The sequence below is a fragment of the Homo sapiens genome, chromosome 3, assembly GCF_000001405.40.
Source record: "Homo sapiens chromosome 3, GRCh38.p14 Primary Assembly".
Classification (NCBI taxonomy): domain Eukaryota; kingdom Metazoa; phylum Chordata; class Mammalia; order Primates; family Hominidae; genus Homo; species Homo sapiens.
The window spans coordinates 149515294-150092009 of NC_000003.12; the positions used below are offsets into that span (position 1 = coordinate 149515294).

At 39.3% G+C, this 576716-nt stretch overlaps 5 protein-coding genes, 6 long non-coding RNA genes and 8 pseudogenes across 46 annotated transcripts, besides 32 other annotated features; 8 read left to right on the plus strand and 11 right to left on the minus strand.

Moving 5' to 3' along the window:
* Positions 1-1941: 1941 nt before the first annotated feature.
* WWTR1 (WW domain containing transcription regulator 1) lies at positions 1942-209495 on the minus strand. 9 transcript variants are annotated; one of them, XM_047447932.1, is made up of 13 exons: positions 209409-209495; positions 208787-208922; positions 202149-202273; positions 196648-196763; positions 187831-188035; positions 187506-187665; positions 154495-154598; positions 141583-142016; positions 57571-57707; positions 27042-27244; positions 12543-12676; positions 10720-10832; positions 1942-5696 (listed from the first exon to the last, which is right to left on the minus strand). In XM_047447932.1, exons 8-13 carry the CDS (start codon positions 142011-142013, stop codon positions 5512-5514), a joined length of 1203 nt encoding a protein of 400 aa, XP_047303888.1. In that variant the 5' UTR covers positions 142014-142016; positions 154495-154598; positions 187506-187665; positions 187831-188035; positions 196648-196763; positions 202149-202273; positions 208787-208922; positions 209409-209495; the 3' UTR covers positions 1942-5511. The 9 variants fall into 9 exon arrangements, with proteins under 9 accessions (XP_047303888.1, XP_047303889.1, XP_047303887.1 ...); XM_047447933.1 differs by lacking the exon at positions 196648-196763 and having other exon boundaries at positions 187506-187661; XM_047447931.1 differs by lacking the exon at positions 196648-196763.
* Positions 10338-10433, plus strand: RNU6-1098P (RNA, U6 small nuclear 1098, pseudogene; annotated as a pseudogene).
* Positions 58876-59502: an enhancer, noted in NCBI's record as "OCT4-NANOG-H3K4me1 hESC enhancer chr3:149291956-149292582 (GRCh37/hg19 assembly coordinates)". NCBI's record gives its function as "activates a minimal SCP1, AML or CMV promoter by ChIP-STARR-seq in naive H9 embryonic stem cells {active_cell/tissue: H9 hESC(naive)}" and the evidence as "EXISTENCE:reporter gene assay evidence [ECO:0000049][PMID:30033119]".
* Positions 59503-60129: an enhancer, noted in NCBI's record as "H3K27ac-H3K4me1 hESC enhancer chr3:149292583-149293209 (GRCh37/hg19 assembly coordinates)". NCBI's record gives its function as "activates a minimal SCP1, AML or CMV promoter by ChIP-STARR-seq in naive H9 embryonic stem cells {active_cell/tissue: H9 hESC(naive)}" and the evidence as "EXISTENCE:reporter gene assay evidence [ECO:0000049][PMID:30033119]".
* Positions 60130-60756: an enhancer, noted in NCBI's record as "NANOG-H3K27ac-H3K4me1 hESC enhancer chr3:149293210-149293836 (GRCh37/hg19 assembly coordinates)". NCBI's record gives its function as "activates a minimal SCP1, AML or CMV promoter by ChIP-STARR-seq in naive and primed H9 embryonic stem cells {active_cell/tissue: H9 hESC(naive and primed)}" and the evidence as "EXISTENCE:reporter gene assay evidence [ECO:0000049][PMID:30033119]".
* Positions 89329-90019: an enhancer, noted in NCBI's record as "H3K4me1 hESC enhancer chr3:149322409-149323099 (GRCh37/hg19 assembly coordinates)". NCBI's record gives its function as "activates a minimal SCP1, AML or CMV promoter by ChIP-STARR-seq in naive H9 embryonic stem cells {active_cell/tissue: H9 hESC(naive)}" and the evidence as "EXISTENCE:reporter gene assay evidence [ECO:0000049][PMID:30033119]".
* WWTR1-IT1 (WWTR1 intronic transcript 1) lies at positions 133632-136680 on the minus strand. Its single transcript, NR_174973.1, has 2 exons — positions 134547-136680; positions 133632-133809 (listed from the first exon to the last, which is right to left on the minus strand). It is a non-coding gene; the product is annotated as a WWTR1 intronic transcript 1 (long non-coding RNA).
* Positions 136531-137030: an enhancer, noted in NCBI's record as "H3K4me1 hESC enhancer chr3:149369611-149370110 (GRCh37/hg19 assembly coordinates)". NCBI's record gives its function as "activates a minimal SCP1, AML or CMV promoter by ChIP-STARR-seq in naive H9 embryonic stem cells {active_cell/tissue: H9 hESC(naive)}" and the evidence as "EXISTENCE:reporter gene assay evidence [ECO:0000049][PMID:30033119]".
* Positions 138949-139243: a silencer, noted in NCBI's record as "tiled region #14320; HepG2 Repressive non-DNase unmatched - State 2:TssF". NCBI's record gives its function as "represses a minimal TATA promoter and a strong SV40 promoter by Sharpr-MPRA in HepG2 cells {active_cell/tissue: HepG2}" and the evidence as "EXISTENCE:reporter gene assay evidence [ECO:0000049][PMID:27701403]".
* Positions 142559-143138: an enhancer, noted in NCBI's record as "NANOG-H3K27ac-H3K4me1 hESC enhancer chr3:149375639-149376218 (GRCh37/hg19 assembly coordinates)". NCBI's record gives its function as "activates a minimal SCP1, AML or CMV promoter by ChIP-STARR-seq in naive H9 embryonic stem cells {active_cell/tissue: H9 hESC(naive)}" and the evidence as "EXISTENCE:reporter gene assay evidence [ECO:0000049][PMID:30033119]".
* Positions 142559-143205: a biological region, named in NCBI's record as "NANOG-H3K27ac-H3K4me1 hESC enhancer GRCh37_chr3:149375639-149376218".
* Positions 142746-142815: an enhancer, noted in NCBI's record as "active region_20681". NCBI's record gives its function as "activates an Ori minimal core promoter by ATAC-STARR-seq in GM12878 lymphoblastoid cells {active_cell/tissue: GM12878}" and the evidence as "EXISTENCE:reporter gene assay evidence [ECO:0000049][PMID:35858748]".
* On the plus strand, positions 142917-146071 carry WWTR1-AS1 (WWTR1 antisense RNA 1). The gene is made up of 3 exons (NR_040250.1): positions 142917-143415; positions 144085-145026; positions 145813-146071. It is a non-coding gene; the product is annotated as a WWTR1 antisense RNA 1 (long non-coding RNA).
* Positions 143046-143205: a silencer, noted in NCBI's record as "silent region_14806". NCBI's record gives its function as "represses an Ori minimal core promoter by ATAC-STARR-seq in GM12878 lymphoblastoid cells {active_cell/tissue: GM12878}" and the evidence as "EXISTENCE:reporter gene assay evidence [ECO:0000049][PMID:35858748]".
* Positions 143376-143585: an enhancer, noted in NCBI's record as "active region_20682". NCBI's record gives its function as "activates an Ori minimal core promoter by ATAC-STARR-seq in GM12878 lymphoblastoid cells {active_cell/tissue: GM12878}" and the evidence as "EXISTENCE:reporter gene assay evidence [ECO:0000049][PMID:35858748]".
* Positions 155358-155898: an enhancer, noted in NCBI's record as "OCT4-NANOG-H3K27ac hESC enhancer chr3:149388438-149388978 (GRCh37/hg19 assembly coordinates)". NCBI's record gives its function as "activates a minimal SCP1, AML or CMV promoter by ChIP-STARR-seq in primed H9 embryonic stem cells {active_cell/tissue: H9 hESC(primed)}" and the evidence as "EXISTENCE:reporter gene assay evidence [ECO:0000049][PMID:30033119]".
* Positions 162988-163489: an enhancer, noted in NCBI's record as "NANOG hESC enhancer chr3:149396068-149396569 (GRCh37/hg19 assembly coordinates)". NCBI's record gives its function as "activates a minimal SCP1, AML or CMV promoter by ChIP-STARR-seq in primed H9 embryonic stem cells {active_cell/tissue: H9 hESC(primed)}" and the evidence as "EXISTENCE:reporter gene assay evidence [ECO:0000049][PMID:30033119]".
* Positions 198113-198614: an enhancer, noted in NCBI's record as "H3K4me1 hESC enhancer chr3:149431193-149431694 (GRCh37/hg19 assembly coordinates)". NCBI's record gives its function as "activates a minimal SCP1, AML or CMV promoter by ChIP-STARR-seq in naive H9 embryonic stem cells {active_cell/tissue: H9 hESC(naive)}" and the evidence as "EXISTENCE:reporter gene assay evidence [ECO:0000049][PMID:30033119]".
* Positions 198615-199114: an enhancer, noted in NCBI's record as "H3K4me1 hESC enhancer chr3:149431695-149432194 (GRCh37/hg19 assembly coordinates)". NCBI's record gives its function as "activates a minimal SCP1, AML or CMV promoter by ChIP-STARR-seq in naive H9 embryonic stem cells {active_cell/tissue: H9 hESC(naive)}" and the evidence as "EXISTENCE:reporter gene assay evidence [ECO:0000049][PMID:30033119]".
* Positions 209496-223178: 13683 nt separating the features above from the next.
* COMMD2 (COMM domain containing 2) lies at positions 223179-237196 on the minus strand. 3 transcript variants are annotated; one of them, NR_135149.2, is made up of 5 exons: positions 237085-237196; positions 236917-236994; positions 236030-236192; positions 235385-235558; positions 223179-226425 (listed from the first exon to the last, which is right to left on the minus strand). NR_135149.2 is itself a non-coding variant. In NM_016094.4 (5 exons), the coding sequence occupies exons 1-5, from the start codon at positions 237149-237151 to the stop codon at positions 226228-226230; spliced, it is 600 nt and encodes a 199-aa protein (NP_057178.2). In that variant the 5' UTR covers positions 237152-237196; the 3' UTR covers positions 223179-226227. The 3 variants fall into 3 exon arrangements, 2 of the variants coding, with proteins under 2 accessions (NP_057178.2, XP_047304200.1); NM_016094.4 differs by having other exon boundaries at positions 236110-236192; XM_047448244.1 differs by lacking the exon at positions 223179-226425 and adding an exon at positions 234869-235089 and having other exon boundaries at positions 236110-236192.
* Positions 237352-237421: a silencer, noted in NCBI's record as "silent region_14807". NCBI's record gives its function as "represses an Ori minimal core promoter by ATAC-STARR-seq in GM12878 lymphoblastoid cells {active_cell/tissue: GM12878}" and the evidence as "EXISTENCE:reporter gene assay evidence [ECO:0000049][PMID:35858748]".
* On the minus strand, positions 245807-277261 carry ANKUB1 (ankyrin repeat and ubiquitin domain containing 1). Of its 6 annotated transcripts, XM_011512799.2 has the most exons (7): positions 276984-277261; positions 275488-275631; positions 264946-265162; positions 255267-255381; positions 252139-252802; positions 251864-251918; positions 245807-246320 (listed from the first exon to the last, which is right to left on the minus strand). In XM_011512799.2, the coding sequence occupies exons 1-6, from the start codon at positions 277071-277073 to the stop codon at positions 251874-251876; spliced, it is 1275 nt and encodes a 424-aa protein (XP_011511101.1). In that variant the 5' UTR covers positions 277074-277261; the 3' UTR covers positions 245807-246320; positions 251864-251873. The 6 variants fall into 6 exon arrangements, with proteins under 6 accessions (XP_011511101.1, NP_001302434.1, XP_011511100.1 ...); NM_001315505.2 differs by having other exon boundaries at positions 251864-252802; positions 265028-265162; positions 275488-275603; XM_011512798.2 differs by having other exon boundaries at positions 251864-252802; positions 275488-275603.
* On the minus strand, positions 263716-263815 carry RNU6-507P (RNA, U6 small nuclear 507, pseudogene; annotated as a pseudogene).
* Positions 274948-276147: an enhancer, noted in NCBI's record as "MED14-independent group 3 enhancer chr3:149508028-149509227 (GRCh37/hg19 assembly coordinates)". NCBI's record gives its function as "activates an origin of replication core promoter dependent on BRD2, BRD4, P300/CBP and CDK7 cofactors, and independent of MED14, by STARR-seq in HCT116 cells {active_cell/tissue: HCT116}" and the evidence as "EXISTENCE:reporter gene assay evidence [ECO:0000049][PMID:35650434]".
* Positions 292909-293203: an enhancer, noted in NCBI's record as "tiled region #5490; K562 Activating DNase matched - State 12:CtcfO". NCBI's record gives its function as "activates a minimal TATA promoter and a strong SV40 promoter by Sharpr-MPRA in K562 cells {active_cell/tissue: K562}" and the evidence as "EXISTENCE:reporter gene assay evidence [ECO:0000049][PMID:27701403]".
* Positions 297279-297790: an enhancer, noted in NCBI's record as "H3K27ac-H3K4me1 hESC enhancer chr3:149530359-149530870 (GRCh37/hg19 assembly coordinates)". NCBI's record gives its function as "activates a minimal SCP1, AML or CMV promoter by ChIP-STARR-seq in primed H9 embryonic stem cells {active_cell/tissue: H9 hESC(primed)}" and the evidence as "EXISTENCE:reporter gene assay evidence [ECO:0000049][PMID:30033119]".
* Positions 297296-297445: a silencer, noted in NCBI's record as "silent region_14808". NCBI's record gives its function as "represses an Ori minimal core promoter by ATAC-STARR-seq in GM12878 lymphoblastoid cells {active_cell/tissue: GM12878}" and the evidence as "EXISTENCE:reporter gene assay evidence [ECO:0000049][PMID:35858748]".
* RNF13 (ring finger protein 13) lies at positions 297395-446846 on the plus strand. Of its 17 annotated transcripts, XM_011512373.3 has the most exons (12): positions 297395-298060; positions 298632-298733; positions 307225-307280; positions 330718-330847; positions 337223-337303; positions 356736-356861; positions 380180-380267; positions 386779-386869; positions 396685-396790; positions 405841-405934; positions 444763-444843; positions 445447-446846. In XM_011512373.3, the coding sequence occupies exons 4-12, from the start codon at positions 330734-330736 to the stop codon at positions 445809-445811; spliced, it is 1146 nt and encodes a 381-aa protein (XP_011510675.1). In that variant the 5' UTR covers positions 297395-298060; positions 298632-298733; positions 307225-307280; positions 330718-330733; the 3' UTR covers positions 445812-446846. The 17 variants fall into 17 exon arrangements, 16 of the variants coding, with proteins under 16 accessions (XP_011510675.1, XP_047303336.1, NP_009213.1 ...); XM_047447380.1 differs by lacking the exon at positions 307225-307280 and having other exon boundaries at positions 298632-299038; NM_007282.4 differs by lacking the exon at positions 307225-307280.
* Positions 297656-297765: an enhancer, noted in NCBI's record as "active region_20683". NCBI's record gives its function as "activates an Ori minimal core promoter by ATAC-STARR-seq in GM12878 lymphoblastoid cells {active_cell/tissue: GM12878}" and the evidence as "EXISTENCE:reporter gene assay evidence [ECO:0000049][PMID:35858748]".
* Positions 315716-315916: a silencer, noted in NCBI's record as "peak4858 fragment used in MPRA reporter construct". NCBI's record gives its function as "represses an SCP1 promoter by STARR-seq MPRAs in K562 erythroleukemia cells {active_cell/tissue: K562}" and the evidence as "EXISTENCE:reporter gene assay evidence [ECO:0000049][PMID:32103011]".
* Positions 402049-402156, minus strand: RNU6-720P (RNA, U6 small nuclear 720, pseudogene; annotated as a pseudogene).
* On the minus strand, positions 423400-424520 carry NPM1P29 (nucleophosmin 1 pseudogene 29; annotated as a pseudogene).
* On the minus strand, positions 449611-455602 carry PFN2 (profilin 2). 2 transcript variants are annotated; one of them, NM_002628.5, is made up of 3 exons: positions 455432-455602; positions 453065-453257; positions 449611-450971 (listed from the first exon to the last, which is right to left on the minus strand). In NM_002628.5, the coding sequence occupies exons 1-3, from the start codon at positions 455561-455563 to the stop codon at positions 450874-450876; spliced, it is 423 nt and encodes a 140-aa protein (NP_002619.1). In that variant the 5' UTR covers positions 455564-455602; the 3' UTR covers positions 449611-450873. The 2 variants fall into 2 exon arrangements, with proteins under 2 accessions (NP_002619.1, NP_444252.1); NM_053024.4 differs by having other exon boundaries at positions 449611-451293.
* Positions 454798-455057: a silencer, noted in NCBI's record as "silent region_14809". NCBI's record gives its function as "represses an Ori minimal core promoter by ATAC-STARR-seq in GM12878 lymphoblastoid cells {active_cell/tissue: GM12878}" and the evidence as "EXISTENCE:reporter gene assay evidence [ECO:0000049][PMID:35858748]".
* Positions 455078-455127: a silencer, noted in NCBI's record as "silent region_14810". NCBI's record gives its function as "represses an Ori minimal core promoter by ATAC-STARR-seq in GM12878 lymphoblastoid cells {active_cell/tissue: GM12878}" and the evidence as "EXISTENCE:reporter gene assay evidence [ECO:0000049][PMID:35858748]".
* Positions 455138-455377: a silencer, noted in NCBI's record as "silent region_14811". NCBI's record gives its function as "represses an Ori minimal core promoter by ATAC-STARR-seq in GM12878 lymphoblastoid cells {active_cell/tissue: GM12878}" and the evidence as "EXISTENCE:reporter gene assay evidence [ECO:0000049][PMID:35858748]".
* Positions 455588-455667: a silencer, noted in NCBI's record as "silent region_14812". NCBI's record gives its function as "represses an Ori minimal core promoter by ATAC-STARR-seq in GM12878 lymphoblastoid cells {active_cell/tissue: GM12878}" and the evidence as "EXISTENCE:reporter gene assay evidence [ECO:0000049][PMID:35858748]".
* Positions 455803-456334: an enhancer, noted in NCBI's record as "NANOG-H3K27ac-H3K4me1 hESC enhancer chr3:149688883-149689414 (GRCh37/hg19 assembly coordinates)". NCBI's record gives its function as "activates a minimal SCP1, AML or CMV promoter by ChIP-STARR-seq in naive H9 embryonic stem cells {active_cell/tissue: H9 hESC(naive)}" and the evidence as "EXISTENCE:reporter gene assay evidence [ECO:0000049][PMID:30033119]".
* Positions 455898-455957: a silencer, noted in NCBI's record as "silent region_14813". NCBI's record gives its function as "represses an Ori minimal core promoter by ATAC-STARR-seq in GM12878 lymphoblastoid cells {active_cell/tissue: GM12878}" and the evidence as "EXISTENCE:reporter gene assay evidence [ECO:0000049][PMID:35858748]".
* On the plus strand, positions 455986-457949 carry LOC646903 (uncharacterized). The gene has a single exon (NR_036538.1). It is a non-coding gene; the product is annotated as an uncharacterized LOC646903 (long non-coding RNA).
* Positions 456335-456865: an enhancer, noted in NCBI's record as "H3K27ac hESC enhancer chr3:149689415-149689945 (GRCh37/hg19 assembly coordinates)". NCBI's record gives its function as "activates a minimal SCP1, AML or CMV promoter by ChIP-STARR-seq in naive H9 embryonic stem cells {active_cell/tissue: H9 hESC(naive)}" and the evidence as "EXISTENCE:reporter gene assay evidence [ECO:0000049][PMID:30033119]".
* On the minus strand, positions 466976-468015 carry TMEM183BP (transmembrane protein 183B, pseudogene; annotated as a pseudogene).
* On the plus strand, positions 468965-469711 carry PPIAP73 (peptidylprolyl isomerase A pseudogene 73; annotated as a pseudogene).
* Positions 477291-477792: an enhancer, noted in NCBI's record as "H3K4me1 hESC enhancer chr3:149710371-149710872 (GRCh37/hg19 assembly coordinates)". NCBI's record gives its function as "activates a minimal SCP1, AML or CMV promoter by ChIP-STARR-seq in primed H9 embryonic stem cells {active_cell/tissue: H9 hESC(primed)}" and the evidence as "EXISTENCE:reporter gene assay evidence [ECO:0000049][PMID:30033119]".
* HNRNPA1P24 (heterogeneous nuclear ribonucleoprotein A1 pseudogene 24) lies at positions 484290-485597 on the plus strand (annotated as a pseudogene).
* Positions 485598-501928: 16331 nt separating this feature from the next.
* On the minus strand, positions 501929-535422 carry LOC124909445 (uncharacterized). Its single transcript, XR_007096126.1, has 2 exons — positions 535372-535422; positions 501929-502685 (listed from the first exon to the last, which is right to left on the minus strand). It is a non-coding gene; the product is annotated as an uncharacterized LOC124909445 (long non-coding RNA).
* Positions 507066-508265: an enhancer, noted in NCBI's record as "MED14-independent group 3 enhancer chr3:149740146-149741345 (GRCh37/hg19 assembly coordinates)". NCBI's record gives its function as "activates an origin of replication core promoter dependent on BRD2, BRD4, P300/CBP and CDK7 cofactors, and independent of MED14, by STARR-seq in HCT116 cells {active_cell/tissue: HCT116}" and the evidence as "EXISTENCE:reporter gene assay evidence [ECO:0000049][PMID:35650434]".
* Positions 523629-523923: an enhancer, noted in NCBI's record as "tiled region #9408; HepG2 Activating DNase unmatched - State 1:Tss, and K562 Activating DNase unmatched - State 8:EnhW". NCBI's record gives its function as "activates a minimal TATA promoter and a strong SV40 promoter by Sharpr-MPRA in HepG2 and K562 cells {active_cell/tissue: HepG2 | K562}" and the evidence as "EXISTENCE:reporter gene assay evidence [ECO:0000049][PMID:27701403]".
* On the plus strand, positions 523870-525453 carry LOC105374153 (uncharacterized). The gene is made up of 3 exons (XR_924577.3): positions 523870-523966; positions 524494-524577; positions 525336-525453. It is a non-coding gene; the product is annotated as an uncharacterized LOC105374153 (long non-coding RNA).
* EIF3JP2 (EIF3J pseudogene 2) lies at positions 535384-537308 on the plus strand (annotated as a pseudogene).
* On the minus strand, positions 562201-566521 carry LINC01998 (long intergenic non-protein coding RNA 1998). Of its 4 annotated transcripts, NR_183737.1 has the most exons (3): positions 566393-566521; positions 565640-565712; positions 562201-564088 (listed from the first exon to the last, which is right to left on the minus strand). It is a non-coding gene; the product is annotated as a long intergenic non-protein coding RNA 1998 (long non-coding RNA). The 4 variants fall into 4 exon arrangements; NR_183736.1 differs by lacking the exon at positions 565640-565712; NR_183735.1 differs by lacking the exons at positions 565640-565712; positions 566393-566521 and adding an exon at positions 564746-564835.
* Between the last annotated feature and the right edge of the window lie 10195 nt (positions 566522-576716).

Consider the following 576716-nt stretch of genomic DNA (forward strand, 5'->3'; position numbering starts at 1 on the left):
CCCCGATTAAACCATGGGGTTGAGTTTTCTTCATCCTTGTTTTTCCTATGACTATTTAGTGCCTTCAACATGCCAGAAACTCAGCAAGTACTTACTGACGATTCAATTAATGGACTCTCTCTCTCTCCCTCCTGGTTGGTTGGTATTGCTGACTCAGAATATTGGGGGATGTCAATGAAAGAAGGTCTTAAGAATTCTGTATTCTTTAGTTCCCTCAGGAGAAACCAAATCTGACTTAGGGCCAGGGCCCCCAGACCCACCTGACTCTCTCCAACTATGAGAAACACCACTAGCTGCCTGGAAATTTTGGTGAGAGGCTGTTTTAGGAGAAAATGCTGATAATTTCCCAGATTAATGCTTATAATTATTTCTTTTTTATAAATCCTTTGCCCCCACCCAGGGCCCCACACTCAGAAGAGCCCCACGCTTGGTGTAATGCTCTGCTGCCACCATCTTGAAGTTCTTTTAAATTTGAGCAGGGGGCCCCGTATTTTTATTTTTCACTAGGTCCCGCAAATTATGTAGCCCATCCTGCCAATGACTACATGATACATACTTCCCAACGTTTCCTGATTTGACAGTTTTTTTTTGTTGTTGTTGTTGTTGTTGTTTTGGGTTTTGTTTTTTTTTTTTCTTTTTTCTTTTTGACAGAGTCTCACTCTGTCACCAAGCTGGAGTGCAGTGGCATGATCTCGGCTCACTGCAAGCTCTGCCTCCCGGGTTCAAGGGATTCCCCTGCCTCAGCCTCCAGAGTAGCTGGGACTACAGGCGCCCGCCATTACACCCGGCTAATTTTTTGTATTTTAGTAGAGACGGGGTTTCACCATGTTGGCCAGGTTGGTCTTGATCTCCTGACCTCATGATTCGCCCACCTCTGCCTCCCAAAGTGCTGGGACTACAGGCATGAGCCACCATGCGCCTGGCCGATTGGACAGTTTTAACACTGAAATTCCTGAATCTGGAAAAGCCCTTAGTCCTGGGCAAACCAGGAGAGTTGTCACCTTACTTCTGGTCCTCAAACTGCAAACCAATGTGCCATGCATTACTTTGACCTAATGACTTACAAGCAGAAAAGGTTATTTAGGACACGTAAGCTTCCCCAGCATATTCTATCTGTGACCCCTATAAATAAATATTTCTAAACACAATTCTCTGCTAATTACAGTTCAAGGTTTTATCAACTCAAACTTTTAAGTTACAAGAAACCGATTTCAAAAACAGCCAGTAGGAAAAGGTTGCAGAGTCTAGGTCAATGAAAGAGTTCCAGCAAGCCTATGAGCCACTGGGAATTCAGTCATTATTTATCTAAATTTCTGATTTGGAATGAGGTTGGTAAATTAGTCACCAGCCAGTTTCATCTTCTATAAACTTTCCATTCACATTATTGATCCATATTTCTATTGGGCTGTTTGTTTTTTCTATTGGTTTATAAGAGTTTGTTGTATATTCTACACCACCATACCTGGCTAATGTTTATATATTTTTGTAGAGACAAGGTCTCACAATGTTACCCAGGCTGGTCTCAAACTGCTGGGCTCAAGCAATGCTCCCGCCTCAGCCTCCCAAATTGCCAGGATTACAGGCATAAGCCATCGTGCCCAGCAAGAATCCTGTATTTTTGATGGTCTTGTCAAATCTGTGAGGGTGTTGGGAGGACAATGATGTGATATATATATATTTAAAGGTATATGTTTTTATTTTTAAAGGTGTATATATACACCTTTAAAAACCTCAGTGGACATTGTAAATAAAGTGGAAACTAGAATTCTGTGAACATTTAGAATGTTGAAGGCCAGGCACGTGAGCCAAGAAATTGTTTGCCTGCAGATTTTTCTTTCTTTCATTGTCTGCCAGGAGGGTTACATAAGCCTGTCTTCAGTACCACCCAAATCCCCTAGTAAAAGGAACACAGACAAATAATGAAAAGTCAAAAGCTCCAAGTGGAAGTTCAATTGTCTTTATTTTTCTTATACAGATTCAGAGAAGTAAAAACCAGTACCAAACTCCAGGTAAAATGGTTTGATCTGATCGATTTGGCTGCATACTTTCGGTACGTATAACATTCTAAACTTAAAATAGAAATTTTTATATTACAAAACGTAGAAGTAAAATTTTAAAAAGTTAAAGTACTAGCACATATATGTGTTAGGAAAATGGTCTCTGTCAATTGCCCATTTTCCCAATTAAATTAACCTACGATTTCCTTTTTTTAACAGCTTATTTTTTTCATAAAAGTTGTACTTTGAGAAGTTACTTTCTAATTACGTCATGAGAACACAACTTGTAATTAGCAACACTTCTGTCAGTCTAGATCACTTCTTCTGCAGAGAGCTTTTCAACCAAGTTGGCATCAACCAGCACAATAAAGTTTTCACTGTTTTACCTGTTTCCTGTATATGGTGTAATCAGTGAAAGAAATGGCATTTCACATCCTAAATAATACGGTGAAACACTGTCTAAAAATTACTTAGATTTAACAGAATTGCAATTAGGTTTTGACAATGTATTTACTTCAAGACAATGTATTTTATCAGGAAAAAATATCTTGAAAGAAAGATCTCTGAAATTATTTTTCATTTGATACGCCTTTTCTGTGACAAAATTTTGGGGTGAAATGATGATGTTTACTGATTGATTTAGTACTAAAAAGACTAGTACTAAGAAGACTAAAGACAGTTATCTTATAATAAGAAATATAGTATAAATAGCACCTTATCAAGAATTCTGCAGGGGTTTTAACACTTACAATAATAGGAAATAGCCATTAAAAAGTTGCTCTAACTTTAGATTTCTAACTTTAGTGTTCTTTAACAAAGGCCATATTTTGTGGCCTTAAAAACAAAAAATTATATCTGGCTTTATCTATTAGTAAACACAAAGGGTCCATATTTTATTCTGAAAAAATATTTATTATATTCATTCATAAATGTTCTAACTAATTTAACTAAAAAAATCTTCTAGTATTTTCTGATGCCACAAGCTTACTAGAAAATTACTTCTAAAAATTGGTAATATAAATCATCAATGATTTACCTACTTTAAAAAAGAGGGGTATCTGTTTCTCTTACATTTAATAACCTGAAAATGAGTCTATAAAAATATTTTTTAAAAATACAGTAACACTGCTGAGTTTTGTTAGGTCCCTTGTTTTTTTAATTTTTTATTTATTTATTTATTTTTAGCAAGAATGTACAATTCTTTTTGCAATTTTTTGCTAACAAAAGACAAAAAGAAATAGTGCTCCCTTCAATTTAGTAGCAATAAAATCATCTATCTTCATCTCTCTCAGAGGGCTTAGGGAGAGTGAAAGGAATTAGAGGAACATAAACCATGGGTCCTTCAGGTAAAATAAGTCATTTCATAGTGATGGAGGCAACAGCAGGCTACGCTCTTGTCTGCCTGTACGCTCAGCATCAGCATGCCCTGCCCCTCCTCCTCCCACATAAGGTGCACCAAAGCCTTCTTTTCTTCTACAACAGAGTCTTCCGGTATAAAGGTGGCAACAGAAAATTGTTGCTTTGTCCTTTTGGGGCATCTCTTGCATCTCCTGCTTGTTTTGCTTTTGGGGTACTATAACTTGTCTCTTTCCATTTCACAACTAGTATCCTTTCCACGATATTCCATAACTTTGCTACTTCATCTCTGACCTTTTCACTTGCCTTCTTTCCAACATGATCCAATGTACTCTGTACATGTATATTCCGGTAGATCAAAAGGAATCTTATTTAAGATCCCCAACAAATAAGTCCCCCATGGAAATTGAAAGTATCCTCTCAGAGACTCAAATTATTAAAGTCTTTCAAAAAAGATTAAATTCATAGATTATAAATAATATTAGTTCAAAATATTAAACAGTTGAGGACTTCATTGGCAATGCAGGCAGACTGCATGCCAGTTGAACATGATGCTCTCTCAGTCCTTAAAAGCTAATTAAAAATGGTTTTGGTTACATAAGAGGTATTGAATACATATTTCATGCCTTTTTATACCAACTGTAGCAAACAGGATTAGGATAATATACTTAGGAATCAATTTTACTGAATTCAGAAACATTTATCTCCACCATACACCCTCAAAGGGCATTTTTTTTTACATGTCAGTCAGAGATCTGCTTCATCCTTCAGTTTCATAGATAGAATTATTTTAAACACTTGAAATCTAGGAAGCAAACCTGACAAGGCTTCAGAATTTAAAAAGCAACAGCTCACTGTGTGTGGTGTGCTATCAGGTTGAAATCTATGTTGTCCTGATGTTTTCAGAGTTATTTCAAAAGACAAAAATACAGTTGCCACTGATTTATCAAAAACATTTGGCTGCCTTTTGTCATCAGCTACAAAATTACAGTGCTTTATAAAATAAACATCAAGGCCGGGTGCGGTGGCTCACGCCAGTAATCCCAGCACTTTGGGAGGCCGAGATGGGTGGATCACCTGAGATCAGGAGTTTGAGAACAGCCTGACCATTATGGTGAAACCCCGTCTCTACTCAAAATACAAAAAATTAGCCGGACGTGGTGGCAGGTGCCTGTAATCCCAGCTACTCGGGAGGCTAAGGCAGGAGAATCGCTTGAACCCAGAAGGCAGAGGTTGCAGTGAGCCGAGATTGTGCCATTGCATTCCAGCCTGGACAACAAGAGCAAAACTCGATCTCAAAAACAAACAAACAACATCAAGAAAAAAAAAAACCATCAGATTCTAAGCTGCAATTTTTTAAATCCCCAGTTGTAATATTTCAAAAACTTTTGTTTGAATAAAATGCTCATAATTAGTACCAAACTGGTCTCTTTCACAAGATCTGTAGTGTAAGACCTGTGACTAATGCTGCTGCTGCTACTTTCCCGCTGGAGGGACTAAGTTGTCTAGATGCTCTGCAGTAAAATAACGAAAGATAAGCTACAATAGGACTGTGTGCCTTTATAAATACAGACTAATAAGAGCCATCAGAGCCAGCATGGATTCAAAATTACATTGTATTCCATACAGTAGAATTTTACTATCCATACAATGATTTTTAAAGCTCAAGTTAAATAGTTTTTAAAGCATTTGGTACTACTGTCATCAATACAGTTTTTGAAACTGTAAATCAGGTCGAATTTTGTGCACATTTCCTGGACCAAGATGCCCTCAGAAGTAACTGCCTGTGGTCAGCTTTTTATGGTTTAAAATCAATTGGTGTATAAATTTCAATTAACACCCATAAAGCTTAGCCATGGGGCAGCAGAGAAGAAAGAGAAAAGTATTCTGCATAATCAATCCTGCAGACACAATTCTGTATAATCTGTCACAAGAACGCAGGCTTGCAGAAAATGAAAATAGAATATTTATTTATGTTTAACTTAAGTTACTCTCAATCAAAACCAGGCAATGATTAAACTGGCAACATAAAAAGGAGGGAGCACGAGTCATGGAGGCGGGAAGTGGTGCACCTGCAGACTTGCTCTGCTCCATCACTTTTTCCAAGAGGCCCAGGAAATGTAAGGTCATGGCTACATCCAAGTTACAATGGTAGTGATTACAGCCAGGTTAGAAAGGGCTCACTTTTGTTCAGAGCAGACTCTACATCATTGAAGAGGGGGATCAGGTCTTCAGATTCCAAAGTTCCTAAGTCAACGTTTGTTCCTGGAAGACAGTCAAGGAAATCAGGGAAACGGGTCTGTTGGGGATTGATGTTCATGGGTGTTTGTCCTGCGTTTTCTCCTATAACAAAATGAAAAGAAACCATTTTAATTCCTTCTTTTAGGCTCTTGAAGGAGGAACAGTTCAAGTATTTACATAACCCTCACCTTCATGTCTTCAACTACCACATTATTGACCCTTACTCATAAGAGGTACAGAGATGTGGAAGAAATCGAAAATTATTTCTGGATAGGTGTGGTCCAGAATGGAAAAGGCCAAGGAGATAAGAAAGGAGCATGTGAAAGGCACTGTGGATCTGATCTATGATCTGTGCCTTCCCATGACAAAGGTGTGAAGAACTGTTTTACAAAAGAGTAGAGAGGCCTTGTCTGTAATAAACAGCTTATTACAGAACTATAATCTACAGGTTTCATTGTAAGCTTAGGTTTACCCATACCATCCTTCTTTATGTTCAAAGAGAATGGTGTGAAGCTTCTTTTAACCAGGCTATTAAAAAGTTGTCTTCATTGATGACTTTAGGCATCATTTATAAAGGCAGTTCTGCAGACGTTTTCCCTCTTTCTGTAATACCTACACCCTACAACTATCTGCCTTTCTCACAAGCATATGAGCACAGTGCATATGAGCATGTTAAGGCTTTAAGTCTTAGAGTAAAGAAATCTTTTGTTTTCTTTAAGACACTATTTCCTAAACCCATTTAATCACCTAAACCTATTTTGGCAGTATGTGTATTCAAATAAAACTGAAGTTCTACAGAACACAGGTGAGAAAATGCTGTACTAGAGGAAAAGTAGGTGTCTGGGATATGACATGAAGAATATAGGTTCTTTATGTGTCATAGTATGGGACAGAATGCACTACTGACTTTGGTGTCATTAGATCGAGCTTTGTGGCTGTGTAAGCTTAGACACACTTAACCTGCCTGATTCTCAGTTTACCCATCTAGAAATTGGGATCATATGCTCCTTTTACAAAAGTTAGAGTAAAGTGCCATATAGTGTCTGCCACATATCCATGGCTCTGGGTGTCATTGATATATACAAAGTTATATACATACAAAAATATAATAAATGTTCATTGTCCTGAGAGAAAGAAAAACCCAGGTCTTCAGCCACTATTAATTACACAATATCAAAACAACAGGTTAATTCAAAAAGTCCCAAACAATTTTCTGAAGAGATAATATCTACTTCAAAAATTGAGAAGCATTGATAACTAAGGCCAGCTTCCACCATAACGTCATTTTTTAAAAACTTGTTAAATTATCTTTTGTGTGTTACAAGTGCAGTAGCCTTCCTGAAACGTGTGTAGGGAAGTTTCACTATTTTAAGCAAAATTGCCGAAAGTTCACTTTAGCAATCTGTGTTTTCCAGGGAGAAAAATTATATCCTTCCAAATGATGAAGGAACCATCATCCAATTTGGATTTTGGTGATAGCAAAACACAATGGCTTTTCTAGAAGTCACAAAATATAAATGACTCCTGGGTAACATTTTACAGTATTTTCATTGCAAAGGGTAGTAAACTGAAAAATTAAATCAAATTCAACAATATGACCTCAATATAGTGTTACTGATATTGAAAAATAACGTTAAACGAAAAAACAAAATCCAAAATAACTTTCTTCTACTTACTAGAGTGTAACAGATAAAAATGAGGCTTTAAAAAGTGTCTAAAAAACAATCTGATCTAATGTGCTGGATGCCTTTTTTTCTCTTCATCTCCAGTTAGAATCATTCATTTTTACTAATTTCCCATTTTAACTTTCAGATACTCAAGAATATAATTTTTAGCCAAGCAAAATCTCTGTTTTAAAGAATTCCTAGGCCGGGTGTGGTGGCTCATGCCTGTAATCCCAGCACTTTGGGAGGCCGAGGTGGGTGGATCACCTGAGGTCAGGAGTTCAAGAACAGCCTTGCCAACATGGTGAAACCCTGTCTCTACTAAAAATACAACAAACAAACAAACAAAAAAACCCCAAAAAAACAGTGCCAGGCATGGTGGCGCACCCCTGTAATCCCAGCTACTCAGGAGGCTGAGGCCCGAGACTCGTTTGAATCCAGGAGGTAGAGGTTGCAATGAGCTGAGATCACACCACTGCACTCCAGCCTGGGTGACAGAATGAGACCCCGTATTAAAAAAAAAAAAAAAAATTACTCTTATCCTTTCTTCTCAGGATGGAAGGCATGAGGATACTGGCTAAGCTTCTTCATTAAAGTTAACAATCTTAAAATAGAAGCAGCTCTGCAATCTCATAGTAATCTTTTTGGTCTTTGCAGTTTATCCACTTAAAAAGTGGAAGAGACAAACACAAGGCAATTCTTTTTTTTTTTTTTGAGATGGAGTTTCGCTCTTGCTGCCCAAGCTAGAGTGCAATGGCACAATCTCGGCTCACTGCAACCTCCGCCTCCTGGGTTCAAGTGATTCTCCTGCCTCAGCTTCCCGAGTGGCTGGGATCACAGGCATGTGCCACCACGCCCAGCTAATTTTGTATTCTTAGTAGACACAAGATTTCTCCATGTTGGTCAGGCTGGTCTTGAACTCCCAACCTCAGGTGATCCACCCACCTCGGCCTACCAAAGTGCTGGGATTACAGGTGTGAACCACCGTGCCCAGCCACAAGGCAATTCTTAAAAGGGTGTGATTACTGCAGAATATTCTGGAAGGATGGATGATTTCCCAGCCTTTGCTCATGTTATTCCCTTTACTGGATCTTCGCACCAAGCCCAGCTGTTGCTGCCATGTATGTTTTGCAAATGGAGTGCTCAGCTGGCTCGTTTCCCTTCAGCATGTGGCCAGCGCGTGGTCCACAGGCCTGATAGATCTTTTCTAGCCACACTTGAGCTCTGCCTGCCCCCACAGCTTCCCTCATTTTGCTACTGTATAATTAACATTTCTCCCCTTGAGAAGATGTATGTCCAGTTCCTACAAAGACTTCACAGAGGTGGCCCCACACTCAATGAGCTGACTCTAACTTAACCAGGTTAACTTGGCACTCACATTCCCACACTCAATGAGCTGATTCTCACTTAACCAGGTTAACGTGGCACTCTGACATTATCAAGTCCATTGTATGTATGACATCAGTCTTCTTACTGGAGAAGAGCACTTTGAGCTGGTCTCTGTGATCTCATGACTCCTCACAACTCTGCCGTGAGCATATCACTCCCACTTTATGGGTGAGAAATCTGAGGCTCACGGAGGTTATGCAACTTACCCAAAGGCGCTACTAGGAATGGAGAAGCAAGGATTCAAATCAGGCTGCCTGTTGGCTAAAACTATGTTCTTTTCAGGACGTCATTTAATTCCACATTACGGCTTCAAAATAAAACACTCCCTACTTACCCACTTGAGGTTATTTTAAAGAGACATAGAGTAGAATCCATCCTCTTTTATGGTTTTTTTTTTTTTTTTTTGAATGTCAAACTTAGATTTAGATCTCCTGAGCTTTTTTCCTTAACTTTGCTTTTTATCCTTACTGGCTTCCCAGTGTTTAGAAGATGAAAGTAAAGAATTATTAAACATAGGAAGGAGCCACTTCCTAAGGCTATTCCAAAGATAGCAAAATAAATCTCACACTCAAAAAGCAGAGAGAGAGATAAAGGTGGCAGGGGGTGGTGGTGGGGGAAGAACTGAAGTAATAAACTGAAGAACAGTAAAACAATCAGTGCAAACTATTCCTGTGTCACTCCTCACAAGATAGTCTTTGCAATCTTCTCAATGCAAAGATGACAACCTACACGAAAGACGCCAGGGGAGCAGCTTTAATGTACTGCATTTGTAAGACACCTGGCTATGAGTTTGACTCTTGATCTTTCCAACAATTTAGACTCACAACACAAAGAGAAGCCATCAAAGAGTAGAGTGTAAAAAACTACAGGCACTATGGCAAACACTTTGGGGGAAGGAATTTTTTATTTTCAACACAAAACAATTACTTTCGTCAATGATAATGGAGAAGGAACTTTCATGAATAACTCCAAATAGTGGACACCCTGGCTGTCATTTATTTTTGGTTCTAGAATATCTTCTTAGAGTTTATGACTTTCATAATTAAGTCTAGGTAAGGCTAATAAGACTAACTTCAGTTTCTGCAATTGGAAGTCTCACTCCTTGAGAAAAGGAGAAAAAGAAAGGTAATCGGGAAGCCTGGTGAGGCTGGACCTGAAGGATGCACAGGCTGGGGACAAGGTAAGAGTAACCCTGACTCTCTTCTCTTTAATTCCTGAGGGAGGATGTCGTTACCATGTTGGAACTTGGAAGTGACAATTTTGAATCCTCTGAGTTGCTCAGCATTCCAAATACCCACTGCCAATTGCTTTTCAAATGCAGTGAATGACATGAAAAAAATTGGATACTAGAACTATAAACCAGTGTCACTTTCCAGGAGAAAGGGTGGCCCATATATTACAACTAAAAACTAGAACAGCATAAATACCCCAATGTGGAAACATGGCAAACAAACAGTGGTGTCTTGATGCAATTGTGAGGAAGGGACTATATGGAGCAAAGATGAATTAAAAAAAAAAAACAACAGAATTTAAAATCCTGCGCCCAGATGTAAAACTATACTTGTATAATCTATGAGGAAGGGGCTACAGTTTATTAATAGTGCCTGGGGGTTCAGTGGCTTTTCAGCTGTTATTTTATGTTGTCGTTGAGATTGAGTGTTTCTGGTTGGATTTTAAAATTGAGATGACCGTACTCGCTCTGGCAGCACCTATACTAAAACTGGAATGATTAGCATGGCCCCTGCATGAGAATGACATGTAAATTCATGAAGCATTCCATTTTTTTTTTTTTCAACATTTTTACAGACACTCGGGACTACTGGGAGTGGGGAGGAACAAGGGGTGAAAAACAAACTATTGGGTACTATGCTCACTACCTGGGTGACGAGAGCAATCGTATCCCAAACCCCGGCATCACATAACCATGTAGCAAACCTGCACATGTACCCCCAAATATAAAATAAAAGTTGAAATTATAAAAATAAAATAAAAGAAAAATAAAATTGAGATAACCGAAGAGATCATTTAAAAAACACAAACCCATTGTAAGTGCTTGCAGGCTTTGCTCCTACCTGTATCCATCTCATCCACATTGCTGAGGAAGTCCTCCGGAGTTGTGGGGACACTGTAGCACCCTAACCCCAGGCCACTGTCAGTGCTCTGCTCCCTCGAATGATATGGCCCTCTGCAAAGCAAAAGATGAAGAAACTTCAATATGAGCCCACTAAATAAATCTCAAAATTAAAACACAGTCACAAAAGCTCTAAACTAGTGCAGTTGTGCCATGCTGCCCAACTTTCCAGGTTAGGGAGGAAGGAAAGTTTTAATTTTGAAATACATACCCTCATGAAAATGAAAATAATCATGTGTGGCCATTCACAGTAAATTGACATTGATTTCCTTTTCACCTCAAAATAACCATTTGAACATTCTTCAACATACAGAGTATGACACCATTTATGTAAAACTTTAAAAAAAAAAAACAAAAACTATGTTGAATATTGCTTATGGATACATACACTAACGGGCAGTAAGGGGTATAAAAGTCTGTGTGATGGACACACGCCAGTTTCTGAATAGTGGCTACCACTGGGGACAGAAGGGAAAAGAAACGAGATTTCAGTGGTGGGGGGATGGCTTCAAATATTAATTGTAATATTTTATTTGTTAAAAAGTAAGATTAAATAAAACTATGGCAAATCTGGGTAGTGGGTACATGGGTAATTCATGTTATTCTTTGTACTTCTCTGTGTTTCAAATACTTTAAAATCAACAATTTAAAACCTCCATTAATTATTATTTCAGCTACTATTTGTTTTTATCTCTATCTTTAATAATGTTCATAATTGTATTGTTTGTTTGCCAGACGTCTCTGCAAGGGCAGAATAAAAGGCACAGGAAATACAGAATTGCCCTTTTTATTTGATTTAAAAACTACTTCTGCTCATGAAGATATTTCTGGCTAAATTCTCTTTCCCTTTTGCTCCTTTGTTTTAATTACTTTTTAAATTGTGAAATTATTTTAAACTCACATAGAAGACGCAACAAGAGTACAGAGCGTTCCCATGTACCCTTCACCAGCTTCCCCAGTGATAACATCTTACATAACCATAGTGCAATTACCAAAATCAGAAATCTGACACTGTAGAATATTATTTACTAAACTATAGATCTTATTCACATTTCACCCTGAACATCATCTCTTTTCTTTTCTTTCTTTTTTTTTTTTTTGAGATGGAGTTTCACTCTTGTTGCCAAGGCTGGAGTGCAATGGTGCAATCTCGGCTCACTGCAACCTCCGCCTCCCAGGTTCAAGCAATTCTCAGCCTCCCGAGTAGCTGGGATTACAGGCATGCACCACCATGCCCTGCTAATTTTGTATTTTTAGAAGAGACAGGGTTTCTCCATGTTGGTCAGGCTGGTCTCGAACTCCCAACCTCAGGTGATCTGCCCACCTCGGCCTCCCAAAGTGCTGGGATTATAGGCATGAGCCACCATGCCTGGCCGAACATAATCTCTTAATTGTTCTGTTCTCAATTTGCCATATGGCATGCTTTTATCCCCTGTTGGTTACATAAAACCAGAAGATTCTTCCAAGTATAAGTACTAGACGACACCATCATGTTTAAAAATATAAGTTCATGCCCATTTTCAAATTCTTGACTAGGGGTTTACTCTACGTCCTATCACCAATTTTTTAATTTGGAAATTTTTTAACAGGCAGATGATTTCCCCTGCTTTTCTTTTTTCTGCCAGCTCCTCCCACTTCCTCCCTTTATTCTCACCCTCAACCCTCAAGCTCCCCACCTCTTCCCAATGTAAACAAAGATCCTATTATAGTCTAGATCACATAATAAAGAGAATAAAAATAAGTGGCCCCCAAATATTAACTTACCCATTGAGGAAAGGATCTGAGCTATTATTAGTGATGGATCTCATGTCTGGGGTCATCGTGGGTGGGTTGACAGCAGCCTGAACTGGGGCAAGAGTCTCAGCTTCCATGGGGAGCTGTCGACAGAGGGCAGCTTCCTACAGTCAGAATGGGAAGCAAGAGTCATGCACTCATTGTCACAAGGCATGGAGCAAAGTGTACTTCACATCAAAACTTTTCACCAAATACAAAGCACTGTGTATTTACTCCCAGCAAGTCAAAATCACCAGGCAACCATTAGTATTCTTTCTCCGAAGAAAGTCTTACAGACATAAGTCACTTCACATTCACAAAGTTAATGGGAAGCTCAGCTATTATTTGATCTAAGGGCACTTAATGTTGCAATCATCCCACCCATGCAATTATTTAAACACCCAAATCATAGAAAGCCCTCTCAAAACACTTTGTCAGAGACAAGGCTTTTTCTATCTCAGGTTCTCAAACCAAATCTACATCAATCAAAGCAATCAGACTCCTCTGGACTATAAAGTACATTCTGGTCTTTGCCACTTACAGGCCAGTAAAACTGTGGAATTACAGAGTCCAGGCTCTACATTAAATTGCATCTGGCAGTTTTATGTTTACAGACAGGAAAGCAAAACAATGAGTTGAAAGTTTACTTTAAAAAGTCAATCAGTGGCCAGGGGTGGTGGCTCACGTCCATAATCCCAGCACTTTGGGAGGTCGAGGTGGGCGGATCACTGGAGCCCACAAGTTCGAGACCAGCCTGCAACATGGTGAAACCCTGTCTCTACAAAAAATACAAAAATTAGTTGGGTGTGGTGCTACTTGGGAGGCTGAGGCAGGAGGAGCCCTGTGCCTGGGAGGTTGAGACTAAAGTGAGCAGAGATCACGACACTGTACTCCAGCCTGGGTGACAGAGTGAGACGCTGTCTCAAAAAAAACAAAAAAACAAAAAAGTCAATCTATTTGACTACTTTGTTGACTAAAATGCTGAAGGTTGGGGAACCATGTAGATCCAATCCAAATCCCACAGACAAGTAACTGTTTCACAGCATATGGATTTCATTAGCAGAAACAAATAATACAAGCATTATTTTATAAAAGCTAGCATTACATTGCTAAGAAGAGTCTATCCAAAAGGCTACAAATTTACTGACTGCAACTACTTTCTCTAGGTATAATCTCCAGGAGTCTCTCCATCTTGACAAACATAACCAGACATCAAATTCCTTTCAAATTTGCTGATGTTTCCAGAGAATACTTTTGTATGTTTACATTTGCATCCCAAACCAAGGTTAGGCCTTTCCCCATATTTATGCCTATCAGTTTCCCACTTTCCATGCTGAAGTCATTGGTCTCACTGTCCCTCAAACCCTAAAACCATGGCTACAATGGCAAACAGAACATTTAGGACTTCTAAATTACAGTATCTTCGTTAGATCTCTTCCAGCCCTAACATGATGTGACTTTAGAGGGTAGCTGCTGTCTAGACAAGTCCTAGTGAAGTCATCGGCTATAAAAATTTTCAGTTACTAGAGTTGGTTGCACTGTTACAAACCATGAGAGACCTGATTGATTTAAAAAAAAACTGTATTGTTAACTTATACTGAAATAAATCTAGCTGGAAAGGGTCTTTGGCTCACTTCTGTTCATCTAGATTGCAAATAATCAAATACTTAACTAACAAATTTTATTCAGGAATCTACAAAAAGCAAACCAAAAACTGGAGATTTTTTTGGTAAAAAGTGATTTTCATCATCTAAATCTTGGAAGTGCCTTCTGAATAAACCTAGAAAAATCAAATTATTTTCTGATAGTTGTTTTTAACATGGCAGGCAGGGTGCATTAGAAACCTTATTATCCAACCAAAGTTTTCCTGAAAGCCTCAGAAGGAACAACAGGGATTGAATCTGGCATAAAAAGCCTGAGTCCCACCAGTCCCCATCCCTCAAGCACACTCATACACCCTGAGCCACAGTTTGAAAAAATGTATCTCATCAATGGTAAATTTCTAATACTTTATTAACCATAAATGCAAGAATCTTTTGACTCATAACCCTCATTATCCAAAAACATGAACTTTACTAGAATATTCCATTTTTCAACCATTCTGAATAAATGTGGGAGTTTACCTCTAAACAAATACACTTTTAATTTAAAAGTTGATGAGATGGCTGCATTCCTTTGTATTGAAAAAACTTTATCAACATATGTCTTAAGAATACAAGTTGAGGCCGGGCGGTGGCTCACACCTGTAATCCCAGCACTTTGGGAGGCTGAGGCGGGTGGATCACGAGGTCAGGAGATCAAGACCACCCTGGCTAACAAGGTGAAACCCTGTCTCTACTAAAAATACAAAATATTAGCCGGGTGTGGTGGCATGCACCTGTGGTCCCAGATACTCAGGAGGCTGAGGCAGGAAAATCACTTGAATTTGGGGAGGCGGAGGTTGCATTGAGCCGAGATTGCACCACCATACTCCAGCCTGGGCGACAAAGCGAGACTCTGTCTCAAAAAAAGAAAAAAAAAATACAAGTTGAATCTGCAATTTCCAGGAGTTCTAAATTTATATATGGTAAGAATCATTTCTGGAACTTCATGGGATAAAAAAATACACTATATATAACACACATGAATTGTTATCTGTAATAATATATAAAATTATAAGAACAAATATCAAAAATTAGATATAAAATAAATAGTTCTAAACTTTCCTATTAATTTAAATTACTCCTAGCTATTTCCAGTAAATAAAACATAAAATAATGCTTGTGTGTGTCTAAATATATAAATAAAATATATAAATAAAATTTAAAGGATTATTTATGATAACCAAAGCTGAAAAACCTATACTATATTGGAGGAAATGTTTCACTGTGCCATTTCACATTTGTTCCATCTGTTCTAAATCAAAGAGAACAGAAGCTCTAGTCTCCAGCACTGATGTTTCCCTAACTACCCTGAAGACTTAATCACCAAGTCATCCTAAGGGCAAATGCCGCCTTCTGTCTGTAGGGGGCTCACAGTATCATTTTCTACCTTCAACTGACTAACAAATAAGAGAAAAATCAGAAAGGGTGTTGAATGTACCCGGAATGATTGCTTTTTTTTTTTTTTGAGATGGAGTCTCACTCTCTCAGCCAGGCTGGAGTGCAGTGGCGTGATCTCAGCTCACTGCAACCTTCACCTACCGGGTTCAAGCAAGTCTTGTGCCTCAGCCTCCCGAGTAGCTGGGACTACAGGCATGTGCCACCACGCCCAGCTAATTTTTGTATTTTTAGTGGAGATATGGTTGCGCCATGTTGCCCATGCTGGTCTCGAACTCCTGGCCTCAAATGATCTGCCCACCTTGGCCTCCCAAAGTGCTGGGATTACAGGCGTGAGCCACTGCACCCGGCCTGAATAATAGCTTTGAAATATAAATTAGGCCAGTCTGAGTTAGAAAGTTATTATTTATAATAGGACACTTTGTCTAAGATTATTCCAAAATCATTCTTAGGTCACAAGTTATTCCACATAGCAGCCAAAGTGAAGCTCACGTGACCCCCTGCTCTAAAGCGACCTGCTTCTTGTTCCACCTGGATGGTAAATAGAGGCAGGTCCTCACTGCAGACCACCACACCCTGCATAACAGCCCTGGCCACCCTTTCCTCCCATGTCTCTGATGTGCTCCCCTCCTTCACCCCCTTCCAGTCTCCTGGTTTCTCTGCTGCTCCTCCCACCTCCTGCACCTGCGCCAACTGTTCTATCTGCTTGCAAGGTGTTCCTCGAGTCTTCCTAAAGCTTATTCCCTCACTTAACGCCTGCCTCCTACAGACGCCATCTCTTCAGAGATGCTCCTACCTCACCCCTGTCTAAAATGGCCTCACCCCTGTCATTTTCTGTCTCTTAATCTGCATTAATTTTCTTCAGTGCAACTTAAGTTTTCATTCTCTGTCTTTCCTACTAGAATGTAAGCTCCACGAGGGAAGGGGCCTTGTTTGTCATGTTCACTCCTGTACCCAACTACCTTAACAGTGCTAGGCATACAGTGGGTACTTGGAAATATAAACTAAGAACATGCAATCTCACCTCAGCCACAAATATGAGAGAAATAATAGCCTATTGTATACAACCCAACTAGCCAGGTGCAGGCTCCATCCTCAAGAAATGGTCCTGCTGCACTCTTTCCTGCTCCTCACATAGGATGAACAGGAGGGCCGAGTGGCCAGGAGCTAGATGCTTGAATTGGAAACCTGGTCCTGCTATCTAACAGAAAGTTATTTAACCCTCTGTTCTTCATTTGTAAAGTGGGGATAATAAGAGCACCCACCCAAGAAGGCTGCTGTGATGATAAAACGGGATAACACTACAAGGTGCTTAGAACAGTGCCAGGCACTCAAGATCACATAATAAATACTGAAGGAATTATTATTATTTCATTTTCTGAATTCCAATCTCAAAAAAAACAAAATAAACAATTTTAAAAGTCACACTGTCATGTGGAACTGATCCACTTTAAGTGGTGAGAGGTTTCTTCCTGGTCAACTTTCACCTTGGAGGGATTAAACCAAAGTGTGAAATTCATCATAATGGTCACCAAGGCTAAGAAAACAATTTTTTTTAAACAAGGAGAGGTTTATAAACCATTTTTATATAACATAAAATTTGTTCGAATATAAATGGAAAGTAGTGAGATGTTTTACTTCACTTAAATTTTATAATACGAGTTCTATATTTAGAACTTTAAAAATTCTAGCCTTTTTTTGAATGAAAATACTTCCCTATTCCAACTCATGAACTGAAAGAGAAAAAGAAACTGTACAAAACCCGAGGTCTGAAAATAAAAGGGCTAACCTCACCAACATGTTGCCATCCAAACAGGGGAGGGTTTTGTTTTAAACTAAATTTAGGTATAAAATTAAAGCCCAGACCCAGTAGGATTTGGACTGCCACATGACATCCACTACCCTTGCGTGGGTAAAAATGAAAGGCAAACGTCTGACTTAGACCAAACAGCAGCAGTCAAAATGGATGAAACTAAAGCAGCTGAAGCAAAGACAAAGACAGGCACTGGATGAAGTAAGCTTCCATGGAAACAGAGGGGTGACAGTTGGTCAAGGCTGGCTGAGGGCATAACTCAAGGCCTCTGCCGCTGAGCATCGGTGGTGCAGCTGCCTTCACTCAGCACCCCTTCCTTCCTCTGCTCCCTCTAGTCGAGGCAGGAAAACAAACGCTAAGCTGGCTTGTCACTCATTTCCCACTGTGCTCCAGTTAAACATGTATATTCACAGATCCCTTCCAGGGTCCCCTCTGTGTCCACCCTGCCCTCCAAACAAACCTTCAGTTTCCTAGACCAAGCTCAAAACCTGCTTTCTGTCTCAAGAAGCAGGTCATCATTGCTTCTCTAGCTAGTCCAACTGACCTCTTCCTCCAATCAACCTTCAAGTGCAAGGCTGCATCCAGGTCCCTACCCAACACTTTATCTTACTGAAATCTTTTCAAAGAGTGACCAGAGACCAATCAGGATAGAGAGGGGTCAGGGCATCACATCCTATGAAGAAGAGTGGGGCTATTTAACCACAGGGGAAGACTAGAAGGGCACACAGTGGCTCTCAAATTATTAATGAACTGTCACAGGAAAGAAGGAAGATCTCTTCTAGCCTAGATTTGAGGCAGATACGATGAAGGGCTTTCTAGTTACTTATCAGTTCAGGGCAGGAACTGCCTTCTTCTCAATTCTCCAGGCTATTAGCCACCGGATTTCTGAAACAGTAGTTGGGGTTTAAGTTGGGGTCCAGAGCTTGGCACCGAAAAGGCAGCATGGCACAAGAGCAAAACTGTCTTTGGAACCAGAAAGATTGGAGTTCAAATCCCAGTTCAGTTACTACATGTTGTGGCATCTTGAACTAAATTCTTAACCTTTCTTGACAGTTTGTTCACCTGAAAAAAAAAAGGTGGTTTATAAGACTGATCTTGCTGGGATGCTATAAAGATTAGAAAGCGTACTTATAATGGACCTGGCACATTGACGCAGTTAACAGAACAAGCTGCTGATAGTGTTAAATGGTGTGGGAGGCAGAGATACTAGCTAAAAATTGCATATTGCTTACTGTGTGTGAAACACTGTTCTAAGCCCTTTAACATGTTATTTCCCATCCTGGCTAACATGGTGAAACCTTGTTTCTACTAAAGATACAAAAAAATTAGCCGGGCATGGTGGCATGTGCCTGTAGTCCCAGCTACTTGGGAGGCTGAGGCAGGAGAATTGCTTGAACCCAGGAGGCGGAGGTTGCAGTGAGCCAAGATAGTGCCACTGCACTCCAGTGTGGGTAACAGAATGAGACTCTGTCTAAAAAAAAAGAAAGAAAAAGAAAAGAAAAGAAAAGAAAAACGTGTTATTTCATCTCTTCCTCGTGACAACCCAATTGTCTCCATTTTACAGATGAGGAAACTGAGGCTCAGAGTTAAGAGTGTGGCAAAGTCTCAGTGTGGCAGAGAAAGAAAAGTTGAGGGTTGAGGTTGACAGACCTCAAATTGTCAACCCTTTCACCTGCTGGCTGTGAGAACTGGGCAAGTTACTTCACTTTTCCGAGCCTGTTTTCCCAGCAATAAAATAGAAAGACCAACCCCTCTACCTCAGACAGTTCAGAGGAAATTTAATGAAACAGCCGATTTAACTTTCCTGAACATAGTTTTCCTCCCTGAACAGGGCAACAGAATGAACTGGATGTATTCAATGATAGTTTTCAACGTATATGAGTGGAGCTCATGTCCTAGGAATTCACAACCCATCAAGCAAAGTTACAAGTTCCAATTTCAAGGGCACTTTTCAGAAGGAAAGCTCTCCCTGCTGACCCTGACCCAACCCTCCTCCAACAAATTTATTTTTGTCTATGTCCAAGCTTGGGGTGGAAAGACTTGCAAAATAAGGGCTCAAGAATCTCTTGGTGAGTTTGTGGTCAACTATCTAGCTCTCTGAAGTGAGTAATTATTTATGGGCTAAAAAATACCCTTTCCTAGCAGCTGGAGGACGGGTGATGTGTAAAATAGCTGAAGAAGTAAGGATGTGAAAGACAAATGATTATTTGTGAGCTGAAGGTGTCCCAGGAAGCAAACCTCAAACCTCCTCTCCTTCTAGGTCCTTGGCCTGCAGCTTGCCTGTGGAATAAACCAACAGAGGAGGTGAGAAAGTAAACGGCAGCTGAAAGCATCTGCAGCTCTGTCCCGCCTTGGCTGAGGGAACACTCTGCCAGCCAGCTCCTGCCCTCACCAGAATGCACTTCAAAAGGGAAACAAATGACAATCAGCTCTTCAGAGGCTGCTCTGCTTGATTTAAGTGTGTGTGGCCAGGGACTCTACAAACATGGAAGATTGGATTGTTTTAATTATAAAGGGTGGGGTGAGTAGAAAGAAAATGAAAAAAAAAAAGACAGTATTTTGAAATCCTAACATTAAAATAGTTATTCTGGATGCAGAGAAATTGCTTTCTCTGCCAAAACCCTGAGGGACTTCAGAGAGAGAATGCCGAATTATTTACCTTCTTTACGGGGGACGGCGGGGGGAACAAAAAAAAATTACTGATGTATATTTCTTTTTAATTCGGTGCCAAGGGATTCTAAAATGCACTGTCACACTTCCCGGAGACTGCCTTTTTGAAACAACTCATCACTAATGCTCAGCTGCCAGACTGTCCCTACAAAAGAACAATCGAAACTGCGATACTTTTAGGAAGCCATTTACTAAGTTTGTCATTATTATCTATGGTCTATTTGTTGCTCTTTTTACTCAGAGTGCATAAAGCAAATTTGTATTATTCCACAACTGGTTTCTGTTGTCCTTTCAAATCACATTAAAGAAAACATTATAATTTAGATACTCGTCTGTCTTCACTTAAAAAAAAAAAAAAAGGCTGAGGCCTGGTGCAGTGGCTCACACCTGTAATCCCAGCACTTTGGGAGGCCAGGGTGGGCAGATCACTTGAGGCCAGGAGTTCGAGACCAGCCTGGCCAACATGGCAAAACCCCGTCTCTACTAAAACACAAAAAATTAGCCAGGCGTGATGATGCGCACCTGTAATCCCAGCTACTCAGGAGGCTGAGGCATGAGAATCACTTGAACCTGGGAGGTGAAGGTTGCAGTGAGCCAAGATTGTGCCACAGCACTCCAGCCTAGGTGATGAAGTGAGACTGTGTCTCAAAAAGAGAAGAAAAAGAAAAAAAAAGACTTGAATTGATACTATTGTTCAACAACAAGGGCACACTGGGACATTTTGGAAAATGGATTATTTCTGGGACATGTAAGCAAATAAAACGCTTGACACAAGCTAGAATGGAAGCTCTGTGAGGGAAGGGGCTGGGGTCTGTTGTTCACAGCTGTACTTTTAATGCCTAGAGCATTTGTAAAACAAATATATGAACGAATGAACTTAAATAGCCAAGCTTATATGGAGGGATTTATAGATTCACAAAATATTAGACTACGTGACCTCTGTTAACCCAGTCAACTCTGAAACCTAATGCTATGAAATGCTTTTCTAAAAGTTAAATAGTCCCCTGTTCTGAAGCAAAGGCTATGAAATAGCCTACATTTATGCTTCATGATCTGCTCCAATACGACACTCTCCTAGCTCGCTAAATAGCTATTCTTTGCATGACAAAAAAAAAAAGGGGGGGGCCTCAGAACCTTCCCCAGGCCAGTGCTGCTCACAGCCAGGTGTGTCCCCCTCCAGGAGCCCTCTGTCAGGATGGCTGTGCGAGGTCAGCCAGCTGGCCCGCCGCGCCTGGTGGCTGTCAAGCCTGGCAGAAATCCCACAGACCTGCCAAAAGAATTCCGAGGCCTCCCTCTTTTCTCGTCCCTGTTGCCCCGGCGACCCGAGGCCAGGCTTAGTCAGCATTTTTGTTTGACAAACTGCATTCTCCTGTCCCCCAACCCCCAAATTAAAAAAAAAAAAAAAAAGAAAGAAAAGGTTGAGGGTAAAAGCAGGGCTGAATTTGCTTTGGGAATAATGATTTCTCTACAAGGCAGCCCCCGTGAAGGGACAAGGGGGAGCCAAGGCTTTGCCACTTACTCGTCTTCCAGGTCCTGGTCCTCGAGGTTAAAATCTTCCAGAAAGATGGCCCCAAACCGTTATATTTAAATGAATAACACACATGAAAAGAAATACTCTCTTCAGGTAAAGCCATATGCCTGTTTTCATGTCAAGGAATTGTTCTTTTAGATAAACAGGCATTGAGAAGCCTGTTTCTCAATGTCTGACCTGTGACTACGATTTCCCACTTCATTTGGTAAAGTTGCAATTGTGCCTTTTAGGATACTGAGCAAATATTGCGTTGAATTTTTCAGTTGTAACAACAGAATACTCTGTAGTCATTGTGGGTGTGTGTGGCTCATGACATTTAAAAATTTATGTACGGCCTGTTGTAGAAAGGATTCTAGGCGCTTTGGAATGGGTACATACAAAGTCACAGCACAACTTCATGGCTGACACAGAATAAAAAAATGACTTCCCAATATATTAAGAAGAGGCAACAAAGCAGTATTAAAGTATGCTACCACTTTTGTGTTTTAAAAAACAAAGTAGACACATTGATACACATGATACATACAAAAAGACTAGAAAGAAATCATCAGCATATTTACAGCCACTCTTTCTAGGTAAGAGTATAGGTGATTATAATTTCCTTCTTTGTTGTTTAGTATTTTATACATTCCGTACCATAAACATACGTTTTGTCTTTTTGTGTGTAGCAATTCGTTTTCTTTTATTATTCTTTTTGTTTACATACAGTAAAATTCACTCTTTGTGGTATACATGTCTGAGTTTTGACAAATGTAGAGCTGTGAAATAGCCACCACAACCAAGACACGGAACTGTGCCATCTGCCCCACAATTCCTCAGTGCTGCCCCTTTGGAGTCTACTCTTTCTGTACTGTCAACCCTGGCAAGTGCTCATCTCTTCTCTGTCCCCATAGTTTTGCTTTTCCAGAACGTCACATAAATGGAATCATACAGGATGTAGTTTTGGGGGGAAGTCTGGTTTCTTGCACTTAGCAAAAACACTTTTTTAAATGCTAATCACTAAAGTAACTCAGTAAATTATATTTTTAATTTTTTTTTTTTGAGACAGAGTCTCACTCTGTTGCCCAGGCTGGAGTGCAGTGGCTCGATCTCAGCTCACTGCAACCTCCACCTCCCAGGTCCAAGAGATTCTCCTGCCTCAGCCTCCTGAGTAGCTGAGACTACCGGCACCCGCCATTATGTCTGGCTAATTTTTGTATTTTTACTAGAGACAGGGTTTCACCATGTCGGCCAGGCTGGTCTCGAACTCCTGACCTCAAGTGATCTGCCCGCCTTGGCTTCCCGAAGTGCTGGGATTACACGCGTCAGCCACCACGCTTAGTCAAAAATTAAAATTTTTTTCTACTTAAAAAAACTCAACAAATCAAATTTTAATTTCCTTAAAAAAATGAAGAGAAAGCAAAACTTCAATAAGAATTGCTTTTTTTTTCTAGAGTTGCCATTTCTTTGGTGAACCTGAAGTAGCCTCACAGCCTTTGGGAAATTCAGTAAAAATAAAAGAAAACTCTATCACAGACAAAAGACTTCCTTTCACAGAAATGCACTCTTTATGTCTTCCATGTTAGATTCCTGGTACCCCTCCACTTGAAGTGTCTGCCGCATTCCAAGATAATTCATCAATTATCAGATACAAGTAGCTCAGCTCTGTTGCTACACCAGCCAATGCTAGATTGGAGGGACTGCATTTAAGGAAATTCTCCTGCTTCAGAAGATTCCTTATCAGCAGAGATACCAAACCTTACTGGCTCTTTTGATCCTAATTCTGTAGCCAGTAACCTGAGGGGTCACTGGAAAGAAAAAGGAGTATCTGATGCTCACTTTCACAGAACTCTGCTCAGGTGCATCTGGTCTCAGTTCCAGTAATGAAAGTCAAAGATGGTAGCCACTGGGCCCCTGTGAAGCAGGGAATGGTTTTAATTTACTCTTCTGGTCTTTAACTTGGATTAAAGTTAATTATTTTTCCTTTTCTGCAAAAATACAAGTTATCTGAAGGCAGTCACATCCCATTTACCTGTCTGTTATTTTCTACTAAATAAATATTGATTGAATGAATGAAGAGATAAAGGAATGAAGGAAGGAAAAAAAATATGAGCTTCCATACTGAAATAATGAAGGCTCACTTTAGATTTGTAATCAAAGTTTCCTCAGATCCATTTTGTTAATGTTCTCGCATGATTTCAATGCCAATGAGTTAATAGGTGACCCTTTGGCATTGTGGTATACATCAAATCATGCAACAAGGACCAAGGAGTTGTTTTTTTCATGGCACAACATCATCAAACTATATGCCTAGTGGAACAACGGCATAGCAGAAGGAACAGGAAGAAAAATGAAACAATATTTATATAGCATATTCTCCACAGGGATCTTTCAGATTCGTCGTATCATTCAAGAATGATAAAACTATAGACAGCGTGATAATTTATTAGTAATTAGGGGATAAATTCATCTACTTATTAAATTTTGCCAACCTCCCTTTCTACTACAGAAAGAGAGCATAGCCTGGGGCCTTGCTCCCAGACAGGCTCAGTTGGTAGAAGGGCAGGTAGGTCTAGGCCTACCTGCAGGGCCTGGGCCCCAAGAAGACAGGCTGTACAATTAAGGCCGCCTACAAGCAAGAGGAGAGCCAGTGTAATTACAAACTGTCCACTGAGCAAGGGATATTCAGGCAGTTGTTGACTACCCAGGACATAGGGGTAGGACAGAGAGAACAAACAGAAGTGTACAGATAATCTTTAAATTTCACCAGAACCACCACTTCCCCCATCTCTCCAAATTCCTACCAGATGCTGGAAGGCAACTAAACAAGTGAGCCAAAGATCACTTTTAATTCCAGTCCATTTCCCTGCTGCTGCCATGGCTTAGGTTCAAAAAGTGAAGCAGAAAATCACCAAAAGAGTTCAAAAAATCCACCAAGATGAAACACAGAGCCCACACCTGAATACTGAATAATCAGGTGTCCTGGCAAATGCCCCAGAAAACTATTATAGAACACTCCAATGCCATTTATTATATGGTCTTAAATCATATCTTTGACAATCAGGAGCATGCTGCTTCTGCATGGGGAAAAAATCTGCCATGATTAAAAAGTCTATTTAGACCTTTTCCTGTACTCCCTAACAAAAATAAAAAGGCATCAGAACACCAGAACCAACCACTCCACCATTCCATCTCCTCCTAACTACACACACACACACACACACACACACACACACACACACACACACAGAGTCAAGGCTGAACTACATGAGTCCCTGTGAGCAAATCTGGACAATCTTTTCTCCTGCTTCATATACAATGCAACAATGCAATTGCTCACTATGATGCAGCACAACGCCCCACGTTCCACAGCCTCCAAGGATCAGCATTTAAGGAACTTGGTTGGCATTTCTGTAATATGAACCATCAGTACTACATCCTGGTTCAAAGGCACCTACAGCTGGAATAAAGGAAACAATTTGGGGCACTTTTCCCACCCCTTTTCAGAAATACTTTCTGTGGGAAAGAAGGAGGAGAAGCAAGAGAAAGAGAAACACACCCGCAAAAACAGAGAAGCAAGTCATTCTTTGCAGAATGGTCACAACTTTGTGTAAAGAAAAAACTCACTAAAGCTCATTTAAGTATAAAACTGAGAATGTATAAAATGCTGTTGGGATACTGTTTAATTTACCTTACATTATAAAACAGAAAAATTATTCCAAATAAAATTATTATTCAAAGACAGAAAACAATTAACAATACAATTACTTCCCATCAAGAAACATGACACTATATATCTAAAATCAGTATAAACAACCGTTAGCCTGAAATAACCGTGAAAGTTCAAACATAAATCCTCAGGGTAAAAGACACAACTGTAGTTACCTAATTATTAAGTTGTATTCCTCAAATTTGGAGGAAAGTTCAGCTGAGCAACAAAGCACAATTTATATTCATTTTCCTTATTTTCAAAGACTATATCTGAGAAATGATTTTAATTTACCATGCATTTTAAACCTCACACAATATAGATTTCTTATATCCTGGAATGTATTTGATGAGAAATACATTATTCATTCATGGAAGTCAATGTGTATTTTTGAAAGTATCAAATGTAGCTTTAAAAAAACAGCATTTACCCTAACATGCTCGGTCCTTTCCTCCAAGAAAGTTCTCTGGAATGTTAAAACTACTTATTTCTCTAATTTCTCTAAAGTAGCAAAAGGAAGTTATTCATGTATCTTGCTTCATGTGAGTCACAAAACAAAGTCTGAAAAGTTAAAACAATAAACTGAAGCTTTTCTCCCCAAAAATGTAGCCAGAAAAAAAGCATGAGACCTGAAAACATGGGTTATATTAGTTTAGCAACACAGAAGAAAGAATTCTGCTCTTCCATAGACCAAGCCACTGAAACAGGGAGAGCACTGTGGGTTCTTTTAGGAATTCTCTTGTATTCGTTTTTGAAGTACAGCACTGAGCCTGACCCACAGAGGGCACACGGCAACACACTCCTGACTGACGGAATGAAAACTGAATGAATGGAGTATGGTACAAAAGTGCCTGATTGATGCCCAGGCAGTTTTGCAGAGCACTCTGTTGGAGTCCATATACAAACCACTTTCCCTTCTCATTCTCCCTTCAGCTTCCCTCTTTTTCATGCTCTGTGGTGGACCAAGATCCTTTGTCATTTCTTCTGAGGAACATCCACTCCACTATCTGCTTGAATCTCGGGGGGTTCTCTGTGACTACTTTGACCAAGAGAGTGTGGCAAAAGCGACTCCACGACCGTTTCCAGAGCTAGGCCCCAAGAAATTGGCAACTTCTACTTCCTGTCTCTTAGAATGCTTTTTCTTGAAAACCCAGCTGCTATGGAATGAGTACCACTACTCTGAGATCGCCACACCATAGATCCCAGGCTTTTGTTCCAGCTTAGCCCAGTCTTCCAGCAATCCTCACCATCATGCCACCCACTTAGGTAAAGCCATTGTGAACTATCCAGACCAACCCACCTACCAGTTGAATACCACTAAATGACCTCAGTCAATGCCATGTAGAGCAGAAGAATATCCCAGGTGAGCCCCTTCTAAATTCTGACCCACAAAATTGTGCGATATAATGAAATGGCTATTTAAGCAACTACATTTTGGGATAATTTGTTACACAACAACAGACTCTTGTCTCTCTACTTTCTCCTTTCTCTCCTTCTAAAGACTAGCAGTGGAAGCCAAAGGCAGCCATGCTAATACAGCTCGTCCTTGTACCCTTAAGCTTCGTTCTGAAAAGGCAGGCAGAACACTGAGAGAAGAAACTGGATTTTAATCAAGAGGCTTGGAGTAGGGCTTTGAGCCCTATTGTCTCTTCTTCTCTAGAAGAATTACCCTGAAGGTAAGCAGCTACCTACCCATCAGCTTTGGCACCAAGGCCAGGGAGCCTCCACCAGACACCATGGAAAGCCATACCTGCCTCATGAGCTCCTCTTGGCGCATTCGAATCCTTTCTCTCTCCATCTGGATTCTCTGAAGCCGCAGTTTCTGCTGCTGCTGCTGCTGAGTGGTCAGCGCATTGGGCATACTCATGAGCCCTGCGGGTGGGTTCTGAGTGGGGTGGTTCTGCTGGCTCAGGGTACTGGGGGCCATCTGCTGCTGGTGTTGGTGATTCATCACTGCAAGAGGGAAGAACATACAGATTAATGACCAGGGCCCACAATACCTTATCAAAAATAGACCATCAGAATGTTTTCTGCTTTGGAGTATAGATTCCTGAGATTCCTTCCAAAGTACTTTCCTGTTAACCATTACTGTTTAAGTAATTATTACCTTAATTCAATTCACGGAGGCTCGAATACTGGCCCCAATCCTGACTCATCTAGCCTCGGCTTTTGTTTCTGTTAAAATCTCATTTCACACCTCCCTGTCTAGAGTACATTTTAAGCCTTACATAGAACATAGTGGTCTAAAGCAAATTCCACAAAGGTTATCACAAGTTATGAGATAATTTCACCAGATCATTTGTGTGTGTGTGTGTGTGTGCATGTGTATACTTTCTCAGTTAATTTGTGTGTTTATGGCAGAGGTAAGGAGGGCATGTGATCTTTGGTACACAAACCAGTGAATTGACAAACAACATGTAACACAAAGCACCTAGATCAGGAGCCGACATATAAGGAGGACTCCATTAATCCTTTGTTTGAAAAGCATGCTGCAAGGAAGCCTGAGCTATGAGCTAAACTCAGGAACAAATATCTGACTGAGAAAAAAATGTTTGTTTCTTCAAAGGGAGAAATTAGTGAGAAAGAAATTATGCAGAAATGCTAAACATGTTGTGCCTGGATAAACGCATGAGAAATATTTTCAATTTTTTTAAAATGCTCTATTTATCTGCATTTAACAACCAGTGAAATTTCAGCATATAGAACTTCACTTTACGGCCAGGAGCAGTGGCTCACGCCTGTAATCCCAGCACTTTGGAAGGCCAAGGCGAACGGATCATGAGGTCAGGAGATCGAGACCATCCTGGCCAACATGGTGAAACCCCATCTCTATTAAAATACAAAATAATTAGCCGGGCATGATGGTGCATGCGTGTAGTCCCAGCTACTCAGGAGGCAAAGGTCAGGGACTCGCTTGAACCCGGGAGGCGGAGGTTGCAGTGAGCCGAGATCGCGCCACTACACTCCAGCCTGGTGACAAAGAAAGACTCTGTCTCAAAAAAAAAAAAAAAAAAAAAAAGAACTTCACTTTACAAAAATAATTTTAAAATCCTTAAATAAATTTTATAATTGGTATTTCTGCAAAAATGCATTTATAAAAGTGCTAGTTTTTCTCAAAATTGTTTACCAGTCAAATTTGCTTAACTTCTGCTGGGCAATGTCATGTAATAAAGAAAACCATGCTTTTCAGTCTATTTCCTCCTAGGTCAGGGTCAAAGAAAACAAGGTATAATTTTATATACTCACTTCATTTCTGAGAAAAAAATTCTCAATTTTTGCTATATTTGGTATCATTAACTTTAAAACATTTTATAATATATGTATATTTTTTATAATATTTCATATATATGTATATATTTTAAACATAGAGACGAGGTTTCACTATGTTGCCTAGGCTGGTCTTGAATTCCTGGGCTCAAGCAATCCTCTTACCTTGGCCTCCCAAAGTGCTGGGATTGCAGGTGGAAGCCACCACGCCTGGTGGCTTAAGTTAAATACTTTTCATCTTCAGTTTGCTATGCATATTATGTAGAAATATGATTTACAAGTAAATCTCCTTAAATGAATTTAAGTAGCCCAAATCTCCATATATTAAATATATGTATTAAATGTATAATATATGTGTATATTTGAACGACATATATGTACATTTGAAAGACAATACCAACACTGAAGCTTTTCTAGAGAAGAATAGATTTCTTTGAGGAAGAATTCAATGGCAAAGATTTCTCCAGGATGGAGGTGAGGGTGGGATAAAAATGTTCTTTTTTGTCCATACGCTCACTGAAATTGTTATTGCAATTCCTGCTGCGTGTCATGCACTGGGCTTAAACTTGGAAAAATAGCTCCTGCCTTCATGAGAACTAACGGACTGGTGGAAGAGAGGTGTGAAGAAATGAGATGGATTTTTATGAGTGGCTTATGGAACATGAAACTGTTAGGCTACATAAGGAACCTGGGAGATTATCTAGTCCATCCCCTTATTTTATGGAATAGGGACTGTAACCCAGAAAGGTTAAGGGATGTGCCCTGGTTAGTGGCAAGTAGAGCCAAGACCAAAATCGAGATCCTCTTGTACCCCGTCCAACTGTCCCTAGCCACCTTCTGTCACATCTTAGACTGAAGAAGAGGAACAACTGCTGAAGCCTCAGAGCAACCCTGTAAAGACAATCTGCCTTCAATTGTTTGCAAGAAAGTACCACACACACAGCAGGTCATCAAAATAGGGACCCAAATGTTGCTTGCGTTACTAAGAGGAAGGGCTCGAGGAAAGCCTGGATAGATTTACAACTCTGGGCCCAATAACATGCTAGTAAAAGGGAAGATATCAGTGTATATTGCCTAGACAGTTTAGGTTTCCCCCTTAGAATTAAGCCTGCCACCAAGGACTCTCACCTCCTGGCACAATCCCAGGTACACAGGGAAAGCTCAGGAAACGATCTGATGAATGAATAAAATCAGTTGGGCATTTCTTACACTCTTAGATTAAGAACAAGAGAAAAAGCACAGTCATGATTGATGCCAAAAAACCTGAGATGAGTATTTCACTTCTAGAGCTTGTTATAGTATAATTACAACTTCTACTTGAAGGCCTGGGGTGGGAGGTAAAGGGTTTTGCACAGATGGTGTCGCAGGGGAAAAGTTCCCTTAAGTACAGATTCAAGTAAGACAAAATCCAGACATCCAGAAGGGTTTAATTCATGAAACCTATTTCAAGCCAGGGAAGAGAGGCGCAGATGGAAGAATGATAATTATTTCAAGGAACAGGCATTTCTGAACCTTCTATAAAAGTATGTTCTTACTAGTAGTTATATTTAATATGGTAGTATCTGACACAACTACTAGAGACAAAAAAGATGCCCAATAGTTCTGATATCAGAAATACCCAGGTTAGGAAAACAAGGCTTCAAAGGCACAGGTTGTTAACCCTATGTTGTTGTTGTTATTGTTGTTTTGAGACAGAGTGTCACTCTATCACCCAGGCTGGAGTGCAGTGGTGCCATCTTGGCTCACTGCAACCTCTGCCTCCCGGTTTCAAGAGATTCTCCTGTCTTAGCCTCCCGAGTAGCTAGGATTACAGTCGTGTGCCACCCTGCCCCGCTAATTTTTGTATTTTTAGTAGAGACAGGATTTTGCCATGTTGGCAGGCTGGTCTCCAACTCCTGGCCTCGAGTGATCCACCTGCCTCAGCCTCCCAAAGTGCTGGGATTACAGGCATGAGCCACCGCGCCCAGCCCTATGTTAATTTTTATAACTTAGATACTTTGGAAAATTTTATAACTGACTCAGGTGACTTACTGACATAACAAATTCTAGTAGGACTATCATCAGTCACTTAGGTAGACTGCCCTTGTCGGTGTACAAAATGCTGCATTGGGCGTACTCTCAAGCAGTGTACTGTATTACTGAAAGCCACATAGCAACCAGATATTGCTCAGCAGATTTTATTAATACCTGAATCCTAATCTGGAGGAGTTTCAGACTTGGAGAGGAGCTCTTCCCAAGCCACATCTATGTGAGTCTTTAAAACACTTGCCCCTACTTGAGACATTCACAGGAGGTAATGGTGGAAACACTGGTTTCTTCCATTTAATTTAGATTTGATCTTTCAGACTAAACATCTCTCATTATTAACTGTAGAGTCTGGAAAAGGGTGGAACTTAGATGATAGCTTTGTTTTCAAAGTAAAGCACATATCAACAGAGCAGTTTGTACAAGGATATTCAAAACAGTATTGTTTATAATTGCAAAAGATTAAAAATGATCTTAATGTCCATCAGTGGGAGATATGGTCCACCCATTTAGAGAAATTCTGTATGATGATTCCAATGTTTCTTAGAGATCGTCCAGAAGGGGAAAAACCCAAAGGACAGAACTGTATTATGAGCATGTTACTAGTTGTGGTTAGAAAAGGTGGGGCATGTTATGCATGTGCAGCAAATCTCCACAGAAGGGCACACCTGAGACCGGCAACAGCGAGCACCTCGGCAGAAGAAACTGGGTATCAGGGATGGGAGATCTTCCTTTTCCTTTTCTGTACTATTTTAAGTTTTCCCACATGAATTTATCATTTAATGTAAAACATAAGTGAAAATAAAAATTTTAAAGCATAAAACAAAAACATGGCCATGTAAGCTTCAAACTCAATATTTTGTTGGTAGAGTGAAAGAAAGAAGCCCCAAATTATCTGAAAAACAACAAATACAGCTTAGGATATAATCAAGACTGTCAAAGCTGAGAGTCTGCTTGGTGCAACCTCTCCTTATGGAGATGAGGAAACCAAAACTCAGAGAAAGTGAATTTTATCAAGGTCATAAAACCGGTCGGTATCCTAGAAGCCAGGTGACTTGTCTCAACCCAGGAACCCACCATTCACCTTGCCACTATGCTCCCTCTAGTTGTTTAATTTCAAACCATACTGAACCATCATTGACACTGGAGCTCATGAGCTTCACTTGTGGTTGAGGTTCCTTAAAACCACCGCTTTTGACACTGAGGGCAGAGGAGGCCTAAGGCAGAGAAAAAGAGAAACAAAGTCCTCAGCAGAGCATGGGAAGGCAAAACATCTAAATTTGTGATGAACAAAATACTCCTTGGGATAATATTCCAGAACATTTTAGGGAGAGAACAATAGTTCCATTAAAAAAAAAAAAAAAAGAGCTAGGCGAGGTGGCTTACGTCTGTAATCCCAGCACTTTGGGAGGTCGAGGCAGATGGATTGCCTGAGGTCAGGAGTTCGAGACCAGCCTGGCCAACACAGTAAAACCCCGTCTCTACTAAAAATACAAAAAATTATCTGGGCTTGTTGGCAGGTGCCTATAATCCCAGCTACTCGGGAGGCTGAGGAGGGAGAATGGCTTGAACCCGGGACGTGGAGGTTGCAGTCACCCGAGATCACGCCATTGCACTCCAGCCTGAGCAACAAGAGCGAAACTCCAGCTTAAAAAAAAAGAAAAGAAAAGGCAGAGTATTCCAAATGCAGTATCTGAGGCCAAGCCGGATTAAGGGCAGACTGCCACAAACTGCCTCAAAAAGGCTAAAGACCTCGTCAGCTCTAGACCGTTGCCAGTCCCCCCAGAAAGGAATAACCCAAACAGAAGATTTCTCCATAGAAGCAGGAATGCATCAAAGCTAAAGCAGGGACATCTTTTTTGTTTTTCCTTCCAAGAGAGTCAGAATTTAAATTTAGATTCCCATTTATCTTTTTCTTTTTCATTGTTTTCATCTCCTTTTCCCTTTTTCTTTTTTTTTTTTTTAATAATTGGCTTTCTCTTCTGTGTTTGGAAATTGATAAAACCATGCTCTGCAGATGTGTGACCAGAAACATTTAATTGGCATTATTCAATATAAAGGAAAAAATCACACACACACACACACACACAAAACCGCCAGTGCCAAGGCATCTGAGATACAAACACACTTTTGATTCAATGACTGTGTCCTTGGTGAAGCAAACAGTCAACACGGGAATGGGGCGGGGGGTGGGGTTATTTACGTAGGACATGACCCTCTGGTTAGTGCTGCCTGGGGCAATATACACTTGGTCATTTCTACAAAGCTCTAAGTGTATGCTCAAGGCAAGAAAGTCGCCCGGACTCAATTCTAAGCCAGCACAAGATTTGCTATATAAGAAGCAAACATGGAAAAGGTAAAGGCTTCAATCCTGAACTTTTGCCTTTTGCAACACCAGGAAACAGAGAGCCACAGCTCGTAGAGAAAGTGCTTTTGGCAGCTTCCCTAAGCCAGGAGCTGCAGACGATGAGGGAGGCCAGTGAATCAGAGGCTGCCCAGAGCACCTCCTGGAATGTTTCACAAACGTCTTTTTGGCCTCGGCAGGTTTCAGTGGCTTGCTCTTCTATGTCCTGGGCTTGCTTCCCTCATTTTTAAAATAGGTTTTAGTTACACACATACACATATACAATGCCAAGTGAAGAAAACAAAACCATAAGGGTAGGCTCAACTACGAAAACCATAGCGGACAGGCCTGCAAGGGGCTGGCTCTGAGTAGATCATGGAAAGAACAGCTGGCGCCCAGTGGCTAGAAGTCACACCTAAGTGCTAGGAAGACACAGAAATTACTTGGCTCCCTTCAAATCCTTCTCCTCAGTTCACATGTGAGTCTTGGAAGGTGAAGAAGAATATCTTCGGCTAGTATGCGTTTCTTGTTGTATCTCCCTCCTCTCTCCTTTCGACAACAAACTTCTCAGTGGAGGTATCTCTACTCTTGGCACTTTGAGGTGAATTTTTTAGAATATGTGGTTTTGTTAATGTGTCAGAGGCACAATTCCATTTAAGTGAATGGGTAAGGCCTCCCCAAGCCCTCCATGACTTTTTCCATCCCCAGCACCTATTTCCTAACAGTACTTCGGTTCCAACAATAATAGGGAGTTTTCACAGGCTGTAGACTGTGGTTCATTAGTTTACTAAAAATGTAATTTCCACAAATCCATATTCATATGAACAGATAATTAAACAAATAAATGGATGAAGGAGAGACAAATCTCCCTTACAGAGGAATTCAAAATCATTTATGTAGACACACCATGCTCAAAGGCCGGGGGGATGGGAGGCAACATAACTGCAAATAGTGAGTTCATTCCAAAGAACACAGGATTGAATGAGTGGTGGCTGATGGGAGTTGGGGGGCAACATTACTGTGCAAAAACTTGGAAGATACTACCTTGGCCAGGTGATCAAGGTCAACATTAACAGTGACAAGTCATGATAATGGTGTGCACCCTTGATGTGATGTAATTAGAATAACACTTTATATCTGTAGTCTTCCTCCAAAAACCTATAACTCCAGTCTACCTAAGAGAAAAATATCAGACAAATTTCAATAGAAAGGCATCTTACAAAATACGAAAGCAACACTCCTTAAAACTATTGAGGTCATCAAAAACAAGGAAAGTTTAAGAAACTGTCACAGCCAAAAGGAGCCTAAGGAGATATGATGAGTAAAGGTAATGGGGGCTGAGCGCCATGGCTCACGCCTGTAATGCCAGCACTTTGGGAGGCCGAGGCAGGAGAATCACTGGAAGCCAGGAGTTCAAGACCAACCTAGGCAACATAGTGAGACCCTGTCTCTACAAAAAATTTTAAAAATTAGCTGGGCATGGTGGCATGCATTCGTGGTCCCAGCTACTTGGGAGGCTGGGGCAGGAGGATCACTTGAGCCCAGGAGGAAGAGACTACAATGAGCCATAATCATACTATTGCACTCCAGCCTGGGCAACAGAGTGAAACCTTGTCTCAAAAAAACAAAAAACAAAAAACAAAACAAAACAAAACAAAAAGGTAATTTGGTATTCTGTATGGGACTCTGGAACAGAAAAAGATATTAGATAAAAACTAAAGAAATCTGAATAAAGTATGGATTTAATAATAACTGGCTCACTAATTATAACAAATGTAGCATATTAATGTAATACACTAACAACAGGGGAAACTGGGTGAGTGAGTGTATAGGAACTCTCTTCTCAATTTTAATATAAAACTAAAACTGGTTTGAAAAACAGCAAATTTTAACGTGCCCAGTGAATACCAGGAACTTTGCTGGCTACTCTCTTTTTAATAGTCAATATTAATTTAATAGTCAATGGTTGGGGTATGTACAAATGGACACAATCTTTAAGAGAAAATCTGGTCTATAATGTGTCCCAGGGGAATAAATAGATATTAAGCTAAAACTTTTTAAATTGCTTCTAGAAGTGTTCCCTGGTCTAATAAGACTGGGAAATGTTGGGCTAAAGAAAGTTAAAATAATTTATTTTATTGGAAGATTTGTCAGTCTTTAGAGTAATAGGGGGTACCAAGACTTTCTGAAAGAGATATATGAATTCAACAACTCGTTTCTCAAACTTGCAAGGCTGATATTCTTCTGGATAGGAATACTAGGAAATGCTGGTCCACTGTAACTCAGTGGATGTCTTGGCAGAGTACTGAATTATAAATTAAATATGAATGAATATTATATTAAGTCCCTACTGTGTGCTTAGCTCTTTAAAATTAATTAAAGAAGCTGTTTAGGACACGGAGCCAGAGAAGGGAAAAAAGCGGACAGGGAATGTTGAACAAAGCAGTTTCATGTGCCTAGAATGAGGGACTGCTGTTCAAGATACAGAGTAATAGAAAAACAAAGCAAAACAAAATACAGGAAAAGCAAGGGTTATAAAAGACTGCTTGAATATCTGCTGACATTTTCCATAAGCACGTGATGATTTAAAAAGAAAATTTCAAAGATGGCTTAACTTCCGTATCAGTTTTCACAGGTAGTTAGCAAAGCCTTGCTAAATTAACTTCAGTTACATATATTCCAAATTATCTATCTTTTAGTTTTTTTTTTTCTTTAAAAAGCTTGCTTCTATAATAAAACCACATCAACTATTCCAAATAACACTTCTAACATCATCCTTTAAGAGTAGAACAGGTAAAGCCGGCACGGTGGCTCAGGCAGTAATCCCAGCACTTTGGGAGGCTGAGGCGGGCAAATCACCTGAGGTCGGGAGTTTGAGACCAGCCTGACCAACATGGAGAAACCCCATCTCTATTAAAAATACAAAATTAGCTGGGCATAGTGGTGCATGCCTTTAATCCCAGCTACTCGGGAGTCTGCGGCAGGAGAATCGTTTGAACCCAGGAGGCAGGAGGTTGCGGTGAGCCAAGACCACGCCATTGCTCTCCAGCCTGGGCAGCAAGAGTGAAACTTCGTCTCCAAAAAAAAAAGAGTAGAACAGGTAGAGGCTGACATTGTTTTTAAAACTTGAATGCAGTCTCTTCAAAATAGGTAAATATGCAACATTCAAAGGCATACACTGGGTAATACACTTGATATGGCATCTGGGAAACTTCCTCCTTGGAACAAGTGTTTAATTCAGTTTGATATTTGGGCCAGTAAGTTCATATAAACTTCATCAGAAACACTTTCCAGGAACCTAAACCCAACATGAGAGGGGAGCATAAAAGCTTCCAAAAGTTAGAATGCAAAGCTTTACAATCACCTCATTCTCTTCTTCTCTGTCACAGAGGGTGACCAATTATCCTGGTTTGCCTGGGACTGAGGGGTTTCCCAGAACACAGGTCACAGTGCTAAATCTGGGAAAGTCCCAGGCAAATGGGATGGTTTTTCACTCCAGGCCTATGGCCATCCATAGACCTAGGGCTAACTCAGGGCAGCAGAACTCAAATTTCCTATTTCCACCCTAATGCCTTCCCTTAAAAAGAGAACCAGGAGCCAGTACAAAATGACCTTTCATTATTCAGAACTGTCAGGCTATCCAGATTAGCTGTCAGTGTGTCCTCCTTGGATTAAAAATTGGTGGTTGTCCTTTTGTATCCATATTATGTGATAATTGGAATGGGAATATTACATACTCATTTTGTCTGTAATTTTTGAAGGAAATCAAGCACTATTTATGACATTTATTTTATGACTGCATTATATCACCCATAAACATGCACTTGGTTAAATGCAAAAGTCAGGAAAACCTTTCCTGTTGGACTCCTGGTTGAGCCATACATCTGAAGTAAAGCTCTTTTAAGAAACATTGAACTATTCTCTTCCTGTGATTTGAACTAACTCTCATGTTCCTGGACTTGTGCTCTTTATAAACAAGACCTGGGAAAGAGCAAAGTCTCCCCCTACCCCTCAGGACCAATCACAATGATATGGATCTTCCTTTCTTACAAAAATGGAACAAAAATAATTTTAGTGCATTTCAAATCTGATTAAGGCACAGAGTAGGCACTAAATACATTCTCCCCAAAGTAAGGTTAAGGGAGGTTAGAAATTGGTAACAAAATATCAGTTCCATTTATAGCAAGATGATCATCATAGGCTTTTTAAATTTCAAATAGAAACATAATCAAGATGAGAACTGAGAAAAAAACTGGCAACGCCTCACCCATAACTCATCTTCTCTAGAGGATGCATTTTAACCCTTACCTCTAGAGTTTCATAGGGGAATATCCAAAGGGTACCACATTCTAGTTGCTGCTTCCTCTTACTTCCAGAGCATAGTTGCCTGCTTAGCCCCATTTCATTCTGAGTTTCACACATGATTTACAAACTCATCACTTTCCCCACAGCACTCATTATAGGTGAGGGCCATGTATTTACCCGAGTTTGTGCTATCACCATAGAAATTCAGGATAGAAGGGTCTTAGTCCATTTAGAGCAATGGTTCTCAAACTTTTCTTTAGTAGTAGAATCCTTCTCCAGAGCCAAGTGTACGGCTTGAAGCAGAGGCTATCCTTATGTCCCAGGGTTCTTTCATCAGCTGAGGAAATTAGCACTTAAAGTCAGCACCTTTGACTGTCTTCTCTAAATCATCTTGGTCTTGCTTTCACTCTGCTTTCCCTTCAGGCATTTCTCAAGTGTCATGCTGAAACTTTAAACAAATGTTTAAAACACATTGAACAGGGCCCAGCTTTTGGAAACTGAACACTAAGGTTAGCTTCTGCTCACATCCCCCTGAGATTCTAGCATGGGACTTTGGGACAGACTTTAAAACCAATGATTTAGACTAATTCAGTTATTTTAGAGATGAAGAATATTGGAAGATTAAATGCCTCAGCCCAGATCTCAGGAACAGGCTGCGACAAACCTAGGAAACCCGGAACGCCTGCTAGAATACTACAGCTGGCATCAGCTGCATGGATCACCAATTACTGCCCAATGATCACCAACGGATCACCAATCACTGCCCAATCCTTTTTCGTAGTCATCAAAATATACGTGATAAGTTAAATTTGGTGATGAGGCCAAGTAGTGTTTCCTTTTCCCTATTTCATGAAAAAGTCTAACAGACTATTTTAATTAACTTATTTACTTTAAAATGATGGGATCAACGTGAATCGCATGTTTTGATGACACCATTTGTGTGACCTCACTTTATAGAAATGGTAGAGCATTTTGTTCTTCAATCCTCCAAAAAAAAAAGACAAAAATCAAATAAACTTTGAAAACTCACATTTCATAATTTAGAAAGGCTTATATATGGGAAGGAGAGGTGCTGCCATCAGCCAATGGTAGACCTTCTGGCCATAGAGGCTTTGTGGGAATAATGATATGCAACTGAAAGAAGCAAGCCAAAACATACAGGTGTAAATCGTTTCTGACTTATGTGCAGACCCAGCCACATCAAGCTTTGAAAAATATTTCAGCATCAAGAGTGTCTGGGTGCAGCTGCGGGTCTTTTCCTCTGTTTATGCGCCGTCCATGGCTTAACTCATGTGAACTGGCCAACGTCAGGTGTCACGCAGCCCTGTCTGATGGAAAACATATGTCTACAGAGGTAGGAAGAAAAACCCAGCCACAATCCAGCCTTGACTCAGTCACGATACAATGAAGGGAAAAAAAGGGCTGCAGACGCGTCTCTCGCCCTCCTTGTGTCTCTCTCAGCTCCTGCCAACAATGAGCCGCTTGTTTCTCTTATTTCCCAGAAACAGTATTAGCCATCCAACAAGGTCAGCAAAAAAAAAGCAGCTTTTCACTTCAGGGTGCATTTGGTTCCAAAAATCTGTAAAGTATTAAACCGAGAAGTTGTACTATCCCAACTTCACACTGAGCCCTTTATTCCAATTCTGGGTGAGAATAACTGCAAGGAAATTTCTCAGCCGGCTCAGTTGATAAGGCACAGAGCTCTGGAATATATGTTGATTCAGCCACACTTTCCCAGCTTCACTGTTTCAAGCCTTAAAACCACTTCCAGGTGCCCCAAAGCTTGCCAGATGGGCCTCCGGTCCTCCAGATGCCCCAAGCCTGTCTAGTTTTAGACTTGTAACCCAAGCTTCGTTTACTTCACAGGAAACCCTGAATTTTTAGCACCAGGAAATGATTTTCCTACTTGCTATCCTGCCTGCCCATCCAAACAATAATGTAGTCCACACACCAGTGTGCAAGTATCTAGGCAACTCTCCTTTTTCAGGTGTAAAATAGAAATGCCTGTAACACTGGCTTTTATATTTTCATAATAACTGCATTACCCCAAATGTATATTTTATTGGCATTTAAAGGATTCAGACATTAGTTCTCATCATTATAATATATCCAGGGAAGTCTAGGGAAAAAAAAAAATCACATCTTTCTGGCAGGCTGATTTCTTCTGGATCCTTTTTCCTGTAAAGAAAGAACTCTTTCTTCCACCTAAAGCAGCATCAGAATGTGCTACTCTGACTCCATTTGATTGCAGGGATATCTCAAGATTTATCACAAGTGGCCCGTGGCAGGAAGCACCTCTATGGAGTTAGTGAATTTAGAAAAACAATTATCTAGCCTGTGAAAAAGAGGAAATTTAGTTATTCACTTTGCTGCTTCACAAAGTTGTCCTTGTGATTTTGAATATAATTCCATGGTTGGGCAATAGCAGTACAACTACAACTGTTTTGTTATCTTCAGACAATAGGTATACTTTTATCCAGCAGGAAATGGAAACTCTGATTCATGCATTTATTTTTCTTTAGTCAGTAGAGAGTTTATTGTAGCTTTTTATTGGTTAGCTTTCCTGAATCATTTTAAAACTACTCCAGGTGCGAAGTATGGCAGTTGCCCAAGCTAAGAGAAAACGAATCTACAGCTGTGTTCCACACGGAATGGAAGAAAAGTTGCCAGCGTGAGTTGCTAGTTTTTAATGTGTGCATGTGTTTTTTAATAGCATGCCCTTTTAGTAAACATCTTTATTATGGAGATCATGTAACAGATACTAAGATTCCAAGAGGTAGTCAAAAGACTTGAACGATTCATAAAAGAGAACATGCAATTAGTAATAAAATATGGCAAATTATCAGCTTCGTAAGGAATCACACTAATGCAAATTAAAGAAACAGCCTTTTTCAGCAATCAAATAAGCAAAAACAATAGTGTGGTTTAGGTGCTTTGCATTGGGCCAGGACCACTCAGGAAAAAAAAAAAAAACGAAAGAAGAATGTAACCAGGGGTAACAGGATTAGGAAATCTGGTAGAAGTATATGCCAAATTTTGGAAACCTGTATAAATATGCATTTCATTGAGGACTGTACCCATATATCTTATAGGATTTCTAGTGACCCCCAAAAAGTTAATTACCTTTGAAATGAAAAAGTATTAGAATATTAACAGTGGTGGTGTTTCGCTTATAGAACTATAGATGATTTTTTTTCTTTCCAATGATCTACGGTTCACCTAGCTATTCATTTCCCCTGTTTCTAGGAAGTAGAGATACAATGATGAACAAGACAGCAAGGTCCCTGCCCTGTAGGAGATTATCGTCTAACGAAAAGACAGGCTATAACAAATGTACAGAATAATTTTAGTGATAAGGGATTTGAACAAAGAAATGTGGAGCTATTTTAGGCAGGGAAGTTAAGAAAGGCCTCTGTGAAGCAGTGATGTGTGCTCTAAATCTGAATGAAGTATGGAAATCAGGGTGGGGGACAAGTACAAAGATCCTAAGGTGGAAACTGTGAGCTTGGAGTACTTGTGCAAAATCAGAGCAGCCCATGTGGCTGAGGAGCAGAGGGTGAGGGGCCGGGACCAGGTCCCTTGAGGCCTCTTGCCTGTGGTGAGCACTGTGGTTGGCCTCTATTCCAGACTGATAGAAATCTCCTTCCAGCTGACTGCCTGGACTGCATGGGAAACTGCCAGATTATTTCACACTCTATGGTAAAATTTAAAATTCTGAAGAAATCCAGAGACTCTGGGGGCACACAGTGAAGTGAGTCAAAAAGTGTGAAGCAGGCCGGGTGCAGGGGCTCATGCCTGTAATCCCAGCACTTTGGGAGGCCGAGGTGGGCAGATCACAAGGTCAGGAGTTCCAGACCAGCCTTGCCAACATAGTGAAACCCCGTCTCTACTAAAATTACAAAAATTAGCTGGGTATGGTGGCACGCGCCTGTAGTCCCAGCTACTTGGGAAGCTGAGGCGGGAGAATTGCTTGAACCCGGAAGGTGGAGGTTGCAGTGAGCCGAGATCGCGCCACTGCACTCCAGCCTGGGAGACAGAGTGAGATGCCGTCTCAAAAACAAACAAACAAACAAACCATGAAGGAAAGAGGCCACTCCTTGGGATCAATGCCTCTCGGTTTGTTGTCTCTCAGCCCTGTAAAGTGGTTCAGGATCTTTGGGAAGGAAAGGAATAAGGTTTGGGGCAAGGATGGGGGAACAGACAGAAACCAAAGCAGCTCTGCTTTTAAACACTTACAAAGAGGAGATTCTGATCCCAAGCAAAACAAAATAAAAGCCTGTAGCTCTAAATTTTATTTGAGAAGGTGTGTCAAAAGGAGCTTCCTTCTTAAAAATGAAAACAAAACATACAACAAAAAAACTACAGTTCTGGATTTTCTAAATGTTATCCTTGAATCAAAATGCATATGTAGTATACACTCATTTTGGTCTTCTGTGAACACTGGCTGGTGCTCTGAGATCATGCCACTACCCAGTATTTAAAAAGACTATAGAAAACTTCCCCATAAAACTCCTAGTGTTCCCTACTGGAATCTTCTTTTTTTTTTTTTTTTTTTTTTTTTTTGAGACAGAGTTTCACTCTGTCACCCAGGCTGGAGTGCAATGGCACGGTCTCAGCTCACTGCAACCTCCGCCTCCCTGATTCAAGCGATTCTCTTACCTCAGCCTCCCAAGTAGTTGAGATTACAGGCGCCCACCACCACGCCCAGCTAATTTTTGTATTTTTTAATAGAGATGGGATTTCACCATATTGGCCAGGCTGATCTCGAACGCCTGACCTCAGCTGATCCGCCCGCCTGGGCCTCCCAAAGTGCTGGGATTACAGGCGTGAGCCACTGTGCCAGGCCACTACTGTAATTTCTTTTTTAAGGACATTGTCCCCTAGATCACAGAGTCTAGATGACTTACGGGGAAGTACAGGAGAACTCCCTCTTACATCTCTGTGTCTAGAAAAACTACATTTCTCTTCAACACCATGAAAGCCTTTATCTCTTGAGTGATCTGACTCCTATAACAGAGCATATTATCTTCTTTACAAGATCCCCCAGGAATCTCACAGCCAAATCTGTAGGTACCTCTAGCAACCACACAAGGCCCCATGGTATGCATTTTTTCCCTGGCTTTTTTTCTCAGCCACAGTCCTTTACCCCAACTTAATTCAATTATTTATTTTTATCCTTTTGAATTACATGTTTTGGCCAGGCACAGTGGCTCACCCCTGTAATCCCAACACTTTGGGAGGCTGAGGCGGGAGGATCACCTGAGGTCAGGAGTTCAAGACCAGCCTGGCCAACATGGTGAAACCCCATCTCTACTAAAAATACAAAAATTAGACAAGCGTGGCGGTGTGTGCCTGTAGTCTCTGCTACTGGGGAGGCTGAGGCACGAGAATCACTTGGACCAGGGAGGTGGATGTTGCAGTGAGCGGAGATCACGCCATTGCACTCCAACCTGGGTGACAGAGCAAGGCTCCATCTCAAAAAAAAAAAAAAAAAAGAATTATATGTTTTTTAAGATGCAAGAGTAGGGAACAAATGAATGGAAGCATCATAATTTCATTTTAAAACTACTCGTGTGTCAGTCACAGATTGCCCTCAATGAGAAACTTGTAAACCTGTGAATGGGCCCCAAGCAGTACACCTGCCAGTCTAGGACTCAGAATGAAGTGAAGGAGAAATGGGTTTTTTGTGGTCTTGAGTCACACTGAGACAGTCAACTGCTTGTGACTCTAATAAACATAGCCTACCTTTTGTAAATAAATTAAAAAAAAAACCTACCTGTGTGTATATAGCTGCACAGATATATTATGTGTCAAATAAATAATGTTCTGTGAAGCTTAACTGAGCAGGTTGGAAATTTTACTTGTTAGTCATCCCGAGGGGAAGAGTTTACATGATTTTAGGCCATACCTTATAGAGACCTGGTAGACCAAAAAGCCTTTCCACATATTTCATTAGCTTTACAGAACATATTCATTAGAGGAGCCATTTGGCACAAGCATGCTCTGCTGCCCCCACCCCACCTTCCATAGACACTACCTTCATCAAGTGATCAAAGCTAATGTCACCTATAGTGGAACAAATCGTGTGCCTCCTGATAGGATTCAATGAGAAGAACACAACATCACTTCCATGGTATTCCTGCCAAAAATTTATAACCTAAACCAAAATCACGAAGAAATGCCGGACAAATCCAAATTTAAAAATGATTCACAAAATAACTGGCCTATATATTCCTCAAAAATGTCAAGGTCCAGAACACAAGGACCGAAGACTTGTTCCAAATTAGAAGAGATTATGGAAACAGGACAACTAAATGCAATGTGAGATCCTCAATCACATCCTGGGCCAGAAACAAAAATAGCCACAAAGGACATCACCGGGACAACTGAAGACATTTCGAATCTGGGCTATTAGATAAGAGTATTGTATCAATGTTAAATTTCCTGATTTTGATACCTACACTGTGCTTATATAAGAAAATGTCCAGCTGGGCACGGTGGCTCACGCCTGTATTCCCAGCACTTTGGGAGGCCAAGGCAGGCAGATCACCTGAGGTTAGGAGTTCCAGACCAGCCTGGCCAACATGGGGAAACCCCATCTCTACTAAAAATACAAAAATTTGCCAGGCGTAGTGGCACACACCTGTAGTCCCAGCTACTTGGGAGGCTGCAGCAGGGGAATTGCTTGAACCCAGGAGATGGAGGTTTCAATGAGACGAGATCATGCCACTGCACTCCAGCCTGGGCAACAGAGCAAGACTCCATCTCAAAAAAAAAAAAAAAAAAAAGAAAAGAAAAGAAAAAAGAAAAAAAGAAAAAGTCTTTTGAGAAAATATAAGTATTTCTGGGTAAAGGAGAATGATGTCTCCAACTTTGTCTCAAATGGTTCAGAAAAAAAAATATGTAGATAGATAGATAGATGGATAGATGGATAGATGCAACCGTGGCTATGTTTATAAGCAAACAATTAACAAAGGCAGATCTGGGGAAAAGGTATATGGGAATTCCTTAGACTAAACTTGAAACTCTTCTGTAAGTTTACAATTCTTTCAAAATAAATAGTGACATTTAAAAAAATAAAACCTCTCTACACATACCTCAAACCTCCTGGAGACAGAATTCTCAGTCCGGCAGGGACCAGAGAAACTGTGTTATGTATGGGCCATTGTTCTGTGGCACTGTTGAACTTTGAGGAAACTCCTATTAAACAATGCTTTTGATAACTGATTGGAATTTGGATGGAACAGAATCCCAGCTGCAATCTGTGCTACATAATTCTGATACCTCATACTCATAGTTCCTTCCAGCCTCCCACCTCTATCCCCAACCCCAACTGTTAAATGATTCTAATTTTAAAACATAGACAGCCTAGGAAGACAGGACAAAGAGCTACCCCAACAGACCGGTTGGAGGTCTTTCAGAAGAAACGCCACTGGATAGCTGCCCCTGAGGACCAGACACCCAGAATAGGAAATTGCAGGTTTTCTTGGGAAGGACCTGGGACACCAAGAGAGTTGACTGTCAAGCTTGAGATCTGTTGTGAAAGGTCCTTACATCCCAGGGTCAGAGCTGAGACATTGCTCCATTTAGGTCTTCTTGATAGGAGGAAAAATGAGCAAGCTAAGAGTGGAGGATGGAGAAGGCACCAGTGAATGCAAACATATGAAATAGGGAATGCCTCAGGCGAAAGCCATCTGATTTTAATATATCGTAGTTTCGACACTGAGATTCCCTCAAATTGCAGGAAAAATATAATGTGTACTTAAAACTAGAGGAGACACAGAGGAGAGGAGAAAGCACAAGCAAAGAAGACATGCTGAGGATCCCAGAAGAGAAGTCTCCCAAGGGGCAGCCCTAGGCTGCAGTGACCCAGGCAGAAATGATATAGGGAAGGTGTCCAGAAACCTCCAGCATGGAGCCGCCCTGAGCATTTGTTTTGTTAGGATGGGATGATCCAATTCCATTTGGAGAGAAATTATAGTTCCATTCTAATTAATTCAGGCATTACAGCAGTTGATACGGCAGAAATTAAGAGAATATTTTTCTTGACATTTGAAGTGTGAGCTTTGAAGCAGCTAAATGAAGGCCTTGTGAACCAAGACTAAATCAGCCACATTAATTTTTTTTTAACTTTCTTTCTTTCCAGCGCTGCAAATATTTAAGTCTTGGCAAAATTCAAAACTCACAACTCACTCTTCACTGGTATCTGAGAAATATAATACTGAAAAGGAAAAGGACGAAAATAATATGGAATGAAATGCATGACATGTACTGGGAAGCAAAATAACTTCCAACGAAACTTCCATTTATGGCTTAGTCAAAAACATATGGATATACAAGCTGAAAAACAGAGTTAGTGGGAAAGCTAGGTGGCTGGTTAAAAATACACTTTTTGTGGTAATGTTACATTATTTTTTAAAAGAAAGTAACACCCCCCCCCGCAAAAAATCCCCTGCTCCAGGATCTTTAGACAATTCCTTAGTTTGATAAAAGCAAACCATGTCAAAATTGTATTTTTTAAGAAATGTTTATATTTTATTCAGAAACATTCCAAAGAAACTGGAAAAGTGAGGAAATTAAAGGTGGGCACAAAAATGTATGTGTGTGCAAGAAAATGTATTGAAACATCATTTATAATGATAAAAAATAGAATCAACCTATATGTCTCTCAATAGAAGAATTGGTTAAATAAATTATGGCATTATTGGTTAAATAAATTCACAAAAGGACTACTGTGCAGCCATTAACATGATGTGATGGTTTATGAACAAAAGAAGTATGTCCAAGTCTATTCATAAGTTAAAAAAAAAGAACATACTGAGAATCTAGTTTGTAGCTATCAGAATAGTAAAGGCTATAAGTTTAATCATAGATATTATTGGCCAGGGTACGGGGAAGAAAACACACTTTATTGGTAGGGGTGTCAATTGGTATACCTTTTTGGAAAGAAATGGAACAACAGTTTTAAAAACTTTAAATGTACATACTCTTTGATCCAGGAATTCCACTTCTGCAAAATTATCCTATACATAAACAGCATATGGCACAAGGATTTATGTCCAAGGCTGCACACTGTGGCATTGTTTAGTAATAGTGACCAACCAGAAAATAAACTAAATATCCAGCACACAGGACTGGTTAAACCAAGTACAGTATCTCAACGGAGTGGAACATTACATATTGCTGACAAACAATGAACAAATCAGTAAGTACTAATTTGGAAGGCTCTCTAAGATATGTTAAGTTTTAAAAAGACATACTGTATATGCCCAAGCATGCATGTGTATGTAGAGCATGTCTAGAATAATGCTCAGGAAGCTGGTAGTAGTGTTTCCCTGGAAAGGAGAAAAGGGCTGGGGGTCATGGTGGGAAGGAGACCTAATTTTTCATAAATACCCTTTGGAACTATTTGGATTTTTTGCCATATGCGTGTGTTACTTTTCTAATTAAAACAACTCATCAAAAAATATTATAGAAAAATATTTACTGGCCAGGCGCAGTTGCTTACACCTGTAATCCCAACACTTTGGGGGCCGAGGCGGGCGGATCACCTGAGGTCAGGAGTTCAAGACCGGCCTCGCCAACATGGTGAAACCCTGTCTCTACTAAAAATACAAAAATTAGCCGGGCATGGTGGCGTGTGCCTGTAGTCCCAGCTACTCAGGAGGCTGAAGCAGGAGAATGGCTTGAACCTGGGAGGCAGAGGTTGCAGTGAGCCGAGGTCTTGCCACTGCACTCCAGCCTGGGCGACAGAACGAGATTCTGTCTCAAAAAAAAAAAAAAATTACTGAAATGGGAAGATGCTCATGGTATATTAAAAACAAGCTACAAAAAAGAATATAGAGGAGTTTCCAACTATTTTTATGTTTGCATTGAAGAAAGTCAAGAAAATATATGAAAACACACTAGTGTCATTTTGAATGGTACCATGGCTTTTTATTTTCTCATGTTTTGCCAATCAGCATTTTCTACAGTGACCAAATAGCAATTATGTAATATGGAAAAAAATAACATTCTTGAATCTTGCTGCTTCAAAAATGTTTAGAACCTTTTTTTTTTCTGCCTTAAAATACAGACACACACACACACACACACACACACACACACACACACACACACACAAAGGGGGAGGGGTGATCTTCTTTTTAGCACTTAAGGAGAAAGACAATCAAGGCTTTTGTTTTCCTGAGGCTTCACTTAAATGATATTGTTTTGCTGACTTCATCCTGGAGAACTATTCAGAATAAAGCATGGAAGAACAGCTGTTCTTGACCACCAGCAACTGCAAAACACCCAGGGAATAAATTTAGACTTCCAGAAAGGAAGAAGAAATCAATCAGTTGGTACCTGGGTGGGAGAGGTGATGATCACACACAGGCGGGAGCAATATTACCAGGGACGCCAAAGAGGAGATCAAAGAGAAGTGTCAAAATATCACTCAGCACTTATCAATTTGGAACAAGTGGCTGAATGACAAACCACCTCGAATCCCACTGCCTGCCTTTCACCCTTAACTGGGTGAAATTCTCCATAGCAAGGAAGCTCCTGAGGGCAAACTTTTGGAAGTCAGCCAGCAAACAGGATGAAAATTGTCAAAATTATTTTTAAAACTCTCAACAGAGGTCTACAGCTCGGTGAAGAAATTAGACTCCATTACAAATTAATTAATTAACTAATTAATTAATGTGGTGCAAACAAAGAAAGGACTAAAAAAGAAAACAAGTTTGACCTAGCCTTCACCTTCCTAAAAGGCCTCCCTCTTCCCCAGGTGTGGGGGTGCTTCTCTGGAATTCGTCACGGTTTAGGCTTACGAAGGCCTGATGGATTCTCAGGCCCACTCTCTGCAAGCAAAACTGAAGCAGACTTGTACATTTACCCAGTGGATTAAACAATACATTTCAAGAATCTGGATCCCAAGCTATAATTTTCCTCCTCATTTTTGAAGTTTACTTGGAATATTTGGGGTCAAGATGCTCTGGGAAGCCGCTTCAGCATTCACTTACCCAATGCTCATGTGCGCACTAACACCAAGCACCAAAATGACAAAAGTCAATGCCCTAGTAAATGTCTATTTCAGACAAAGAATCAGTTAAAAAGTTGGTGGGCATACTCCAAGTCCTTTTCAGATAAATTAAAGACTGAACGATTGAGTAGGTTCTTGTATTTTTATTATACTGGCATTTTCCCATCACTGTGCTAACGTACACAATTCTTTTTTTGTTTTGTTTTGTTTTGCTTTGCTTTGAGGCGGAGTCTGGCTCTGTCACCCAGGCTGCAGTGCAGCAGCTCCATCTTGGCTCACTGCAACCTCCACCTCCTGGGTTCAAGCGATTCTCCTTCCTGAGCCTCCCAAGTAGCTGGGACTACAGGTGTGTGCCACCACACCTGGCTAATTTTTTTGTGTTTTTGGTGGAGACGGGGTTTCGCCATGTTGGCCAGGCTGGTCTCAAACTCCTGACCTCAGGTGATCTGCCCGCCTTGGCCTCCCAAAGCGCTGGGATTACAGGTGTGAGACACTGCACTTGGCCTTAACATACACAATTTGATTGTGGCTCCCACACCTGGCTGATGATCAGAGTCATCTGAGCACTCGAAAACAGCATACCTTTCCAGATTCCACCCTACATTTACTGACACAGAAATTTCCAGGGCATATTCCTCCTAGCAGCAGCCCAGGATAATTCTTTTGGGAGCAAACAAACCACTGTATTCTAAAAATGTATGTTTAACAAATGCCCCCAAGTGATCCAGCTAGTGGTAGATCTGGACCACGCTTGGATAAACACTGATCTTAGAGACTAGTGAATAATCTATTTGCCACAGGCAGACTTGCTCAACTGCAGAGGCCTGAGCATTCTTGGTTTTGTCTTTAATACACATGGGGCCTGGAGCCTTTTTTCCAACACACTGTTCTCCTCTTCCACCACAAAAAGCTCAAGGTTCTCCCCTGTTGTTCTCACTCTTTTTTTTTTTTTTTCTCCTTTTGGCTATTACAAAAGTAATATAACCGCATTACAGAGAAAATAGAGGGAATCACCCTTAACTCAAAGGCTTAACTATAATCACTATTAACATTTAAAAATACATAACTGACTTACTCAACACATTTATTCTACAGAAGAGTACACCTATGATGCCTAATGAGCTTTGCTTGGGGCTAGAAATACACAGATGGAGATCAAGTTCCTGTCCTCAAGAAGCTTAGTCTTGTGAAAAAATGGAAAGAATCTAAGCAATGTGTTTTTCAAAAAAATAGAAGTATAATTATAGCATAAACAATTTGTCATGCTGTGTAAAATTAGAATGTTACAACAAAGTTTTCCATGTGTCTACATGGTCTATATCCATTATTTCACTGCTTATAAATATATTTGTGGCTAGGCGCAGTGGCTCAAGCCTGTAATCCCAGCACTTACTTTGGGAAGCTGAGGCAGGTGGGTCACTTGAGGTTAGGTGTTTGAGACTCACCTGGCCAACGTGGTGAAAACCTACCTCTACTAAAAAGTACAAAAATTGGCTGGGTGTGGTGGTGGGCACCTATAATCCCAGATACTCGGGGGCTGAGCTGGGAGGATGGCTTGAACCTGGGAGGCAGAGGTTGCAGTGAGCCGAGATCACACCACTGCGCTCCAGCCAGGGCAACGGACCAAGATTGCATCTCAGAAAATAAATAAATAAATAAATTTATTTATTTTCATATTTCAGGCATTTGTTTATTTACTGGCTATTATAACTAACACATCTTTGTGTATGGTTCCCAAAATATTCACCTAGCATACTACTTTTTTTTTTTAAGGAAAATTGTGGCATCAGACATTTTTCATGGCTTTTATTATTTCTTATCAAAGAAGAAATTTTCTACCTAAATTTCTAAATTTCATATAATAAAACCTATAAGTCTCCATCACCTAATCTTAATAAAGACTCATCCACATTAAGATAAGTGGAACATAGCCATGAAAACATAAGATTTATTTTTTATATGCTATTATGTCCTGCTTTATTACATAAAAGGAACTCAATCCGTTGATTTGGTAATTTTTTTCAGTCTCATTTCACATATTCCTTAAAAACCGTAAAAGAAAGGAACTATAAAGAATGTCCTTTTCAGGCCGGGTGCTCGTGCCTGTAATCCCAGCACTTTGGGAGGCTGAGGTGGGCGGATCACCTGAGGTCAGGAGTTTGAGACCAGCCTGACCAACACAGAGAAACCCCGTCTCTACTAAAAATACAAAATTAGCCAGGCATGGTGGCACATGCCTGTAATCCCAGCTACTTGGGAGGCTGAGGCAGGAGAATTGCTTGAACCCGGGAGGTGGAGGTTGTGGGGAGGTGGAGGTTGCGGTGAGCTGAGATTGTGCCATTGCACTCCAGCCTGAGCAACAAGAGCGAAACTCTGTCTCAAAAAAAAAAAAAAAAAAAAGAATCTCCTCTTCGAAACCCCAAAGAAGGTAGCCTTCAATAATGCTGATTAACTAGAGTGTATTTGACAATAGATAGCTTCCTCAAAATCTAAGAAAATTGAGGGCACAGTGGCTCACACCTGTAATCCCAGCATTTTGGGAGGCCAAGGTGGGAGGATCACTTGAGACTAAGAGTTCGAGACCAGCCTAAGCAACATGGTGAGACGCCCCAATCTCTACAAAATAAAAAGAAAATTGATTTTCTACAGTGTTTAGAAAACTTTTCCTTCTTTTTTTTAATCAAGAAAATCATTTTTAAATAGAAACCTTTCCCCCTGTCCTGTGCCCACCAGTGTTCCTTTTCTTCCATAAACACAAACTTTCCACCACAACAATCCTACAACACCTACAACACCCACAACACCCAACACTTCACTTCCACCATCTCCCAAAAAGTGTATGGGTATTTTTTTGTTTGTTTGTCTCTGGGTTTGTGCGTGTATGTGCCGGTGCACTTTAGGCTAATCTATGCTGCATAAACCACAAAGTTCCAAAAGCAGTGAGAACATCAGAGCTGGAAAAATCACAGTAGCCAGATGTGTCTGCCGTGAACTCACCATGTAAATTTGATTAAGAAAAAAACTAATGGAAAAAAAGGAAAACATAAGATGCCTAAGTAGAAATCTGACTTCTAGTGAACTTTCAGCATGTCTTTCCAAGTGCTTTAAGCAACCCAGGGCTTCGATATCCCTTAGCTATTTTATTTGCTCTTGATACAATGCTAAGCCTCTTTGTATACTTCCTAGAGAGAACAGCAAGCCAACTTAGCAAACTGAGCACAGACAAGATTTTCCATCTTGTCTTGAAAAGTATGCCCTGAAAAGAAAAAAAAAAAAAAACACACATGTGTTTATAATTTGAAGTACAGCTCGAGACACAGACCTGGAGGACTTAGACTCTGGGCTGGTGGATGGCACATCTTCAAAGGGGTAAGTAAGTGCGTGTGTGTGCATGTGTGTATATGTAACTTTAAAAATTTCCTATAGTATTGAAAATACACTCTAGTTGCACTTTACCAAAAGTTTCTGAATTGGCTAGGGTTCGCAGGCTGGTGAAGTTGTTATAGTCTTTATTTTTTCCTGTACTGTCAGGAAGGATACTAGCATCTCAGGTCAGGGTCTCATTCCAACAAAAAGCCTCATTAGTGTGTGACAGCAGCTCAGCACACCATGGTTTATGATCACTAGGATTATCACCAAAAAGGCAAAAAAAAAAAGAAAGGAAAAAAGCATGACACTTTCTTTTGGTAAAAACATTTTAAAATATGGAGCTACTTTAAGTTGTTGCATGTTTTCAGTATTTGTCTGCTGAGGAATGGGAAAATCTAACACTTCACTACTTGCAGAGGGGAAAATGTTCTTCACTTAGAACTCAGAAGTGTGACTGCTCTTCACAAACTCCCTCTGTGAATGACCTGACAGTCACAAGCTTGCTCCTCTTCATCTTCTCACAATTGCTGTCCGAGGTTAAATGTTATTTTTTGGTACCACACCAGCTAGTTTCACAATTTGTAAGCAAAAGTGCCCAAACAAATATAAGTTGCAGTAACCATGGTTGGGTCTTCCTGAAGGAGGAATGGAATGGCTTTCTAACAGAGCATATCAAAGGATCTTCCTCTGATTACACAGGAGCCAGAAAGGGGAGGAAAAATGAGGCAACTGGCTAACAATAATAGCTATAACAATACAAGTGCTGGCAGCTTACTATACATCAGGTACCAAGACATGGACTACCTAAATACTCAAAACAACGTTATCAGATAGGTACTATCATTATCACCATTTTACAGATAAGGAAAATGAGACTCAGAGGTTAAATAACCCAATACATAAACGTCTAAATTAAGAGAAACTCAGTTCTGACTTCAAGTTCTTCCAAAACAGTCCCCACCCTCCATCCCACTTCCATGCCCACTTCGCCACCACTCTAACCAAGGACTAAGATCTGCAGCAGGCTTCATTTTCTCAAGCCCATTGTTTTATACATTATAACAGAGCCTGTGTAGGCAGTCTATTTTTTTCCCTCTTTTGTTTCCCTCTTATTCTCTTTTTTAAAATTTTAGTAAGTATTAATAGTAAGGAAGGCCCACAACCTACTTAAAACATACAAACTTCTGGCTGGGTGCAGTGGCTCACGCCTGTAATCCCAGCACTTTGGGAGGCTGAGATGGGCGGATTGCCTGAGGTCAGGAGTTCGAGACCACCCTGGCCAACATGGTGAAACCCCATCTCTACTAAAAATACAAAAATTAGCTGGGTGTGGTGGCGGGCGCCTGTAATCCCAGCTACTCCAGAGGCTGAGGCAGGATAATTGCTTGAACCTGGGAGGTGGAGGTTGCAGTGAGCCAAGTCTAAAGTCCCCCAAGGTCGTCTTTTCTTCTTCCATTTATTGCATATGTCTGGGAATTCAGGCTTAAAGGCCATTACTCTGCTCAGACAGAATCCAAATTGGTAAAGCCTGATTTGGCAAATACAAAAACTAAAATTTTAGTTTTAAGCTAGACGAAACTGGAGATGGCTATTTGAATTAAAGTGCAAAAAAAAAAAAAAAAAAAAAAAAAAAAAAAAAAAAACCATATTTTTGCAATTTTCCCCTTCAGAGCTTATTTCATTTTACTTAGACTCAGTGTTCAACAAATCTGCCAACCTGCAGAAAGAATCCTCTGTTTTTACAAAGTCACTCACTCCAGGATGACTAAGTAATGGGTCTTTCCTCTTGCAATAAAAATATGGTTTGATTTACAAGTCGCATTACAGGAATACATCTAAAGCTCTTTTTGTTGTTGTTTTTGTTGTTGAGACGGAGTCTCGCTCTGTCGCCCAGGCTGGAGTGCAGTGGCGCAATCTCGGCTCACTGCAAGCTCCGCCTCCCGGGTTCACGCCATTCTCCTGCCTCAGCCTCCCGAGCAGCTGGGACTACAGGCGCCCGCCACCACACCCAGCTAATTTTTTGCATTTTTAGTAGAGACGGGGTTTCACCGTGTTAGCCATCACGGTCTCGATCTCCTGACCTCGTGATCCTCCCACCTCGGTCTCCCAAAGTGCTGGGATTACAGGTGTGAGCCACCGCGCCCGGCATCTAAAGCTCTTATAAAAAATAAGGTGTCTAGTGATAAGAAGTTTCTCCTGGGAGAGGTAACTTAAACATTTCCACCAGAGGGCACTATCCTCACTGAAGGTAATGAATACATTGTTCCTAATTTAAAACACTTTGCAATCTAACCAGCCCAAAATAAATCATTTTTATTCTAGAAAGCACTTATAAAGAACAGTTAAATTGTCTTAAAATATAACATGCTATAGTTAAATAAAATATAAAATATTTTTTGCCATAAAAATAATGATAATAAACATATATTTTAGCTTACTATGTGGCAATCATAGTTCTAAGCACTTTGCATATATAAACTCGTAAGTTCCTCATATATTAATAATCCCCATTGTACATATGATGAAATCAAAGCACAGACAAATAACTTAAGGGTCACCAAACTAGTAACTACAGAGCCAGGATTCAAATTCTGGCAGTCAGACACCCAAGTCCATGTACCTAACCTACAGAAACATACAGGGACCAAATACAAGATTTGTTTCTGAATGTAGTTAACTATGCCACTGATTATATCACGGCTCTAGAAATAAATAAAATTAGTTATAAAAGGTACTATTCTATCATCTGATAGTAATGCTATTAACTGTATTTTGACATCCTTTTCACATGTATATAAATGCCTTGCATTAAAGAAGACCTATCACTTTAGTTCACTTATTTGACAGCTACATTCCATTGAAAAGTACCAAAGTTCTAGATTTAAGAAGAAGGAAGAGTGGGAGGAGAAGAATCTGCTCTTTTCTTTTTCTAGTTTTTAAGAGTTGGGGGTCTCACTATGTTGCCCAGGCTGGCCTCAAACTCCTATGCCCAAGAGATCCTCCCACCTCAGAGCCTTCCAAGTAGCTGGGACTACAGGGATGCACCTCTACACCCAGCTCTGCTCTTTTTATTTTTATATGTTTAAAGATATATAATAAAGACTATGAACCACAGGCAGAGTTATGGCTTGAAATGAAATAGTCTGAGTAAATCATTTATTATTCTGACTGTATTGAGACTCTCTAAATTAAGTCCTGGTCTTTGGAACTTACTTGGCATTCCAAGTTGTATTTCCATCCTTCAGACACATCTGTGATTCTCCATAAGCTAGAAACACACTTTGCAATGGGCAAATACACAAATATTGTTGGAAAAACCCCAGAATGTGCGTCTTGAGAAATTCACTGCCTTATTAGAAATCTGGAAACTGCTGGGTGCCGGGTCTCACGCCTGTAGTCCCAGCGCTTTGGGAGGCTGAGGCAAGCGGATCGCCAGGGGTCAGGAGTTCGGGACCAACTTGGCCAACATGGTGAAATCCCGTCTCTACTAAAAATACAAAAATTAGCTGGGCGTGATGATACATGCACATAGTCCCAGCTACTGGGGAAGCTGAGGCATGAGAATTGCTTGAACCAGGAGGCAGAGGTTGCAGTGAGCTGAGATCGTGCCACTGCACTCCAGCCCGGATGACAGGGTGAGCCTCTTTCTCAAAATAATAATAATAATAATAATAATAATAATAATAACAAAAATTAAATAAAAATAGAAATCTGGAAACTAAGGTATTTTACTGAGCTACAGGTAAATTTGTTTCAGAATGTTCAGATTACAACTTCTTTAGATATACTTTACTAGTGCAATTGGACTTTGTGTGTGTGTGTGCATATGCATGCATGTATGCACATACAGGCAGACTCACATGTGCCTTCAATATCTAGTTCCAAGCATTCAAGCTTCTTTTAATTAGTCCACTTCCTACATATCGCACAAATTTTAAAAATTAAGGAGAATGCATAAAAGAACATGACAAAGGATATCCACTCCAGTATTTGTATGCTAGCAACACACTAGTAACAACCTAAATATCTACCAGATAGGAGTTAGTTAAATAAACTAATTATAGCATATTAATATAGTAGACTAATAGGCAAATTTTTAAAAGAATGAAGCAGCTCTATATGTATGGACAGGCAGGTGAAAAAAGCAAGATACAGAACAGTGGTTATGATATGCTAACCTTAGTATGATTAAACATACACACACACACAACTAGAAACACTGGTTGGCTCCAGGAAACAAACTTGGGGACTGAGGAAAGGGAGATTGGAGGAAGTGTTTGAATTTTTTTTTCTTTTCTTTTTTTTTTTTTTTTTTTTTTGTAAACTGGGTTCATGAAAGATTTTTTTCCGATTATAATTGATTACAAAGTTAAAGTTAAAACTTTAATAATCAGTTTTTAGAATTTTCGATGAAAATTAAATGGTTAAACAAACTGTAAAAACCAGTCTAATGCCACCTAATTTGGGGTCTCTTTACTACAGTGGCATCTGATTTCTACACGAGCTCCTGTATATTTGGGACAAAATAACTCACTGGAGGCTTTGGTTTACCACTGCTGGTACCAGAACTGGTTGCATTTTCTTTGATCTGCCCTTTAGATAAGGAACTCCACAGAGGTTGTTCCATGTCATTTGCTTTTTGGAAACTGTACATCTGCAAGCTTTAAAGCAGTAGGTTCAGACTTCCTGGAAGAACTGACACTTGAAGCTGACTAGGGTCTACTTGAGTTCATACTCACTTTGGCTAAGCCACAGTATGAGGGAAGGGTGTCCAGGAATAACGCTTCCATTTTTATCTTGTTCATTCCTGAAAATCCAACAGGAGATTCTTTTCACTCCCTAAAATTAACTGTTCTGTGTATAAAGCATATCTGGATATCTGATCTTAAATGGAAATGTTATCTGAAAATGGCACCAACTTTTCTAAAACTTTAAAATTGGCCCTTTTTTATTTTTAGCCCTGGGGGAGAAGGAAGGGAATGATTACCAAAAAAGCTGACTGGTTCCGTTGCTGCAGTGTATTAATTCACTGGTGATTATCTCTAGTGGGGATAATTTTAGCAGAAAATATTCTCTTCTCAAGTCTAAAATCGCACTTATTAAGTATTGTAAATGAAGTAAAAAGTGAGCCATATTATCCCACGGCAGGTATGGGGAGAAGCCACCTGCAGGTTATGTAATGGTTAACTCCCTTCTAAAATCAGACTAGCCTGCTCTCCAGCTCTGCTCTCCACAAGCTGCAAGACTTTCGGAAAGTTTCTTCATGTATAAACTGGAGAGCCTGCTACTTTTTGCAGGGGTTTTGGAAGGCTTTCATAAGGTAAGGCATGGAAGCACTTGGCATGCTATCTGACACATGTTATGCAGCAATTATGAAAAAAAAAGGAAAAAAGGGAAATAAGGATAGGGATTTGAGACTAGAATTGTACCTGTAGGCAGTCGCCAGGAGCCAAAGTCACCCAAAGCGTGTATGTGTCCTACTTGCCTCAGGCTAGATGAAGACAGGAGGCCTAACTGATTTTTCTACCCCAATTAAGGCCATTGGAGGGAAGGTCAGAACTGTAGTTTAAAACTGAGGCAGCAGTATCATGAGTTGGTGGTAAAGAGACCAAGTAAAGAAGAAAAAGCCGGCAGAAGGGTAACACGGTATTGCAGCCAAGAAGAAGGAGCAAACACCGTCTGGGTGCATGAAGAGACATAGAAACAGCCAGAACCACTTATGAGCCCCGCCACCCCTTGATTGAACACCATTTCTTCAGCTTGGAGTCAAAGCTTGGGGCTCCACCAGGCACAGTGGTTCATGCCTGTTATCGCAGCACTTTGGGAGACTGAGGTGTTAGGATTGTTTGAGCCCACGAGTTCAACACCAGCCTGGGCAACAAAGGGAGACCCCAACTCTACAAAAAAAAAATATCTTTTTTAATTTTAAAAAAGCTTGAGGCTTACCGAGATTTGGCTGGGATACTGCCATGGACCTCTGAGGCACTGGTGTGGAACTGACGGCAGGGTGGAGGTTCATATGATTCAGAGGCTGATTCATCGCCTTCCTAGGGTCTTGCCATGTGGTGATTTTTTCTATGTGACTAAAAGAAGGAAAACAATTAATTATCTTTTTAATTGTCAGCATCATTATCATCATCACCAACAACAGCATAATAGTTAATGACACTAATTCTTCCCTTAGGATCTGCTTGAGTGGTTGATAGATTGTGCTTGGTTTCATCCAAGGACATACTTGCCTATTTTTCCCTGCATCCTGGTTAGGCCACACTGGGGATTCTGCAAGCAGCTCTCTAAACACAAGCCCAAGACATCGCTGTCCAGACAGCCCTTGCATGCAGTGAGCCCCAGTGAACTTCCCCTCGGCCCGTGGAGCTTGTATTCCCCAGCACCTCAGTTGCTTCTCAGCCATCCAATCACTGGAGTGCCATAGTGTGAGCTCCTTCCTGGAAGGGGAGCCATGCTCACCTTCCCAGCCAGTACCCCATACTCTCCTGACTCATAGAATTGACATAATGAGGATCCCTTTGGCTGTCATCAAGCAAAAGATGGGCCCATGAAACCAGCTTCTGAACACCACATTAGTGAGCTCTCACAGTAGGAGTGTAAGGTATTTCAAGGTCCCCAAAGGTGACACATAAAACCCTCAAGAAGCTCACTGTCACCAAGCAAGGTGACAATAGGGTAGCTGGAAGGCAGAGTATTAGAAAATAATAGTAGGAAAGTCAACTAGTGCCAGCTTATGGAGAAACTTAGATATTGAGGCATGAAGGTTTACAAGGGAGAAGACATGATTACATGTTTGATCACATACAACTTCCAGTTTGTTACTGTGACTTAATCACAGAGAAACTAACCCAACATGAAACATGAGCTTCTGCTCAGAGTTTCCAGTACATTCTAAGAAAGGTGGACATGGCCTCCAGCTTTGCCTACCACCTTCCAAATCACATTGCAGGTCACTCCTGGTACCTTAGAGACTCTGTCCCACTCCATCAAACTCTTCCTTTAGTGAAAGTTTGTGATATATATATATATATGATGAGTAGATTCATCCCGTTCCTCTACTTTGTTTTATAAACAGTATCAGAAATCTTCCTTCTCCTCCTTCTCCTTCTTTTTTGTTTTTTCGAGACATGATCTTGCTCTGTTACCCAGGCTGGAGTACAGTGGCATAATCATGGCCCATTGCAGCCCCGACATCCTGGGCTGAAGCAATCTTCCCACCTTGGCCTACTGAGTACCTGGGACCACAGGCACCTGCGACCACACCTGGCTCATTTTTTTTAAAAAATTTTTTTTGTAGAGGTGGGTGTCTCCTTATGTTGCCCAGGCTGGTCTCGAACTCCTGAGCTCAAGTGATCCTCCCACCTCAGTCTCCCAAAGTGCTGGGATTACAGGCACAAGCCACCGCACCCAGCCCAGTATCAGAGATCTTTCCATATCCATCAAAGACAACAAACATGATAGAAGAAACTGAATGTTAGCCCTTTGTTTTGGGCCTCACAACCAGGTGGGTCTCTTCCAGTCAGGCCCCCACCATTGACCTTCCTTAGACATACAACAAAAGGAGCATGATTGTTGTTTCTGTTAAACACACCTCACTTTTGAATAACAATGGCCTCCTTTGAATCTTTAAGGTAGGAAACCACTTTTACTTTCGTTATGTTTAATCAGTCTAGAAACTTCCTTGCATTGAAGTTGTATTTGTCTTGTTTTCTTTTCAGTCTGTCTCCTCATTTTTAAATGCTTCCTCTGCTAAAATTGTTATTCAGATTTCTTAATGCAAGACTTGAAGGTATTGCCAAGGGGAACTCATCCATTGCCTTGCGTGAAAACTTGGGTCTAAAGGTCTAAGGTTTTAGAATAAATGTGATTAAAAAAAAAAAAAAAAAGGCCGGGGGCGGTGGCTCACGCCTCTAATCCCAGCACTTTGGGAGGCCGAGGCGGGTGGATCACCACAGGTCAAGAGTTCGAGACCAGCCTGGCCAACATGGTGAAACCCCAGCTCTATTAAAAATATAAAAAGTAGCCGGCATGGTGATGCACGCGTGTAACCCCAGCTACTCGGGAGGCTGAGACAGGAGAATCGCTTGAACCCGGGAGGTGGAGGTTGCAGTGAGTTGGGATCATGCCACTGCACTCCAGCCTAGGCAGCAGAGTGAGACTCCATCCCCCCCAAAAAAAAAAGATGGGGAAATACTGAAGTAAAGAGATGAAAATCATTTCCCTAAGTATAAAGTAAATAATAATAAAAACAATAGTTTTAGTTTACACTTTCAGTTTCACAATTGTAGTTCTGTTTAAAGCTTTCATAAAATCCATCAACTTCTGGGCAGGTGGAAACTCATAGCCAGCCTCAGGCTTGTCACAGGCCTTCCAAGTGAGGAACTAATTGATGAGGATGTCAAAATTAAGTAACTCCCTTTAGCAAAATAATTAGACCTAAGAAATGCTTTGATTATTCCTTCAGAACTCATTCTATTAAAGCAGCATGTTTTCCAAGGCAGACATGTGCTACATAAATAGTTTTCACTCTGGTACCAGAAGGAAAAGAATCCTTCTCTCTTTCATAAACCTTTCTTAGACTCTCTGACATCATGGATATTGATGCTGTGCTAGAACCAACATCAGCACAGGCCCCGGTGAGATGTGGAAATATACATCATTTGCTGGAAGATGTTCAAGGACACTTCCGTGGTCAGAATTTCAGCTACCAGCTCTAGGAATAATACAGGAGCTGGAATGATGCATTCCTAAATGCTCGTCCCCCACTCTCCCCTCCCGTTCTGAACAAGTGGGCTGTGGCTCCTGAATGCGGCAAGAGCAGGAACATCTAGCATAGGAAGCCCAGCATCTGAAGTGGCAGATGAGCTCATCTTGCCCCAGGAGTGCCAGCACAGCTTGCCAGCCTAAATCCCCTGGGACAGAGTGTGGGGCCTTCTGGGTGGACCTCATCCTGACAGTTCTGACCGAGCTTACCCATGGCTTGAAGTCCCAGCACTCCTGCAGTGCAGTGGGAGCCTCCACGGCCCACCCTTCAAACTCCACACCCAGCCAACACATTTAAAGGAGTTTTGTTCCCAGTGGATTTGTTAATTAAAAGTGTCACTCACAGCATTCCCCAAAGGCTGGAGTACAAGAGGGAGCCTTTCTTAAGTGAGCAGTTCTCATTGCTCCAAAACAACTCTGAGAAGAAAGCCCAAATTCCTGGCTCTGCAGACCAGTCGACCTGACATCAGCTGTAAGGCTGCGCTAACATGGTGTCAAGAGTGGCTCCCAGGCTGAATGCAACAAGTAAGAGTGAGCTATTGCTCACAAGAGGCACTTAATACAGCCTTGATGATTTCATCTGAAAACTAAATTCTCCTATTGTTCTAATCACTTAGTGCCTCAGGCTCCAGCTCCCCCTACTTCCCACCACTTCCCAAACCCAGGATACGCCATTCACTCTTTCACTCTGCTGTCTCATCTCTGCTCCCTCTCTCAATGTTACTGAGTCATTTCCTTTCTCGTATTTCACAGTGTAATCTCAGTGTTTGCCAGGACCCACAATTTAGCTAGATTAATCCCCACTTCCCCGCTACTCCCACCTCCTTCCTGGCTTCACTCCCTTGCTTAGTCTACTTCAAGAAAAACTCTCTGCTGTTTTAAAAGTATAACTTCCCTTGGAAATGCACACACATATACAAATATATTTAACCTGCCTATATATGTGTATTGTATAAATACATACACTGTACAGGTTTCATATTTGAAAATGGAACAAAAAAGGAAAAAGAAACATATCAAACTATTTATGGTGATATATGCAAATAACAGGCTCACTGGTAATTTTTTTTTTCTTATCTAAACTGCTTTGTACTTTCCAGATTTTTAGCAGTGATTATGTATTGTTTTCACAACCAGTAAAAACAAAAATACTAATGAAGGTACAAAAAGACAAAAAAGAAAATTGATGCATGAATACACAGGTCATAAGGTATAAGCAGCACTTTGGGAGGCCGAGGTGGGCAGATCACCTGAGGTTGGGAGTTCGAGACCAGCCTGACCAACATGGAGAAGCCCTGTCTCTACTAAAAATACAAAATTAGCCGGCTGTGGTGGCACATGCCTGTAATCCCAGCTACTCAGGAGGCTGAGGCAGGAGAATTGCTTGAACCCAGGAGGCGGAGATTGTGGTGAGCCGAGATCGCACCATTGCACTCCAGCCTGGGCAACAAGAGAGAAACTCAGTCTCAAAGAACAAACAAACAAACAAACAAAAAGAGTTCCTGAAGATAAACTACACTTTTGGCTCCTATCTTCGTGTGGCTCAAATCAGGGGACAAATGGAATCAATCACCTGATCCCATGCTGTTTATAAAGAAAAAGAATAGCAGTTCCTACGGGGAAGAAAAGCTTTTCTTGACAGTAAACATTTTTTTCCTCGACTTAAAAAAAAGAAAAATCCTCTACAAGTGCTTCCCATGGAGAGCCCTGGTGGTATGTGGGGTTAACGGTACCTGTAACAAATATAAGCGGGAGTGGGCTTTTTCCCCTTCCTTCAAGAGCCCCTTGGACCACTACTTCCCAGACAGCCTCCTTCTCTCAGTCCCAGAAAGACCAACCAATTCCTGGCCTCCAATTACATTATGAGTCTCTGCTTAGAGAACTGCCCAGGTTGGACAAAAGCATGGAGTTTGCTAAGGGGCAAGAAAGGTCACCACGTCTCTGAGAAGATATTTGGCTGGAAATGGTAGGTTATGAAAAACCATGTCGTGTGAAATCAGTTTTCCCTCATGGATTAATATTTTCCTCCAGAAAGACGCAAATGTAGAAAGCCATTTTATTTAACAGGTAAATTGTGTGTTTGGGGTTAAAATGTTTTGAAATTGGTGGGGTGGCACTCCCACCCTCCAAGTCACCCTCCCCTCAGACTGGCCTCCCCATCAGCCTGCGGAGGGGGTGTTAACTTTGCTCCAGTTTCCTCCTCTCAAGCCACTGCTACCTCCTTCTACCTCCTTCATGACCTTTCACCTTGATGAGGGCAATGGCCTCTGGGCTTCCCTTCTGCCAATCTTTCTGGTTTTCCTCCCTTCCTCCTTCCCTCCCCCCACCCTCTCTGCCTGACAATCCATTCACTATCTCACCTCCAGGCACATATCCCAAGGACACCTGGTATCCAAGTCCCCCTGGGTCACCATGGCCCATGAAATAACAGCACAACTCACATAGGCATCTCCCAGACACAGCAGCCTACTGCCAGACTCTGTGGGCTCTGCAAAGACCACACGCAGTTGTGGAGTCACATATACCTGGGTGCCCGGGTTTAATATTAGCTCTGACCCTGTGTGATCTAATTGGATATCCTAGTCACACTACCCATATGCATGAGACAGGGGTAAAAAAGCTAACAATATACTGGTTCCTCACTGTGAGGATAAAGCAGGTCTGTTCTGGGAATATTATGACCACCAAAGTCACTTACAGATTTCATGGCCAGTTCTCCTGGCTTCCCAAACTCACTCAGCAGTGAGTGCAGAGAAGGCAGCTCTGGCCTTCCAAGGTTGGCAACACTTGGTTCAAGTTTTTTCAACAACCATAGATCGTATACCTATTATGCATGATGGGTGATGTACTGGTTAGGTGTAAAAATCAAAAACATTGTGCAAACATAGTAAAGGCAAAGATAAAAATCTTATCTGTAAAAATAGAATAATCAGGCCGGGCACAGTGGCCTGTAATCCCAGCACTTTGGGAGGCCGAGGCGGGTGGATCACCTGAGGTCGGGAGTTAGAGACTAGCCTGGCGAACATGGAGAAACCCTGTCTCTACTAAAAATACAAAATTAGACAGGCATGGTGGTGCTACTCGGGAGGCAGAGGCAAGAGAAACACTTGAACCGGGGAGGCGGAGGTTGCAGTGAGCTGAGAGAGCGCCATTATTGCACTCCAGCCTGGGCAACAAGAGTGAAACTCCATCTCAAAAAAAATAAAATAAAATAGAATCCTCCAGCTTCTTACCACCCAGGAAAAGGCCTGGTGTTTTTGGATGAATTTACCCACACTAACTTTATGATGAAGGAAGCCGTATAACAAGGACTTTCTGAAATAGAGAATCCCATGTAATGTATTTTGTATTGCTGGAAGCATACAAAGATATAAAAATAGGAATGATTACAAGTGCTTCATTTTGAAAGAATTTAAAACTATTAGCAGCATGTTGCTTATTTCTATGGGCAAAGATTTTGTCTTCAAACATAAGTGTTTTGTCTTTTTTCTGCCCACCATTTATTTAATAAATGAGAGTTTCATACAGTGTCAGACATCAGGGCTCCCCTCCATCAGCAGAGTGGTTAGGACGGGACCTGGAAGCAGCCTCCAAACTGCCTCTTCTTTTGCCACAACCTAGCTGAGCAGTTAAAGAGAACCACACCAATGAGATGAGAATTTAAAGACAGCCTGGGGTCATAAAACCAAGGCAGACTGGTTTAAAACTCAATCATACTCACTGCTCCCTGTCTTCATCCCCTCAGTGAAATTCCTCTGTAGCCTCTGTCCTTACTACCTCCTTTTTTCTCTTCCAGTAGAATACAAGCTCTTCCAGAAGAAATGTTCCACAGATAATGCTAGCCAGGTGTGGTGGCTCACACCTGTAATCTTAGCACTCTGGGAGGCTGAGGCGGGAGGACTGCTTGAGCCCCAGAGTTGGAGACCAGCTTGGGCAACATAAAAAGACCCTAGCTCTTAAAAAACAAAAAAGAAAAAAAGCTGCCAAGCCTATGATATTTACAATCCCCATTTAAGTATAAGCAAACTGTCTTATTTCAGAAAATCAGATTTTTAAAACTTTTTTGATTTACTAGGCCAATTCACCATCCTCTTAATGTTAAAACAAATGTACATACTGAAGACAATTAGCTTAAAATTTGCTAAATGAAACAGCTTTGCAACTTGCTTCTTGTGACTCAGTCCAATTAGACCCACTAGTGTTAAAAATGGAAACTGAAACAGATTTGGATGAGGTTGATAAATTCCCAGATAGGGCCTGCCAAGTAAATCTGACCCACTGTCAGTAGACAACAAATGCTATGCCAATTTTTAATCCTGTACCAGATGGCAAGGAGTCTTGCCGAAGACTTATATTAAACTTTTAAAATTTTCCTCAACTGGAATTAGAATACAAGTATGCAAAAGGTGGTTTACTTTCTCGTTGTATGTTGGGGATAAATACTGTTTGCATTTAAATCAAATTAAACATTCTATTAGTGTGATCTTATTTAGATTTCAAGACCTAGGAAATGACATATATCTTACTCATATCTTACATTTCTTTTAGTAGTACCTTTTGTTTTGCCAACGGTACTTAGCTCTGCTAACCAACACCAGAGATGAGTCTTAACCACAAGAACAAAGACAGGGGTGGTATGCACACTTACTAATTCTCCCAGGCCCAGATGCACACTTTCTCCAGGTAGTCCCTCTGCTGTCACCTAAAACCACAATGCAATGGGAGCTGAGCACAGTGGAAGCCCATTGCAGTGGGAGCCCATTGCAGGAGAAACCCCAGGGAGCTCATCACAGAAGGGAGGCCACATCACAGAGGGAGCCCATGACAGTAGAAGCCCCATCGCAGTGGATGCTCAGCTCACCACCCACATCTAAACTAGCAACCCGACCTGATCATGTTTGTAATACTAAGATTAGGTTTTTTGTTTGTTTGTTTGTTTTTGAGACGGAGTTTCGCTCTTGTCACCCAGGCTGGAGTGCAATGGTGCGATCTCAGCTCCCTGCAGCCTCTGCCTTCCGGTTCAGGCAATTCTCCTCCTTTAGCCTCCCAAGTAGCTGGGATTATAGGCGTGTGCCACCACACCTGGCTAACTTTTGTATTTTTAGTAGAGATGGGGTTTCACCATATTGGCCAGGCTGATCTAAACTCTTGACCTCAGGCCATCCACCCGCCTCAGGCTCCCAAAGTGCTGGGATTATAGGCGTGAGCCACCGCGCCTGGCGACAATATTAAGATTAGTAGCCATCCAGTACATTGATCTCCTCTGCTTAACGTTATCAGTCTATTTGCATAATGTGGAGTCGGCTTTTGAACTTCGATATGTTGACAATCAGAAATAAAGTAATAGCTCTTCACATGGTTGAAGAGATACATAGCTTAGGTTTTACTGTATTTCTAGAAACCCTAATCAATCTTCCTCCCACGTTGTCATTCTTTCTACCACCCTAATTAATAATTCTTTGTCCCAAGGCAGCTTTTAAAACACTATTATTGGTTATAATGATTCTTCCATTCTGCCCAAATCCTAAACGGCACCATCTCCTGCTATTTTTAATGCATCAGAATAGAAGATACAAAGAGGTAAAAGTCAAGCTGCCAATGTGCACAGCTGACACATCTATTAGCAAAGCATTCAGAGTTTAAACCCCAAAGCTATTAAAAAAAAAAAAAGACTCATGCCATATAATAAAGGTGACTCTTCACACAGCAGAAATGTGTTAGATGAGAAAGTTCATCCTTCTTTGAAACCACAAAGAATTTATAGTTGAAAGTTTCCGGTCAGATTTTCACTTAAGCAGCTCATCAAACATAGCTGCAGTCTATGACACAGAAATAATAACTGATATATAAATAGGGGATTTTTTTAGGATCCTCTAATAAAAGATGATACAAGACCAGAGAAGTTATTTCAGTGTATGGTTCCGGTCTCTACCATTCACTTGCCAATTCAAAAAATTTCAGCATTCTCTGGAATTCTGAATGAATGGCAGGGATTGTATTTTTAACTACCAGGCTCTAATCCTCGACTTCCCTCACAGACTTGCCAAGAAGTTTCCACTTGTTTAAGTTAGCAGCAGTAGGCACAGCAGCCATGTGAAAGGTCTCCTAGTGCCTCTGCCCTGGCCAGCTGTGGTGATCCATCTCCCTCACGTCCTTCCCACTGAGCACCACCGACTTTTCTGCAGACTCATTCTGTCTGAACCTACTCAGTCAGGCAGAAGCTGAGTCAAGCAAAGCTGCTGTCAGCCCCAAAGAGCAGATGAGCCAAATCAGGACTGTAATACCCGTGGTTCCTGCAGGGATTCATTTACCAGAGTTTTGTCCCTGGGGTGGGAAAAAAAAGTGGCACTGTGAAGTGCCACTTCCCAGAGAAAACCACTTTGGAAGGCTGGTGACTCATCAAGACAGCCCCAGGTGTGACTCAGGAGCCTCACTTCAGAAGGTGAACAGTTCAGTCACTGTGTTAGAGACACCCCGTCATATGCTGCACGCACCCCAACAGCACCCGGCCCTGGCAAGCCTCACTTTGCCTCTGCAAACTGAGCAAAATTCTTGCTTAACCTCATTTTTCCTATTTTGTGAAAACATAAGAAGGAAAAAAAAAAAAGGACTGGGAGTTTCTGTTGCTTGTTTGATTTGGGCCAAGAGCCATATTAAAGAACTTTGGCTGCGTTGCAAACAATTTTATTATTAGTACCAGCATTTTTTTTTCTCCTCTCATGCCAGGATCAATAATGCTATTAAAAAATGTATAGTCCAGACACAGTGGCTCACGCCTGTAATCCTAGCACTTTGGGAGGCTGAGGCAGGAGGATTGCTTGAGCATAGGAGTTCAAGGCCAGCCTGGGCAACATAGGGAGATCTTATCTCTAAAAAAAAAAAAATCAAAATATGAGTCGGGCGTGGTGGTATATGCCTGTGGTCCCAGCTTCTTGGGAGGCTGAAGCGGAAGATTACTTCAGCCTGGGAGGTCGAGGCTGCAGTGAGCCGTGATCATACCACTGCACCCCAGTGTGGGCGGCAGAGCAAAACTCTGTCTCAAAAATAATAATAAAATAAAATAAATAAAAGATGTATAAATCACCTTAAGTTTATTGTGTTGGAACTCCACAACAATGTGAGAGTCTATTTCACGATATTATTTCCAGATGTCAAGTATAAAATATGTACTTGGTAGAGTCTTTATTTCACTTTTCTCCTTTCTCACAAACAAAAACATGGGATGAGAATCAGAAGTAGAGAAAAGATGAGACGCTTTATGAATGGTGAATTATTATTACTCTTATTTTTTTCTGAGATGGAGTTTCACTCTTTCAACCAGGCTGGAGTGAAGTGGCACAATCTTGGTTCACTGCAACCTCCGCCCCTCAGGTTCAAGCGATTCTCCTGCCTCAACCTCCTGAGTAGCTAGGATTATAGGCGTGTGCCACCACACCTGACGAATTTTTGTATTTTTAGTAGAGGCAGGGTTTCACCATGTTGGCCAGGCTGGTCCTGAACTCTTGACCTCATGTTATCCACCCGCTTCGGCCTCCCAAAGTGCTAGGATGACAGGCATGAGCCACCACGCCCAGCCACATGAATAGTGAATTCTAGAATAATTAATAGGAAGTGGAATGTATTCATCCATTTTTTCATTAGACAAGTATTTACAGTGGGGTACATCTTCCATAGGGATTCAGTTCCAAACTCAGTTTTCTTTTGTTTGAAAGAGATGCTGCCCAGGCTGGACTCCAACAGTTGGGCTTAAGTGATCCTCCTGCCTCAGCCTCCCGAGGCTGGGTCTACACATGCGTGCCACCTTGCTCTGCTCCCCAAAATCAGTTTTGGCAAATGTGGAGTGTGGTAAAAATTACCACTGAAAAACTTTTGAATATACAGTCCACTAGGCTTTGTGTACATTATATTATCTTTCAGTAAGCCCAATGCAGCCAGTTTCTTCCAGGGTTAGAATATGGTGCTATTTCTACACCCAAGATCCAGATGAAGTGATGCTGTACCCAAATATGTATGTCGGGATTTGCTAGGCACTCAGTGATGAATTCACGACACTTCAACATGCATACGGTGATGAGTGCCTGTAATACCTAGGCCCTCAAGGAGCTGGCAGTCAAATGAGCAGGGAGAAGGTGGCAGTGAAACAACGAGCAGTATGGTGGTAAACAGCACAGACTCTATTGTTTTTGTTATTATAAATGGTCCAGAGCCTGACACTCTGTCTCAACAGCTGTATGTTAGAAATGTTTCCCATATCAACTGCATCTAACATCTAGGAATCAGCTTCAATCTCACAATAAGTCTTAAAAAGAAGTTAGTATTTTAGAGTAGCCACTAAGCTACTCTAAATGCTAAAATACTTTGACAATTGTTTTTCCATGCTCTCTGTGCCTAACACGTTTTTAACATGTTGTTTTTTCCAGTTGTTCTTAAATGGGACACTGACCCAGTGCTTGGCTGCTCCGAAGCCACTCCAAATGTGAAATATGTCGAAGCTAAAGCTGCACTGCCCTCCTTTCTCTTCTTTCTAATGGGGCCAAGTGAATTAAATGTCACTCATCCCAAAAAAGAAGGCAAATCCTCTTTAAAACCAAAAATTCTTTTGGGTTAGGCTAGCTTCTCCTCTATTCATGTGAAGAGATTTAATTCCTTTTTGTTGGTTTTGTTTTTTTCAATTCTGGGAAGAGGATGAGCCACCCTGGCTCTGGCCATCAGAGCCACTTTCTTTTTGCACATGTTTGAAAGGCATGACACAACTTGAACTGGAAAAAGGGCTGGCATGAACCCCGGCATCTCAAGAGAGACTAGAGGTGCTTTTCAGAGTGAGGTTCCCATTTTGCAAGAAATTATTTGGAGGATCAAAGACAAAAACTGAGGCATCGAAAGGGACCAACTTAGGCTTCAGAGGAAGGGGAGAGTGCTACTGGGGACCTTGAAAATAATTATCAGGAAACACAGCTTATGGTTCACATTTCAAACCCAGCCTACAATGTTTCTTTACGTGTATTTCTTGGCATCTTCAGTCGAAAATATCACCCAAATGAGGCAGAGTGGTACAGTGGATTTGAGATCTGTTTCTGCCATTAACTGACTAAGAGACTACTGTAAGTAACATCTCCAAGCCTTGGTCTCCTCCAATGTAAAATGGGCATAAGAACATCCATTACATGAGGCTGTTTTGAGAATTTCATCAAATAACAAAAGTAAAGCACCTAGCACAGTGCCGGATATGCATGACACACTATAAATATTAGTTCCCTTCCTTTCCCTTGTGAAAATCTATCCAAACTGTTTAAAGGGATCTGAGTAATTCAAATGCAAAAAAAGAAAAAAAATCAATAAACACCTTATAGTACAATGAACACAAGAAAATGGAGAGAAATAATGGTAGACATCAATTTACTGCAAAAACTACAGATATACTTGATTTCTTTCGTGTGTGTGTGTGTGTGTGTGTGTGTGTGTGTGTTTAAGATGGAGTTTCACTCTTGTCACCCAGACTGGAGAACGATCTCTGCTCACTGCAACCTTCACTTCCCAGGTTCAAGTGATTCTTTTGCCTCAGTCTCCTGAGTAGCTGGCACTACAGGCATGCGCCACTACGCCAGGCTAATTTTTTTGTATTTTTAGTAGAGACGGGGTTTCACCATGTTGGCCAGGCTGGTCTTGAACTCCTGACCTCAGGTGATCTGCCTGCCTCGGCCTCCCAAAGTGCTGGGATTACAGGCATGAGCCACTGCACCTGGCTGATATACTTGATTTCATATAGTCGAGTAGTTAAGTAACAATTGACTCAGAGACAAAAATATTCTTAAAACACAGGTCTAGCTAACCACAAGTCTCACATAGTTCCCCCACCAGCACCCCACAATTTTTTTTTTTTTGCATTCTAATAATAGCAACTCTCAGATTCAGTGTGAGAGGCAGCCAAAGCTGCGATTCCTTTACTGCCCTTGTTGGTAATGAGTGCCTTGGTGGTAATGAGCATCTCATGTCAGCACAAGATTTTCTCTCCCATTTAAAGTAGAAAGGGGACTTCAGCTTGCAGTAAAAAGCACAGTAAGATTGAATGCAAGCAAAAGAATATGTAATGGATTTCCATTTTTCCTAATAAAGAAATGCTCAAGAAGTTTTAATCTAATTTAATTTTTCTAATAATTTACAAGGAGATAATAGTTCCAAAATGTGAGGGGACATACCAGGTACAGAAATGCAGGAAGCCTTGAAGGTTCTATGACTTCAACTAATGGAAAAACAGATTTAGCCTAAAAAATGCTGTTGTTTTTAAACAAGTATGTTTATGCAAACTCCAAACAGTAAGTATCTTTGTACCCACAAGTGGATGTTAATAAAAAATACATGATTGATTTAATTTTTTACTTAACAAAGTACAAAAATATGTACCTGTTTCAATTATGACTTCAAACCCCATCCTTCTTCATGAAAGTAGCAGATAAAAATCATATAAAATCAACATCTATTTGTGCGTATATAACTTTTTGTTTTGATATACCTTTAAACTTATAGGAAAGTTGCAAGAATATATACGGCACGGCCATCTACTGATTCACCAACTTTTTTTTTTTTATTTAAGTTAGTAGCATTAGAATAATCACTTGTTTCTAAATGATCCCTCAGTGATAGTAATCCTTTGGCTGGTCACTTTTCTAACTTTGAAGAGAAGTGAGTTTTATTCTGTAACACTCGCAAGATAAAGAAAGATGAAAAAAAGCTAATATAAACCAATTTGAATAACCAAATCGGGAAACCATGTGTGATATTGTGATATATTAAGAAATAAATCTCTGTCACCATTGCCGATCTAGAGTTCCTATAACCCTTGTAGATAGGGGTGCTAGGAGAATCTTTGGTTTTAATATTTGGTCTTTGACTTCGGCTCCTGACACAGAGCTTCTAATCCCTTGGAATTTTCTGGGTGATAGGAACTTCTCTTGTTTTAATGAGGTGACTGTTGGTGGGCTCCTACATAGCCTTAGGAAGGGGCTGGTTGCCAGGGGGAACCAACCACATGGCTGGAGGATTCGAACTTTCAGTCCCACACCACATCCCAACCTTCAGGGAAGGGAAGAGGGGCTGAAGGATGAGCTGATCACCAGTGATGAAATCAATTATGCCTATGTAATAAAGCCTCCATAAAAATCCATAAGGATAGGGTTCAGAGAGCTTCTGGATAGCTGAACATGTGAAGGCTCCTGGAGGGTGGCACATCCAGAGAGGGTGTGGAAGCTCCAAGTACCTTGTCCTATGTATCTCTTCCACCTGGCTGTTCATCTGAATCCCTTGTAACATTCTTTCTAATAAATGGGTAAAAGTAAGTGAAGTGTCTCCCTGAGTTATGTGAGTCATTCTAGCAAATGGATCAAATCCAAGGAGGGAGTTAGTCAGAAGCACAGGTCACCACCTGTAGCTTGCAATTGGCATCTAAAAAGGTGGGCTGGAGGGGGTGCAGTCTTGTGGGACTAAGCCCTTAGCCTGTGAGATCTGATACTATCTCTGGGTAGGTAGTGTCAGAATTGAATGAAATTACAGGACACCCAGTTGGTGTCTGCTAGGGAATCGGAAGTGCTGTGTTGGATGGTGTGTGAGGGTAAAAAGAAAAAAGTTTGATTTTTTTTTTCCCTTCAGACCTGGTGACACCAAGTTTTTTGATAAAATCTAAAGTAATAACATTTCAGCAGTAATGATGATGACCCCAATGTCCTTCCACTGAAGGAGAAAACAGACCCCACCCAAAAGGTGGGAAGCGCCGGCAGATGATTCCTTTATTTATGGAGCTGCTGATGGTCACACCACGGTGTAATACAAACATTTCTGTCTAAACACTAACTTGGGCAGAGCCACTTTTACACTGTGCCTTGTATTTAATTGACAGGAAGTTTTTCAAAACAGGAGAGAGCTGCCTTACTTTGATTAATGTATTAATTCAACTGGCAACCTCCAAATAAGTTTTCTTAGGAGTAGAGGAAATACGTGCGAATAACATTAAAATGTCCTTCCAGTGCTTGGAATGAATATTCTACTTGTACAGACATAGATTTTGAAGACAAAATTGTAAATAGTAAAATCTCCACCTCACTCTTTATAGAATGTATGATTTAATAAACAAAAGAAAAAATGCAGCTTCAGAAAAATAGCTTTAAAAATGCCCATAAAATGCACACAAAAGAACCTGAAAACTTACGGCGGGTTATTCTCGCATATTACTAGACTTAACTTGGTACCATCTTTCTGAAGAGCAGTATATCAATATGCAACAAAAACCTGGGAAAAGCTTTGATCCAGTAAGTCCATTTGCACAAAGCTTTTATTCCCAGAAAACAATTAGATGGGAATGACAGAGATGGTTGTTGCTTTGGAATATCTGCTCTCCCTTTTTAGGTGCTAAGTATTGCCAAGAGACTAAGTTCTAGACAATGAACAGAAGTGCTGTGTGGGCTTCTGGGAAAGGTTTTTAAACGGAAGCAATAGACATACGTTTCTGCTTCCCACCCTTCCATCTTTTCTCCAGCCTGGCATATGAACGTGATGGCTGGAGCTGCAGCAGACAGCTGGAATTATGAGGAATGGAAGCCACTCAGTAAGAACAACTAAGCAGAAAGGTGCAGCGGAGCCAGCAAACCAGCTCTTGAGTTCCTTAATTCAGATTTCCTTAATGTTAGAGAAATAAATGATCTCATTTCGCATCCCTGTAAATCACAAACATGACTCCAAACCAATACAAGTATGCAGAATGTATGCTTAAGGATGTCCACAGCGGTTTTGTTTCTATCTTTAGTGTATGATGATAGAATGGTTAAACAAATTATGGTACAGTCAGACAGTGGAAGACTGAACAGACATGATAAATTACATGGATCTGTATTTGCTAAAATATATTGTGGGAGTGAACATAATCCCGTTTTGGTAAATAGAACACATATGAACAAGGGGGAAGTAGGCTTTATTCATATCTTTACATTTCTTTGTTCTTTTTGTACAATAAGCATTATTTTTCTAATCAGAAAAAAAATGAGAAAGCTATCCTCCCCCCAAAATGAACCCATTTCCTGCTTAAAAAATGATGCTGCATTCCACATTTGAACCTATACCTGCTCATTACAGCCTCTGAAAATAATTCCACAGCTATAGTGCAGGACTGAAAATCTTGTCTCTGCCTTAACTGTGAGTTGGAAAAGGCGCCACCATAATACTCCCATGAGTGCTTAGCCTAAAGGTGCTCTGAACTAGAGAGAGGCACAAAAGGGGGAAAAATGCAATAGAAGGAAGGGATAAAGAGGATCAAGGGAAGTTCTATAATTAAGCAATATTTTACGGCTGCCTCTGGCAGCTGTTTGAGTGAGCGGGAGAATCTAAACGAGGTGTCAACAGACACAGGAGCTGCCCTCTCCTTGGGCAGATCCAGCAGGGCCTAGCATGTCCTGTACTTCACAGGACAATCTGGGGCATCTTATATCCAGCACCTGTCAGCCTGGGAGACTCCCAGCTGCAATACTGTTATTGCTGTCATCTGCCTAATCCAGAAGGGAGCGGCATTTATTGTATCTAGAAAGAAAGATTAGGCTAAAATATATTTGACTGTTCTTATGAAAGAGAATGCATGCCTCACGTAACTGTGTTTGTTTTCTTCTTGTCCCTCCTGACTTTTTCTGTTTTTATCAAAGGAAGAAACCTACTCTTGCAGCTGTATTTTTCATTTTTAACCCCCACGTTAATCATATATTCACAACAAATAATGGTTTAAATTTAGTCTGACGACCAGCCACAAGGCTCCTTCTCATCCCACTATGAGGCACATCCTGCCTTCAGACTCTTTACGCAATCCTCATTGACTTGGAGAGGAACCCCGTGCAATGAGTTAAACAGGATATAGACCATCATAATTACCAGAGGAAATGGTATTTTCTTTACAGGATACATTTAGATTTTTCCTTTCCATGAGTTTTTTTTTTTTTTAATGGTGTTAAAATGAAAGGAGACTTTAAAGCAGCTTTCAACTTCTCAGTAGCCCCAACTATGGACTAAATGCAGAAGGCCTTACACACAGCAGACATTAAAAAACTACTCATAGAATAAGTGACTGAATTAAAGGAATGAATGAATGAATGAATGAACATATTTAATGGGTTTACTTCGACAAATCATTTTGCTTCTAGGTATCAAATATAACAGTTGAATCTTATTCACATCATATATGTTTTTATCTGTAAGTACTCATAAAACTAATCTAGGAAGATTTGTTCCTTACTTGCCCCAGAAAGGAACAAATTCTAGAGAATGCTGTCACATTCTATTAAACAAATTAAGTCATTCTCAATTCATTCCTGTTGATTCTGCAAACTGCTCGGCTGAGCCTCTACCAGGTACTATACACCATGGGTCCTGAAAGTCCACCATATCTAGCATACAATAGACACTAAATAATAAATGTATGTTGAATGAATTGCTACTTATATTCCTAATAATGACAATCATGGTAATAATGATAGTTACAATAATAATTATTCATATTAATTATTAGTCATAATATTCACAATAACCATGCTGTTAATGTCTGATAATAATAGTTGACATTTATATACCATTTTATGGCTTCAAAAATGATCTTAACTTGATCATTACATAACAGGCTTACTAATCTCTGTTTTTAAGAAATAAAAATGGGCCGGGTGCGGTGGCTTACACCTGTAATCCCAGCACTTTGGGAGGCCGAGGCAGGCGGGTCACCTGAGGTCAGGAGTTTCAGACAAGCCTGGCCAACGTGGTGAAACCCCATCTCTACTAAAAATACAAAAATTCACCAGGCATGGTGGCGGGTGTAATCCCAGCTACTCGAGAGGCTGAGGCAGGAGAATCGCTTGAACCCGGGAGGTGGAGGTTGCAGCGAGCCGAGATCATGCCATTGCACTCCAGCCTGGGTGACAAGAGGGAGACTCCGTCTCAAAAAAAAGATACAGAAACAGAGTTGGGTGAAGTAAACCTACTTAATAAGTTCTTAGTTTCCATGTGGCAGAGCAGAGTCAAATCTTGTTCTCATAATAAGGTCTAGGGCTTTTTCCATGATACAATACTGCCTTGTGAACCCAAAGAGGCTGACGTGCATAACTTGGGCCATTAGGAAGGAAGGAAAAGGGGAGGTGGACCGTCAGCACTGCTGATAGCCTGACTTTGTCCTGGAACAATATCTCCTGCAGGCTTGGTCCTCCTCTTGCTTCAATAACACACCACCATCCCTCCTTGTCCCTCCTGAAACCCTTGAGTCACACAGTATGTCAACTTGCCTGCAAAACTTAGCTTTTTTTTTTTTTTTAACACCCTGGTTTTAATTAGGCATATCCTGTCAAGAAAAGGGACTCTTGTGACAATAAAACAAATTAGGTCCATGTGATCCTGTAGTTGTTAGGGAGAAAGGAAAGAAAGAAATACAAATACTACTTAAAAAAACATAAATACAAAGCGGAACGCCAACTCTCCACTATGACCTAAAAGGAAGAGGTAAAAGGACTCTGAAGATAGATTTGGAGATGCAAGGCAACAGCTGAATATGCCATGAGCAATGCTGGAACCCTAAGCCAGAGCTGGGGATGTGATTCTTAAGGCCCTGCCACTTGGAAAGCCAAAACCTGTTCCTTCAGAAGCCAGTCTCTGATAGTAACTTTAGCCTAACTTGCCTTCCATTTTTATTAATGCTTTTAATATCATATTGCCTTTAGTTTTTATTAATGTTTTCATTATTTTAATAACTAGGGAAAATATTCAAATAGGGCTGTTGTATAAAATGTGTTCAGTCTATAATAAGCTATGTAACCAGCCTTTATAATTGACTATATAACTGTAATTACTTAACTAAAATTCAAGATGTACATTCACTTTTCCTAAATTTTCTCTAAACAAAAAAAAGTAGTAGAGATAAATTCCAATTTTTCTAAGAAATTACCTTTTCATGATAATATCTTATGTTTTAAAACATTTACACAAAAAACATTTTTGCAATGTATTCTGAAATTAAAAATAGTTATATTAGAAGAAACATTTCATTCTGGGTTAGGAATTGTAGTCATTTTAAATGACTTGAGAAAAAAGTTCATGTTTAAATACTCAGACCCGTAATAAATATATTAATACAAAAGTGCGGGAAAATGTACAAATGTTATCATATGTTGCCAAATGTGAGAAACATTGCGGGAGGGGGTAGGAGAAAGAATTAGTGAATACAAAGTCATTGTGAATTCAGCAAAGGGAGAGACACTTCTGATTCTGCCAACTGCATCTGGTATTTCCACCTAAAATCTACTTCTCCGGTAACAAATGCTTTCAGGTTCAACCAGACTGTGAGGAGACACAGCTATGGGGCAAGGTAACCTCAATGATGTTCTATAAAACATCAGTCCTAGAAGATAATCCCCCTCACCCCTGCACCCAAAAGGGTTCTGTTATCAAATAAGTATGGAAAACACTGAATGTTATATTCCTCTCCTAATATTTATACAATACATATGCATATAAAAGATTCTAGTTTTCAATTAGCTTAATCCCACATTTCTGTAATTCATTTTATGTGTAACTTTTTTCACTTAATTATTACTATCCTATAGAATACATTTTAAGAAGTTGCAAAATATACTATTTATGGTATTTATTACAAGCATGACTTCAGATTCAACAGCATTGTCTGAACACACACTGTGCTTCTGACACTATGGCAATATTTTATACCCAACTGACCAGAACTAAAAAAACTACAGGCGTTCCTATCCAAAGGCACTGAATAAATGTAAGTACAATGCTATGAAGCCCTGATGCCAAAGCATCCCAACGACAAAGTTCATTCAAAGCAGAGCTAATATAGATTAGAGAGATTAATCGGCATATATCAGAATATATATATACAGGCATATATGTATGTGTATAAATATATATACATATGTAAAACACACATGTAAATTTCCATATAGCTTGAAATTAACTTGTGTTTTTAAAAAGTGACCTGAACTGTTTATACCCAGAAAGCTTTTAATCGTCCGCTGTATTTTAAAATCAGGAGCCTGTATCTATTCTTAGTGTGCTTTCGAAATAAAGCTTCCCTTGGTTCGGGGTCACAGCTGCTGCAAAGCACTCTGGGTGGCTCCTCTCCATCCCTTTGAAACAGCTGGTGGGAACCTAGTATAAGGCCTTGAACCCAGCTGTTCAATCTTACTTTCTAACTTTAGCAAGTCCCTTCTCCACTAATGTCACTGGGGCATGCCACATTGAAAAACACACCAGAGATGGTAGATTCCTATCCCTGCTAAAAAAAACTCCAGGCACACCGAGCCAAGTTACACTCATGTACCAATCACAGTATCACCCAGATACCGACTGCAGGATCCGCGTGATCTGATTTAGGCTGGGCATACCAATGATTTAAGAAGGCTTCCCTAGACACCACAAATAGGCATGCTGCCATCACTCCTGCCAGTTCAGTGCATTAGAAAGTTACCGACTACCAGTGGCAGAGCCCCACAACGTAGAATCGAGAAGACCATGAAAACCAACCTCAGATTCAAAAGACTTGCACATACAATGTGCTGTCTGGTGGCTTTTGTCTCCACAATGTTAATGCACCGTACACTACTCATGAAGCCCTCATAATGTAATTACTTCTATTTAATTGATTGTACATGCCCTCGTCTTAGTTTTCTTTCTTTTTTTTTTTTTAATTGCATGCTCATTGTAATTACTTGCCCCAAAGCCAGGAGATTTCAGAAATATTTGACTGTTTATTACCCTTTGAGAATTACTAATTAAAATAATTTCCTTCAGTGAAAAGGGTTGCTCTTTTCCTGATTCCACTTCGACACTGCTCACCACTGAAGAGAACTCTAAGAATGCCTTGCTAAGCTCCCCTGTAATTGACTGCCTCCTTTGTTAACACATGCGTGGACTTAAAAAACATTAAACGACTTATACAAATGGAAACAAAATGCTCTTTGAGTTCTATTGATAACTTAACCTTTAGTGTTTTGGATGAAATCCCAATTCTAGGGAAGCAGGGGGAGCCATTGAATGAAACCATTATGTAAAACATTGTTGTGGGAATTATTTTGTGTGAAAATATATACAGTATATCATTTAAAATGTCTTTGAAGGTGGGCTTTCAAAATACCTAATTAAAATATACATATTTTGTATGGCTTCTCTACTTCGTGCTTCCTTTTTCAGGGAAAGAGAAGAAATTTGCATAAGGCAAATGAACCCATGACGCTGGATGTTAGAGTAGGTACCCTTGGGGAATCTGGAAGGGGCGCTTTTTGGAGCTGGGAAAAATCCTGTTTCTTGGGTCAGAGACCTGCTTACGTGGGTGTGTTCAATTTGTGCAAATTCATCAAGCCGTTTATTTATGGTTTGTATACTGTTCTACAAAAATTCTACTTCATTTCTTAAAGTAATCAAGAGAAATTACCTCCATTTTTTTCAAGTAATTTGTATAAAAGACAAAGGGATGTAGTTTCCATATAGCAGAAGCCTAAGAATTACTCTGAGGCATTTACAAGGAATAGAAATTAAGACTGTGGTCAGGGGGCCTCTCTGAACTTATTCTGGTTTAGGAGTTCCCCCTCCCCCTCAAAAAGACTGTAATTGATTTTTCTATGTCGATTTTTTTTAAATGGTGTACAATATTTGGTTTGAGCAAGCCGATGTAAAAAAACACATCTGAGACCATTAGGAATATTTGAATATGTACTGGATATTAAATAATATTTTAAGAAATTATTGCTTCTATCCTGATAAGATACAATAAGAAATTCACAAAATCATTTATGCTGTATTTTTGTGAAAAATTTTAACCTAATTTAATCATAAAGAACCCATCGTGTGTGATAGTGGTCTAAAGTTTTTTTCAAAACAGGTTAAGACGAAAAACAAACAAAATGGTCAAGGGGAGAGACACTTTTTGAATCAGGAGAAACATAATTATTACTAAATGCAATATGTGAATCTGATTGGATCCTGCACTGGGGAAAACAGACACACACACAAACACACACACACCACACACACACACACAGAGCTACAAAAGACATTTTTGGAACAACTGGGGGAATTTGAATAAGGGCTAAATATTAGGTCATATTATTGTACTAAGGTTAATTTTCTTGGGTATAATAATAGAATTTGTTATGGTATAAAAGAATGTCTTATTCTTAGGAAATGCATTCTAAAGTACTTAGGGAAAATCTCATATTGCCTATAACCTCTTTTTTACTTTTTTTTTTTTTTTTTTTTTTTTTTTTTTGAGACGGAGTGTCGCTCTGTTGCCAGGCTGGAGTGCAGTGGCGCGATCTTGGCTCACTGCAACCTCTGCCTCCCAGGTTCAAGCGATTCTCCTGCCTCAGCCTCCCTAGTAGCTGGGACTACAGGCATGCACCACCACGCCCAGCTAATTTTAGTATTTACAGTAGAGACAGGGTTTCACCATGCTGCCCAGGACGGTCTCAATCTCTTAACCTCGTGATCCACTCACCTCGGCCTCCCAAAGTGCTGGGATTACAGGCATGAGCCACCGCGCCCAGCCTTGCCTATAACTTCTTTTGGAAAAAGGTTAACAATTGCTGAACCTAGATAAAGAGCAAACTCTCTTTCAACATTTTTTCAGGTTTGAAAATGTTCAAAAACAAAAGAAAAAAATAGGTTATTGTTGATTTTGTCACACATGTAAATAGTAATTTTGTTATGTAAGAAAATGTTCTTCTTTTTTAGAGGCAACTATTTAAGTATTTAGGAGTAAAATATCATATATTTTATTTGCTTGAAAATACTACTATTAAATAACATATTAAACAAATATACCAAATGTTAACAATTCTTAAATCTAGGCAAGGGGTATATGGTGGGTCATTACCCTATTACTCTCTCCTTGCATGTTTGACATTTTATTACATAAAATGTGATCAGATTTTTTTAACAATAAAATCCTTCCTACTTGGTTCAAGTTTCCAAAATGAACTGCAGTAGAATTCCTCCCAAATTAACATTCATATTATGGTTCAAATTTCTCCATAATTGGGCGAGGCGCGGTGGCCCATGCCTGTAATCCCTGCACTTTGGGAGGCCGAGGCAGGTGAACACCTGAAGTCAGGAGCTCGAGACCAGCCTGTCTAACATGGTGAAACCCCATCTCTACTAAAAATACAAAAATTACCCCAGGCATGGTGGCACGCACCTGTAATCCCAGCTACTCGGGAGGCTGAGGCAGGAGAATCGCTTGAACCCGGGAGGTGGAGGTTGCAGTGAGCAGAGATCACCACATCACTGCACTCCAGCCTGGGCAACATGGTGAGATTCCATCTCTCAAAAAAAAACAAAAACAAAAACAAAAAACCAAGTTCTCCATAAACTGGTATTGTCTTGGGAGACATTATTAGCTCAATGGACTCAAAATTCTTTGTACATAAAATCAAATAGCATATTTCCTTCTATCCTCCAGTTATAACAAAAATTACAGTAAAGGACAGTAAGTGTTCTAAGAGAAGTAGTGAAGTCTGTTCTGAAACTGAAAGTTGTTTGGATGTTTTCCAAAGACAAGCCATCATATTCCTGCCCTGCTCTCTCAGACCTGGCACTGATAACACAACAGCCTTCAGGAATTCATTTTTCTTCTGAATCATTCTCCACTGGGGAATTAGCCCTGGCATTTCTAATTCCCTTGCTGGGCACAAGCAAGCCCTGGCACCACAGCTTTCCCAGAGAAATCCCTCTGTAACCTGTTCCTCTGTCAGTGCACTGATTAAGTTAGAAAAGGTGAGCCCACTTCTCTGTGGCTCGCTGACCTCAGGACATGAGGAACTGTGGATTTGAATACACAAGGCAACAGCCGTAGTGCAGTGGATCTTCTAGTGGACCCGCCACTGGTACACATTTTCTTGACTCTGAGGACAGAGGCTGAAGAGCACTCAGAGCAGTACCTGGTGCCATCACTCAGACTTTGAAGCCATGTTGCATAACAGATAATGATGTGCGCAATGGCGAATCTTGTTTGAAGGTAAGATCTGCCGCTTACTAGCTGTGTGACTTTGGATAAGCTACTGTGCTTCTATTTCTCAGTTTCTACATCTATACAGTGGAGATATTGCACAGTGGTTAAGACGTCTGGAATCAGATTGTGTTCCAATAGTAGCTCCTACACTTTCTACTTAAATTAACTTGGGCAAATTACTTAATCTCTTGGTGCCTCCATTTTCTACCAATATCTATGACACACAAAGACCTTAGAACAAAACCTGGCAGATAGAAAACTATCAATAAATATTAGCTACCATTATGATTAGGACACAATGATCTACTCCATAAAGTTACCCTGAAATTAAAGTTAATAAAGCATGCAAAGCTCTTAACATGGTGCCTAGAACACATAATTGTTTAATAAATGTTAGCTATTGTGATTTGGCTTCACAATAACTGTTAGGTAAACAGTGCCAATATTAGTATTTTATTGATAAGGAAGCCAAGGATCAAAAAGACTCAGTGACTTTCCCTCTGTCGTATGCTGACAACAATGACTTTACTATTCCATGCTCATACTCTTCCTAAAATTCTCTATGCCTTAAGGATCCACTATAAAGAACAGAGAGAAACTAAAATAGGCCAGGAGCCTGTAATCCCAGCACTTTGGAATGCCAAGATGGGTGATAGATTGAGCCTAGAGGTTCGAGACCAGCCTGGGCAACATGGTGAAACCCCAGCTCTACAAAAAAAAAAAAAAAGAAGAAGAAGAAGAAGAAGGAAAAAAAAAAGAAAAAAAGAAAAATTATCTATCTAGGCGTGGCAGCGCACACCTGAAGTCCCAGTGCCTCGAGAGGCTGGGGTGGAAGGATCACCTGAGCTCAAGGGAGGGTGAGGCTGCTGTGAGCTGTGTGAGAGTGAGATCCTGTCTCAAAAAAAAATAAAATAAAGTAAAAAAGATAAACTAAAATAGCATTTGAAGATAGACTCATTAACATCAGCATAAGCATTCTGAAGCTAAGTTTAAAATATAAACTAGTAAATGATGAGACTGGGAAAGATGCTTGGAAGAAAAGCAAGGAGTCCAACCTTGGACACAAGTGCACTTTACTTCGTGCCACTGAAAGTGTAGGCCGAATCCTTTTTTTGTTTGGTTTGCTTGAATCACATTTTAAATGCACAAGAGAGGTCACCCTTTGAAAATTAATTCTGTGCAAATCTTTTTGGAATGATTATTTTTTAAAAGAAATAAGCTCCACCCTTTTATAAATGGGATTGTAGTTAAAGATTTTCTGTATCTGCTTCACTCAAAACAAGCAGCATCTGTACTCAAGTGCATGCCTGCAGGTGAGTGTTGTTGGTTAAGCTCAGGTGAACAGTGAAGGTCCCTGAATATGTGACAGGGCCTAACACAGGTGTTGGTGTTTGACCTACAATGTACCAGAAAAGCCGTAAAGGCAAACCCCCCAATAGATCCTTCACATTACCTGTCTCCTAGCAGCATGTCAAAAATCAGTGCAAACGTAACAGAAGAATGCCAAAGTCAAGAATACAACTGAGAACATCTTGAAGCTACGAATTAGTACTTGCCACCATCCAGCTGTTGGTTGCCTATAGATTATCAAGAATTTTACTTGTATCATTATCTCATTTAATACTCACAATAATCCTGGAAAAATTATTATCCCCATCTTATAAATGAGGAAACTGAGGCTCAAAAGTTTAAAAGACTTGCCTGAAGCTACATAGCTCATAAGTAAAAGAGTAGGAATTTGGACCCAAGTCTGACTGGCACTCAAGCCAAGCACTCTTGAAATTTTCTTTAATCTTCTTTCTAGTGTCTCCTAGTGTCTCCCAAATTGCTTGGATTACAGGCGTGAGCCACTGTGCCTGGCTGGTTTCTGTCTTTTTTCTAATGCATGTTTTTTCCATGGCTGTGACCATATTGTGGAAAATGCTGTATTCCATTTTTTTTTCATTTAACATCATAACAATATTCAAATGCCGTTAAAAACTTTCATCAACATCATAATTTAATTAACAATTCCTTACTGTTAGATATTTATATTTTTCTTTATTCATTACAAATAATGCTTCAACAAACATCCATAAGCATAAGCTTTTCTCAATGTTTTGAGTTATTTCTTTAGGCTAGAGCCCCAGAATCAGTACCACTGGGTCAAAGAGCATGAATGTTTTATCATTTGCTTATTTTTTTTAGAGTGAAAAAAGTACGGCCTTATTACTTGTAAGTCATTATATATGGATTTTTAAATTATTATTTGTACATAAGAACAATTTTAATGATATTTGCACTATCAAATTATCTTTAATTGGCCAACCAATTTTTATGACACACTGACATGTTTGGATTATATCAGTCCATAAGGTAAAGATTCCAAAATGGCAATGACCAAGGTCTACCATAGGCACCTTGGTTAGAAAGTATCACTCTGCATAGTACTGACTTGTAGATGAATAGCTGGATATTGGAAGGAAGATTTGATTCATGAAGGTTAATGGGCTGGGGAAAGCAATGGGTCCAATTAGCAAATGGATTGTTCTTGGACCTTCTGCTAGTCTCAAAAGGATAAGCTTATGGTTCCCATGGCCCATGGCAGAAAACACAGAACAAATAACCAGGTTAAACACTGAAGTTCAAAAGTTGGCCAGTAATGGTTGTCAAGGGCTGTGTCCAGGAAATCCCGCCAGACAGGCACTGTTTGCAAATGGCTGGGAAATATGGTCTGTTGCCATCAAAAACAGATGAAAAGCAGGATTTGGTTAAAAGAGTAAGTCTTTGCGCAAGCAAAACCTTTCCAAAATAAAGAAACAGTGTATAGCTGTTGCCAACTGACCTTGACTGAAAAGAGGGGCCAGTCCTGTACCAATGCTCATTATAACCAGTCTCAAACTACTTAAATGGTGTTGAGTGGAAATAAGACTTAATCAAGTGAAGAACCTGCCAGCTTTGACAGTGGTAATATCCCAAACTAAAATCCTCAAGAGTATCATTAAATCAAAAATTTTTTAAACTTAAAAGTAAAATACACCAAGGCAATAATATCTACTTTAGTATTAAGAGAAACTACAATAATATGAAGGAGGATCCATTAAGTTACATGTTCAAAAACATCAAAATTCCAAGAGTTTGAGACATCTTTAAATAGCGACAAGGTATATAATGGGCCCTTCATCTTCACCTGTTTCACATCCTGGGATTCAACCAACATTGGCCTGAAAATATTCAAAATAAATAATGATAGTACAACAATTTGTAAAAATGAATACAAATAAAAAACAATACAATGATACAGTATAACAACTATTTACATTGCATTTACATTTTATCAGGTATTATAAGTAAATCTAGAGATGATTTAAAGTATAAGAGAGGATGTGTATAGGCTTTATGCAAATATGATGACATTGTCTATAAAGGACTTGAGCGTCGTCAAATTTTTGTATCTTCCAGGGTCCTGGAACCAATCCTTTCCGGACACCAAGGGACAACTGTATATCACACAGTGTAATCAAATGGGGCAAGGGCCTATTAATAATAATCTCTTCAAGTAATGCCATTATTAAGAATCAGTAGCAGTAGCTTTAATTAAGATTCTACCTGTAACACAGTCCCCGATGGGAATATAATTGAGTTAATATATGTAAAGTGCCTGGTACATAGCAAACACTATGAAGTATTAGTTAAGCTAATAAAGTCACAGGGCCAAAAGGGAAAAGAGGAGCCTGACAGCTTCCTCACCCTGATTCTTCTCTGTCCCTCCAAGCACCTCAAGCTGGGACCTCAGTCCTCTGTCCTTGACACTCACTCCACTCACCTGAAGGGGAAGAATAAAATAAAATTGATAATAAGCATTAGTTGTACCTCATGGGCCTGGCACCTTCCTTTATACATTAGTGGAAATAAAGCACCTTCCTCAAGGCAATAGCCACCCTGGGGTACCCATTTGATACATTAAATGAAATCCAAATAAAGTCTTTCCATGAGTCATAAAATTTCCTATTTAAAATTCACATTATCAACTGCTTGACCAATAGAATATGGTAAATATGATGTACCAGTTTCCGGCACCAACTCATGGCTCCTACTTTCTGTTTCATGGAATGCTCACTCTTGGAACCCAGCCACCATGCCATAAGGAAGCTCATGCATTTTGTAGAGAGACCCACTTGGAAAGAAAATGTTGCCTGGCTGACAGTCAACACCAACTTGCTAGTCATGTGGGTGAGCCCCCTTGAAAATTAATCCCTTGTCCCCCAGTCAAGCCACTCCAAATGACACTGCATGAAACAGAGAGAAGCTGTCCCTGTCAAGCAAGCTCTGTTTAAATTTGTGACCAAAATTAATGACTATTTTAACCACCCTCCCAAGTACATTATCTTAGCAAAACATAGACCTATGCTCAGGCTCTAATTATTCAACATTTCCAAATTCAAAAATGTATCAATTTCAAGAGGTAGATGCATATTTTATAATTTTTTATAGTTTTTCTTTCTTTTTGAGACAGAGTCTCACTCTGTTGCCCAGGCTGGAGTGCAATGGAGCCATCTCAGCTCACTGCAACCTCTGCCTCCCAGGTTCAAGCAATACTAGTGCTTCAGCCTCCTGAGTATCTGGGACCACAGGTGACACAGGTGAGCCCCCATACCTGGCTAATTATTGTATTTTTAGTAAAGAGGGGGCTTCACTGTGTTGGCCAGGCTGGTCTGGAACTCCTAACCTCAAGTGATCCACCTGCCTCAGCCTCCCAAAATGCTGGGATTATAGGCATGAGGCACCACACCCAGCCAAGTGGATGCATATTTCAAACAAAGCACCCAAAAATGCCCAGGCATGACCATTTCTCCTTTTCTTGAAACTACAAGGTCAATCCCCTTGGGAACTTCCTAATACTTCTCTAAAAACCAACCTAAAAAACCCAAAACTAATACATCCTCCAATTCTTCAACATGTAAAGTCCTTGTAAACAAAGCTACAATGACCCAGAATATGAAAAAAATTATTTTTTTTTTTTACTTTTTAAAATATTATATAATTCTATTCTTTGGCTACCTTTTAAGGATCCTCCGGTCTACTTGAGAAATAAAACGTGCAGGTTTAAAACACCCAACCGACAATGCTAAAGGCAGTACAGCAAGTAAGCAAGCCATGTAATCATATGGTACAGAGGGAGTGGCTGCCTCAGAACGGAAGAAATTCAACTTGAGCAAAATGTGAGAGATGGGTACATTATGCTTGAAGTTACATTTACCCACAGAGATTTTGCCACACTAGTGGTTGTGGAAAGTCTTATTTCTATCAGATTTTAAACTCCTTTTGAGCCTGGACTACATCTAATTTTCACATTTACCATTAACAACCACAAACCAGGTCCTACTAGAAAAACTACCAATATGCATTTGCAGACACTCAAATAATGCTGGGGGAAAATGAGGAAACAATAAATTTTCCCCCACAGGAGAAAAATGTATCTACGTAGGGCTAAGAGGAAATGTTAAGAAAACCAAAGGCAAAGTTCAGGTAGAATTTTCCGTCTGCAGAGTCATGATATAAGAGGATATTTTAATATCCTTTATATTCTTGAATGAGCATTCACATGTATTTTTGCTAGCAACTATTTTGGAATGAGCTGATGATTTGGATTAAAGAATAAGCAAAGCTATGTGAACAAAGGCAACCCAAGATGGGAAGGCGTTATTGGCAGCAGCGTTCTTTTCACTCTGGACCCTGAGCAACCCTGAAATTCCAGCAGTCACAGGGTCCTAAATACTTGGGGACATTCCGACTCAGTCTCACAGACTGAAAGGTAGAGAGCACAGATCTCAACAGGAACTGAAACTCTAGTGTTGATCATTGCCCTGACACAACTTTAAAGTGGCCACCAAACCCCTCAAATAGCTATTTTCATCCTTGTTTACACTGGCCACACTGACACTCAATTGGTGAGAAAAGGCTTCCCCCCCAACTTTTTTTTGAGACGGAGTCTCACTCTGTTGCCCAGACTGGAGTGCAGTGGCACGATCTCGGCTCACTGCAACCTCTGCTGTCCAGTTTCAAGAGATTCTCCTGCCTCAGCCTCCCGAGTTGCTGGGATTACAGCATCACCACACCCAGCTAATTTTTGTATTTACAGTAGAGACGGGGTTTCACCATGTTGGCCAGGCTGGTCTCGAACTCCTGACCTCAAGTGATCCGCTTGCCTGGGCCTCCCAAAGTGCTGAGATGATAGGCATGAGCCACTGTGCCCGGCCAGAAAAGCCTAATTTTAAAGCCAAAGATAAATAAATAAATAAATAAATAAATAACCAGGCTTCTTTCTACTCTAGGTTTCAACTGTAGAAATCTATTTGCAAACTTCAAAAACTATTAACTTTGGGCAAGAATTTTTAAGATCTGATAAGAGGAGACTCTAAAGTTAATAATGTCTTGCTTTGAGGAACAAGGGTCTCCACCCACCCTGGGCTCATAAACTGCCCCCCTCACTACCACTCTCTGGCTTCCCACCAAGTCCTCAAGAAATGATTTACTAAGTTCAATCAAGGAACCAGATTCTATGAAATAATAAAAGGAAAATGGAGTTCATGACTGAAATCAAGCTGGGCAGAGACATAAAGGGTCTTTGTTAATAACTGTACAAGGGAATGCAAATGAAGACAGGCTTCACAAGGAATTTTGACATCTTAATGAAGATTTATGAAGAATTTGCAGCATATTAACCTCAAATACAAGGGGAATTACATAGTCACATAAAAACACTGCTTTATGATTTCTTTAGCTTAAAAACAATTCAAAAGACAGTTTCTTCATGATAATGCTAATAATTTAGTTACAAAGGTTCCCCACCCCCCCCTTGTACTCCACTCTAATTACATTCTCCATCCCCCATTACATTTCTTTCTTTGGTTAACTCTGAAGTGATACAGCTCATTGGCATGCCCTAAAGCTGTGAACTGCCCCACTGATGAAATCATGACAGTGATTAAATTTCTCTATTCCACACAGAAAGTTTTGTGTTACACAGTTTTCTTTGTTCATGTCCTTAGTAACGCAGAAAATCAACTGACATTTTCTCCTAATAATGAGGGGAATATAAGATAATGTCAATGAAAAAAAAATCCTCTACTGGTGCTACATAAGCGGCATACCAAAAAAAAAAAAAAAAAAAAGCATGTGAAGCTGTACAGATCTCAGTCAAGAACACATTGGCCACATCTAAGGTCAGTGATAGTATTTTGCCACGGTCATAGATTTTATGTTGTATTCATGATACATACAGATAATTAGAAAGACTGAGTTCATTAAATATATTCAAAACACAGAAACTTTTTAAACTCCATAAATAGTAGTAATACTATAAGTAGTAGTACATGAAAAATAGTTTCATATTACATAATATGCAAAGCATTTTTGCTTTTGATTCTCTTAATATTTATTTCATGCTCCAACCCTGTAAGATAAGTATTATCCCAACTTTATAGGCTAAGGACCTGAGACCTAGAAGTTAAATAACTGGCTTAAAATCACACTGCCAACACTGCCAGACAATGGCTGAGGCCTCATTCCCTGTGACAGGGCCACCCCCTCACAGCTCACTGCATGCACACCCCACCACATCCCGGGAAGGAGCTTGCACAGGACTTTAAGGGCACATGACTTGGCTTCCATCTCTACTCATCATCCAGAGATGCTCCTTAGCTAAAAGAGAAGTTAATCTCAGGAAATCAATGCTAGCAGGGCCAGGTTTTACTCTTAGGGTTCTATCTCAAATTTTAGCTACAATTTAGAAAATGCAGGAAGTGAAGGAAGGAGGTCAAAGAAAGAGCCCTGGGACTTCCAGGAGGGCCAGGTGCTCCTTGTGTCACAGTTGCTGCTACAAGGGCTGCCTTAATCCCTAGTCCCCTAGCCCAGCCCCATTCCTCCCAGCCCACATGCTGACCAGCTGCTCAGTGTTTCTCTGTAGGGTATGTGAGGGGCAGATGCAGGCCAGCCCAAGGCTGCTGGCCTTCCGTGTGCTGCCCTTCCTGCTGAAGCGGTACTGGCCCTTCTTCACACCCTCCCAGTCTGCTCAGATCAGACACACTGGCAGGCCAGAAGGCAGGTGGGAGGACAGGTGCCAGGAAAAACCAGGCATAGAGAAAGGCCCACACAGAAGCTGAAGCCATACGTTCTGCATTCTTACCCATGGAGCAAAGGAGGGAAATGTCAATGGAAGGCTTGAGGTGCTGAGGTTCATGGTCACCTTATCCCTTGGATTTCAGGGTAGTGAGATTCATGGATAGGCTTCCAAGCCTGTGCACTGAAGGAGGGAAGGGTCACTAATTGAGAAAACAAGTAATTTAGACAGAAGGAGCAGCACTAAAGGTCCAGAGGCCGGAGACAGCACAATACACAGGAGAAACTGTAAGATCATCAATATGGTTGGAGAGTGGAGACCTGGTCACAGGGCCTCTCATAAGCTAAGGCATTTGAACTTTATCCTAAATGCCAAACGAGGAGCTTCAAAGCACATGCATAATTAAGACATCTGTCTTTTTAGAAAATCACTTTGGCCACAGCATGAGAGTGGATCAGAGGAGAGTAAGACCAGCTACCAGGTAGGAGACCAGTTAGAAGACTATTGCAGGAGCACAAGCAAAGGATGACCTTTCTAGTGTAGTGACCTACACTAGAAAACATAGACAAGGGAGCAGGTTATGGAGGAAATGTATGAGGCGGGACTGAGAGAACTTGGAGGACTGGATGTGATAGGTGAGGAAGAAATAATGGGTGAGGCAGTAATTTGAGCAATGTGGTTACTGAGTTCCATAACAACGGAGAAGGAGCAAGTTCGAGAGTGAGATAATGAATTTGCTTTGGACATGTTGCCTTTGAGGTGACTGTGGCGCATGCAAGTAGACGTGTTTAATGGGCAAAAGAATAGGGTATCCAGCACTCAAAAGAAAGATTTGTGCTAGAGATTTAGACTAGGGACTTATCACCATACAGTTGCTGAAACATTTTCTCTAGTTACTAAAATGTGGTCCCGAGTTACAGACTCCCTCAAGCCCCAGCCACCCCATGAAGCTGCTTTCTTACCACTAGTTAACATTCTGAAGTCCTCTCCTGAATCTAATATCCTGTCCAATACCACTGAGATACTGGAGAAACAAGAGAACACAGCTATAAAGACAAACAGGTACTGTCACAGGTGGCATACTGCTATGGTGTGAATGTCTGTGTCCCCACCAAATTCATATGTTGAAATATAACCTCCCAACATGGGGCCTTTGGAAGGTAGTTAGATCATGGGGGCAGAGCCCACATGGAATGGGATTAAGGCCCTCATGAAAGAGGCCAGAGAGAGCTTGTTTATCCCTTCTACCATATGATGACTCGGGTAGAAGGCATGATCTATGAGGAATAGGCCCTCATAAGACACCACATCTGCTGGTGTCTTGATCTTGTACTTCCTAGCTACCAGAACTGTGAGAAATAAATGTTTGTTGTTTCCTGAGCCACCTAGTTTATGGTATTTTTGTTATAGTAGCCTGGACAGACTGAGAAACATACTAATTATTTCATGCATATGTATTTTCCTGTCCCATTCCGCTTTAAGCGTTTCAGGTCAAAAATGTGTCTGCTATATGCCCTGGGTTTCTCTAAGGCAGTCTTGGTTTCAAACATTCTGGCCCTATGCATTCTTTTATCATTAAAATTTCTAAGAAATCCCAGCATTTCCTCAAATAGTAACTGACCAAATCTAGTCAGTAAACATTATAATATATAGGTCATGAAACACTGAGGTCTACAAAAGATACACAAAACTATGGGGTGAGGAAACATCAGTATTTCTCACTAAATTACACGAATAATAGCTTATATTGATATAGCTTCTTTTGTGAGGGGTGGGTAAAATACCACTTATAGGCTCATTCAAACCAAGTGCTGAGAATAGAGTGATGGGCAATACACACTCCGCCTTCATCCAGCTTCTTGTCAGATAATGACATAAACAATTACAGTTGCTCAGAAGAAGTAAGGATGCTAACAGGGGAAACTTCAGTCCACATAAAACTCAGGGAAAGCTTCCATAAAGAGAAGACCTTTCAAGTTGAGACTTACCAGGAATTAACTAGATGATAAAGGCAGAGAAGGAAGAGATTCCAAAGGGCGGCAAATGTGTGTGTGAAAGACCTGAAGTCAGATTTAACTTTATTCAAAAAGAACTGCGAGGCATCCACTCTGACTAGAAGCAGAGCAAAGCCGGGGTGGCCTGGAGGGGAGTGATACACAGTGAATGCTTTCGCTATTGTTGGACTATTGGTTACGGTTATAATACTACTATTACAATGGTATTTTTTTATTTGTAAAGCCCAAAAATGCCACCCTCATAAAAGCAGACAAAACTCATGATATCAAGGCAAAGCCATGACGCAGTTTTAACAGATATTACTATTTTCAGTTGCTTTTACTTTTTGAAATATTCATCTTTTTTAGTATTCATTGAATAAATGCATGTGAAATCTTTTTTTATGAGGAGAAATGTGTAACATAAATATAAATCCACTAATGCTGCTTAGAAGACTGATAACACGGGTTAACTTCAGTGACCTTTGAGAATTTGACATAGTTCTTTTCTTTTTTTGAGACAGAGTTTCACTCTGTTGCCCAGGTTGGAGTGCAGTAGCGTGATATTGGCTCACTGCAACCTCCACCTCCTGGATTCACGCCATTCTCCTGCCTCAGCCTCCTGAGTAGCTGGGACTACAGGCACACGCCGCAATGCCCGGGTAAATTTTTGTATTTTTAGTAGAGACAGGGTTTCACCATGTTAGCCAGGATGGTCTCGATCTCCTCACCTCGTGATCCGCCCGCCTCGGCCTCCCAAAGTGCTGGGATTACAGGTGTGAGCCACTGCACCCAGCCTTGACGTAGTGATTTTCTAAAGAACTTACTGAATTGATCTTCCCTAAAGTTTTAAATTGATTGAAGTACTTTCCAAATTAACTAATATAACTAAAACGATAGAATTCATTCTTTGTCAGTGAGGAATCAGAGTTCTCTTCAATGATTAACAACTTTAGGCGACTGCAAAAGTCAACAAAGACCTGTGTGACTGTAAAATTTCCTCTGGTAATTCAAAAACATTACTCAGAGATTTCCCAAGAGATAACTGAAACAAAAAAAGAAAAATAAGTAATGAATAAGTACACCTCCTCTGAAAAGTACGAATAAAACCATCTACCTAGCATCTTCAACAGGAGATTCCATTAGAATGCAAGTTTCGTGAGGGCAAATAGTTTAGTCTTCAAGGCCTAAGCCAGTGCCTTGAAGTACATGGTAGGTACTCAAGAACTATTTGTTACATGAATGAATAAATAAATGAATAACTAAAGTAACTGCAAAAATCAATATCTGATATTGTTGAATTCTGAGTATAATTATTCATATACATTTATTATTTTTAATAAAAATAGTGTAAATGCCTAATTGCCCATTATATTGTTTTTATAACTTCAAGAAAGACTGCACAAAATAGAAAAAAAATTTATTTAGAATACTAATATGTACATTTTTGTATTGTAACTACCCTACCATCTGTTTCACACACATGCACACACACAAATGTGCACACACACACAACCACCATCACCAGAGCCTGCACAGTTAGCACATATTAGTTTCTCAACAAATATCTAAATTTTTTTTTTTTTTTGAGATGGAGTCTTGCTCTGTCACCCAGGATGGAGTGCAGTGGCATGATCTTGGCTCACTGCAACCTCCATCTCCTGGGTTCAAGCCATTTTCCTGCCTCAGCCTCCCAAGTAGCTAGGACTACAGGCATGTGCCACCACGCCTGGCTAATTTTTTTGTATTTTTAGTAGAGATGGGGGTTTCACCATACTGGCCAGGCTGGTTTCGAACTCCTGACCTCAAGTGGTCCGCCTGCCTTGGCCTCCCAAAGTGCTAGGATTACAGGTGTGAGTCACCACGCCAGGCCTAAATAATTTTTTAAAAGGTAAATTGCAATAATTATCAGAAGAAGAACCAAAACACAAGTGATAAAGGGTCTAAAACGTTAAGATCAGTCAAGTGGCTCACGCGCTATAATCTCAGCACTTTGGGAGGCCAAAGCAGGAGGACTGCTTGAGCCCAGGAGTTTGAGACCAGCCTGGGCAACATGGCAAAACCCTGTCTTTACAAAAGAAAAAAAATAGAAATAATACAAAAATTAGTGAGCTGTGGTGGCATGTGCCTGTAGTCCCAGCCACTCAGGAGGCTGAGGTGGGAAGATTGCTGGAGCCTTGGAGGTAGAGGTAGCAGTGAGCCCTGATCACACCATTGCCCTCCTGCCTGGGTAGCAAAGTGAGACCTTGTCTCAAAAAAAACCTAATTAATTAATTAAAATAAAATGTTAAGCTCTACACGAAGCCCTAGAAGTCATCTAGTCCAACTTCATCATGTACCAGATGGGCAGCCAAGGTCCAAAGTGCCATTCAGCTTTACACTAACAGGGCAGGGACAAGAACACTGGACTCCTCAAAGCCATCCAACTCCACCAGGAAATTTTCTTCACAAGTTTGGGTTAGCTAATCATAATCGGATTACCTACTAAAAGGTACAGAATGTGTAATGTGTTATCCACTACACCTCCCCACCTAAGAAATTATTGCGCTAGTTCACCAGGATAGGGTCAGCAAACTATGCCCTGCACCCAAATCCTACCCACTACCTGTTTTTGTACAACAGGGAATCTAAGAATGGTTTTTACATTTTTAAATAATTGTAACAAATTAAAATAATACTATTTTGTGACATATGAAAATTCAAATTTTTGTGTCCATAAATACAGTTGTATTGGAACACAGCTACTCTCATTTGTTTCTAAAACTGTCTATGGCTGCTCTCATACCACAACAGCAGAGCTGAAAATTTACAACAGGGACTTTATGGCCCATGAAGTCTAAACTATTTACCTCTAGCCCTTTACAGAAAATGTTTCTCGACCTTTGCACTAGGAGATAGCTAATGTGGCTTTAGTAAGTTTCACCTTCAAAAGAGCCAGGGTTGTCCCCACCAACTTGCAGTCACTCACATGCTATTTCCTCTTCTTTGATTACTGAAACTCCACAGCAAACTATTGTTTTTACCAGTCACCCAGAAAACGAAGATAAACGTTTCCACAGAGGAAATAATAACCTTCCTTTTCCAAGGTCCTCCTCTGCCTCACGTCCAGTGAAATTAAAAGCAATTCTTCATTCACAGGGGTTCTGTGTCATTTTCCCCAACAGAATTCAGAGGACAACATTAATTCACTTTTACAATGAAGGGCTCAGGCAGAAGAAAAGTAGCTAGTAGTGAGTTTATCCTAAGAAAAAAAGGAATGTTTAACATTTTCTGGAACGGAAAGCATTTTTGTTTTCCCTTGAGATGCTATTCTTTCTAACATCAAATGCAAACTGCCATTATATACTATACATCTTCTAAAAATTGAAAATCATAATATCCATACTTAAATTTTCAACTTTCCAGTTTTCCAATTACAAGCAAAGTACCAAATTCATACCTGCTCAGTGTTGCAAAATGATTTTAAAATGTAATGATGTTTTTGTTTGATTTTGTTTCATAGTATTTTCCTCTACCAATGTACAAAACACTCCCTTGTAACAAATAAACTAAGAAAATCGCATTCCCAGGGCCTTGGGAAATAACTTTAAGGGTGTCTCTGTTCACTTACATCATGAACCCAGCTCTTATGCTCCTAAAGTTACAAATGGCCACTCTTCGTTTTAATAGCAGATTTAAAGAAACCTAATGTTAGTTCAACACGGGTAAACAGTCTCTCACACAGTATAAATAAAGAATTCTTTGAGTTGTAAATAGTAGTTGCTCAAAGAAGTGGAAGGGTGGCTGAGGAAGACAGAGAAAAGATGCCTTCTCTCCTCTCTTTCTAGCAGGGCAGGCCAGGGAAAGGAGGCAGGACGCCAGAAGGCTGGAAGAGCTCAGCCATCCAGAAGGACAGCAGGGTTGCCAACTTCTGAAAGCAGCCACCATTCATTCACTGTTCACTCATTTGTCAAACATCAACTGAACACTCTCCTATTTATACAACATCCGGGGGACTCAAAAGAAGAAAACAGCCTGGACACTGCTGTTCATAAGAAGCCTTACTGTCCAGGCACAGTGGCTCACACCTGTAATCCCAACACTTTGGGAGGCCAAGGTGGGAGGATCGCTTGAAGTCAGGAGTTTGAGACCAGCTTGGGCAGTGAACCAAGACCCCATCTGTACAAAAAAAAAAAATTTTTTTTAAATTAGCTGGGCATGGTGGTTCATATGCCTGTGATCCCAGCTACTCAGGAGGCTGAGGTGGGAAGATAGATTGACCCCAGGAATTCAAGGCTGCAGTAAGCTATGATTGCACCACTGCTCCAGCCTGGGTGACAGCAAGACCTCATCTTTAAAAATAAGAATAATAGTAAAAGTTTTTAAAAACTTTTTTTTTAAAAAGAAGGCCACTAACATGCAGGTTAAGGCAAAATGTACGCAGAACCAAGAAAGCTGCGTAGCAAGACAATGACCCATGCCAGGGGTCAGCTAACTACAGCCTGCAGGCCAAGTCTAGCTGGCAGCTTGTTTCTGTGAATAAAGTTTTATTGGAATATGGCCACACTCACTTATCTATGTATTGTCTACAGATGCTTTCACATTACAATGGCACAGTTGAGTGGAAGCAACAGAGACCATGTGTCTGGCAAAGCCAAAAAACAATCTGGACTCTTTCAGAAAGTTTGCCTATCCCTGACATAGGCCAGAGAGGGATCAATCCAACTGGAGTAATCAGAGAAGACTATATGAAAGAACTGACATTTGATCTAAGTTTTGATTACTCAACGTTTCAAAAGGCAGAAATGGGAAAATCATATTGTGAGGGGCAGAATGGCCAAGGCGAGATGAGTCTGAGCAATGAAAGGACTGAATTTGAATGGGGTACAGGATATGAGGTGGGGAGTTGTGGCAAAGTGGCTAATGATACCTACCCAGACTACATGGTTTAACAGTTAATAACATAGCTCCAGAGTGTTTGCTAGCTTACTGGAAATGTCATTCCCCTTTTCTCTAGCTTCCTTCACATTTATGGCTAATTCCATAGCTCACAAATATGTTTGTTCACTGATTGATTACTGTGATCAATCAAAAGTTTGCATGTCAGTTTAATTTCAAAAACACTTCTATTTACATTATTGCCTAGACTTACATTTAATCCTCAATCACATCAGACATTACTATTCCTACTTGACAAATGATAAAAACTGGGCAACTCACCTCATGTCCCATATGGCGTCAGGGGCAAGAGACTGGCTTAGAACCCTGGATTCTCCAACCCATCTCATGACCCACCTTAGGAAGACACTCATATTGGAAAGGTTACCACCTGGACTGTATTCTAGACCAGAAATTCTGATAATCAAACACCAAATAATCAAACAGGAATGCTTTTTTGGGGCATATCCTTGCTATACCTGAACTGTGGCCTGATAGTAGCTCAAAATCCACATCAAAGACCAAGTTCGAGGTACATTCATTTTATACTTAATGAAATCTGGTCAATTCACATAATTTTGTTACAATGGGCATTGGGTAAACGTTCTCACAGATTAACTTAATCCATTATAGGAGGGGAAAAGAAAAAAAAAAAAACTCCACCTACCAGTATATACTTTGGCAGTTGGATCATCATTATTTTGCACTGGAAACCTAGAACCCTTAAGAGAAAGGTATCATTTGTAATTAATTTTCCTGTCCTTTGTACTTGTAAGTAAACAGGTGGTGTTCGGATGAGTCCCTTAAAAGCCCCTGTTGCCTGCCAATTAAGTAATAATATTTTCTTTTCAGGGAAGTGCCATAAAAGAGACTCTAACATCTTGGGTCACTGAGTACTTCCTATGCAGGAGGATATGAGGCTGCAACACTGAATTTTTCCACCAGCAGGATATTCAATGTGATGAGTAAATTAGCAATTAGCATGGAAAATAGGAGTTATTCTCAGCATTTGTCATATGAGAGATCAGAATTCCTGCACTCGTCACGTCTGTATAAATGGTTTCTTTAACCATGAACATCGTCTCCTCTTAACTCCCTCCCCATGTCACTCCACTCACAATCCACCTACACTGATACCTCAAAACATCTCTTCCTACACAATTTTTAATGTTTTATTCCTTTACCTGCTTGCTTTACACAAGCCTGTCTAGAGTCCTCTACAACTAAATTATTTCCATCATCGTTAACTTTAGAACACGGTTCCAATGCCAGTCTGAAAACCATTCTGAAATATCCAACAGCTCTTCTTCCAAAGTGCAGGTGGGTAGGCTGGCAGCAGAGCAGAGATGGCTTTTTATACTTTCAGGATCATAAGGGGAGAGACTACACTCTGCTAGTGTTTTGTCTTCCAGCATCCACCATCTCCTAGCCTTTCCCAACACCCACCTCTTAAAACCTGGGCAGTCTCAGAAGGCAAGACCAGGAAATGTAAAGGCACAGGACCAGACAGAATCATATATGAAAGCCTAACACAGCTTAGGGGACTGGCCTAGGAACTATGGCCAATTATCCTCTCTCTTGGCCTAATGAGATTATGTCATGAAGATGAGTACCACTCCCTACCATCAGTAATGAGAATGCAGAGGCAAGACCCAGGGACCAAGGAAAGGGTTAAAGACAAGCAGCAAGATGAAGGGTAAAAGCTTGCTGGTTCAGAAACATTATCTATCTGCCCCTGACATACTCATCTCAATACAGCCAATCTCCACTCCCGGCATCTCTTCTTTGATTTACTAACTTATATTCTTTTGTTACTTTTTTATTTTTATTTTTGGCAGGGTCTCACTCTGTTGCCCAGGGTGGAGTGCACTGGCACAATCTTGGCTCACTGCAGCCTCGACCCTCCCTGAGTTCAAGTGATCCTCCCACCTCAGCCTCCCAAATAGTTGAAACTACAGGCACATACCACCATACCCAGCTAATTTTTTAATTTTTTGTAGAAATGAGGTCTCACTGTTGCCCAGGCTGGTCTCGAAATCTTGGACTCAAGCGACCTGCCTGCCTCCACCTTTCAAAGTGCTGGTATTAGTGGTGTGAGCCACTACACCCAGCTGGGCTTTTGTTATTTTTCAACAATCAAATAATCCATGTTCATGGTGAAAGAAAATCCACACTCACGGTGAAAAAAAAAATTGTAAAATGCAGATAAACAAAAATGAGAGAGAGAGAAAGATGAATGGAAAAAAGAAAGAAGAGAAAATACATAACTTCCCTATCCATTACTAACACTTCAGTACTGGCTTCCAAATGTGTTCTTGCTTAAATGTCTTTTGAGGGGTCTTGCTTGAACTGCTTTCAAACATCAGATTTTACTTATATTTCATCTGGGAAAATCAGTTCCTCTGAGAGCTATTACTGACACACAGTCATGTGCAGCATGACTTTTGGGTCAACAACAGATGGTACATTCAACAGTGGGCCCATAAGATCATGATGGAGCTAAATAACTCCTACTGCCTGGCAACATCGTAGCTGTGGAAATGTCGTGGCACAACACATTACCTTTCTCTATGTTTAGATACACAAATACTTACCATTGTATTTGTACCACTGTACCATTGAATACCTACAGTATTCAGTACAGTAACATACTGTACAGTTTTTGTAGCTTAGGAGCAATAGGCTATGCATATAGCCTATATGTGTAGTAGACTATACTTTCTATGATGTTCACAAAATGATGAAAACATCTAATGATGCCCTTCTCAGAACATACCCACATCAAGCAGTACTGACTGTACTTTTCAAAGGCAATAGCACTGATGAATAAGAATTTCTTTTCATGTAGTGTAATATAAATGTTTGATTCTACATCTTCCTCCAAAATCATTAAGGCTCTTTTGACCTAAGAAGTCTCTTACAAACAATATGAACATCTTTCAAAAGGAGACATCAGAACGATAGCTTAGGGTGAGCATGGTGGCTCACGCCTGTAATCCCAGTACTTTGGGAAGCCGAGGTGAGTGGATCACTTGAGGTCAGGAGTTCGAGACCAGCCTGGCCAACATGGTGAAACCCTGTCTCTACTAATAATACAAAAATTAGCCGGGTATGGTGGCATGCACCTGTAGTCCCAGCTACTCGGGAGGCTGAGGCAGGAGAATCACTTGAACCAGGGAGGTGGAGTTTACAGTGAGCTGAGATGGCGCCATTGTACTCCAGCCTGGGAGACAAGAGCAAAACTCTGTCTCAAAAAAAAAAAGATAGCTTAGGTGATGGTTACAGGGGGGTACATTATACTAGTCTACTAGTATTGAGGTATGTTTTAAATCTTCCATTAGAAAAAAGTGTTTTGCATATGCACCTAAGTGCTAATCTATGTGCAGACCAGCATGTGGCATGCTCCTTAAATGAAATAAACAATACTGAACTTTCAAAATGCCACTCTTAAAGATTTGCAGACATGTCCTAATTTGGTTGCAGAAATACCTATAATTCAGCTCTGAAAATTGCATTCAAAACACTGGTTTCAACCATTTTTTTATAAGGATTTCTTCTTTGGTCACTGATTTATCAGACTCTTAAAAACTCTCTATACACAAAATTATATGCTCTCCAGAATTTGCTTTAAAATAATTTAGGTAGCAGTTAACCATTACAAATTTAAAACATTTCTAAAAGAGGAAGGGGATCAATGAATAAGAATGGCAGAATGTGGACGATTGCTGAAGTGGAGGGATGGTAGGTACGTGGGAAATTATCATACTGTTCTCTTATGGATATTTGAATATTTCCATAATACAAAGTTTTAAAAAAATCATTGTGAATATATATTGCTCCAATTACGAATCAGTATTTCGTACCCAGTGCACAAATAATTAAGCTCTATTGGAATGGCTACTTACTACGTGCCCAGCACTATTTCTAGCACTTGATACTCATCAATTCCTTGAGACATGCCTGTTCAGTTGGTATTATTGGTCTCATTTGATATCTGAGGAAACAGATCGAAAGAAACAACCCACTTGGCCAAGGACTCAAGGCAAGTGAGATGGAGGAGGGGTAGCGGCCACACCACAGAGGTGTCTGCTACATATATTGTTTGGTCCCTTTATAAATATTATTGTACGTGAGCATGTCTGTTTCATTGTCACTTGCAGTATTTTAGTGCATCCTGTTTTTCTAGAAAAATGAATCAGCCTCTCTCTGTTTATCCAAGATAACAAAACAAAAAAATGGCCTGAGAACAATATTGGTCTGATGGAGGCCATCCTGACTGAAAGAGGAAACGTCCCTGAGTCAATATCCTCAGTGAGAGACATCCCTTCATAAAACAAACCAGGAATATTCCAACAAGGTTCAAATAAGCATAAACATCCACAGAGTTCAGTGGAAGCTACACTGCACTCAGCCACCGGCATTTTTTACTGCCTGTGGGCTTTTCCTGTCTCATCGCAGACTCAATTCTCAAATTCTGTTCCCTCAAATGTCTCAGGCTTTAAAGCTTCCATAAGATCTCATTTTTCCCCTTAATTGAGAATGTCCGCTTCCCACCCTTTCTTTCTGCCTATGAAAATTTGACCCTATCTTTAAAAATTCAGTTCAGGGAACACCCTTCTCTGTAATCCCATGTAATGAAATCCCCTGGCTAGAACTACGTATTTCTTCCTCTGTACTTTCCTAATAAAATGGCTGTCCTCTCTCTCTCTCTCTTTTTTTTTTTTTCCGAGGTGGAGTTTCACTCTTGTTGCCCAGGCTGGAGTGCAATGGCATGATCTCGGCTCACCGCAACCTCTGCCTCCCAGGTTCAAGCAATTCTCCTGCCTCAGCCTCCTGAGTAGCTGGGATTACAGGGACGTGCCACCACACCTGGCTAATTTTGTATTTTTAGTAGAGACAAGGTTTCTCCATGTTGGTCAGGCTGGTCTCCAACTCCCAACCTCAGGTGATCTGCCCGCCTCAGCCTCCCAAAGTGCTGGGATTACAGGCATGAGCCATTGCACCTGGCCTGCTGTCCTCTCTTTTAATAAATTTCTTTCATTCTGCCAGGTATTATGAGAAGTCATTTTCAGATTTCTTTCTAAAACTGAACCTAAGTTATTTAGGACAAAGGCCATGTACTTATTCATTACTACATCCCGCAGTCCCAGCACAAACTAGAAGCTTAAAGTGGAAGAAAAAGTAAGAAGGAGGGAGGGAGGGAGTAAATGTTGCTTTATGTGCATAGGCCAGAGAGTCTAATAAGGGGGTTAGTTTCTAAAGTCACCAAGAAAATGCGAAACTAATGTAGAAAAAAAATGTCCCTGAAAATCTCCTAACTGCATATTAAGTTTATGTGCCATTTTTAGACATGCTATCTCTTAATTAAAACCAGCACACCCAGTTTTACCTCCCGCTTTGGAACAGATAGCTGAGAAGATAGCTGGTTTCCATTTAGGAGCCACCTTGTGCCATGACAAGGTGGTCACAATTTGAGGGTCTCCTGGGGACCATGATGAGCAGAAGGAAAAACGAACTTTCATCTCATCTCACTCTCACTCCAGGGCAATTGGATTGGAGCAGTGTGCAATCCGTCTTCTCTTTCCTTCTGTCCCCATCTCTCTCCAGGCTTATGTAGTAGCATGTGGATAAGTCAATGCACACACAGTGTGTGTGCTTTGCTGTGCTTCTTCAAGTTCAAAACCACTAGAGGCTTATGGCTTTCCACGGATTAGCCACTTTTCATTATTTCTAACTGGCCTCATTCTAACAAAGGATTTGGAACCTTTTAAAATTCCATAAATCAGGCCAGGCGCAGTGGCTCATGCCTATAATCCCAGCACTTTGGGATGCCAAGGCAGGGGGATTACCTGAGGTCACAAGTTCGAGACCAGTCTGGCCAACATGGTGAAATCCTGTCTTCACTAAAAATATGAAAATTAGCTGGGCATGGTGGTACATGCCTGTAGTCCCAGCTACTTGGGAGGCTGAGGCAGGAGAATCACTTGAACCCGGGAGGTGGAGGTTAACAGTGAGCAGGGATTGCATCACTGCACCCCAGCCTGGGAAACAGAGCAAAACTCTGTCTCAAAATAAAGTAAAATAAAATAAAGTTCCATAAATCATACCAATATTCAGAGTCCAATATTATTCATGGACTCTGAAAAATCCCTCCTATGGATACAAAAATAAAATGCAGAATATTCCACCATTGGCTAAAAGAAAACAACGTTATTATAGTACATGCACATAGAAAAATCTGGAAGGATGTATACCAAAGCAAACAGTAGATATACAAATGATAGACTATGGGAGATTTTTCCCCCTTAATTAACAAAGAACTATAATTACTTTTGAAATAACTTTTAAGGGTTACTTTTTAAAGGCTACTGTCAATTTCTTAGGGATGGACTGAAACAAGAGATTCCAAAGATAAAGCCTGTGCTCTTTGCAGGCATGTCCTCTCAGAAGAGCGTCTGAGAATAAGACATTCGAAGGACTGAAGAACAGTACGAAGGACTCCTTGAGCCAACAAGCTGCCTGCCCAGGCTGGCTACAAGCCTGGGTCTACAATGTCTTGCAGCCAACAGATACATCCGGGCATGCTGGTGGGGTCAGCAGACACTGAGGCGCTGGTACCAAGCTTGAGGTAAGGAGAACAACATCTCTCGAGCATCCATCTGTGCTGGTCTTGGTGCCAGCGATACAACATGTATTTATCTCTAATCCTGACAACACCACCCAAGGCAGGCAAGAGGCTAGAGAGCTTACCCAATGTCACACAGCCAGCGTTTGAAGCTCAGTAAGCCAAGCTCCAGAAACTGTTTAACAATCTAATAGCTATGAAAAAGATGTGGTCCCCACATATCTAAAGCTTACAGACAAATGCAGAAAAAGAGAGAGAGAAAGATGTAATGTCAGATGTGAAAAAATATCATCGAAGAATAAGTACAGGGGTTTTGAGGAGTATATAGGAGAAAAACCTTAAAATAGGCAGAGTCGAGACTTGAACACAGCTCTATTTAGACATAAAGTCTCTGTGCCTTGCATTATACTAGGCTGCCTCTCCACGCTGTAGGAGCCTGGAAAGGTAAAGGAAGCTCCAACTGAGAGGGCAGTGACACGACAAGTACAATCCTGTCCCCTCTTCTCCTCCCCCCTCCCCACCACCTCCTGGGCTTCTGAAAGAATCAGTGCAAGAGCCAACATCTCCTTCAACCCATTGACGTCTGTGAGATACCCAGAGACGTTCAACCCAGAGATATCCAGGCTGCTTGCCAAACAAGGAAATCCAAGATAAACGTGCCATTCTGTCATGACCTTATCCTGCTGAGAGACAGACAGAAACAATGGCAGAGAGGAATAGCCTTGCATGTTTTCATGGCACCTTTCAGAAAGAGATGAAATTCACCATCAGTCACACCTCTTGGAGGTTGTACCATTTAGCTGATAAGAAACAGCCAGAGAGGCAGGGAGTATGGACACTCCTGAAGGCAATCCTATGAGGAGCCCCCTGAAACTTCTTGAAGAAGAAAAATAGCACTGTTCCCCTCCCCTTCCAACTCTTCACGCTGACAGGAGTTTCTACGAGGCAGTGTTTGTCAGTAGTATTATTAAAAAAGGAACCAGGCCAGATTAGTGACTCACACCTGTAATCACAACACTTTGAGACGCCAAGGTGAGAGGATTGCTTGAGGCCAGGAGTTCAAGACCAGCCTGGGCAACATAGTGAAATCCTATCTCTACCAAAAGAATTTAAAAATTAGCCAGGCATAGTGGCATGCTCCTGCAGTCCCAGCTACTCAGGAGGCTGAGGCGGGAGTATCACTTGAGCCTAGGAGTTCCAGGTTACAGTAAGCTATGATCACACCACTGTATTCCAGCCTGGGTGACAGAGTAAGATCCTGTCACCAAAAACAAACAAACAAACAGGTATATAGCACTGGTTGATGATTTCTTCAATCTCCACACTCTGTTTATTTTTATTAGAGCACAACAAAGGTAATTTTGTTCAAGCCTACTACTTTAGGTTTAGGCTTGAACTGACTGCCAAGGGACACAGTTTACCTTTCTTGCCCAAAAATGTGGTGGCCCCAGTAATATTGCCTTCTTGGGTTGCTGGTTAATCCTCGCACAGGCTGAAACTGGAGATCATATTATATCAATGGTCTCGTTCTCTCAGGATCTCACAGATCGATTTCTAAATTTTGTTTTCCAAATTGGTGGTCCATTAGAAGCACCCAGGATTCCATCATTACACCTTCCTTTAGTCACCCAATTTGGGACTTAGCTCCATTTAACATCTACACGCTTTGATGTATTTTGGTCCTGGGCTCCATCTTATAGCACTCTTATAGAAAAACGCTTTCTTAAATCCTAGAAACAGCTTTGTTGGGTAGGTGTTTTCGTATCATCTCAGTTTAGAGATGTTGCAAAACCCAAACATTCTGACTACAGAATCCATATTCTTAACCACTACACCAGATTGCCTCCTCCAAAGAGGGTTTCAGACAACTCAGTTTCTTTATTTTTTAGATAAAGAACCCATAAAGGGAAGCGTGGCACACAGAGCATAAACAGAGGTCATGGACACCCCAACCTCCATGATATGAGACCTGAGGATCTAACTGGATCTTTTTGGAACCTCTTTGGTCAGCCATTAAATTGAGGCAACCACAGAATTCATCTTCTAAGATGACAGTAGGTGTGACCACAGAGCTTAGCTGGATTGACAAGTCTTGATGAAGGAGAGAATTTGTGGGCAGTGCCTTCAAACTTAGTTCCAAGTGCCTTAAGGAAGATCCTCTGGGGAGCTGGATCTCATATGTTCTTCTGCACCCCTCCTCCACCGCTCCCCCCCACACACACACACTCATCTTCTTTGTAAAAGACTTCTTTAAAACAACATAGAGTATCTTATCTACTCCACATGACAGAGGATGTTTTTATAGCAGCCAACACAAATGCCTAGATCATTTTTATCTAGGTCCTATTTATCTATCTAGGTCCTCAAGTTCCAGCTCACATCCCATCTGTCTGGAAACTAACAGCATTTCCATTGCAAAAAGTTACAATTGCATCTGCCCCACATGGGGGAATAAACCACACCTCTAGGATGCAGAGCTAGGAGACCACACACATCAGCCTTTACACAAGAATCTCAAGCTTTTCAACTGTAGTGTCCTATGACTATTCTCTTTTCTCAGAATGACACAAGTGGAGAGAATGCAAACAAACTACCAGAAATCTGGAGCATCATAAAAGAATCCATGTCACCCTTGATAGGAACAATTCTGTATTGGAATTAATTTTGCTGAATGAACCACAGGTTCCTGAAAACAAATGTGCTGCCGTTCTTACTTTAGGGTCCTGAAAATGTCACAGAATAACATGCTTTTTCTACCTCAGCTTTTGCTTTGCTTAAACTGTTTTGAAGTATACTAAATATGGCATTTAAAAGGGCAAAAAATATGAACCCAACAGTTTTTAGGCCTCCCTTATAAAGAAACAGTCCTTGTTTTTAAACTTTTCAAGTTTCTTAAATTTGCTTCTTTGCTGTCTGCTTTTAAAAATTCCAGACAGTAATTCTAATCACAGAAGTCTTTGTGAAACTACATTTCTGTAATTTTTTTTTTAACTCAAGTAATGTTATTGGAAGGAAGCAGAAAACCACAGTGCCCAAACAGAAGTGACTAATGCTAGCAGCAAGTGCTGTAATAAATAAGGCCCCGAGAGCAAGAGACCGCTGCACCACAGTAGCTTGTTGTATATTCCCATGGTCAGGACTATTTGGAGACCAGCAACCAGATTTTCCAGAGCTCTTGATGTGTTAATCAAGGTAACCAGGTGCAACTCCTTTCACTAGCAATCTTTTGCTAAAGATGATAGAAAGAAAAAATACAGGAAGAGCAAAAATCTAAAGAGAGGAAGAAGTCCAAATAAAACATTCACTCAGAAGACAGAAATCATACTAATATGGTCTATGCCCAGTTATATTACAGATCAGTTTTTAAATAACTACATATGTTTTAATGTCTGATGTAATGCATTACAGGTGTTCTCAAAGTTGTACATGGACGATGGACCAGTGACCTAACATTAAACTTTGAATTTCTCTACTACTGTTTCAACATGTTGTTGGCACAATTTCCGAATTAGTTACGTGGTTTTTCTTTGCCACCATAAGGATGTCTGCTCTGGGACCCAAAGAGTCAAAATGCCTTAATCAATCATTGAACTTTCCTTATCTTTATTTCAACTCTCACTCACTCACCTTTATCTAAAAAATATTTTGGTAGAGATTATGAATCCATATCCCACACCCTCCTCCTGCACAACCTATCTGCTTCTGCTCACTGCATGCCCCCCAGTCTTATGACATGATTGGTAATAACTATTTTTTTATTATGATAAATTTGATCACCTCAAAATCAGCAAGAGGCTTGTTTTAACCCAGACTTATGAGTTGTTTCTCTGACAATGACATTTCAGGTATAACCTTAAAGCAAATTTGGGATGTTGTTATTATTCTCCCAGGTGCAATGATCTTTTCTATCAAGTTGTTGTTATTTGAAAGATACACTTTGTTTTCAAAAACCATGAAAATATGAATGACCAATTGTCAAAGTAATTTATTAGAGACATTAAATTTATACCAATAATATAATACAAATAACATATAACAATGATAATTATCTTTTTGTACTTACAACCAAACCATATTTTCCCAGAAAGAAAGAAAGGAAGGAAGGAAGGAAGGAAGGAAGGAAGGAAGGAAGGAAGGAAGGAAGGAAGAAAGAAAGAAAGAAAGAAAGAAAGAAAGAAAGAAAGAAAAAGAAAGCAAGCAAGTGAGCGTGCGTCCAGGCGCAGTGGCTCACGCCTGTAATCCCAACATTTTGAGAGGCTGAGCTGGGCAGATCTCTTGAGCTCAGGAGTTCAAGACCAGCCTGGACAACATGGCGAAAACCAAAACCAAACCAAACCAAAACCAAAACCAAACCAAAACTATCTCCACCAAAAATACAGAAAATCAGCCAGGCACAGTGGTGCATGCCTGTAGTCCCAGCTACTCGGGAGGCTGAGGGAGAAGGATCACTTGAGCCCGAGAGGCAGAGGCTGCAGTAAGCTCACATCACACCACTGCGCTCCAGTCTGGGTGACAGAGTGAGACCTTGTCTCAAAATAATAATAATAATGTGCTCGATTCAGTAACCCACTAAAGTGGGTCTGAGTTTATCATTATTCTTTCCTTACTATCCCCATCGAAATTTATGGCAATAATAGCCTTGGATTCAGTAATTCCATTGCTAAGAACAAATTCTAATGAAGCACTCAGGATGCATCTTAAAAATCTTTGAGAATGTTTATCAGCTGGGCACGGTGGCTTATGCCTGTAATCCCAGCACTTTGGGAGGCCGAGGTGGGTGGATCACTTGAGGTCAAGAGTTTGAGACCAGCCTGACCAACATGGTGAAACCCTGTCTCTACCAAAAAAATACAAAATTATTTGAGTGTTGTGGTGCACGCCTGTAATCCCAGCTACTCAGGAGGCTGAGGCAGGAGAATCACTTGAACCTGGGAAGTGGAGGTTGCAGTGAGCCGAGATTGTGCCACTGCACTCCAGCCTGGGCAACAAGAGCAAAACTACATCTCAAAAAAAAGAATGTTTATCATATGGCCATTTAAAGTGTGAAAATGGGAAAGAACCTAAATGCTCAGTAAGAGGGGCTAGATGAACAAAGTAGGGTACAGCTATAAAATGGAATTCTGGGCAGTCCCAAAGGCCATGCTATGATGCCATTAGCTGTGAAAGGCATCCCACATCATTTAAGTTTGCAATATATGTTGTCTTTCTTTCTGATGAATTAATCCATTTTTTGTCCATTGAATGACATCACTTCTACGAACTTGCATTCTGACATCCTTATTTGAATAGGAGAGAAATACTTTCTATGGGTAAATGTAAATCTGTATAAGTGGAAATTATGTAATTGCTTTCAGGGCTAATCATCCACTATGTGACCGTGTAGAGAAGATACAATCCTGATAAGCAAACTAGAGGGCTACTATTTATGGCAAATGGGAATTTATATACAATGCCAGAACCTCACAGTCCTTTCTGAAGGGCCATGCTTCATGGCTGCACTTAATTCTGCATCTCCTCGTTACCTTCATGTAGTTTTGGCAATGTTGTGCTCTCTTGCATATATGCTTAGCTCTCCAGCCAGGCTACAGGGTTAAGGCTAGGGTCCCTATCTCCCATGTGGCTTGCATCACTCTCTGTGGAGAAAGTATGTGGTTATCGTCTGCCCAGAATCACTTCCCTTCGTCCGGCCACATCCCTCCCCACCACTACCATGACCACTTCCATTGAGGAACTAAATCTTTCTCCATTCTAACTCTGTGATTCCTGAATGATGAACAATCCAGTACCCTTCTCTGCTGAGCTCACAGGAGGTCAAATGAACAGATACTGGCATACATTGAAGTGGGCGGGTGAGGGCGGGTAGAGGGAAGCCCTCTTGTCCCTTTAGAGGCTGCTCGTTTGGGATGTGGATGCCCAACCTTCCTGAGGCCATATTCCTGCCAATGGAGAAGGCAATATGGCCAAGAGGCAGAGAGATGAGAAGTCTAAATGATACTAATGAAGTCCCTGGATCTGGAGCCAACCTTGGCCTCACTTGGTTCATGCACCAGCTAGTGTGAGCTAGACCTCTGTCATCTTCAGCTGGAACAGTCCTGACTAGTCCACCCTCCATCACACAAGCCAGAGACAGGAATCTATATTCTGTGCTGCATTCATGGCCAAACAGCCCAGTCTCTGTTCTTCAAGCTGTCCAGGCTGGCTACCACCTTGGAGATGGGAGCCACACTTGGGACTATATAAGATCAAGTTTGCTGCATCCTTCTAAAATAACATTGCTTCTGCTAAGGGGAATGAACTGATACGTACTGTTTCTTAATAAACTTAGAAAAAGAAATCATAATCATTTTTAACCTTTTTTTTTAGATGGAGTTTGACTCTGTCACCCAGGCTGGAGTGCAGTGGCGTGACCTCGGCTCACCACAATCTCCACCTCCCAGGTTCAAGCAATTCTCCTGCCTCAGCCTCCCAAGTAGCTGGCATTACAGGCATGTGCCACCATGCCCAGCTAATTCATTTTATTTATTTTATTTTATTTATTTATTTTTTTATTTTTAGTAGAGGTGGGGTTTCACCATGTTGGCCAGGCTGGTCTCAAACTCCTGACCTCAAGTGATCCACACACCTCAGCCTCCCAAAGCGCTGGGATTATATGTGTGAGCCACCATGCCCGTACCATTCTTAATCTTTACAGAAAGTCCTTTTTCAGGAAAAGTTGGTTGTTAGTGAAATAGACAACTCTACCCTTTTTTTTTTTTTTTTTTTTGGTTTTTTTGGTTTTTTTTGTGACGGAGTCTCGCTCTGTTGCCCAGGCTGGAGTGCAGTGGTGCGATCTCAGCTCACTGCAAGCTCTGCCTCCCGGGTTCATGCCATTCTCCTGCCTCAGCCTCCCAAGTAGCTGGGACTATAGGCGCCCACCACGCCCGGCTAATTTTTTGTATTTTTAGTAGAGCTTGGGTTTCATCATGTTAGCCAGGATGGTCTCGATCTCCTGACCTCGTGATCCACCCGCCTAAGCCTCCCAAAATGCTGGGATTACAGGCTTGAGCCACTGCGCCCGGCCAACTCTACCCTTTTTCATCCCTGCCTTCTGTGACAGAATTATAGTGACTCAAATTTTGTTTTTGTTTTAATAAAGCAAAAATTAGGGGCTGAGCATGGTATGGTGGCTCATGCCTGTAATCCCAGCACTTTGGAAGGCCAAGGTGGGTGAATCATCCAAGGTCAGGAGTTCAAGAACAGCCTGGCTAACATGGTGAAACCCCATCTCTACTAAAAATACAAAAACTAGCTGGGCATGGTGGCACATGCCTGTAATCCCAGCTACTTGGAAGGCTGAGGCAGGAGAATCACTTGAACCCACGAGGCAGAGGTTGCAGTGAACTGAGACTGCACCACTGTACTCCAGCCTGGGCGACACAGCGAGATTCCAAATAAAAAAAAAAAAAGCGGAAATTAGCATCACATGCAAACAATTATATTCTCAAAAGGAAACAAGTTGTTCTATGCATAGCACTAAAAGCCCTGACTCAAACCAAATGCCACCTCCTTAATCACCTCCATGCAGCACCCTGAGTTTACCATTTAAGTACCTACCAAGTCCCTCCCTTCCTAGACGTCTGACACCCAGTTGAGCTCATGGATTAAGGTGACACTCATAAACCATTCTTAGCAATGAGTGTGCTACAACCACATAGCAATGACTGCAAGGTAATTGTAACTCATGACAAATGAGTTTTCCTGCAGGCGCCAGGAAACAAAAACATCACAGATGGCTTTCTGAATCAAATCAAGGTACAAGGGACCAAGTCTTAAATTGGGAAAACCGTGCATTTGATTTCAGTAGGAAACAATTGCAAATAAGTTAATCCCACTCTGTCAGTCCTCTATATTCATTACTGGAGCCTACCAACTAATAACAGAGCCTTGAGAAAGAGTACCAAAAACCCAGCATACAGTAATGCAACATGCAGCAGCAGACCACGTCCTATAACCATCCTCGGTGCCTCAGGATCATATTTCCTATGGGTTTTCCTCCCTTAAAATCCATCCAGTTGAAATCAGTCAATATATAAAACCAAGCTAATAATATCTTGTTTGAGCTAGAATTTAAAGAGAATGTTTGCATTCAAGTATATACATATTCTATAGTATGTAAAAAAAAAAAAAATGGCCAGAACTGATGTGATGTTCAGTATAGAAAAATAATTTTTACTTTACTAAAGTAATTAGCATTGAAAATCCCAAAGCAGGCTGAGCGTTTTTGGTTAGAGGTAAAATTCTACTCCTTTTTTTCCATACTCCAAGGGAAGATACCAGAGGTATCTTCCCACGAGGACTACAAAAGAGCATCAATTGGAAAACCACCCATATTGAATGTGTAGGCACATGGGGTGATGAAATACACACAGCATAAAGGTGCATCTAAGAATAGTATCAAAAACAAGGTGTTGCCCAACCTTGGCACACAGCGCACAGGTTGTTGAACACCTACTCCGTCCTGAGGCCACCAAGCAGCTGCTTGGCCAATACTTTATTTATGCCCTGCCCTCTCTTAATTCACACAAGTGTAATATCCTGCCCACCGTGCCACTCCCCAGCACCTCTCCAAAGCAAAGAAATCTTAGGCCAGGTAAGCTAACAAAAAACATAAAATGAGACATGAGAAGTTTCTTAGGGACCTAGGGTCATCAGATTTAGCAAATAAAAATGCAAGATGCCCAGCTAAATATGAATTCCAGATAAATAATAAATAATTTGTTTAGTACAAATACGTCCCATGCAATATCTGGGATATACTTAAAACTAAAAATTTACCTATTGTTTATTTGAAATTCAAATTTAACTGAATACCTGTATTTTATCCAACAACCCTTCTTAGGGTAAACATATTGTTAAGGTAAACCCATGATCTATTCCCCTTCTCTCCTGACCACAATCCTAATTTCCTTTGGGAAACATCCACCCCATTTTCAGCCATGTAGGGTGTCATGTGGGGTAATCAACCCTGAATTTATGCTGAACAATGAAATGCAATGAGCAGAGGAACACGAAATTTTGATGGGAAGAAACTATGGTATACAGTCCTAGGAGTGAGGAAGCCTGAGAGAAAGGAAGGTATGCCAGCTGCCTTAAACCAGCCCTTTCCTGCACCCCCTGGAAATGCCAGAGAAGCCAGGAAGAAAGGAATAGGTGGTGATAACTGAAGAGTGTGTGCTATGGCTACAGGAGGCCCCCAAATCAAGCTGGTCAAAGTTTGTATTAAACCAAACAGAGATATCCATGTTGTCCATGAAATCACAGCGGGGTTCACCTCCAAAACTCTCCAGGGTGGGTCTCCTTCCCTTCTCCTTATATTTGTAGCCTGAGAGGGTCCTATTATTTTTAAAGAAAGTTGACGCTTTCTAAAAAATTCTGAAGACATTAAAAACTTATTGGCCGGGCGCGGTGGCTCACGCCTGTAATCCCAGCACTTTGGGAGGCCGAGAAGGGGCAGATCACCAGAGGTCGGGAGCTCGCGACTAGCCTGATCAACATGGAGAAACCCCGTCTCTACTAAAAAAGCAAAATTAGCCAGCCATGGTAGCACATGTCTGTAATCCCAGCTACTCGGGAGGCTGAGGCAGAAAAATCGCTTGAACCTGGGAGGTGGGGGTTGCGGTGAGCCGAGATGGCGCCATTGCGCTGTAGCCTGGGCAACAAGAGCGAAACTCCGTCTCGAAAAAAAAAAAAAAAGCCAGGCGAGGTGGCTCACGCCTGTAATCCCAACACTTTGGGAGGTCGAGGTGGGCATACCACTAGGTCAGGCAATCGAGACCATCTTGGCTAACACGGTGAAACCCCGTCCCTATTAAAAATACAAAAAATTAGCTGGGCGTGGTGGCGGGCGCCTGTAGTCCCAGCTACTCGGGAGGCTGAGGCAGGAGAATGGTGTGGACCCGGGAGGCAGAGCTTGCGGTGGCCGAGATCACGCCACTGCACTCCAGCCTGGGCAACAGAGCGAGACTCCGTCTCAAAACAAATAAACAAACAAACAAAACTTATTAAGCCAGTTTGGGGCACTTTGTGAGCTGCATGCTTTGCAACAAGGAAACTCAAACAAATACTGCTCTAGGAAACAGCTGCCACTGAAGTCAAATTTTGGCTCTTGGTATTGTTTATTGCTTTGTATGACAGGCTAATTCTTGCCCCAGCAGTATCTTTTTCGGTATCGTGGAGCACATATATCCTTGTCCGCAGGATAGACTAGGTGAGCTTTTGAAGGTTAGGGAAAATGGATGGTTAACCTAGCTCAAGTCCAGCTCTTTCAGACTTTAGTACCAAGAAAGATTCTAATCCAATGGTACAAGTCTCTCAAGTCTCACAAATGATTCTTTTTATTTTTTTTATTTTATTTTATTTTATTTTATTTTATTTTATTTTATTTTTGAGACAGAGTTGCTCTAGCCTCTGTTGCCCAGGCTAGATAGAGTACAGTGGCATGATAACAGCTCACTACAGCCTCGACCTCCCAGGCTCATGTGATCTTCCCACCTCAGCCTCCTGAGTAGCTGGGACCACAGACACATACCACCCTGCCTGGCTTTAAAAAAAAAAATTGTAGAGATGGGTCTCCCTATGCTGCCCAGGCTAGTCTCGAACTCCTGGGCTCAAGCAATCTTACCATCGTGTCCTCCCAAAGTGATGGGATTACCAGGCATCAGCCACTGTGCCCATCTCATTCTTCTGGCAGTAATCTCTGCCAAGTATTTGAAGGAAAGGTTCAGAGAAAAAACATTTTTCTTTAATTGTGCAGCATGAGTTTAAGAGGAAAAAAAGTTATTTCCCAACTCCTACTGGAAAGACCTCAGACTCCCTATTAAAATAAATACTGTTGTTTATTTAAAAAGTTTCACTCCTTTCTCAGTCAAACTAAAATATTTGTCTTTGATCTTACAGAAGAGTCCCTCAGGCTCACAAAAGTACTTATATTGTATTTTCCACCTATTCATTTAGGATACTTATATACCCTTACAGAGAAACTCCTCAGAGATTATCTAAGAACTAGGTCAGTATTTCCTACGCTGGGGAATCTGCTAAGCGAAGCTAACCCCAACCAGGACTTGAGTGTGGCCTGTAAAAGACTTTCCCGCTAGACCCTGTGGTTTCTCCAACCTCACTCCTATGCTTTGCCATTTCGAAATCTGAGGAAAATAGTCTCTCCTGTTCTCCAAATACCAGTAACTTGTTACCCAAGTGAAGACCAAAACAAAACCATGAAGATATTCTTCTCTGTCACAACAATCTTTGATAAAAATATTGTTTCAAAGACAACTGGCACTAAATGAGTATTAAAAATCCCTGTAAGTTTTAAACTGTTGATGACACATATTAAAGGAATAAAACAAAACAAAAAATCCTTTCATATCAGCCAACCCATCTACTATGGAGTATCTGATCATGAAAGTGTATAACAATATGAAAACCATATATGCAAACATATAGGGAAAAACTTGAAGGGTATTATTACTGAGACAGGGTCATGCTCTGTCACCCAGGCTGGAGTGCAGTGGAGCAATCATGGCTCACTGCAACCTCGACTTCCATGACTCAAGCGATCCTCCCACCTCAGCCTCCCCGGTAGCTGGGACTACAGACACACACCCTGTGCCTAGCTAACTTTTTCATTTTTTGTACAGATGAGTTCTCACTATGTTGCCCAGAGTGGTCTCAAACTCCTGGGCTCAAGCAATCCTCGTGCCCCAGCTTCCCAAAGTGCTGGGATTACAGGTGTGAGCCACCACACCGGGCTAACTTCAAGGATATTAGAATAATAAAATCTTCGGTGCGTTTTTTTCTTCTGTAAAAAAATTCCAATTCCCTATAAATTGCTTTTGCAATAAGTAATATTATAATATTTAAGTGAACCATAATTATAAGAGTGTTAGTCCCAAAATAACTCATATAAAATTACAGTCTGTCATTTTGCTTTGGCCTCCAGCTCTAGCAATGAATAGGTAGGGATGAAGAAAAGGTTTTCTACCAAGGATAAAAGAAGAACAGCAACTTCTCTCGGACCAGTAGCCAAAGACAAAGATCTAAACTGTTTCCACTCTCCTAGCTGGCCACCTCATAGACAGGATATGGCTCTATTTGGGACAGATAATCAGAATTTCTTCTTGCCTTTCCTGCAGACCAGCTCAGTCCCGCTCAGCTCCCGTACCTTCTAGGCAGAAATAGTCTTGTCACTTCATGTGAGGCCCCAGTCACCTGCTTAAGCCCTTTTGCACTTATTGGGCAGGTAAACAAGAGTTTGCATATAAATCGGGGCACCTTAGCTCTAGGATCAATAGGAAGCAGAGTCACAATGCCTAAGGTAATGAGAACGGTTAATAACTCAGATGATTAAATCCTCCTTTTCCAGGATCATGGTGTAGACCAAGAGTACCTGCAGTCACGCCAGGAATGACGTCCATTCTTACCTCACCCATCTGTTTTTGCACAATTTGCATTTAGATGTAGCAAACTAAATTTCCTTTACTCATTCCTTCCTTGTTTTTAAGCTCTACTTAATTCTGACAAGGTTCACAATCTAATGATGGAAAGGACAGGCTTAATGGACAAAAGGGGATGTCAGCCTCCCAGAAACAAATATTCTTTTGTTGAGATCTCCCACACAAAATGTGGTCAGTATGTCAGCCTGGAAATGTTGACCTTTTCACAGTTGCCATTAATGGGTCAAGCCAGTGGGAGAAATGCCAGGCAAGAGCTGTCCCCACTCACCTGGGGTCAGAATAGAGGAAGAGGAATAAAGATTCACATAATTCTCACAGTCAAATTTCTCGACCTCCTACCAATATCATGGGGGCAGAAGCTAAGTTTAGATGAGGAAAATGACTTACTTTCCATTCTCTCAAAAGATCCACTATTATAAGAGTTTATGTTTCTAAAACCTCCTTACTTTAAAATAATTTTTTTAAGTTGTTACTCTGGGTGTAGAGAGAGGCCTTGCCTAAAATCCAAAATTGTCGGGTTCCTTGATTCTTAATGACATTAGCAAAATCAGTTCTGAAACACCACTCTCCAAGCAAAGTTTGGATCAAATTAACATTTCATCTCTCCTTCAGCCAGTTACTAAAAAAGGCATTTTCAGTCTTCACGTACAAACCCCAAATATAAGTGCCAATGGATATTCAATAACCATAAGCAAGCTCAGAATCACCACCTACCCTCTGGCATAACTACTTTCAGGTAAAGCTTACCAAAAAACAGCAATGCATCCTCCTTGCCTATCCCACAAAGAATGAAATTACACTCCCGCTGTATCTTCTCAGAGAGGGAAAAACATTTCACTCCCTATAGCCATTCTTGTCAAATGACCTGATGGGGTAGTGACTGGAGCACAAATCCAGATCCAAGATCAAGAGAGGCCATTAACACACACGAAGGGAGACATGAATTATCCCAACAAAATTAAGTAGGTCCACTCTGGGTACTGCAACTAGGGTGGTGATCCTGGGCTCCATGCTTGGTAGGGAAGAGCTGTGAGGCATGATACCTTAATAAAATTGAGAACTTTAAGCACTTTATTTATTTATTCATTTAGAGACAGGATCTCACTCTGTCACCCAAGCTGGAGTACAGCGGCTCACTGCAGCCTCAACTTCCCAGGCTCAAGTGATCCTCCCACCTTAGCTCCCCTGAGTAGCTGGGACTACAGGCGCCCACCACTATCCACAGCTAATTTTTTGCATGTTTTGTAGAGACAGAGTCTCACTATGTTGCCCAGGTTGGTCTCAAACTCCTGGGTTCAAGCGATCTGCCTGGATTCAGCCTCGCAAAGTACTGGGATTACGGGCGTGAGAGTACTTTTTAAAAAATAATTTTTACTTTTTAAAATTTATTTACTTATTTATTTTTATAGCCTTGAGGTCCCTCTGCATTGGTTGAGTTGCCCCAAGGCCACGTAGTTTCTAGCATAGCTCTGACTCTAAGGAAACAGGCAAGGTAGTTCCCACTTTACCAACGAGGAAACGTGCTTCCTGAAGTTATGTAAGCTCATTATGTGGCAGATCCATGATTCAAACCAGTACGTCTGATTACAAAGCTCATGAGTACTCTCTATGACTGCTCTCTGACATTGATGACCAAGCATCCAACCTGTCCATCCACACAACGCAAACAAAGCCATTAAGCCCAGATCCCTACCTTTAAAGCAGTAGAGGGAAACTGCTGTTGGCAACTGTAGAAGCCACTAAAGGAAGATCATTTTCCACTCAAAAATGGATGTAATTTTCAAAAAGGTGGAGACAACCCAAAAGTCCACCAACAAATGAATGGATAAACAAAATGTGGTATATCCATACAATGCAATACTATTAAGCCATAAAAAGGATGAAGTTCTGATGTATGCTACAACATAGAGGAGCCTTGAAAACATTATGCCAAGTGCAATAAGCCACTCATAAAAGACTACATATCATATGATTCAATTTACATACAATTTCCAGAATAAACAAAGCTACAGAGACATAAAGTGGATTAGTAATTTCTTAAGACTGGTGAAGATGAGAATGTGGAGGAGAGGGGCATGGCTAATAGCTATCTAGTTAGTTGGGGCTTCTCTTTTTGGTGATGAAAATGTTCTAAACCTGACTGTGATGATGGTTGTACATACCTGAATCTATTAAAAACTATTGAATTACACACTTAAAATGAGTGAATTATGTGCTGTGTAAATTATATATCAATGAAGCTGTTAAAAAATAAGTATGGCCAGGCACAGTGGCTCACGTCTGTAATCCCAGCACTTTGGGAGGCTGAGGTGGGACCATGGCTTGAGGCCAAGAGTTCAAGGACAGCCTGGGCAACATAGGAAGACCCCATCGCTACAAAAATAAAATAAGCCAGCCAGGCATGGTGACGCACACCTGTAGTCCTAGCTACTTAGGAGGCTGAGGTGGGAGGATCTCTTGAGCCCACGAGTTTGAGGTTATAGTGAGCTATGATTGTGCCAATGCATTACACTCTGGGTGACAAGTGAGAACTTGTCTCTAAAAAATAAAATATATATGCAAGTGTAATTGGTTAAGCAAATTAAAAGGAAACTTGGCCATTATCTCCTTTAAGTTCTTCATTTAAGGGTGAGGAAACCAAGTAAAAAGTCCAATATTAGGCAAGCGTCCTACCTACTAATCCCAGTACTCAACAATGTCCTTTGGGACCCAGCTCAGTGCTAGGTATAATGGTAGACCCCCAAAGAGTTTAAACCTAATCAGGCTTTTTGAAGCCAGGAACAATGAAATCCAACAGCCTGTAGACTGGGTTCAGGGGTGGAGCGGACACTAAGAGCTGTGTAGTCAGGCAGGAGGTGAGACCTAGAAGGAAATCCATGGCAGAATGAACTGATGGAGGGTCAGGGAAGAGGTGAGTGAGGGTGCTCCAGGGAAGGGGTACAAGCACTGCCAGGAGCTGTGGGTGGCAGCAAATGGGTTGCAAGGGAAGTGAGGCTCGATGAGCAGGGTCACACTGTCAGATTCTAGAGGTTTAGGAACCAGGCAGGAGATCAGCCCTGACAGGACAGGACACCAAGAAGAGTTCTGTAGCAGGAAAAGGGTGATGAGAGCCATCATGAAGGAAGATTAGCCTGGCTGTGGTGTGCAAAGGACTGAAGTCAGAGGCTAGTGTGCTGCAGTCTACAAATAAATGATCACATCACACAGTAGGGTGGAGGCAACAGGAATGGAGAAAGAGGAAGGAAAGATGAGAGGTCCAGAAAGGGAAAAATAATGAAGACCCAACCATGTCAAGACCGGTGAGAGGGAAAAGGAGAGCCAGGGTGGCTCTGGGCCCAGACTGCCCAAGTTTAAGTCCTTACTAGTGTGCGGCTTTGGTCAAGTTCCTTAAATGCCCTGTACATCAGTTTTCTGAGCAAAGTGGGGATAAAAATAGTGTTTCTGTCAGAGTTCTTGGCATAATTAAATGTGAACAGTGTGAGAACAATGCCTGGCACAAAGTAAGTGCTAGGTACACGTTTGTTAAATAAATACACGTAAATGCATATTAAGATGTCTGTGACCCAGCTTCTAAAGATAAGAGCAGTAAGGAAAAGCCTCATTATCTCCCACCAAAGTTTCCTTTTTCACTCATTTTTTCCCGTTTATTTATCCTAAGGTTCTGGGAAGAATAAAACATGTTCCCTGCCCTTGAGAATGGGCTTTCAAGGAGAAATAAATCAGAAAACAGAGCAATGCCTATTCCCTACCAAGGTCCATGCACAATAAATGGTTGAATGACATGCTTGGTGAGGATCCCAAAGAAGCAAGTGAAAGACCCTGGATCTGTCAGGCTGCTGTTGTGCAAGTCCACCTCTCCTGTGGAGCTCCTGTTTGCAAGGCAGCCAGTGACCCAAGGCCATGCTCAGCTGGCATTCGCCCTTTCACACGGATGTGCTTTCCAGACACTACCTCAGCACCAGCAACCACTGAGCCTCTTCCCTGCCCTGATTCTCAGTAGCTCACCCTCCAGACCCGGCCACGGTATATCCTCACCATGTCTGTCCCCTCACAACTTAAATCAAAGACTCTGAGGCCAAACCTTGAATTGACAATGCTAGCCAAAAAGCTCTGAGCAGGGATGGAAGACTAAAGAGGAGAGGAGGAATCCCTGCCTTTCTTGCATGGGAGGGAGAAACACATTCTGTGATCTTGACCAAAGAGCCCTGTATAATCAGAAATCAGCAGAAGGGGGCCCTGCTCTACCCTCTTCTTCATGTGGTTGTGACAATGTTCCTCTTCTCCTGGCTAGCTCACAGGAGTGCTGGGGATACAGTGCTCTGGGTCTCCATATTTAAAAGAAGTTTAAATTATCATACAAATGCATTGTATTTTTAGTAATTGGACTTGTTTGATCTCATATCTTTTGATAATTACTAAAAATCTCCCTTCAAAGTGATGAAAGATTCAAATGAAGCTAGAATTTAATTTATATTAGGTCTTTGAGATGAGGTTTAAGTAACATTACAGTCCCATTACTAGGAAAACGGGTAAATAAACTGTGTATAGCCATGAAATGGAGTAACGTATTAAGATCTCTAGCTGCTGTCATAGAACAAAATACTTTAAAGTGGTGGGTAAAAACGAAGTTAAGGTACAATATATAGAAGGAGAAGAAGAAGAAGAAGGAGGAGAAGGAGAAGGAGAAGGAGAAAGAGAAGGAGAAGAAGAAGAGGAAGGAGGACGAAGAGGAAGAGTAGGAGGAGAAGAGGAAGCGGAAGAGGGAGGAGGAGGAAGGAGAAAGGAGGAAGAAGGAAGAAGGAGAAGAAGAAAAACTTGAATCATTGGTTTCTACATGCATAAGTCTGAAGGACAGTCCCTGAACTGAGAAATGGGCTCTCCTTCTGGGGAGATGAGCAGGATTGGGGATAGAGGGTCAAGAAAGTCTATTGCTTTAGCTGAATTTCTTAAAGCAAGAATGCATTTATTTATGACTTGGGCAGTTTTTTAAAATAAAAAAAAGGCAATGTTGAATATATGACCATCTATGAGTAAAGTAAACCTGGTTTATAATTTTAAATTCTTCTTCCCTTTATTCTGGTCAAAAGGGAATTCATTTTCCCACTTTTCTGAGATCTGAAAAGATGATAACCTTATCAAATCTTGGGTCTGTGTGATCTTAAAGGACAAGTAAAGAATAAAAAAGTTCAAGTCAAAATTTTAAATGAAGATATTAACAATGAATAAGTAATTTAGAATGTGATGTTCCCAGGAGAATGAATTTTCCTGGATTAATCTGGCTAAACTTTCTTTGAAGTTTGTGGATGATGGCAACACCACTGAAAATGAACTTGAGGCTGTGTTTAAATACTTGCTACAACTAGCTTTTCTGACATCTCTGTACTCACTACTGACACAGTCAATCCACTTAATTAGTTTTGTTGATATCTCCAATTCCCCTATTTACTTTGTGTCCTGAAAAGTCCTTTGAAACCCAAACAGCCTACTCTACCTCTTCAGCTCCATTGGGAAAGGTTACGATCTTAGGATCATTTGAAAGGCAAGGAGGGGGTAGTAAATTTCCACCATCAAGTGGAATGTGGAAATAATCTGGGAATAGATGAATATATTGAATTAATACCAGGAAATTTTCCTTTCTTGGATCTTCATTGTTTTTGCTTGAAAAACTGATTTTTTAGAATTTATAGTCGGGCTAAGAATTAAATACAAAGAATAGAATATATTCTAAAGTAAAATATACATTATATGTATCCTTTATGCTAAGCACAGTACCAGTATGTGGCACACAGTATGTGCTCCATAAATATGTATTGGCTTATTGCATAGGAAAGAGTCACCAGAAAATCTAAATAATGTAGAAATTTAAAAGAAAAAAATCATTTATATTTCTTTCAGCAAAAGTTAAATGAATCCCTACTATGCATGCCATGCTTTGGGCCAGGCATTAGAGAAGTATTATGCACAAAAAATTAGCTGGGTGTGGTGGCAGGTGCCTGTAACCCCAGCTACTCGGGAGGCTGAGGCAGAATCACTTGAACCCAGGGGGCAGAGGTTGCAGTGAGCTGGGATCATGCCACTGCACTCCAGCCTGGGCGACAGAGCAAGACTGTCTCAAGTGAAAAAAAAAAAAAAAAAAAAAAAAGAGAGAAGTATTATGCAAGGCAGGTAAGATTTGGTTCTTGTCACTATGAGTTCATAGCATATAGAATAAAAATAAAGGACAAGTACTCTCTATCACAGCAAATAATCAAAGGTTGTCTATTATTTCTAAACTCAATTTCACATCAAACTTGCTATATTATTACATCTAATCTAAAAGCATCAATTTCTGCCTGTGACCACCCAGTCACATTTTGATTATTTTAACAGCATATTGAGTATGTTTTTTTTTTTTTGAGACAGAGTCTCGCTCTGTTGGCCAGGCTGGAGTGCAGTGGCATGATCTCGACTCACTGCAACCTCTACCTCCCAGGCTGAAGCAATTCTCCTGCCTCAGCCTCCCCAGTAGCTGGGATTACAGGGGTGTGCCACCATGCCCAGCTAATTTTTTTTTTGTATTTTTAGTAGAGACGGGGTTTCACCATGTTGGCCAGGCTGGTCTTGAACTCCTAACCTCAGGTAATCCACCCACCTCGGCCTCCCAAAGTGCTGGGATTATCAGCATGAGCCACCGTGCCCGGCCCATATTCAGTATTAACATTAATCTCAATAAATATTCCCTAGTACCAATATGTGCTAGGCATGAAGGACAATACAACACCAGTTCCATATTCTAAGAATTGGCAAGTTGGAGAAATGAAATAAACCCATTCATTTACAAACAAACCTTACACGACACTCTGATGGACAGTAGAAAAGATTAAGTGGCAAATTACCCCAATAGATCAAATTACTATGGGGATCTGGAGTAGGAGGAGATCCCTTCTAGTTGGTTGGTGTAATAAGGCATTAGACAGGAGATGGGGCTGGCTAAGTCTTAATAGACCAAGCATAGGGATGTAGGACATTCTAGGCAAGTGAGAAATGACACACTACTCCTAATCAAAAGTGCAAAGATGAGCTACTCTGTATGACATATGCAGTGGCAACCAGGCACGGTGGCTCACGCCTGTAATCCCAGCACTTTGGGAGGCTGAGGTGGTGGATCACCTGAGGTCAGGAGTTCAAGACCAGCCTGACCAATATGGTGAAACCCCGTCTCTACTAAATACAAAAAAATTAGCCAGGCGTGGTGCTGTATGCCTGTAATCACAGCTACTTGGGAGGCTGAGGCAGGAGAATGACTTGAACCCAGGAGGCAGAGGTTGCAGGAAGCCAAGATTGCACCATTGCACTCCAGCCTGGGCAACAAGAGCGAAACTTTGTCAAAAAAAGAAAGAAAAGAAAAGAAAAGAGGCATGCAGTGGCCGTGAGCATAAAAGGAGAGAAAACTAGGGAAAGAAGCACTTTAATCGTTTACGGAGCTTCCTTCAGGCCTGTTTATTAACATATTCCAAAAAAAATCACTGCTGTATGTACATATATGCCTTAAGATAAAGAGGAGCAACTGGAAAGAGATACAAGCCCCAAGTACAGTATACTTCCCTGACATTTGTGTTTTTAAAGAGTTCATTTAAAGGGCAATGGCATAATACTAGTATAATTCACATAATGCTAGCTCTGGGCTTTGGACTTTTAACCAAATGTTAAAAATGACTCCTTTTCTCTTGTCTCTGCGTGTGCTTCTCTGACTCGCTTGGCCTGTTTCCATTCTCTTTCTTTTTTCTCTCTCCATCCTTCTTAGTGTAAGTTAAAAAAAAAAAATCAATGCCGCAAGTTATGTTTAAATTCAGCCCACATGACATTTCCTTCGCATTTAATTGCTTCCATACAATTTATATCCGCTAGTCACGCTAGACCCCAGAGTATTAAACATGCTCTTTTACAAAGAAGCTCTTGTCCTGTAATAACCCCCATAATCAAAGTTCAGGAATTATGGGTAAGGCTCAGCCGGCCGATGGGGAAACAAACAGGTTTTTAAATTCATCCAAAGCAGGCTTCAGGCAGGAAGCAAATCAAAGCCGTCACTCTACCACCAGGTTTGAGAGCAAAAACACCGCAGAGGCTAGCTCAAACGAGAGATACTGGCATCTCTGCACATCCAGCAAATCTGATGCCAGATACTTTCTCTTTGGGCTGCCGTGAAGAACCACTAAACAATGCCACTTAAAGACACATGGTTACATTCTCTCTGCTTTCAAGGCAGCCCATTCCAAAAAGATCTAGCAATGGTCTACAAAGACTGCTCTTAAAATGCCTCTAAATGAATAAATCATTCTTCTTTGTTATTCAGAGTAGACTAAGACTAAAATTATCTTGGAAAAAAATATATATATACAGGGTCTCTTTCTGTTGCCCAGGCCAGAGTACGGTGGTGCAATCATAGTTCACTGCAACCCTGAATTCATAGGCTGAAGTGATCCCCCTTGCCTCAGCCTCCCAAGTAGCTGGGACTATAGCAGTGTGCACCACCACATTCTGTTAATTTTTAAAACTTTTTTATAGAGATGGGGTCTTGCTCTGTTGCTCAGGCCGGTCTCAAACTCCTGGCCTCAAGCCATTCTCCTGCCTCAGCCTCCCAAAGTTCTGGGATTATAAGTGTGAGCCACGACAACCTAAAGTTACCTCTTCTATTTTCCTATAGACAGCTTGGACAACATGTCTGGTCTTCTTTCATACTAATGGACAGCTACATTAGTATGTAGCTCTCAAGGTCTCTTATAAACTCATATTTCTGGGCACTTTTACAACTTATCCCATTATCTTCCCCACTTCTCAAGAAATCACCTCCCCAAAAGTTCACCTTTGAAAAAGTACAGAAGTTGGCTGGGTGCAGTGGCTCACGCCTGTAATCCCAGCACTTTGGGAGGCCGAGGTGGGTGGATCACGAGGTCAGGAGATCGAGACCATCCTGGCTAACACGGTGAAATCCCATCTCTACTAAAAAATACAAAAAAATACCCAGGCGTGGTGGTGGGCACTTGTAGTCCCAGCTACTTGGGAGGCTGAGGCAAGAGAACGTTGTGAACCTGGGAGGTGGAGCTTGCAGTGAGCCGAGATTGTGCCACTGCACTCCAGCCTGGGCTACACAGCGAGACTCCGTCTCAAAAAAAAAAAAAAAAAAAAGAAAGAAAGAAAGAAAGAAAGAAAGAAAAAGTACAGAAGTCATACAACTACACAGGGGCACTAACATGATTTCTTGGATTGCCCTTATTCACGTAGCCCACTTTTCACAAGAATTGTGCCTACTTTTCTTACAAAATCTCTTTAAGCAACATCTCTGGTCTTCCCCACTGTATTCAGATAAATGCCTCTCTACCAGTGTCAACAATTTTAAGAAACCTTTAATTTCACCCAATCTCCTCTGCTCAAAACCCATCCAGATCAAGAGCAAAACAATTGAAACTATTTATCAGATCCAGACAGTTGCATCTTAAAGAACTTTTTGAAAGTTTCTATGGCTTGCATCTCTGATGGTTTTCATAAACCAATGCTTTTGTCTATAGATAAAGGTTAGAACCAATATAGATTGGTTTTGTTTTTGTTTTTTTGAAACAGAGTTTCGCTCTGCCCCCAAAGCTGAAATGCAGTGCCCCAATCTTGGCTCACTGCAACCTCTGCCTCCCTGGTTCTAGTGAATCTCCTGCCTCAGCCTCCTGAGTAGCTGGGATAACAAGCATGTGCCACCACACCCAGCTAATTTTTGTATTTTTAGTAGAGACAGGGTTTCACCATGTTGGCCAGGCTGGTCTCAAACTCCTGGCCTCAAGTAATCCACCCACCTCGGCCTCCCAAAGTGCTGGTATTACAGGCATGAGCCACCGAGCCCGACCAGAATCAATACAGTTTGGATCAGAGATATCATGCTACTCTTAGAAACTGGCAGATAATAAATATATTATTTATAGCCAATAAACTACTTTTGGTCTATCATAATAAAAAAAACAATTCCTAAGCTATCACTAAAACATGATGTCATTTGTGGTTGCTTTATTTTGTATTTACTATACAGATGTATTCTTTATTGTGATGGCCTAGATCTGGACATATTCAGAGCCAAAATTATTTTACGTATCAAGTCACTGGCAAATCAAAGAAAAACCAAATTATTTAAACATTCATTTAGGAGCTCATATTTATATTTTGGAAATGAAACCTCATATTTTAAGGCATTCGATATTATTTATTATGCAGGGTCCTTTTATCTTGTTCCACAATATAACTTTTTGTTTTACTCTTGGCAGACTTTACTGTCACTGTACAAAACAGACATTGTTTTAAAAACCCATTTGTAATAAGTGTCAGTAAATATGATCTTTCGCTTCAGCTGAAGCAACTCTATGGCATCAGTTTACACCTCCACACTTACTTGGAAGTTTATAATGCTTGTTTTCAGCAGCTTTCACACCTAGACTCCATACGATATGTACCAGCCACCAAGATGTTTACCAGTCCTCAGAAGGGCCTTTCGAGAACTCTTAAAACTTAATTTGTTACTGACGCTTTGCTTAAAGGACAATGCACTTTAATTAGCCACACCACTGGCCCTTTATTCACACACATGAGGTAAGCTGGACATTCCAATGCATGTGCAACTGGGAAATTTGAGTCCTTTAATGGTTTTCAACAATTAACTAGGGCCGGCCAATTGTTAGGTTAAACAAAAAGCACTGTGGCAAAACTTGACTCACTTCACTACGGCTAATAATTACAAAAGGTTGTGCTGGTCCATCCCTCACTCTACTTACCTGCCAAAGTTTCAGGCAAAGTCTCAACAATTGGGATCTAACCTTTAAAATCATTTCTTTAATGTTGACACTCCAAATTGTCCATAATGACCCTACATTCTGCTCCTACTGTTAATAATCACCAACTACTTAATAGTTTATTAAAAAGTTAGCAACAGACAAATACAAAGAACAATGTTTCCACTGTGTACCATACGGATTACAGCTCTTGGACCTTTGCTTGAGAACACAGCTTTCCAAGGCCCAAAGCACAGCCCCTGTCATCTTCATACTTCAAATGCAGACATGCAAGATCAATAACTCAAGGTTAACTTTTCTTAGATGATAGATAAGATAGCTAAACTTTTTTAAAAGCCTAGGTAAAAAAGAGATGTTTTAAACATACCCTTGGCTACAGCTCAACTTTTAGGTAGCTGATCCTTTCTCCATTCCTGCCTTCTTTCCTTCAAGCTTTTCTACAATATAGCCTTATGGTTGGATTTTATGTTAAAATGTACGAATGTGGCCGGGCGTGGTGGCTCACACCTGTAATCCCAGCACTTTGGGAGGCCGAGGCAGGCAGATCACCTGAGGTTGGGAGTTCAAGACCAGCCTGATCAACAGGGAGAAACCCCGTCTCTACTAAAAATACAAAATTAGCCAGGCGTGGTGGCCCATGCCTGTAATCCCAGCTAACTGGGAGGCTGAGGCAGGAGAATTGCTTGAACCCAGGAGGCAGAGGTTGCGGTGAACTGAGATCGCATCAATGCACTCCAGCCTAGGCGACAAGCAAAACTCTGTCACACACACACACACACACACACGAAAGTACGAATACCCAAATATAAGTTGGATGATATAATTTTGTAAGAGAAATCCGGCCGGGCACGGTGGCTCACGCCTGTAATCCCAGCACTTTGGGAGGCCGAGGCGGGTGGATCACGAGGTCAGGAGATCGAGACCATCCTGGCTAACATGGTGAAACCCCGTCTCTACTAAAAATACAAAAAATTAGCCAGGCGTGGTTGCAAGCGCCTGTAGTACCAGCTATTCGGGAGGCTGAGGCAGGAGAATGGCCGGAACCCGGGAGGCGGAGCTTGCAGTGAGCCGAGATCGGGCCACTGCACTCCAGCCTGGGCGACAGAGTGAGACTCCGTCTCAAAAAAAAAAAAAAAAGAAATCCTTATTTGCCAAAAGTTGCATATGCATAGGGTTATATTTCACATAATACCTAAAACAAAGACCCAAAAAGTGGGGACGGTTGCACTAGAGAATGCATCTGCAGAAAACCTAAGTAATTTTATGAGCAGCACTCAAGTTTACTGCTTCTTTTATGATTCTTAATCCCGCCTACTAAATTCACATGTCTTTACAAATCCCAAATCTGTAACAAGGCCACCAAATGCTCCCAAATTAGCAAAATACAGAATAGCCTTTTAACTACAATACAAGCTTTAACTACAAAATGCAGCCAAACTCAAACCAGTTTGATATAATTAAACATGTTTTATTTACCTTATATTGTGAAAGGGCAAACTGGCCTGGCGAACTTACTTGCATTAATCTGAGTCCCCTTTGCCAGGTATCAAAATCAGTTCCAGTGAATGGAGAAACAAAGATAGGAAAGATAAACATTTATCTGAAACTACAGTTACATAATATTTGGAACCATAAATTTTTTACTGATACTCTCCAAACATAATCTGCTATTTTTATGGCTGTAATTTAGTTATGACGTGTGCCAGCAATAACAGTCCTGTGCACTACAAATTGTGACGAAGATTTTACCAAGCTAGGATTGCAGACTGTAATTTTCCTCACAGCAAGTAATGATCATATCAATTAGAGTCATGTTTTTACCCGAGTCTTATAACTTAGCTCAGTTAGTTATAAAACACTGATTTCGGACCCCATTTTAATAGGATGCTTAAACAAGCAAACGTGTGGTATACGGCAATAAAGTGAGAGACACTATAGGTTATATGGAAACTTGTGGGACTATGTGGGAGTGTATTCACACCTTATCTAATTGAGATCTTTATTTTCCTTATTTTTCTGTCTCTCAAAACTAAATTATCTGAATTATCATAAGAATTAGTACCTCAGGCCCTGTTATGACCTATCCTGGGAAAGAAAGTGTCCTCGTGGAAAAGTCATTCACTGGACATTTTTCAGTCCTTATCTTCCTTGACCTCTGAGAAACACACCACAGAGCTAACCATTCTTTCTTCTTGAAAGACTTTCTTCCCTGGCTTCCACGCACCACTCTCTGGATTTCCTCCTACCTCTCTTTCTCTTCTCTCTCCATCTCTTTACAGGGTCCATCAGTACTTCTTGTTTCTTCTCATTCTATCTGTAACCTCTCTAAGAAATCTCAACCACACCAGGATTTGAATAATTATACACATTCCACTACACCCCATTTTCCTCCCTTGGGCATCTTAAAGTCACTTCAAACTCAATATGTTAAATAATTTCTCCACTTCTTCCAAGGCTCCCAGTACGGCTTGCTACAATTAGAGGCGCCACCAGCCCTGACATTATACAGCCAGCAATCTGCAAATCTTCCTTTCCTCCTGCTTTACTCGCTGCCTTTATCCAATCCATCACCAAATCCTGTCAAATTTACCTGCTAATATCCCTTCAGTGATTAAAATGATCTCACTTCTTCTCTTTTCCAGCACCACTAAAGCAACTTTTCAGCAATTAAATCACTCTTATGAATACCTTCATTCCAGAGTGGCAGAATATTCCAGTCACTACCTGTGCTTCTGGAACTGTAATGAAAATTTCTATCCCTGTTTCTCCCCAGTATGGCTCACATCAGACAGTCCTCGAAAACCTGACCAGTTTTGGGCCAGCAGAGACGTCACTTTCTTGAACCAAAAAGTCAAATCCCAGTCTCTAGATCATGGTTACCCCGATAAGGCTTTTCACCCTGAGACATCCCATCAGGCATTGCATCCAGTTCTCCAGAATTTAATCCATGTCTGTACTCTACCCGGTCCTGAGGTTATGTGAGGCTCAACCAGTAACAGAGACTTCCCACAATGCAAAAACAAACTAATGCTGTTTTTATCAGTCAAGTCATATATACATATATGCATAATAAATCCTTGGAAGATAACACAAGTAACTGGGAACAGTAGTTACTTCTGAGGAGTAAACCTAGTGTGTGTCTTGGGGTTGCAGGGTGGTGGTGGCAGGGAGGTGGGCAGTACTTTTACTGTTCACTTCTTTTTTTACTTATTTTTTTGAGACAGAGTCTTGCTCTGTGGCCCAGCCTGGAATGCAGTGGCCTGATCTCAGCTCACTCCAACTTCCACCTCCCAGGTTCAAGCAATTCTCGTGTCTCAGCCTCCCAGGTAACTGGGATTACAGGTACACGCCACCATGCCCAACTAATTTTTGTATTTTTAGTAGATACGGGGTTTCACCATGTTGGCCAGGCTGCTCTTTTATTTTATTTATTTTTTTTTTTTTGAGACGGAGTCTCGATCTGTCGCCCAGGCTGGAGTGCAGTGGCGCGATCTCAGCTCACTACAAGCTCTGCCTCCCAGGTTCGCGCCATTCTCCTGCCTCGGCCTCCCGAGTCACTGGGACTACAGGTGCCCGCCACCACGCCTGGCTAATTTTTTGTATTTTTAGTAGAGATGGGGTTTCACCGTGTTAGCCAGGATGGTCTTGATCTCCTGACCTCGTGATCTGCCCGCCTCGGCCTCCCAAAGTGCTGGGATTACAGGTGTGAGCCACCACGCCTGGCCCCAGGCTGCTCTTAAACTCCTGACCTCAAGTGATCCACCTGCCTTGGCCTCCTAAAATGCTGGGATTACAGGTATGAGCCACTGCTCAGCCCCTACTTTTCACTTTATAACTTTCAGTTCTGTTTGGACTTTTTGGTAAGAGTATGTATTATTTTTATAACAAAAGCCAGCTTTTTAAAAACAAACCCCAAAATAAATGAAGTCAGTAAAAGTTACGTTTGTTCATTATAGTCACATTTACCATTTGCTTGGGTTTTCTCCTTTCTGATGGGTTATCACACACAGTTGCAGCCTCAACTATGATAGGTGCCCAGGTGCCCCTTTGAAAACCTAGGCTAAGAAGTGCTTTGCAAGTGCAAACTAGGAGAAAGATATTCAGTATTTTAATATCTGCAGAAAAGCCATCACAAATGAATATTTTTTTTTTAAATAAACAACCTAGCATGTGTATTTTTCTCCAGTCACCATGTTTTGACTCCTGAGTCTGTCACTGGCAATGCTTACCAGCAGACTAGTCACAAAAAAGAACAGAAATTGGATTTTTGTACAGTGTTCAGAATTGAGATGTGCCACAGCAAAATTTTAAAACAATGAGTTACTGTAGAAGCCACAAAGACATAAAATATATTATGTACTAGAAAACAGATTATATACAACCTTTGTGCCATAGATTTCCATTTTAAGACTGAACCTCTTAGAATGATTATTAAGTTAATGAAAGGTATGATTAATTGGTTGATGCAAAAATTATAGCTAGAAGGATGGATGGAAAAATAAAACGATAGGTAAGTAAATAGATGAATTGATTAAGAGATGGATGACAGACACATTAGATAGGTCGTTAAGAGAGATAAACAGATTACTGCTTCTCAAACTATCTGTGGTGAAGGACCGGGGTTTTATTTCCAATCTGTCAAGACCAGTATGTAGTCCTATGGTGGATGGCTTATACATAGCTCACACCACATGTGACTCACCACACAAGAGTGACACACCCAAACTACCCTGTTCCACAAGATAATTGCATTGGTCACCTACTTGGATGTCATAGCAATGCCATTTTGCCATAAAGTTTCTAAATACTCTCAACTTCTCTATCTAGCTCTTCATAGGCCAGTTATAATTCAACTGTACACTGGCATCAGTCCATGGACCATACTTTGAGTAGCACTAAGCTATATAATCAGTTACTTCCCAGCAGTATGCCATCAGTTCTTATTGGTTGGGCATCCACTCTAACTGGTTATTGAATTTGGTAGACCATGCATCAGCCTTGTATAAGAAGGATAAGCAGACTGATTGACAGATAGAACAGTGGATGACAGATAAATTAGATAACCGACTAGCTAGCTAACAAATTAGATGGGAACCGGAGAGCTGTTCTTTGGGCAAAGAATATTTCTGAATAAAGTGTTAACAATGGTACTTTCTAAATGGGGGATTCAGAGAAGATCAGAAGAATTTCTTTTCCACTTTCCTCCCTCCAACAGTGTTTGAGCATATAAAATTTTAATTAAAAAGAGAAAGAAACAATTAAATGTCCATCAGTAGGGGACATGATGTACATTTAAATTCCTAAGCAATGGAATACTATGTGGTCCTTAAAAAAAACAGAGGTTTATGTACAGAAGAGAAATGAACTCCAAGATATATTATACTAAGTGAAAAAAAAAGAAGGTGCAGAAGAGTGTGTACAGTACACTACCATTGTGTTGTGTTGACATGGTCTAGGTGGATATCTACATTGATACATGCATGCTTGTACTCACAAAGAGTTTCTCTGAAAAAACAAAAAAACTAGTGCTCTGGGGAGGGGGACAAGAGGACTGGAGGAGAGTGAAAGAAAGACTCTTCCCAGTAAATGCCTTTGTACTTATTTTAGGTTCTTGGTATTTAAATGTATTTATTACCTCTTTAAAAACTTTTTTTTTTAATTTAAAGAAGTCACCTGAAAACATGAACTTTCGAGTTTAGAAAATGCGTTCCTGAGAGGGAGGCCACTGGCTGCCCAGGCAGGGCATCCTCAGGGAACTGGGCCTAGGTGGGCCCTGGTGGGATGACTATGGTTCCAGAATCTCAGTTTTGTCTGTGTCTAGTTGATCAGCCTCAGAGGAACTGAGAAAGTACCGAAAACCACAAGAGAGTATTCTGGGAACAAGCAGACTCAAAAGCTATTCATTTACAAGCAGAAATGATAGATCCAGCAGGGGCGGTCCCAAGTCAAGGGTAGCCTGGTATCCCACTTACTTGGGAAGTAAAGACCACCCACAATTTTGGAACTGTACTTGCTAAATTGAATATAGGATGGAGCTATGAATGGAAAGATAAAAAGACCATAATTTCCAGACTCTTTTAAGTCAGCATAAAATGCTTAGTTCTCTAAACAACCAGGAAGATCTCAACATAGGTGACAATGGTGGGGTCTTACGCTACAGTCACAAAAAGCTAGGACTCGTGTATCTCAAAACTAAGGAGTGAGAAAGTTGACATTTACTAGCAAAAGGTCAATGAGCCCACCCTAGCTGAGGCTCCAGAACCTCAATGGGATGCATAATCATCTACCAACCAACACCTATCTTTTAATACAAGTCAGTACAAGCTCCTCTTAGTCTCAAAAACACACCCTCAGCATTTCTGCCTCTATACCTCTCTTCCCATCCTGTTTTTCCTGGAAGGCTTGTCTGCACACCTACCTATATCTTTGCCACTTTTTGAAGGTTCCATTTATGTCTAAGCACCTTTATGAGACTTCTCTGAACACCCAGCCTTCATTCATCTCCCTCTCCACTGCATTTAGTATCTGGAGCTCTGACATTAATCTTGCAGTCAAAGGGGCACAGATACAATGGAATGCCATTTCCAAGCATGGAAGACTCCTACGAATTCCAGGGTGCAAGTTTACAATGAAAATGGCTAAAAATAAATAATACAGGATTCCTTTCGAACACCTACTATGTGCCAGGCACTGTGCTCAAGTTAAGCAATGCCAAGCAAGACAAACATCGTTCTTCCCCTGATGGAGGTTACAGTGCAGTAAAAAAAGGAAAACCAAAACTAAACAAAACAAAAAAAAAACAGTAATATGAGAGTGGAGCAATGACTGAGGAAACAGAAGGGCCTATGGGAGGAGGAGCAGCAGCATCTAATCCAGAGTGGGAGCTGCAAGTTGGGGAAAAGTTCCTGCAGGATGTGGCATCTAAGCTGATATCTGAAGGTAATGGAGGAGTTAAGCAGGCAAAAAGCAGGGAAATAATGTTCCAGGCAAAGGAAACAGCTTGTGCCAAGTTCCTGAGGCCAGAAGGAGTACAGCCAATGGGAGAAACTGACAGACATTCTGTACAGCTGCAAATTTCAGACCTTTAGTCATATTATAAATGACTGACTTAGGACACACCTTACAAAGGCTTCCGGCAAACCAAGGTGGAAGGCAGCTGATCCAGGCTCTAGGACCACAGGTCGAAACCAGCTCTTTGGCCTGGTTTGTCTGTGTTCCCCTTCTCTCTCCAGATTCTGTCAGCTGCCTGCGGTGATAAAGCCAGCCACACATTTCTTCTTTTAGGACATACTCACGATGCTAACACAAACAGGAGTTCAATGCTTTTTTTTAATTTTTTTTATTTTTTATTTTTTTGAGGCAGAGTTTTGCTCTTGTTGCCCAGTCTGGAGTGCAATGGCATGATCTCGGCTCACTGCAACCTCTGCCTCCCGGATTCAAGCGATTCTCCTGCCTCGGCCTCCTGAGTAGCTGGAATTACAGGCAAGCGCCACCATGCCCGGCTAATTTTGTATTTTTAATAGAGACAGGGTTTCTCCATGTTGGTCAGGCTGGTTTCGAACTCCTGACCTCAGGTGATCTGCCTGCCTCAGCCTCCCAAAGTGCTGGGATTACAGGCGTGAGCCACCGCGCCCAGCCAAGTTCAAATGATTTCTAGTTGTAAATTAGCTGAACTGGCTAAAGATCTTTTAGATGGCACAAAGGCAAGGCCCTGGAAGATCATCGCCCCTTTCACCGTCTAAATCCCGAACAATAACAGGAATGAACTTGCAAAGGTGGTGTTTGTGCCAGGCACTGCGCTCAGCACTTTATAAATGTTTCTTCATTTCACTTCTTCTCCTAATAGCACTGAGCAAGTGAACATCATCTTTTCCTTTCTTATTTATTTTCTGCTATGCCTAGACGGAACATTAAATAAAAGCTAGAAGTCCAGGAAAGAGAGCATGCAAGTAAAGAATAAGCTGAAAGAAATCCATATGACCGCCGGGTGCAGTGGCTCACGCCTGTAATCCCAACACTTTGGGATGCCATGGTGGGCAGATCACCTGAGGTCAGGAGTTTGAGACCAGCCTGGCCAACATGGTGAAACTCTGTCTCTATTAAAAATACAAAAATTAGCCAGGCGAGGTGGCAGATGCCTATAATCCCAGCTAGTCGGGAGGCTGAGGCAGGAGAATCAGCTGAACCTGGGAGCAGGAGGCTGCCGTGAGCTGAGATGGCGCCATTGCACTCCAGCCTAGGCGACAAGAGTGAAACGCTATCTCAAAAAAAAAAAAAAAAAAAAATTCTGTAGAGACAGAATCTCGCTATGTTGCCCAGGCTTGTCTCAAACTCTTGGCCTCAAGCAATCCTCCCACCTCGGCCCCCCAAAGTGATAAGATTAGTGGTGTGAGTCACCTTGGTGGAAATCTTGATGAGAATAAAATATAAATAGACAATGGAGGTGTACTACCCATTTCTGGTATATTTGGGTTTTCTTCCATCATCTCTATCTCACCATCAATGACAGTTCCAAATAGCATAACCCAGACTCAGTTCAGAAGCAAACTCTAAAAATCCATCCACCACTCCACCACCACAGTTATGCGATCATCAAGGATACATAATTACAAGACCTAATTATGGGCCACACAATTGGCATGAGACAGCATGGCATAAGGACAGGAACACAGGTTTTGGAATCACAGAGTTCTAATCCCATCTCTGCCACTCACCTGTTATATGACCCCAGGACATTTATTTAACCTCACTGAGCCTCAGTTTACTTAACAGTAAAATGAGGTAATAATATATACCTGTTCATGGGATCACTGTGAGGGTTAAAAGAAATAATATACGTAAAAGCATCTAGGGTTATGAAAAAGTTCCATATGCATATAATTCTGTTGCTATCTCTCTGGGATGTGCTGACTCTCACTCTCTGCCTTGTCTGGCATACAGCAGGTAATCAACAAATGTCAATTACCTTTCCTGCTCATCTCCCCCTTCTCCATTTCCTCTTCCTCCCCTATCCCACACACAAAAACAGCTCAATTTGTAGTGACAATCTAGATTCCAAACAATAAAAACTAGACACTTCTCAGATGGAGTTGGGTATCCTCTGCCCAAAATGCTGAAGCAAAAGGGCACTTACAGTGAGCATTCCTATTTAGGTTTCTCTTAACCAGGAAAGTTGACTCTAACTCCTTATTTTAAACTTAAAACTGACTTTCAACTCCAGATCCAGGTTGTCCCTCAAAGCTACAGCTGTAATCCAGAGTCAAAAATCACCTGACCCCTATTGCCAAGGTTTCTGCTTCTGATTTTGGCTGGGTAAATAGGCTATGTGTGTTGGGAGAGAGAGAAGAGAAAGCAAGAACTAACTTGTACTGAACATCTCCTGTGCGCCAGATGCTTTAAATATGCTCATCTTTCAAACCACAATGCAACAGGTATCACTCTCTTCACATTACAGACAACTGAGTTAGCAGACAGTATTTTTTGAATGACAAAGGGCCCTTATGAAAACAGCTACATTATACTGTCATTCAAAGATAAACAGAAAAAACAAGCCAGAGTCAGAACAATTTTTAAGTAAATACGTTCAGATAAAAAAGGACTTGAAAAACTTACCTCCTACAAACCACTTCTTAAGAAGTTACTCAAGCATGTACTGCAGCAAAATGAGGGATAAACCAAAAAAATAGGAAGACACGGGAAAAGGAAACAGCACTTCCAGCCATGGAAAGAAGTTCCAGGATGACAGCTCTGTAGTGGGCTTAGTGAATAACCAGTTCAGAACGGCACAGAACGAGAAAGGAATCTCGGCATACAGCTTAGACAAAGAAGACTCGATAGGTTAGACAAGATTGAGAGCCTAGAAAACTTTTGAGATCATAATAATGGCAAATAATGCATGAACACATTAAAAGGCAATCAGAAATACTAGGGAAAAAATTTAAGAAAGTCATGGTCCAAATATGAAAAAACTAAAAGGTAACACAAATTTAAACAACTGATGAAGAGTGAGAAAACAAAAAATCCCATTTGACTTTGGGGCTAGATATCTCATCCTTTGATTGGCCCAGGAATCCTAAAACCAGACCCACAGTGCAAGTCTAAAATCCAATCCTGACACACAAGGCAATGAATCATTTCACAGAATTGTAGTCATGTAAATGTTGCCTATGGATTTTCTTTTTTTTTTTTTTTTTTGAGATGGAGTCTGGCTCTGTTGCCCAGGCTGGAGTGCAGTGGCGCGATCTCGGCTCACTGCAAGCTCCGCCTCCGGGGTTCACACCATTCTCCTGCCTCAGCCTCCTGAGTAGGACTACAGGCGCCCGCTGCCACGCCCGGCTAATTTTTTTTTTTTTTTTTTTTTTTGTATTTTTTAGTAGAGACGGGGTTTCACGGTGTTAGCCAGGATGATCTCCATCTCCTGACCTCGTGATCCGCCCGCCTCGGCCTCCCAAAGTGCTGGGATTACAGGCATGAGCCACTGCGCCCGGCCTTATGGATTTTCAACTTTAAGAATCATATACGAATAAGATGGTCAACTTTGGGGCAAAGCACAAATACAGGTTATGGGTTCAGGGCTTTGGCAATGTGGAAAGCAACATTGTCAAAAAGTGAACAGTAGAACTGGTAGCAATCCAAACATTACTGACATACAGCATAAGGAATCAAGAAATACTATCCAAAGTTGAAAAAGCCAGGTGTGGTGGCTCACACCTGTAATCCTAGTGCTTTAGGAAGCCGGTGGGAGGATTGCTTGAGGCCAGGAGTTTGAGACCAGCCTGGGCAGCATAGGAAACCCTGTCTCTACAAAAAAGTTAAATAAATTAGCCAAATATGGTGGTGCAAACCTATAGTCGTAGTTACTCAGGAAGCTGAGGTGGGAGGATCACTTGAGCCCAGGAATTTGAGGCTTCAGTGAGCTATGATTCCCACTGCACTCTAGCCTGGGTGACAGAGACAGACCCCATCTCAAAAAAAAAAAAAAAAAAAAAAAAAAAAAAAAAAAAAAAAAAAAAAAGATGATTATTTAAAAAAGGTGACCTAACAGACAAATTTAAAATATTATAAACATCAAACCTGGGAGAGAAAAAAGAAAACTAGCTTAAAGAGCTACATTCTCACTTTCATATCAGGTGCTAAAAGTTGATAAATCAAAACATGGTGGTAAAAGCACATTACTTAAGCTTAAGAAGGTAACAATCTAAGAATTAAATATGGGTACAGTTGAAAAAAATTAAAAGTTGCCCTCTGTGAGCCTTGAGGAGGTGAAGGAAACCATTGTTTTTCAACAAATGTCCTCCTGTATATTGGATTTGTTACCAAGTGCATGGATCACTTGGACAAAAATAATTTTCTGTCACACATTTGAGAAAAGGCAAAACACTAAAATTGTCACTAAAAATGAGACGTGGCAGCCAAATGTTATAGTCTGAATTGTATTTAAGAGGAGGATAAAATCTTTTTTCTTATAAAATCACGTTACTCAAATGAAAGATTTTTACAAGAATGTTTGCGAAAGAGTAAAGATGGGAAATTCTACTGAAGCTAGATAACTTTCTTCTTTATAATTCCCCATTTTCTGGTTTATGTATAGAAAGCATGTATTCTATTTATAATCAGAGACCTTTTAAAAATTTAATGTGATCAGTATTCAGTCAGTGTGCCAGGTTGCCCAACACCCCAGCCTGATTCATGAGATTGAGAGGACAGCAGGAATAATGAATGAACACAGTGGTTTTCAGAGGCTAGGTGTTTTAACATTCAATCTGCTTCACTGTTACTCTAATTTTTAAAAACTTTTTATTTAGAGATGGGGTGGGGGTGGTAGTGGCTGCAGGTGGGCACCACCATGCCCTAGTCATTGTTACTCTAAAGGAATATCTGAATACCACAGGACACCTGAACACCACAGGAAAGCTGTGAATGCTCAGGAAAGGTGCCTTCAGGAGGTTGCAGAAAGTGATTACATCATATACCTAGGAATAATCTTACCTGAGAAAATGACAAAAGGCTTTTTTAAAGCTTCTTAGATGTCCAGGCTCTGTTTCCCATTAAGTTCATTGTTTAGCTAAGGAAGTGACATGGGGGAAAGGTGTCGGTGGGGAAAAAGGAAAACTGTTGCCTAAGTAGACAGCAACAGATTAGAGGTCCAGTCCAGGGTCCACCATTAAATAACCACATGACTTTCCCAAATTCCTATCATCACCCTTCCGTGGCCTCAATTTTCTAGTCAAAAACTAAACTAAACAAAATTGACCCTTGTCATTCTAAAATCCTTTGATTTCCAACTTATAAAGCTCTCAACTCCCAACAGAGTCAAGAAAAAGATTCTTCTTCTGGCTGGGCATGGTAGCTCATGCCTGTAATCCAAGCACTTTGGGAGGCCAAGGCAGGAGAATCACTTGAGTACAGGAGTTTGAGACTAGCCTAGGCAACATAGTGAAACCCCATCTCTACCCCAGCCAAAAATAAAAAAATTAAAAAAAAAAATGTATCTGCTAGCCTCAGCCCTATTTCATAGATGGCAAGTAAAGTAATAAACAGACATAATGAAAAGTAACTCCAAGTGAGTCACCATCATTTTTCAAGCTTCTACTTAATCCACTGAAATACACTGCCTTTTGAGGCTGTGTAACAAAGTGTATGACATTTACCTAATTCCAACTTTAAACAAAACTCTACAAGAAATTCAGAGAACTCTTGGCAGATTGCTTATCCTTAAAGACAATAGTCACTGACAAATTCTTAACCTCTCTTAGTCACTTGGCCAAAATACTTCCAGGGATAGCATCAGAGCAGGCCAGCCTACTACTTACACATTTTTTTCAGCTGTCATTTTCATTGACTACCCAAAGTGAAATGAAGATGCACTCTGCTTTGGATTGGAGAGTGGTTGTGGTTGGGGGGATGGGCAGAGAGATCACAGCAACTTTCTCTAAATCCAAGGCTAACTTCCACTTTTGCCCTTGTTCACAGGCAGTTCTGAGCTACTCCAATCATTCAAAACACAATGTATAAAGGAATTTTTTTGTTTTGCTTTTGTTTCAGGGTCTTTTTCGTCTAGTTTTCCTCAGATATTAGGCAAGCCTAGCTCCTATTTCATATTTTTAATAATCACAGTTATACTGATCATATACCATACGTATGTGTGTATATATTCATAAACACAGTTTAGAAATCATGTAGGGCTGGGGCCAGGCGTGGTGGCTCACACCTGTAATTCCAGCACTTTGGGAGGCCGAGGCGGGCAGATCACGAGGTCAGGAGATAGAGACCATCCTGGCTAACATGTTGAAACCCCGTCTCTACTAAAAAAAATACAAAAAAGTAGCCGGGCTTGGTGGCGGGTGCCTGTAGTCCCAGCTACTCGGGAGGCTGAGGCAGGAGAATGGCGTGAACCCGGTAGGCGGAGCTTGCAGTGAGCCTAGATCGCGCCACTGCACTCCAGCCTGGGCGACAGAGCGAGACTCCATCTAAAAAAGAAAGAAAGAAAGAAAGAAAGAAATCATGTAGGGCTGGGCATGGTGGCTCAAGCCTGTAATCCCAGCACTTTAGGAGGCCGAGGCAGGCAGATCACTTGAGGTCAGGAGTTCAAGACCAGCCTGGCCAACATGGTGAAACCTCGTCTCTACTAAAAATACAAAAATTAGCCAGGCGTGGTGGTGGGTGCCTGTAATCCCAGCTACTCAGGAGGCTGAGGCAGAAGAATTGCTTGAACCCAGGGGGCGGAGGTTGCAGTGAGCCGAGATTGTGCCACTGCACTCCAGCGTGGGCGACAGAGTGAGACTTTGTCTCAAAAACAAAAACAAACAACAAACAACAACAACAAAAGTCATGTTATTACATCATATTCTTGACTCCACCAGCTACTTAGAAGTCAAAGGACTGAGCACATGTCCAAACTATCACTCAATAACCCAGAGAAGACCAGCTGTGGCATAAATGACCATCAAGTCTGTTTCAGAATCTCAGCATTACACCAATCTCAGAAACAACAAAAGAACTCCTTGGACAAGATATCAACAGCCTTGAGATGGGGAAGTAATAAGAATTGGTCACTGGTATGAATCAATGGGCTCACTATAGTAAACTTCATCCATCACTGTGTATTCATTCTTAGGGCTCTCTCATAGCAATCAGAGCATCAAATATTAGTGCCAAAGAAAGGCTTGATTAAACTTTTAAAATTGTACATAGTGTCTTCACTTTTGCACTAAGGCTACTCTACTAAAGAAATATGGGCTTTAAAATGAAGTCTAAGTCAAGTTCTTAGGAGAGGAGTTTCCCTCACTGGCAGTGCAGGCAATCCTGAAACAAGTGGTTAGGCTGGCACAACCTCCATCTTTGATAGCCTGACCCTATGACCTCAATGGAACATTTCAAGTTCCAGCCTGGTTTCTCCTGAGGAATGTAGTTATCTTAGGGTACCACAATTGAAACAACCTCCTCTAGTGTTTGAGAATATATTTTCCTGTGGGGTGTAATTTGAAAATTTCAACTAATGTAAAATTCATGACATCAAAAAGCTGGAACAATGTGAAAGGAAGAAGAGTGACAAAGCAGGCTTGTGATTTGATGGTATTTTAGGTTAACAAGTTTAATGTAATAAAACTCCTAACAATTTCCACACGATTGATTTGTCCAGCCCACAACTACTCCACCACACAGTTGCTAATAACATCACTGTGCTGTGTGGTCATTATGTCACCCAGCTGGGAGCACTATGGCCTACCAACCACTGTTCACTTTTCCAGCTTGCTTTTCCCAAGAAGATAGAAACTGCAGACCACCTACTTCACCAAAAGTCCCTCTGTTCCCCAAGCTTCACAGCTTTTCTCTGATTTATCTCGGTGTCACATCCCAAAGGGCCTGGCTCTGGACTATCTGACTTAGAGTGGCCAAGGAAGGGACTAAGGGTCTGTGCCCAAGAGTTGGCTTCAGTCCTGCAGATTCAAGGCAAAGTCACCTGTGTGTTTTATGGTGGATGAACTTCACCACTGCTTCTGATCCCTGCTTCTGATCCCTTACAATTCCAACACTCAGAGACTCACTCCCTGCTTCCAGCTCTCCATATCTGTGAAATAACCGTGGAAGGACACGCACCATCTCTCTCTTTCTCTCTCTCTCTCTCTCTCTCTCTCTCACACACACACACACACACACACGAACACACGCGCGCGTTGGGCACTGTGACTTGGTGCCTTCTTCGGCTCCAGGCTGACTTACTTGAGGAAGTACCTCTGGCCAGTGGCCGTGAAGGTCATCTCCCAGCCCGGGGGCAGTGGCAGCTCGTCGGTCACGTCGTAGGACTGCTGGCGGAGGTGCGCGTGCTGCTGCGCGGGGCTACCCGCAGCACCCGCGCCGGTGCCCAGCTGCAGGGACGCGGGCGACGAGTGCGAGCGGACATGCTGGGCACCCCCAGCCAGTCGAGGCCCCGGGTGGCCGCCCGACGAGTCGGTGCTGGACTGGCGCGAGTGCGAGCCCGAATCAGGCTCCTTAAAGAAAGACTCCGGCAGGATCTTCTTCCGCCACGAGCTAGGCTTCGGATTCATGACAGAGTTGAAGAGGGCTTCGAGGTCTGTGTCTAGGTCCTGCGTGACGTGGATCACTTGCTGCCCAGGCGGCGGGAGCGGAGGGGGCGCCGAGGCCGGATTCATCTTCTGCAAAAAGAAGGTCAGATCAGCCTTTTATTTAAAGTCGGAGGAAGTGGGTAAGAGGGTTACAGGGTGAGAGGGCGAGATGGTGGGAGAAAGAATAGAGGGAAAAGGAAACGAGGAGACAGATAATTGCCCGCCTGGAGATCCCAGACACTCAGCGGTAAGACCAGCAGGATGGGGGAGGGGTCCCTCCTGGCCTCGAGAATTATGCAACTTTCTTGAAGCAAAGAAGTTGCCTGGAGGAGGAGAAGATAGGGCGAGGGGTGGAGGGAATAACTGCACTCGGGGCTTGCTGAACCGCAGGATGGCAAAGGAAAGGTCGCACGATTCCAGGACAGGCAGCCCCCCGAAAGAAGTTCAGCCCGAGCCAACTCCACCACGTCTCGACTCCGGAAGCCCGAGGAGCCTGGAGCCCTGGAGTGGTGCCGGATGAGCGCGCGAGCTCCAGCGGGCACTACCTGGGCGGGCAGCGAAGCTGAGCCTGAGCGCGCGGCGGCCGCCGTCCCGCCCGAACTTGCCGTCGGGCCTGGGTCGCTCGGGTGAGTCCCGAGATTGCGGAGCTGGAGCCGAGGCTTGGCTGACAAATCCCGACCCGACTCTGTGCCTGGCAGTCTAAGGGCTTCGGCTCTCACATCCCCCGAGCTGGCCTAAGGCGCTAGTGCTGGGCGAAAAGGAGGCGCAGGAGAAGCAGACAGCGCGGCCGCAGCAGCTCCCGGACTGTCCCATAAACAAAGTTTGGAGCAAACTCCCACCCCCAGGAAAGAGGCGGGCCCGAAAGTTGAGCTGTTGAATTATGTATGACCTCCTAGTCCCTAGCCGGCCAGCCCCCGCTCGCCCCTCCTCTTCCTCCTCCTCCTCCTCCCACCTCGGCTCCAGAAAACCCTGGGCGTGATGGGTACTTTACTGGGTAAGAGGAGACGGGTGCCCCCCACCCACTCCTCCCGGCCGCGCGGACCTCTCCCGCTCAGACCTGCATCTGCATTCCTTTGAGTTTACCACGGACTTGGGGCGGGATCAAAGGGAAAGTGGCCTGAGCCTGTTTCATCAAGGGGTTGTGGACCGAAACCAAGGCCGGGGGTGGCGGAGGGCACGCGGATGAGGGGCTCAGGCCTAGGAAGGGCCGGTCCTGGACACCGCGCCCTCCCCTGCAGCCAGGCGCCGAGGCCTGCAGCACCCGGAGCGCCGCACTGACCCGCGATTCTGCCCGAAGGCCGGCCCGGGTGCGCCCCGGCGCGGGGAGACACCAACAAGGCCAGCTTTTCCACGAGAGGCTGCTTAGCTCTTGTGACCATATTTGGTCTGGCGAGGAGGCATCTTGGCTGCCTGGCTCTCAATTGTCTGCTAGAGCACAGACGGTGCCCAGAAAGTGCCTCTGTCACTGGAGATGCGGCTTCGCCAACGGGTGGGTTGTAAACAAACAACTTTCAAACCATTCATCAATCCTTAATTTCCTCTACGGGGGTGACTCAGGCCACTAGAGATTGAGAAGAAAAAGCTGGGTGTTGGAAGAGAAGAGCAATTGCACCCCCCTCCCCCGCAACATCCGTGAGGGTTGTGGGAGGATTGGAATGTCCCTGCCGCCCTCCGGGGAGCCTGGAGCCGGGATGGAACCCGAGCAGGTGGCTGGAAGTAGAGAGGGTGCGCCAGTGACCCGAAAAAAGCCACCCACCTTCCCACCAACTAGATCTGGGCGAGGGATGGAGACCCCCTGCCTCTAGCTAAGGGAAGAAGGTCAAGTCTGGCGAAACAGCTGCGGGAAGTAGGAGGAGGCCTTGCCCTTCAGAGCAGCTCAATTTCTTTTCTCTCTGGTTGCCTCTCCACTGAGGGGAAAGGGTGGGGGGAGATGGCGAGGTAAGCCAAATTCCAGGAAGCCCCTACTCCACCCCATTTGATTCAAATAGGAGTTTATTAAGTAAATCAAACGAGACAATGTAAAGCACTTCGCACAGCACCGGGCTGGTTACGTAAGTGTTTGTTAAATAAAAGAGAACTGTATGTTCTTCAAGTTCACGTATTGTGCCTTAATTTTTTTTTTTTTTTTTTTGAGTGACGTCTCCCTCTTGTCCCCCAGGCTTGAGTGCAATAGCTCCATCTCAGCTCACTGCAACCTCCGCCTCCCGGGTTCAAACGATTCTCCTGCCTCTGCCTCCCAAGTAGCTAGGATTAAGACGCCTGCCACCACGCCCAGCTAATTTTTGTATTTTTTAAAAGCAAAAATGGGGTTTCACCATGTTGGCCAGGCTGGTCTCAAATCCTGACTTCAGGTGATCCGCCCGCCTCAGGCTCCCAAAGTGCTGGGATTACAGGCATGAGCCACCGCGCCCAGCCTGCCTTAATATTTTTACAGGGTAAAATAAAGTCGAAGTTAAAATCTGGAGCTGCCTTGGAGGAGAAAAGTTTAAGGAAAAGACAAGGCCACTCATAGTTTTGCCTCGGAAAAGGTAGAATTTTGGGGCCACTCCCTGAATGGCTGCATCCATATCCAAAACAGAACCACCAAAGTGAGCCACTTCCCCTGTTATCTGTACTTGGAGGTGGCTCCAATTCCAGACTCCTCATAGACTGGAAGAAATTAGGGCCATCTTAGACTAAGGCAGGCATACACGTATCATCCTTTTTTTTTTTTTTTTGAGATGGAGTCTCACTCTATTGCCCAGGATGGAGTGCAGTGGCATGATCGCGGCTCACTGCAACCTCTGCCTCCCTGGTTCAAGCAATTATCCTGCCTCAGCCTCCCGAGTAGCTGGGATTCTGTGCAGCAAGTCCTCTGCCCATAGGACTGGCAAAAGGAAAGGGGAAACTAGCACAGGTCACTCCTTGGAAAGTAGAATCTTTGCAAGCTACTCTCAGAAGCCATCACAGTTGCAACAACAGGGGAAATAAGCTATCGAACAAGAGGAAGTGACTGGAACCTAATGATACTAATTCAGAAGTCACAAGGCTGACTTGATGATTAAAAGATGAAAACTTGAGGCCAGCCCTACTCTAGGAAAGTCCTCACTCCCGAAGAAAGGTGAGAATCAGGGTTGGAATTAGATGGGCAGTGAGAATCTGGGTTGGAACTGGATGGGCAAGGATGCAGTCTTCGTTTCTTTCCAAGCTTCAAGAAATAGATAGTGCAACAGATAAAGTAGATGTATGAAACGGAAATTGCCCTTAACACAGGATAACTGAAAAACTCCCAGTTCCCAAATAGCATATAAGATGTAATAGTGAATAATTCAAAAGATTTGCTGTTGTCCCAGCCATTCCAACAACAGCTTCAGATTAAATAACATTTACAGATGTCTTGTATGTATCAGGTACTGCCCGTAAGAGGCAGCACAGTGGATAAGTGTATAATTTCTGGAACAAAACAGCTGAGTCACTTCAGACAAGACATTTAAGCTCTCTATTCTTGGGTTTCCTCCTTTGTAAATTAGGGACAATAACAGTACCCACCCCACAGGATTCTAGGTGAAAACACATACACATTTTATTTGTTGATATTTGATTTAGAACACAATATTTGAAGCTGGCTCTATCTGCTACATTATGCAAGTAGCTTAGCATTCCTAAGTCACAGTTTACTCATTTACAAATTGGAAATAATATTGTGGTAGTCTCTCTGCTGCGTTGCTGCCTTTCAATGGCCCAGCCTCATGTTATTTATACCTTTACGTAGCCCCTTCCACTTAATCTGGACTGGGCCAGTGATTTGCCTTAACCAGGAAAATGTGGCAGTGAAGTTGTGCCACTTCCCTGCCTTTCCCATCCCATCCCCTAGGAAGGTATGGAAGCTTCCACTTTGTACTTTTAGGAGACCTGAGCCACTAAGTAAGAAGTCCAGTTACCCTGTTGGATAAACCACATGGAGAAGGAAAGGCCCTGAGATACTTGGAGAGAGGGAAAAGTCCAGCTGCCCAGCACCTGAGCTGAGCCCAGCCTCAGCCAACCCCACCGGCTGACTGCAAACACATCAGTGACCACCAGTAAGACCAGCAGAGCTGCACAGCCAAGCCCAGCCCAGATTGCAGAATTGTGAGCAAATAAAATGGATATTGCTTTAAGCCACAAAATATTGAAATGTTTTTTAAATGTAGAATGTGCATTCTAAGAATAAAAAGTTGCAAATAAAGTCTTTTTTTTTTTCTCAGACAGGGTTTCACTTTGTTGCCCAGGCTAGAGTGCAATGGCTTGATCTCAGCTCACTGCACCCTTCACCTCCCAGGTTCAAGTGATTCTTGTGCCTCAGCCTCCCGAGTAGTTGGGACTACAGACGTGCACCACCACGCCTGGCTAATTTTTGTATTTTTTTAGTAGAGGCAGGATTTCATCATGTTGGCCAGGCTGATCTTGAACTCCTGGTCTCAAGTGATCCGCCCACCTTGGCCTCCCAAAGTGCTAGGATTATAGGCTTGAGCCACCATGCCCGGCCACAAATAAAGTTTTTTTTTTTTTTTTTGAGACGGAGTCTTACTCTGTCACCTAGGCTGGAGTGCAGTGGCACAATATCAGCTCACCACAACCTCCACCTCCCGGGTTCAAGCGATTCTCCTGCCTCAGCCTCCTGAGTAGCTGGGATTACAGGCACCCACCACCACACCTGGCTAATTTTTGTATATTTAGTAGAGACGGGGTTTCACCATTTGGGCCAGGCTGGTCTTGAACTCCTGACCTTGTGATCCACCCGCCTCCACCTCCCAAAGTGCTGGGATTACAGGCGTGAGCCACCTCGCCCGGCCAAATAAAGCTCTTAACACAAAGCCTGCTTAACATAATAAAGCACTCAACAAATATGGCTGTTTTGTTTCATGGAGACCTAAAGATAAGGAAACTGGATCGATGAGTTAGAAAGTATTTTGTCCAAATATATACAATGAAACCATGTTAAAAAAAAACAAAAAACCCTGAGATTCAGCCCAGGGTTGTAACTCTAGAGCAGAGTGCATTCTCCAGACTGCATCCTGTGTGAGCCAGGAGTTGCTCCCTGGTATTGCCATTTTAAATCGTGTGATACTTTTTGTCTGACTATCTCATAAAGAAACTCCACAGCTTTTATAAGATAATCAGTTGAGAGCACACTCCTGCTGATAGATATGTAAATCTTTCCATTTGCAAACACTTTCCAACAAAGTCCATGCCTGCTTCTAAATCCTCCCCACAACACACTTCCTACTGAAGCTTCTCCTGAGTCATCCCTTTCTCTTCCCTCTGTTCACATCCAATCAGCGGCAAATGCTATTGATTCTTTCTTCTAGTGTCCCCCAAAATCCATGCTTCCCTTCCCACTCTCACGACAGGACCTTATCTCAAAATGCTTGAAGTGGTCTCCTAACTGGTTTCTCTGCCTCCAGTCTCTGTTTTCTGGTCTCCTTCTTTTATGATGTCATTACCCAGCTCAGAAGTTTTTTTTAACAACTGTTCACAAGTATATGAGTCAAAGCTATCAATCTGGCACTAAAGGTTTCCCAACACACTGCCATCTTCATAGCTTTCTGACCCTGGTTCTTACATGATCCAGTAATAAAGTATCTTTCTCCCACTTCAGCCAGGCTCTGACCCAAGCATATTTGGCCTAATTCGTTAATACACCTACCTGAACTTTGCTATTTGAATTCTGCTCAAAATTGTCCTCCAAACTCCATTGCCAGGCGTTCAGTAATCTCTCCCTTCTTCCTAAATTCTCCTTGTTCTTGTCTTTTTCACTCTTTCCACATGTAATCAAACATAACACTGCCTTACATTGTTTTGTCTTGTTTTTTCAGACAGAGTCTTACTCTGTCACCCAGGCTGGAGTGCAATGGCGCAATCTCAGCTCACTGCAACATCCGCCTCCCGGGTTCAAGCGATTCTCCTGTCTTAGCCTCTCAAGTAGCTGGGATTACAGGTGCCCGCCATCACGCCAGCTAATTTTTGTATTTTTAGTAGAGATGGGGTTTCACCATGTTGGCCAGGCTGATCTCAGGTGATCCACCCACCTCAGCCTCCCAAAGTGCTGGGATTACAGATGTGAGCCACCAGGCCCGGCATATATTGTATTGTAAAATTCGCCTCAGAAATCTCTTGCCTCCCCAACTGGACTGTAAATAGCTGCAGGGCTAGAAGCAGCTTAAATTTCTTTATGAGGTCAGGCGCAGTGGCTCACGTCTGTAATCCTAGCACTTTGGGAGGCCAAGGCAGGCAGATCACCTGAGGTCAGGAGTTTGAGACAAGCCTGGCCAACATGGTGAAACCCCGTTTCTACTAAAAATACAAAAATTAGCCATGCGTGGTGGCGCGTGCCTGTAATCCCAGCTACTCGGGAGGCTGAGGCAGGAGAATTGCTTGAACCCAGGAGGCGGAGGCTGCAGTGAGCCGAGATCATGCCATTGCACTCCAGCCTGTGCAACAGAGCGAGACTCCATCTTAAAAAAAAATTTTCTTATGAAACCGCTCCTAAGAAGGCCACAATTCCTTGTTGAGAGCATAGTGACCTTTAGATGATTTTGCCCATTCCTCTTTCAGCACCCATTAGTGTACTGTGCAGTTTGTTAGATAATTTCTCACCATTCACTACGATTTCAGCTACTTCTGGACTCAACTCTTTAACAAGATTGCAAGCTCTCTGAGAACAAGTCTAAGAGAACTTCACTTTCTTTTTGTTTCTCCCATGCCTAACAAAGTGTTCTCCATGCAGGAGTGTTCTGTACATGCCTAACCCAGTGGATTTTGCCCCTGCTATTCATCTGCCATTTTTGCCTCAGGAAAGCTTCAGCTGCTTCTCAGCCCTACCTCCGGGTTGCTGACTTGGTCTGAATGACTGATTTCAGCAAAGGTGTATGGTTAGAAACTTGGTGGGGTGGCTAAGTTAGAGGACTGTGGTCCCAGAAGCCCTTGGGGCAGAACCTGCCCTGACTTGCTGAACCAGTATGGAGAAAATTCCCAGAGCCAGGGTTGGGTCACCATTAGCAACTGAAGAGGAGCAAAACAGACAAGGACCTTGAATAGATAAAGGTTTGAATAATGAAGAGTCCAGAAAACTATTGAATAAGGTTCAACATGAGGATAAGAGTTGACCAGTTCCTTGACAAATCAAACGTGATACTTGTGTTTTCAGAATTTACCATATCCCAAGTGTTTAACACAGTGTCCAGCATATAGCAAATATGCAAATACCTAAATAAAAAATAATTGGTGCTGCCACTCATTTTTGCATTTACTCTTTTGTTGCCGTGTTTCACTTTGGTGTTCTTAATAAATGCATCACTGGCATGATGATAAGGAAGATAATTTTGATGATAATGATGATGGAAGGCACTATCTTTTTTTTTTTTTTTTGAGACGGAGTTTCGCTCCTGTTGCCCAGGCTGTAGTGCAATGGCGCCATCTCGGCTCACCGCAACCTCCACCTCCCGGGTTCAAACGATTCTCCTGCCTCAGCCTCCCGAGTAGCTGGGATTACAGGCATGCGCCATCATGCCTGGCTGATTTTGTATTTTAGTAGAGATGGGGTTTCTCTATGTTGGTCAGGCTGGTCTCGAACTCCTGATCTCAGGTGTGATCCACCCACCTTGGCTTCTCAAAGTGCTGGGATTATAGGAGTGAACCACCGCGCCCGGCCAGAAGGCACTATCTTTTGTCTGATGTTATCTGTTGCTTTAGTAATGCATTTGGGCTAGAGAAAAAAGGAATTTTTGATATTTAATCTTAACTTCAGTACCTTATGTAAGTTATTTATCCTTTAGTATTTTTGCTATCATTTTGGGGCAAGGGACTGGAGGAAATATTTTTAAATGGGAAATATTAAGTAATAGATATTTTCCTAGAAAATAAAAATACACTTTTGAAAAGGCTCAACAATATACAGTATGGTTTAGAAGTTAATGATCAGGGCATATTGCAGAGTTGCTCATTGCACCATGATCTATAATAACGGGAAATTAGAAATTTCCTTTCTTTCTTTTTTTTTTTTTTTTTGAGACAGAGTCTTGCTCTGTCACCAGGCTGGAGTGCAGTGGCGTCATCTTGGCTCACTGCAAACTCCGCCTCCCGGGTTCAAGCCATTCTCCTGCCTCAGCCTCCCAAGTAGCTGGGATTACAGGAGCCCACCATCATGCCCAGTTAATTTTTGTATTTTTGGTAGAGATGGGGGTTTCACCATTTTGGCCAGGATGTTCTCGATCTCCTGACCTCATGATCTGCCCGCCTCAGCCTCCCAAAGTGCTGGGATTACAGGCATGAGTTACTGCGCCCGGCTCAGAAATTTCCTAAATATTTAAGAAGAGAATGGTTAAGTATATCTAACAGCTTAACATATGCAATGAAGATTCTGATAGTTATTTGAAAGTGTTTATGAAGACAATGTGACAACCTGAAAAATGTTTTTAAGAATTTTTATAATTTTAATGAGAAAAATTACGAAACAAAGATCTGTGAATACTATCATTATAACTTTGTTCAAAAACATGGAAAAATGAATAAAAAGATGCTAAAATTATATTAAAAACTATGTAGAAATAAAAAGATAAATATTTCTCTTTGTGTGCTTATATCTGTATATATGTGTAACATGATAACACTGAATCATCACTCTCAGAAGTACAAACCATATTATTAGTATTATTTTGGGTGTGATGAGAGAACTAATTAGCAGTGTTTGGGGTGGGGGGAATTTCAAGGTGCTCAATATTATCCATCCATTCAACAAATACGGTACATATTTTTTTAATATCCATTGTGTTCAAGGGCAGAAGTGATCTTTCAAGCTGAGCTTGGAAGAGTTTGCCACCTGATTAAAACATTTATTGTTTGACAATTTCACTCAACTCCTCCCTTTACCCAAATAAGTCACAGATCTGGTTACACTAGCTGTTCAAGCCACTGCTCTTCCTTGTCTTATTTTTCTTGGTGACAAGAGTCAAGTATATATGGGCTCTACTATTATCTCTCTGTCTCAGCATTGTCCAGACACAAGTTAGGACACTTTTCATGCCTGGTCAAAAAAGTTAATTTGTGGTTTGGAGCCAAGGAGAAGAGAGCCCTCCAAACCAAAACAAGGTGGAGAGAGGACCTGAGTATAAGAAAGCCAGTGCCTGTGGGCACCAGTTCAATTCACACATGCTTAAAAATGGCTAAATTTTCTTTAAAAATATATATTTCTAGATAATCTTAGATAAGAGAGTAGATTAATTCTCATACAGCATCTGCCACACAATACATCCTAATTTGACCATATGATTGAAGACATCTCAATCTAGTTATGATCATTAAAAGCTGTTAGTATTTCAACTATGGCAATAATAATAAATCATATTTATATAATATTTTACAGACTACAAAACAACTTCACATGTACAGTCACACACGAATCTCATAGTAACCCTGTGAGAATGGGCAGATACACCTTACTAGAACTATTTTACAGATAAGAAAACCAAGGTTTAGAAAAGTTTATGTCTTGCCAAAGGCCATTGATTTATAACAAGAGCACCAGGACTCAACCCCTCCAGTATCTCTCCGGCTTTCAAATTATATTTCTTCTGTAGTTTCCTAACAGAATCAGACTCTTAATTACTTCCTCCTCTGTGAGCATACACTATTTTGTCTTTTCCTTTAAAGAGAGGGAAAGAGAGGCTGTTTTTAAAGGCATTTTTCCTCCACTGACTTACAGTATCATTTCACAAATGTTTTGTCATCTAATGGCCATACGATGTACAGAGGCTCCTAAAATGTATATCGAAGCTTAGTTGTCTCCTCCCTCTCATTAAATAAATAAAAACTTAAATGTGTTGGAGGTACTGAAAATTCAATCAAACCCTGATTATTGGAGCGCTTGTGTGTATTAAAGAATCCTTCTGTGATGTGAATCATTATTTCTAATTAATATGAAACATTGGGTCTCTACTTTTTAAGAGTTGTATTCCTAAAATTATTTTGTAAATTGTTTAGTTGGAACTTGATGCATTTTGTTATAGGAAAAAACAAATCTTACTAATGGGGCCGGGCGCAGTGGCTCACGCCTGTAATCCCAGCACTTTGGGAGGCTGAGGGGGGGTGGATCATGAGGTCAGGAGATTGAGATCATCCTGGCTAACATGGTGAAATCCCGTCTCTACTAAAAAATACAAAAAATTAGCAGGACGTGGTGGTGGGCACCTGTAGTCCCAGCTACTTGGGAGGCTGAGGCAGGAGAATGGCGTGAACCCAGGAGGTGGAGCTTGCAGTGAGCTCAGATCGTGCCACTGCATTCCAGCCTGGGCGACAGAGCAAGACTCCATCTCAAAAAAAAAAAAAAAAATTATGAAAAAAATCTTACTAATGATGTCTAGGCAACCCAGCATCCCACTATGCTCCAAATTCGTGGAAGCCCCAAGTCTCAATCTGTCCTGATACTCTGGTTGAGTCCTTCTAGACTTGGAGGTATCACATGAAGCTCTTAACAGCCAAACAATGTTAGGACTACATGGGCACTAACCCAGTGGCTGCACGTTGTAGTTCTACTGAGTCATCATCTCCCATTTTTTGTGAATGATTTTAGACAAGAGAAATTTCACAGTTCATTCTGTATATTTCCTCCTACCTGCCATCTGTTTCACCAGAGGGAAAAGAATCTGAAGATATTTGAAAAGAGAATTAAAACATCTTGATAAGATACCAAAGAAAAAGTGAATGAGAAGACCCTTGAGATCTACCTGTCACCTTCCTAAAAAATTCTGTAACTGCTGTCTGTGAAAGTGTCAGTCAAGGCTTATCCCTCGTATAGATTGTACAGCCTGGAGTTCAACACTAGAGATGATAATAATTCAGAGTCTGGTTAGTTGGCATTAAATCTATAAAAATAATACTGGTTAATGGCTTTTAGGGAAAGAAGCCTCTAGATTTTTAGGTATCCACTTCTCTCATAAGTGTAAAAGACTGCCTTTTTCCAATTAAATATGACAACTTGTATCTTTCAGCAAGGAAGGATGAAGTTCTTTGTCTAATCCTGATTTAAATACATTATCATGTGAAAAATCTCTCTCTTCTATCTGCCCTAAGGATAGATTTTTGGGGCTGTCAAGAGCTGACTCTTGGCCAGGCGTGTAATCTGAGCACTTTGGGAGGCTAAGGCGGGCAGATCACCTGAGGTCAGGAGTTTGAGACCAGCCTGGCCGACATGGTGAAACCCCGTCTCTACTAAAAATACAAAAAATTAGCCGGGCATGGTGGCGGGCGCCTGTAATCCCAGCTGCTTAGGAGGTTGAGGCAGGAGAATCACTTGGGCCTGGGAGGCAGTGGTTGCAGTAAGCCGAGATGGCGCCACTGCACTCCAGGCAGGGCAACAGAGCAAGATTGTGTCTCAAAAAAAACAACAAAAAACTGAGTCTTCATTGCTTCACATCACAACTCAAGGTCTAAAATTTGAAGTGTTGGATCCCATTCTTAGAAAAAAATAAGTAGTTACCAATGGGGAACGGGGGATCCCTTTTAATAAATTCTCTGACAACACTGAGGCAATAGTTACATTGATTTCTCCACATAAGCTCCCTCAGACACTCCACTCACCAAAAAGTCACCTTGGTTTCAAATTTTTTTTCATTAGTGTTTGAACACCCCACAAAAAGACTGCCATGAAGTCTCATTCTGTTTGGCTGGAAAGACAAGCATAATCTAGTGGTAAATTTCAACCTTGCTAATGAATCCTCCCTTTGACTTTCTGGTCAGCTTTGCTAAATGAGTAACTTTACAGCCTCCAACACAAGCCATTGGCGTGGGAGAGACTTGGCCTTTTTTACCCAAAATCACCAAAGGCCTTTGTACAGAGTCCAAGTTTTTACCTTTAGTCAGTCTTTTCTATTTCACCACTGCCAGGGGTTTTGTTTTTGTGGAACAAGAAATAAGAACCCCACATATACAAGGTTATACACATATACAAGAACCCCCACATATACAAGAACAATACACATATACAATATACCCCCACATATACAAGAACCCCACATCTTACAAGGGAACCTCCTTTGTGACCACATAATCTTACCAAGGAAAATCCCAAATGAGTTCCTGCACCAGTCCCATTACTCTGCAGCCTGGGCAGCAGTGGGTAGCTAGTCTGGGAACAAGAGTGCTCTTCTCTTTCTGTTATCACATACCCATCTGAACTCAAAAGGGCTTCACTTAAATAAGGAATTTCCATTCTTCTAGAAATGTCATTTCACTTGAACTTGCACTTCTATCGTTTAAAGAAGACAAACAAGGTCCCCAGTACTAGAGTCCAGTGGGAGGGAAAAGGAAAGGAAACATTAAAAGTAATCCAGGGAAACTCTGAAGGTAAACTTGCCCTTCTGAAAACAGACAAAGGTAGACCTCTGCTTCCCTGCTACAATTTCTAGAAAAAGCAAAACCATCCTGAAACCCCTCTGGAGAGTTCAATTACAGCAAACTGGCCAACAATGATATCTATATTTATACAGTAAATGTGTTTAATATCATGTTCAAACTACCAATCAAGAAAAAAAAATGAATAAAAATAGATGATTACCTGGAAAATCACTAGTAAGCGTGGCTTATGGGTCAGTTCAGATCCACCAGGAAGCAGATGCCAAGATAAGAGTCAGATGAGCAGAGATGTATTGGGGAAAATGCCTGCAAAAGTTAAAGAGGAGAAAGAAGGTGAGTAAGCTAGGAGAGTATTCAGATTGCAATGCACGTCTGTCAATAGTGAAGGAGGAGGGTAGGAAGGAGGGCTGGCCAGGAAAAGTCTCAGCCCCGACCAGGCCAGTGCTTCCAAGGCAACAGCTGACCCTTAGGGGCGTCCCGCGATGGGCAGCAATGGCTCAGCTCTAGCACCCAGCTGGGCTCAACCCTTGGTAGACAAGAAACCACGGCCTTCAGTGTGAACAGTGCAAGCAATTTTACAGGTGTGGCTGGTGAAGATGTCAGCTCACTGCTGTCCTCACAGTGACTCTATTGAAGAAAGTCCTAAGCATTTACCCACATGGTTTTTATCACAGTGCGTACAGACTGCATCACACAGGCTGACTTCTCCATTTTTCAGGGCGCAGTTCATCCAAGGTTGCTGTGGGCCTTTCCTCCTCAGGGGAATCTTAGAAGAGGGCGATTAATGAGACAAACCACAGCCCCTACCGCTGTAGTTGGTCTTGAGGCCATAACTGCTATTTATCCTCTTCCTCCTTCACTATCTACTCTAAGTTTTCCATATCCAGTGCTATCCCCTCTACAGGTGCTGATGTCCAACCTGGTGGCGGACCCCTGTAGTCCCAGCTACTCGGGAGGATGAGGCAGGAGAATGGCGTGAACCCGGGAGGCGGAGCTTGCAGTGAGCCGAGATCATGCCACCGCACTCCAGCCTGGGCGACAGAGCGAGACTCCGTCTCAAAAAAAAAAAAAAAGAAAAGAAAAGAAAAGAAAATGAGGCAAGAGGTGAAGTGACTTGTCCAGGGCCTGATGAGTAGACAGAAACAGATAAAAAAAAGAAGTCAATTCTCTTTTTTTACTCACTGCCCAAGAGCTTCCTCTCTCCAGTCACCGGACTCCTGCTGCAACAGGACCAGCTAAGGAATATCGATCCAGTCTGGGAAAAAAGTTATCACACTGCTTAGGCAGATACACATTCTGAAGAAAAGGAGAAAGTGCAAATCCTCTTGCAGGAGTCCTTTCAACTCAGTTTGTGGCTGGTTATGTAAATGAGGAGGCCGTGCAAGAGAATGGGGTCATGAGCTGCCTGGGGATTAAGCATGACAACGCCGTCTGTCCTGGGAAGAAATGATACTTTGCACTTGTATAATACCTTTCATCCATCCAGCAATAATAAATAAGACTTCGTACTTTCAGCCAAATATTGCAAAAACTTAACAAATATTTAACTCATGAATCCTCAGAACCACCAAGAAGGGAACACTTTTGAAAGGAAGAAAGAAAACAGCTTCATCCTCATGATCCACTGGGGAATCTAAGGTCAGAAGAAACGGGTCTACACCTGGCCTCTCAACACCGCTGGCAGGACTCCTGACAAGCAAGGACATTCCTGTGTATGAACACTGTCTAAGGTGACCTAGACACAGGATTTCGAAAAGAGCAGAGGCAAACCAGAAAAACCCCTGCTTGTACATTCAGCCCAGGGAATCTACGAAGCTTTCAAAAGAGGTTTGGTTCTGAGTCTATAAGGGTTCTTTGAAGCCTCTTCAAAAGTTTCTGCTGGCATATCCCCTAACAGAATGTTTTAAAACCATGTACTCCTTCACAAAATTTTCAGTTGACATCTAAAATATTACATCGTATGTTTGAATAATTGCAAAGGTTGTAATTTTCATGATGTTATTAATATAGATATTTTAAAATAAACTATTGCAATTTGCTTTGAAATATCCAATTGAATCTAAATCCAAGCGATTTGATGCCCACCACATCCATTTTAAAAGTCTACAAATGAGCTCTTTTTTAACAGTCAGATGTTTTTTCCCTAAGCTCCTATTTTTATTCTACTTCTACATATTTATCTTAATGTACTATATTATTATGCTTAAAGGTCTTATTATTCATTTTTTATATTATACTTCTCTGCATTAAAAATGTTTGTAATTTTTTTATTTCCTGTGTTATTATGAAGCTGATTTGTAATAACAAATAGGTCCAGCATGTAACTGCTCAACACAATCAAAGCCTATTTCTTTCTCACAGAATAGTCCTGGGTGAGGTCCCCAGGTAAGCAAAGTGCTCCCCACCACATAGTGATGAGGGGAACCTAATTCCTTTCATCTTATGGCTTCCCTGTCTCCTAGAAAAAGGGTTTAGCTTGTGGGCCTATTTTTGTGTGCTCTGGGAGCTAAGAATAGATTTACATCTTTAAAAGGCTACAAAAAAACAAAAAACAAACAAACAAACAAACAAAAAAACAACCAGTAGAATGTGCATCAGAGGCTTTATGTGGCCGCAAAGCCCAAAATAGTTACTGTCTGGCTTTTTACCAAAGTTCGCCAACCGCTTTCCTAGAGCCTCATTCTCAATTCGTGTAGCTGGTAGAAGGAGAAAAAGCAAAGAAAAGCACAGAAGATATTTCATGGGACCAGGCCTGGAAGTGACATACATGATTTCCACTCACAAGTTGTTGCCAGAACAATTACATGACTACATGTTACAGCAAGGATGATGGGGAAAAGTAGGCTACCTACGTACCCGAAGGAGGGTGGAACAAATTGTGGGAGCCAGGTAATAGTTTCTACCATGGCCAAGCCTCTAAAGAGTCAAAAACTTATTATTATTACAATTATTATTGGTGTAAAAATATCAAAGTGACCCACATACATGTTAAATTAATATAAATAACTTAAAAAGAAACATTTTATTAGAGATATAGTTCTTAATAAGATGAATGGGACTATTTTCAATTAGTTCATGTATCTCAACTTAGAGTACTAATTTTATGCCTACTTTTTATTTTTATAAATGTTTATATAAAAAATCTTTCTATAAAAAGATATATAAGAGGATGGATGGTAATGGAAGAAGTTTTTTCCTTTTTTTTTTTTTTTTTAAGAAATAGGGTCTCACTTGGTCACCCAAACTGGAGTACAGTGATACCATCACAGCTCATTCCAGCCTTGGACTCCTGGGCTCAAGCGATCCTCCCGCCTCAGCCTCTGAGGAGCTGGGACTACAGGCGCATGCTACCACATCCAGCTGTTTTTAGAACTTTTATTGTTAACTTTTCCTATCTACTTAATGAAAAAGAAAAAGTATGAATTGCTAAAAATGAAGTCTGGCAGCTGGCATATAATGTTACTTTGTGTTAATAGGAGTAAAAATAAATGTTTTAAAAGAAGAAATAGGCCAGGTACAGTGGCTCACGCCTGTAATCCCAGCACTTTGGGAGGCTGAGGTAGGATGATTACTTGAGCCCAGGAGTTTGAGGCCAGTCTGGGCAATATAGTGAGACCCTGTCTCTGTTTTTTAAAAAAAATAAAAATTAAAAATCAGTTAAAAGAAGAAATAAGTTGAGAATTGACTATCACTGGAAAAATATTCAATGACGTAATTTCATAGAAGTAGGTTTTAATTACTTTATTCAATGATGTGTACGTTATGTAAAAAAATCAGGTGAATTTTTAATCCATGAATTCTATCTTGTGTAGTAGAGAATGTAGTAACCTCAGAAAACATTCCATTTAAATTTAAAACTATTTTTATGTTACCCCCAATTTTAGAGGGATCATTCACACTGCATTCTACAAAAGGTGAATGACACTCGGAAAGGCATGTGAAAATTTGGTATGTGCTTGGTATGGATGCATCACTCAGCCCTGAATCAGCATCAGTATCTGGCACTGCATCTGCTGCTCAGAGACATTTTTTCCAGCTAATGGCCCCTCCTAGGTTTTGAGAATTTTGTTTTGAAAATAAGTGAAAACAAAAAGCAGACTCCATTTTTAGCATTTGAAGTGTTCTTTACTTTGCTGTCATGGGTCTCTCTCTCCAGAGTTATGCATTCTTTGACAATAACCAGAGAGGCCAGGGATGGGAGGAGCCAATACTTCAAATGGTCCCTTTGTTTCCCCCTCCCCTATTCCCCAGAGGTCTCAAGATTTTGGAGGTACCAAGGTAAGAGTCAAGACAGGTAAGGAGAAGATAGGCTGTTTTGCAATGGAAGGTGAAAATAAAGAATTTGGCTGGATATGATGGCTCATGTTTATAATCCCAGCGCACTTTGGAAGGCTGAGGTGAGAATATTGCTTAAGCCTAGGCAACATAGTAGAAGACCGGCCTAGGCAACATAGTAAGACCTCGTCTCTACAAAAAAAAAAAAATTAGCTGGGCATGGTAGGCGCAGGCCTGTAGTCCCAGCTACTGGGGAGGCTGAGGTGGAAGGATTGCTTGAGCTGAGGAAGCCAAGGCAGCAGTGAGCCATGATCATGCCACTGCACTTGAGCCTGGGTGACAGAGCAAGACACTGTCTCTCTCTCTCTGTCTCTGTCTCTCTCTCTCTCTCTGTCTGTCTTTCTCTATCTCTTTCTCTCTCACACACACACACGTAAAAATTGTAGGCCCAGGCATGGTGGCTCATGCCTGTAATCTCAGAACTTTGGGAGGCCGAGGCAGGCGGATCACGAGGTCCGGAGTTCGAGACCAGCCTGGCCAATATGGTGAAACCCCATCTCTACTAAACATACAAAAATTAGCCAGGCATGGTGGTGCGTGCCTGTAGTCCCAGCTACTTGGGAAGCTGGGGAAGAAGAATCACTTGAACCTGGGAGGCGGAGGTTGCAGTGAGCCGTGATCATACCACTGCACTCCATCTTGGGTGACAGAGAGAGATTCCATCTAAAAAAAAAAAAGAATTTGTATGAAACTTAAGGCTAGCCTTCAGAGAGAACAAGCCAAAATTGATTCTCTTAAGAATCTGTACTGATACACCTCCTTAGAAAGTTACTTAACTTAGCTTGAAGATTGTTCTTTTAGGGAGATTTCTGTATACTGTTCCTTTGGTTAAGCAAAAGAGGTGTTTAGCTAAGACCACACGTCCATGTTTTCTAGTCTAGCTCTTGGTGCTAGTTTTGACATTCAAAGCTCGCTGGGCCTTCTAACTCTTATATTCTATGGTTTAAACATTCTATGGTATGTTTGAATGTTTTTCTGAAGGTTAGAGAGAACCAATGGCATTTTTAAACAAAAGGGCTAAGTGGAAAAGCAGTGTTTCTGGAAGATAAATCCAACAAAATTGTGATGGAAAAAATGTGGGGAGACCAGTTGGTAAACTATCACAGCTGTCCTTGAGACGCTAGTCCGGGGTTTGGACTAAGATGGTAGAAGGAAACCAGAATCATATATCTTACTTCTTTTGATTTTCCCCTTTTTTCTTGTTAGAAGAACTCCAGTTTTATTTGGGTATCTACACATCAGGGAAGATGACACTATCCCTGGCTCAGGGCCATATCTTGATTAATCTAAGCCAATCATGACAACCCTATACTCCTTACCAGTGACTGATTGTTTTTAAAATGAGCATGTTTTGGCCAATGAGATGTGAGACGTCTGCTGAAGGACTTTAGGGAAATATTTCTTTATTCATATTACACATACAAGAGAAACTACTGTCTGCTTCATCTGAACATTGGAGTATCTAGGGTGATGCCTAGATCTCTGGCAGCCATTTTGTAACCAAGAGGGCAGCTGGCCTGAAGATGAAGATGAGTGAACAGAGAGACAGGAATGATCAGGGTCTTTGATCATGTTTTTCAGCCACCCAGCCTCCTGATTTTTGAACTTGTATCACCAGGAGAATAATGGTACCGAAGAAATTTGGACAGCCAGAAGAAAGAGCTTAGAGGAAGACAATGAAACTACCAGTGTTAAAAGTGTCTAGTGTGAGGAGCAGTGGTGTTTCTAGGTAAAATGGCCAGAACCTAATTAAAAACATGGAAGTGGAGTGAAGGAGTAATATTAGAACTCAAAATTTCTTTCTTTTTTTTTTTGAGATGGAGTCTTGCTCTGTTGCCCAGGCTGGAGTGCAGTGGCACGATCTCGGCTCACTGCAAGCTCTGCCTCCCAGGGGTCACGCCATTCTCCTGCCTCAGCCTCCCGAGTAGCTGAGACTACAGGCGTCCACCACCATGCCCAGCTAATTTTTTGTGTTTTTAGTAGAGATGAGGTTTCACCATGGTCTCGATCTCCTGACCTCGTGATCGGCCCGTCTCAGCTTCCCAAAGTGCTGGGATTACAGGCGTGAGCCACCGCGCCCAGCCTAGAACTCAAAATTTCAATGCAGAAGTTATTTGCAGAAACTGGTATCTACTGGTAAGGAATTATGGTGGAACATTGACCATGTCCTAATGTCCACACCTAATACCTCCAGGCGGAATCCAGCACCAGGGGGAAAAAATCACAAATTACCATCTGCTTAAAGAAAAAGGAGAGAGATGTCCTTGTCAACCTATTTTTAAGATAAAGATCTACTTACATTTCAGAACAGGAATTCTGATTTCCCCAAAAAGAGAAGGGAAAGAGACAAAAAAAATCTTCAGTATTGATTCTTTATCAGCAAAATTTAGTAAGAATCTTTCCAGATAATTTAAGGATTTTAGCATCTCTGGTTTTAAAGGGGAGTCCTCATCATCTCTTCAACAATATGAAAATCCAGTCTCATTTTTATTGAATCAGGGCAAAATCCTTGTCAGACTAGATTCTTTGTGTTTTTTTTGCGGAAAGAAGGAACAAGAAAAAAAATCCTTTAGGGTAGATGACCTGTCTGATGATGGTAAGCACAGCTTCAGTACATCAGGTTTTTTGCAGGGTGCTTTTACATACTGTTTCCAGTCCTTACAGCAACCCTGCCTGGCAGATATTGTTAGTTCAGATTTATGATGAGAAAAACAGAGGATTAGAGAGACTAAGTAATTTGCCCATGCGCACAGTTAGCTGGGATTCTAAACCGGGTCTGCCTATTTTCAAGGTACATGCCCTGCTTGCCACACACCACTGACTTTTTAAGGGAGACAATAAAGGGAGAGCAGGGAAAGCAATGGGATTGGCAGTGTGCATGCTTTTCAATAGTGAAAGTCAGCAAAAGAGTCAGAGAAGGAGCAACCAGAAAGATTATGTTAAATCCTGAAGTCTGTCACCACCATCCACCCTCCTCAGTCAACTAGATAACCTTGAGACTCTTTTTTTTTTTTTTAGACGGAGTTTCCCTCTTGTTACTCAGGCTGGAGCAATGGGGCGATCTTGGCTCACTGCAACGTCTGCCTCCCAGGTTCAAGCAATTCTCCTGCCTCAGCCTCTGGAGTAGCTGGCATTACAGGCATGCGCCACCACGCCCAGCTAATTTTGTATTTTTAGGAGAGACGGGGTGTCACCATGTTGGTCAGGCTGATCTTGAACTCCTTACCTCAGGTCATCCGCCCATCTCAGCCTCCCAAAGTGCTGGGATTACAGGAGTGAGCCACCGCACCCGGCTGAGACTCTTAAATGGAGAGGGCACAGTCCCTAGGCAACTTGATACTCCCCTACAGGAGCAATTTCATATTTGCTAAAAATGCTTTCCTCCCAAATACATTTATGAAAGAAACCACTGTATATACAAACAGCTCTGGCACGTAATATTAAAGTAGTGATCCCAAAATTCTGTTGTTGGCTCTATTGTCTTCCCATTATCCAGTGTCTTGGTCAAACTCATCCATTCCCATGACTTGGACTACCTTTCATACACTGACAAGCTCCAAATGTATATCTACAGAGCACTTTCCAGTATTAGACACCACTTAATGTCTCCTACGGTGTTCCCACAGGAACCTAAAACTCAATCTATCTAATGTATCACGCCTGTAATCCCAGCACTTTGGGAGGCCGAGACGGGTGGATCAACTGAGGTCAGCAGTTTGAGACCAGCCAGGCCAACATGGTGAAACCCCATCTCTACTAAAAATACAAAATCAACGCGGTGTCGTGACGCGTGCCTATAATCCCAGTTACTCGGGAGGCTGAGGCAGGAGAATCGCTTGAATCTGGGAAGCAGAGGTTGCAGTGAGACAAGATTGCACCACTGCTCTCCAGCCTGGGTGACACAGCGATCTCAGCTCACTGCTACCTCTGCCTCCCAAGTTGAAGCAATTCTCCTGCCTCAGCCTCCTAGTAGTTGGTACTACAGGTGCCTGCCACCACACCCAGCTAATTTTTGTATTTTTTTTTTTTTAGTGGAGACGGGGTTTCACCATGTTGGCCAGGCTGATCTCGAACTCCTGATCTCAGCTGATCCACCTGTTTTGGCCTCTCAAAGTGCGGGGATTACAGGCGGGGGCCACCACACCCAGCCAGTTGATGTTATATTCACAGTTGATGTTATATTCAACCTAACATCATTGGCAAATGTAATGGTGCATTTCTTGAGATAATGAGATGGATTTCTAATCTAGTCTAACTTTTCATCTCAACTATTTCAAAATTATCTTGAAGCTCTAATTCACAGAACACTTATACACAGTGATTATAATTACTGTGCAGCTAGAGTGGATGCTAATAGGAGGGTACCTAAGCAACAAATAGACAGAAGTGGCCAACTTATGTAAAGACAGGTTTGAGGCCATCCCTTAGAACTGTGGAGTCCCAAGTCAGCCTCCCTTCATCTGGAACACAAACTCCCCTGGCAGTTCTGCAGGCCCTTTTTCCATAATGGCCAGTAGTACATTCTGCTTAATTGTCATGTTCTGTTAATCACAGGAAGCAGTGAGTGGCAGACATTACTCACCATGCTCACTACCTACTCTGCAGGGACCACAGTCTATGCCATTAGATCCCACACTCTGGAGCCCTTTGATCCACAGCCTGAGGCAAGTCGCCAAGCCCTACCCTGCCACTGTGAAGGCTTACAGTATCAATTTCTTTATGTACCAGCTGCCAGTGACACACAAGTTTGGAATTTCTCCCTCATCTACCAAATTCTATCTCCGTTATCAGAAATGGATTTACAGATTTTTCATGAAACTAATAAATCTTAAACATCAGGACCCTCAATTCATGGGAACTTTCCAAGGTCCTGGAGGAATTATATTAACGTGTTCACAAGTATTTTTTTTTTTTTTTTTTTGATGGAGTTTCGCTCTTGTTGCCCAAGCTGGAGTGCAATGGTGCAGTGGCGTGATCTCGGCTCACTGCAACCTCCGCCTCCCAGTTCAAATGATTTTCCTGCCTCTGCCTCCCTAGTATCTGGGATTACAGGCATGCATCACCATGCCCGGCTAATTTTTTGTATTTTTAGTAGAAACGGGGTTTCACCATGTTAGCCAGGCTGGTCTTGAACTCCTGACCTCCGGTGATCTGCCCGCCTTGGCCTCCCAAAGTGCTGGGATTACAGGCATGAGCCACTGCGCCTGGCCCAAGGCCATATGTTTTTGTAAAATTTATAAAAGTAGAATATTTCAACTGCAATCAGTAAAGGTTGTTGTTTTCCTCTCTGACTTCTGTTGGGTTGGCGATGAGCATTTTGGAATACCAAGTTAAGGAAGAGTTAAGAATGGATACATATGTTTGAATTTAGTGAGATATATTTATGTGCTTTATAATTTCCACATCAGAAAATTAGGACAATACTGCCTACCTTTTAGGGTTATTTTGAGCATGATATAACAATATGGCAGCCAACATATTCACCAATGAATATGTCCTAACTTCCTGAAATTCTAGCCTCTTTTCTCTGTACTGTTCAGCCTTTCCAGATAAGTTGGCTCCCAGTAAAATAGTAAACACAAGAGGAATTTACCTAGTTTAGCTGGACTGATCCTAGCACAGTATAGATAAGTTAGATAAATATCATTATGCCCATGATTATCCCTGCCCTCAAAGCATCACCTCTGTTGGGAGTTCAGGGAAAGAGAACAGATGGAATGGTGGGAAAAAAAAAAAAAGTAAAATGCCAACACAGAAAGGTAAAACCAGGCCTTAATTCCTGAGAGGGAGCCAAAGGTTGGCAAAGAAAAGTGATGAGCTCCTAGGGATGATGATAAAAACCTCTCAGGTGGAATAATGATATACTTTTATGAGGAAATGGACAGACTTAACTGTCCTACACTGCCTTCCATCTGCAAGCCTGCCACTAGCATTTCCCAATTTTCCAGGGCTGATTTCTCAAGCTTTGATTGGAAGCCGATGGCGTCCTAGAGAGACAGGCAACATTTCTTTGCCCCAAGAAATTCAGAACTGTATTCTGACATCATGGTAAATCTCTGCTGGTCTCTCCTTCTACTTGTGTGAATGTGGGAAAGTTACTTAACACTTCCCTTTCCTCAGCTATTCAATAAGGTGATGACAATAACCTCCTCATAGATAAGGTGACCACACAATTTACTGTCCAAGAGAGGTACTTTTGAGAATGAAGGGGGCACTACTAATCATTATATTGTGACAGGTATAAATGGAGACTGTTCTGGCAAATCAAGATGTATGATTACCTTACATGTAGAGCTGTTGTGAATATCAAATGAGGGTATATATGTAAAATACTTATCTGGGGCCGGGCACAGTGGCTCATGCCTGTAATCCCAGCACTTTGGGAGGCCGAGGCAGGCAGATCACCTGAGGTCAGGAGTTCAAGACCAGCCTGGCCAACATGGCGAAACCCTGTCTCTACTCAAAATACAAAAATTAGCCCAGTGTGGTGGCAGGCACCTGTAATCTCAGCTACTTGGGAGGCTGAGGCAGAAGAATTGCTTGAACCCAGGAGGCGGAGGTTGCAGTGAGCCAACGTTGTGCCACTGCACTCCAGCCTGGGTGACAAAGTGAGACCCTGTCTCAAAAAAAACCAACCAACCAAACAAACAAACAAACAAAAAAACGTATTTGGGAGGCTGAGATGGGAGGATCACTTGAGGCCAGGAGTTTGAGACCAGCCTAGGCAACATAGAGAGACACCATTTCTAAAAAAAAAAAAATGAAAAAAGAATTAACCAGGCTTAATGCCATGCACCTGTAGTCCCAGCTACTCAGGAGGCTGGGGTAGGAGGATTGCTTGAGCCCAGGAGTTTGGGGCTGCAGTGAGCTATGACCATGCCACTTCACTCCAGCCTGAATGACAGAGCAAGGCCCTGTCTCTGAAATAAAAATTGACTCTTATTTTTCTTTTTAACATATGTATTATGTAATATTGGTGGCTGTATTATATAAAACCAGTTACATACTTACAAACATTTTGGTTGCTTTCAGTTTTATTTTTAGTGAAAGATGGATACATTTATCAAACAATGCTGCAAAGAACATACATCTGTAGTACCTTGTACATACATCTTGTACTTACAGCTTTCAATACAAGAAGTAGAATTGCTGGGTCAAAACAATTTGATACATCTAAATAAACTGCCATCCAAAGAGACTGAATGTGTGGTGTAAGAGTTTTCCCACATTTTCTCTAACTTCGGGTTGTCAATCAAGATCAACTTTTTAAATAAATACTCAGAAGTAGATGGCTGATTATATGTTATATTTTTCACTTTTTGAAGAACCTCCATGCTGTTTTCCACAGTGGCTGTACCATTTTACATTTCCACCAACAGTGAACAAGTGTTCCAATTTTACCACATCCTCACTAACACCTCTTATCTTTTGTCTTTTTGGTAACAGTCATTTCAACAGGAGTGAGGTGATACCTCATTGTGGTTTTGATTTATATTTTCCTGATGATTAGTGGAATTGAACATTTTTTAATATACCTATTGGCCATCTGTATGTCTTTATTTGGAGAAATGTATATTCAAATCCTTAGTCCATTTTAAAATCAGGTGTTAGTTTTTTTGCTGTTGAGTTGTGGGAGTTCTTTATTTCAGAAATTTTATCCAATAGAATTGACATCAGGATCTCAAAGAAATATTTGCACTCCTATGTTCATTGCAGCACTATTCATAATAGCCAAGATGTGGAAACAATTTAAATGTTCATCAATAGATGAATGGATAAGAAAATGTGGTGTATATACACAATAGAATATTATTCAGCTTTAAAACAGAAGGAAATCCTGAATATGTGACAACATAGATGAAACTTAAGGACATTATGCTAAGTAAAATAAGCCAGCCACAGAAGGACAAATATTGCATGATTCCACTTACAGGAAAAACCTAAAATAGTCAAATTTATAGAAGCAGAAGGAGGGGAAGAGAAAACAGGGAGTTGCTAAAGTTTCAGTTATGTGAGATGAATAAGTTCTAGAAAGCTGCTGTACAACATTGTGCCTATAGTTGACAATATGGTATTGCATACTTAAAAATCTGTTAAGAGGGTAGCTCTCATGTTAAATGTTCTTACTACAGTAAAATAAAAATTAAATTTAAATGTAAAAAAAGATCAACTTTCTGACTTGCTGTCAGGAAGTAAGTACCGTAGACTGATCCACCATCTTCCACCCTAACATTTAAGACCCCTGGGAGTCAGGTCTCTTAGTGATTAGTGGTTAAACAAAGACCAACCATCATTGGTATCTGCAGACTTCAGTCTGGCTTTGTAACTTTGGCTGCACCATAGAGACACTTATTAGTTTTAAGGTTAATTCCCCAGGATAGTGAAAACTGTCATCCCTAAAGTCAGATGTTTTTGAAGGCAGATAATAATAGTAAGTGAATGTATTAAATTGATAAAAGCAAAAAAAATGTATTGAGGTCTTTTGACTTTAAAATTGGCCATGGGAACCAAGGACTGCAAAGAATTTCTTTGTTAAGAGGCTGGTTTTTCTACTTTGGTGAAGTTGGAGTTGGTTGCTTTGAGTGCTCCAGAATGAACAAACCTCTCTGGTCTAGAAGAGAAGCATACTCCTCTACAAAAGCCTATTTTCCCCAGCTTGGACTGCATCATTCAACATACAATATCGAATAGACTGTAAATAAGCCTAAATTTCAAATGATTGCAATCTTAACCCTGTTATTAGTGTTTCTGTCTCTCTTCTCTTCACTACCAAGGTTTCAAAAAGTATAGTCTACTTTTACATTATCTGCCTCCTTACTTAGTCCTTATCCTTCAAGCTATTGTATTAAACTGCAGGGAGACAGAGATCTCCCCACCCTAGGTAGAAAGAGGATAATTTAGTATAAAAGTGGATTGAAGTAGATTTATTTGTCTGCAGAAACCGCCATGGAAAGCTGTAAGAAGCCACCTTCAGTCTTCCCAACTTGACTTTGGCCTTGAACCTCCTGTGGCTCTGGCAGGATGAAGCATGGACCCTGGGGGATGTGCAATAGGGTAAAATAGAAAAGACAAAAAGACAAAGATGGGGAAAGGAATTCCCAGGTGCCCATCTGGGGATAGCTCTATATTAGCTGAAATGCAATGAGCTGTTACTATGAAATGCTTTTCATTATCTTCTGCAAAGAGTGCGACTGCCAAGTATTATTTCTGAGTGCTTACATACATCTTTTCATTTCATCCTCACAACCACCCTATGAAAGGGATACTATTATTCTTTTGATTTTACAAGTGAGGAAAGTAAGGCTCAGAAAGGTCAATGAGTTTGTCCAAGGTCACATGGCTAGTAAATATTGAGGAATGATATTAATGTATCCCTATTAGTGAGATTGTTAGTTTTCATAATGGGTTTACACTTAAAGGCCTTTCTAGATTCCAGAGGTGTAACCACAGAATAACTTCTTGCAGTTGCCCTGCCTCACTTAGGATATTTAGGCTGGGTACAGGGGCTCATGCCTGTAATCCCAGCACTTTGGGAGGTCAAAGCGGATGGATCACTTGAGGTCAGGAATTCTATACCAGCCTGGCCAACATGGTGAAACCCCGTCTCTACTAAAAATACAAAAATTAGCTGGGCATGGTGGCATGCGCCTGTAATCCCAGCTACTCAGGAGGCTGAGGCAGGAGAATCTCTGGAACCTGGGAGGTGGAGGTTGCAGTGAGCTGAGATTGCACCACTGCACTTCAGCCTGGGCAATAGAACAAGATTCTGCCTTTAAAAAAAAAGAAAAAGAAAAAGAACAGGATAGATTTAGACAAGAGCCAGGGGTCTGGCAAAGAGTAGATAAGCGAGTGGAAAACCAATGGGAAGGGGGTGTGACAGCCAAGGGAGAAGCATGACAGCATGCAATGTCCAAGAGAGACGAGCTGGGGTGGAGATTATGGATGGCTCCTGTTACTGTAGTTTGAGTGGCACTGTGGGAGCAAGAGCCATTGACGACCTCCTCAAGGCTCTTCATTAGTTTATCTTCTTCACCCATTTCTTTAAAAAAAATTGCACTCCAGTTATTCATTGTTGTTTTGTTCATAATAGCAAAAGTTGAAAACACTTTAAACATCCATCACTAAGGAATTGTTTAAATAAGTTAAGTAAATGGTATATTACTATTTGTGTTTGAAAAATATGGGGGGTGTAGAAATAATAAAGGTATTTACTGGTACATGCATAGATTATCATTTTTTAACATTTTTTATTTAGAAAATATATATATATATAATCACATAAGTAGAGACAGGGTCTCGCTATGTTGCCCAGGGTGGTCTTGAGTTCCTGGGTTCAAATGCCCTTCCGCCTCAGCCTCCCAAAGTGTTAGGATTACAGGCGTCAGCCACCACGCCCAGCTGATCTTTGAAAAGATATAAATGATGATATCGCCTACAGGGAAGGGAAATGTATGGCTGGGACACGGGTGGGAAGGAAACTCTTTATAAATACCATTTCAAGATTCTAAAAATTGAACTATTCATTACTTTAAAAGTAGATAAAATAAAAACAAATCAGTGTGTCTGGTAGCACAAACCTTGACTCTCCTCTTCTCAGTCTATGTGATCCTTCTGATAGGTCTGTCTCATATCTCATTATTCTTTTTTTTTTTTTCCTTTTTGAGACAGTGTCTCACTCTGTCACCCAGGCTGGAGTGCCATGGGGCGATCCTGGCTCACTGCAGGCCCAACCTCCTGGGGTCAAGAAATCCTCCCACCTCAGCCACTCGAGTAGCTGGGACTATAGTTGTGTGCTATCACACCCAGCTAATTTTTGTATTTTTTGTAGAGACGGGGTTTCACCATGTTGCTCAGGCTGCTTTCGAACTCCTGGGCTCGAGCAATCCTCCCACCTCTGCCTTTCAAATTGTTGGGATTACAGGTGTGCTCCACTGTACCCAGCCTTCTTTCTTTTTTTATTCCCACCTACATTCTGATGGTGTCACCTTTCCAACTTCAGTTCAGATCTCTGCTTAAAAGACATTTTCCACTGATGGTCCCTTGAGCTCCACAAAATTAATATATTCAAATTTTAATTTATCATTTGCTCCCATCCCTATCTGTTTCATCATTTGTAGCCACTAATATACTTGAAATGTAATCATCTCCTCCATCAATTTACTGTTTCGCTATTCCCATATCCCCTTTTAGAGGACATGCTCTCTTATAATCCTGGGAGGAATTGCCTTACAAACCACTAATTTAGCTGTTCAACCAGAACTCTCAGGACAAAGAATGGGCACCTGATCGAAGATGGACTATTTAGAGTCTCTCTCCCGAGAGTTTGGAACTGAAACATAGAAGACCTGAGTTAGTCTCTGCTGGGTCCAAGAAAGCTGGGGCTGGGATAACTATAAGATCACCACGCCCAACAGAGAAAACCAGTCTGGAGAAAATGAGGCTGATGTGCTGAGAGAAGCAGAAATGACAGACCATATGCCATCACCCAGAACAGGTAGAATCCAGTTCCCTAGGGTTCAGTCTACTCTGGCTGAGGCCCAGTGAAACTTCTTGCTCTGGGCTCTGAGAGATACTCCTGTATCCTTCCTTAGCTAGCTTGATTAGGTTTCTGGTCACTGCAACCAAAACCTTCTTCAGGCTCTTCTCCTGGTAAATAGAGCCCTGGAAATCCAAGCCCAACATTTTGGAATCATTTTGTAATCCTCCCCTTTTACCACCAGTCATCACTAAGTCCAGATGATATTGCTTCTTGATTCATCAATTCCTCCTCATTAAAGTTCTCATTACTTCTCATGGACTTAACTGATCATTTTTCTTCACTCTCACTTCCTCTAGTACATACTCAACATCATTAGCAGAGTAGACGTTATCATTTTAAATTCCAGTTTGTAAATTTACTTCAAACTAAATGGCATATGTAATATAACATATGGTATTTGTTATATCATGGGACAAAATCAACTTGGGGTACATTTAAATGTTAAAATTATAGTGAATTTATTTGACAGACTGCTTAGTCCACAATGCAAAAAAATGCTATTGTCACTTCTTGCTTAAAGATCTTTTTTTGATCTCATGTTCCCTACATGATAAGGCTAAGTTTCTTTGCATGTTGTTTCAATTACCATGCCTTCAGCCACAAATAACAGAAAGCCCTATCTCAGATTGGCTTAAACAATAGGAAACATTTATTATCTCAAATAGCAAGAGGTTACCAAGTAGAGCACCTTTATGTTTGGCTGATGCAGTGCCCCACAATGACATAAATGACTCCAGTTTGTTCTATCTCTGCTCTACCATTCTTGGAGTATTCGAGCTTGGTTTTCAGGCTAGATCCATTCATGGTCACAACATAGTAGCCCTATTTCCAGGCATCACATCTCAGACATCAACATCAGTGGAAGAAAAGAGACTGACTATTCCTTAGGTATCCTTTAAGAGTGAAGAAACCAGCTAGGGATGGTGGCCAGTAGCTGAAGTCCAAGGCTATAAGGAGGCTGAGGCTGGAGGATCCCTTGAGGCCAGGAGTTCAAGGCTATGGTCATACCAATGAATACCTATGAATAGCCACTGCACTCCAGCCTGGGCAATACATACAGCAAGACACCATCTCTCTCTATATATATATAAATAATAGAGTGAAGAAATCTTTCCCAAAGACCTCCTAGGCAACTTTTCTCTATGTCTCATTGACTACACTGGGTTACACACACACACCTAAACCAATGCTAGGAAATGAAATAGATTATTATGATTGGTGTAGACTATCAGGATTTACCCCTGAGCTAGGAATAGGGTCATATTCCCTGAGGGATAGATAAATACTAAGCAGGCACTAAAAAGAGGCTGCCATGCATAGCATACAAGACAGCATAATCTAGCCCCTTCTCCATTCTCCTGGGGTCTCTTCTCTCATTGCTATCCACCCCGCTTCTGAACTATGGGAGTTCTGAGTACATCTGTTGCACATTTTATGGCTTTGCAAATGCTGTGTGTAGCTCTACAATGCCTTTCTTTGCTTTACCTATATACTCTGTCGTCCAACTACCTCACCCTAAGGTCAGTTACCTTTTGCCCTCAGGAATATGTTTGAAGGAGCCACAGACTGCAGGAACTGAAAATAAGCATTACTTTTATTGTTGCCTCTAGGCCCCAGGTTCACTACTGACAGTCTCCCCCAGGCCTTCCCTCTCATTGAGTTCTACCAGCAGCAATTATCTTACCCATATTACCTTTTACCTACTGCAATTTTAGAGCTTACCTACTTCAACTGCAATTTTAGAGCCTGGGTTCCCCTAGCAACTTGCCCCGCGTGCTTATCTGTAAGATAGCTGCATCATAGCCTCTAGAACTAACTGGAACTCACTACTGAGTTGCTCTCCTGGTGAATCCTGCCCTGACTCTGATCATTTCTTCATCCTGTAGCCAGAGCAATCTCTCATTTCTTCTTTAATAATGTTTTTAGTTTAAATCTATTTGAAAAGAGATGGCATGCCTGACATTCAACCTGTAATATTAGAGGCAAAAAGATTTTTTAAAAAGTGTACCATTAGGTATATCCAGACTTTTACAACCAATTACAGTAGCTAATAATATACCAGGTTCACATGTTAACTCATTTAATCCTTATAACAATCATATGAGAAAGGTACTATTTACTATCATTTCCATTTTGCAGATGATGATATTGAGTAATTCGCTCAAGATCACACAGCTAGGTAGTGCTGCTTTTAGGTGTGACCCAGTACGTTCTCACCTATGGTGGCCATGGGAAAGACAGCTTCCGCTAGAAGAAAGGAGAGGGAAAAGTAAAAAGGACTTTGTCTTGCAATTTGGGTACCAGCTCAGCCATGGTAAAATAAAGTACCACACAGACCCCTAAGGTCCCCAATTCCAGGCCTTAGCTCCTGGATGGCATTTGTAGATCTGCCCTAGGTCTGAAGGAAACCCACTGTCCTGAAGGGAGATACAAAGACCTGACAGGATTCACCTGCTTACTAAAGGGTCCTTGTGCCTTGAATAAACATCAGCAGTAGCCAGGCAGTTGTTGCCATGGACCTGGGGCTCATGGTGGTGGTGGACATGGGGAGAGACTTCTGCTTGAGGAAAAGAGAGACTTCTGCTTGAGGAAAGGAGAGGGAAGAATAAAAAGGTCATTTTCTTGCAATGTGGGTACCAGCTTAGCCACAGTAAAATAAAGTACTAAATAGATTCCTAAAGTTCCCAATTCCAGGTCCTAGCTTCCAGACAGCATATCTAGACCCACCCTGGGCCAGAAGGGAACCCACTGCCCTGAAGGGAAAGACGCAAGCCTGGCAGGATTCATCACCTCTTGACTAATGAGCCCTTAGGCCTTGAGTAAACATAAGCAATAGCCAGGCAATAATTGACACAGGCCTTGGGCGAGACCCAGTACTTTACTGGCTTTAGGTGTGATCCAGCACAGTCCCAGCAATGGTGGCCACAAGAGTGCTTGTGTCACCCCTCCCCCAACTCCAGGCAGCTCAGAATGGAGAGAGAGATTCTATTTGAGGGAAAGTAGGGAAGAGAATAGAAGACTGCCTGGTAATCCAGGGAATCCTCCCAGTTCTTATCTAAGACTACCAAGGCAGTACTTCTACAAGTCTGCAAGAGTCATGGCATTACTGGGATTGGGGTGCCTCCTAATGCATATATGGCTTCAGTGACCAAAGACTTAGATCACAACACTCAATTTCCTTTGAGTACTTGGAAAACATTCTCGAGAAATGTGAGTGCAAACAAGCCCACATTGTGAAGATTAGAATAAATACCTAACTCCTCAGTACCCAGACATTGATGAATATTCACAAGCATCAAGACCATCCAGAAAAACAGGACCTCACCAAATGAACTAAATAAGAAACCAGTAACCAATCCCAGAGTGACCGAGACATGCGACCTTTTAGAGACAGAATTCAAAATAGCTGTTTTGAGGAAGCTCAATGAACTTCAAGGTAACACAGAAAAGGAATTCAAAATCCTATTAGATAAGTTTAACAGAAATTGAAATAAATTTTAAAAATCAAGGAGAAATTCTGGAGCTGAAAAATTCAGTTGAGAAACTGAAGAATGCATCAGAGTCTCTCTACAGCAGAATGGCTTAAACAGAAGAAAGTATTAGTGAGCTTCAAGACAGGCTATTTGAAAATACATGGGCATGCTTGGAGTGGTGGCTCATGCCTATAATCCTAGCTCTTTGAGAGGCTGAGGTGGGTGGATCACTTGAGCTCAGGAGTTCAAGACTAGCCTCGGCAACATGGTGAAACCCCATCTCTCCAAAACCACAAAAATTAGTGGGGCATGGTGGTTTGCACCTGTAGTCCCAGCTACTTGGGAGGCTGAGGCAGGAAGATTGCTTGAGCCCAGGAGGTGGAGGTTGCAGTGAGCTGAGATCATGCCACTGCACTCCAACCTGGGTGACAGAGTGAGAACCTATCTCAAAAAAAAAAAAAAAAAAAAAGCAAAGAAGACAGAAAAAAAAAAAGAATAACCCAAATAAGACCATATCAAGACATTTAATAATCAAACTCCCAGAGGTCAAGGATAAAGAAAGGATCCTAAAAGCAGCAAAAGAAAAGAAACAAGTAACACATAAAGGAGTTCCAGTGGGAACCTTGCAGGCCGGGAAACAATGGCATGACATATTTAAAGTACTGAAAGAAAAAAATGTTTATCTTAGAAAACTATATCCTGTGGAAATATCCTTCAAACATGAAGGAGAAATAAAGACTTTCCCAGATAAATGAAAGCTGAGGGATTTTGTCAATAACAGATCTGTCCTATAAGAAATGCTAAAGGGAATTAATGAGCAATAAGAAATCATCTGAACATACAAAACTCACTGGTAATAGTGAGTACACAGACAAATACAGAATACTATAACACTACAATTGTGGTGTATAAACTACTCATATCTTGAGTAGGAATACTAAAGAGATGAACCTATCAAAAATAACAACTACAATAACTTTTAAGATATAGATAGTATAATAAGATAGAAACAGAAACCACAAGGAGTTAAAAGTAAGAGGCAGGGACGAAGTAAAAGTATAGTTTTTATTAGTTTTCCCTTGGCTTGTTAGTTTCTTTGTTTTTGCAATCAGAGTTAAGTTACCAGTTTTAAATAACGGGTTATAAGACATTATTTGCAAGCCTCATGGTAACCTTGAATTAAAAAACCCACAACAGATATGCAAAAAATAAAAAGCAAGAAATTAAAACATACTACCAGAGAAAATCATTTTCACAAAAAGGAAGACAGAAAAGAAGGAAGGAAGGGAGATAAAACCAAAAAACAACAAACTGGCAGGAGTAAGTCCCCACTTACCAACGATAACATTGACTGTAAATGAACTAAACTCTCCAATCAAAAGACATAGAGTGGCTGAATGGATATAAAAACAAGACCCAATTATCTGTTACCTACACAAAACACACTTTACCTATAAAGACACACATAGACTAAAAATAAAGGGATGGAAAAAGACATTCCATGAAAATGGAAATGAAAAAAAGCAGGAGTAGCTATACTTAGACAAAATAGATTTCAAGTCAAAAACTATAAAAATAGGCAAAGAAGGTCATTATATAATGATAAAGGCATCAATTCAGCAAGATAATACAACAATTATAAATATATACATGCACTCAACAATGGAGCATCCAGATATATAAAGCAAATATTATTAGAGCTAAAGATAGAGATAGATCCTAATATAATAATAGCTAGAGACTTTAGCACCCTGCTTTTAGCATTGCACAGATCATCCAGACAGCAAATCAACAAAGAAACATCAGACTTAATCTGCACTATACACCAAATGGACCTAGTAGATGTTTACAAAACATTTCATCCAATGGCTACAGAATTAACATTCTTCTCCTCAAGACATGGATCATTCTCAAGAACAGACCATTTATTAGGCTATGAAAACACTGCAATCATTTTAAGTATTTTCTCTGTTCACAATGGAATAAAACGAGAAATCAATAACATAAGGAACTTTGAAAACTATATAAACACATGGAAATTAAACAATGCTCCTGAATGACCAGTGAATCAATGAAGAAATCAAGAAACAACTTTAAAGATTTCTTGAAATTCTGGCATGGCATTGATTGAGAAAAAATTTAAAATTTAAAAATTTTTTTTTAAAAGAAAAAATTTCTTGAAACAAATAAAAATAAAAACACAACATACCAAAACCTATGGGATACAGCAAAAGCAGTAGTAAGAGGAAAGTTTATAGCAATAAATGCCTACATCAAGAAAGAGGAAAAACTTCAAATAAACAACTTAATGATGCATCTTAAAAAACCAGAAAGGCAAGAGCAAACCAAACCCAAAATTAGTAGAATAAATAATAAAGATCAGAGCAGAAATAAACAAAAATGAAATTTAAAAAACAATACAAAGGAACAATAAAATGAAAATTTCTTTTTTTTTTGAAAAGATAAAATCAACAAACCTTTAGCCAGACTAGGAAAAAAAGAAAGAAGACTCAGATAAATAAAATCAGAGATGAAAAAGGAGACATTATAACTGATACCACAGAAGTTCAAAAGATCATTAGAGACTACTATGAGCAACTATATGCCAATAAATTGGAAAACCTAGAAGAAATGAATAAATTCCTAGAAACACACAACCTACCAAGATGGAACCACAAAGAGATTCAAAACCTGAAGAGACCAAAACAATGAGATCAAAGCTATAATAAAAAGTATGCCAGCAAAAAAAAACCTGGGACTCTATGGCTTCGCTGCTAATTTTTACAAAACATTTAAAAAGAAGGCCGGGCGCGGTGGCTCATGTCTGTAATCCCAGCACTTTGGGAGGCCGAGGTGGGTGGATCACGAGGTCAGGAGATCGAGACCATCCTGGCCAACACGGTGAAACCCCGTCTCTACTAAAAATACAAAAAATTAGCCGGGCGTGGTGGCAGGCGCCTGTAGTCCCAGCTCCTCGGGAGGCTGAGGCAGGAGAATGGCGTGAACCTGGGAGGCAGAGCTTGCAGTGAGCCGAGATCACGCCACTGCACTCCAGCCTGGGTGACAGAGCGAGACTCCGTCTCAAAAAAAAAAATCATTTAAAAAGAAAAGCTAATACTAATGCTACTCACACTATTCCAAAAAATAGAGGAGGAGTGAATTCTTCCAAACTCATTCTATGAAGTCAGTATTACCCTGATACCAACACCAGACAAAGACACATTAAAAAAAAAAAGAGAGAAAGAAAAGGAAAAAGGAACAAAAAGAAAAAAGAACACTATAGGCCAATATCTCTGATGAACATTGATGCAAAAATCCTTAACAAAATACTAGCAAACTGAATTCAACAACACATTAAAAAATAATTCACCATGACCAAGTGGAATTTATCTCAAGGATGCAAGAATGATTCAACATATGCAAATCAAAGAATGTGATACATCATATCAACAGAAGATAAAAACCATCTGATCATTTCAATTAATCTTGAAATACTATTTGATAAAATTCAATATCCCTTCATGATGAAAACCCTCAACAAACTGGGTAATGTGTTGAGGAATATACCTCAACACGATAAAAGCCATATATGACAGACCCACAGTTAGTGTCACACTTAATGGGAAAAAACTGAAAGCCTTTCCTCTAAGATTGGGAATACAACAAGGATGCCCACTTTCACCACTGTTTGTTTGTTTGTTTGTTTGTTTGTTTGTTTGAGACGGAGTTTCATTCTTGTCGCCCAGGCTGGAGTGCAATGGTGCGATCTCAGCTCACTGCAACCTCTGCCTCTCAGGTTCAAGCGATTTTCCTGCCTCAGCCTCCCAAGTAGCTGGGATTACAGGTGCCGGCCACTGCACACAGCTAATTTTTGTATTTTTTAGTAGAGATGGGTTTTTACCATGTTGGCCAGGCTGGTCGTGAACTCCTGACCTCAGGTAATCCACCCACCTAGTCCTCCCAAAGTGCTGGGATTACAGGTGTAAGCCACCGTGCATGGCTCCACTTTCACCACTGTTATTCAACATACTACTGGAAGTTCTAGCTAGAGCAATCATAAAAGAGAAAAACATAAAGGGCATACAAATTGGAAAAGAAGAAGTCAAATTATCCTTGTTTGCAGATGATATGATCTTATATTTGGAAAAACCTAAAGACTCCCCCAAAAAACAATTAGAACTAATAAACAAATTTCATAAAGTTGCAGGATACAAAGCCAACATACAAAAATCAGTAGCATTTCTATATGCCAACAGCAAACAATCTGAAAAAGAAATCAAGATAATATCCCATGTACAATAACTATAAATAAAATTAGATACCTGGAAATAAGCTTAACGAAAGAAGTGGTGATCTATACCATGACAACTATAAAACATTGATGAAAAAAGTTGAAAAGGACACAAATAAATGGAAATATATTCCATGTTCATGGATTGGAAGAATCAGTATTGTTAATATGCCTACACTACGCAAAGCAATCTACAGATTTAATGAAAGCTTTATCAAAATACCAATGACATTCTTCACATAAACAGAAAAAAAAATCCTAAAATGTATATGGAACCACCAAAGACCTAGAATAGTCATAGCCATTTTGAGCAAAAAGAACAAAACTGGAGGAATCACATTACTTGACTTCAAATTATATCACAGAGCTATAGTAACTGAAACAGCAAGGTACTGGCATAAAACAGAAACACAGACCAATGGGACAGAATAGAGAACCCAGAATAGAGAACCCAGAAATCAATCTATACATCTACAGTGAATTCATTTTCAACAAAGGTACCAAGAACATACACTGGGGAAAGGACAGTCTCTTCAACAAATAATGATGGGAAAACTGGATATCCATCTGTGGAATAATAAAACTAGATTACTATCTCTTGATATACAAAATATCTTGTATTTTGTATATCTTGATATATAAAAATCAAATATAAATGGATTAAAGACTTAAATATAAGACCTGAAACTATAAAACAACTAAAAGAAAACATAGGAGAAACTCTCCAGAACATTGGTCTGGGCCAAGCAACCAAAGCAAAAATGGACAAATTGAATCAAATCAAGTTAAAAAGCTTTTGGACAGCAAAGGATATTATCAATGAAGTGAAAAGACAAAGCGAAGTGGGAGAAAATATTTGCACACCATCCATCTAACAAGGGATTAATAGGCTGGGCGCGGTGGCTCACGCCTATAATCCCAGCACTTTGGGAGGCCGAGGCAGGTGGATCACGAGGTCAGGGGTTCGAGACCAGCCTGACCAACATGGGGAAACCCCGTCTCTACTAAAAATACAAAAAAATTAGCTGGGCATGGTGGCAGGCGCCTGTAATCTCAGCTACTCAGGAGGCTGAGGAAGGAGAATTGCTTGAACCCGGGAGGCAGAGGTTGCAGTGAGCCGAGATCGCATCACTGCACTCCAGCCTGGGCGACAGAGCAAGAGCAAGAGCAAGACTCTGTCTCAAAAACAAAACAAACAAACAACAACAAAAAAACAAGGGATTAATAAATAGAAGATACATAACTCAATGGGGAAAAATAAAATAATAATCCAATTGAAATGGGCAAAATATCTAAACAGACATTTCTCAAAAGAAGACATACAAATGGCAAGCAGGTGCCTGAAAAGGTGTTCAACATTATTGATCATCAGAGAAATGCAAACCAAAACAAAATGGGATATCATCTGACCCCAGTTAAAGTGGCTTGTATCCAAAAGACAGGCAATAATGCAAGGATGCAGAGAAACGAGAACCCTCATACACTGTTGGTGAGAATGTAAATTAATACAGCAATTATGCAGAACAGTATGGTGGTGTCTCAAAAAACTAAAAAACTACCATATGATCCAGCAATCCCACTGCTAGGTATACACGCAAAATAAAGAAAATCATTATATCGAAGAGATGTCTGCACTCCATGTTCACTGCAGCACTATTCATAATAGCCAAGATTTGGAATCAACCTAAGTGTTCATCAGTAGATGAATGGATAGAGAAAATATGGTACACATACACAATAGAGTACTGTTCAGCCATAAAAAGAATAAGATCCTGTCATTTGCAACACAGATGGAATTGGAACACATTATGGTAAGTGAAGTAAGCCAGGCACAGAAGGACAAACTTTGCATGTTCTCAATCATTTGTGAAAGGTAAAAATTAAAACACTTGAATGCATGGAGATAGAGTGTAGAATGATGATTACCAGAGGCTGGGAAAGATAGTGAAGGTGGATGCAAGTGGGGATGGTTAATACATACAAAAATATAGGTAGATAGAAAGAATAAGATCTAGTATTTGACAGCACAACAGGGTGACTACAGCCAACAATAATTTATTGTACATTTTAAAATAAGAATATAATCTGAATGTTTATATCACAGAGAAATGATAAAAGCTTGAGGTGATGATACCCCATTTACCCTGATGGGATTATTGTTCATTGTATGCCTGTATGAAAATATTTCACCCACTTCATAAATATATGTACCTACTATGTACTCATAAAAATTAAAAATAAAAAAATTATTAAAGGGATGGGCGCAGTGGCTTACACCTGTAATCACAGCACTTTGGGAGGCCAAGGCAGGCGAATCACTTGAGGTCAGGAGTTTGAGATCAGCCTGGCCAACATGGTGAAACCCCATCTCTACTAAAAATACAAAAATTCTCTGGGCATGATGGCAGGCGCCTGTAATCCCAGGTACCTGGGAGGCTGGGGCAGGAGAATTGCTTGAACTCAGGAGGCAGAGGCTGCAGTGAGCCGAGATCATACCACTGCACTCCAGCCTGGGCGACAGAGCAAGGCTCCATCTCAAAAAAAAAAAAAACAAGAAAAGAAAAGAAAAAAATATATATATATATATTTAAAAAAGATCACACAGGAGGCCGGACGCAGTGGCTCATGCCTGTAATCCCAGCACTTTGGGAGGCCGAGGCGGGTGGATCATGAGGTCAGGAGATTGAGACTATCCTGGCTAACATGGTGAAATCCCGTCTCTACCAAAAAATACAAAAAATTAGCCGGGTGTGGTGGTGGGCGCCTGTAGTCCCAGCTACTCGGGAGGCTGAGGCAGGAGAATGGCGTGAACCCAGGAGGTGGAGCTTGCAGTGAGCCGAGATCACGCCACTGCACTCCAGCCTGGGCGACAGAGCGAGACTCTGTCTCAAAAAAAAAAAAAAAAAAAAAAATCACACAGATAGGAAGTGGCAGTGTCTTTAAGGAAACTGGTGTAGTGAAGAGATTTGGGCTTTGGACTCAAACAAATGCAGGCCGAATTTATCACCTTCCTCCAAATCTGTCCCTTTTCTGTGTTCCTCAACACAGAGACTGGCAACACCAAGCACTTAGATGCCCAAGGTTGTACCTGGAAAGACATGCTTGGCTCCTCCCTTTGCTTTGAGATTTCCTAAATGCTTAATATATGTGGGAACTACACTACAACCAACCTTTACAGGAATTCTCTTTTAGTTCTTATGATGACCTTACAAGGTAAGTACTAATAGTATCCCCATTTTGACCCCATTTTTACTCCCATCTTGCAAATTAGAAAAGTGATATTTAAAAAGGTTATAACAATGCCCTGTACAATATCACAAACAATTCAATGTCCAATGGTTCTGCTATCAGGAAACAACAGAGCAAAGATTCCTGGTGGTTACAGAATCTATTCTCATGATCATTGCTGCATACCAGTCCCTGAAGGTCTTTTGCTTCTGCTTCCCAAATACCTCAGCATTGACCTTGACTCAGGCTGCTATGGGTTCTCCCCTGTGGCAGCCTCTCAACGAGCATGGCGTTTTTGAATTCATTCTCCATCCCATAGTTAGAATGTGATCACATCACTCCCCTACTAAATCCTCACAGGCTTTACAATATCTGAACTACTCAGTCTTCAGTTTACCCCTCCCCAGTCACCTTGGGCACACTCCCACAACAGTTCCAGTCACCCTGAAAGCCTCCCAAAACATCAGGCTTAAGATTACTCTTCTGTCCATCCTCTAACATTTTCCCCTTCACCTGGCTAACTCCTAGCTCATTCCTGATGTCTTAGCACGGAGGTCACTTTTTCTAACAGCTTTCCTCAGTGCTACAAGTTGAGTTGATGGTGCTCCAGTAAGAACCACAGCACATGATAGATGTTTTAGTTTATTTTTATATTGCTATAAAGGAATACCTAAGGCTGGGGAATTTATAAATAAAAGAGGTTTAATTGGCTCACAATTCAACAGGCTGTACAAGCATGGCACCAACATCTGCTCAGCTTCTGGTGAGGGCCTCAGGAAGCTTATAATCATAGCAGAAGGTAAGTGGGAGCAGGCATGTCATGTGGCAAGAGTGGGAGCAAGAGAGAGGGGAAAGGTGCCACAGTCTTTTAAACAAACAGATCTCATGTAAAATACCAGAGTGAGAACTCACTCATCACCCAGGGGATGATGCTAAGCCATTCACGAGGGATCATGACAACTATAAAACATTGATGAAAAAAATTGAAAAGGACACAAATAAATGGAAATATATTCCATGTTCATGGACTGGAAGAATCAATATTGTTAATATGTCCACACTACCCAAAGCCCCATGATCCAACCTCCTCCCACCAGGTCCCACCACCAACACCGGAGATTACATTACAACATAAGATTTGGAAGGGACAAACATCCAAACTATACTATTCTGCCACTGCACCCCCAAATCTCATGTCCTTCTCACATTTCAAAATACAATCATGCCTTTGTAATAGTCCCCTAAAGTCTTAACTTGTTCCAGCCTTAACTCAAAAGTCCAAAAGTCCAAAGTCTCATCTGAAACTCAAGGCCAAGTTCCTTCTATCTATAAACCTGTAAAATAAAAAAACAAGTTATTGAATTCAAAGATACAGTGGTAGTACAGGCATTGGGTAAACATTCCTATTCCAAAAGGGAGGAGTTGGCCAAAGGAAAGGGGTAATAGGCCCATGCAGGTCTGGAACCCAGGAGGGCAGGCATTAAATCTTAAAGTTCCAACATAATCCTTGATTCCAAGTCCTGCATCCTGATGTGAAGGATAGGCTTCCAAGGCCTTGAGCAGCCTTGCCCACATGGCTTTGCAGGATGCAGCCCATGTGATTGCTCTCACAGGTTGGAGTTGAGTACTTGCATGTTTTCCAGGAAGAAGGTGCAAGCTGCCAGTGAATCTATCATTCTGGAATATGGAGGATGGTGGGTGATGTGGTTTGGCTCTGTGTCCCCACCCAAATCTCATCTTGAATTGTAATAATCCCCATGTGTCAAGGGCAGGCCTAGGTGAAGATAATTGAATCATGAGGGCAGTTCCCCCCATACTGTTCTCGTGATAGTGAGTGAGTTCTCACGAGATCTGATAGTTTTCTAAGGGGCTTCCTCCTTCACTTGGTTTTCACTTCTCTCACCTGCCACCATGTAAGACGTGCCTGTTTCACTTCTGCCATGATTGTAAGTTTCCTGAGGACTCCCCAGCCATGTTGAACTGTGAGTCAATTAAACCTCTTTCCTTTATAAATTACCCATTTTCAGGCATGTCTTTATTAGCAGTGTGAGAACAGACTAATACAGTGGGCCCCCACCAACAGCTCCATGAGGCAGTGCCCTGGTGGGGACACTGTGGTGGGGACTGGAATCCACATCTCCCCTAGGCATTGCCTTAGTAGAGTTTCTCTCTAGGGGCTCCACCCCTGTGGCAGGCTTCTGCCTGGACACCCAGGCTTTTCCATATATCCAGAATCTAGGAGGAAACCATCAAGCCTTCTTCACACTTGCATTCTGAGCACCTGCAGAATTAACACCACATGGAAACTGCCAAGACTTATGGATTATACCCTCTAGAACTGCAGCACAAGTTGTACCTGGGCCCCTTTGAGCCAAGGCTGGAGCCAGAACAGCCAGGATGTGGGGAGCAGTGTTCCTGAGGTTCCACAGAGCAGTGATGTCCTGGATCTGGCCCCTGAAACTATTATTTCCTCCTAAGCCTCTGAGCCTGTGATGGGAGGGACTTCCTAGAAGATCCCTGAAACACCTTTGAGGCCTTTTTCCCATTGTCTTGGCTGTTAGCACTTGGCTCCCATTTAGTCATGCTAATCTCTCTAGCAAGTGGTTATTCTGCAGCCTGCTTGTGTTTCTCTCCTGAAAGTGTTTTTCTTTCTCTGCCACATGGCAAGGCTACAAATTTTCCAAACTTTTACAGTCTGCTTCCCTTTTAAATGTAAGTTCCAACTTTAAGTCATTTCTTTGCTCCTGCATCTGATTGTGGGTGATTAGAAGCAGCCAGGGCACATCTTGAATGCTTTGTTGCTTAGAAATTTCTTCTGCCAGATATTCTAGGTCATCATTCTTTTTTTTTTTTTTTTTTGAGATGGAGTTTCGCTCTTGTTGCCCAGGCTGGAGTGCAATGGTGTGATCTTGGTTCACCGCAACCTCTGCCTCCCCAGTTCAAGTGATTCTCCTGCCTCAGCTTCCCAAGTAGCTGGGATTATAGGCATGTGTCACCATGCCCGGCTAATTTTGTATTTTTAGTAGAGATGGGGTTTCTCCATGTTGGTCAGGCTGGTCTTGAACTCCCAACCTCAGGTTATCTGCCTGCCTTGACCTCCCAAAGTGCTGGGATTACAGGCATGAGCCACCGTGCTCAGCCAGTCATCACTCTTAAGTTCAAACTCCCACAGACCCCTAGGGCATGAACACAATAAAGCCAAGCTCTTTGTTAGGGCATAACATGAGTAACCTGTACTGCAGTTCCCAACAGTTTCCCCATTTCCATCTGAGACCTGATCAGCCTGGACTTTACTGTCAATATCTCTATCAGCATTTTGGTCACAACCATTTAACCAGCCTTGAAGCAGTTCCAAACCTTCTCTCATCTTCCTGTCTTCTTCTGAGCCCTCCAAACTCTTCCAACCTCTGCCTGTGACCCAGTTCCAAAGCCATTTCTACATCTTCAAATATCTTTATAGCTACACCCCACTCATCAGTACCAATTTTCTGTATCAGTCCACTTTCGCATTACTATAAAGGTATACCAGAGACTGGGCAATTTATAAAGAACAGAGGTTTAACTGGCTCACGGTTCTGCTGACTATACAAGCGTAGCACCAACATCTATTCAGCTTCTGGTGAGGGCTTCAGGAACTTTTGGTTATGGCAGAAGGCAAAGTGGGAGCAGGCACATCACATGGTGACAGTGGAAGCAGTAGCTTATCTATTTACTTTTTAAAACTTCTTCACTTGGCTGAGCAAGGTGGCTTAGGCCTGTAATCCCAGCACTTTGGGAGGCTGAGGTGGGAAGACTGCTTGAGCCCAGGAGTTCAAGACCAGCCTTGGGCAACACAGTGAGATCCTATCCCTAATTAAAGAAAAAAAATTAATAAAAAAAAGAAAACCCCTCCACTAGACTGACAGGAAGGATCTATGTGCCTCATGATCCCATCCTCAAAGCCTAGCATGGTACCATTATAGTTATTCAGTGAGTACAGAAAGGGTGAATTAATCTTAGCTCCACTACTAATTAGTTATTTGCAAGTAGCTACTAAGCTCAATTTCAGAAACTGTAAAATAGGGTTATAAATTGGAGCAAATATGCAGACTGAGTACATACACTAGCCTGCCTTTCCTGCCCTAAATCCTGAAAAAGACAAAAAAATTAAATTAAATTAAATTAAATTAAATTGGAGCAATAACCAGGAAACTTAACTGACATAATATATTTAAAGTTCCTGGTACTCTAGAAGTATTATGCAAAATTGGTAACAATAGATAACACTGGGAATGGGATCACAGGCTGGGGGCCATGGGTGGAAGAGTCTAACTTTAGCATCCTTCATAACCCTTGGACACGTATGGGCTTCTAAAGAAAACCACATAAATTAAAAAAGAAAGCCGTGCCCAATACACACTGGGCATTTAACAAAGGTGAGTTTTCTTCGTAGGTAACAAGCCCAATACAACTGGTTAGCACCAACACCAGGACTGAAACACAGGACTCCAAGTCTTTGCAGTCTTTCTACGGAGCAGTGATTGTTTTGGATAAAATGACAGCCCAAGGTGCCATTGCAAGCTGCAGCTGCAATCGGTGCGGTAGGCCCAGAGTTTTTGTTCTTAATTTCATTTCATTTGGAGCTAAGAGGACTAATTTGATGATTTTCAATCTCTTCTCCCCTGTCCTGATTTTAAAAGCCTTTCTTTTTTTTTCTTTTCTTTTTTTAGGCATATGTAGTAACATTATAATTTAAATCTAATTTAATTTGGGAAACGATGATTCTTAAAAGAGAAAGTAAAGCATGTGAATAAACTTTGAAGTGTTCACCTTAGTTTGGGACCAAACTGCCTGGATCTTTGTGAAAATCGGTTTTGTATGTCAAGGAGGAGTTTAAGGCCTTTCCGATCACCTGTGTTCCCCTTTTCTGTGCAGCCATGTATCACGTGGAGTTGCTCCTAACCACACCTCACGTGCCCCTGAGCCCTATTTCCTAATTTCTTCTGGGCTGGACTTCCCATTCTCCACCGGCAGCTCCAGTATCCCAAACTTTCTAGTCCTGCTGATCCTCCCAGCAATGGGGTGGAAACTGGAGGGCAGTGTCTGGTCTGTTTTCTAAGAAACGTATGAATTCTATTATCTTTACAAATATAACATGATAAAATATTTTTTTCAATGTTTTTTATTTATCTTTTTATAAAATGAAACTCCTATGATCGATTAAGGAAGGCAGTTATGGCTGGGTGGTTCATGGGGTTTTTTGGAGTTTCTTTGGTTAGTTTTGCTTTCTTTTTTGTCTTTTTAACCGTAAGCTGTTTAAGTTGAAGCGCTCTCAGATGTTTGGGGGGAAACATCCTCTTAAAATGGGCCCTTGTGCTTGCCTTCTGGGGAGGCGGTCCTGAGCAGGGGAATCATAAGGCATTTGTGCATATGTTATACGCAGACTGCACCCACCCCTTCCCCCCAGCCTTTGCCTCTTGGGTTGTTGTGCTGCTTTCCCCTTACTTTGCTACATTTCTATAGTTAAGTTGGTTTTACTTGAATGATTCATGTTTAGGGGGAAAATGAAAATCTCCCTTAAAATTGGTTTCAACTCCTCCTGCAAATAAAATAAATGAAGTGGCAGATGTAACAAAAAAAAAAAAAAGACAGCCCAGGCAAGCAGCACCTTCAGCTGACTCCTTCCGTACTCTGTATTTGTCATCTGTGTACCTGTGATGAAAGGTGATTTGCTGGGCTGATGACAGCAGTCATCAGTCATATTTGTATTATAGAATGGAAAAGTTTGCCATATACTAGCAAGAATAAGCATATGATTCCTCTTGGTATGTATGAAATGTGCCCTACATTAAACAATGAACACTGTACAAACAATATGCAAGTGTTATGAATGTTGTCTGTCTCAGAATGGCAGGCTGGCTCAATGCAGAGATTCTGGGTTTTGGAGAAAAATTCTACAAATCTTGCTTTTAAATCCCAGTTCAGTCTTTACTAATTTGGTAACCTTAGGTAAGTTACTCAACCTCTCTAAGCCTTATTATTATTATTATTATTATTATTATTTTCAGATTCAACATGGTTGTAATAATATTATGGCAAAATTGTTTGGGAAGATTAAATGAGACCACGTATGTGAAGCATGTAGCAAATAGTAAGCACTAAGAAATAACAACTACTGTGATTCTTTGACTTTCAAAAAGCAGCTTTTCTTGACTTTACTCTTGAAACCAAAAAAAAAAGGAGTATCAGACACATCCTGATTGGCAAATGGATTTTTCCATCTATGAAATAACAAGTAGGATCAGTTCTCCTTTGACCATAGAGGCAAAAAATCAGTTTAAGAAATTTTAGTTTTGACTATTGCTTACCAGAATGACCACTGCATTTCTGAGACTGCAAGGCTGTTGATTCTGTTTTGTTGTGAGACTGGCCACAGGCCCACACAGTCTAGGCCTACTCGAATATCTGCCTGAGTTGCCTTTCCTGAAGTCAGTTCTGCCAGGAAGGTATCAGTTGTGGGGATTCTTTCTTTGGCACATAAAATTGGGGTTAAAGATGTAGAAAGTGTTAACATTTACTATGGAGTTAATTCCTTGCTTATCTTGTTACTCTCCACCCCACATACAGCCCACCCTAAGTCCAAATCTCCACGTCTTACTCTACAGAAAGAAGGCTGAATATAAAGTCTCCTACCAAAATAGATACTGAATGTACATGTCTTCTCATTATGGAGATTTTAGTCACTCTGAGGTTTCTCTCTTGAGAGTCGCCAGGATGTGAGCTGAAATGAGTCAATATAAGGCCTTGTGTTTGGGAGTCTCTGGTGTTGTAGAGGAGTGTGTCATAAAGTGGGAGCCTGGATTTCAGAGTCCATCTGGAGCACACATGTTGTTTACATCTATAATGACATAAAAGGTGATGAACAACCCAAAAGGGTTTTGCCAACAAACAGAAATATTTACCACACAACAGTTATGACGGCCAAAATATTAAAACCCAGTTAGAAATTAAATGAACACATTTACAAAGCTATTCTCAGGCACATTACTTTATCTTAGATTTCTTAGATTTGGGATTCTGGCACAGAAAATCTAATTTTTCAGAAAAAAAGTATTACATTAAGAATATCTCCTCCCCACCCTCATTTTGGTTTGGATGTTTATACCCTCCAAGTCTCATGTTGAAATGTGACCTCCAGTGTTGGAGGTGGGCCTCTTGGGAGGTGTTTGCGTCATGGGGGTGGATCCTTCATAAGAGGGTTGGTGCTGTCCTCGACATAATGAGTGAGTTCTCACTCTATGAGTTCACAAGAGATCTGGTTGTTTAAAACAAGCCTAGCAATTCCTCACTGTCTCTTTTGCTCCCTCTTTGCCATGTGACACATCAGCTCCCCTTCACCTTCTGCCATGATTGGAAGCTTCCTGAGTCCCCATCAGAAGCAGATGCTGGCGCATGCTTCTCATCCAGCCTGTGGAACCATGAGCCAAAATAAACCTCTTTACCTTATAAATCACCAAGCTTGAGTATTCCTTTATAGCAACACAAGAATGGACTGATAAACCTCTGAGATGGGCTTTCCTTCTGTCACCAAGGCTGGAGTGCAGTGGCATGATCATGGCTCATTGCAGCCTTGAACTTCTGAGCTCAAGCAATCCTCCCACCTCAGCCTCCCAAAATGCTGAGATCACAGGCATGAGCCACCATGCCTGGCCAAGAATATCTTTTTAAAAATGCTGATTAAAGATGGCTGATTGAACAAATGTGTTTACCCCCAAACCTCTATTAAATTAAAAATAAAAGGATTTTAACAAATTAAAAGGGGGAGAAAATAATGACAGCAACAAAATTTTAAGAGCTAAAAAATAGGATACTTTGCATATCACGTAACAAACTAAGAAGGCTAAATTCTAAATCAGCACAGGGGAAACCAAGAAGCAAGCCATTTCCCAGGGTAGGCTACCCCAAAAGCCTCCCTCCCAAATGCAGTTTAGTGACTGCTGCAGAAGATATAACAGAGGGTCTCTAAGCCAGAGCTAGGACACTAGGCACGATAAAGACTGGGAATATTATGCTGAAAGCAGACAGATTTGAAAAAAGGCTTATATAATGAAGCACTATTCTCAGTCCAAATTCAACCTCCAGAACAGAGGCAGCCAGCATAAGGAACCATTCTAGGAAGGAGAGGAGACATTTACCTTCTAGAAAACTTGCTCAGACCAAGAAAAAAGACCTAAAGACAAGGACATCCCCCTCCCATAGAAATGGCCCAGACTGATCATTCTAAAGACAAAAGGTAACAAGCTTCATCCATGGCACAGAGGTGCCCATTAGCTCTAAAATACAAGTGAAGGGCCAGAATTATCAGACATCTGAAAAAAGCCCCTACCAAAGAAGAGAGAGACAGAACACACAAAAGTTAAAAAAAAAAAAACAACAACAACAAACAACGAAAAACAAAACAAAACAAAAATTAGAGAGGAAACAAAGTCTTGAGAATATGCAGGGAAATAAAAGCTTTTAAAAAAGCTAATAATATCTTCAGAGAAGTAAAAAGATGTTATAAGAACAGGATGAAATAAAAAGAACAAAAAATAACTCTTAGAAATTTGAAATATAATAATGGAATTTTAAAACTTAGACAGTTTATATGATAAAGTTGAGAAACTAGGAAAATAAAGCTAAAAGACAAAGAAAAGGACAATAGGAAAGAAAAAACAATCAGAGGATCAGTCTACAAGGTACAATATTTCAATAAACAGGAGTTCCAGAAAGAAAGAGAACAGAAAAATTGATGGGGAGGAGCTCATAATAAATCAATAATTCAAGATTTCAAAAACCAAAGGATGTGAGCTGCCAGATTGATAGCGCCCCCAAAATACCTAGACAATGGATGAAAATAGACCATTGTGAAATGTCAGACCCTTAGAAATAGGAGAAAATCCAACAAGCTTTCAGAGGGAAAAAGCAGGTATCAAGACCAAGAATTCAAATGTCAGAAAACAATATGAGATAGTAATCATGAACTTGTAGTTGTACAAGAGACAAGATGCCATTTTCAGTTTCTACAAAATAAAGTGAAACAGTAGGTAGAACTTTAAAGTAACACTTAGGGGGAGAAACCCTGATTCCAAAACATATATCTGTTGGGCAGGAAATTGAAAGCAAATGCTCAGTGTTTTGGAGTTGGATTGCAAAATAGATTATAGCAGGGATTTCTTCTTAATCCTTATATATCAACAAAACCACAGTAAGAATAGCTAACCTGGACAACTAATCATTAAGCACTGAAAACATATATTAGCTTGTGCACTCCTCATGACAATTCCAACTGGCAAAAATAGTTATAATTTTCAAAATGAAGTTATGCTAATTAAGTAATTTTCTCAAAGTTTCATATAATTGGGTAAGAGGAGGAGCTAGAATTCAAACTCCAAAATCTGTTTATTTAACTACTATGCCACACAGCCCTGAAAAATAATGTTGCAGTGCGGTGGCTCATTTCTGTAATCCCAGCACTGTGGGAGGCCAAGGCGGGTGGATTGCTTGAGTCCAGGAGTTTGAGACCAGCCTGGGCAATATTTGAAACTCCGTCTCTACAAAAAATACAAAAATTAGCCAGGTGTGGTGGCATGTGCCTGTAGTCCCAGCTACTCAGGATAAGGGGCTGAGGCAGGAGGATTGCTTGTGCCTGGGAGGTGGAGGCTGCAGTGAGCTGAGATCACACAATATACCACTGCAGTCAAGCCTGGGTGACAGAGAGAGACTCTGTCTCAAAAGAAAAAATAAAAAAGAAAAAAAGAAAAAGAATGTTCACATGTAAATTTTTCGTGCACATTCTATAATGTTCACATTTAAATATTTGTAAACCTTAGTATTTCTACTAACACTGACTTCTTTTATTTTTTGAGACAGAATTTCACTCCTGTTGCCCAGGCTGGAGTGCAATGGCGTGATCTCGGCTCACCACAACCTCCGTCTCCTGGGTTCAAGAGATTCTCCTGCCTCAGCCTCCCGAGTAGCTGGGATTATAGGCATGCACCACCACGCCCGGCTAATTTTGTATTTTTAGTAGAGACAGGGTTTCTCCATGTTGATCAGGCTGGTCCCGAACTCCTGACCTCAGGTGATCCACCCGCCTCAGCCTCCCAAAGTGCTGAGATTACAGGAGGTTGGCCACCATGCCTGGCCAACACTGACTTCTTAGAGATAGCAGAAAAAGGTGTATCAGAACTCTATTTTATATCCTTATATTTTGAGCAAGAGGGAACAAGGAGAAAGAAGGGAGATCATCTTAATATTATTATAAAGTAAAACACTATTTTATGAACTTTTTAGAATAGAATATCTTGCTGAGCTGGCAGGACTTCTAGGAAACCTTTTAAGAAAAGGAAGGTCTCAGTGATACATATACAAAACAAAGCAGCAATATTTCAGTTTTAGCTGGACTACCACTCAATTGCTCCGTGGTATTAGTGCCAAAACTACAATAAGGTTTTGCGCAAGACTTTTATAAGTTGGTCTGACAGCCATTTTTATTTACACAAGCCACCCCCCAACCCCAATACTGAATTTTCCATATTAATGTGTTTCCATTGTTCTCAGATGGGCCTTCAGTAACTTTAGCCCTCTTCCAGATGTTTCCTGACATCAGCATCCAAGATGTGCTGGCCAGCTGTCTTTAAAATTGCGGGAACTCTGTGTTGTGTGCATTAGTTATGCAAATGGAAAAGCAAGGACAAGGAGCCAATGTAGAGGATAAAAAAGAACTAGGGGAGGGATTGGCCAGGCTTCACTAGCACATGCAGTGTAGGGAGAAAGCCAAGACAGCAAGCTGTCTTTGATCAAAGCCCCCAGCAAACTTCACCACCGCTCCCCATGCAGAGGGGTTAGTGTCCTCAGTTTCCAGGCCAGGCCTGGGTTTTTGGAAGCTTCCTCAGTCTGTTTTGGTGACTTAATAGGGACACATTGAATATTCACAGATTTATCAACTATCTAACCAGTTTCTCCTCTGCTTCCCTTTGTCAACTAAGAAATATCTTCACGAACAGGAGAACAATTCCCCAAAGTGTAGTCCTCATTAAATTAATAGATGTTTTATGAAAAAAAAGGCAGGGCAGTCACATGAGTTTAGGAAAACCTAGGTTTAACAAAATTAAGCAATTCCCTTTCCCAGAACACTCTGAGGGCCTCTGATATATTCATGTGCACTGTGAATATCAGAGGGAATCATTTCTCAGAGGACTCAGAGCCTACCTAAGGAAATGCTACACTAGAGGCAATGTAGGTTCTCAGCTCCAGTCACCCTTTCAGGAGGCAAACTGACTGCCAATTGAATATGTTTGCATGTCCCCAAACATATGTGTCTCTTACTGAACTTGCAATAGTCTCTACCGCCTGCTCAGGCTCCAGCTTCCCCTTTCTGGGGAAAATTTGGTCATACCAATTGGTATGGCCAACAGTATGGTATGGTCATACCAATTGGTATGGCCAACAGTATGGTATGGCCATACCAATACTGTTCTCCTAAACTAGAATTATGGTAATGGTCCTCTGCCTGATTCCTTTGTCCTAACCAGTGCCCTCTCTCGTCTAATCAATCCTGCAGTAAAGGGCTACTGCTTTGTCTTCCTAGCCTCAGGCCTGTACCCCAGCTCATGACTGGACATTTCTACTTGGTGCACTATAGAACACCGTACCTGGACATGTAAGTGACTGAGTTCATGTCTTCCTCACTCAACAGGCATTTTTCCCCAAACTCTCTATTTCTCTCAATAACGCAGACTCACTATGGTCTAAATATGACTGACAACATTTTTTTTCTTGTTGGTTTTTGTTTGTTTTGTTGGTTGGTTGGTTTTGTTTGCTTGCTGGTTTTTTAATTGTGGTAAAATATACCTAATATAACATTTATTATCTTAACCATTTTGAAGTGTACAGTTCAGTAGTACTAAGTACATTCACGTTGTACAACCAATCTTCAGATCTCTTTTCATCTTGCAAAACTGAAACTCTATGCCCATTAAACAACTCCCCATCTCCCCTCAACCCCCACTGCTGCCCTGCTTCTGGTAGCCACCATTCTACTTTCTCTTTCTATGAATTTGACCACTCTAGGTATCTCATATAAGTGGAACATACAGTATTTGTCTTTTTGTGACTGACTTACTTCACTTAATATGTCCTCAAGGTTCATCCATATTATAGTGTGTGTCAGAACTTTTTTCCTTTTTAAGGCAGAATAATATTCTAGCATATGCTATATTTTGTTTATCCATTTGTCTGTTGATGGACACTTAGGTTGATTTCATATCTTGACTATTGTGAATAGTGCTTCAGTGAACATGAAGGTGCAGATATCTTTATGAGATCCTGATTTCAATTCTTTTGGAAATATACCCAGAAGAAGGATTTCTGTATTATACTGTAGTTCTATTTTTAATTTGTTGAAGAATCTCCATACTGTTTTCCATAGCTGTAGTACCATTTTACATTCTCACCAACATCATACTAGTGTTCCAGTTTCTTCACAACCTCACCAATACTTATCTTTTTATTTGGTTTTATTTATATTTATATTTATATTTTATTTTTCTTGAGACACGGTCTCGCTCTGCCACCCACTGCAACCTCTGCCTCCCGGGCTCAAGCGATCCTCCCACCCCAGCCTCCTGAGTACTGGGACTATGGGCACGTGCCACCATGCCTGGATAATTTTTGTATTTTTTGTAGAGAGGGGGCTTTGCCATGTTGCCCAGGCTGGCCTCAAATTCCTGGGCTCAAGCAGTCTGCCTGCCTCGACTTCCCAAAGTGCTGGGATTACAGGTGTGGGCCATCATGTCTGGCCTTTTTTTTTTTTTTAAACAATAACCATCCTAATTGGTGTGACGTGTTAACTCATTGTGGTTTTGATTTGTATTAATATCTCCCTGTTGATTAGTAATTTTGGGTATCTTTTTATATACTTTGTTGGCTATTTGTATGTCTTCTTTAGAGAAATGTATGTTCAAATTATTTGCCCATTTTTAAATAAGGTTGTTTTGTGGTTGCTGTTATTATTTTACAAGGAACAGAGAACCATCCATGCTAGGTTAAGTAAAGAATTTTTCTTTGCTATGATTATAACAGCTGCATTTTTTGTTTGTTGTTTTTTTGGAAGGATACACAGTGGACTCACTCAAAGAACTAAGGACTCGGCCAGGAGCGGTGGCTCACGACCGTAATCCCAGCATTTTGGGAGGCTGAGGTGGGTGGATCACCTAAAGTTAGGAGTTTGAGACCAGCCTGATCAACTTGGTGAAATCCTGTCTCTACTAAAAATACAAAATTAGCCGGGTGTGGTGGAACATGCCTGTGATCCCAGCTACTCGAGAGGCTGAGGTGGGAGAACTGCTTGAACCTGGCAGGCGGAGGTTGCAGTGAGCTGAGATCATGCCATTGCACTCCAGCCTGGGCAACAAGAGCGAAACTCTATCTCAAAAAAGAAAAGAAAAGAAAAGAACTAAGGACAGTTGGGCCTTCAGGAGACCAGACCTGAGAAAGTTTAGGAACGGAATGAGGCTGGCTGCTCCCTCAGAGGTCACAAACCCTTCTAATTAGTTTTGTCATGGTGCATCTGCCCTATTTTTTTTCTCTTCTTCCCTCTGCTGATTCTCCTCACATAAGACTCCCAGTGGCCATCAAGGCCCCAACTGTACTGGACCTCTCAGTTGTAGTTCACACCATCATGTGGCAGTTTATTCCCATGTTTTCAGAACAAATTCCTCAGAGTGAAAAAATCTGACCAGTTCAGGTCATCTTTCTAGCTGGGCTATATAAGCATTGTATCGTTTTGGGTCAGGTGTTCACCCAGGTCCAACAAGACTTGGAGAAGGGCTTTCAGGCCACACAGTACAGAGCATGACCCTTTAGGACAGGCAGGGAGACATCATTGCAGTTAAGGGCTCTAGGTTGTGAATCACACTGCCTAGGATCAAATTCTGGTTTGCTATTTACCAGTTTTGTGATCTAAGGCAGATAACATCTGTTCTTTGGTTTTCTCATGTGTAAAATAAGTTTAATTATACTACTTATAGGATTATTGTGAAATTAGATAAATTGATACCTACAAAACACTTATAAAACATTATCATTATCCCCGCCTCCCCCCCCCCCCTTTTTTTTTTTTTTTGAGATTGAGTCTCGCTCTGTCGCCCAGGCTAGAATGCAGTGGCGTGATCTTGGCACACTACAACCTCCGCCTCCCAGGTTCAAGTGATTCTCCTGCCTCAGCCTCCTGAGTAGCTAGGATTATAGGTGCACGCCACCAGGCCTGGCTAATTTTTGAAATTTTAGTAGAGACGGGGTTTCACCTGTTGGTCAGGCTGGTCTGGAACTCCTGACCTCAAGTGATCCACCCACCTCAGCCTCCCAACGTGCTGGGATTACAGGCATGAGCCACTGCACCTGGCACGTTATCCCCTTTTAACAAAGGAAGAAATTGAAGCATAAAGAAGTTAAGTAACTTGTCCAAGTTCACATATGTAGTAAAGAGTAGAGCCAGCATATAAAGCCAGGTCACAGCCAAAATCTGCTCTCATAACCACTGTGCCAAACTGATTTACTCCCCAGTTTAGGAAGCTTTCAGTGATAAACTCCACCCAAATTGATTATATATTCATTTACGGGCACAGTTAGGAAAGAAGATGGGAAGGGGTGAAGAGGAGACAGAAGCGTAGGGTTTCACACACTTGCTAAAAAAAAAAAAAAAAAAGGGAGGCTGGATGTGGTTGCTTGTGCCTGTAATCCCAGCAGGTTGGGAGGCCAAGGTGGCTTGAGCCCAGAAGTTCAGGACCAGCCTGCTCACCACAGCGAGATCTTGTCTCTACAAAAGTAAAAGTTTAAAAAATTATTAAGTTGAATTAAAAAAGGAAAATTCAGGATCTTGATATAATAGTCAAAAGTATATGAAATCAGTAGTAAAATAATAAATAATTCTACTATTATTATTAACACAACTTGTCAGAAGTGATACAAACCAAGTAGATGCATTTGTTTTGTGAGGTACTAGGGGTACTAGAGCTTACTTTATTTTATAAAGAACAATCTAGCCAGCTTCTGGGCATATACAACCTGATCACTAGTTTCTCCATTTGGCAGAATTCTTCTCTTAGCCTCAGCAGCTGAACTTGCACCCAGATCACACCACTGTCCCTGCTTTTGCCCAGGTCACCAAAGGCCAACTTTAATAATCACTTCTGGTTTTCATCTCACCTATTTTATCAGCAGATTCAATTGCCCAGTCTCTCTTTCTTAAAACATTTTCTTCTCTTGGCTTCTGTGCATCACATTTTCCTGCCACATTTTCAAATGGCTCAGACCTATCAGCCAGGTCTTAGCTCAAGCTCTCTTTAGAAAGCCTTCTCTGACCACCCAATCTAAAGATGCTCCTTGGTTACTCTCTGTCATATTTACTTTATTTTCCTTAATATTTAGCATTCTCTGAAATCATCTTTTTTATTTATTGTTACTTACCTCTAGTTATCTGCCTTCCCAACCAATGTTAACTTCTTGAAATCAAAGACTGGCTGTTTCACTTATTATTGTATTCTACAAGTTTCTGACATGTAGTAAGGACTCAGTTTGTATTTCTTGATTGTATAAATGTCAAATGAAGTTTAAGTAATGGAAAGAAAGAAAAGTGAAGAAAGGCAAAATTTTAATTTTACATTTTAAAATTTAAAATTGGTAATGTGTATCTGTAGTCCAACCTACTTTTGAGGCTGAGGTGGGAGGATTGAGGCCAGGAGTTCGAGGCTGTAGTACACTATGACCACACCTGTGAATAGCCACTGTACTCCAGCCTGGGCAACAAAGCAAGACCCTATCCTTGCTATAAAATAAAATTTTATTTTAAGTATCTTTGCTATAAAATAAAATTATTGGGAACTAAAGGGAGGGAAGGGGTAAGAGAAAACACAAAAAATTATCATTTCTCTAAATCAGATTTTTTCTATAGCTGTGGCTCTCTCATGATCAGCCTACGATTTACCCAACATTCTCTTGTTCCTGAATTCTTCTTAGACAATTCCTGTGTTGTTATATATTGATCACACTTTTTCACTAAACTGGATGTTTTTAGTTGCTGACAAAAACTTATATCAAGAGGAAAAGTAAGTGCGACCTGCAAAATTAGGGTTGTGTAACCCATCTGCTTATTATTGAACCTTATGAATAGGAATTTTGAGGATTAGACATTAGTCAGTCTCAGGCCAAAACCAGGAGCTAATTCCTATGGAATAGTAACAATCTAAGCTTTCACACTACTCTAAACCACAACTGAAGTGCAAAGTAATTTATTGCTAAATATTACTCATTTTACTACTAGCAAGGGTGGAAAGTATTTTGAAACCAATTACACTTCAGGACAATATAAATGATATCTCATTTAATCCTCAAAATAACTGCAAGATATAGATATTATTATTATGACATTCGCAAAAGTGGAAACTGAGACTCAGTCAGTTACAACATTTGCTCAAGGGCATGCTGTAAATTAAGTAAGGTAAGATGTGTCTGATGCTCAAGGCTACACTTTTTCTCTCCACCCACACTGTCTCCCAAACATTTGGCTTCACATCTGCTGCGTATGAGAGTGACTATCCTGGTTAGCAGGGAATGTAGGTGGAGAGAAAAGGTAATACTCAGAAAAGAAAAGGGTCTAAAACTTATGATTTGCAGGTGAAGGTGGGGTTTGAGGAACTGAAGTCCAGAATATATTTTTCCATGCACTCAGTATTCATTTAAAAATATAATTAAGTTAAAATATTTGACTTTAAAAAAACATTTTCACACATAAACCGTTAGAAATTCAGGATTGTCTATGCCAATTCTGAAAAAAATAAAACCATGAATTCTCTTCCATAATAATGTACATCTTGAATTTTTATTTTATTTTATTAATTTATTTATTTTTTTTGTTTTTATTTTTTTGAGACGGCGTCTCGCTCTGTTGCCCAGGCTGGAGTGCAGTGGCACAATCTCAGCTCACTGCAACCTCTGCCTCCTGGGTTCAAGCGATTCTCCTGCCTCAGCCTCCCAAGTAGCTGGGATTACAGGTACCCGCCACCACGCCCGACTAATTTTTGTATTTTTAGTAGAGACAGAGTTTCGCCATGTTGGCCAGGCTGGTCTCGAACTCCTGACCTCAGGTGCTCCACCCGCCTCCACCTCCCAAAGTGCTGGAATTACAGGCATGAGCCACAGCGCCCGTCCTACGTCTTGAATTTTTAAATCTGTTTATTTAACTTATCTGAGCCAGTTATAAGGATCACAGTGATAGCAGCAGCAGAGGGGCATGGGCAGTAATGGAGGGAGCGGCTGTGGGAGTGACAGTGGCAGCGGTGTGACCCCTGTGGCACGCATCCCTGAGGCAGCGGACTTCGACTTTGTTGCCCAACCCTCGTGCAGTTGGGTGGGACTTGATCCCAGGCCCAGAGCCTCTGCTGCTCTGGACCCTGGCCCCACGTCGCTGCTTTTGCTGGCCACCACTGCGGGGAGGCTGCGGGGAGGAGATGATAGTCTCTGGAGCCTGCCCTGGGAGCCCCCCAGATCCCACCGCTCTGGCAGCCGCCGTGATGGGGCCAGGCCGAGTTGCCTGCTGGCAGAAGAGCAGTGCGGTCGGACGTGAAGGGGTGGGCAGAGAGGGAACCCAAGGCGGAGCTGGGCCTGGGGCGGTGTCACCTTCATGAAGCCAGCGGGAGCCGGGAGCAGGCAGCAGCCTGGACCTTTCGGGTGCGGCTGCAGCCACCCAAGACACCGCTGTGGACATGGACCCCTGCCTCCCTGTGCTTAGGGGCTGGGAGCAGGCAGGAGCCCCGCCCTCCTGGACCCAGCTGCAGACGCCGAGCTGCGACTGCAGAACCAGGCATCTCTGAACTCTCAGGGGCCCAGGAAGGCCACCCTTGCCCCGGTAGGCTCAGAGGGGTCTGCTCCCAGTGTCTAGCCTCTCCCCGCTCCCAGCGCCCCCTCGGATCTCAGAGCAAGGATGGGGCCAAGCCCGGGCGCTGTTGCAGCCTGGCTGGGTGTGCGCAGGCTCAGGGCACCGCTGAGACACCCGGCCCCTGTCATCTCTGCCCTCTCTGGACTTTGGGAACTAATGAACATGGGAGGGAGACCAGGGGGTGCTGAGGACAGCCTGGCGCTGGCCTGCAGGTGCCCCTTGGCAAGAACAGCCTGGGCACCATGAACAGCAGCAGGAAGCAGATAGGCTCCTGGGCAGAATGGGGTGGGTCCCCAGGAAACTCCTACCTTCAAGCCAAGGGGGGCCTGAAGCCTGGGGGCTGGGCTGCCAGTCCCACGGACCAGAGTGGGAACGTGTGGTGCTTTTCCCTGGGCCCATCCACGGCCACCCATGGACCAATCAGCACACACTTCCTACCCTCTGAGGCCCATTAAAAACCCCCAGAGTCAGTCAGACTCGGAAGAGAGGATGGAGAGAGGACAGGGAGACAAGGTGATGACCAGCTGCAGAGAGGAGCCGAGGAGATGGTGGGAGGACTAGCTGCAGAGAGGAGCTACCCTCTCTGCTGACAGCTGAAAACTCGTCGGGACACCCTGGCTATGGAAAGAAGCTGCCCACTGCAGGTCTCCTCTGAGCTATTCTGTTTCTCAATAAAGCTCCTCTTCGCCTTGCTCACCCTCTACTTGTCTGTGTGGAAGAACAAGAACTCGGGACCCACCAAATGGCAAGGCTAAAAGAGCTGTGACACAAACAGGGCTGAAACATGCCCCTTGTCCACCATGTTGTGGGTGAAGAGGAGAGAACACCTGCGGCCCTTCAGGGAGCCCAGACCTGGGAGCTCCCCAAGCCAGGGCTGTGACTCCCTCTTTGGGGGCCTGCAGTTGCAGGCATCTCCAAGCTTCTGGGTGTCAAGCTTCTGGGCGTCACTGCATTTTCCGGTGCCAGCTGGGGAAGTTGCTTGCAGTGTGCCTGGTCCAGCATAGCCTCACAGAGCGCTGGCACCCGTGCCAGCACTCGGAACTGCCTGCCCCCTGGCAGCAGCCGGCGTATTTGTGCGCAGTGGCCGGATCCCACGCTTGCTTACACATCCCTTGCCGCTCCACACCTGACTCAGTCTCCCTTAGAGGTGTGATCAAGGGCCAGTAGCATGAGCTGAGCACAGCCTGCCAGGCCGAGTGGGCGGAACAAGCCCAGAGGGCCTGAGAAAACTTGGGCAAAGGCACCACCAGCCAAAGAGATTTCCGGCCAGAAAAGCGACATCCCAATCCCAAAGATCCCAGAACAACAGTACTTCATACATATACCTCACATAGAGTTGGGATATAAGTACAACTTAGTACATGTGGATAAAGTGCTCTGCAGATATTAATTTCTCTTTCTAATACTTATGCTAATCACAAAAATAGTAAAAATATGAATAGCAAAGAGTGATGGGGATCTCAGAGGGGACTACAACATATTTAACTGGATAAAAAGTCTTGTTTGGTTTGGTTTGGGGTGGGGGTTAACTAGGGAGCCTCATCAACATTTATGGCATTGTCTTCCTAAGAAAATTGGTCTCAGGTTTGCCTACAATGAAAACATTGACAAAACATTGAACATGAATTCTCTATTCAGTGAAGAGAGAATTTACTATTCAGGGCTATTTGTTTTGAATTCAGAAATTGTTCTGCGCCTGGCGTGGTGGCTCATGCCTGTAATCCCAGCACTTTGGGAGGCCGAGATGGGTGGATCACTTGAGGGCAGGAGTTTGTGACCAGCCTGGCCAACATGGTAAAACCCTGTCTCTACTAAAAATTCAAAAATTAGCCAGGCATGGTGGCACACAGCTGTAATCCCAGCTACTCAGAAGGCTGGGCAGGAGAATTGCTGGAACCTGGAAGGCAGAGGGTGCAGTGAGCCGAGATCACACCACTGCACTACAGCCTGGGTGACAAAGGGAGACTCCATCTCAAAAAAAAATAATAAAATAAAATAAAGAAATTGTTCTGATGCTCTGTGGCCTACTTACCTTTTCAACTAAATCTACCCATACTTGATACTTGTCAAAGCCACAGAAAGATAAAAACAATCCTACAAAATTTGAAAACTACTCTGAATATACTGTGATTGAGGGATGGCCCAAAGGAAAATAAAAATATTCTTATCTGGTATTAGGGAAAAAAAAATTATATTTTAACATTTTCTCTTAGAATCATTTACTTATTGATTGTTGAGACCTGTTTTTTAATAGTAAACAAACAAAAAGTCATATTTTATTTTTTAAATTTAATTTCTAGATTTCTTAATACTCATATTATTTCATAAGTGGATGGATGGCTACTTGGGTGGCTCTAAATGTGTAGTTTAGGATATGTCCAGAAGAATTAACAAGTTTAGAAAATAAAAATTTTTATAAGGACAGATCTACAGAGAAATCATAAGAAAAAAAATGTGGGCATACAGTCACAAGAATCAAAAATTATGGGCCAAGCATAGCAGCTCATACCTCTAATCCTTGCACTTTGGGAAGCTGAGGTGGGCGGGTTACTTGAGCCCAGAGTTCGAGACCAGACTGGGCAACATAGGGTGAACCCTGTCTCTATAAAAAATAAAAAACTTAGGTGGCACATGCCTGTAGTCCCAGCTATCTGGGGGCTGACGTGGGAGGATTGCTTGAGCTGGGGAGGTTGAGGCTGCAGCGAGCTGAGATTGTGCGACTCCCCAGTGGGTGACAGACTGGCCTTGTCTGGTTAACATTTCTCCTAAAGGTAATTCTACTTTGCAATTATATGGTGCTTCTTTCCCGTTCGAAAGCAGTTTCACTTCTATTATCTCACTTTATAAGCTTCGAAGGCTAAAGTAATGAATACAATTTTAGGCTATCTTCAGCCTAAAAACAATGAAAAGTTAGCAAAACAAACAAACAAACAAAAAAGATTATGAACTAATGGTCTACAAAGACTATTTTCAAGGACAATTCTTTTGATTGTGCAGATTGATAAAGGAAGCAGGTCTCCTGAGTAATCATTACCTTCCGTCTCTGGTGGGTGTGTTGAACCACACCATCAGGAAAGCCACTAATTATCAGGAAGAGCAAAGCTGAACTGTTCCCCTAAGCTTCTTCGAGGTGCCAGAGCAAATCCAGAGGAGAAAATCCTGCAGTGGAGGGAAAAAGGATTTGTGTCTCTGAGAAAGTGAGATTTAAGATGTATGCCCTCTGGTGCCCAAGAAGTGAAGGACAAGGGTGATGATCCAACATAAGCAATTTGTGAATATGAAATATGTTGAAAGACTTTGAAAATTTCCTGATTAGGTGTAGGGTGGGTATAGTGAAGAAGGATATTCTTGGCTTAAGATATAGACATAAAAATTCATACATTTGGAAGGTCTCTCTTATGGAAATTCAGGAACAAGACTATGGTAGCTTGTTAGTATTCACATGTTTTCTACTACTCACAAGTAGTAAATACTTGTGAGTATTCATTCATGTTTTTCTCCTAGATTTTATATCACCATTAATAAAACAGGTATTATTATTATTCTAATTTTAGAAAAAAATAGAAATGATCATATCATCAAGGCTGATTTATACTGAAAAATAAGTGAACAAGGGAAATTATACAAAATTATATCCCTAAACAAATATATTATAAAATTGCTTACTCTTTTATAATAACTCAATGACATTACCAAGTTACCAGACCCCAGAGACTATTTTTTAAAGTCTATGTGACTATTAGAAAATTAAAGGGCCTTCCATAGTGTCCCATCTTCTCATTGTGACCTTACGTTCTTTTTTTCCCCATAATCACCACATCAAACTTGGAATTTTGTATCTCAAAGAAGCAGGATTGTTTTCTCAAGGAAGCAGATTAAGAAAAAAACTGAGGAAGAAAAGGAAACAGATAGTAGAAAGCAGGAGATCGTTACCAACCACTCATTCAGCCACATGCCATGAGGGCCACTAGTCTCTGTTCACACAGGCTCAACAGCTCACAGGGTCCTCTGCTATCTCACTTTGGTTCTTTTCATTTTAATTTTTTACCCAAAGTTTATTATGGTAAAATATATGTAACAAAATTTACTATCTTAATCATTTTTAAGTGCACAGCTGAGTGGCATTCAGTATATTCATATGGTTGTGCAAACATCACCAGCATCCATCTCCAGATCTCTTTTCATCTTGCAAAATTGAAACTCTATGCCCGTTAAACAACAACTCATTGCTCCCTTCCTGCTACCCCTGGCAACCATCATTCTACTTTCTGTCTCTATGATTTTGACTACTTTAAGTACTTCATAAAAGTGGGATCATATAGTATTTGTTGTTTTGTGACTGGCTTATTTCACTTAGCCTAATGTCCTCAAGGTTCATCCATGTTGTAGCATGCCTCAGAATTTTCTTTCTTCTTCTTCTTCATTTTTTTTTTCTTGTGGCAGGGTCTCATTCTGTTGCCCAGGCTGGAGTGCAGTGGTATGATCTCGGTTCAGTGCAACGTCTGCCTCCCAGGTTCAAGCGGTTCTCCTGCCTCAGCCTCCTGAGGAGCTGGGATTACTGGTGCTTGTCACCACGCCTGGCTAATTTTTGTATTTTTGGTAGAGATGGGATTTCACTATGTTGGCCAGGCTGGTCTTGAACTCCTGACCTCAAGTGATCTGCCTGACTTGGCCTCCCATAGGGCTGGGATTACAGATGTGAGGCACCATGCCTGGCCTGAATTTTCTTCCTTTTTAAGGCTGAATAATATTCTTTTTCTTTTTTTTTTTTTCTTTTTTGAGACCGAGTCTCACTCTGTTGCCCAGGCTGGGGTGCAGTGGCATCATCTTGGGGCTCACTGCAACCTCTGCCTCCCGAGTTCAAGTGATTCTTGGGCCTCAGCCTCCTGAGTAGCTGGGACTACAGGCGTCAGCCACCAAGCCCAGCTAATTTTTTTATTTTTAGTAGAGACAGGGTTTCACCACGTTGGTCAGGCTGATCTTGAACTCCTGACCTCAGGTGATCCACCTGCCTCGGCTTCCCAAAGTGCTGGGATTACAGGCGTGGCCACTGTGCCCAGCCTTAAGGCTGAACAATATTCTATTGTAAGTATATATCACATTTTGCTTTTTCATTCATCTGTCAATGGCCTCTTGGGTTGCTTCAATGTTTTAGCTATTGTAAGTAATGCTGTATGAACACGAGCATACAAATATCTTTGATACTTTGCTTTTAATTCTTCTGAGTATGGCACTGCTGGATCATATGGTAAATCTATTTTTAATTTTTTGAGAAACCACCATACTGCTTTCCACAGTGGTTATACCATTCTATATCCCCCAAACAGGCACAAAGATTCTATTTTCTCCACATACCCTGCAAACACATTTTATTTTCTATTGCTTTGATAGTAGCCATCCTAAGGGTGTCCAGGTGGCTCTCACTATAGTTTTGACTTGCATTTCCATAATGATTAGTAAGGCTGAGCATCTTTGCATGTGCTGATTGGCCATTTGTATATCTTCTTGGAGAAGTATCAAATATCTATTCAAGTCCTTCACCCATTTTTGAATTGAGCTGTTTGTATTTTTGTTGTTGAGTTTTAGGAGTTCTCCATATATTCTGGATACTAATCCCTTATCAGATATATGACGTGTAAATATATTCTCAAATTCTGTAGGCTGTCTTTCTATTCTGTTGATAGTGTCTTTTGATATAAAATTTTTAAATTTTCATGAAGTCCAATTTGTCTGTTTTTTTCTTTTGTTGCCTGTGCCTTTGGTGTCATCACACAAAATCACTGCCTAATCCCATGTCGTGAAGTTTTTGCCTTATGTTTTCTTCTAAGAGTTTTATAGTTTTAGGGCTTACATTTAGGCCATGGATCTACTTTGAGCTAAATTATGCGTATGGTATTAGGTAAAGGTAAAAGTTCATTATTTTGCATGTAAATATCTAGTTTTCTCAGCACCATTTGTTGAAAAGACTGTCCTTTTCTTATTGAATAATCATGGTTCCCTTACCAAAAATCATTTGACCATATATTTGAAGATTTATTTCTGGATTCTCTATTGTATTCATTGGTCTTTATGTGTGGTCTTTATGCCACTACCACACTGTCTTAATTACTATTACCTATTATAAATTTTTAAATCAGTAAGTGTGAGTCCTCCAGCTTTGTTCTTCTCTTTTAGGATTATTTTGACTATTTAGAGTTCCTTGAAATTTCATATGAATATTAAGATTTGTTTTCCTATTTTTGCAAAAAAAAAACCTACTTGTTTGATAGGAACCACACTAAATCTGTAGATCACTTTGGGTAGTGTTGAAATCTTAACAATATTAAGTCTTCCAATCCGTGAACATGAAATAGCTCTCCATTTATTTATGTCTTCTTTAATTTCTCTCAGATATATTTTGTACTTTACAGTACATAGATTTTTTACATCCTTGGTAAAGTTAATTCCTAGGTACTTTATTATTTTTGATGCTATTATAAATGGAATTGTTTTCTTAAGTTTTTTCAGATTGTTTATTGTTTGTGTATATAAATGCGACTGATTTTTGTGTGTTGACTTTGTATCCTGCTATTTTGCTGAATTTATTAATTGTAACTTTTTTGTGTGTGGAATCTTCAGGGTTTTCTACATATGAGATCATGTCATCTGCAAACAGGGATATTTTACTTCTTTTTTTCCATTTTAGATGCCTTTCATTTCTTTTTCTTGTCTCATTGCTATGTCTAGCATTTCCAATGCTATACGGTGAAAGTGGAAATTTTTTTCTTGTTTCTGATCTTAGAGAAAAAGCTTTCAGTCTTTCACCATTAAGTATGATGTTTGCTGTGGGTTATTCACAGACAGCTTTTGTTATGTTGAGTTAGTTTCCTTCTATTCAGAGTTTACTGAGCATTTTTACCATGAAAGGATGTTGAATTTTGTCAAATGCTTTTTCTGCACCACTTGGGATGATCATGTGGCTTTCTCCCTTCATTCTGTTAATGTGGTGTATTACATTGATCAGTTTTCATAGATTGAATCATCCTTGCATTCCAGGAATAAACCTCACTTAGCCATAGCGTATAATCTTTTAAATATGCTGTTGCACTTAGTTTACTCATATTTTGTTCAGAATATTTTTGCATCAATGTTCATAAGGGATATTGGTCTATTAGTTTTCTTTTCTTGTAGAGTCTTTGTCTGGCTTTGGTATCAGGGTAATGCTGGCCTAATAGACTGGGTTAGGGTGTAATCTCTTCAATTTTTTTGGAAAAGTTTGAGAAGGATTGGTGTTAGTTCTTTAAATGTTTGGTATAATTCACTGGTAAAACCATCAGATCCAGGGCTTTTCTTTTCTTTTAAGAGATGGGGTTTCTTATGTTGCCCAGGCTGGTCTTGAACTCCTGGGCTCAAACGATCCTGTCACTGCAGCTTCCTGAGTAGGTGAGACTACAGTTGCATGCCACTGTGCAGGGATTTTATTTCATGGGATATTTTAAATCACTGTCTTTTATAAGAGATTCAACTTTCTTGTTAGCTACAGGTTTATTCAGATTTTCTATTTCTTTGTGGCTTAGTCTTGATAGGTTGTGTGTTTTTAGAAATTTGTCTATTTCATCTAGGTTATCCAATTTGTTGAAGTACAATTGCTCTCTTAAAATCCTTTTTATTTCTGTAGATTTGGTAATAATGTCCCCACTTTAATTTCTGATTTTAATAATTTGAGTCTTCTTTTTCTTTAGTCCATTTAGCTAAAGGCTTGTCAATTTTGTTGATCTTTTGGAAGAACCATCTTCAGATTTCTCTATTATTCTTCTATTATTTTCCTCTATTCTTCTTCTATTCTCTATTTCATTTATCTCTGCTCTAATCTTTATTATTTTATTCCTCCTACTAGCTTTGGGTTTAGTTTCTTTTACTTTTTCTAGTTTCTTAAGTTTTAAGTTTAGGTTGTTGATTTAAGACATTTATTGTTTTTTTAATGTAAGCTATTTAATGTAAATTTTGAATTTATTATAAATATTCCCCTTTGCATTACTTTCTCTGTGTTCCATAAGTTTGGGTATCATGTGTGTTCATTTTCATTTGTCTCTAGGTACATTGTAATTTCCATTATGATTTCTTTTATTAATTTGTTATTTAAGAGTGTGTTGGTTAATTTCCAGAAATTTGTGAATTTTCCAAATACTTAGGGAGTTTTTGATCATCATTTCTTCAAATATTCTCTCTTCCCCTTTCTCTCTCTGTTCACCTTCTGGAATTCCCTCAAGGCATATGTTGATCTGCTTGATGGTACCCTACAGGTCCCTTAGGCTCTGTTCACGTTCCTCCAGTCTTTTTTCTGTTCCTCAGACTTGATAATTTTCATTGTCCTATCAAGTTTGCTGATTCTTCTGCTTGCTCAAATTTGCCTTTGAATTTCTTAAAATTTTCACTTCGACTACTGTAATCTTCAGCTCCAGAATTTATTTTTGCTTTCTTTTTAGGTTTTCTATTTCTTTATTGATATTTACATTTTCTTCACATATTGTTTTATTGACTTTCACCACATCCTCCTTTAGTTCTTTTAGCATCTTTAAGACAGTTGTTTGAAAGTCCTTGTCTATTACAACCATTTTTAGGTCTCTTTTAGGGACAATTTCTTGTTATTTTTTTTCCCCCTTTAACCAAGCCATACATTTCCGTTTCTTTGCATGCCTTGTGAATTTTTTGTTGGAAATTGGATATTTGAATCTAATAATGTGGTAACTCTGAAAATCAGTGTCCTTTCTTTTGGTTTGCTGGTTTTCTTTTCTTTTCTTTTTTTTTTTTTTTTTTTTGAGACAGAGTTTTGCTCCTGTTGCCCAGGCTGGAGTTCAATGGCACGATCTCGGCTCACCACAACCTCTGCCTCCCAGGTTCAAGTGATTCTCCTGCCTCAGCCTCCCAGGTAGCTGGGATTACAGGCATGTGCCACCACACCTGAATAATTTTGTATTTTTAGTAGAGACGGGGTTTCTCCGTGTTGGTCAGGCTGGTCTTAAACTCCCGACCTCAGGTGATCTGCCTGCCTCAGCCTCCCAAAGTGCAGGGATTACAGGTGTGAGCCACCTCACCCAGCTGGTTTGCTGGTTTTCTGTTTTTGTTGTTGTTGTTGTAGGCTGTCTTTGTGGTGTGGATCAGCCAGAAGTATAAAGTTAAGATCCTTTCATATATTTTTTGAGCCTTTGCCTTTCCCTGGGTATACATGATGATTTTCCAACTCCAATCACATACATGTGGTTCATTTTTAATGCTCTAGTCTTCAATATCTAGTTCCTAAAAGGGGGAAAATGTAGGAAGGGAAAAAGGTGTTTGCCCTTTATATTCCCTGAGAGTCATTTCATCCAGAGATGGAGGGACTCGCAACAATGGGGTAAAGTGCAACAACAAAACCTGCTGCTTCTTTGCACCTTTGTGATGAGAAGCAGCAATCAGCAATGAGAGCATAGATCCTAAATATTTGGAGGCCAGGGTCCTTTTCAGCTACCCTAGCTCCCACAGGCTGTGTACAGGTTGCTCCAGGAGCATGTGCACAGCTGCCTGACATGTGGCTGAAGGGTGGTTAGCTGCTACTGTGATTACAGCTGAAATTGATGAAAATTAACCACAATTATTGCTCAAGCCCTGGAAGTTATAAGCCTTCAACAGACTCCACAGTTCCAAAATACTTACATTAGACAGATTCTACTGGTAAAATTATTATCTAGGTGGGAAGATAGGTTCCTCTTTTTCCTCCTCTGCCATCTTCTAGGAATTCTCTCTGGGGCTCCTTATTTTCAAAAACTTTTTATAGTGAAAAATTTCAAACCTAAACAAAAGTAAAGAGAATGATATAATGAATCCCTGTGCACTCATCACACAGCTTCAACAATTACCAACTACCTGCTCCTTCACCTGAATTTCAGCCTGTAATTTCTTGCCCATCTCTTTCCTGACAATTCGTGGCTTCAAATGATGTGATTTTCTGCCTTCTCTCCAGCTCCAAGAATCAATGTGATCCCCCCTAATATTTGACTAAATTAACAGGCTCTCTTTTTAATATTCCTAACTTGAATAATTTTTATACCGTCCACCCTACCCCCCAGACTCCTTAAAAAAAAAAAAAGGCAGTTTTTAATCCTTTCCAATGGTTTGAGAATCTGATGAAAGCCATGGACCATAACCCTAGAAAAAAAGGTGCACACACCATTTTATATGTGATTTCAGAAGGTTCATTGACACCTTGAAACCTTCCAAAGACCCTATGTTAAGAACCCCTTCTAAAAGGTAGATTCTCCCATTTCCTAGGCCATACCTGGTCCTTGTAGCCATGTTTCTCTTTCACATTTACATAGAAATGTAAGACTGGGAGAGCATCCAGTTCCATCACTTTTTTGTTGTTCTGTTGAGGCAATCAGACATGAAGGGCAATTTTATTTGTTTTTGTTCTTTTCATGAAGGCATTTTGAATTAATTGTCCAATTAATTCCAATTCCACATGAAGGAAACATGCCTGTTCCAAATCCTGGAGAGTCAGCAACAGAATCAGAGGTCCTGCCAACATTTTTCATACTAACCTCATGCTACCTCTGAATATTTTTCTGCTCCTTTGAAATGAATTAATGCTAACTCCAAAATATTCTGAAAACCCACTCTAAAAATACCTGCTTCAGCACATTTTCTTCTTTCTCCTCTCTTCTCTTTACTCACACAGCATTGGATTTACATGAAATGCAAGGAAGAAAAGTACTAAGGGAGTCAAAAGACAAATTGGAATGAAGTGAACAATTAATTTAAAACATCCTTTAACAAGTATATTTTAAACTACAAAGGTGTTCGTGATTCCTTGACAGGGTTCAATTTAGGTTTTGCTCTGCTACTTGCTCATTCACGGAAAATCTCTGGGATGGACCCATCAACTAGCATAGAAGGTTGGTTGAGTACTCTAGCACTGTTCCCTGCAACATTCTCCCCAGTTCTTCTAATGCTGAACCTCAGCTCTGGCTCTACATCACAGTCACCTGTGAAGCTTTTAAAGTTGAGAAAAAAGACAGGCTCAGGTGAGCCCAATTCAGGTTTACTTACTTTGGGTCCAGGCTCTAGGTGTGCAGGCCAGGCTCTGGGTGTGCAAGCCAGGGATGAGAACCCTGGTCTAATGCTATATGCAAGGAATTAATATTGTTAGTAATGGTGGAGGCCTGGGAGAATACTAAAATTGTTTTATAGCTTATAGCTCAGCAAGAAAGATATATTTAGTCTTTAAAAAAAAACAGGAAAATTTCAGAAGGAAAATTTTGAAGGAACTTTACACGTAAACCACTGTGGGGTAATATTTTTAAAATGCTATTTTTCTCTACCATTTAATTCCTAATGTGGCATAAACTTTTCGGCTCAGTTGGGATATGCTGACACATTATATGTACACACATTTGTATCTTATTTATTTGTATTATATAAATAATAAATAAACTTTTTTTAATGTATAGAAGAGTACAAAGTAAAAAGTAAAAATCTTGGCCACCCTCCCTGGCCCCATCTCAGAGGAAACCCTATTAAGAATTTCTTATGTATCCTTCTAGAAACTGGCTACCCACATCAAAAGTATATATATAATGTTAATATGTATTTATTACATTTATTTATTAGCTCAGGACTCAAAGGGGCTTGGAAATTATCATGACAGTAGATTTCTTTTACTTTCATCCTACCTATGGTGCAACAGGAAGTCTAGACTTTTACTAGGTTTCCCTCACAAGTAACTTTAGGACTCCTTGAGAACATTTAACTTTCCCACAGGATCATGATGGTTAGCTCCCAGGGGCGAGCCTCCAAGCAAATAACCTCCTGCAACCTCAGGACTGGCTTCTCAGCATATCAGAAGGTTCAGGCCTGATCCTGAACCCTCTCTGCCTAACTCCCATGGCAGGGTCCAGTTCTCCTTCCTCTTACAGGTGGCACCTGAGCCTGTTTTTCTTTTTTTTTTTTTTTTGAGATGGAGTTTCACTCTGGTTGCCCAGGCTGGAGTGCAATGGTGTGATCTCAGCTCACTGCAACCTCCGCCTCTCAGGTTCAAGCGATTCTCCTGTCTCAGCCTCCCGAGTAGCTGGAATTATAGGTATGTGCCACCAAGCCCAGCTAACATTGTATTTTTAGTAGAGATGGGGTTTTTCCATGTTGGTCAGGCTGGTCTCGAACTCCTGACCTCAGGTGATCCTCCTGCCTCAGCCTCCCAAAGTGCTGGGATTAGAGGCGTAAGCAACTGTGCCCGGCCAGGGTTCTTCAGGTTTTTTGTATTAAAATAAATTTTTTTGAGACAGGAGTCTTTCTATGTTGCCCAGGCTAGAGTGCAGTGGCTTTTCTCAGGCCTGATCATAGATCACAACAATCTTGAACTCTTGGGTTCAAGCATTGCTCCTGCTTCAGCCTCTTGAGTAGCAAAAGGATTACTCTGATGTAACGGTATTTGCATGCCATGGCATGCACTTCTGGGTTCTTCAGTTTTAGAATAAAGGTCTCCTTATTCTGTGGTTGTAAGGGCCTCCCATGGCCCAGTATGGGTCATATCCAGCCAAATCCAGGCCAGCTCTCTAAAGTTTAAGGTGATAATCTGGCCTGCACACCTTTCCTGGGGTCTTCAGACTTGCTCTTATTCTCCTATAAACAATCCCTTAATTAACAGCAGATATCACATGCACCTAAGAACAAGTGAAATTGTACTGGGATAGTGCAGCCTAACCACAAGGGAACTGTAATCTGAAAAAATGCAAGTCTTTTACCACAGTGACCATTTTCATATTACCAGTCAGAATAAGATTGCTCTTCAACTAAACCAGCTCCATCTCAGAAATGATGCCTGAGATTTGACTCATAATTACATAGAAGTGGGGCACAGAGCAAAGTGGGTGGGGATTTTGAGGCAACAATATTTGACACTAGTTGATTATCATTGAAACTAAGTGACGTGTACCTGAGAGTTCATTATATTATTCTATGTATTTTTGTATAAGTTTGAGATATTCTACAGTTAAAAACAAAACAACATCTCTGCAAAGGCTTTACTCTTTGGCTGGGCACAGTAGCTCATGCCTGTAATCCCAGTGCTTTGGAAGGCCCAGGTGGGGGGATCACTTGAGACCAGGAGTTCGACAGCAGCCTGGGCAGCATAGCAAGCCCTCATCTCTACAAAAAGTTAAAAAATTAGCCAGGCATGGTGGCACATGCCTGTAGTCCTAGCTTCTCGGGAGGCTGTGGTGGGAGGATCACTTGAGCCATGAGTTTGAGGCTACAGTGAGATATGATCACACCACTGTACTCTAGCCTGGGCAACACAGCATGACCCTGTCTAAAAAAATAAAAAGGCTTTATCCTTGATGTTTGCATCACTAAAAGATTCCTCTTTGTGGTTTTCTGGAATAAAGGAACTTGCAGCCCTGTGGGTGAATTTAGTCTCTACTCTTGTAACAAGCTTCTTTCCTTCCTCCACATGTGATAACTGAGATTTTTAGGGCCAATATTTACTCAAAGTTCACATTCTAGCTACTGAGTTCTTCCTCACAAGCACTCGCTTCAAGGGAACTTCTCATAATCAGCCCTGGGATTACGGCAACCTAAAGGTCTTGTTCTCCTTTCAATGTTTCTACAGATGTGTGCCATCTTGCATTTCTAGATGGTAAATTAAATTCTGCCTATGCTATTTTATGCCTCTTTTTTCTTTTTTAAAAATGATTTTACTAGTACAATTGGAGGAAAAGGAGTCTGGTGAGGGTGGCTTGGAGAATAACTGGTTGGTCACCAGGACGGGATAGCACCTCTGGTTCTAGTGAGATTTATGGAAGGGGCTTTGTTCTGGAATGTGGTACTCAGCTTTATTAACTCAGAAACTTAAATGTTAGCACACACAGACACAATGGGACTCTAAGGGCTGATGAATGCCAATTAATTAACTTGCAATGGGAAACATAACGTAGCAAGCCTCAAATCCAAGTTTGCTGGTTAGCACATTTTCTGTCTATGGGAAACTTAAGAAGCCAAATTATAACCAGAAGGGTAGTTGGTGACAGCCAGTTCTACAACAGTGAGTTTTCAACTAGGGAGGGTTGCCCTTCTCTGGGGGATAGGCAGAAGGAAGGGGACTTTTTTTTTTTTTGAAACAGAGTCTTGCTCTGTCGCCCAGGCTGGAGTGCAGTGGCGCGATCTTGGCTCACTGCAACCTCTGCCTTCCAGGTTTAAGAGATTCTCCTGGGCCGGGCGCGGTGGCTCACGCCTGTAATCCCAGCACTTTGGGAGGCCAAGGCGGGTGGATCATGAGGTCAGGAGATCGAGACCATCCTGGCTAACAAGGTGAAACCCCGTCTCTACTAAAAATACAAAAAATTAGCCGGGCGCGGTGGCGGGCGCCTGTAGTCCCAGCTACTCGGGAGGCTGAGGCAGGAGAATGGCGTGAACCCGGGAAGCGGAGCTTGCAGTGAGCCGAGATTGCGCCACTGCAGTCCGCAGTCCCGCCTGGGCGACAGAGCGAGACTCCGTCTCAAAAAAAAAAAAAAAAAAAAAAAAAAAAGAGATTCTCCTGCCTCAGCCTCCTGAGTAGCTGGGACTACAGGCGCATGCCACACCAGCACACCTGGCTAATTTTTGTGTTTTTAGTAGAGATGGGGTTTCACCATGTTGGTCAGGCTCGTCTCGAACCCCTGACCTCGTGATCTGCCCACCTCAGCCTCCCAAAATGCTGGAATTACAGGTGTGAGCCACCGCACCCAGCCTGGAAGGGGATTTTAGGGGAGTGTGTGTGTGTGTGTGTGTGTGTGTGTGTGTGTGGTATTTTTCTTTTAGCATATATAATTAGAAAAGGCATATCCAATGTTATAATTCAACAATATTTGGGGGGGAAATTTAAAACTCTTGCGTTCATAACAAAAATTGTAAAAAATAAACCTTAACAAAATGTTCCTGGCTGGTGACTCAGCTGGGGGCAGGGGGCAGGGTGGGAATCTACAAATCAAACTCTCTCTGGAGAATCTAAGATTTTTCATTTTTCAAAATGAAGCAAGAAAACATTGTTTACTGAGGCACTAAACAAAAGCCATACGTGGGGCAACTTAAGTTTGCAGGATCCAAATCAATTTTCCGTTCTCAAGTTCTTCTCACTAAACAGTGTTATGATTAATCTAATCATGCTTAGTTTTTTAGTAGTCATTAACTGTGGGAATTGATGTAGAAATCTGGGTTACTTATAAAGTATGTACTTTATAGTACTGTACTATGTACTATAAAGTAGTGCTACAGTTTTGTGACCAAATTCTGCAGCCAGCCAAAACCACTGTATGGGTAAAGCAGACATTGATAGTCTCAGCATTGATTTATCTCCCTTCTTCCTTTCTAAAAGATCCCACTTTCATTTGGGGATTGCTGTGTTTCCTGGGAAGAGGACTCTACTCCTACTATATTCCAACCTCTTAAATGCAGCAATTGGTTGGTAACCTAAACCAGTCCAATCAAAGTGAATCTGAAAGACTTTTCTTATGATGTTAATGACAAAGACGGGCTCATTTTCCTGGTGCCTTTAGTAGCCACCTATGGCCACAAGAAGAGTCTAAATTAGGAGAAAGAAAACGAAGACAGGAAAGCGAAGCAGAGAGATACTGGGGCATTGGGGCCATCTCTAGGCCACTGGATCATGTTTGCCTGAACCAATACTACCTCTGGACTTGACAGTTATTTGTACCAACAAACTCTTTTTTAATTGTTCCAGCTATTTTTAGTTGTAATTGAAAGCACGTGGGTGGATCAGGGTTCTGCTGAATCTGGACTGTTTGATTTTCTTGTTCTTCGACCGGCTTGAATATCAGTCATTGAAGCAAGTCATAGAGAAATGGCTGTAGTAAAACTGTCATGTTCTTAATTTTTGCTGTACATCAGAATCACGTGGAGAGCTTTAACAGATGCCACGCCAGTTAAACCAGAATCTATAAAGTTGGGACTCAGGAATCAGAATTTTAAAAAATTCTCAAGTAATTCCAGTGAGCAGCCTCGGCTGAGAACCACTGGTCTAAGTATCTTGTTCTGTCCATTCAGTGGGGTCTGCAGACAACATGTCCTAAATATGTCTTTCCATTAAAGAAAAAAAAAAAGCTGACATGTAACTTGTGAGGTTAATGCAAACCATACTGATGTGACAGAAAAGCAAAATGTGTGCAAATTTTGTACTCTATTCCATATTATAATCCTTTCTCTCTCGCTCCCTTTCACCCTTCAACATTTAATAGAAACTTACCATGTACCAGACACAGTGACAGATCTGGAATACAGAGGAAAACAAGAAAAACGCAGTTGTTATAGTCCACAAAAAATAGAAAATTAACCTAGTAATTACAGCAAAATCTAATGCACCTATGATAAGGCAGCATGGAGCACTATGTGCACAGAGCACGGACTCCTAACCTCCTGGAGCAAAGGAAGTTTAAGCTGAAACCAGAAGAATGCATGAGTTAACTTGGTAGATGATGGAGGAAGGTCCAGATGGCAGAAGCTTTGAGTTCAATGTCACAGAAGTGAGGGAACTAAAAGAACATAGTAGGGGAGGGGAGAATACTAGAGAAATGAGGCTGGACCTCATCAACATGGTAAAAAACCCCATCTCTACTAAAAATATAAAAATTAGCTGGGCGTGGTGGTGGGTGCCTGTAATCCCAGCTACTCAGGAGACTGAGACAGGAGAATTGCTTGAACCCAAGAGGCAGAGGTTGCAGTGAGCCGAGATCGTGATCGTGCCATTGCACTCCAGCCTGGGGGACAAAGCAAGATTCCATCTCAAAAAAAAAAAAAAAAAAAAAAAAGAAGAAATGAGGCTGGAGATAAAGGCAGGAGCCAGATTATGAAAGACTTTATAGGTCATATTAGAAGTTTGGATCTTATCAAAAAGGCAATGTAAATCAACTGAAGAGTTTTCAGCATTCAAAGAACGTGATTTCTATGTTTGGAAGACAATTGTGACTCGGGGCAAGGAATGGGAATGCATTGTGGGGTATGGGGGGTTTGACAAGAGAAAATCAGGGAGACCAGTTAACTGCAGGCAGATACACTAGCTCTGGCAAGAGATAATGGTGGACCAATGAGCATGGGGGCAATGGATAGAAGTGAACGAATTCAAGATGTATTTAGGAAGGTAGATTTGATAGGACTTGGTAATTGACCAGCTGTGGTTAAGAAGCCAGAGAGAAGCCAAGAGTGACACATGTCTCTGGTTTGAGCGAGTGTTTGGATGGTGATGCCATTTCATGAATAGAAAACACTGGAAGAAGAGTAAGTTTGTAAGAGAGGATGAATTTTGAGTATGAAGTACCTGTTAGACATTAAGTGTAGACATGTGGTAGGTACATGTGTCTCAAATTCAGGAGAGCAATATGGGCTAAACATCTATAGTTGATAGTTATCAGCAAACTGATGTTAATTAAAGCCTAGGGAATAAACCAAATTACCTAGTAAAATGTGTGGAGAAAAATGGCTTAGGATAAAGCTCTGGGGAACACTTATAACTAAGAGGAGCATAGAAAAGAGTCCTGCAAAAAGAGTAATAATGCAGTGCTAGAGATGTAGCATGTAAAACAGAAGAGTGACAAAAAAGAAAATAAGAAAACAAAGGATGGAGATAGGTATATTAAAATGAGGATTGAAAAGTATGCATTAGATTTAGCAACACGGAAGTTCCTGGAAATGTTATCAAGATGGGTTTGGGAAGGCAGGTAAATTTTTTCAAGGAGTTACTGAAATGGAGACAAGAGAGGGTGTATGGTAACTGAACAGGGATGTGGGTCAAGAGATATTGAGATGAAATAGACTTGAAAATGCTTACTTTCTAACATAAGATATCAGGAAGACGAATAAGTAAAAGTCACAAAAGTGTCAGAAAAGAATGGGATCCAGAAATGTGAGGAATGCCTCTTCTACTGGAATGGGAAGAGGAAGAGGACTATTAGTGCAGGGAACAGGGAGAATTGTATATTTGGTGGTCAGAAGAAGGGAGACAATTCCTGTCTGGTCACCTCTCTTTGTTCTGTAAAGAAGGGAGGAGTCAATCTACCAAGAATGAGAGGGGGTGCCGGGTGGATTGGAGGTTTAAGAGGAGTGGAGAAGTTTTGGAATAGCTGTTGAAAATGGGAGACAGCTAACTAGGGAAACAGTAAGACAGCCAGTCAGTGTTAAGGGTTTAATTGAGATTGATGACAACGAATGTATAAACTTGATCATCTGTGTGGTTTTGCTCATGTTCTCCTGTGGAGCTCAGTAGCCCATGCACAGAGTATATTGTACGTACTATCCGCTCATCACTCTTATTTACTCATTCGCTTGTTCATTAATTTAACTACTTTGTGCCAGGTACTATTCTAGGCACTGTTTCATTTGATGATTAATATTTTATCTTCTTTTTCTTTGATACAGGGTCTCACTCTGTCACCCAGGCTGGAATGCAGTGGCACAATCACTGCTTACTGCAGTCTCAACCTCCTGGGCTCAAGAGATCCTCCACCTCAGCCTGCCAAGTAGCTGGTACTACAGGCACATGCCACCACACCTGGCTAATTTTTGATTTTTTGTAGAGATGGGGGCTCACTGTTGCCCAGGCTGGTCTCCAACTCCTGGCCTCAAACAATCCTCCTGCCTCGGCCTCCCAAAGCACTGGGATTACAGGCATGAGCCCTCATGCCCAACTTTTTTTAAAAATCATATTTCTACAAGCAGACCACAATATATTAATACTGAAAGAATTACAGTGAAACCACCAGATTATTGAGTTTTACAGAGACAAGAATTTACAGGTATGATAAAGTACAGAAAGCAAATAATAGGACATTAAAAGAAAAATGCTCTTTAAAGTTGTATATTTTGAATCTTGTCTCCCTAATCACACTGTGAGATCTTAACTATGAGTTTGTTGCAGCCAATGTATGTTTATCCTAAAAAAAAAAGCCTAACTTGTAGATAATGACAATTTGTGGAGCTGTTTTACAAAAATTCCATTTTGTATAATAAAGTATGCAATTTTGCAAAATTAATGTAATTGTATTGTTACACTCTACACCATGTAGGGTTAGACCCTAAAACTGTAACCTAAGCAGAGAATGATTTTTTTGGAAATGCATTAGGTACTCTGCAGAATTAAGGGACAGACCTAAGACCTGGTCCATAAAGGACAGGAACAGGAGCAGATTCACGAGGCTATGTATCAGGCCATCAAACATCTGGCCAGGCCACTAAAATGAATTTGTGTCAACCATTCTCTTTAAGTCTGAGGGTTTCAGAGTTCCAGGAGAGACTTACAGTCTCAGTGTGGATAGCAGGGAGCATGGTCCCATGTCTGACAGTCCCATCTAACTATAGCCAATTGGGAAGAGCATATTTCACAATGTAAATTGGGGTATAATCAAAACAGCAAAATGATCAGTAAAAATAGCACCTTCTTGATGCCCTTAGTGACAACTAATGTCTCCTCTCTTATAAATGCAGAGCTCCTTATTTGTTGTAGCTCTTCATCTGCCTAACACACTCTAACTGAACTGATGATGTTTATGTACCTTTCCATTTCCTCCAGTAGCTTATAAGCTTTGGAAGGCAGTGGCTGAAGCAGCTTCATAATCTGGGGAGCAGTGTCCTAAAGATCTCCCAATGTGGCTATTTCAAAATTTGTTTAGAATATTCTGAGGCATGAACTTATGGAAAAGCAAATGCCCTTTTCTCTATTCCACTATAGACAAAGAAATTTTTAATAGTTTTTACCTTTCTAATTTGAAAAACACAAGATGACTATAGGAAGACATAAATACTCAGTTGCTTTCCTATCTTTTCTAAATCTGCCAAATGCCCACAACATCTCTCACTTTAGTAGAAAATCTATTAAGTTAAAATTTCAAAGGATATACAGTTGTCCCTTGGTATCCACAGGGGATTGGTCCTAAGACTCCTGAGGATACAAAAATCTGTGGATGTTCAAGTCCCTTACATAAAATGGTGTAGTACAGAAAGTCCCCAACTTTTGATTGTTCAACTTGCAATTTTTTGACTTTAGGATGGTGATACACGCATTCAATATGCTCTTTATGACAGGACTACATCTGGATAAACCCATCGTAAACAGAAAATATCGAAAGGTAAATCCATCATAAGACAAGGAGCATCATGTTTGCATATAACCTATGCACATCCTTCCCTATACTTGAAGTCATTTCTAGACTACTTGTAATACCTAATGTAAATGACATGTAAATAGTTGTTATACTACATTTTAAATTTTTTTGTATTATTCTTATTGTTATTTTTGTATTTCTGAATACCTTTGATCTGTGGTTGATCGAATACATAGATGTGGAACCTGAGATATGGAGACTGACTGTAATACTGGTCCAATTTTCTTTAGAGCTGATTTTAGCTAAGTCTCTTCGATAGTTCATCTAACTTCCTAGCTGGTATAACTTTTGAATCAGGCTAAAAATAAAACACAATCCACTGGAAAATAACTCTTCTAATAACTGGCTAAGAAGAAATTGCTCTCAGACTCTTCCAACTTGTATCTGGGAAGATTTTTTTTTTTTTTTTTTAATGGAGTTTTGCTCTTGCTGCCCAGGCTGGAGTGCAATGGCGCGATCTCGGCTCACTGCAATCTCCGCCTCCTGGGTTCAAACAATTCTCCTGCCTCAGCTTCCTGAGTAGCTGGGATTACAGGCGCCCACCACCATGCCCGGCTAATTTTTTGTATCTTCAGTAGGGACAGGGTTTCACTATTTGGCCAGGCTGGTCTTGAACTCCTGGCCTCAAGTGATCCGCCTGCCTCGGCCTTCCTAAGTGCTGGGATTAGAAGTGTGAGCCACCATTCTGGGAAGACAATTCTAAAAAGCCATAATTATAGAAAATATGTTACTAAATCAGTTAGTTCTTTTATGAACATAAAATACACTGCAATGGATTATAATCCACAGTAAGACCAAGAATAAGGCTTGTTAAAATACTGTGAAAAGGAGTATCCATAGAATGGAATATTATTCAGTCATAAAGTGCATGAAATACTGATACATGCTAGAACATGGATGAACCTTGAAAACATTATGTTAAGTGAAAGAAGCCAGACACAAAAGGCCACATATTATATAATTCCACTTATATGAAATATCCAGAATAGGCAAATCTACAGAAAGTAGATTAGTGGTTGCTAGAAGAAGGGAAAATGAAGAGTGATTGCTAATAATTACAGGTTTCTTTTGGGTATGATAAAAATGTTCTGTAATCAGATAGTGGTAATGGTTGCACAATTTTGTGAACATCCTAAAGCCACTGAATTGTACATTTTGAAAGGGTAAATTTTATGTGAATTTTATCTCAATAAAAAATAAATTTTAAAAAGAAAGGGAGGAGGCTTAATGAGAGGTTTGGCATGAAAATAAATTGTTTTAAGGGCCCAAGAAAGGCATGGAATTTAGTATTTATCCCTTGGTAAAAACAAAGAGTAGATGAAACAAGCATAGAAAAGAATACCCAATAATTATATTCTTGAAAGCCTAAACATAAAAAAAAGGTTTTAATTACATTGCTCATACCAAGAGATAAATAATTTTTGCCTTTTTGAAAAGTACATGGGGACTTGCTCATTTTTCCCCCCAAATACTAAAAAAAAAAAAAAATGCCTGTAGCTTTTCTTAAGCTCTTCTTTTAGTCTATGAATTGTGCCAAGTCTCAGCTGCAAATCAAGCCATTTTATTATGGTGCAGCACTTAAACTCACTTGAGCTTTGTAAGAATTTTTTATTTATTTGGAATGAAAGAATATGGTTTTCAGACCATGCCAGGAAATCATATCCTAACCATCTATACTTGCTCCAATGAAACTCAGACTTCCCTGGATTTTCTTTTCCTCATTCTCTGAATTTTAATCTGTGTGCTTTTAGTCTTCGAGTTAACTGAGAAGCCTTTTCGTTCTGTGAACTAAGCACATTCCTTCAAAACCACAGGCATCCACTTCTCATTGGACTTATGACAATCACAACATTGGCACACAGGTAAAAAATAACTTGATTTGCTTTTCCCATCACACCTCTGGTTACCTCAGGGGACCCCACTTCAATGGAAAAAGAGTAAGGATAATTTCTGTCAAAGTATTCCTCAGTATTCTATAATGATTTCACCTTTCCTCTGCACACTTCCACAGCTGTAGCCATTGAATCATGTTAGATTTCTGCCTTCCAGAAGAAGGCAGAGTTTCAAGGAAAAGCAATTCTAGTAGACACCAGACCAGAGGAACTTCCCTTCTTCAGAATAACTCCCTCAGGAGATTCCTTTCTGCAGCCTAATGAGCTTATGGATTAAACTATTTTAGAGGATGGAACAGCCTAAGAGCATTCTAAATTCTGAGACTAGAACTTTATCCTTTGTTCAACACACAATATGGGTCACTCTAAGTACCTACTATTAACAAAACTGAATCTGTACCATGTAAAAAAGCCAGAAAAGATTTCAAAATGTGCTTTGTTATCAATATAATGCCATGCATAAGTGGGTAGTTTATAGCTTAGTGTAACAGAGCAGAGTAAAAAAAATTTTAAAAGTTAAAAGGCCTCATATGGTTGGTGAGATAAGGCACAAATCTTTTTTGTGTTATTTCCCTTTTTGGCTGCTGGGCAGACTCTTCTGCAACAGAGGATATGATAACTGCAAGAGAAGAAAATGAAAAGTGTAGTCTTTGCAACTAAAAAATGTCAACTTAGGCTCAAGCACAATAAAAAAACACAGTCTCTCACTCTGGTGGTCATATAATTGGTAATATTTCTAATGATAACAAACATAATTTACATTATAATTATAAAAAGTTCATCTTATTCAAAAGTTGCTTGGGTTTAGAATGGCAACAACTCAAGTAAAAGCCCAGTTTTAGAGCACATTAACATAGATATTTGTATTATTGATACTGCCTTTTAACCCACTAAGGATATGAAATTACTTTTTCTATATTCGCCCATTATGGTATGTCAAAACTTTTGGACTCATGGCTGTTGTGCATACTTAAGTTATAGATGGAGTTCCTGGGTAGAGAGGAGCTGTAAAAATCTAGAACAAAGAGCCATTACTACTCTGTGATCAAATCATTAAATACACATTTTAGTGCCATATAGTATTTTTTCTCATCTTTATATAATTTTTTGAAAGCTGAAAAATAATGGGCTTATTCTGCTTTTATAATTCAAACATTACTTTCAAAATGTATAAAGCTTACTGAACTAACCACGTTAATGGTGGAGTTAGGTTCATTTGTTCTAAGAAAAGTATTTGAGTTTGAATATAACAGTCATGATGGTTTTAAAAGTGAACATATTTAAGTTAGAGGCAATGTAGTATCATAACATTTCCACCAAAATATTTTCTACTGTTGGTGGAAGAAAGATGTGAGAGTAATCTATGATTATGGAAACTCTGGAAAAGAAGATACTTAATCAAATTCATATAAGTACAGAGAAGACTGAGTAAGTTATAGCAGGAGGACTTTAATATAGCAGCTGACAGAACTTCCTGATCATAAGGGATGTGAAAAACTTCAAAGAAATACTGTTTCCATTTGAGATGAAAAACAACACAAACAATTCTCCATTTAGAAGTAATATTACCTAGAAAAGGAGAAACGGCTTAATGTCTTAAGATTCCCATGTTTTTTTCACTAACATGGAGAAAAAAATGACAGAAAAAGGAAACTCTAGAGCGCTCTATATATAAAACCCTCAGCCTGTTTACCTGAGTCCTTTGGGGACTGAGTAGTTTTGAACAGCTGAGTTTTCTGGTAAACTATGTGTTTATCATTCTAAGAATTAAGTTTGGATAAAAATATCTACTAAAAATATATTTAAATTCCCTGATCTTTTTTCTTTCCTTTAATATTTTTTCCTAAATGTTATGAAAGTTATTCAAACTTACTATAGAAATTAAAAAAGAAAAGAAACAGCCATAATTCCGCCACCCAGAAACAACCAGTTGGCATTTTTTTCCCAGTTTCTTTAACAGAGTATACAGGACATAATTCAAGGCTGTAAAATAATGAGATCCTCAGTCTACAAAACTATTTCAATAATGGTAAACATTTATTGAGTTCTTTGTAAAGCCTGGTACTATGTTAAACATTCTATATACATGGTCTCATATAGTCCTTACGAGTCAATGTGGTAGGTAATCCTATATTCCTATTTTAGAGATGAACAAAAAAAAAGGCTTTGAGAATTTATCAAGGACCCATAATAATCCACAGAACCTAAATTCAAATCCTTTTGTCCAACTCCGAAGACTTATCTCTTAACCACTTCATAAGATTAAAACGCTGAAGGGGCACATACTGTTATGAATTTTAATGGCTCCTACACATGCATCCTTTATATATACCCTTCATGATTTTTCAAACCATGTCAGATTCTCATTTTTCAATTCTCAAGATACAGCATCTTCTTATAGCATCTTCACCACCTTTCCCGTTTACTGTCTTAAATGTGCCCAATCTCGGAAATATCAATAACAAAACAAGCTTGTTGACATTTTGTGAAACATTTAAGGAGACTTCCAAGGAATGTAACATATGTAGACTTTGTGACACATATATTGGCATGTGGTCACAGCTCTGTTCTGAGATGAGATGTTACTATTTTGGCTTTGAGACATGAAGGATATGACATTTAAGTCTAAACATGCACCAGCCAATCGTGAAAAGTCAGCATACTCATAATCCAAAAAGCTTCAATAGAAATTTAGATAGTTATAGAAGGTGCATTACTCAGAGTCAAGAAACCTGGGTCATACTGGAGAGAACAGTGACTACCTCTAAAGAAAATTATGTTCATATACAAGCTACAACAAATATCAAATGTTATATAAAACAAACAATGCAGGGGAATCCACAAGGATGTGGAATGTTTGAGCAAAAAAAAGGAAGAGGCTTATTCAATGGCTTGTACTAAAAGATAAGCCCCAGATTCTAAAAGAAGGTAGGCAAACTGCTCCCAACTCACCCTGGTCTCAAAAGGTGAAGAAGGTAGAACATCACAGAAGGAATAATGGAGTACAGTGAAAGGAGGCCAAGGCAGGTTGATAAAAATTAAAAAAGGATTAGCACATGCTTTCTTGTTTTAATTGGGGTAAGAACAGTGGACAAAGAGTTGGAGATAGGTTGTTCTGAGGAGACAAAGGGCTATTGTTTCATCTTGGCTGGGATCAGCCATGTTTACCTTCCATCGAAGGTGGACAAATAAAAACCCTTACAGAGGTATTTTTTATCATATGTTTTGCAGGCATGTTGCTTTTAAACCCAATGACATATGCTACTATTTCACGTAATAAAGTTTCTTTTTGTTTGTGAGGTTGTATATGAGAGCTTCATTAATCAAGTTGCCACTATAATTAAAAATTATTTCTGATTATAGTTTGCTGACATCTAATAATATAGTTGTTTCACAACGGCAGAATATATACCTACAGGAAAAGGGTGGCCCAGATGCCTGCAGGGACCAATGGGTAACCATCTCAAGTATGTTTTTCTTCCACTAGCCTATTCCCTGCTAGGCTCTCTCTTCTCTAAAGAGATTGCAACATGGTATCACTCTGATATGAAAATCCCTAATTCTTACGAAGCAAAGTATTGACAAAGTCTAGAGCGCAGTTTAGAGTTTGATTGCTTCTACAGCCCTTTCTAGATTATTCCATGAAGACTCTCAGGATAAGGTCTTGGACACATAGTTAAGACTGAACCCTCATTTCCACCCTTCCATACAATTCTTCTCCCTAAGCTGACCTCAGTATCTCTGCACTCTCTCAGGCTGACCTGACAAATCAGCACCTGAGTTTTTCAGACCAAAAGCTTTTGGTTCCCTACTAAAAAATAAAACAAAACATAAATCAAGTTATGTTTTGAGAAGGGATAGTTGCCTATAATGTAATAAACATGGCCTTCCTTCCCTCATCATAGTTTATTCAAATTATAAAAAGTGACTATAATTTGTATCCAGGACAATCAAGAATTGATTATATTTCTCTGCATCCATTATTTGTAAATGTAAATGACAGAGTGTCTCCTAGATGCTTTGGGTATGGTGGAAGAATTAGTCCTTGATAAAATACAATATACGACCACACAAATTTGAGTACTATTTAAGCCAATTAATTAACCATGATCACTCAAACTTAGGCAATATGATACTTATCATCTTCATATACAAAGAAAAATGAATAAACTGCCTATAACAATATAGCATTAAAAATCCTATTGATGTTCAATATTCTGTGGCTATTAACACTGTGGGGTGTTTTTAAAAGTCAAAAATACTGAACTGTTTAGAAAATTCTGCATAGTAGTAGTATTACATTGTGAATTTTATTTTCAAATTTGATCAATAAAGATGAAAATAATAAAATTAAGCAGTCAAAAGAAGTAGCAAAAACAAGATAGTCATTCATATATACAGAACATATAGATTCATTTCTAGTTGATTCAATCCTATTTATGTATTTAAAATACAAAATAATGGCCATCTGGCTAGTTCCAACGGTAGAGCATGAGACTCTTAAAATACAAAATACATCTTAATGTGTCAAGAAGACCACAGTTAGCACCAGGAAAGGAACTTTACTTTAGCTTCTGATTACTTTTTTATTTTTATTTTTACTTTATTATTATTATTATTATTTTTGAGATGGAGTCTCACTCTGTCACCCAGGCTGGAGTGCAGTGGCACAATCTCAGCTCACTGCAACCTCCACCTCCCAGGTTCAAGCGATTCTCCTGCCTCAGCCTCCTGAGTAGCTGGGACTCTGATAGATGCGTGCCACCACACCTGGCTAATTTTTTATATTTTTAGTAGAGATGGGGTTTCACCATGTTAGCCAGGAAGGTCTCAATCTCCTGACCTCATGATTTGCCCACCTCGGCCTCCCAAAGTGCTGGGATAACTGGCATGAGCCACTGCACCCAGCTTAGCTTCTGATTATGACCTCAGTATCTTGGAATAGATACTGAGGAATACTATGTATTTATCATCATGAATTAATAAAAAATTAATTTTGAAAAGTAATTGCTGTATATCATCAATTCATAAGTGATTCAAATGAATTAAAACCTTAAAACTGGTACTACTTGATGTTGCGAACAACTCTCCTACAGTGATTTGTCTTCATCTCTTCCAATGCTTGTTCCAGTTGTTGAACCAAATGGAGCAGGGTGGCTGGGTCTGTCTGCAGAACTTTGGTGTTGTGATCTCCATTTTGATTAAGGTGTAGCTTTATAGTCACTGCTGGTTTAATCTGTTGCCTGAGACTTCTACTTGCAAGCTTGATTTTAAATGAAATAAGAGCACAGTAACTATTTAATAACCATGCTGAATACATAATATTTATAATTATCTTAAACCATACACAAAAATTAAGTTTCAGATGAATTACAGACTTCAAAATGAAAAGTAAACTTTAAAACCTTTGAAAAGAAAATAATGAGAATATATACCAATTTTATGGTATAGAAGATTTCTTAAACATGATATAAAAGGCTCAAACCATAAAGACAAAACTGGTAAAATTTAACTACATTAAAACTCAATTTTCTTCAAAGGATACCTAAAGATGGTGAAAAAACAAGTCATAAACCGAGAGAAGGGATTTTGCAACAGACATATAACCAAAAAAAGATTAGTATCCAGAATGTGTGAACTCCTCTGATTTAATAAGAAAAAAACCTCAAAACCCAAGATAAAAATATACAGAAGGTCTAAATAAGCATTTTACAGAAGACAAATGAATATAGAAAAATATGTTCAACTTTATTAAACATCAGGATAATAGCCAGTAAAACTACATGAAATACCATTTTACAAATATCAGACTAGCAAAAATTAAAAACCTGTTCATACCAAGCATTGCAAGTGGCAGTAATGGGAACTCTCACCCACTCCTGGTAAGCGATGAGAAAATCACTTTGGAAAACAATGTGCATTACCAGCAACTCCACCACTAGGCATATACCTTAACCTCTTATATACATTTATTCATGATAGTATGTTTCCAAGAACCAAAAATTAGAAATACATCAAATATTCATTAACAGAATAGATAAACCAAGAATAATCACACAATGAATTGCTTACTAAATGGCAGAGAAAAGAAATGAACTACAGCAACATGGGTTATCATAGAAGAAATGAAAATGTTGAAAAAAAGCAAGTCACAGAATATGTTCAAGTTTAAAAAATATACAGTTTGGTGACAAAATTTATGTTTAAAAAAACTATAAAGAAAAGATTAGGGGCTAGGCACGGTGGCTCACGCCTGTAATCTCAGCACTTTTGGGGGCTGAGATGGGTGGATCACAAGGTCAGGAGCTTGAGACCAGCCCGGCCAACATAGTGAAACCCTGTCTCTACTAAAAATACAAAAATTAGCTGGCATGGTGGCACGCGCCTGTAGTCCCAGCTACTTGGGAGGCTGAGGCAGGAAAACTGCTTGAACCTGGGAGGCAGAAGTTGTGGTGAGCCAAGATCGTGCCATTGCACTCCAGCCTGGGCAACAGAGTGAGACTCTATCTCAAAAAAAAAAAAAAAAGAAAAAGAAAAAGAAAAAGAAAAGATTCACAGAAAATTCAGGATAACGGTTTCCTTCAGGTGGCTGGGAGATGGTTACAATTGGGTACAGGTTCTTCAAAAGTACTGGTTTTATTTGTTAAGCTTGGTGGTGGGTGTACTGGTATTTGTTTTATCATTATTCTTTAAACTGGGTATCTATAACCTTTCATTTGTATAATATGTTCCAAAATTTAAAAAATAAGTAATACTGACATATTTTTAAAAGAAGAAAACACAAAACTATAAACAATGACCAACTTCAAGGTCCTTTCAATCTTTAGATTCTCCATTAAAAGGAACCAGGACTATCCAAAGCAATAGCTGACTTGAAGTCTAGGAGAGAAACTGTACAAGATGAGCCTGAAACATCTTGTTATAGGAGAAAGCAAAAAAGTTATCAAAAATAGTGGAGTCATGTCAAGAAGACTAGATTCCAACTTGAAGGGATTTTCAAGTGAGTAACAAATCTAAACCTGAGATTTCAGGATTAATTTAATTCTGTAAAATAGAATATTCTGACTAATAACTTCTTCCAAATAATTATAGGTAACCTGGGCTTCCAAAAGAACCCAAGATACTGATCCAAGGCTGAAATTTAATGTCCCCAACTAATTTGCAAACAATAAGTCAATCCCTTTGGGTGAGCTGGTCCCCAAACATAAAATAGGTACTTGCAGGCTAAAGTACCAGTTTAAGATCATCTCTGTAGTACAAATAACTATAGATGACACATATGCAAATTATATATATGATAATTGAAAACAGTACTTATTTATTCAATTATGCTCTGTTTATATTTGTTTTTCCTCTACACTGACAGAGAGAGACTGCACCGACAGACAGGGACTGAGTGTATTTGCTGTGTAATTAAGCCATGACTTTTTTGTTGAAAGACTTAAAGCCACTATCCTCCAATTTTTAGACAACGTATCTAAATTAAATACCTATACAAATATCTATACTATTCTTTAACAGTTCTAGAAAAGAGATTACATAACATCCCTAACAAACATCTAGTAAGACATTTTTCTCAGAAAGAAGTTGAATGACAGTACTACAGGACAAAGAACAGTAGCCCACAAAGTTCTTGATATGGACTTATTTTTTATTGGGGATGAGATTCTGTCCTCCTCCCTGTAAATATAACAACAATAAAAGCAACTTTAAAATAAAATGTCTTATGTCAATGCAAATTAGAAAAAAGAAAAAGAAAAAAATGTTTACTCTGAAGGGCCATATCTCAAGGCACTGAAAAGGGTATTCTGGCAAAAAACATCAAGTAGGAAACAGGATACATAAATTATGTTTCATGTAGCTACAGTTCCTAAAAGAATTCAGTTCTCTATTTAGCCTCAGAGCAAACAATATGTGGGCAAGACAGGAAAAGAATGCTTTGAAGTAGTTGTAAATGGACCAGTCCTAAAAGGAACATCCTCCTGCATCAGTCTGATGGTGGTACATTCAGTTACTAATGCTATTAACAAGGACATCAATTGTGTTGGCAATTTATTAAGTCTGGGGAAATGTTCCTACTAGACACTAAGCTATGATGATTAATTTGATTCCCATAAACAACTGCATAATAATTAGGTGGTAATTGTCCATCACTACCAGTCTCCATGAGACAAGTCAGTTACTTAAACATGAAAGGCGCCATATGTAGTTACAAGTTTCCTAGCCATTTAGCTAGTCTTATCTGATATGCATTTCTCTATGAGCAGAAGAATCCACTCCAGTTAAAATCCTATGCAATGGTTTCAGCAAATAAGCTGAGGAACTCAATGAGCTCTGAGTAGCTTTTCTAGCCCTTAAATGCACTTCTCCATAAGTGGCAACATTCATTCAGTATACCCTCAACCTTAAACTGTACTAGTCCTAGCAATAGCGCAGTGATTCAAACTCACTTCAGTGGGTAAATGAGCCCTCGAGTTTAATTTTAGAAAATTCAACTTCTTAATTTTAACTTTCAAAAATGTCTTCATAATGGACAAACTCAAAGCAAATCAATAAAGCCAAAAAAAGAACTGTTAAAGCCTACTGGACCCCAAAAGTCAGGGGACATTCGCACACAAGAGAGACGTAAAGATCTACAAGATAAATTACCTCTGAGCCACATACATGACCATCCCCACATCTCCACCGGGTTATTATTAAAGGACCTAAGTATAAAGGCTTATCCACAGTCATTTCCCCAATGAACCCTACAAGACTTGCTGCTTATGATGTCCCCCAGACCATGAACTGTGTTTTGTTCTTTGCCGTATCTACAGCACCTGGCACATGTTAGGGGTACAAGAAATATATGATAAATAATTTAAGAAGTCACTTAACTCCCCCTGCCACCCACTCTTTCTGTTCAGCACTGATTCATGCCTATTATATGCCAGGTATTGTGCTGGGCACATGGTAATGAACAAGACACAATACTTGCCCTCCTGGAGCCTACAGTCTGGTTTATACCATATCCTGCGTTCATGCCTATTAAAACACTCATCACACTTGATTATAATTGCTGATTTCTAATTAAATTTTATTTTTTGGTCTCCCTCTTACTGTAAGACTGTGAGAACTTAAAGGCAGCACTGCTATGTCCACAAGGCCTAGCATGCACTAGATATTCAATAAATGGTTTGATAACTGAATAGATATAGAAACAAGGATGGATTAATGGGACATAAGAAATTATCTTTTTTATTGTTTATCTGCATGTACCTGAAGATGCTCATGACAATGGAATATTCTCTCTCTATGCCACCCACTCTATCCCAAATGTAAAATTTGAAGATACAGTAAGACAGGTACATCTTTCTTCTGTCCAAATCCTAAGCCTTTTGTCTTAACTCTTACTCTCCTGATGATCCCTTTATTCTTAAATGTTGCTCTTACTTTCAGTGACATTGTGTTGTGTTAGTGGTTGTTTTTCCTGAAACCACTCTTACTCTAATTACTGGCTTTTATTTCTATTAGCCATGACCAACCAATGAGATCCAGTTCAGATGTCAGAGAAATCATTCTCATTTGTGATTTGAACTAATCTGGCATCCAAGTGTTAGGCCCACATCCTCACCTACTGTGGAGATTGCAACTTATATAAGCTGTCATCACCTTAAATTCAATCTATCTTGAACTGATTAATGCCATGAGGGAGCATGGCTGTAGTGCTGCCTGACTTCTAATTTTTCAAAAATTGCTAAAAATTATAATTTTGGTGTGAAATTTCCTACTTTTTTTTTCAAACCATAGAAGGGAAGTGGTCAGACTGTGGATACCTTTTTAAGAAACTGACTTGCAGATGGACTAGATGAAGGGCAAGGAGAGGAGTCAAGGAAGAGGCCAAAAATACTTGGCCTGTGTGATTCAAAGAATGTACGTACTATCTGAGATGGGAGAGGCTATGGTAGGAGTAGTTTCAGTAGAGAGGGGGTGTATTAGTCCTTTCTCACACTGTTATGAAGAAATAACCGAGACTGGGTAATTTATAAAGAAAAGGCCGGGTACGGTGGCTTACGCCTGTAATCCCAGCACTTTGGGAGGCCAAGGCGGGCAGATCACAAGATCAGGAGATCGAGACCATTCTGGCTAACAGGGTGAAACCCTGTCTCTACTAAAAATACAAAAAAAAAAAAAAAAAATTAGCCAGGTGTGCTGGCACACGCCTGTAATCCCAGCTACTCAGGAGGCTGAGGCAGGAGAATGGCATGACCCTGGGAGGCGGAGCTTGCAGTGAGCCGAGATTGCACCACTGCACTCCAGCCTGGCTACACAGCGAGACTCTGTCTCAAAAAATAAAAAAATGAAAGAAAGAAAAGAAGTTTAATTGACTCACAGTTCCACATGGCTGGGGAGGCTTCAGGAAACTTAGAATCATGACAGAAGGCACCTCTTCACAGGGCGGCAGGAGAGAGAATGAACGCCAGATGAAGGAGGAAGCCCCTTATAAAACTATCAGATCTTGTGAGAACTCACTATCACAAGAACAGCATGGGGAAAACTGCTCCTATGACTCAATTATCTCCACCTGGTCCCACCCTTGACAAGAGGGATTATTACAATTCAAGATGAGATTTGGGTGGGGACATAGAACCAAACCGTATCAGTGGGTAAGAAAGGTGGGATTCAGTTTGGAACATATTGCCTTTGAATGCTTATCAAATTACCAAAGTGGAGATGTCAAATAGGCTTCCACTGTATGATTCTGAAGTTTAGAGGACAGTTCTAGGCTAAAGATATAAATTTGAGAATCCCAAGAATATGGGGATTATTTAAGACTTCAAATTGGATGAAACCAGCTTGAGAATGTAAGTGGAGAAGTTATGAAGACTCAGAACTGACCTTTGGGGCATCCCAATGTTTAAAGGGCAATTAGATAGAATCAGCAAAGGAGACTGAGAAAGAGGAGCCTGTGAAGTTGAATGAGAATCACAGGAAGTTATTTCCCAGAAGGCAACTAAAGAAAGTATTCCAAGTAGGAAGGCGTGACTGTGACAAATGCTGTCAATAAACAGAATGGCATAAAAACTAAAAAGCCATGACCTTGAGTAAGTTACGAGAGTAGAGTGAAGATTATAAAGCCTGATTAGGAAGAGTTTAAGAGATGACGGGAAGAGAGAATATACAAACAGAGAGACAACTCTTTCAAGAAGTCTTAGTATAGGCTGGGCGTGCTGGCTCATGCCTGTAATCCCAGCACTTGGGGAGGCTGAGGCAGGTGGATCACTTCAGGTCAGGAGTTCGAGACCAGCCTGGCCAACGTGGTGAAACCCTGTCTCTACTAAAAATACAAAAATTAGCTAGGCATGGTGGCACATGCCTGGAATCCCACTGTAATCCCAATTACTCAGGAGGCTGAGGCAGGAGAATCACTTGAACCCGGGAGGCGGAGCTTGCAGTAAGCTGAGATCGCGCCACTGCACTCCAGTCTGGGCGACTGAGCAAGACTCCATCTCAAAAAAAAAAAAAAAAAAAAAAAAGGCTTAGTATAGAAAGGAGCAAAATAATGGAGCAGCAGTAGGAGGAGTACATGGAGTCAAGACTGGGTTTCTGACTGTGCACAGAAGGGAATAATCGATTCAGTAGAGGCAAACAAAGTATGATGCAGGTAAGAGAGGGAATAATTGCTAGAACTATGTCCTCATGGGGGGAAATGGGGATGGATTGAGGTATACAAGGGAAAAGGCTGCCTGTAGATAAGAGCATGGGTACTTCATCAAGAGGAACAGGAGAGAAGACAAGTGGAGCAAGTGGGTCCTCATACAGGCTGAAAGATGTGGTTGACAGGTACATGTGGGAGTTCTTTCCGATTGCTTCTCTTTTCTTAGTCAAGCTGGAAGCAAGGTCAACACCTAAGCATGTGGAGCATAGAGATGTTGAGGCTTTGAAGAAAGAGAATATATAAGACATGCATGGTCCCTGCTATCCCAGTGTTTACAGTTTAGTAAAACAAAAAACAAAAAACCAAAAAACCAGCTACATATAAGTGAGATGACTTGCCAAAAGAGGAAGCACAGGTGCCACGAAAAGAAAACACAAATGCCACCAAAATTTAACTGTGTCTAGTGGCAGGAGGCATTTCTCCCAAAGGGAGACATCATTTAGAGCACAGATCAGCAAACCCTTTCTATAAAGAACGAGATAATATTTTAGGCTTTACAGACCATACAGTTTCTGGCACAACTACTCAACTCTGCCCTTGTACTTTGAAAGCAGCCATAAATAATACATAACAAAGGAGCGTGACTGTGTCCCAATAAAACTTTATTTACAGAAATAGGTAGCAAGCCAGATTTGGCCCACAGGCCATAGTTTTTTGAGCCCTGATTTAAACGGAGACTTACAAGGATAAGAAAGAGTCGAGTCAAGAGGTAGCAGCAAAGCAGAAAACGCATTTCACATAGAGGAAAAATAATGTGTAAGGCCTGATGCTCTTAATATTTTGAATTCCCACTTTCATTCTCTGCCCAAGGGTGCTAGACTAACTTTCCTACATGATTGTTTTTTAATGTTACTGTCTCTCTCTCTTTTTTTTTTTTTTGAGACGAAGTCTCCCTCTGTTGCCCAGGCTGGAGTGCAGTGGCACAATCTCGGCTCACTGCAACCTCGACCTCCCGGGTTCAAGCGATTCTCCTGCCTCAGCCTCCCAAGTAGCTGGGACTACAGGCATATGCCACCATGCCCAGCTAATTTTTGTATTTTTGGTAAAGACAGGTTGGCCAGGCCGGTCTCGAACTCCTGACCTCAAGCTATCCGCCTGCCTTGGCCTCTCAAAGTGCTGAGCCACCGTGCATGGCCTTAATGTTACTCCCCTATCCAAATATCTACAAGGGCTTCCTATTATCTGCTATTTCAGGTCTAAACCCCTCTAACCAAATTTCTATAACCTATCTGGACATTACCTCCATTTGAATCAGAAGAAGCCACTACAACAGTGGTTTCCAAACTGTATTGCACATTAGAATTACCTGGGTGAAAAGAAGCTTTAAAAAATCCTGATGCTCAGGCTGAACTCTATACCAATAAATCAGAATCTCTGGGTATAACACACAAACATCAGAATTTCTGTAAAGCTCCCCAGGTTATTCCAACATGAAGTCAAATTTGAGAACAAGTGCACTATAATACATATTCATATGCTCATTTGCATATCCATGTGGGCTTTTACAACATATTCTGCCTTCTCTACTAAGAATATTTACCCTAATTTTCTCTATTCATTCATCCTTCTGAAATTTCATTTCCTTTTGCTGGAAGCTTTCTTGGATCACGCCAGCACATACACACAACTACACGTGTTGTTGTTGTTGTTGTTGTTTTTGTTTTAAACAGTTGTCATCTTCATTCATATAATTATATTCTTTATTCCCCATCAAGAACCTTATTTTATAACTACCTTTAATTACTAGTTATTTTGAGAATGCCTAATATCCCTAACCAAGGTGATACGATCTTTTCCAGCTGAGAAAGTATCTTACACTTCTTTTGTGTCTCAAAGCATTTAGCACAGCTCTAATCAGCAAATAGATGGCATTCAATACACATCTACTAACTCATCTCTCTCTGCTTAATAAAGGATTATAAGCAATGGTCTGAATACACCCTTTCGTTTCTGTGACTTTAAAATCAACTGAAAGATGAATCTCACAAAAAGAATATTGTGAGAGAAGCCAGGTACAAAAGAATATTTACTGAGTCATTCCATATATACAAAGTTAAAAGACAGGTAAATGTAATTTGTGTTAAAAGTCAGGATGCTGGTTACCTTTAGAAAGGAGTGAAGGGGCAGTAATTAGGAGGCAAGGAGGATGCTTCTGGGGTGTGAGTCACAGTTAAATGCACCATGTGATAATTCATTGAGCGGTACATTGACCTGTGCACTTTTCTACATCTGTTAAATTTAAACAGAAAAGTTTTTAAACATCTAGGCACCAACCTAAAAAATCTATATAACCATCTCCTTTTCGAAAATAACCAATTTCTTACAAACTTTGCAAATTAAACTGATTTGAACACACTGAAAATAAAAGAAAATGAATGATTTGTGAAATGGCTTAAAAATGAACATTAAAAAAACAAAGTTTCAAACCGCATCTTAGTTAAGGTGGTAAAGAATACAATAAACAGGACACAAACCTAAAATAATTCTTATATTCTATGTTAAGTTAATTTTAAAAATGCTATACCTGTACATCTAGTCGCCATTCAAGGTTATGATAACTGGGAAGGCTTGGTGCCAATTCACTCAGAATCGTTCTGATCTCTTTTCTGTTGTCCAGATAAAGCTGAAGCAACAATTTGTTTAATTCTTCAGAGAATCCCAGAACAAAAACAGAGTCTTGGAAATCCAGTTCAGAAATCTAAGTGAATTGAGTTTAAAAGAACATCAAAATTTATCTTTGTCTAGCTAAAATAATTGAAATACACAAAAGAATATGATATCCTCTAATTTATTCTGTCTAGTAAAAGAAACAGCATTCCTTAACCACTGACCACCATTCCAAAATCTGTGTTACCAATACATAAAAGTACTTTACTAAAGTATAAAATGGAAAAAATTGTTAAGATGCCCAGTTTCCCTTCCTGTCCTTCATCAAGCCAGATACTGCTGATACGCAAACAAAATACTGATACAGTCTCCCTCCTCTTATGTATCTTCTTAAGATACATATATGGTTTAACAACATGCAGAATTAGAGGTACTTCTATACTAGCTATTTATACTAGCAAGAGGTATTCATATCAGCAGATGATATGATTTTTATTTTTTAGGTATGTCTTCAAAAAATCAATTATAAACCATTAACAACATTATTAAAACACACAGGTACCTGCCAGGACTATGATGTAGAGTACACCAGACCGTTCTTAAGAATCCAGCCAACACAAAACAGTCCAGAAAATCCCTTACCATGAGCTTTGAGCTCTCAGTGAGGAGATACGTTAATCCTTCCACACCATGCTGGACAGTGTCACTACTCACATTGAGTTTTCCTGAGAAAGAAAAGTAAAAACGAGCAAATAAATTACTACTGTAGTATTTATCTTGTTCATATTTGTATTTAAAAATAAACACTATTCATTATTACATGTTTTCAAACACTGCATGAAAAACAGTAAGTTGGCCAGAGGCTCCTGCTCCTTGTCATTCCACTCCCAGCCAAATGCCTTTGGTATTTCCCACCAAGTAACCTTAACAAAATGCAGAACTGTGGAGACTAGTATCAGGTGCGTAGCCCTTCTCTTGAATACGTAGCTCCTTCAAGTCTGGCAGAAGAGGAACTCGACAGGGATTGACTTAATCCCAGAGACTGCCTCTTACCCAGGGGTAAAACAACACTTTTTTTTTTTTTTTTAGCAAAAGCGGATATCTGAACAACTAATAATGATAACCAAATACTTGCAATTTACAGTTGACCCAGCTATTCCACAGACTTTGGTATATTTATACAAAACACTTTTCAGTATTTCTGAAAGTAAGGTGGTATTATGTACATTTTACCATGAGAAAACTGATTTAATAGAAGCTTTAACAATCTCACAGCTACTTAAGGGACGGGCAGGATTTGCACCCTGACTGAAGAGCTCTGCTGGTTTTATTCTACTACAATCGGAACAAGACCCTAGGACTCGCAATAATCCGTTTCTCTCCCGGGAGACAGGGAATGGCTCGCAACCGCCCTAGAAGCCTGCGGAGCCTTCCCCTTTCCCTTCTTACTGGCGGCGCCTTCGTAGATTTTTGGGTTTGCGCCGCGTCTCAGGAATTCCACAGCAATCCGCCCAAACTCGGCGACCACTGCAATGAAAGTCAGAAGGCTGTTGAGTGCCAGGCGCTGCCTTTGACCTCCTCCCCAGCCCACAGAACACCGCCCCCACGCCCGCTGACCCGCGCTGTCCACTTGAGGCAGGAAGGCCAGGTGTTCCTTATGCTCCTCGGACAATTCCAGCAGCATCTTCACTGTCCTACGATTTCACCCGGCAGCGCCGACCCCGCCTTCGCCACTTCCGGCGCCCGTGTCCCGGCGCCTAGAGGCTCCGGCGTCGCAGCGTCCGGAGCTTTGGGTTCCGGCCTACGAACTAACGCGTTACACTCGGACGTTCCCTGCAGCGCAGGCTGAGGTCAGAACATTGAAATCATCCCGCAAAGATGCAGTGAGCGCCTGCTGGGTGCAAGGTGCTAGGCTCTATGGGAGATGAAAAGGTGTTTCAAATCCGACACGCCCCCTCGTGGAGCATACATTAATAATATCAATAGTTCACATTTGTTAAGCACTAACCGTGTCAGGAAGTGTTCTTACATTTATTAAATACATTTGGAGTTCAGAAGAACCCTATGAGGTAGGTTCCATTATAATTTCCATTAGAGATAAGGAAACTGATAGACAAGTCCAGCAACTGACACTTTTATAAAGCTAATAGTTTCCAGAGCTTCTATGTTATCTTAAATGTATCTCAGTTAATATCCTCAACAAACATGGCTTTGTTTTTACAGATAAGACACAAAGCTCCAGAGATTATGTGACAAAGCCTGTGACAGAGTTAGATGGAGAGGGTTGGATCCCTCACTTACCTGCTGCAAAGCCCATCCTTCTACATAACAGCCTGAAAGCTGAAAGCTTCTGACAAGTTTTATGAGTGATTATAAATTAGGATAAAGATAATGATGACAATGACCGATGCTTACAGGATTCAGAGCAATGTTTTTGTTTGTTTGTTTTGTTTTGTTTTGTTTTTTACATGGAGTCTCGCTCTGTCGCCCGGCTCACTGCAACCTCTGCCTCCCGGGTTCAAGCGATTCTCCTGCCTCAGCCTCCCGAGTAGCTGGTATTACAAGCGCCCACCACCATGCCTGGCTAATGTTTGTATTTTTAGTAGAGACGGGTTTTCACCATGTTGGCCAGGCTGGTCTTGAACTCCTGACCTCAAGTCATCCAGCCAACTTGGCCTCCCAAAGTGCTGGGATTACAAGCATGAACCACCACACCTGGCCCAGAGCAATGCCTTTTAAAAAGTATTTAGCGCCTGTGATAATTTAGTTCCTTTTCCAACTCTCTTCTCACCTGCTGTGGTTCAAATATCAGAGATGATAAAGTTGCTAATTGATAGGAATATGATTCTTCAAATCTTAACCCCTTGAAAATGGAGGGTGTGGAGGAAGAGAGGGGAAGGGAAGAAGACTCTTCATATCTGTCTTTTCTATCTAAGGCTTGAGACAACTCTATATTCTGAGTCTCCCAGGCAGACTAAAAATTGGAAGAGTTTTTCAATTCACTTCTCTGTGTCTACTTTGTCCTTCACATCTGACTGAAATTGTTTCTTCCACTGGGACACAGAAAGACAGGTCCTTGAACTTATTAGTTAGTTCTTGAAGTAGCATTTGCAGAGAGAACACAACTTTTACTTAGACTGTGAATTGCAGATTAGCAAAAATTGCATCATTTCCTGAAGTTGCCTTTATTCACACATTATTGAGAAAACATCCATTATTAAAGAATAATTTTCAGAAAAGGTAAAATCATGATTCTTCTACAAGTGTACAATGAACACATGTCAAAAAATGTATTGAACTAGTTAATTAATGAGAGAATTACAGCATTCTGTAATTAATGAGAGATTACAGTAAAAACCAGTTTCAACTGATTCAAAAGAGGTATTCAAGAACTGTACATATATAGGGAGTAGGAATGCTGAAATGAATTTGCAAATAGACACAATATTATGCCAATATGAAATGGCCTTTCTTGTCTGTAATCTCAGGGAATGAAGTGAGGACAGGCGAGGTGAAGGTGAGACTAGGGAGTAGCACAATAGGCTGTCTAAAAAAGGTGGTCAAGGAACCAAGTTAGGCCAGGTATGGTGGCTGATGCCTGTAAACCCAGCACTTTGGAAGGCCAAGGCGGGAGGATCACTTGAGGCCAGAAATTCAAGTCTAGCCTGACCAACATGGTAAAACCCCATCTCTACTAAAAATACAAAAATTAGCAAAGCTTGGTGGCATGTACCTGTGGTCCCAGCTACTTGGTAGCCCAAGGCATGAAAATTGCTTGAACCTGCGAGGCAGAGGTTGCAGTGAGCAAGATTTGAGTCACTGCACTCCAGCCTGGGTGACAGAGTCAGACACTGTCAAAAAAAAAAAAAAGAAAGAAACCAAGTTATATCCAAGAAAAACCAGCCTGGGAGTTAAAACACCCCAGGATAATTTATAGAGTGACTTCTGTTGCCATAAGTGATATAATTGTTTAGAAAAAATTACCTGAGTGAAAATTCAAAACTCTAGATTCCAGATCTGGCTCTGACACTACCTGTATGACTTCTAATAAGTTGTTTTTATGTTATAACCATAGCCTCTTCGTCTGTAAAACTGGCATTTTAATACTGCCCTTCTGTGCCATGCAGGGCTGTTATGATGCTCAGATGAACTAATAAATTCACATTAAAAATTGATTTTGATGATCAAATGAAACAATAAATTAGAATTAAGCAAACAGCAGCATTTACATTTTATAGGAGCAGATTTTATGCTCCTATAAATTCACAAATAATCATCTTAAAAGCCATTCATTTAATTTAACAAACTTTATTAAGCAATTCCTTAAAGGTTCAAAGATATGCTATGCTTTGGCAATTTGTAGATGAATAAAACAATGTCCTTGCCCTCTAGGAGGTGTCAGAAAAGTGAGGGAGAAAGATAATGAAGTAATTTCCATACAGTGTGATGAGTAGCAATACTTGGAGAATGAACAAAATGAGAAGGAAGCATAGGGAATGTACATTAACTCTAATTTAAAAGAATCAGGCTGAGAATAAATGTCCCAGCATATCCTGTGCATGTTAATACTAATGCTCTACAATTAGATTTACATTATAAATATATACAGTCTTAATGTCACTTCATGCTATCTTACTTCCAGGGTGAATGTGAACAAATAATAAATACTCAGTATTTTTTTCAATTGATGCTGGTAGAGAACAAGGCTTCATATCAATCATCCCCTCACATTCTCTCTGCATCTTTCTATCCCCCTCCAGCTCATACGTCTTTCTTTTCTCTTATATTTTCCCATTTATTTTCTCCTTCTTAGGTATTCTAGCCCAGAATCCTTGCACAGGATATTTCCTTAGCTGTGTTTCAATGACACATAAAATATTATCACCCCCTGCAAGGAATTACAGCTCAATTCACTATACTGTCAAGAGGACAATAACGTGGTGACAAGCCTCACTCACACCAGCCACCTTCTCATGACTCTAAAGCTGGCACCAAATGCATGAATTAGCTCCTGACATTTTAAAAAATTATTTTAATTCATTAAAAAAATGTATTATAAATGCAAACAGAAAAGGGTACAGATTTTTTAAATACTCATTGTTGAATCTTCTCAAATTAAACACACCTATTACTCCAGAACAAGAAATAGAATGTTACAACACCCCAGAATTTCTGCTGTGCCTCCTGCCAGTCACTATCATCTCTTGTTTTCTCTATAGTGAACTAATACCTATACACATGCTGCCTTACAACATCCCTGTAGAATCATCTATGTGTGTGAATGCGTGTGTGAGTGTCTGCACGTGCATGTGTGTGTGTTTGTATTAACCTTTGTGCCCCAACCCAGCAATATCTAATTGGGAACTCAAAGGCATTTTTTAGAATGAGCCTTAGATTTTAGGCGCCTCTGACTATTTTACCAAAATCTATCTTATAATCATCTTAGTAAATTGCCTCTAAAATATAAAATATTTAGAAAAAAACTTTAACAGACGATTTGCAAGACCTATACACTAAAATTTACAAAACTTTGCTGAGAGGAATTAAGACTTGAATAAATGGAAATGTATACCACCGATACAGAAATATACGTCATGGATTATAAGATTTAATATTATTAAAATGTCAGTTGTGCCCTATCAGAAGAATCCCAACAGGGTTTTTTTTTGTTTTTGTTTTTTGTTTTTTGTTTTTTTTTTTAGCAGTTGCAAGATTTAGTAGAGTGAAAACAGAGCTCCCATACAAAGGGAGGGGACCCAAAGAGGGTAGCCATTGCCAGCTCGAATGTCTGGGTTTATATCCTGATCATTGTCCCTCCCGTTGTGCTCTTAGGCAATAGATGATTGGCTATTTCTTTACCTCCTGTTTTTGCCTAATTAGTATTTTAGTGAGCTCTCTTTACTATCTGACTGGTCAGGTGTGAGCTAAGTTGCAAGCCCCGTGTTTAAAGGTGGAAGTGGTCACCTTCCCAGCTAGGCTTAGGGATTCGTAGTTGGCCTAGGAAATCCAGCTAGTCCTGTCTCTTAGTCCCCCCTCTCAACAGGAAAACTCAAGTGCTGTTGGGGAGGTTGGCCAACGACCGCTCTAACTGCTTCCTGCTGAATTGGGGCATAGTAGGGGTTGTGCAGTTGAGATTTCCTTGGGAGGGTTGCCTTTGATGTCATTAACATTGGAGCACAGGCTAGCAGGCCAGTCCAGGGGTCTGCGGTAGATTTTAGTCATGGACTGCATCTGGGGCTCCATTTGAAGAACTATTTGTAGCTTTACAGCTTCAATTCTGGAAGAGACAAACTTAACAAGGAGGTTAAAGATACAGGGATTGAAATGTGTGGACTGCAGTGCACGGGATTATTTCTTTGGCACACTTCACAGGCCCTGACTATCTGCTTGATAGTTTTGAAAAGGCCTGGTCCCATAAATAATGATTTGGCCATCTGATGGGTGCTATCAATGCCTAAGTGAAAGGTTTGGTGAAGGGTTTTAAGTAATTTCCGTTGGCTAGCTGCAGGCTAAAGTATTTTCCCTTCTTCGGTGGCTAGCCATCCTGAGGGGAGGAAACTATGTGCTCTTGAGGTTCCCCATTCTATTTCTCCTGCTGAGTACTGGGGCTTGGTTTCCTGGAGGGTATTACCCCATACTAGGGGTCCTTCTATAAGCATTTTTAATGGAGGGTCCTGCCTTGCAGCTCTTTTGGCTTCAATATCCGCTTGGTGGTTCCATTCTGTTTCCCTTTCCTTTTCTTTCTGATGACCCTGGCAGTGTAAGACTGTCACCTCTTTAGGTTTCTGTACAGCCAATGATAATCTCTTAATGGCTTCCTGATGTTTGATAGGTGTTGCCTCAGAAGTTAGGAATTCCCTTTCTCTCCATATTGCTGCATGGGCATGGAGGACTAGGCAAGCCCCTAGTCTTAAGTGTCTGTATATATATTTACCCTTTTTTCTTCTCCTAATTCTAGTGCCCGAGTGAGGGCTATTAGTTCTGCCAGCTGAGCACTAGTTCCCGGAGTGAGGGGATTACTTTCAAGTATTCCATTATCACTGACCACTGCATACCCCACTTTTCAAAGTCCTTTTTCTACAAAGGAACTTCCATCAGTATACAAGTTGAGGTCGGGATCTGCCAAGGGAACCTCTAAAAGGTCCCCTTGAGCGGCATAGGTTTGAGCAATTACTTGTTGACAGTTATATTCTATCTTTTCTTCATTGTCTGGAAGAAATGTGGCTGGGTTAAGAGTTGCACAAGTGTGCAGTCGCAGCACTGGCCTTTCAAGTAATAGAGCCCGATATTTAAGCAAACAGTTGTCTGACAGCCACAAGTCTCCTTTAGCAGTGAGTATGCTGTTCACATCATGAGATGTCCACACAGTAAGATCTCTTCCCTGTATTATTTTAACTGCTTCAGATGCTAAGACTGCTACTGCCACCACTACCAGTAAACAATGAGGCCAACCCTTTGCCAGTGCATCAATTTCCTTACTCAGGTATGCCACAGGTTGCAGGCTTGTCCCTCGTACCTGTGTAAGGACTCCTAGAGCTATTCCTGTTTTTTCTGTGACATATAAAGAAAAGTCTTGCCCCGTTGGCAAGCTTAACATTGGGGATTGGGTTAGGGCCTTCTTTAGTGCCTGGAAAGCCACTTCTGCTTCAGGTGTCCATCTTACCAAACGGGTATTGGCTTTCTGAGTTTCCTTAATTAGTGTATATAACGGTCTGGCTATTTCGCCATACCTGGGAATCCATATTCGGCAGAAACCTGTTATGCCAAGGAACCCTCTTAGTTGCTTTAGGGTTTTGGGATGAGGATAAGCCAGTATAGGCTGGATATGTTCCTCACTGAGGGCCCTGGTACCTTTGGATAATTTTAGCCCTAAGTATTTAACCTGCTGTGAGCAGAGCTGAGCCTTTGGTTTGGAAATCTTGTAGCCACAGGTAGCGAGGAAATTTAAGAGTGCTTGGGTGGCTTGATGGCACAAGGTTTCTGAATGGGTGGCTAAAAGTAAATCATCCATGTACTGAAGGACAAGAGTGTCCAGGTATGAGAATTGGCTCAAGTCTTGGGCTAACCCAACAGGCTTTTAAAATAGAGAATGACAAGTTTATTTTAAATTTTATATGGAAATGCAAAGGACTAAAAATAGCCAAAACAAACTTGAAAAACAATAACAAAGTTGGAGGATACATATTACCTGATTTCAAGGCTAATTAAGACATAGTAATTAAGACAGTGTAGTATTAGTATAAGGACAAGTAAATAAATCAATGGAACAAAATAGAAAGTCTGGAAATAGATCTGTACCTATATTGCCAATTGATTTTCAGCAGAGATGCTAAGCAGAGATTCAGCAGAGATTTTCAGCAGAGATGCTAAGGTAATTCAGTGAGGAAAAGGAAAGTCTTTTCAAAAATTAATCCCAACCCTTACCACACATCATTCACACAAATTTGAGATAGATTATAAACCTAACATAAAATTATTGAACTTCTAGAAGAAAATATAAGAGAATATCTTCATTACATTTGAGTAGGCAGAGTTCTTTTTTTTAAGATAAGAGTCTCACTCTGTTGCCCAGGCTGGAGTGTAGGGGCACTATCTTGGGTCACTGCAACCTCTGCCTCCTGGTTCCAAGCGGTTCTCCTGCCTCAGCCTCCTGAGAAGCTGGGATTACAGGCATGCGCCACCATGCCTGGCTAATTTTTGTATTTTTAGTAGAGACAGGTTTTCATCATGTTGGCAGGCTGGTATCAAACTCCCGACCTCAAGTGATCCGCTCACCTCAGGCTTCCAAAGTGCTGGGATTACAGGCATAAGCTACCACATCAGGCCAGGCAGAGTTCTTACAGAGGAAATAAAAAGCATGAACCATAAAAGAAAAAAATGATAACTTCTACTTCATCAAAGTTAAAACATTTTTGTTTGTCAAAAAACATTATTAATAAAATGAAAAGGTGATCCCACAGACTGGGAAAAATATGCACCATATATCTATATCTATATATATCTGATGAAGAACTTGTATCATAAATACAAAAACTCCAACAAGCCAATAATTAAAAGATAACCCAATTTTTTAAATAGGCAGAAATTTGCATTGATACTTCACAAAAGATACACAAATGGCCAATAAACACATGAAAAGGCATCCAGCATTATAGTCATCAGGAAAATGCAAATTAAACCACAATGATAGGCCATTTCAAACCCCCTAGAATGACTTAAAGGTAAAAAACACTGATGACACCAAGTGTGTGAAGCCACCAGAACTCTTGTACATTGCTAGTCAAAGTGTTAAAAATCATAAAGCCACTTTGGAGAACTCTTAGGTAGTTTCTCATAATGTTAAATGTACATTCACCCTATTATCCAACAATTCTACTCCTAGATACTTACCCAAAAGAAATGAAAGCATGTCCAGAAAAATACTTTTTACAATAATGTTCATAGAGCTTTTTTCATAATATGTCAAAACTGGAGGCAACCCAAACATCCATACAGTCCATACACCATGCATTATGGTGCAACCATATAATCGAATACTATTTAGTAATAAAAAGGAATGTATGGCTGGGTATGGTGGCTCATGCCTGTAATTCCAGCACTTTGGGAGGCCAAGGGAGGTGGATCAGTTGAGGTCAGGAGTTCGAGACCAGCCTGGCCAACATGGTGAAACCCTGTCTCTACTAAAAATACAAAAATTAGTTGGGTGTGGTGACATATGCTTGTAATCCCAGCTACTCAGGGTGTGGGGACACACCCTTGTAATCCCACCTACTCAGGAGGCTGAGGCCAGAGAATTGCTTAAACCTGGGAGGTGGAGGTTACAGTGAGCTGAGATCGTGTTGCTGCACTCCAGCCTGGATGACAGAGTAACACTCTGTCTCAAAAAAAAAAAAAAAAAAAAAGAAAAAAAGAAAAAAAGGAATGTACTACTGATATGTGCAGTAATGCAAATGATTCTTAAAACATTAGGTTGAGCAAAATAACCCAGACACAAAAGTGAACAACTGCATGATACCAGTGATTTGAAAATCTCATCTACGGAGCTAGAAATCAGAATAGCAGTTACCTAAAGAAGTTGGGATTGACTTAGGAGCTTGAAGCAACTTCCTGGGGTAACAAAAATGTTCTATGTTTTGACTGGGATATTTTTCAAACCCATTGAATCTTACATTTAAGATTCATGCAATTCACTGCATGTAAATTTTAACTCAATTTAAAAAATTAATTGGAAACAATGTTTTAGCAGTTCAAAAGATGTCTGAGATCAGCTTTAGACCTGGATGGTATTTGTTAACTTTCTTAAGAACTTTCCTTAAATATAATTTAAAAATTTTATTTATTTTTAAATATGTTCTACATTCATATGGCTTAAAAAACCAAAACACATTTTTTTAGGAAAAAAAAAGAAAAACAAACAAAGGAACTGTAAAAATTCCCACTTCCTTGTTTTCCATTGTCTCAGCTCCCCTACCCTGTGGACAACTACTATTCTAAGTTTCTTCTGAATTCTTCCTCATATTCTTTATGCAAAAATAGCACTAAAGTTTCACTTAGTGTGATGAAGTCTGAGAAAACATGGTGTTAAATATCCTATTAAAAGTTATGTGGCATTATAACTGTTACTAGAGATGATAACATTAGAACTGTTATTAGAAATGTTAACATTAGAACTGGACATTCTGTTTGATCAGGTCTTTGTCCAAACTGAAGTTGTCATGACTTTTCAAAGCACAGTTTCTAGAGAGTTTTCACACGCTGTCAGACCTCCTCGGGTAGTCAAGTTAGAAATGCTCTTTTTGGCCAGGACTCTTGCTATTTCTAACTGCTGAAGCCATCGTTTCTCTTTAAAGGCACTGCAAGAAAACAAGATATAATTTGTAAGGAGGTCTGATCTTGTCTGCATACATAGCTGAAAAAGGATGGAAATCTTCAGGTTGATTTTGTAGCTAGGGCTAGTTTGTCTTGTCACATAGGTAGATGTGAAATAGAAACAGTAATCTTTCTAAAACAAGTTCCCTGTGATGCAGTGGGAATGATATTTTCTCAAGGCAATACTAAAAACTTAGAATCCACAACTAGAAACAGAAAGCCACTCAATATCATGTAGAATTCTCTGGGTTGAAACTTTTTCTCTCTCCTCTCTAGATATTCCTATACATCACATATTCCCTGGCCTCCTCTTTTCTCCACTTTCTACCCCTACGAACACACATGAGGATTTTTTAATTGAAAAGATATTAGGTATTTTGATAGTCTTTAACTAAAATGCAAAGGAACTTAATGTTTTATGATAGTTATTCTCTGGCTATATACTAATAAAGACTTGCAAATTTGAATACGATTACTCTTTGTAGGATGCAAATGTGATTTAATACAGAGGTGTTTTACATCACCTTAAATGTTGGGGTCCTCCAAGATTCTATCTTTGGTCCTCCTCTCTTTCTACACCCTCATCCTAGGAGTCCTCATTTACTCACTGTTTAAATTCTTTTATCCATGACTCCTTGACCTTTCTCAAAAGTGGCATATCTCCAATTAACAAATAAAAATATTCATCCCATAGACACTTCTAATTTAACATATCTTTATCTTCTTCCTAAACTTGTCCCACTTCTGTTTCCTTGTTCTAACACTTCGATTTTGCTATCCTCACCATCTCCAAAGCTAGAAACGAAACTAAATTCCTTCTTTCTCTATTTCCACACCCAGTCAGTGACCAAATTTTGTGGATTATTCCCCAGAAATATCTCTTGTATTTGGCCTTTTCTCTTTTCCCTAACTACTGTTGTTCTAGTCCAGGTCTTTATTTTCTCTTATTTCTCTTTTTGCAGCTTCCTACCTTTACTATAGTCTTTCCACATCTTTCCAACGAGTCTTCCATACATCTCTATCAGATTTGTCTTCAAAAACAAACAAAAACTGATTATGGAACTTACTTCATGAAAAAGAACTTCTATGAGCTTCCCACCTACCTCCTACCCCATGGAAGGGGGAATAAGAAGCAAACTCTTCACTTGGTCACACAAGATGCTTCTTAGTGTAGATGCAGTCTACTTTGCCAGTCTTATCTCCAGCCAGTTCTTCCTTATTGCCTAGGATGACTTTTGCAAATCCACGTACCTTCCTGAAAATTCAATTTCTTGCTTGCTCTTTCACAAAAGTGCCTTTGACCATGTTACTAGCTCTGCCTGGATCCTTTACCTCACCTCTGCCCATGTTGTCTGGCAAAGTCTGGTATTTCTAAAAGGCTTTCACTCAATCTATTAGGAGTAACCCTGTATAAAAGTACCATAGTGTTTCCAACATTTGAACCAGGTCTATGTCTGCCTGATTCAACTTCTTTGTTCTAGATTAACTTCTTGCTTTACCTCAATGGCTGTGTCTTTCTGTGCCCTCTAAACTGAGTTAACCCATCCATGCAGCCCATAAAATTAGGTGTTAAGTCTTAAAGAAATCATTCAGGCACTTTCAGCCTTTCCCTGTATCCCACCAGACTTAGTTTGAAGTCCTCTCCTGTTCTGATGCATATCCTTGCTCTTCCTAGGCTCAGAGCCTATCCTGATTCTCTCCCTGGCATTTGAAACCTGGCTTTTCTGCATTCATTCAAAAACTGTTTACCTTAAGAAAAAGATGCGTATTGAGCACTTACTCTATGGCAAGCACTATTCTATGTGCTGGAGATACAAAAGGTGATTAAAACATACAAGATATGCCTTTTTAAATAAAGAATAAAAACAAAGAGCTGTACTTGTATCCAGAGTACAAGAGCCCAGCAAAGCTCATAACATTTGAGATTATCATCTATTCTCAGTCCACTCAAACTCTCAGCCTTCTGGATCAATCCCTTACATTTGAATCTTTACTTAACTGGACTCCCAGGTCACATAAACCTCTCTGGAATTGGACAATGAGCAATAAGGAAAGCTATTTTCTAGACACACCTTACAGATATTCTTTGACCTGTGTAAAGCCTACTGACGTCTAGGCTGAGGAATGAGACTCTATGTGACCTTCTGGCCTCAGTGACTGTCTACACCAGCCACATTTACTCACCAACCCAAACCCACATTAGCGCTTGATCTGTGTTAACTGCATAATGCCATCTTGGAGTCAACCCTGAGAGGTTTAGTTTTATGAATCTAAAGGTAGGAGTTCCTGAATGACATGTGGTCCAACAAGTACTTTCACATGATGCCAGATGACTTGTCTGCTTTGGGAGACTCCCCTTTCTGTAAAACAGGAACATCTGATGGTCACTTTACCCACCTGATCCCTGGGTCAGCATCATGAAGGATTACATTAGGTTCTTCCCCATTTCCTGGCTATGACACTAGCTTGGTGATGGTGCATGTAGCCATCAAGATAGCGTCCATCCATTCCTCATGTTTGTGTCTTTGTGGTACAAGAGCTGCACTGGTCATTTAGAGGGGTGCTCAGACCACCTGACTGCCTGCCTTGACTGTCTACTTCAGGTAGATGTAAGTGCTTTTGTGACTTCTATGGGGAACTTGAACTCGATCAAGAAGACTGCAGGGTCATGAGATTGTAGATCTCTCCTTCCCTTCCACAGCCCACCAACAAAGGAAGGTGGAACAGATCCTGGGAAAGATTCAGTGGAAAGGGGGCAGAAATGGATGGGAAGTGGAGGGTGTGAATACAGGAAAGAGAAAAATATTGAGAAAAGAGAAATGGAAAGAGGATTTGCTAGGAGTAACACTGCCAGAGTAAATGTGCGGTCAGACTGACCACCACTCCCCCTATGGGTCTCCCTTCTGCATTAATCCCTTCCTTCCTTTCCCTTCCTTCCTTCCCTCCCTCCCTCCCTCCCTCCCTTCCTTCCTCCCTCCCTCCCTCCTCTCCTCCCTTCCTCCCTTCCTCTCTCTTTCTTTCTTTCCTTCCTTCTTTCTTTCTTTTTCTTTCCTTCCTTCCTTCTTTCTTCCTCTCTTTCTCTCTTTCCTTCCTTCCTTATTTTCTTTCCTTCTTTCCTCTCTCTCTTTCCTTCACAGAATAACACTTTAACAAAATGTTTTCTCTAGAAATTTCTTTCTTGACCTTGAAATTGCCACTCATTAATAATTCCAATCCTTATGAAATGTAGCTACAAAAAAAAAAGCACACTGGTAGTCTCTTTTAAAAAGTGTTTTGAAATGTTTACTAAAGCTAAACATAAATTTATCCTATGACCCGGCAATTCTATTCCTTGGTATAGAGTCAAGAGAAGTGAACGCAGATGTCCACCAAAACTCATATGCAAGAACAATCATGCATTTTTATTCAAAGTAGCCCCTAAATTAGAAACAATTTAAATGTCCATCAGTAGGAAAATAGATAAATAAATTAGGATATGGAATACTGCATACAAATGGAATGCTACATAGAAATAAGAACAATCAATACATGCAAAAACACTGATGAATCTTATAGGCAATGTGTTGAACAAAAAAAGCAAAATATCAAAGGTATATGCCATATGTGCCCTTTATATGAAGTTCAAGAACAGGCTAAAGTAATCTTCGGTGATAGAGATGAGAATAATAGTTACATCCGGGAAGGATCATGACTGGCAAGGGGCATGAAGGAAATTTTGGGGGGTGCTGGAAATAGTTTGCATCTGATCTGAGTAGTGCTTGTATGAAAACATAAAAATTCAACAAGCCATATATGTGAGATTAGTGGTCCTTATGGATTTTACTATATATTTCATAACTCATTTCCTCCCCAAGAAAGCACTGTATACAACAACAGACACTGTCAGCTTTTCTTATCTAAAACCACACACACACACATGCACACACACACACACACACACCTTAAAAACAGATGCTTTTTCATGCACATTTCCATTCTGCTGGGCACAGCACTGGGCTATAGTAAACACTTACTGAATGTTTGAAAAATAAACTCATTTTTAGCATGTATCTGTTGATAAAACAAATCAATATTTCCTTTCTTGTTTACAGCCTTATTTTAAGAGGGACTATGTAGTTTTTTCAATTAATAATTTTCCTAGTATATTTCTAGAATTTTTGGTGATCTCTTTTTATACATTCTAGTCAGAGATATCTCACAAATTACAAAGATTGAGACTATTAAGCTATTAAGTGTCTTCCTCTATTGTCAACCTCACTCTGTTGGATATTGAATTTTGAGTTTTACAGCCCAAATTACTCTCACCACAAGGTGGCAACAACCTAACTGAAATAAAGTTGAGCTGAGCTAAAGACCAGTACAGAAAAGCAAGTAGAACAATCTAGCCTTGTTTTTTCTTTACTTCTCATTATATTGAGTAAAGGGAAAAGTCGCTTGTAAATCTATATTTCTAACTGTAAAATTTGCATCAAATAATACCTCATAAGTAATGGATGGGATCTGAGCTCTAATCAGAGAGTTGTGTACCTTAAACATCTAATTCCGATACACTTTCTTATCTCTTTAGATGTGCTAAGGATTACCTTTTAACTCACTGTAAATATTAATGTCAATTCTAGCACCCTGTCCAATACAGATCTCACCCCATATGTGTATCTTGCCTAGTCAGTCAATTCAAGTCTTTAATCATTCAATTTGTCATTAATGTGTTCCTTTCTTTCTTCCCATTTTCATTACCATTTAGTTTTCTATGACACTTTTTATGTCTCCCTCCCATATTTCAGTTTTCTCTCTTTCCCCTCTAATTACAATTAATGTTTTATTAGCTTTAGAAGAAGAAGAGGAAGACAAAGAAGTGGAAGAGGAGGAAAAAGAAGAAGCATTAGCAGGCTAGGCACAGTGGTTCATGCCTGTAATCCCAGCACTTTGGGAGGCCAAGGTGGGAGGATCGCTTGAGCCCAGGAGTTTGAGACCAACCTGGGCAACATGGTGAGTCCTCATCTCTACAGAAAAAAAAAATCAATCAGATATAGTGGCATGTGCCTGTAGTCCCAGCTACTTGGAAGGCTGAGATGGGAGAATTGCTTGAGCCTAGGAATTCAAGAATGCAATGAGCTGTGATAGCACCACTGCACTCCAGCCTGAGCAACAGAACGAGACCCTGTCTCAAACAAAAAGAAAAAAGAAAAGCAGCAGCAGCAGCAGCAGCAGCAGCAGCAGCAGCAGCAGCAGCAGCAGCAGCAGCAGCAGCAAGGGACCTTGAGAATTGATACAATTCTTTCTACTGTGTTTCTTTCCCTCCTGAAAGTTTGAGGAGTAAAGTACTGCACAGATTGGATTGGCCAATAATATTAATTCATTTTGTCCTAGTGATGAGGCTAAGATGAGGTCCTTGAAGCTGGGTATTGATGCACTGGAACAACTTGTATTACTTTCAGTGGCATAGTAGGGCATTATGGACCATTCCTTATCCTGGACCTGCCTTATAAAAGCTTTGCTGTTTGTATGTTTAAGGGGAGAACATTACCTTGCCACAGCTAAGCAGTAGATTGCGTTCTCCCATGGAGTCTTCCCACTGTGCTCTAAGAAAGATGAGAAGGAGGACTTCAGTAAAAAGTCAGCACTGGGTGTTGCATAGAAAAACGATGGATGTGAATATCCCACTCTTGAAACTGGAGGGAGGGGGACTTGGGGAAGATATGTGTTTTTTATGAGCTTTTCTTTTTTCCTAGCTGTGGCAGTAATTTTTTTCTGATTTTGTTGTTGATGTTTTTGTAATTCAGAGAATGAACTTGCATTCACCAGTGGATGAAATTTGAGGGCTTGTTTTCTTGTGTCCGGCTGTGAAATTGCCAAAGGATTGACAGGTTTGCTGCTTGCAGTTTGTTTGCTGAGAGATGGTAGCTTGAGCACGATGCTTTGTGAGTCGCTGTTCCCAGCCTTATGCCAGCTCTTGGAGGTCATTTTTGGTTTGGTGAAACCATCCACCATCACAGTGTCTCCAACTTTTGCCCCAAAGACCCTTGCTCCACAAAACTGGCTTTTATGAAGACTGTGACTCTGAGCTCTGAGGATCCATTGTTTTATTTTAATATAAATCCTCATTGGGACTGAAATTTTTGGAAAAGAAACTGTGGACCACATTTTACTGAGCAAATATAATACACAGTCTTTATGCTTGTGTTTGAACACAATGGTCAGGGGAGTTTGTCCTGCTGCATTTTTGCATTCCAGGCACAGCACACTGTAGTTGACAAAGGCCTTCAGAATCAACAGTTGGCCTGCTTCTGCGGCTGCATGAATGGGGCATTTAGAGACATCTGCATGAAGGGCTTCATGGCACCATGCTCGATAGGGGTGAACACCGACTGCCTCGTGGGGCCGCGCACCCTGCTTCAGGGCCCATTCAGTGAGTTCAATGTACCCACAAAAAGCAGCAATGTACAGGGCTACCCTTTTCTGATACCTAAATGAGTGAAACAAGTGGGGAGGGGGTGTTTAGAAAATCAGCAAACAGACAAATGTAGTTACACTAAATGCTCATGAAATATTCTAGTTGAATGTTTATTTCTTCTTAACTTTTACCTTAAAATATTTTTAGAAAAGGCATATAGTGACATACAGGTTAAACTGCACAAGTCCTGCTTATACACATTATCCTACTATGCACGTGTAAATAGTTTCCTTGAAGTGGTCATCTTTCTTATAAAAATTAAATCCTCGAAAAATATCATGCATGGGGAAATACAAGGAGCTTTTAAGTCTGATCATGTACATTCTCTGAGCTATTAGATTTTATTTAAAGATGAAGTCAAGTATAGATGGTCAAGCACATGAACACTAGAGTTAAATTGTTACAATTCAATACCCAGTTCTGCCCTTGCTATTTGTGTGACATGGGGCAGGTTTTCTTCCTCCATCCCCCCTCCCCAGACAGAGTCTTGCTCTGTTGCTCAGGCTGGAGTGCAGTGATGCAATCTTGGCTCACTGCAACCTCCACCTCCCGAGTTGAAGCAATTATCCTGCCTCAGCCTCCTCAGTAGTTGGGATTACAGGTGCGAGCCACCACACCTGGCTAATTTTTGTATTTTTTGTAGAAACAGGAATTTCGCTACGTTGGCCACGCTGGTGTCGAACTCCTGACCTCAAGTGATCTGCCCACCTTGGCCTCCCAAAGTAATGGGATTACAGGTGTGAACCACTGTGCCCAGCCAACATGGGGCAGGTTTTCTGATCTTAGTTTCCTCATGTGTAAAATAAGATTAAAAAGTGTCCGCCTCATCAAATTGTTACAAGCATAAAATGAGGTAATAAATATAACACAGTGTCTGCCGTAAAGTATTAAATAAATATACACTATTAAAAGTAACAAAGCAACACAGCTATTTCTTTGGATGCAGAACATGGAAAAAGAAATATCACTACCCCACAATAGAAATTAGTATAAAATATTAGAATATTTTATAAAATTGTAAAATCTGCTCTTCTAATCCATCACTTCACAGAGCCTCAGACCTCCTGGTGTGTTGGCTTCTGCAAAACATGATTAAATCACCCATGAGGGGGCACTTTTCTAAAGTACTATTAAACCTACAGATTAGTGCAATTTATGTATTTGAGAAGCTGATGGCTGTATTAACACATTAAAATGACCGCCTGCCTCTCTGAACCAACCCTCCTCCTGCCCCAGCTATACCCGTTACACTTTATGTATAGCAAAAGTGTGAATGCTGGTAATAAATGCAGTTTGAAAAATTACATGTGAGCTTAGGAAGACGTGGCCAATGTTTTCAGCCAATTAACAAGTGTTTTCTTAAAGAATAACTGAATGTGAAATTGGCAAGATACAGACGTCCTTTGACTTATTATAGAGTTACGTCTTGATAAAAACCATCATACGCTGAAAGTATCATAAGTCTAAAATGCATTTAATACACCTAATCTACTGAACATCAAATCTTAGTCTAGCCTACCTTAATTAGCATACAGTTGGGCAAAATCATCTAACACAAAGCCTATATTATAATGTACTGTTGAATATATCCTATAATTTATTGAATGCTGTACTGAAAATGAAAAAGAATTGTTTTATGGGCACTGGAAGTTTGGTTTCTACTGAATTAATATCACTTTTACACCATTGTAAGTTGAAAAATCTAAGTTGAACCATCATAAGTTGTGGACTGTCTGTATTTATTCTGATAGTCTTTAAAAATGTTGCTGAAAGTCTCATATCTAAACCAAATCGAAGTCACCCATTTAATCACCATTTAATGACCTTTGAACAACATGAGTTTGAACTGTCAGGGTTCAGTTTGGGGATTTTCTTCCACCTCTGCCACACCTGAGACAGCAAGACAAACCCCTTCTCCTCTTTCTCCCCCTCAGCCTTATTCAACCTGAAGATTGAAGACCTTTATAATGATCCACATCCACTTAATGACTAGGAAATATATTTTCTTTTCCTTATGATTTTCTTAATATTTTCTTTTCTGTAGCTTACTTTATTGTAAGAATATGGTATATAATACATATACACAACGTGTTAATTGACTGTGTTATCAGTAAGGCTTCTGGTCAATGGTAGGCTATTAGTAGCTAAGTTTTGGGGAAGTCAAAAGTTATATGGGAATTTTCAACTGTATGGGGAGTTGGCATCCCTAACCCCTGCATTGTTCAAAGGTTAATTGTAGTTAGTATTTCCTGAGGAAAGTCTACCTGAATCGCAAGACTATCAGTCCTGATGGCATCCCTGCTGTTTTGTTCCAACAAATATGTCAATAATAATATTTGGTTGAGACATACTAAGTGGAACTGGCATAGAGCAGCACCCCAGCTGTAGAGTGAGTGAATTGCAGGCTCAAGGTATGATGGAAGTTTAGTAAAAATCACAGCACTTGCTAAGTTAATTTAAAATTAATTTCTCATACTTGAGTACTGGTCCTTCTTTTGATAAGTAGCGTTGGACTTTAAGTTTTTGTCCAAGGAGACAACCCATCAGAAATTCCTTCCATCCATCCCAGACATCCAAGCGAAGTGTTGTGCCTGTGGATCAAGAGAGGTGGTTTATGGTTCCAGTCCAGCAGTGTGGTTTGACAATCCATAAAACTTCTAATGGTAGCTTTCCCCAAACAGAGGCTTAGCTAGATGCAAAATGAAAAATAACCTTGGAACAAGGAGACAGGGATGGTATTTTTAGCATAGGCCATTATTGGCTTGGAAAAGCTGTTTGGCATCTGTGTATTACCATTTTCTCATCTGCTCAATGATGGCGTATAGCACTGAAGTATTTTTTTGCAGCTATCTTAAAACAGTCTTGTGGAGATTGACTCAATGCTGCTGTATATATTACCATGTAAACTGAAGCCATTATATTGGAAGAGGAAACTAAGGAACCTGTGGCAGGACAAACAGTCTTCTGGGGCCTTTAGCTTATGAGTGGGCTGTGAGGGAGTGGAAAGATGCTCACCAGCTAATTTGCTTGTTCTATCCTTTATGAAACAGGAGCTGTTCTCCGTTACAAACATTAAAGTAATTCACTGCTGCTGGAGAACTTATCACTTGCTTCTCCAAAGTCTACCCTTTCTGTGATACCACATTCCTTTTATCCTTCAGGCTGGTGTTTCCCAGGGATCTTTCCTCAGCCTTCCGTTCTTCTCAATTTACGCAAGTTCCCTGGGGATTAAACCCAGCCTTCTCCCTATGTGAACCAACCTAGCTCACTTACCTCTCTTCACTCTGCTTCATTCATTTATTATGGCCACCTTGACCTTTCACCTGTCCTCACACCAAGTCTACTCCCATCTCAGGACCTAATGACTTACAATTTTTTGATTGAAAGGATCTTCATCAGATTTTCACAGGACTGTGTCCTTTTTATTCAGTTTTCACTTCAACCATAGCTAAAGCAATCTCTGCCATCACTACCTCCTCACCTTCATTACTTTGTATCCCATGACTTTATTTTAACTTGTTTATTGCCCCTGTCATCAGTATTTGAAATCATTTTATTTGCTTGAAGATTTTTTTTTCATGCTCCCATTAAGAAGAAAATTCCTTCACGACTTGCCGTATAGCCTGACACTTGGTAGGTGCTCACTAAATACTTGATAGCTGATTAATTGTCAATCTTAGTGGCGATGATAGCTTCATTGACCACCCAGGTGTCACTCATTCCCAAGTCCCAATCTCCAGCCCAGCCTCTGCTCCAGCTCCAGACTCCCCCTGCTGGCGATATTACCAAAGAAGGGATTGCACTACAACCCCATCATTCTAAAAGACCACTCATTATCTTTCACCCAACCTGCTTTTTCTCCTGCATTTTTTTTTCTCAGTGAGTGGTACATCTATTTTGCTACCTAAGCCATATATTAGAGAGTTTTCCTCCATCCTTCCTTTTTTTTTTTTTTTTTTTAGACGGAGTCTTTCTCTGTCACCCAGGCTGGGGTGCAGTGGCACAATCTTGGCTCACTGCAACCTCTGCCTCCCAGGCTCAAGTGATTCTCCTGCCTCACCCTCTCAAGTAGCTGGATTACAGGCCACCATGCTCAGCTAAATTTTTTTGTATGTTTAGTAGAGAAGGGGTTTCACCATGTTGGTCAGGCTAATCTCGAACTCCTAACTTCAAACGATCCATCCGCCTTGGCCTCCCACAGTGCTGGAATTACAGGTGTGAGCCATTGCGCCCGGCATCCTTCTCATTTTTTCATGTCCTACATCTAAACGGTTGCTTAGGCCTGACAGGTTTACCTGATCAATATTGAAGAACTCTGTTTCCTTGCCTCCATCTCAACCAGTCCTGCCCTATTTCAGGCCTAGGTAATCTTTCACCTAAATCTACTTTGAGAAGCTCCCAGCAGCCTTCCCTTCTTTATTCAGGTCTCTGCTCAATGTTGTCTTCTTTTCTGACCAGCTATCTAAATAGCCTCCCATCAGTTTACTGCATCATTCTTTATTCCATTATCCTGCCTTCTTTTACTTCGTAGCTCTTAACCTCTGCTTAAAATGAGATATTTTTCTGTTTGCTTGATGGTGTTTGCCTCCTCCACTGAGATCCAAGCTTCAGGAGGGTGGGGACACTGCCACTGTGCCTGCTTTCCACAGTGGTCCCTGGCTTATGGTGGACACTCAGTAAGTATTTGTTGAATGAAGTTCTGCTGGACTCCCAAACTTCTTCTGGCCATGCTCTGCCCTCCTAACCGAGCAGGTTGGCCTGCACTTCCCTGTGCACACCAGGCTGTTTCTGGCCTTGGTGGTGTCTAAACTGTGCTTATCTTTGTTGGCTGAGATTTCAGAACACCAGTAATCTTAGAATCACAGAAAGGTGAAGATAGATCTTAAAAGACCAGCCCACTCAGCAGCCCCCTTTTATAGACTAGGAAGCTGAGGTTCAGAGACACATGAATTGCCTGAGGCTTCTCAGCCAGCTGGGAATTTCCAGAATTCCCTGGAATGTGTCTTTAGGATTCTTTCTAATTCCTAGAGAGTCTCCCCCTTTCAGTTGCCTTTCTCTTTCTTTCCTTTCTGCTTCCCCTCTCTTTTCCTTCTTGCCTCCTCTGTACACGAACACGACAAAGGATATCTCCCTGCCAGTCCCTCCCTTATTGGACATTCTATGTTATAACCTGTAATCTTGAAATGGGGCTCTTCCTCTGTTACTCCTTACTCTGGTTTGGATTTCTTGACCTTGGACTTGCTATTCTTTGTGAGTTGATTCCTATTTGCATACTTGTTTACTCACAGGCCTGACCTGCGTTACTACCCTCATCCCCCTCACCTGCCTCGATCCTCATAACTCGGGCCTCAGCTAGAAGAGTTTACTCTCCTTGCTGGAGAATTCTGGAATTATTCTGTAGACATAAAGTAGTGGTCCTGCAGCTATTCTGTAGAAATACCTTGATAAACATTTTCCAAAATACGGACCATACTTGCTACACTAGGTTAATTTTCTCTAAAGCTTCATGCTGCACTTAAACTTTCTCATAAAATGTTTAATTCTCATGCACTGGAAACAAAGGACTTTAAACACTGCTCCAAGTGCATTTATTTTATCTCCTGCTGAAATGATCTATGTTTTTAGTTTATTGTGAAAATCACTCCCAAATGAGCAGTAGAAAGCTTTAGCCTGGCCCCATACCGCAGCCTCCTTAGTCCTCCACAGCCGAGGCTACACAGTCTCCATTTGAAGGACCAGCCAGCCCCAGGTCCAGAGAACAACCTTAATTCCCGTAGGAGGGAATTTATTAAGATTTAGGCCAGGGTCCCAGTGCAGTGGCTCACACCTGTATTCCCAGCACTTTGGGTGGGAGGATTGCTTGAGGCCAGGAGTTTACCAGCCTGAGCAACACAGCGAGACCCCATCTCTACAAAAACTGAAAAAGATGTAGGTCAGTAACTCAGAGGGTTGGTAGGAAGTCAGTGTTCCTGTTCATCCTGGTCAGATATTCTAGTCACTTCTGTTCCTCCTGAGCAAGTCCCCACTTTGTGCCCTATATTGTGAATCCCAATATTCTACCCCACTTTTTGGGTTTAAGACTAAGATTTCATTTCTGAATTTCCTACTCTAAATCCTAATCTCTGGGGTTAGATTTCTGTCACGTTGTCAGAGCCTCGATGTCAACATCAGCTTATCTAGTTTCCTGCCTCTTTTGTCATTCATTCATTCATTCATTCACTACCTTGGTGCTGTGGTTCACTCACAAGGTCCCTGATGGATCTCCCTGAGGATCACCCTCTGCCTTCCTCGGCCTTACCGACTGACAGCTGCAGACTGACCTGCCTATTCCAGGCCTTCCACCAGAAGGACTTATATGAGGCTAACCTTCCCCTGCTGGATGTCTATAGATGGGATTTTCCTGGCCTACCTGTTCTCCAGATGATTGCCTATCCTCAGAGTCTCAGCTCTCTCTAGCCCTCCTGCCTACTGCTGAATGAGACCTGATTCTGAAAACTACAGAGAGGACCGTACGATTTAAATCTCCTTAACATTGGTGGGGCACCTCCATCAGGCCCTGTATTTTATTTCATTTTAATTCCCTGTCTAGTAGCAAATATTACGGGTGTTATAACCATCAGTTCAGTTCCTTGCAATGAAACAGTCCTGATAATGCTCAGCTTTTGAATATCCAGAGAATTTCTAAGCAAGTCAGCCAGCACTGTTTATTAGATTTTCCTTTCACCCCTGTTGCTTTGTAATGCCCTCTTTGTCAGATGTTAAATTCCTTCATAAGCCTAGGAATTCTGTTGGGAAATAGAAATTTACTTGAAAAACGCTATATTGCTCCAGAAAATACAACTAAAACCTATTACTGAAGAGAGAGGAAAACTAATAAGCTTTAGGGCCCCTCACTACCTTCTATAGAGCCTGCTAATTTTCTTGTCTTAGTTTTGGATTTTTAAAAAGAGGGCCCACAAAATTGTATTAACTTTACAAAACCTGGATCTGTCCATTCTGTGCTTGCAAACGTATCTACTATGCCTAGGCCACACAGGACAGCAGATGGGAGCAACAGTGCCTATTTAGGCAATCATCTTCAACCTTGCCACATGTGGCCCCTGACTCCCAAGTTTCTGGATTCCTCGTTCATACCCCGGGAGTCAACACATGCCTATCTGATTTGGACTTTTTCTTCCTGAATATGGAAATTGTTTCTCTGGTTTGAGCTTCCTGTGATGGAAGAAACAAAATAAAACATTGATTAGAACTTAAAGGCCATCAATAAAAGCATACTGGTTTGGCAGTATAAATTGTTGGAAAGAACCCAGTCCTGGGTGTATGATTATCATTTATTAGCAGTGTAATCTTGATCAGATCACTTAACTTCTCTGAACTTCAGTTTTCTCATCAATAAAAGGAATTAAAATAGCACCATAGGTCTCCATGAGCCTAAAGGTTAGTAAAAGGACCCTGGAGCCAGCTCAGATTTCAGGATCTGAGCTGACACAACCCTGCTCCTGGAATGGTTTCTCAGGTGCAATGTGCCCAGGCAGCCATGAATATATCCTATGAGGTGTTTATAGTGAAGAGTACCAATTGGTATCATCTGTAAAGAAAGGCATTAATTCATTCACTCATTTGTTTAGGTACTCCTTGTTTCAGAAAGGATGAATGCCAGTTTATGAATATATGTGAAATAAAAACAGAATAACAAGCAGATAAGCATGTGGATCAGAAAGAGGAAAGCAAAAGCCAGGGCAGTGATTTCAGAGCTAGAAGCAGGTCTAAAATGAGCATCTGGTACCATACAGGTTGACGTAAGACTAGGTGTGTGTGTGCGTGTGTGTGTGTGTGCATGTATATGTATGTATTGGACCTGTGTGATATGTCACTAAGCCTCAAGTCACAAAATCACACATATTAAGATATACTTATCATGATAGATTTATGATAAGTTAGTCATTAGATATTCTACCACCAGAATTCCCTTATCCCTTCATTACTCATCTTCTTCTTAATCCCTAAAATCTTTCTTTCTCCATCTCCTTTATTAAAGCTGCTCTCTCTAAGCCCACCAAAGACCTTTAAAGCAAATCCAAAGCTTTTTTATCTCAGAATTGTCTTTGGACTTTTACCAGCATCTTGAAAACAGTCTCATCATCTGTTACAATACAAAGTTCCAGTTCTCCTCCTGACTCTGACAGCTTTCCATGTCTCATTTTTTGACTCTTCCGTGTGCTTGCCTTGACCTCAGCATGTCCTGAGTGCCAGCCATTGGCCCTTAAGACATTCCTCTCTATATTTACTCTCTGAGGAATGTACCCCTCATAGGGCTTGGTCTCCACCTACATGGGCAGGATCAGTATCTGCTAACCCAAACCATCACTCAAGCACTAGCACCATGTTTGCAGTAAAGGGAAATTAGAAGACTTCAGTTGTACTTACAGCTTTGCCACTAACTGACCAGCTGAGTAACTTTTTTAAAAAAAAGTACTCTCTGAGTTTCCTCATATCTAAAGCTTAAAACCCAGAAAATAGCTCCTTTCCTCAATTTCCCCACCACTGTCCTAGTGTGAGAGCTTTGATTCTTTCCTCTACTTAAATGTGATCTAGGGCCAGGTGCAGTAGCTCACTCCTGTAATCCCAGCACTTTGGGAGGCCAAGGTGGGTGGATCACTTGAGGTCAGGAGTTTGAGACCAGCCTGGCCAACATGGTGAAACCCTGTCTCTATAAAAAATACACACACACACACACACACAAATTAGCCAGGCATGGTGGGATGCACCTGTAGTCCCAGCTACTCAGGAGGCTGAGGTGAGAGAATCACTCAAATCCAGGAGGCAGCGGTTGCAGTAAGCTGAGGTTGTGCCACTGCATTCCAGCCTGGGTGATGGAGTGAGACCCTGTCTCAAAAAAAAAAAAGTGATCTAGCATGATGTTCTGTCCTGTTCTGCCTTCTGTGTTTCACAGATTTGTCTCTTCCACTGCTAATGGACCTAATTAATACTGGGATTATCAAACATGCCAGTTAGTGTATCACCCTGCCTGCAGGCTTTCCTCACTCCTTTCTATATTTCATATTGCTTGCTACCAGATTAAACCTCTCCTAAAACACTCCTGTTCTAGGCCGGGTGTGGTGGCTCACGCCTGTAATCCCAGCACTTTGGGAGGCCAAGGCGGGCAGATCAGAAGATCAGGAGATGGAGACCATCCTGGCCAACAGGGTGAAACCCCGTCTCTACTAAAATACAAAACATTAGCTGGGAGTGGTGGCGCGTGCCTGTAGTCCCAGCTACTCAGGAGGCTGAGGCAGGGGAATCGCTTGAACCTGGGAGGCGGAGGTCGCAGTAAGCTGAGGTCGTGCCACTGCACTCTAACCTGGCAACAGGCAAGACTGTGACTCAAAAACAAACAACAACAACAACAACAACAACAAAAAAACACTCCTGTTCCAGAAGGTGCATGGCTCTAGCTGCAGCCACAGCAAGGCTGAGCTCTGTTCCCTCACCTTAAGACCCTCCTCCTTCTGCCCTTGGCTGTGTTTCCCAGTGCTCTCAGCAAGGTTCCTCCGCTCTGCAGAACAGTCTCCTGCTTTCTGTCCCTCCCTGGAATGTCTTCCCTTCCTCCTCTCAGATGATCCATGGTTCCCACATCTGTGTGTGCTCCAGCCCCACTTTCTCCAGAATGCCTTCCCTACATGCCTTCAGCCTGCATTGAGCTGATTTACTGGATTTTAACTGAGTGTGTATACATGTCTCATTTCTATCACTTTACTGTAAACACCCAGAGTGCAGAGGCAGCTTTGCAAATGTTTGTATGAGCTAGTATGTACAGTGATTAATTGAGCTACTTAAATCTTTGATTTTCAACCTGGACATGACTGCTTCTCCAAACTCTTCTGATTTTCCACTGCCTGTGGAAAAGGGGCCAAGGTTCAACTCCTGATAGCAGCAGGGATGATTCATTGGCTAGAAAGAGAGGTCCTGTAAGAGAAGCTGATCAAGGACTCTTTTTACCTTCTAGTTTTAAAAAAGGTGAGCTGGCTGCTTGAGGAATACTAGTTATGCTTTAGGTAAAGGTATGAAGCATATGAAGCAGGCCAAATGGCCCTTCCTCCCTTCCCTTTGAGGTTCTTCTTTCCTTGCCTCTCCTCTGATGCTCTGTGTCCTCATGGTGGCCAAAACAGCCTACTCAGGTCATGCTTAGACCCTTAACCTTATATCTGAACACCCTCATTTCCTAAAGTTCCTACTCCCAGAGGGTCATTTTAAGGAGTAGGTATGTTGTCCTTGACACATGCTGAGCAAGTCATTTAATCATTAAGATGATTTGCTTTTTTTCAAGTCTGTAAAAGTTGGGGTTGGGTCAATTCAAATTATCTTCCAGCTTAAAACGTCACATTATAATCTGAACAGTATAAGCCTGAAGAATAGTCAACCAGAGTTTTTCCTAGTTTTGTTTCATCCTTTGGTACTTCATTAAATAACTAAATTATCAGTTAGTTGGGGACAAATGCCACTGTGTGCCCTTCCTTATGTGAGCCCCCATCATGTTCTAGGCAGGGTTCAGCCTCCAGCAAGCGTGCAGAGCAGGTATGTGCACTATAGCAAAGTACTCTGAGGAGAAATTGTAGAACTTCACTTCCCCTGATCAAAAACAAGGAAAAAAATTATGTCAAAGTTTTGAGAGCCTTAATTTAAAATAATAGGAAAGAATAATGCTAAGCAAATACTACAGTCAGGAGAAGTATCAATAAATGCAAATTTAGCAGTTATATAAAGCAAAACTACTTAACTAAGGATACCTACAAAGCCCTATGTATATGTTGGGAGAACTCAAATTTCATTGCAATGTTACAACACAATGTTACCTAAGGTTGTGCTGATTGTCAGCAAGGATTCATTTACTTCAAGTAATTTCTATAAGGTTCTAACCATTTTTAAAAAGTGTGAAATGTTTCATGAACTTGTGTGTCATCGTCAGGTAGGGGCCATGTTAATCATCTCTGTATCGTCAAATCATTTTTTAGTATGCTTAAAACAAATCTGACAGCCTTTTTTGTTTGTCTTATTGATGTTTGGCTACTGCAGACGTGACCTGGAAGTACAGATTTTTTTTTTTTTTTTTCGAGACAGGGTCTTGCTGTCACCCAGGCTGGAGTGCAGTGGTGTGATCATAGCTCACTGTAGCCTTAACCTCTTGGCCCAAGTGATCCTCCTACCTCAGCCTCCCAAGCAGCTGGGCACCACCACATCCTGCTATTGTTTTTGTTTTTTGTTTTTTGTACAGATGAGCATCTCACTATGTTGCCTAGGCTGGTCTTGAACTACTGAGCTCAAGTGATCCCCCCTCTCTTGGCCTCCAAAAGTGCTAGCATTAGAGGTATGAATCACTAGTCACTATGCCCAGCCAAGGTATAGTATTTAGAGAGAGGTTGTAATTTCTATAACAGATAAACACTATTCCACTAATGCAGATTTTCAGCCAGTATAGCATTGGCGTCACATTGTTAAAAAGATTATTTTAATATAATCAGCAACATTTTAAGATGAAATTGCCCAAAGCAGGGTTCAGAATAGCATGTATCATATGCTACCTTGCATTAAAAACGGGAAAAAGAATATGTACTTGAACTTGCATTTATACATGCTTGAAGTACATTTTGAAAGAGAAGAGATGAAGTGGCCTGAGTTTTGCTCTTCCACCCTGAGGATATTAATGAATCTGCTTTGAGAACAAGACTTGACAGGGCTATGAGACCCTCCTTATTTCTTAGTCTGTAGACCCAGACCCAAGAATGAAATGTTGATAATTCATATCCATACTGAACTTACAGAGGTTTCCATTTAGAAATAATGCCTCCATTTGTTCAGATTTAATTTGGAAATGGTTTTGATTGTAAATCTTCAAAACAATAATGGTTGCCTGTGAGGAGGGAACTAAGTGCTTGTAAGGCCAGGAGAGGGAGGGCAACTTACCACTACACATCCTTTTCACTTCTGATATTTAAACTATGTAAATGTGTTAACTGTTTTAAAGTGAATATGTAAATAAAGTTAACAGATTGTATATGAAAATCTAGATTTCTATTTTCTCTTGAAAAGCTGCAAAATCTGGTATCAAAGGACCCTAGTGCCAAATGGTAGCTGATATCAAATATACTGGGCAGTACCAATATCAGTCTGGTAGTCCTTGAGGGTGTTGCAATCATACATCTCCAGGCCCCTTGGGGTTCGGAGACAGTAGACACTCACGGGGAGGCCACATCTCAGAGTTACCAGTGTTCTCAGATCAGACACTGTTTTATCAAGAAGGGAAATGCTCTCCATTACTGGCATTGTGTCTTGAGTTACAGCATTGAACACGTATAGAGTAGGCTTGTCTTCTTCCTAAAGGGAAAGAAAAGGAGGGAACTTATTGTCTGGAGGTTCAGATGAGGGCCAAGCATTTCAGAGGGTAGCTTTGAGCACCTCTAGCTCCACGACATGGGTGTTAATGTGAAAGCAATAGTCAGTTGAGTTCTCTGCCTTCTGGTCTGAGTCTAGCTCTTATGTCCTGAGATATTAACAGGTCCCCCTGTTTGAGTGAAGTGAAAAAGACTTGGCAAGGCTTTGAGACCCTTTGACTTCTTAGTCTACAGACCCAGATACATAAGAGTGTTGATAATTTATATCCATCCTGTGCTTATGGAGGTGTTAGTTTAGAAAACATTCCTCTGTTGTGCAGTACTTTAATTTGGAATACTGTGGATTTGAAATCTTCAGTCAATTATTATTATTTTTTTTCTGAGAGGTTATTCCTGGCAAGTGGAACTGAGTTGAGAGTGGGAGGGAGTGTTTGCTTATCATTTTGTGCTTTTCATTGTCCGTATGGTTTGACTTTTTTAAAAGCCAAATATATTTACTTTTATTATTTATCTTTCTTGTCTGTCTTCCTTTTTTTTTTTTTTTTGTCTCACTATGATGCCCAGGCTGGTCTCAAACTCCTGGGCTCAAGCGATCTTCCTACCTTGGCCTCCCATAGTGTTGGGATTACAGGCGCGAGCCACTGCACCTGGCCTACTTTTACTGTTTAAAAAGGGAAATACCAAACATAGGTTTAGAAAAGTTTCTTTTGTTTCTTTCATTTTGTAATCTAAGTAGGAAAGCAAGTAGAATTGAGATATCCAAAGCAGAGTTAAGATGGAAAGTTTGAGGAAAATATTAATACTTCTGTTAACAACAGTTTAAACAAGCCAAACCAAAACTCAAAATACAGCGAATAGGAAAAATGGGAAGCAAGTGGGGAGGAAAAGATTATTATCATTTCCACTTTTCTCATGAAAAATGAAACTGACTTTACTTCCTCTTTAGCAGATTCAGGACAATAATATTTTTCTGCAACGGCCTGTTGTTGGGTTGGCAGATGTCAGTGCATGGCACCATCACGGAATGCCCATGAATGCGGGACTCTCTCAGAACCTGGTATCTGGCCTTCAGGTTCTTCAGGGGGCTCCAACCTGTCAATGCTGTCTTGCCCCTCCTTTGTTTCCTTCCTCTATTTCTTCCATCAGAATCCCTCTCTGGTTCCTCCAGGGCCCCCCCAGTCCTGCAGACTTATAATAAATTAAATGCTCCTCTCCCACATAACACATTGCAGTAATATGGTCAACATGCAGACCTTTTTCAAAAAGCCTTTGAGGAGTGATGTTACTGATGAAATTTAAGGCTGCAGTACTTTGATCTAGGGCCCATTTCAGTGACTGAAGTGATTAGGAACAGTTTCAGTCCCTCTGTGGCTGTGCATGAAGCCAGATCAGCAAGCTGAGCTGCCCACTGAGCCTAAAGTGCTTAGAACAATTTTTCATGATAGTTTCTCATAAACACATGCAATACAAATTTAAAGGACATAGGATTGACTCTTTCACTTTTGCCACGCCGTGCTTTCCTATGGTTCCATAAGGGAAGTATCTGTTCAAGCTAATGTAGATAATATTTACGGGCAGGCAGAAATTCCTATGAAAACTGAATAAAAAGATAGTGGGAAAGAGAGAAAAATTATATTTTATGTAATAGCTCTTTTTTATTTCTTTAAAAATTCCTAATTTATATTTAGAATTAAATGCAAATAACAAATTAAATGCAAACAAATGACAAAATAAATCCAAATAGAATAACATGCAAACAAAATAACAGAGTCCCAAGTCACTCTTTAAAAAAAAAATTTTTTTTTAGAGTCTAGGGCTCACTATGTTGCCCAGGCTGGTCTTGAACTTCTGGGCTCAAGCAGTCTCCCACCTCCTGAGTAGCTGGGGAAAGAATTCTCCTCCATTCCCAGCTCTCAAGTCACTCTTAAGTTAACTAGGTGTGTGAGGTTAGATAAGTTAAAAAGAAGCTTCTCAGAATATGAATAATCGTATACTTATATCTATAAAGATAAGCATGTATAACTTAGTATACATATAACTGACTCTGGAACAAGTAATAAGGGAGAACTGCAAAATATCTGGCAATTTTTTTGAGATAGGGTCTCACTCTGTTGCCCAGGCTGAAGTACAGTGGCACTATCAGAGCTCACAGTAACCTCAAACTCCTAGACTCAAGCAATCCTCCCACCTCAGCCTCCCAAGTACAGGCACTCACCACCAAACCCAGCTACATTTTAAATTCTTATTTGTAGAGACAGGGCCTAGCTATGTTGTCCAGGCTGGTCTGGACCCCCTGGCCTCAAGCAATCCATCCACCTCAGCCTCCCAAAGTATTGGGATTACAGGAGTGAGCTTCTGTGCCCAGCTGATCTGACAATCTTTAGATGAAAATAAAAAGTGCAAGGAAGAAAATATTACTAATTATTAATGAAGCCAGGTTCTTAAGTCTCAAGAAAATTAACACCTACTGAGTCTGTTCATTTTTTTTTTAAGCGCTCAGGAACTTTTTATCACATAAATAAATAATAAATGTTGAATGACATCCCAGGCCTTTTTAATCAATAATGTATCTGGATAATAGTTCTCATTGCACTTTTTAACTCTACATACTCACCTTTGTATAAACCTTGTTTTTATGGGAAAACCCATTTTGAGTTCTAGTGAGGCACATTAGTTGTCGATATTTTCTAATTTGGTTGTATGACGAGGGAGTAGGTAGATGCCAATTAATAGCAACTTGCTAATCCACCTTATCCACATAAGAGAAGGCATCTCTACCTCTCTGTCTATATGATACTCCTCCCCAAGTATTCTGAATCACAGAAGGCTGGTCAGTCACAACCAACGAAGTCAGACGCTATTAAATAATAATACCACACACAAATCATTGTTGGACATGTACAAAATTAGACTTTTTCCTTTATAAACAAACTGAGATGCAAACAAACCAACCCAAGAGATATACACAAAGTATCTTACTTTTCAATAAAAACAAATACGTTCTATCTCATGAGAATAATTCCATGCTTACCTTCAAAAAACAAATGCAAACTTACTGTAAATTCATACATGTACTTTAACAATAAGAAAGGAAAAGCTAAACAGAACTGACTGAAAGAAAACAAGTTAATGAAAGTTTTGAATGTACTGCTGTATTTTTTCTCAAGTTCTGCTTTTTTATATTTTGCTGTTTTGGAGTTACAGCACTAAGTAAGCAGAAGCTTGCTGAACTATTCCAGAGTGAACAAAAGGGGAAGTAATATTTGTTTTTGTTGAACCAAATGAATTCCAGTGAGATGTCTCCATAAACTTCTCCTCTTGTGTGGTAGTCATTCTGGAGAGATTATCCATGGAGTCTTGGACACTGAATTGGAACACCTTTCTTCACCAGATTCTTTTCATACCTTTTGTTATGACTCATCTTAGAAAAGAGGGCCATTTTTAAGAAACATGCTTTCATGTGTAAATTTTAAAGAAACATGTTTATACATGTTTTTGTGTATAAAAATGCATAAATGTAAAACCACATATATTGGATTTTGGTGTTTATACATTAACAGTACCTCTCGAAAGCTAAAATGTTTATCATTTTGAATCAAATTTAGACTTGTCAAGATAGTACAAACTTCTCTAACTTATCTGATAAACATCTACTCAATGGTACTACAGTTAACTCAATCTCTCAGCATAAAACAACTTTTCACAACATTCCAGGGATGTCAGGAGGGATTAACTATGTTTTGACCCCAGCACTTGGTTGGTACAAGTCTGGTTATAGAAGGAGGCAGGGAAACCAGAAGGAGTCCTAGGGAGGCTGAGCCCATTTCACGCTCTGAAAAGCACAACCTGCTGGATAGTTGCCCCCTTTGCAGTAGAGCATGGACATGTGACAGGGTGCTCCCAATCAGACCTACCTATCCACCCCAACTTTGAATTACGAGCCAATAAGGCAGAGAAGCAACAGACACAGGAAAGTCTCTAGGCAATGGCATTTCTGAAGTTGCCGGCCTGGCAGCAGGGCTGGCAGCATGTCCAGTGCCTGTTTTGAGGGCTCAGTGTTGCCTGTAGTGGTGACCTTCCCAGATTAGTTCTGGGGCGTGCTTTAGATGTTGTTTCTGGCTGCATAATCTCTAAGACTGATTCTCCAATCTTCCGAAAACTACTCAATAGCTTTTCAATACTTATTTTCTGCTTAAATTATCTAGACTTTGTTTCTGCTGCTTCCAACTAAGAACCATGATGTTGGTCAGGGGAAAAGCCAAGAATACTGGGGAGTGCTTTGCCCTAAGAGTAGAGAAAAATGGGATATGCCACAGTAAGGGAGAGAATGGATCCCTGAAATGCATCTCAGTACCTTGCTATGAATTGCAGACAATCATATACCATCTTGTTAATTTCCATACTTTACCTCTCAAACCTTTATCAATTCATTTATTTAATACCTATTTATGTACAGCCTACTATATATCTTATCTAGTACTATTCTAAGCACTGGGTGAAAACAGTGGACAAAACTTAAGCAATCGTTTCCATGATAACACAGGTTAAAATGAAGGGGGCAAAAGTGATAGTGCCTCTGCATGTTGTACAAAAACATACACTTTTGCAGTGCCTCATGCTATGGTTTATAGGAACACAGTGAACCGCAACACCATCAGCAATAAATCGTCAGGACTGGCTCCTGTATTAATAGAAATTGGAGGTATATACCATAGAAAATATTGATTATGGCTTCCGTAAGAGTTCTTTTCCAAAGAAGGAAAAGTTAATACAATGTTCTTTATTATTATTATTATTATTTATTACATTTTAAGTTCTAGGGTACATGTGCACAACGTGCAGGTTTGTTACATATGTATACATGTGCCATGTTGGTGTGCTGCACCCATTAACTCGTCATTTACATTAGGTATATCTCCTAATGCTGTCCTTCCCCCTTCCCCCAACCCCACGACAGGCCGCAGTGTGTGATGTTCCCCACCCTGTGTCCAAGTGTTCTCATTGTTCAGTTCCTACCTATGAGTGAGAACATGTGGTGTTTGGTTTTCTATCCTTGCCATAGTTTGCTGAGAATGATGGTTTCCAGCTTCATCCATGTCCCTACAAAGGACATGAACTCATCCTTTTTTATGGCAGCATAGTATTCCATGGTGTATATGTGCCACATTTTCTTAATCCAGTCTATCACTGATGGACATTTGGGTTGGTTCCAAGTCTTTACTGTTGTGAATAGTGCTGCAATAAACATACATGTGCATGTGTCTTTATAGCAGCATGATTGATAATCCTTTGTATATATACCCAGTAAAGAGATGGCTGGGTCAAATGGTATTTCCAGTTCTAGATCCTTGAGGAATCTCCATACTGTCTTCCACAATGATTGAACTAGTTTACAGTCCCACCAACAGTGTAAAAGTGTTCTTATTTCTCCACATCCTCTCCAGCACCTGTTGTTTCCTGACTTTTTAATGATCACCGTTCTAACTGGTGTGAGATGGTATCTCATTGTGGTTTTGATTTGCATTTCTCTGATGGCCAGTGATGATGAGCTTTTATTTATTTATTTATTTATTTATTTTTTGAGACAGAGTCTCGCTTTTTCGCCCAGGCCAGAGTGCAGTGGTGCTATCTCGGCTCACTGCAAGCTCCACCTCCTGAGTTCACACCATTCTCCTGCCTCAGCCTCCCCGGTAGCTGGGACTACAGGCACCCGCCAACGCGCCCGGCTAATTTTTTGTACTTTTAGTAGAAACGGGGTTTCACTGTGTTAGCCAGGATGGTCTCGAGCTCCTGACCTCATGATCTACCCACCTCGACCTCCCAAAGTGCTGGGATTACAGGCGTGAGCCACCGCTCCCAGCCTGATGAGCATTTTTTCATGTGTCTTTTGGCTGCATAAATGTCTTCTTTTGAGAAGCATCTGTTCATGTCCTTTGCCCACTTTTTGATGGGGTTGTTTGATTTTTTCTTGCAAATTTGTTTAAGTTCTTTGTAGATTCTGGATATTAGCCATTTGTCAGATGGGTAGATTGTAAAAATTTTCTCCAATTCTGTAGGTTGCCTCTTCACTCTGATGGTAGTTTCTTTTGCTGTGCAGAAACTCTTTGGTTTAATTAGATCCCATTTATCAATTTTGGCTTTTGTTGCCATTGCTTTTGGTGTTTTAGTCATGAAGTCCTTGCCCATGCCTATGTCCCGAATGGTATTGCCTAGGTTTTCTTCTAGTGTTTTTATGGTTTTAGGTCTAACATTTAAGTCTTTAATCCATCTTGAATTAATTTTTGTATAAGGTGTAAGGAAGTTTCAACTTTCTACTTTGGCTAGCCAGTTTTCCCAGCACCATTTATTAAATAGGGAATGCTTTCCCCATTTCTTGTTTTTGTCAGGTTTGTCAAAGATCAGATGGTTGTCAATGTGTGATATTATTTCTGAGGGCTCTGTCTTGTTCCATTGGTCTATATATCTGTTTTTGTACCAGTACCATGCTGTTTTGGTTACTTTAGCCTTATAGTATAGTTTGAAGTCAGGTAGCATGATGCCTCCAGCTTTGTTCTTTTGGCTTAGGATCATCTTGGCAATGCGGGCTCTTTTTTGGTTCCATATGAACTTTAAACTAGTTTTTTCCAATTCTGTGAAGAAAGTCACTGGTAGCTTGATTGGGATGGCATTGAATCTATAAATTACCTTGGGCTGTATGGCCATTTTCACAATATTGATTCTTCCTATCCATGAGCATGGAATGTTCTTCCATTTGTTTGTGTCCTCTTTTATTTCGTTGAGCAGTGGTTTGTAGTTCTCCTTGAAGAGGTCCTTCACATCCCTTGTAAGTTGGATTCCTAGGTATTTTATTCTCTTTGTAGCAATTGTGAATGGGAATTCACTCATGATTTGGCTCTCTGTCTGTTATAGGTGTATAGGAATACTCGTGATTTTTGCACATTGATTTTGTATCCTGAGACTTTGCTGAAGTTGCTTATTAGCTTAAGGAGATTTTGGGCTGAGACAATGGGGTTTTCTAAATATACAATCATGTCATCTGCAAACAGGGACAATTTGACTTCCTCTTTTCCTAATTGAATACCCTTTATTTCTTTCTCTTGCCTGATTGCCCTGGCCAGAACTTCCAACACTATGTTGAATAGGAGTGGTGAGAATACAATGTTCTTTTCCCACTATTCTTGTATTACCCTTATTTCCATTTCTTTTCCAAATGTGTCTATATTACCATTAAAAGAAAAGCGTAATATACAGGGAAGCTGGAAAAAGCATTGTCTAAAGAATGTATTTAACAGTAGATAATCTCTGTATTTATCCAGTGTCTTTCTCTGTTTTTCACACAAGCAGAACCTTGTAAGCACACAAAAATATGAGCACAATAAAGAAGCCAACTATTTTGGATTTATTTCATGAGACATAATATCTACTTGTATCTTTTTAGAAAGAAAAACCACTTACTTGCCAAGTTTTTGAACTTTACAAAAGTTTTGGGTTCACATTATGATATTTCTAAGTTGTACCAAAATTTAGATATGCTAAAGAGACACACTTCAGGGATTCATTCCCTCCCTTACTGTGGCATCTTCCATCTCTCTCAAGGCAAACTAACTTTCACAAAGTAACATGATTAAACATAGTTAAGTAGGGAAGGTACTACTTAAATGTGTATATATTTAATTATTCAGTAAAGCAACTAACATGACTTGGAAATCAGCCTTGGTAACCTGAGATAGATCAAGCATGATAGAGCTGATATGACTGCATTCTTTGAGGCCTGGGATATTCTCTAAATGTGATTCTACCTGACAGCATGAAGAGTACCGTTAGTAAAATTTTAGGGAACTTGAGAGTTTTTAATTAAACTCTGTGTGTTGTCCAGTCCTGTGACTTCTGCCCTGGCTCTCTTGAATAAACTCCTCTTTTTTTTTTTTGAGACAGGGTCTCACTCTCTTGCACAGGCTGGGTTCAATTGATCCTCCCGCCTCAGCCTCACAAGTAGCTGGGATTATAGATGTGCACCACCACACCCGGAAAATTTTTAAAATATTTTTGTAGAGATGGGGTCTCACCATCTTGCTCAGGTTGGTTTCACTGAATAACCTCTTTTACCCCTACTTTTTATTTATAGAATTAGCAGTTTAAAACTTCAGGTAAAAGAGTTCAGCGTGAAGCTTGCATCACTGTGATATATGATGCTTTATTGGCAGAATTTAGGAAATGTTTTTGTAAGTAAAACTGTGAACATAGGTTGCATCTGGGGAGGGAAACTGGGGGCCAGAGAAGGGAGAGTTTTTTCTTTTTCTTTTCTTTTCTTTTTCTTTTTTTGAGACAGAGTCTCACTCTATCACCTAGGCTGGAGTACAGTGGGGTGATCTCGGCTCACTGTAACCTCCACCTCCAGGGTTCAAGTGATTCTTTTCCTCAGCCTCCTGAGTAGATGGGATTACAGGTGTGCCCACCACACCCAGCTAATTTTTGTATTTTTATTGGAGATGGGGCTTCACCATGTTGGCCAGACTGGTCTTGAACTCCCAACCTCAGGTGATCCTCCCACCTCAGCCTCCTAAAGTGCTGGGTTACAGGTGTGAGCCACCACACCTGGCCAGGATACTTTTTACTGTGTATCTTTTTGTTCCTTTTGAATTGAGAACCATGTGAACATACTACCTAGTCAAAAATAAATTTTAAAATGTTATATAATAAAAATAAAATCAGTCCTTAGTTAAATAAAAGTATCCTATCCATACTGTTAAAAACCTTGTCTACATCCCTGAAAAGCCGTCAGATTCTTCCAGTCAGCTCAAATGTTAGTATTGAACTTACACTACCATCTCTAAGCAAGCAAACAATAAAAAGTCTTGAACCTTATGATTGGTATTACAGACTTCTGGGAAATTTTAGAGAGTTGATCCTGTACGGCACCAAAAACCTAGTATGGAAATATATTTAAATATGTAAAGAGAAGACATTAAGAAGTGGCTGGAATTTGGTCTGCTTTGAAATGTAATGTTATACTTCCATTTTCTGAGTAAAAGAGGCAGAAAATAAAACATTAAAAACGTATGTAAATATGGTCTTTTGTTTACATAAATGGGATGATTCAATGATCATTATTCTGTGACTTGTCTTTCCTACTTAATAATAAATATTGAAGAATATTCTTTTTTTTTTTTTTTCCGAGATGGGGTCTCACTCTGTTGCCCAGGCTGGAGTGCAGTGGCTCGAGCTCAGCTCACTGCAACCTCCCCCTCCTGGGTTCAAGTGATTCTCCTGCCTCAGCCTAATGAGTAGCTGGGACTACAGGCTCATGCCATCACGCGCAGCTAATTTTTGTGTTTTTAGTAGAGATGGGGTTTCACCATGTTGGCCAGGATGGTCTCTATCTCCTGACCTCATGATCTTCCCACCCAGGTGTGAGCCACTGCACCCAGCCCAGAGTATTCCTTTTAAACATCCATTTAGTCAAGTACTAACATATATTAAAAGAAAGAGTTAACTTTGACTACCATAATTTTTTAAAATGTTAAATATGAGAAACTTGGGGCACCATTTAGCGGAGAATGTATACTTTCCTAAGTTTCCTAAAGTTCATATTTTTATATACGGTAAAGCACTAACACAGGATAATACTTCTACCCTAGAGCAGCAGCATTTAAATTCTTTGGATCACCCGTTCCTTAAAAAAATTGTTGACCATAAAGGATCTTAGACTCAGAAAATCTCCAGGCACATTAATTTTGTTTATATTACAATTTTAGGGTTTTTTAAGGTTCTTAAAGCCCAACCGTGCATCTTAAGCACCATTGATTAAGGACCCTCTATAAATGAAAAAATATCTTTATTGCCTGTACACCTAATTGGAATGGCTACTTTGGCTGGATTTGGATGTAGAAAATTCCCTTTCATTCTTATTGTTACTGAGAATTTCTTCTCCTTCCTCATTCCACTGCCAGTAATCACTGTGGCCCCACCAAAGTGATCTAATGCTCTTCTTCCCACATCAAAATTCCAGATCTGCCCCTTGGCTTTGTTTTCATATCGGTTCTGAGATGACAGGACTGGGCAGGCAATAAAGGGTGTGGGGAGGCAAGAGGAAGAAGAGTAAAGAGGGGGCAACTTTATCCCTTCTCCATGTCTTACTTCCCCTTACAGCACAAAGCATGCGTAAGACCTGTTATACAAATGGAAGTGAGGAGAAGGCAAAAAGAGACAATTTCTTTTTAAGTTATGGAATTACTTTGGTTGACTTATCCCCAACTTTATTCAAAATGAGATAGATATCTTAGACGAATATTATCCTGACCATCATACCTTAACAAAGCATTTGAGAGTTGAACAGAAAGATATTCCAACATCAGCAAGACTCCAACTGTCCTTTAGAGCAGCTCCAGCATACATTAACTCCAGATACCGCCTGCCTTGTTTGTCTTCAGAGAGAGGAATGTGGAAATAATCCTTAAAAATCAATAGCATATTATGAAAACAGTACATCCTTACGTTACTAGACCAGAAATGTACTCTCTTTCCCTTTACATTTTTTTCCTCTGGGCATTATAATTGTTTGGGACAAAGGGAAGAAGTATTAAATAGGGGTTCTTAACTTAGAGAACTTCCAAAACATTTATGGGTAGAATTTAGATGGGAAGAAACTACATCTTTATTTTATTAACTCTAAATGAAATTGAGATTTTCTTTCAACTATACATGTAGGCAGCAAATTAAAGTAGGAGTAGTCGCTGTACCTGTGACTGACACCAATAGAAGTCACAGATGTTTTCATATCACATTATAGTTGTTGCAAATATTTCAAAATATTATTTCTACTGATCTGTATTTTGAAAATAATAGTTATTAGATGAGCTGCTAGAACTTGTTAGTTAATGTGTTAATTAGGAAGTCCACATGTCACTATATCATACATTTGCTTTTTAATATTGGAAAATGTATTTCAATATAACAAATTTCATTTCTATCATATCTGTTTTATTTTATGCATTTAAAGACATTCTGAGAAGCAGTCTATAGACATCACCAGACTTCCAAAGGGGTTAATAAAACATAGAGGTTAAGATCCCTTGTGTTACAAGATTTAGATTTCAATCATCATAATAATCTACTGAATATCATGTAACTATGGTTCAGTAAATGCCGCTTAGCAAATAGGAATGACCATCTCCAAGTTAAATATTTGATGATCAGAAACTAAATATTTTGCTTAATTTTTTATTTTAGAGTGAACATTTATATGAAATTTATAAGGAAGATACTATACCCAAGTTATTTCTTATTCTGGCTCTGTGATCCTAGGTAAGATAGTCAACCTCTCAGAGCTTCAGTTTTTTCTGAATGCAAAATGAAGCCATAGCTCACAAGTTCTCTAAAGTCCTCTCTGCTTCCAAAATCTTCTGTTCTTTGTAGTTGTTTGCTCACCAAATAAGACATTTATCTGATGACTGGCATGTCCCACGTATATAGCCTGAAGTTGGTGTCTTGCTTTGGTCCTTTTATGAAGAATTGCAATAATATTATCTGGCCTATGCACAACCCACACATTCCCTAAAAAGAAGTCAGACTTTTTTTTTTTCTTGATAATTGACTGGCTCTTTTTGCTTTCTTGTCCAACACTACCAGAGTTACTATCTTCTTATAAATCTATTGTGTAAGCAAATAATAGTATTTTCAAATAGTTTTCGTTCCCTGTTTGCTGAAAATGTACCCAATAGCATCTCTACCCTTTGTACATTTTTAAATGCACTGCATTGTTAAAATTAATATACATTTTGGTGGTTTGGGAACGAAGTACATACCTTTATCATCAGCTTGACAACCTCCACAGTTTCATCTGCTGAAACATCAAACGGTTCAAAAGATCCTTCAAAGGCGATGAAAATCCTCATTGTACAATTACCTTTTCAAACAAAAAATATCCAACTTTTTCAAAGATTCTCCTGGATGGCTAGAAAAATTCCGGTTCACAATTAAGGACAAAAATGATAGCCAGAGGCAGCTGTCACTGTCTAGCCTCAAAGGTAAGTTGTAGAATGTGAAGAGCCTAGTCCCACAGTGCCACAGTATCAGGCAACACAGACACCAGCTACTTTGGAGGAAATATTTATCTGCGGAAGGCAGTAGTCAATAGCCACCTTATTCCTATATTACGGAAACCAGCAAACTTGACAATGGTTGAGGCAAGTATGGACAAGCTTCAAGCATGTGATACAAAAATGCTACTCATAAATTACACTTTTGTGATGTGGTCCCCATCAACTGACTCCTGAATTCTTATTTACATAAGTACAGCTGATTGAAGAACCCTTAAAAATAGATATTTGATTGGGATGCACTAGCACAGGGTGAAGCAAAACAAGAGTTGATTTTATTGAATGTGATAATCCTGAAAGTTCTCTGTAAATAACTCTTGAGCTGAAACATTCTGGTTTCCATAACAACTTTGTGTACTTGTTCTCTGGCAGTATTTATAATCCTGCCACAGGGTACAGAACAATACCCACTTGCACCAGGGAGATGAATGTGTAGGCAAATCATTCTGTGGCTTTCTTTTCTGATTTCTGTGTCATAGAATCTGCTGAGTAGCAACACAATATAGTTGGTATTTTCTTTAATCCTTGCCTTTATGTTATTTAGAACAATTTCCCATTGTTATCTCCTTCAACCCCCACTTAGTGTTGGTGGAAAATATTTCAAACCCGCTCAATAAGCGAGCAAATAAGCTGAACATGGTGGCACATGCCTGCTATCCCACCTACTCAGGAGGCTGAGATGGGAGGATAGTTTGAGCCCAGAAGTTTGGGGGTGTAATACGTTGTGATTGCACCTGCGAATAGCCACTGCTTTGCAGCCCAGGGAACATAGCAAGAATCTGTCTCTTCAACATAATAGAAGAAAATACTCCATTTATAAAAGGAAAGATAATGTATTAAGAATAAACTTGGCTGGGTGCGGTGGCTCACGCCTGTAATCCCAGCACTTTGGGAGGCCAAGTTGGGCAGATCACTTGAGGTCAGGAGTTCGAGACCAGCCTGGCCAACATGGTGAAACCTTGTCTCTACTAAAAATACAAAAATTAGCCAGGTGTGGTGGCACATGCCTGTAATCCCAGCTACTCTGGTGGCTGAGGCACAAGAATCACTTGAACCCTGGAGGCAGAGGTTGCAGTGAGCTGAGATCACACCACTGCACTCCAGCCTGGGCAACAGAGTGAGACTCTGTCTCAAAAAAAAAAAAAAAAAAAAAGAAAGAAAGAAAGAGAAAGAAAGAAAGAAAGAAAGAAAGAAAGAAAGAAAGAAAGAAAGAAAGATCTTAACAAGAAATGTGTAAGAGCCGTATAACATAAACATAAAATACAATCAATAAACATAAAAAAGGGCTGAACAAGTGGCAGGTATATCATAACCTTGGATGGAAGGTTCAAAATTATTTAAAGTCATCAATTCTTCCTAAATTTATCTATAAATTAATATTATCTCAATAAAAATACAAGCAAGATTTTTTTTGTTTATGTAAGCAAGATGGTTCTAAAATTCATGTAGAGAAAACAGGCAAGGATAGCTGGAAAAACTCTGGAAAAGAAGAGTAATGAGGGGGCAGTCACCTACTAGATGTTAGAATTTAATATAAGGCTACAGTAATTAAAACAGGATGGTACAGGCACATGAAGAGTCAGAAAAATCAATGTAAAAATAGAAAGCATAGAAATGGATTCAAATACATAAAAGAATTTAGTGTATGGTAAAAGTGACATCTAACTAATCAGTGGAGGTGGAGTGGGAAAATAAGATAAATTATTAATAGTGTTGGATTAACCAGGTAGTCACCTGAAAAAAACACTGGAGACTTACTTTTTACCTTACAGCAGGAGAAATTAAAAATGACTCTAAAACGAGTTTAAAAATTTAAATGGGAAAAATTGAATCATGAAAACTTTAGTCTTCTTACATTTCATGAGATTTTTCAATCATCTTGAGTAATAAGACCTTTCTAACTGTGACAAAAATTCCTAAAGCTGTCAAAGAAAACATTGATCAATTCAACTTTTTTTTAAAAAAAATCTACATGGAAAAGTAATTTGATATAAAGCCAGGGATAAATAAAGTTAGAAAAATATCTGCAGCTGGGCATGGTGGCTCACACCTGTAATCCCAGCACTTTGGGAGGCTGAGGTGGGCGGATCACAAGGTCAAGAGATAGAGACAATCCTGGCCAACATGGTGAAACCCTGTCTCTACTAAAAATGACAAAAATTAGCCGGGCACGGTGGCGGGCGCCTGTAGTCCCAGCTACTTGGAAGGCTGAGGCAGGAGAATCACTTAAACCCGGGAGGTGGAGGTTGCAGTGAGCCGAGATCACACCACTGCACTCCAGCCCGGTGACACAGCGAGACTCTGTGTCAAACAAAAAAAAAAGAAAAAAGAAAAAGAAAAATACCTGCAATTCTTGGTAGAGATAAAAGGTGCGTTTAATATATAAAGAGCACCCACAAACATTTTAAGGACATGATGCCATTTTTTACCAGGAAATTGGAAAAGATCCAAAAGTTTGATTACACATTCTTGCTGAGTTTGTTCCAATGATACTTTGCCATAGGGAATGTGATTTGGTACAACCCTGTATAAAGGAAAATTTGGAAATATATATTAAAATTACTAATGCACATATTCTTTGACCCAACGATTTAATTTCTAGAACTTTATTTTTACAAATATTTATATGCTTATTTGCAAAATGATATAGGTGTAACATTATTCATTGCAGAGTTGTTTGTAATAGCAAAAGATTAGAAACACCTTTCATGTCCATCAATAGGGAACTGATTAAACAAATTATTTTTCATTCATACAAGACTATACAGCTATTGAAAAGAACAAAGAAGTTTTTTCTGTACCACTATTTAAAAATCTTTAAGGTATATCATTTTGTGAAAAAAGCAAGGTATAAAATACAGTGTGCAGTACATTGCCATTTGTGGAAAAAAAGGGAAAAATCATATCTATATCTATATATATGGATATAAATCTGTTTTGTGCATATACCTCAAAATCTCTGGAAATACATTCAGAAAACTGGAAAATTTGGCGCCTGTGGGGAGGAGACTTAAGCGTCAAGGGTGAGGACAATATTTTTCATCGCATTATATTTTTCTTTTAAATAGATTTTATTTTTATTTTTATTTTATTTTTTAGAGTAGTGTTAGGTTCACAGCAAAATTGGGTGGAAAGTACAGAGAGTTCCCATATGCTCCCTCCCTCCACATATGACAGTATTCTTCACTATCAAAATCCTGAACCAGAATGGTTCATTTTTTTACAAATGGTGAACATAGATTGATACATCATTATCACCCAAAGTCTGTAGTTTACACTAGGGTGTTGTACAGCACTCTTGGTGCTGTATATTTTATGGGCTTTGACAAATGCATAATGACCTGTATCCACCATTATAGTATCAGAGAGGGTAGTTTCACTGCCCTAAAAATCCTCTGTGTTCTGTTTATTCATCCCCCATTTCCTTCACCTGTCCCCCAATCCTGGCAATGAAGAACATCTTGGTTGCTTCCAAGTTTTGGAAATTATAAATAAAACTGGCATAAATATCTGTATACAGGTTTTTGTTTGGATATAAGTTTCAACTCCTTTGAAGAAACACCAAGGATCATGACTGGGGGATCATACGGTAAGAGTATGTTTAGTTTTGTAAGAAACTGCCAAACTGTCTTCTGGAGTGACTATACCATTTTGCATTACCACCAGTAATGAATGAGAGTTCAGTTCCTGTTTCTCCACATCCTCACCAGGGCTTAATACAGTGTTTGTTATTATCTTTTTATTCTTTTTAAATTTTGAACCATGTGAATGCATTAAATGAAATAAAATGAAAAAAAAAATAAAGAGTCCAACTTACAGCCCTTCCAAGAAGCCTTCTTGATGTCACCAGGGAAGTTGACTTGTTTTCTCTATTCCCCTGCTGCATCATACATTCTTTAACTACAGGATCTTTTATACTGCATCAATTTATTGTGTCAGTGACAGCCTCCTCCACTAGACTGTGAGCTTCCTGATGGTGGGGCAGTGTCTTATTCTCCTTTGTATCCCCAGTGGCCTAGCCCAGAGCCTCACAATGAATGAATAGACAAGCTAGATTAATATCATTAAAAATTGCCTTGTAACAATAAAATGACAGGTAGACTTGAAAAACTCATAGCAGTTTAGAGACAGCTTAAAATGATAAGGATTACACTTGATTCTCTCAGTTGCAATTTAGGAACAGCTTTCCTTAGCATCTAGAGGCCCTTTTTGAGTTATTTTTCTTTTTCCAAGAGTGGTAAAACTAAGTTAGTTAGCCTACTGGGGACCTCCTACATGCAATGGAACATGCTAGGTCTTTGGAAGATTTGGTCCTAGATATGATCTTAAGGGATTTGCTATGAGTAGGAAAGATGACAGATGTCCAAAACACCTGGACCAGGGACTGTATTATAGGATGAAGTATAAGAAAGGTGTGAATAAAACAGAAGGTATGGAGGTGAAGACACACTTGATCTGAGATAAGATATATTGTTAATTCATTTATTCATTCAATACATGCACACTGTAGGAAAGTTGTGGTATCCTTCTTCATCCATCATAAGGGTCATGGCCAACACTCCTATAACAAAGACAGATTAATAAGAGAAAAGCATAGCAAATGTATTTAATCAAAGTTTTAGTGACATGGGGAACTTCAGAAATGAAGATTCAAAGACCCAGGGAAAACTGACCATTTTAATGCTTAGATTTGATGAAGAATGAACAGCCATGTAGAAATGAAATTGGACAAAGGGGTATAATCTAATGGTAATTGACTGAGGGGGAAAACTCAGCAAGGCCTGTCTGTTCATAGTCTTCTTGGCCTGTCTGTGTAGCACCCCTTCCTCCCAGGTATAGGACAGGACCCCTCTGGAATGAGGGTCTTTAAGGGAGAAAGGAGAGAGTCACCTTTCTAGATTTTTTAGCTTACATTAGAGATGAGGAGTTCTAGTTTTTATGTCCTGCCTTGGAGAAGAGGAATTCTGGTTTCTTTGACTCCCTTCAGGGGAGGAGGAAGTGTGGGAAACCAGAGGGCAGGAGAAGGTCGAGAGAGACTTTGCTTCTGAGGCTGCTTCTGAGGCCTTCCAGTTTTCTTTAGTTCAAAGTACTCAGTACGCCAAAGTGACATACTTTTGAGTATCATTTTCTAAGCTGAACAGCACTGAGCCCCTAATACGTGTCAGGCACTGTTCTGTGCTGGATTATTGCAGTGAACAAGACATGGAGCTTCCAGTGTAGTGTGTATATGTGTGTATGTGTCTTTGGGGTGGAGAGGAGAGTAAGACTAGGTAGGGAATCGGGGGAGGGCAAATACAATAATTAAGTAACTGATAAATAAGGAAGCTCTGTTTAAAGAGAATGGTCAAATAGTAGGGCTAAACATGGAAAAAGTAAATAATACAAAATAAATGTAATGAATTAGGAAAGGAATTGCTTACTGGGAATAACAGTAGGGAATAATTAGATTTAATGCAGGGAAAACAAATAAATAGCAAGATGACACATAACAAGAGAGAAAGAGAAGGAAAAATAGTGTTACAAGAAGATCTGGATGCACATGAAAAGAAACAGCCATGCCACAACTAGTGACTAATATTTTAGTCCACTGTCCTCTTCTACATTTCAAAAATGGAAATCAGTTTCTTGATTCTTATTTCTGAGTTTAAAGCGTAGCATTCTACCTATTATAGTTTAACTCTTTAGGTTCCTTTAAAAAGCTTTGTCAAATTGTCCTTGTTTGCAGATGACATGATTGTATATTTAGAAAACCCCATCATCTCAGACCAAAATCTCCTTAAGCTGATAAGCAACTTCAGCAAAGTCTCAGGATACAAAATCAATGTGCAAAAATCACAAGCATTCCTATACACCAATAATAGACGAACAGCCAAATCATGAGGAAACTCCCATTCACAACTGCTATTTAAAATACCTAGGAATACCACTTACAAGGGGTGTGAAGGACCTCTTCAAAGAGAACTACAAACCACTGTTCAAGGAAATAAGAGCGGATGCAAACAAATGGAAAAACATTCCATGATCATGGATAGGAAGAATCAATATCATGAAAATGGCCATACTGCCCAAAGTAATTTATAGATTCAATGTTATTCCCATCAAGTTTCCATTGACTTTCTTCACAGAATTAGAAAAAACTACTTTAAATTTCATATGGAACCAAAAAAGAGCCAGTATAGCCAAGACAATCCTAAGCAAAAAGAACAAAGCTGCAGGCATCACACTACCTGACTTCAAACTATACTACAAGGCTACAGTAACCAAAACAGCATGGTACTGGTACCAAAACAGATATATAGACCAATGGAACAGAACAGAGGCCTTAGAAATAACACATCTACAACCATCTGATCTTTGACAAATCGACAAAAACAAGCAATGAGCGAAAGGATTCCCTATTTAATAAATGGTGTTGGGAAAACTGTCTAGCCATATGTGGAAAACTGAAACTGGACCCTTCCCTTACACCTTATACAAAAATTAACTCAAGATGGATTAAAGACTTAAACGTAGCACCTAAAATCATAAAAACACTAGAAGAAAACCTAGGCAATACCATTCAGGACATAGACATGGGCAAAGACTTTATGACTAAAACACCAAAAGCAATGGCAACAAAAGCCAAAATTGACAAATGGGATCTAATTAAACCAAAGAGCTTCTGCACAGCAAAAGAAAATATCATCAGAGTGAACAGGCAACCTACAGAATGGGAGAAAATTTTTGCAATCTATCCATCTGATGAAGGGCTAATATCCAGAATCTACAAGGAACTTAAACAAATTTACAAGAAAAAAACAAACAACCCCATCACAAAGCGGGCAAAGGATATGAACAGACACTTCTCAAAAGAAGACATTTATGTGGCCAACAAACATATGAAAAAAAGCTCATCACTGATCATTAAAGAAATGCAAATCAAAACCACAATAAGTTACTGTCTCATGACAGTTAGAATGGTGATCATTAAAAAGTCAGGAAGCAGCAGATGCTGGAGAGGATGTGAAGAAATAGGAACTCTTTTATACTGTTGGTGGGAGTGTAAATTAGTTCAACCATTGTGGAAGACAGTGTGGCAATTTTTCAAGGATCTAGAACCAGAAATACCATTTGACCCAGCAATTCCATTACTGGGTATATACCCAAAGGGTTATAAATCATTCTACTATAAAGACACATGCACACATATGTTTATTGCAGCACTATTCACAATAGCAAGACTTGGAACCAACCCAAATGCCCATCAATGATAGACTGGATTAAGAAAATGTGGCACATATACACCATGGAATACAATGCAGCCATAAAAAAGGATGAGTTCATGTCCTTTGCAGGGAAATGGATGAAGCTGGAAACCATCATTCTCAGCAAACTAACACAGGAACAGAAAACCCAACACTGCATGTTCTCACTCATAAGTGGGAGTTGAACAATGAGAACACATGGACACAGGGAGGGGAACATTAGGAGATAGCTGGGGGAGGGATAGCACTAGGAGAAATACCTAATGCAGATGATGGGTTGATGGGTGCAGCAAACCACCATGGCACGTGTATACCTATGTAACAAACCTGCACATTCTGCACATGTATCCCAGAACTTAAAGTATGTATATATATAAAGCTTTGAAATAATTACATGCTTATATTGATTTTAAAATATTTTCTGATTTATGACATATTGATACATGGCATACATGTTATTGATATGTACAGAATAACAAGAAGAATTTTATGTTACATGGTAAATAGTATTGTAAATCAATGCTGAATGATTGGTGGTCCTTTATGATACTATTTACCTTAGAAGTATCTGCTTTGGTATTAAAATGTCAATGCTAATGTGTTGAGAAAGAATTGATAGTATCTATTTTTAATATCTAACTATGCTTTTATTATTGTGACTTTTAAAATTTGTCATTGAGTTTTGTTCTTTCTTTCCATCTAAGAAAGCATAAATATGCATTCGAATCATCTGGTGATCCTTTTTATATGTTGTTTCTCACTGAGAAGTTCTAGAGTGGGACCTGGGATTTTCAATTTAATAAACTCCCTGGACCATACTTTGTTTTTTTGTTTGTTTGTTTTTGTTGTTGTTGTTGTTTTTTGAGATGAAGTCTCGCTCTGTCGCACAGGCTGGAGTACAGTGGGACCATCTCAGCTTACTGCAACCTCCACCTCCTGGGTTCAAACAATTCTCCTGCCTCAGCCTCCCAAGTAGCTGGGAACGCAGATGCACACCACCATGCCTGGCTAATTTCTGTATTTTTAGTAGAGATGGAGTTTTGCCATGTTGGCCAGGCCGGTCTTGAATTCCTGAACTCAAGTGATCCGCCTGCTTTGGCTTCCCGAAGTGCTGGGGTTGCAGGCTTGAGCCACCGTGCCCGGCCTCCCTGGACCGTACTTTGAATAGCAAGGAACTAGAAGTTATATGGAGCTTTTAAAAAAAAGTAATTGTAAAGAGAAAGAATTTTTGTCCCAGCTGCCTCCCAATTTAATACAAAGAAAAGCAAAAGAATATTGTCCTTTAAAATTCACCTAAAAATAGTTTCACAAAACAGTGGTTTTAATCTTGCATTATTTGGTTATTACTATTATTTGATATACCTAGTGTCTTTAATTGGATCATCTAAACACATGGCAAATGCAATTGAACAGTTCCCTCATGTCTTTATTTTTGGAAGTGAAAAAACTAGGGGCAGATGCATCTCATTAAATTGCTAAGATCAATAAAGACTTAACTATAACCAAGATGGAAGCTGGGAGAATTTCCAGACATTAGAGCTCATCACTAGATGCAAAGACTCTTTCAAGGAAGTGAAATTGTGCAATTGATAGCCAGAATAAACTCATGCTTGATATAGGAAATAACAAGCAGTAAACAGGAAAGAAATCTACAATTAGGAAAATAAGCAGTATTTAGGAAAATAGCAGTTATAAAACAGTTTATTGTCAACTAAAATCGAACAAACAGTAGGCTAATTGAAGTACTATGTATCATTGTGTTAGTTGGAATGTTTTATATCAATACAGGACTTGTAAATTAAATTATAACTTTAACCACAGTCCCATTTAGTAGAATGAAACACATCATGCTTAGCAGTCTCCTTTCTGCTATCCCATCCCCTATCTTGTGTTTAAATTGTAGAGAAAGCTCTTAAATATTCATCGAAGCCCCACAGATAAGGACGGTGCCTTCTCCGATCTTCTGTGTTCTCATTTTTGTTTAGTATTCCCCATTCTGTGGATTTTCCTTCCCTGCCTTAAGAATGTGTTTAGTCATGCAGTCTGCAGAAGAGTGTTGGGGTCAGGGGTGAGAACTGATCAAATATGAGGTGGCAATAGCTGACAATTAAATCTTTGATGTCTTTCTTTTTTCTGGATCCAAAGAAAAGAATTAATGTAGGCATTTCAGATACCGTTGTAAGGGTTCCGTGTGGAAAAAACTGTGAGGCAGGAACCAAGGATTCTCAAAACCTGCTTGACATATGCTAAAGGCTAGCTTTAAATATATTTTATTTAGTATAGTAGTTTTATTTGAAAGGTGCAAAGGAGGCTTCCTGTAAATTATCAAGCAGTTTTCCTACCTCAGCCTCTCAAAGTGATGGGATTATAGGCATGAGACACTGCACTTAATCCCAGTGTACAGATCTTTTATTACCTCCTTGGTTAAATTCTTTTCTAAGTATTTTATTCTTTTTGATACTATAATAAATTGAATTATTTTTAAATTTTTTTCTTGGATAGTTTATTGTTAATGTATACAAATCCTACCAAACGTTTAAATGTTCATGTTGTATTCTGCAACTTTACTGAATTCATTTATTAGTTCTAACAGTTTCTTGATGTAGTTTTTAGAGTTTTCTATATGTAAGATCATATCATCTGCAAACAAAGACAATTTTACTTCGTCCCTTCCAATTTGTATGTCTTAGATTTCATTTTGTTGCCTAGTTATTCTGACTAGGACTTCCAGTATTATATATTGAAAATAATTGGTGAGAGTGGGTGTATTAGTCGGTTTACGTGCTGCTGATAAAGACATACCTGAGACTGGGAAGAAAAAGAAGTTTAATTGGACTTACAGTTCCGTATGGCTGGGTAGGCCTCAGAATCATGGAGGGAGGCAAAAGACACTTCTTACATGGCAGTGGCAAGAGAAAAATGGGAAAGATACAAAAGCAGAAATCCCTGATAAAACCATCAGATTTCACGAGACTTATTTACTGTCTTGAGAGCAGTATGGGGAAACTGCCCCCATTATTCAAATTGTCTCCCATCGGGTCCCTCCCACAACATGTGGCAATTATGGGAGTACAATTCAAGATGAGATTTGGGTGGGGACACAGAGCCAAACCGTATCAGTGGGCATCCTTGTCTTGTTCTTGTTTTAGAGGAAAAGCTTTCGGTTTTTCACCCTTGAGTTTGATGTTGCTGTGGGCTGGCCATATATGATCTTTATATTGTATTGAGGTATATTACTTCTATACCTAATTTGTCAAGAGTGGATTTTTTAATCACAAAAGGATATTGAATTTTGTTAAATGCTTTTTTCTGTATCAATTGGGATGATCATATGATTTTTGTCCTTCATTCTTTTTTTATTCTATTTTTTTTATGGTTTTCTTTTTTATTTTATTATTATTATACTTTAAGTTTTAGGGTACATGTGCACATTGTGCAGGTTTGTTACATATGTATACATGTGCCATGTTAGTGTGCTGCACCCATTAACTCGTCATTTAGCATTAGGTATATCTCCTAATGCTATCCCTCCCCCCTCCCCCCACCCCACAATAGTCCCCGGTGTGTGATGTTCCCCTTCCTGTGTCCATGTGTTCTCATTGTTCAATTCCCACCTATGAGTGAGAACATGTGGTGTTTGGTTTTTTGTCCTTGCGACAGTTTGCTGAGATTGATGGTTTCCAGCTTCATCGATGTCACTACAAAGGACACGAACTCATCCTTTTTTATGGCTGCATAGTATTCCATGGTGTATATGTGCCACATTTTCTTAATCCAGTCTATCATTGTTGGACATTTGGGTTGGTTCCAAGTCTTTGCTATTGTGAATAGTGCCGCAATAAACATATGTGTGCATGTGTCTTTATAGCAGCATGATTTATAATCCTTTGGGTATATACCCAGTAATGGGATGGCTGGGTCAAATGGTATTTCTAGATCTAGATCCCTGAAGAATTGCCACACTGACTTCCACAATGGTTGAACTAGTTTACAGTCCCACCAACAGTGTAAAAGTGTTCCTATTTCTCCACATCCTCTCCAGCACCTGTTGTTTCCTGACTTTTTAATGATCACCATTCTAGCTGGTGTGAGATGGTATCTCACTGTGGTTTTGATGTGCATTTCTCTGACGGCCAGTGATGGTGAGCATTTTTTCATGTGTTTTTTGGCTGCATAAATGTCTTCTTTTGAGAAGTGTCTGTTCATATCCTTTGCCCACTTTGTGATGGGGTTGTTGGTTTTTTTCTTGTAAATTTGTTTGAGTTCATTGTAGATTCTGGATATTAGCCCTTTGTCAGATGAGTAGATTGCGAAAATTTTCTCCCATTCTGTAGGTTTCCTGTTCACTCTGATGATGGTTTCTTTTGCTGTGCAGAAGCTCTTTAGTTTAATTAGATCCCATTTGTCAATTTTGGCTTTTGTTGCCATTTGTTTTGGTGTTTTAGACATGAAGTCCTTGCCCATGCCTATGTCCTGAATGGTATTGCCTAGGTTTTCTTCTAGGGTTTTTATGGTTTTAGGTCTAACATTTAAGTCTTTAATCCATCTTGAATTAATTTTTGTGTAAGATGTAAGGAAGGGATCCAGTTTCGGCTTTCTACACATGGCTAGCCAGTTTTCCCAGCACCATTTATTAAATAGGGAATCCTTTCCCCATTGCTTGTTTTTGTCAGGTTTGCCAAAGATCAGACAGTTGTAGATATGCAGCATTATTTCTGAGGGCTCTGTTCTGTTCCATTGGTCTATATCTCTGTTTTGGTACCAGTACCATGCTGTTTTGATTACTCTGGCCAGGGCAATCAGGCAGGAGAAGGAAATAAAGGGCATTCAATTAGGAAAAGAGGAAGTCAAATTGTCCCTATTTGCAGATGACATGATTGTATATCTAGAAAACCCCATCGTCTCAGCCCAAAATCTCCTTAAGCTGATAAGCAACTTCAGCAAAGTCTCAGGATACAAAATCAATGTGCAAAAATCACAAGCATTCTTATACACCAATAACAGACAAACAGAGAGCCAAATCATGAGTGAACTCCCATTCACAATTGCTTCAAAGAGAATAAAATACCTAGGAATCCAACTTACAAGGGATGTGAAGGACCTCTTCAAGGAGAACTACAAACCACTGCTCAATGAAATAAAAGAGGATACAAACAAATGGAAGAACATTCCATGCTCATGAGTAGGAAGAAGCAATATCGTGAAAATGGCCATACTGCCCAAGGTAATTTATAGATTCAATGCCATCCCCATCAAGCTACCAATGACTTTCTTCACAGAATTGGAAAAAACTAGTTTAAAGTTCATATGGAACCAAAAAAGAGCCTGCATTGCCAAGTCAATCCTAAGCCAAAAGAACAAAGCTAGAGGCATCACGCTACCTGCCTTCATTCTTTTAATGTAGTGTATCACATTTATTGACTTGCATATATTGAATCATCCTTGCATCTCCGGGATAAATCCCACTTGATTGTGGTGTATGGTTCTTTTAATATGCTGTTGAATTTGGTTTGCTAGTATTTTGTTGAGGATTTTTGCATCCGTGTTAATCAGGAATATTGTTCTGTAATTTTCTTTTCTTGTAATGTCTTTCTCTGGCTTTGATATCAAGGTGAGACTGGCCTCATAAAATAAGTTTGGAAGTATTCCCTGCCTTTCTATTTTTTGGAAAAGTTTGAGAAGGATTGATATTTATTCTTCTTTAAATGTCTGGTAGAATTCACCAGTGAAGTCAGGTCCTCGGCTTTTCTTTGATGGGATTTTTTTCTTATTTGTGCAAATGTATAGGGTACATGAGCTATTTTATTACATGTATGTAATGTGCAGTGATGAAGTCAGGGTATTCAGGGTGTCTGTCACCAAAATATGATACATTTTTGTTAAGTATAGTCATCCTACTCTGCAATCAAACATTGAATTTATTTCTTCTATCTTACCATATGTTTGTACTCTTTAACCCACTTCTCTTTAACCTCCTCCTTTCCTACTCTACTCATCCTTCCCAGTCTCTTTGATCTGGTTTTACACTCTCCCTCCATGTGTCCAGATATTTCACCTCCTTCATATAAGTGAGAACTTGCGATATTTGTTCTTCTGTGCCTGGCTTATTTCACTTAAGATAATGACTTCCTGTTTCATCCACTTTGTTACAAATGATATGATTTCATTCTTTTGAATGGCTGAATAGTATTCCACTGTGTATACATATTTTCTTTATCCATTCATCCATTGTTGGGCACTTAGGTTGATTCCATATCTTTGGTATTGTGAATAGTGTTACAATAAACATACAAGTTCAGGTATCCCTTTGTTATAATGATATATTTTCCTTTGGGTCGATACTCAGCAGTGAAATTGCTGGATCAAACATTTAGTTTTTTTGAGAAATCTCCATACTGTTTTCTATAGTGGCTATACAAGTTTACATTCTCACCAAGAGTATATAAGAGTTCCCTTTTCTCCACATGCCCACTAACAATTGTTATTTTTTGTCTTTTTAACAATTGCCATTCTGACTGAGGTAAGATGATATCTCATTGTGGTTTTGATTTTCATTTCCCTGATGATTAGTGGTGTTGAGCATTTTTTTCATAAACCTTTTGGCTATTTTTATGTCTTCTTTTGAGAAGTATCTATTTGTGTCTCTTGCTCACTGTTTAACTGAGTTATTTGTTTCTTTCTTTTTTTCCTATTGAGTTCCTTGTATATTCTGGATATTAGTCCCCTGTTGGACAGTTTGCAAATACTTTCTCCCATTCAACAGGTTGTCTCTTCATTCTGTTGATTATTTCTTTTGCTGTGCAGTGGCTTTCTAGTTTAATTAAGTCATGAGAGATTTATGATTACTGATTCAATCTCCTTCCTCGTTATTGGTCTGTTTAGATTTTCTGTTTCTTCGTGATTCAGTCTTGGTAGGTTGTATATTTCTAGGAATTTATGCATTGCTTCTAGGTTATACAATTTGTTGACTTATAATTGTTCATAGTATTCTATTAGGCTGCTTTGTATTTCTGTGGTATCAGTTATAATCTCTTCTCTTTCATGTCTGATTTTATCTTTCTTTTTTTCTTAGTCTAGCTAAGGTTTGTCAATTTTGTTATTTTTTCAGAAAAAAAATCTCTGAGTTTCATTGATCTTTTCTATTGCTTTTCTAGTGTCTATTTGATTTATTTTTGTTCTGATCTTTGTTATTTCTTTGTTTTTAATAACATTGGGCTTTGTTCTTTTTCTAGTTCCTTGAGGTGTAATGTTAGGTTGTTTATTTGAGATCTTTATGTTTTCTTTATGTAGGTGTTTATCACTATAAAATTTACTTTTAGATTTTCTTTTGCTGCATTCCATGTGTTTTAGTATGTTGTGTTTCCATTTTTAGTTATCTTAAGATGTCTCCTTATTTTCCTTTTGATTGATTTTTTTGACCCATTGCTTGTTCAGGAGTATGTTGTTTAATTTTCACAAGTTTTCCTCCTCACTGATTTCTAATTTCGTGCCATTGTGTCAAGAAAAGATACTTGGTATGATTTCAATCCGTGGCCTAACATGATCAATTGTGGAGAATGTTCCATGTGTACTTAAGAAGAATGTATATTCTGTTGCTGTTGGATAAAATGCTCTATATATGTGCGTTAGGTCCAGTTGGCCAAAGTGTAGTCCAAATCTACTATTTCCTTATTGATTTTTGGTCTGGATGATCTATCCATTGTTGAAAGTGGGGTATTGAAGTCTCCTCTTGTTGTTCTATTACTGTTTCTCACCTGGGAACATATATTTACAATTCTTATAGCTTCTTTTTTTTTTTCTTTTTCTTTTTCTTTTATTCTTTTTTTTTTTTTTTTTTTTTTTTGGGACAAAGTCTCTGTCTCCCAGGCTGGAGAGCAGTGGTACAGTCTCAGCTCACTGCAACCTCCGCCTCCCGGGTTCAAGCAGTTCTCCTGCCTTAGCCTCCTGAGTAGCTGGGACTACAGATGCACGCTACCTCACTGGGCTAATTTTTGTATTTTTGGTAGAGACGGGGTTTCACCATGTTGGTCAAGCTTATCTCAAACTCCTGACCTCAAGTGATCTGCCCACCTCGGCCTCCCAAAGTGCTGGGATTACAGGCGTGAGCCACCGCGCCCGGCCTCTTACAGCCTCTTAATGAATTGACTTTTTTTTTTTAAACATTATATAATGCTTATTTGTTTCTTTTTATGGCTTTTCACTTAAAGTTTATTTTGTGTGATACAAGAGTAGCAATCCCTGCTCTTTTTCTGTTTTTTATTTGCATGGAATATCTTTTTCCATCTCCACACTTTAAGCCTGTGTATGTCCCTAAAGCTGATGTGAGTTTATTATAGGGAGCATGTAACTGGGTCTGTTTTTTTTAAAATCCATTCAGCTACTCTATGTCTTGATTGGAGAATTAAATCCATTTCCCATTCAGAGTAATTATTGATAGGTAAGGACTTACTATTGCCATTTTGATAATTGTTTTCGGCTATGGGTCTCATGGACAGTGTTCCACATGGCTGGGAGAGACATGAGCTCACTCACTAAGCTCTCACTTTTCCTGTGGGTGAAATCGCTGGCCAAGGGAGGTCTCTCTTGGCACTGAGCTCTGCCACCTAGTGGAGGCAGTGATGCAGGAAAAGCAAAACTATTCTTAGCCACTTCAATTTATCTGTTATGAAAATTTTTATTTTTTATTTTATTTTTGAGACAGAGTCTTGCTGTGTCCCCCAGGCTGGAGTGCAGTGGTACTATCTTGGCCCACTGAAACTTCTGCCTCCTGGGTTCAAGCGATTCTCCTGCCTCAGCCTTCTGAACAGCTGGGATTACAGGTGTGCGTCACTACACCCAGTTAATATTTTTGTGTTTTTAGTAGAGACAGGGTTTCACCATGTTGGCCAGTCTGGTCTCAAATTCCTGGCCTCAAAAAACTTCAACAGTTTGCTGGAACTTCTCCACTGGACTCCTGGACTTCCACAAAAGTACTCTCATCTGGAGGTAGTTTTCAAAATGGATGCTTCTGCAGGGCAATGACAGTAAAGAGCTCCTATTTCACCATCTTGCTGATGTCACTTATTCCATCTCATTTTGAATTTGCCATTTAAAATACCTTTTATTTGCTTCTTCCCATCTCTCCTTTTCTGCTTTATATTGCATATTGTTTTCTTTATTCCTTTATTCCCTTTTTATGTCTACTGGTTTGGAAATCATACTCAATATCTTTGGTCTCCATACTTTTTTTTGCATCTCTTTTTTCTGGGTTTGATTTTCATTTTTCTAAAGATATTCTTTACAAGTTCTGTTAGTAGAAGTCTGTTAGTGGTAAAAGCTGATTTTCCCTAAAAATGTCTTTATTTTGCCCTCACTCTTAAATGACAGCTTAACTAGGCATATAATTCTAAACTGACAGTTGTAACTATTTTATTTTAGCATTTGAAGATATTATTTAACTCACTTTTAGTTTCTTTTGTAGCTACTAAGAAGTCTGGGCCGGGTGCGGTGGCTCAGGCCTGTAATCCAAGCACTTTGGGAGGCTGAGGCAGGAGGATCACGAGGTCAGGAGATCGAGACCATCCTGGCTAACACGGTGAAACCCCGTCTCTACTAAAAATACAAAAAATTAGCCGGGCATGGTGGCGGGTGCCTGTAGTCCCAGCTACTCGGGAGGCTGAGGCAGGAGAATGGCATGAAGCCGGGAGGCGGAGCTTGCAGTGAGCCGAGATCGCACCACCGCACTCCAGCCTGGGCGACAGAGCAAGACTCCATCTCGGGAAAAAAAAAAAACAACTCAGCTATCAGCTGTCACTCCTTTGTAAGTATTTTATCTTTTTTTGTTTGTTTAAAACGTTTTATTTTTCTTTGATCCTCTTTAAATTTTATTACAATGTGCCTAAATATGAATTTATTTTGTGTTTCTTTAGGGTATATTCCTTGGATTGAATTGCTATGTCATAGAAAATTTTCTTTTTCACCCTCCCTAGACAATTTCAAATTGTTTGCTAATGTGATTATGTCAGTTCACACCCCAATGACTTCTTCCATCTTTATATTGCATTATGTCATATGACTTTTTGCATGCTTATTTTGTAATTCCTTTGTTAGCAAACAGAGGAAAACTGGTTCTCAGTGTGCAAAGGAAAAGTTGAATTTGCATGTTGGTCATCTCAGATATACAGAGAAGTAACTCATCCCACATAAAACAATGACTAGATCATTTTTAAGGCATTGAACATTAAGCACACCTCTTTTTGCCTGATCTTTCTCAACTCCTTGAAAATAAATTGGATAAACTTTGTTGAAAAACCCTCTGACTGATATGTATCGCCTTAGGTTCTGAACTTTTCACTTTTTATCTTACTTAATGAACCCATTCATTAATTTGGAACTTGGCAAAGAAATTAGAATCTTTTAGAATCTTTGGCTAAAAGTTCCCTGATGCTATTTGTAGAAATTCTGTTTGGTACTTTTCAAAATTGCTTATTTCATACACATATAAATTCTTTATGGATCTTATTCTTTCTTTTAATAGTAATAATTTTATTTTGTTTTCAAAATGAAAATACCTTTTTTCTGATTCTAAAATTACTTTTTTTCTGTTTCTAAATATGATAATATATAGAATTGTTTAAGGTTTCTGATTAATCTCTGTGCTTAAGGAGACAGCCTGCATTCTTTCTGGTATTTAGGGAGAACTATTTCTAAGCCATTTCAGACAATTACATAATTGGGTATCTGTCTTTTTTTGTTGTTGTTGCCTTACAATATTTTGGAAGCAGGAGATTCTACAATTACTTTTACGTGCTATCTGTTTGTACTTTTTAGGAAGGTTTAAAAAAAAAACCTGTTAGATACAACACCCTAAAAGCACATTTTGATTTTTAAAAAGATAATTAGTGGTATATTAGTATCACGTGCCTTATTAACCCTTCATGTTCTTGAAAATTGTAATTATGATATCTGTCAATCTTACTGTCTAATCTGCTTTAGAAAGATTAATACATTTTTCCAATATATTTTTTTCCAATTTACCTTTTTCAGCACAGGTTGGGAGAGTAAATGTTTTTGCAGAGTGTAGCCTAAATGCAGTACAAATGACACATTACCTTGTTCATAGTTGAGAGAACTATACCTATTGTTATCTGAAGAGCAGGTTGAAACCAGAAGTAAAATATTCTGTACTCAAGGTGCCTTTAAGGAATAAGCAAAGCTCTTTGTCTGAGCGTGGTGACTCATGCCTGTAATCCTAGCACTTTGGGAGACCGAGGCAAGAAGATCCTTTGAGGCCAGGAGTTTGAGACCTGCCTGGGCAACATAGCCAGACTGTAAGGCTAAAAAAAATAAAAAAATTAGCCAGGCCTGGTGGCACATGCCTGTAATCCTAGCTACTCCAGAGGTTGAGGTGGGAGGATTACTTGAGCCCAGGAGTTCTGGACTGCAGTGAGACATGATCTCACCACTGCACTCCAGCCTGGGCAACAGAGTGAGACCTTGTCTCTAAAATAAATAAAAATAAAACAACAAAACCCAAAGCTCCTCTCTGTGGACTTAATTTTTTTTTTTTTTTTTGGAGATGGAATCTTGCTCTGTTGCCTATGCCCGAGTGCAGTGGTGGGATCTCAGCTCACTGTAACCTCTGCCTCCCATGTTCAAGCGATTCTCCTGCCTCAGCTTCCCAAGTAGCTGGGATTACAGGTGTGCACCACAATGCCCGGCTAATTTTGTATTTTTAGTAGAGACGAGGTTTCACCATGTTGGCCAGTGTGGTCTTGAACTCCTGACCTCAAGTGATCCGCCTGACTTGGCCTCCCAAAGTGCTGGGATTACAGGCATGAGCCACCGCACCCGGCCTAAAAAAATTTATTTTGATGTTATGCAAGAAATCTGATTTAATATACCAATTTGGGATAATTTAATGAAAAAAATGCTTATAGAGATATTATAAATGTGTTTATACTAATTAGTCTTCTTAGTAATATTCCCAATGCTGACTTTTATTTATGACTTTCTTAAAGGCAGAATTGTGATTTAAGTATTGAATGTCTTTGCAACCAATGAAAAGTTAAGACTACATAGAATACTCATAGGATACACAGAAGAGGAAAGTACCTTTGATAGCTTTTATTTAATTTTTTAAAATTTGATCTTAAATTTCTTGTATTTGAATTTTATTTGAGTAGGTAATATTTGCAAGGTTCAAAATTCAAAAGGCACAAAAGGATACACAATAAGGAAAGAGTCTTTTCCCCATTGCTGTGTCCCACCTACTCAGGGCTCTCCAAGCAATCAAAGTGACAAGTTACATCCAATGGTATTCTACTAATACTCTGTGTGATAGCCTCCTCGCCACCATTTTTAAAAGATGATGTTGAAGGAGTTGAAGCCTGTAAAGGCCTTATTAAGGGTGCCTTATTATTTGAAGCAGAAGTAGTGCCTGATTCTATGTCTCCTGACATTTCTTTCAGGACTCTGTAATATTTGCCTAAGTCACACTGCTTTTGTAAGGTGGCGAGTTGGCAATGATTAATCAATGTGGATGGTACAATCCGGTAATTTAAGTTTCGACTGGTTTAAGATTGAGACAACCAGAAAGGAAGGCTTATCAGAAGGGCGGCAGGGGAGGAGATTTTTGGTTCATCAAAAGGAGGCAAGGGTTTTAAAAGGCTGACCTAGGGCCTGAATCACATGGTTTGACTTTTGCTAAGCCCCGGGGATGGCGCGTGTCAGGCCCAGAGTGCTGATGCCAGCGTGGATCCGAGCCAGGCCTCAGGGGACTGGCGTTCAGACCTCGGGCCGCTCGCATCTCTAACAATTTGAGCCCTACTTTAAGGTGTGGCCACGGTCCCCACCCACTCTGATCTCAGACTGGGCACGGTACGGAAGGCGGGCGGATGAGGCCTCGCCCTCGCCTCTTTAGTAGGTCGGGTGAGTGTAGTGTGCAGGGAAGAGACGCGTCAGCGCCAGGGCCAGGCCCGCCCGGGGGCAGCCCGGCAGCCGAATCTTGGGCTACTCTGTCCCAACAGCCGGAGCAGATCAGACCGACCGGCCCTGCCCGCTCGGTCCCGCGCCCTCCAGACCCTACGGTCTCCGTTTCTAGGGGCACATGGTTAGCGGCAGGCGCCCACAGCCAATCCACTTTGCCAGCCTGCCCCTTCCTCTGCCAAGAGCAGCTTCTTCAGCCGCGCTCCAGTTCCGCAGACGCCTGCCCCACCCTGCTCTTCCCTTCCAGGGAAGACGGATCACGCGGCCAAGAACGAGACTCGCAAACTGGGCATTTCTCCGAGCCGGGCTAGAGCAAGTAGCGAGACTCCGCGTGAGAGTGGGAAAGAGCCTTAACAGGCAACCATGTTGCCCAGTGGGTTTTCTGTGCCTTTGGGTGCGGACCAATGAGGCGCGTGGGGCGGGACTTCCGCTTCGCCTAGGTGTTGTCGTCCCTGCTAGTACTCCGGGCTGTGGGGGTCGGTGCGGATATTCAGTCATGAAATCAGGGTAGGGACTTCTCCCGCAGCGACGCGGCTGGCAAGACTGTTTGTGTTGCGGGGGCCGGACTTCAAGGTAAGACCCTGTCCGGCTTCGCGGCAGCCGGGCAGCTCGTTATCGAGCGGCCCAGAGAACATACCCCGCTTGTTGGCCCTCGAGCTCGGAGTCGGCCCTGCTGCTGAGGTCTTTGCTGCTCCTCTAGAGCTGGGTGAGAAGTCAATTAGGCTTTTTGCAAAAGGAATAAAATAGCCTTGCCCTCGGGGGACCGAGTCTCCCCTGCACTCTCATTCCGCGAGTTTGTGTGTGTCCAAAGTTGAGTTACCGGTTTTGCTTCTCTCATTCCCTTCTTGAGGCTGCAAGAGCCTGCCTGGAAAACATGTTTGGAAGGCTTTTCTTGGTCAAGTACCTGCCGCAACGTCCTCGGGCACATCGCTTGACTTTAGTTGAGGGGGCTGTTTTGTCTCTGAATAGAAGGAGGGCAGTCACTTCCTCTCTTTTACCCCCACCCCCTTTTTCTTTCCCTGGAAGCTCAGATTGCAGGTTTGGGACTTAACCCCTGCTAGGGCCAGATACTACGGTCAGTCAGCAGCTCTGCCTGTATGCTTGACTTGACTTGACTTGCACTTATTAAATAACTTTGTCCCAGAGAGAAAGAGAGAGTGGGCAGACATCGAAGCCAAACAGCAGTATCCCGGAAGCACTCATGCAACTTTGGTGGCGGCCACTCAGTTTTCTCTGCCAGTGTCTGGTAAATTCCTCTATTTTGTCCTAATCTGACAATAGTAAATAGTAAATTTCCAAAACTGTCGTTTCATCATCAGTTTCAGCACCGTGGGCAGCTGCTCGGGTCCTCTCTTGTTGCCCCAAACCTGCCCGGCTATTACTGTTCGTCAGTGATGCAGCAGAAACAGTGAAAACTGATGCATTCCTTTCAACAATGATGTGTTTGTTCTCCAAGGAGAACATCTGCAGTTTTTGATACAATATAAATAAGTAAGGTGGCTGTGCCTCCAAAGAGTTCTTCTGGAGAAACAGATCAATTCAAGATTTAAGGTAGGGCTTTCAAGAGTTTATGCTATTTAAGCACAGTTTTTTAATGGGTGGACATTAGCTCCATCTCGAAGTAACAAAACTGGACAGTGATAGCAATTAAAAAGAACTTTAAACAGGAGGTAAGAAGTGTAGTGCAGTGCTGTAGTGCAGGAAGTGTAGTGCAGTGCTGTAGTGCAGGGCCCATAAGGATTCATTAATAGATTTTAGAATCAATTTAGTACATTGACATAAGCTTTATAAAGAAAGAAAAAATACCAGAGGACATTGTATGGAATAAAAGTAAATATTATGGCAAGAAGCTTTTGTTTCAGTTTTTAACAGTATGTGTGTGTCAAGAGGAAGATGGAAATGTAAAGTGTATTATGGATTATGGCAAAAACAAATGTTTCAAAATACTAAATTCCAAATTTGGGAGTCAAGCTGGGTTCAGCTCTGCCATTTACTAATTCTGTGACATTTTCCGTAAATAAGAAATGAGTTGTTATGAGGATTAAATGAAACAAAATTTGTCTATTACATAATTTTTTTTTGTTTTGTTGGAAACTGTTGGAGAGAGGCACAGTTATTTTTCTCTATGTAGGGAATGAGAACTGTTTTATTAGTTTTTTTTTTTTTAACCTCTGCCTTTGTTTGAAGCTAGGCAGCTTGACATCTTGTCTCTATGTGTAATGCAAATCATAGACAGAATCTTGGTTTGAGAGGTATAATACTGAAGGGTTTGGGATAAGTTCTCATCTATGCTTGTATAAAGCTAATTTTCTCAATAATTTTGGAGGGGCATAAATTGTTGCTAGCATTCAGCTTTCTTCCCTTGATATTTTTCTGCATTCCAGAATAACGTAGATTTATCAGAACTTTTACAGGCACTAACTTTAGCTAAGTGAGGGTAGGCCTGAGGGTATGACTAAAGGGATAGATTTATGTCTTTGAGTTAAGTTGGCTAGGAAGGCATTTTATGCCTTATAGTTCTTGCCATAAGAGATGTATGAAATGAAATAGTTTGGTCAACTATCATGGTATGTTTTGCTTACTTCATGTAGGTGTGACCTAGAAATGGTTGGCATTTAAATAACAATATTTTTAAATCTGGGAATTGATGTTTAGCAGGAGGCAAATGAGTTTCAGTCAAAACAGTGTTTTGCACCATTTGTCATGTTTACCATATGGCATTGCATATGATAGTTTCACATGACATAAAAAGGGGAAGAAAGTTGGTAAGCATTGTTACTTTTCCCAAAAGAGGAAACAAAATTAGAAGCGAATTCCTTTTAATAAAGCATACTGGTGAGTCATTGTTCAAAAATGTATGTATTCTATAGATATTTATTGAGCATATATAAAAGTAAAATATTAAACTTTTATGAATCTTTTACATTACACAAAAGTTGATTTGGGAACAACACAGCATATGATTGGTATTGTCAAAGTTTATATAGCATAGTATATCAACAACAACAAAACAGTAATGTAGCTAATATTGATTGGTTAATATGAGCCAAATACAATTCTAAGTGCTTTATAATATCTCAGGTGGTTCTTACAGTCATTGATGTGGTAGATAGTAAGTTGTTTCCTTTTTATTTTTTTTTGGGACAGGGTCTTGCTCTGTTGCCCAGGCTGGAGCAATTATGGCTCACTGCACCCTCGACCTCCCGTGCTCAAGGGATCCTCCTATCTTAGCCCGACAAGTAGCTGGGACTACAGTCATAAACCCCCATGCCTGGCTAATTAAATTTTTTTTTTTTTTTTGTAGAGACAAGGTCTCATTATGTTGCTCAGTCTGGTATGAAACTTTAGGGTTCAAGTCATCCACCTGCTTCAGCCTTCCAAAATGCTGGGATTACAGGTGTGATACATCATGCCTGTCTTATCCCCATTTTCTAAGTGGGAAGTGGGGGAATTAAGGCATCACAGATACATAACTTCTGAGTTCACACAAGTAGCTGGTGGAGTAGCTGGAATTTGATCACAGGTATTCTGACTACAGAACGTCTGTCTCTTTTGTGTCTTATTTCATTAAAAAATATGGAATGCTGTGGGGCTATTGTGGATTCGTACTTGCTGGTGACCTTGGGGAAGCTCCTCCTCAATTTCCTTAACTCCTTCCTTACTTGTTTTTGTGGGGATTCAGATAATTTGTGAAGCAATCAGATGGCGTATATGTTTAGTAAATTATATGCCTTAGCCTTTTTTTTTTTTTCATTGAGGATGAGGTCATTTGAAAGATTGTTAGCAGTTGAAGGAGGGTGGAAAAAAAAAAGTTCCACATAAGGACACTGCCCAAGCAAAGGTATAGAGATAGGAAAAGCAGAATACATTTGGTAAGGATATATGTTTAAGGACCAGACTGGTAAAGATAGATGGATACAGATTATGGAGATTCTTAAATGTCAGACTAAAGATTTTATATATGATTTTTAGTTAAGAAGAAACTCTCTTTATGGATAATAATTTGTGAACAGGTCCAATGGAAGAGTGGAAGCCTAGAAGTAGGAATACCATGCAATTTAATTATAGTAGTTGAGGCAAGAAGTGATGATCGTAGTGAAGGTATAGATTTGAAAGATGTTGACATTATAATGACATTGACACTGGGAACTGACCAGAGTATAGGCCTAGGACAAATTTTTGGGAGGATAGTGATGTTATTAACAGAAATAAGGATATTATCATGAAGAACAGGTTTTGGTGGAAGGAGATTTAGGAGGAGAGAGGATGATAGGGAGTTTACTTTTGGAGCTGAGGAGTTGTTCAGACGTTTGGAAATGTAGAATGAAAACTGGAAGTTCTGTGTATTCTATGAAAAGGGAAGAGAACAAATGCTTACATTGTAAGGAAATGACCTAAAAGTAACCACTCCTCTGTGGGTCAGAGTTTCACAAGAGGGATGTGACTCCTTAAATTACTCACAAGTACAGATTTCTCAATGAAGATGCACCCATTATTTTTCCCTTTAGTGTATTTTGATTCGTGTCCTGGGAGATCAGGAGGTAAGGTAGTGGGGAGGAAAAACTTTTAGACCTAGCAAGGCTCCCATTTATTCAAAAAATAGCTAGTAAATTGGAGGCTAGGGATTCTCACCGTAAGAATTTTGAGAGTCTGATTTTTGTGTGGTACCAGGCATTTATAAACATATGTTGAATGCTGAATTGTTGAACATTTGAACATCTCCAGATTTGTTATTTTTATTATCCTGTCTTTGTTACCTTGAATTGGTTAATAGCAAAACCTTTAGAATCAGAGACTCTGTGTGCTTGTTATGGGGGGCAACAATGAAAGTCAGGGTGCAGCTAATGAGATTGTATTTTACTTATAGCCAGGATTGTGGAAGAAGACACTCAAAGGATAAGAGGCTTACCATTTTTCCCATTCTGTAAAACCATGTTGATGACAATACCAATTCTGAGAGTTGTTTTGAAATACTGAGTTAATATATGAAAAGGGTCTGGTACATGATAGATAGTAATTGAGATGTTTTTGTTACCAGTATTATTATCTTCACAAGTGGGGGGCAAACACAGAGATCCCAGAACCTATTATAAGAAAAAAAGGAAAACATCTGGAGACCCTTTGTACTTGAAAAAGGGCTCAGGACTAAGTCATAGAAGGACTGTAGGTTTCCTTTCTTGGAAGGTTTTCTAGGGTTTGGTACAATTGGGTAGAGCATGATGTTGAATTAAGTAGTAAAATATATCCATCTCAACTATTTTCAGTTTCCTGTCAAGTTCTCAGTAAACCAACAGAAAAATGTTGTTGAGCATGAGAAGAAGGTTTACTTTTCTTGTCATACCATTTTTGGAAACATTACTTGGATCCTACTACTTAGGGGTTTTTCTGTAGCATTTATTCACTCAAATATTTGTTGAGTACCTTCTTTGTCAGGCACTGTTCTAAAGAGAAAAATCCTTGCCTGCATGGAGCTTATCTGCTAATGGGAGAAATAAGGTGCATTTTCATAATAGACGGTAATTAGATTTTTCTCGTACTATGTATTTGTACCTATTTAAGCAGATGGTAATAATGAATACTATACCAGATTGTAACTAATTTTGCAGAGCATTTGAAGGAAGGGACCATGTCTTTCTTATTCGCATTTGTCTCTCCCTTTTCCCCTTCCTCCCAGTGGAATGGCTTAGATGTGTTTAATGCTCAACAAACGTAGGTACTCATCAAATGTTTATTACAGGGAGAAGGTGTTAAGGCAGAGGCTACATCTTAAAGATTAAAGGAGTCAGTTAAATGTGGCATGTATTAAGGACCCATATACCCCCTAGATTGAGGGTGAGAAGAAGAGAATCCGGCTGGGCACTGTGGCTCATGTCTGTAATCCCAGCACTTTGGGAGGCTGAGGTGGGCAGATCACTTGAGACCAGAGTTCGAGGCCAGCCTGGGCAACATGGTAAAACCCCATTTGTACTAAAATACAGAAATTAGCCAGATGTGGTGGCGTGCTCATGTAATCCCAGTTACTTGAGAGGCTGAGGCAGGAGAATTGCTTGTACCTGGGAGGCGGAGGTTGCAGTGAGCCAAGACCGCGGCACTGTACTCCAGCCTGGGTGACAGAGCGTGACTCTGTCTCAAAAAAATAAAATAAGATAAAAATAAAAAGAGAATCCCCTGGCTTATCTATGAGGTTGGAATAGGAATAAAGTTATATTGTAGCTGAAAGCATCAACATTATGGGAGTCTGGGTGTCACCCAACATTCCCACTAATTAGCTGGGTGATTTTGCATAAATATCTTAACCTCTCAGTTCATTTCCTCACCTGTAAATGAAGTAGTTGGAATTGTCCAGTTAAAATCTGTTTTTACGACTTCTTGTAAAATATCTCTTGCACTAATGTTTCACTTCACTAACGTAGATAATATAGAGCCAAGCATGAGCTTCCATTGAATAAGCATCAAGCTAAATATATACTCTTAGTTAATAAACTAATGTTTAAGAAAAGATGTCTACAAAATTTGTTGATGCTATTTACCGGTAAGATTACATTGTAATTTTTTAAAATAGAGCAAAATATTACCTAATATATAGTTTCCCCCATTGCCATTATGTAAAGGAAAAATAAGCCATAGTATTTTAGACCTTAATAATGGATCATAATACTCACTTTCATACTTTAATTTATACAACAGTCACTTGCCTCTGATATTGTGCTAGATGCTAGGTATTGTATACAGAATTAGAAAATGTATAGCTCCTAACTTTAAGGAGCTTAAGGAATAATGGGAGTGACAGACCATTTAGTTGTGTTGCATTTTGGTGGCATAGAGAAGCATATAATGAGAGTCTGGGAGAAGAGAAAGTGCTCATGGTTACAGAGAAAAAGACTGGAGGAATGGCAAGGGACTAAGCTAAATATACAGAGACGAGCCAGTTTATGAAGAACTTTGTGCTAAACCACAGTTTAGTTCTGAGCTGTATTCTGAAAACTGCTTAATCTGTTAAGGAATTTTATGCAGGCAGTAACATAATCAGGCATTTTTATATCTACCTTTATATTCCTTTTAAGAGAAGGTGTTCCCTGAGGAAGGTATTTGTTATTTCTAGTTGTTTCAACGATGTAGATCTTCCTGAGGAAATCAGTCTTTTTAACTTTGAAATAAAGTCTGAGGAACATTGTCAATTTTGTGGTTATAGAGTTAATAATTATTAAATATTAATAATTATGAAATATTCAGACATTAAAACATTTAAATGTTTATTGCCACATTAATGTAAACTGAAAAGAAAACTGAAATTTTGGGATGTTTTGCGCTTTGATGTAAGAGAGCTCTTGGTCAGCTACAAGAATTTGGCTTAGAATCATTTTTAAGGAGTTAGAAATACGTTGACCTTGAATTGATTGAAAGTGAATGTAGTTCAGGCTCAGTTTCTTTCTTTCTTTTTTTTTTGTTTTTTTAAAGAGACCGTCTTTTTCTGTCACCTGGTATGGTCTCAAACTCCTGGCCCCAAGCAATCCTCCCTCCTCAGCTTCCCAAAGTGCTGGGATTACAGGCGTGAGTCACCACTCCCTGCCCGGGCTCTGTTTCTAATGATAGAAATATCCAGGTAAACTTTATAGAGGGAATGAATTTCCACCGGGAAATAATCCTAGTGAGGAGCTGGTGATAAATGAATATTTCTGAATGAAGTCATGAGGGAGAAACATCTACTTTATTTAGATGTGAAACACCTCATTAAATGTTGAAGAATACTTTATTTGCATACTTACTATGTTTGTCATTTACTCTTTTGACCCTCAAAGAGGAAGAGCTGCTTATAATTTCCACATTTATCCAACATGGATTATAAATGTTAATTGCTTTTTTTGGAAAAAAAATTGAGGTAAAAATTCACGTAATTAACCATTTTAAAGCAATAGTTCAGTGGCATTTAGTACCTTTGCAGTGTTGTGCAACCATCACTTCTGTCTAGTTTCAAAACATTTTTATCACTTTGAAGTAAAATCTCATACCTATTAAGCAGTCATTCCCTGATGCCCCTAGCTCATGGCAACCACATCTGTTTTCTGTTTTTATGGATTTACTTATTCTGGATATTTTATATAAATTGAATTTTCAATATTTGAGTTTTTATCCCTGGCTTCTTTCACTTAGCAAAATGTTTTCAAGGTTTACCCACATGTAGCATATATCAGTACTTCTTTCCTTTTCATAGCAGAAGAATATTCCTTTCCATGTCAGAAGAATATTCCTTTCCATGTCTATATATCAGTTTGTTTATCCATTTATCCATCGATGGATATTTGGGTTGTTTCCACCTTTTAGTTATTATGAATATGTTGCTGTGAATATTTGTGTCCAAGGATTTATTTGAGAACCTGTTTTCACTTTTTCGGGTATATACCAAGAATGGAATGCTGGGTCTTATGGTAATTTTGTTTAGCTTTTTGAGGACCTGCCAAACTGCTTTCCACAGTAGCTAAACCATTTTACATTCCCACTGGCAATGTGTGAGGGTTCCAATTTCCCTACATCCTTGCCTACACTTATTTTCTGTTTTTAAGAAATTATAATTGCCATCCTTATGGGTATGAAGTGGTATCTCACTGTGGTTTTGATTTGCGTTTCCCAGATTACTAATGATTTTAAGCATCTTTTCATGTGCTTGTTGGCCATGTGTGTATCTGCTTTAGAGAAATGTCTATTCAAGTTCTTTGCCCTTTTAAAAAACTACATTGTTGGTGTTTTTGTATTGAGTTGTGTTTTTATATACTCCAGATACTAGACTGTTCATTATCAAATATATAATGTGCAAATGTTTTCTTCCATTATGTGGATTTTTTTTTTCAATTTTTTGATAATGTCCTTTGATAGATAAATGTTTTGAATTTTGATGAAGTCCATTTTATTTATTTGACCCATGCTTTTGGTGTCATATCAAGAATCCATTTCCAAATCCCAGGCCATGAAGATTAACCCTATGTTTTCTTCCAAGAGTTTTATAATTTTACTCCTTATATTTAGGTCACTGATTCATTTTGTGTTAATTGTTGTATATGGTATAAATTCCAACTTCATTGTCTTGCATGTGAATAGTTGTCCCGGCACCACTTGTTGAAGACACTGTTCTTTTGCCATTGAATGGTCTTTGGCATCTTTAAAATCAATTGGCTATAGATGTATCAGTTTATTTTTGGATGCTCAATTCTACTCCTTTGGTCTATATATCTATCACTATGCCAGTGCCATGTTGTTTTGATTACTGTAGCTTTGTGGTAAGGTTTTGAAATTGGGAAATGTGAGTTCTCCAGCTTTGTTCTTCTTTTTAAAAATTGTTTGGCCTGTTTAGGGCCCCTTGCAATTCCATATGAATTTGAGAATCAGCTTTTCCATTTCTGCATAAAAGGCCATAGAAATTTTGATAGGTAATATATTGAATCTGTAGATTGCTTTGGGTAGTATTGCCATCTTAATAATGTTAAGTCTTTGAGTACCTGGATGTGTGTTTGATATCCTTCAGCATTGTTTTTGTGTTTTATAGTTTTCGGTGTACAAGTCTCTCACCTCCTTTGTTATATTTATTCCTGGGTATTGTATTCATTTGGATACTATTATACATGGAAGTTTTTCTTAATTTAATTTTTGGATAGTTCATTGCTGGTATGTAGAAACACAATGGATTTTGTGTGTAACATTTATTGCCTTTAACAGTCATTTACTTTCTTTTTTCCATGTGCAAGCTGAATCACGTGGGTAAATAAGAAAGTGGAAAGTGGAACACTAAAGAACTTGATCTGTAAGATGTCTGATTTCCCTGAATGTGAAAACTATGAAATATGTTTTTAGCATAGTGTTGAACTATTATCTTACTATACTTGGGCTATTCCATTTCTGGTATCACGTTACATATATTTGGTCATTATTAAAGAAGGTAGATCATTTCATTTTCTTTAGGTTTGGAGAGAAGTGTCAATACGTAATTCATTTTCAAAGTTACAATTATTTTGCAACTTAATTTTGATGTTACACAGAAAGCCTCAGGGATAAACCATATTTATCGCAGAGTCTGGTACAGAGATCCATGAATAATAAAGATAAAATTAGAACAGAAGCTAATTTGAATATGTAAATTACCATTAATATACATTAGTTTTTCTGTTTTTTCTTGAAGTTTCCAAATAGCCTTAAAATTTCATTATGAATAGAAATGTGAACAATTTCAACCTCATAAGTAATTAAAGAAATGCAAATTTATGCAATACTTGGATGATTTGGGAAGGGCAGTATTTCATGACACAGACTTTTAATTGAATCCTAGCTTCACTATTTAAGAGGTAAGTATTACTGGGCAAGTAACTGAACACTTAAAACACTTAAAAATAAGAGGAAATATTTATAAAGTGCTTGCTGTGTGTTAGGCACTGTTTTAAGCACTTTATGCTGTTGATCTAAGTTTTTATTCCTATATTTATGGAAAGACAGTGGAACCTACTATAGAGTTGTGAGGATTAAAATAAATAATGTATATTAAGGACTTAGCCAGATATGTAGTAAGCATTTGATAAATATTAGCTATTTTTGTCATTTATAATTTCACCTAACACCAACAAAAGACCAAAAAAGGAGAATCGATACAATGAAATGCACATTTATTTGGAAATATAAATAGGAATGTTCTTTTCTGGAAAGCAATTGGGCAATATGTATGAAGTCTTAAAATGTTTCTTTGGTGTAGTGATTCCATGTCAAGGAATCTATCCCAAGAAGATAATCAGAAGTATGGAAAGATTTATATTCATTGGAAAATTATTTGTAATAGTAAGAGTTCAATTCAATGTTGTACAGCAAGAAAATAGACAAAGTCATGTGTCAGCCATATAAAGCAGTACAAAGTAGCTGTTAACATAGTGGTTATGAAGAGTTTGAACAACAAGGGAAAATCTTTGTTATAATTTCAAGTAAAAAAGCATACAAATCATAATACAATATGATACAAGTGATTACTTTGAACTTTGGAAGACATTATATTATTAAAATAAAATAACATGTTAAAATTTTGAAGTAGCTACGGAGTTAAAGTTGTAAAAACAATACAAAGACCTTTATGTTTTTTGTTATTTGAGAGAAAGTTGTTTCTCTGATGCTGTATATTCCTATAAACAACAATATTCTCTTTAAAGAAATGGCTGATTTCAGGGCTGGGGCAGGAAAAGTACAAGGCAGGACTGGAAAATCTTGTGCCAGAAAACAAGGAGGTGCTCAAGAATGTTGGGAACATATCAAAAAGACACAAAAGCTAGCTTGAATAAGCCTCCATTGGCCAAACAATTGGACATCAAAATGATAATACAATAGCAGATTATAACCCATTGAATAAAACAGTAATCTGTGATTCCACACTGATATAAATAAGTAAATGAATAAATTAGAATGTTGCCAAGAAATGTGATAATTACCGTGGTAGGCAGAATAATGACTGCCCAAAGATGTCCATATCATAATACTTGGAATCTGTGAATATGTTACCTTGTATGAGAAAAGGAACTTTGCAGATGTGATTAAGGACCTCGGGTTGGGAAGATTATCTGTGTGGGCCCAGTGTAATCACAAGTGTCCTTAAAAATGGAAGAGGGAGGCAGAAGAGGAGTTTGGAATAATGTGCTATAAGAAGGAATTAATCTGCCATTGCTGGCTTTGAAGATGGAAGAAGAGGCTACAAGCCAAGGATGTTGGCAGCCTCTAGAAGCTGATAAGTATAACAATCAAATTGTTGTATAATGTAAAACATTTTCATTTAAAAACATACATGAATAATATCCTAGACTAGAAAAAATATATGGTTTTTTTTTGTGAAAGGAAATGACCTCTGTCCTAGTTTTCCTTTGGGGCTTTTTTTTTTTAAAGATATACACACAAATATAGTTAGGTAGATTGATAAACACATACAGGATTATATGATTATGTCTAGTTAATGTCCATTTGTAAGTATGTCTGTATCAAAAAGCTCCAAAAGAACTAGGTCAGAGGTCATCCTCTTTTTTTTTTTTTTAATTTAACTTATTTTAAGTTCAGGAGTACATGTGCAGGTTTGTTATATAGGTAAACTTGTGTCATGGGAGTTTGCTGACTAGATTATTTCATCACCCACGTATTAAGCCTAGTACCTGTTAGTTATTTTTCCTGATTTTTTTTTTTTTTTTAAGATACAAAGTCTTTCCGTGTTGCTCAGGCTGGAGTGCACTGGCGATCATAGCTCACTGCAGCCTCAAATCCTGGGCTCAAGCAATCCTTCTGCCTTAGCCTTCTCAGTAGCTGGGACTATAGGTGCATGCCACCACACCTGGCTAATTTTTGTATTTTTTGTAGAGACAGAGTCTAGCTATGTTGCCCAGGCTCCAGCAACCCTTTTTTTTTTTTAAGGCTTAGTCTTGCTCTGTTGCCCAGGCTGGAGTGCAGTGGCACATTCTCTGCTCACTGTAACCTCTGCCTCCTGGGCTCAAGTGATTCAGCCTCCTAAGTAGCCGGGATTACAGGCACCACCACGCCTGGCTAATTTTTGTATTTTTAGTAGAGACAGGGTTTCACCATGTTGTCCAGGCTGGTCTCAAACTCCTGACCTCAGGTGATCCGCCTGCCTCGGCCTCCCGGAGTGTTGGGATTACAGGTATGAGCCACCATGCCCCGCCTCCAGCAACCCTCTTGATGCAGATGTTGTACATTCCAGGCCTGGTGCCTGCAGCTGTGCCCTGACTGCCTCTGCACACCTACCCATCAGCACCCCAGTGGGCTGTTTATTGTTTACCGGGCAACCTTGGACCAGCTCTGGTCTGGTCAACCCAGTGAGATTCTCTGTTACCTGGTGTGCTGCAACCACACCTGCTCCAGTGAAAACTGAATTTCAGCCTCAGGCTCTCTTCCAAGTTTGTCCCTTTGTAATGTCTCCCTCAGTGTTACTCTCTTATAGTTTAATAATTCCTTTTCTCTAAAAAATTGAAAACAGCTTTACTGACTTATAATTCACATACAATAAACTACATAAAAGTGTATACTTTGATAAGTTCTGATATATTTATATAATCATGAAACCACCTATATAATGAAGTTAATGAACATATTCATCACTCTTAGAAGTTTCCTGATGCCCTTTTGGAATCCCTCTCTCCTGCCCCTCCCTACCCCTCTTTGTATCTTTATATTTACTGTCCTATCATAGCTTAATAATCATTTATATTGAATACCTTTTGTTTAACTTACTGAATAGTTTCTCCTGTTTGAATCTCTACTGGTACACAATTGGTGTCTGGAGTGGCTCCAGCAGATAGATCTGAAATTCTGAGATTTTGGCATTTGGGTGGTTATGCCTTTGGGCCTGAGCGCAGTGCTGAGCTCCTTGTCAGAGGGAAATGGAATGCTGGTAATCCATGGCATCACAATTAATTAAGCTATCACCTGTGGTTGATTATAATGTGTTGCTAATGAATGCAGATGCCTCAGAGCCCAAGTGGCTGCTACATTTGACCTTTATGGCAATAATAACTGTAAGGACTATAGTGTAGGATAGAGTCTTTTGAGTATAATTAAAGGCTTACAGACAGAAAATGACTGCTCAGATTTGTTAACTCTGCTCAAGATCTGCCCTTTCTCTTTTTTGATCATATATTTTACTTCAAATCATTTCATCTCCTCCAAATTATGAATAAACTTGTGAATTAAAAGACTTGTTGCTTGCTCATTTAAGAAATATTTTGCTGTGTAAAAGTAATGCACACTTAGAAAACTTGAGCAAGTAGAACAGATTTCTCTTAATATTTTCGTGTATTTTCTTCTAGTCTCCTGTATATATTATGCAAAATGAAATAGTCTAGGGAGTTTTAGTTTTTTATTATGAAACATGCAGATAAATATAAAGAAGAATAAAAACCGCAGAGTCCCACCATCCAGAGCTTACATGATTCAGCAAATTAATTTATTATTTCATAGTATTTATGTTTCGTTTTGAGATAGGGTCTTGCTCTGTCACCCAGGCTGGAGTGCAGAGGTGCAATCTTGTCTCACTGCAACTTCTGCTTCCTGGGCTCAAACGATCCTCATGCCTCAGCCTCCTGAGTAGCTGGGACTACTTGTGCATGCCACTATGCCTAGCTAATTTTTGTATTTTTATGTAGAGACAGAGTTTTGCCATCTTGGCCAGGGTGGTCTTGAACTCCTGGGCTCAAGCAGTCCACCTACCTTAGCTTCCCAGAGTGCTGGGATTACAGGCATTAGCCACCATGCCTAGCCATATTTATATATTTTTAAATATTAACGTACAGTTGGCCCTCTGTATCCATGGCTCTGTATCTGTGGATTCAACCAGTATTCAAAATATTCAGGAAAAAAAATGGATGGTTGCATCTGTACTAAACATGTTAAACAATATGGTATAACAACTATTTACATAGCATTTACACTGTATTCAGTATTATAACTAATCTAGAGATGATTTAAAGTATATAGAAGGAGGTGCGTAGGTTATATGCAAATAGTATACCATCTGTGGTAAGGAACTTGACCATCCATAGATTTTAGTATGAGCGGGCAGTCCTGGCACCAGTCTCTCACAGACACCGAGGATGACTGTATATATAAACTATATATAAACTTTTAACATTTTTAATGTTACGGTCTTAAATTTTTTTTTTGAGCATAGAGGCTCTGCAGAAGATATCAAGAGAGGCTATGTAGGCATTCAGTCTATAAATATTAATATTAAACACCTAATACATTATAGGCACTCTTTAGGTACTTGTGATACATCCATAAAATAAAGATTCCTGTCTTTGAGGAGCATATGTTTTTGTGGCAAAGCTGAACACTAAACAATAAACATAACAAGTATTATAGTGTGATAGAAAGTCATATTATAATAAAAAAAGGAAAGATGATTATAAGAAGAGTGAGGCATGATAGGTGCATAGGCAGGCTGCAAACACTTGTCAAGGGAGAGTGTGGTGTCCAGAAAAGACCAAGAACAGGGCTGTGGGTGATGTTTTAAATAAACAGTTGTTATAGGCTGAGTGTGGTGGCTCATGCCTGTTATCCTAGCATTTTGGGAGGCCAAGGTGGGAGGATCGCTTGAGGCCAAGAGTTCAAGACCAGCCTGGGCAGCAAGGCAAGACCCTATCTCTCTATTTTTTTTTTTTTTTTAAAGAAACAGTTGTTATAATCAATGGGAATGCTGTAACTTGATCTGGTGCTCCACCATTAACATGGTAAGCCATGTTAAGTTTCATGTTTAACACCTGAACTAAGTGCGAGTCATTGGACTTCTCAGCTTTTTGTTCAGAAATTGCAAAAATTAAAGGAGTAATTAGGATGAGGGAACTGGTTCATTTAGTCAGTCAGTTAGACTCTAGCACTTAAACATAGAAATTGAATCCCCTAAAATAGGGAAAATGGAATGACAGTGCAAGTTACTATTTTCCTGTGTTGTTTTTGTTTTATTTTACAATGTTGTTTTGATGATTAGAAGGAAAAACATTCATGTCAGATGCTTAACACAGTGCCTAGCACAAAATTAAGTTTTCTATCAATGTTGGCTACAGTGATGGTGACATTTATGTGAGGAATCATGAAAATAAAACATTCTGGTTTGGGAGATAGATGACATTAATACCTTCAAGTACACTGTGCATGATATTTGATATTTTGATAATCAAGAAAACCAGAATTTTCTACCATCTTTCCCTAGTGTTTAATATTCTGCTATTCATGAAAGCAATTTCATTGTCAATTGTCTTTTTCTTGTTTGCTGTGTGGCTTATTGCTAGGGTTGGCAGCCTATGGTACTGGTGACAACAGTGGTATTTGAAAGAATTATGAAGTCTGTTTTTCTTAGCACTCCTATCACTCTCTCTCTCTCTTTTTTTTTCTTCTCTAGTTTGACCCTCTACCCACTGCCTATTGACTTGCAAGAAGTTTATGAATAATGACTTGGTACGCCACTTACCAATCTTTGGTTCAAAACAGTGCTTTCCAAATTTGACTTAATTATATGGATTCAATAGGGAACTTTTTTAAAAGTCAAATTATAGGTTTTCTGTCTGCATCTCAAGGGGAGGGGCCTGGGAACATTTATTTTTGTCACAGGCGCTGAGAGATTTGTGATATACTGAACTAAAAATGTATTTTCCATTTATAAGAATCACCTGGAGTACATGTTAATACTGTGAATAGTATAGATGACCGGATCACATCTCATATATACTGAGTGAGAAACTATAACTTTGGGATTGAGAACAATTGGTATGAAGGCCCTGAGATTGGAAAGAATTTGATATTTTGGAAAAACCTATTTCTTTTTGAGATGGAGTCTTGCTTTGCCACCCAGGCTGGTGTGCAGTGGCTATCTTGGCTCACTGCAACCTCTTCCTCCCAGGTTCAAGCGATTCTCCTGCCTCAGCCTCCCAAGTAGCTGGGATTACAGACGTGAGCCACCAGGCTCAGCTAATTTTTGTATTTTTAGTAGAGACAGAGTTTTATCATGTTGGCCAGGCTGGTCTCGAACTCCTGACCTCGGGCGATCCTCCTGCCTCGGCCTCCCAAAGTGTTGGGATTACAGGTGTGAGCCACTGCGCCCGGCCAGAAAAACCTGTTTTTTCTTAATCTATTAAAAGTAAAAAATTGATCATTTTGTTTCATTTGTTGAAAAATAAAATTGTAAAACATTTATTGCATAGGTGAAAAAATTTTGCTTTGGTTGATTGTGGTAGTTAAAAATCTTAGATTATGCTTGCTTTTACTTTGGAAGGCTTTATGTTAGAGGAATTTGCTGGGCAAACTTCTGCTTTCTTGCAAAAAATATTGGACATCTTATTTTTGCTTAAAAAGAGAAGCCCTATTATTGTTGTTTTTGTTTTGTTTTGGTTTCTGATGTAACACTTTTGCTTATGACAACTTCTGATCCAGTGTTTTTAAAAGCGTTAAAAAACTATGGAGATTTAAATATAGTATGTGATATGGTTTGGCTGTGTTCCCACCCAAATCACATTTCGAATTATAGCTCCTATAAACCCCATGTGTTGTGGGAGGGACGTGGTGGGAGGTAATTGAATCATGGGGGTGGTTTTTTCTGTGCTGTTCTCGTGATAGTGAGTAAGTCTCATGTGAACTGATGGTTTTATAAAAGGGAAGTTCTCCTGCACATGCTCTCTTGCTTGCTGCCATGTAAGACATGCCTTTGCTTCTCCTTTGCCTTCTGCCATGATTCTGAGGCCTCTCCAGCCATGTAGAGCTGTCAGTCCATTAAACCTCTTTTTCTTTATAAATTACCCAGTCTTGAGTATTTCATCATAGCAGTATGAAAATGGACTAACATAGTAAATTGGTACCAGTGGAGTGGGTACTGCTATTAAGATACCAGAAAACTTAGTTTAAAAGGGAAGTGACTTTGGAACTGGATAACAGGCAGAGGTTGGAACAGTTTGGAGGGCTCAGAAGAAGACAGGAAAATGTGGGAAAATGTGGAGCTTCCTAAAGACTTGTTGAATGGTTTTGACCAAAATGCTGATAGTCATATGGACAATGAAGTTCAGGCTGAAGTGGTCTCAGAAGGAGATGAGGAACTTATTGGGAACTGGTGAAAAGGTGATTCTTGATATGCTTTAGCAAACAGACTGGTGGCATTTTGTCCCTGCCCTAGAGATTTGTGGAACTTTTAACTTGAGAGAGATGATTTAGGGTATCTGGCGGAAGAAATTTCTAAGCAGTAAACTGTTCAAGAGGTGATTTGAGTACTCTTAAAAGCATTCAGTTTTATTCATTCACAAAAATACGGTTTGGAATTGGAACTTATGTTTAAGGGAAGCAGAGCATAAAAGTTCAGAAAACTTGCAGCCTGATGATGCAATAGAAAAGAAAAACCCATTTTCTGAGGAGACATTCAAGCCAGCTGTAGAAATTTGCTTAAGTAACGAGGAGCCAAATGTTAATTGCCAAGAAAATAGGGAAAATGTCTCCAGGGCATGTCAGAGGTCTTCATGGCAGCCCCTCCTATCACACGCCCAGAGGCCTAGGAGGAAAAAATGGCTTGCTGGGCTGGGCCCAGGGCCTTGCTGCTTTGTGAAGTCTTGGGACTTGGTGTCCTGGGTCCTAGCTGTGGCTAAAAGGGACCAAGGTACAGTTTGGGTCCTGGCTTCAGAGGGTGCAAACCCCAAGCATTGACAGCTTCCACGTGGTGTTGAGCTGCAAGGTGCACAGAAGTCCAGAACTGAGGTTTGGGAATCTTCATTTAGAATTCAGAGAATGTATGGAAATGCCTGGATGTCCAGACAGAAGTTTGCTGCGGGGGTGAAGCCCTCAGGGAGAACCTTTGCTAGGGCAGTGTGGAAGGGAAATACAGTGTTGGAGCCCCCACACAGAGTCCCTACTGGGGACTGCCTAGTGGAGCTGTGAGAAGCAGGCCACTGTTCTCCAGACTCCAGAATGGTAGATCCACCAATGGCTTGCACCACATGCCTGGAAAAGCTTTACACTCTCAATGCCAGCCCATGAAAGCAACCAGGAAGGGAGCTGTACCCTGCAAAGCTACAGGAGCAGAACTGCCCAAGTCTGCGGGAGCCCACCTCTTCCTCAGCATGAGCTGGATATGAGACATGGAGTCAAAGGAGATCATTTTGGAGCATTAAGATTTGATTGCTCTGCTGTAAAATTTCAGTCTGCATGGACTCTGTACCCCCCTTGTTTCTGCCAGTTTCTCCCGTTTGGAATGGGTGTATTTGACCAATGCCTGTCCCCTCATTGTATCTAGGAAATAATTAACTTGCTTTTGATTTTACAGGCTCATAGGCGGAACGGACTTACCTTGTTTCAGATGAGACTTTGGATGTGGACTTTTGAGTTAATGCTGAAATGAATTAAGACTTTGGGGGACTGTTGGGAAGGCATGATTGGTTTTGAAATATGAGGACATGAGATTTGGGAGGGTCCAGGGGCAGGTATTTCTTCATAGCAGTATGAAAATGGACTAATACAGTATGTGTTAGAAATTCTAGTTGCCAGAATTCCTGGAAATCTTGATGCTTTTTAAGGAACACTAGGAAGTTATTGATATATTTAGGTGGTGTGTGAGCTGAGAACACTATTTTGGAGGAAATTTTATAGTGCCATATATATGTTATAAACATATGTGACCATAATCACATTTGTAGGAAAAATAACCTATTAAATGATGTGTGACTGGCTATTATAAATTTTCCACTAAAATAGTTAATTAATTGTTCGCTGATTTTTTTCTGTTAGTGCTTGGTACAGTATATATTCTTCTGATGCTTATTGTAGTATAAGGTACATTTCTTGAAAAAAACAAATTGAAATTACTCTGCCTATTCTGTTCGCAAATTAGGAAAAGATAACAATTCTTTTAGTAGTGGAATATTTTGGTCCAGTTCTTGAGATGCCAGTGAAGGTCAAGAATGTAGCTTCAGAACCAGTGGAATCTGAGCTTACTTGGTGGATTTCTTATGGAGATGGCTGGCTGTTTCATGAGTGTTATTTGGCAGTGAAGCAGTTGGTATCACACTGTTGACTCATCTTCAGAATTAAAATTTATTTGGAAGTGAATTTCCTGAAAGTAATACTGGTCTTAAAAATTCATTGTCACAGATTTAAATGTGAAGTTAGGATTTACTGTGATGCTTGGGAAATTTTCAAATTTTTCAGTGACCAGCATTAGACAAGTAACTGTCATTTATCCTCCAAAACCATACAGATAATCATGTGTACCAGCCAGTTTGCTCATTTTCTCAAAAATGAGGCCAAGAGAAAACTCAGCCAAACCAACAATTGGTTTTTAAAAAAAATCTATGAAATTAACAAATCTTTCATTATAGTGACTAAAGAAAACAAGAGAGGAGACTCAACTAAAATCAGAAATGAAAGAGGGGACACAACTACCAATTTTATAGAAATAAAAAGGATTGTAAAAGTACTATAAACAATTTTATGCCAAGAAATTGGATAACCTAGATGAAATGGATGAATACCTGGAAAGACACAACCTCCCAACACTGAATCATGAAAAAATAGAAAGCTTGCACAGACCTATGGGAGATTGAAGCAATAATCAAAAACATTCCAAGAAAGAAAAGCCTGGGATCAGATGGCTTCATTGGTGAATTCTACCAAATATTTAAGGAAGAATCAACATCAATTTTTCTCAAACTCTTCCCAAAAAACTGATAAAGAGGGAACACCTCCTAACTTATTCTAAGGGGCCAAAATTACCCTGGTACCAAAGTCAGACAAGGATACTAAAAAAAGAAAGAAAAGAAAACTACATAACTTATCGTTCTCTCTCTCTCTCTTTTTTTTTTTTTTTTTTTGAGATGGAGCCTCACTCTGTTGCCTAGGCTGGAGTGCAATGGTGTGATCTTGGCTCACTGCAACCTCTGCCTCCCAGGTTTAAGAGATTCTCCTGCCTCAGCCTCCCGAGTAGCTGGGATTACAGGTGCCTGTCACCACACCCAGCTAATTTTTGTATTTTTAGTAGAGGCAGGGTTTCACCATTTTGGCCAGGCAGGCCATTATCTCTTATGACTGCTGATGTAAAAATCCTCAACAAAATGCTAGCAAACTGAATTCAGCAGCACGTTAAAAGCATTATACACATGACCAAGTTGGACTTATTCTTGGAATGCAAGGATGGTTCTACATGTGAAAAGTGTTATAGTCAATGTAATGTACCACATTAAGAGAATAAAAACACATAATCACTTCAATAGATGCAGAAAAAGCATTTCACAGAATTTAACACTCTTTCATGATAAAACACCCAACAAACTGAAAATAGAAGGAGACTACCTCAGAATAAAGGCCATGTGTAAAAAACCGACAACTAATATAATTGGTCATAAAAGACTGAAAGCTTTTCCTCTAAGATCAGGAACAAGACAAGGATTCCTGCCTTTGCCATTTCTATTTATCTTGGCACCAGAAGTCCTAGCCAGAGCAATTAGGCAAGAAAGAGAAATGAAAGGCATCAAAATTAGAAAGGAATAAGTAAGATTACCATTGTAAGCAGATGATATGACCTTACATGTAGGCAATCTAAGATTCCACAAAAGAAAAAATATCTGATAGAACTATTAATAATAAATGAATTCAGCAAAGTTGCAGGATACAAAATCACACACAAAAATCAGTTGCATTCCTATAAAGTAACAGCGAACTATCCAAAAAGGAAATTAAGAAAACAATTCCATTTACAATATCAACAAAAATAAAATAGTAATAAATTAAACCAAGGAGGTGGAAGAATTGTACACTGAAAATTGTAAGACTTTGCTGAAATAAAGAGGACATAAATAAATGAATAGACATTCCATGTTTATGGATTGATAGACTTAATACTGTTAAGATGTCAGTACTACCCAAAGAAATCTATGGATTCAATGTAATATTATCAAAATCGCAATAACCTTCTTGCAGAAATAGGAAAATCTATCCTAAACCATATATGGAATCTCAAGGGACCCCAAATAGCCAAAACAAAGTTGTAGGTCGTATACTTCCTGATTTCAAAACTTAACTACAAAATTCCAGTAATTAAAATAGTGTGGTACTGGTGTAAAGATAGACATATAGAGCAATGGAATAGAATAAAGAGCTCAGGAATAAAGCCTCACATACATGCTCAAATAACTTTTGACAGAAGTCCTCCTATGGTTTGGAAATGGTTTGTCTGGCCCCACCAAGTCTCATATTGATATTTGATCCCCAGTATTGGAGGTAGGGTCTGATGGGAGCTATTTGGATTATGGGGGTAGATCCCTCATGAATGGCTTGATGCCGTTCTCATGGGAATGACTGAAATTTCACTCTTAGTTCTTTTGAGAACTGGTGATTGAAAAGAACTTGGCACTTTCTTCCCTCTCTCTCACTTGCTGCTCTTGCTGTGTGATGGGCTCCCTTTTGCCTTCTGCCATGAATGGAAGCAGCTTGAGGTCCTCACCAGATATAGATGTTGGTACCATCCTTCTTGTACAGCTTACAGAACTGTGGGCCAAATAAACCTCTTTTCTTTATAAATTACCCAGCTTCAGATATTCCTTTATAGCGACACAAATGGACTAAGGTGTCAAGATCATTTGATAGAGAAAGGCATTGTACACAGTCTCTTCTACAAATGGTGTGTTGGGAAAACTGAATATCTGTATGTAAAAGAATGAATTTGACCTTTACCTTATACCATATGCAACAGTTAACTCAAAATTGATCAGAGATCTAAACATAAGAGCTACTATGTAAAACTCTTAGAGGAAAACATAAAGAAAGCTTCACAACATTGGAATTGTCAATAATTTCTTGGGCAGGACACCAAAAGCACAGGCAAGAAAAGAAAAAAATAGATGTTTGACTTCATGAAAATTAAAACTTCTTGTGCATTGAAGGACAGTACCAACAGGGTGAAAAAAATGAGAGAAAATACTTTTCAATCATATATTTTATAAGGAATTGCTGTCTAGAATATATAGAGAATTTAAAAAATTTTTTTATTTCCATAGGTTTTTGGGGAACAGGTGGTATTTGGTTACATGAGTAAGTTCTTTAGTGGTGATTTGTGAGATTTTGGTGCATCCATCACCTGAGCAGTATACACCTTCACCCCCTCCTACCCTTTCCCCTGAGTCCCTAAAGTCCATTGTATCATTCTTATACCGTTGCATTCTCGTAGCTTAGCTCCCACTAACGAGTGAGAACATACGATGTTTGGTTTTCCATTCCTGAGTTACTTCACTAGGAATAATAGTTTCCAGTTCTATCTAGGTTGCTGCAAATGCCATTAATTAATTCATTTTTATGGCTGCGTAGTATTCCATTGTGTGTGTGTGTGTGTGTGTGTGTGTGTGTGTTTGTGTGTGTGTGTGTGTATGTGTGTACCACAATTTCTTTATCCAGTAGTTGATTGATGGGCATTTGGGCTGGTTCCATATTTTTGCAATTGTGAATTGTGTTGTTATAAACGTGTGTGCAAATATCTTTTTTTTATGACTTTTCTCCTGGGTTGGGATTGCTGGATCCCCAGTAGTGGGATTGCTGGATCCCCAGTACTGGGATTGCTGGATTCCCAGTACTGGGATTGCTGGATTCCCAGTACTGGGATTGCTGGATCAAATGGTAGTTCTACTTTTGGTTCTTTAAGGAATCTCCACATTGTTTTCCATAGTGGTTGTACTAGTTTACATTCCTGCCAGCAGTGTAGAAGTGTTCCCTTTCACCACATCCATGCCAACCTCCATTTTTTAAAATTTTTTTGATAATGGCCATTCTTGCAGGAGTAAGGTGGTATTGCATAGTGGTTTTGATTTGCATTTCTCTGATCACTAGTGATGTTGAGCATTTCTTATTTTGTTTGTTGGCTATTTGTGTATCTTCTTTTGAGAATTGCCTATTCATGTCCTTAGCCCACTTTTTGATGGGATTGTTAACTCAGTGGCAAAAAACCAAGCAACCCAATTAAAAAATGAACATAGGAGCTGAATAGACATTTTTCCAAAGAAGACATACAAATGGCCAAAAAGTACATGAAAAGATGCTCAACATCACTAATCATTGGGGAAGTGCAAGTCAAGACCACAATGAGATACCACTTTACATGTATTTTAGTATGGCTATATGTATATATATATATTGTATATATATGTCTATCATAAAATAGATTTAAAGTGGTATCTCATTCTGGTCTTGAAGGAAAACAACATAAAATAGCAAATGTTGGCAAGGATGTGAAGAAATAGTAACTGTTTGTGCATTATTTGTGGGAAAGTAAAATGGTGCAGCCACTTTGGAAAATGGTATGGCAGTTCTTTAAAAAAAAAAAATCAAACGTAGAATTACCATATGATCCAGCAATACTTCTGGGTATATGCCACAAATAATTTAAAGCAGGAACTCAGTTATTTTTTTCACAATAGCTAAAAGATCTAAGCAACCCAAGTGTCAATTGAGAGATGAATGGATCAGTAACATGGGGTATGTACATATAATGGAATATTACTCAGCCTGCTAAGGAAGGAAATTTTCACATGTGGTACAACACTTCAAGATATCATGCTAAGTGAAATAAGCTAGTCACAAAAGGACAAATATTGTATGATTCCACTTATATTAGGTAGTTAGAGTAGTTGAATTTATAGAAACAGAAAATAAAATTGTGCTTGCCAATGGCCAGGGGATGGGGCATGGGTAATTAATGTGTACCAGGTTTCAGTTTGGGAAGATGAGAAAATTCTAGGGATGGATTGTGGTAATATTTGCACAACAATGTGAATATAGTTAATGTTACTGAACTGTATACTTTAAAATTTTTTATATGGTAAATTTTATGTCTGTATGCCACATTAAGAAAAGAGGCTGAAGGCCTTCTGAAAAGATCACTGAAGAGTTAAAATAATTTTTCATGCATTTAGTAAACTTTTTATTATATAAATTCTCAAACATATAGAAAAGCAGAGAAATAGTGTAATGAATCTCAATGTAATCTTCACCTAGATTTATAGTGTGTTTTTTTCTGAAGTGCTTTAAATGACAGATATCATGACATTTCTTTCCTAAGTACTTTACTATAATAGATAGCTCCCCAAATAAGGACTTTTTCATACAGCTATTGTATTAGTCCTTTTTCACACTGCTGATAAAGACACCTGAGACTGGGCAATTTTCAAAAGAAAGAGGTTTAATGGACTTACAGTTCCACATCACTGGAGAGGCCTCACAATCATGGCAGAGGGTGAAAGGCACGTCTCACATGGTGGCAGACAAGAGAAGAGAGCTTGTGCAGGGCAACTCTCCTTTATAAATCCATCAGATCTCATGAGACTTATTCATTATCACGAGAATAACATGGGGAAGACCTGCCTCCATGATTGAATTACCTCCTGCCGGGTCCCTCCCACAACACATGGGAATTCAAGATGAGATTTGGGTGAGGACACAGCCAAACCATGTCATTCTGCCCTGGCCCCTCCCAAATCTCATGTCCTCATATTTCAAAACCAATCATGCCTTCCAAAAGTCCCCCAAAGTCTTAATTCATTTCAGCATTAACTCAAAAGTCCACATTCCAATGTCTCATCTGAGACAAGGCAAGTTCCTTCTGCCTATGTGCCTGTAAAATCAAAAGCCAATCAGTCACTTCCTAGATACAATGGGGGTACAGGCATTGTGTAAATACAGCTGTTCCAAGTGGGAGAAATTGGCCAAATCAAAAGGGCTACAGGCCCCATGCAAGTCCAAAATCCAGCGGGGCAGTCAAATCTTAAAGCTCCAAAATGATCTCCTTTGACTCCTTGTCTCACATCCAGGTCACGCTGATGCAAGAGGTAGGTTCCTATGGTCTTGGGCAGCTCCTCCCTGGTGGCTTTACAGTGTACAGCCTTCCTCTTGGCTGCTTTCATGGGCTGGCGTTGAGTGTCTACGGCTTTTCCAGGTGCACGGTGCAAGTTGTTGGTGGATCTACTATTCTGGCGTCTGGTGGACAGTGGTCCTCTTCTCACAGCTCCACCAGGTGGTGCCTCAGTAGGGACTCTGTGTGGGGGCTCCAACCCCATATTTCTCTTCCACACTGCCCTAGCAAAGGTTCTCCATGAGGGCTCTGCCCCTGCAGCAAACTTTTGACTGGGGATCCAGGCATTTCCATACAGATTCTGTAATCCAGGCAGAGGTTCCCAAGCCTCAATTCTTGACTTCTGTGCACCTGCAGGCTCAATACCACGTGGAAACTGCCAAGGCTTGGGGCTTGCATCCTCTGAAGCCAGGGCCCAAACTGTACCTTGGCTCTGTTTAGCCACGGCTGGGATGCAGGGCACCAAGTCCCAAGACTTCACAAAGCAGCAAGGCCCTGGGCCCAGCCCAGCAAGCCATTTTTTCCTCCTAGGCCTCTGGGCCTGTGATGGGAGAGGCTGCCATGACAACCTCTGACATGCCCTGGAGACATTTTCCCTATTTTCTTGGCAATTAACATTTGGCTCCTCGTTACTTAAGCAAATTTCTACAGCTGGCTTGAATGTCTCCTCAGAAAATGGGTTTTTCTTTTCTATTGCATCATCAGGCTGCAAGTTTTCTGAACTTTTATGCTCTGCTTCCCTTAAACATAAGTTCCAATTCCAAACCGTATTTTTGTGAATGAATAAAACTGAATGCTTTTAAGAGTACTCAAATCACCTCTTGAACAGTTTACTGCTTAGAAATTTCTTCCGCCAGATACCCTAAATCATCTCTCTCAAGTTAAAAGTTCCACAAATCTCTAGGGCAGGGACAAAATGCCACCAGTCTGTTTGCTAAAGCATATCAAGAATCACCTTTTCACCAGTTCCCAATAAGTTCCTCATCTCCTTCTGAGACCACTTCAGCCTGAACTTCATTGTCCATATGACTATCAGCATTTTGGTCAAAACCATTCAACAAGTCTTTAGGAAGCTCCACATTTTCCCACATTTTCCTGTCTTCTTCTGAGCCCTCCAAACTGTTCCAACCTCTGCCTGTTATCCAGTTCCAAAGTCACTTCCCTTTTAAACTAAGTTTTCTGGTATCTTAATAGCAGTACCCACTCCACTGGTACCAATTTACTATGTTAGTCCATTTTCATACTGCTATGATGAAATACTCAAGACTGGGTAATTTATAAAGAAAAAGAGGTTTAATGGACTGACAGCTCTACATGGCTGGAGAGGCCTCAGAATCATGGCAGAAGGCAAAGGAGAAGCAAAGGCATGTCTTACATGGCAGCAAGCAAGAGAGCATGTGCAGGAGAACTTCCCTTTTATAAAACCATCAGTTCACATGAGACTTACTCACTCTCATGAGAATAGCATGGGAAAGACCTGCCCCCATGATTCAATTAACCTCCCACGAGGTTTCTCCCACAACACCTGGGAATTCAAGATGTGGTTTGGTTGGGGATGCAGCCAAACCCATACCAGCCATAATACTATCATCATAGCTAAGGATTTTTTTAAAGGATATCTAATATCTGGGCCATATTTCCGTTGTCTCCATTATTCCGAAAATGTATTTTTATTGTTGGTTTAATGGAACTGTATGTTGCATTTGTCTTTACTGTTTCTCATCTCTTTTGATGTGTAACAATTTCATGCCATTTCCTCATTCTGTCCTCTTGTACTGTCTCTGTTTATTGTGTTGAATTTTGTAGAAATTGGGGCATTACCCTCAAGCAAGACACCCATCTTGTGGTATCTTATTTATTTTTTTTCATTCCAGAAAATTCTTGTAAACTTGAAGTGAGAGCTAAAGGCTTGTTAGAACTGGTTTAAAACAGTTTCGCAAGAATACATCTTAAGTGTTATAATACAGACTGAACAGAAAGTAAAATTAGAATTTGACAGTTGGAAAAATCTTTAGAGTGACGAAGCTGATTTCAGTTAAAATGTCTGTTAATAACTAGTAGAATTATGTCAAATGGTAGGCCAAATTAGATGTGATCAAAGATCGTGGTAGTGTACACATCTCTAGAAGCCTTTTTGGTAGTTCTCAAGAGTTTCTTGTATATTCTCTACTTTGAACTTTCTTCCTTTGAAGAAGTGTGACTTTTTTTATTATAGGCATACTCAAAATGAATACAGAGTTATATTCTGTCTTTGGTAATATGAGTGGGAGGACGAGGGGCACAAGGAGGAGGAAAAGGATAAAGGGTAGATGTTTGTTATCAGCAAGATTTTACTAGATTTTTTTCTATGTTTTCTCTGTTTCCCAGAATGGTTCTAAAATATCCTCAGGATGGATGTATTCTATTTGCTGGGGGATAAGAGTCTCGACAAACAGTACTTTACTGTGGTCCATGCAGAGACTCCAACAGTTGAATAAGTTCAAGCATGAGAGGCCAGTAAGAATTGTAATGGGGAAGAAAGATACCACACTCACTGTCCACCTGCGTGGTCAGGGGTTCTGATTGGTATCCACACTCTCAATAACTGATGGGCTATTATCTGGTACCAGGTTCACTAGCTTGGTAGGAGGTAGGAGGATAGAGACTGGGAGCACAACATATCAACATAAAATGCATCTTCACTGAGAAGCCTTACATTCATTCAGATAAACCTTTCATACCTACCAAAGAGTATACTGGATTGTAACCAGTGAGATAAATATATGGATGTGTATCACCTCAGCATACAAAAGTGTCACATATGAAAGGAACCACTTCTTTTAATAGTCCGTGAGTAGCTCCAGCTTCGCTCAAGCATCATGCTTTCTTTCAAGAAACAGACACTGTAGGGAATCAGAGACTTTTTTTGTTTATGTTTTTGTAATAAGCTTTTTTAGTTAACTTACAGTCTTTTCAGTTTAAATACTTTTCACCAATCAGGAGTCATTTTTACCATAAATAATATTGCCTAGTAATACAGCTGACAGCCTGCATTTATTTTAATCCAGTTGATTAAGTGCTAGAAGATGATATCAGAGAATTTAAGCTTGCTAACCTTTTTCCTCAGGAGGCTTCCTGGAAAAGGGCAGATTTAAGTGAAAACAACAAAACAAAACCTAGCAGCAACAACAAAAAACCTATGTGCTTATTTGAGAACATGTTAATAAGTGTGGATCTTTTTCACAGAAACTTTGTGTAGTTGAACATACACAAAATTTTGCATACAATTTAATAAGATTTGTAGTTTTCCCCCAAATTCTCTTTTGAAGATAGAAGAGAGTGTATTTTAGTTCCTGGGTAACATGTGAATGAAGATATAATGCCAGCAAGGTGATTGCTGGAAACAGTGAGCTGATTGATCAGAGCAAGGGTGAGTGGTAGAGTATGAGAAAGTAAAATTGTTTAGGTTGAGCAGATTCTTTTTTTTATTTTTATTTTTTGAGACAGAGTCCTGCTCTGTTGCTCAGGCTGGAGTGCAGTGGCATGACCTCGGCTCACTGCAACCTCTGCCTCCCGGGTTCAAGTGATTCTCGTGCCTCAGCCTCCTGAGTAGCTGGGATTGCAGCTACTCAGCTACAGAAATTACCGTGCCTGGCTAATTTTTGTATTTTTAGTAGAGACGGGGTTTCCCCATGTTGGCCAGGCTAGTCTGGAACTCCTGACCTCAGGTGATCCACCTGCCTCGGCCTCCCAAAGTGTTAGGATTACAGGTGTGAGCTGCTACACTCGGCCTGGGCAGATTCTTAAATGTGAAAATTTTAGACCCTCTTGCGCCTTCTCCAACATTTACTTCTGTTGACCAATGCCTTACTTCCCCCCACATTCATTTTAAAGTTCTTTTCTCTCTTGACTTTTGTGAAATCAGTCTCTCTCTCTTTTTTCTTTTTCCACCTGTCTTTGAAACTTAGATATCCCTCAGAGTTTTTTAGTCCTCTTTTCTTTTTGATTTTCACTTTTACATTAAGAGCACTTCAATTATTCCTATCTGCTGATGATTCCTAAGTCTCTTTTTGCCTTGTGTGGAGCTCGAGATCTTTATTTATTGTTGCCTGTGTACATGTCCACCAGACTGTTCCACAAATACTAAGTTCAGAAATTCTCAAATTGTACTTACTTTCTCACTGTGGTCTTCCTTCTATGTTTCCTGTTTCATCTGTTGGCATCCCTATCCAAAGTCCTTTCTTTCTATATTCCATTGCTATGTTAAGCCCTTCTGTGCATAATTGTATTTATTCTACAGAGTTGTCTTATAGGTCCTATGGTCCTTCTTTTAGAGATAAAGCAATTTTTGTAGTTTAAATATTTACCTCCAAATTACACTATTAGTATGGGACAGTGCTGGGATATAAACCCATATGTATAAATTCCATATTTTTTACTGCAATTATTATAATGCCAGCCACTTTTATCACTTTAAAAAATATTAAGGGTTTACCTATAGGTGTAATTAAAGGAATATTTATTGCAGTGTTTTTCTAAAAAGAAAAATTCCAACAGTAAGAATTTCTGTTCAGCCCATTAAAGAATATTCATAAGGAATGCCATATGGCCATTTATACATCATATTTTTGACCAGTAGTTTTTATTTTGTATAAACAAATTACGTATGGAAACCCAATGTGTGAAATAGATTAAGAAAAAATAATGCTTGAAAGGGAGGGACGCTCCACAGTATTTCATGGACAGCTATCTGCAATGGTTTTTGAGGAGAGTTAGGAAAATATTCATAATACCTTAAGTGAAAAAAATACAATTAGTAAAACAGTATGCACAGTGTGCCCCCAATTTTGCTAAAAACGTATTTGAATGTGCAGTTCGCCCTCCGTATCCATGGGTTCTACATCCATGGATTCAATCAACTGCAGAGTGAAAATATTTGGGGAAAAAAGTGACTATACTGAACATGTACAGACTATTTTTCTTGTCATTATTCTTGAAACAATACAGCATAACCACTATTTACATAGCATTTACATTGTATTAGATATAAGCAATCTAGAGATGTTTTAAAGTATTTGGGTGGACATGTGTAGATTATATACAAATACTACATGATTTTACATAAGGAACTTAAGCATCTTCAGATTCTGGTATCCGCAGGGAGTCCTGGAACTGATCCCCCATGGATACCAAGGGACAACTCTATACATTGCTAAAAGACTAGGAAGTTATACATCAAAGTATGAGCACTAGTTGTTCCTTAATTTGAGGATTATTTATAATTTTCATTTTCCCCACATTTTCCACAATGAGCAAGAATTAGTTTCGTAAATAGAGACTATAAAGCAAAACTCCTGAACATTATTTAAAAAAGGCAATAAATGCAAAAAACCCTCAAAACATGCTACATGTCATTGAATACACACAATATACACACATACACTGTCATATACGAAGTAAAAGGAAACTGGTGACTGTTGATCCATGAGCATTGGCTTTTGAAGCCCTTGAATACATGTGTAGGCAAGAAGCTGTACTTTACTCTTCGAACATCAACCTTGGATGGATATTGATGCTGTTTTCAGTAGGGGTTTAGAATGTGGACTTTGGAAACTGACTGTTAGGTTTGAATCCTGGCTCTGCTATTATTTGTTGTTTTATCTTGGGCAAGTTGCTTAACAGTTCTTAAGTCTTCCCCATTTGTGAAATGATACCTACCTTACAGGGAGGTTAGGATTAAGTGAGTTAACTCAATAACATGCTTACAGCAATGCCTGGCACTTAGTAAGAGATCAGTATTAGTTGTTTTGGTTATTATTCCAATCTTTTATTTTCCCTCCAAACTCTGTCTCCCTTTCCCTTCCCCAAAGTTAGCTGGAAATTTAGATGGAAAGTCATAGTTTTTATTCAGATTCAGTTTCCCAAAGAGGTCACTGGTCAATTAGGTACATACTTCTTCTTCCTACTAAAATTTAATAACAACTATACCTTATTTTGTAAATATTTGTGTGCTTTTATGGTATGATTTCTAACCAGAAATTGTCCACATTCAGTGATTCACTAGGAGCATTTACAAGACTCAGCACATGGTTGTACTTATGGCTGTGATTTATTACAGCAAAAGGATACAAAACAAAATCAGTGAGAAGAAAAGGCACATGGGGTAAAGTCCAGAGTAAATCAGTGTAAGCGTCTAAGGGTCCTTTCCCAGTGGAGTTACATGGGATGCGTCTAATTCCTCAAGCAAGTTGTGACAACACATGTAAAATGTTTACCAGGGAAGCTCATTAGAGACTCAGTGCCCAGGGTTTATATTAGGGGTTGTTAATATAGACACTCTCTGTCTAGCATGCACCAAAATTCTAGATCCTAGAAGGAAAACAGGTATTCAGCACAAACCACATTTTTTGTAAAGTGTAGGCACACTGAGCTGTTCTTACTAGGAAATAGTGGGAACTGTCCTGAAATCTAAATTTCCAGATGCCAGCGAGGGGCCAACCTTGCAAGCAGACCTTTCTAGGGATAGCAATCTCAGGCCTGCTGTGTTAACTCTTTTCTGTACCATGGTATGTTATGAAATGTATTTTACTTAAGAAACGAATGTCAACAAATCTAGACATTTAAAAAAAGCTTTATTGAGATACAATTCTCACATTATAAAATTCAACCAATTAAAGTGTACAATGCAGTGATTTTTAGTATATTTATAGAGTTGTGCAACCATCACCAGAGTCTAATTTTAGAACATTTTCACCATCTCCCCTCCAAAACCCTTACTCATTAGCAGTCATTTCTCATTCCCACCTTTCCCCTCCCTCAAGCTTTCCCCCCACGCCCTGCCAATCCCTAGGCAACCACTAATTTACTTTTTGTCGTTAAGGAACAAATCTATACTTTAGCATGTTTTCATTTTTATTTCATCTCTGATATTAGTGGCTTTGTAAATGGTACCTTAAAAATTATTCACAGGTATTTTACTTCCAGTGTGTGAGTCAGAGATTCAGAGTTTGAGTCTATATGGCAGCTTCTATATCTAGAGCACTTATCCACACTAATCATCATCAAAACGGATATTACATGAGTTTGGGATATTTAATGAAATAATTCATTATAAAAGCCCTTGTTTTTGTAATGTTCGTTCTCACTTGTTTAAGAGTATATAATACAATTGATTGAGGCTTACCAATGATAATTTTTATATTTATGGGTTGACATTTAGTCTTTTCACGGTATCTTTTTGCTAAAAGAGAGAAAGGGACTCATAGTGAACAGGATGAAGTTGGGAGAGGTAGTTATGCTGTTGCCATTCAGACGTAGAGAGGGGAAAAAAGCATAGATTGTTAGGAGGTAATGGACAAAAAGTATTCCTTTATTATAAGTGGCTGTTAATTTTTTGGCATTCTCTGATGTTGGTACAATATACAATAGCAAATGAAAAGTAAATTTACATGTGAATTTATATTGAACCAGAAGTAAAAATTTTTTAAGTTGTAGAAAATTTTCAATTTTAAAGCAAAGATGCTTGTGTGTATGTTTTTAACCATTATTTTGGTTGAAATCTAGTTTCTCTGAAATTTGGGTTAGTAAGACAAGCTGTACTATAAACTGAGCACTGTGGGAGGATGTTTGTTTTGTGATTAAAACAGAACTTTGTCATCATGAGTTACATAGGTATTGACTAAACATGGGTGTTTACCTAAATGTCCAAATCTGTGTAAGTTCTTATGCTTTTGAAATAAAAGCTTTACTTTTAATGTTAATACATGTTTATAATTAAAAGGGATATTTTTGGACATTGGGAATTAATATATCAAATGATCTATTCCCTGGGACAAAGCACCAGCTCTCAGTTACTCACATCCTTGTCTTCCAGGTGATTTTACAACGAGATGCTGCTCTCCATAGGGATGCTCATGCTGTCAGCCACACAAGTCTACACCATCTTGACTGTCCAGCTCTTTGCATTCTTAAACCTACTGCCTGTAGAAGCAGACATTTTAGCAGTAAGTACAGTAAAATTTATTCATGTCTAGAAACATCCCTTAAAGAAAAGCTTAAAAAAAGCCTGGAATGATATTTATAAGACATTGTTATAAGACATTTTTATCTAAAAACATACCCCAACACATATACACAGTTACTTGACATTGAGGTACCTTATTCATTTGTTTATTTATTTTTTGAGACGGAATTTCATTCTCGTTGCCCAGGCTGGAGTACATTGTTGCGGTCCTGGCTCACTGAAACCTCCACCTCCCGGGTTCAAGCAGTTCTCCTGACTCACCCTCCTGAGTAGCTGGAATTACAGGCGTGTGCCACCATGCCCGACTAATTTTTTTGTATTTTTAATAGAGACAGGGTTTCACCATGTTGGCCAGGCTGGTCTTGAACTCCTGAACCTAAGGTGATCTTCCCGCCTTGGCCTCCCAAAGTGTTGGGATTACAGGTGTGAGCCACCACGCCCAGCCCCTTATTCATTTTCTATTGCTTCATATCTAATGTAAGATCTCATGAACAATCAGTACCTGATAAATAATGTTGCTCATGAGGGTATGTGTGCACATGTGGGTGCTTTGCACACATACCTACCTGCTGTGTGCTTACATAGAATTTTACTGTTTTTCTTGGTACCTAGTACATCTCTTAATGACTGTAAGATCTCAGTAGTATCTCTATTGATAATAATATTTAAGAAATTCTATAAGATGTTCATAGAAAATTTCAACCCAAGATTAGCATTAATGAATCAGAAGAGAAGCACAGTGGTCCTATCTTTGATGGTGGATAGAAAAGTTTTTAGAGAAGAAGAGTGCTGCTCAAAACCTTAGCATAGCCTCTCTTAGCTACTGTCTTACTTTCCTCCACACTGGGGAGTATACAGATGGTCTCCAGCTTAAGATAAGGCTTGACTAGTGAGCTTTCGACTTTATGATGGTATGAAAGTGATATGCATTCAGTACGCACCTCAACTTATGATGAGATTATGTTCCAACAACCCCATCATAAGTTGAAAATATCATAAGTAGAATTTGACTTATGAAACATTTTTGACTTAGATATTTTCAGTTTATGATGAATTTATCCAGATGTAGCCCCATTGTAAGTTGAGGATATATATTTTCTATTTCTCTTTTTCTGTGAAGGTAGAAAAAGAACATACATGCCTATACTCTAGGTCTGTGCTAAGGATTTGGTTTTACTTTCTGGGTGCAACTGATTTGCTTAATGATATCAGGTGAGAAATAAAAGGGCAAGAATTGTTGCTGACCAAAGCTTGATGTGGTCCCCAGCTGTGCTTCTGCACATTGCAGTAATTCTGGAAGATTCTGAGATCATTGTAGCACTTGAGAGAGCCAGGCTGGTTTCCATACCACAGCTTTTGAAGGCAGAGGATGCTAGTAATCCATACGAGATTTCTAACCCCCTGTTGTCCTCTGTAGTAGGGAACTGGTTGATTAGGTTTGTTTTGGGGAATAGTCTTGGTCTTTTTGAGGTGGAATGGAAATAGAGCCTTTAAAGACTGAGTCCATTGCTATCCAAATCTCCCTTCTAAATTGGTCCCTAAAATCCTTAGAATATTCTTGGCATGACTTTTGAAATGAGTTAGAGGATTTATGGACTGATCAGGGAATAAACTTCTCCTTGTCTCCTTTCTCTCCTTTGATTTCTTCCATTTTGTGTCTCTCTTTTTCCCTCTCTGTTGTTTTTAATACTTTTTGCCTTCTTTCTTTCATTTATACCCAAGGTGGATTGCTATTCTGTGGTGGAGCTCCCTGATGGGTTAAATGATTTTCAGTGTTGTGCTCTGGGAACTTAAGCAGATATATAACCTTGATCAAATTACTCAGCTGCTATAAGTGCCACAGTTTCTTTATTTCTTCATGTAAACTGGAGTGTTGTGGTGGTGATTAAATAAGATAAACTGCTTAGAATAGTATCTGACACATAGTAAATATTTTATATATGGTTTTAATCTTCATTATAATTATCATTCTGATTATACTTCATTCAGCCCCTTGAGAAGATACAAAACTACCTGAGCTGTATTTTTTAATTTAGAGACAAAAAAAAAATGTTAGGTATGGAAGAATGGTCAATCCTTTTTGCCAGCAGTGTTCCTTGTGCTTTACACAGGTACTTGTGGAATGTATGTTGATGTCCTGTAGTGAAGGAACTGTAAGATGGGAGCTGCTTAAATCTGGTCTCTATGCTGTCCATAAGGATAGAAGGCTGACACGAATGCAAAGATGGCTGGAGGGGAGTGGCTTGTGAAAGCATATAACTGGTAAAACAGGGAACTAAAAATTGAGACAGAGGAACTGGATGTGTGACAATCATTCAAAGGAAGTGAGTTAAGAGGTAGAAAATAAGAGCACCTCCTTTTAATGCAATAAGAGCATCCCTGAAATCTGAGTTTGCAGTAATACAGATATAAATAAATTAGACATCTAGTTCCAGTCAACTAGGTTGATTCTAGTTCCATTTGCACAGGGCTTGGGGTGCTGCTTTTGAAAAATTAAGTTTTAGTTATGCTATTTGTAATGCCAGATGCCTTTGATTTTTTGGTTGGTTGGTTGGTTGTTTTGTTTTGTGTTTTTTTTGTTTTTTGTTTTTTGTTTTTGGCAGTTGAATTCAATTCACAGACAACAGTGTTTGTCCAAGTAGTTGTTGAGTTCTAAGAGGCTATGGAGATGCTACTGTAGCATCTAGTCTATAGCTGACTAGACTAGCTGACTAGTCAGACAGACCTCTAGGCCATGAGTACTTGGAAGGCAGGACTGTGTCTTACTAAACTTTATTCCTGGTGCCTGGTGTCAGTTACACAGGAATTCAATAAACGTTTGAAGTAATTAAAAGCCTTCTCTTAGAGATTTTGTACCATCACATTTTCTTTTAATAGCATCTGTTCCTTAGTACTTTTAGATTACTGTTTTTATCTCTTATCATTTTTCTTTTACCCAAAAAGAAACGTAATACTATTAATTATGTAGGTTTATACTAGAAACATGGAATTTTAGAATTGCACTTAAGAGAGAACTACATCAGTGCTGTATATTCTGAGACTCAGAGTCCACAAGTGACATGTTAGTTTTGAGTAGTGCCCATGATTTTACTGAGAAGTAACATCCATCTTATATGAGAGTCAAACAACCCATGTAGCTTGATGCCCAGTCTGCCTTTTGATTCTTTTGTCTGGATTTGTCAGAGAGAATTGGTTGCTGGGTAGTGATTATTGAGGGCCAGTGTGCTGTGTAGCAAAGAAACACCCAATGGGTGGTGGTGTGAATGGATTGGATTATATAGCATGGGTAGTCCAGGCTCCAGAAATGGATTTATAATCAGAGTTGAAATCCAGCTCTACCACTCTATTTGCATGACCTTGGGCAGATTACTTAACATTTCTTAAGTCGCAGTTAACTTTGTAAAAGTGAGAGTTTGTGAAGGACAGTGCAGGGTAGTGGGTTAAGGGCTGGAGCTCTGTGGCCAGACTGCCTCGGTTAGAATCCTGGTTCTTCTAATTTACCAGAGCTTGTTATTTTCAACATTCTGTTGTCAATCTGTAAAATGAGGATGATAGTAATAGTGGCCTACTTTGTAGAGTTGTTGTTAGGATTAAATAAATTATTACCTGTAAAGTGCTTAGCATGATGTCTGTACATAATGAGTGCTCAGTAATTGTTAGATATTTATTACTTTCTAAATTCAATTAAACCTTTTGTTAAGGAAGCTGTCAAGAAAAATAATTGGTTAAGGAAAAGACCTTTTCAAAATAAGTGGAGTCAAACTTATGTGGTAATCACTAAGAATGGGATTCTAGTGAGGAGTAACTATTTTCTACTTCAGATTTTTTTTTTTTTTTGAGATGGAGTCTTGCTGTGTTGCCCAAGCTGTTGTGCAGTGGCGCAATCTTGGCTCCCTGCAACATCTGTCTCCTGGATTCAAGCGACTCTCCTGCCTCAGCCTTGCAAGTAGCTGGGATTACAGGCATTTGACATCAGGCCTGGCTAATTTTTGTATTTTTAGTAGAGATGGGGTTTCAACATGTTGGCCTGGCTGGTCTTGAACTCCTGACCTCAGGTGATCTGCCCACCTCGGCCTCCCAAAGTGCTAGGATTACAGGTGTGAGCCACCACATCCGGCCTACTACTTCAGATTTTTAAACAGTGAACATGCTTTAATTTTATGAGCATCGCTCCCCTCCCTCCTTATACCAAAAACGTAAAGTACCTTTGTTAGTCTTGTTCACTGTAGGAACATTTTTTGTTTTAAACAATATGATTTTAAGAGACAATATGAAACAATCCTTATTTTGCTGTTAAGGAAAGACAAAGCAGTTTCAAAAAGGGTTTCATTCAGTAACAAAACTTATTCCACATCTCAGTGTTACAAGTACTGTAGTTCAAGCTAGACATTTTATTTCTATAATTTTAGCTATAATAGTGAAACTCTTAAGTAATAGGAAGAGATAAAAGAATACTTTAGTATAGTTTGTAGATTCCCCATTTCCTAATTTCAAAAGTACATTAAAAAATACTGCTTACACACATTTGTATTTTGTCCTCATTCTATTTCCATTGATCTAGATAAGTTACTTTATTTTACAGTGACATCTTTGGCTGGGATGAATTAAATGTTTTTCTCAAGTTCAACATTAACCTGATCATAGGTGAATTAAATCAATTAAATGTGTTTTAATTAAGAGATTAAACGATAGATTGTGATAATGGGTTTAAAAGCATTTTGTAACTCTGAAGTACTTTGTAAACTATGGAGTACTCTGCAAATATGAATTATTGTTGCAATGGGAAATCACGCTGAAGCAATTACCACATATACTTGATGGCCTCCAAGTACACTGCTAGGATGATTATCCCAGCAATGACAGAATGAATAGGTTTAGTGACTGCATTTAGATGCTTGAATCACACAGTTTCCTGAGCTAATTACAAGCATACAGTGAGAGGCAAAGGTATAAGATGGACATGCTAAGACACTCAAGATAGGGTTCCAGTGGGATGCAAGAACCACACTACCTGAATCCTGGGTCACTTGTTGTAGTTTGTCCAGTCTTCCTGTATGCTGCATCAACTTTTCCTGCTGACAGTGTGGTATGGTTACCAGGACCTGAGTTGACGGTGAGCCAAGGAGACTTGACAGATGAAAGGTGTCTAGATCCAACATTTGCTTGCTGTACTGGAGAGATGCAAGGCAACTGGTCACAGCTGTAATTGGCTGTTAAACTGTGGAGTTGCTTATCTGCATGCCTCTGGCAGATGACATAAGAGGCTAGGATAGCGTTAACCAATGGGTGTTTGATTCAGGGATGACGTAGCTATCAGTCTGGATGCGTGACTTAATCCATGCTTTGTGAATACTTAAGGTTTACTTGATCCTTCCATCTTTTCTTATCTATATATAACACTCTTGCTTTCTTCCTTTTTGTCTATCTTCAAACCATCCTTTGTATCTATATGCAAAACAAATGTGTTCTTTTTTTTTGTATTTATGTCCTACATGTTGTGAACACTTCCCTTAATTTCTAGTACATCATTTTCACTTGTGTTTCAAAAGTTACTTGTTTACTATCTATACTTGTTTACTATCTATGAAACTCAGGTTTCATCCATTTCCCTTGTTTCTCTTGCTCTCTGTATAGCAAATTGAACATTATTAAATGATACAGCAAACTCATCTCACAATTATTATCATTACTGTTATCTTCTAAAAGCACAAAGAACTTTTGTTTTGTTTTGGTAAAGGACTAATAAATATTGTAGCTTTGGAATCTATATCTGTGTGGAAGGGGGAAAATTGTTAAAGAGTTTGAATACCTCCAGCTTTTTCCGTGTATGTATTTCATTGAATTTGGTCTTTTCAGTGTTCAACCCTGGATAAAAATGTTCAGCTTATACAAAATTGACATGCCTTAAAAATATGATATGATGCTGCTTCTTTCCAAAAAGAAAGTCATTTTTCATAGCTAGAGCCAGAAATGCTGTAAATTTCTTCCAGTAAATCAGACCTTTATAATACAGAGAAATTAAAATGGAACACTCCTCCTGGAAGATGATCTGTCTGGAAAATTCCTTGCTAGGAAATTGTCTATGGGAAAAACTCAGAAAACAGTAGGCTGAATTAGTGTTGCTGCTCGATAATATTTGAAATAATAATCCAATTTAAGCAGTTGTATATGTTGTAAATTATATATATTCCTTCTATTTTAGTGGATGTACATTTACAAATTCAGTTTTATTTTGATAAGCTGTGATAGTAATCAGAATTGTCAAAATAATAATTATACATAATTAAATAAGTCTTTGTTTTTAATGTTATATATAAATTGGTCTTAACTTGAATATTTAAAATTTTATTTTTAGTATAACTTTGAAAATGCATCTCAGACATTTGATGACCTCCCTGCAAGATTTGGTTATAGACTTCCAGCTGAAGGTTTAAAGGTAAGACAGTTGGTAATACATTGTAAAGACACAAGGTATTTAATAAGGTGATTTTTATTGTTTATTATTTAAAGAATGAAATCATTTCTTACTATTTATTATTATAAAGCCTATATATAGTCATTTGTAAAGGGTCAGATTATTCAAAAGATATCAGAAAGAAAGTGAAAATCACCTAGGATTGTATTATTCTGAACTAGCTGTGTTTAACATTTTGGTATATCACATTTCAGACCTGTTTTTTTAGGATATGTGCTATGCGTGTGTTTGTAGATGTATGTATGTGTGTGTACATATATATATGTACACACACATTTACATATATATGTAAATGCTTTCATATACAGTAAATCTGTATTTAACACTAATAGAAACATGCTATTTGGTTACCTGCCTTTTTCTTTTAATTGTATGTTTTGATCATGTTTTTTCATGCTGATAGGTAAGGATTTACATTATTAATTGTAACAGCTGCATGGTTTTGCAATATCATGAAATAGTATGGATTTTGAACATTGCTTTAGTTTTTCATAGTGGATATTTAGGTTGTCTAGTTTTTACTATTACAGTGCTACAATGAATGTTTTTGTCTTTGTGTATTCATCCATTTATCTCCATAGGATACATTTCCAAATGTAGAATTGCTTTGTGGCATGAATGTTTAAAGTTTTGTTCTGTATTTTCAGTTCTTCCTCCAAAAAGTTTGGAACGATTTAGAATTCTATCAATAACATCTGAGACTGTCCTTTTCCCTATACCCTCTTAAATACTAGATATTATCAAACTTTTGCTAATTTGATTTTAAAAAATCTAATGAACTTAAACATATTTTTTGCTGTGTGTGTGAGAGAGAGAGAGGGAGAGAGAGAGAGAGAGAGAGAGAGAGAGAGAGAGAGAGAGAGAGAATGGACTATTAATGCTCTTTGCCCAATTTGAAATGAAAGTGTCCTTGTGCTTTGTAAGAGTTCTTTATATATTGGAAGTATCAATTTATTGTTTGCCATATATGCTTCAGATTATCCCTTCTTCAGTTTTTCGTTTATCTTTTAATTTTTTTTAAGATTTCAAAAGTTTTGTTTAAGTAGTTAAAAATTCTTCTTTTTCCTCTACCTCTGGGGGTTAGAAAGTCCTTTCTCATTCCAAGATAATATTAGTTTTTTGTTATATGAATTCATGAAGTTGTGTGGATATGTACCATAGAATGTTTTCAGTTTATTCTAATTTTCTTAAAATTTCTCTTTTTTTTTTTTTTTTTTTTAAGGTAGGGTTTCACTCTGTTGCCCAGACTGGAGCACAGTGGCACAATCTTGGCTCACTGCAACGTCCGCCTTCTGGGCTCAAGTGATCCTCCCACCTCAACCTCCCGAGTGGCTGAGACTAAGTGGGCACCACCATGCCCGGCTAGTTTTTGTATTTTTATGTAGAGATGGGGTTTCGCCATGTTGCCCAGGCTGGTCTTGAACTCCTGGGCTCAAGTGATCCGCCCACCTTAGCCTCCCAAAGTACTGGTATTTCAGGCATGAGCCACCGTGCCTAGCCAGAATTTCTTAGTAAGATACCACAAACCTATTATTCTTAATTAGGATGGCAGACACCTCTGGGAGGGGCATTGAATTTTTAATTATTAAAAAAAAATTCATAGCATTGTATGACTATTTCTCATAAAAATATTTCAACCGAAAAGTAATATACATAAGAAAAAGGAAACACCTTCTTTTATTCTTTTCTTACCTATATGTAGCAGTCACACTTCCCTCTTCAGAGTTAAATATTATCAGTGATTTTACAGGCCTTCAGATCCTTTTCTGAACATGTAATGCTTTTTCATTCTTTTTTGTTCATAAACTTATGAACATGTATAATTCATAAATGGTTATCATTTGTATATATGAAAAGTTTCTTAATTCTTACAATGGAATCCGCTCTAGCTAGTTTTACCCAGAAAGGGATTTATAAAGGGATAAAGATGTTCAGAGTATCATAGCCTGGACAGGCAGTTTCTAAACTGTTACAGGAATAAAACCCAGAACCACCTTGCAGGACTGGCTTTATAGATGAGTGGTGCAGCCAATGGACCCTCACACCACATTATTTTTTCTCTCATCAGGAAGCCTTTGTGGTTTTACCTCACAACATTTGGCCTCTTCTGCCATCCAAGCTAATCGAAGAGATACCCTTTTTCAGACTGTTTCCTTACATGTCTACTTCCAAATCCAACACTTGGATTTTTCTGAGTGATAGACTTTTGGCCACATAGTTACTTGCTACATATTTTGGTGAAATACCTAGCTATGAGGAAGGCTGGGAAATACAATGTAGGGTTTTTGTTGTTGTTATTTTTGTTGTTTTAGCCTACTTTGGGAAGGTGGAATGCGTAGTGGGTTCAGAAAATTTGGAGCACCGTGAGTGACAGATGTCTACTGCAATAATTACCCTGCAAGGCTGGGCTGGGTGCAGTGGCTCACATCTGCAGTCCCAGCACTTTGGGAGGCCAAGGTGGGTAGATCACTTCAGGTCAAGAGACCAGCCTGAGCAACATGGTGAAACCCTGTCTCTACCAAAAAATATAAAAAGTAGCTGGGCATGGTGGCGCAAGCCTGTGGTCTCAGCTACTTGGGAAGCTGAGGTGGGAGAATCGCTTGAACCCAGGAAGGTGAGGTTGCAGTGAGCCGCGATCAAGCCATTGCACTCCAGCCTGGGCGACAGAGTGAGACCTTGTCTCAAAAATAAAAATAAATAAATAACTACTCTGCAGTTTGATTCCCCTACTTCTTCTGTTTTAGAACTCTTTCCACAGCAGCATCTATAAATCTAGTATGTTCCTGTTAAGCACTGCATGGTATTCTGTAATATGAATGATCATAGTTTATTAGTAATTTCCTCTTTAAAAATACATATATATGTATTTTTACATTTATGCATTAAAAAATATATATGTATCTTTACATTTATATATTAAAAATACATATATACGTATATATGTGTATATATATACGTGTATATATGTGTGCATATATATGTGTGTGTATATATATATGTATTTTTTTTCCCCCAAAGTTGTTATTTCTCTAGGATAGAGGTCTGGAAGTAGAATTGATGAAACCAATGGGTATGTACATCTAAAAGTTTCATAGATACTGCCAAATTACCTTTGCAAAGGCTGTGCTAATTTATTCCCATTAACACTGTAGGAGAATACTTATCTCCCTATACTCTTGCCAACACTGGATATTATCGGTCTTTCTAACTCTTGCCAATCTGATGGGCAAAAGTATTATCTTGTTTTAATTTGCATTTCTCTGATTACTAATGATGATCTGGCAACCTTTCTTTCATTCTATCATAAGGAGTCAGACTATTCCTTCTCACTGAAGAGCTTTTCTACTGAATAAGCTTATTTTAAAGAGCTCCATTAATTCTCGATAAGCATAATCTTATTGGTGCTCCTCAATTACTGTGCTACTATAAATTTGGTTTACATTTAAAAGATATGTTGATGAGTTTGTTTATTCACTGCCTGACCAAAAAAAAAAAAACGGTGTTAGATATCTGTCTGCTTTTTGCACTTGACAATATAGGGCAAGAAGAGAAGTGAAATATTCTAACAAAATTATTGGATTATTATGGGTAGCTTTTATAGTTGCGTGACTGGTTTTGCCATTGCCCAGAATCAGAATTTAAAATGCCAGCCATGCAAAGATTTACATTTGTTTACAAGGACTTGATAATAATGAAGTGAGGTAGCTCACTATAGTATTATGTCTGTAAAACCAATTAAATAAATACGTTAAAAATATAACTAATTTAAAGATATAATATGGTTATTATGAGACTTAGCTGAAAAATACTTTTTTTTTTTTTTTTTGAGACAGAGTCTCGCCCTATTGCCCAGCCTGGAGTGCAGTGGCATGATCATAGCTCACTGAAACCACCAACTGCTGGGTTCAAGCCATCCTCCCACCTCAGGCTCCTGTGTAGCTAGTACTATGGGAGTGTGCTACTGTGCCCGGCTAATTTTTAAATTTTTTTAGGAATGGAATCTTGCTATGTTTCCCAGGCTGGTTGCGAACCCCTGGCTTCAAGCAATCCTCCTGCTTCGGCCTCCTAAAGTGATGGGATTGTAGGCATGAGCTACTGCACCTGGCCAAAATATCTTACTTTTTTTATTGAGACGGAGTCTCACTCTGTCGCCCAGGCTGGAGTGCAGTGGTGTGATCCCGGCTCACTGCAAGCTCCGGCCTTCTGGGTTCACGCCATTCTCCTGCCTCAGCCTCCTGAGTAGCTGGGACTACAGGCGCCCGCCACTACGCACGGCTAATTTTTTTGTATTTTTAGTAGAGATGGGGTTTCACCGTGTTAGCTAGAATGGTCTCAATCTTCTGACTTCATGATCCACCCACCTTGGCCTCCCAAAGTGCTGGGATACAGGCGTGAGCCACCATGCCCGGCCCAAAATATCTTACTTTTAAACTCTGCCCAGAAAGTTTAGGTGAGATAGTTTTTGTAGGTCTAATTTATGTTCTATATTTTGTAGCTTTTATAACATCCCTGGATTCCATCAGAATCATTTATAAGACTTCAGATATTTATAGTATAATATATCAGTTGAAATTCTGTTTACATTCTATTTATATATGCCCCAATATTAGGTTAATTGTATTTAAAGCCTTTTTCTGTCCTCTCCTGTATCTTAAAAAATACTATTATTCAAGTATAAGAAAATGAGAAAGCCAAGGAATTTTGACCTATTTGAACTTTAATGCAAAAATGTAAATCTTTTCATGGATTAAAATATGGCACATCAGTGTTACAGAAGTTTTAAAAGAAAGATTTTATTTTTGTATCTAGGTAAGTCCTGTGTTTGTAGTTTTATATTTTAATTGGCTGTTTAGGAAGTTACCTTTTCCAGACAACCTTTTTAGACCTTGTAACCTTTGAGTACCATTAGTAATTAGTTTACAGTTCTTTTGAACAGTATATTTATATGTTTTGGCAAAATTCAGAACTATACAACTGTTCTTTTTGGAAAACATGTTTTGTCTTTGAAAAGATAAATAATGTTACTTAGCAGTATAAATATACTTTCCTACGTCCTCAAAAAATTGGTAAAGATTACCTTTCCCCATCCCCTTCCCCCACTCTATGCTTAGGAGGCCAAGAATTATTATTGTATAATGTAACGTATGACTCTATTTTTACCTTTTTCAAATGGATAACCAAGTATTAAAGAATCATTATTGAGTAGTTACTATGGTTTGGATATGGTTTTTTTGTCCCCACCAAATCACATGTTGAAATTTGATCCCCATTGTGGGGGTGTTGGAAGGTGGGGCCCAGTGGGAGGTGTTTGGGTCATGGGGGCAGATCCCTCATGAATTGCTTGATGCCATTCTCTCTCTGGCTAGATGGAATTAGTTCCAACGGAATAGGTTAGTTCCCTCAAGAGTGGGTTGTTATAAAGCCAGGACACCGCTTAGGTTTGGTCCCTCTTCACATATGCCCACTTCTCCTTTGGCCTTCTCCATCATGTTTTGATGCAGCCCTCACCAGAAGCTGAGCAGGTGCCAGTGCCATGCTTCTTAAACAGCCTGCACAACCATGAGCTAAATAAAACTCCTTCCTTTATAAATAACCTGCCTCAGGTGTGCTGTTATAGAAACACAAAATAGACCAAGACAGTAGTCAAGACTTTACATGTGGATTTGTAATGGTAGCAAGCAAGGTCTCTTGCTATACTTTTTATTATCAGTATAATTGGAATAATTTAGTTACACATTGAGGGCCAGTCTCAGGAGAACAAGCTTCTCCAGATTTCTTGTTTCTATATTTTTAGGAAGTGCCTTGATAGGTGGAGGAGATAATGATTGTTAAAAAATTGAAAACAAGATTTATCTCTGATAAGGAAGCTTTGATCAGTAAGCCAAGTGTCAGATTACCTGAGTATAATTATCAATGGCAAATCTCATTTTCAGCAACACAGCTTTTGGGCTAGATTTGCCATGATCCATATATACTGTGTTTTGTAACCTGGTAGTCAGGGTATATTCTTTATGTTGAAGAGGAAGAAGATAGAAGAGATGAAGATCATGGGATGCGGATTTGTCCTAGACTATGCTGTTCCTACTATCCAGAACAAAGTTGCAAATAAGCAGTTTTTCTTATATGATGTATAATTTATTTCCCCTCATCATTATTCATTAAATTAGTGCCTTATATCATCACCAGTTAATTTTCCACAAACTAGGCTTGTTCTTTGAAAGTTAATTTACCAGTTAATTTCAAAATTCTTATTACAGGAAATGATTTTGTTTAATATAAAGTCTTGAGATTAGAAGAGAGTTTTTTTCCCTGGTGAAGGAAAATGCAAACATTGCAAAGAAATGTGGTTGTTTGGATGTTTTATTTGTGTTACGTCCTTTGCCTGCTTTCTTTGCAGGAAAGAAGCTCAGTGCCACTTAGTGTATTTTTCCTCTCAGAACACTTACACAGTTTTGTGATGTGAAGAAAGCCCTGGTTAAGGCTCAATGTGCTGGACTTCCTCACCCTTATGTTACAGTATCACCCTCAGTTTATAAACGAAAACAAAGGTCAGAGTTCCTTTTTCAAAGGATAAATAAAGAAATAGCATTGTCAAAATAAAGAGTCAAACCATCTGGTTATACATGAAATAAGAATTCTAAGATCTAAGGACATTTTCACATGCACATAGTTAGATGGTATAAAAAGAATACTTTTGAAGTGAATTTTGAGCTTCTAAAATAAACCCTTTCCTCTTAATTTCAAAAAGTAATGGTTGCTTATTCATTTATTAAATGAAGCAGGAATATAGCATTTCATTTGATTTAGAAAATAATTGTTTCATCATGGCAAATTATCACTTAGAGAAGAGGGGAGATAAAGACACACACACACAGAGGAAGTCAAAGGAGGCTCAGGTTTTTGATTTCATAAATCAACACACTCCCTTCATTTTCTCATTGCATTACTGGGCATCTTTTTTGTTCACTTAGTAGTTTTTACTAGATTTTCTTAGTGGCTTTCTCAGTTCAATATAGCTAATTTTTTATTCTTCTGCTCATGAAAAAATATTTTTCTCATTAGAAGAGTGATACATGCTCACCATTAAAATTAAGATGATATAGATATGAAAAAGAATATGGCTCATGGAGTAGAACTGGTATAATTAAAATGACCATACTGCCTAAAGCAGTCTACAGATTCAATGAAATTTCTTTCAAAATGTCAATGTCATTTTTCACAGAAATAGAAAAAACTATCTTAAAATTTATATGGAACCAGAAAAGACCTCAAATAACCAAAGAAATCCTGAACAAAAAGAACAAAGCTGGAGACATCACACTACCTGACATCAAAATATATTACAAGGCAACCAGGTGTGGTGGCTCACACCTGTAATCCCAGCACTTGGGGAGCCCGAGGCAGGTGGAGCATTTGAGGTCAGGAGTTCAAGACCAGCCTGACCAACATGGTGAAACCCCATCTCTACTAAAAATACAAAATTAGCCGGGCATGGTGGTGGGCACCTGTAGTCCCAGCTACTCAGGAGGCTGAGGAGAATCATTGAACGGAGATGCAGGTTGCAGTGAGCTGAGATCATGCCACTGCACCCCAGCCTGGGCAACAGAGAGAGACTCCATCTAAAAAAAAAAAAAAATATATATATATATATATATATATATATATAACGTGTATATATAATGTATTTATACATAATGTATACACACATATATACATATTATGCACACACATACATATAACAAGGCTGTAAGAACCAAAACAGTATGGTACTGATATAAAAACAGGCACATAGACCAATGCTACAGAGTAGAGGATCCAGAAGTAAATTCACATATTTATGGCCAAATGATTATTGACAAAGGTGCCAAGAACATACACTGGGGAAAGGGCAGTCTCTTCAATAAAGAATGCTGGGAAAATTGGATATCCATATGCAGAAGAATGAAACTGAACCCTCATCTCTGACCATATACAAAAATCAACTCAAGATGGATTAAAGAATTAAAGCCCCCAAACTATAAAACTATTGGAAGAAAACATATGGAAAACACTTCAGGGCATTGAACTAGGCAAAGATTTTACAGCTAAAATCACAAAAGCACAGACAACAAAAAGAAAAATAGACAAATGATGCTATATTGAACTAAAAAGCTTTTGCACAGCAAAGGAGTCAACAGAGTGAAGAGACAACCTGTTGAATGGGAGAAGATATTTGCAAACTCTCCATGTGACAGGGGACTAATATCCAGAATATATAAGGAATTTGAACATCTCAGCAGCAAAAAGACAGTCTGATTTAAAAAAGGGCAAATGATCTAAACAGATATTTTTCAAAAGAAGACATACAAATGGCCAACGGGCATATGAAAAAAATGTTTAACATCACTAATCATCAGGGAAATGTAAATCAAAACCACAGCGAGATAGCATCTTAATCCAGTTAGGCTGACTATCATTAAAATGACAAAAAAAAAGACAGATTTTGGCAAGGATTCAGAGAAGAGGGAACTCATACACTGTTGGTGGGAATGTAAATTAGTACAACTACTGTGGAAAACGGTATGGAGATTTAAAAAAAAAAACTTAAAAGGGGGTGGGGGAGAACTAAATATAGCACTACCATAGGACCCAGCAGTCCCACCACTGGGTATTTATCCAAAGGAAAAGAAGTGTATCAAAGGGATACCTGCACTTGCATGTTTATTATGTCACTATTCACAATAGCCAAGATGTGGAATCAACCTACTGTCCATGAATAGATGAATGGATTAAAAAAAGTATATATATGGAATGTAATACTATTTGGCTGTAAAAAAGAATGAAACCATGTCATTTGTCACAACATGAATGGAATTAGAGATTATTATGTCAAGTGGAATTATACAGGCAGAGAAAGAACAAATATCCCATGTTCTCACTCATTTGTAGGAGCTAAAAAAGTTGATCTTATGGAGGTTGAGAGTAGATTGATAGATACCAGAGGGTGAGAAAAAGATGTGGTTGAGAGGGGGAGATGAAGAAAGGTTGGTCAGTGGGTACAAACATGCAGTTAGATAGAAGGTATAAGTTCTAATGTTTGATAACAGAGTAGGGTGACTATAGTTAGCAATAATGTATTAAGTATATTTTGAAGTTGCTGGAAGACAGAACTTGAAATGTTCTCAACACATAGAAATGATAAATACTCAAGGTAATAGGTTCCTCAAGTATCCTGACTTGATCATTACACATTTTATGCATGTAACAAATTATCACACGCACCCCATAAATATACAAAATATTAAATGCCAATAAAGTTTTAAAAGAATATGAAAATCATACATAATTCTACAATTAAAGATTATAATGGTAGATGTTTGGGTACAACTGTGTGAACTTATGTAGACACATTCATGCCTTCATTTTATGCACTTATATGTGTTATTTTGCAACTTAAAAAAATTGGCAATATGTTGGATGGCATATCCAATATCATGGATATCTTCCCATATAAAAATCTATACATTCATATCATCATTCAAAATTATACAATTTATTATAGTACTTAAATTACACCATAATGTAACCAATCCCTTGTGTCATTGGACATTTAGATTGCTTTCACTTTTTAAAAATGGAAATATTTCAAGCATAGACTAGAGTATGAGAATAACAGAGCATCCTGTATATCTGCTACCTAGAGGTTAATATTTTACTATTTTTTTGAAAGAAGAAATAAAATATTACAGATACTACTGAAACATCCTTTTTATCCTACCATATTCTGTTCCCTTACCTCGCTCCTTATAGATGATCATTATCCTGAAACTTATGTGTATCTTTCCTATTTATGTTATAAAACATACATATATATATTTTTTCTACCATATATGCATCTATAAACATTGTGCTTCCATTTAAATTTTCTTTGCTGTGGTTTTAAAACTTGCTTTTCCATCTAACACTATATTTGAAATTTTTGTTATTACATATTCCTAATTCATTTTAACTGTTGCATACTGCATTTTATGAATATGCCACAATTTATTTTTTCATTCATTTGCTGGTAGATGCCAGTTTTTTACTTTCTTTTTTAGTGAACATCTTTTAAATATGTCTCCTTGTATATATTATAACTAGATGCCAATTCACACTCATCAAATTAGTAAAAGTAGGAGTCTAACAATATCCACAACTGGCAAGGATGTGAAACCAGGTACTTTTATATACTGCTGGTATAAAAGAATGTCCAGCCACTTTGATGAGTTTAGTAATATCTCCCTTCTTCTGTAAGTGATAAGTAATAAAATAATTCATTATATTTTACATTTGATATATTCCCTGTTTCATGAAATAAATGAATGAGTAATCGTCACCTTTGAAATTAACAGAATAACTAATGGCAATGACAGTACCCTTATTAAGGTATTGTAATTGTTCTCCCTACTTTTGTTTGCCTGCACTATCCCTTCTTGCCAGTTGCCATTCTCTTTGAATTCTGAATACTGAAATAATTCCTCTAGTTAGGATCTGACCATTTCCATCATTATGATCCCTTTAATCAGATTGATAAGCAAATTGTATCAACTTTAATTAACCAGGTTGTGTTCAACTATAAACTGAGTTATAATGACAAATTGCAAATGGCAAGTGCTGTGGTAAGTAATGAATGAGTGAGGGTCTTTTTTGTTGTGGTTGTGTTTGTTATGTTTTGGAAAACAGTATGTTTTATGTTTCATTACCAAAGAATTCCTCTTAGTCTTGATTCTTTTTTTTATTTTTTAAGATGGAGACTCGCTCTGTCATGCAGGCTGGAGTGCAATGGTGCAATCTCAGCTCACTGCAAGCTATGCCTCCTGGGTTCAAGCAATTGTCATGCCTCAGCTTCCTGTGTAGCTGGGATTACAGGCGTGTACCACCACGCCTGGCTAATTTTTGTATTTTTAGTAGAGACAGGGTTTCACCATATTGGCTAGGCTGGTCTTGAACTCCTGACCTCAGGTGATCTGCCTGCCTTGGCCTCCCAAAGTACTGGGATTACAGGTGTGAGCCACCACACCCGGGCTACATTTGTTCATAATACTAAAGGAGAATTTTTCTGATGCCTGTTAAGTTTTCATGGATTTACTTTTTGTATTTGTTTCTGAACTCTTGCTGTCAAAGATTTTGTTAAGAATTCTGTAGTTATTACATTTAACCTCTTTATGTTTTTACAGGATTTGTCAAATACTATAGAATATGAATTATGCATAAATATTCTTTACTGGGTTGTACTGATTATATGGCAATTGTAGAGGACATGGATTGCTAGTGTAAGCACAATCCACTTAGAATTCTTGTTTTTAGAGAAATTATTTTGTTGCATGTAGCTGGAATGGCAATGTTTGATTGGAATTTTTTTTTTTTTTTTTTTTTTTTTTTTTTTTAGAATGATGATGTGGTTGTAGTATTAGTATGAATGTAACTACCATAGTTTGGATATTTGATCCTTATGTTGAAATCTGATCCCTAGTGTTGGAGGTAAGGCACAATGGGAGGATGTTTGGGTCAGGGAAGTGGATCCCTCATGAATGGCTTGGTGACTTCTGCTGTAATGAATGAATTCTCACTCTTAGTTCCTGTACGAGCTAGTTGTTCAAGAGTCTGGCCCCTCTCTTCTCCTCTTTCATCATGTGATCTCTTCTCACACAGGCTCCCCTTCACCTTCCACTATGCATGAGTGGAAGCAGGCCATCAGAAACAGATGCTGGTGCCATGCCTTTTGTGTGTGTGTGTATGTGTGCTTTCTTGTATAGCCTGCAGAACTATGAGCCAAATAAACCTCTTTACAAATTACCCAGCCTCAGGTATTCCTTTATAGCAGTATAAACGCACCAAGACAGTAACGTATCAATTAAAAGGCATTGTCCTCCAGAGCGCACATTCATTTTGTTTTCTAAAATGTCAAGGTATCATATCCATTGAGTGAACACACATTATCTGTGTGTACCAAATGAGAGGCACACACCAGATGACCTTTTCTTCACAGAGCTGGAATATCATAAAATCAAAATCCTGACAAATCAGTACTGTGTTAAGTAAAACAAAACTGAAGGTTATAGTCATTAAATGTTTGCCAATTATGCTATTGTTATTGAGAACTAAATTTGATAAAGACAAAAAGAATGTCAACTGGATCTTTTATGATTTCCCTTTGCTTAAATCTCTCCATATCAGCTCAAATAAAAAAGAAATTATTGATCATATTTCCTAGCTTTATTCTGGACACTATGATTTGTTGCCATCCCTCCCTCCTTTTTTCTTTTAATGTCGAGGTCACTAGCAAACTATTTATGTCTGCAGATTAATTTGAAGTAGTAAACTTTGGGAGAAGATATTTATTAATTTATATGTAAATGAAATTTTATTTGCAATCAGGTTATTCTGATGATATAAAGAAAGGTATAGTGGATGTTTAATAAGATATATTGTATTTAGATGGGACAACCAAAATTCCAAAACCAAGAGAAGAAAAATTAGGCATTTGGAGTATATTTCTCCTTAACCAGTGTGATCTAAGAAATAAAAAAAAATAAAAACAAGCATCTCCATAAAAGTGTCTTTTCTGGCTGTCTGCAGAAGTGGTACTTATCAATGGTTACAGTAGACTGGAGCCTGTGCAAAGGGGCTAACCCTTTCAACACATTCATGAAACTTCTTTCTAGATGTTTTGGTGATATATATATATATATATATATGTATAAAACAGACATTATATTTGTTGTAATAATCATCACCATTAATAGTAAAAGCAGGAATATTTAAGATATAACCTCAAAAGCTGTCTTGTTCATTGACCAGCCCTATACCCTCCTGTTTCGTTTTTTTGAGAGAGAGAGTCTCACTCTGTTTCCCAAGATGAAGTGCAGTGGTGTGATCATGGCTCACTGCAGCCTTCCACTCCTGGCCTCAAGCAATCCTCCTACTTTAGCCTCCCAAGTAGTTGGGACTACAGGCATGCACCACCACAGCCAGCTAATTTTTGTATTTTTTGTATTTTTGTAATTTTGTATTTTTCTGTAAACAAAAAAATTGGAATAGATGAGCTTTCTCTCTGTCTACTAATTTTGGGTTGCATTTGGTGTTGTTTTTCTAGTTCCTTGAGGTTCATTGTTAGGTGGTTTATTTGAAATCTTTATGCTTTTTTGATATAAGCGTTTGTTACAGGAAAGGGGTCCCGATCTAGACCCCAAGAGAGAGTTCTTGGATCTCGTGCAAGAAAGAATTCAGGGTGAGTCTATAGAGTAAAGTGAAAGCAAGTTTATTAGGAAAATAAGGGAATAAAAAAATGGCTACCCCGTAGACAGAGCAGCCCAGAGGGCTCCTGGTTGGCCATTTTTATGATTATTTCTTGATGATATGCTAAACAAGGGGTGGGATTATTTCTGCCTTCCCTTTTTAGACCATATAGGGTAATTTCCTGATGTCATGACATCTATAAACTGTCATGGCACTGGTAGTGTTATAGGAAAGGGATCCTGATCCAGACCCCAAGAGAGGGTCGTTGGATCTCACACAAGAAAGAATTCAGGACAAGTCTGCAGTGCAAAGTGAAAGCAAGTTTATTAAGAAAGTAAAGGAATAAAAGAATGACTACTCCATAGACAGAACAGCCTGGAGGGCTGCTGGTTGCCCATTTTTATGATTATTTCTTGATGATATGCTAAACAAGGGGTAGATTATTTATGCCTCCCCTTTTTAGACCATATGGGTAACTTCCTGAAGTTGCCGTGGCATTTGTAAAGTGTCATGGCGCTGGTGGGAGTGTAGCAGTGAGGAAGACCAGAGGTCACTCACGTCACCATCTTGGTTTTGGTGGATTTTAGCTGACTTCTTTATTGTAACCTATTTTATCAGCAAGGTCTTTATGACCTGTGTCTAGTGCTGACCTCTTATCTCATTCTGTGACTTAGAATGCTTTAACCATCTGGGAGTGCAGCCTAGTAGGTCTCAGTCTCATTTTACCCAGCTCCTATTCAAGATGGAGTTGATCTGGTTCAGACACCTCTGACATGTTTATTACTATAAACTTCCCTCTTAATACTGCTTTTGCTGTATCCCATATATTTTAGTATGTAGTAGTTTCATTTTCATTTGTTTCAGGAAATTTTAAATTTCTTTTCTTAATTTCTTTATTCACCCATTGGTTATTCAGGAACATTTTGTTTACTTGCCATGTATTTGTGAAGTTTCCAAGGTTCTTCTTGTTATTGTAGTCTATTGTGGCCAGAAAAGATAGTGGTATGATTGCTACTTTTTGAATTTTTCAGACTTGTTTTGTGGCCTAAGATATGGTATATTCTGAAAATGTTCCATGTGCTGATAAAAATAATGTCTTTTCTATAACTGTTGGGTGAGATGTTCTGTAAATGTCAGGACTTTTCGGTTATTGATTCTTTGTTGATTTTCTGTCTGGATGATCTGTACATTTCTGAAAGTGGTATGCTAAAGTTCCCTACTATTATTGTATTGTAGTCTCTCTCTCCCTTTGGATCTGTTTATGTTTGCTGCATATGCTTGGCTGCCCCATATTGGGTGCATAAATAGTTATAATTGTTATATCGTCTTGCAGAATTGACCCCTTTATCATATATAGTGACCTTCCTTGTCTCTTTTTTTTTTCTTTTTTTGAGACAGAGTCTTGCTCTGTCACCCAGGCTGGAGTGCAGTGGCCCTATCTCGGCTCACTGCAAGCTCCGCCTCCCGGGTTCACACCATTCTCCTGCCTCAGCCTCCCTAGTAGCTGGGACTACAGGCGCCCACCACCACGCCCGGCTAATTTTTTTGTATTTTTAGTAGAGATGGGGTTTCACGTGTTAGCCAGGATGGTGTTGATCTCTTGACCTTGTGATCCACCTGCCTCGGCCTCCCAAAGTGCTGGGATTATAGGCATGAGCGACCGCACCCGGCCTCTTGTCTCTTTTTACACTGTTTGATGATTTGTAGTCTGTTTTATCTGATGTAAGTATAGCTACTACTGGAATTTCATTTTTCACTCTTCACTTTTGGACTATGTGTATCTTTATAGGTGAAGTGGTTTTTTTGTAAGCAGCATTGTATTGGGTCTTGTTTCTTTATCCATCCAGCCATTCTGTGCCTTTTAATTGGAGAATGGATTCCATTTACATTTAGTGTTATTGATGAGTTAGGACTTTTACTGCCATTTTGTTGATTGTTTTTTGTATTGTAATTTTTCTCTTCCTTTCTTACTGTCTTCCTTTGTGGTTATTTTCTCTGATAGTACTTTTTAATTCGTTGCTTTTTATTTTTAGTGAATCTGTTACAGGTTTTTGCATTGTCATTACTATGAGGCTTACAAAGCCATCTTATAACAAGTAATTTAAAGGGTGACATTTTAAGTGACATAGAAAAGAATAGAAACAAAGGAAAATGAAAAAAAATCTTCTACACTTTAACTGTGTCCCTCATATTTTGGCTTTTAGTTGTCTCAGTTCACATATTTTTATATTACCTATCTCTTACTATGTTGCTGTAGCTATAATTTTTTTTGTTTTTCTTTTTTTAAACAATTGTTTTAAATAGATTTGTCTTCTGGACATAGCTAGAGTTATGGGTGGATTGCACACCACAATTATGGTGTGAGTATTCTGGGTTTGTCTATGTACTTAATTGTACCAGTGCGTTTTAGACCTTCAACTATTTTTTTTTAATTTTAGCACATTAGTCTTTATTCTTTCAGATTAAATAATTTTTCTTAGCATTTCTTGTAAGACAGGCCTGGTGGTGGTAAACTCTCTCAACTTTTGTTTATCTGGGAAAAACTTTGTTTCTTATTATTTGAAGGATAACTTTACTGGATTTGGTATTCTTGGATGATAGGTTTCCTTTCTTCCTCCCTGCCTCCCTCCCTTCCCTTTTTCCTTTCTGCTCCTCTTTATTCCGATCCTCTCCACTCCTCTCCTCCCCTCCCCTTTCCTCCCAACCCTTCTCCTTCCCTCTCCTTTCCCTTTCTGTTCTTTCCTTTCTTTCTCTCTCTCTCTTTCTCTTGTTATTCCACTCCCTCCTGGCTTGTATTGTTTTTCAATGAAAAGTCTGTTGCCAGATGAATTGGAACTCCTTTGTATATCATTTTCTTCTTTTTTCTTGCTGCATTTAGGATCCTCTCTTTGTCCTTGACCTTTGAGAGTTTGATTAGTGTATGTCTTGGGGTAGTCTTATTTGGGTCAAATCTGTTTGTTCTCTGACCTTCCTGTAGCTGGTTATTTACATCTTTCTCAAGTTTTGGAAAGTTTTTTATTATTTTTTTGAATAAGCTTTCTATACCTTACTTTTGCTCAGCTCCCTCTTGAACACAATAATTCTTAGAGTTAGTCTTTTGAGGTAATTTTCTTTATCTTGTAGGAGATCTTTATTGCTTTTCACTCTTTTCTTTTTTCTCTTCTGTGTACTTAAAAAATAGGCTGTCTTTGACTTGGCTGATTCTTTCTTCTCCTTGATCCATTCTGATGTTGAGAGCCTTTAATGAATTTTTCAGGTCAGCAGATGTATTTCTCAGTTCCAAAATTTGTTTGATTTAAACAAAATTATTTCAATTTTCTGGTTAAAATTTTCTGATAAATTTCTGAATTTCTTTTCTGTGTTATCTTGGAGATCACTGAGTTTCCTTAAAACTACTATTTTGAATTCTTGGTTAAAAAGTTCACATATTAGGCCGGGCGCGGTGGCTCACGCCTGTAATCCCAGCACTTTGGGAGGCTGAGGCGGGCGGATCACAAGGTCAGGAGATCGAGACCATCCCGGCTAAAACGGTGAAACCCCGTCTCTACTAAAAAATACAAAAAATTAGCCGGGCGTAGTGGCGGGCGCCTGTAGTCCCAGCTACTTGGGAGGCTGAGGCAGGAGAATGGCATGAACCCGGGAGGCGGAGCTTGCAGTGAGCCGAGATCCCGCCACTGCACTCCAGCCTGGGCGACAGAGCGAGACTCCGCCTCAGAAAAAAAAAAAAGTTCACATATTGCCATCTTGTTAGGGTTGCTTGTTGGTTTCTTGCTTCGTCCATTTGGGGATCATGGTTCCCTGCTTGCTCTTGTTTCTTGTGGATGTATGTCAGTGTCTTTGCATTGAAAGATTAGTTATTTATTCTGTTCTTCTCTGTCTGGCTTGTTTTGGTTTCTATTGGATGTATTTGGTTAGAGGTTATTTACTGCTAGGTTACTGCCTCCTTTTTGGCTATAGGTGATGCCTTAAGCTTAGGTTCACCTTGGCTCTAGTAAATTATCAAAATGCTGCCCTTCCCAAAGGGGCAGTTCCCAACAGGGATATCTTGGCACTGTGGGAAGGCTGACTGTGGAGGTTCATGCCCAGTGGACCTGTGGGACAAACCTACTGTATGGTGCTACTGAATAGCTACTGTGATTTGGCATCTCCTTTGGTAGAATTACAAAGGAGGGCTCTCCTTTCCAGGGCTAGGGATTGTAGTCCTGCTTCCCCTCTTAGTCTCTATCTACCTCATGGATATTTCTCCCTTCAGGTACTTGTGATGCTTTCTGTGGGTTAAGGAAGGGACAAATCTCCTCCTAGGGAACCCAAGATAGTGGGCAATCTGGTTCCACTTTGGTCTTACTTTTCCAGTGTAGAAACAGTGAGTTGGAGGGAAATTTTCCTTGCAGTTGGTGCTCGGCAAAATGGGGGGAGGGGCATAGTAGATGTGGAAGTCTGATTCTCTGTCTGCTGGGAGTTTTTTTTACTTCTCTGTGGCCCTGGGAATGATCTCTCCTTATATTTGAGTTCTAGCTTATTTCTGGCCGTAATCTCATTGCTGTACATTTGTTTTTCTTTTTCTATGGGGGGAGTCAAACCAGCTTGCTTCTGCATCATCATTTTGGAGCTGGAAGCCAACCTATATGGCTTGAGTTTAATTGCTGTAATAATCATGTTGAAAAATATTTCCTACACTATATGATTTAGCATTGGAGCAAAAACTTAGTGTTTGCAGAAAGGCACTCAGAGCAGGATGCAAATTTAACAAGAATAAAGCAAATATTCATCATTGGAAGGATGACCACAGTTGTACTTCGTTGCAAAACAAAAACCGAGTGCTTTATGGGATTAAGAAGAGGAGCTATTATATGAGCAAATGAAAGAGTGATACATTTTATACCCAAGATATGTACAAACACTTTCCATATCACAAGCTGAGCAATATAATTTCAGGGAGGAGAAATTGCCAAATCCTGTGGAATAGATGATTGGTGTGACCAGTTCAGGACCATACAGAACTGTTGTTAAGGCATTGTCTCATAGCTTTAATTGCCTCCTTCCTTTATAAATGAAATCAGTGAATTTGATCATCTTTTTATGTGTTTATTCACTTTTTACAAAAGATAGACATTTGATTTTTCTGTTTTAGTCTGTTACCAGATTTTTTTTTTTTTTTTTTTTTTCCGAGACGGAGTTTCGCTCTATCGCCCAGGCTGGAGTGCAGTGGCAGAATCTTGACTCACTGCAACTTCCACCTCCTGGGTTCAAGCCATTCTCCTGCCTCAGCCTCCCAAGTAGCTGGGACTACAGGTGTGTGCCACCATGCTCGGCTAATTTTTGTATTTTTAGTAGAGATGGGGTTTTGCCATGTTGGCCAGGCTGGTCTTGAACTCCTGACTTCAGGTGATCCATCTGCCTCGGCCTCCCAAAGTGCTGGGATTGCAAATGTGAGTCACTGTGACCAGCCTGTTACTACATTTTCTTATGTCAAACCATCCTGCATTCCTGGGAAAGCAACTTGCTGTTTACTTTTTAAATTCATGGTTATCTCGTGGACGTCTTTTCAGTTTAGTGTATACAGGTCTTCCTTATTTTTTTAAATGGCTGCATTATTTTCCTATTGTATAAATATACTATAATTGTTTAAATAGTTACCTTGTGGATATGCATGATTTCCAGTTTTTGCTATTAAAAATAATGTACCAATGACTGTCTTTCCACATACACCTTACATACTCAGGCTAGCATTTCTGCAGAATAAATTTCTAGAAATTTATTTATTATGTGCATTTCATTGTCTGCTAACATGAAAGAAAGTTAATTTTTAAGACATATTTGCTTGGTTTGAAAATGTCAAATATTGTTCGAAAATATACCAGTGGTTGTCTTTGGGGTGATTGGCTTATGCCTGAGTTTGCTTATTATTATTATTTTTTTAACTTCAATACAAAAGATAGAACTTATTTTAGAAAACTAAATGCTTGTGAAAGCAAATGCTGCTTTAGAAGTTCCGTGATTGTGAGCAATTTTACATGCCCAATGATACATCTAGCATAATGCAAAACACATGACAAATCGAAAAGATATTTGTAGAAGTAAGTTGATTGATTTACTGAGTGAAACAGAGAGATAATTTTTACCAATTCTTTTTCAGGGTTTTTTGATTAACTCAAAACCAGAGAATGCCTGTGAACCCATAGTGCCTCCACCAGTAAAAGACAATTCATCTGGCACTTTCATCGTGTTAATTAGAAGACTTGATTGTAATTTTGATATAAAGGTATGATTATCTTTTTTCATTTTTTGTTTCCTATTTGTTCAGTTAGCTAATTTAAATCATTTACATCCTCCCTTGTTTCAGAAAACATTTAAAATTTAAAATCCAGTAAGATTGAAAATAAACTGGATTCATAGAATAGAAATAATGTTTACTGGTTCTAAGAATTTTCAGGCATTTGTTGGACATCTTGAACTGTGGTTTAACAGTGGAATGTTACTTGATCTCATCTAGGAATGAAAACTTAACTTCAGCCTTTAGTTTTATGCTTTTACCCTTCCAGTATCAATCTCAAACCTACATCTATACCTGTGTCTACATTGTCATTGAGGTTTCTCTTTTGTAATAAGTTAAATCTGCCCCTGTGTAAAGTTTTTTCTCTCTGACATGGGTTAAGCTAGCATTTCAGATAGTAAAACAAGGTTTACCCACCTCCGTCACCATATATCACCAGTGCTGCTCTAGGTGTATGGTTTTTTAAAGTCTGTTTTGGGATTGGCATTGGCAAAGGAGCCACATTGAGGCCTATGTAAAATAAACCTTGATGTAACTGTTACTGGACTACCTCAGAGCTGAGTGTCATATAGTGTCTTGCATGTATCTCCCAGAATAGGACATGGGCTATTATTTCATGTCACTTGGTCTTAGATAATTTGTCCGTTCAGCAAGAAAAACCGCCCTGTCATGCTGTGCATGAATTTTCTCTGCAATTTTGATTGCATGGAAGAAATGATACCTCCATAGTAAACTTATGAGAGGAATAAAATAATATAAAGGGATTTGAAAATGTATAGTACTGTATAAATGATAGTTATTGTTACTACTTTATGTTAGTTCCAAATATAGACTCTCAATTGCCTTTAAATGGGAATAAATTAGAGCTTGAAGTCAAAGTAGTAGACTTCCTGCTCCTCAGAGTTGTTTATGATAGTTTAAATTTAACTGTTTTATCCAGAACTAAACTATAATAATTACAGGTTGCTTCAGTTAAAATTAAATGTTATTGTAATGTTTCATTAATTTCTTGCTGCTAAGAAATTAAAAGTAAACTAATTCTATTGATCCCAAGGTTTACTACACTATTATGCTATGTAATTTCTGGACTCGGTACAGTCTGATAATTAGAAACTAGAATACTTTTTTGCTGTTGTTATAACTTTCCTTTATAGGCAGGGATGGCAGATGGTACACTTTGAAAATTAGGGAAATACTGTTATTGAATATCTGTTTTTGAAGATGAAACCACAGCTCAGGAATGAATACAGTAGGCTTGTTAGCCTTCTTGTCCCTTTAGTGGATCCTCATCATGAGTCTGAGTACTTCTAAAGGAGTTTAATGATTTAGTCATTACTCCAGCTCATCTCTTTTCACTGCTTGCCTTGAATTTTATGTTGCAGCCATACTGCCTACCTGAACTCTCTCAACTGGCTGTGCCATGCTGATCATACATTTGTGCCTTTACATGTACTATTTTCTCTGTCCAAGATCTCTGTCTCCAGTGATCTTTACCACCCATTTATCTGTCTCATCGGTTACATGCTAGCTGAGGATGTTACCTCCTCAGGGAGCCTTACTTTTCTTTCTACTTCCTCTGTTGCAGTGCAGACCATTCCAGCTCAATGTGCCACCCTTCCACTTTGTAAATACTTCCTTCATTGCTTTTTATCACATTGTTGTTACTTTTTATTGAATATATATATCTCACTTATTTGTGAATTGATGGTGTTTAGAATTCATGTTTTAGTCATATTTATGTATCCAATTTGTATTATAGTGTGTGGTAATCAATAAAGACTTATTAAATGAAGCTGTGTAATAGTCTTTTGCTTATGTGTCTAATATATTCTTGAAAAACATGTACATATGAAAAACATGGAAGAAGTTTTCAGTTGAGCCATTCTAATGTTAGACAGGGAAATGTTAAAAAAATTCTCATTGTACTTTACCATGTAGGCACAGTTTTTATGAATAAGGGTCTAGTCTGTTGTACATGTTCTTTAACTTGGTTATTTTTTCCTCCATAAATACACAGTGGAGTGTATTCTGGCCATTTAAGGCTAAAGATTCCTTACTTATGTCATTCCTAATGATTTCTGTCTTTGTCAGAGTTGTATAAATTTCTGGAACATCAGTTTATAGGGGAGACACAATGATTATAATCAAGGTCTGGAAACAGACTGTATACATTTCAATCTCATCTTTATTATTTACTAGCAGTATGATCTTGGACAAGTTATTTTACCTCTGTGTGCCTCAATTTCCTTATCTGTAAAATAAGAATTATAATGTTCCCTATATGATAGGATTGTTGGGAGGATCAAATGAACTAATCAATGTTAAATGCCTACCAAACAGCACCTTGCACACAGGAAGGAGGCAAGTGGGTCTTAGCTGTTGATGTTTTATGCTTTTTACCATTAGAATTAAATAGAATAAGGGTAAAGATGGCAAAATTCCTGACTTTTCAGAAATTAAATTGTCTGGTAAGTCACATGTGATATAGCAACTCAGTGTCAGCTGATGTAAAATTTCTGACTTGGCTTATAAAGACAGTTTAGTCATGCCATTGTGGAAAGTATGTTTCATAAATTTGTAATAGTAAGAATTATGGATCACCTATCAAGGTAGTGTGACTGGGTAAGGATAAAGTCATTATGGGTACTGGGAAAACAACTGGAATCGCACCCTAAAGAAGATTTCCTTTCTAGAGTGGTTACTGATGGATAAGCTGTTAGCCTTATTAGCTGTAATTTTCATATCAGAAATCTCTGACTGCATTTAATGAGCTTCCAAAATGGTTATATACAGTTTTATATTAAGTGTGTTGTGGAATTCAGTCATCAGTGTTAATATATATCTCTTATAGATAATCAGTAGTGGTTCATTCATGTATATCCACAATTTTGTATGATGCATTGACTTAAGATAGTTAGAAAAATGATATATTTCCTTATTTATTACATAGCTTACTAGGACTGAGTACTGAGGAAAACTTAATTCAACTCCATACATAATACTACAATTGATGGTAGTGCAGGGTTATATTTTGGCATGCCTCTTATCCAAAGTGACATACAAATTATCTCAGACAAAGGAGAATTGGCTCTATCTTTTAAAATTTTCCTTGGAGAAAGGAACTCTTTGTTGTAGACCACAAAGAGAAAAGAAACAAGGAATAAAAATTTATCGAGTTATTCCAGATGATTAATGTTGGTGAGTATTTCAGGATTTTTACAACTCTTTTAGTTTTGTTTTAAACAGATTAAAGAAACCTACACTTTTCTTACTTCTTTAAAAGGAAATGAATAAGTGGAATGTATGTTATAATTTTTAAAATGGCATATTTTCTTCATACAAACCATCCCAAGTGATTTGTGACTCAAAGATAGCCACGAAGGCAGCAGAAATGCAATTAACAATTCCTGGAGGAAAGGGAATTGCTTTCCAAATAAAGAGAGCCATTGTTTAATTTTTTATCTTCTGTTGAGAGAAGCACATATGAACCTTTTAATCTGTCTTACCTTGAGGAGATGCAGCAAAACCCATGCTCAGAATGAATGTTTGAATATGTAGAATATCCAAAAAGCCAGTAAGAAGAACTATTGATTACATGTCAGGTACTTATTCTAAAAGTAATCACTTACACTGTTTTACAAAAACTGTATCCTCTGAAAAATACAGCTCTTTAGAGGAAAAGCGAAACAGTGCTATTTTGTCTTTGTATGATGCTGTTCTTTACTGTGACAAAAATTGACTTTGAAGCATTTTGAGGGAGATATTTCTCAAAAGGCTTGAATTGGCATCCCAGTGAGAAATACGACTTTAAAAAAAATCTGTAAAAATACCTAGTAATTGAAAGGCCATTAAAATAATCACTTAACATTGAACTTTCAGAGCTATACAATTTTCTGTGTATATAACTGAATAAAGACAAGTTATAAAAAAATCTGTCCATTGTCATTTCAGTACCAGATGCTTTCATTACTTGGGTATAATGGTAAGTCACCAATTTCTTTGAGTAGCCAATTTACTGTATTTTAGCTGGACTTTAGCAAAGGCTGGTAAACAGAAATGGTGCAACATATGCACTTTATTCAGCAGTGTGTGCTGAATCTTATTCTATCTTATGTGTGAATGAGTATTTTTGAAAAATGCAGCTGCAAAGCCATCTAGGCCAGTTACCAAGACTGAAAGGACTTAGATATTATTCTCCCTTCCCACACCCCCTTTTTTGTGGGCATGAATGGAGGTACATTTGGATTGTAGATGATAAGGAATATGTTGGGTCTCTTCAGAGCTATTTTCTGCTGTAATGTGGCTTTTATAAAACTTAACTGGGATACAGATACAAAACTTAACTGGGATACTTTACCTGACTTCTGCCTCTCTCTCAAGTCTCATCTCTACTTTGCCACTCCTCCCACCTCGTAAGAATTTACAAGTCCCCATATGTGCTGAGCAGTCTCTCCCACTCTGTCTTAGTTTCTGTCATGTCCTCCATCTGGCATGTCCTCCTTCTACTTGTCTGTCTGGCCAATCTGACTTTATTTTAAATCTGAGATAAACTGTGTCCTGTCTGAAACCTTCCCTGATTTTCTTCAAGGTAGAAGTCATCATATCTTTTTTTTTTTTTTTTTTTTTTTTGAGATGGAGTTTTGCTCTTGTTGCCCAGGCTGGAGTGCAGTAGCACGGTCTTGGCTCACTGCAACCTCTGCCTCCCGGGTTCAAGCAATTCTCTTGCCTCAGCCTCCTGAGTAGCTGGGATTACAGGTGCGTGCCACCACGCCCCACTAATTTTTTGTGTTTTTAGTAGAGATGGTATTTCATCATGTTGGCCAGGCTAGTCTTGAACTCCTGGCCTCAGGTGATCCACCCGCCTCGGCCTCTCAAAGTGCAGGGATTACAGGCGTGAGCCACCACACCCGGCCCGTATCTTTTATATACTATTTAATCCCACATCAGTCTCTGTTTCTCTCTGTGAGAGAAAAATATCATGTTTTAGATTCTGTAGTGCTAGTGCCTAATGCATTATATGGCATTGGTAGATGAATAATAAATATTTGCAAAGTGATTTACTTTAAAAACCTTAAGGGCTTATAATAAAATGTGAATAGATTAGAGCCTAAACAGTATCACTGGAACTTTCCATTTGCTTCATGTTCATTTCACTTAATGCTTTTGGCATTATTTCTAAGCCTAGATATTTATTTATCCCACAGATATTTTTCTCTAGTTCTCAATGTTTATAGAATTTTTTTAAATTACCATAAACATTTTTGGGATTATTTGATCATATCATAATAACTCTTTTTCTTTCTGTCTTTTTTTTTTTTTTTTTTTTGGTGATTTTTTTGTTATCTCAGAAAGTAGCCCTCTAGTTTTCCTTTCTAGACTTACCTTTCATTACATTATCCCCTTTCAGGCCTTCAGTCAAACACATTACTTGTCCCCAGAACATACTCTGCACTACTATTTCAGTAGTAGTAAGCAAGTAGATACGACCTTAAGTAGAAATTAAACTCTGCAAATTACCTGAAAGTCATTTAATATCATTTAATTTTTCATAATGTATATATTTCTATAAAGTGATGTATAACATTTGTTATTAATCTACTTCAGAATCATGTTTAAAAGATTCCACTAAAGGAGCATATTCAAGGATATTCGATGGATGGAAACAGTTCTATCCATATATAGTTCAATCAAACAGCTTTGTGCTGCTAATTCATTCATTCATTTGTTCATTCATTTCTTCCACCCTTTAATTGGTAAATATACTTGCATTTTCATGATTAGGTTTCTTTATACACAAATTTATTCAATATTAAAATAACAAAGCAAAATTCCCTTCTTTTACCAGGAAGGTAATCTTTCATGAAAGAAAAAAGCTGAAAAATATTAATTTACATGTGCTTTATTCTAATCTAATGAAGCAGTGTAATGCCAGTAACTTTATTTATGTATCTATTCCCCAAACATTCTTTTGCTTCAGAATTTTTACATAGGTATCCTTTAATCACAGACATCAGAATGCTAGACCATATACTTTTCAAGAGACTTACTGCTTTATTTTGGACTCAAGCAATAAAATGTATTAAAATCAAGATATTCAGATTACTCAGATATACTATAAATGAACGATGTCTAGGTAAGGAGGAAAGATGGGATCGAAAGAAAGAGAGAAAGATAGTTTTTATCACTGAACTATAATATTAATGAGAGTTAAAATGTCATAAGAGCCTGATACTCTCTTCTGAGGAGTAGCTCTTCTCAACATGGCCTGCAGTAGTCCTAAAATAATGTGCAGGAAAGAACAATGTTGAAATGGAATGTAATATTGGCAGGATTGCTTGCTATAATTCTGGATCTTATTTCAATAATTGATTATTCGATACTGCAAAGTTCCCAGGAATTTTTATCCAATAGATAAAATTAATGATTTACATTCACAATCTGAATCCTCAGATCTATTGCTCCATTCTCATCTGCATTGTTTTGATCACTTGAGAAAGAGATTCTACTTCTTAATTTCTTCTTATTTCTTTGGACTCAAAAAGATGATCATAGCTAGGTTTTGAGAATTATCTCTATTCTCTATGTCTCTCATTAATTTATTTCATTTTCTTCCCTTATAGAATAAGTACTTTTTCTCCTCTATTAGACATCTGGGTGGGGAGAAAGGGTATTTTGTGTCCAGGCTGATGGTTAATTTACTGTTCCTTTGTGGCTATGCTGAAGGAAGAGAAAATCAGTTCTCCAGAGAACTTTTCCATTTTGCACTTGGAAAGGTTTAGAAGCAGAGTTAGAGTGTGTTTTCTTTAGGGAATCTTTAGAAGGTAGACATTAAAGTGAAGGTCTAGTTGTGTCACATTTCTAGAACTGCAAAAACCCAATTTATAACTAGAAGTTTGAAGAGGCCAGGCTCCAGAACCATCCAGTATCTGTATTATGCTATTTTCTTTTTCGTTTTGACTTTTCACCTTTTTGTGTTTTGAAAGATGGAAGACACAGTAAAAGTATCTATAATGTGTATATGTGCAATTTAAATAATAGTAAAATGAATTTCTGTGTACTCAATACTTAGTTTAAGAGAGACCTGTTACTTTCTAATGTATCACTTTAATCAGACTTCATTAAAGACCTTGTTATCAGGTAATTTTTTTTTTTTTTTTTTGAGACAGGGTCTTATACTGTTGCCTGGGCTGGAGTGCAGTGGCATGAACATGGCTCACTGCAGCCTTGACCTCCTGGGGCTCAGGCGATCCTTCCACCTCAGCCTCCCAAGTAGCTAGGACTATATGCACACTCCACCATGCCTGGCTAATTTGTTTTGTTTTGTTGAGAGGGGGTCTTGTTATGTTGCTCAGACTGGTCTCAAACTCCTGGGCTCAAGTGATCCTTTTACCTTGGCCTTCCAAAGTGCTGAGATTACAGATGTGAACCATTGCATCTGGCCTGGTAATTCTTTATCTTCAAGATTTTATTCCATCTACAGATTATATTAAATGAGCTGATCTTCATAATGAGAAAGCTCTATATTTGCACTAATTTTACATTGATTTCAAATGTTTTAAATAAAGTGATGTTAAGTATACCATAAAGTGACTGCTCATTAAAGTTACTCATTTTTTATCTTGTGTTTATAATAGCTTGCAAAGGGAAAGTCTCTTTGTAAGGCCAGAACAAATTCTAGCAATACTGTGTATTTTCTAATTCTTTCTTTTTGCTACATTATACTGTTTTCATTACCTCTAGCCTGATCCTAACCTAAAAAACCCATGGATATGTCTTTTCTAATTTCAGATTCTTGGGAGTAGAGCTTATGTTTTATGCAGTTCTGTGTACTGAGCTTTTAGTACAGTGCCTACAATACCAGAAACAATTAACAGGCAGTAATGGAGGAGTATACTCAGAGATCTGTCGCTGGGTGGCGCTGAACATCAAAATTCTTACTGTAATTGCTCCATCACAGTTACTTTTCAAGTGCAATGGAAGTTCCTGTGTTACTTGTGAAATTCCTAGTAAGCTGATTTTAAGTACAGAAAGTTATCCTCTTGTTGCACAGAAAGTTATTCTAAAGCCTTTATTTTCAGTGGTGGGTGGGCTGAAATGGGGCCTCTGCTATGTTAGGATGAGAAATCATTAAGATTTGATTGGAATATGAATCCTATCAGTGTCTAAAAAATATGAACTTAGATCAGATCCTTTATTTTAAATATCTACTTTAATATACATAGGTAACTAGAGAATATTTATGAATAGCTTTTTTAGATTTAAATTGCAATTCTGACAAATATTTAGGCAGCTTTTAACTAGTATAGTTTATTTTAACTGGTGTGGTTCATTACAAAGTAAAGATTTTTTTAAAGCAGTTTTAACTTAAGCATAACTTACAAGTTTTAACTTATAGCAAGCATAACTACACATAAAGGTTATTCAGATTTTCTTAATGTCACTGGGAAAAAAAGACGAATGTAATTTAACTTTTAAATTAATTTTAATTTTATGTTATTCATTTTATTATCTTTAGTACTAATCATGTTCCAGCTACAGTATTAAGCTTCATAATACTGGAAATAGCCACATTCAAAGACCTATAAGCTAATGACTTTGATTTTTTGATGGGATGTTGCAGAACATGATTGTTGCAACATGGAACAATCATGTTGAAAGGCATCAATCTTTTTTCTGATTGCCAACAACCTATGGAATATTAAAAACTATCTATATGAGTGAGTTTCAAACTTTTTTGACTGCAACCCACCCACAGTAAGAAGTTTATTTTTACTTGTTCCCTAGTTTGTATACAGCACACAGTCTGACAATAAAATTTCATGGAATAGTACTTACCTACACTACCTATACGATAATAACTTGGTATATGAAATTTCTTTTTATTAAAAAATAAAATTCACTTGGGTTCACTAAATGACTTTACTGCCTGGTAATGGATCATGACCTATAGTTTGAAAAATGCAGATTTAGGCCAATCTTTTCTGTGTAGCAGTGAAAACTGGCAGGGACACTAAGAAGTATGCTTTTTGCCTAAGCACTTCTAAGTTCAAAAATTGCTTTTTATTTGTAATTTTAGTAGTAAATTGTGTCTCCCAGTATTTAAAATTGCTTGTCCATATGCCATAGATTGACTTTAAAATGATGCCATTGGAAAAAATAACAAAAGATCTTTGTTTTTTTTTGAGATAGAGTCTTGCTCTGTTGCCCAGGCTGGAATACAGTGGCTTGCTCGCAGCTCACTGCAACCTCCACCTTCCAGGTTCAAATGATTCTCCTGCCCTAGCCTCCTGAGTAGCTGATATTACAGGCACCCACCACCAGGCCTGGCTAATTTTCATATTTTTAGTAGAGATGGGGTTTCACCACGTTGTCCAGGCTGGCCTCGAACCCCTGACCTCAAGTGATCCACCCACCTCGGCCTTCCAAAGTGTTGGGATTACAGGTGTGAGCTACTGCACCCGGCCAACATAAGATCTTTAATAATTTAAGTTCCAAGCGTTTTGGCTTCTGTTTTTTGGTATACTGTACTTGAAACAAATAAGTATGGCTTTTTGTATAACACAAGATTTTACTAGCCCTACCAAAAATGTTTTCTAATGAAATAAATAAATTCAGCTTACCTCTAAGCTTAACATGTACAGTGGTAATATGCCACTTAGCAAAAGGTCAACTTTCCCAGAACATAGCCTCAGAGAAGAGAAGGAAACATGCCTTTGTACCACCATTATGAATGTTGCTAAGCTTCAGCGTTAAAACCATGTACTTTTCCTGGCAGTTTTTCTCAGAATTCTTATGCACTTAATTTTTTTTAAAGAATAGAATTCTTATCGGGTTTAGTTCTTTTTTTTTCTCTGCCACAGAGAAGGATATACAGATGGAGGAAGTCCAGAATAACTATTAGTAGAGTACCAGTGGTAAGCACAGAGAGAGGAAGTAACATATGACACTTAACATTAAGGAGAAAAACTATAGTCTGTTGAAGCATGTTCATGATGATCTCGAGTAACTGGAAAAGGTCAAGTCACATTTGGTGAAAAGGTGGGGAAAATGCAACATATCACAAAAATTTTTATCCAAAATGACTAAAGTAAAATTTCCTGTGTGCTTTCGTGGAGGGTGGGTGGGGGAGGGGGTAGGAAGGAACTAACCAACAGATACGAGGAAATTTTATTTTTTTGACTTATATATTGCTGGATAGGGCTGGATAATCAGTTACCTTAGTTGCAGTTTACTTTAAACAACTATTTATATGAGAGATATTTTTCTAGGCTTGAGATATACATAAACAAAAAAGATTGTTCTTAAGGAACATTAAAGCCTGGTACTTAAAATGCTCTAAATGTTATTTTGTCAGATCTCTGTTTTTCAAGGTGAAAACAGGCTTAGTTTTCTAGTAATTAATGTTTATACCAAGAAGCATGAAAACAGATCTTTTGTTAATTTTTAAAGTAATACTCTGAAACATGAATTTTCACAAATTTTGCTTACTAGTATTGTGCTATGCACTTACCTTTACTAAGTGCAGGATGATTTTGTTTTTATTTTCAATTTGAGACCATGATGAAATTAGTCCATATTTATATCATGTTTTTAATGAGCCATGGTAGTTGAAAATTAATCTATTTAAAGTTAAGTATGTGAAGCTGGCCTGATTAAAATGTATCAGGTTGTCACAGTACTCAGCTGGATATTTAAAAAATAATGCCCTCAAGACAAAAGCTTGTGGTTCATGTTACAACAAAGATGAAAATACAGGTATACTTCTGAAGTTAATCCATTGTTAGTAACTACCAAGTGTTTTTTCTTAAACAGTTTTAAAATAAGCCCCATATTTTATGTCTTATACATTCTCTCTCTGTACAACAGCAGCATTCTCCTACATGTAGTTACCACACTTAAGAAATTTAATATTGATAAATATTATCTAATAATATAAACTACATGTTTAAATTTCCTAATTGTGTCCAAAATATCTCTTATAGTTGTTTTCTTTTTAACCATTTCAGGATCCAATCATGAATCCCAGACTAAACATATTCAGCTTAGTTGTCATGTCTCCTTTAATCTACAACAGCTCTTGATTCTTTTTTTCCTACTTTGTGCATTTCTGTGTTTCAGTTTAATAATTTCTATTCCTTTGTCTTCACATTTACTGATCCTTTATTCTACAATGTCTATAATCTTTTAAGCCCACCTAGTGAACTTTTCATATTGTATCTCTTTTATCTAGGAGTTTCACTTGGATCTTTAAAATGTGTGTGTATGTGTGTGTGTATGTATCATCCATTTCTCTGAGCCTTATGTTTATATTCTCCTTCAAATCCTTGAACGTAATTTATAATTTTATGTCTTTATATTACATGTAAATGTATTCTTATAATAATAAATTATAATTTATAGCTGTTTTAAAATCCTTGTCTGCTATTCATAATTCCGTATCCATGTAATTTCTGGGTCTGTTTCTGTTGAATGGTTTTTCTCATGGTTATGGGTCACATTTTCTTGCTTCTTGGCGTGTCTACCTTTTTTTTTTTCAACTTTCATTTTTTAAGTTCTGGGGTACATGTACAGGATGTGCAGGTTTGGTACATAGGTAAACGTGTGCCATGGTGGTTTGCTGCACGGATCAACCCATCACCCAAGAATTAAGCCCAGCATCCATTAGCTATTCTTCTGATGCTCTCTCTCCCCCGACCCTCCCTGAGAAGTACCAGTGTATGTTCTCCACCCTGTGTCCATGTGTTCTCATTGTTTAGCTCCCACTTATAAGTGAGAACACGTGGTGTTTGGTTTTCTGTTTCTGCGTTAGTTTGCCAAGGATAACGGCATCCAGCTCCATTCATGTCCCTGAGAAGGACATGATCTCGTTCCTTTTTATGGCTGCATAGTATTCCATGGTGTATATGTACCACATTTGCTTTATCTAGTCTATGATTGATGGGCATTTGGGTCAATTCCGTATCTTTGTTGTGAATAGTGCATGTCTAGTAACTTTTGATTAGATGTTGGACATAGTGTTGTATTGTCATATGTCTTGGTCTTTAAAGACCTTTTAATTTTGTTGTGGCTGGCAGTAAGTTACTTGCAGATGAGCTTGGTTATTTTCAGGCTTGTTTTTAAAGTTTGTTAAGTTGATGAAGAGTTGCCTTTACTGTAGCACTACTATTTTAGCTGTACTAATAAGGTATAACCCTTCTAGGGTGTCCTCTGAATGATCTAGTATTCAAGGAAGTCTCCCCTCTCTGGCTGGTCAGAGCTTGAACTCTTCCTGATCCTGTCTGAATTCTGGAAATTGTTAATCTTTTTTCCAGTAATTGTTTTTTTTTCCCTAGTGAGCTTGTTTGTCCAGGCTTATAAGGTCTCACTGTATGCATGCATATGCCATTCTTATATTTAGCCAAAGACCTAAAGGGAACCCATCTACATTTTTTTTTAGTTTTTTATTTAAAATTTTTGTGGGTACATAGTAGGTGTATGTATTTATAGGATACATGACATTTTTTGATACAAACATGTAATGTATAATAATCACATCATAGAAAATGGAGTATCTATGACCTCGAGCATTTATCCTTTGTGTTACATACAATTCAGTTTTACTTTTTAGTTCCTTTAGAATGTACAATTAAATTATTAACTATAGTAACCCTGTTGTGCTATCAAGTACTAGGTCTTATTTATTCTGTGTGTGTGTGTGTGGTTTTTTTTTTGTACCCATTAACCATCCCCATCTCCCCCCACTACACTACTCTCTTATCTCCATGAGTTCAATTGTTTTGATTTTTAGATCCCACAAATAAGTGAAAACATGTGATGTTTGTCTTTCTGTGCCTGGCTCATTTCACTTAACATAGTGGCTTTCAGTTTCATTCATGTTGCAAATGACAGGATCTCATTTTTTCTAATGGCTGAATAGTACTCCATTGTGTCTAAGTACCACATTTTCTTTATTCATTCACCTGTGGATGGACACTTAGGTTGTTTCCAAGTCTTGGCTATTGTGAACAGTGCTGCAACAAACATGGGAGCTTGGGTATCTCTTTCATATAGTGATTTTCTTTCTTTGGGGAATATACCCAGCACTGAGGTTGCTGGATCATATGGCAGCTCTATTTTTAGTTTTTTTGAGGAATCTCCAAGCCGTTCTCCCTAGTGATTGTGCTAATTTACATTCCTACCAACAGTGTACAGGGTTCCCTTTTCTCCACATACTCTCCAGCATTTCTTGTTGCCTGTTTTTTTTGGATAAAAGCATTTCAACTGGGGTGAGATGATATCTCATTGTAGTTTTGACTTGCATTTATCTGATGATCAGTGATGTTGAGCACATTTTTATTTGCCTATTTCCCATTTGTATGTCTTCTTTTGAGAAATGTCTATTCAAATCTTTTGCCCATTTATTAATTGGATTATCAGACTTTTTTCCTATAGCATTGTTTGAACTCCTTATATATTCTGGTTATTGATTCCTTTTCAGATGGGTAGTTTGCAGATATTTTCTCCTAATCTGTAGGTTGTCTCTTTACTTTGTTGATTGTTTCCTTTGCTGCGTGGAAGGCTTTTATCTTGATAGGAGTCCATTTGTCCCTTTTGCTTTGGTTGCCTGTGCTTATGGGGTATTACTCAAGAAATTTTTGCCCAGACAAATGTCCTGGAGATTTTCCCCAATGTTTTCTTGTAGTAATTTCATAATTTGAGATGTTAAATTTAAGTATTTCATCCATTTTGGTTTGATATTTTTATATGGCAAGAAATAGGGGTCTAGTTTCATTCTTCTGGATATGTACCTCCAGTTTTCTCAGCGCCATTCATTGAAGAGACTGTCTTTTCCCCAGTGTATGTTCTTGACATTATTGTCAAAAATGAGTTCACTGTAGGTGTGTGGATTTGTTTCTGTGTTTTCTATTCTGTTCCATTGTTCTGTGTATCTTTTTATGCCAGCATCATGCTGTTTTGGTTACTATAGCTGTGTAGTATAATTTGAAGTCAGGTAATGTGATTCCTTCAGTTTTGTTCTTTTTGCTGAGGATACCTTTGTCTCTTCTTGGTCTTTTGTGGTTTCATATAAATTTTACAATTGTTTTTCTCTATTTCTGTGAAGAATGTCATTGGTTTTGATAGACATTGCATTGAATCTGTAGATTGCTTTGGGTAGTGTGGGCATTTTAACAATATTGATTCTTCCAATCTATGAACATGGATTTTTTTCTCTTAATTTTATTTTGGATTGTTCATTGCTAGTGTATAGAGAAACAGTGGATTTATGTATATTGATCTTGTATCCTGTCACATTGCTAAACTGGTTTATTAGTTTTAGTAGTTTATTTGTGGATTCTTTCATATGATTGATTGATTGATTGATCGAGATATCATTTGCACATACATATAGTTTTACTTCTTCTTTTCCAATCTGGAAGCATTTTATTTCAATTTCTTGCCTAATTTTCCTGGCTAGAACTGCCTGTACAATACTAAATAGAAGGGCCAAGAGTGGAATTCTTGTCTTTCTGATCCTAGAGAGAAGGCATTAAGTCTTTTAACCTGAAGTATGATGTTAGCTGTGATTTCTCATAGATGCTCTTTATCAGGTTGAGTTCACTTCTATTTCTGTTCGTTGAGTACTTTTATCATGAAAGGATATGATTTTTTCAAATGTATAGTGTTAGTAGTATCCAAATAAGTTTTGATATGTTTTGTTTTTGCTTTCATTCATCTCAAAGTATTGTAAAATTTCCTTTGTGATTTTTTGACCCATTGATTAGGAGTGTGTTATTTAATTTTGAAATATTTGTGAATTTCCCAAATTTCCTTCTGATGTTAATCTTTAATTTCATTCCACTATGATCGGAGAATATACTTTGTGTGATTTCAGTACTTTTAAAGTTATCCAGGGACGTTGAAGAGGACAGGAGAAACAGACTTGAATCGCTGACACCACCCTTCTTCATTCCCCGCCCGCTTCCCGGCAGCAACCACGCAATGCAGAGTCTGTGCACTAGGAGTAGCGAGAGCACAGTGACTAGAGGACTTTACATGGAACTCAGTGCTGCCCTGTCACACAGTTCAACAATGATAGTTGGAGACTGCAATGCCCCAATTTCAATAATGAATAGAACAGCTTGTCAGAAAATCAGTAAGGAAACACAAGACTTGAGCAACAGTATAAATCATCTAGACCAAACCGATACCTATAGAATGTTCCATCCAACAACAGATGTTGATCTCCAGGGCTCAGGTGATCCTCCCACCTCAGCCTCCTGAGTAGCTGGGACTACAGGCATGTGCCATCACACCCAGCTTATTTTTAAATTTTTTGTAGAGATGGGGTCTCTTTACATTGCCAGGCTGGTCTTCAGTTCCTGGAATCAAACAATCCTACTGTCTCAGCCTCCCAAAGTGCTGGGATTACAGGCATGAGCCACCATGCCCTGTCTTCTAGAAGTCTTTTTGCAGATTCATTTAAGTAGATGATTATGTGAACTGCAGATAAAGACTGTTTTAGTTTTTCATTTCTTCATCCATATGCACTTTTACACACTCTCTCTTCTCTCCTCTCCCTTTGCCCTACTCCCACCACCTTATTGCATTGGCTAAGAGCTTCAGTACAATGTTGAATAGAAGCAGTAAGAGTGAATATCTTCATTTTGTTGCTGTTACTAAGGAGAAAGCATTCAGTCTTTTACCAGCAAATAGAATGTTAATTGTAAGAGTTTTGTAAGTAACACTATTAACAGAAGATATTTTAAAATAATATGAAGCCAAGTTCATACTTGAACATGAAAGTTGATTGGGAGCAAAAAGAAAAGAAAGACGCTTTAAAGCTACTGAAGACATCATGAGTAAATTGGAATTCAAGAAAATGTAGTCATTCTCTTCCTAGTGAGTAAGCACTTAAAATACACCTTGAGAGAGGTGTATTTTTATATTTATTCCTAAACCATGGTAGATGAATTTTCCCAGTATTTATTACTTTTTTCTACTTCTATTCTTATTAGTTTACTTGTTTTAGTAATAAAATTATGACTTGTCACTGAAATTTTCCTCTACCTCACATATATTTTTATTCTGCACGCATTACTGTTTGACATATTTCAGTATATCCTCTTTTAACTTCCCAATTAAAATAAATGATCTATTTGTACTTATAAAAATGTTGAAATAGTGAACTAAAATTTATGTTATTAAAATTAGAAGAGAGTATATTTGTAAAAGCTACTATTTATCATCAGATATCTTTTGCCCATTATCTGAAGACAGATGTTCTCAGAAACACTGGGCATTTGCAGGAAATGAATGTATGCTGTTGCTGGAATATCCTCTGTCTGTCTGAAGTAGTCCTGCTTTTGGGCTTGCCTTTTCTCTGTTCTTCAAACATTACAAATTACTCTTCGTGCAAAACAGCACTATAATTCAGATAAAAGTTTTAGAACTTGAAATGCAGATTTGTATTTCAAGTAAATAATGTTCTAGTTCTAAGTATGTATCATTTTACATGAATATCCAGACTCCTGTCTAATATAATAACTGGATTCTTTTCAAGGTTATTGTTCACCAGGGAAAGTCACCTCTCTTACATTTTTACCATTCTTGCAGGTGTGTAGCCTGGACATATACACATGTCTGCTTATTTGCAACATCTCTTCCCAGAGAAACAATGAAGTACACTTAACTTCGTTCATATATAGAAGTTAAAGAGGATTGAAGATTATAGGAAATGTAACAATGTGAATAGATTGCATTTTATTAGAAGTTTGTTTTAAACAACAAGGTAGCCAGATTTGTCTTTTTTTGAGATGGAGTCTTGCTCTGTCACCCAGGCCGAAGTCCAGTGGCGCGATCTCAGCTCACTGCAACCTCCGCCTCCTGGGTTCAAGCGATTCTCCTGCCTCAGCCTCCCGAGTAGCTGGGACTACAGGTGTGTGCCACCACGCCCAGCCAATTTTTGTACTTTTAGTAGAGACGGGGTTTCACCATGTTGGCCAGGATGGTCTTTATCTCTTGACCTCATGATCCCCCCGACTCAGCCTCCCAAAGTGCTGGGATTACAGGCGTGAGCCACTGCACCTGGCCCCAGATATTTATTGAATGAATAGATTAATGTGCTGAAAATCTGAATTTGAGTGTGCGTGTGTGTGTGTGTGTGTGTGTGTGTGTGTGTGTCGGAGTCTTGCTCTGTTGCCCAGGCTGGAGTGCAGTGGCGTGATCTCAGCTCACTGCAACCTCCACCTCCTGGATTCAAACGATTCTCCTGCCTCAACCTCCCAAGTAACTAGGACTACAGGCGTGTGCCACCATGCCCAGCTAATTTTTGTATTTTTAGTAGAGACGGGGTTTCACCTTGTTGGCCAGGATGGTCTTTATCTCTTGACCTCGTGATCTGCCCGACTCAGCCTCCCAAAGTGCTGGGATTAAAGGCGTGAGCCACTGCACTTGGCCCCAAATATTTATTGAATGAATAAATAGATTAACTTGCTGAAAATCTGACAATTTTTTTTTTTTTTTTTTTGAGATGGAGTCTCGCTCTGTCGCCCAGGCTGGAGTGTAGTGGTGCGATCTCGGCTCACTGCAACCTCTGACTTCCGGGTTCAAGCAATTCTCCTGCCTCAACCTCCTGAGTAGCTAGGACTACAGGCGTGCACCACTGTGCCCAGCTGATTTTTGTATTTTTAGTAGAGATGGGATTTCACCATGTTGGCCAGACTAGTCCCGAATTTCTTGGCCAGACTGGTCGAACTCCTGACCTCGTGATCTGCCCGCCTCAGCCTCCCAGAGTCCTGGGATTACAGGCATGAGCTATCGCGCCCGGCCTGAACATTTTTGTCTTAAGTTCTAACCTGTTGTGTTCTACCTACCTAGGAAAACTTGCTACCTCTCAAATTTAGTATGTTTAAAGCCAGTCTCTGCTACTTTCCTATCAAAACAAAGTTTCTCAGCTTTCCTATTTTGGCCAAAGGCATTCTCCAAGTTCCCTAAGTTCAAAAATTGGCTATGAAGTATAAGAGATAGTATTCTTTCACGTCATTGCTGTCATCCTGCATTGTCATAAAAGCTTCTAAATCTTCAGTCTCTCCTTTCCAAGTCAATGTAATCATTACCAGATTGTTCCAAAGCAGTGTTTTAGCCATGTCAACCCCTTATTCAAGTGCCTACTGTGAACTCTTGACTGAGGAGACCACAAGTCTACTTTTCTAAAGAGCCTTCAGGGTACTGCACAGTCTGTCCTTTTTTTTCTCTCTCTTCTCACTTCTGACTGTCCAACAATAAACACTAGTAGCAATGGCAATAAACATAACTCTTAGTATGTGCCAGGTAATGTTTAAGCACTGTTTTAAGTGTTTTTCATATATTAAATTATTTAATCCTCAGATTAAACAATAATAAATGTGTATATTGTAATACTAGTAATGTAGACATTAAATCACTTGCATGTCTAATAAAAGTAGGATTTGAGCCCAGGTCGTCTAGTTCCCAGAGTCTGTACTTTTAACTAATCTGCCATTCTGCCTTTCAGTAACACTCTTCTTTAAGTCAAGTCACTATGTTTTTTGTTTTGTTTTGTTTTAAATGTGTCTTTTAAGATACCATTTGCCCTGTTGTAGCTCTCTTCTTCCCATATGAAAAAATATCCCCACCTTTTCCCACTGTTAACCAGAATTTCCTGTTTTTATTGAGGTGTAATTCAAGTCTTATAAAATCTGTCATAGGTATTTCATCCCACAGCCTTTTTCCCTCTAAGTTTCTATCAGCTCTTCACACAATATTTTAACACATTTCTTCTTGGCTTGTGTTGTTTTGTTTATAGGTTTTATTTTGCCCACAAGATTTTAAGATTAATGTTATCTGCATCTTGATGCTTTCTCAGTTCAATTCCTCTTTCTAGACATTTGTAAAATGTTACATAAGGTTAATGATCCTGAGCCTCATCCTGATCCATTGGGCAACCCCATGCTTCTCTATCTAACCTGACAAAGCAGTGTTTAAATCTCAGCTCTGCCTAAGTGTGACCTTAGGGTAGTTACACTTACCTATCTTTCCTCATTTCTAAACTATAGAAAAGAATATCTACATTGTGGAGTTGTATTGAATATTAGAGATAACATGTATAAAGCACTAGCACACAGAGATTTCTTTTTAAAAGGTCTCTATTCATGATCATCTCAAAAGCATAATCATCTCTATTATAAGGCATGTTTTATTAGTGTCAGTATTATAAATTTGTTCAGGCTAGAAATAAGATGAATTATTGTGTTGTTCCCAGGGTTCCTTTTAGAACCTGTCTTATTGAAGACTTTTCTATTAGCAGTCTGCTATCTTCTGACAGACTGGCTATTTATAATAACAAGCCAACAGTTCCATTATTTCTTTAAACCTCTTGGTTAGGTGCCACCTGGTCTATGTAATTTAGTTGCATGTAATTTGTTTATTGGATGTAAAATACTCAGTGCATTTACCACAATTTGGGCTAATAGCTCTGATCAGTCTCCTTAAAAAGGCAGATTGCCAATACAATTTAGAAGGCTTTATAATGTAGTTTTCAGTTTTGGTGGCTGTTTTGGATTTAGATTTGTTCACTGTGCATGCTTTGTTTCATGAATCTTTAAGTTCTTTGCTTCCATCTGACACCATGTGTTTGAGGTTGCATTTTATGAATGGGAAACTTTGCAAATGCTTACTAAATGATTTAACATTTATTTCTGCCTCATGTGTTCTTAAAAATACCAGCTGCTGCTTAGTTGAAAATGTAATTTAATTTGACTGACACATGAGTTTTATAGTTCATAAACATGGATGTATTTTCCTTGTTTGTATTCATAAGCCTGTTAGTCCATATGTTAATGTGTTCTTTGATTTAATTTCATTTCTTTATTTTAAAAATCGATAAAAACAACAACAAAAACCTTGGGAAAGCCTTCATACTTGCTACATTTTTGAAAACATGCATCTATTTTTTGGAGATCACACTTATGCCTACAGAATTTCTTCCCATTTTAGTGGTTTCCTAAGGTTTCTATTTTAGGAGTTTTATTATTATGTTAACAGAGAACAGCTTTTGATATTGATATAATTTTGTAGTGTATTTATAGAAACAAGTGCATTTTGGATGTGTGAAAGACATATTTCTCCTAAGTTGCTTGGTACAGTTTTAAAAGCCTAATGGTTAGATTTAGTTAAACATGGTGGACTGTTATAAATCCATTCATGTATATAGATGATTCTTAATAATTTGAGAGTGAGAAAGCCTCTTGAAAGATTATTACTTTGTCTCCTCTCCAGAAAAGTTTATATGTAGACAACCGCAGATTTAAGGACCCCCTGGAGACCTGTTGGGGAATTGGGATAGTACAGGGGTCCCCAAGCCCCCAGCCGTGGTCCCGTACCTGTTAGGAAATGGGCCGCATGGCAGGAGGTGAGCGGTGGGCCGGCAAGCATTACTGCCTGAGCTCTGCCTCCTGTCAGATCAGTGGTGCATTAGATTCTCGTAGGAGCGTGAACCCTATTGTGAACTGTGCATGCAAGGGACCTAGGTTGCACACTTCTTACGAGAATCTAACTAATGCCTGATGATCTGAGGTGGAACAGTTTCATTCTGAAACTATTCCCCCGGTGGAAAAGTTGTCTTCCACAAAAGTAGTGCCTGGTACCAAAAAGGTTGGGGACCCCTGGGGTATGACATGTATATGTGTAAGTATAAGACACTATATAAGATCTTGAAGAAAAATATAAATAGATTAACGTAAATACTCTAAGCAGGGAGCAATTAATATAGGTACATGTGGCATAGGGGTACAGGACAGGGCAAGCTTCATGGAGATAATGGAATTTGAAGTACTGACAGGCATTCAGAAGACAAAGCCAGTTCTACACAGGGTCAAGAAAGCAACTGACCTGTTTGGCTACCCATGAGTACTGAAATTTCCTTAAGGATAATGACTTTCTGATTGATCCTCAAGTTCCACATTGTGCCTAGTATGGATACAGTTATCTTACTCATTATGTAAGCTCAGCAAACTACTTGCTGAATTCAGCCACAGTTTTTACTCGTTGTGCTTTCTGAGACCACTTTTCTCTGTGTTCTAACATGTTGCATGTTTGCCTTCACACATATTTTTATTCAGGGAAAAAAGTTAAATTATGTAATTTCAATGACTATGTGCTTTGGTTGGCTTTAAAAAGAAATTTAAAACTTAAGTTTTGTATTAGCAGGAAACAGCTTTTGATATTGGTCTAATTTTATATTTCTTAAATTGTGTCTTTGGCAACAGTTACTTTTTGGGTGTGGAAAGAAACATTTCTCCTCAGCTCCTTGGTTAGCTTTTAGGGAAAAGTTAAAATGGTCATGAAAGCATCAGATAAACTAATAGTAACCCCAACTGAGTATACTTTTGTTTAAATAAAAGCCAAGTGAAGTCTGTACTGCCATGGTAATATAATGCAGAAATAATAAGTTAATGTATGTAACAAATAATCAAAGTTTATAGACTACATTCTTAAGAGATTATTTTTTTCCTCCCTTTGGAAAGTAGTGATATCTAAGGGGAAGAGGGTGTGGGGGACTGGCATTTTCTCAACATTCATAGTTGGATAACAAAATCCACCTAAAAATAAAACATGTACTCATATGCAAAAATGCTAAACTTACTTTTTTGATTATTGACCTTTCTTTGCACAACTCTAAAACATACTTGTCACAGTTTTGTTGACTGGTGATTTCTTGCCATTCCTACAGTAGAGCAGTAAGTCCTGTGCCAACAAACAATTTATATTATTTTAATTAGTTTTTTAAAAAATCACTTTCTGCCTGATTTTATCTCCTGTGTTTATAATGTTATAATATGAGCTATTAATTTAAACACATTTAAAAAGTACGTTTAATTGATTCAAGTAATATTTAATACTGGCCTACCCTGTGTCAGGCTATTTCATAGGTGCTATGGAGGCTATAAGATAAACAAAGTATTAATTTCTTGGGGCAGTCATATCTCCTACAGATTTAGTTTTTTTTAGTAATAGGATAATATTATTCTGATTTATCCACACTGTTGTCTCTTTCAGAAATCTAACTTGAATTGGTGGGATAGTTTTAGAGAAGTCAAGAATAATGTAGAAGATAATTTTTCTCTGTGCCAAGTCAACTGACCTGACTGGGATTGAATATGTAGACCTCATTTCTCTTACCTAGCTTTCAGATCCAGTCTGAATAATTGCACATCCTTTTTACATTTGGGAACTTGACTCTTTGGGCTTTCCCTGGCCCTTTGGAACATGACTCAGGTTTTATTTTTATTGAATTATAGCAGAGTGTTGAATCATTATAATGCTGATAACTAAAACAGAACTAATATTAGACTTGGAAATTCTTCTAAAAAATTAATATGCCTGTTTCTTAAAAACACTTAACACTCAAACACTCTGAGACATACCATTGTGGAATGCTCATAAGGTAATGTATTTCAAGAGTTTCTTACTATCATTAGTATCCAGAACTATATATACTCAAAAGTATTTCAAGTATTCAAAACTATGTATATATATGTTTGCCCTCCTAATTTTTATTTTATTCAACCAATATGCAAATAATGATCTATCTGATCCTTCATTTTTGCTAATAGTCTAAAGGTCATACAATAAGTAGTTTAGGTCTGGGTTTATTTTTACTTATAACAGAATATTATTTTTAAAGTGAGACGTAATAACATGTTTTGACACTTTCCAGATCTTTCATGTAAAAAAATTCTGCCACACATCCAACTATATTCTTATGGTACAAAGGTTACTATTTTGGAGGCTAGCTTTAGGAAAGATCAAATAGCTAGATAGAACCAGAGTAAGCAACTTCAGCCTGCAGGTATTTTTAAGTTTTTAAAAAGCTTTGTAAAGGAATTTTACAGAATATTTTGGATGATCAAGCTAGTGATATGAATTGGTTTTATCTGACTCATTTCTGTGTGTTAGGCATGGTATTAAGCATTTTTAAAATATTATTTTACATATGACAAGAATATTGTCATTCTCATTTCAGAGGTTAGGAAACTGAGGGTTACAAAAGAAGTAATTTGCTCAAGTTCATCCCACTAATTCATGGCAGAGGTGGGAATTGAATGCTCAAGGTCTGGTAACTCCTAAGCCTGATTACAGCAAGTTTCTACCTCTTTAGAGCAAAACAGATTAATGCTTTGAGTCCTTTTAATGTTTTAGCTTGTATCCTCATCTTTTATTTACTTCAGTAAGTTTTTATAATCAATTGTAAAAGACAAACCACTGTCTTCCTTATAACATAATTTTTTTTTTTTTTTTTTGCTTTGCAGGTTTTAAATGCACAGAGAGCAGGATACAAGGCAGCCATAGTTCACAATGTTGATTCTGATGACCTCATTAGCATGGGATCCAACGACAGTAAGTACAGGTATCACTTTTCTTCTCTCCTGTTTGACAGATCATTTGTAACTAAAAATTAACAGGATTTTCCTTCTCTCATTTTCTTTTTAAAAAGCAAAATTTCTTCTCTATCAGATAATCCCTCATTCTTAACTCTGGATGATTTTATTCATAGTAGAGATGAAAATGACTTTCTTTTCTGAACAGTTTTTTTTTAAACATATATGTTTTATTTATTGATATTTTGTTAAAAACCAAAATGGGGGAAACAGCTTTAATAGGGATAAACATGCTGAGTTAAGAATGCCATAGAGGGTGTTTTGTAATTTATTTAGAGATTCACAGCATTATTTTAGGGTATGCACATACACTAAGTAGCTGCTATAATCTGCTGGAGTTCCAAAGCCACATACTTGTGCTTCCTTATACCAGTTGGTTATTAGCCCTTCGTCATACATTGGTATGTTCATAGTTTTTCATTTCAGATGGGAATGTCTTTCTTTACTCTCTACTAATTATTAGCTTGTAGGGAAAAACGAGCCAATTTTAGTGGCATAACTGGCTGTAATAAGACACTGACTTTGAAGCTGTATGCCTCACTTAATGTAGTTTCTATTACTCAGGGCACTATGGGGTTTTATCAAAACCTTTCTAATTGATACTAAGATGATTTACTGTCAACACTCATGATTAGAATTTATTTTATTCTTTTGAGTGCATAACCATAATATATTTTGTTATTAAGTCCTATTGATTCATATTTTCAGGGTAGAGCAAAGTATAGACATAAAGCTATAGACTGATAGAAAACACTGGAATGTATTTAGGAGTTTAAATAACTGCATCCTGAAAAGGAAATATTTTATATTCCTTAACCAAAAAGTCTTCTTTTAGCCTATGACAGTGTTTTCTGTTGTTTTTGTTTTTGCCCTTCTTCTTTATTTTTTTTTTTTTGAGATGGAGTTTCACTCTTGTTGCCCAGGCTGGAGTGCAATGGTGCGATGTTGGCTCACCGCAACCTCTGCCTCCTGGGTTCAAGCGATTCTCCTGCCTCAGCCTCCTGAGTAGCTGGGATGACAGGCACCTGCCACCACGCCTGGCTAATTTTGTATTTTAAGTAGAGATGGAGTTTCTCCATGTTGGTCAGGTTGGTCTTGAACTCCCGACCTCAGGTGATCCGCCCACCTCAGCCTCCCAAAGTGCTGGGATTACATTCGTGGGCCACCGTGCCTGGGCATTTTTGTCCTTCTTAACCCTAATAGAGTGAGGCAAAATTATAATATGTAAAAAGTAAAATTTATTAATACATTTCTTAATTTCTTTATATTTTAAATTATTATTTTAACCTCCTAGCTAATTAAATCTTCATGACTGTAGAATCCATTAAGTACCCATAAGAAGTTTTAGCATTTCAGGAATAGTTTGACAGCTACTACATGGGAATTACAGGACTTACTTAAGTGAGTTTACTTATCAAATAAACTGGTAATGTTAGTACTGCCAATTTGACACATTTTACTTCTCCTTTAACTATTTCCCTCTTAAAAAAAATTATCCCAGTTGATACATCCCATGGTCAGTAACTTTTGTGATCTGTATACATTTACTGGCAAAATGGAAAGCATGCGTAGTCTGGAAATGGATAGGCCTGAATTCGAAATCAAATCCTACTTGTATCAGTTGTATAACTTTGAGCAAGTTACTTACTCTTTGTGTGTTTTGCTAAAGGCCCAAGCCCAGGATTTAGCAAACCTTCAGGACCTTCTCAAGGGCTGAATATGTTTTGGATTGAACAAATTGATTATTATTTGTAAACTATTTACTCTTTTGACATGTTTTCAGTAAAAATTTTGCAGGCTGAAATTGTCAGTTCCCTTTATCACTTATTTTTTCTTTGTAATACTGTAAAACCTTTTTGTGATAATCATGTCAGCTCCTAAAGAAAATATGTTCAATATTAAAAGTAGCACACAACCATATAAGCCTGCTGTTGCCATGGAAATGTTTCAACTGAGTTGTTGTTCAAAGACTGCTCAGAATTTTGGTTCTTGACTTTGTTGCTTAGATTATTTTCTATGATATTTTGCTCCATCTTTGCGCATGTGTTTAAACGTTTTATATGTACAGAGACAAATGTTGTAAAGATCTTTACCATTTTCATGTTTGCTATTACTTGGTAGAGGTAAGAAAAGCATAGATTTATCAGAAGAGGCTTGTATCTGTCCCTCTTTTCAAGGCCTTTCCTAGGAATACTGGTATCTTATACCAAGCAGAGATACTAACGCCTGGAAACAAAAGGAAGTTGTAAAAGCCCCTTCCTGTTGACACTTCACGTAAGGAATATACCAATTTTTATTTCAGCCAGGAACAGAATGGATTAATTCAGTGAGCCAATAACATTCTTTATCTTTAGGAGACAGCAGAAAGTGGTAGGAAGGACACCAACTTCAGAACCAGGAAATATGTGTTTATTCTAAGCCAGGCTAGTTGTTATGTGAACCAGATACCTGCGCCCTCAGGAAAGTTACTTAATCTTTATAAGCACATTATTTTCATCTATAATAGTGTGAATAATTTTGATAATTATTTGACCTGACAAATTTGTGAAAACCTTATGAGAGAAGGTATATGAGAAAACCCATGCAATGGCAGAGTGAGAGGAGCCTAGATGAGGAGTCAGAAGCCTCCAGTTTGAGTCCAGACTGTGCAAATATCTAACTGTATAACCAGGTCAAGTTGTTAATATCTCTGGGTCATTTTTTTTTTCCTTTTTTTCTTTGATTTCTTTCTTCAACAAATGCATTTTGACAGCCTACCCTGCACTGTTTTAGGCACTGTGACTATAGGAAGTAATGATGCAGTCAGAGGCTCTGCCTTCATATCTTTCATTGAGGTAGTAGAGTGCAGTACTTAAGAGAGTACTTTCCGGGTACTGCTTGTTAGGGTTTGAATCCCAGCTTTACCACCTAGTAGCTGTATGACCTTGGGTATATTACCTAATATCTATATGCTTCAGTTTTTCTGATCTGTGAAATTAGGATAATAATAGTACCTAAGTTATTTAGTTGCGATGAAGATTGAATGAATTAAGGCCTGTTAAGTGTCTAGAGGACTTCCTGGTTCTTAGCAATCATTTAATGATTGTTCAGATATTATTATTGTGATTATTATCATTTTATTGCATTCTAGAGTAGGAGAGAAGAAATGAACACATAATCAAATAGATGTGCTATAATGTCAAGTAGTGATAAATGCTATGAAGAAAAATATCAGCATAAGGGGATATAGAATGACAGAGATGAAAGGAAGGCAGCTATTTTAGATAGGGTGGTCAGAGAAAGCTTCTGTGAGGCATTGCAATTTGAGCACCGATCTAAAGTTAGAGGCTGAGTCATGCAGATTTCTGAAGGAGGGTATTCCAAGGAGACGGAACAACAAGTACAACAATTCAAAGATAAAGCATGCTTGGTGTTTCCAAAGTGTGGCATAAAGCCACAATGGCTAGAGTAGTGAACAAGGGAGGGAGTGGGGGGATAAGGTTAGAGAAGGAGCCAGGGGTCAAATATGATGGGCCTTGTCAGCCATGATAAGGACTTTGGAATTTATTCTAAATAAGTTTTAGGCTGGGCACAGTGGCTCAGGCCTGTAATCCTAGCACTTTGGGAGGCCAAGGCGGGAGGATTGCCTGAGCTTAGGAGTTCAAGACCAACCTTGGCAACATTGTGAAACCCCATCTCTACTAAATATATAAAAAATTAGCCAGGTGTGGTGGCGTGCATGCCTGTAGTCCCAGCTACTCAAGAGGCTGAACCACAAGAATCACTTGAACCTGGGAGGCGGAGGGTGCAGTGAGCCGAGATCGTGCCACTGCACTCCAGCCTGGGCAACAGAGCAAGACTCCGTCTCCAAATGATTGAATGAATGAATGAATGAATAAATAAAAAAAAATAAGTTTTAAACAGCTGTGTAAGGCAATATGACATATTTCATAAACGGAGCACTTTGCTGTTCTTTGGAGAGAACACTGAAGGTGAAAGGTGAGCAAAAGTGCCAACAGAGAGAACATTTAGAAAGCTGCTGCAGCAGCCAGGCAAGAGTAATGGTGGTTTGGAGTATTAGTAGTTAAAGTCATGAGAAGTGGTAGGAATATGGCTATATTTTGAAGCTGACAGGATTTGGTATAGGGAGTAAGGGAAAGGGAGGAGTCAAGGATGATTCCAAGATGTTTAGTCTGAGAAACTAAGTGAATGGCTATGCTGTTTACAGAGATGAGAAACAGAGTTGATCGACTGAGAGAAAAGAGACATTCAGAGTTCAGTTGAGAAACTTTGTTTGAAACATGTATTAGGCAATCAAATGGAGATATTGAATGGACAATTGGATATACGAATCTGGAGAGTTTGGGGCTGGATCATTCAAATTGTAATCTATCTTTGTCGATATGTACTTCACAGAGTTGTTTTACAGATCAAAATAGAGTGTTTTAAAAGTATTTTGTGAAGTAAAACATATTTAGTTTTGTTTTCAGTAGATAATGTTGCCATTTTCAAGATGGCTACTCATATTTGCTTACAATATTTTCTCCCTTTTTCTTAATCATTTTATTAAAGTAAGGAGCTTTCTACATCTCTTTAGATGTCATAATTCAAAGAAGCTAGGTTACTTCCAATATTATTAGCCAGTAGTTACAAACCAAAAGTTATTCCTTGAGTTTGTCATAGTATCTTCATGAAAGAAGAAAGCATCATACAATTCCAAGTTTTAAGTATCAAATAAAATAAGCTTTAAACTCATATGTGGTAGAGAAAATATCTTAGCAAAATAGAAAATATCTCCCAAATATAAAAAAAAATATAGTCCTATAACAATACCTCTGCATCTATTAAAAAAAAAAATGCAATAATGCCTGTAGCCCCAGCTACTTGGGAGGCTGAGACAGGAGGGGCACTTGAGCCCAGGAGTTACAGGCTGTAGTACACAATGGTGCCATCTGTGAATAGCCACTGCACTGCATCCTGAGCAACATAGTGAGACTCTGTCTCTAAAAAAATAAAAATAAAAATAAATGATGAGGTAGATCTGTATTTATTGACATAACAGGATATCTGAGCTGTATCATTGTGTAGAAAAAAAGCTTACACTTTAAAAATTATATGATCCCATTGATATAAAAAATAAAATTTTATTGATCATGTTGATATAAAAATAGTGATTAAATATTTCTTGACTAATATTTTTTGTTTCTGCCCTCTTTGGGGCTTACATGTTTTTTTCTGGTGTGTATGTGCGCGCATGTGTGCGTGTGTGTGTGTGTGAGAGAGAGAGAGAATGTATGAGAGTTGAACGTTTATATTTGCATAAAACAATCTAGAAGTGAAAAAAACTTACTCTACCAAGGATATCAAGATTTTAAACCTTGTCTTTATAAGGATGAAAACAATAACAGCAAAATAGATCAGTAATTTATAAGTTTAGGGGGTAGGGGTTGACTGTATGAGGGAATTTTGGTGGGTGATGGAACATTCTATATCCAACTGTAGTTGTGGTTATAATTGTATGTATTTGTCACAACTTACAGAACTGCTTATTACTTTAAATAAAACATTTGTCCTTGGATGGGAAAGATTATGATTTTGTTTTGTTTTCTTTTTCTTTACTTGCCTCCCCCCCTTTTAAATGCATAATGAATATGCATTGTTTTTAAAATGCAGAACAAAGTTATTTTGAAAACTATAAAAAGAAAACAAATGGGCCTTCTCTAAAGCCAAATGTGTTAAACTAACTCACAGCTAATAATGAGGCTGCTTTTTCTATTAGCAACATTAAGAGGATTGTTTTTCTTTCTATTCCTGAGTAATGGGTAATTTTGACGAAATTCTTTTTGGGTGGCATTTGATTTTGGTTTTGAATATGGGTAGAAGAGTCAAATATCTTAAGATACCAATCAAACACAAAACTTTGCCATGAGCGCCAGGCTTACAAGGAAATAGAAACCAGCTTTCCTGCCCTATTCCCTTTCTCAACCCCTGTCAGCCTTTCAGTCTGGAAAGCCAGAGATGTGTGGTATTACTTTTTAGATTGTTGTGAAGTTGTCTTTTCTTATATTCTCTGGCTTATACGTCTCCTGGAAATGGGTATGTAAAAGAAGCTTTTTCTCTTTTTCATTTAGGAATTAAGTTATGTGTGGGAAGAAAACCTAAAATTTCTTCATCTTTCTTCTCTAATAAGTTATGTCTAGAGAGGAAGAAATCAAATGGAAATATTAAAAATAAAAATTACATCTCAATCTTATAGACTATTGAGAGAATTCAGGTAATGTGTATATGCAAAATGTTAGCTTTGTTACTGTAAATGTTATGTTTCTCAACCATTTTGATGATGAATAAAATCTGCAATCTGGAAAATCAAGCAATAGACAATTAAAGTTGATTGTAATTGTTTCCAGTTGCATTTGCTGCTATTATGAAGAAAAGTTGATTATACACTAAATATGGGCTTTTAAGAATAATTTCATTATTCTTTTATACAGTTGAGGTACTAAAGAAAATTGACATTCCATCTGTCTTTATTGGTGAATCATCAGCTAATTCTCTGAAAGATGAATTCACATATGAAAAAGGGTAAGTAATGGATATAAAAAATCATGTTGCTTAAAATTCTTCTTTATATTAAGGTAGAATTATATAATATTGTAATCAAGATTATGTTTCAGAATGAACTCTGTAGTGCTAAATTATCCCTTTTTAAATCATTATGCTTTTAAGACGTAGTATTTTAAAGTATTTTACTACTTTTTCTTTGTATGATTATGTTGAAAATATATTCATGCTAGTGAGAGTAAGTCACCCTTGTTGCTAAAAAGATAACTTTTCATTTTGAAGTTTAATCAAACTACTGGTATTTTAAAACAATGCAATTTATGTTTATATGACATTTTCTATTAAGAAATGTTTGTATATTACTAAAAAGATATTTTATATATTATAAACACAGAATCCAAAACATTGTGTTAAGGGACTAACATTTACAAAGGCAAAAAGTCAGTTTTCAAGTTTTAGAAGCTTGATTTGAATGAGAACTTTTATATGAAACTCTTCTCCCCTACCCCCACAAAATAATCTCATTACAAAGATAACATACAGACTGAAATTAACTTAAGGCACAGCTGTCTCAGCTAATATAGAAAACAGAGAAAACGGTACAATAAACACTTCAGAACTTCTTCCATGACACACAGATCCCCAAAACGTAGTTGACCAGAACAGACTTTGGTCTAAGAGGAACAACAACAAAAATAATAATAAAAGCAGCTAATATTTATTGAGCATTTAGCAAAGCTGGGCACTCATGAAAGCAAGACTTCTACATTTTGTTATCCATTTAATCCTCACAACAACCCTCTAGTGGTTGTTATTATTATCACTTATTATCTACATTTGCCAGAAGAGGTAACTGGCACAATGAAATCCAATTCTAATTATTTAGGGGGAAAAGAAATCCACGAATATTTCTGTTTGAAAATGCATAAAAAGAAGAGGGCAAGGTTTTCTGTTTACTGTTATTGTTAGTTCCCCACTACAGTGTTGATATTTAAAATACTGTTCACATATTATATGCTCAGAACATTTTTTTTAAGTTAAGGAATGTAATTTTGGAAGTTGTATCAAAAAACAGTTATGCAAAGTGGTGTTTTGTCAGCCGTGTTTGCTTGGTTAAAAGAGAGGAGAATTAGTACTTGCTTTTACCTCAATATTGCTCCCTCGTTTAGAATACTTCTATATATTTTAATATGTATTTTAAAGAGTATTTTTTGTTTTTAATTATAAAACCATACTTTTTAAAATTAAGAAGTAATATATAGATACTAGCAAAATATGGAAAAATTGAAATATAAAATATTTAAAGTGAAAGTCTCTATGTGACACTATTGCTTACCAACTACTGTTTTTTAAAAAGCCCTTTGTTTTTCCCCATATTTGCTTATTCACCTTAATTAGTGATCACATGCTCATAAAATGGAACCATACGGTGCCTAATAATTTGTAACTTGCTTTATTTACTTAATGTTTTGACCCTTTCCAGGTGAATACAAGTTTACAAACTCTCTTATCCCACCTCTTGGCTACAGATATATTGTGGCATTGAAAAATGTTTGAATTTTAAAAAGTTAAATAACATTCCAAATAGAATTTGAGGCAACACCCCATAATCAAACAAATTAATGTATCTGCAATAAATATATGGCTATTTTTTCATGTCAGTTCACTTCAAGTTGACTGTCAAATGAATTGCAAACATTATTTTTTAAAGCTTTTTAGGTTTTAGAATTGGTCATAAGGAATTGTAGACCCGTACATAAAGATCTACTCTATCTATCTATCTATATATCTGTCTATCTGTCTGTCTGTCTGTCTGTCTGTCTGTCTGTCTATCTATCTACCTACCTACCTACCTATACCTATCATCTATCTATTTATCTGTCTGTCTGTTTAGTATCTATCTACCACCTACTTTACCCTCAAGCCCCCTCTCTTTCAGTGGGCAGAACTAGGAAATATATATGGCTTTTAAAGATACAATAAATCATGAGTGTATACTGTTGCTTCCAATTTAAATACAAAGGTCTAGAATTTTTACTTTATTGACCTTAAATGGGTATTTTATTTTTCTATGCTGAAAGACACCAACATAATAATATATTGTCTTTTCTAAATGTAAAGTATGTACACAACAGACTCAGAAGAAGAATATCAATGCTATTACCAACATTTCTTAAAAAACAGTTCTTTCTCTGCTTAGAATATGTCATAATAGATAAGATAAAGCTAAATTATTATCATTATTATTATTATTTTTGAGACAGGCTGTTACTCTGTTGCCCAGGCTGGAGTGCAGTGGCATGGTCTCAACTCACTGCAACCTCTGCCTCCTGATCTCAAGCAATCCTCCTACCTTAGCCTCCCCAGCAGCTGGGGGCTACAGGCGAATTCTTTTTTTAAAAGAAAGTGAAATAGTCTGTGTGCTGATGTTATAAATTGAAAACACAGGTTTATTTGATTCATTTGCTTTCAGAGTTTGGCGATTGCTCCCCTTACCCCCAACTGTGATTTTAAAAATTATATATAAACTCTGAGTCAAAATCAGTGAAACAATGTATATTCAGAGAAGTTCAGATTCTAAGTATCATCCATCTTGTCCATCTTGTTCCTCTCCTTACCTTATAAGTAATAATTAAAAAAAGACTTTAATTTATTCTTTAGTTCATTAAATTTAAAAATATGTAGGAAAATATATATCTCCTCTCCCCTATCTTCTACCCTTAGTGCATAAACAATATTCCCCATCCTGCTTTTGACTTGATTGTTTATCCTTGAGTAGATAGAGATATTCTTCATTCTTTTGTACAGCTGCATAGAACTCTTATTTTGTGGATGTTCCAGTTTAATCAGCCAGTCCCCTGTTGATCAGCATTTGAATCGGTTACGTTATTTTGTAATTATAAATACTGCTGTAATGCATAACCTTATGCCTAAGTGTTTTCATGTTTTTGCCAGTATACTTTTGGAATAGATTTCTAGAAGTGGGATTGCTAGTTCAGAGTTTTAATGTATATGTATTTTTGCTAGATATTGTCAATTCCCATCCGTAAGGGTCATGCCAACAGTTTATGAGGGTGTCTCTTTTATTGTACCCTCACCAACAAAGTTGTTGTCAGATTTGCTTATTTTTACTAATCAGATAGGTGAGAAATGGTATTCTATTATAGTTTTCATGTGTATTTCTCTTATTACAAGCACATTTAAGCATTTTTTTCTTATGCTTAAGCGCTACTTATATTTTATCTTTTATGAGCTGTTTACCTCTAGGCCAGTTTTTTGTATTAGATTATTGGTCATTTTCTTCCCTATTTTTAGAAGTTCTGTATTTTATTAGTTATGTTGGTCCTTTATTTTTTAATATTACTTTTTTTTGTATTTTGAAATTTTTATTTCACTATGATGTTGGGTTTTTTTTAATGTAAACAAAAATCAAATATCTCTTCCCTTGGGCTGTTGGTCTTGAGTCTTAATAAAGTTTTCCCTACTCCTGTGTTATAGAGGAATTCACCCACATTTATACTTGTATGGTTTTGTTTTTAATATTAAATCTTTTGTTCATTTGTAATTTATCCTATATATAGCTTGAAGAATGGATCCAATCATATCTTTTTCCAAATAGCCATCAGTTATTCCAATGGGGTTTTTTTTTGTCCTTCCCAATGAAATTTTTAAAACAATTTTATTAAGATATATCTCACATACCATAAGGTTTACCCATTTAAGGTGTAAAATTCAGTGATTTGAGTATATTTATAGAATTCTGCAATCATCATCACATTCTAATTTTAGAACTTTTTCAATATTCCAAGTAGAAACCCCGTACACATTTGCAGTCACTTCCTATTCCCCAGTCCTTCTTCGTCCACTCCAGCCCCAGGCAATCACTAATCTACTTTCTGTCTTTATGGATTTGTCTATTCTGGTTATTTCACATGAATGGAATCATATAATATTTTATGATTTTTTTTCATTTAATGTAATGTTTTCAAGGTTCATCATATTGTAACATGTATTGGTACTTTATTCTTTTTATTGCTGAATAGCTTTCCATTGTATGGATATACCATGTTTTGTTTATCTATTCATCAGTTGATGGATGGACATTTAGCTTGTTTCCACAACTTGGCTATTGTGAATAATGCTTTTTTTTTCACTATTTGTGTACAAATTTTTACATGTGCATATGTTTTTATTTCTCTTTGGTATATACCTAGAATGGAATTGTTGCATTATGTGGTAACTCTATGTTTAACACTTTGAGGAACTGCCAGACTTTTTCCCAAAGTGCCTTCACCAATTTATATTCACACCAGCAATGTATGAGGGTTCCAGTTTTTCCTTCCAAAGGAATTTAATAATCAACTGGTCTAGCTTCAGAAAAACCTGATAAGATTTTTATTGAGATTACATTATATTCATAAATTAATTTAGGAAGAATTGACATTTTTAGGATAAGTCTCCTTATTCAAGAGTGTGGTATGTCCTTTCATTTGTTCAATTCTGCTTTTTTTTTTTTTTTTTTTTTTTTAATTTAGAAAGGGTCTCACTCCAGTTGCGCAGGCTGGAGTGCAGTGGTGCCAGCTCACTGCAGCCTTGATCTCCGAGGCTCAGGTGATCCTCCCACTGCAGCCTCCTGAGTAGCTAGGACCCCAGGCATGCACCACCTTGCCCAGCTAATTTTTTGTATTTTTAGTAGAGCTGGGGTTTTGCCATGTTGCCAAGGCTGGTCTTGAACTCCTGGACTCAAGCAATCTGTCCGCCTCAGCTCCACAAAGTGTTGGGATTACAGGTGTGAGTGAGCAGCGAATTCTGTTTTTATGTATTCAGCTTTGTTTAGTTTTTTTAGTCCAAAATCTATGTGAGATAAACATTTCTTGTTAAATTTATGCCAAGGTATTTTATTGTTTGCTATCATAAGTGGAGTCTCCTCTTTCATTACATCTACTAACTGGTTTTTATTTGTACAGCTGAAAGCTCATTTTTGAGTGTGGATATAATAACCTGCAATTTGACTAAATTCTCTTACTGTTGATGGCAGTTTTTTCATATAAATAGAAATAGTTTTATCTTTTCCTTTCCAATTCTTATGCTTCTAATTGCTTTCCCTTATCTAATTGCATTGGTAATAACTTTAACACCATGTTAAATAGTAGTAGAGATAGGCATCTTTCCCTTGTTACTCCCTTTAGTAAGAAAGCTTCTCGTTTCTTTAAGTAAGATTCTGGTTTTTTATCATATTAATGAAGTATTCATCAATTATTGTTTTATTGTACTTTATTCTTTTTAGCTACTGTTCACTCTTTTAACTACTTTTAAAAAGGATGGTATATTCTGGATTTAACAATAGTCCATTGTTTAGATATATCCTAATTTACTTAGCCAGTAAGCCACCGACTATAAGCATGACCTCTGGAGTAAGAGCTGTGTGGATTCAAATCCTGGCTTCCATCACTTGTTAGCTGTGTGATCTTCAACAAAAAATTTATTATCTCTGGGCCGTAGCCTCTCTCCTCATTAAAATGTGAACAATAATAGAACCTACAGCATATAGCATTGCTGGAAGGATTAAACACATTAATAAAATTCTTAGAAGAATACCTGGGACATAGTAAATGCTTCATAAATGTTAATGCTTACCTTCCAATTCTTGTCTATTACAGAAAGTGCTATAATGATATCCTTGACCATATACTATGTGCAATTGCACAAATGTTTCTTTAGCAAAAGCACCTAAAAGTGGAATTTTTTTGATTAAGGAGAAACAGTTTTAAATTTCAGTAAACAATTGTCATATTGCCCTTTAAAAAGCAGTTATGTTTCCACCAACATTTTAGGAAAGCCAATGTTTTCCCCTACTCTTGCCAGTAATACATATTATCAGTCTTTTTATGACCTCCCAATCTGACAAGAAGAAAATGAGTTGGTCCGATTAGCATTTCTTTATTCACAGTGAATAGTTTTATAAACTGTTTGGTGTCCTTTGTCAATTTTGGTCTTTTAAAAACTTAAATTCTAGAAGCATTTTGTAACTTTTATTAGGGAAGGCAAATTATTGGATAACATACAACTTTTACAAGTTGTGGGCAGAGACAAAGCTTGTTTTTGATCAGAGTGAGTAGTGCAGTTCACTGGAGGGATTGCTGGGGTGTGGCCTTTGGGAGGGTATTTAATCTTCATGGACATATTTTCTCTTGAAAATGAAGAGTTAGAACAAAGAATATTGAGGTTCCTTTAAGATTTCTATATTCTCTCTGATGGTTAGGGATTCTATTTTTTCACATTTAATCCCTAGCACCAGGCCCATTGACTGTATCACAGTAGACATTTAGTAAATTCTAATGAAATTAAACTGCTTTTATGTTACCTCAGAATTCCTCAAGAAGACAGAGCAGTGCACTGGCAGTAAATGGGGACACAGAGCCTGTTTATTAAGTGATGTAAGATGTTTAATGAGGCAGCTGTGAGCTTTGTCTGAAAGGAGCAAGTTCAAGGAAGTAGTCAGATGAAATAGTGGGGATATCCAGCAGTTGGGCTGAATACAGGTTATTGCCTGGAAAGCTGATCTATAGGACAGAAGGCTCTGCTGTGTGGCTGTAAATCCACTGAGGCTTAGTAGTTTGATTGGTGGGGGTTGGATGTCAGAAAAGAACAGACAAGACTTCATGTGTCAACAGAAGGATGGGGAAATTAGACAGGTTATTATTATCAAGCTTAAGCCTAGGCAGCTGGTTTGAAATTAGCCTGGGAAGTCACACAAAGGAAAATAAGACCCTATTTTCTGGGTTGCTTAGGACTCTGCTTCAGTGATCAAATCTTAGCTGCAGAGCTCATAAGATGTGCTGTATTTAGGCATGGACATAGAGGCAGTGTGGTAGGATAATTACCTGTTTAAATACCTTCTTCCTCAAATACAGATTAATCTGGGACTAGGGCAAGGATGAATCTGCAAGTTCAGCTGTGGGAGACCTGGGCTGACAGAAGAAATAGAAATGGAGCCAGAGGACTGAAATTCCATTGTAGTTCTGTTGTAGTTCCCTGTATCATCACTATCACCACATCCACTGTTAGCAATTTGGTTAAGAAAAAAACAGTATCTTGAGTGTACATTGAGCTTTTGATTCAAGATGCTCAAAACCTTTTTTTTTTTTTTTGAGACAAAGCCTCACTATGTCACCCAGGCTGGAGTGCAGTGGTGCGATCTCAGCTCACTGCAACCTCCGCCTCCCGGGTTCAAGCTAAGTTTCCAGCCTTAGCCCCTGGGGAAGCTGGGACTACAGGTGCTGGCCACCATGCCTGGTTAATTTTTTTTTTTTTTTTTTTTGTATTTTTAGTAGAGATGGGGTTTTGCCATGTTGGCCAGGCTAGTCTCAAACTCCTGTGGCCTCAAGTGATCCACCCACCGTGGCCTCCCAAAGTGCTGGGATTACAGGCAAGATGCTCAAAATCTTTTATCAATTGTTGACCCTTTAAAATCCCCACAATATATCTTGACGGTAAACTAAAATGGTATTTAGTTTATAATGGAAAGCATTAATAGGATATGTAGAATATTAGATTTAGAACCCGGGCGTATGAATCTTAGCATAATGCTTCCTGGGAAATTCTGAAATTGATTCCATTTCTGCCGTTACAAACACACACGAAGTTCCTAGTTCACTGGGACTTCCTGATTTGTTCTTTTAGCTTGCTCCTTCTCACCTAGAAGCTCTGTTTATTTCTGAGCAACCCTGGGGCTTGTCTCATAGGACAGGATTTATTTATCTCATCAAGGCTGAGTGTGCCTTAGGAAGTCATAAACATAAAAAGAGAAGAAAAAAAAAAACAGAATATGAGAGTTGTAAGCCTTCCTACTGCTGAGATACTAAGTTACAATGGGTTGAATTTAGGATATGCAATAGTCTGGCTTCTAAACCCTGATAGTGTTTATTTATAGCAGGTTAGTGGCTGTGGGGTAGGGAGGTTATAGAGGATTAGCGTCTCATGGAAAGGCTCTTATACTTAAAAGTGGTACCACTGGCTCAGGGCAGTTTCAGAGGGTATGTGCCGGGAACAGGGATATTAATTGCGGAGCTGGCTGGCCTCGTGCTGGAAGAGATGGTATCAAATAGAGCAGCTTAGGCCCTGCTGCTGCTGATTTTCTTTTTTACACTGATGATATATTAGTTACTTTAGTATTTTGTGCAAAGCTATACAAATGTGTGTGAAATCCTTTGTCATCCCCCATTCTGCTGGAAAGTGAAGTAAAAAGCTACTTGTATTCTAGCAATCGTAGCAATTTTTGGAAAGTTTAAATTATTGGGGTAAATTCCTGGTATTTTTTGTTTGTTGAAGCTTGATAGAGCCCCTTGTGTGTGTGTATAAGAAATAATAGCATAAAGATTTAAAAATAGTCTCGGAAAAAAATAAGTTGCATACATGTTATTTGTCTTAAGTGCTATGGTGTCCTAAGCACCTCTGTATGAGGAAAGGAGTAAATCTGTTATTTTCCTTTATACTGAGAACGATTGTTTTGCATTGAACCTTTCGGTTATGAAATACCTGGCTTCACTACTTAAAAAATTAACTAGCAGTGGATAACAGAGTAGCTTTGCTGGCACCGTACTAGTCTAGTAGCACAGTGGACCCAATGGATTCATCTGTCATATCTGTCATATTACTGAACATTATACAAACTCTTCCCTAAACTAAGGGTATTTTTAATGCAGAGCTTTGATGCCATGTAAAATTTCCTCATGTAACACAAATGATGTGCTTATTCTGATTACAGTTTTATTTCATGGGTCCCTGTCAATTTTTATAATGATAATGTCACAGTAATAACATGGTTAATGATAAATGAGAATTAAGGCATGTAGCATTTCCTATTACCCACCTTACAACATACACATTTCTGTAGTTTTTTTCAGTCCAGTGGTGGAGAAGGTGGGGGATATACAGGAAGCCATAACTCTTATGAATTATTTGACCAGTTTTTCATTCCATATCTCATAGATAATTGTAGAGTATAGGACCTGTATCCATTGTACCTGATACAACAGATACATGTAAAGCAGATAGGGAGGAAACAGTATAATTTTTATCAATACTGACGCTAGAGTTTTTCCATAGGAAGAACTTATGAACAGTAATTTGATTGAGGTGGAGGTTCTTTTTGGTACCCAAGGTACTACCATGATTTTACGTATAAAATATAACTTTTGCCCCAGCTACTAAATTCAATAAACAACATCTCTAGACCTGCCGTGGTGGCTCACGCCTGTAATCCCAGCACTTTGGGAGGCCAAGGCAGGCGAATCACCTGAGGTCAAGAATTCAAGACCACCCTGGCCAACATGGCAAAACCCTCTCTACTAATAAAAATACAAAAATTAGCAGGGTATGGTGGCAGGCACCTGTAATCCCAGCTACTCAGGAGGCTGAGGTAGGAGAATCACTTGAACCCCGGAGGTGGAGGTTGCAGTGAGCTGAGATTGCACCACTGTACTCCAGCCTGGGCAACAGAACAAGGCTCCATCTCAAAAAAAAAAAGTAAAATAAAATAAATAAATAAATAACATATCTCCAGGATAGACACAGTAAGAATTGATTGGCTAGTTTTCTTTACCCAGTTTAATCATATAGGCATGCTATTAGGAAAAATATGTAAAATAGACTTAAAGATGTAGAAAGCATTCCTTAAATTATTGAAAGTCATATTTTAGAAAATGAAATGTATGTAGTGGATTTAATTGTAATGTCTATATGTCTGTTTTTAAAAATATTTTTTCCTGTTTTTAATTAACATCAGAATTTAACAACTCTTCATTTCTCAATTATTGATTTTTGTTTTCTTCTAGGGGCCACCTTATCTTAGTTCCAGAATTTAGTCTTCCTTTGGAATACTACCTAATTCCCTTCCTTATCATAGTGGGCATCTGTCTCATCTTGATAGTCATTTTCATGGTAGGTACATTAACTTTTAATAATTTTTAAAAAATAGTATGGATGAATCTAAAAACATTGTATTGAGTGAGAGAATTTAAACAATGTGTACATAAAAGAGTACATATTATATAAATTCATTTATGTGAAGTTCTAGAAAAAACAAAGATAATGTGAATAGGAAAAAGTAAGAATGGTGATTTCCTCTGCCGCGGGGGGTTAGAGAGAAGTGATCGATTTACTGAAAAGAGTATAAGGGAACTTTTGGGGGATGACAGTCGTGTTCTGTATCTTGTTAGAGATGTGGGTTGCAAAAATGCATGGCATTTGTCTGGATTCACAAAATTAATTGTGTTGTACATTTCATTATATGTAAATTTTACCTCAAAACGAATTGCAAAAAAAATTTACTAAACCTAGTAATGACATGCATGCCAAAGTATTTTAGGGAAAGTACACTGATATCTGCAACTTACTTTAAAATACACTGTAAAAAAATAAGAGGAAAAAGTAAGATGTATTGATGGGTAAATAGGGTTGTGACAAAAAGCACAGTAAAATGTTAATTATAGAATCCAGGTGGATATATGGGTATTTATTATAAAATTCAACTCTTCTGTATGTTTGAAATTTTTTATATTAAAGTATGAAAAAAATAATGTGAGAGCTTAAGGTTAAGGGGGAATGACATATTATTTCTCCATAACGGTGGTTATCAAAATACGGTTACAAGACTATTAGTAGGTCTGCAAGCTCAAAATTATTATGTAATAATATTAAGGTAGTATTTCCTTTGGTCACTCTCATTCTCTTAGAGGTGTACAGTAAAAATTTCTATAGGCTACATGATGTGCAATATCAAAATATTTGAAAACAGAAGCAGTTTGAAAATCCCTCTGTATTCTATTTGGACAGATATTAAAATAGATTTGCAAAGATATAAAACAGTCCCACTCTTCTTGCCAACTTCTTTGTCATAAAGAATACATATTTTCATATTCAGTACATTTATTATTGTATTGAATTCATAGATTAGTTTAAAGATTAAATGCTATCTTTAAAATGTTCAGTCTTCCTATGATGCTATGGTATTTTTAAATTTACTTATTTAGGCCTTTCCATCAGTTAAATAATTTTTTTCCTATAAATGTTTTGCATGTCTTTTTTTAGACTTATTACACATATAGTAAGTTTTTCTTGCTACCAAAAAAAGGATTTTTGAAATTATATTTTTTAATTGGCTATTCTTATAATTGAGTATTAGAGCATTGCTTTTTATTAAACATTTAATTTTGGAATAATGTTAAGATTTACAGAAAGTTTGCAAAGAAGAGAATTCCTGTTCATCCGTCATCTACTTTCCCGCATTGTTAACATTTTACATTGCCAGGAGACTTTTGTCAAAACTAAGAAACTGACATTGGTACATTACTGTTAACTAAACTCCACATTTTGGATTTTACCAGGTTTTTCATTAATGTACTCTTTCTGTTCCAGGATCAAATCCAGGATACCACATTGTATTTCATTATCCTGTCTTCCCTCTGGTCTATGACAATTTTGCTGTTCTTGTTTTTCATGGCCTTGATAATTTTGAGTACTAGCCAGGTATCCTGTAGAATGTCTCTCAACCTGATTTTTTTCTCATGATTAGACAAGGCTACAGGTTTTTCAAAAGAGTATCACAGACGTGAAGTGCCCTTCTCATCACATCATATTTGAGGGTATATGGTATCTGTAGAACATCACTGATGATGCTAACCTTCATCCCTTGGTTAAGGTAGTGTTTGCTGAATTTCTCCACTTATAAAGTTAATATTTTTTCCTTTTTCTACTCTTTTCTTTCTTTAGAAGTGAGGCACTAACTATAGCCCACCCTTAAGCTGGGAAGGGGAGGGCATATCTGCATTATTTGAAATTCTTCTACAAGGAAGATTTTTCTCTTCTCAGCATTTATTTATTCAACCACTTTCATTAGTATACACTCATGTATATTTATTTTACACTTAGGTTATAATCCAGTAATATTCATACATTATTTTTGTTTTTTGATTGTTTTTAAATTGTTTAACTTTGGCTCTTGTCATGCTGGATCTTGTGTTCCTTTGATTCAACGCTATCCCTTTTTTTTATTATTAAGCACTTCTTGACTACTATCTTGTACTATAAGATGCTTCAGGTTCATCTTATATTTTTTATATTTTTCTTGTCCCAGCCCTAGCATCAGACCTTTTCCCAGGGAGTCATGTTTTTTTTAATTAGAGAGCTATATTTAGAAAGCAAGGTTTGGTCAGGGGACATTATAGATTTTTATATATTAATCATGTAATCATGTCATTAATCATGTAATCATGTAACAAATTCCATTATGGTAATTTGTTTGTTGATTCCCTTGGGGTTTCAGCATAGAAGCAAGAAAGTAGAGAGTAAGTTAGAAAACCAAAAAACAAACAAACAAAAATACCCTTGGAAAACCAGGAGTACAAGTAAATAACCTTATACAGATAAAGAATATAGACTAAAAACTTAAAATAAACATTATTAAATGGTGAAATGCTAGAAGCCTTCCCTTGAAACTCAAGAACAGCGGGGCCGGGTGCGGTGGCTCACACCTGTAATCCCAGCACTTTGGGAGGCCAAGGCGGGCGGATCACCTGAGGTCAGCCTGAGTTCAAGATCAGCCTGGCCAACATGGTGAAACCGCGTCTCTACTAAAAATACAAAATTTAGCTGGGTGTGGTGGCAGGCGTCTATAATCCCAGCTACTCGGGAGGCTGAGGCAGGAGAATCATTTGCACCCAGGAGGCAGAGGTTGCAGTGAGCCAAGATCACACCATTGCACTCCAGCCTGGGCAACAAGATCGAAACTCCATCTCAAAAAAAAAAAAAGTCAAGAACAGGAAATGGATGTCTATTGTTGTACCTCCTTTAACATTGTGCTATATTTTTTGGGAAAATAAAGGGGAAAAAGCAGTATAAGTCGTGGACATAAATCAGATTTTTATTTGCTTGACTTTTTTAAATGGGTACTGGATTATATGTTTTTTATCTGTTGTAATAATAATTGGTTTTTCTCTCTTTTATCATGTTTGTGTTGGGTTACATTAATATGCTTTGTAAATTTTGAAATTCCTTATATTCTGGGGATAAATCCTGTTTATGATGTATAAATTTTGTCCTTACATCTCTGGATTATTCAGATTTCTAATATAGATTAATTTTTTATACTTGGATATCGATGTAAAAATTCTAGAATATTAGCAATCTGGATATTCAGGTAAAAGAAAACTTTGGTTTTATGGGGCCACCTTGACATCAAAACTAGACAATCCCTTGAGCACTGTTGGTAGGAAGGTAGAATGGAACAACCACTAAAGAATACAGTATGGCAACTCCTCAAAAAATAAAACATGGATCTGGTAATTCCACTTCTGGGTATATACCAAAAAGAATTCAAAGCAAAGACTCGAATAGATATTTGTACACCATGTTTATAGCAATATTATTTACAATAGCCAATGATGAAAGCAACCCAAGTGTACATTGATGGATGAAGGGATAAACAAGATGTGGAATATGCATACAATGGAATATTATTCAGTGTTATTAAGGAAGGAAATTCTGACACATGCTACCACATAGATGAAACTTGACTTTATGCTACGTGAAATAAGCCAGTCACAAAAGGACAAATACTGATTCTACTTACACGAGGTACCTGGAGTAGCCAAATTCATAGAGACAGAAACTAGAATGGTGGTTGCCAGGGACTGAGGGGACTGAGGAAGGGGGAGTTATTGTTTAATGGATACAGAGTTTCAGCTTAATAAGATGAAGGCTGTGAATGGATGGTAGTGATGGTAGCACAACAGTATGAATGTACTTAAGCCATCGAACTGTACACTTAAACGTGGTTGAGATAGTAAGGTTTATGTTGTGTATATTTTACTGTAATTTTAAAATTAACTAGGCAATCAAAATTATAGCCTCATAAAACTAAGCTTTCTCTTACTTTCTAAAATAGTTTTTTTTTTTTAAAGAAAATTGGGGTTATCTGTTACTTGACATTTTTGTAGAGGATGCCTATAAAATCATCTAGGTCTAGTGACCTTCTCATAGTTATATAGACATTCAGATGGTTTTCCAGTTCCTACTAAAGTGTATTTCTAAGAAATTTCCTGTTTTCAAGTGTAGTGGAATAAAGTGATTTATAATATTCATATACTCAAATAACAATTTAAAGAGAATTTCTACTATTTGTGGAATAAGTTATCTTTATTCATATCCATCTGTGCCTTTCACAATGTTGTCAGAAATTATTGCCTTATTAGTCTTTCAAAGAAGTAGGCTTTCATTCAATAAATATTTATTCTGTACCTATGGTGAACTAGGCACCGTTCAAGGGTCTGCAGATTCATCAGTAAACAAAATCGGTAAAAATCCCTGATGTTAAGTAGCTTACATTTTAGTAGAACTTAATGCTAAATTCTTTACTTTCTTTATTTTTATCATGAATTTTTGTTCTTATCATTTTCTTTCTTCTACCTTGTCTGGTTGTATGTCTGGTTGTTGATTCCCTTGGGGTTTCAGCATAGAAGCAAGAAAGTAGAGAGTAAGTTAGAAAACCAAAAAACAAACAAACAAAAATACCCTTGGAAAACCAGGAGTACAAGTAAATAACCTTATACAGATAAAAAATATAGACTAAAAACTTAAAATAAACATTATTAAATGGTGAAATGCTAGAAGCCTTCCCTTGAAACTCAAGAACAGCGGGTTGTATGGCTTTTCTTTTTCTAGTTTATTCAGCTAAATGCTTATTTTTTTCTTTCTAGTATATGCATTTAGGTTATAAATTTTTCTACAACAATAACTTTAGCTGAAACCCACAACTTTTGATAAGGAAAATTCTTACTTTCATTTGACTTAAATTTAAAAGTTTTTCATTTTAATATAGGATGTTTCTTTATCACTCTTAATGTTTCAATCCATATGAAGGGGGAACTCTAGTTACTATGACTCTTAGCTGTTCTCTGCCCATTTACTCTTTCCACCTTAGAGGAGATAAAGTGTCTTATCTGACACTTTAGGAAGGGCAAATTGGGCACACTTGGTTCAGCTCCACCATCTTTGTTTTGTTATTAACCTGACTTTGGGACATAGATGTTCATTCAGCTCCTCCAGGGTTAGGGCTGGTTCTGCAATTCTGCGGCAGAGTGAAGGGAAGGCCTACTTCATTCCAAAGTTGTCTTTGTCTATATCTAAGTGGCTAAGGCAACCTAATTCTATTGCTCAATAAAAAATTCTGTTTCTTGCACTGCACGGGGGTCATGCTAATCTTCTCTGTATCATTCCAATTTTAGTATATGTGTTGCTGAAACGAGTACAGAAAGTTCTGTTTCTGTCTCCAGTGAGAAACACTTCCTCCTTCTGGCCAGTTCATGGTCTTATTTCTCAAGTTATTTAGAATCCAGGTGGCAAAGGGGCGCATGCTGATTATAACACCCCCTCAGAAACGTAGATATTCATTATGATTTGTTCTGTGACTTATGAATTACTTCAGTACAGTTTTACATTTCCAAAATATGTATTTTTTTCTATTGATTTCTAATTCAGTTGTGTTGAGGTAAGAAAACATTGTATGTTATGGATTCTTTGGTTATTTTCAAAAACCTCCTTTGTGGCATGGTTTTCTGATTAAATTTTGTAAACATTCCATGTGTGTGAAAAGATGTGAAGTGCAGTTCTATGTCCATTAGTTCGAACTTGTGAATTTGTTTTGTCTAGTCTTTTAACAGCTTTATTGAGACATAATTAATGTAACTTAAAATTAACTCATTTAAAGTACACAATTCAATAATTTTAAGTATCTTCACAGAATTATGCAACCATCACCACAATCGTTAATAATTTTCTGCGTTCTTTTTCTATTTTCTGAAGCAGTGCTAAGAATAGAACAATATTATGAGCCACATTTTATTGTAATTTTAAATTTTCTGGTAGCCAAATTTAAAAGGTTAAAAAAAGGAAACAGATGAGATTAATTTTAATACTATATTTATTTAACTCAATAAATCTAAAATATATAACAACATTCAGTTAATACAAATATATGATATTTTTATATTCTTTTTGTATAGTGTCTTTGTAATCTGGTGTCTATTTTATACTTACAGCACATCCCAGTTCAGACTATCTATGTTTCAAGTGCTCAGTAGTCACATGTACTTGGTGGCTACCATATTGGACAGCACAGGTCTATAGTCTTCTAAATTTTTTGTGTGCTTAAGCTATAAGTTGCCGAGCTTGTGAATGTATGTATTTCACTATTTTGTTTCTAGATGAGGTGTTGTTTTTATTGTTGTCATGACTCTCCTAATGATGCTTTTTGCCTTAAATTCTATTGCTTGATATTCTAGCTTTTCTTTTGCTTAATATTTTCATGGTAGATCTTTATCCCTTTATTTTATTTTGTATGTTAATTTGGTTATTTTATGCAGGGTCTTGCTCTATCACCCAGGCTGGAGTACAGTGGCACAATCATAGCTCACTATAACCTCAAGTGATCCTCCCACCTCAGCCTCCCAAGTAGCTGGGACTAGAGGCGCACATCACCATGCCCAGCTAATTGTTTTTTTTTTTTTTTTGTAGAGATGGGGCCTCTCTGTGTTGCTTAGGCTAGTCTCAAACTCCTGGGCTCAAGCAGTCCTTCAGCCTTGGCCTCCCAAAGCACTGGAATTACAGGTGTGAGCCACTGCACCTGGTCCTATCCCTTTATTTTTTACTTTTATTTTTGTCCTAATGTATCATTCAGTTTTAATCTTGTGTCTTGTAAATAGCATATGATCGGAATTTTTTTCTTATACAATGTGATACACTCCTTTTGAAAACGGTGGATTTAATCCATTTAACATATATTGTGATCACACATGTATTTGGATTAATTTCTATTGTTTACTTTTTATTCTGTATTTTCTTCTGTGTAAATTTGCAATAATAACTTTTACTTTCTTTTTCCTATTGATATGAACATTTGCATTATATTGCTGTTCTTTTAGTGGTTACCATTAAACTTTAAAAAAATTTATGGAGGTATGATTTGATATAATAAATTACACATATTTAAATTGTACACTTTGGTAAGTTTTGATGTAGGTTTATAAGCATATATATCACTTATGCATATGTATATCACATATATCATCCATATGTAACAGATATGTATGTGTATACCTGCGAAACCACCACCACCACAATCAAGATAATGAAATATTAACCACCCTAAAAAGTTTGGCAATGCCTTCCTTCTACCCCTTCCAACTTTTCCTTCATCCTCCCCTCACTACCCTTCTCCATGCCCAGACAACTACAAATCTGATTTTAGTCACTATAGATTACTTTGCATTTTCTACAGCTTTATATAAATGGAATCATAAAGTCTGTACTCTTTTGTGTCTGTCTTCTTTCTGTCACCGTAATTATTTTGAGATTTGTATATGTTATTGAGTGCATGGATTGTTCATTCCTTTTTATTGCTGAGATATATTCCATTGTGTGAATATACCATGATTTGTTTACCCATTTACCTATTGATCAACATTTGGGTTGTTTCTAGTTTTTGGCTATTACAAATAAAGCTGACATGGACATTTGTTGTATGGAAATATGCTTTCATTTCTATTGGGTAAGTATATCTAGGAGCAGGACAGTTGGGTCACAGGATAAATGTGTGTTTAGATTCATAAGAAATTGCCAAGCTCTTTTCCAAAGTGGTTGTACCATTTTACAATCCCACCAGAAAGTGTATGAGAGTGCCAGTCCCTCCACTTCCGTGCCAACGCTTGGTATAGTCAGTGTTTTACATTTTAGTCACCCTAATAGGTATATTGTATTATAGTATTTATGATTTGAATTTTTGTTTTCCTATTGACTACTAGTAGACATTGCACATCTCTTCAAGAGCTTATTTGCTGTTTGTCTTGTATAGTGAAGTATCTTCAAATATTTTGTCCATTTTCTGTTGGGTAACTTGTTTTCTTATTATTGAGTTTTGAGAGGTTTTTATATATATTCTGGATACAAATCCCTTATCTTGTATACAATTTGCAAATATTTTATTTCAGTCTGTGGCTCATCTGTATTTTTCATTTTTAAATTTTATTTATGTATTCATTTACTTATTTATGTTTTGGAGACAGGCCCTCACTCTGTTGTGCAGGCTGGAGTACAGTGGCACAAACATGAGTCACTGCAGCCTTGACATCCTGGGCTCAAATGATTCTCACACTTCAGCCGCCCAAGTAGCTGGAACTACAGGCACACGGCAATGCGCCAGGCTAATTTTTTTCTTTTTAGAGATGGGGTCTCACTATGTTGCCCAGGCTGGTCTTGATTTCCTGGCCTCAAACAGTCCTCCCACTTCAGTTGTCTTTTATTTTTTTAACAGTGCCTTTTAAGCAGAGAAGTTCTTAACTTTGACATAGTCAAATTTTTCCTTTACAGAGGGTGTTTTTGGTATTTGGTTTTTGGCCCTGTGTACTTTCTTTTTATTCTTGCAAGCATAGCAATTTATAGTTTAAAATATTTTGTACATTTTATCCGGCATTTCTGAATATTTGTAGTGAAGGTGTTCTGCATTATTTCTGCCTGTTATTCTGTAGTAACTAATAAGTGTATGTTTGAAATTTTTATCAGTTTGTAATATATAGGAATATCAACCTTCCCATTCTTTTTTTTTTTTTTTTTTTACCCATTGGAGTCTTTATAAAATCTATAGTTTACCATTTGTATTTTTGCAAGCAAACAGTTATATGATTTTTATAATGTCTCCGTAGGTAATTCAAAGATAATCAAGATCAATTAATAAAAAATTCAAGGGGTAATTCATGGGTTAACTAATCACTAATGTAATTTAATGCTTTAATTAACAATACTATTGCAATTAGAATTTAAATGAATTGAATTGATTTGCAGTAGCTATCCAGAAACTTAAAAGATATTTGTTATTTTAATGGTCACTTTCTCTTTGCACATTTAATATCTGACTCCTTTTTTTACTCTTTTATTTTTAGATCACAAAATTTGTCCAGGATAGACATAGAGCTAGAAGAAACAGACTTCGTAAAGATCAACTTAAGAAACTTCCTGTACATAAATTCAAGAAAGGTAAGTATTTGTTTTCTAAATAATTATCCTTAGTTTATTTAAGACTGCAGGGTGACTATACTCTTTAAAAAAATTTTTATTATTATTATTATACTTTAAGTTCTAGGGTACATGTGCACAACGTGCAGGTTTGTTACATAGGTATACATGTGCCATGTTGGTTTGCTGCACCCATCAACTCGTCATTTACATTAGGTATTTCTCCTAATGCTATCCCTCCCCCAGCCCTCCACCCCCCAACAGGCCCTGTTGTGTGATGTTCCCCTCCCTGTGTCCATGTGTTCTCATTGTTCACCTTCCACTTATGAGTGAGAACACGCAGTGTTTGGTTTTCTGTCCTTGTGATATTTTGCTGAGAATGATGGTTTCTAGCTTCATCCATGTCCCTGCAAAGGACACGACCTCATCTGTTTTTCTGGCTGCATAGTATTCCATGGTGTATATGTGCCACATTTTCTTTATCCAGTCTATTATTGATGGACATTTGGGTTGGTTCCAAGTCTTTGCTATTGTGAATAGTGCCACAATACACATGTGTGCATGTGTCTTTATAGTAGCATGATTTATAATCATTTGGGTATATACCCTGTAATGGGATTGCTGGATCAAATGGTATTTCTAGTTCTAGATCCCTGAGGAATCGCCACACTGTCTTCCACAATGGTTGAACTAATTTACATACCCACCAACAGTGTAAAAGTGTTCCTATTTCTCCACATCCTCTCCAGCATCTGTTGTTTCCTGACTTGTTTTTTTTTTCTTTTGAGACGGAGTCTCACTCTGTCACCCAGGCTGGAGTGCAGTGGTGCGATCTTGGCTCACTGCAGCCTCCGCCCCCCAGGTTCAAGAGATTCTCCTGCCTCAGCCTTCCGAGTAGCTGGGATTACAGATGCCTGCCACTGCACCCAGCTAATTTTTGTATTCTTAGTAGAGACGGGGTTTCACCATCTTGGCCAGGCTGGTCTTGGACTCCTGACCTTGTGATCCATCCACCTCGGCCTCCCAGAGTGCTGGGACTACAGGTGTGAGCCACTGTGCCTGGCCTGTTTCCTGACTTTTTAAGACTATACTCTTATACTACCTTCTGTGTCCCTACCATAAACTATGCCTAACGCTAAGTAGACTTTCAGTTAAGAATGAATGAATAAATAAATGAATGAATGAATGTGAGAGATGATGTTTTGCTGTGATCTGGTGAAAGCAGGAGAAGGATGCACAGTCTGCAGAGAATTTAAAAACAATAATTAAACTAACCAAAATGCTTGTAAATATTATCACCATGTGCCATTAGTTCTAAACAATGTCAGTAGATAAAATATTTTTCTGTACCAGGTGAACTACTCTCACTTACCTTCCTCCTATTCTGTCTCCCACAATATAACACTGTATAGTGTTGTATTAACTAAACACATAGGTAGGTAGCTGTTATATATCATCACTTATATATATCATCTTAATTTTCATACTTCTATGAACTGTATACTCTTATTATTTTCCCTTTATAGATGAGGAAAAATCGGGTCAGGGACATTAGGAATTTTAATATCACATAGCCAGTATTGACAGAACTAGAGGAGAGGTGTGACTATAATACCATAGCCAATGTAAGTTTCCCCTATAGTATAGTTTCTCTGTGATTTAGTGACCTTTTAGTGCAGATACCTACTTGATAAATCCTTTTGGCTGGCACTTCCCAGACTTCATTTTCATATACCAGTAAAAATATTCTGTTTTTTAATTCAGCAGTGAAAAAGTGTAGGGAGTGGAGGGAGAAAATAGAGAAAAAGGCAATAAAACATAGTTCTGCCACATTTTTATTTTTCAAATAATAAAATGTTTTATAAACCTGCCATTTACCATTAACATTAAAAAATAGAACACTTAACAAAAAAAAGTAGGAAAAAGAACATCATGTTAAAATAAAGAAATGAATAGACATTTCTAAAAATGCACTGCATTTTACATTTACATTATTATTATACAGTGATTTACATTATCATTATACAGTGTGGATTAGTTAATAGTTTTTTTTTGTTTTGTTTTTAAGAGATGGGGTCTCACTGTGTTGCTCAGGCTGAACTTGAACTCCTGAGCTCAAGTGATCATCCCACCTCAGCTTCTCATGTAGCTAAGACTATAGGCATGTGCCACTGGGCCCAGCCTGGATTAAAGATTTCCACATAGACCAGAACTAGTTTGAAGATTAGGAATTACTTTTTTAGGCTTCATTTTGTGTGTTTAAAAATATGTTTAAAATGGCCAGGCACGGTGGCTCACACCTGTAATCCCAGCACTTAGGGAGGCCAAGGCAGACAGATCACTAGGTCAGGAGATCGAGACCATCCTGGCCAACATGGTGAAACCCCGTCTCTACTAAAATACAAAAAAATTAGCCGGGTGTGGTGGTGCGTGCCTGTAGTACCAGCTACTCAGGAGGCTGAGGCAGGGGAATCACTTGAACCCGGGAGGCAGAGGTTGCAGTGAGCCGAGATCACACGACTGCAATCCAGCCTGGTGGCAGAGCAAGACTCCATCTCAAAAAAAAAAAAAAAAAAAGAAAAGTTTAAAAAATGGTGATACTGTCCTGGGTTTAAAGGGAAAACATGTCATTGGCTTTTCCTCTGAGTAAGATGGGTAGCTGTAGTAGGATTTGGAACAGAGGAGAGAGAGAATGTCTCAGTTAACTGTTAAAAGGATCCTTCTGCTGACATTAAGAATAGGTTATTAGATGGCAAAGGGTATAAACAGAGAGAACAGACAGGAAAGTTATTGTAGTAATTCAGGTGTGATATAAATGTGGCTTGGGGTGATATCAGTGGAGGAGAAGAAATCTTTAAATACTGGCTGTATCTGGAGATGGAATACACAGAATTTACTGATGGACTAGATATTGGAAGAGGAGACAAGGATGACTCCAGATTTTTTGGTCTGAACAACAAAATGGATGGTCTATTTAAGGACAGTCCTTAAATAGCAATAAGGATGGTTAATGTATGAGAGAGCAGGTTTTAGGAGGGAAATTGGAAGATTGGTATTGAACATATGGAATTTCAGATGTCTATTAGATGTTAGAAGTTTAAGAGAGAGGTCTGAACTGGAAATACCAGCATGAAAATGTATTTATATCATTAGACTGGATGAGATTACCAAGAGAGTGCGTACAGAGAGAGAGAATACCAAAGACACCGTGGGGCATTCCATCATTCAGTAGAAGAGGAATCAGAAGTGGCAGCAGTGGAGACTGAGAAGGTGTGACCAATTACATAGGAAGAAAATCAGGAGAGTGTGATTTACCAGAAACCCAGTGATGCAAATCTATCAGGGAGCAAGGAATGATAACCTGTGTCAGTGCTGCTGAACATAAGTAAGATGAGAGCTCAGTATTGACCACTAGAGACTATTGATGATCTTGATGAGCAGTTGACAGAGTGGTCAGGCCAAAAATCTGATTGTAGTTGATTTAAGAGAGAATGGTGGAAAGAGAGGAATTAGAGATAGTTTTTGTAAGAAGTTTAACTAAAAAAGGGAGCAAAGAAATGGGGTCATAGCTGCTGGGGGAAGTTGAGTCAAGAAATAACAGCATGTTTGTTTGCTAAAGGAAATTGATGTAGGTGACAGATGGGAGAGTCCCTGTAATGTTCTTGAGAAGGCAAGAGGAGATTGGATATCTTGCACAAAAAGGTGAACTGGCCTTAGGTAGTATCATAGAGACTTGAGCTAAGGGAAAGTAGAATATGTGGGTGAAAAATCACAGTAGGTGGGTATTTGTAGTGGTGAGTCTGTGGAAATGTTCTTTGCTTTAATTTCTCTCAGGTAGGAAATCACCAACTGAGGGTGAGGACAGAGGAGGAGGTATTGGAGCTTTTAAGAACAGAGGTATAAAATACTATTATTCCAGGAGAGTAGGAGGAGGAATGGACTAGGGAAATATAATATGGTTGCTTGGCAGCCTGAACCCATTTTGAACCCATCAGCATAACTGTTTTTCTCTATGGAGTGGTGTTTATCATCACTTTTTTCAAAATGTGAAGTATAACATTTATACAGAAGAGTATGTAGAATACATATTTCTAGAATCATCCAGTTCAAGAGATAGAACATTACTGCCACCCCAGGAGCTGTTATGTTCCCTTCTAGATAAATAATCCTTTCTTGTCCTCTGGAGGTAATCACTATCCTGGTTTATGATAATTTCACTGCCTTTCTCAAGTTGTACCACATACGAATGCATACCTAAACAGTTGGCTTAATTTTGCCTATTTTTGAATTGTATTTTTCTTACCTCTGATTAATTTTTTAATGAAATTTATACACTTAGTTGCATTTAGGTATAGTTCATTTACTTTCATTCTGTCTTTTAAAGATTTTACTTACCCACTTTACTGTTAATTGACATTCTTTTTTTTTCAGTTTAGGGCTATTATAAATCATACTTTTGAGAATATACTTGTACATATATCCTGGTGCATATGTCCATGAATTTCTTTAGCATATATACCTAGAAGTAGATTAATTTGATCATAGTATATAGCTATTTTCAATTTTATTGGGTAATGCAAAATCATTTCCAAAGTGATTGATGGTACCAATTTCTACTCTCACCAACAGTCTATAGGAGTTCCTGTTGTTCTATGTATTTATCCAATACTTTGTACTGATGGACTTTTAAATTTTAGCATTCTGGTGGGTTTATAACTCGTTGTTTTACTTTTTATTTCCCTTCTTGCAATGAGGTTAAATATCTGTTCACATTATTTGCCAGTTGGATTTTCACTTTCACGAAGTACCTTTCATGATATATGCCCGTGTGTCTGTTTCATATATGGGAGGAATTCTTTATATGTTCCTACAAGCCTCCAGAGGGAGGCGTAGAGTATGGCAATTTAGTTCTTCAATAATTCTTGTGTTTTAACTGTCTTTTTCTAGTTTATGGACCAGAATTCTTGCCTTTCATGGTAGTATTCTTCTATTTTTGTTTTGTTTTGTCTTGATTTGTTTTTTTGAGGCGGAGTCTCGCTCTGTCCCCTAGGCTGGAGTGGAGTGGTGTGATCTCAGCTCACTGCAAGCTCCGCCTCCCGAGTTCACACTATTCTCTTGCCTCATCCTGCCGAGTAGCTGGGACTACAGGCGCCCGCCACCATGCCTGGCTCCTTTTTGTATTTTTAGTAGAGATGGGGTTTCACCATGTTAGCCAGGATGATCTCGATCTCCTGACCTCATGATCTGCCCACCTTGGCCTCCCAAAGTGCTGGGATTACAGGCGTGAGCCACCATGCCCAGCCTCTTCTGTGTTTTTAGAGTACGTTTTCTATCCCAAGATCATACAGATGTTATTTTATATTACCTTCTGAAAGCTTTATATTTTTGTCTTTTGTGTTTAATCCACATGAATTGATTGTGTAAAACTGGAGTCCAATTTAAGTTTTTTTTCCAGTTTGATATTTTATATAAGGGTATCCAGTTGTTCCAGAGCTAATTATTGAAAATACACTGTTCTGCAGTGTCACCTCTGATGTAAATTAAGGTCCAGATATGTGTGGGTTTGTTTCTGGATTTCTCTTGGTTTTATTGTTTAACCGTTTATCAGTATCACACTGTTTCAATTACAGTAGGTTCATGGTAAGACCTGATAGAGCTAGTCTTCCCACTTTGTTTTTTTTCAATAGTGTTTACCTATGTTTAACACTTTGCCTTTCCACTTAAAGGTAAAAATCGAATTGTCAAGGCCACCCCACCTCCAAATATATGCACAAGTGATTGTATTTTTTATTGTAGCAGAATACACACAGCATAAAATTTACCATTTTAATCATTTTAAAGTATCTTCATATTGTTATGCAACCATCACCACCATCCATCTCCAGACTTCTTTATCTTCCCAAACTGAAACTCTGTACCTGTTAAACAGTAACTCCCCATTTCCACTTCCCCCCAGCCACTGGCATCCACCATTCTACTTACTGTCTCTGAATTTGACTACTGTAGGTACCTCACGTAAGTGGAATTACCTGATATTTGTCCTGTTTCTGACTTATTTCACTTCCCATAATGTTTTCAAGGATTATCGATGTTGTAGCATATATCAGAATGTCTTTACTTTCTCTGGCGGAATAATAGTCTGTTGTGTATTTTTACCACATTTTGTTTATTCATTCATCTATTAGCGGATACGAGTTGGTTACACCTTTTGGCTATTGTAAATAATACTGCAATGAACATTGATAAAAAAGTATCTGTTTAAGTCCATGGATTCAATTATTTTGGGTATATACCAAGGAGTGATATTGTTTAACTTTATGAGGAACCTGGATACTGTCTTCCACAGTTACTGTACCATTTTACATTCCCAGCAGCAATGCTCAAGGGTTCATATTTCTCCACATCCTTGTCAACACTTGTATTCTGTTGTTTTGTTTTAATATAGCTATCCTAATGGGTAGGAAGTGGTACCTTAATGTGGTTTTATTTGCATTTCCCTACTGACTAATGATGTTGAGCATCTTTTCTTGTGCTTATTGTCCACTTGGATATTTCCTTTGGCAAATTATCTGTTCAAGTACTTTTCTTATTTTCAATTGGGTGGTTTATCATTTTGTTCTTGAGTTATAGGAGTTCTTTGTATATTCTAGATAACATGATTTGCAAATATTTTTTCCCATTCTGTCAGTTGTCACTTTCTTGATAATGTCCTTTTATGTACAGAAGTTTCAAATTTTGATGTAGTCCAATTTACCTTTTTTCTTTTTTTGCTTATGATATGAAGCATAAGCAAAAACCTTTTTTTTTTTTTTTTTTTGCTTGTGAAGGAAATTAAAGAAGACCTCAATAAATGGAAAAGCATCCCACATTCATGGATTGAAAGACTTAATATTGTTAAGATATCAAGACTACCCAAAGCAGTCTACAAATTCAGCACAATTCCTATCAAAATTCCAAGAACTTTTTTTGCAGAAATGAAAAATTTAAAAATTTTGATTAAGTCCAGTTTTTACCTTATGTCATATCTAAGAATACACTGTCAAATCTAAGGTCATAAAGATTTACCCTATGTTTTCTTCAAAGTTTTATGGTTTTAGCTTATATTTAGGTCTTTTATCAATTTAGAGTTGATTTTCATATATAGTAAATATGAGGTAGGGCTCCCGGCTTATTTTTTTGTATGTGGAAATCCAGTTATCTCAGCACCATTTGTTGAAGAGACTGTTTTCTCATTGAATATCTTGGCACTCTCATCAAAAATAAGTTGGCCATAGATGTATGGTTTTATTTATGGACTCTCAGGTACATTCCTTTGGTCTATATGATTATCCTTATGCCAGTCCCACACTATTTTGATTACTCTAGTTTTGTAGTAAATTTTGAAACTGAGAATTGTGAGTCTTCCACATTTGTTGTTGTTCTTCAGTATTTTAGCTATTCAGGGTCCTTTGCAATTCCATAATAACTTGAGAATAATTTGAGGATAGAACTTTATATTTTTGCAAAAAAAGTTATAGAATTTTGATAGGGATTGTGCTAAATTTGTAGGTTGCTTTGGGTAGTCTTGACATCTTAACAATATTAAGTCTTCCAATCCATGAATATGGGATGCTTTTCCATTTATTGAGGTCTTCTTTAATTTCCTTCAGCAATGCCATGTAATTTTCAGTCTATAAGTCTTTCATCTCCTTAGATTTATTTCTAGGCATTTTATTGTTTTAGATACTATTATAAATAGAATTCCTTTCTAAATTTCTTTTATGGATTGTTCATTGCTGGTGTGGAGAAACACAACTGATTTTTATGCATTGATCTTATAACCTACAACTTTGATGGATTTGTATATAGCTCTGGTAGCTTTCTTGTGGATTCTTGGGGATTTCCTATATAGCAGATTGTATTAGCCTGTTCTCACACTACTATAAGAAATACCCAAGACTGGGTAATTTATAAAGGAAAGGTTTTAATTGACTCACAGTTCCACATTGCTGGAGAAGCCTCAGGAAACTTCTAATCATGGTGGAAGGCAAAGGAGAAGCAGACATCTTCATAGGGCATCAGGACAGAGTGAGTGCAAGCAGGGGAGATGCCAGATGCTTATAAAACCATCAGATCTCGTGAGACTCACTATCATGACAATAGCGTGGGGGAAACTGCCCCCATGATCCAATTACCTCCACCTGGTCCTGCCCCTGACACGTGGGGATTATGTGTATTATAATTCAAGATGAGATTTTGGGTGGAGACACAGCCAAACCATATCACAGATCATGTCATCTGTGAATAGGTGTAGTTTTACTTCTTTCTTTCCAACATGGATTTATTTCATTTTCTTGTGTAATTGCTTATAGAACTTACAGTACAATATTGAATAATAGTGGTGAAAGTGGCCATTCTACTTTCTTTCTGATTTTAAGGCAAAAATTTGCAGTACTTCACCAGTGAGTATTTTAGTTGTGAGTTGTTGTTGTTGTTTTTAATAAATGCCCTTTATCAAGTTGATGAAGTCCCCTACTATATAGGTTCATTTTTTTGGCATGTTGAAATCTACTTGTTCCAGCATTATTTGTTGAAAAGACTGTCCTTTCTCCCTTGAATCACCTTTGCTCCACTGTTAGAGAGCAGTTGACTATATTTGTGTGAGTCTTTTTCTGGAATCTCTATTCTGTCCCATTTATCTATTCTTTCACCAGTACCACACCGCCTTGATTACTGTACTTTTGTTTTGTTTTGTCTTGAAATGGAGTCTTGCTCTGTTGCCCAGGCTGGAGTGCAGTGGTGCAATCTCGGCTCACTGCAACCTCCGCCTCCCAGGTTCAAGCAATTCTTCTGCCTCAGCCTCCCATGTAGCTGGGAGCACAGGCATGTGCCACCATGCCTGTCTAATTTTTTTTGTATTTTTAGTAGAGACAGGGTTTCACTATGTTGGCTAGGCTGGTCTTGAACTCCTGACCTCAAGTGATCTGCCTGCCTCGGCCTCCCAAAGTGCTGGGATTACAGGCGTGAGCCACTGCACCAGCTGATTACTTTATAGTAAGTCTTAACATTGGGTAGTGTCAGTTCATTGACTTTGTTACTTCAGTATGGTGTTGGCTGTTTTGGTGTTTTGCCATTCCGTATATACTTGTGAACTAGTTTGTTGGTATCCAAAAAAAGAAATTGCTGAGATTTTGATTGGGATTGCATTGAATTTATAAATCAAGTTGGGCATCCCACTTGGTCATGGTGTATAATTTTTTATATACGGATATTCAATTTTCTAATATTTTGTTTAGGATTTATCATCTATGTTCATGGTAGTTACTAGTCAGTAGTTTTCCTTTCTTGTGATGTCTTTGCCTAGTTGTGAGATTTGGATAATAACTGGCTTCACAGAATGAGTTATGATATACCCTCTGCTGTTTTCTGGAAGAAATTGTAAAGAATTTGGGTAATTTCTTTCCTGAGTGTTTGGTAGAATTCACCAGTGAACCTATCTGGATATGGTGCCTGCTGTTTTGGAAGGTTATTATTTATCGGTTCAGGTTCTTTAATAGACCTAGGCCTATTCAGATTGTACGTTTCTTTTTGTGTGGCTTTCGGCAGATTGTGCCTTTCTGAGTAATTGGTACATTTCATCTGTTACCAGATTTGTAGGCATAGAATTGTTTAGTATTCCTTTATTATTGTTTTTATATTCATAGGATTAATAGTGATGACCACTTTTCTAAAATTTTTGATATTAATAATTTGTGTCTTTTGTCTCTTTTTCTTGGTTCACCTAGCTAGATATCGATTTCATTTATCTTTTCAAAGAACAATATTTTGGTTTTGTTGATTTTCTGGTGTTTTTTTGGTTGTGTGTGTGTTTTTGTTTTTTTGGTTTTTTTTCTGGGGGGACAAGGTCTCACTCTGTCATCCAGGCTGGAGTGCAGTGGCACAACCATGGCTGACTGCAGCCTCGACTTCCCAGGCTCAACCAACCCTTCCACCTCAGCCTTCCAAGTAACTGGAACTACAGGTGTGCACCACTGTGGCCGGCTAATTTTTTTATTTTTATTTTTTTAGAGACAGGGTCTCACTATGTTGCCAGGTCTGAACTGCTGGCCTCAAGTGATCCTCCCACTTTGGCCTCCCAAAGTGCTGGGATTACAGGCATGAGCCACCACACCCAGCCTGATTTTCTGCTTTTACTTGCATTGATTTGTTCAATTTTTATTTCTTTTTTTCTGCTACTTTGAATTTAATTTGCTCTGTTTCTAGTTTCCTAAAGGTAAAGCTTAGATTATTGATTTTAGCTCTTTTTTCTTTTCTAACATATATATATTCAGTGCTATAAATTTCCCTGTACTGCTTTCATTGCATTTTACAATTTTTTATTGATATATAATAGTTGTACATATTTATGGGGTACATGTTATATTTTGATACATGCATACAATATGTAAGGATCAAATCAGGATAATTGGGATATTTATCACCCCAAGCAATGATCATTTTTGTGTGTGTGTTGGGAATAATTCAAAGCTTCTCATCTAGCTATTTGAAATACATAACTTTATTGTTAACTATAGTTGCCTTACCATACTATCAAAAACTAGAACTTATTCCTTCTAACTGTTTTTGTAGCCAGTAGCCAGCCTCCCTTCACTGCTCCCTTCCACCCTTCCCAGCATCTGGTAACCACCAGTTTGCTCTCTACCTCCATGAGATCAGTTTTCTTAGTTCCCACATACGAGTGAGAACATGGGATATTTGTCTTTCTGGGTTTGGCTTATGTCACTTAGTATCATGTCCTCTAGTTCCATCCATGTTGCTGCAAATAACAGGGTTTTTTTTTATGGCTGAATAGTATTCCATTGTGTATATATGCCACATTTTCTTTATCCAGTCATCCATTGATAGACACTTAGGTTGATTCCATATCTTGGCTATTGTGAATAGTGCTGCAGTAAACATGGGAGTGCAGATATCTCTTCAATATACTGATTTTCCTTTCTTTTGGACACATATCCAGCAATGGGATTGCTGGATCATATGGTGGTTTCATTTTTACTTTTTTGAGGAACCTCAATACTGTTTTCCTTAGTAGCCATACTAATTTATATTCCCACCAGCAGTGTACGAGTGGTCCCCTTTCTCCCGCCACATCACATGTTCCTCTTGCGTAGTACAATACAATCATCTCTTCCCAGTAGTATCCAAAGTCTTAACTCATTCCACCATCAACTCAAAAATCCAAAGTCTAAAGTCTTATCTGAGACTCAAGACACATTTCTTTCCACCTATTAGCCCGTAAAATCAAAAACAAATTCTTAACTTCCAAGATACAACAGTGGTGCAGGTATTAGGTAAACATTCCCAATCCAAAAGGGAGGAATTGGCCAAAAGAAAGGGAAATAGGCCCCACACAAGTCTGAAACCTAGCAGGGCAGACATTAAAGTTTAAAGCTCCAACATAATCTTTGACTCTGTGTCCCGCATCCAAGGCACACTGGTGCAAGGGGTGGGCTCCCAATGCCTTGGGAAGCTCCATCCCTGTGGCTCTCACAGGTTGGAGTCTGGTGTCTGTGCCTTTTCAATGCTGAGGGTGCAAGCTGCTGGTGGCTCTACCCTTCTTGGGTCTGGAGGATAGCAGTCCTGTTCCCATAGCTTCACTAGACTGCCCTGGTAGGGAGTCTGTGTTGGGGATCCAACCTTACATTTCCCCTCAATACTGCACTAGCAGAGTTTCTGTGTGGGGGCTATGTCCTGGGACAGACTTCTGCCTGGGACCCAGGCTTTCTAATACATCCTCTGAAATCTAGGTTGGAACCTGGCAAGCCTTCTTTCCTTTTGAATGCTGCACACCTACAGCCTTAATACCACATGGAAACCAGCAAGGATTACAGCTTGTGCTCTCAGAGCAGTGCCCCAAACTGTACCAGGGGCCCTTTTGAGCTGAGGCTGGAGCAGCCAGGATGCAGGGAGCAGCCTCTTAAGATGGTGCAGGGCAGAGGCTCCGCAGGCCTGACCCACTAAACCATTCTTTCCTCCTAGGCCTCTGGGCTTGTGATGGGAGGAGCTGCCTTTTGAGGCTTTTTTTTTTTTTTAAATTGTCTTGGATATTAGCACTTGGCTCTTTTTTAGTAATGCTAATCTATCTAGCAAGTGGTTGGTTCACAGCCCACTTGTATTCTTTTGAATGCTGCACACTTACAGCCTTAATACCACATGGAAGCCACCAAGGATTACAGCTTGCGCTCTCCAGAGTAGCTATTGTAAATGAGATTACTTTCTTATTTTTCAGATTGTTTGCTGTTGGCATATACAAATGATACTGATTTTTGTATGTTGATTTTATATCCTGCAACTGTACTGAATTTGCTATATTAGTTCTAACAGTTTCTTTTCTTTCTTCTTTTTTTTTTTTTTTTGAGATGGAGTCTAGCTTTGTCACCCAGGCTAGAGTGCAGTGGTGTGATCTCGGCTCACTGTAACCTCTGCCTGCCAGGTTCAAGCAATTCTCCTGCCTCAGCCTCCCAAGTAGCTGGGACTATAGGTACCCACGACCACGCCTGGCTAATTTTTGTATTCTTAGTAGAGACGGGGTTTCACCATGTTGGACAGGCTGGTCTCGAACTCCTGACCTCAAGTGATCCACCCGCCTCAGCCTCCCAAAGTGTTAGGATTACAGGTGTGAGCCACCATGCTCAGCCTCTAACAGTTTCTTGATGGAGTTTTCTTTGGTTTTTAAAATATACAATCATGTCATCTGTGAACAAGGTTAATTTGACTTCTTCCTTTCCAGTTTGGTAGTTTTCAGCAGTGAAGCCATCCAGTCCTGGGCTTTTCTTTGATGGGAGACTTTTAATTACTGTTTCAGTTTCATTACTTGCTATTGGTCTGTTCAGGCTTTTTCTTTCTTTATGGTTCAGTCTTGACAGGTGTACATGTCTATGAATTTGCCCATTTTTTCTAGGTTATCTAATTTGTTGGCATATAATTATTCATAAAATCTCTGATGATCATTATATTCTAGGGTATTGATTGTAATTTTTTTCATTTATACTTTGAGTGTTTTCTCTTTTTTTGTTAGTCTAGCAAAAGGTATGTGGACTTTATCTTTTCAAAAAACAATTTTTTTCTTTCAGTTATCTTTTGTATTTTTCAGTCTGAATTTTATTTCTGCTCTGATCTGTATTATTTCTTTCTACTAATTTTAGATTTTGTTTATTCTTGTTTTTCTAGTTCCTTGAGGTGGATTGTTCAGTTGTTTATATGAAGTTTTTCTCCTTTTTGATGGAGGATTATTGCTATGAACTTCCTACTTAGTATTGCTTTTGCTTGTCCCATAGATTTTGATATGCTGTGTTTCCATTTTCATTTGCTCAAAAAAATTTTTAGATTTCCTTTTTAATTTCTTTATTGACCCATTTTTTATTTAGGAGCATGTTGTTTAATTTTCACATATTTATAGTTTTCAAAGTTCCTTTTTTTTTTTTCCTGAGGCAGTGTCTCACTCTTTGGCTCAAGGCTGGAGTGCAGTTGCACAATCTCAGCTCAGTGCAGTATCCACCTCCCAAGTAGCTGAGAGTACAGGCATGCACTACTACACCCAGCTAATTTTTTTGTAGAGATGAGGTTTTACCATGTTGCCCAAGGCTGGTCTCAAACTCCTAGACTCAAGTGATCTGCCTGCCTCAGCCTCCCAGATTGCTGGGATTACAGGCATGAGCCACCACACCTGGCCCAAAGTTCCCCTTTAAAAAAGAATAAAAATCTAGTTTTATTCTGCTGTGGTCAGAAAAGATACTTGATACAATTTTGACTTTTTTGAGTTTGCTGAGACTTGTTTTTTCTCCTAACGTGATCTGTCCTGGGGAATGTTCCATGTGCTGATGAGAAGAATGTATATTCCACAGAGCTGGATGAAGTGTTCTGTAAATGTCAGTTATCATTATATAGTGATTTTTTGGGTCTCTTTTTAAGTGTTTGTTGTTTATTTTATCTGATATAAATATAGCTATTCTTGCTCTTTTTTGTTTTCCAATTGCATGGAATATCTTTTTCCACCCCTTTACTTTCAGTCTATGTGTCTTTATAGGTAAAGTGAGTTTCTTATCGGCAGCAGATCATTGGGTTCTGTTTTTCTATTCATTTAATCACTCTATGTCTTTTAATTAGAACATTTAGTTCATTTACATTGTTATTATTGATAGGTAAGAACTTCCTCCTGTCATTTTGTTGTTTGTTTTCTGGTTGTTTTGTAACTCCTTTTTTACTTTCTTTTCTTTCTTTCTCTTTCACCTTTCTTTATGATTGTGCAAATTTCTCTGGTAGTATGTTTTAATTCCTTGCTGTTTATTTTTAGTGTTACCTATTATAGGTGTTTTGCTTTGTGGTTACTATGAGGCTTACAAAAAACATCTTATAAGTTATTCTGAATATATGAGAACTCAATGTTGATCACAAAGAAAACGACAAAAAACTTTACATCGTAATTTCATCCCCCACACACATTTTGACCTCTTGTTGACACAATTTACATCTTTTTATATTGCCTGACTTTTAACAGATTGTTGTAGTTTTTACTTTGGTAGATTTAGTCTTCATACTAGAGATACCACAGTTACAGTATTAGAGTATTCTAAATTTGTCTGTATATTTTTACCAATAACTTTTATAACTTCAGATATTTTCTTGTTGCATGTTAGTGTCCTTTTGTTCCAGATTGAAGAACTACCTTTGACATTTTTTATAAGATGAATTCCTTCAGCTTTCGTTTGTCTTCAGAAGTCATTATCTCTCATTTATGGTTGAAGGATAGCTTTGCTGGGGACACTGTTCTCAGTTGGCAGTTTTTTTTTTTCCTTTAGCTTTTTAATATGTCATCCCACTCCATTCAGGCATGTATGGTTTCTACTAGATGTCCATTAACAGATGAATTAGAGCTCTTTATATGTTATGCTTCTTTTTTTTCTGCTTTTATGCTCCTCTTTTTGTTTTTGACCTTTGAGAATTTGATTATTGTATGCCTTGGGATAGTCTTACTGGAGTTTAATCTGTTTGGTAATCTTTGACCTTCCTATGCCTGGATATTTATCTTTCTATAGATCTGGAAAGTTTTCTGTTATTATTTCTTTGAATAAGCTCTGTACCCCTTGCTCTTTCTTAACTATGTCTTGAAGGCCAATGACTCTTAAATTTGCTCTTTTTAGGCTATTTTCTAGATCTTATATGTGTTCTTCCTTTTTACTCTCCTATGTCTCCTCTCTTTATATATTTTCAAATTGTCTTTGAGCTCACTGATTCTTTCTTCTGCTTGATTAGTTCTGTCAAAACCCTCTCATGCATTTTCAGTTCAGCCAATGTATTTCACAGTTCCAAGATTTCTATTTTTTTAATTTTTTAATCTGTTTGTTAAATTTTTCTGGTAAGTTTCTAAAGTGTTTTACTCTGCTATCTTGGAGTTCCCCAGGTTTCTCCAAAATTGCTATTTTGAATTCTTGATCAGAGAACTTACACATCTTCATCTCAGGTTGGTAGGGTGTCACTGGCTCCTTGCTTTGTAAATTTGGGAAGGTCGTGGTTCCCTGTTTGATGTTGTTTCTTACAGATGTACATTTATGTCTTCATATTGATTTGTTATTTATTCTAGTTTTTGCTATCTGCCTTTGCTTGGTCTTTCAGGTGTCGTTTGTTGCATTCTCTTAGACTTAGATCACTGCCTTCTTTTCAGCACTAGATGGCACCCTAAGCCCAGGTTTGCCTGGCTTTCACAAACGTTCGGCGCACTGACCATCTTGGGTTAGGGGATGTTCCAAAGGGGATTCCCTGGCTGGGGTTGGTGGGGAAGGGAATTAGCTAGGAGTTTGTGCGCAGAGGACCCGTGGAATGTGCCTCCTACTGCTGCTGATCCACTGTCCCTCTGATTTGGCATCTCCTTTGGCTGAGATGAAGAGCAGCCCCAAGTTTCCTTTGCTGGAGTTGCTAGCCCTACTTCCACGTTTGTCCATAGCTGTCTTCAGATTTTCTCCCAACAGGCACTAGCAATGCTTCCTGTGGGTTGAGGCAGGAACAGCTTTCCTGCATAGTAACCCTAGACGGTAGGGAAACTGGCTGTCTACCTTAGTCTCAGTTTCTCCAGGATAGGAACCGTAAGTCTTGGGAGACTTTTTTATCCAGTGCCTAATAACTTAAGGGAGGGGCATCATGGATAGAGAAGTCGAGGGGCATCATGGATAGAAAAGTCCATTCTCTCTTAATTTTTCACTTTTTTGTGACACCAAGGATTGTCACAGCCTCAGTTTTGAGTTCTGGAATATTGATGGTGATAATGTTGTCACTGTATAGTTGTTTTTCATTTTCTGTACGGGAAAATCAACTCAGATTGCTTCTACTCTGCCATTTTGGTAACATCACTGCATTTTACAAATTTTGATATGTTGTATTTTTATTTTCACTTAGCTCAAAATATTTTAAAATTTCTCTTGAGATTTCTTCTTTGACCTGCTTGTTACTCAGAAGTGTGTTTTTTAATCTTCACATGTTTGGGAATTTGCCAGCTATCTGTATTTATATATTATTATATATTTCTAGTTTAACTCCATTGTGCTCTGCATGGTAATATTGTAAGACTTATTTTTAAAAAATAAAGTATACTTTATGTCCCAGAATGTGGTCTCTCCGTGGATGAATGTTCCATGTGAGCTGGAAAGGAATGTATATTCTATTTCTTGTTGGATGATGAAGTAGTGTGTATATCAATTAAATCCAGTTGACTGGTGCTGCTGTTGAGTTCAACTGTGTCCTTACTGATTTTCTGCCTGCTGGATCTGTACATTTCAGATAGAGGGGTGTTGATGTCTCCAACTATAATAGCAGATTCATCTGTTTCTCCTTGCAGTTCTATCAATTTTTGCCTTATATATTTTGGCACTCTGTTATTAGGTACATACACATTAAATATTGTTATATATATAGTTATGTATATATATAATTTTTTAAAATTTTTTATTTATTTATTTTGAGACAGAGTCTCGCTCTGTTGCCCAGGCTGGAGTGCAGTGGTGCGATCTCAGCTCACTGCAGCCTCTGCCTCCCAGGTTCAAGCAATTCTCCTCCTTCAGCCTCCCAAGTAGCTGGGACTATAGGTGCAGACCACCATGCCCGGCTAATTTTTGTATTTTTTAGTAGAGATGGGGTTTCACTATGTTGGGCCAGGCTGGTCTCGAACTCCTGACCTCAAGTGATCCACCAGCTCCAAAAGTCCTGGAATTACAGGTATGAGCCACCGTGCCTGGCCATATTGTTATTATTATTTTTTTTTTTTTTGGAGAATTGATCCCTTTATTATTATGTAATGCCTCTCTATCTGTGATGATTTTTCTTGCACTGATGTCTGCTCTGTCTGAAAATATGCTTACTCTCACATTTTTTGGATTAGGGTTAGCATGATATTTTTGTCAATCTCTTTACTTTTAATCTATGTGTCTTAATTTTTTTTTACTTTATTAAAATACTGAGTTTTATTTCACATGTATATTTTTGCCTCCCCACCATTTCCATGTCTGACCACCACTACTACTATGTCCTATCATAACATTCCATACATACTTAAAACCAAGCAAAGGGTGGAGTTCCATCTTTAAAAACTAAACAGGCATTTTGGGCAACACATTCTTGGCAATAGAGCCTGGACAACATTTATCAAACACAGTAGGGAAAGTTCTCACTGCATTATAAAAAGGACAGCCAGATATCAACTGTTACAGAAATGAAATAAAATGGAAAATTTTTAACAAATTGTTTAAACTATTTTCCTAAAGAGACTTCCTCCACTGCCAGAGATTTTGAATAACCTCCTGGTCAGTCATCCGGAAGCACTCCTCACATAATTGATGAACTGCTTGCATTTTAATGTCTTCTACAGAACTAGGTCCTTTTCGTGTTTTAGGAGTTTTTTCCTGTTTTTTGAAAGATTCTTGTCCTTTTGATCTTGGTGTTGATGGTTTTCAGTCTTTTCCATTCTGATTTGACTTCTGTGCATTTTTGGCTGGAGTATCTCGTATGGATTTCCTCACTGGTGCTTTTTATCCAGTTTCCTCATCATCAAAATCATCATCATCGTCATTTTCATCATCATCTTCTGCATCAGCAGCAAGTTTTACTTTTTTCTGTGGAACTTTTCTGCCACCTCCGGGGGCAGATCGCTTTCCAGATAAACTTGAGTTTCACATACTCCTCTTCTTCATCTTCTGACTCTGCATCTTCCTCCACAGCTACTAAGTGCTGTCCACTAATATGCACTGGCTCTGAAGCACACTTCAACCGTAAGATCACCAGTGGTGTTATTTCAAGGCCCCCAGAAACCATTGGCTGTACAGACATTTTCAAAGTTGCCAGTGTTACTTTAATCGGACTGCCTTCATAATTCATTGCCTCTGTTTCAACAATATGCAATTTATCCTTTGCTCCAGTCCCTGAAATCACCGTTCTTAAAGATAACTGGTGCTCATTTTCATCATTATTCACCTTAAAGTGATAATCTTTGTCGGCCTTTTGTTGACAACTGAAAAGATAGTTCTGGGGCCTCAGAGGGCTCATGTCCATGTCCATCAAATCTTCCATGGGGTGGTGACACGCACTTAGGTGGGAGAGAAGGTGGACAGAGATAAACGACTGCTGCTCCAGAGAACAGCCGCGCAGGATGGAATCACACCAGGGTATGTGTCTTCATATTTAAAGTGGGTTTCTTTTCAACAAAATATAGCTGGTCTTATTTTTTTTATCTGATCCACTCTGACAATCTTTTGATTAGCATATTTAGGACATAGATATTTAAAGTGATTATGAATGTAGTTGGGTTAATATCTATTATATTTATCATTGTTCTGTATTTGTTGCCCCTGTTTCTGTTTTTCTCTTTCAATCTTTTTTCATCATTTGTGGTTTTAATTAAGTATTTCATAATGATTCCACTTTCCTTTCTTAGCATATTAATGTTATTTATATGTGTGTATGTATTTTCTTTTTTAGTGGTTGCCCTAGAGTTTGCATTGTACATTTACAACTAATCCAATTTGACTTTCAAATAACACTATACTTCTTTGTGGGTAGTGCAAGTTCCCAATAATAACAAAATATTCCTAATTTCTACCCTCCATCCCTTATATCATTGCTGTTATTCATTTCACTTATATATGTTATACATTCATAGCATACATAATTGAATATATTATTGCTGTTACTATTTTGAACAAACTGCTATTTGTTTGTTCACAAGTAAAATCAAGTAAGAATAAGAAAAGTAGAAGTTTTTATTTTACTTTTACTTATTTCTCCTCCAGGATGTTTACTTTCTTTATGTAGATCTAAGATTCTGACCTATATCATTTTTCTTCTCTTTAAAGAACTTATTTTAACATTTCTCACAAGTCAGTTCTGTGGGCAAAAATTACCTCAAATTGTGTTTATGAAAGTTTTTATTTTTTCTTCACCTTTTTTTGCTTGCATTTTTTATTGTAGAAAAACACATAACAATAAATTTACAATCTTAACCATTTTTAAGTGTACAGTTCAATAGTGTTAAGTATATTTACATTATTGTGCAACCAATCTCTAGAATTTTTTTCATCTTATAACACTAAGACTCTGTACCCACTAAATACTAATAATTCCCTCTTTCTCTTCTCTCCAGCCCTTGCTAACCACATTTCTGCTGTTTCTTTTCTACAATTTGACTACTTTAGATACTTCATATGAGTGGACTGATACAGTATTTGTCCTTTTGCAACTGGCATATTTTGCTTAGCATAATGCCCTCACGGTTCACCTATGTTGTGGCATGTGACAGAATATTCTTTTATTTTTAAAGATTTCATAATACTACATTTTATGTATATACCATTTTCCTTTTCCATTCGTTGTCAATAGACATTTGGATTGTTTCCACTCTACCCCTTGTCTATTATAAATAATGCTTCCATGAACATGGGTGAAAATTTATCTTTAAGATCCTGCTTTGAATTCTTTCTGGATATATATCCAGAAGTGGGATTGCTGAATCATATTCTAATTGTCTTTTTAATTTTAGGAGTATCTCCTTACTGCTTGCTCTCTGTACTACCTGCACCATTTTACATTCCCATCACCAGTGCACAAGGGCTCTCCACATGCTCAACTTACATTCTGCTCTTTTGTTAGTGGCCATTCTAGTGAGTATGAGTCGATATCTCATTGTTTTGATTTGCATTTCCCTGATGATTAGTGATGATGAGCATCTTTTCAAGTATTTATTGGCTATTCGTATATCTTCTTTGGAGAATTTTCTATCCAAGTCATTTTCTCATTTTTAAATTAGGTTTTTTTTTTTTTTTTTTTTTACTGTTGAGTTGTAGAAGTTCCTTATATAGTCTGGATATTAACCCCAAATCAGATACATGTGTTGCAGTTATTTTTGCCCAGTCCATAAGCTGCCCCTTCACTCTGTCGATCATGTCTGTTTATGCACAAAAGTTTCTCGTAGTCCCATTTGTCTATTTTTTTCTTTTGTTGCCTGTGCTTATGGTGTCACTTCCAAGACATAATTCTCAAATCCAATATCCTGAAGTTTTTCCCCTATATTTTTTTCTAGGAGTTTAATAGTTTTAGGCCTTACATTTAGGTCTTTAATCCCTTTTGAGTTAATTTTATGTAAGGTGTAAGTTAAGGTCCAGCTTAATATTTATTTATTTATTTATTTATTTATTTAGGCATGTGGATATCCCAGTTTTCCCAGTACCATTTGTTAAGGAGACTGTCCTTTATTCACTGTGTCATCTTGGCATCCTTGTCAAAAGTCATTTGGCCATATATACAAGGGTTTATTCCTAGGCTCTAAATTCTGTTCCATTGGTGTATATATATCTGTCTTTATTCTAGTACCATACCATCTTAATTACTGTTGCTGTGTAGAATGTTTTGAAATCAGGGAGTATGAGTCTTCCAATTTTGTTCTTTTCAAGATTGTTTTGGCTATTCATAGTCCCTTGAGAATTTTACGATGCTTTTTTCTGTTTCTGCAAAAAATGTCATTGGTATTTTGATAAGAATTACATTGAATCTGTAGATCACTGTGGGTAGCATGGACAGTTTGACAATGTTAAGTCTTTCAATCTATGAGCCTGGAATATCTTTCCATTTATTTCTATCTTCTTTGATTTCTTGTGGCAGTGTTTAGTTTGTAGTGTAGAAACCTTTTAATAAGCTCAAGCTTATTCCAAAGTATTTATCCTTTTTGTTGCTATAGTAAATGGAATTGTTTTCTTAATTTCCTGTTTTGTTTTGTTTTTTTTACAGGTTCTTTGGTTGAAGGATAATTTCCTTTGTGAATTGATTGTTAGTGTATAGAAATGCAATTTTTGAATTTTGATTTTGCATCCTGTAACTTTGCTGAATTTGCTAATTTTAACAGTTTGTATGGAATATGTCTTCTGTGAAGGGAATTAATTTTACTGATTTTCCAATCTGTATGTTTTCTATTTCATTTTCTTGTCTAATTGCTCTGGATAGACCTCCTAGTACTGTGTTGAATAGTAGTGGTGAGTGTGGGCATCCTTGCCTTATTCCTGCTCTTAGAGGGAAAGTTTCAGTCTTCTTTTGTTGACTATGATGTTAAATGTAGCCATCTCATATATGACTTTTATTATGCTGGGATAGTTTTTTTCTATTCCTAGTTTATTGAGTATTTGTGTCATGAGATTGTTGAATTTTGTCTGCATCAATTGAAATGATCACCTGGTTTTGTCCTTCATCTTGTTAATGTGGTGTATTAAATAGATTTATTTTCATATGTTAAACCATCCTTTCATTCCATGAATAAGTCCCACTGGTCATGGTATATAATCCTTTTAATGTACTGTTGAATTCAGTTTACTAGTATTTTGTTGAGGATTTTCACATCAGTATACTTAAGGGATATTTGCCTGCAGTTTTCTTTTTTTGTATCTGTCTCTCATTTTGGTGTTAAGGTAATTCTGACCTCATAGAATGAGTTTGGAAGTGTTGCAGTTCTTTTTTTTTTTTTTTAAGACTTTATTTTTTAGAGCAGTTTTAGGTTCACAGCAAAATTGAGTAGAATGTACTGAGATATCCCAATATCCCCTGCCCTCACACAGGCAAAGCCTTACCAATTATCAACATCCTGCACTAGAGTGGTCCATCTGTTGCAACTGATGAATGTACATGAACATATCATTATCCTCCAAAGCCTATAGTTTACATTAGGGTTTACTCTTGGTGTTGTATGCCTCCCCTATTATCAACATCCTGCACCAGAGTGGTACATCTGTTGCAACTGATGAACCTACATGGACACATTGTTATCCTCCAAAGCCCATAGTTTACCTTAGCGTTTATTCTTGTTGTTGTACATTCTATGGGTTTAGACAAATTTAGTGACATGTGTCCATCATTATAGTATCACATGGAGTAGGTTCACTGCCCTAGCAATCCTCTGTGTTCTGCCTGTTTATCTCTCCCTTCCCCCATCCCCTAGCAACCACTGACCTTACTGTTTCCACAGTCACTTTTTCAAGGATGTCATGTAGTTGGAATCATATAGTATATTGCCTCTTCAGGCTAGCATACTGTGTTCTTTTGTCTTTTTTTTTTTATATATATACTTTAAGTTCTAGGGTACATGCACACAACGTGCAGGTTTGTTACATATGTATACATGTGCCATGTTGGTGTGCTGCACCCATTAACTCGTTATTTAGCATTAGGTATATCTCCTAATGCTATCCCTCCCCCTCCCCCAACCCCACGACATGCCCTGGTGTGTGATGTTCCCCTTCCTACGTCCCAGTGTTCTCATCATTCAGTTCCCACCTATGAGTGAGAAGATGTGGTGTTTGGTTTTTTGTCCTTGCGATAGTTTGCTGAGAATGATGGTTTCCAGCTTCATCCTACAAAGGATCCCTACAAAGGACATGAACTTATCCTTTTTTATGGCTGCATAGTATTCCATGGTGTATATGTGCCACATTTTCTTAATCCAGTCTATCATTGATGGACATTTGGGTTGGCTCCAAGTCTTTGCTATTGTGAATAGTGCCTCAATAAACATACATGTACATGTGTCTTTATAGCAGCATTATTTATAATCCTTTAGCTATATACCCAGTAATGGGATTGCTGGGTCAAATGGTATTTCTAGTTCTAGATCCTTGAGGAATCACCACACTGTCTTCCACAATGGTTGAACTAGTTTACAGTCCCACCAACAGAGTAAAAGTGTTCCTATTTCTCCACATCCTCTCCAGCACCTGTTGTTTCCTGACTTTTTAATGATCGCCATTCTAACTGGTGTGAGATGGTATCTCATTGTGGCATTTCTCTGATGGCCAGTGATGATGAGCATTTTTTCATGTGTCTGTTGGCTGCATCAATGTCTTCTTTTGAAAAGTGTCTGTTCATATCCTTCGCCCACTTTTTGATGGGGTTGTTTGTTTTTTTTCTTGTAAATTTGTTGGAGTTCTTTGTGGATTCTGGATATTAGCCCTTTGTCAGATGGGTAGATTGCAATAATTTTCTCCCATTCTCTAGGTTGCCTGTTCACTCTGATGGTAGTTTCTTTTGCTGTGCAGAAGCTCTTTTGTTTAGTTAGATCCCATTTGTCAATTTTGGCTTTTGTTGCCATTGCTTTTGGTGTTTTAGACATGAAGTCCTTGCCCATGCCTATGTCCTGAATGGTATTGCCTAGGTTTTCTTCTAGGGTTTTTATGGTTTTAGGTCTAACGTTTAAGTCTTTAATCCATCTTGAATTAATTTTTGTATAAGGTATAAGGAAGGGATCCAGTTTCAGCTTTCCACATATGGCTAGCCAGTTTTCCCAGCACCATTTATTAAATAGGGAATCCTTTCCTCATTTCTTGTTTTTGTCAGGTTTGTCAAAGATCAGATGGTTGTAGATGTGTGATATTATTTCTGAGGGCTCTGTTCTGTTCCATTGGTCTATATCTCTGTCTTGGTAGCAGTACCATGCTGTTTTGGTTACTGTAGCCTTGTAGTATAGTTTGAAGTCAGGTAGTGTAATGCCTCCAGCTTTGTTCTTTTGGCTTAGGATTGTCTGGCAGTGTGGGCTCTTTTTTGAGCCTTGGTCATTGCTAGCACAGCAGTCTGAGATCGAACTGCAAGGCGGCAGCAAGGCTGGGGGGTGGGGGGTGCCCGCCATTGCTGAGGCTTGTGTAGGTAAACAAAGTGGTTAGGAAGCTCGAACTGGGTGGAGCCCACCACAGCTCAAGGAGGCCTGCCTGCCTCTGTAGTCTCCACCTCTGGGGGCAGGGTATAGCCAAACAAAAGGCAGCAGAAATCTCTGCAGACTTAAATGTCCCTGTCTGACAGCTTTGAAGAGAGTAGTGGTTCTCCCAGCACGCAGCTTGAGATCTGAGAACAGACAGACTGCCTCCTTAAGTGGGTCCCTGACCCCCAAGTAACCTAACTGGGAGGCACCCCCCAGTAGGGGCAGACTGACACCCCACACGGCCAGGTACCCCTCTGAGATGAAGCTTCTGGAGGAACAATCTGGCAGCACCATTTGCTGTTCAGCCATATTCGCTGTACTGCAGCCTCCGCTGCTGATACCCAGGCAAAAAGGGTGTGGAGTGGACCTCCAGCAAACTCCAACAGACCTGCAGCTGAGGGTCCTGACTGTTAGAAGGAAAATTATCAAACAAAAAGGACATCCACACCAAAACCCCATCTGTACTTCACCATCATCAAAGACCAAAGGTAGATAAAACCACAAAGATGGGGAAAAAACAGAGCAGAAAAGCTGAAAATTCTAAAAATCAGAGCGCCTCTCCCCCTCCAAAGGAATGCAGCTCCTCACCAGCAACGGAACAAAGCTGGATGGAGAATGACTTTGACAAGTTGAGAGAAGAAGGCTTCAGACGATCAAATTTCTCCGAGCTAAAGGAGGAAGTGCGAACCCATCCCAAAGAATCTAAAAACCTTGAGAAAAGATTAGACAAATGGCTAACTAGAATAACCAGTGTAGCAAAGTCCTTAAATGACCTGATGGAGCTGAAAACCATGGCATGAGAACTACATGACAGATGCACAAGCTTCAGTAGCCAATTCAATCAACTGGAAGAAAGGGTATCAGTGATTGCAGTTCTTTCAAAGAGTTTCTGTTTTGATTCTTTCAAAGAGTTTGAGAAGGATTAGTGTTAGTTCTTATTTAAATATTTGTGGACTTCTCCAGTGAGGACTTCTCCAGTGAATCTATCTGGTCCTGGCCTTTTTTGTTGGGAGGCTTTTAATTACTATTTCAATTCTTTACTAGTTACAGGTATGTTCACATAGATTTCTTATTTCTTCATGATTTAGTACTGGTAGGCTGTATGTTTCTAGGAATTTATCCATTTCTTCTAGATTATCTGGTTTGGTTGTAATTTAATACTAGCCTCATAATTCTTTTTATTTCTATGACATCAGTTGAATGTCTTCTCTTTTATTTCTAATTTTAGCTATTTCAGTCTTCTCTCCATTTTAGTTATTGCAGCTAAAGATTTGCTAATTTTGTTCATCTTCTCAGAATACCAACTGTTGGTTTTGTTGTATTTTTTCTATCTTTTTTCCTGTTTGTTTCATTTGTCTCTGCTGTAAGCTAGTTGTGGATTTAGCTTATTTTTCATTATTCCTTTAAGTGTCAGGTTAAGTTGTTGATTTGAGGTCTTTCTTCCTTTTTAATAAGACTTTCCTCTTAATACTGTTTTTGTTGCATTCCATCAGTTTTGGTATGCTGTGTTTTCATTTTCATTTATCTCCAGATATTTTCTAAATTCCCTTGTGATTTCTTATTTGACCCATTGGTTGTTAAAAACTGCATTAATTCCTATACATTTGTGGATTTGCCTGTTTTTTGTTTTTTTTGCTATTGATTTGTAGTTTCATTGTGCTGAGGTTGGAGAATATATTTGTATGACTTCAATCTTCTTACATTTAAGGCTTTTTTCGTGGTCTAATATGTAGTCTGTCTTGGAGAATATTACATGTGCGTTTGAGAATGTGTATCCCCTGTTGTTGGGTGAAGTGTTCTGTATATGTTTGTTAGTTCCAATTGGTCTAAAGAGTTATTCAAGTCATCTGTGTCTTCTGTTTGATCTTCTGTCTGGTTGTTCTATTCTTACTGAAAGTGGGGTATTGAAGTCGCCTGTTAGTATTGTGTTGCTGCTCATTTCTTCTTTCAGTTCTTTTTTTTTTTTTTAAAGGCGGAGTTTCGCTCTTTTGCCCAAGCTTGAGCGAAGTGGTGCAATCTTGGCTCACTGCAACCTCCTGCCGCTGGGCTTAAGCGATTCTTCTGCCTCAATCTCCTGAATAGCTGGGATTATAGGCGCCTGCCACTACACCCAGGTACTTTTTTGTATTTTTAGTTGAGATGAGGTTTCACTATATTGGCCAGACTGGTCTCCTGACCTCTGGTGATCCGACCGCCTGGGCCTCCCAAAGTGCTGGAATTACAGGCGTGAGCCACCGCACCTGGCCATCTTCCTTCAGTTCTGTCAATGTTGCTTCACGTATTTGACTGCTTTGATGTTAGATGTGTATATATTTATTGTTATATCTTTTTGGTGAATTTACCATTATGTCATTATATAATGCCCCCGTTTTTCTCTTATGATAGTTTTTTTTCTTAAAGTCTATTCTGTTTGATATATGTATGGCCACTCCTGCTCTCCAGTTTCTCATTTGCATAGGATATCTTTTCCACCTTTTCACTTTTAGCCTATGTGTGCTTTTTGTTTGTTTGTTTGAGAAGGAGTCTTGCTCTGTCACCCAGGCAGGAGTGCAGTGGCGCGATCTCGGCTCACTGTAACCTCCACCTCCTGGGTTCAAGCAATTCTCCTGCCTCAGCCTCCCGAGTAGCTGGGATTACAGGCACACGCCACCATGTCCAGCTAATTTTTTGTATTTTTAGTAGAGATGGGGTTTCACCATGCTGGCCAGGCTGGTCTCGAACTCCTAACCTCATGATCTGCCCACCTCGGCCTCCCAAAGTGCTGGCATTACAGGTGTGAGCCACCGTGCCTGGTCCCCACGTGTTTTTAGATATAAAATGATTTTCTTGTAAGCACTTTATTGTTGGATCTCATATTTTTTAGCCATTCAATCAATGTCTTGGTATGTTTGATCTTTTTACATTTAAAATAATTACTGACAGGAAAGGACTATTACTTTTGTTCATTGTTTTTTGTCTGTCTTACCGCTTTGTCTTTCCTCTCACTGTGTTTTTTGTTGATTTTTTCTAGTGACGTTTTGATTCCCTTATTTCCCTTTGTATATATTCTACAGATATCTTCCTTATGGTTACCCTTGCAATTCCATAAAACATCTTAAAAGTTCTAACAATCTGTTTTAAACTGACCTTTTAAATATTTCAAACTGACAAATTAACTTCAATCACATATAAAAACCATGATCCTTGTCTCTCTGCCTCCCATTCTATGTTATTGATGACTCAAATTGCCTGTTTTTACATTGCTTATCATTTAATGTAATTATTACTTTTTATGCTTTTAGAAAAATTCTGGGCCACGTGCCGTGACTCATGGCTGTAATCGCAGCACTTTGGGAGGCCAAGGTGGGCGGATCACTTGAGTTCAGGAGTTTGAGACCAGCCTGGGCAAAATGGTGAAACCTCATCTCTACAAAAAAACACAAAAATTAGCCAGGCATGGTGGCAAGTGCCTGTGGTCCCAACTACTTGGGGGACTGAGGCAAGAGGATGGCTTGAGCCTGGGAGGCGAAGGTTGCCGAGAGTCGAGATCATGCCACTGCACTCCAGCCTGGGTGACAGAGCCAGACCCTGTCTAGAAAAAAAAAAAAATTATATACCAGATTTATAAGTGATTTACTCACCTACATTACAATAATACAGGATTCTATATTTGTCTATATATTTAACTTTACCTGGGACTTATGTTTTTATTAATACATGGTTTTATGTTCCTGTTTATCAGCTTTTCACTTACTTGTAGGTGCTCTTTTAGAATTTCCTATAGAATAAGTCTAGTGGTGATAAACTCCCTCAATTTTTATCTGAGAAAGTCTTAATTTCTGTTTTTGTTTGTTTTGAAAGGGCACTTTTGCTAAACATAGCATTCTTGATTGGCACCGCTTTTCTTTCGAATACATCATCCCACTTCCTAGCCTGCAGGGTTTCTGCTAAGTCTGCTGAGAATCTAATATGAGCTCCTTTGTATGTACTGGGTTGCTTTTTTTTTTTTTTGCTGCTTTCAAGATCTCTGTCACTAGACAGTTTAATTATAATATGATTATATGTCTCAGTGTAGATCCCTTAGATCCCTTTAGATTTATTCTGGTTGGAATTATCTGAGATTCTTGAATTTGTATATCCATTTCTCTCAGATTTGGGAAGTTTCCAACCATTATTTCTTCACATAGGTCCTCTACCCCTTTCTTTCTTCTCCTTCTGAGGTTCCCATAATGCATGTTTTCTTCTATTTGATGCTATCCCAGAAGTCCCTCAGATTCTCTTCATTTTCCTTCATTCTTTTTTTTTTTTTCTTCTCTTCATTTCTTCTCTTTTTCTTCTTTCTTTTTTGGGGATTTATCCTGCTTGGTGTTCTCTTAACTTCCTGGATCTGTGGTGGGGTGTCTGAAACCAATTTCAGGAAATCCCTAGTCATTATAACTTTATTTATTGCTTCTATTCTTTTCTCTTTTAATTTTCTTGATGTTTCCATTATGCATATGCTACATTTTCTGTAGTTGTTCCATATTCTTGCATATTATTCCATTTTTTCCGTCTTTTTTCTCTTTGCTTTTCAGTTTTGTAAGTTTCTAGTGACATGTCCTTAAGCTCAAAGATACTTTGCTCAAGATGTGTCCAGTATACTAATGAGCTAATCAAATGCATTCTTCATTTTTGTTAGTGTTTTTGATCTCTAGCACTTTTTAATTCTTTCTCAGAATTTCCATCTCTTTGCCTACATTAACCAACCATTGTTGCATGTTGCCTAATTTTTCCACTAGCACCCTCAGAATATTAACGGTGGTTGTTTTAAATTCCTGATCCGATAATTCCAACATTCCTGCCATATCTGAGTCTGTTTGTGATGCCTGCTCTGTCTCTTCAAGCTGTGTTTTTGCCTTTTAGTATGCTTTGTAATTTTTTGTTGAAAGCTGGACATGATATACTGGGTGAAAAGAATTGCAGTAAATAGGCCGTTAGTCATGTTAGTAGTGAGGTACAGGGAAGGGGAAGCATTCTATAGTTTTATAATTATATCTGAACCTTTTTTTAAAATTAGGACAGAGCGAAGCTCTCACTCTGGTACCTAAGCTGGAATGCAGTGGCATAATCTTGACTCACTGCAGCCTCTACCTCCTGAGTTCAAGCCATCCTCCTGCCTCAGCCTCCTGAATAGCTGGGACTACTGGCACACACCACCATGCCCAGCTAATTTTTTTTTTTTTTGGTAGAAATGGGGTCTTTCTATGTTGCCCAGGCTGGTCTTCAACATCTGGAATCAAGCACTCCTCCCACCCCAGCCTCCCAAAGTGCTGGGATTACAGATGTGAGCCACCACACTTGGCCTGTCTCAGTCTTTAAGTGAGCCTGTGGCCCAAGGGTCTGAACTTCACAAGTGCCCGTCACTTCTTTTCCCAGAATTAGGTGGGACAAGATGGCTGGCGGGAGCTGGAGTTGGGTATCTTCTGTTCCATGTAGGTTAGAGCTGATGGGAGTTGGGTATTTTTGCCCTTTCCCCAGGTCAGTTAGATTCTAAAACCACAGTAGATTATGATCTGGTAAAATAGTTTTTCTTGGGGAAAGGCCTTGTTCAGAACATAATGCTTCTCCCGACCACCCCCAATACCTGAGGGGATTTTTCCTGGTAGAGCTTCAGGAGGTAAAACTCAAAAAAGCACTGGGTCCCCTGGAAGTGTTTTAACTCTCAGACTTGTCCACACTGAGTCTCTGGCAATTTATCACAGTTCAGGCTTGGCTACCAGTACTGGTTCTTATGGTGGTTTTCTACTCAGGGTTTCTGCTAAGTTGTGACTCTTTGTATTTGCTGTCTGTCAGAAAAGGGAATGTTTCTCAGCTCTTCAAAAGGAATACTTTTCAGAAGGCCCACAAAGCAGTGAAATAACTGAGGATGCAAGTTGGGTGAGGAATTACTACCATGGCTATGGTTCCTAAGAAATCAGTGCATTCATGAGTTATTTGAAAAGGAACTGTTTTATTACCTCATGTCCAGAGATAAAGATCCTAAGGTCTGTACTGTAATAGCTTTGACTGAAGGAAACTGAGAGAGTTGGTGCTATAGGTTGATTTGTATCATGGCACTCTTTTATCATTTGCCTGTAGCTGTATTTGCTTAGGAGAACCATGCTTCAGTCCACCCCTGCCTCTTTCTACTTTAGTTGGGGTTGTTTGTACCAAATGGGTTATTTAGAATTAAGTTGGATTGGGATGGGCATTGCACCAAATCAAAATTTGATAATTTCACATTTTAGGTCTTATAAGCATGTAACACATACTATTATGTAGTATGAAAGCAAACTGTGTACTTTGCATACATGAATTCAGTTAGTTTTCAGAGCAGCCTAATTAGGAAAAACTGTCATGTCTACTTTATGGATAAGGAATATGAGACTTAGAAAGGTCAAGTAAATTACCTGAGGATACACGAGCAGCTAAAGGGAAGTGGCAGGGCTGCAATTCAACCTCCTGACTCCAAACACTAGTAAATACTACTACCCTACTCTTTTCAGTCACTACCATTTCATGGCTTTCATTCTTCCCATTCTCCTTCTCTTGTCATTCCCTCCACCCTACTCCTACTTTTCCTTCTCCTCTTCAACTCACTATGTCAAAGAGAAAAGGAAAGACCATTTTTGAGACAAACTAATTTGCTGAAAGTTCAAGTCTACTAGCAGTATATAATACTCATTTCATCATATTCTACATTAACAAGGTAAAATATCCATTTATATTTCTGCTTTAAAACCTGGCATGCCCTTTGTTCACATTTCTGTTAGGAGCATTACTATTTTATTATTGATTTGTATGCACTATTTAGAAGGAAATTTTATGTATGACTTCCTGTAGTCACCTTTGCCACTCAGAGCCGCAACAAATATTAGACTAATCTAATCAACAAGCAGAAGTCATCTAGAAGCAATTGGGCTTTATGCAAAAATAATGTAGGCCCACTGCCCCAAGTGTAACTGAAACGGACAGGTTTTTTATTTAATTTCCTTTATATGTAGGAAAAGAAAAATTTTAGATTAGGATGTACATAAATTTGAGTTTGTTGAAGTTGGCTCTGGAAGGGTGTTGTACACCCTCATTTCCTAGTGGCCTGAAAAAGAATAATAAAAGAATAATAATGAACCTTCTGTACTTAGTAAAAGGAAATGCTTTTTTTTTTTGAGATGGAGTTTCGCTCTTGTCGCCCAGGCTGGCGTGCAATAGTGTGATCTTGGCTCATCACAACCTCTGCCTCCCGGGTTCAAGCGATTCTCCTGCCTCAGCCTCCTGAGTAGCTGGGATTACAGGCATGCGTTACAACGCCCAGCTAATTTTGTATTTTTAGTAGAGACAGAGTTTCTCCATGTCAATCAGGCTATTCTTGAACTCCCGACCTCAGGTGATCCACCTGCCTCGACCTCCCAGAGTGCTGGGATTACAGGCATGAGCCACCATGCCTGGCCTAGGAAATGCTTTTTAAGTACTTGAGGTCTGGCACAATATTTACCATTCCAAAACTCCCATTACCTTTGGTTTTTCTCCTCAGGATGATAAATCTTCATTCAGAAAGGCTTTGGGTACAGTTGTAGTTTATCTGCATAGATAATATCAACCAAGTTAGACCCAATAAAGAGTAATATATAGAATGACTATTTAAAATACTATAGGGAAAAGTTGGATTTTTTTTTTTTAAGCTAGATTACCCAAAGTTAAATTTGGCCAAAGTGGATATCAATTCCTAGACTTGGGTTTTAACTTAAATGGATTTATTTATGGCCTCTAAGACAATCATTTTATTCTCACTGCATTCATGAAATAATTCACTAACACATTTCTCCCAGAGTTGCTAATGCAATGCTCTTTCCCTCAGTGGAGTCATCTGATTGTTTTAGCGCAGGCACTATCATCTCACCATCAGAATATATAAGAAATGTTTGACCTTCAATTAAAGTTGCAGAATATTATCTGCTATTGTGTAGCATTCTAGAAATGTTTATAAAAATATGAAACCATGGGAGATGGGAATAAAAAATGGTCTTCATCCCTTCTTTGTGTTAAATATCTGAAGAAAAAAGTGTTCTGGCTTATGAATTGGAAACATTTTCATCCCTAGTAAATACGTAGCTGCTTAAGTATATTTCTTAACACTATGAATCGAAGGGGAATATTTAAATGTGACCAAAAATTCTACATACATAACCTAGGAGGCAATATAATACAACATAACAGCTAAGACTGTGCAAAGGCTTTAGAGCCCAACAGACCTGGGCTGGAATTCTGGATCCCCCATTTATTGGCTGTGTGACCTTGTGCAAGTTTCTTAACCTTGCCAAGCACCCATTCATGTGTAAATGTACCTAATAGTACTTAATTCACAAGGTGTGTGGTGGGAGGGATTTAAATCAGTTTATGAAAAATGCTTACGATAGTGCTTGGCACATAGAACTCAACAAGTGGTAGCAATTATTATTATAAAAGCAAAACAACCTCTTAAATAAAAATCATAAAATATTAGTGTCATCAAAATTCAGTTATTAAACATATTTTATGATTAAAAAGAAGACTGCCAAAATCGTGAAGCAGTTGGAAAATAAAAACATTACACTTGAAATTTCAATAACAGTAAGTTTGAGCTAGTTGTATGTTTGTTTTAGAATTTTTTGGTTATCATGAGATTTGACATCTTAAGTAAAAGGTCTGTTTGTTATACCATGTTCTGGTGTACTCTAGTGGTTTTGACAAGGTATATACACACAGATGTTAGAAAAAAAAAAACCTTTGGTTGTTGCAATTTTCTCCTTATTGCATCTAATTGAAAACATAGAGGAAAGTGTAGAACACATCTGTGGGTACTTTTCATACCAGTGATAGTACCATGGAAGCCATGGAAGTCTTTAAGAGAACTCCTATAGGCTTAGAATGTAGTGAAAATGTTAGGGGACTCTATAACATTTGTATTACCACCCTTACCCTTACTCCTTACCCACCCACCTGCAAAAAAACAAAAAAGAAAAAAAGAAACTATCATAGTAATCAGCTGCTTCACTGTGCTAAAACGTATTTCTGTTTTGGAAATATTTGCCAATGAACCAAAAAGAATTTGGCATTTGGAAATATCTTCCATTGGCATAGCTTGTAATACAATTCACAGAAACTTTTAAAAACAACTTGAATATAGTATCTGTAAACTTTCCTATTTACCACACTTTGGGGACAGGATCTTAAATCTTCCTATCTTATTCATCTTCACTTTTGAAGTTCTTTCAGAAATGTTCATGCTGATTAATAGTTAAATGATTTAAGTATTAACTTACCCATTTCTAGCATATATAATATAGTAGTAGCCTTTTAGTTGTTTTCTTGCTTCTGAAGCAGCCAGCATCCTTACACATTTTTTCATTACTCGTTATTGTCCTCAAAAATTGCTCTTCAAGCAAAATGTGGTTTCCTGTATTTCCTGTGTCATTCAATTAATGTATTTCTCCAAGTCTAACCATAAGAACTAGATACCACACACTGTTTCCTAACAGATGGAAAATCCTTATGTTTTCACTTAACATCCCTCTATTAAGCAGCTCTCTCTGGGAGCTGTCTCCCTTGCCCCATTAGTATGTTAAAGCAGCCAGATCCCTGAAATATAAATGATAAAAGTAGATTTCATATCTGACATTTTAAGTTACCAGGCATTTTTCCTTTATGGCTTAATCATTGAGATTTTTGAAGATTATATGTACAGGAGGGGAAAGATTTTTATTTCAGAGACTGGAAAAAAGCAACATAGCATTTTAGTAGATTTCATAAAAATGGAGTAATAGTTAATTTTTATAATTTTTTTAAATTTTATAATTTTTTACTTATAAAATTTTACTCTAGCTATTAAAGACTTCTTTTTTTATAACTACATTTTAACAGCTTTTAATCTAACCTTAATAATAAATATTAGTTCCTTTGCCCAGGGCTTGGAAATAATCAGAAAGAGTTCTCAGGCAAATCTGGCTTTTTAAAATATTTTATCCTGTTGTATTTTGTTGAGATTTCTTGGGAACTGGTACAGGGAAAAGAAGAATAAAAAATAAGATTCATTTATTTCTTATTTGCTAGAAAAAAAGCTGCTATTCATACCAAACACACTTTTGGACTACAGGGCAATTAAAAAGAATTCAGTACTAAGAAAAAAAAGCTGCTATTGTTTTCTTCACTGGCAGAAGCAGCGAGTAAGTGGCAACTCATGACTCTAATGATGCATCATCCCTAGGCAGATTATTTATAATGCATATGTAAAGTCAGTATCACTAGTGAAATCTATATGTATTTAACCCTGAATCTTCAATCTCTTTTATCTTTTACTTTGAGGAAACCTATTCTTGGTTTACTTGATACCCGAACTAGTTTGGTATAGAACTGAACAATTAACTTCTACATCAATTTGTCTGCACTGTGACTATTTTAACTAGCTCAGTTTCAAGCCTTGTTTAAAAATGGTAATTCCTCTTTCTAAATTTAATTTTATGTCCAAATGTTTTTGTTACAGCCTGGCCAAATTCAGGTCCCCATCTAACTTACTATCATATTTATTCAAAGACTGAAAGAAGGCCACAAGGATGAAGCATGAATGAAGGGTGGATTGGTATGAGATGAGACAGGATGTGGGGGTAGAGGGATCAAATCATATATAGCTATATGAAGGCCATCATAAGGAGGTCAAATTTTATTCTCAGGGAAGCCATTTAAATTAGAATGGCATGATGTGATATTTCATTTTTAAAAGATCACTCTAGGTGCTAAAAACTACATGGGGCAGGACTAGATGGGAGACCAGAGAGGAGGCTCTTAGCATAATCTAGAAGATTAGACCAGAGTAATCAAGGTGATGGAGAGAAGGGGAAAGATTCAGGACATGTTTTGCAGATAAAAGGTTCCAGGATCTGGTGACAGATGGTATGAAGGCTCTAAGCAAAAGAAGCATCAAAGATAGGCCTAGGCCTGATATTTAGTTCATGCCACTGCCTTGGCTACCTAGGTCTTTGTGTGAGTCTTGTTATGAAGGGCCAATACTTTTCTGTATCTGATGAGCCAAAGTTTTGGGCTTGAAATGGGGAAAAATCATGGATGAACAAGTTTAAAGAGGAGACAATCTAAGTTCTGTCCAGCTACATGTTTTAACATTCCCAGATTGATGAGATTTACTTTAAAAGTACCTTCATGAAATTTTTCTGAAACTTTATTCTACAGCAGTTCCAAAAACATTCCAGACAAAAGTGTGTCTTATTGTTTCATATAACAGACATGAATCTGATTTCTTCCACAACTTCTGACATCTTATCCACTAGTGAATTAGCAAAGTTTTGTTAGCCTGCAGGGGTTTCTATGAGGGTTTCTCACCCTCAGCACTACTGACATTTAGATGGGGTACTTTGGTTTAGGGGGCTGTTCAGTACATTATGGGATGTTTAGCACCATCTCTGGTCCACAAGATGCCAGCCGCAACTCTCAGTTATGAAAACCAAAACTGTTTCCAGATATCACCAAATGTCCTTTGGGAGCAAAATCATCCCCAGTTTAGAACCCAACTCATGGTGCTAATAGTAACAAAACTAACACTTATAAAGCACTTGTTATAGCCCTTTTATAATACTACCAGAGCCAGTAGGTAATGTTTAAAATCTTATAAATCATAAAAATAGATAAATGCCTTTAATTTCTATTTTAAATGTAATTGTAAATCCACTCAACAATTGATGTTGGACCACAGCCTTTTGAGTATGAATCCACTGGCTGGATTTCCAAATTGCCATGGTACATGAAGCATTTTCTACCATTTTTAGTTTCAAGTATTTTAGTGGGGGAAAAACTGGATTCTGCTTTCATCCTTGCTTTCTACATTTGTCCAGTCTTTTAGTTTTTTTACCCATACCCAATTTAACCACTTTTTGACTGGGGATGGGTTGAGGGGAGCAACTAGCTTTTTTTTTAAAGTATTTCTAATGCATTCAACCTAGCTTTCAAATAAAACCAGAAGTCTTTTACACTCACAGTTTATGGACTGCTGAATATTTAACTAAATTACATAATTACCCTAAGTAAAACAAACAGGTTCAATGACCACTGCCACTAGCCTTTTGTAAGCATGCAGCTGATCATCTGTTGGGACAAAAGCATAAGGTTGGTTAGAGAATAGCCTCCTAGCCAGTCTTCTACCATGTGATAAGTAAGTATGCCTATCGGCTAGTTTTACTAGGTAAAAATTGGTTAAGAGGTATTGTATGTGCGAAACACCATGTAAATTACTCTACTTGCATTATCTCTTTTAATCTTCACAACAACCCTAATACATAATTATGTTAATGTTTGTGTTTTGCCTTTGAGAAAACAAACATAAAGATAAGTGTTTTACATAAAGTTACATAGCTAATAAAAGGACCAGGATGGGAACCTCAGGCATTCTAATATGTGCTTTACCATTTCATCACAAGTCCAAGGCCATAAAGGTTAATTTGCTACAGAGCACTAAGCTCCAGTTTGGTCCATGATCACAAACTGTACCTTGGAATCTTGACCTGTCATCTTCAAACTAAGTGCTACGGCAATAAAATATGGGATATTAATATAAATCTACTACTTGGAACAATTCAAAGGATTGATAAGAAAGCTCAGTGATTCCAAATCATCAAGTCTATACATTTAAAGATAACCCAAATATACCTGTATTAGTTTCCTATTTATTTGATAACAAATCAACAAAAGCTTAATGCCCTAAAACAACAAAAATATATTATCTATAGGTTAGAAGTTTGACACAGGTCTCACAGGGCCAAAACCAAGGTGTCAGCAGGACTGTGTTCCTTTCTGGAGGTTCCAGGGAAGAATCCATTTCCTTACCTTTTCTGGCTTCTGGAGGGCACTCAATTCCTTGACTTGTGACCCTTCTTCCCCCTATCTTCAAAGCCAGTAGTTGCATCTCCCTGACCATTCATCTGTAGCCACATCGCCCCGACTCTGAATTTTCCTGCTTCCTTCTTCCACTTTTCAAAACCCTTGTGATCACATTGAGCTCACATGGATAATACAGGCTGATCTCCCTACCTCAATAAAATGAGCCTTAGAGCCTTGGCACAGCTTTGAGCCACAGTCAGTTCCTGTTCAGCTACATTAACTGTTTTGTTTTTAGTAGGCGTTTTCAAAAGGTGATGTGACTCAAAGGTTGATTTGTATGAGAAATCAGTCATGATTGAATTGCATAACTATCTGTCCTCAAAGTCCATGTAAATAGATCTATGTAATTATAATTAAAAACAATAATTGCAGATATATCAGAGGTCCTTTAGTCTTCTAATAGTTGAGTCTAATAAGTCTCACCAAATTCCACACACAAGATTCTAACACATGTACATATGCATTTGTTACAGAATGTAATTTAGATACTATAGTAACCAAATTCAAGGTAATGGACAAAACTTAGTAATTTTCATTAAAGCTTTCTATTTCGGGCTTCTCCTGAATGTGTGTTTTAAATGACTAGGACATTAAAGGGATTGTTTCAGAAGAACTATCAGCACCTTTTTTATGTGTCATGTTCATCCAGACTATCCATCCAGATAATTGCTTTATTTCTGATATGTCTTCCAAGGTTGTTACCCCGTGTGGGATAGGCAATGAATTTAACTGTCTTTTGTCCCTAAAAGTTTTATAAGTTTTTATCTAACATATTCATGTAGTGGAAAAAAACTCACAAAAGTGCTTTCAAGCATTCACAGTGGTGTCTAAGCCACTATTAATTGAAAAAGCTGCTGTATTTAAAAAAACTGCTAGTTCCTGTGAACCAAGATCATGCCACTGCACTCCAGCCTGGGCCAAAAGTGCGAGACTCCGTCTCCAAAAACAAACAAACAAACAAACAAACAAAAACTGCTAGTTCCTTTAAAAACTTAAAAAACACTGGAACTCCAAAAAGAGCTATGAATTAATAAATTTCTATGATTATAAAACTGATAAATTCCACAGTAAGACAATTAAAGTGGCAATATTAATAGTATACCCTTTATTGAATACCTATGTGCCTGGCCCTTTGCTCATTTCATCCTTATAACCTGCAAGGTAAGTTAATCTTTTTACTGATAAAGAACTGGATGGCAAAGGCTAAGCAACTTGCCAAGCACCACAGAATTTGGTAAATGCTAGAGATTTGAAGTCCAGTGTGACTCATTTCAATTCTGTTTTTATTTGCTAATATAGTTAAACATTTGAGTATATTCTCATGTTTCCATTTTTATTTAAAAAATGACTCAGTTTGAACATTTTAGTAGTGAAATTTTATCTGGCATTAAATATTTCAAAACTAGCATTTGGTTAGGTAGAACACTGATGTAATTATGAGTCTTACTAAAATATTTTGCAAAGATAATCAAGGTAAACAAATTTGTCATCAATTTTTAACTAGTTTAGGTAAAATGTTAATTACTTAAATTGAAACTTCAGGTCCTAGGACTTAGATAAGCAGATCCTTGAGTCCGATGCAAAAGGCATCATTCAAAGATAAATACATCAAAAGGCAGTAACTGAGGACTAACTTGAAAAGTTTGAAAGGTGAAAAAATAGTTCTCTACATATTTTCTGTTTTCAGGAGATGAGTATGATGTATGTGCCATTTGTTTGGATGAGTATGAAGATGGAGACAAACTCAGAATCCTTCCCTGTTCCCATGGTATGAGTAATTACGTACTGCTTTGAATTTACATATAGTAATTTATATTTAGGTTCCATATTCCAGGGGAAGAGATGGAAAATAGTTATTAGCACACCAGAAGCCAGGCCCTGTACTAATTAGTGGTCTCATTCAAGGATGGAGGTGTATTTATAAAAATTTATAAACTTTCAGGCCGGGCATGGTGGCTCACGCCTGTAATCCCAGCACTTTGGGAGGCCGAGGCAGGCAGATCATGAGGTCAGGAGATCGAGACCATCCTGGCTTACACAGTGAAACCCCGTCTCTACTAAAAATACAAAAAATTAGCTGGGTGTGGTGGCGGGCGCCTGTAGTCCCCAGCTACTAGGGAGGCTGAGGCAGGACAATGGCGTGAACCCAGGAGGCAGAGGTTACAGTGAGCTGAGATTGTGCCACTGCACTCCAGCCTGGGTGACAGAGCAAGACTCCATCTCAAAAAAAAATAAAAATAAAAATAAAAAATAAACTTTCTTCCCGTCCCTACATGATACATACAGAACACTGAATAAATATGGCAAGAGATTAAATATAAAAGTATCAACCGCAGCATACTAACTAAAGATGTATATTTTGCTTCAACAGCTTATCACTGCAAGTGTGTAGACCCTTGGCTAACTAAAACCAAAAAAACCTGTCCAGTGTGCAAGCAAAAAGTTGTTCCTTCTCAAGGCGATTCAGACTCTGACACAGACAGTAGTCAAGAAGAAAATGAAGTGACAGAACATACCCCTTTACTGAGACCTTTAGCTTCTGTCAGTGCCCAGTCATTTGGGGCTTTATCGGAATCCCGCTCACATCAGAACATGACAGAATCTTCAGACTATGAGGAAGACGACAATGAAGATACTGACAGTAGTGATGCAGAAAATGAAATTAATGAACATGATGTCGTGGTCCAGTTGCAGCCTAATGGTGAACGGGATTACAACATAGCAAATACTGTTTGACTTTCAGAAGATGATTGGTTTATTTCCCTTTAAAATGATTAGGTATATACTGTAATTTGATTTTTTGCTCCCTTCAAAGATTTCTGTAGAAATAACTTATTTTTTAGTATTCTACAGTTTAATCAAATTACTGAAACAGGACTTTTGATCTGGTATTTATCTGCCAAGAATATACTTCATTCACTAATAATAGACTGGTGCTGTAACTCAAGCATCAATTCAGCTCTTCTTTTGGAATGAAAGTATAGCCAAAACATAAAAAAAAAAAAATCCTCAGTATAGCTTGCAATTAAGACCTAGATCACAGTATTTAAGTGTTTTGCGTTTTATACATGAGGTCAGTGCTACAGCCACCTAGCATGAACTAACCCAGCTTCCACCTCCATAAAGTTACCTAGAGTTGTTGAGTTGGAATATGTTCTGGCATTTACCTGACCTGCCAATCATTAGGGAGAGGCAACAAGGTAATTCAGCCTTTCCTCCTATCAGCACAAAGAAACTCAAAGCTGTTTTTTCCCTTTCTGTTCCAAAGCAGTCTTATCCTGACAGGAGCGGTCTATACTAGTGCAGATTTCAACACTTTTTTTTAACGTTTTAATTACTATAGTGTTATGTAGAGATTTGATTGAGCAGCTAATGTTTCTGAACTTTACTTACTAATTTTCAGTGTCCTTAAGGGTTCTGTAGTGTTATCAAAGCAAAAAGAAAATGCTGCATAAAAATACCAAACTTCAGCAACTGTTAATACTCAGATCATATACCTCTTAATAAATAGCATCTTATGCTAATTAGCCCTGCTAAACTATGTACAGAGGAAACTGTTCAAGTATTGGATTTGAAAGTAAGTGACTTATGTTTAACAGAACTAATGATGTATTGAAACACTGTATTATGAAAAGCTAAATTATACATCATTGTAACTATGTAGAAAGTGTAGACTAATGTATAATCAAAATGCTAAGGATTTTTATATGGCCTTGTATGAGGGGAGTTTGAATGTTAATAAACATGTTTTCCACTTTAAGATCCAGTAAATGTCTGTTCTACTGTAGTATTACTTACCATATTAGCCTTATTTATATATATCCTATAAAGTGATAATGATTGAGGTCAGAGAAATCACATCACCTTAGGACTTTATACAAGGTAACTGACCATTCACATGCAGTTAGGTAATATCCCAAAAAGTTTAGACTGCTGCCAAAATTATTCCAAAAATAAACAGTGTACATTTTGGTACCCTGTTGTAAATTATGGTATATCGAGGGAAAATTTCACTTTCCAAATTGCCTTTTAAAAAATAATGTTCATAATCAGGAAAAAAATAAATAGGTATTTCTACTTTGGAAAATAAACGGTTGAATTCAACATCAGCTATCTGATACCTCATCCCTCTTCCCCTTTTTTATAAAAAATTAAAGAACCACAGGCCTGAGAAACAGGACATCAAAGGTTACCACGGTAGTTAAGCAGAGTTTGGAATTTGACATAATTGTATGGCCCTAACCTTTTTAAACCTGCTTGGTCATTTGCATAATTTTCATTTAACCTAAGAGGGTGTGAGGAGAAAACATTGAGCTCAGTATCTGGCACATCAATGCGCAATAAGTAATAGCCTTCAAAATAATTATTATTAAATAAAAACAAACCTAAAACAATATTTTAAAATAGGAAAAGGGAAAAAAGTAAAAAGTCACGGTAATGGTTAAGTATGTATTAGATGTTATATTCCCTCAGTCTTTAATCCAAAGTTTAGAATAAGGACCTGGTCCCTTTATGTTAGGAGTTTTATGGAAAAAAAAATTTTTTTTTGAAATTCCAAATAATTACTAACTAACTGTAAAAAAAAATCTACGAAGTGTCTTATTTAGCAGCACTGGCTAGGGCTGTTACTAGGTTCTGTGAATGTTCACTTGAAATGTTCTATAATTTCATGGTATAGCTTTTCAAACAGGACAGTAGGTGCAATTAAAATCCAATTTCTATTTAAAAAACATTTAAAACTTTCTTGATTACAAAAGTAATATTAACACTAGAAATCAAAATATAGTCACCTGGAAACTTTCACTCCAGAGATAAATTTATCTTAATATATTGCCTTCAGAAATACATATGTAAAATACATGTATATTAATACTGTATGTATGTGCACTGTCATGTGACATGTTTATATCCTTATATTATTAACATTCATTGGTAAACATTCTTATGTCATTCTTCAATGACTATTTTGTCCTATGGACTTAAAATCATTTATTCAAACCATACCCCTTAAAAAGCTGAACTTTGTAGATATTTTCCAAGTTTGGATGTCATAAGTAATGCAGCATGATGGACATTCTGGTATACAAATTTGTATAGCTTCATTTCCATATGCTAAATTCCTAGAACTAAGTACAAAGCAAAGTACGCATGTATGTATTTCCCTAAGTATTTTTCTAATGAAATTGTGGGTAGAAAGCCAATGAATAGTTTCATTATATACTATTTTAGTGATACACTCACCCTTTACCACCTTCTCTACCCACAACCTCCTCTCTGAACACACACATACACACTGCCCCTTCACCTACTTACAGATTAATTAAGAGTTTCAGAATTTTGGTCACTGCCTTCTATAATTGGTTACCCTAATAGTTCTTTACATGTAAAGTGTGAATGTGTATTATTGTAAAATCTCAAATCATCACAACTCAACCACCAAATTTTCATTTGCCCCGTCTTTTGGCCTTAACAGGTCAAGAAACTGATACCAGGTTTTTATTATAGTTTTACAATTTCTAGGTTATGTCCAACTACCAAAATAGCCCCAAATCCTTTATCTCCCATATTTGTACATCCCTGTGTATGTACAACCATATTCACAACCAGTGCCTGACAACTAGTCAAAGAAAAAAAAACTTTCATTATGCATAGTATATTTTAAGACAGGTTAATTCCTATTCCCTAACCCATTTTTTCTCAAAAGGTAGCATATACACCACTTAAAATGAATCAGACTGACTCAGTGATTGTTTCTGAAAAGGGATTCCTGGGCTTATGGACTCTCCATCTCCAGAGTGGAACCCCAGAGTCCATAGTCTGCCTTATAACCAGCTCCCCAGTTTTACTGAGACCTACTAACTTTTGAGCACCCCTGGCTCTAAGCGTCCGCTTGACAGTTGTTGGTAATAATGATTTATGTAAATAGCCCTAAATTTACATATTTATCAAACTTCAATATATATCAGGGATTTTATGGCCTCTGGATTTAAACCTATTACACAGCCATGGTCAACATGTCACTACAAAGCCAAAAAATGCAAAAGCATCCCAATTATCTTATATGCTGCCTAAGGAATGTCTTCTGCTCTTATGTGGGAGGGCCCCAGCTGGCTGACTTCAGCCTGCCAACACAGCTTCCAAATCTAAAGTCATATGACATTTCAATACAGAAAAATCCACAATAGTGCAGAAACCCTTCTTGGTACTCCCTTTACTATTAGATTTCACATCTAGAAACCAGCAAGAAGAGGAAAATACTTATTTTCTAGCAGATAAGTCAGTTGCTTCTCACATACTCCTGAAGATGAGCCTGAAATGACTAAAAGCTATGTGTAACAGATCAGAGTCCATTAAAAAGAAATTCCCAGGCACTAATTTTATCTGTAATATTACTTGAAGTAGGCCATCACCTAATATTGCTGAAGTTTTATGCTTGCAGCAGACTTTGGCCTATTCTGTGTATTCCCACTTTGTCAAAAATCAACTTTTAACAGTTTATATAAACAATGTATATAAACAACAGGAGCCTAGAGTATTTGGTTGGAATAAATTTATTTCATCTGTCTGTAAACAAGGTGTTTAATAGTTATGGCATTTTTTTAAATGCATATTAAATCAGATGAGTTAGACTGTATCCCAGATGTAACAAAGTGCAGGGAAAGAAATGGACAAATCAGCAACAAGATTTGTTTTTAAATCTGTACATTATCCACAAGGCCCAAACAATAGAAGCAAATACTAGAATGTCCCTAAAGTAGTGCCATTCGAAAGAAACCCTTAATAGGTCAGTTAAAATCCATCTCACAATAGCAACAGTTCATTTTAACAATAGTATGGCACAGAATACATATGAAAAAAATTCATCACAAGACAGCCAAGTCCACAATAATGCAACTTCATATAAAAACTCAAGCTGCAAATAAAAATTGGTCCTATGAAGAACAAACTGGACACACTCCAGATGGTTATGTTGGGATACCTAATGTCCATAATGGCAGCCTTTTACAATTTTACTAAAGAGTAGAGCTGGTGTGCAAAGAAAAAGGAAGAAAAATCTGAGCTATTGCAATGATGGAATGTCCCTGGGGATTCAATCAGTATGGTTACTGTAAGGTCATGGGAGGAAGTGCTTTTTGCTCTTGTTTTGCCATTGCACTCTTCATATGTCCTGTAGACACTATGAATAAAGGTTTGTCTCTGCTCAAGTGCAACAACAATACTAAAAGCAAACTACTGCAGCTCTCAATAGCTCATCAACAAAAGGGATTTTAATTGGTTAAAAAAAAACAGGCACTGCATAAAAAAAGATGGAAGCAAACCAAATGCCTATGTGCGAAGGGAGGGGGGGCGGGAAAAAGAGAAGAGTGAAGGAATGATGCATGCACTTTTTCCTCCCAACCATGCGCTACAAAAGGAAGACTAAATGAGCCAAGTAAATGCTCAAAGTGCTGAAAAGACACTGATCAGAGATTGTACAACCGGCACCTTGCTTAATATTAACTTATTTTAGTAATCAATATCCCATTAATTGCTAAGACAAAGTGATGCCCAACTTGGCATGCCCCCTCCCCCCAATTTCAAGGTATCATGCAAATCATTATTGTGCTGCAATTATGTTGCCAGATAAGGGTTGGTTACATACAGTGGTTAACATACAAATGATCCATTGGGCAAACAGGAATCATGACATTAGAAAATAGGTAAAGAAAAATTAGCTACCATCTACAGTTTGGTAGCATTGTGACCATAATTAGGGTTGTTGATGAAGACAGTTGCTAGGTAGATGGGGAGAGGCTGCTTACACATCAGACCTCCTCAGGTATAAAGCGAGTTCATATGCTTTCTTGTTAAGTGTGCCTCCGTGGACACCTTCCTTTCCCATGACTATAACCAATGCTGGAGTACACAAGGAAACAAAACAAAAGTGAACAGAATTATTTTGGGGGGGGAGGGCAGAAAGAAAGACACCTTTCCCCACCAACAGAGGGATACAAAGGAGACACAGGTTCATACCCCATCACCCTGCATTGCTAATAAAATTTCCAGAATTAAGACTTAAGCTTATAGCTAGGAAAGTTTAAGAGCAATTTTCCCCTAATACTTAACAGTCTGCCTAGCAGCTAGAACCCAGAGTCTCTCAAGTATTTTGCCATTGAGTATGCCTTCTTATTCAATCCGCCTCCATGGACCCCTTCTTTTCCCATTACAAAGACCAAGACTGAAAGAGAAAGAAGAAAAGTGTTTCAAAAGAAGTGTTAATCAAGAAAGTCACATAAGTTTTAGCAGACAGAACCCGGATTAATAAGTTAACATTAAGTTAGTTTTCCATGAACTGCCAAGCACTGAAGTCAAGTAGGTTTCCAAAAAGAACTTTCAAACTAGTAATATACTAAACAGAAAATAGTAAACTTGACTGCATCTTGGAAGCCAATCAATGCAAGCAAAAGTTCTATACAACTATCTTTACACTAGCTACAGAAAAAAAAAAAAGTGACCATTTGTCTTCTATTTTAGGGCAAAAAAATTCTGGCTGATGTCAAGTACATGTTATTACTTGCCCCCAAAATATAAACTTAATAAACCTGGGGAGTTACTTACTTACAAACTCTCCCCAAATTTTAACATGCTTGATAAGTTTAAACTATTAAGTTTTACCAGTGAGGCTAAATGTATCTATTATTTCCAGAGGAAAATGAAGATCAAATTTTAAGTAGCATACTCAGTATCATTCAGAAAAGGCCAAATTAAATTATTTAAGGTGTTTGCTTACTGATAACTTCACCGTAGTAGCCTTGTTTTTAATTGCGTCTAAAAAAATAGGTTTACGATTTCTAATTGCTCTTCTATGATGCAATTCAAAGGTGTATAACCCAAAATATATGTATATGTCAAATTTTATATTCACTACCACTAGATGTCAGTAGTGCTGTATCGTATAAAATATTCTGGTTTTTTGTCTTGTGTTTGACGCTTCTTTTCAGCGTATAGTGCAGCTAAGGTTTAAAGAGATTTGTCACTATTTCAAAGTCATCTAATTTTCTTATAAATCCTTATAAACATCAACTCACACCAGAATACGAGTAACTTTTAGGATAATCACAGGGAGCTGGTAGAGCCATAGCATTAATTATAACTCACAGCAGCTTCAACTCCCCTCACATGGTAGAGCTGTTATTAAAATTAGATGTGCCAAGTCAGCTATGTGAGGCTACAGAAGCACTCTCTATTTACAAAATATTCGTATGCGTTAACACATTAAAATGTATTTGTAAATCAATTAGATGTCATAATAAAACTCAATTTCAAAAGTTTATTTTGAAAAAGTAGGGAGACTTCTTTAGTGCAATTAAGAGTTTCTATAATGCTGACAACAGTCTGGAGACACCTGAATTTCTGGACCAAGTATACAAACTAAATGTAATTTCCTACTTTTCAAATCTAAGTCTCAGACACAATCTTTGAAAATATTTCAGTGAATGGACAACTTACTCCAAAATCCTCATCTAATTATCTTTTCCCCAGCAAAGTTCCTAACTGAAAAATGAACGGATGTTAATTTTTCCTTCTTTATGCTGAGTAGTGAAATGGTTAGAATACAAGCAAGAAAAAAAAGAAAAGAGATCCAAAGGTCAAACACACACCAAAAGGGACTAAAATAACCAAGTGATTCGAACAATTTAACAATCTGAAACACCACAGGATTATGATTTGACATGTCAAGCAGTTTAAGAGACTTTTAAGTTTAATAAAGCTGAAAGTGAGTTCATACGAATATTCTATCGTAGAAACAAAATCAGGATCTAAGAGGCCAGGTCATAGATGCTGTAGAGTAGGTAAAACTAAAGCAGTGCTTCTCCATAGTGCTGGGCAGTTCACAAAAACCACCTTAATAGCCATTATGGACTAACTTTTATTCAAAATGTTAAAAGAAACTGCTTAATAAGTTGTAATGTGGCATGCAACTTTAACCAAAAGAATGCCTTACTCACCTCTACCAGCTCTGCCGACAGCCACATTGTATGTTGGCTCCCCACCTTGACTCTTTGTCCGGATGTCCATTGTGCAGTCACCATCGACGTATAGACTATCTCTGATCACTGAGCATTTCTTCGCGCCAAGAGTCAAACCGTTGGTAAAGAAACCTTCCCGGTCTTTTCCTACAATCATATCTATTTCTATTGGCTGCCCCCCACCAAAAAGAAAAAAAAAAAACACACACACATTAAGTTGTAGTTAACTCCTTTTAGGGCTTGATGTAACAGGAAGGGCTGTAGCTAGGCTTATGCTACCACTGCCAGATAGCCACATTTCACTAATGTAAAACCAAGATTCAGTCTTTTCTAAATAATTATTTAATCCTATATAATCACATATTTTACATGAGTTGATTTGACTTCAGTTAATGATGTCGTCTCTTAACCAAGACCAGTCTATACAAAGAAACTGTAAAGAGTTGACAGTTGACACTAGACAAAGTGCAAACTTAAAGAGTTATTTATAAACTGTATTAAGTCAGCTGGTGCCTGAAAGTGTTCACGTAATGGTAAAAATTCAGCTATCAACTCTGAACAAAGCTGGTCTATCATATTCAGTCCCATTACAGTAAATCATGTTTCATCAAATTTAAAGTTGCTTCAAAGTCTCCCAAAATAAAGCCTGTTCTTTGATGTGTTCACTTCTCTGCTTAGAGTAACTAGAAATATACGTGATGAGATGGACTTCAACCCCTGGACATCAGTGCTTTTCCAAATTCATATTTCCCTCCTATTTTTCTAGCCACGACTCCCGTTTCTTTCCAACTTCCCTTCCCCTCCCATCTCAGTAATCAGTTTTCTTTCTGGGCAAACGCAAAGTGGATTCTGTCTACAGCACTGCGGTAGGCAATAGTAAAACAGAAAAAATGGAGGGAGATTGGGAAAGAAACTGAGGTAGCCACCAGAACCGGAAAGGAGAAAACGTGCATTCTAACATTCCATGAATAAGAAGGAAGGCGTCGCCCCCATCAGAACTGCAGAGTCATAGCAGGCCCCAGCCATTTCCAAGCACACTCCCGCAATCTTCCTAGTCAGACAGCGGGAACTCACACACAAAGACAAGAGGACTGCAGGAAAAAAGTTGATGACCAGATGCCAATTCCCTACAAGAATTGTAGTCCACTGCGGGTATACGAGACCTTAAAGTACTACTATCAAGGACTGAGTTCTAAAGTTAGACTTTAAACCATGTTAAGTGGTAAAAGAATAATTAGCACCCTTAATAGGGGACCTGAATTTTGGTGCTTAATGGAAAGGGAGCGTGGTGCTAAGAAATAAAGAGAATGGTCTCGTATTTAGTACAATTATCATAATTTTAGAAACAGCCTTGGGCAGAAACAGGCAAAACAATAAGCTGGAGGTTTTGTGGCAAATATTCTCCAAACATATTGCAACCAACTCAAAACCATCAAGTCTCAAGAAAATCAGGCAATGTGAAGCATAAAACTGCATTAGTTCCTTTACTGCCACCACTAAAGAGGGAGGGACTTAGAGAAGTGAAGTGTGCTCCTGGTCTTCGCAGATAATTGAAAGCCCCCGAAAAGCACCCCTTTTTTGAGCTATGTTGCATAACTGGGGATAACCGTATATCGATGAATCTCCATATGAGAAGAGAAATCAATGGCAGTTCGCCATCTTGGAGAATTTAAAAAAAAAAAAAAAACAACCTATAGAGCTAGAGCTGAAGTCGAGATTCACGAATCCACCTACGCGGTCGGCGTACATCTCTCGCAAGCCCCAGAGGCCTGGACATCGGTAAACCTACGCAAAGTCGCTTCGAGAATCCCGGGGGCCGGGCCGGGGCCGCCGCCTCCCACAGCCGGAGGCGCGGGAGGCGCGCTGTCCGCGGAGCAAGAGCCGGCCAGAGAGCCTAGGGACCTCCACCCGGGGCCCGCGCGCCCCAGCCCGGATCCCCGACCCCCGCTTCCACCCCAGAACGTGCATAGCAAACCTCAGGGCTTCAAGAGAACCTAGGGGAACCGCACTAGGAGGAAAAAAGGAACCCCTCCCCTTGCCCTGGCCGGTGCGTGCCCCCTCCCCCAACCCGGGCACCTGGACCGACGCTGGGAACGCCGGGGGCGCCCGGCCAGGGCCAGCAAGGAGTCCGGCCGCCGCCCCCAGCCTGTCAGCGCAGCCCCGGGTGAGGGGGCGTCCCCGGGCCTCGGCCTCCCCGCCCGCCCGGCAGCCGCATCCTCGGCGCCCGCTGCCTAGCACACCTGCGGGCTCGGCCCTCAGTGTTCCAGCCCCGCGCTGCGGTGCCCCCGCGGCCGGCCACCCCGCTCCGGTGCAGGGACCAGGGTACCGGCCGCCACTGGTCCTCACCGTAATGCTCTGAAAGACGCCCCCGGCCGTGGCTGCCCAGACGTATTTGGCGTCGCAGTAGCCGACAATGGCGGCCTCCTGGCAGCAGCCATCGCACATCAGGTTATCCACGTAGCTCTGCCAACCGGCCATCTTCGAGCCCTTCGCACTGCAGCGCGGACGGCGAGGAGCAGCAGGCGCAGCGGCGGCGGCGGCGGTAGCGGGCGGCGGCGGCGCGGGGGGAGGCGGGGCGGGGGCGGGGAGGAGGCGGCTCTGCGCAGGCACCGACCGCCCCCCTCCCCGAGGAGCTGCGGCGGGAGGACGCGGGTTCAGCGATGAGGGACGAACCTCAGAGCGCGCTCGGCCGCCCGGCCGCCCGCAGCCGCGGGGCTGACAAACCAGCGGCGGGAGGCTGCGAAGCGGCTGTGCCTGTGGCGGCTGCTCCTTACCGCAGCGCCCTCCGTTTTCCGCGGACACGGCTGGGCGTGCGCGCGCGCGTGCGTGCGATCCTTCCGCGGCGCCCGGGCACGGAGGGTCCCGGGAAGGGCGGGGGGAGACTGAGGCGGGGGCGCGGAGGGATACCGCCCCGGGACAATCACGGCCGCCACGTGCGGGAGGCGCCGGCCGGGAGCGGTGGCGGGCCGAGCTTCGGACCTCGGGCCGGCGGAGAGGGTGGACCCCGCGTCGCTCTCGGCACCCCAGGAACAGCGGCGGCACGGACGCCTTGGAGCCCCGCGGCCGGGCCGCGATGTGCTTTTCTCCTGTGTTCGCTGCCCGGGATGCGGAATCTTGAGCCTCGGTGTCGGGTTACAGAGTTGTCCTGGTGACGGGATGCGGAGCGTTTCCTCCTTTTTGTTGTGGGGGCGGCTGGTGGCAGGGGCAGCTGGTGGCAGGGTTGCCCACGCTAATCTCCGAGTCTCTAAGGGCACCGTCTTTCCTGGATCCCTCTTGCGCCTCGTCCATAAAGGCAGACCCGCGGGCGCGCGCCGGCAACCTGAAATCAGAGCAGGCGTCCGTGGCGCTCAGGAACCTTGCTGAGCTTCGCCGATCTTTCATTGTTGCTTCATTTGGGTACCAAGGGCCTCTCATTCTGTGGATTCTTTGCCTGGAGGAGCCCCCTTAATGTTGCTAATCACGTGTGGTTAAATTGCTCGTAAATTCCGAACAAAACAAATAGCGACCTGTGTTACACTGTTTCTTGGTAACTGGGAAAGTTACTGGTGGCTTGAAGTATACGCAGAAAATACAAAGATTAAAAACTAGGGAAGAGTTCACTGAATGAACACCGTAACATTTCTGCTCTGCAGGGTAAAATAATTTCGGGACCCAGGTCTGGGAAAGATTTGTATTAACAAGGTAAACGGTGGGTAGAGTGCCTGAGAAGCTATTCGTATCGTCTTTGGTAGCCTCTGGGCACTAGGACTAGACATGGAATTAGGGGTCCCCCAACAATGACTTCAATTTTAGGTTAATAGAAACCATCTGCCACTTAAGGGAAAGAAAGCACCAAAATGTAGATAAGTTGATGTTCACCCTTAAAGTTATCGTGTGAGGTCATGATTTGTAGGAGGATTAAGGAATGTATCTCTGGAAAGGGCAAGAACGTTGCTTTTAAAAGTCTAATTGGTTCTGAAGTTTTATATTTTTTCTGCTGATTGCTTTAAAATGTTCAGCTACTAGAGAGAAAAAAAGTACAGTAAAAGAAACCCCCAAGTCAGAGACCTATCAGACTGAGAATATGTATTTTCTCATGTTCTAAAGATACAGAATACCTGTGTGGTGTAAAATGTGAACCAAAAATTGTTTCATTTTTGTAAGTGTGCCTCCCACCTGATTTAATTACACTTAATTGTTCTTGTTTATGACTCTGCCTTTTATGGTGATGTTGATCATTTTAGTCCTTCGATCATAGCACTGTATCATCTTAAAAGTTAATAATAGATTACTTGTAACACAGGCTCACTATGTGAGAATTCATCAAGCTGTATGTACATTTATTGTGCTCTTCATTGTATGTATAATTCAATAAATTGAAACAGTAAACGAAAAGGTAATTATAGAAAAAATACAGTGATAACTTGAAGTATGTTGAATTTTTATTAATTTACTCTGAAGGTTTTAAGATATAATTTCTAGACGTTACTATCTTATTGTTATAGCACAGAGTTGGAAATAACTACATTCTTTTCCTATTCTTTTATTGTTGGCTTTAAACAGTGAAAGAATTTGACCAACAATATTTTCTAATTCAAATCTCAAAAGATTCTAAAACACATTTCTTGGGTAAAATATTCACAAAAATTTAGAATTCTTGTCATTCTTCTATATTTTTCAAAATATAATTCATTTTAAATTACTGCTTACTTTTCCAACATGATGTTATTTTTCTAGAATTGCAAACAGTAAAATTTAAACAACTATGAAAAAAATTCTGTATAATAGATTAAATTTTACAGTTTCAATTTTTAGGTTATATATTCAAAGAGAGTCCATGTGCTGTCTTGGTTTTCAGTACTGTAATAAAGTAACCTGTGCTTTTTTGTTTGTTTGTTTATTGAGATGAGACTCCGTCACCAGGGCTGGAGTGCAGTGGCATGATCTCGGCTCACTGCAACCTCCGCTTCCTGGGTTCAAGCGATTCTCCTGCCTCAGCCTCCCAAAAGTAGCTGGGATTACAGACACCCGCCACTACGCCCAGCTAATTTTTTGTATTTTTTGTAGAGACGGGGTTTCACCATGTTGGCCAGGCTGGTCTCAAACTCCTGACCTCGTTATTCGCCTGCCTCGGCCTCCCAAAGTGCTGGGATTACAGGCATGAGCCACCATGCCCGGCCACCTGTGCTTGTTTTCTTTAGAACCAGCTTCCTTGCATGCTGCTTTATTTTCCATTTGTGTACAGTGATCCCTTCCTATTTCATCTAAGTGTTGCTTATACGTTTCAGAAAGTATAAATAGAGGTGGAATACTGAGCTTTAGTAATAACAATATTGGTTCACTTAAGTCCAAAGGAGTATCAGTGTGAGAAAAAGAATTGCCAATTTGTATCTTCCTCTACTTTTCTGAGAGTAAGTAATCCCTAGGATAATTGTAATATCTGGGCAGAAGTTTAGAAAAGTTGTGGCTGTGTTGTTGATACAAATAGCCAGAATAATGTAGCCATTAACAATCAGTAGCATATTTAAGTTTGGAGTGCATTATTATGCATTCTTTCCAGAATTATTTTATTCTTATTGAGTAAAGCAGAAACTGTGTAGTAAGCCACGTTCTTTAATGTGTAAGTCAAGTGGTGTCTGAACCACTTGAGTCCATGTAAAAATCATTTGAAATTTTAGCAAAACACAAACAAGAAATTATCTTTAAAATGTACACAACCTGATAATCATTGGGAGCAGGATCTAAAACTATACACAGTAATTACCCCCAAATTTAGTAAAACCATAATTAACCATCAGTTATTTAAAAATTTCACCGCATAGTTCATTTCTGAAAAAAGTATATGAATTATAAAATCAATATCACAGCAATAAAGTTTAGAAAATGGAGAAAAATCCTTAATCCCACAAGCTAATACAAATATCTTTTGAATGTATTCACTATGTATGATTTTTACAGTAAAGAACAAGGAGAACTTATAATTCTGCATTTGGCCATTTTACCCTGAAATTCTATGAATTTTTGCTTTTTATATTTTGAGGCTATTAGGAAAATGGAAATTTAAATTGTTATATTTTTCCTTTCTGATGAATTTATTCTTTATTATTTAGTAGTTGCCCTCTTGATCACCAATACTGCTTTTTGTCTTAAAATTTTTGTCAAATATTAAGGTAACATCCCAGCTCTCTTTTTATTGGTGTTTACCTTATATATCTTTTCGCTCCCCACCTCTCTTTCAACCTTTCTCTGTCCTTTTTATTTTGTGTCTCATAAACTTCACGCAGCTGGATTTTGTTTTTTTATCCAATATGGCAGTATAACCTTTAATTGGCAAGTTTATTCCATTTACATTCATTGTAATTATTGACATACATTTGGACTTGTTTGAACTAATTTTATTAGTCTCTTTTTTTTTCTATGCTTTTTTCTTCCTTGCCTTTAAAAAAAATGTCGGGCATGTGTGTTTTATTCTTTTTTTTTTTTCAAATTTATGCTACCAATTTTTCTTAGTGTTACCCTTAAATTTTTGCCTTGCATATTTAATACAATAAAGTTTTAAGTTAAATATCTTAAACACTACCCCTAGACAATCCAAAAACCTTAGAATGTTTTAAGTCTGGACACCTCTCTCCAGACTCTTACACAGATGTTTATGTATGTGTGTATATATATGTACTTACATGTTTGTATTTTATTTACTTACTATTCCTTTTCATATCTCAGATCATTCTATGATCATTTTTCTTTCTAAAGTACATCTTTTAGAAGTTCCTTTAATAGCAGTCTGTTGGTGAGAAACTATGTTTATCTGAAAATGTATTTATATCACTTTCATCCTCTGACAATGGGTTGGATCTACAATGCAAAATGGACACTTTGAAGATGTTATTCCATTTCATTTTGGTTTTTGTCACTGCTGTTGTATCATATGGATGATTTGTCTCTTTTCCTCTGGCTACTTTGGAACCTTTTTGTGTTTGCTCTTCTACAGTTTCACTATGATGTGTCTACATTTGGGTTTCTTTTATTCTACTTAGGAAAATAGATTTATATTTATCATCACTTCTGTAAAATTCTCAATTACTATCTCTTCAATTAATTCCTTTTTCTCAGTTCTCTTTACTGTCTTAGAGTTCAGAATACATATGTTTCTGTTTCCTCTTCTGTTCTCCGTATCTCTTAACTTCTTTCATCTTTTTCATCTTACTACTCTCTGTGCTCTATTCTGGGTAATTTCCTCAGATGTGTATTCCATATCACTGTTCAACTATGTTTCATCTGTTGATAAACCCATACATTGAGACTTTTTTAATTTCTAAAAGTCTATTTTTCATTTTAGAAGTTCCATTTTATTGTTATGCGTATCTTCCCAGTTATTCCTGATACTCTTGTATTCCTTCCCGATCTTTGTGGTTCCATACTTCATTTCTTTAAATGTTTCTTACCTACTTATTTTGTACTCTGTATCTGTATCTCAGTAGTCAGTATTAAACGAGGCTTTTAAAATCTTTTGTTTTTGCCCAATGAAACCATTCCAATATATAAACAAGTTGTATGTTGTTTTTCATCTACCTCACCCATAGTGGCTTGCCTCCTTGTATGCTTGGTGATCTTAAAGATTGTGAATGATATTTCATTGATCTTAATATGTAGGAAATTTAATGGCCTAAAGTGTGGAGACTTTTCTTCAAAAACAGTTTGTATCTGCTTCTACTATATGTCCAGGGTGCTAAGCAACCTGGGGGCACTTTAACCCTTTCTCTGGTGCCCCCTAAAGGCAGGAGTATCTGATTCAGCTCCTCACATAGTTGCCATTTGCATCTGCACTCAGACTAGCCCCATTTTTCCTGGTTACATACAGACTTCAGCTCTGCTTTCTGCTCAAGATTTGTTTCCCTTTATTTGGCAGGAAAAGGGTATTTTGAAGATTTCTCTAATAATTTCTGTATGAGGATTTCAGTTTCTCCACATATGCACCAACAGTTGATATTGTGTGTCTTTTTAATTTTAAACATTTTGCTAGTTGTATTATGGTATTTAATTATGGCTTTAATTTGCATATTTCCAATGACAAAGGTGAGCATCTTTTTCTTGTTGTTAGTCATTTAGATACTTTTTTGTGAAGTGCTTGTGCAAATCTTTTGCTACATATTTTTCATTGTTAATGACTGTGCAGTAGTCCATCAAGTGGCTGTATCATAAGTTATCATTTCTTATTGAAATATCAGGTAAGTTGAGAAAAAATAACCAAAAAAAAACTTCTTTATGATCTGTGTGGTGGTGAACTTTGAATTGTGTGGAAATGGATGAAATACATTCTTTTAAATGTCTGATGGCAAGATTTAAAATATGAAGTGTGGCACTTAATTCAGTTAATCAAATGTGATAGACATTGCTGGTTTGCCTATCCAGTATGTACTCTTCTTCCTTGCTAACAGAATCTTGAATTTGCTTGAGATAATAGTAAATAATTTAAAATACCTCCATAAATGCCCTTCCAGCTAGGGTGGTCATCTAGTCCATTGGCCAATAAACTAGATCAAAAGCTACTTCATGGAAAGCTATTTTTTCCTTGATACCTATATCTTTCTGTAAAGGACTGCTCAGCTGGCATAAGCTTTCTACTTTTAACCTGTCTTTTCTCTTGTCCAGATTGTGATTCAGTGTCAAAGTGGGGCAGTCATTCGTAAGTGCTGAGCATTGTGGAGCAGGAGGGGAAAGGGGCCTGTTCTCTCAAGGACCTTCACTATCCATTCATTTCCTACCCCCAGACTCTTGTTAGATTGGGTAAATAAACTCCTTACTTGGTTAAAGTACTGTAATCAGCCTGTGTTAAGTGCAACCAGACCCTGCTCTAACCAGAATATCCATTTTGCTATCCCACTTCAGGTCTCTAAGCATTCTAGTTTATCCAGTTTTGCTTTTCCATAATGAGTTAAGCTCTTGAGGAAATGCTTTACATCTATTGCATCCCTATTGTAATAATGACTGAATTAGCCATATCATAGAAAATTGCTCTACTGTTTGTTTTTTTTTTTTTGGCAATAATACATTAAATAGTGCCCTAGAGGCTTCAACGATTTCGTGTACCTCCCTAAATATCACATTAGCTGACAGAAAATTCCTTATGAGTTATGACTCATTTTTTCTGATTTGATGCAGAAAAGAGAATTCTGGAAGCACATGTAGAGCATTTCATTCCAAGTTATATGTGAACTTGAGAGATGTTTTTTGTAGAATTCCAAGGGTAAAGGCACAAAGCCTACAAAAACATTGGCCATCTTGTTATCTGATATGAGAGAAATGCAGGCAATCCATCAAAACACCCCCCAAAGAGATTACATGTCTAATTTTTCTTCATCTCAGTCCCAGAGGACAAATAATAAAATTTAATTAAGTAGCTGTTTCCCCCAAAAAAGTATTAAATGAGGCTTTTAAAATCTTTTATTTTTACCCAATGAAACTCAGATATCACTTCTGGGAAAAATTCTTTCTGGGTTCACAAACATACTGACAGAGAACTAAAAGGAAAGTGTAAATTGAGCAATGGCTGTGTTCCATTTACAAGCATTTTAAAAGTGAATGTCAAATATATAGATGTCTAAATCATTTGATTTTCAAAGAATGTAAACTTCACCACCACCAGCTACAGCACCCGCATTCTTATTGAGAAATTTATATTAGGTAGCTAATTATGCACATAATAAGACTGTCAAAGATCATGTTGACACCTTATCCCACTTTACCATTTCAGGCTGATCCAAACTCATAATATGAATAGATGGACATTGACCAAAGAGACCAGCAGCAGAACAAAAGCATAAACAAACATGAGAGTAGGCTAATTTTACCAACCTGAGGTCAAAAGTAAGTATTTTTAGAAGTAAGTGAGTAACTAGATGAAGTAGATGATGAAGGTGGTATGCAGGACTGTTAATAACTGAAATTCCAAATAGAATCCAGGGAGGTTAAAGTGAAACACTTTCAATACGATGCCTTTATGTTGTAGAGGTTAGACTCACTTGATGACTTACATGGCTTGTTTTCAAGACCTCTTGAACAAAATATTTAATTGGAACAATTTATTTGCTATCAGTTCTTTTAGTGGATAGTAGATATTCCTGGTAATATTTACATTTTTCAAGTCATATAACAAGTATTGAGCTCTTGCTCTTGTTACATATAACAAGTATTGTAGCTCTTGTTACAGGTAACAAGTGTTGCAGCTCTTGCTACCGCTGTACTTGTTGGTATGTATTAAGGATAACATTTGTTAAAAAGGCCCTTGCCCTCTGATTTAAAGTCAGGCAGGAAAGTAATGCATGCAAAGCACGTGAGCAATGTGGTCTGGCTGTAGAGTATGTGAGAGGCAAACAAGGATATGAACTAATTATATTACCATTAGATCACAAAATCAGGTGGTAAACACTCTAGAAGGGCAGAGATGGTGAAAATTAATGGAGGCTGGAGTTATAAGAAACTAATAAAACAATGTTTCATAGAAAAGACCCAAGTACTGTTAGACCTTAAGGAATGGGTAGAACTGAAGTTTGGTTTTCAAAATCATAGAGACAGCATAAGCCACTGATTCCCCCTTCCACTAGAAAAAGCAGCCCACAGAATGAGAGAAGATATTTGCAACACATACATCTGACAAAGTACTTCATATGGTTTGGCTCTGTGTCCCCACCCAAATCTCATGTTGAATTGTAATCCTCACATGTCAGGGGCAGGGCCTTGTGGAAGATGACTGAATCATGGGGTGGACTCCCTGCCTTGCTTTTCTTGTGATAGAGTTCTCATGAGATCTGGTCGTTTGAAAGCATGTACCACTTCCCTCTTCGCTCACTCTCTCCCTCCCGCTCCACCATGTGAAGATTGTGCCTGCTTCTCCTTCACCTTCTGCCATGATTGTAAATTTCCTGAGGCCTCCCCAGCCATGCCTCCTGTACAGAGACTGTGGAACTGTGAGTCAATTAAACCTCTTTTCTTTATGAACTACTGAGTGTCAGGTAGTTCTTTATAGCAGTGTGAGAACAGACTAATATAGTACTCGTTCAAAATATGTAAGTAAACTATAGGACAACAGAAAAAGGGTGACAATTTGTAAGAAAAGTGGGCAAAGGCTTGAATGGAAAATCTGCAAAAGAGATTACAGGCCAATAACCACAGGAGAAGATGTTCAACTGCATTATTCACCAGGAAAAAGAAAATTATCTTTTGCACCATCTTATACCCATTAGGATGGCTATTATAATAAAAAAAAAACAGAAAATACTAAGTGTTGGTAAGGATGTGGAGAAACTGGAATCCCTGTGCACTCTTGGTGGGAACGTAAAATGGTACAACCAATATAGAAAATAGTAAGGTGGTTCCTCAAAAAATTAAAAATATGATTGCCATATGATCCAGAAGTTTCATTTCTGGGTATAAAAACAAAAGAAGTGAAAGTAATAACTCAAACAGATGTGGCACACCCATGTTCATAGCAGCATTATTTCCAATAGCCAAAAGGTAGAAGTAACCCAAGTGTCCATGACAGATGGATAAACAAGTGGTGGTATATACATACAATGGAATGTTATTTAGCCTTAAAAAGGAAGAAAATTCTGACACATGCTAAGACACGGATAAATCTTGAGGACATTATGCTTAGTGAAATAAGTCAGTCGCTAAATGACAAATATTGTATGATTCCACTTATATGAGATACTTAGATCAGTTAAAATCATAGAGATAGTAAATAGAATGGAGTACCAGGCCTGGAGGGAGGAGGAAATGAATTATTGTTTAATGGGTACAGAGTTTCAGTTTAAGAAGATGAAAAGAGTTCTATATGTGGACGATGGTAATGGTAGCACAATAATGTGAATAGAATTTATTCTACTGATCTGTACACTTTAAAATTGGTAAGATAGTAAGTTTTGTTATGTGTATTTTACCACAATTGAAGTTTAACCACAATGCAATATCACTATTTGCCTATTAGAATGGCAAAAATGAAAAAGAGAGAAAATACCATGTGTTACCAATCAGAACAACACATACACTGACTGCTATTAGAAGCGTAAAATAGTACAATAATTTTGGATGATGCTTGCAGTGTCTACTATAACTGAACATACACAAACCTAAGACTTCACAGTTCCACTCCTAGATATATATCCAAGTAAAAATGCTTCCATGTCTTCCCTAAAAGACTGCAAGAATGTTCACAGCACAATTCATAGTAACTCCAAACTGGAAACACCCAAATGCCTATCAAAAATAGGATGGATAATAAATGTTATATTCATGCAATGGAATATTATACAGCAGTGAGAATAAACATAATGGTAACTATTTTCAACATATGAATGAAACTCACAAACATACAGTTAAAAAATGCCAGATAAAGTGTATCCTTTGGGTAGATTATTTGAAGGGTGCCCTGGAGTAGTGTTATAGTACTGTTTCTTGATCTCAGGGCTATTTATATGGATGTGTTAACTCTGTGGAAATTCATCAAGCTATATACCTATAACTGGTGCAATTTTCTGTATTTTTGTGATAATTAAAATGAGAAATTTTGAAATCCCAACAGTTATGTGTGTGTGCATGTGTGTGTGTCTGTATGAGAGATAGTGAGTGAGAGAGACAGAGAGAGAAAAAATTGGCAAACTGTTAATAAAATTCATACATAAATGCAAAGGACCAAGAATAACCAAGAAAATGTTTCTTGAAGAACAACAGAATTGGAGGACATTCACTATTGGCTATCAAGTCTACAGTATATGTAATATTGGCACAAGGATAAACATACAGGTCAGTAGGCCAGAATAGAGACTCCAGAAATAGATCTATGTATGGTCAATCACTTTTTCAAATAGATGTCAAGGTAATGGGAGAAGATAATTTTTTCAAAAAATAGTGCTGGAATAACTGGACATCTGTGCAAAAAAATGAACCTCTACCCTTACATCTCACTCTCTGCAAAAAATGAAAGGGGATCCTAACCTAAATTTAAGAGCTAAAATTATAATATTTCTAGAAGAAAATGAAGAAGTCTTTGTGACCTTGAATTAGGCAAAGAATTCTTAATTAGGACACAGAAAAGCATGAATCACAAAAGAAAAAAATGATAAATTGGACCTTATCAAAAAGTTTTTAATTTCTTTCTTTATACTACAAACTCATACACTGATAATGGGAATGTAAAATATGGTACAGCCTTTTGGAAAACAACTTGGCAGTTTCTTAAAATTTTAAACACAAACCCACCATATGACTGAGCTATTGTACTCTTAAGTATTTATCATGGAACTTTTTTTTTTTTTTTTTTAAGATTCTGAAAACCCTGTCACCTGCTTTATTTCTGGAGAAGGGTAAAGGGAGAAGGGAAAATATTCACTTGAATTTGAGGGGCAGCTAAACTGGAAGCAACAATTTCAGGCCTCTAAGGTTCCTCTGATCCATAAGGGAATGCTGAAACTTCCTTGTTTGGAGATTCAAAGAGTTTAATTTTTCCCTACAGCAAGATCAACAATTTTCACTGGGATAAAAGAATAAAGAACAAACTCAATAGCACCAAATGGGGTTTTAACACAGAAAACAGGGCCACTCCTTTTGAATGCAAATTTTTACATTAAAATATGTTTATAAATCATAGTAGTTGTTTTCCCTCTTGATTCAACATTTCTCCCTCCCCTAACAGGAGCCCTAGAACCTGAAGAGCATGTACATTACTAACGAGATATACAATCCAGCCACCCTGTCCAAACTGGAATCTGATTACTAATGGACTACACTCGAGGCTGCCCCCAAGGGATGGGAAGCAGTAACTACGCTCTCAGGGAGAATGGGTACTGAGGATGCCACCAGTCAAAGAGCCGAACGCTGTGCACTGGGTCCAGGATGACTTGCACACCCTGTTCACTGCGCAGTTTCCGACCACCATGGACAGGGGAATCTTGGAACACCAGTCTCACTCGATGATGCCGCATGTCCGTGCTCACATTGATAGTAAACAGAGTAAATATCATTCCCATGACAATCGGAATAAAGATGAAATTGAGGGTGGTGACCTGCAGTAGGCAGCAGTCCTGGTCTGGATTGGTATGAACATCTTCGTACTGAACGGGAGGCTGCAATCCTCCTGTACACTTGCTCTTTAACCTAGGGGACTGTTTTTTGAACTTGAAGTTGAATTCCCACATTGGTTCCTGTCTGTTCCCAACAATCTTTCTGCACCAGAAAAGTAAGCATTTGGAATTCTTTAATGTGCTGGGGGTGCTTTCTGGAATGGCTGGATTCTTGGAGATTCGAGCAGCAAATGGCTCATACATATGGTACAGAGATCGGATCACACAAGCCCGGAGACAGTGCAGCTTCTCCATTGACTCTGGTCGCAGACGCAAAGGCAGGGAAGCATCCAGCGTGTAGTGCCTTCGGTACAACCTGGTCCAAAAGGCAGCAGTGCAAGTGACAGTCCAGGCATTCTTACAAATCAGGGAAAAATTCACAATGTCCTCAGGACGGATATAGGAGGCCAGCAATAGCCAAATATCCATGGGATACTCTTCTCCTCCAGCCCCGTCCAGTTCTTCTTTGTGTCTCTTGCTTTTCTTTTTTCTGGAGACAGTTCTCTCATGGATGTTTTCCTCCTGGGCATCCATCTCATCACTGCTGTCGATGATGTCATAGGGCTCACCAGCCCCAGAAAGAGCTTCCTCTGCAGGAACCTGAGAGGCTTCCAAGCCACAAAGAGATTTTACTTCCTGCCGAACAGCGTTGGCTACGGCTTTCTTGACTCGTCCAGACCTCACGACCGCCAGATCCGAGTCGGCGTAATCCGCCACGGTCACTCGGCCGGAGCAGGCGTCGTGGGCCCGGAACTTGAGTCGCTTTCCTCTCTTGGGCATGGCGACCGTATCGGGGCGAGGCCTGCCTAGCGGGCCGGGCCCCCGGGCCATGTCTCCGGCCAGAGAGCCGGCCCCGGTAGCCGCAAGCCAGCTCCGCCCGGCTCCGCGGCCATCCCACACCCTATCATGGAACTTTAAATCACATGTTTACACAAACACTTGGACAAAAATGGTTTTAGCAGCTTTATTTGTAATAACCCCAAACTGGTAAAAAACTAAATGTCCATCAGCAGAGGTATGGATTAGAAAATTGTGATGTATTCATATAATGGAATATTATTCAACAATAAAAAATAACACATCTGATACATCCAACAACAGTGAATCATGTTTAATGAAAGAAGCCAGACCACTCCCCACCACAAAAGAGCACTAACTGATAAAGCTGACCTAAGAAGCTTTGAAATGCAATATTTTGACTTGATACTACAAGGCAGACAAAACTACACAAACACTACACTCTGGTTGGTAAATCTGTTTCTCACAGGAGCTTGGTTAGCAATTCTGAAACTCTTTTACATGTTGTGTTTTCTAAGGCTGCTGTAACAAATTACCACAGACTTGGTGGCATAAAGCAGGAGAAATTTAATCTTTCACAGTTCTGAAAACCGGAAGTCCAAAATCAAGGTGTCAGAGCTGCGGTATCTCTGAAGTCTCTAGGGGAGAATCCTTCTTTGTGTCTTCCAGCTCCTGGTGACTTCAGGTGTTCGTTGACTTGTGGCTGCTTCACTACAGTCTCTGCCTCTGTCTTTACCTGGTCTTCTCGTCTTGCCTCTATGTTTCTCTTCTCTGCGTGTCTCTTATAAGGATACTTGTCATTGGATTTAGGGCCCACTGGGATAATCTAATGTAAATGAATCTTAAGATCCTTGATTATGTCTGTGAAGACCCCTTTTCTAAGTAAGGTTACATTCACAGCTTCCAGTGGTTAAGACATAGGCATATATTTTTGAGGATCACCAATCAACCTAATACACATGTATATAAAATGAATAAGTGCTTTGCAAACACTGTCACTGCCCAGAGCCCCTGACACCAGCCATAGTCGACCCCACCATGCTCTTTGACATCACTGTCAGTGGTGAGTCCTTGGGCCACATTTCCTTAGATCCATTTGCAGACAAAGCTATTAATACAAAGACAGCAGAAAATTTTCATGCTCTGAGCACTGGAGAGAAAGAATTTGGTTATTAAGAGTTCTTGCTTTCACAGTATTATTCCAGGATTTATGTGTCTGGGTGGTGATTTCACATGCCATAATGGCACTGGTGGAAAGTCCATCTATGCGGAGAAATTTGATGATGAGAGCGTCATCCTGAAGTATACAGGTTCTGGCATCTTGTCCATGGCAAATGCTGTACTCAACACAAATGGTTCCCATTTTTTCATCTGCACTGCAAAGACTGAGTGGTTGGTAGGCAAGCATGTGGTCTTCGGCAAGGTAAAAGCAGGCACTAATAAGGTGGAAGCCATGGAATGCTTTGGGTCCAGGAATGGCAAGACCAGCAAGAAGATCATTGCTGACTGTGGAAAACGCTAATAAATTTGAATCATGTTTTATGTTAACCACAAGAGAATTGCTTCTGTAGCTCAGGAGAGCACCCCTCCAACCCATTTGCTCACAGTATCCTATAATCTTTGTGCTATCTCTGCTATTCTTTAGGTTCCATATTTTCCTTATTCCCTTCCATGTCTAGCTGGATTACACAGTTACATTTATGATCATGAAATAAAAACTAAATAACAAAAAATAAAAAATAAAAATTGAATAAGAAAATATATTGTAAATAATGAGAGCCAGGTTTCTCACTGACATGAGAAAGAAGTTACAAATGGGCAAGAGTGAAAGGTTAGAATGACCCCTGTGGTGCTGGATTAGAGTCACATTTATCAGCATGAGTTTATATTAATATGTATACAGATATATGAGCATAAATACAGGTATTGTAGATACATGGGTTAGTATACATACATATATCTCCTACTTCTGTTCACTAACAGAAGCTGAAGCAATGACACTCAAGTAGTAACAAGTAGACATACTACTTAGATCTTTATTTCTAAATACCTTTTTTTTGTTTGTTTGTTTGTTTGAGATGGAGTCTCACTCTGTCACCCAGGCTGTAGTGCAGTGGCATGATCTTGGGTCACTGCAACCTCTGCCTCCCAGGTTCAAGCAATTCTGCCTCAGCCTCCCGAGTAGCTGGGATTACAGCCACGCACCACCATGCCCTGCTAACTTTTGTATTTTTAGTAGAGATGGGGTTTCACCATGTTGGCCAGGGTCTCAAACTTGTGACTTCAGGCGATACACCCGCTTCGGCCTCCCAAATCTAAATACCTTTTTCCAACAAACAGAACCAGTGCTCCTTAAAGAAATAGTTGTTTCTAGATCTAGAGCAGAGTAAATACAATATGAGCCTGGAGCATCTTACAGTGCCAGAAAGGAAGTGTCCAGAAAAAAACTCTATAGAGATGGAAATTAGATTAGTGAATGCCTATGGCTGAGACTGAGAATGGGAAAATGACTGCAAATGAAGATGAGGCTTCCTTTCGGGATGGTGGAAGTATTCTACAATTAGCTTGTCCTATTAGTTTTACAACTCTGTAAATATACTAAAATTCATATTGATATCATGTACCTCCTGATGTGATGAGTATGAAAGTTGAATATGTGCATACACGTCAATAAATTTTATGGTATATAAATTATACCTCAACAAAGCTGATTAAGAAGAAAGTGCTCTATAAAACAAACAAAAAAAAGGCCAGGCACAGTGGCTCACACCTGTAATCCCAGCACTTTGGGAGGCCGAGGCGGGGGGATCACGATGTCAGGAGATCAAGACCATCCTGGCTAACACGGTGAAACCCCCATCTCTACCAAAAATACAAAAAATTAGCCAGGTGTGGTGGCACACACCTGTAGTCCCAGCTACTTGGGAGGCTGAGGCAAGAGAATCGCTTGAACCTGGGAGGCGGAGGTTGCAGTGAGCCAAGATCGCGCCATTGCACTTCAGCCTGGGAAACAAAGCAAGCTTCCATCTCAAAAAAAAAAGAAAGAAAGAAAAAAAAAAAGGATGGTGTATATTGAAGACACACAAGAACCAACTGAAAGTGCTACCAATGGCCAAAGTTGGAACAATCTGAGCAACAAATTAAGTAATGGTAGTATTGGATTAAAGCCCCAAAATAGAATCTTCGTGATATTCATGACTCCATACTGACATACATACATACATACATAAATGGGTAAGAAGGGACAAATCTTCCTTACAGAAGAATTGTAAGTACTAAATATAGAAGGAATGAGAGAAATAGAAAATCACCATTAGAACACCACAGTAATAGCTACTATGAGCAAGATCCACTGATGAATGCTAAAATTAGTGAGTGAAACTTTTAGGATGAGTGAGATATTTGCATAAACTCAAAGTATTTCCTTCTAAATATTTATTAATTACTGTGGTCATTTAACATAAGCCTATAAAGTCTTTCATATACTCTCCTCCAGAGGTAGAGTTTAACTCCTTTTCCCTTGAGTGTAGGCTGGACTTAGTGACTTGGTGCTAATGAACAGAATATGAAAAGGGAAAAATAGCAAGAGAAGAGTGGCAAGCATGACCCTAAGTGGGTCAAAGTTAGCATCAACAATAATAAGTCATGTTGATATAATGTGCATGCTGATATGTGATAAATATGTATCTTTGGGGTTTATTCGTTTGTTTGTTTGTTTGTTTGTTTGTTTTGAGACACAGTCTTGTTCTGTTGCCCAGACTGGAATCCAGTGGCGTGATCTCAGCTCACTGCAACTTCTGCCTCCTAGGTTCAAGCAAGTCTCATGCCTCAGCCTCCTGAGTAGCTGGGACTACAGGTACTCACCACCACGCCTGGCTAATTTTTTTTTTTTTTGTATATTTAGTAGAGACAGGGTTTCACCATGTTGCCCAGGCTAGTCTTGAGCTCCTATGATGTGATATATATCAAATCTCCCAAAGCTGATCGTACCCATACCCTAGGACCTATTCATTCCAACCATAGGTATACATGCAACAAAAACGTGTTCACATTTTTTGCACCAAAAAACCTTTAAAAGAGGCTGAAAAACAGCATTATTTATAATAGCCCAATAAGTAATACCTAGCTCAAAAGACTATTTTGAGGACTAAATAAAGACTATTTTGAGGACTATATAATATATATATAAAATATACAAAGTAGGACCACAGGCTCTGGTACAATAGACAATAAAAAGCTGTCATCATCATCATCATCATTATAATAAACAAGGGGGGCTGGGTGAGGTGCCTCACACCTGTAATCCCAGCACTTTGGGAGGCCAAGGATCACCTGAGGTCAGGAGTTCAAGACTAGATTGGCCAACATGGTGAAGCCCCATCTCTACTAAAAATAAAAAATTACCTAGGTGTGGTGGCAGACGCCTGTAATCCCAGCTACTTGGGAGGCTGAGGCATGAGAATCGCTTGAACCTGGGAGGCAGAGGTGGCAGTGAGCTGAGATTATGCCACTGTACTCCAGCCTGGGGGATAGAGCAAGACTCTGTCTCCAAAAATACAAGGAGAACCTTCCTTTTAACTCTGGGCCATTCTTTGTTGCATATGCCTCCAAAGCAGCTCAGCTTGGGTAAATCTCACAAAGTCCCACTTGACTGTGTCTGCTTTTAGCCTCTCCAAAGAGGTTCAAAATCAGCCAAAAAAGAAGACATGCCATCCTATCTCTATTCATCAGCTCAACACAAAAGATCCCATTTGTGTGTGTGGCCAAAACTGCCCTTCTCCCTGCTCCCCTAGGTGAAGTAAGGATGTGAAGAAGCCATGGATTGGGTAGGAAGCTTTGAAAATGGCATCTTCCAAGGTTAACTAATTAGAAGATATTTTGCTTGTCATGTCACTCAAGCTCAAGCAGAAGATAGGCTCTAGTCATTATGTGGTGATATAAGCATAAAAATAGAATAAGTTTAAATTGAAACAAGTGGTGTTTATGAAGGGTTATGAGCTTCTAACTAATGAGTTAACAAAAAGTATAGAATAATTGGATTGTTAATTAGCACCAGGGGTCAGTTGCATCACCAAATAAAAAAGAGGTCCATTCATGTATTCCAAAACGATAAATTTCCTAAATGTCCTACAGAGGTTTGCTAAGCACACAGACTGAGGTAATGAAACTCTGGTGGTTCCAGCAAAAGCAATAAAGTACCAATAAGAACATATATGTTGTTTAAAACCCTAATATGACAGATCAATCTACCCCAATATAGGGTAATGTATTATATCATCTTGACCAAGTGAGACTTTAAAATACATTATTTCAGAAAACAAACACCAAGTTCTGGGGGCAAACTAAAATCTAGAGAAAGGAGTTGACTTTAAAAAGTTTAAGCAACCTAACAACAAAGTTTAATAATAAGAAAGAGAGGCTATTGTCTTAGGTTTAAGTCACTTTAGAAGAAAAAACTGAATTTTGTGTAATCCCAGCACTTTGGGAGGCTGAGGTGGGAGAATCACGAGGTCAGGAGTTTGAGACCAGCCTGGCCAACATGGTGAAACCCCGTCTCTACTAAAAATACAAAAAATTAGCTGGATGTAGTGGTGGGTGCCTGTAATCCCAGCTACTCAGGAGGCTGAGGCAGAAGAATCACTTGAACCTGGGAGGTGGAGGTTGCAGTGAGCCAAGATCATGCCACTGCACTCCAGCCTGGGCGAGAGAGTGAGAATCCATCTAAAAAAAAAAAAAGAAAAAAAATCCAGGACCCCAGGGAATTTGGGGTTGAGTAAAAATTACTACCCAGAAGGTATCCAACTAATAGTACTGAAACATTAGGAAGAAATCAAAATAAGTTTATCTCTAATCCTAGAAAGGTATAAAACAACTTTAAGGAAGAAATAAATTCACCACATGGTACTTGATGTTTGGAATAGCTTAAGGTTAAATGTTGTAATAAGTTTTGTTGTTTTATCTACAAAATGCATTTTGTGTATTTTGTATTTTAGGGTGTTGAAATGTTCAAAAGAATCAGACATACTAAATTTGCAATTGCTGTTTAAAGGAATTTAATCAAATTTTGTATCAATACCTAAATGCTCACTCCACTGACATTAAGGTTCATATAATTGTGAGTGTTCCTCTCTATGCAAAAACTCTCTCAGATATTAAAGGCTAATCTACATGCCAGCAAACTCAGTCTCTGCAGAGAGAAGGACCGTGACTCAAAATGCACCCTGTGTGCTGGGAAGATTTCTGTCTTAGTGTGCTTGGACTGCTATATCAAGTACCACAGACTGGGGGATTTAAACAACAGAAATTTACTTGCTCACAATTATAGCAGCTAGAAGTCTGACATCAAGGTGTCGACAAGATTACTTTCTTCTGAGGTTTTTCTCCTTGGCTTGTAGATGGCCATCTTCTCTCTGTAGTAATACATGGTTTTTCCTCTGTGCCTATCTGTCTCCTAATGTCCTCCTCTTGTAAGGACACCTGTTATATTGGATTAGGGCCCACCCATATGAGCTCATTTTACCTTAATTACCTCTTTACAGGCCCTGGCTCTATAGTCACATCTTTAAGGTACTGGATGGGTGTTAGGATTTCAACATACGTGTGAATTTTGGGGAGCACAATTCAGCTCATAATGATTTCCAAGAACCAAGAGACTGAGGGCTCAAACACGGTGGGCAGAAGAACCCAGCCTTGGAAAGGATCTGCGATGGAAACTCTGGGGGTATAGAAAAGGAATTGAATGATATGAGGAGCAGAAATCAGAGAGGAGGGTGTATTCTGAGGAAGCGAGAGAGGAGCCCCAAGGGTTGTGGTACAGAGGCCCCTGTCTGCACATTGGTCATCATAATCTCAATGCCCAGGTTGTACTCAAGAACAATTCAATCAGAATGTCTGGGGGTGAAACCTGGGCATCAGTAACTTTTAAAGCTCCCCAAGTGATTCCAACTGTGCAGCCAAGGTTGAAAACCTAAAGGTTTGATCACAAGGCCTTCAGCTCCAGTACCCTACACAAAGAAAGTTAGACTAGAGGATGGAACTTTCTGACCTCTTGCTCTGCAAAAGGTGGGGACGAATGGCCCCCACAGCCACACCATAGTAAATGGCAGGTGTCTTGATCATCTTCACTCTGACCCAGAGGGTCGTCTGAAAGAGCCTCTGGTTGTAATGACTCCTACTAAGGAATACTAAATCTGACATTCCTGTCTCCCTTGACTCTTTCTAGGCACTTTACCCCTGATCTTGAGCTTCAGGGTTTTTCCATAGCTGTGTCCAACCCCCACCCACACTCTCCCCACCCTCTATCCCCAAAAAGAAAGAAAAAGAGGAAGTGGGAAAGTGTGTTTAATATATTTGCAGATGTACATATTCACAAATATGTTGGGAATGTTTGAGCCATGTTAATTGGGTGAATACTTTGACCCAATCCTTCAGGAATATTGAATCATGGGAATACTGTACTTAGAACAACACAATATTACCATGGGCCTCTCTGCCCTGCGCAAATATTAGTCTTTAACTGGAATGACCAAAAACAGATGTTTCATATCTAGAATGTTTTCTCACAGAGAGTTTCAATAGAAATATTTTAGCCCCTCAGATACATCCAAATAAAATATTTGGTCTTGAAACATTCTATTTTAAAAGTCAGTGAGTTGTGGCTTCATTATAGCAGAAGAAGCATGAATCAGAGACCTGTTTTCATTTGTCACCTTCAGGATAAGCAAGAGTGAACAGTGAAAAGTGATAAAATTCTGAACTCTTGTGATTCGGAGATGATTTTTTTTAAAAACATGCATCCCTCATGTAATAAACCTGAGAAATGCCAGTGACATTTGCTATAAAACATGCATGGTGCCTCCTTTCATGCTTATTTGCATTATAAAACCAGAGGTGACTTTTGATTAGAAAAAATTGTCCCTGGGATATACTAAAACCATTGCATGTAGCCAAATTTTAGTCACACCTTCAAAGAAACATGTATCACTTTAAAAAAGACCTAATATGGCCAAAATGTTAGTATTATTGATATGGCATATTCAAAATAAACTACAGGAAAAAAACATGGAAAGTAAAAATATTATACAACAATGCCTCTCAAATTTTAATTTGCATAAGAACCACCTGGGGGATCTTGCTAATTCTGACTCTGGGAGGGCCCAATATTCTGCATTTCTAACAAGCTCCCAGGGAATGCTGTTGCTGCCAGTCTCTGGCAAAGGCTCTGAAAGCTTGATTTCTTCCGTATTAATTATGCCCACTCTAAAGGTAAAGCCTTGGTTCTTCGCTAACATTTTCATCAGCTTTGAACAGTCCTGACAGTTACAACTTTATATTACCACCCCTCTTTTTTTTTTTTTTAAACTCCTGCGGGATCTCTTCTTGAACAAATTTTCCCTTACCATCACTGTTTTACTTGATAATATGGCCTATAAGGACAAAAACTGCATAAGGTTTATGAACTCTCATTATTAATGAGCAAACAGACTTCTCCCCAGTGTAGGATTGAAAGTCTACTAGTAAGGAAATGTTTAGCAATGATCACCACATCACCTCCTGTAATGGTAATGGCAACTCCTGCTGACTACTTACTATTTGTCAGACATAATGGTGATTTATTTAAGTCATCTTAATTAAATGTTAAAATAAATCAATGAAGTATTTATTTTATTTAGCAAACACTTATATAATGCTTTCTACATACAGGCATTATTTTGAGTGCTTTACAAATATTCACTCAATTAATCCACATAAATCATATAAGGTTGGTGTTACTCATCTTACAGATAAGAAAGTTAAGGCATGGAGAAGGTGAGTACTTGCCTAAAGTTATTTAGTTAGGAGATGGTTTGATTGAACCTACATAGTTTGGCACTTAATCATCTTCCTAAACAGAGGAAGGAGTGGGTCGCTCTGTCGCTGAGGCTGGAGTGCAGTGGCACTATCTCGGCTCACTGCAAGCTCCGCCTCCCGGGTTCACGTCATTCTCCTGCCTCAGCCTCCCGAGTAGCTGGGACTACAGGCACCCGCCACCACACTTGGCTAATTTTTTGTATTTTTAGTAGAGACGGGGTTTCACCATGTTAGCCAGGATGGTCTCAATCTCCTGACCTCGTGATCCGCCCGCCTCGGCCTCCCAAAGTGCTGGGATTACAGGCGTGAGCCACCGCGCCCGGCCAATAATCACATTTCTAACAGATCACCTAAGAACACTGGAATTCAACAAAGAAATGACAGTAGACACCTAAGACAAAGGAGAGGGGAGTGAGGTAGTCAGCTCAGGGATGACAGGATCAGTTGGGAGTCTGCAGAGGCTCCTCAATGTGGGGAAAGAGTAAGTGACTCCCAGTGATCTACATTCTCACTGCAGACTCTCCCAATCCTAGCCATGGGAGAGCCCCTCAACTCATGAGGGCCCTGAGACTAACATAGGGATCTGCCTGGAGACTGCATAACAGGATTGCTTCAGAGAGGGGTCCCACAGATGCCTGGAGTCCTAAGCAGCTACAGCAAAGTGCCACTTTGAGAGTCCAGCTCCCACCAGCCTGCATCCTGCCCTGGGGCTCAGTAGCCCTTTCATCTCCATATCCATAGAGCCCCACTGACATACCTTGCATGCAGCCAGGTGCTGCTGCTAGTTGCTGCCACCAGGGCTGAAGTGCAAACTATTGGGAGCAACCCTGCCACTCCCAGTAGCATGGCTGCTTTGAAAGCACCCTGAGGACAGGCTATCCTCCTTAAATCTGCCACCAAGGGCCCAAGTTTGTATGCCCCCCTGCCATACATTTAAGACTGCAGCCACTGAAAGCAACCCTGCTCTTCACAGGAGCAGAGTTGCAGCATAGCTGCAGCTTCCCCCTACTTGAGCATTTCAGCCAGAGGCCTGGTGATCATCTCACCCCTGCCTACCACAGCTAGCACCTGCATGCACCTCTAAGGGGCCTGAGGACAGGTCTACATGGCCCAGCTCGTATCCACCAGTGCCCAGGCACGCCATTCAGGAACCTGGGGATCTCCCTTCCCCGTCTACCACCATTGGCATGTGAGGACTCCTCTTGGAGGCCAGAGAACAGACCACCCAACCTGCTGCTAGTATCATAGCTGGCACTCACCCATGTGTATCACCTTCAGGCCTGGGGACTGGCTCACCCAGCCTATCACAGCCACCGTCAACATCACTTGGGAACCAGAGAATTGTCGCACTACTGCTACTGTCATTGGCCACACTACACCCACTGCCTAGAGGCCCAAGGACCCACCCACCTGCCTGACCCACCACTGCCACTACTGGCTCCCAAGTAAGCAGCCTGGAGGCCCAAGAATTGGCTCACCTGTACCTGCTAAAAACAATGCCAGTATATACTTCCCTGGGAGTGAAGGACAGGCATGCTTGGCATGCTGCCGCCACCATTGGGACCCAATGGCTGGCCCACCTGATGTCCCTGTCTCCAACAAAACTTCACCACTCCCTCCGTTAATGATTACACCCTAAGCCACTGAGGGAACTACAGACACTCTTGACACTGTTTATAGGCAAAGAAATCAAAAAGAGACTACACTATTGCATACACCCTAATTCAAAGTCAAAGTACCCTACCAACCAATGCCACAGGGACATCATCAGGAAAAAGTCCTCCGCTATGAAAGCAAATTCAAAGAATTGGAAGAAGTGACCATTATACCAGATGCACAGATATCAACATGAGAACACAGGAAACATGAAAAGGCAAGGAAATATGACACCTCCAGAGGAACACAATAATTCTCCACCAACAGATTCCAATGAAAAAGAAATTTATGAAATCTCAGAAAAATAATTCAAAATGGTTCAAAATAATATTTAAAAAGCTCAGTGAGACATAAGAGAACTCAGAAAAACAATACAAAGAAATCAGAAAATTCAGGACATAAATGAGAAATTTACTAAAGACATAGATATCATAAAAAGAACCAAATATAAATTTAGTAATGCAAGAATTTATTGAATAAAATACAAAATACATATGACAGCTTTAACAATAGACTAGACCAAACAGAAGAAATTATTTCAGAACTTGAAAAAGGTTTTTTGTTTGTTTGTTTGTTTTTGAGATGGAGTTTTCCTCTTGTTGCCTAGGCTGAAGTGCAATGGTGTGATCTCGGCTCACTGCAACCTCTAACTCCCGGGTTCAAGTCATTCTCCTGTCTCAGCCTCCCAAGTAGCTGGGATTACAGGCACATGCCACCACACCCAGCTAATTTTTGTATTTTTAGTAGAGACAGGGTTTCATCATATTGGTCAGGCTGGTCTCGAACTCCTAACCTCAGGTGATACAACCACCCTGGCCTCCCAAAGTGCTGGGATTACAGGCGTGAGCCACCGTGCCCAGCCAAAAAAGGGTCTTTTAAAATCACCTAGTCAGACAAAAATAAAGAAAAAAGAATGAACAAAGCCTATGTGACATATGGAACACCATAAGGCAACCAAATTATTTGGATTTTTGATGTCCCACAAGGTGAAGAGAAAATAAAAGGGATAGTAAACCTACTTAATGAAATTTAGCTGAAAATTTAGCTGAAAACTTCCCAAATCTAGCAAGAAATACCTAGACACAGAAAGCTCAGAGATTTCCAAACAGATAAAATTCAAAAAGGTCTTCTCCACAGCACATTACAGTCAAACTGTCAAAAGTCAAGGATGAAGAGAGAATTGTAAAAATAGCAGGAGAAAAGTATATAGTTACTTATGAGGGAAGCCTCATCAGACCAATGGCAGATTTCTTAGCAGAAACTTTATAGCTCAGGAGAGAATGAGATTATATATTCAAAATGCTGAAAGGAAAAAAAAATTGTCGGCCAAAGATATTATACCCAGCAAAGTTATCCTTCATAAGTGAAGGAGAAATAAAGTCTTTCCTATAGAAGCAAAAGCTAAAGGAAGTCTTCACCATTAGACTGGTCCTACAAGAAATACTTGACCAGATGTGGTGGTGCATACCAATAGTCATAACTACCAGGGAGGCTGAGCCAGGAGGATCACTTGTGCCCAGGAGTTCAAGGCCAGCCTGGGCAACATAGCAAGACACTTATCTCTTAAAAAACAAAAACAGAAAGAAAATTTAAAAAGAAAGAAAAAGAAATGCGTACGGAAATCCCACATGTGGAAGCAAAAGATGATATCTATCCTCATTAAAACATACAAAAGTATAAAATGCACTGGAGAGCAAACACATAAATAAGTAAGAAAAAGAATTCAAATGTTCTTACTACACAAAACCACTAAACCACAATGATAAATAGTAAGAGAGAGCGAAAAGAACAAAGGATATACACAACAACCAGAAATCAATTAATAAAATGACAGGAATAGCCCTCACATAGCAATAAAAAGTTTGAATGTAAATGAATTAAACTGTCCATTTAAAAGATATAGAGTGGCTGAATGAATTAAAAAACATGACTCAACTACATGCCACCAAGAAACTCATCTCTCCTGTAAAGACACATATAGACTGAAAATAAAGGGATAGAAAAAGATATCCCATGCAAACAGAAACCAAAAATAAGCAGGAATAGCTATAGTTATCTCAGACAAAACAGACTTTAAAGTGAAAAACAGTAAAAAGAGACAAAGAAGGTCATTATATAATGATGAGGAGATCAACTCAGCAAGAGGATATAATTATACTAAACATATATGCACCCAGTACCAGAACACCCAGACAGATAGCAAATATTAGATCTAAAGGGAGAGATAAACTCCAACACAATAATAGTTGGGGACTTCAACATCCCATTCTCAGTATTAGACAGATCATCTAGACAGAAAATTAACAAAGAAACATTGAGTTTAAGCTGCACATTAGACCAGATGGACCAAACAGACAGAGAACACTTCATCCAACAGCTACAGAATACACATTCTTCTCATCAACACATGGAATATTCTCCAGGATAAGCCATATATTAGGACACAAAACAAGTCTCAACAGATTTTTAAAAATTGTAATCATATCAAGTATCTTCTCAGACCACAATGGAATAAAACTAGAAATCAGTAAGAAGAGGAACTTTGGAAACTGTACAATTATATGGAAATTTAAAAACATGCTCCTAAATGACCACTGGGTCAAGGAAGAAATTAGGAAGAAGTTCAAAAAAATTGAAACAAATGAGAATCAAAGCACAATATGCCAAAACCTATGGGATAAAACCAAAGCAGTGATAAGAATGAATTTTATAACAATAAATCTGACATCAAAAAAGTCGAAGGATCCCCAGTAAGTTCTAATAATTCACCTTAAGAAATTAGAAGAGCAAGAAAATAAGGAAAGAAATAATAAAGATCAGAGCAGAACTAAATGAAATAGACTACAAAACCATACAAAGGATCAACACACTGAAAAGTCTGTTTTTTGAAAGGATAAACAAAATCAACAAACCACTAGTTAGACTAAGAAAAAAAAAAGACACAAATAGAATCAGAAATGAAAAAGGAGACATTACGACTGTTGTCACAGAAATGCATAAGATAATCAGAGATTGCTATGAACAACCATACACTAACAAACTAGGTAACTGTGAGGAAATAGATGAATTCATGGACACATATGACCTATCAAGACTGAATCATAAAGAGAGAAACTGAACAGACCAATTACAAGTAATGAGATTGATTCAGTATCAAAAGTCTCCCCACAAAGGAAAGTCCAGGACTGGATATCTTCACTGCCAAATTTTGCCATAATTACAAGGAAGAACTAACACCTCAAACAATTCCAAAAATTGAAGAGGAAGGACTTCTCCATAGCTTATTCTATGAAGCTGGCATTGCCCTGATATCAAAACCAGACAAGTTTGCAATAAAAAAGAAAATTACAGACCAATATCCTTGATGAATTTAAATGCAAAATTCCTCAACAAATATGACCCCCAAAAATCCAGCAGTACACCATGATCAAGTGGTATTTATCTCATGGATACAAGTACAGTTCAACATACACACATCAACAGAATAAAGGACAAAAACTATGTGATCATCTCAATAAAAGCAGAAAAAGCATTTGATAAAATTTAACATCTCTTCATGATAAAAAAAGAAAAACCTCCTCAAATTGGGTATAGAAGGAACATACCTCAAAATAATAAAGGCCAAATATGACAGGTAACACCATACTAAATGGAAAATTGAAGGCCTTTAGATCTGGAACAAGACAAGGGTGACCACTTTCACCACTCCTATTGAACATAGTACTGGAAGTCCTAGACAGAACAATCAGGCATGAAAAAGAAATAAAAGGCATCCAACTTGGAAAAGTGGAAGTCAAACTGCTCCTCTTTTCGGATGACATGATCTTATATCTAGAAAAGCCTAAAGCCTCCACCAAAAAACTCTTAGATCTGATGAATAAATTTGGTAATACTGCAGGATACAAAATCGATATACAAAAATTAGTAGCATTAATATACAACAATATCGAGCCAGCTGAAAAAGAAATAAAAAAGTGATCCCATTTATAATAGCTATAAAATAATGAAATATGTGGGAATAAATTTAACTAAGGAAGTGAAAGACCTCTATAATGGAAACTAGTGAACTACGATGAAATAAATTAAAGAGGACACAAACAAATGGACAGACATCATATGCTCATGAATTGGAAGAATTAATATCATTAAAATGGCCATGCTGCCCAAAGCAATCTACAGGTTCCATGCAATTCTTATGAAAATACCAATGCTATTTTTAGAAATAGAAAAAACAATCCTAAAATTCATATGGAACCAAAAAAGAACCCAGAAAACCAAAGCAATCCTAAGCAAAAAGAACAAATCTGGAGGCATCATTATAAGGCTATAGTAACAAAAATAACATGGTATTGGTGACACATAGACCAATGGAACATAATAGGAAATCTAGAAATTAATTTATGTATTTACAGCCAACTGATTTTCAACAAAGATGCCAAGAACAGACATTGGAGAAGGAACATCTTCTTCAATCATAGTGCTTGGATATCTATATGCAAATAATGAAACTGGACCCCTATCTCTCACCATAGATGAAAAATAAACTTGAAATGGATTAAACACTTAAAATATAAGACCTGCAACTATAAAACTACTAACAGATAATATAGGGGAAACACTTCAGGACATTGGTTTAGGAAAGATTTTATGAGTAAGACTTCAAAAGCATAAGCAACGAAAACAACAAATAGACAAATGGAACTTAACTAAACTAAAAAGCTTCTGCAGAGAAAAAATAACAGAGTGATCAGACAACCTTCAGAAAAAGAGAAAATATTTGGAAACTATGCATGCAACAGGAGACTGATATTCAGAATTTACAAAGAACTCAAACAACTCATCAATAACAAGAAAAACCCCAAATAATCTCATTAAATAGTGGGCAAAGGATATTAATAGATATTTTTCAAAATAAGACATACAAATGGCCAAGAGGCATATACAAAACGCTCAACATCACTAATCATCAGGGAAATTAAAACCATGATGAGCTATCATCTTGTACCAGTCAGAATGGCTATTATTAAAAAGACAAAAAATAACAGATGACAAGGATATAGAGAAAAGGGAATGCCAGTCACTGTTGGTGGGAATGTAAATTAGTACAACCTCTTTGGAAAACTGTATGGAAATGTATCAAAGAACTAAAAATAGAAGTGCCATTTGATCCAGCAATTCCACTACTGGGTATCTACCCAAAAGAAAATAAATCATTATATCAAAAAGATACCTACACTTGCATGTTTATCACAGCACAAAATTACAATCACTATAGCATAGATGTGGAATCACTTAAGTGTCCATCAATGGATGAATGGATAAAGAAAATGTGGTATATATACACAATGGAATACTATACAGCCATAAAAAAGAAATCATGTCTTTTGTAGCAACATGGATAGAACTGGAGGCCATTGTCTTAAGTGAAGTAAGTCAGACACAGAAAGACAAATACTGCATGTTCTCACTTACAAATGGAAGCTAAATAATGTATATACGTGGACTGAGAGACAATGGAACCTGGGAAGGGTGGAAGAGTGTGAGAGGGTAGATGATGAGAAATTACTTAACAGGTACAATATACATTATTTGGGTGACGGATACACTAAAAGCCCTGACTTCACCACTTCACAATATATCCATGTAACAATATTGCACTTGTATTTCTTAAATGTATAAAAACAAACAAATAATAAATGAGATATACGTTTGTTAGCTTACTCTTTTCTGTCTGTGGAAAAAGTATCATTAAGTATCTTCCCACTGCCATCTGTCTAATTCTGCCATCTGCCATCTGCCACTCTAAGTCAGGGTCTCCTAAAGAGACCAAACAGCTGTGGAAGGTCTTCATCAAAGGCTTGGTGAAACAACCAACGGGAGTCTGAGGAGCCATTGTGAGCAATGGGAAACACTCACAGAATGTGTGGTAACGAGAGATCCAAACACCTAGCGCTCCAGGAGCTTTGGGCTTGTCACCTATGCCAATTTAGAGGAGGGGAATGCAGCCATGAATCAAGGCCACACAAAGTAGATGGAAGAGTTGTGGAAACAAAGGGAGTTGTCTCAAGCGAAGATTCCCAAAGACTAGGTGCCCACTTAACTGTGAGAAAGATATTTGTTGGTGCTATTAAAGGAGACATTGAAGAGCATCACCTAAGAGATTATTTTGAACAGAATGGGAAAATTTAAATGATTGAAATCATGGCTGTCTGAGGCAGTGGCAAGAAAAAGGGCTTTGCTTTTGTAACCTTTGACAACCGTGACTCTGTGGATAAGACTGTCATTCAGAAACACCATACTGTGAATGGATATAATGGGAAGTAAGGAAAGCACTTTTAAAAGCAAGAGATGGCTTCACGAAGCCAAAGAGGTCACAGTGGTTTTGGAAACTTTGGTAGTAGCTGTGAAGGTGGTTTTGGTGGAAATGACAATTTTGGTCATGGAGGAAACTTTAATGGTTGTGTAGGCTTTAGAGGCAGCTGTGGTGGTGGTGGATATGGTGGCAGTGGGCATAGTTATAATGAATTCTGTAATGTTGGTGCTTAGGGAGGAGGAAGCCCTGGTTACTCTGGAGGAGGAAGCAGAGGCTACAGAAGTGGTGAACAGGGTTATGGAAACCAGGGCAGTGGCTATGGCAGGATTGGCACCTATGACTGCTATAACAATGGAGGAGGCAGAGGCAGCATTAATGCTAGCAGTGGAAGCAATTTTGGAGGTGGCAGAAGCTACAATGATTTTGGCAATTACAACTGTCAGTCTTCAAATTTTGAATCCATGAAGGGAGAAAACTTTGGAGGCAGAAGTTCTGGTTCCTATGGTGGTGGAGGCCAATACTTTGCCAAACCATAAAACCAAGGCAGCTGTGGTGGTTCCAGTAGCAGCAATAGCTACAGCAGTAGCAGAAGATTTTAGTTACTGCCAGGAAACAAAGCTTAGCAGTAGAGGAAAGCTAGAGAAGTGATAAGGAAGCTATAGGTTACAAGAGGATTTGTGAACTGGGCCAAGCACAGTGGTGGCAGGGCCTAGCTACCACACACACAAAAAAAGGGACATGTTTTAGACAATACTCATCTGTATTAGAAAAAAACTTGAGGAATGTAGTTGTGACTAATTGTATAACAGCTTAATGTTTCTGTTCTGTGGAAAGTGTAAAGCATCCCAACAAAAGGGGTTTAATGTAGATTTTTTCCACTCATGCTGTTGATTGCCAGATGTAATAGTCTGTCTGAACATGATGCTGAATAAATATGTCTTTTTTAAAAAGTGAATGGTGCTGGGAAAACTGGATATCCATATGCAAAAGAATGTTCCCCTATTTCTCACCATACACAAAAATCAACTCAAAATATGTTAAAGACGCAAGTGTAAGACCCAAAACTATAAAGCTACTAGCAGAAAATATAGGGGAATCACTTCAGGACATTGGTCTAGGGAAATATTTTATGCCTAAGACCCCAAAAGCACAAGTATCAAAAACAAAAACAAAAACAGACAAGTGGAACTTGATTAAACTAAAAAGTTTCTGCACAGCAAAAGAAACAATCAATAAAGAGAAAATCTCTTGAATGGGAGAAAATATTTGCAAACTATTCATTCAGTCAGAGACTAATATCCAGAATATACAAGGAACTCAAACAACTCAACAATAAACCAAACAATCCCATTAAAAAGTGGGCAAAAGACATGAATAGATATTTTTAAAAATAAGACACAGAAAAGGTCAACAGGTATATGAAAAAATACTCAATATTCCTAATCATCAAGGAAATGCAAATTAAAATCGCAATGAGATATCATCTTACCCCAGTTAAATAGGCTGTTATTAAAAAGACAGAAAATAACAGATGCTGGTGAGGATATGGAGAAAAGGGAATTCTTATGCACTGTTGATAGGAATAAAAACTAGTACAACCACTATGAAAAACAGTATGGAGATTTATCAGAAAAACTAAAAACAGAACTATAATATGATCCAGCAATCCCACTACTGGGTATTTATCCAAAGGAAAAGAAATCAGTGTATCAGAAAGATACCTGTACCGTCATGTTTACAGAACTATTCACAATAGTCAATATATGGAATATATGGAATCAACCTAAGTGTCTCTCAACAGGTGGATGGATAAAGAAAGTGTGCTATATTTACACAATGGAATGCTATTTGGCCATAAAAATAATAAACACATGTTATTTGCAGCAACATGGATAGAACTGGAGGTTACTATGTTAAGTGAAATTAAGCTTGGCACAGAAAAACAAATATCACATAATCACATGTTCTCACTCATCTATGAGAGCTACAGAAGTTGATCTCATGGAGATTGAGAGTTGAATGATAGTTACGAGAAGCTGGGAAGGGTGTTGGGGGTTGGAAGAATGAATAGAGTTTGGTCAGTGAGTAAAAACATGCAGTTAGATAGAAGAAATAAGTTCTAATGTTTGATAACAGAGTAGGGTGATTATAGTTAACAACAATATATTGTATCTTTCAAAACAGCTAGAGGAAAGGACTTGAAATATTCCCAACACATAAAAATGATAAATACTTGAGGTGATAGGTACCCTAAATACCCTGACTTGATCATTACACATTCTGTGCACGTAACAAAATATCACATGTACCCCATAAATGTGTACAGGTATTACGTATCAATTAAAAATAAAGTGGCAAGTTAATTTTTGACTAGGCTGTTTCCTAGAGAAAATAACTAATTTTGATAATGATAGACCACACTATGGTCTGAATTTTGGGTTTGCCCTCCTGGCGGCCTACTGAACAACTGACAAATTATGTGAGTTATATAAAGTATTAATTGCTTCAAAAATAAGATTTCAACTAGGAAAAAGAAGGATTAACGCTATTTGATAAAAATATTTTTCTTTCCAAAATCTGACAGATTATGACATGTGATATTATATTTTGATGAACATAGTGTATAAAACTATGATGGTTCAGACTAGATTTTTAAGTACAAATGTTTCATATTCATGACTATATTTCGCTGTTTGTGTTCCACTACATTATCAATAATGAGGTCAGTTTGGGGAATCAGTAAGGATGTAAAACTAGAGAAAAATTTTTCATAAGAATTTTGAAAATGTTTAAGAAGCATTGGTAATTTTTAATTTGTTTCTTCTCCAGTTGTTGTAGAAACCAGAATAACTACATGACAAAATGCAGGGTTTCATTTTACCTTCTTCTTTCTGGCTTTTTATTGTGATATTCTGTGGTTCAGAATTTTTTTAAATAGGCAAGAGTTCACATGTATACTGCATTTTAATAAAACAGGGAGAGTCCAAAATTGACTGTAGAAATTCTTTGTTTCAAGGGCTACCTGCAACCTACTCTCCTAAAGTAAGATTTTTCCTGGTTTCTCGGGTCCCTAATGTATTAAAAGTGCCCTATCTAGGGCAGTCTCTCTAGGTGATGGCTAACATTCCACAATTCTGAAAAGGGCCCAGAAGGTCTTTTCTAAAAGATACAAACCTGAGATTTACAACCTTTTGTCCTATCTCTCCTCTCACAAACACCTCACTGCACATTTGGCATGCATAGAAAGCTCATGACCACAGACTGTTATTTCTAGACACAGAAATAATTAGAAATAAATTAGAAATAATTCTAGTTCTAGAGTATTTTATTTAGTATAGATAATTACAAGATTAGAGATTCACATTACATAATTATTTTTGACATGGGCTAAAAGCTTTGTCTTTTTCAAGCTCTGCCAGTTTTACGGCCCCTTTACCTTGATGCAAGCCTCAAATATGGCTGGTTGCTCTTGTTTTAACTAAGCATTAGTTCAATTTCAGGCTCTGTCCTGTAGGACCCATTTAGAGCCTGGAAATGGCAGTGCTCTTTTCACTTGGGCTCCCAGTGAGCTCCATGGGCTTTAGGTCAAACCTGGTCTTGCAGACACCTTGATCCATTGTCCCTGAGCTTTGATTGTCCAGAAATGCTTTGGATCCTCCTCTGAGAACACTGGCTGATGCTGTGACACAATATCTACACCAAGTTTAAATAAATTGTTTGTCAATATGTGAAATGTTATTGATAAAATTGTACCAGTTCTAAAAAGCCCAGTAAGCAAGCCCCTTTTTGTGGAATTATGACCACCTGAAGAATGTGTGACATTGTCACATTCTCTAGCCTTTCAGCAAGCCCGGAGTTTGTGCATTCTAGATAATGTAATCCAGCTGACTTCTATATGTGAATTACGAACATTAATACCTAATTACTATTTTTCTCTTTATGTCTTATCTAATGAAGAGTAATAAGGAAGATGAATTAGTAATTCTAGTTAATCTCTGTCTCATGGAGACTGACTATAAGTCAATCTCATAGTCAATCATAGGGTAGGGTGGGTGGGGAATCTCCACTCACAAAATACATGAGAGGTTGAGCTATAGAGTAAAGCCTAAAGTCTGCAAATGAGACCCACCCTGGGGTACATTCCTTGTCAATGGAAGTGTCTGATGACAGGGAGAGGTTACAGGAAGAAATGCCAAAGAAAGCTGTTTCTTCAGGTCTGTGCTGAGTCCAGTCTCAGACTATTAATGAGACATGGAAATTACTAAGTGATTTCCATATAAGCAAATTACTTGCTTATATGGAAAGCAAGATAATAAGTAGAACACAGGTTCCAAAAGTTTGGGTTGGCTATTATATTAAGACATTTGAAATATGCTAAATGAGTTTACCTTTGAACTTAGCTGGCACCATTTTGTCCTTGGCTAAGGTTGACCCTACAACATGGAAGGAGATCTGAGCGGTACTGTGATGATCTCAGTGGCTTTAGTGTCTACCAGTAACCATACTGCACAATTTTAGCATAATCATTGTCATCATGATCATCATCATCATTACTACTACTATTCAGAAGAGATGAGATATAGTAGAGTCACATAATATCACATAATATGTGCATATTGTGAGTCCAGTTCAACTACCTTCATGGAAATAAAACACTGTAAACATATTTGGCATGTGTATTCTTTATTATATTCTGTCCATCCTGCACACACAGCAAAAAGTTGTAAGTCCAAAGCCATGAATACTGTGTTTGATTATTTTTAAGAGAAGATTGGATTATACGTAACCTTCTTATTACAGATTGATTTTAGAGTCTATGTTCTGGGTAAGACATGATTCTACTCTATAGTATAGATTCCTGTTAAGCAAATAAAATGTATTCTGTTTGTATTTTGTTTATCTTCACACATGGATTATATTCATTTACTATAATAGTTATAAAAATAAGTTCTAAAGCAATATCCTAATTAATTATTCATTCTTCACAATTTATACTTATTCCTTGGAGGCAGAAGGGGTCCACTCTTCTTTCTGCCGTGAGGTGTTGGGAACCTGGGAGAACTCAGGACAGTGTGATGTTCACCTTGGTTGAGGAAAGGTGCCCAGTACAATCAACAGGGATACCACACACTTGGTTTCCCTTATCACAAAAGTATTTTTCTTGGCTTCTAAACTTAATTTTATATTAAAAAAACACATATAGAATGGGAAATGTGTTAAATAGTGAGAGTGGGTGAAATTTTTATTAGGTTTTCTAAAAAGAGACTGGAGAAGTTAGTACAAAAGGAACTAGCTGACTAGACAGAATAAGCATGAATATCATAGAGGGGAGAGGTCATGAAAAACACTGAAGACTTTGAAAAAGTTGCATGAATGTCCAGAAAGAGTCTCATCAATAGAATCTTTCATTGTGGAGATGAATTGCCAGGCAGGAATTACAGTCTTTCTCAGCCAGGTTGATGAATGGCATCATCTCAAATTATACAGCCCGTGAGACTGATTACCTTAGAGAGCCTAGACATGTACTGTTAGGAGCTGTGTCAGGGTCAACCCCCCACCACCAACTGGCAATTACACTGAAGCTTACATGCAAATTTACCTACAAACCTGTCAGACATATATGTTTTGCAAAAATATATTTAAGAAGACAGGCATAAGATATATCGAATCAAAATATTGTTTCTACTTCTTTGGAAGACACAGAAGCCTTTAAAAAGATCTGCTTTATCCGCATTGCTCAGGTGATAGATACTCTCATCCATGTTAAGATAAAGCTTGATTGTTACAAGATGTATCTAGAGTCATGAGTCATAGGAACAGAGTCTGTCAGAGATTAGATCATATCTGTTACTCTTGGGAAAATGTGGAAGTTCTGCTTCTTTTAAAGAAATATAGGTTTTTCCTGCCTCACTGGTCAGCCTTTCCCAGTGCAGGGACACACACTCACGCTATTTGTACTGTGCCTTTCTCTCTAGAATAAGAACCAAAAACCTTTAATTCTGCAGAAAAATGATATTTAAACTATTCAGAGAAAACTAATGTGAGCAATATAATAAGATGCTTGGCTCTGAGCAAAGTTATGCTCCAGGAATATGATTGGGAAATTGTAAGCTGAAAACATTTACCTATTTTGTTTCTGTAGCCCCAAGAAGATGAACTAAAACAACAGTGAAATGCTATGAATCATTAAGAAGACATGGGAAATGAAAATAACCACTATCCTGCCAGTTTATTGAACCTAGAAATATCATGTATTATTCTGGTCATTGCATTCAAAGAAATCAAATCATAGCAGGCTTGAAGAAGAGCAGGGGGGACTTCCATATACAGAAAGCACAGACCCTCCATTTCCCCTGAAAAAAGGCCTAGAGGGGGATAAGATTAAAATACATACAGCAGAGAAAGCTGTGACTAGATAAACACAAACTCACCAGGAGTCAGTCTCATGGGAAGCTTGAAAGTTGCAAATTTAAGACAAATAAAAGGAAGAATTACTTTGCACAGTAGTTAGTAAGTGCAATGTACTGAATATTTGTATTCCTGTAAAATTTATATGTTGAAGCTTAGATCCTCAGTGTGACGGTATTTGGAGATGGGGCCTTTGAGAGATAACTAGGTCATGAAGATGGAGCTCTCATGATGGGGTTGGTGCCCTTATAAAAGACAGGGGAGAGCTTGCTCCCTCTTTCTCCACCAGGACACAGCCCCTCACCAAACACTGGGTCTGCCAATGCCTGGATTTTGTATCTCCCAAAATTCTGCCTGCACAATTTTTGAGAAATTTCTGTTGTTACAGTCACCCAGTCCATGGCATAGCAGCCCAAACAGACTAAGATAGTAAGTTTCATGCAGTCTTTTCTCAGAGGGGAAGTACTAGTGACAAACATCCTTAATGCCAAGAAAGGCTTGAGTCATTGTGATAACATAGCTCAGGGCATAAACTTTGACATTAGATGGTCTTGGGTTTGAATCCCAGGTAGGCCATTTGCTGAGAGTGACTTTGGGCAAGTTAGGTAATCTCCCTGGAACTTCATTTTTCTAACCTATAAAATAGAGATGTTGACATTATCTACCTCACTAGGTTGTGAAGATTAAATGAGATAATGAATGGAAACATCTAACATGGGGCCCAGCACATAGTAAAAGATCAACACAGGTGAACTAGCAATATGATTTATGCATTATTCATGGATAAGAGTTCCTGTAATGGGGCTGGGTGCGATGGCTCATGCCTGTAATCCCAGCACTTTGGGAGGCTGAGGCGGGAGGATCACCTGAGGTCAGGAGTTTGAGACTAGGCTGGCCAAAATGGTGAAACCTCGTCTCTACTAAAAATACAAAAAATTAGCTGGGAATACCACTATTCCCAGCTACTCAGGAGGCTGAGGCAGGAGAAATGCTTGAGCCCAGGAGGTGGAGGTTGCAGTGAGCTGAGATTGTGCCATTGTACTCCAGCCTGGGTGACAAGAGCAAGACTCCATCTGAAAAAAAAAAAAAAAAAGTTCCCATAGTGGGATTACTAAAAGAAACTTGGTGCTTCAGATCTTCTTCAGGAATTTCTGTGCTCCAAGACAGGGGTCAAGTGTTTTCTGTAAAGAGCCAGGTAGTAAATATTTCAGGCTTAGTGGGCCATATTATCTCTGTTGCAAATACTCAACTTTGTTCTTTGGCATGAAAGCTGCCATAATCCATAAATAAATTGACATAGTTATGTTCCAAATTAAACTTTATTTATGTATGCTGGAATCTGAATTTCACATAATTTTTTATGTCACTAAATATTATTCTTCCAGTGGAATTTGAATTTTATATAATTTTCATGTTACTAAATATTATTTTTCTTTAGGCTTTTTTCCCAACCATTGAAAAAATGTAGAAACCATTTTATCTCCTGGTCTAATCAAAAATAGGTGGTGGGCCAGATTTGGCTCACAGGTTGTAGTTTGCCTACTGCTGCTCTAAGATAATAACTCAGTTAACTTAGTTCTGACAATATTAAGAGCCATTTTCAAACTCTCTAGTGTGCCACTCCATCCTTGCTTGAGGACACACCCAGTCTACTGCTAAATGTGCCACTTGGCATCTGTGTGTTAGGTTAAAGGGAACTCAAAATGTATTTTGAAAAGCATAGGATTTTCAGGATTCCATCTTAGATTCTCACCATTGTAGACCTGTAGAACAGCAGGGAAAAGCAAATTAGGGCCACATCAACAAAAAATACTATAATAAATTTTCTCTTGTTGATATGTTCTGAAAATAACAAATATGAAATATTGTAGAAGCCATTGCCAATCTTATGTCTTTCTATTTGTGACTCAGTGGATCATAAGACTAGATACTCAATTAATCAACACCTGAAAAATATTATGATAATAAGGCCCAAGATTCTGAAGGTAGTTTTCTAAACATCTTTTAGAATAGTCTTTCTAATGACATCTGCAGTGATGTTTGTAGTTGAAGACAAAATTCATTCTTGATATTTCTGTCAGTGTGCTTAAATTAATTTTATTTTAAATTTGAAAACTATAATCTTGTATTAGTGTTGTGGTGACTTATATGTGGGAAATGAAGCTTCACATCAATGCTTCACATCAATGCTCCCATCCTTCAAAGTGAATTGGAGATCCAGACATCATGGCTGAGAACAGGGAGCTCAGGGCAGTGTGAACAGATAGAAGGAAGCACAGTAAATGATTTCCTCATACCTCCATCTCTCTTCTATGTCATGTTCTTACCCCTAAAGTTAACTTTTTTATAACATTCATCCATCCACCCATCCATCAACAGATACTTAATGGGCATATCTTAACAGGCACAGTAGGTACAACAACTAAGATCCACACTATTTTCAGAGGTCTGTGAAAATGTTTTAATTTCTTTTAAAATTAGAAGAAAAAATAACTTTTAGGTTGAAGAAAATGTTTTCATACTAATATTATTTGTCTTTACAGCAATGCAGTGACAAAATATAATTTCAAATATTTTTAATGAAGGAAGAAGCCCAGGGAAGTAAAAGTGCTAAGGGCCCTTGAAATTCATAATATGTATTGAAGGAACATACCTCAAAATAATAAAGAGCCATCTATGACAGACCCACAGCCAACATCATACTCAATGGGCAAAAGCTGGAAGCATTCCCCCTGAAAACTGGCACAAGACAAGGAAGTCCTCTCCCACCACTCCTGCTTAAACACAGTACTAAATATAGTCCTGGTCAGAGCAATCGAGCAAGAGAAAGAAATAAAGGGCATCCAAATACGAAGAAAAGTAGTCAAACTATCCTTGTTTGCAGGTGAAATAATTCTATATGGAGAAAAACCACACAATCTCAACTCAAAAAGCTCCTTCAGCTGATAAACAACTTCGGCAAAGTTTCAGGATACAAAATCAATGTACAAAAATCACTAGCATTCCTATACACCAAACGACAGCCAAGCTGAGAGCCAAATCAGGAACACAATCCCTTTCACAATTGCCACAAAAAGAATAAAATACCTAGGAATACAGCTAACCAGAGAAGTGAAAGTTCTCTAAAATGAGATTTACAAAACACTTGCCAAAGAAATCAGAGATGACACAAACAAATGGAGAAACAGTCCATGCTCATGGATAAAAAGAATCAATATCATTAAAATGGCCACACAGCCCAAAGCAATTTACAGATTCAATGCTATTTCTATCAAACTACCAATGACATTCTTCACAGAACTAGAAAAAAAAATTTTTAAATTCATATGGAACCAAAGAAAGAGCTCGAATAGCCAAGGCAATTCTAAGCAAAAAGAACAAAGCTGGAGGCATCACACTACCCAACTTCAAAATATACTACAGGGCTACAGTAACCAAAACACAATGGTACTAATACAAGAAAAAACACATAGACTAATGGAACAGAATAGAAAATCCAGAAATAAGGTCTCACACCTACAACCACCTGATCTTTGACAAATTTGACAAAAGCAAGCAATGGGGAAAGGATTCCTTATTCAATAAATGATGCTGGGATAACTGGCTAGCCATATGTAGAAGACTGAAACTGGACTCCTTCCTTATACCATATACAAAAATCAACTCAAGATGGATTAAAGACTTAAATGTAAAACCCAAAACTATAAAAACTGTGGAAGACAAGCTAGGCAATACCATTCAAGATATAGGAACTGGAAAATATTTCATAATGAAGATGCCGAAAGCAATTGCAACAAAAGCAAAAATTGACAAATGGGCTTTAACTGAACTTAAGAGCTTCCGCAGAGCAAAAGAAACTATCATTAGAATACATAGACAACCTACAGAATGGGAGAAAATATTTGCAAACTATGCATCTGACAAAGGGTCTAATAATACCCAGCATCTATAAGGAATTTAAACAAATTGACAAGAAAAAAACAAACAGCCTCATTAAAAAGTGAGCAAGGGACACGAACAGACACTCTTCAAAAGAAGATACATATGTGGCTGGGATGGTTAATACTGAGTGTAAACTTGATTGGATTGAAGGATGCAAAGTATTGATCCTGGCCGTGTCTGTAAGCATGTTGCCAAGGAGATTAACAATGGAGTCAGTGGGCTGGGAAAGGCAGATTCACCCTTAATCTTCGTAGGCACCATCTAGTCAGCGGCCAGTTCAGCTAGAATATAAAGCAGGCAGAAAAACGTGAAAAGGCCAGACTGGCTTAGCCTCCCAGCCTACATCTTTCTCCCATGCTGGATGCTTCCTTCCCTTGAACATCAGACTTCAAGTTCTTCAGCTTTGAGACTTGGACTGGCTTCCTTGCTCCTCAGCTTGCAGGTGGCCTATTGTGGGACCTTGTGATCGTGTGAATTTAATACTCCTTAATAAACTCCCCTTTATATTTATCTATCTATCCTACTAGTTCTGTCCCTCTAGAGAACCCTGATTAATACAGTGGCCAAGAAGCATATGAAAAAAAGCTTAATAGCACTATCATTAGAGAAGTGCAATTAGAGAAACCACAATGAGGTACCATCTCACACCAGTCAGAATGGCTATTATTAAAAAGTCAAAAAATAACAGATGCTGGCAAGGTTGTGGAGAAAAGGGAATGCTTATACACTGCTGGTGGGAGTGTAAATTAGTTCAACCATTGTGGAAAGCAGTGTAACAATTCCTCAAAGAGCTAAAAGCAGAATTACCATACACTTCAACAATCCCATTACATATACCCAAAGGAGTATAAATCATTGTGTCATAGACACGCACGCATATGTTCACTGCAGTGCTATTAGAAATAGCAAAGACAAAGAATCAATCTACATGTCCATCAATGACAGATTGGATAAAGAAAATGTACATATACACCATGAAATATCATGCAGCCATAAAAAAGAATGAGATCATGTCTTTTGCAGGAACATGGATGGGGCTGGAAGCTATTATCTTTAGCTAACTAACACAGAAACAGAAAAACAAATACCACATGTTCTCACTTGTAAGTGGGAGCTAAATGATGAGAACACAAGGACACAGAGGGGAATAACACACACTGGGGCCTACTTGAGGGTGGAGGGTGGGAGGAGGGAGAGGATCAGAGAAAAAACTATTGGGTACTAGGCTTAGTACCTGGGGGATTAAATAATCTGTGCAACAAACCCCTGTGACATGAGTTCACCTACATAACAAACCTACACATATACCTCTGAACCTAAAATAAAAGTTAAAAGTTTTTAACAATACTTTAAAAAAAGAAGAAGAAGAAGAAGGCCGGGCGTGGTAGCTCACGCCTGTAATCCCAGCACTTTGGGAGGCCAAGGCGCGCAGATCACGAGGTCAGGAGTTCCAGACCAGCCTGGCCAATATGGTGAAACCCTGTCTCTAGTAAAAAATACAAAAATTAGCCGGGCATGGTGGCACACGCCTATAGTCCCAGCTACTCGGGAGGCTGATGCAGGAGAATCACTAGAACCCGGGAGGTGGAGGTTGCAGTGAGCCAAGATCGCGCCACTGCACTCCAGCCTGGATGATAGAGTGAGACTCCATCTCAAAAAAAAATAAATAAATAAAAGAAAGAAATAAATTCATAAAGTAACCCTGCCTCTTACTTAAGTCTCAACTCTCTGCCACGAGCTGCAAAGGAAATCAAGAAAACATAAGTTACAATCTCTTATCCTTTCCCAGCCTTTCTCTTTGGTTTTAGTTCCTGTGTGTTGCCTACAAGGCAAAATTGAGAGAAGGTGTCCTGGACCTTGGCCCTGAAGTAGCAGCAACTCACCAGTATCTCAGTTCCAGATAAACATACATATTTATTTGTAAATATAGTTAAATGTCCCCACAGAACTGAACTTCATGGGCACCTTCAGCAAGAGGGTCTGCCAGCAAACTGATGTGCAAAGCAAATGATGTGCATGCAGTCTCAGCAGATCTCCTCATGGAGCAGCACCTTGGAATCATCAGGAAGTGATGGAACCCACTCTAAAACTGCAGAACCAATCTTTGTTAAGAATGTCTGACCCAGAGTTGGGTGAATGGATATCGAGTCACACTTGCACGGGGACTTTGAGACAGCTTTAGATTGAGACTATCCACTCCCTCGTCAGCTTATAGGCTAAATACAGTTTGTTTGTTTTTTATTAAAAAATTTTTATTTGAGCCTCCATAAAGATAAGTTTTTTTCAGGAAATGTGAATCCATTTCAGAAAAGAAAAGGAAGTCAGGGGCACACATCATGGGGTAGGTAGTGTAAGGAGTGTAAGGAGTGCCAGTGGGTTCCTGAGTCTCACCACTCAGACTGCTGTTCCTCTGACACTGTGTGGTCATCCAGCAACACCGTCTGGTAACACCATTGTCTGCTGTAGTGATGAAAGACTCTGACAGCGGGGCTTCCTGATACCAAGGGACTGTACTGTGGCCTAGTCCTAGACCAGACCTTGTCCCCATCTCTGGTGGCTAGAGACCCCAGAAAAGCTGGACTAGTGTGCATTTTAGAAGCAGCAGCATCACCATGTCATGGCTTATAGAAGCATCTTTTTGAGTGGGTATGATTTTTTTTTTTTAACCAGGGTTCAGAGTCTTACTCCTCAGAGTCACTGTGAATGGGTCAGTTTTCTCAGCCAATTGGAGGAACTGAGGCTTCATGAGGGCTTCGCAACCAGGGAGTCTCCAAGAGAGCTGTTGATAGCAACCCAAAGGCAGGATGAGAAATAGGTTCCAGGAGAGAATTACAGTAAATAAAATAAAGTTCACTGTCATCCCGCCATGGTAGACTGACACATTTTCCAATTTGGTAAGGAAGGTTACCACTGGAATCAGCTATTTATGTATGCAGGTTATTAAGAAGGATGTTAGCAACCTTTTAATAGTACATTTTATGGAAATTGGGATTGCTTTTAATTTCTTCCAGGAGGTCCATACTTTTATAAGTTAGCAGTATCTTTCTGCAGTGTTGTTTATGTAATCTTAGAATTCAATAGTGCATTTAGGGGCCTCCTTCTCCATGTTTCTGTTTAGGAGTCAGAGGACTCGGGCTTGGGTTTTCTTGCTGATGGTTTCCAGGAAAGATGTTGATGCGGTTTTATGCCAGTCCCCACTCAGAAGATCTGACAGGTCAATGGGTGTTGCAGGTACAATGTCAGAAGCCCCATAACCAGAGTCCTCACGAGACAGGTCTATCACTACCCGGTAGATACCTTTCAGGAAAGCTGGGATGGTGGAGTCAGCCTCAGAATGAGCTTTATAGCCTTCTGGTCTAAATAGTATATGGGATCACATTCTCTGTTACAGGCAATAGGTGATGCCCATCCTTCCTCAACTGGGAGCTTGCCTTTTTTCATAAACATAACCTCAACTATGGAGATCATATCCCAGGTGGCTGGCAACTTGACATCAAATATAAACTTTATCAAGCATTCCTGGAGGGTTGGCAGATGAACACAACTGGAAATACTTCCAGTAAATCTCACTGTCATGTCTAGATGGAATGCAATGATTACCTCCTTTTTTTTCCCCACTTAAAACAGACACCAGACAGAACTGCCTTGACTGTCTTTACCATCTTTTCATTGTGTTTTTCCTCCCTGAACCATATTCATTTTTATCCATATGGACGATAATAGTGTTGGGATCCACTGGGAACTGGGCCGCTGTGGTGTTTCAATTGATAAGGGTTTAGAAACCACAAGTAGGAATTATTTGCTTGCAGAAACTACCGAAACTGTGGGCCAGATGGGAGAAGGGAACCTTGAGTTATGAAGGTGACAGGCCTCAGGTGGGGAAAAGATTGGGTTTGCCAAGTCAGCATTGTGAACTCAAAATTCGCGGGGCCTTTGTTTTTGTGACAGAGTTGCTTTAGCTATGGAAAGACTTTTTTTTTTAACCAAAGTGGGATTTCTAGGTAGAGTTCATAGCTACCTAGCAAAGGGAATAGAGAAATGGTTCATGTGTGCTTTCAGACACAAGAGGCGGCTGAGGCATCCACTCAGCACAATGGAGAGCTCTGGAGAAGCAGAGTTGAGGCTTGTTCAGGAAAACCTTGTGACCAAGAGATACCAAACAACCTTATATTTGGCCACAAACTAAAGGGCTGCCTGAGCTCTTACTTCCATGAAACTAATTAAAAAATAAGAAGAGCATGGGGTGATCATGGAGGTCATCAGAGAACACCAGGAAAGCAACAGGGAGCAGCTGATGAGCCAGAAGTGGTGAACAGCTTGGCTGTAGAGGAGAGACTGAGCAGCCTTTCTTGCCCAGCCCAGGATCCTACCAGATCCTTTCCAGGACTTTGGTCACAGACAATATCCCTTAGTTTGCTTCCAACATGACTGGGTTGCTCACAGATAGAATCTCCCAGGTGGCTGGCCCTGTGGCCCCCAGGGACAAATCCCCTGATGTCTAGGAAACTGCAGTTCATGAGAAACTGGCTTGAATCTTGGTGGGTGGAGATCACCTCTTTGTTTCAGTTTTGGCAAATAATGACATCTGATATGAAACCATACTCTGAGGGTGGCAGAAAACTCAGTAAATATCCTACCTCCTAACCCTGGAAGAAGAAATAGACTTCATTAGGGGGTGGGGTAGAAAGAGAGCATTAGATTAAATTTAACTGTAGATTTGTTTCCCTGCCATCTAATTTTAAACTTCCCAACTCCTAGATTTTTCTAGAAGGTACTTTACAAACTAGTTCTTGGCCTATTAGTGGGTTCTGAAATCAATTTAGTGGGGCATGACCAATAATTTTCTTTTGTTTTAAATTTATTATTATTAAAGATATCAAATATATAAAATATTGGAATAGTATAACAAACTCCCACGTGCCTATCACCCAGTTTGATATGATCAACTCATGACCAATCTTGTTTCACCAGTCGTCTCACAGATTTTGAAGCAAGCTCCAGACCTCATATCATTTCATCAGTAAATATTTTGGTATGTATCACTAAAAGATGATTAGTACCATTTTGAAATGACATACAGAGAATAGAAAATATCAGAGTGAAGGTTAAGTAATATTAACCTTTTGCTTCAGATGTGTGTGTGTACACATATGTGCACTTGGGTGAGATGTGAAATGTATTTCTTACAGTGAGTCGCAAAAGAAAAGTGTGAAAGTCACTTTTCTAGGAGAAAGTCTAGAGGACTTGGTCCTCACCAGCAACCTCAGTAGTGCCCTCTACCCCACCCCCACAAGGCCTATGTCAGAGCAGAACCTGGCTGAATCCAATAGGAGAAAAGGATTGGGGGAAGTATGCTGGGGTGTCTGGAAGGTGACCCAGAGAGTATGATGTCCTCATTTCAGAGAACAGAAAAGTTTTCCCTAGAGAGAATTTGTGACTGGGTGAAAAAGAAACAGAATAATATAACAAATGTTTGCAACCTCCCCCTTTCTTTCTAAGGAGGTCTTACAGCCTGGCTTTGTGTTGCTGCTTGGAATAAAAAATGAATTGAAGGAGACCTAGAAAGCTAATTGGGTCTCCTTAGTGAAGAGCTGAGCAGAAGTGGGGAGGGGAGAGGGAAATAGCCAACGCTGGAGGAGTTTAGCGGGAGAGTTAGCAAAGAAAGGGTGGGGAAAGGAGCCAGGAGAGATTTCTGAGTGGCTGCCCTGGAAACAGGCATGGATGGCTAGAGAGGGATTTTAGAGTAATTTGCTATGAGTCATGCAGTGTATCTCACTTTAGGCCTGTTCTAAAACCTAGTAGAATGTTAACATCCTTTTCAGTGCCCTTTGGATGTTTCCAGTCAGCCACCCATACGAAGAGGAGGCTCAGATTGTGTGGGTCAGAGTGAAATGGGGCAGGCAAGTTAGGAGGCTTGAAATTTCAGCAATTCAGTGAGAGGATGGTGGCTTGGACCAGGATAGAAATGCTGAAGCTGAAGAGGAGTGGGTGGATTCAGGATATGTTTTGAAGGTAGAGTCAATAGGACTGCCTACTGGGTTGGATGTGGGGGGAATGGGGAGAAAGAAAATAAGGATAACTTATCTATTTTAGAAATAGAATTGGTGAAGAGGCCATTTATGGGGGTAGGGAAGAATGTGAGAGGGGGTAGGTTGCAGGTGAAACATCTGGCGTTCTATTTGGGTCATGCTAAGTTTGAGATAGATCAGATATCTAAGCTGAGGGGCCAAGTAGAAGGCTGAATATATAAAAGTCTGTGGTTCTGCAGATAGATCAAGGCTGGAGACATGGGTTCCAGGACCATCAGCCCAAAGATGGTATTCAAGCTGGGATCCTGGTTGAGATCATCTGGAGCATGTTTGCTTTCTGATGAAAGTGATAGAGAAGTCATTGTTAAGGGGATGGGATCCAGAGCTCAAGTGGACGGGGAATCTCTGGAGACACTTCATCCAGAGAAAAGAAAAGGTGGAGAATTTTACATAGATGCTGGTAGGTTAGGAGTCTACATTCTAGGTTGATGAAGGAGTTCCTTTCTGATTATTTCTAAAGTCTCAATGAAAAATGAGAAAAGTCACCAGCTTAGAGTGAGCACAGGGGAACAGGTATTAGAAGTTGAAATGATCAATCAACCAATTTTTCAATGCCTTTCCAAAAGACCGTCAACCCCATAAAAGTAGTAGGGGTTGGGCCTGTCTTATTCATTCTTGTTCCTAGTGCCTTGCAAGTTGCTGCACATAAAGTGTTCAATAAACAATTGCTGAATGAAAGAGTCAGTGATTGAATGAAAGTTAGACACCTCTGGTAGTTATTTATTCCATATAACCATCTACTCCTGAACTTTGTGGCTTAAAACAACCATTTATGATTACCTCTCACCATTCTGTGGCCTTGATGAGCTCAGAGATGTAGTTCTTACTTAGGGTTCCTCATATGATTCCAGTCAAATAACTGGGGTTGGCTTACAGCTTCTTTACTAATGTGTCTGATGCCTGTGATGTCTGAGACATTTGGGTACTGGTGGGGCATCTCTGTCTCCATATGGTTTCTTCTTCTTTTTTTTTTTTTTTTTTTTTTTTTCACTCTGTTGCCAGGCTGGAGTGCAGTGGTGCAATCTTGGCTCACTACAACCTCCGCCCCCCAGGTTCAAAGCGGTTCTCCTGCCTCAGCCTCCCGAGTAGCTGGGACTACAGGCACGTGCCACCACGCCCAGCTAATTTTTGTATTTTTAGTAGAGATGGGGTTTCACCATGTTGGCCAGGATGGTCTCTTTCTCTTGACCTAGTGATCCGCCCACCTCGGCCTCCCAAAGTGCTGGGATTACAGGCGTGAGCCACCGCACCCGGACATGGTTTCTTCTTCTTTGCTGGCTTGGTCTTCCTTACAGCATAGTGGTCTCAGGGTCGTTGGATTTCTTCCATAATGGCTGGCTTTCTTCAGGGATTGCTTCTCCCACAATTTGTGTTCCAAGGGACCCTGGTGGACTCTGCAAGGCTTCTTAAATCCTAGCCTTAGAAGTGTCACAGCATCACTATTTCTGTTGGTTAAAACAGTCACACATCAGCCCAGATTCAAGGGGGTGAAGGGATAGAATTCACTAACAGGAGAAGAAATTGAGGCAGCATTCTTGGAGACAAGCTACAACATTCATGCAAATGTGTCATGCAGACCTGGAATTTAGATGAAAGAATAGAACTAGAGACCAAAAATAGAAATCACAGACAGAGATAAGAGAGGTGGATTCACAAGAATGGACTGGACCCCTCAAAGGAGAAATGGTAAAAAGCCTGAGCCTTGGAGGACATTCCCCCACCAGCAACCAAAGGCAAAGGAGAGAGAAGAGGGAGGACAGGGGAGGGAGAGATAAAAAGGAGGTGGGAGGACCAAGGTAAAGGAGGTGAGGAGACAGAGCTGGGGGAAAAGAGAGAGAGAGAATATTAGATTTAGAGTCTAACTTTAGCTTATGGAATAAATAAGAACCCAAATTATCTGAAGAGTAAAATCAAATTCTCAAATCTGTTTTTAGAGACTACTCAGCCTAATTGATAAAATTAATTGCAGTTGCTACTTTAACCCTCAACGGAGCAGAAGCTTAAAATTTGCTGTTTAGATTTCAGTTTCTAGTTATACCTGAGGTTGTTCCAGCTTGGTTAGGTTCAAGCCGGTGAAAGGCAGGCTGGTACTAATGATTCTTGTAAAGATTGCCATTCACATACCCTGCTGTATGCTTGATTGAGTTTCATGAAGCCTTCAAAAAGTAGTGATTTGGTTATGCTCTGAGTTTGAAAAAGGACCATTATTATACCAGATTTAAAATTGGATTTGGGTTAGCTCAGTTATCTGACTCATCACTAATTTTCTTTGACAATTAAGTCAATTCTTGGGTATACCTTGTATCTGAGTCTCAGTTTTCATTGAGAAATAAGATTTTATCTTTGCAAAGTTAGAAAAGGGAAAAGATAAAGCAGCAGGTCCTGTCAAAAGGAAAGGTGAATTCAATGTCAAATGGTGGGACTGTGAAATTAGAGAGCCAGGGGCTCTAATGAGGAGGAGTTCAAAGGACAGAGAACAAAGGGGTGAAGAAAATGACGGAAGGAAGAGGAAGTCAAATTGGCCTAGCTGAGCTGATATGTTTTCTCGATTTCTTGACCTCGTGATCCGCCCGCCCTGGTCTCCCAAAGTGCTGGGATTACAGGCGTGAGCCACTGCGCCTTGATGTGTTTTCTCTTAGAAACCTTTCGAGGATCTAGCAGTACTCTACTTTGCACAAAAAAAGAAATACTTCAATTAATCATTTTATTTAAGGTAGAGTCATACAATGTATGTGATTTTTAAAAAAATGATAGCCTAGTTAAAATGTAGCTAGAATCCTTTATATCAGCTGGTGTCTGTAAATATGCTCACATTCTTACACAGACACTTCATGACTTCTGCTCCAAGCTCAGAGTTAAGACGAGCGAGAAGCTTCATTTGTCCCTAAGTCTTGAACTGTTTGTAATAAGCGATTACTCCTACTTTAAGTTAAATTTCCCATGTTGAGCCAGCCTAGAATGTTGATGCTGGAAGGTACTTCCCGGCTCATTCATCTCTACCCCTCATTTGGCAGATGAGAACACACCATTCAGCCGATGAGAACACAGGCATCAGAACCCAAATGATAAGCCTATTCATTTTATTTTAAAGACTGTGAATTTCACAAGAGATTTTTTAGATGAAATTGTATAGATGCCTTCAAAAAATCATTAATAGAATATTATTCCCTCTCATATCATCCGAATAAACTCATCATTGCCATAAATGTTTTGAATAAAGCCACAACAAAATATGAGCTGTCCTTTGAACCTCACTTTCAATGTCTTCAAAGCTACTCTTCTGGGCTTTGCAAACTCCTTGGCAAAATTAGTCTTTTAAGTCTGAATAGAAAATATCTTCACAGTGAAACTGTATTAGTTAGGGTAACCTCACTGCTGTTAATGAATAAAACTCTTAATCAATAGCCTTGTAAGATACTTGCAAGTAGCAGTGACATGGAAGAAAACCTCTCAGGAAGAATACTATGTCTTTCACACACGGGCCATTTTTCCTGTTACATAAACACTGTGGTCCTTGTTGCTGTTTACCTTTTTTGGGATTAGAAGGGCAAAAGTAAGATAGATGTCCTTCTGGGATGTGCACTGGCTCCCAAGCTAAGCCTTTCACTATGGTGCCATGAATTTATGTAATCTTGGGTCAAGGCCTGCTGTCAGGCAAAAATTAAGCTTTATCAGGTCACTCAAAGTTGATGGACAGCAAAGCACTGATTTGTTTCAACTGATTAATGAAGGACCAATTGTCTAAACCAGAATCCTAGACTCAGGATAGCTCAGGGATTATGACCACGGGCTTTGGACTCAGAACTATGTCCTTATCTTCACTCTGCCACTATGTGGAGCAATGTGATCTTGGACAACTGACCTAATCTTGCTAAGCCTCAGTTTCCTCATCTAGAAAACGGAGATACTACGTACCTCAGAGAATAACTGCAAAGACTAAATTAGATTGTAAAGTGTTTAGTGGCTGTCAGGTGCAAAGTAAACACTGATGTTGCTATTATGATTCTGAAAGTGGTTGTTTTATTGGGAGACATTCTTTGAAATGCCTGAAAGATTCATGTATAACATGCAGGATCAGGGCATAAACCTGAAGTTGCTCAGTGAAGATGAAATCTGATCAAGGCCACAGACAGGGGCAATAGATTAGCAGTACCTCCTCAGAGAGAGAATCTTTCTAGGGCTGAATTCCTGTTTGTCTGAGTCAGTGTCTCACTCCTTTGCATGTGCCTGCTCTATCATAGATATTCAATAAATATTTTCGCACTGACTGAGCATGCTGGACAACAATGTATACTTTTTGCTCACTGGGTTTTCTTTTTCTATGCTTCATTCTCACCATCTCATGATAAAATTGATTCAGTTTTTATTCACTAAATTCAATCAATTTCAAATCTGCTTCCCAGAAATTAAACTTAGGTGACCTTGATTGCAGTCCTGGGTATTCTAAAACATTCTCATTCTTTTTTTTATTTTTTAGATGGGGTCTCACTGTCATCCGGGCTGGAGTAGAATGGCGTGATCTCGGCTCACTGCAACGTCTGTCTCCCAGGTTCGAGCGATTCTTGTGCCTCAGCCTTCTGAGTAGCTGGAATTACAAACATGCACCACCATAACCGGCTAATTTTTGTATTTTTAGTAGAGATGAGGCTTCACCATGTTGACCAGGCTGGTCTCAAACCCCTGACCTCAAGTGATTCATCTGCTTTGGCCTCCCAAAGTGCTGGGATTACAGGCGTGAGCCACCATGCCTGGCCACGTTCTCATTCGTTAATTCCACTTAAAAAATTGCAACTCATAGGCTGGCGGTGGCTCACACCTGTAATCCCAGTACTTTGGGAGGCAAGGTGGGTGGATCACGAGGTCAGGAGATGGAGACCACCCTGGCTAATATGGTGAAACCCCATCTCCACTAAAAATACAAAAAATTAGCCAGGCATGGTGGCGGGCACCTGTAGTCCCAGCTACTCGGGAGGCTGAGGCAGGAGAAGGGCATGAACCTGGGAGATGGAGCTTGCAGTGAGCCGAGATCGTGCCACTGCACTCCAGCCTGGGCCACAGAGCGAGACTCTGTCTCAAAAAAAAAAAAAAAATTACAACTCATAAATACTTACACAAAGACATATGACTTAAATGTAAAACCTAAAACTACAAAAAACCTAGAAGAAAACCTAGGAAATACCATTCTGGACACAGGCCCTGGAAAGAGTTCATGATAAAGACTCCAGAAGCAATTGCAACCAACAAAAAAATTGATAAGTGGGACCTAATTAAACCAAGAGCATCTGCACAGCAAAAGAAACTATCAACAGAGTAAACAGACAACCTACAGAATGGGAGAAAATATTTGCAAACTATGCATCTGACAAAGGTCTAATATCCAGAATCTGTAAGGAACTTAAGCAAATCAATAAGCAAAAAATAAATAACCCCATTAAAAAATGGGCAAAGGACATGAACAGATACTCTCAAAAGAACACATACACATGGGCAAGCATGTGAAAAAATTCTCAACATCACTAATCATTAGAGAAATACAAATCAAAGCCACAATGAGACACCATCTCACACCAGTCATAATGGCAATTAATAAAAAGTCAAAAAATGACATGCTGGCAAAGTTGCAGAGAAAAGGGAACACTTAGACACTGCTGGTGGGAGTGTAAATTAGTTCAGCCACTGTGGAAAGCAATCTGGAGATTTCTCAAAGAACTTAAAACAGAACTACCACTTGACCCAGCAATCCCGTTATTGGGTATGTACCCAACGGAATATAAATTGTTCTACCATAAAGACACATGCACATGTATGTTCATCACAGCACTATTCACAATAGCAAAGACATGGAATCAGCCCAAACCAGGATTAAGATGGCGAATAGGAGGCAGGACTAGCTTGCAGCTCCTGCTCATATGGAGAGAGCAGCATGTGGAGACTCACATCATGAGCTTTTTTGCTACAATTCTTGTAGCACAGGAACATACCAGGAAAGCCGAGGGAATCCACAGACGTTTGAAGCAACTGGATCACTGCTTCAGGCTCCCTGAGATGCTGAAAAACTGAGTCAACTTGCTTTCTCAGGCACATACCAGGAAAGCCGAGAGAATCCACAGACAGTTTGAAGGAACTGGATCACTGCTGCAGGCTCCCTGAGATGCTGAAAAACTGTGAGTTAACTTGTTTTCTCAGCCGGGAGGCTCATGGTCTGGGGCAAGTTCTCAGCCCTGGTCATGGGCTGCCTAGAAATAGACTTGGTGCTGTTGCAGGGCCTCGGTGGGAGTGAGACCAGCCTTTAGGACTGTGGGCTGAGTGGGAGTGAAGTGAGGCCTGTGACTGCCAGCTTTCCCCCACTTCCCTGGCAACCTGTATGACTCAGCAGAAGCAGCCATAATCCTCCAGGGAATATAGCTCCCTTGGACTGGGAGCCACACACCCATTCCCCACAGCAGCTGCAGCAAACTCCGCCCAAGGAGAGGCTCAGCTCAGACACACTATCCCTGTCCCCACTAGATGGTCTTTCTCTACCTGCCCTGGTAGCGGAAGATAAAGGTCATAATCTCTTGGGAGCTCTATGGCCCTGCCCACTGCCTGAGAAACCTGAATACTTAACCAGGTCTCCCTAGGGTAAATTTGCATCCTCCTTACAGGGCCGCAGCTGATAAACTCTTGAAAGTGGCACTTCCTGCCTGGAGCTTAACCAACACAAAACCAGTGCACTAAACAAAAACACAACCAAAGATCCTCACAGAGTCCACTTCAGTCTCCTGCTACCTCCACTGGAGCAGGTGCTGGTATCCATGCCTGCAAGGCCTGAAAACGGATCACATCACAGGACTCTTTGCAGACACTCCTCAGTACCAGCCCAGAGCCTGGTAGCTCTGCTGGGTGGTAAGACCCAGAAAAGCAAAAACAACCATTACAGTTCAGCTCTCAGGAAGCCACATTCCTAGGGGAAGGGGGAGAACACCACATCAAGGGAGCACCCCATGGGACAAAAGAATCTGAAGAGCAGCCCTTGAATCCCAGGTCTTCCCTCTGACATAGTCTACCCAAATGAGAAGGAACCAGAAACACACTTCTGGTAGTATGACAAAACACAGTTCTTTAACACGCCCAAAAGATCATACCAGCTCACCAGCAATGGATCCAAACCAAGACAGAATCTCTGAACTGCCAAAAAAAGAATTCAGAATTAAGCTAATACAGGAGGCACCAGAGAAAGATAAAATCCAACTTAAAGAAATGAAAAACATGATACAGGATATGAAAGGAAAATTCTTCAGTGAAACAGATAGCATAAATAAAAAACAATCGCAACTTATGCAAATCAAGGACACATTTAGAGAAATGCAAAGTGCACTGGAAAGTCTCCGCAATACAATCGAACAAGCAGAAGAAACAACTCCAGAGCTTGGAGACAAGGCTTTTGAATTAACACAATCCATCAAAGACAAAGAGAAAGGAATTTTTTAAAATAAACAAAGCCTCCAAGAAGTTTGGGACTATGTTAAACCTTCCAAATAATTGGTGAGTAATTGGTGTTCCAGAGGAAGAAGAGAAATCTAAAAGTCTGGAAAACATATTTGCGCTAATAATCGATGAAAATTTCCCTGGCTTTGCTAGAGATCTAGACATCCAAATACAAGAAGCTCAAAGAACACCTGGGAAATTCATCACAAAAAGAACACCCTCTAGGCACATAATCATCAGGTTACCTAAAGTCAAGACAAAGGAAAGAATCTTAAGAGTTGTGAGGCAAAAGCATCAGGTAACCTGCAAAGGAAAACTTAACAGATTAGCAGCAGATTTCTCAGCAGAAACCCTATGAGCTAGAAGGGATTGGGGACCTATTTTTTAGCCTCCTTAAACAAAACAATTATCAGCCAAGAATTTTGTATCCAGCAAAACTGAGCTTCATAAATGAAGGAAAGATACAGTCTTTTCCAAACAAACAAATGCCGAGAGAATCTGCCACTACCAAGACAGCACTACAAGAACTGCTAAAAGGAGCTCTAAATCTTGAAGCAAATCCTTGAAATACACCAAAACAGAACCTCCTTGGAGCATAAATCTCACAGGACCTATATAACAATAACACAATGAAAAAAGCCAAGGTATTCAGGCAACAAATGCACAATGAATAGAATAGTAACTCACATCTCAGCACTAACATTCAATGTAAATGTCCTAAATGCTCCACTTAAAAGATACAGAACAGTAGAATGAATAAGAATTCACCAGCCAAGTTTCTGTGTCTTCAGGAGACTCACCTAACCCTTAAGGACTCATATAAACACACGTAAGGACTCATATAAACTTAAGGTAAAGGGGTGGAAAAAGATATTCCATGCAAATGGACACCAAAAGCAAGCAGGAATAGCTATTCTTATATCAGACAAAACAAACTTTAAAGCAACAACAGTTTAAAAAGACAAAGTGGGACATTATATAATGATAAAAGGACTAGCCCAACAGGAGAATATCACAATTCTAAATATATATGCACTTAACACTGGAGCTCCCAAATTTATAAAGCAATTACTATGACCTAATAAATGAGATAGATGGTAACACAATAATAATGGGGGACTATACTCCACTGACAGCACTAGACAGGTCATCAAGACAGAAAGTCAACAAAGAAACAGTGAACCTAAATCTAAATGTACCCTACGACAAATGGACTTAACAGATATTTACAGAACAGTCTACCAAGCAACTGAAGAATATGCTTTTTTTTTTTTTTTTGAGACAGAGTCTCCTTCTGTCACCAGGTTGGAGTGCAATGGCATGATCTTGGCTCCGGCTCACTGCTGCAACCTCCACCTCTTGGGTTCAAGCAATTCTCCTGCCTCAGCCTCCCAAGTAGCTGGGATTACAGGTGCCTGCCACCACACCCGGCTAATTTTTATCTTTTATTTTTTTGTATTTTTAGTAGAGATGGGGTTCCAATCGCTTCTTGGCCTTTTGGCTAAGATCAAGTGGAGATGGGTTTTCGACATGTTGGCCAGGCTGGTCTTGAACTCCTGAACTCAGGTGATCCACCTGCCTTGGCCTTCCAAAGTGCTGGGATTATAGGTGTGAGCCACTGTGCCTGGCCCTAGAATATACATTCTATTCATCAGCACATGGATCATTCTCCAAGAGAGATCATATGATAGGCCAACACACAAGTCTCAGTAAATTTAAGAAAACTGAAATTATATCAAGTACTCTCTCAGACCACAGTGGAATAAAATTGGAAAACAACTTCAAAAGGAACTCTCAAAACCATGCAAATATGTGGAAATTAAATAACTTGCTCCTGAACGTTGGGTCAACAATGAAATCAGGATGGAAATTAAAAAATTCTTTGAACTGAATGATAATAGTGACATAACCTATCAAAACCTCTGGGATACAGCAAAAGCATTGCTAAGAGGAAAGTTCATTAAATGCCCACACCAAAAAGACTGAAAGAGCACAAATAAATAATCTAAGGTCAGACCTCATGGAACTGGAGAAACAAGAATAATTCAAACCCAAATCCAGCAGAAGGAAAGAAAGAACTAAGATCAGAGGAGAACTAAATAAAATTGGGAAAAAATACAAAAGATAAATGAAACAAAAAGCTGGTTCTTTGAAAAGATAAATAAAATTGATAGACCATTAGTGAGATTAACCAAGAAAAGAAGAGAGACAATCCAAATAAGCTCAATTAGAAACGAAATGGGAGATATTAGTACTGACAGCACAGAAATACAAAAGATTATTCAAGGCTATCATGAACACCTTTATGCCCATAAACTAGAAAACCTAGAGGGGATAGATAAATTCCTGGAAATATACAATCCCCTTGATTAAACCAGGAAAATATAGAATGTCTGAACAGACCAATAACAAGCAGCAAGATTGAAAGGGTAATAAAAAACTGCCAACAAAAAATGTCCAGGACCAGAGAGATTCAAAGCTGAATTCTATCAGATATTCAAAGAATTGGTACCAAACCTATTGACACTATTACAAAAGACGGAGAAAAGAGACTCCTCCCTAAATCATTCTATGAAGCCAGTATCACCCTAATATTAAAATGAAGGAAGGACGTAACAAAAAAGAAAACTACAGACCAATATCCCAGATGAACATAGATGCAAAAATCCTCAACAAAATGCTAGTGAACCAAATCCAACAGCATATCAAAAAGATAATCCACCATGATCAAAAGGGTTTTATACTAGGGATGCAGGGATGGTTTAACATGTGTAAGTCAATAAATGTGATACACCACTTAAACAGAATTAAAAACAAAAATCACTTGATCATCTCAATATATGCAGAAAAAACATTTGACAAAATCCAGTACCCATTATGATTAAAAACCTCAGCAAAATTGACATCAAGGGACATACCTTAACATAGTAAAATCCATCTATCACAAACCCACAGTCAATATTATACCAAATGGGGAAAAGTTGAAAGCATTCCCCCTGAGAACTAGAACAAGACAAGGATGCCCACTTTCACCACTTCTGTTCAACATAGTACTGGAAGTCCTAGCCAGAGAAATCAGACAAGAGAAAGAAATAAAAGGCATCCACATCAGTAAAGAGAATTGCTGTTTGCTGATGATATGATTGTATACCTAAAAAACTCTAAAGACTCATCCAAAAAAAAGTTTCTAGAACTGGTAAATGAGTTCAGCAAAGTTTCAGGATACAAATTTAATGTACATAAGTCAGTAGCTCTACTATACACCAACAGTGACCAAGATGAGAATCAAATCAAGAACTCAGCACCTTTCACAATAGCTGCAAAAAAACAAAATACTTAGGGATATACCTAACCAAGGACATGAAGGACCTCTACAAGGAAAACTACAAAACACTGCTGAAAGAAATCATAGATGATACAAGCAAATAGAAACACATCCCATGTTCATGGATGGGTAGAATCAATACTGTGAAAATGACGATACTGCCAAAAGCAATGCACAAATTCAATGCAATTCCCATCAATATACCATGATCATTCTTCTCAGAACTAGAAAAAAAAAGTCTTAAAATTCATATGGAACCAAAAAAGAGCCCACATAGCAAAAGCAGGACTAAGAAAAAAGAACAAATCTGGAGGCATCACATTACCTAACTTCAAACTATACTATAAGGCCATAGTCACCAAAACAGCATGGTATTGGTATAAAAATAGGCACATAGACCAATGGAACAGAATAGAGAACCGAGAAATAAACTCTAATACAGCCAACTAATCTTTGACAAAGCAAACAAAAACATAAAGTGGGGAAAGGACACCCTGTTCAACAAATGGTGCTGGGATAATTGGCAAGCCACATGCAGAAGAATGAAACTGGATCCTCATCTCTCACCTTATAAAAAAAATCAACTTGAGATGGATCAAAGACTTAAATCTAAGACCTGAAACCATAAAGATTCTAGAAGATAACATTGGAAAAACCCTTCTAGACATTGGCTTAGGCAAAGACTTCATGACTAAGAACTCAAAAGTAAATGCAACAAAAACAAAAATAAATAGATGGGATTTAATTAAACTAAAAAGCTTCTACACAGAAATAATCAGCAGAGTTAACAGACAACCCACAGAGTGGGAGAAAATCTTCACAATCTATACATCCAACAAAGAACTAATATCCAGAATCTACAAAGAATTCAAACAAATCAGCAAGAAAAAACAAACAATCCCATCAAAAAGTGGGCTAAGGACATGAACAGACAATTCTCAAAATAAGATGTACAAACGGCCCACAAGCATATGGAAAAATGCTCAACATCACTAATTATCAGGGAAATGCAAATCAAAACCACAATTCCATACCACCTCACTCCTGCAAGAATGGCCATAATGAAAAAATAAAAAAAAATAGATGTTGGCATGGATATGGTGAAAACAGAACACTTCTACACTGCTGGTGGGAATATAAACTAGTACAACCACTATGGAAAACAGTGTGGAGATTCCTTAAAGAACTAAAAGTAGATCTAGTGTTTGATCCAGCAATCCTATTACTAGGTACCTACCCAGAGGAAAATAAGTCATTATGCGGAAAAGATACTTGCACAGTGATATATATCACATGTATCTATATATATCTATATATATATACACACACACACACACACACACATATATATATATACACACACACACCATGGAATACTACTCAGCCATAAAAAGGAATGAAATAATGGCATTCACAGCAACCTGGGTGGAATTGGAGACTATTATTTTAAGTGAAGTAACTCAGGAATGAAAAACCAAACAATGTTATGTTCTCACTCATATGTGGGAGCTAAGCTATGACGATGTAAAGGTATAAGAATAATACATTGGACTTTGGAGGCTCAGGGAAAGGGTGGGGGGTGGCAAGGGATAAAAGACTACACACTGAGTACAGCATACACTGCTTGGGTGATGGGTGCACCAAAATCCCAGAAATTACCACTGAAGAGCTTATTCATGTAACCAAACACCACCTGCTCCCCCAAAACCTATTGAAATAAAAAAATTTTTAAAATGTAAAGCAAAAAATAAAAAATAAATTAATAAAACAACTCCTTCCCCCCACCAAAAAAAGACATGGAATCAACCTAGATGCCCATTGACAGTGGGCTAGATAAAGAAAATGTGGTACATATACACCCTGGAATACTATGCAGCCATAATAAAGAATGAGATCATGTTCTTTGTAGCAACATGGATGGAGCTGAAGGCCATTATCCTAAGAATATTAATGCAGGAATCCAAAAATCAAATACTGCATGTTCTCATTTATAAGTGGGAGTTAAATGTTAACTACACATGTACACAAAGGAGACAACAAAAGATTCTGGAGCCGCTTGCGGGTGAAGGGTGGGAGGAGAGTGAGGATTGAAAAACTACCTATCAAGTGCTGTACTCATTACCTGGGTGACAAAATTCTTTGTGTATCAAATCCCCACAACATGTAATTTACCCATGTAACAAACCTGCACATGTATCCCTGAACCTAAAGTAAAAGTTGGGAAGGAAAAAAAGATATATGCATACAAATAAATATTCATGTAATAACAAAAACTAAACCAAAACATGAAGTTTACGAGAGTTATTCACACTGGAAATATAAATTTGGGTGTCATCAGCGTACAGATGGTGTTTAAAGCCAAGAGACTTGCAGAGATCACTAAGGGAGTAAGTGCACATAGAGCAGGAAAGGGCTTGGAGGACTGGGGGTTGGGGGGAAGGTGTCTAAATTTAGAGATCAGAGAGAGGATTAAAGAAAAAAACTGCAGAGGAGACTGAGAAGGAGTAGTTGGAGGTGGGAGGAAAACCAGATGTGTGTGGTGTCAGGAGTGAGCCACTGTGACAACAAGAGATTTGCCATAGGATTTACCACTGTGGGAGCTTTGCTGAAGTTGCCTGTGATAAAGTTAACTGGGATAAAGGAAAACCTCACTAGAGTAGATTTAAGTGAGAATGGTGGGGAAGACTTGGAAACAGGATGCAAAAAGAAGAAAAAGCTATACACACACATACACACGAGCATGCATTTGTACACGCGCAGAGGAGCTCTAGAAGGAAATGAGCTAAACTCAATGAAAACTCTCTTTGAGGAAGGAGCAGCTGGGAGCAGGGGGCGATGGGGAGTTACGAGAGGGTGTAGAAATGGAAACTTTACATTCTTACCTCATATAACTCTTTCCAAAGTAATTTATTTTTAGAAAGATATTATTTCAATAATAAAAGTATTCTATTTAAAAGCCAAAGAAAACTTTATAATCACATATTTACAATCATTTGGTTGCTTAATTTTATCCATTATGTGTGGACTGTATTAGTTTCAGCCTCAAGTAAAACATTATTCTTCCTATTTCCGGGTGCTTGGGGAAGTAGCACCTCATGGTCAGGATTCATGCCACTTATACCAGACCTTTCGCAGCATCTAGCACTTCCCCCTGAAAAGCAGTTCTAATGTATTCACATTATAAAGTACAGAAAATTAAATTAAAACTACTTTATTTGAAAAATTTGCAGTGCTTCTAAGATGACTAGAGACACCTTTGCCTTAATGTGTTGGAGAATGATAGAAGAAGTCAATGCCTAACAACTTCTCACTTACCACAATGACAGCGCAGCTGATGAGCTAATGCCATCTCCTCTTTAGGCATAGAGGAATATTGTTCATGTGTTGCCCAAGCTAACTATAGCAGACTCTCTAGAAGTGAGACCCAGGCATATGAATGTTTTCATACAAGCTCCCAATTCTAATGTGACCTCAGGTTTGAGAACCACTGGGGTAGACAATTATAATTCTGCCTAAATTCACACAAGGGCTATATGATTATTTTTCTAGCAGTAGAGTTAACTGCCTGTTAATTTTATATACATGAAGGCACATGGAGGTAGGATGCCCTGAGCCAACAGAAGCTAGAAACTAAGTCTTCTGCCTAGGTTAGAAGTCCCCATTGTGTTTTTAAGGCCAACTATGATTCACTTCTCTTAAGCCTGAGATTGCCTGAGAGGGGATCCACGCAGCCGTTGAGGAATGAGGTTGGGCAATGCTGCTGGTGTTAGTCCTGCTGAGAGTCCTGCAATGGGGGCATCAACAGGGGGGACCATAACCACTGTAAGTGGCATAGTTTTTACATCCTAACTGACTGTGTTTTCCCATTATTGAACTACCTCCCATCTTCCCTCACCCTCTTAATAAGCTCTCATTTAACTACGTCATTATGATAAGCAAGCCCTATTGTGTCCCCACCCAAATCAGGTCCTCTGCATTACTGCATATACATTGTGGAAATAAAAGACACTTATTGGAGGAGGTAGCAATAAGGAGTAAGACATGTCATTTGTCCTCACAGGTGGATGTTTACATACATTTCTAAGCACCTGCATTTTCCAAGTCCAGGCTTTGGGCTCAGGACTAAAGCCAGCAGCATCTGCAGAAATTTCGTATTTTAGGCCTCTCCCCAGAATGAGTGAATCGTCATGTTACAGTAGGTGGCTAGTCAGGCATGCTCAGGGCAGGAGAGGACTCCCCAACCCCCAACCAGGAATGTCAGGCAACCATCAGGTGATGGTCAGGCGGTTGTTAACTGTCTTTCCAAAATAATAATTGGTCAGGTGCAGCTAGTGCCAGGGAAAGGCAGTCTCCCGATAAGATAGAAAATGCCTGAAACTGGTAATCAGCAGCTTCCCAATAAGACCTCAGGAGTTGGGCAAGTGAGCTCAAGCATGAGCATTAAGAAGCAAAATGGTAGAGTTTAAATGGTATATGACCTTCTAGGGACATTCGACTGGTAAGGGGAGAACGCCTCAAGAGAGCATGCGTACAACTCCACTAAACACACCACTCATGTTCCCCTCCCAAACGCTAGCAGGCCACTGCCTATGTGGACAGCCCACCCCACGGGAAGAATCAGGGAAGTAATGCAAGACCCTGGAAGTCAGAGGTCAAAGCATGCATTTGATCTCTCAAGTCGCCTGTTTGGCCCTCTTCCTTTCATTCCTGCCCTAAAGCTTTTTAAATTATTAATAACTTTGATTCCTGCTCTAAAACTTGCCTCAGTCTCTCCTTTTGCCTTACGCCTCCTCAAATTCTTTCTTCTTAGGAGGGAAGAATTGAGGTTGCTGCAGACCCATATGGATTCGCTGGTGGTAACACTCAGTTGATTTGGATGCACATTAAAATGTGAGAAACACTGAACCAGCACACAAAGATGACTGTGAGAGAGTTCCACCTGCACGGAGTGCATGGCTTCTGGCAAATACTTTTTTTTACAAAAAGTAAAAACATGGATCTCAGAAAAATGTATAGTGAGTGTGTGTCAAAGATTTATTTAATTCACTAATGAGGGGACCAGCAAAATGGCAAAGCTGGAGCAAAGGAGAATAGGAGGAAACTGATAAATGTAGTCAATAGGAAAAAAGAAAATGCTGGAATACAGTGTCAAAGTTAGGTACAAAACAGGTTAATGTCCTTTCTTTAGGACCCTAAACCTTTGGGTTTATTCTTTTTGATTGGAAGAAAATGGTTTGCCTCTTTCCTGGATAAAAATCATTTGTAATTTATCAATCTTCTACAAATATCTAACTTTCCAGAATCTAGCCTCTAGTTAACAAAAAATAGTAAGTCAAAGTTACTTTCCCTTTAGGTCTGTGTTAAATGATGCTTGAACATGATGAGAAAAACTATGATTATCTCCAGTTTTGTGTAATTTTTCCTAACAACTCAAAGAGGAGACAGATCTAGAAATAAATAATTGCAACAAAATTGCACAGGTAATGATAAAAATAGTTAACATTTTTGGAGTGCTAGGCACTGTTCTAAGTGTTTCCATGAATTGGCTCTTTTAATCACTGTCAAAACCCTATGAGGCAAGGGCTATTCTTATCCCCATTTTACAGAGGAGGAAATTGAGGCACAATGAGGTAATCGTTTACAGGCTGATGGTGGCCTTGGATGCACTCCCATTTCCCATTTCTAATTAAAATTTGAATCGGGTGATGAGATGTAATATGACAATTTGGTCTGTGGGCTGCCTGGAAACCCTAAGATGGTTTGTGTAGAATGCCTGCTGCATTTTGCAATTGGGGCTGCTCCTCCTGGTGCTCAGACCTCATGTGTCAGCTCATTACACCATCATTCCCAATCTTAGGGCTGGAGCAGTTAAGTTAGTGTGTCTAGCAGAGACAAGGGGAGGGAGACTGGTGTATACGCTGTAATTCAGTGGGATGGATGTGTCAGTGCTCTTTGTGAAAAAACAGAATTTCATAAAAATCTGGCGTTTTCTGGAAGTCTGGGTACTTAATTAGAGGGCTATATGGCTTGATTTGGTGTTTGGAATCCACTTTAGCAAGATGAGTTGCTTTTTTCTAATTAAATAAATCCACAATCTAATCCTCTAAAAATATGTTCGTAGGGCTGGGCGCAGTGGCTCACGCCTGTAATCCCAGCACTTTGGGAGGCGGAGGAGGGCAGATCAACTGACGTCAGGAGTTTGAGACCTGCTTGGCCAATGTGGTGAAACCCCGTCTCTACTAAAAATACAAAAATTAGCCCGGCGTGGTGGCAGGTGCCTGTAATCCCAGCTACTCGGGAGGCTGAGGCAGGAGAATCGCTTGAACCCAGGAGGCGGAGGTTGCAGTGAGCTGAGATCATGCCATTGCACTCTAGCCTGGGCAACAAGAACAAAACTCTGTCTCAAAAAAAAAAATGTTCATAGACAGTGGAAGGACTGCTCCAGCCTGCAAATCCCAGGGTAGGTGCTACTTTCCTGTCCCTGCTGTTCTACCTTATAGCTGGCACACGATGAAGTTGGAGATAGGACTTGATGAGCCTAATTGTTCTCCTCAGCCTCCTTTTGTTTTGTCACAATGAGCTGCACGTGCAGAATTGTTTTTATATGTAATTGCTCCCATGAGGGGGTAATTGCACCCAAAAGTGGCTGGCTGCACCAATGGCAGGAGCAATTAGTAATAAAAATGCAAATAATTGCAGTCATCCAAATTGCAGTCTTAAAATAGGGACACCCAGTAGAAGCTTGGTGAAGGATTTGGCCTGCTCTTTGTCCCATTGAAAGTGTATTTGTAATTCGAAATCAATATTATAATCTCTGGGCCTTCCTTGAGTTTCCATGCTTTTATGAGCCTCTTTAAAACGGTATATATTATGGGACCAGTAAAAAATCAGACTAATTCCAAATGTCAGCTCATTTAAAAACTAGAAAATGGAGTGACTTAGAGTCAAAATTATATTTTGGAAAAAAAAAACCCCACCGACAATTGAATAAATGAATTTTTATCATAACTGTGAATTTGATCTCCACACATCAAACCTGGGGGAAACAGGTCACAGAAGTAGTAATAAAGTGATTTTTTATTACTCAGCATCTAGGCACAATTTCAGCAACTCTAGCTACACATCTTTCCTGCTACCCTTGCCCCTCAACCAAGTTATTCCCAAAGAATGCAGGGAGATGGCAGCCTTGGTGAAGCCTGAGCATAACCTGTCTCCACAGCTTTGTACATGCCTCCTGTGATCTCCCACCTTCCCCACTCAGATAGCACTGGGTTGTGCTGGGTGGCTTTGGTGCTCTGCTGCTCTGGATGGCAATGTTGAGCTGACAGGTTGCCCCCTATAAAATGGGGATAAAATACTATTTTCTATTTGTGTTGTGCTCTGTAACATGGGCCATAGGGGATGGCATCTTTCTGCTTTTACAGCCTCACAGAGGTGTTAGTGAAACACCTCTTCTTTGTTTTTGTATCTCAACCTCTCTCCCCCACTCTAGGTAGAGAACTGCGGGAAGAAGGTACAGGGGAAAGCTAAGGGTGGGGGCAGCAAGAAGGGGGATCCACAGGCAGTGTGAGCCCTGCACTCCTCATCATACCAAAATCACCCCTTCACTCACATTTGTGCACACACAGGAATCCTTTCTTCTTTTAGGAGTTTTCTCCCATAAATTTCTTGGACACTCATGCAAATGAACATCCCAATGGGCTCCTTTTATTGGTCCACAGTGTTCCAGAGGTACCTGGACACGCCTGAATTTTACTGGTAAGACAGCCCCAGCTATCCTTGAGACCCCAGCTATAACGGTACTTGGTTGACAAAGAAACATTGCCCTAAGGAACACAGGAAGGGAAAGCAACATTTTAGGGCAAAGTATTTTACAGCACAGAAATAGCAAGCTCCTATTGATTACTGGTCCATAGGGACCAATGTCACCAACAGAATGAAGAAAATAAACTCTGGTGATGTGTGTATTATTTAGCATTCTTATATTGGCAAAGTCTTTTCCTCAGGGAAGAAGTTTGTTACATGGATCAATGCCAACTCAACCAGAAGAATGTGGAAGAAATGTAGGAATACATAAGGCACTTTTCTCCTCTAGAAATGCCACGACTTTCTTTTGCTTGCAGGGTAGTGGTAGACCTTGCAATGCTTTGTGGCCGTCCCCAGGGGATAGGGGTAAGCTCATTTGTTGACAAGAAACAATTTAGAGAAAACACTGGGCCACCTGTGGGCAGAATCTATTTAAAAACCAAAGGCTGGCCCAGCAGTGGAGATCTCATGGCTGCTGCTCTACGCGTGAGCTGTTAGTTGATTTAATAATAGCCTCCTCCACCTAGCGCTGGGACGAAATGTCACCTTCCATTTATTCCCACTGTTTGTAGCATCTGGGATGCCACTCCATCATCCAGCCAATATAATTCTTCCTTCCTTTATTGCTGTAGACAGCTCTCATTCAAAAGAGTTATGTAGCAGATAAAAGAAAAGGCAGTAAGTGGTCAAAAATGACTAAGAGAGAGGGGTTATAATGTATTTTTGCTGAGACTGAGGAAGTATAAAGAAAAATAGAATTGTGCAAGAATAAGAGGGCTATTCAGATATGGTGATATCAGATGAAATATGGTTGGGTCAACTATTCGGTTTGGGTAACCAGAGAAGGGAAGATCATTTTGAGCCCCTAGTAAATCTCCTTAAGAAGAAGCGACTGTCCATGTGTCCCAGGCCTAAAAGAAACTATGACTGTTTATGGAAGGAATTCTCTGTGTACAGGCTGCAGGCAGATTCTGTTCTTCTGCCTCGATGAACCGGTGTGTGGTCAGTGAACTCTGTGTGACAACAGCTTGCATATGGAAAACTGCCCATCTGCTGGACTTTCACGTGTTGCAGGGAAGCTGCAGCCTCCCTGTTTGCCTATGCTAAAATTAATTTAAGCTAGGGATAAATGCTTTAATTGCTCACTAAAGCTTCAAGTTCAAATATCATTGGGAGACACAGTGCATTAGTGAAAAAAATCACATTAAAATGTAAATGATTGACATGTAAGCCTAAATCAGAAAGAGGCTGTGAGAGGGGAGTGACAAAGCAGAAATATAATCTGTTGAGAGCTCTGGGTAGATTCATGCAGAGATGTTGGAGTATGAGAGCATAGTTTCTAAATGGCATGAAGAAGGTGGAGCTCTGGGTCAGCAGAAGGAGGGAGAGCGGTGTTTCATAGTGTCATGGATGTCCACTGATTTCACCTGATTGGTATTCTTTCCCCTTCGTCAGGTAACAGCATGCTCTTTTTTCTTTTTGGGCACTATGCTTCTCACGCTGCGTGTGGTCCTGGAAAAACTAAGTTCCCCCATGACCTTCTTCCATGACCTTCACAGAGGGGATCTCTGTGGTCCAGTCTGACCAACCGGCAGTCTCCATCATCTGGAACACTGGCCTTCCCTATGGCATGCTCTATGGACACTGGGAGAGAGGAGATGTCTATTTCACTCTGGGATTTCTAGTTGTAGGGATTGGGTAAGCCTGGAGTTGTTGGAAGCAATTTTCCCAGTAGTATGAGAGAAACTGCCTGTAGAACCAAGCCATCACACAGAGAAAAGCAGAGCCAAGGGGTGGGGAGACAAACACACTCAAGAGTTCTGATGGCGTCACTAAAGGCCCCAGATCGAGTCATGCCTGAAGGGAGAACACCCTAGTTACACGAGCCTCAATAGAGCCCCTTTCGGCTTGAGAAAGTTTCAGTTGGGTTTTTGTCATGTGAAACCCAATGCAAGGGAATTAGAGAATAAAAAAAGTCAAAGGATTTTAAATAAGAGTAGATACAAACACTGTGTTTACACTACATTTTTCAAAGGCCCGACACAGAAAAATGCAAACTGTTTGTGTTTCTTTGAATGTGATTTTGCTCTGAGATGGAAACGTGGGTTTTGGCTTTACCTGAGCAAGCTATTTATTCATTTCGTTTCCTCCTTCATAATATAAGAATAGTAGCAGTGCCTGCCTCCAGTAGGTTAATACATGCAGAGCTCTTAGAACAGTGCCCAGCACATAGTAAATGCTCTATACATATTCTCCACTCTAGTAGTCTCCTTGCATTTCCTTTCTTTCCTCTGTTAATTTTCCCCCATCCGAAGTCAGCATCAAAAAAAGGCAGAGCCAGGTGTATATGCTGTTGTCCCAGCTACTTGAGAGGCTGAGGGGGGAGGATTGCTTGAGTCCACGAGTGAACCCAGGAGCTCAAGGTCAGTGTGGGCAACATAGTGGGACCCTGTGTCAAGAAAAAGAAGAAAGAGAAGAAAGAAAGAGAGAGAGAGAGAGAGAGAGAAAGGAAGGAAGGAAGGAAGGAAGGAAGGAAGGAAGGGAAGGAAGGAAGGAAGGAAGGGAAAGAAAGAAAGAAAGAAAGAAAGAAAGAAAGAAAGAAAGAAAGAAAGAAAGAAAGAAAGAGAAAGAAAGAAAGGAGGGAGGGAGGGAGGGGAGAGAGAGAGAAAGAAAGAAGAAAGAAAAGAAAGAAAGAAAAGAAGAAAGAAAGGAAGGAGGCAGGGAGGGAGGAAGGGAGGGAGGGGAGAGAGAGAGAGAGAGAAAGAAAGAAAGAAAGAAAGAAAGAAAGAAAGAAAGAAAGAAAGAAAGAAAGAAAGAAAGAGAAAGAAAAGAAAAGAAAAGAAAGAAGAAAATAAGAAAGAAGAAAATAAAAAAGAAAAGAAAAGAGGAAAACTAGTCTGGTAAATACCAGGCAGAACTTGCTTTGAAGGTTGGGGGCTGGGAAATAACTGAGGTGGTGAAGGCAGAGCCTCTTCAGTGAATGGGGATAAAATAGAATCTGTCAAGAACACACATTTGTTAACAAATTTGAGTTCGTCAAATATAGACTGAACACAAATTAATCAGTTTGTTCACATTAGCCTTTAATATCTTCTTAACTAGTGAAAATTTAATGCTGGTACATATTTTCTGGTATACGATTTTAAAGACAATTTGTAAAGCTGTAGGGAATTCATTCAACCAAATCACCTGTGGAACAGTGAGCAGAATGATCTTAAAATAATATAGAATATTAGATAATACAAAAAATTATAGGGGTGTAGCTTGGTTATTGATATGGTTTGGCTGTGTCCCCACCCAAATCTCATCTTGAATTGTAGCTTCCACAATTCCCATGTGTTGTGGGAGGGACCCAGTAGTGGGAGACAATTGAATCATGGGGCTGGTTTTCCCCATACTGTTCTCATGGTAGTGAATAAGTCTCATGAGATCTGATGGTTTTATAAGGGGAAACTCTTTTTGCTTGGCTCTCATTCTCTCGTCTGTCTCAATATAAGATGTGCCTTTCATCTTCCATCATGATTATGAGGCCTCCCCAGCTGAGGCAGGAGAACAAGGTATGGAGGCAGGGAACCTAAGGCCATTTCACACTGACTTCCGAGAACTAAATTGAAAGGAAAACCCTAACTTCCCAAGCCTAAGTAACAAAAGGACCAGAGACTACTCCCTTTACAAACCCCCACATTTTCTGCAAGGCAAATTGGAAATTGAATGTCTACAACCAGTCAGACGATTGCAGGCAGAGTCTTCGTTTGTGTAAAAGTGCAACTTTGTAACTTCACCTTAACCTCTGATTGGTTGTTTTTTGCAGCCTATCAGATGTTTGCACAGGAGTGTAACCTTTGTAACTTCGCTGCAGCCTCTGATTGCAGGCCGCCACTTCATTTACATGAGGTGACCACCAAGTGGCCAATGGGAAACCTGCAGAGGGTATTTGGACCTGAGAAGATTCTGTATCCAGGCACTTGAGCCCCTATGCTCCGGCCACTCCCACACTGGGGAGTGTACTTTCATTTTCAGTAAATCCCTTCATTCCTTCCTTGTTTTGCTGGTGCGTTTTGTCCAATTCTTTGTTCAAGATGCCAAGAACCTGGACACCCTCCACCGGTGACACAGCCATGTGGAACTGTAAGCCCATTAAACCTCTTTTTCTTTATAAATTACCCAGTCTTGGGTATGTCTTTATCAGCAGCATGAAAATGAACGATTACAGTTATACGCTAACTCAGAGTTGAAGATACTTGGTTACAGAATATTTGACATTAAAAAAAAAAACAGGGACCTTTTTGTGCATGACTCCTTCCAATGCCCTTGGGGGATATAAATTGATGTGTTCTCATGTTTATATATTTTTATAAGATTTGCAAAAGTAAATGTTTTTGTATTCTTTTTTTTTAAAAGAGACTGTAATATTGTAAGAACTCCAGGCCCCATAAAACCTGGAATCACTTTCTGTCAAAGGACTTAACACTATTATGATAGATTTCCTAGTGTATTGATAAGAAAAAATCAACCAAAATTTGGAAATAAGGCCAAGAGAGAAACCACGACCTTTTAATATCAGTCAAGGAGTTGTTCAAGAAACCCATCAATGAGTATTTAATTATCTAGGGAAATGTATCTTTGTTTGATTCCTTTTTAATTAATGTTTACAGGTCTCAGACTTTGTGAAATTACATGCTAACTTGCAGACATTTTTGTCTGGTGGAGATGCAAATGATTTCTGTCTGAGAGAAAAGGTAACCTAAAAGATGATAGTTTTATTGCCCTGTAAGACATTAACAAGTTTTGTATCTAATCTAGTAATCTCATTCTCTCTTTATTTTTTGTTGCCAAGGAACACCCAGTTCCTCCAATATTCTTTGCACCAGAGTTACCATCTTACAAATTCCCTCCTTAATGAATTAAATAACATATTTGACATGTGTTCATTCTAAATTTGTACAGGAGTTATGTCTTTAACTTTCTGAAAATTGTACTTTGACAGTATGTTAAACTCTCTAAAGAAAATCATTCTATTTATAATTTATTATGACATACGCAAGTATATGTCACCCATCTTTATATGTTTACTTATAGTCAGGATTCGAACTTGGCTTGAGCTGCTCTCACCACAAAACCTCATAATCTCTTTCACTTTATGGCCTGGTGGGCTGGCACAGAGCCCCAACTTGAAACCATGCATGTAACCTTTCTGAGCCTCAATTTTCTCATCTGTGAAATGTGGGTTGCTGTTAACATTACGAGATGAGGTCTTTAAGGCTCTGACATAACACCTCACATATTTTCCCTCAACAATTGTTGACGTCTTTCTTGTCTCAGCCAGTATGCTTTCAGTTACTCAAGGCAGCTCAGGTGTCTCCCAGAACCCAAGGTAGAAATTGAGAAGATTAGACCCACAGCTGTGCTTTCTTGGCAAGTAAACAGTTGCAGCAAGAAACACCTAGACCCGGGAGCCCATTTCTCTTTCTGATTATGGCTTACATGACTCTTTCAGCCCCAAGACTCACCCAGAAGCAGAAGATGGCTTCCCTCCTTGGGGCTTCCCTCCTGAACCCATTTTGTTCTCAGACAGCTGAAACTTCACTGTCTTATTAAACATTTTTTTTAAACCATTGATTGAGTCCTTTTTAATCATGTATAGTCTGTCTTTCCATCTTCTCATTTTCAATCTTGAAGGCAAAAGATGTTTCCATTTTAGTTCTCTAGTTCCTTCAGATAACTCCCCCCTCCCCCCAAAAACTAGCGGTGTGGTCAACATTATTTACATGGTCTGTATTCTTGGCAAGACTCTATGGGATGAAGGATGTATGGGCAAACAGGACATGAAGCTGAGTAGCTGGAATGGCTAGAGTGGGATACTATTTTAGCTATATTTGTGGATTCCAGCAGAGGGACTCAAGGACCCTGGATTCTGGACCAGTGTTTGCTCCATTCTGCCTTCATAATCCACTCGTGGACCTCCCCTTCATGTGTTTGCACCTTTCATTGTCCAGACTCCATCACTATTCCTGGTTCCCTAAAGGCCACATTTTAATTTCTTCCATCTTTAGAGATACATACACACATCCCTTTCTCCTTCATTTATTTACTCTTTTGAAACTGATGCCCAAGAAAGTCATTACAAAGTTTAGGGGAGGCAACTGGATTAGACTTGTCATAAAAAGAGCACTCTGGGCTCTCAGGAATTCTCTTTCAGTCAAGATGGAGGAACCAGGACCAGATTTACCCTCATGCCTATACAGCTAGAAAACCAAACAAAATATATGAAACAATGGCCTTCACATATTAAATAAGATGTGGTGCAGGATTGTGATATATGATAGAAGGGAAACAATTGAGGTGAGCTCTGTAATGTCCCCAGGTTTCTGCCTGCAGGCTCTTTCTAAGCTGCAGCACAAGGAAGAGGAACCCGACTTGGCCCAACCATCATGCCAAAGTGAGGAGACAGAGATCAGAGTTTGGGGAGCCAAGGCAGCATAGTACCAGAGACAGAGAGAGAAAGGGAGAGAGAGAGAGAGAGAGACAGAGAGAGAGAGAGAGAGAACCAACAAGAGTGCCCTAGAGAGATGTAGAGGAATATCCTCAAGTTTTTGGCTGAGTACAGATCTGTATATGCATGAGAAGCAGCAAAAAAAGCCACTAAAATGGTGGGGCAGAAGAATTCCTAGACTTGAAAATAGCTTGTATTTCACCATCCAGAGTTAAAAGACCTTGTAATACACAGGAAATTGAATAGATTCCTCAGAAGGGTATTATTTTAGTAGTAGGGCTAAATTAGCCCTAAAGACCCCTCTGAACTCACTCTAACAGAGTTGGAAAGCAAGCCTCAAAAGGGTCAAAATCATTCCATGTAACTTATCTGTGTATCAAAAAATCCAACACTATTCAAAGGAATATAACAAAATCCAGCAATTAATAATGTAAATTTTGCAATATCTGGCATGCAGTTAAGACAAAGAATATTACTAGGAGTAAAGGACTTAGTAATAAAGGTGTCAATTCGCCGAGAAGACATAAGAATCACAAATGTGTATGTACTTAACACAGAGCTTCAAAACATATAACGCAAAAATGGTAAGACTGAAATCAGATATACACAGATCCACAATAACATTTGGAATCATCAACATTCCTCTCTCAGTAGTTGACAGAACAATATAGAGACACAAAAGCCTATATATGAATATTCATAGCAGCACTATTGCTAATAGACCAAAAGTGGAATCAAGCCAAATGTCCATCAGCCGATGAATGGGTAAACAAAATGCAGTATTGTAAATAAAGCCACCATAAGCATTGACTCAGTGAATACTGAACCATTGCACCTAGGCAAAATATACAGTTATGCTCCTGTGAGCCTCTGGTCACAATATTTTTGTCAACCAATCAATAAATAATTTTTCTTTGCCTTTGTTTCTGTTTTAAAGACACCTTATTTAATATATATTGTTGATTCATTAACATCTAACTCACAGCCAACAGCACTATAATTCATGCCTCAATAAAGCTTATTTAAAACATGTATTTTTGCTGTAAGGCATATCACGGACTTCTTGTGCTGACCAACACAAGATAGCACTTCAGCACTACACTTGGTGGGGAGCATTTAAATAGCAAATTCACCAACAAAAAGCAAAAAAAAAAAAAAAAAAAAAGCAAAAAAAAAATAAGTGCTATGGCTTGGATATTTGACTCCTTCAAACTTCATGTTGAAATAGGATCCCCAATATTGCAGATGGGGCCTCATGGGAGGTATTTGGATTATGGGGATGGATCCCTCATGAATGGCTTGGTACCATCTTTGTGGTAATGAGTGAGTTCTTGCTCTATTGGTTCCTGCAAGAGCTGGTTGTTAAAAAGAACCTAGCACCTTTTCCCTCTCTTGCTTCCTCTCTCACCATGTGATCTCTGCACATGCTGGCTCCCTTCGGCCTTCTGCCATGAGTGGAAGCAGCCTGAAGCCCTCACTGGAAGCAGATGCTGGTGCAATGCTTCCTGTACAGCCTGAGAAACATGATCCAAATAAATCTCTTTTCTTTATAAGTTACCCAGCCTCAGGTATTCCTTTATAGCAACACTAGGTGGACCAGGACAACATGGCAATAAACAGACCACAAAAAGGACACTTGTTTATAGTATGACAGCTAAAACAAGACAGCTGGGTATCACTTTGTTTGACCTCAACTGGGAATATGCACATTGGGTAAATCCAATTTTTTGTTGTTCTGTTCATATCCACAGATGACTGTGAAAACACTATGAATGTTTATTTTTGGGATTACAAATAAATTTTAGCAAGTAGGCGAATTCACAAATATGGAATCTTTGAATGACGATGATTGACTATATATACATATGAAGTATTATTAGGTTGTAAAAAGGAATGAAGTTCTGACAATTGCCACAAAATAGATGAACCTTGAAAATATTATGCTAAGCCAAAGAAGCCAGACACAAAAGGACACACATAGCATGATTTCATTAGTATGAAATGTCCAGAATTGGCAAAGCCATAGAAATAGAAAGTAGATTAGATATTTCTATTTCTAATCTATTTTTATAACTCCAGAAAGAAATTTCATATTGTTTAGCAGTCACAATTGGAGCAAATGGGGAGTGACTGCTAAAAAATATGAAATTTCTTTTTGGAATTATAAAAATGTTCTGGAATTAGATAATGGTGATGAGTTATGCAATGTGAATATACTAATAATCCACTGGATTGTACACATTAAATGAGTGGATTGTATGATATTAAATTATATTTAATAAAAATAAAAAAATAAAAAATTTAAAAAGAAAGCATATAGAAGGCTTGAATAACATAATCAACAAACTTGACTTAATTGATATTTATAGCACATTCCACTCAACAGCAAAATACACATTCTTGTCACATGTACATGGAACATTCACTAATATAGATAATATTCTGGGCCACAAAACAAGCCTTTAAAAATGTAAAAGTATTGAAATCATACAATATATGTTCTTTGTCCATAACTCAATTAAACTAGAACTCAGTAGTAGAAAGATATCTGAAAATCTCCCAATATTTGGAAATTAAATAACATAGTGCTAAATAACTCACGAGTCAAATAGAAATTCACAAGATAAATTAGAAAATATGGTTAGTTTAATGAAATAAAAACACAGCATCAGCTAAAATAATGCTTAGAGAGAAATTTATAGAATCAAAGACTAATATTAGGAAAGAAGAAATGCCTCTAAACTTTCAGCTTAAGAAACTAGAAAAAAAGAGTAAATCAAATCCAAAGCAAGCAGAAAGAAGACACTATATGAAAAGAGCAGAAATCAATGAAATTTAAAATGGAAAAGCAATAGAGAAAATCAATGAAACAAAAACTAGTTCTTTTAAAAAAATCAATAAAATTTGACAATCCTCCAGCAAGCCTGAAAAAGAAAAAAGAAAGAAGAAACAAATCACAAATATCAAGGATGTAACAGGAGATATCACTATGTACCCTGCAGACACCAAAAGGATAATAAGGGAATACTATGAAAAGAAAAAAGAAAGAAGAAACAAATCACAAATATCAAGGATGTAACAGGAGATATCACTACATACCCTGCAGACACCAAAAGGATAAGGGAATACTATGAAAAACTCTACACACATAAGTTTGACAACTTAAATGAAATAGACCAATACCTTGAAAAGCACAAACTACCACAGCTTGTCCAATGTGAAATAGATAATTTGAATAGTGTTAACAATTAAAGAAATTGAGTTCATGATTACAAACCACCTAACAAAGAATACTCCAGCCCTAATTGTCTATTCTGCTGAATTCTATCCAACACTAAAGAAAGAAGACTAATTCTATGTAGTGTATTCCAGAAAATAAAAGAGGAGAAGATACTCCCCAACTCATTTTTTAATATGAGTATTATCGTGATACCAAAACCGGTTAAAGACATTACAAGAAAGGAAAACTACAGATCAATATTCCTACAGACCAATTTTCCTACACGCAAACATCTTCAACAAAATGCTAGCAAATGAAATCCAGTGGTATAAAAAGACCAATTATAAAAGAAATGCAAGGCTGGTTCAATGTTTAAAAATCAATATAATTTACCATATCAACAGATGAGGGGAAAAAAAGCATAAGATCATTTCAACAAATGCAGCAAAAACATTTGACAAAAATCAACAGAGGCTCATAATACAAACTGTCAGCAAACTAGAAATAGAAGGGAAAGTCATCAACTCAATAAAGGCCATCTTAGTTCTTTTGACCTAATTGATATTTACAGAATGTTCCACCCAACAGCAGAATATGCATTCTTATCAAGTGCACTTGGAGCATTTACTACAACTACCTACATACCTACAGCTACCATCATTCTTAATGGCAGAAGACTGAATACTTTCCTTCTAAGATAAGGTATAAGGCAAGGCTGTCTGCTCTCACCACCTCTATTCAATGTTGTACTACAGACCCTAGCTAGTGCAATCAGGCAAGAAAAAGAAATTACATGCATACACATTGGAAAGAAAGAAATAAAACTGTCTCTATTCATAGATGTCATGATTGTCTACATAAAAAATGCCAATGCACCTATAAAAAAAGTGACTCAAACTAAAAAGTGAATTAGCACCTGTGCAAGATACATGTCAAAATGAAAAAATCAATTCCATTTCTATATGCTATGAATACATAATTAGAAATTAAAATGAAAATATTATTTACATTAGCATTAAAAAATCATGACACTTATAAGTTATATAACAAAATACATGAAAGATCTGTATGCTGAAAACTCAAAACATTGAGAAAAATCACTGTACACATTTGTCAAAACTCCTAGATCATACATATAAAATTGGTGAGCTTTATTATATATAAATTATATCTCAATAAATCTGATTTTAAAAGACAGAAGGAGAGAGGCCCTCTGGTTGGCACAAAGAGGATGGGTTGGTGAGGGTGATCAAGACTAAAGGCCTAGATGTTAATTATTTAGAGACAAAAGCTAGAATATTCAAAAAGAAATTTGAATGAGAAATGAGAGGAAAGCACAAGAAGACCAAAAAAGGGAAAAAACAGAAGCACAGAAACAGATGAGCTTCCTGAGCGCAGATTTGTGTCCTAAGATAACTTGGAGACAAGGCACAGATTGGCATGACAGACACTCCCTGGGTACACAGGCCCCTGTTCCTTCTTCTGCCCTACTTTGGTCTCACTTGAATGTTGCACCAAGCAGCTCAGGCTAATTCCAAGGTAGGCTCGTGCTAATACCACTGCTTCGGTTTGCCACACACATTTTTAGTACTCCCTGAAGATTGCTTCTACTGTTGGTAGAATTTGGTAGAATTCTAAGTTACCTTCTGAGGCTGGAATGCCCAGAGGACACTTGTTTACTCTCTTGGTTGGTGAGCCCATATTCCTGCTGGGCACTCACCCAGTGGCCATTTCTTATGTTCACATAATTCCACCTTGGTAAGGTGGTCCCATGCAATATAGGGAACTTATATTCTTTATCTGAAATTTACATTTAACCGGTTTTTCTGTATTTTTACTTGCTAAATTTGACAACCTTATACCTGAGGGCTTTCCCCCAAGATTCTGCCTCTGCCTATTGTCCCTCCTAAGTAATCCCTGAGACACTGTTTACTCTGAATCTTATCACCTAGGGTTAATAGTGGAAATATGTTTATCCATCAAGAAACAAAAACAGCCTGCCCAACAACTGGAAGAGAGGGATTGTCCTCTCAAGATTCAGGCTAGCCAAAAGAATGGAAGTATCTTTTTCTTAAACAGCTATTTCCTCAACCACAGGTAATAAAAAACTGCTTTGTCCTGTCTCCTCACCATGGAGCAAAGGGGTATTTCCTTTTGCATGTTTAGATATAAAGATTAAGTTCTTGCCTTAAACTAGTAGCAATAAGTTAAAGATGTAACCAATATAACTTAAGATTGTTTTACTTCTTTTTCAAGTTATTTTACCTACATTTTGTATGGAAAGGTCTTAAGGAACCTATTTTTTTCCCCAGTGTGTCAGAGTTTACATTGAAAGTAATTTCATACTAAAGGAAAACAACGTGAATCATGGCATTTGGTACAAGGATTAAGAATTCTTTATTGTCTGCATAGTGCTCTAAAACGTCTTATGAATAAGCCGGTATTTTCGATCTTCAGCTGAATCAGCTTTATTATTTGAAATCTGTGATCTTATACTTGTATTTTGAGCACATTTTTCATCCTCATTAATAATGAAAATGAGATTGTTAATGAGGCTAAATGACATGGCTGGGGTTACAGTAAGTTGATTGTTACAGAGTTCCTGAGTCAGAAATTCTTGCTCCCTTTTCTCTCCGTGCAAATGGTGATGAGAAATCTATCTATAATCTGATATATTATAATTATAATCCATCTTACAATCTATCTATAAGATAATTATCTTTTATATTCTGGTTCTCCATTTTTTTCTGTTATGATCCACAATTAAGAACATATGACTTAAATATTTAAGAATTGGATAGAAGTATTCATCCATAAATTTTTCTCCCCAAAAAAGCCACAATCCATAGCCCCAAACCACATGAGTAATACCTATATGTGTAAATATGATTCTTGTGTATTAAATACATATATGTATATATCATGTTAAGATACACACAGTTGGCATATATTATATACTGCCAGGTGGGTACATGTGATTGGAGGAAAAGACTGTTGTCTCTCTGCACTCCATTTTCCTTTGCCCCACTCTATCACTTAGGCATGCAACCTCTTTGCTTCAAGTTATTATAGCAGAAAAAAAGGCTATGCCTTTTAAAAGCATAGGTGCTGAGGGGCTCAGGGCATAAAGAAGACCTAATGAGAAGGAGACAGCCTTCCCTTTGACCCTTAATTCCTCCAAAGGTTCACAGGTTAGTGGCATAGGGAAAGGAAGACAATTAGAGGGGAGGCAAAGGGAGGTTAGCTAAACTCTGGCGTGACCTGAGAAACGGTCCCACATTGCTGCTCCCTCCCCTAGGCTAAAACCCTGGGAAGGAGGTAAGGAGCAGGGTAAGAAAAATACCAAGTAAAAGGAGAGGATCTGAGCGTGGTGAGCATCTACTCTCTTGTCCCTCTACCCAACCTCAAAGGGGTGGCAGCCAGAACCAGAGTCCCCTGGAATCTTCATGTGCATTCTGGAGCAGCAGGGTTCAGGGCCCCAGGCAACCTCATGGAGCTGCTTGTGCCCTGGGCTGCAGCTCTGAGAGCATTGAACCCTTGGAGCCTTGCTGCCTCTGTGTGTGAACAATCAAAGACCAGACAGCAATAAGGATGCCTCAGTCTTCACCAACTTGGACAGATCATGACCCAGACCAGACACCCCCTTCCACCCACTGCCTGGGCACACAGCTCTTCTCCGGCAACTTAGAAGGGAGGAGAAACCCTCCTTGACTGAGATTGTTTCCTCATAAGATGTGTTAAAGTTTGTTCTCATGAGACTAAATAAAGTGATATATTTTATACCACTAAGTTTGTGGTGTGAAATACCCTATACACACACATATACATATACACAATGTCCATATATATAATTTTTATTTATACCTTATATATAATTTTACCTATACCTATAATTTTTTATTTATACCTATGTGGTATATATTTTATATCTTTTAGTTATGTGCATCCTCTATTTTATGTTTCTGGTTTGTTTTAGGGAATTTGCTTGGGAAGTGGACAATAAGAAGGGTAGGCTTTTCTTTGCTATCTGTGATGGGGACTTGAAAGGGTACACAAAAAACTTAGTATTTTAGTGGTTAAGATAAGGAAAATGAAAAGAAATTGTGTGGGTGTGTGTGGTACATATATGTGCATAGATGGACACGTAGATACATAGGTAGGTAGATAGATATGGAGCTGCCATCTCTCTGCCTACAGCAGTTTTCCTGATGCAGAAAAACCAGAGTGCCACGAAAGCCTCCACATAAACTTGAATAACATTATCTCCTGGGTTCTCCAGTCCTCGTCACCAGTCTTAGCTATGCGGTTCATCTCGTGGCCTCTTGTGCTCTCACAAAAGATGGGTAGAATTCCTGCTTTAATTCTGGTGCTGGATTGTGCTTTTTAAAATAATTAGATGGTGAATGGGGAACACGTTGACTTAATTTGGCCCAGCAAGACTTTTTCTCTATTAATGAGGGCAGCATGAATAAATGAAAGACCCTTTCTGCAATAACCTGTCAAAGACTCTTTTTCAGATAAAGCATTGGTCGTAGGTTTTTATTTTCAGGAAGAAGGAAAAGAAGTACATTTATTTATAAAATAATGAAAGAAAAAAGAGAAAGGTTTTTGGTGTCTCTTCATGAATCACTTAAACAAACAAACAGAAAAAGAGAGGGATTAGTGAATAGCAACCCAGATGGAGAATTTGCTTATGGGAGGGGCAAAATGGTGCAGTGACTGAAGCAAAGATCCTGGAGACAGGGGCATGGGCTCAGATCCCAGCTGTGTCTTTCACTAGCTGGTGTTTAGCTTCTGTGCCTCAGTTATCCCACCTGTAAAGTGGTATTAAAACAGTTATCTATCTGATGGAATTGTTGTGAGAATTAAATGGTAATCTGTAAAGAACCTAGATTAGTAAACACTATGTGTGTTGCTTGTCATTGTTATTTATTTTAAAAGTGTAGTAGTCCGTTCTCTCATTGCTTTGAAGAACTACCTGAGACTAGGTAGTTTATAAAGGTAAGAGGTTTAATTGACTCACAATTCCACAGGTTGTAAAAGAAGCATGGCTGTTAGGCCTCAGGAAACTTACAATCACGGCGGAAGCTGAAGGGGAAGCAGACACAAGCATAGCCGGAGAAAGAGGGAGAAAGTGAAGTGGGAGGCGCTACACACTTTTAAACAACCAGATCTCCTGAAAACTCTATCATGAGACAGCACTAAGGGAATGGTGGTAAACCATTGGAAACCATCCCCATAATCCAATCACCTCCCATCACACCCCACCTCCAACGCTGGGGATTACAACTCAACATGAGATTTGGGTGGGAGTACAGAGCCAAACCATATCAAAAAGTGTAATGCGCTGAGGGTAACCACCAGTTTACCCTTCTCCATATATGACAGAATTAGAGGAAATAACCTAGAAAGCAATGTAAAGGACTTAGGTTAGAAATAAGAAAGAACTGGAAAGTTGTTTTTTAAGTTCTGGAATGGTCTACCCAAGAAGTTATAAGTACTTAAAAAACAAAGCAGGAGAGTTAGTTACTCATTTGACCAGAATAGTTTGGGTGCAAATCTGTTATACTAGAGCCATTTCAGAATAAGCACCTACCTTCTTGACCTGATGGCTTAGAATTTCACTCAGTTCTCACACTGGGTGACTTTAAATTATCTACGTCACTGTTGACCACGGTGGATAATTGTCATTTTCCTAAATGTACATTTGCTCTGGTGGTCAACTACTGCATATTAAATCCCTAGAGAAAAGGCGTGCACTACAGTCAGAGTTGCTTGAACATTTAAGATGATAAAGATTGAGCAAACCCAGTGACTCACCTTCGCCGCGCTAACTCTTCGCTAGCTCTCCCCCTCAATACACGCTCACACCCTCCTCAAGATGGCGGCGGCGGCGGCGGGGGACTCCGACTCTTGAGACGCGGATGCATTCTCCGTGGAAGACCCAGTGCAGAAGGTGTGGGGCGGCGGCACTGCTGGCGGGGAGCGCTGGGAAGGCGAGGACTAAGACGAGGGCGTCAACGATAACTGGGATGACGATCAAGACTTAAAAAAAGAAGAAGCAGAAGTAAAACCGGAGGTAAAAAGTTCAGAAAAGAAAAAAACAGCAGAGAAGATAAAAGAGAAAGAACGGCAACAGAAGAAAAGCAAGAAGAAATTAAAAAGAGGTTAAAAGAACCTGAAGAACCTAAAGTGCTAACACCAGAAGAACAATTAGCAGATAAACTGGGGCTAAATAAATTACAGGAAGAGTCAGACCTCGAATTAGCAAAGGAAACTTTTGGTGTTAATAGTACAGTTTATGGAATAGATGCTATGAACCCATCTTCAAGAGATGATTTTACAGAGTTTGGAAAGTTACTAAAAGATAAAATTACACAAAATGAAAAGTCACTATATGATGTCTTTTTTTTTTTGGAAATCTTAGTTCGAGATGTGTGTATTTCATTGGAAATTGATAACTTGAAAAAGATTACCAATTCACTGACTGTACTTTGCCGTAAAAACAGAAGCAAGAAAAACCAAAAAGAAGAAGAAAGGTGTGGTTCCTGGAGAGGGATAAAAGCCACCATGAAAGATGATCTGGCAGATTATGGTGGTTATGATGGAGGTATATGTACAAGACTATGAAGACTTCATGTGACATTTTATCTTTTCCTGGTGTCTTTTTTTTTTTTTTTTTTTGAGACGGAGTCTCGCTCTGTCTCCCAGGCTGGAGTGCAGTGGCGTGATCTCGGCTCACTGCAACCTCCGCCTCCCGGGTTCAAGCAATTCTCTGCCTCAGCCTCCCGTCCTGGTGTCATCTTTGTGTTGCCCACAATCCCTTGAACATGTAGTACAACTTCCTTTCCTTTCAGTTCTGCCAAATGCTACAATTAGAAGTGCAGTAGTATCTTTTGTGCTGGTTATTTAACCCCTCAACACTTAGGTGCTAATGTGCAAATGAGGGAACTTGGATCTTGCTGCCAAGGGGTTAAAATTGGGAACCTCAGTGGCTACTAAATCATAGTTCAAAACGAACCTAATAATGTTGTCATTGTTGCTGTCTGATTTCATAGCAGCAGTCACTGAATTGGAAATAAAAGGTTGCAACATGACAAAAAAAATTGTGTAGTATTTACCAGCACCATTCAGTAATACAGTCTTAACCATACCTCCTTGAACTACTTCATAACTTGTCAAGAAAACCAGCTTGCAGCAAGGGCATGTGATGTGCACCTAGTATTAAAATTGCTTTGTCTTAAAATTGAACGTAAGGATATTAAAAATACATTGTGAAGAAGACTGCTTATCTCAGAGTGAAGATACTGTGGCTGATATCTTCACTCTATAGTTTTTATATCAAACTATAGCACTAGTTTGATATAAAATTAAAATGGCCAAAACCCTCCAACTTTGAAGCTAAAGGAGGTAAACCTCTCCATTATTGCATTACATGTTGTGGAATCTCTTGAGTGCAGGCTGTCTAGTAATTTATCAGGCTATTTCTACTGATGAAGTGCTTCAGATTGGGGAGGGAAACTCTTTACTTGTTTTTATCTGCCTGATTTAAGTGTCTGAGAAACAAATCTTTGTTCTTTTAGGCCACAATGGAACAACTTTACCAGGATTTTGGCATTTCCTTTCCTTTATAAAACGTGCTCAGCACATTGCACCAGTTAACTGCAGTTTGGTAAATTGTTATGTTAACAATTATGACATCTGCAATGTTTTATAAAGCAACTAATTTAATAAAATCACTATTTTGAGGACTAAAAAAAGATGATAATGATTTACAAACAGAGTTTTAACACGTTTTAACTGTTCAGAATAACCTACTATGCAAGTTGCTGCTATCAAACAAAATAGAAAGTTTCTTAAAGTTTTCCCAGACTCAGTTGTATGACTTGATACATGCTCTTTAGTTGCTTGAAAAAAGGTCAAGACACAATACAGAACGATTAAAATAAACTTTAAAAACTAGGTTCCTGGGACCATATGTGAGCTGCTAGTATTTTGCCACCAGGAACCAAAAACTGTCTATGGCCAGCTGATGTTTTGGCCATTACTAATCCAAAAGATACTTCGACATAAGCAGAATAAAGGATTTTACATCATGGTGCCTGATTAATTTTACAGGTAACTCTTGCCTAAAGATCAATATAGACACTTGCAAACAAGACTAGACAATCTGTAAGAGAGTCATATTTGACTGCAGTATTGTCACCATAGGAAGAGTAATAGTGCTTTTGGTCTATATTACAGTCAGAGTTGAAAGGACCTTAACAATGATCAAGGGTAACCCCTTCCCCTCATTTTTCAGATGGCAAAACTGAGAGATTTCAAGAGTTTAAAATCTTTATTTAAAGCCCAACAGCTTGCTAGTAGCAGAGCTGGGATAGGAATTCAGATCCCCTGCCTAGACCTTCAACTTCATCTCGTCCCATCTCTCTCTCACCGCCCCAGACACCCTTGTCCTCATTCAGTTCTCCTGACCAGCCAGGCTTGGTCCCACCTCAGGCTTGGGCACTTGTTTCCTCTACCTGGCCCCCTCTCTACTCCTACGGCTTCTCCTGGCAAGTATTACCTCAATTATGATCCTTTATAGAGGTTCTTTCTAAAATCCAGCAATCACTGTCTATCATATCACTCTGTTTAATTTTCTTCTCAACATTTATGGATATCTGAAATTATCATCTTTATTAACTATTATTTCTCTATTATTTTCATGCCATTCACAGGTAACCTTCAGGATAGCTGGGGCTTTACCTGTCTTGTTCTCTGCTGTATTTTCTGCTTCTAGAATGATGTCTGGTACAGTGTAGGTGCTCCGTGAATACTGTTAAATGTATAAAGGAAGAAAAAGAGAGCTTTTAAGAGTTGCTCTGTTTATCTGTATCTTCTGATTATCCTGTACTTCCATCGTAATGTAGCACATTAATACTAACTACTATTTATTGAGGATGTGCTATATTTTCAAATGTTATGTTAGGCCTTTTACAAATCTTACCTCATTGTCTTCACAACAACCCTAGGTGGAAGGCATAATTACCCCTGTTTTACTGATGCAAAAGTTGAGGCTGAGAGAATTTGAGTGGCTCAAGCATCTGGCAAAGCCACATCCAGATCCGTACTTTTCCAGCTTGAAAGTAATCATGGCTAAGATTTGCAACCTCCTGTGTTTATTATATCTGTTCCCAGGTGTTCAGTATCAGGGCAATATCAGTAAAAACAATTATAGAACACTTATCAGATTGTAAGCGCTCAGAATGGGTTTAATTTCACATTAATAATGAAGCAGTCAGTTGGAAGTACAAAGATGCTCATAATTGCATTGATCTGTGAATGTTCAAGAGAGCTTGGCATCCTCACCTGTTTAGGGTTTGATTTATTGGTTGTCTCTGCTAGGGCTCATGACAGGAGAGGGGACCTAGAGTGTTCTGTGAAAAGAAAGCTGTTGGCTGTGGGCTGAGAGCTCAGGAGGGGCCAATGTCAAGTTTGGGGTTCAGCCTGCCCTTGTGCAGGAGGCCTCCACCTGAAGGAGATGGGGTTGGGGTTTCTTCATTCAGGCAGTGAATCAGGATCTTAAGAAGAATTGTAAACAGGACCCATAGCCCTCATCTTGTTCTCTGTGCTGATATGAATGACTAACTGCCCTCGGCTCCCCAGTCTGTAAATGTGGAGTGCTATGTAAATGCTGACTGACAACCATGTTGGAAAATGGTTTCGTGTCATTTGGGGCTGGCAGCCTTTTGTGGCAGGCTATTTTCAAGGCTACTGTAACTTTCTGCCTTGATTCTTACATCTTCACTATTATGGGAGAAGGGAGGTGGGACACCAGAAGAAGGTCAAACAGCTGTTCACTACAAGTCTGAGGATATTTCTAGTCTACCCAGAGAGCACCAGACAGAGAAGGTTCAGGAGTGGGGTCACTGGTCTAGTCGGATGATTCTAATCCTGGCCCTGGTCACAGGCATTAGGCACAGGCCTAATGTCCTCCATGGACATTGTCTTCTGCCTCCTGTCCCAATGCCTCAGTCCTTTCAAATGCGTTCCTGCCACCCTTCCTGCTAGCCTATCCCCTGGAGTTCTATCACAAGAGCCCACTTTCATGACTGGAGCTTGCACTTTGTAGACTGCTGGGGCATCCCTAAGCAGTGGGTTGCATGTGAAAAAAATAAAACTGGATTTGAAAATATGTTAATGGCAAAAGGAAAGACTACTACTTGGACATTAGATGTAAAGTGGAAGGGGTGAAATGTTTTTCTTTAGCAGGCTACCTGGCAGCTTCAGGATAGCAATATGGGAGAAGAAAGTAGACCATGAGGTTTTAATGAGATGTTGTGGCTTTTATGAGGGAAAACAGAAAAGGCCTGGGAGGAAAGCAGGATATGCTCACTGAGGCTGGGGGTTCACCTAAGAGGAGTGTGTAGGATTGGAAAAGACAGGGGGCTGGTTTAGGGAATTTCAGCTGCCAGAATCCTGGGGTGCCAGGAGAGAGCAGGTGTCTTTCAAAGTCAAGGGACAGTCATGGAGCTCAGATGGGAAAGGACTCAGCTGTTTTAACGTAGATTTCCAGTGATCAGGGCTGGGAAGGATTGGCAGATTTTAAGGCTGGTAAGCAGAGCACCTGCACCTTGAATGACAAATCAGTCATGTGGCTCAAAGAAGCAGCACAAACAAAGCAAGCTGTTCCTAGGGCTGGCTGAGCCATTACCAAGGTCAGAGGAAGCCTTAACTGGGAGCATGGCACACTGAGCTCTGATGTGGCAAACGACGGAAGTCACGGTGAAGTGGTGTCCAGGCTAGGGCGTGCCATGTACACACAGGCGTGGGGGATAGGGAAAAAAGCAGAGGTTCCTAAATCCAGATGCCTACAGGAAAGAAAGGGAGTCTACATAAGCCTCCAGAGGAGCTTGAACAATAAATCAGATCTTTTAAGGCTACTGTAACTTTCTGCCTTGATTCCAGAGGAGCTTGAACAGTAAATCAGATCTTTGCCATACTTTGGGCTGATTCCCACTCTACCCTGGTTAGAGCTAACCTCTGATTGGGCTGCCTAAAGAGAAAAGCGAACAGCTAGCTTGATTGAAGAAGCCCTTAATATAATAGTGGAGATAATGTTTCTCATCAATGTTTCGCTTCATCATAGGGCTGGAGCTAGAAGCAGGCAGCTAACTAACTGGAAGGGATCAAAGGGGGTTGGTTCAGAACAGACTGGGTTGGTTTGCGTTTATGCCAAGTTGTCAGAGTAACTGAGGCTGTGGACCCATTACCCACCCAACCACTCCTGCACTCAAGATTGCCAATGCTGGGGCTTTGTTACAGGGGAAAAGCCCATGGGAAAAATAAAAGGAGAGAACTAGATACTATTCACCTTAAACCTAAATTCCAACCCCAATGCACTGGCAATCAAGGCAGTAGTCTGAGATCAATGACCCATACTGGGTCTACAAGAAGCAGATGTTTAGAAGGCAAGGCATCTGTCGGGAGACACAAAGATGGGGCTCCATCTTAAGGGTCATGGCAAGGAAAAAGTCAAGAATTCAGAAGTTCAGTCAGTATAATGCTTGTGACCAGGCGTATTCTATTCAGCATGGAGTTGGTCTCAAGGTGGGGAAGGAATGGGTCTGCACATGGTTTGGGTGGGGTTTATTCTATCCTCATAACAGGAGTGAGCCCTGTTGACTTAATCTAGTGATTGGTTTATGGGTGCATAAGCCAATCTGAGATGATGAGAAACAACATGCTGGCTAGGGCTTCTAGGAAAGAAATTTTTCCTTTTCCGTTTGATAAGCCTCTTTTCCTCTGGGCAGTGGAGTGTGAATGTGTGAGGTGCACAGTGGCTGTAGTCACGGGGTGGAGGGCATGGGGCAGGGTGGGCTGCAGCCCCACATCACGTGGAGCTGAGGATGGATCCTTTGTTGTGGCAAGGAGGAGGGAGGACTTTAGTGAGTTATCTGAGCTGCTGGATCAAACCCGACTTAATGTACCAATTACCCCTGTGTTTCAGATACTGGAACCAATACGTATTATTATTATTATTACTATTACTTCAGCCAATTTTAATGGTATTTTCTCTTTCTGTTTCTTCAACACAGAGTTTTACCTGCTGTTTTTTCAACACAGAGTCTTAGGATGAAGGGAACAAAGCCTAAAGGAGGAGTAATAATGGGATACAAAAGCCTCTGAGTTCAGGAATCAGGCTTTTAGAAAATAACTCCTCCTGGCTTTTCTGGGGATGGTGGTTTGGAATGTTACCTGAGCGCAGTCCTCCTGGATTGGGGGCTTCTTTTTGGAAGCAGCAGCCCCTGCCACAAACTGAACACAGGGCAGTGCAAGGCCAGTAAAGATGTTCAGAAGGTAAATGGTGAGAATGTTGTCACCTTGGGTTGATTTTTGTTCAGGGCTTTCCTAAAAGGGTAGATGTGTCAGAATTTCTTGTGCTCTGCTAATCGTTTCACTGATCTCATCTCTGAGGTTAGAGAAAACTTGCAAAATTGGCCCTTCCAGATTATTCTCTAACTTCTGAGAAAGTAAGACAGCCCCAAATACCACAAGCTGGCAGAGCGTGGGTGGTGCTGGGAGAAGGCGCAGAAGTGTTCCTGGTAGACGGCCCCCATGGGACCTTTCAAAGGGAGTGTGCTCCTGGGGCCTGGAAGTCACTGTCAGCCTCAGCCTCACAGTCCACAGAGAGGGAACCCAGGCTTGAAGCTGCTCTTATGAAGCATTCTGTTTGGGGCCCAAAAAGCACATACTCATCCCAGTGAAAAATCACCTGCAAAAAAAAAAAAAAAAGCTGTACAAATAGGCGGTCCCTTTCAGCGGCCTGACCTCAAGAGCAGAGAAACTCCCCAGTACTGTCTTGCCTCTTCCATTAGCTTGTATTCTCTCTAATGTGAACATGCTGGTGCTGGGTGATCTATGAGCAAGCACCCTAAATTAAATAATCTCTTAGTATAAATTATTTTATCAACCCTCTGCTGGGAGCAATGTTGGCATTTTGGAGAGAGGAGAAAGAGCATGAACGTATTGATCAGACTGGCTGGGGAAGAGACCAGGAGGAGAGAACAGACAGTTGTTAAGCAGCTGCTGTGTGTTGGGTCGGGCTTCTTCACGGACTCTTCATATACGTGTCTAATTTAGTGTTTCCCAAAGAGAGTGCTGATAAAACTAGTCTTGCAAGAGACAAGTCTCCACACTTTTTTGCTCACTTACCTCACAAAAGAATTTTGAGGAGTCACATACCCTTTTACACATTTTTAAGTTAACATCTGAGATTTTTCATTACAAGTCTAAAGATTCCTTTTTTAATCATAGGAGTGGCAAAGATCAAATATTTGATAACTTGGAATCAGGTGGGGGTAGATCACAATTGACATAAATATTTCATAATATGACTTGATAAAATGTTTTAACTAGCTTGTTGAATAAGAGGACCAAATCTAAAATAAACGATGTAGAATTTTTACCCAAGGGTTTTCCTTAATGTATCTTAAAAAATTTGGTAGTCTCAGAAAACTTCCCAGTTATAGGCTAAAGAATATGTGTTTCTGAATTCAGAGCATATCAGCAGGCCCCAAACACGTCATTAATGCAAAGCTTCAGGCTTAACAAAAATCTGTGTAAGACAGTGGGCCCTAGGGACTTCACGATTTATCATTGAAGAAGTGGGAAATCCAGAGTAATCAGATCTCTGTGCAGGTCCCCATGGTAAGACTTGGGATAAGGGTGGAGCCAGACTCTCTCTTATAAGCGGGAGAAGACCACAGTATTGGGAAGGCAGGCTGATTCTTCGGTGGGTCAGTTTTATGAAACAAATCCATGTGGAATTAAGATCTGGAAACTGGTTCATTTTACTCTATCTGTATCTCTTAGAAGTCTTTGTGTATCCCTGAAGCACATGCATGTATGTATGAAGACAACTCTTGTACATTCTTCATGACAGTAGGGTTCCAAGTTTACATTAATTTGGGAAGTGCATACCAGGTTCCCTGACTGGCTTCTTAAAGACTCTGAGAGGGTCCGGATGTGGTGGCTCACCCCTCTGTAATCCCAGCACTTTGGGAGACCAAAGTGGGAGGACTACTTGAATATGTGTCACAAACCAGTACCAGGAATTTGAAACCAGCCTGGGCAACATAGCAAGATCCTGTCTCCATAAAAAATAAAAATAAAAAAAGTTAGCTGGGCTTAGTGGTACATACCTGCAGTCCCAGCTACTCAGTGGGAGGCAGGAGGATTGCTTGAGCCTAGAGGTCAAGGTCAAGGCTATGATCTTGTGACTGCACTTCAGCCTGTGTGACAGAGCAAGACCCTGTCTCAAAAACAAACAAACAAACAAACAAACAAAAAACCGAGAGAGCCTGTAGTAAAAGCACATAACCTTGTTTAACTTAGAGTTTTCCAAGTGTACTTATTTATTTCTGTTTTACATCTATTAGAATTATCATAAAATCTTTTGGAATATTATTATCAGGATTCTATGGATAAAGAAATTGAAATTAAGTCACTAGCTCTAAGTCAGGGAGCTACAAACTCTGTAAAATGTCGGGTGAAAAATGTTTTAATCTTTGACAGCTGTGTGGTCTCTCTTGTGGCTACTTGACTCTACCGCTGGAGCGCAAAAGCAGTCATAGACGATACCTCAGTGAGTAAGCACGGCTGTGTTCCAATAAAACTTTTCTTTATAAAATCAGGTGGCAGGCTGGATTTGGCTCTCAGGCCTTAGTTTGACAACCCCTACTCTAGGCCATGTATCTTAAGGGATTTGAACCCAGGCCTGATGACTTTATAGTGTTAACCCTGTCTCTATGTCACTCCGATGAGGTGCCATGGAGGGTCCCAAAAGGGGAGGCTGGGGCCCAGGAGGCAAATCTCATCTTCTTGAGCCTTTCTCCAAGGCTGGCTTCTTCCAGTTTGGCTGGTTCTAAGGGCAACTAGGGTCTCTCCATCAGCGTCAGAGTTTGCCTGCCACCAACCCCACTCATCTTTAATAATAAATTAATATAGATCTCAAAGCCCAAAGAGTAAACGTCCCCTAGCGGGCCTCAGTGGCAAAGTACAAAGTAAAGTACACCAGTAATTTTTTTAGCATGAATCAACAGCTCAGCAGTTCTGGGCTCAATTGGGCCCACAATGAGTACTTTCTCTTGTCATTTAATAGGCTTGGCCTTGAGTCAACAGCTTCTGAATAGTGCTGTTAATTAGATTGGCTGTTTCTATTTCAGTTGTTCAAAGCTTTCAGAATGCTAAAAAATATTCGTAAACCTTTGTCTGCTGCCAAGGTAAAGATATTTACCTGGGAAAGGAGTGCCATATGTAACCTGCCCTGATTTGAACTCACCCTCCCTTATACGACTGTCCTTGGGAAAAGCCTAAGAGAGTTCATTTTTTAACAGATTCCAGTGGTGGTCATTATTTCTTGACCAGAGATTGCTCCCTGGAGGCAGAAGTCACTGGGAGGCAGCTACAAAGTGCTGCAGAGGGTTCAGTAATCCCTAATCATGGAGACCAGTTACAAAGGCCTTCATTAAATTATTAACCTCTGCAACAACAGAAAGAACTATTTTCATTTTTATAAGAATGGTAGGCAAGGGTCAGGTCATAAAAGCCTAGAGATGTCATGCTAAGGAAGTCAGATTGGATACTGCAGAGAACTGTTAAAGAAGGGGAGTGACACTCAAATATGCATTAAGAAAGTCCATCAAGCAACAGGATAAATGAGAAGGAGGGCAGGAGGTCTTTAGAACAGTCTGGGAGAGAGACGATGGGGTCCTGGTTTTAGGCTGTGACTATGGGAGAACCCACAGAGGGTAGGTTCAAAAGAGAGGAGTCAACAATAACCCATATTGCTACATAAATCATAGGTTGAAATGAACATTTCAGAGTAAAATGCCAAAACTAAACAAGGCTTTCCTTGGAAGGAATGGGAAAGATTGAGAATCATGATGAAATACAGCATTAAGCTAAAAGCAGTGACACCTCAGGGGTAGGAAGGATGATGATTGTAGTTCGGGGGACTTTAGTCCTCACTCCACTCTTGGTATAGAAAATCGAGGTTTTCCCAATATTGTGAAAGTTACCATGTAAATGCAGCTTCCAGCCTCCTTCTCTATTTCCAAACATATGAGTACCTTAAACCCCTCCATTATAGAAATTCTGGATCTTCTCTTACCACTAACCATCATATAAGATGCTGCATGTTTTCGCAACAAGCATGTGCTCTTCGAAATAATCTCTATTTCGAAGCCAAGATCAGTGACCCCAGCTTCTTTGCTTAACTATAAATTAAACAGTCCTTCTGTTTTATAATTATTACTGCAAACATGTAAAATATCCAGATGGGCTACCTCTTGAAACAAAGAACAAAAAATGGCTTTTTCAATGTAGGGTGTCAACTGCAAAGAAACAACCCCATAGAGAAGCACTCATGCTTTAGCTACGACAAACTGTTTCCAAATCAGAGGCTGAGACAACCATCTTAAATATAGAAATCTCTGCACCAGCAGTGTCCTTTCTGCCCTCTCAAAGCCTGCCAGGACTTGGAGGCTGTGTCATAGATCAGTGCCACCCACAACCAAAGGGCTGAGGACTTCTGGTAATTGTTGAAGCTTCACCAATTGTTTCCAAGGCATATCAGGTCTTGGAGCGACAAGTGAGATTCCCTTTGAATCATCTCCCCTTTCACTCCGGCCAGTTCAGAAGTTGCCAACCAGCTGCTGCCTCATCTCCCTATGGCAGCCACCTGACACCACTTTGGGCTTTATGCCTGTACCACTGGAACTCAGTGGCAAAATCAGATCCAACTCAGCATTATCATGGGCACTGCAGAAGTGGTCTGTTCTCAAGTTTTAGATGTTCCTTTGTGTTTGGCGTTCCTTCCTCCTGGCTGTCTCCCTGACCTACTCTCTGAGCCGGCCTGTATCTTCTAACCTATTCATTGAATACCTACCACAACAAACTAGACTCTCTGTGGGGGCTCTAAGATGCACAGGGCATGGTTCCTACCCTCAGGGACTTGAAAAACCAGCTGGAGAGAGAGAGGAATATGCACAGCAATACTAAGCAGCAACAACATTCTCTTAAAGGCACACATTTTTTTTTTCAATGTTCTCTGGTCTCTCCATGTGTCTGTGTGGATATGAGTGCCAAATCAGAGGTATGATGTGAAAAAATGGTATTTATCTGTGGAGGTTACAGATCATTGCTTGTGAGGTTCATGGGAAAAGCGTGGACAAATTTGGATAGTGTATACATGGCTGGGTGTATCAGGAATACAAAACCCCCACAGGCTGGGACAGAATACCTTTCACTACCCAGATTCGTTTCATTCATATAAATTTTACCTGAGGTTAGTTTTTAATTTTTTGGGTAGCTAGACTGTGGGATCATGAAAGGAATTTCCAGGAAACTAGGTAAATGTAGGTGAGATATGAAACAAATGTTTTACTTCAGTGTAAACCTAAACAATAGAGTCCTAATAAACTCTGTTTTTAGGTTTTTGTCCCTCCCCTGCAAGGTAGCAAAGGAGTGAAACCAGGAAAAGGATGAGTGGAACCCCCACGGCATCTTCCAGGCCTCTGGTTTTTCTTCATCCACTGATCTCTCCACAGAGAAGAAATTATATTTAAGGTCCCAGTGAAACTTGACCCTAACTAAAGCATTCTGTTCAGAAGTTTCAACCCCTAAGGGAGAAAAAGCTGTTCCAAAGGGCCGATCTTACTTTTTGTTGGAAGCTTCTGAGCTCTGTCTGTCCAAAGAACATTCTGCTGATGAGTCACAACAGACGATTAGTTAGGACTGCTTGGTTTTTTAGGAAACAGGCATTGTACAAAGTGTAAGGATCTCTCTGGCAGTTGGGATTTCTGCTTTCAGTTTGCTAACACTGAGTTCCTCTCTGTCGCGATCAAAAAAGTCGAGCCCTTCTGTGACTCCAAGCACCACTGAGTATTTGTTCACAGGCCTGTATGTGGCTTGGAGGAGAGAAAGCTGCTAGGAGACAGGTCTGGGCCAAACTGCAAGGCTGATTAGCAGGAAAACAGACTCTATCCTTATACATACTGACGAGTGAATTGAAATTTCTCGGCTCATTTACTCCAGTAATTTGGACTGGGGCTGGATCATTGCCCTTGGTGGTCTTTAAATTTTTCCTCTGTCCTTGTGTGATTTGTTGTATAGCAGTGGACTACAGCATAGGGCTTCGGAATCAGACAGACATGAATTCCAACCCTAAATCTCTTTGCCTACTTTGGGAGGGATTCTTAATTTCTGTAAGCCTCAGTTTCTTCATCTATAAAATGGGAATAATAACAGCACCTAGGGTTACCGTGAGGATTAATCCCAGTAAAGTATATGAATGCCTAGCCCATTGCCTAATCCACCATGGGTGCTCAATAGTTTATTTTCCTCCCTGGTTCTAGCTTTGCCACTTAATAGCTGTGAGACTTTTAACAAGTCATTTCAATGTTCCTGGTCATGATTTTCCTCATCTTTAAATTGGGTAGGAGGAGAACACACCAGTAATACCCGCTCACTGGGATGTTCTGAACTGTGCCTGGACAAATATGCTTGTGGCCATGGGCAACTATCCCAGTGAGACCTGCCTGATGGCTTGATGGCCAGCTTCACAGTTGTTTTCCCTGTTGGATGGTAGAGTGTCAGCTGTATGTCTGAGAGGTCAGGGAGGGTCTCTTCCCAGAGTTGGGACAAGCCTGTAGGTGTACTCCTGGTAGATGGACATCTTGAATCCAAATTGTAAATATTTTATTTCCTTGGGGAGTCTTTCATTTGTCTCTTTTTCCTCTGCCACTGCTGCTATTTTAATTATTTTAATCCAGGCTCTTCTCATCCCAGATATGAACAGCAGCAGTAAAACTGATCTTTTTGCTTTCTGCCTTCAGATGAGTCTTTCAAAGATTCCAATTACCTTTAGTCATTTTATTGCTCAAAAGCTCAACAGCCCCATCATTTCCTGGATAAACTGAAGACCCCTCAGCCTGGTATTTAAGACCCTCTAATCTGGCCCACTTTATCTTACTTCCTACTATACGCCTCACAAACTCCCCACTCATCCACTCGTGTTTCCTCACAGTTTTTCAATGACGATGTGCATATTCTTAAATGCCAGCCCTTGTTCATTTTCTTCTTCCTGCCTGGAATGCATGGCCCCTCAGCCCATCCTAAGTATAACCTCACTTTTGCCATGTGGTCTTTTTAGTCATTGCAACTCACTGCAACTTGGTTTGGGTAACAAATGCCTGGGTTTGTGAGTTCAAGGATGGTCCCAATAAGTCAAGCAGGAAGGAGAAGCAGGTTGGATGGGAAAGACAGTACATCTTGGAGATGTTGAATTTGTGGCAATGGCATTTTTGTTGTTGTTCCTTCTTTCAAAATCACATGGATTTCAGTTAGAGAAATGTTGTTCAGGGGAAATGTTTCTTAGTTAGAAAAAATACATACACGTAGTTTTTTAAAATTTTGTTTGTAAAGAAGACTAGAAAGAAAGATATCAAGAAAAAGTAAAAATTACCTCTATTTCCAACACCTTGAAATAATTGCTACGGATATTTTAATGTGTGTCTTTCTTGGCCTTAAAAAGATATTTTAAATTTTTTTTTAAAAAAATTATGCCATATATACTCTTTAGTACATTATATTCAACACTATATTGTGAATGTGATTTACATCAATAAATCCTGACTAAATAATAATTTTTAATATCTGTTTAAGGCTACACTATAATGTATTTAATCAGTCTTGTATTGGTGAAACTTAGCTTATGTCCAGTTTTCAGTTCCTCAATATGTGACATTATTTTTTTATACCTGAGTTCAAAAAACGATATTGACCTTTAGAGACAAAATTTGCAGGTGTTCATTGTAAAAAAAAAAATAGAGTGAGAAGCAAAAATAAAATAAATAAAATAAAAATAACTCACAATTCCATTACCCAAAGATAAACTCAGCTAGATTTTGATGGCACTCCATCCCTAAGTTGACAGAACGTTTATTGTAAAATTCTGATAATTTCCTTCTATTTTCCTCTTTGCCCAAATGGCTGAAATTTTATCAGGGTACTCATGTAGTAAAAACCTACTGATGTATTCACATTTTACACATTACTACTATTTTTCTTTCAGAGCTTATTTATTGGGTATTCAGCAAAATCAAGATGAATTCTGATATGATATATTACAAATGCCAAGAAGGAAAACCATGATTCTACTGCTCCATGTCTTGTCATTAAAAAATATTTTTTAGCTTTACGCTCCTTACTTGGAAAAATGATATGATGCCACAGTGCTGTGTCACCTTCCTCCTGATACACAGAGTTCATCATGCTGGGATCATGTGTTGGGAACTTCCTAGTCACCCACATCATTGGCTTTTTGAGGAAACAATAGTCCTCTCTGGATTATTCCATCTCTTTATCACCCTCCTTCTTTGCCTCTCCGTTACCTAATACTGTGCCTGATGAGCACCCCAAATGCAGAGAGCCCCTCCCACTCTTTCTAAATTTTGTTCTTTATAGGGTAGTGTCTGATCTACAGTAGCAGCTTAATGTATGAAGTTTTAAATCAAATTATCCATTGGAATAACAAGAATAGAATGATGGAAAGAAAAACACATTGTAACTTTTCATGGGGCCTCTCTTTCATCAAAACAAAACAAATTATATTATGTTTTATAACCACATTGGTATAACAATGAATATAATCCAGGCTAGGTTTATTATTACATACTCATTTTTATTATATTCCTTTTGCTTCTGATTTTAAAAGAAATAAAACCTTTTCATGGGCCCTAGGCATTGTGCCTGATGGGTAAAGTACCCATCTGTACTTCGAAAGCTAAGGGCAAAGAGATGCAATTCTAGGAGGAAATTCTTCATTTAGAATTGGCCAGGGCTTTTTATGTTTGCATTATTGATTGAGAGCTTACTACAGTCCAAGCAGTCTTCTTATGTGTATTATCTCATGTAATTATCACACCAATCTCTGTGTTAATTGCTATTATTATTCCACATTTTATAGTAAAGGTAATTAAGGTATAGAGAGATGACCCAATGTGCTCACAGTCATACAGTTAGTATTTGGTGGAACTGGGATTTCATTCATTGCACAAATTTTCTTGAGCATCTGCTATGTGCCAGGCACTGTCCTGGACACTGGGGAAGTGAGCAAAACAAAGCACCTGCCCTTGTGCAGTGCCATCCTTGGTCTGATTTCAAAGCTTGTGCTCTTAACTCTTGTGCTACTTGTCAAATTTTCAGACTTCTTGTATACTGTGGGCTGAAGTTTTATAAGTACAGGTTGAGTAGCCCTTATTCAAAATGCTTGGAACCAGAAGTGTTTCAGATTTCAAATTTTTTTGGATTTGGGAATACTTGCATATACATAATGAGATATCTTGGGGATAGGACCCAAACCTAAAAATAAAATTTATTTCTATTTTATACACAACTTATGCACATAGCATGAAGGTAATTTTATACAATATTTTTAATAATTTTGTGACTGAAAAATTGTGCAAAGTTGTGACTGTGTTTGACTGCAACTCGTCATGTGAGGTCAAGTGTGAATTTTCCACTTGTGGTGTCATGTCAGTTTCCAAAAAGTTTTGGGTTTTGGAGCATTTCACGTTTTGAATTTTCAGATTAGGGATGTTCAACCTGTAGTGAGAAGGTGTATTTCTTACAGATGGACAAATTCCTGACCAGAATTTTATCCATCTCTCGCTGCCTCTTGTATCTGAAAAAGATGTATTTATTGTTAGAAAAGAATAGAGGTTCATAGTCCAAAAAACAAGGAATAAGAGGAAGAAGAGGGAGAAAAGTAAGAGAAAAAGAAGAAGGAGGAGGAGGAGGAGGAAGAGGAGGAGGAGGAGGGGGAAGGAAGGAAGAAAGAAAGAAAGAACAAAAGAAAGGAAGCAACGGACTAGGAAAAATATATAGAGAAGTGAAAATTACCTGTATTCCTTTCCTTTTTTTTTTTTCCCCCAGGTTCTAGGCTTAAATTACCTGTATCTCTGATATCCCAAAATTACTGGTCATATTTTGATGTACATCCCTCCTGGCCTTTTTAATTTTTTAAGAGGGAAAGTATGTTATGTATACTCTTTTATATATTATATTCAACAAGATATTGTGAATGTCTTCCACATGCCATAGCTACATATTCTCTTGGACTCAGAGGATTTCCCATCTGCAATCTCTTTTTCTTTGCTTACTCTGCCCTGCCTTGGCAGAGGCTGGCATTCCTTTTGCTCCCCCATTGCCATCTTGGTTTTTCCATTGCTTTCTGACTTACTGATGCTGCTAGAGAGCTGCATCAGTTCACATCTGGTCTGGTCTTTACTCGTACCTAAGACGCTCCATGGCTCCCAGTTATCCTGAGAGGATAACACCCGTAATCCTCAGCCCAGTTTATCAGGTCCGTTCTCATCCAGGTACTGCTTGCCTCCATCCTCACCTCATATTCCTTCTCTTTTCTCCTCTTTGTCCACTGTGTCCCCTTGTGAGTTAACTGCACTTCATTCCTTAGTCAACAAACATCAACTGGGCACCTATGATGTGCCCTGCTCTGTGAGCATATCAGGATTTAAAGAAGAATAAGATCCAGTCCCTGATCTTTAGAAGTCCACAGTCTGGAGTGGAAACAGAAGAGCAGAGGGATGATCGAGCATCCTGTGGGCAGGACTGAAATAGAGAAAAGCGCCAGGCACCACGGGAACACAACTGTGGCCACACCTCACCTGAAGGGAGAAGGGGCTGGTCACTGACGGCAGGTGAGTGATCCCAAAGGCTTCTCATGGGAGGCAGTCCCCTGACGTTTGTTCTATGGGATGAGGAGAGTGAGTCTAGAGAACAAGTGGGGGGAGGTGGATTGATGAGGCAGAGTTGTGGCAGCAAGTGCAGAAGGCTGGGCCTGAGGCCAGTGGGCAGGGCTATGGGGACCATGCTGTGGAGTCCACCTTTACCCTGAAGCTTATGAGGAAACAGTGAAGGGGTTTCAGCAGGGGTGTGAGAATGACTGCAAAGCTGGTGTAGTAAGAGAGGCAAGAAATCCAGAGGGCGGCAGAGGTGGAAAGGAGTGGGCAGGTTGGAAGATGGTGAGGAAGTAGCATGGACAGGACTTGGTGTCCAGGTGGATGTTGGGGGTAAAGGAGAAGGAGGGTTCAAGGATCATGCCTCGGCTGCTGGAACACCCTATGATCTCTTCCCTCTGCTGGCTTCTTGTTGCTTCTGACTGAACCCTTTCCACTTTTCTACCCAAATAATCGCTTGTTATTCCATACTCAGTTTGAGCATCACTTCTCCCTGGAAAGCTTCTCTGACTGTCAGGATTCCAGAGGAAAGGCATGGCACATTATCACTGGGTAACTGACGAGCACTGTTAAAGGGACTAGTTATAAAGGTGACAGCAGGGCTTAAGGAAACAAACGATGGCACTGAACCTGATGGCTAGTAGTCCTGTGACCATCTGAGAGGCTGGAAAGCACCAGGGGAGAGAAGGTTACTAGGACACAGAGAAAGAGTCGGAGGAGAGGGCTGCTTGACCAGAGCTGTGTCCTTCAGTAGGGGATACAGCCAGTCTACAATGATCCTGAAAGAAGGAATTCCAGAGAATGAACACTTCAGCCTTCTTTTCCTTCCTCTGGTTCATCTTTGCTGTAGCTCCCCATTGGCCAAATCCAACTAGAAGCAGCAGGCACAGGAGCCCATTGAGGCAGTCCCTGCAATCAGCCCCCAGGGCACAAAGCAGCATGGAGCGTGGGCCTGGAGAGGAAAGTGGGAGACGCCCACAACCCTTTCCCCGACCAACCCTAACCCCAGTCTAGATCAGCAGCTTCTCCTGTTAGGGCCTCCTATACCCTGTAATTCTCGCTGTCAAGCATTGCTCTATCTGCCCCCCTCCACCTAGGCTGTGAGCTACTTGAGGGGGTTCTGCCACATCTTAGCCATCTTTGTATCCTTGATACCTAACACAGAGCTTGGCACTTGGTTAAGGCTCCATAAATGTTGAATAAAAATCCTCCTTTCAAATGCAAATTTCACATAGAACGTAAACTTCTTAATCTATTGTCAGCTGGTGCCTCAGGGTGGTTTATGGTAAGAAAGAACAAGTTTCTGCATTATAGGCTTGAAGTTAAAAGGCCCCCAGAGGACATGTACTCACTGGTTTTATTATCTTTTTTTTATTGATCAGTGTGTCATCAGTCAACAAGTATGCAGCAGCTTTCTGTACAAGGAACCGGAATTCCTACCAGAAATTAACACGTGCTAGGGAGTCATTTTCCTTTTGTAACAAAAGTAATGCAAAGTAATTGAAAGCAATGACATTATTTCATCCAAATAGTATAGGATGGATCAAGTAGAAAAATGTGTTGGGAAATTAAATTTACTAGGTAAACACAGCCACAGAGAGCTCACAGCTGTTTACAGCTCAGTTGTATTTATGGGATGACATAGCCTAGCCATCAGGCATACTCGGGATGACTGGGCTGTACATTCTGGCAGTCTGTCCCATCTGTTCCAGCTTCTTCATTTTCACAGCCATCCCAGGCCACCTCCTCTTTCAACCTGCCCTACACTGAGGAAGTGAGGAAGATTGTTCTGGCAGCAATTTTCATCACATCATATTATTCTCCAGCCTTATGTTCAAACTCTTTTGACAAGTAGCTCCCACTTCACTCTTAGTAATCTAACATGTCCCCTTGTAATTGCTTCTCAATCATGCATCTATAGCTCCTCTCATTGCTTAATATTAAAGGGAATACATCTGTCTTCACATTGCTTTGAATTCTCACCATTCCCATACCTAGTAGGCACTGAAGGGGGATTTCTGATTAATAATCCACTTAGATATACCTACCCCATACATGTCACCATGGTAACTCTACACCTTGCTAAAAGTTGATGGCATAGTGTGTAATGACTTGGCTTCTTCCCCATTCAGCCACTAATCCTGTAGATGGATTATTTTGTTCCTACCCCCACAAAGCCTGGAGAGCTCTGTAGCCCATGAAAAAATCAGAAGAGTTGCCAGCCTGCTACCTGATTCCTCTCTGCCTCCAAACACAATGCAAAACAAGCTCCAGTTTCCATGCTGAACATAAATAGAGATTGTTCTTCAACTTCAGAAATGTCCTTAGCCGAAAATGTACAAGCCTAGCAGTTACAGGAATTTTCTCTCTCCATCTTACAGGGCAATGGCTGAGGTCTTGGGAACTCTTTCAGGAAGCCCACTAGGGAGTGAACCTTCATTTGTCCTGATTGCCCTGTGTTACAGAGGGAGGGAATGTCCCCCCAACCAGTAGCTAGAAACCAGGGCCAAACCCATGAAAACTCATGGATTCATTCCATGCCTCCTTCTCTGATATCCTACTGCCAGGCACAGCCACCGTTTTGCACAAATCTGGGTGAATGGTGCCCCTGAGGCTGGAAACTATGGTGGGCCTGGTGCTGAGCTTCATCTTGAGCCTAGTGAAGATGATGCTACGCTTCTTGAGAGGCGCTCGGCCATTTACCCTGTGCTGTGTCCCAGGAAGCCGACTGGTATGGGCTGCATTGAGTCTTTTGCCCTCCAACTTCCTATTGGATAATGGGGACCTGTGACAAGAGGTTGGACAATGAGAAGGAGGAGAGTGACCAGTGAACCTGCCTCCCTGCCAGTTTGCTGTGGGTTTGTTACTAGCAGCTGTTGCCCACCAGACAGTCCTCTCAGAGTTCAGGCAAACACTCTGATGACCCTGGTGTTACTAGCCCCAGAGTATTGCCCTATCCCCTGTTGCCCTCATCTTTCTAAATGATTCCTTTACTAAACTCCTTTGACTCAGTTTGAGTGTGCCATAATCTCTTTTTTGCAGTAACTCTGACCATACAGTGGTAAATAAGATAAAGCCTTGGCCTCCTTGGAGCTTAGGTTAGTGTGGAACAAAGAAAGACAACAAATGTGTTTGCAAATACAATCTATGTAATTTCAGATAGTGACAAAAGCTTTAAAAAAAGAAAGTACACCAGGGTAATGGAATGGCTGGAGAGGGTCTAGGGAGGAGAGCTACTTTTCTTCAAGTAGCCAGGAAAGGCCTTTCTGAAGAGGTGACATCTGACCTGGCACGATGACAGTGAGAATGAGACAGCCACACCAGCATGTAGAGAACAATCTAGAGGGGGGAACACTGATGCAAACAGCCCCCAACAGGAAACAACTGGAACAGAATGGAACCTACTGGACAAGGGGAGAGTGGCAGGAGCTGAGGTCAGGAAGGAAGGGCATAAAAGAGTTTAGATTTGATCATTAGGACACTGAGAACTTATTGTAGGATTTGGGCAGGGAGTTGTGATGGTTACTATCCTAACAGAAATTAGATGAAACAATCAAAGGGTTTAACTGAAGACAATGCAATGAGAGGATTATTTTCTTAAATGTGGGCAGGATTAGGAAACTAATAAAGGGTGGTGAAGCATCCAGGAGCTAGCAACAGAGAGAAGCTCTTATCATGGGGAGAGGGTCCAGGTGCGGATGAGTGACATGGCACGCCTGGACTTCTGAGGACAATGGAGCACACAGCGATCTGAACATTTGACACAAATTACAGAGGCTGGAAAGAAAGAATTTCACATCTTCCAATCAATACCCTTAGTCCAAATATTTGTCAGCAAACTCTAACTGTTTTCATAAACTTTAACGCCTTCAGGGCTCAGTCAGGAACCTGTGAGGAATTCAGGTGAAAACCAATAATGAGCAGGGGGGCGGTGGTGAAAAGGTGAGGCTGGCCTTACTGAAGGGCATTCAGATGGAAGCATTACACAGTCCTGAATTCAGGAGAGCTGTCTGGTTCCTGGAGCCAAACTGCAGCTTCAGAGATGATTTATTCAGCAAGTTTCCCAGCTTGCAAAACTTTCCAAAGTCCCCTTATTGCTGTACAATCATTGCTGTTTGGGGGCCAGTAAAGCCCATCAGGGGCTTATCTGGGGTTAACAAAGGCGTCGCTGACTTGCACCTCTTTACCCTAAGGGGCATCATTTAGGTGACTCTTCCAAGTTGGCAAAAATAGATGCCTTCCATACCATTGGTCTTAAATTTAGAGAGTGCAGAGTCCTTATTAAGACTAAATTGTAAGGAAAGAAAACACTTGTGGGGTTACCGAGGGCAAGTAATTACACATAGTCTTTTTTTATTCCTCTTCTGGTTTCTGTCTCCTAGTAAGATACATGTAAAAACAACAACAAAAATGAAGACAGGCATTGCTCTCTTAAGACACCTCGGCTGCCTCTCACTGGCATTCATCTTATCCTGTGGTTTCCAGGTGTTTTTAGCAGCAGAACTCTTTTTCCAGACAAAATCTGCCATGGAGCTTTAATGGATAACACAGGCAAAATCCAAGTGGCCATCTCCCAGACACCTCCACAGACCCTGATTCCAATCATCTCCAGCAGGACTGTCCTGAATGTGCGTATGTGAGTGAGGTTTATTGCGGTATGATTTTCATACAGTAAAATTCAATACAACAAAACTGTAATAACCGTCTTGTAATAACTCCACAATCAAGACACAGAACAGCTCCATCACCCGCTAAATTCCTTTGCACCCCTTTCTAGCAAATCCCCTCACCTCATCCCCATCCCTGATCTGATTTCTGTCTCTATAGCTTTACCTTTCCCAGAATATCATATAAACGGAGTCATGCAGTGTGTAATCTCTCGTGCCTGGTTTCTTTCACTTAGCCTGATGCTTTTGAGGTTCATTTGTGCTTTTGCATACATGAGTATTTTGTTTCTTTTTATTACAGAGTAGTCTATTGTTCTTGTGGTATTTTTCAATGTCGTCCTTCAGCTTCCAATTTCTTTTCTGTATAAACTGTAAAGCTGCCCATTCAAATAATTTTCTTTTTTCCTTGAAATGCTAAGATTGAAGCCCTGATAACACCATTGCAGAGGCACAAGTGGGAAAGAGCGTGCGTGACCTGAGAGGTGTCCTTGCTGTGCCATGCTGCTGCATCAAAGCCGCTCACAGAGCTGGCTCCCGAGCCTCCAAGTGCCTCGTCTCTTCCCAGGACTAGAAGTCCTAGGAATTGTCTAATCAAAGGAAGGAAGTACTGCTTGGATTCCCTTTTTATTGTATTTTCAATTATAATTAAGAGACAAATTTTTAAACCAGGAAAAGAATATGAGGGAATGTGTTTGTTCAGAAATATACCTAGGCCGCTAAAAGTCTTCCAAGGGCAAAGATGTGCCTAAAATACAATTTCCATACAAAAACTTAAACCAAAAATCTCAGCTTTGTCCACTGCACGTGTGACCACACAGTTGTAACAATCTTTTGGATTCTCAATTCTGCCATCTCATAAGTAGCTTTTATCCCCCTCTCAAAGGCCATACCACTTGTGGATGCTCTCATGTCTAAAGAATCTACCAGAGCAGTCAAGGGCACTTTCCTTCCTCCTCCCCAGCCCCACTCTTACAGTACTCCAGGAGACTGAGGCATCTCATTCTCTGCTCCCTTTAAAATATTTTTGTTCTGGGTTTTATTTCTTTAATTTGTCATGTTTTAAAGATGCTTTAATATTTATGAACTACCCCCAGACACTTTCTTGAAATAGATGGAGTGTCATTGATAAAATAAATGTTATGAGAATTAAGCGCTGTATTTCTTATCATTTTGAGTCCCCCTAATATTTCGCTTGTGCTGAAAATAATGGCTCCTCCCTGTCCTGTCTGCTTTGAGCTGAGCTAGATCCATGCAGTTTGTCATTGCTCCTGAAAGTGAGTTTGACTTCTTGAGACAGGAAGGAGGGAGATAGGAAAGTCATCATTTAAAAGAGAGTGTGTGACCCTAGAGGCATTTATTAGGTCATTTAGGCCAACACATTTTGAGTCATTCTTCTCTGCAGACCTGTGCAGTACCCTGAGGCTACAAAAACAGTTGTTGCAGCTGACAGCAAGGTGGGGTAGACTGTAACACAATGAAATGCAAAGTGCCCGCATGGAGGTAGAAGGTGTTGTGCAAAGAAAGGGGAGCCCACCTCCTCCTGGGCTATGGAGAAGGAAACTTCATGGACAAGATGATTCCTGTGATGAGTATTGAAGAGTGCATGGGAATGTTCTTGGTGGAAAAAAGGAGCTAGAGCCCCCTGTGCAGAGAAAGTGACTTGTGTAAAAATGCAATAGACTTGAGAAAGACAGGGACAAAGAGAAACAGAGAGTTTGGTGGAAAAGCAAACGCTGTCGTGAAGTAGAAACTGTGTGTGGAGAGTGAGGTGGTGGGGGGATCCTCAGGGTGGGATCACTGAGCCATGGGTGTTCTGCTCCAGTTTGGACCGTAGTCTACGGCCAATGAGGGTGAGCAAAGAACTTTGGGTGGAGGAGGGTCAGTGTGCATTCTGAAAAATCCCTCTGGCATCTGTGGCAGGGGGATGGAGGGTCCTGCCAGGGTTCAGGTGAAAGAGGATGTGTCAGCAGCACAATGGAGAAAAGCGAATCCATCCCAGAGACATGTGGGATGCAGAATTGATAGAGTCCGGGAGAAAGGTGAAAGGAAAGAGGGTGCAAATTACTTCATTTCACTCCTGCAATAACACTGTGACATAGGGGTCATTATGTCCATTTTACAGTTGAGGAAACTGAGATTAAAGAGGTGAAGAAACTTATGTAAGTTTACACAGCTAATGAAACAGAAACTGTATCACAGTATTGAGGTGCTGCCCTCAGGAATTGCTCAAGCATGTGAGATCGTGAGAAAGAAACACATTTAATGAATTATGGAAAACTACCTTTAAAAACCCCAAAAACAAAGCTTTGGGAAAAGTTTCCTTGAGTCCTTGGAGAGCAGTGTTTGGGCAATATGCTACCAGGGACATAAGTGGAATGAGCAGATCTTAAAAGGGCTTGCCCTGAAGATCGAGGGTTTCTCCTCAATCATCCTCTTTCACTTTGTCCTTCTGCAACTGGGGAAGAGAGATTTGTATAATAACACATTTGCATCTGAGAGCATTTCAGCAAAGCATGCTTCCAGCTGCCTTTTCTGACACAGGCCCATCTCCCACCCTCATTTTATTGCTTTGGGGTAAGTGGCCTCCTCCCCACTCCCGACTGCTTTGGAGATAAGAGAAGGCAGTGAGGGATTTATCCTTTTACCCATAATATTGTGGCTGTAATTTAAAGCTGCCATAATTCATGTTTAGAACTGTGACTACAATATCATGGAAAAAGCTGTCACTCAGACCCCAAATGAAGAAATGTGGAGTCCTGTTTCTTCCAGCTGTAAATTGCCTCAAAACCAGCAGACAGCAGCTGGCGTAACCAGACAATGGAAACTAAGGTTTGGAAAGTTATCCATGACGAATTGCTTTTTCTTTCCTCCCTTTTTCCCACATCTTCACTAACATCAAAACAGTTTTTCTGCTGGAAGGTGATGAGAACTAGATAATTGATCCTTACTGAGTTAGTACATGCCAAATTTGGGAAGTGTCCTGAAACATTTTTAGAGCCGGATTAAATTTGTAGATAACACAGCTTAGTCGAGTTGGGATGGGTTACTTAGACTAGTTCTGTGGTGACAGCAGTTATAAGTCTTCCAGGAACCATGGCGTCTATTTTTCCAGTGCTCCTAGAGTGAGGTATGGCAAACCAGTAATTTCTCCCACCCTGTTCTGACCCATGATTCCCACCCATGGGCAGGGGTAATAGCCTATCCTGTAGTTTAAGCTCAGCACCCTAATCATCCTCCACGGAGCTAATGGAGGAGATCGTGAATCCCCTGAGACCTGCTTCCCACATGTCATACCACGCTCAGCTCCGTCTACCGGGTGCCCTCACGCATGGCTGTGAGCACCTTCTATGCATCAAGAATATTTGTCATACCACGCTCAGCTCCGTCTACCGGGTGCCCTCACGCATGGCTGTGAGCACCTTCTATGCATCAAGAATATTTTAGGTACTTTATGCTCACTGTATTATCTAACTTAACCTTATCACAGACTTGCAAGTTAGATATTATTACTATTCTCATTTTACAGTTGAGGAAATTAAGACATCGAGTGACTCAATGAATAAGGAGAAGTACAATTGTCACCCCAGTCAAGGTACTGCTTTTGCCTCTGTGATTCACAATGCTTTTAGCCCTCTCTTCAAAAAAGCAGGACAAAAATATTATAATTATTATTGAATGTGTAAATTCACAAACTAATTATTACCTAAGTATTTCTGGAATATCATTTACTTCTAGAAGTTAATAATTTCCTATTCTTGTGCTTGTGTCTTCAGATTTGTGAGTTCAGGCTCTGGGATTAGATGGCTTGGGTTTAATCCCAGCTCTGCCACTTTTTACTGTTGTGACTCTGTTCAAGTAACCTAATCTCTCTGTGTCTACTTAGAATGAAAATTGTAAATAGCATCCACTTCATAGGATTGTTTTCATTTTTAAAGAAGATAAATGGATGTAAAGTACCCAATCCAAGATGTGGTGTATAATTTGTGTGGTTGCCTGTTACACTGGTGACGTGACCCCGAATGAGCCATGCCTTCCAGTATTTAAGTCCTTATGTAGTTCCCTCTCCCATTGACTCTGGACTTGGCTGAGCAGCTTGCTTTGGCCATTGAGATTCTAGCAAATGGTATGGAAGCAGAGTCTTAATAAGTGCTTGCAAATAGGGGTTTATCCTCCTTGCACACTTGCTCTTAGAGTCCTGAGCCACCACATAGAGAGATTACGTTGTCCTATTGGAGAGACCACCTGGAGAGAGAAAGATAGAAATGCCCAACAAAACCCAAGCTCTTTTATCCAGGCCAACTGAGGCACCAGACAGCTATCTTGGACATTCCAGTCTCAGCAGACACCATGTGGAGCAGAAGAACCTCCCAGCTGAGCCCAGTCAATCCATAAAACCCTAAGAAATAATAAAATATTGTCTTAAGCAACTAAATTTTGTGGCCTGTTATATAGCAATAGATAACTGAGATAGACTGCATTTAATAAAGGTTAGCTATTTTTAAGTTATCATCGTTATCCAGTGACTCTATTTCCTCCAAAATAATTAACATGAAGACACGAAAAACTTTCTTAAAAACTCACTCAAAAAAAGTGCTGTCTTCCTACTATTTGCAGAGCAACAATGACTTGTCTCCCATGTATATAAAATAGTATCCCCCCAAAATATGCCTTCATAGCAATTTTGAACTCTTAGATCTGCAAAGCAGACAAATTTAAATTTCTCATCATGTTTGGATTATTATTACTTATTATGTGACTATAAAATTTCTCTATTTTTAAAAATCTTTGAAAATGCATGGGGGAATTAGTGCATTTGTGCAGAACCAGACTTTATTTTTCATCTACTTACTGACACTTCTCGAGAGAAAGTTAAAAAGTACTCAACACTACATCAAAACCACAGACTCTCGAGGATAAAAGGGCCTTTGAAAGGTCAACCAGTCTGCTGTACTCTAGGTAGACTTTTCATCTTAGCTTCCCTGAGAGCTGGCAAGGCTCCTGTTTCTAAAGTTCTGCAAGCAATGTTCCCTGGGTTAGCAGCCACAAAGCCCTTCATGCATGGCATTGGTGTTTCCAGGGGAAAGCATGGGGCAGTGTTAACTTTGTGTCCCTCTTGAGTCTGCCACATTATAGACTGCTGTAGTTTAGGGTCACGTTTGCAGCCATGAAGAGTGCCATTTGGTAGAAAGTCATTCATTTTATTGCTTGCATTACACACAGCTTCTATTGGGCATATGTGAGTAAAAACCAAATTGTAAGGTAGGGAAAGTTTACCTGTCCTCCCCACCCTTCTCTTTTGGCTAGCACCTGCAGGCTTTCATCTCAAAGACTGGCTTGTCTTCAGTTGTTTACAGGACAAGTGAGTTTTAGCCTTGTATTACCTCTCCTTCTACATTGACTTCTTTTTTCATGTCAGGTGGGCAAAGTGCCAACCTGTAGGAAGAAGGTTTGAGGGAGGCACATCTCACACGTAAGTGTGATACCACATCATCATGCTCATGAATTGCAAAAGGATCTATACTGACATATTAGGCTGAATATCTCTCTCTGTCTCTCTCTCTTTCTCTGTGTGTGTGTGTGTGTGTGTGTGTGTGTGTGTGTAATATATATAAAACTATAAATCATCCAGTTGTAGAGGTAAAGGCCTTATGCCCTGTTAATCTAATTGTAAAATCAGAGAGGCAGGAAGTAGAGTCTATTCCAACTCCCCCACCCTTTTCTGCCCTAATCATTTTAAGATATGAACGGGGGTGGGAGCATGAGTCAGGAAGGGGACCAGGAAAAAGCATTTGGCTTGGAGACAAACATTTACAAAGGATCTCAAATTTAGGCTTTTAACGTTGCTTCCAAATGAGGTTATAAATACAGTCATAACACAGATACTTCTCATTCAGCTCTAAACTCACGTCCCATGACTGAACCATCCTACCTCTAGGGTGCTATAAGTTAATTATATAGAAAAAACCTTAACTTCTATATTACCTGTAAATACCACAGTTATATGCCATTGCATTTTCTGAATTAAAGGGTATAATTTGTTAAATGTAAACATTAATGATATTCCACAATTTTGTGATCCTGTTTTTACAATTCCTTGAAATAATAATAGCTAAACATTTATGGAGTGCTTTTCATATGTTAGGCCTTTCACAGAAAACGTCACAATGACTCAGTAAAAGTAGGAACTATTATCACTCCATTTCACAGCTGAGGAAACTGAGGCACAGGCATGTGGGGAAATGTGCCCAAGGTTCATAGGTGATGAAGCCATGGATCTGGGATTTGAGCCCAAGCAATGTGGCTCCAGAGCAAACACGTGCAACACCCAAATCTATTTCTTAGTTTCAAAAGTCTCATGTGGAGAGCCCCTTGTGATCTCCAAGAGGTGCTGGATGGATGGAGAACGATGTCAGAAAGGAAAGGCCAGGTGTCCCGTGAGGCTGCTGAAATACAAACTGCTGGAGCAGGGCTGGATGAAATGGCCTTTTCTGGAATCTTCCAGATGCATGTCTGTCTTCCCAGCTGTTTCCCCACCTTATTTCCTTGCTAATCTCCTGCTCCGTCTTCTCTCTCTCATCCCCAGCTTTGCCTTCACCTCTTTTCACAAGATTCCAGCATGTGGGGGCCTCAGTCCCTTCTCAGTGTTTTCTCTCTAGCCGGGCCTGGGCCTCATCCTCAGCTCCAGTCTCCGCCTCAAAATTTCTCCTGCCTCAGGCTCTGGGTCACTCCTTCTGGGCCAGAGGTCTGGGGAGCAGAGCATGGGAGTGAAGAGGAACCTGTGAGCCGGAAGGAGGAAGGCAACCCAGGAGGCCTGGTCTGTACTGCCAGGGCCTGGTAACCAGCAGAGTGTGGGAGAGATGTGTGCTCTACATCACCGGTGGTGTCATGGAAACCTGCTGACACCGCAGTTCATACTTCTGTGCAGTGAGATGGAGATGATGTTATTCACTTGAATGCCAGCCAGGCTGGGCCACACAGGCAGGCCTGGTCACGGCTGTTTGAATCATTAGGCCCCACAGACATAGGGGACATGAGCTTTGTAATGGCCCACAAAATGTTTGAGATCTGAAAATATATATATATAGATTACAACAACAGAAAAGTAAATCATAAAATAAAGATAAATGTCTAATTAAATGTCTGCAAACTGTAATACCATATCATCTAGTCAGCCACAAGTCAACTCATGTAAATAATATTTAATGTGGAATGTGGGTGGATTTCTGTGTGAGTTAATATGCTTGCAATGATCTGAAACTGATATTGGTGCACAGGGGCTGCTCCCTTGGAGGAAGCTGGTTGTGGGGGCAGGATTACATATGTTAGAGGATTTGGATAGAGGGGAAGGCCATGGATAGGCACCAGGGACCCTTAAAAAGGGCAGAGTGAGACAAAGGGGGCGGTATCCAAGATACCCACATATTCCCCAAAGTGAACCCCTCCTCAGGGCCCTGCAAATCTTTTGTAAAATTCCAAAAAACCCAGTTGGTTCAATTGAGTTTCTTGCAGAAGCCATCAAAGGGAGTAGGTGGGAGACTGAGGAGGAAGGTTTGCCTCTCTCAGTATCTCTACAACAGAAACTGCCTCTGTCTACTTCTGCCTGAATGTCCAGTACCTTGTAGTTCAAGCAGCCTCGCTCTCAACGCAAGAATCTCTTAATGGGTGTTCTGCTTTCATTTCTGCTTCTGTTCAATCTTCTCTCCACAAAACAGAAACACTGACCTCTTAAAAATCAGCAATCAGATCCCTTAGGACTCCCACTTAGAAGAAACGTCCACCTCCTTCTTCTGGTTACAAAGCCCTGTGTGATCTGGCCCCTTCCGGCTGCTCATCCCCCATAGCCACCCTTTCTCTCCTGAGTGCAACTAATCTCAGCCACTCAGGCCTCCCTTGTCTTTGAAATGTGCGCAGCTCAGCCTGGCCTCAAAGCTTTGGCCCTGGTGGTTCCCTTTGCCAGGAACCCCTCCTCCAGATTTACAGGCTGCCAAGCTGGCCATCCAGGCCTCAGCCAGCAGCCACCTTCAAGGGAAGACTTCCCTAACCCCCAAGGGGAAATTCACTACATCTCAGGAGCTCACAGGACCCTGTTTCACTTTCTTCATCAAACTTTTCACTATCTGAAAATCTCTTTTCTTGCATTGAATTCCTCCCTTTCGTTTGTTTGCCTCTCACCCACTGGAATTTAAATTCTGCCACAACAGGAACTTGCCTGTGTTTTGCACCATTGTGTTGTTGTTATTGCCTATAATAATGCCTGGGATGTAGTAGGAGGTCAGTAAGTACTTGTTGAAAGAATGAGCTAAAAAAATGAATAAATAGGGCTGAACTGACATGGCCCACAGGAGTGCAGAAATCATGGAGATACCTTGAGGTCCTGAGGTTGGGGATAAACTAATTTTTACCTAATCTGCAAGTAGTCTCCAAGTAACATCTGGTTTACATGTGTATTTAATTATACCCTATCTTGTTTCAGAAAAATTTGTCATTTTCAACGATACATATACTGCAATAATTTATTTTTAAATAGTGAATATGGGGAGGAAATAAGTGTTGAAAAAACAAGATGAAATGGGGAAAAGATTAGTAATTAAACTAATATCACAAAGTTCTTTTTACCTTGCCAGAAGTGGATTGCAAATTGAACATGGAACTTCTTAATAACCAGTGATAGCTTATCTATACCAAAGTCCTTAAAAAAGAGAAGATAGAAAATGCAAAATTTTCCTTATAGAATTTTTACCTGTTGGCCATGAAACATAACAACTATGTATAAAATGAGAAGTGTTCTCAATTAATGTTACTAATCTTAGTTATAGCACTAAATTTGGTTTGCCATCAATTAATATTTATCGAACATGTGCACTCAAAGAGTTTACACATTCCAACAAACTTATGTGTCTTCTTCACATCCTGCTCAAGTCAGCTGGCAGGATTCAGACCAATTCAAAACATTTCCAAGGAGCACAACCTGCAGCAAGTAGAGTTGGCAGCTCCCTTGGGTGACGCGTGTCTGACTTAGCTTACTTCTAATTGGCAGAAAATTCTTACTTGAGTTAACGTACAGGCTCCTTAATATTACTGAGGCTCATTTTCTTCATGCTGCCTTCTCAGCCCTCTTCTCTAGAATAAAGCCCCTCCATTGGTTTAATTTTTTCCAAAATTTATATGTTTCCCCAAACTTTGGTCTCTTTGTTTCTGTCTTTGGAGTTTTTCATGTTCTCTCTTTCACACACATGCACACACACACACTTTTGAAAGATAGTCTAATAGCACAGTGTTGAAAGTATAAGCCATGAAATACTGACCGAGTTGCTTTGCATTTTTGTGCCTCTGTTCTTTGTTGCAATTGGGGGTGATAATTTCACCTACCTTTCAGGGTGGCTGTGAGGATTAAATGCATTTGTACACGCCTGTAATCCCAGCACTTTGGGAGGCCGAGGCGGGCGGATCACGAGGTCAGGAGATCGAGACCATTAGCCGGGCGTGGTGGTGGGCGCCTGTAATCCCAGCTACTCGGGAGGCTGAGGCAGGAGAATGGCATGAACCCAAGAGGCGGAGCTTGCAGTGAGCCGGGATAGCGCCACTGCAGTCCAGCTTGGGCGAAAGAGTGAGACTCCGTCTCAAAAAAAAAAAAAAAAAAAAAAAAATGCATTTGTATATGTAAAGTGCTTAGAATATAGCCTGGTGCGTGGCAAGCACTATGTGAGCATTAGTGATGATTATGATTACATGCCATTCCCCTTTAAAATGGCCCTCCCCCCTACTTTCCAGAAACTGTGCCCCTTGGCAGAAACTGTGTTTATTCTTGCTGTCTCCAATCTCCACATCTCTGAACATGCCTGGAATTTCCTTCCACCCTTCTTTGTTTGAAGAACTCCTACTCATCCTTCACAACTAATCTTAGATGTCTCCCCCTGCAGAAAGCCTTTCTTGGCCGGGCACAGTGGCTCACGCCTGTAATCCCAGCACTTTGGGAGGCCAAGGCAGGCAGATCACGAGGTCAGGAGATCGAAACCATCCTGGCTAACACGGTGAAACCCCGTCTCTACTAAAAATACAAAAAATTTGCCGGGTGTGGTGGCGGGTGCCTGTAGTCCCAGCTACTCAGGAGGCTGAGGCAGGAGAATGGCATGAACCCAGGAGGCGGAGTTGGCAGTGAGCTGAGACCACGCCACTGCACTCCAGCCTGGGTGACAGAGCGAGACTCCGTCTCAAAAAAAAAAAAAAAAAAAAAAAGAGCCTTTCTTAATTGACACTGCCTCCCCTGGGCTCTCCTAGCAGCCGGTGCATACTTCTAGATCACAGGACTCAGAACACTGTGAGGTGTTATCTGTTTACTTGTCTGTCTCCGCAAAGGACTGTTGGGACAAGAGCCAGGACATATTGGTTGCTATATAGTGGTTGCTCTGTTCAATGCTGGTTGAACTAAAATGAGTACAGAACTGATTCCGTGGGGGAAAAAAAGCAACCAACAAAATGACAGCATCACATTCTCATATATATCATACTTAAACAATCCAGTATCATGCTTGCTTTTCTGGCTGGGACTAAAAGAAACTACTTATTTTTATTCTTTGTCATTTAAACAAATTGAGATTTAACTCATCGTTGCAGATGAAGCCTTATTTCTCTTGCAAAATGAAAACCATTTCAGGGAAGTGGTATAAAGTGTTGGACAGAACCCTTTACTGGTCACTGGATTTGAGCCCCACTACTGCCCCTCCTAGTTGTGAGATTTGGTGCAAATTAGTGAATCTTCCTGGACTTCAGTTTTCTCATCTGTAAAATGGGTATTGTGGTACCTGCCTTGTCTCCCTCTCACATTTCTTGTGAAGATCAGATGTAATGGTAGATGTGAACGTGCTTTTACAATACTAGATCACACCTCTGTAGATGTGAGATAATGTATTATTTGGAAAGAAATCTTGGAGTTAGACACCTATTCCAATAAGGGGTAGGGAACTATTCTAGCTGCAAGGTTAACTGTAGATATTAGTCCTTCTGAATCAAGATTCAACTGTAAAGCAATTTATATTCATTAGATGTTAAGAGATGTCCCAATATATTTCACATAAATGGCACTGTTTTGAGAGGCAGGGTGTGTCTCTGCAGGCTTGTTCAGTGTTCCTAGGGAAGAGGATAACTATGTAACTTCATCAAGGGGATGTGGGGGCAGGGCTGGACAGTAGAGGCAAATGCCAGGGTGCACACTCCAAACACAGGGCTGTGCCAATTATGACTATTTTTACATGACCACTGAACTCTGAAAACTTACCATATAACAATTTGTCAGCTAGAAGATGTCTACATGCTAGTCCTTTAATTTTTCTTTGCTGCTTTCTAATTTTACTGTGATGATAACAAAATGAAACCACAGCACTTCCATCAGAAATCAGAGCATGTCCGTGAATAACTAACAGACTGCATCCAGTTTTCCCAGTGAATTCTCAAAGCCAAACGTGGGTTGGCTTTTGTATATAAATTGCCAGTGCGCCTTTTCCATTCTGGTGGGAGCTCTCTGAAGGGAACATTACAGCTGTGATGAATAACAGTCCCTCTAAAGAAGCTGGCGTGAAGCACGCATTTCATCCCACTGAATGGAACACTGCGCCTGCCGCCAAATGTTGCTGGGTCTCCCACAATTAAATAAATATATACATATGTCGCTTGGCTTTGTTTCCAAGTCTTAGGCTCTATAGAAACCAAGCACTTTATTACTATTAATAATACTATGGTTATAATAGATGCAGAGCCAAGGAATGGTACTTTGTCCTTAGTGGTTTTGATGAAAGTTTCCATTGTTCATTACTTATTTCTTACAACAACCTTTAACCCCTTGTTTACCACTATAATAAATGACAGTATTTTTCCAATATACGTTATCTCTATGTAGCCAATATTTTGATCAATTAATCTATAAAAATGATAACATCTACCTCAGAGACCAGGATAATCATAGTTAACATTTATTATGTGCCAAGCATTTTTCTAATTATTGTTATACCCATTTTGCAGGAGAGGAAACTGAGGTTCAGGGAGATTACATTACTTCTCTAACATGGCATAGCTGGAATTTGAACCCAGACCACTATGTTCTAATGCTTCTCCATGTAAGTAAAAGCCCAAACCACTGTACAATGAATTCTCTTTGCCTTTTACTGCCAAACAGTGACAGAATCACAACTATTCCTGTGTATAGAAAGGTTTTTTTTTAGAGACATAACAGTTGTTAGTGGCTCTCAGTAATGATTGTCAAGATACTTTGTTTTTGAAATGCCACTTAAAAAACCCAAGATATTATTTAGACCCAAACAAGAGACTATGGAGTAAATATCTAGTTTTCTGTTTCATTAAAAAATTCTATTATCTGTAATTCTTGAAGATAACATCACCTGCCCTTTGGACAATTCCTATCAATTTTAATTTGTCTTGTTACTCTCCACTCTCCCTACCCTCCCACTCACCTGAAGGCTGTTATGGAAACTGCCGTTCAATGGCCTGGCTCCCTGCCACCTCACCCCCAGCTGTAGTGAGCCTATTGCCTATGGGATTGGATCCAAATTCATCATGTCAAAGCCCTCATTAATGTGGTTTCATCTTACTTATCCATTCTTATTTCCTTCAATTTGTCCACATCTACCCTGACTTTCAACCTAGAGCAACTCCTTTCTGCCCTTCGGATATGCCCTGCTTACTCCTTCTGATTCCACACCTTTGATCATGCAGTCCCCACTCTGCGAAGTACTCAACTCCAACATATAAAGACCCTTCAAGACCCATTTCTTCCTTGAAGCCAACTATTTTAGTACACCCCCATCTTGCTTTCCCCTAACTTTCTTCCTATTTCAAATATAGCTATTAACAGTTAGTTGAGCTATCAATTATTCTTTAAGGCATTGCTAAACAGGTGACATTTGGGACCCCCAAATATATTGTCACCTCCTTAAGGACAGGGCCCACCTTAAGTGTTCTCTTATATCCTCCAGAATATCCAGCACAATGCGGAGGAAACATTAGGTACTCAATATATACTCACCGGGTAATGAAGTTTGGAAATAGTCAAACTTGCATTTAAAAATCTTAGGTTTTTAATTTATAGCACACTTATTAATTTTATAATTTTATTTAAGTAATACTCTAAAACAATCTGAATGTACAACAGTAAGTGTTATTTAAGGAATAATACATCCATACAATGGAAATAATATGTAGCTATTTTAAAAAGTGTTCTTTAGTTTAATGAGATCCCATTTGTCAATTGTGGCTTCTGTTGCCATTGCTTTTTGTGTTTTAGACATGAACTCCTTGCCCATGCCTATGTCCTGAAAGGTAACGCCTAGGTTTTCTTCTAGGGTTTTTATGGTTTTAGGTCTAACGTTTAAGTCTTTAATCCATCTTGAATTAATTTTTGTATAAGGTGTAAGGAAGGGATCTAGTTTCAGCTTTCTACATATGGCTAGCCAGTTTTCCCAGCACCATTTATTCAATAGGGAATCCTTTCCCCATTGCTTGTTTTTCTCAGGTTTGTAAAAGATCAGATAGTTGTAAATATGTGGCGTTATTTCTGAGGACTCTGTTCTGTTCCATTGATCTATATGTCTGTTTTGGTACCAGTACCATGCTTTTTTGGTTACTGTAGCCTTGTAGTATAGTTTGAAGTCAGGTAGCGTGATGCCTCCAGCTTTGTTCTTTTGGCTTAGGATTGACTTGGCGATGCGGGCTCTTTTTTGGTTCCATATGAACTTTAAAGTAGTTTTTTCCAATTCTGTGAAGAAAGTCATTGGTAGCTTGATGGGGATGGCATTGAATCTATAAATTACCTTGGGCAGTATGGCCATTTTCACGATATTGATTCTTCCTACCCATGAGCATGGAATGTTCTTCCATTTGTTTGTATCCTCTTTTATTTCGTTGAGCAGTGGTTTGTAGTTCTCCTTGAAGAGGTCCTTCACGTCCCTTGTAAGTTGGATTCCTAAGTATTTTGTTCTCTTTGAAGCAATTGTGAATGGGAGTTCACTCATGATTTGGCTCTCTGTTTGTCTGTTATTGGTGTGTAAGAATGCTTGTGATTTTTGTACATTGATTTTGTATCCTAAGACTTTGCTGAAGTTGCAGATCTAATTAAACTAAAGAGCTTCTGCACGGCAAAAGAAACTACCATCAGAGTGAACAGGCAACCTACAAAATGGGAGAAAATTTTCACAACCTACTCAGCTGACAAAGGGCTAATATCCAGAATCTACAATGAACTCAAACAAATTTACAAGAAAAAAACAAACAACCCCATCAAAAAGCGGGCAAAGGATATGAATAAGACACTTCTCAAAAGAAGACATTTATGCAGCCAAAAGACAATGAAAAAATGCTCATCATCACTGGCCATCAGAGAAATGCAAATCAAAACCATAATAAGATACCATCTCACACCAGTTAGAATGGCAATCATTAAAAAGTCAGGAAACAACACGTGCTGGAGAGGATGTGGAGAAATAGGAACACTTTTACACTGTTGGTGGGACTGTAAACTAGCTCAACCATTGTGGAAGTCAGTGTGGCGATTCCTCAGGGATCTAGAACTAGAAATACCATTTGACCCAGCCATCCCATTACTGGGTATATACCCAAAGGACTATAAATCATGCTGCTATAAAGACACGTGCACACGTATGTTTATTGCGGCACTATTCACAATAGCAAAGACTTGGAACCAACCCAAATGTCCAACAACGATAGACTGGATTAAGAAAACGTGGCACATATACACCACGGAATACTATGCAGCCATAAAAAATGATGAGTTCATGTCCTTTGTAGGGACATGGATGAAATTGGAAAACATCATTCTCAGTAAACTATCGCAAGGACAAAAAAACCAAACACCACATGTTCTCACTCACAGTTGGGAATTGAACAATGAGAACACATGGATACAGGAAGGGGAACATCACACTCTGGGGACTGTTGTGGGGTGAGGGGAGGGGGGAGGGATAGCATTAGGAGATATACCTAATGCTAAATGACGAGTTAATGGGTGTAGCACATCAGCATGGCACATGTATACATATGTAACTAACCTGCACATTGTGCACATGTATCCTAAAACTTAAAGTATAATAATAATAAAAAAATAAAAATAAAAAATAAAAAGTGTTCTTTCAGAAATATTATGATGTCAAATGCTTTGTGATACATTGGTAAATTTTTAAAATGTTACAAAAACCATGTTCAGAATATTCTCAGTTTGGAAATGAAAACTCCAATATTAACCAATATTAAAAAGTGCTAACCACAAAGGAAAAGACTAATAATTCACACTTTGAAAAAAGCATATACCTTTAACAGAGTATGGGGCAAGCCTGACAGAGGACTCAAATCCAGAAGATATACAAGAATTCTTACAAATCAATAAGAAAAAGGGGACAGTAACTTTTAAAAGATGGGCAAAAGGCTTGAACAGGCATAAACAAGATGTCCAAGTGGTCAATAAACAAATGAAAATGTGCCCAACACCATTAGTTATCAGCAAAATGCAAATAAAAACCATAATGAGATACCAGTACACACCAACTGGATGGCAAGGATAAAAACAGAACAAAAAACAAAAAACTGAAAATATCAAGTGTTCGCAAGGATAGGGAGCAACTTTCTGGGACTTCTATTACCATTCCTTTATGAAGAATCCCTTGTTTCTTCTATTCAATGACTTTGTATTTCTTAGTTTATCTTCTATTTTTGCTGGTATCTGTATACTTTGATGCTTTCCTAAGAAAGAATGGATAAGACTTAAATTTTTGAGTACTCTTAGAATTTTTATGGTATTTATCCATTATCTTCTCTTTTGTTTTTGTTTTTGAGACAGAGTCTCACTCTGTTGTCCAGGCTGGGGTGCAGTGGCATGATCTCGGCTCACTGCAACCTCCACCTCCCAGGTTCAAGCAATTCTCCTGCCTCAGCCTCCCAAGTAGCTGGGACTACAGGTGTGTGGCATCATGCCCAGCTAATTTTTATATTTTTAGTAGAGATGGGGTTTCACCATGTTGGCTAGGCTGGTCTTGAACTCCTGACTTCAAGTGATCCGCCCACCTCAGCCTCCCAAAGTGCTGGGATTACAGGCATGAGCCACCATTGTGCTGGGCCCCCATTGTCTTCTACTGTCTAGTGTTGCTGCTGAGAAAGCTGAAGCCCATTTTGAAATAATCACCAAAAGCTTTATGATCTTTTCTTGTCCCTGGTGTTCTAGAATTTTTAAATGATCAGCCTTAGTTTGGGTCTTTGTTCTTTTTCCCACTGTGATGGACTTTCCAGGATCCATCCCTTTCCATGTGAAACTCACATCCTCAAGTTCTGAAAAATGTCTACAATTTCCTCCATCTCAGCCCCACACATCCCTCATTTTCCCTTTCTGGATTACAGGTGACCATTGGACCTCCTGGGTTATTAATTTTCTTTCTCTCTTTTATTTCATTTCTTGGCTTCTTTTTGTTCTACTTATAGTAGATTTTCTTAACTTTATCATTCTACCCTTGACATTTTCATCTCATTTTTAGTGATAATAATCACTGAGATTTTTATTTTGGCTATCATAGTTTAAATTTCTATGAGCTTTTCCTTATTATTGGAATGTATCTTTTTTCCTAGGCTTGATTTGGTTAGTGAATACAAACAACTTCTCTTTTCTCCCATAGAAAATAAATTATAATTGTTCCAATATTTTCTTCTTCTCACTTCGTTATCTCATTCATATACATTCCCATAGTCTGCATATTTGTTTTGGTGTCACTTTCTTGTATATTGGAGGATTTTTCTATTGTTGGTGATCCTTGGCCTCTGTTCATATTTTAGAGGGAGGAATTAAAATGTGTAAAAGTATATATACTGCACGTATCACCCGGTGAGCCTCTCTGTTGAATTATCAAGAAGAAAAAATGGCAAATTTTATTTTTAAAAATGTCAAGCAATGATTTCCAAATAAAAAAGTAACCTGTTCAATACCAAAGATTCATGAATAATAAAAATTTTGGTCATGAATAAGTGGGTAGATGCAGAAGTAAATTGTTGAATTCTAGAATCCAGTTTAACTCTACACTGTAGAGAAAAAGTTGAAGTGGTAGATCCTCAGTAAAGCAGCTCCATGGTTTATAAAAAAAGTATAATAGCGCTCTTCATTCTGAGCAGGTAAACAGAGCTCTTTTTAAAGTGATTGTGGAGAAAATGAATCTGACGGAATATTTAAAAACTCATTGGTGCCTGTTGGAAAACCTTGAAAGATATTATAATTTGAAGACAAATTTGTTAGTATAGTGTACACTTCCTCACAATTTCCTTCTTTTCTTTAACAATCTTATAAAAATTTGCACTTAAAAGCACCTTGGCTGCTGAAGAGTTCTGTGGGTTGTTGGATTATTTTCCTTTCACCTCATGGTTTCACTTCACCTAGTAATTAAAACTGTAGAAAACCAAAAAGAGGCAAATAAGAATAATATTCCTCAAGGTTGCTTTTCCTGTCGTTAGCAGAAAGTCGTCAAAGTATAACGTTTTTAAAAGTTTTTCAGAAGATATTGAATTCATTCAGACATTCAAGAGAAATGAAACTTGCAAACACCATCAAAGCCTCATGAATTCCTTTTACATATTTGCCATTAACTCATTTTGTCATAGCAACCTCATTAATTCATCATCTTTGTTTTTTGCCCCTTTTCCTTTTCTCTTATTATAACTTACAGGTCACCCCAATACATAAGCACAGCTTTGGTCATTGTTTGCTGGCTCTTCTGTCTGATATATTTGGGGGAAGGAAGTCACAAATAGTGACTGCTGGCTTCACACAGGTGCTTGCAGAAGGGATCACTGATTAATGAGAGTCTCATATTGAAGGGGATTACTTGGCTGGGTTTTTTACAGCTTGATTCTCTGCCCAATGAGTAATGGCAGAAAGTATTCACTTGCCTAACGATGACTCCTTGTATATTATATCAGAAAGCAGCTAAGGATTGTAACTTAACTTGTAAGATATAATTTGAGATTTTTAAATGGAGAAAGTGCAGCCAGAAGACAAATTGACGTGGCATGGGAATTAAGTACCGCCGAGGACAAAGTCATCCTGGCTAAAATGGTGCAGTGGTGCTTGCTCTTAGCTGCATATCACATTAGAATCATTTGGGGAACTTCTAAGCAAGCACCCATAGGTGGGCTCTGTTCCAGTTCAACGGAAACTGGATCCCTGGGAGGGGGCCTGAGAATTAGCATATTGCAAAGTTCCCCAGGTGATTCTGATGCACTGTGAGGGTTAAGAATTGCTGATACAGGACAAGATACATTATGCAGGAATAGGAATAATTAAGCTCCCTCTGTCTCCCCAGCTCTATATAAGACACATCATGGGAGAATATGCAAAGACATAGAGGGCATGGCTCTCACAGGACTTTGTAATCTATATCAGAGGCAAGATAAGCACAGAAGAATAGCTGAGAGCAGCATAAGGCAATATCTAATCATGCGGACATTATACCTACAGGGATGCTGGGGAGGAAAGACCATGGTGGGTGAGGATGGTTTAGAGGCTTCACAGGGAAAGTGTTGACTTAGGGCTTTGTGGGGAGTAGGAAGGGGGCATTCACTGCAGGTGAGACAGAAAGCAAAGGAAAGAGTGTGCTGGGGCGGTGGGGAAGAGCTAGTGGACTGTCCTGGGGCTGTGGTTTAGGTTTGGTTTACTCTATTCTCATTACCAGCCTCCACTGAGCACTTTACATCAATCTTTACTGGAACTCCTCTGTGATGTGTCATTACAGATGAAGAAACTGGGCCTTCAAGGCTTAAGTAACTTGCTCAGTGTCTAGTTCCCTTTTCTGTCAGCAAATCCAGGTGAGGGTCATCAAGCTGACCTGGTCCCAAGGGGGAAGGTCGGAAAACTCATTATCTGCAGTTGTGACACCAGTGGGCTGGAGCATTTGCAGGGGCAAAGTGGAGAAGCAGCAGCAAACTGGCCTCTAATGCGAGAGAACCTGAAGCCCTCGTCAGGATCCCAGGTGAGGATCAAGAGACTCAGATAAGCTGGGGCCACCAGACCTGGGGCAGGTCAGGAGTTATTCAGACCCAACACTGGAGATGGAAGTCCTGCCTACTGTCAGGCTCTTCCATGCTCCTGGAGGCAGGCTTGCGTGTGAAGCAGAAAGTTCTGACATGGCCTCCTGGATGCCACAAATATCTTATAACCTCAAAAAAAATAGCATTCTTTTCTTCTTGTTTTCTATTATTATGTAAAAATATCATATACCATTAAGCAACGTGCACCTCAGCCTGCCTCACGCATTCCTGACCCTTTGAGCTATAAAGAGACATTTATGGCACCTGGGGTAAACAGCAGGAGATGTTCTTCTCCAAATCAATTTTATAATTCATGATAGGGCTCACAGATGGGCATTATTAACAGTGCACACCATCTGGCAGCTTCCCACTTTAAATCATTACTCTTGCTAAATAGATGTTAAGCTTTCAAAATCATTATTTACAATTTTTGTGTCGTCTAAGTTTCATGCCTTAGCTACAAGCCTTTTCCAATGTTTGGCTTCTGTTCTTCTCCTACTCCAGTCAGAGATTGGGTACAGCTCAGGCATGGGGTAAGGGCGGATGTTGCACAGATACCGGTATGAAAACAACTGAGTTTAATGGCTTACTTCTCAGGGTCATGAAATAA

What these genes read in the sequence shown, in the direction of transcription:
- WWTR1 (NM_001348362.2), bottom strand. Translation starts at nt 142,013, where the DNA reads ATGAATCCGGCCTCGGCGCCCCCTCCGCTCCCGCCGCCTGGGCAGCAA. An exon ending in GGCCAGAGGTACTTCCTCAA is followed by an intron (nt 57,708 to 141,582) that starts GTAAGTCAGCCT and finishes TCCTTCTTTTAG; the next exon opens with TCACATAGAAAAAATCACCA. An exon ending in TGTGGATGAGATGGATACAG is followed by an intron (nt 5,697 to 10,719) that starts GTAGGAGCAAAG and finishes ATTTTGTTATAG; the next exon opens with GAGAAAACGCAGGACAAACA.
- COMMD2 (NM_016094.4), bottom strand. Translation starts at nt 237,151, where the DNA reads ATGCTGCTGGAATTGTCCGAGGAGCATAAGGAACACCTGGCCTTCCTG. An exon ending in AATCTACGAAGGCGCCGCCA is followed by an intron (nt 236,193 to 236,916) that starts GTAAGAAGGGAA and finishes TTTCTTTCTCAG; the next exon opens with GAAAACTCAATGTGAGTAGT. An exon ending in AATGGCGACTAGATGTACAG is followed by an intron (nt 226,426 to 235,384) that starts GTATAGCATTTT and finishes TTTAAAATCAAG; the next exon opens with CTTGCAAGTAGAAGTCTCAG.
- ANKUB1 (NM_001144960.3), bottom strand. Translation starts at nt 277,073, where the DNA reads ATGAGGATTTTCATCGCCTTTGAAGGATCTTTTGAACCGTTTGATGTT. An exon ending in CTCTCAAATGCTTTGTTAAG is followed by an intron (nt 265,163 to 275,487) that starts GTATGATGGTCA and finishes CTTTCCCTTTAG; the next exon opens with GAAGAAGACAAGCCTACTCT. An exon ending in TACTGCTTAGCTGTGGCAAG is followed by an intron (nt 246,321 to 251,863) that starts GTAATGTTCTCC and finishes GTTTTCTTGCAG; the next exon opens with TGCCTTTAAAGAGAAACGAT.
- RNF13 (XM_047447380.1), top strand. Translation starts at nt 330,734, where the DNA reads ATGCTGCTCTCCATAGGGATGCTCATGCTGTCAGCCACACAAGTCTAC. An exon ending in TAGAAGCAGACATTTTAGCA is followed by an intron (nt 330,848 to 337,222) that starts GTAAGTACAGTA and finishes TTTTATTTTTAG; the next exon opens with TATAACTTTGAAAATGCATC. An exon ending in TAGCATGGGATCCAACGACA is followed by an intron (nt 380,268 to 386,778) that starts GTAAGTACAGGT and finishes TCTTTTATACAG; the next exon opens with TTGAGGTACTAAAGAAAATT.
- PFN2 (NM_002628.5), bottom strand. Translation starts at nt 455,563, where the DNA reads ATGGCCGGTTGGCAGAGCTACGTGGATAACCTGATGTGCGATGGCTGC. An exon ending in GCGTCTTTCAGAGCATTACG is followed by an intron (nt 453,258 to 455,431) that starts GTGAGGACCAGT and finishes GGTGGGGGGCAG; the next exon opens with CCAATAGAAATAGATATGAT. An exon ending in TGTCGGCAGAGCTGGTAGAG is followed by an intron (nt 450,972 to 453,064) that starts GTGAGTAAGGCA and finishes TGTGTACTCCAG; the next exon opens with CATTGGTTATAGTCATGGGA.